Source organism: Cutaneotrichosporon cavernicola (assembly GCF_030864355.1).
Source record: "Cutaneotrichosporon cavernicola HIS019 DNA, chromosome: 1".
Classification (NCBI taxonomy): domain Eukaryota; kingdom Fungi; phylum Basidiomycota; class Tremellomycetes; order Trichosporonales; family Trichosporonaceae; genus Cutaneotrichosporon; species Cutaneotrichosporon cavernicola.
The window spans coordinates 1-453,029 of record NC_083393.1 but is presented as its reverse complement, the minus strand read 5'-3'; the positions used below and the strand labels follow the sequence as shown (position 1 = coordinate 453,029).

Below are 453,029 nucleotides of genomic sequence, written 5' to 3'. Positions count from 1 at the left end.
AGGTACAAGGCAGATTAGGAGGATGCAACGGACCGGAGGTAGATGTCGTCAGCCTCGCATCCGACCCTATGGCTTTGCAATCCTTGGCCATTGCCCCGTGTCGACTTGGATTGGATTGGACCCTAGTTGGTTCAGTGGAATGGGCAGTTGCGGTCCTGTTCAACCAGCCCCCCCCATTGTTAGACGTTGGGGGTTGCGGATACAGTTATGAAAGAGGGCTAGGGATGGGAGTGAGGGTCACCTGGCCAATGATAGGTCAGATCATGAACCGGCCGCGCATCAGTGCTGAGTATCATCCGTGATTTGAATGCATGCAAACCCCCCCCCCCCGTAACCCCCCTCGTCCCACCCACGTATGCGGGAGGTTGGGAGGTGTGGATGTTGTGATGTGATGGGTTAGGAGTAGGAAAGAGAGTGGCCACTCAAACACCTCATCCGAGTCAGCGTGACCCTGAGACTATAGTGGTTGTTGGTTTGGTGAAAGTAATGTGACCCCGTGCCCACTTTTGCTTTAAGACCAACAAACGCACGAACCTTCTCGTCTCACTTGCTTCCTTCCCCCCCTTCTCCTACTCCCTCCTCCCTCCTAGTCCTACTCGTTTTCAAACCCACACTGGCTTTGCCCTAATCTCCTTTTTTTTTCTTGTGCAGGCAGTCCGTGCATCCGACATCGCACGAAAGCACACTCTTCCTCTTTTCTTCCCCTCTATAGTTCCACCGCACCTACCTGTGCGAGAGCGAGCGCGAGCGCAAGCACAAGCGCAGACCACATATCGTACCGTAACCCCTTGGTTGACGTAGCCGACCAAAGAGCTACCGTACCCGGTCCAACCCAAACAAGCCTCGCCCACCCCACCCCAACTCTGAACCCCTACCTCTTTTACCCTTTGCCCTTTTTCATCCAACCCATCCAATCACAGGCATCCCCACTGGGCATCTGCCGTATTTAGATAAATCCACCCACCACCACATTCAGTTCCTCATCCTCCCTCTCCCTCCTCTCTCTCTCTCTCTACCCCCCCTTCCTCGTCGACTCGACCGCCATGTCCGAGAACGAGAAGCACACCCCGGAGGAGGTTCCCGTGAAGTGAGTACATCCATCTATTTGCTCTCCAACCCACTCGCGGCCAACAATGTTTGCAATGGCTGGCTGGTGGAGCTCAGGGGCTATCCCCCCTGGTAATCAAGAGCCGTCCACAAAACATCAGACAGACTCTCCAAACATGGTCGTAAGGTGCTTGCCTCACCATTGTCTGCAGCTTGGTCATAGCAACTCGTTCAATCCTTCTTCATCGTTGCATCCTTGCTGACTGTTCAGGGAGTCCTCGCTCCCCGCCCCCGCGGCTGCAGGAACCCCCCCCGCCGGTGAGTAGAACGTGCGGACGTTGGGGAGGGACAGGCTGTGTGGATCATCCCGAGATCGATCCATCCGGCACTTCCCACACCCTAAATGTTACTCCAACTGCGATCTCTTCGACAGTCACAACGCTCGTCATGCTGACTATTTTCAGACGCGGAGCGCAAGCGCAACTATGACGACATGGGCCACAAGACGGAGGGCGACAAGCACGCCAAGGTGGACATGAACACTGTGAGTGAATGGAACGAGAAGTGGAGGTTAGCAGAGTGGGGGAGGAGATGGCAGGGCAGGACGGGGCATGGCCAAGATATCTGGCCACCTTGCTGTCATAACCTCGTGATCACATGAGAGTGTGGCGCGTGTGATAAGCGAGGGTTTTGTCTTGGCTGGGGTTGTGTGCCTGCACATTTTGGCTTGTCAGTTATGGACCCTGGCTGACAGTTCCTAGATCTCGTTCACCGCCGCCGACCTTTACGACAAGGACAAGGTCGACATTGAGCACATTGTCATGGAGGAGGTTTTCCAGCTCCTCCAGTGCGATGACAAGGGTCTCACCTCCGCCGAGGCCGAGAGCCGCATTGCGATTTTCGGCCCCAACAAGCTCGTCGAGAAGAAGCAGTCGTGAGTTCAGGCATTTCAGGGTCCCACCTATCCTGTTCCTGTCGAAACCTTGCTGACCACCGCCAACAGTGCCATCCTCCAGTTCCTCTCGTTCATGTGGAACCCCCTCTCGTGGGTCATGGAGGGCGCTGCCCTTGTCGCCATCGCTCTCTCGAACGGTGGTGGCACTCCTCCTGACTGGCCCGACTTCGTCGGTATCGTTCTTCTCCTCCTGATTAACTCGACTATTGGTTTCGTTGAGGAGCGCAACGCCGGTAACGCCGTCAAGGCGCTCATGGAGTCTCTCGCCCCCAAGGCCAAGGTCAAGCGTGACGGTAACTGGAAGGAGATCGACTCTGCCGACCTCGTCCCCGGTGACCTCATCTCGTTCAAGCACGGTGACATCTGCCCCGCCGACTGCCGTCTCACTGAGGCCATTGATGTTTCCATGGACCAGGCTGCCCTTACCGGCGAGTCGCTCCCCGTCGGCAAGGAGGAGGGTGACGAGTGCTTCTCTGGCTCTACCTGCAAGCAGGGTGAGGTTGAGGGTATTGTCATCTCCACCGGTCCCAACACCTTCTTCGGCCGTGCCGCTACTCTTGTCGGCCAGGACAACGACCAGGTCGGTCACCTCCAGATGGTTCTTGCTCGCATCGGTTCGTTCTGCCTGTGCTCGATTGGTCTCTTCATCATCCTCGAGATCTGTGTCCAGTACGCCAAGTTCAGGTACCCGTACCGCCGCGGCCTCGACAACATTCTTGTGCTCTTGATCGGTGGTATCCCCATTGCGATGCCTACCGTCCTGTCAGTCACCCTCGCTGTTGGCGCCCAGCAGCTCGCCAAGCACAAGGCCATTGTTACCCGTATCACTGCCATTGAGGAGCTTGCTGGTGTCACCATCCTCTGCTCGGACAAGACTGGTACCCTCACCACCAACAAGCTCACCATCGACAAGGAGAACGTCAAGTGCTACTCGCACTGGGACGTTGAGGGTGTCTGCCTCCTCGCTGCCTACTGCTCGCGTACCGAGAACCAGGACGCCATTGACGGCTGTGTTGTTGGCACTCTCACCGACCCCAAGCTTGCTCGTGAGGGCATTGAGCTCCTTGACTTCAAGCCCTTCAACCCCGTCGACAAGCGCACTGAGATTACCTACCGTGACAACATGGACGGCGGCAAGCTCAAGCGCGCTACCAAGGGTATGACTGGTACCATCATCGACCTCTGCTCGCGCAACAAGACCAGCGCCGTCGAGGACCAGCTCGAGGCCGACGTTGAGGAGTTCGCTCGCCGTGGTCTCCGTGCTCTCGCTGTCGCCTTCGAGGACGTCGTCGGGAACACCGCCGACTCGCCCGGCAACGGCTTCGAGCTCGTTGGTCTCCTCTCGATCTTCGACCCCCCTCGCTCGGACACCAAGAAGACCATTGACGACGCTCAGGCTCTCGGTGTTCAGGTTAAGATGGTTACTGGTGACCAGCTCGCCATTGCCAAGGAGACTGGCCGCCGTCTTGGTCTCGGTGACCACATGTACCCCGCCAAGGTTCTCAAGGACGGCCCCGAGCCCGGTTCCAAGCACGCCAACCTCGACGAGATGATCATGGACGCCGATGGCTTCGCCGGTGTCTTCCCCGAGCACAAGTTCGAGATTGTCAAGCGTATCCAGGCTCTTGGCCACCTCTGCGCCATGACTGGTGACGGTGCCAACGACGCCCCTGCTCTGTCGCGTGCCAACGTCGGTATTGCCGTTGAGGGTGCCACCGACGCTGCCCGTGGCGCTGCCGACATTGTCCTTACCGAGCCCGGTCTCTCCACCATTGTTCACGCTATCTACGGCTCTCGTGTCATCTTCCAGCGTATGCGCAACTACGCCGTCTACGCCTGCTCGGTTACCATCCGTATCGTTGTCGGCTTCGCTCTCATGCTCTTCATCTGGCGTTACGACTTCCCTCCGTTCATGGTTCTTATCATTGCTATCCTCAACGACGGTACCATTATGACTCTCTCCCTCGACCGTGTCCTTCCCTCGACCACCCCCGACTCGTGGGACCTTGTTGAGGTCTTCTCGTACGGCATTGCTTACGGTCTCTACCTCGCGGTCTCGACCATTGCCCTCTACGCTATCATGCACGAGACCACCTTCTTCGAGGACAAGTTCGGTGTCCCTCCCTACAAGGGCAACGACCCCCACGCTCACATGACCATCTACCTCCAGGTCGCCATCATCTCGCAGGCTCTCATCTTCGTCACCCGTTCGCACGGCCCCTCATGGACTGAGCGTCCTTCGGTTGCCCTCATGGTCGCTTTCTGCATTGCTCAGCTCATCGCGACCATCATCGCTGTCTACGGCAACTGGGGCTTCACCCACGTCAAGGGTGTTACGGGCGGCTGGATCGGCATTGTCTGGGTCTGGAACATCATCTGGTACATTCCTCTCGACCTCATCAAGTTCATCATGCAGAGGACCGTCATCGCCGCCCTCCAGCGCCGCAAGCACCGCTCTGCCGAGCCCGCCGTCGACGAGAACGGCGAGCGCCTTGTCCGCTCGGCCTCGCGCCACGAGTCGCTCTACTCGAACCGCACTTCGTTCCTCGGCCGTGCCGGGCGCGCCCTCAAGGGTGGTGCCAAGGTCCACATGTCGAAGAACGAGCTCGGCCGCTTCGGGTCGATCCAGGCCCAGCAGTCGGGTGCTGCGCTTGCTCGCGCTTCCTCGCGCCACTAAACGGTGGGCAGGAACGGGTTTCCTCTCACATATCCCTGCGGCATTCCCCCCCGCATCCCTTCCTACTAGCTAGCCTGTAATTGTGTGCCACTCTTGCATCACATATCACCACCACCCTCCTCCTCCTCTCCTCAAGTTTGTCGCAGAAGATCACTGCCCTGCGATAGGCGTCCTCCAGGCTCAGTGTCTCTTTCTACCGTAGTTGAGCCCCCGTAATTCCTAGCATTTATCTGATGCAAGTGGTCGGTCTAGAACATGGCTCGACATTACTAACACTGCGTGCAACCCAGGACTTTGTTTGGACTTAACACAGAGTGACCAGTGCTATACCGACCGCCGCACGGAAAAGTTGGATGGAGTTTGGCCCCTCCGTTCATCGCATCAGGGGTGATGGCCAAGTGTGGCACCTGTCAACTGGAATTGCTCCCCCTCCGGTCCCTACCCCCAAAGAATCATCGGCAATATCGCCCACCAGCAACATGTGAATGCACCAGCTTTTCGAATCTCGGACGTCCGTTCCGATCTCGGCGTCGAGCTCGCCTTTGCGCATTCGAACCCCGCATTCGAAAATACTCTGATCGCCTTACATTTCTGCGCAGTTCGACGCGCTGCAGGGTATCAAGGATGCGTCGCCCCCTAACGCCATCCCTGCGATCCTGCGATCCAGCAATCCAGCAACCCTGGTCCCGAGTCGTGCATGCCTTCTTCCCTGTCCTTGCCAGGCGTTGGTCGGACGCGGGCAGGAAGCCTATTAATAACGACGACTCTGTTTCGGACCGTGGACTCGGCCGTCAAGGGATCGTTGGCCGATACGAGCAGCCGATCGGACATGGCCGCGGATGGCCATCCTTCTGACAATCTGACGACGTCACCATCAAACTAACCTCAACATCCCCCTTCTCCATCCACCTCTTCTCTCTAATTTATGATGCAAGCCTTCCGCGTAACGCTGGTCGACACGCCTTCGCTCGGAGCCCTCCGCATCCGGCGGGACCATGTGATCGGTATGGTGCGCCCGTCCGCCTCAGTCTAACCTCAGAGCTGGACTCGCATGGAGTAATCACCTCCATCCTACCCGCCTCCCTCGCGCCTCACCTTGATCAGGCCACGTCACTGGGAACCGCCTTTCTCCTCCCCCCTTTCGCCGACTTGCACCTCCACTCACCGCAGTACCTCAATGCCGGGATGGGGTTGGACTTGCCGCTCATGGAATGGCTCGACACGTACACTTACCCCGCGGAGGAGCGGGTCGATTCTGATCCCGAGCTTGCAAAAAGACTGTATACGCGACTCGTGGAGAGGTTGATCGAGGCTGGCACGGGGGCGGTGTTGTTCTTTGGCACGGTGGGGTTGGCTGCTAACTTGGAGTTGGCGAGGGCGTGTCAGGAGGCCGGGATTAGGGGGTTCGTAGGGAAGCTGTCGATGGATATGAGTCCGGTGCGTCTGCTCCTTCTACTCCTTCTACTCCTTCTACCGGCTCTGTCCTCTTCCCCCCCCCCCCCCCCCCCCCTCTCCCCGGCCCGCCCTCTCATAATTGACAGGCATTCAGCCTCCCGCCTTTTACGGGATTATCGCTAACCCCAGCGCCCAACCTACGGCGAGTCCTCACTGGCGGAGGCCCTCACCAACACTACCGCTTTCCTAGACAGCATGGAGGCCCTCACCTCAACTTTCCCCCCACACGAACGCCTCGTCCAACCCGTCCTCACGCCCCGCTTTGTCCCCGTCTGCAGCGACGAGCTCCTCTCCTCTCTCGGCCGTCTCGCGAAGGAACGCAACCTAATGATCCAGAGCCACATGTGCGAGAGCCGCGACCAAATGGCGTGGGTGCAATTAACTCGAGGGCGTGCAGACGAAGACGTCTTCGACGGCGCTGGCCTTCTAACGCCGCACACGGTACAGGCGCACGTAACGGCCCTCTCGCGCGACCTCGTGGATCTGGTCAAGGAACGTGGGGTGACGGTTGCGCACTGTCCGCTGAGCAACGCGTATTTCTCGGACGCGGCGTTCCCCCTCCGCGAGTGAGGGCTTGTGTGAAGTGGGCTGATGGAAGGGCGCTCGATGCGGGAGTCAAGGTTGGGCTCGGAAGTGACATTGCGGGAGGGTACGCGCTCCCCATCCAGGTAGCTATGCGGAATGCGGTGCTGGTTGCGAGGCTGCGCGAGGGGGCGCGTCGAGAAGGTTCTTCCCAGCCAGGTAAGGAGGAGGAAGGGAACCTCCACGTCGACTGGAAGGAGAGCTTGTACCTCGCCACGGCAGGAGGACGGGACGCTCTCGGACTGGCGGGAACGTTCAAAGTCGGCGCGCCATTCGACGCACAGCAGAGTAAGCCCACCTACCCAAGGAGGAGACTGATGGCAGTCACGCTCGTGCAGGACGGCCCAGTGGGGTCGCTCGACATCTTTGACCTTGGGGATGACGAGAAGTGGTGGCATGAGGCCGTGGAGCGGTGGTGGTGTGTTGGCGACGACCGGAACAGAACAGGGATGTGGGTGCAGGGGCGGAAGGTGAGGTAGGCTGGATTGGCTGGGAGGAAGGTGGGTGCTGGCTGAGGTGGTGACTTGCCTGCCATGCTGGCAGATATGAACGTGGCCGGTGGCCATTGTTTTCTGTTTCGCACACTTTCTCATCTCTCATCCATCATCTACTCATCCCCTCATATCCCATTGTCACCTCATATACACACATCACTTACAGTCCCCGTCGCCCCTCCACTAACCTCAGAATCTACTCATCTCCACATCCTCATCCTCGAGCCCCAATCACCAACTAACCTCATCCTCACCTTCTCGGACCTTCCCTCACCACACATCACCCCTTCCCTGCCTCACCCCACCCACTCTCTAGTCATGTCGTCGAACCCCACTCGCCGCTCGAGCCGCGCGCGTCGCGCCGCAACTGTGTTCGGTAACGCCGTATCCTCGGACCAGAAGTATGGATCGGATGACGAGTTCTCGGTCCAAGGCGACCCAGAGGACGAGTACGAATCGCCGGACAGCACTGACTGGGCCGGGGCTCCTGAGGAGGAGAGCCTCGAAGCCAGATTGGAGGATGAGGTGAGTCCTGTACATTCGAGGCCTCAAGCTGGACGGGTGGGAAGGAGGCGTCGCCTTCCTCGCGGTTGACTAGACTTGATGAGGGGCGGAGGGAAGACGGCCGATCAGGTGCTTTGCGTATGAACAAGATGGCCCAGGAGGTCATGTGCCCCTTCCTGTCCTCCTCTCACCGTCCTGGCACACTGCGCAGCACACCGGCTATTCGTCTTTCGCCCCGTCGTCGACGTTTAGCTGTCACTTCACGTTCTGCCAGCTGACGCCAGGAGCCCAAGTCGAAGCGCACGAAGAAGTCGCCAAAGGGGAAAGAGGAGAAGGCGCTCAAGGGGCCGAAGAGCAAGCTGTCGCGTTCTTCGGCGAGCAAGAGGACGACGAAGACGCCTACGGGTGTCTTGAACAAGAGCGTCGCGCGCAAGCCCACCAAAGTGAGCTTCAACGGCGGAACTCTAGGTGACACCAGCTGCCGCAGAAAGTCGGACTCAACGAACTGGCTGGCGCCAAACTGGTGAACAAGGTCGTGCCGGAGTCAGGCGACGAGGCCGAGGATGTTGCGGCGGAGAGCGTAAGCGGATAAGACCTCTGCCGAAGCTGACTCCAGTCTGGCGACCAAGGCTGCGCCAAGAGCAGCGACAAGATGGACGTCGACGACGATGCGGGGTCGGCCGTGTCCAGCGACGCCGAGGGTGATACCCCTCCGCCCATCAAGAAGACCGTAGCCGAGGCGCCGCCCAAGACGCCCGCCAAGCCGAAAGGCAAGCCGGTCTTCCTCGCCAAGCTTGCTGGCCCCACGAACAATGCCTCTGGGACTAAGGCGCAGGTCAGGCTCCTTGCGCACAATATCGTACGCGCCACCTCCAACCAGGTCGGCGGCTGTAAGGCTACCTCGGATGACTCGGACAGCGGCCTGACGGTTGTCGACGACGATGACAACCTCAAGATTGCAAGTTATACGGTATCGGCTGTGGACGACGGTGTTGTGTCGGGCGAGAAGTGTGAGTCAGCTAGACATTGTGTGAACAGTTAACGCTAGAACTGCGCCCCTGCCCGAGAGAAGCCATAAGACAAATCCAGAGCGTGCATGATGGTGAGATTGCTGCCTCATCCTGAGCTCAACCGAGTATCAGCGCGCCATGCCGCGACCCAGCCACAAGACCAACCGACCCACCGTCACGTCCATCTGGTTCGTTACAGTACAACACCATCTCACGAAACCTCTATCTAATAGATGCCGTTCGCCGTTCACCCATCCATCGTAGTAGCACAGCCCATGTAATGCCAGTATGTATTCAATGTCCGTGATACGTGTCCGTGATACGCTCCTCCAGTGCTTGGAGAAACCACATCTCACGTCCTTGCACACGCCGGTGGCAGAACTGAGAAGAACTGATGCCTGCATTGCTGACATAATACATCGGGTGGAGAACGGCGCTGTGCCGTGGACAACATGCACTCATGACTTGACAGCGCTTGCCAACAGGGAATCTAAACAGTGCTGTGACACGGGTGGGCCAACATTTGCCTCTCCTAAGGTGGGATACAACGTGAAAACTGCAGATTTTCCGACCCTAGCACTGTTCTAATCCCTGTATGAACACCACTTTGAGGAAATATGAGAAAATGAACTCCTACAGCGCTGTTCATCAACCTTACCAACCTGTCCCAGCGCGCGTCACCACATCCCCCGAGAGGTTCAAATGTCCAGTCTGCCATAGAGTTGCCATGCTCGCAGCCTCTCCATTTCCAGCACTACCTTATCCCATGCATCATCTAATCGGCCCGCACGCTCCAAGGGCTCTCAATAACGCCTGTCTGGATAGCCTCCATCCGGTCCAACAGTCCCTTTGCAATATCGCCCATCCCCTGCCCCTCCGGACCACATGGAATGGCAATATCGCGCCCTGCGTACCCGATCTTGTCGACCGCGCTCACAACCGCCGCAGTGCCCGTACCGAACACCTCAACAAGGGTGCCGTTCTTCTCGGCCTCGACGAGGTCGTTCATGACGAGCTTGCGTTCCGAGACCTCAAGCTTCTCAGGCCAGCCAGGGACATTGATCTTGCCCGAAGCGTGGTCACGCATAAGCTGCATGGCAGAGTCGCGGGTCACGCCGGGAAGCACAATGTCCTCAAGAGGAGGAGTGACGACCTCGACGGTGCCGTCGGGCTTGGTGAATGCCACGAAAAGGTTCATGGTGCCGACCTCGGTGAGGGCGTGCTCCTCGCCCAGCAGCCAGAGGTTCTGCGAGTAGCCGTGCTGCGCGGCCGCCTTCTGGGGAACGACGCCCGGTGCGTAGCTTGCGTCAGAATGATCAAGGGGCTGGCAGTTTGGCCAGATGTAGCTTCCATGGAGACAACAGCGCATTGCAAAACGCGACAACTCACTTAGCACCAAGCTTGTACCCGCCCGTGCCACCGGGAGCGGCGCGAACGAACTCGGTCGTCGCGTAGAGCTGGACGGGCTTGAAGCCCTTGGGGTAGTAAGGGCCGACGGGGGAGGCGATGACGAAGAGGAGCGCATCCTTGGACGGGCCAACGCCGAGGGCAGCCTCCGTGCCGATGAGGGTGGGGCCTGGGGTCAGTGGGTTCTAGATCTTGGGATTGAAAGGGGGAGCGATGGCGGGCCGATGAGGAGCGCAACTCCAAGATCCCTCGCTCCCTTGTGTGCTCGTGCACCAACTCGACTCACGGAGGTAAAGCGAGTATCCCTTGTCAGTGGGGATCCACTTCTTGTCGAGCTTGACGAGCTTCTTGATGAGCTCGATGAGCTGGTCCCCATCAAACTCGGGGAGAGCAATACGCCTAGCCGAGTTGTTCATGCGCTCCATGTTCTTGTCGGGGCGGAACAGTCGGATGCTCCCATCAGGCGCAATGTACGCCTTGGTGCCCTCGAACAGCGTGAACGCGTAGTGGAAGACGGTCGCCGAGGGGTCCAGGCACAGCGGCTGGTCTGGGGTTAGCCACAGTGTATGCCAAGCGGCAGAACATGGTACAGTGCAGAGGAGAGGGCGCAGATACTCAGCACTGTATGCGATAGAAACCGCGACCGCCAATCCCCCAGGAACAGACCGGAGCTCAGCCGGACGGAGCCAGTTCCATGGATCCCATACTTGGCATCTGTAGCCTCTCTCTCCACTTGCAGCGGACACTCACAAGGCTTGATCTCGGGCGTGCCCCATCCAGTCTTCTCGTTGTAGGGGATAGTGAGCATGTGGTCGGTAAATGTGTGCCCAAACTTGAGGTCCTTGGCCGGCGTCATCGCCTTGGGGTTCTTGGTCTCCTCGATGGTAACAGCCGAAGCCTGGGGTTAGTCGCTGCGCAGGGTTTTGGTTGTCGAGTTGCGCTGTGCGCCGACTTCCGCATCTTGCCTTGCCTTGCCCTCTCCCTCTTCCCTTCTGTCCATCGCCTCTTAACCACCCCCCTCGGTCCCCCCTCCCCCCCCCCCTTCCTGACCCGCTTCACACCCACCTGGATATCATTTCCCGGACCAGTATACTTTGTGCGGACGAGGGCGAGGCGCGGCGCGCGGCGAAGAGCAAGACGCGAGAGCATGGTGAGTAGTGAGTTGGTTTGTGGTCAAGATGGAGTGACTGGCCCACCTTGACGTGACTTTGTAGTTTCGGTAGCTGCGGGATCGAGCCGGCTCGGCCGGGCCTTGCGGACGAGAGAGCCGGCCGCGCCACGTGGCGTCGGATTTGACCTACGTACAGTTCAGCACCTGCACCCGCCCCACCAAGCTCTGAATTCTGACCAGCAAGCGAGGTGCCATCATTGGGATGACGACGTAGTTGACGATTGTATGGTTGAGACGATCGAGTGGTGGTTGAGTCGGAGCGGAGGGGCGCAATTTCCGTCCGACTTGCGCTACGAGATCGGACTCGAACGATACGAGTCGGCAGGGGATGTCTGCTCATCACTGAAATGGTCGTGCAGCGTAGGACAGATCTTTGCCGCGCAAATTACGCACTTCTTCCGCTCCGGGCATGGGATAACTGACAACCAACCGTCAACCGCGCCGACGAAGAGGTCGGCGGCAACCGCGTCATTTGATAGGCTGATGCCGTACCACTCACTTGTTTCTCCTATCGCGGCAAGGCACTTGCACAGACCTGACGTGCTCGCTCTGAAGCGAACCGCTCACGTCTGCCACACCGGCTGTGAGGACATGACTGATTCCGCACATCTTCCTTCCCAATCTTCACACACTTCTCCGCCATCTCCCTGCCGTCGCCCAAGCTTCGCTCGTGCTCGTGCTCGCGCTTGTGGCCATGCTCACACTCGTTGGGATCACACCATCCATGCGCGATACAGAGGCGGGCAAGGCTATGTGGTACATGAACTGGATTGAGTTTGACGGATTGAGTTTGAGGCATTATACTTGGCGTTCGGTACTGTGGCATGTTGTGACAATGGTACACGCCAACGCCGACCAGCTCGTGTTTGCATGCAAAGAGGACTTGTGGTGAGGCGCGGCTGAGAAGGGAACGCTGGAGCAGGGCTAATGCTCCATCTCGACATCAGACTGTCGGCGAGTGCGCTGCCCCTCCATGCTCTCCTCGTCAGAGTACTCGTCGTCGTCCTCGACGGCCTCCTCGTTGTCCTCCTCCTCGACGTAGTCCATACCGTGCTCGCCGAGGAAGGATTGCGGCTGTGGTCAGCGCCCACCTCAAACGCAAGAGTTACTCACAACAAGTGACTCGCCAGTGTACGTGAACCCCCGGAAGTTCTCCTGGACCGAGCTCGTCAACGGGGAGCCGTTGATCGCCTGCGCCGGAGGCTTGGACTTGTTGATCGCCATGCCCATGCCCGACGGCTTTGAGAGGCTGCCGCCAGGACCGACGTACGAGTGTCGGCCGGGCTGCGGCATGTAGTCCTCGTCCTCGTATATGTTGATGCCAGCCTCCTCGAGGGTCGAGTTTGTGAACTCGGGGTCAAAGTTGGCCACACTCTCGTCCGAGTCGACAATCGGCTTGAAAGGAGGAGTGATCTGCTTTTTGTAGAGCAAGTCCCAGTCGATCGACTTGAAGAACGGGTGCTCCTTGAGCTCGGCGGCACCACGCTTGGCACCGAGACGGTTCTGAGGGTTGCGGTTGAGCAGGCCCTTGACGAACTGCTTGCCGTCATCACCAATAACTGAGCGTTAGCAACCAAGGCAATCATACAAGATGGGTCAGCCCGAGATGTGCACAAAGCCGCCGACGTCATCACCACCGGCATTGATGGCCTGAAATGCCTCATGAACGCGGCCCGTGCGTCTGTGTACGCCGGTGTGTCGGGTCGAGCGCCCAGTGTGTACTTGATAGGGCGCATGTACTCACCATGCTTCGGGAACCGGATCTTGCCGTAGCAGATGAGACGGTACATCTCCTGCGTCTGCTCGGCGTAGAATGGGCTCCAGCCGCAGCACATTTCGAATAAGAGCACGCCAAGCGACCAGAAGTCGACGTGCTTGCCGTAGCCCTTCTCGTCAAGCAGCACCTCGGGAGCGAGGTACTCGGTCGTACCGCAGAACGTGTTGGTGAGCTGATCGTTGGTAAGGTCTGGCTTTGAGAGGCCAAAGTCGCAAAGCGCAATGTGGCCGGTGGCGTCGAGGAGAATGTTCTCCGGCTTGAGATCCCGGTACACAATGTTGTACTTGTGCAGGTGCTCGAGGGCAAGCACAAGTTCGGCAATGTAGAAGCGGGCGCGGTCTTCAGAGAAGCGGCCCTCCTTCTGCAGATGCCAGAAGAGCTCGCCGCCCGACTTGTAGTCGGTGACAAAGTAGAGCTCCTTCTCGGTCTGGAACGAGAACTTGAGGCCGACGAGGAACGGGCACTCGAGCGAGCGCTGGAGAATCTTGCGCTCGCCGATGGTGTGCGCAACCTCCTTCTTGGCCACAATCTCCTTCTTCGAGAGCACCTTCATGGCGTAGATGCGCTTCGTGTCGCGCTTGCGCACCTGGAACACTCGGCCGAAAGTGCCGCGTCCGATGAGCTTGAGGAACTCAAAGTCGCTGGGCTTGAGATGGAGCTTGGTCTGTTGCGCGTCAGTCACCGCCTCGTCGGCATCAGTTGCACACTCACCCTCGCCGCAGTGAAGGTCATCTGGATCCACACCTCGCCTGTGACCTGCTCCGAGCCACGTGTACCCAGCTTGTACCACTGGTCGACAGCAAAGCCGTCCTTGAGCGTAGGCTTGATCTGCAGCATGCCGAGGAAGCCCTCGCCAGCCTGGTTCCTGTCATACATGGACACAAGGACGACGGACGACGACTGGGTGAGGTCACTGCGCGTTGTCAGCTGACTGCTTCTGCTTCTGCGGGAATAAAGGAAGCACGCCACACTCACAAAGTGACCTCTTCCTTCCAAATCGGGTCGCCTGGCCCAGGTTTGCCAAACCACGAACCGGCGCCTCCGTCCTCTGGCTTTGGGGTACGCGCGCCATCCTTGCCCTTTCCACGGCCCATCGCGCCCGCAAATGCCCGAGTAATGGACCCAAGTCCTCCAGACGACGTACGTCCCAGCGGCTGCGGCTGCGACTGGGTAAAGGGAACATGTGACGGGTGCGATACTGGCTGCGGAGTGCGCGAAACAAACTCGTTCTGCTCAAACTGCATGACCACATAGGGCTGCGGTTCATGGTCAGTGTTGACGTGGAGCCCGCGGGCCTGGATCAACTTGACGTTGAGCGTGCCGCGAATCGACTGCGAGGGCTGCATTGGGTCGTCGGGCGTCGCCGTTCCGTCCTGCGGGGTGCGCGTCCCGCTGGCGCCGTTGTTGTTCAACGCCTTGAGCATCCTGGGTGACTCGTGGAGGCCAAAGCCGCCCACGCCACCGGCTCCGCCGAGGGTGTCACCGATCGTGACCTGGGTAGTCGGTGGCGCGGCGCCGGGTGTGCCCATCGGAGCAAAGCCTACGGTGGTTGGTGTGCGGAAGCCGGCATTGCCGCCGCTGGGCGAGCCGGACAGCGTGAGCGCTGACGTAGCCTTGGCTAAGCCTCCGTGGTTACCAGCAATGGCTTGCGGAGCCTGGTGGTTCGGCGCGTCGAAAGGGTTGGCTTGGACCGAGGCGCGCGGCGTTGCTTGGTCAGCAGGGCCGCCAAAGCTCTGGAAGGAATTGGAGGGCGACAATGTCTGACCCGGGTTATCGTTGGACTGTTGCTGTGCGCCGGCGCCGGCGCCAGACGATGGCCAGAGCTGCTGCGATGTGTCAGCACCAGTGTTGGGTAAGTCACCTGAGAGTGGCAAGGCGACAGTTTGCGGGGTTGGTGCGGGGTCGTATGATGACATGGCGCGGACTGTGGCTTTGCGGTTGCTTACCTTTACGCCTTTGAGCATGACGCGTGTTCAAGCAAGCAAGAGGGTGGCGAAGATGAGAGAGAAGAGGTAGGCCGAAGACGCCGAGTTGGTCGTCCAGTGGATGTGGATGTGAGGGTTAATGAAAGCCGACGGCGGGGTGCGTGCACAAGCAAGGGGCCAGGAGACGACGGGAGAGGTGACTGGTGGAGAAGCTACCAGGTTATTAGCTTCCGGGGACTTGGTTGTGATTGAGAGCCGTCACGTCACTTACTCGCCGGCGGGATTACTACAACTGTGCAGGAGGTGGCGAGTGGAGTGGTTAGGAGGAGTGGGTTGAATGAGGAAGAAGGGATTGAGATAATGACAATGGAGACAAGGGAATGGGAAAGCAATGAGCAAACGACGACGTGTTGATGGGTTGATGGGTTGATGGGATGATTGATGGGATGATGGTTGACGAGTGAGAGAATAGCGCTTGTAGCTTGTAGCTTGTAGTAGACTAGTAGTAGAATAGGAAGTACAAAGCTAGTCAAGGCGGTTAAGGCGGGTGATCAGAGAGAGGGAGAGGGAGAAGGAGAGTATCATCAGTATAGTATAGGCCCGAGACTCAATTGCCCACAAACTGACAGAGCCTTTGTGGGGCTGGACTCCTTAGATTGACCTGATTTGACCTGATTGACCTGACTAGGTTCATTCTGGCCCAATAAAATAAAGGGTAAGCTAAGGGTAATAAAGTCAGCAGACAGCGGATCTTCCACCTCGGACCTTTCCCTTTTGTACTTTGGGCTTATATCAAAGCATTTGATCCAAATTACAGACTAATGTAGATACATGCGCCTTATTACGCCCTATTGCCATCAGTGTGGGAGCAAGTAAAGTGTGGTGGCTGTAGTAGTGACGGCAATGGTGCTAAGTGATGAGTGATGAGTGATGAGAAAGTCATCATGGTCAGCTGCTCCTTTTCTCTTTCTAAACCCTCCATTCCCACCAAACGCCATGGACGTCACACTTATTCCAATGACGTAAGTCGTTCCTAATGCCCATACTAATCACGTTTCTTGAACTGTCACGTGATCCGCTTGCACGTGTTTATCGCGTGAATCCAAGATTTCTGAAATGAATGCACATCACTGTAACCAAAGCCACCATCGCAATGTTGCTCACGCCCGCAACCTTGCGTACGCCCGCATTGAGTGGCACCCCGCCGGAACCACATGTGCCCACGACTCCAAAGAGACACGGAAAGCGTAAGCGGGGTAGTGTCACTTTGGGTTTGGGGAGCCCAGTGTCGCCGATCGGGTCTGAACTCAGCGGCATCGACAATGCTCTCGCACCTTCCCGCGATGCGACCCCACCGCCCCGCTGGCACAAGTCCAAGTGTGGAGAGCGGAAGAGCATGTTGAGCAAGGAATACATCGACGACTCGGAGGAGGAGGAAGGCGCGCTGTCAAGTCCCCCTAGGCAGGTCCTGGAGAGCGAGGATGACGACGTAGCGGCGGAGGATGACGACGTAGCGGCGGATGAGGATAATGGCTCTGAGGCCGGGTCCGAAGAAGAGCTTCCTCTCTATCCTTCCACTGATCCCATCAATGTTCCAACCTCTGAACCCATCAAGCTTCCTCCCAGGACCATGACGCCCCACGCATCCGAGGATGAGGGCGGCTCAGACGACGACGAGGTCTATTCAGAGGACGAACTGCCCGCCTACCCACCCACAGAGCCCATCAAGGCCCCACCCAGCACGATGCCTCTCGTCGCCATGTCCCAGCTCTCTGACATGCCGGACATGCCGCAGACAAAGCGGAAGCGAAACCGCAAGATAACCGACACAGAGTATGAGATCTTCCTCCGCCAGCAGGTCACCTCGAAGGCGGATGCGCAAGGGTTGCTGGCCTCACGCTGGCTGAGTCCAGAGGACATTCGGCGCCTAGAGGCAACTGGGCGTGAGTTGAACTGGTTTGGCGTCAACTGAGACCAGTGATCGCTGTCAGGCGCGGCAAGTTCCTCGAAGCCGAGAAGCGGGCGATGCGTGAACACCTCACCACCTTCCAAGCCGTACGCCCCCGCCGGAATGAGCTAACGCCAGGTCCACAAAGTGCCCGATCAGGACCTCGTTGACCTCATCATGTCCAAGGGCCGGTTTGTGGAACGCAGCCCCTTTCCGACCTTCTGGTTCGACCTCGCTGCCAAAGTTCCTGGTCGACCAGTGAAGAGCGTTGTCGAAGCCACGAAGAGGATGTACGACCCGCGTGCGCGTAAGGGCCTATGGCTGCCCAGCGAAGACAAGGCGCTTCTACAGTGCGTTCCCCCTCCTTGATCCTTGATATACTGTACTGACATTAGGGCGCAGGACTTGTTCCCGAACTCATGGACACGGATCTCGGAGGCCGTCGACCGGTCCGAACACGACTGCCGAGACCGCTGGCGCGAGTTGCGGGACGCACGTACGCGTGCTATCGGCCGGTGGTCAGCAGAAGAGGAGGCTGCATTACGAAAGGCAGTGGCGGCGGCGTGTACGGCGGCGGGGCGCGATCCCGTTGACGGCGTGCCGTGGGACGACGTTGTCGAGCGGATGGGCCGGAAGCGAACGGCGATGCAGTGTCGCCAGAAATGGAAAGGCCGGCTGGTAGGAGGAACGTACACTCAGCCTGGGCCATATAATGTTCGCCTTGACCGGCGACGAATGCTCCGCCGCCTGCGTGAGATGGAATACGAGCATGAGGGGGATATAAAGTGGACAGACGTGACGCGGGGGTGGGCCGTGCGCCCCGCCCTACTGAAGAACACATGGAGTCTTCTTCGCCGGCGAATGGGGACCGAGCGTGATCTGATGCCGATGAACGGTATGTCCATGTTGGGCTTTCTGGGCTTGTTGGGCCTGTTGATCGCTAATCCCAGTCCTGTTGGACAGGATCGAGGCGGGCTTGGACGCAATCGACGCGGCTGTCGGAGAGTCTGGATCGTCACGTAGCGCCACAAAGCGCACTGACAGACCCAGCCGCGCCAAGCGGATGAAAACCAAGGCGGAGAGCTAGAGGAGGTCCAGGAGGGTACTGTATGGCTCGGCCGACAAGACACGTCGACTGGCTACGCCACATTGCCGTGGCATCACACCTGGTCGAGCAGCTCGCTCAATGAACATGACTGTACGCCATCTCGCCAACGATCGCACGGCCTGCAGCTGTAACAGTGTACACCTCCGCAGCACGCCATCGTTCCGAAACGATGCGCAACTCGGGCATGGGCTTGGGCCGTGCACTCGGAAGCAAGAAAGCAAGATTGCGCCCGCGGATCGCCATGTCGCCATGGTCTGTTCGACAAGACGGAATGGATGGTCTTGGTGTGTTGTCCTCGGCCCCTCGAATCCTCGATGTGCATCCTTGTCTTGTCTTCGATGCATCCCGTCTCCCGTCTGCTGTCTCTCGTCTCCTTGTCAGTCTCGTCTGTTGCCCTTATAACGAACGTATCGTCCTTCTTCTCCTCGTTCTGTAGTTATCTCACTCTCATTTGGCCCAAAACTTTCGTTTTCTCTTCTGTGAATTATTTGATATCCAGCCATGGATCAACCCAGGCGGCCTCGCCAACCTCCCCAACCTGGCCAGCTTGGCCAGCCCGACATGCCAGACCAGCAACCACACACGTACGACCAGCAGCCCATGAACGACCAACAACCTCCCGTGCCCGACCGACCCTACATCGACCAGCCCTACTTGCCCTACCAACTCCACACGCCCGACCAGTTCCAACAGCCCTACCTTCGCGACCAGTTCCATCAACATCTGCCCGACTTTCAGCAACTTGCGCCCGCTCCCCCCCAACCTGCACTCTCGCATAAGTTCCTTGCTCCCCGCCCACAACCCGTCCGCCGTGCCAGTACAGGCGACCTCCCACCAACCGCAGCCTATCCAATCCACCCAGCCCAGCTCTTGCCAGACCAACTGCCAGGACAGCCAAGAAGGTCAACTTCCCTCCAGTCCCGAGTCTTCGGCAGTCTCGGTCCTGGTCCGGATGTGTGTGAGGCGTGGTGAGTTGCGCTTTACCCTTCCGTCCGTCCTTCCATTTCCTCCTCGCTGAGGCTCACCCTCGCTCGCTGACGCTCAGCCGCTGCCGCCGTATCCCATGTTCAGGATACCCTTGTTCGGGGTGTATGGCGCGAGGGGTAAACTGCGTCATTGCACAAACGCCGACGCGGATCGTGGAGAGGCGTAAACGCCGTTTCGCAGCTGGTGAGTTGTGCTTCGGAGGCGCTTTGGAGGTCCTTGCCGAGGCGCTTCAGAGGCGCTTCGGAGAGTGTCAGGCTTCGGGGGTTGGAGATTGTTCGGAAACCGTCGACGATCTGTCGACGATCTCCCGAAGAAGCGTCCAGTTCGGAAGGAAAAAGGACTAAGATTAATGCAGACGGCGGGCCTTTGCAACCAGTGCGAATGTCACCTCAACCGCTCGTTTCCATGGCCATACGCCGAGGTTCGGTTCCCGCCTCTGCTCCATTTGGTATAGCCCCTCCATTTCCGCCTCCACCTCAACCTCCTCATCCCGGGCCGGCTGATTACGCCGTAGAGAGCGGGGTTGGGCATGCGCAAGCTTACGCCGTCCAAAATGACCCAGTTGAGTACGCCGTTCCCGAGAGCGCGATGCCGCCTGAAATCGGTGTCTTTGGCCCAACAATTATGTCACCCGCCGAGATGCCCCTCTCACCCCTCGACCTCCTCCAGGACCATTCGTATGCTGGCCCAGCGCGCAGTGCGTCTTGGCCGTTCCTCCAGGACCTCGCGTGGCCAACTGAGGAGACGGAGAGTCCTCAGCCATACGAGGGGTAAGACGTTGTCAGGCTAGGTGAGTGTGTCAGAGGTGGCTCAAGACTGAAGCCAGGTGGTCGTTGGACGCATGGACTTGCCAGAGGTCAAGGCCGCTCGGGCAGAGATATACGGATGCTGTGAGGGGCTGAGTGGCAAGGGACATACCCGAGTAGTGGCGGGGACGGGGTGGAGACATGGTTTGTGGAGTAGACGCGAGACACGACGCGCCAACATACACGATCACGCTCGCGAAGAGATATCTTGTTATGCCACAGTGCCTGTTTCTAGGAAGCTCGTAAGTTTGATAGGCCCGGCTTTGCGAGGTCGAGACTGAAGTACATGAGAGTTAGCCTTGTCGTCATGCCGTTTTGGCTTACATGGGCCCTGATGGGCGTGGCATCCGGTGAATTGTTCGCGAGCGCCCTGAATCTCGCCACCCCATTTCTTCCCGTGGTATAGCGTGGTACCAGTTGTCTGAGCGTTGCTGGCCTGAGCCAGGACAGGGACTCACGGACACGGATGAGTGCTGCCTAGGCTGTTTTTATAACACTGCATGGTATGTGGCGTACGTGGCGTAAGAAGGGCAAGAGGTGGCAGATTGCAGGCAGAGGGCAGAGATGTATCGTCTCACCGTTGAGGGCTTGGCATGGTCAGCGAACTCGAGAGGGCGCCGAGGAACACGCGAGTATCCAGCGAATAAGTTCCCAAGGTGCCTATCTGTTCGGGGGTTGCTCCCGGTCTAATTCAACATTATTATAACGCGTCTGATACTGATAGTAAATGATAGTCCAATACAATTAGTCTATTTTCAGTTCCTTGTTGCGTGACTAGTGAGGCTGTGCAAACCTCCCCTAACCCTCAAGAAAGTCAATCTTTGTCGAGTGCCATTCAGGCACCCAGGCAATGCATGCAACCTGAATATGTGTGGAAGAAAATTCGCTTACCGCACCGCCCAAAACAAGATGTCTTCTTCTTAAGAGGAGACGAGACGTAGAGGCGCTGTCCGGCGCTGTATGGTGGTGACACGGTGATGCACAGCATGTGGAACAAGCTGCGAAAGCGCAAAGATCTTAGATCAAGTACTGGTATTATACACAGGAATAATATCATCAAAGAATGCTAAATCGGGCGTAAAGGGCTCCGGTTATGAAGATGCTAATGGGATCCATCTGATGGGAAAGATGACACCCTTGGTTTGCCATCCTTCACCCTAATACAAGGGCGTTTGAGCCGCCAAAACCAGCCCCGCCCTCCCCCCCCTCCCCTAACCCTCAGATGACCTTCCTTGTTCAACGTTGATCATTCAACACCACCTTCGCGTCTTTGCCTCTTCTCCTTCTCTTCTCTTCTCTTCTCTCCTCTCCTCATCTCTTCTCTCTTCACTATCCCCTCTAATCGATTGTCGGATATTAGAGAGGCCCAAGCGCTCAAAGCAATCCTCTCGCTCAGACCCCAGCTGTAACAAGACACTTTCACCTCGGATCCTTCAAGTCTCGTCAACTCCCTAGATTGGCTCCCGCCCTTCACCTCCTGGCATCACATTGGCCCCTTACCCCTTCACACCTTCAACACCCACATCATCCAAGCAAAGTCAAATGTCGTGGAATCAATCGCAGCCAACCCAGCGCTACGCTCCAGTGCCAGGCTTTGAGGACATGCGGCCACCCTCGATGGTCGGCACCTCTTCTGTAAACACACCATCGGTGGACAGCCGGTCTGGGAACGGTGAGTCTATTTCGTTACTCTACGGGACGTTTTTGGATCACTAAAGTGGATTGGTGCGCCTGCTGGTACGAGGGCGTACAAGGCCGCGTCGATTGAAGCCTCGCGCCCCTCGCGACCACCTGAAGGACCTCACCCCAAGCCACCAAAGGCGCCCGCATGGCCTGAGCACACTCCATCCCCCTTCTGACACCTTCCACATCTCCTGCTACACACCTGCGTCTACTGCTCGTGCTTACACATACACACACACACTCTCGTTTCCTTTACACATATCACTTTCGCCACACTCGCTCACACTCCTTTTAGATCTCGACGAGGTTCCTCCTGCCCACCGCGCTTCACTCTACTCGGACTCTTTCACGGAAGGTTCGCCCCAGTCAACCCCCCCTCCAGCCCAAGACTCTATGAACCCAGGCTCATTCGGACGACCTTATCACAACCAGTACAATCGCATGCCCGATCCAGGCATGGCCGCAGGAGCTGGCGCGGCGGGCTACAGCGCCTCCCGCGGTGCGCAGCAGCCATACGTCCCAGATCAATCGTACGGGAACGGTGGCGGTGGCGGATACGGAGGCTACCTACCAAACAACGCCACTGGTAGTGGTTACAGCAACGGCGGCGGCCACACGCCGCAATCGACCGACGGCATGACGGCGGACCAGCTCTGGGAGATGGAGCGCGTTGGTGGGGCCGGTGGGGCAAGCGGTGCTGCCAAGGAGCAGAACTACGCATACGACGAGAAGCCCAAGAGCCGGAAGAAGTGGTGGTGGATCATCGGCGCGCTCATTGTCATTGCTGCGATCGTCGCTGTCGTTGTCGCCGTTGTCCTTACGCAGACCGGGAAGAAGAGCGGCAGCTCGGGATCTGGCTCCAAGTCTGGCAGCAGCGACGGTACCACGATTAAGGACCCCAACGACCCCTCCAACTTTGACAAGGACCCCCGTCTCCACCAGGTCTTCTGGGGCATGGCGTACCAGCCGGACGGCGCGATCCCTCCCGCGTGCGGTGCAACGCTTGATGCTGTCATCAGAGACATGCAGATCGTGTCCCAGATGACGACGCGCTTGCGACTGTACGGTTCCAACTGCAACATGACGGCACTCGTGCTCGAGGCCATCAAGCAGACCAAGGTCGACATGGTGATCTACCCCGCTATCTACATCGACAGCAACACGCAGGCGTACACTGAGCAGACGAACGCAGTTCTTGACGCGTTCCAGACGTACGGCGTCGACAATGTCGAGGGCCTCGCCGTCGGCAACGAGTGGCTTCTTAACCAGGCAAACGAGGCGCCGAGCGGTGCAAAGTATCTCAGCGACGTCAAACAGCTCCTCAGCTACGTCACCGAGGTCAAGACCAAGGTCCAGGCGCTTGGTCTCAGCAAGACGCTCCCCATCGGCACCGGTGACGCCGGCTCTCTCTTCTCGGTTGCGCTCGCGCAAGGCCTCGACTTCTACATGGCCAACGTCCACCCCTGGTTCGGGAAGGTGCCCATCGACCAGGCCGCCACCTGGACATGGGATTACTTTATGAACAACGACGTCATTTACTCTCAGCAGGCCGCCAATCAGCCGGCCATGTACATTGCTGAAACGGGCTGGCCGACCAAGTTCACTACGCCCAAGGGTGACGACACTGGCCAGACCTCGGGCAACCCTCCCAGCGACGCGACTGTGGCCCAGCTCCAGCAGTTCCTTGACACGTTCGTGTGCCAGGCCAACGCCAACCAGACTCACTACTTCTATTTCGAGCCCTTCGACCAGGAGTGGAAGGAGCCGCTCTACGGCGGTGTCGAGCCCTACTGGTGAGTCCTGCAATCTGCAACCAACCCGGCGTGGAGGCGTATTGGCGCCGGCGTGGGCATTTGTCAGACGATGTGCGCCGAGCCAAGCAACCTCGGGCGGTGTACCCTTATCATGGCTATGCCTGGCGCCACTAATCGGCCTGTGCCTCGCCCAGCCTCCATAGCGCCGAGCCTTGGCACATGCACTCCACCCTCGAACAAAAACGCGCTAACCCCAGGGGCATTTTCGACAAGGACCGCAACATGAAGAACGTCACCATCCCCTCCTGCCAGTAGTATATGTTACAGTAGTTTTCATCCTCTTCCTATCACCCTCACCCAGCATCGTACACGAGAGAGTGAAGGACAGTCGCAGCCTTCTGCAAGGCCGGCCTGACCGCCGTAAATTTCCAATGGACAGTATTACCATGTTGCGAGGTATCGTAGCGATGGGTGCGTGAGCGTAGGACATTGAAAGCAGCCTGCCAAGCCTTGGCAGTGGAGACACGGGGAGGTCATGGCCAAGTCTTGAGCTCACGGCCAAGTCTTGAGCTCCCTTGGCAGAGTAGATAACGCCAGTGGTTGGATGAGCCTGTCTGTGGGGCTTGCGGCCGCCGAGCTGTTGCTATCCAGTTGGCTGTAAGCGGTGTAGTTGTGAAACCTGCTATCCCAGGGCACTCACACCACACCATCACAGCATTGACGCGACGTACCTCACTTTCAGGCTTCCACAGCGACGGTACAGCCCACCTCATTGTTCGCGGGTGAAAACAGGGAATACGATCGCGAGCCGCGGCTACGCGAATTTGGGGCACAGACACGCATTCGGTATTGCCCGATCGTAGGATCTTGTTTCGTAGGGCTGATGCTGGTGCTGGGTACTAGCACTGCTCGTGTGGGAAGGGATCACCAGACCTTAAGAGGGTACCATTCAGCCAGATTCTCTTGCGAGGTCATTCCTGGACTGCGTCACCTGCACACACCACCAAGTCGTTCCCTCCAACACTCCACGTATGTGACCCAGCCTGCAAGTGTTTTACAGGCTGGGGCATTAACCGCCCGGTCCGTTCTGTAATGCCCACGGGTTCCAGGTGTTGGTCAAGACCTTGCAGATCTCGAGACTGTGTTGCCTGAGCAGACTCGTATAGATCTCGTCAGACCACGCCCATGTGCTCGTGGCGTATCAGCATCACCGATCGAGAATGAGGATGCTTATAGGAGAACGGGATGCCGGCACGTCATTCCTGGTGACGCCACGTAGCCACGTAGCCATGCGTTTAAGAGTCGATGGCGATTCGCAGGCTGAGGCATTGTACTTATAGCAGAACGGTGTTGCGGCTCAAGGCCATTCCTCGGCTTTCGGGACATATACCGCCATGCAGAGACCCAGCAGTAGGCACCATCGCTGGTCACATGTAGTCCAACGTGTTTTGCAGGCTGAGCAATGGTCATTCCTCGGCCACTTTCGCCACTTATCTGCCATCTGTCCACGTTCCAGCTGCGGCCCGTGTAATGTATCCAGACCCAGACACAGACACAGACAGACCGGACCCAGACCCGGACCAAAACCCAGACGCAGGACGTTCTGCCGCCTTGTAGATGTGACGATGCTAACGGGCCGATAATGTACCGCAACACCGGCGCAACGCCGGCGTGGACGGGGTTTTGCGTTTCGTACAGCCAACGGCAGTCGTCGGTGCATTGCCCACGGCACGCCCGGAGTGACTTTGGTGCCAAAACCGGAACGGCTTCAGCACCTCGGTGGATGCCGATTGCTACGGGAGCCGGCTGCTAAACGCAATGCCAGTCGATGTACGCCAGCGGTGCCTTACTGACTTATTGAAAAAACCCAGCGCCGCAGTGTACTCCGCACTCAATGGGCCGGTGTGTATCGGCCAAGGCTGGTAGCAATACACCACTGTAGTCATATATGATACGAAGCGACATGATAGCGGCTCATATCCTCACTGAATCTACACGTACACTACCATGGCACCTGTTTCGATCGAGACCAAGACGCAGACCCAGGCGCCGACCCCGAAGACGCTCAAGTTGCGCGCCCAAGACCCGTTCCCCGACCTTACTACCAAGGGTGTAAGTTTGGAGGTTGAGTAAAAGTTGGTCTTACACCAGTACACTGTCGTTCCGGGCGTTATCAGCAAGGAGAAGGCCGAGTACTATGTCGACGAGATGTACAAGTGGCTTGAGAGCTTGTGAGTAACTTTGCGGGGGGTTGGCTTGTGACGGGCCGGCCGGTGCCGGAGCCGGAGCCGGAGGTTACTTGCTTTTCAACAAGATGCTAATACCAGTGGCAAGGGCTTCAAGGGCGATGACCGCTCGACTTGGCATATCCCCAACGTGCCCAAGTTTGACAAGGGCGGTCTGTACCACCGCTACGGGGTTGCGCACGAGCAGTTTGCGTGGGACATCCGCTCCGAGCCTGGAGTCATCGACGCCTTTGCCAAGATCTGGGACACTGACGAGCTGATCGTTTCCTACGACAGTGTGAACATCTCGCTTCCCTACGGTTCCGAACTCAGCGCTGAGGCGGGCAAGCCATGGCCGCACAGCGACCAGTCGCCGACCCGCTGCTTCAAGCACTGCGTCCAGGGAATTGTCAACCTGTACCCCAACGGACCTCTCGACGGCGGCCTCATGGTTCTTGAAGGAAGCACCGCGCTGTTCGAGGAGTACTTCCGCACGCATGAGAACCTCATGCCCGAGGAGGGATGGCCGACCGCCGACTGGTGGCAGCACGACGAATCTCACCTCGACTGGTTCTACGAGCGCGGATGCACGTGGACAAAGGTCGAGGCTGGTCCTGGCGACCTTATTCTCTGGGACTCGCGGACTGTTCATTACGGTGACGCAGCACGGGGAACCGAGCCCCGTATCGCTACGTATGTGTGCTATAAGCCCATCAAGAATATTCGGGACCAGAAGCTACAGGAGAAGCGGGAATGCTTTGCCAAGTCGTGGGGAACGAGCCATGACCCTCTTGGTGAGATTTTATAAAGATGGTGCTGACAAGAACAGAATTCCGCATCACCGCTGCTCGGTTCAAGGGATGGGAACTCACCGAGGGAGAGCGCATAGAGCCCCGCACAAAGCCTGTGCTCTCCCACCGTGCGCAGCAGCTGGCCGGCCTTGTGCCCTACTAGTCGGAGAAGGGAGAGGAGCGAGGAGCGAGGATCGAGTGCATAGGAGAGGATATGTCGAGTTGTACCTAATCAATGTGATTGAAATCTTGAAACAAGCCACCATAGGGAGAGGGAGATGGAGTGCGGAGGTCAGTGCGGAGGGCGATGCCTGAATTGTGGTATGATGGTATGATGGCGCAGCCGACATGACGCGCGCGTGCGAGGTTTCAATCTCTTTTAGCACAGCTTGAAATCACAATTGTCATATTGATCATTGAATTGCGCAGTCACTCTTCTAGACATTTAGACATTAATAGATGTCTTGTACATCGTCGTCTTTATCCATTTGACCATCTCATCTCTGCGATTATCTGTGGAATAAAGCCTCAACGCCACCAAACGCGTCGACACGACAGAGAGACCTCCACCTCATCCCGCAGTACCCTTGATTCCGACGCGACCTGTGCGTTAGAAGCAATCCCCTTTATTTTCCCCGCACCCACACCCAAACGCACGCGCTACTCCTCTCCTCTTGGCTCTCATCACACTGTCCACTCTCCACTTTATCCACTCTACACAACATCACTCTCATTTCACCTTCTTCTTCTCCAGTTCCTTGTCATCGCCACTCGTCAACCTTCTTTACACCCTTTCTGCCACCGCCACAGCCACCACAACCACTAGCCCCCTGAGCGCGAGATGACCTCCAACGCGTACGATTACGCCCCGCACTCCCAACCGCATAACGACAACCGACACAATTACAACGTACCCTCCCCCAACCCCTCCTTGCTGGATGACAGGCACGGCACGCCGTTGAGCTCTCACTCGCCAGCCGGCTCGACGGTGCCCCTGCGCCCCGAAAGCGCGTACGGCGGCCACTCGCGCGATGACCCATCCTACCCTGCTTACGCGCACTACGAGATGCCCGCCGCGCCGATTCAACGTACCCCGAGCCAGCCTAATGACCTTAAGCACGGCGAGCTGCCGGACGGATGGACAAAGGAGGACGAGGAGGACGAGAAAGAGTTCCTCAAGGCTGGACTGTTCCGCTGGCGCGACCTGTACGCGTGGCGTTTCTGGATCCGCCTTGAGTGGTGGTGTACGTCCCCTCGCAGAGACGGAGCTCACACCAGACTGGTATATCATCCTGATCGTGTGTACAGTCCTCGTCATCCTCATGACCGTGTACCACGATCAGCTGGTCAAATGGCTTACTCCGGCCGCGGAGTGGATGCGCGACCTCCCAGCCGGATGGACCATTCCGATTGCCATCATGTTCGTCATCTCCTTTCCCCCCTTGTTCGGACACGAGGTGAGTGGCCCCCGCCCGCCGGCTATGATCTGGGCACCAAAGCGCCTTTCATAACATCACTCACCCCAGATCGTCGCAATCATCTGCGGTATCGTGTGGGGCCTCTGGATCGGTTTCGGCATTGTCGCCGCCGGCACCCTGGCTGGCGAGATTGGCAACTACTACGCGTTCAAGTACTGCCTGCGCTCGCGTGCCGAAAAGTACGAGAACAAGAACATCACATACCACTGCCTGTCGTATGTGATGCGCGAAGGTGGTTTCTGGATCGTCTTCATGGCCCGTCTCTCCGCCATCCCAGGCCACTTGACTACGGCCGTGTTCGCGACGTGCGGCATGCCCTTTTGGATCTTCCTCACTGCGACTGTCCTCACGCTGCCCAAACAGCTCGTTACTGTCTATCTCGGTGTGCTCATCCTCAACAAAGACAGGAGCACAAAGTCCAAGATTATCTCGTACGCCGTCTTGGCCGTTGGCTTCCGTGCGTTCCCTTTCAAGCAGAGCTGACCGCAGTCGTGACCATCTACGCCGCCTGGTACATCTGGCACCACATGCACAAGGTGCGCGTGCACGTCTGGCGTATCCGACGCATGCAGATGGCGAGCCGCGGCATCGCTCTCGGTGAAGTCGGGTACGCACGCGACCCCGACGAGGCTGAGGTGTCCACTCCTATCCTCTCGACCCACCCCCACCGCAGCTCGACCAAGCATGGCGGCCTCGGCGTGCCTGTGGGCGCTTTCGACCGCGACCGTGCATCCTACGTCAACCCCTACGATATCAGATACGACCGCGAAGGCGACATGAGCATCTACCACGTCGACGCGATGACCGAGCGTGTCCACCTTGAGGAGGACATCGCGGACCGCATGCGTCGCGCACGCTCGCCACCTCCAGCCGTGCCAGCCGTGCCAGCCATGCCGCAGCAGTACAGGCCACAACCTGGGTTCCCGCAGGCTGCACCGAGTGGGCTCACGCGCGAGCCGTCCTCAGCGAGCTTCTACCAGCCCGCCACACAACCACTAGCCATCCCTTCAGCATTCCCCGTTGCTGCACCCGCACCAGCAGCGCACGAGCATTACGGTGGGCGGATCTAGTTGTTATGATAGTTGTAGGGCTCGCAGTGATCTGGCAAGCAGGCTTGCTTATAGTGCTGTATTGTACGGGTGTAGATAGATACAATGGACTGATAGAGTACATCTTGACGCGGATCATGAGCGCTCGTCATCCAGGAACTGGAACATGCGCCACACGCCGGCGGCAGAGCCGAGCGTGAGGACAGCCTGGTGTCAGCTTGTCGGGGGAGAAGATTAGCTCACAGCAAGCAGAAACGTCCAGACCAATAGAGGGTCGTGCATGAGTGGGAGGAACGCCAGGACGAGGATCGCCGAAATGGCCTGCGTGAACAAGAAGAGAGACGTGACAATCGAACGGAGGCCAGCTGCACGGCTGTCAGTGTACTTTTAATGGCTGGATCCGCTTACGAGGTGACATCGTGAACGCGAGCTCGAGCGCGGAAACGCAGGCGATTGCCTCGCTCGCGCCAGTAAGCAGGGGCGCGGGAAGGACGAGCCATGCGCTCTGGTCGTCAGTCACTATAACGTTCCGACGCGAGCCACACTCACCAGAGGCGATACTTCATCGCACGTCGTGGCCTCGAATCCGCAAGGAGATGTCCTGTAGACCTGCTCATCAGCTGGTCGGTGCAGCTGTACAACATACTGCGAACTGGAGCAGCGCACACCACAGCATCCCTGCTGCAGCAAGGATGAATCCTGCGACGATGCGACGCACAGGCCCATGGGGTATATTGCGGGCCTCGAGGAACGGGTACACGAACTTGTTAAGCAGTGGGATCGCGAGCACGATCGCGAACGGGTTGCTTGAATGAGCTATTTCATTGTCTACTCACGCTTTCTCGAGGACGTCGTTCGGGACACCCTGCTATCAGCTACGTTGAGTGTCGGTAAGCTCACATTCGTCGTCATGGCCCCGGCCATGCTCGTCATGATCGTGTTCAGGCCCCCGTCGGCAATGTTGTAGATCGCGAAGAAGAGAAACAACTTGCACGCCAGCAGCGCCTGCTTCACATCGCCGCCCTTGGGCTCGACGCCGTGTCCGACCTCGCCATCGCTTGCGAGCTCATACTCGGCCGCGCTGGGTGGTTCGCTCTTGACCGCGCGACGGAGGATGTGGTACGCGTCACGCAGGGCGGCGGAGGAAGGTGCTGGCTCTGGCTCCAGATATGGGTTCACGAAGTAGAGGAGAGGCGGCATCAGGAAGAAGATGACGCCCGGTATTAGGTACGCCAGCCAGAACCCGACGTACTGCCGTCAGCCGCTGGTAATTTGGAGCTGTTTACCTTCTCTGCGAATGTTGATGCGACGGCGAAGAACGCGCCGACGTTGATCGAGAGGTAGTACGCGGCCATGATCTTCTGCACGGTGGCTGGTGTCAGCTGGTACGTAAGCAAAGGAGCTTGGGAAGACCTACCTTCCCTCTCGACGACGACGCGTTCCCCGTCCACGGTCGCGACATAGTCCTCGTGGACGTACTGCTGCCCCATAAGTGGGGCGATGTTCGCCTTGATGAGGCCTGGTGTCAGTTCCTTCACTCCTACCAGCGGACGCACCAGTCGCTCCACCAAGTAAGATGACGGAAATGATGAAGGGAAGGAAGGCGGTCCCGGACAGCAACACGGAGGGGATTGCCGCTACCGTCAGCTACCCTCCATGTTAAGGCAGCTCACCCCAGACGCAGAGTACGTGGGCCACCCCTGATACGGCGGTGCCCACAGCGATAGTCCGGAACTTGCCCCACCGCACGTCGGCGAGTGCCCCGCCAACCTGGTCTCAGCCCATCCGATCTCAGCTCACCAGAGGGCTCGCAAACGCCATAACCGTAAAGAGTGCACTGACGGTCGCACTGGCACGCAGGCCCATTCCCAACGCGCCGGGCGGCGTGTCGCTCCCTTTCGCTGGCGCACCCGTGGTACTCCCTGGCGGGAGTGGACGTTGCACAAAGTTCGCGAAGACGCCAGATACGCCATAGTACGAGGCACGCTCAGCGAACTCGACAAGGGCTAGAAGGTGCGCGATGAGCGGGACAGCGGCGGGGACGCGGCGAAAAGTGGACTCGGCGGCGGTGGGAGCTCGCCGTATGGCGTGGTCTGATATCAGCGGAGGAAGGAATATAGTCGAAGGAAGGTGGGTTGCAGTCTTGCGTTCTGCGACGGACTCACCCTCCGTTTCAGCTACCAGCTCGTACGCGCCGCGCGAGGAGAATACTTGCCGTATTCGAGTGAACATTATATGACCGCCAAGCGTGCTCCACTGTAAGCGGTCTGACGTGGAGTGGGTGAAAGCGACAATTCAACAACAGGAACCCACGGTCATTACGCTGCAACATACATGGGGCCTCCACTTGACAACCGGACACGTCCGCCTCACCATCTCAATAGCAAACACTCCCTCGCCCATTCGCCCAGGCATCTTATCGTCAGAGTGTGCGCGGAACGGCCTAAGAATCTGTTCTGCATCTCTGTCGCTGGATGCACTCGACGTCTCATGCGATTCCTCATCCCGCCCGCGCTGCGTCTGCTGCAATGATTACATGGTCTAGGTGACTTCTACATCGCCCTCTTCTCTCTCCAAGGGCCGCTGAGCTGATGCGGAACAGCGCATCCTTGCGCCGCTCTATTCCTTCATCTCGGCGTCGCCGCCTGCGCGCTCGGCGATCGCCTGGCGCAGCTGCTTCTGGAAGTCGTCCTCGACATCGTCATCGTCCCAGTTGTCCTCCCACAGCTGCTCGGTCAGGTTCGCCGTCAACGTGTCCGCGACAGTCGTGGTGTCAGCTGTTGTCAGCGGGGCCTGGTATGCACGGCAGAGCTAGCGCCTTCCTTGGCCCCTCGTCTCTCCCCACGCGTTCTCTGCCCTCTCTCCTCAAGACGCTGTCCATCATGCTCCGGGACGCCAGTCCGACCGACACATGGGAACTCGCCAGCTCCAACATTCGCAAAATCGGGGGAACCGAATACTCACTCGCGGCGGCGAACTCCTGCACGTCAGCTACACGATCGAACGTCATCGCTCACCTCAAACTCGTCGTCATCCTCGAGCGCGCCGAGCTGAGGGAGGTTCTTCTTCTCTGGTGGTGCGGGTGCAGCCTTGGTGTCCCCCTTCTTTTGGTCGTTCTTGTTCTCCGCCATGGTTGTAGTTGTTGTTGTGAGAGGAAGAGCAATGACGAACAACGCGTCTGTTCCCTCAACTCACGCTTGCGTGTGGTTGACTGCAGTCACGTGATCACCACGTGTGGTCATTCCGTGCCTGGTAATCACGTCAAAAGTTGGAGTGTATTGAACGTCAACCTCCATCTGCAACAACATCAGCCGACATAATGCTCGGCCCACGACTCTGTGCCCTGGGCAAGTGGAAGGGCGTGCTACATGCCGCGCCACGAGGAGTGAGGTTGTCTGTAACGTCGCTTACAGCAGTTGACGCCACGCCTGGTGCGGTATTATACTCCTAGTGATGCGCCGTCCGGGGCAGTTGGGGACAAGCCAGTCGCCACTGAGCTCCCGGACTTTCCTGCGAAGACGCCCAAAACCTGGCGCGAGAAGTCGAAACCGATCAAGGGGGGAAGGCGGCGCGGCTCCGCCGCGCGGGGACCCAATGCCTTGTCGGGCCCGCCGTCTTCGTTGGGCGCCAATGCCAGTTCCGTTGAGCCGAAGCGCTCCCCCTCTAAGGAGGGAAGTTTTAAGCCCAAGCCTTGGCTTAATCCGAGTGCGGGCGACAAGCGGCAGACTGATCGGCCCCATGGCTTTGGGCTGGAACCGAGCAAGCACGAACTTCCATCGAGGACAGTCGCAGGGAGAGTCAAGCAGGCCAAGACGATTGCATGGCAGCACGACAAGTTCTTCAAGGCTCACAGCCGGAGCATAGATTACTTGGAGAAGTCTTCAGAGAGGCGAGACCGGGAGACAGCTGCGACTTACCGCAAGTCGCTGGCATCTATGGCTGGGCGGCTCGAGGTCATCCTGGATTCGCTGGAGAAGGATATGCCGCCGGCTGAGTTCGAGAAGCTTACGGGGACGTTGGGACGTGCCAGGGAGCAACAGAATCTGTCCCGAGCGAGTCGCGCGGAAGGACAATACCCCGAAGACTTGAGGTACCGTCAAGCGTCGCCACATGTGGCTCCCTGTAAGTGTTTGTCAAAGTGCTGCTAATTCTCAGTGAGCAATGCCACCACCACCCGACCAAAGAGCGTTGCACTGCTCCGGTTCGAAGCTGCTCGCAAATGGGCGCTGACCGCCCAGCGGCAGGCTGAGCGGACGGCGAGGCTCGCGACATTAAATGGGGCTACGGAGGAGGCCAAGAACAAGGCGAACGTGTTTGCCTCGGCTGCCGCTATGGCGATGGAAGATTTCCAGGACATGCGCGAGCAGTTGAAGGACGTCCTCAGCCCGGCTGAGTTGCGCGACATTGAAGATACTGTCGATGAGTACGACAGCACAAACTTGTCCATACAAGAGGACAAAGGTGAGTGAACACCTTTACTCTCTAACAGAACAGAAGTGGTGGCTAGCACGACGAGCCAGTACTTCAGGCGTGATGGACGATTCGAATCTGAAATCGATGGTGACTTGAGTGCCAGCGACTTCCCTGTCAGGCCCATTGCGCCTCCTCGCGAGAACAATGTTGCAAGGCTGGCCAATAACCTGCAGCGCGTGCTTTTCTCCCCAGGAGTGCACTACGCCCGTGACCCCCGGACCGGCGTATGGAACTTTCCCCCAGAGTTGGCCAACATTCCAACGCCCGAGGAGTTCAACTTTGACACCCTTCCCGACTACATTACAGCCAGCAAGGATCCTGAGCTGGCTGACCTGGCCCAAGGGGACGGCATCAAGTACTCGGGTTCGACCTCGACCTTGACAAGCTCGTTCAGCCAGATCTGGCTTACGCTCAATGGCGGGCAGGGTGTCGACATCAGTAAGCTCTCTCAGGGATATTCGGCGCGAAACGCCGACTATACGCATGGTGCTCAACTGCCGGCTGCCATTGTTATGTGGCCACAGCCCAACGGGCGCTACGCAATCGACTCGGACAAGCGCTTCCAGACGAGCAACAACATTCTGTCAGAATATGGCAATATCCTCGAGAAGATTCTCACCACCGACGCTAGCGAGTGGTGGAAGTCGCTCAAGAACGTTCCCGAAGGCTTCACACCGCCGGGCAAGCCAACCGCGCGTGAGGCTTACGCCTACTCGCGCGGCGGCAAGGTCTTGATGCGCTCCCAGCTCGACTGCCAGGACAACCGTCTTCCTGGTAGCGGGACGTTTGACATCAAGACCCGTGCGGCAATGCCAATCCGCCACGACCGCGCCAACTGGGAGGCGCACAAGGTGTACGACATCAGCGAAACACTCGGCCAAACCGCCACTTTTGAACGTGAGACGTTCGATCTCACCCGCTCGGGCATGCTCAAGTACTGCTTCCAGGCACGTATCGGCGACATGGACGGCATCTTCATCGCGTACCACAATACGGCGCGTTGCTTCGGATTCGAGTACATGCCGCGCGCTGAGCTCGACACGCGCCTGTTTGGTGGGCCTGACATTGGCGACCAGGTGTTCCAGCTTTGCATTGGCTTCTTTGAGCGCATTATGGACCTCGTGACTCGTATGTTCCCTGACCAAGCGGTGAGCGTGATGTGGTTCCAAGCGCAACCACCACTCAGCGCTTTCCAGAAGGCACGAATGGATACGCGAACGGCCAGCGAACTCACCGTTGTCGTACAGCCCTTTGGCTGGAAAGGCGAGGGACTCGCTCCTACCCGAGCCATGCGGATCCAGATGGTCAACAACGTTGACGGCAAGGACGTATCTCCCAGCCAAGGCATCAAGTTTTTCTCCGACTCCAAGGAGGAGCGTGCTAAACAGAAGTGTGAGTACGCGCGTGCTTCAGCAACTGATGATCGCAGGGACTGTACGGTACAACATTGCCATGACGCCCGACACACCGGAGGGCCACGACGCTGCCCGCACACTCCGCTCCGATGGTGCGCAGCGCCTAGCGGCGATGAACGCGATTTGTGTGCCGGAAGGCAAGACGCCCGCCGACATGTATGATTCCAAGAAGCGTTCTCCAGTGGAGACTGAGACCGCGGAGGCGCTGGGCCACGGCACGCCCTCTCTTGAGGGCCCCAGCTCAGATGCAACTGCCAGCTCCCCTGCCACTTCCGGCGCCGCCAGCGCCGTCCCCGCGGCCGCTGGATACGACGACCTCGACTACGCGACGATCAAGTGGGTGGAGCCGAACTCAAGGATAATCAAACTTCGTGCGTTATCATATGAGACGGGGAAGGCATACGATGAGCGTGCAGCCAAGTGGAACGCACAGATTCAACAGATGAAGGCAACGGATCCGGAACCTGAGGTCCAGCTGGAGCCGTACGTCATCCCCGGCTACGAGTTTCAGCCCACACAGTGGCGCGAGCGCAAGTCAGACCCGCCATTACCCGTCTCGGCTACTGAGAAGGAGATGGAGGAATTCGCCGAGACGGCGAGCAGCCGTGAGCAGGAGGAGGACGTTGCAGTGGACCTCGACGCGTCCGAGGAAGCCGAGACCTCACCGGACAAGTTCAAGCGCGATCGTCCGCCACATTACTTAGCTTAGGCTTGAGGCTACCGGGCTCGGCGTACTTCCTGGGAACTCGATAGCGACGCCCACGATAATCACACAGGCTGGCCGACACTATCGCTTCGCGCAACTTTGAGGCTAAACACACCGCACAGTTGGATATGGGACGTCCATTCTCATATACGCATAACTCCAGTATCAATATTGTTGTATGCATTACCACACCTCTGTCTTGATCTACAGGCGTTCACTGGGCTGCATTGACTTGTGCGTTATTGGGCCCTGAAATAGCCTGCCTGCAAGAGACTGGAATGGGGCAGAGTGGCGTTAGGCCGGTGGAGGTTGGGCCAATAGATGACACGTGTGCACGCCCATGACGTCCATCGTCATCTTCACTCCCAACGATCCTCTCGCCACCCTCTCATTTCCCATCACCACAACCACATACATCCATCATGTCAAAGTGGACCAACGTTTTGGACAAGGTCAAGGCTCAAGCCGCCGCGGCCGGCGCACATGCGCAACAGATGATCAACGTGAGTGCGGCCCATGGAGAATGGCATGAGAGAGGGAAGGCTTGAGATGGCCTCCTACAAGCTGGGGACGGGCTGATGGCAGGATGGGGCGCAGACGGCGCGCGGGCACGGCGAGGGCGGCAGTATCATGCAGCGCGCACAGGCCGGCGGTAACAACTTCATGCAGGGCTTCACGCTTCCGGGCGAGTGCGACAAAGCCGCAAAGATCCTCCAGAGCTTCCTCGGTGCGTTGTCATGGCGAACGCTACGTGGATTGTGGCGAAGATGGGCATTTGTGGTGACTGAGAGACGGGCAAGAGCTGCCGCCGGCATAGAACCACGGGTTGTCAAAGGCAGCTCCGCTATCTCCGGAGTGTGCACCGCTTGCTGCGGGCGCAGCTCCTGTGCTACAGATTCCGTGCTGCCATGCACAGTAGCTGTGTCAAGTGCTCTGGCGATCTGCCGTCGTTTGGTGCTCTGCTGGATCTCAGCGCGCACAGGAGACATTGGCGGATATGGTTGGCCGCCAGACCTCCACCTTCCTCCACCTTGGCATGTGGCCAAAGCCGAAGCCACGTTGGGCCGTTATCTTGCCCACAGCGTGGCGCATCCCTTGTTGTCGATGTGTGCTGCTGTCCTTGTATCTATGCGACTGCAGCACACAGTGTCGTACGGAGCCCGACGTGCTGCGAGAGAGTTTTAATGGATGGAAGCCCAATCAACCACCACCCTTCCAATGATGGTCGGAGTACTGGCGGCTTTTGGACCAAGGTGCCATGGGACGCACGATACCAAACATTTACCTACCGATTTCCATGCTAACCCGCAGCTGACCCGTCGAACCCGGAGTCGGCGCTCAACGCTGTCCCGAAGGAGGTCCTCCTTCGCTGCAAGGGTGAGTAATGTTGGCAGAAGCCCAGACTGCAAATAACTAACGCCCAGGCCTTGCTGTCTTTACCATCTTCAAGGCTGGCTTCGTGTTCAGCGGCAAGGCCGGTTCGGGTATCGTCATTGCCCGTCTCCCGGATGGCAGCTGGAGTGCGCCAAGCTGCATTGCCACTGCAGGTACGTTGTGACATGATCTGGACCGTTGCCGAGCGTTACAACCGTTGCGCAAGAGAGCGCGACTTGGCTACGTGTCACCTACCCATCAGTTGGCACACGCTGCTACGACCCCTACGCAGCCAGGTCGTATGGCGATGGCGAGCCGAACCATCATGCTTCGGCGACATGCCTCCTGCCGGTCTACGCTACGGCGTAGCCTGCAGTTTGTGATGATCGCCAGTTGGGTGCGCTTGCTACCGAGTCTAATCGCTTGTGGTACGCAGCGTGTTGTGTAACTCCCTAGCGCCGTATCTCACCAGCCGTTGTTGAAGTGATTCACGAGTGCTGACAGACAGGTGTTGGCTGGGGTCTGCAGGTCGGTGCGGACCTGACTGAGGTCGTCATGGTCCTCAACTCGGACGAGGCGGTCAAGGCCTTTTCTCGCGGTGGCAACGTTACCATCGGAGGCAGCGTCTCCGCAGCTGCGGGCCCAATTGGCACTGGCGGCCAGATCAACGCTTCCCTTGTCAACCCTGCCCCCATCTTCAGCTACTCGCGTTCCAAGGGTTAGTGAAGTTTCGTGTTTCGAGGGTGCTACGTGTGGCTGTGTCCTCCTCTCTCCCTCCTACGTCCACGCACGTTCCATCCCATTTCCTTGCGGTGGCTTGAGATGGGTAGGTGCTGCCACGGCAATACCATAGACCAGCTCTGCCCTCGGCCATCGGCAACGGTGTCGCCGGTCATCCGTCATCCGGTGACTGTTCGTGCCGACGTGTCTTCACTTGCACAATATTTGGTGAAGCCGGGGCGTGACATAAGCTGTGCTTAGACACGTTCACGTGTCTGCCATGGCGCAACAGTGTTTCCTGGTTTCATGGAGGTGATGGTCGTGCAGGAACGCTGGTGGAGGGCCAACCATGGCGTGGCAGATTAGCTCTGCGAGAGAAGAAAGGGTTGTGGGACGATGCGGCCCCAGATCACACGTCACATACAAAGGTCCAAGGTTCACGGCGGCGCGGACGCCATGTGGTAGAGAAAGAGCAGCAGGAAAAACATGGGTCGGGAAGGTTTGTCCGCGGCTGATCTCATTCGGCCAAGGCTCCGTCAAGCTGTGCCTCGATTGCGCAAGCAACGAGGCTTATCATGGCGAAAGCAGCTCAGTCCAGACTGTCAGGAGACGGTCAACTGTATTATCATGCTTACCAGCTGGCGGCTCGCGCCGCCTCGGCGCTTCCGACGTGTTTGTCTGTGACTCGGGTGGCGGCCTAGTCCGCTGTCTCCTTTCTCTAATCTGATTCGTTGTAGTTGAACGTGAACGGGTGCTAACAGCCACCAGGTCTGTTTGCCGGCCTCTCACTCGACGGCACGATCCTGGTGGAGCGCTACGACGCCAACCACAAGTTCTACGGCAGCAACGTGTCCACGACCGACATTTTGACGTGAGTTGCATTAATCGTAATCCATCCCCGGGATCAATGATATTGACACTCACCAGTGGCCGCGTTCCGGCTCCTGAGATTGCCTCGCCAATGTACGACGTGATTGAAGGTGAGCATCGCAAACTGCATGCCGCGGAATGCGAATCGCAAACATTGGGTCCACAGGATGGCGTGACTTGCATCTCAGGCACGATGACTGTTGATTGCTGACTTGCAGCCGCTGAGGGCCTTGACGAGACCGGCATTCCGAGTGAGGCCTACATTCCAAGTACCAACCCCATCGCAACCGCAGCTGGCGCGCCTCCTGCCTCCACAGACAAGCCTGTCTTTGACGCAAGCGCGCATCCTTGAAGTGCTCGGAACACGATTCTCCGTCATTGACGCGGTTCTCTCTCTGATGAGCGCTATTCACCGAGACTGGATGGAGGGATGTCCCGCGTGGCCTACCATTCGGATGCAACATGTTCCCGTCTTGGCGTACCTATCGACATCAACTAAGCTCTAAGTGGTCTGAGGCGTCTGATGACTAATGATTAATGATGTACTTATGCCTGCCTATGTGTTGAGGTACTGGAATATTACAGAGGCACTAATGGAAAGGGGGCTGAATAGGTGTTTCAGCACTCCTGGCCAATTAGATTCGGCCATGGCGCTCCTGTCATGTGACCCGACCATCGCCGTTAGAAAGGTGTGTTGGGCAGGTTGGGTTTATGGTTGGAGGTACTAGCCATGGCGATTCTGCGGGTGCCAAAGCGACTTTGCGTGAGTGAATCTAATAGGACCGCAATTAAACCTGTTACTTGGTTTAGAATCCGATAGGTTCGGTGAAAATGCTGAGACCAGTAACTCAATCACTGGGGCGCTCGTGAACAAGTTGACGACGAGTCTGGAGCTGTTGTGGCGGTGGCGTTTTTGCCACGGCGCCCGGTGTTCCCTGGATAACATGTATTAATAATGAATACTCCGATGCGGACGGGACTGTACCTGACCGGGAGAGAACAATGAGGTCTATTTGGATGGATAAAGTACCAAAGGTTACAGGAGGGTCATAATAAAATGCCAAGGCTTACGACAGTGTGGCTTCAGGGCCGTTGTTTTAAGTTGTTAGTGTTAAGCCCGAGGCATAAACCCTTTGGCTGTCTGTGCACAATGACTCAAAAACCCTGACAATAGAGCAGGACATGGTCCAACGTCTCAGGTAATACCGGCACGCTGAGCTCTCTTACAACTCGCTAAACTCGTTTATTATCCAACTCTGAGCTTGAGAGCTTCATTTTGTCGGGTCGGTCCGGCCCTGAGTTTGAAACGTTTAGCGTGGGCTGGATATCATTATCATGTCGGGTGCAGACCTGCGGGTGACCAGCTGGGAGAGGAATGATCTACGTTCGGCACTGGAATCCTGCAGCCCTCCCTAGCTTTAGTCTGTCCAATGCGTCAAGGCGTTTCGTGCCAAGAGGCCTGTATTTCGAACTGTGGAATAGCCTGATTATGCCAACCTGGTATCCATAAAGCAAAGACTTGCACCAAAAGTGCTTCACTGCCACCATTCCAGGCTCGCTTAGTCCGCGGCATGCAACATTCGGCATGCAGAGCGTAATACAAGCGGGCTTGGTAGTCAAGGTCAGTAATAGCACCTTGACGTATTTCGATCTCTTGTTGTGTTGAGATTAGGTGACTACCAGCTTGTTGTAGATCGGTTATGCCCTTGAGGTCTGTGCACCCGACGGAAGGTTCGGTTGGTTGCATGTACAACGTCTGAGCACGTGAAGCACGACGTCGTTTGACTGGTTAAACGATTCTGGTTTTCTAAGTAGCGGCTCGATGAGCCTCTGCGCCTAATATCCAAACCTGGCCTGGCATGGGGTGTAATTAGCTCTGTCCGGTCCTCTCGGCTCTCAGCTCTCAGCTCTCAGCTGACAAGTGGTTTGGTTGTCGGGGAGACAAGGGTTACAAGACTGCAAAGACTGTAAAGTCGAGGCCAGGAGTTCAAGGCACAAGTGCGCTAGATGGCTCAAAAGTGCCGTAACGCTGTCACTGTCACTGCCGGGGTAACCTCGTTTCGGCACGGCCGTGGTATCCTGCTCATTCAAGTCTTGGACCTGGTGTTAGGCACAATAGCAGAGGACAAGGTAGGCGGAACAAATCCGCAAACTCCTAATACCGTTCGTCGTAAGCCTTACAGCCGTTTCGCTCTATGGCAGCAGAGCACAGCGCTAGCCATACAACTTTGCCATACTGAATCTGTCGATCACAGTTTGATCAACCACAACGGCTTTCCCTCTTTAAAGAGGTCGGCGATCCACAATCCCTCAACCTCCCTCAACCCCCTCAATCCATCAACCTCAACTTTGTTATATTCAAAACCATACTTCAACAATCATCCATCACACTTCATACACACATCATACACTGTACTTGCACTCGAACATCTAGCATTCTTGGCCATTGCAGCCACAGCAACCATGTCGCACTCTCACTACTTCAACACTTCCATCCACACTCCCTACCCCTCCAAATTCGACTCTGTCGAGGACTCTTGGGCGCCTCTCGTTCCCGGTCTCCTTGACCTCGACCCATGTGCAGACTCGCCAATCAAGATGAACTTTGACTTTGAGCCCCTCCATTACGAAGTCAAGCTCGGTCATAGCCACGGTCCCAGCCACGGCCACAAGGCACGCAGCACGCCTCGGTCAGAGCGGACTGTGTCGAAGAGCGACGTCGGCCTGAACATGTTTGGCGAGATTCACGGCGAGACGCAACACATCGAGGACATGGACCAGGCCTCGCTCTCATCGTCAGCGTCAGCGCCAAGGCAGCAGCTCTCGACTCCATCATTACTTCGCGCACCCCGCCTCCCCACTCGGCCCCTCATGTCTAGCCCCAACTCGCCGCTCATCGCCGCCGACCCTAGCATGACCTCCTCTTCCATCATCCCTTCAGTTGAGGGCACTCGCGCACCAGCGGCACCACGCTTCTCGGCACTTGGCCTCGACCTGACAGCCGGCCCCGAGCTCATGTACCCGTCTCCTCCCATCTCTCCCACTGCTGGACGTGGTCGTCGTCGCGCTCGTCCATCGATCACCGAGCGCTCGCAGGACGTCGAGCGAGGCCGTACCCGTGAACGCGGACGACGCACTGAGGACGACGACGTCCCTGACCTTGCGCATTCGCATGACGAGCTCTCCCTCCGCAACCGCGTCAACGACTGGTCGAGTGCAGTCTACGCAGCGACGAGCTCGCCCTCGACGCCGCCCGAGTCGTCACCAATCGCCCTTGCTCTTTACGATGAGGTCGAGCTGGCGACCGCCCTCGGTCGCCTCAACGCCGACTCTGTGGGTCCAGTCCGCGTCCCCTCGGCATCTGTCGAGGTACTTGCTCGCCCGGGTCTGCATCGCGCAACTTCGCTGCAACACGACACGGCTCCTGGCGCCGCACAACTCGGGCCATGGGCGCTGCGCGTGGGCCAGTCCCGCAGCCGACTGGTCAACGTGCCGCGCCTTCGTCGTGCCGCCACATCTTCGAGTGCGCATCGCATCTAGTGTTCCAATCCATCTACACCACCATCTTTTCACATCACCCCACACCACACCCCACACAGAACGGTCTGCGCTATGGCAGTCCCACGTTGTACAACCGTCACCACAGTATATTGCATGTACATTGGGTTTTGGATCTCCATTGCTACATCGCTCCCCAGCCAGGTGAAAAGGGACTAAGCAAAGGAGCAGAGGAGGACCTGGTTCATAGCTCGCGCCTAAGTGGCGGCACCGCGCCGCAGGAACTGTGGCAGGTGACGTGAAGCGGTCTTTCGGTCTTACTGCCAAACTAGGGTCTTCAGGAACCTCTGTAGAGTGTCCTGTGCTAGTACATCTGTCTGACGAGAATTCGGGAAAAGCTTGACTTGTCGAAATCGTGACGCTGGAAACAGCGAATATCCGAGTCTTGTCAAAGTTTCCGTCTCGGCTTGCCATAACAAGTTCGAGACATACGGTGCCGGCGTACCGGCATTCTACTGTCGACAGGGAGTGCTGTGCAACAAGCGACGAGTGTCAAGTCCATGTGTAACGGGTTTGTGCCCCACAGGCCACCGGCAAAGGCACCAACGCCGATCATCGAAACTCGACGCCACCAGTGTTTCCTATATTTCAGGCCCTGGAGTATCTGGAATCGTGCCAAACTCAATAAACTTGATTCCATCGGTAAACGGCGATAAATCAGAGTCAAGGGATGATGAAGACCAATCCAAAGTCGCCGGGCTCCTGCATATATCAGGATTTGGCCGGAAGCTCCGGGGCATGGTAAAGATAGCGCGCAACTTTGTGAACCGATGCAGCCGATGAGCGGCAGAATACATACTCCATGTCGTTCAACACGGCGCATGAGAGACACTCCCAGTTACCTTGACTTTTCCACTTGCTTCCATGTCTTTTAATCCGGGGCGCTTTCAGAGCGGAGCCGGATATTGGAACAAGAGACCGAGGATGGGCCTTGTCAGAGCGCTGTCGACGTCAGCGCCGTCCGAATTATTATGCCGTTGACCAAGCCACCAACCTTTGCCCTATCCTTGGCACGGACTCTAGTTTCACATCCGCTATCGAGGGTCGGGTCCGAGGGCCCGAGGGTCCGAGGATGAGGCCCCGTCATTTCACGGTTACATTGCGAATTCTGCAGAATAGGAGAACATGGCCATTTGGTGCGGAAATACGTCTACATGGTCCTCTCCGCACTCCACTGTACCAGTAAGATGGATACAGAGCGGACAGCAAGTCGGATATAAGTTGGGCGCGAGATCTCGATCTCTCTCGTCGCCTCCTTTGGGGTCTCCAGTCTCTATCATATCCTAGATCCCCGATGCGGGTTTAATGGTGGGTAACGAGTGGTGAGGGTTGTCGCTTGAACTGTAGCTCAGCTGGTGAATGCATATCGCCCAGTACCTCACAAGAGTGCGATCGATAGAGAGGCGACGAGGACGGGGGCGAGGGCGAAGACCTGAGGCAAGTCATTGTGCTCAGCTGACATTCGCCGGACTCAGGGGATCCCAGTATCCGCGACGTTAGGCAGAGCACGACTCCGCATGGGTACGTTTTCTTGTACAGAACATTTCTCCATCGGGCAGGCTATCTTCCCAGTAGGAGTAAGCCATTTTGTCGACCCAGGCCGGATACGAGAAGAGGATGTGCGTCGGGACAGGCCATCTCGGACCATGTCCCATATGTTGTCTTGCGGTATTGATTCGGCCCTTGTCAGTGTAATGAGATTAGAGAGACGACCACTTTGTCGTTTTTTACAATCGTTTACCAAGTGCACCGTACAGGTGAACGCAGGATGGCCAAGATTATATTTCGGGTTGGCGCCACGTTTTGGTGCAACTTGCAGAGAGAGGAGCGTGAGTGAGCTGACGCGGCTGCGTTTCCGTTCGACTATTTTCCAGGTAGATTGCTATTTTCTCCTCGCGACCAAAAAACTCTCCAAATGTGTATCTTACAATCGCTATTGCTGTTTCCCATACCATTTAAGGAGGGGAGGGTAGGGTCAATTCACGCTCCAGTAAATCGGCAAGAGGTTAGTCCAGGCGTTGGCTATTGTTCACTTGTGCTGTCCTATTGTACCCGTGCTTTCCGATTGTCCCGAGCTCATGGTCATGGAGCACGACTGGAGGTACCATCACTTTCGTGTCTGTGGAGAAAATTCTGACGTTGCTCACAATGCCTGGAGGGTGGCGGGCGTCCAGAAGTTGTCGGTGCACATGCCGAGGTATACATCGTCAGGTCAGTTTTACACACAAAGATATACTAGTTGCCGGGGAGGGTGAGTCTGTACCAGTGTGAAGCTGCACAATGCAGCAGTTGGTGCGCAACCTCCTACATCCTACACCTAAAACACCTCCACCTCCACCTCCACCTCCACCTTCACCACTTACTACCGTGGGAAACTGAGCGCCATCGACCAGCCACCCACCTCACATGGGCTTCACAATCCCTCATTGTCTCAGATAGCGAAAAGCCAGTCACCCAGTCTCACAGTCACTAATGGACAATGATAACACCTGCATATGCAAATGGGATTCAGCCTACAAGATACAACCACGTGCGCGTACGCGAGACGCCCAAGCCAAGACGGGCCACCTGTCCCTGTTCCCTTCTTATTACTTTTGTTTCTTGCTCTTTGCGCGGCTCCCCTTGCCCTTGGCACCCTTCTTCTTGGGCTTTTTGGCGCCGCGCGGTGCGCCGCCCGCGAATAACGTCTTGTGAAGCACGTCCCCACCCTCAGAGTTGGTGCTGTCCTCTTCAGGTGGCGGGGACATGATTCCTCCCTCGGGGTCTGGTCGGGCGGGGGAGGGGGTGGGTGGGCGCGAGGAGGAGGCTGAGTCGGTGGGCGAGGGTGGGCGCATGCGGAGCTGGCTGCGCGAGGACGTGTTGATCGAGAGCATGTTGCTGCGGTTAGCGGGGACGTGGTGAGAGTGAGAGGGAGGGAGGAGGAAGGAGGGAGGAGGGAAGAGGGGGAAGGACAAGAGCAGGAGAGGACGGCGAATCCATCAGTGGAGAGAGCGCCGCTGCCACACAAATAACTGCGATGTGACGAACGTGGGGTAAGATCTGGGCGCCGCTCGACCAGCGTGGAAGCCTCGCAGACGCAATCGCGATGACAACATTGTCCCTAATAGACCAGAAGCCGTTCCCGCGGATCACAGTCCAACCCCTCGCACAATCACGATCGCGATCATCGTGACCTGGGCGTCTGCGTCGCAACTGCGCCGGCCTCTAAGCCACCCAAACTCCTCAAACAACGTCCAAACCACGACCTGCACAAACTCGGCCGACTCACGCGCCAACCTCACGCCCAATCTTGTCAATGCGGTCCTTTGCACTTGCACTCAGCGCGCCGGTCGGCACGTGCGATCCGTCCAACGTCGCACTCGCGCTCATCGACATGGACCCATATGCGTCCTGGCTCGTAATGCTGCCCTCGCGGAACGGGGCGACGAGGGGGTCCGTCTCGGATGACTAGGGTTAGCACGACCCACAAAGATCAAAAAGCAAACTCACAGCATCGTCCTTACGGCGCCCGCAACAGGGGAGGAAGTCGAAGAAGCCCATCTGCGGCGGCGGGGGAGGGGTGGTGGGTGGTGGTGGTTGGTGGGGGGTGGGTGGTAGGTGGTGGGTGGTAGGTGGTTGGTGACTACTCTTTTGTTTAGTGCAAGTTGGAGTTGGGCAGAGTGCAAGTGACGAGGTGACGAGTGTGGGGGGTTGAGGGTGTGTGAAGAATGGACCAAAAGATGAGTCTGTGCGGTTCAAGAGGGTTGTGGGTTGGGACAAGGATGAGAGATGCGATGTAACTAAAATCGACCAACTGACACACACAAAGGACTGCTCTGAAAAAGGATTATGACGGTTAATGTCCTATTTGACCGTTTGAGGGGTTAAGTGGCAAATTGTATGCGAATAACCCTTTTAGCTTTTGACCTTTTGACCTTTTGACCCACGACCCTTTTACTCACCGACTCGAAAACTATTGGTTCTCAACAAACCCTTCTACCGAAATGTTTACCGGCCCTCCGCCCCTCCACCTTCCCTCTCCCCTCTCACCTCCACATCTCGGCGTGCCTCGTCATTCCCATGCCCTATTCTTGCCGCGGTATGTATCCTCTCTTCATATCTTGACTTCTAGACCTTTACTGTTGACCTCTTGTGAACAAGAGATCCAACATCTCTGCATCAATTCCTCAACACCTCAAAGTCAAGTCTTGGCATCGCAGCTCACCGCCACCAGTGCGGCCAAGACTCGAACCCCCCCCCTGAAGCAAGTGGACGTGCCTGCTTGTGCAATTGGCCACGCCCTCAAAATCTCCCCAAAAGGACAAAGGGATGTCTGTCGCGACCCTGCGACAGTCCAGCTGCTGGATATGCGCCGAAACCAGCCAACAGCAGCCCGCACATGTTTGTTTCCAATTGAGCCCCACCGGAGCATGGCCGGTCTCGGCCATGCTTGCCGTGTCTACCTCGACTTTCTGTCTCACCCCACTTTCCCCTCCGCCTTCGGTATGGCTCGGCTCGGATAGTCACGTCGTCTGTGCACCCTGGCCATGGTTTGGAAGATCCCTGTGCAAGGTTTCACGGATGAGCAGGTCGCGTCCAGTCGCTTGTCGCTTGTCCGGCGGCGACTCCGTGCGGGGCACTGAACACAGCATCGCCGAGCCGGACTTGGACCTCGGTTGTGCCGCATCTTTGTGATGGGCATACCGTAACCGTAACCGCGACCACAACGGCGTGCCGCGGTTGCGGATTGAGCATGTGAGGCACACCCCGGGACCAAACAATTTGTTTTCAATTCAACAAGGCAGTTTCATTCCACGTGCTACAATAGTACAGTAGGTAGATTCGTAGATACGCTGTAATTCTATTTCTATGGCGAGGGCAGCGAGTGGTGTCGCGCCCGCCTCCTGCTTCCCCGTTTCCAGCTTTGAGCCCGGCCTGCGGGCTGGTTGCAGGGCTTTTATGACCGTTGGAGGGGCGAGACGTTCCAAGGCGGACAAGCTATGAACGATCTCGATGGGCCAGATGAATGGCAGAGTGGTTATGCACAGGGCATTGTCACAGGTTGCAAGATCACAAGAGGCTTAGAAGCCGTAGCCGAGAGCGCGGCGGCCGCCCCACGACTCGATCATGGTGACGTTGCCGCCGTCCTCGAGGGCGATGGGAGTGCCGTCAGCCGGAACGTGAGGTGGAGGAAGGCCGGCCTCGAAGCTGGCCCGCTGGAGGGCGACGTAGGCGCGGTTACCCTCGGTGGCGGGGAGGGGGTGGACAGGGAGGAGGAGGCCGCTCGCGTCGGCGGCCTGGAGAGGCTGGCCAGCGTGCGTGGCCAGCACGTCTCCCGGAGCGAGGGAGATGGTGGCTGGACGAACGTGGACCAAGTCCGCGTCAAGCTCGGGCTTGGTGCCGGGAGCGCGCATGGCCCAGTTCGAGGCATCGGTGTAGCCGGTGGGAAGGTAGAAGGAGATACGGCTCTTCTTAGGGGCGAAGAAGGGGCGGAGGAGGGCGTACGTCGCGGCAGCCGACGAGGTGGGCACCTTGACCTCGGTGCGGGCGAGGGCGAGGTAGGCGTGCACCGGAGTAGAGGGGGAAGCGGTCTCCTCGATGGCCCAAATGTCCTTGCCGACCCAGGTTGGCTGCTCCGGAGCGACGGTCGCTGCGTCGATGCGGACAAAGGCGCCCTCGGGCGTCGAGGCGGGAATGAAGGCCTTGAGCGCCTGTCCCGTTGCGCTAAGAACCGAGGGGTCGGCACGTGCAGCAATCTGCGCGTCGGTGTAGTAGGTTGGCGAGTGTGCGCGCGAAACCAGAGCCTCGGTGAGCTCACTGGCCCAAGCCTCGGCAACGGGGTCACGGAGGACGTCGCGGATCACAATGCTTCCGCCGACCTTGAGTGCCTTTGCGTTATTGGCGTCGGCGATGTGGTCGCTGAGTGTCTGGAACGTGACTTCAGTAGCGATGGGCTGGAGTCAGCCACAAATTAATGGTTCCATTCAAGCGACCTGAATGGCAACTTCTTTTGATCGGCAGGAATTTTTGCCGATCACACAAGCTGCCATCACACGACGCCACAAGGCACTCACCTGGTCAGCGAGGTCCTTGAGAGTAGCGTCCCATGCGGCTTGGACCCATTCGCGGCCCTCCTTGGTGTTGAGAAGAGACGCGACCCATTCAGTGCGGGTAGGGCCTGCCGGCTCAGAGATGTGGGCCTTGAGGAGCGAGAAGGCGTAGGGAGCCTTGAGGCGGTCAGCCTCGGGGATGTGAGCGAGGGGGTGGTTGTATGGTGGGGCGAGGGCTGGACGGATGGTGTGGTTGTATGACGGGGCGAGGGGGGAGCGGAGGGCGTGGGCGGTAGTGAGGCGGCGGGCTGCGCGGGGCGCGGCACGGGGAAGGGTGGCGAGCATCCTCGGCTATCTGTGATGGGGGGTGGTGGTGGTGGTGCTTGTGGTAGTGCTCGTCAAGAGCAGCTTGGTCTTGGGAGATGAGTTGTACAGTTGTTAGAAGAGGCCTTGAGTGAGTCGAGATAGCAAGTGGGTGGGGGGGATAACGAGTGCATGCAGATTTATCGGGCTCCTTATGGACTCTTTCGCGGTTTGACTGACTGGCAGGGGTTGGCGAGTGGAAAGGGCAAAGGAATGGATGATGAGCGTGTCCGGTATTTTCGAATTTGTGATGAGATGACTGGTATGACCTGTGAGGCATGTTAGGAACTTTTAGGATTGTTAGGAACCAAGCAAATAATCTGCTATTTACTTTAGGTTACTTCGGGCACCTCGGCAACAGCACAAAACCTCGCCTCTGCTTCCCTTTCCGCCCCTTTACTCCCCCTAGTCACTTACCGGCGGCTTTGTTCTCAGCTAGCCAATAGTAACTTTGTCACTGATACGCTTTAATGGTTTGATTGGATACATTCCACCTATGGCCCACTAAGGGTACTCACCTTTTCCAACAGTAGTTTCCAGCGCTCGGGTCGGACCCCGGCAATGATCAATCTGCCATCACTCGGGCAACCCCGGTTCGGATGTGCACGTCAGCCAACGCCAGCCAGACTCGCCCGTCAACGTCAGAGGCCGAGCACAACAGTGGGCTTGTGTCCCGGGGCGAGCTCACCGAGCACACCGAGCACACCGAGAGCACCGAGGTTAACCCCCATCAACTGTTTGAGTAGCTACAGTCTTCTAGCTTCCAAACCCGCCGAAGACGCCGGTATCTCCCGCCTGATTTGTCGTGTGATCACGGAGTGGAGGGCGCTGTGTATGATCGTCAGTGCACAGACAGCTCTGATGTCGCTTAGTCTAGCCGGGGGGGTTGTTAGTTGTTTCTCAGCTCTCATAATCTCATTCCATATCACCCATTCATCCAAGATCACCCATGCTCATATTGTCTTCCCTTCTTCTCCCGATGCCAAATCGTCCGGAAACACCCGACCTACAACTTGTCGGAAAGTCGGAAACTCTAATCATTGTAATCAAAGATTAAGTTTGGTTGTTTACTCTTTTGTTACTGCCTGTGACTTATTGTTGGCTGTTGACCAACATGTTTGCTATCAATCTGGTTCCTCTCACGCGATCTCACGCCTCACGTCACTCGGGCCGTCTGACATGTCAACCCCCTATGCACGATATGTGTTCCCACCCCTGAGGTCATTTTCGAACTGTTAAACTACCTGAATGACTGGCCAGTAGAATCTATTACACTACAAGACAAAGTTCCGAGTCATGATGACATGCGCCGCCCGCAAGCCTCCGAGGCGTTGATGGGCGTAGAGGCGTCGAATCGCCGTTGGAAACAACTGTTGTTGATCTTGCTTGCTATCTCTGCTCCACTTGGCATCCGTGTTCCGGCATCGCACCAATCAACCCGGATCCCCAACCCGGACATACACCGGGTACACTTGACCACGCGCGTCTCTTCGCACATTGCGCGCGACCCTAGCCCTAGCCCGCGTCGCCACCACGCCATCGCGCCACCACGCTCCTTGCACCACAACCTCCCTCCTTCTTCCTGATGCTGTTCATCTCGCTTCTCTTCCTGGCTCTACTGGGCCCCACCTCCGCCTCCGCATCGCAGGCACTCTTCACCTTCCCAAACCTGAACGTGACGTAGTAGGTGCTATTAACGCAGGCCGCCAGGGTCAATTTCGCCATTGACAACAGCTACTATGACCACGCCAACTTTCCTTACCACCCCGCATGCGACGCGGCCGCCGGCGGTCCCGGATGGGCCAAGCCTACTAATGAAGGGGCGTCTGCTTGCGGACAGAGCGTCAAGGAGTTGAACACCAACGCCGTCGTGGCCATGAACGTTACCTGGCTCAACTCGGACGGTTACGCGTCCAGGCTTGAGAACCTGTGCGGAAGGGAGTGAGTCCAAGCGCAGCGAGCGCAGCGAGTCGGTGCCAGGAGGGCGAGGAGGGCGAGGAGGAGCATGAGCGCAGAGAGCAGACAAGAGCAGCGGTGGGCAGAGCGGCGCGCGAGGCAGGCGGCGTGGGCGAGCGGCCAGTGCGGGTGATGGCCAGTGCGGTGTCGACTTGGACCAGACTCGGCCTGATCCGAGCGGAACCTGAGCGCGTGGGTGCAGTGGGCAGCTCGCAACTCGAATACTCGATGCGCCAATCTCGCCCCTGACCCGATGCGATAGGCGAGGCGGACGCGACGTCGTCTCCCTCGCCAATTTGCCAACGTATTTTCGAACTCTGCCCTCGGCAACTCGCTCGCGCTCGTGTATCTCGACTTGGACTTGGAGGCCAAGCTCGCCAAGGCGAGGCGCGGCCATGCGATCAGGAGAGCCATGTTGATCGCTATGACGCTGCGGGCCGCGCGGGGTGCGGGGCGCGGGGTGTTGTACGGGGCATTGTGCGGCCGCGGCTTGTGAAGCCGCGATGAAGTGCTGATGCTGGGCGTGTTGGGCCGCTGGGACGGCTTGATCTATCAACCCCCATCTATCCACCTTCCTCCCCGTCTCTGTCCCCCCCCCCCCCCCCCCCCCCCCCGGCCCACCTTCGTCTCCCCAACTCCCACTCTTCCTCGTGCTCTCTCCGCCCTCCACCCCCCACCTCCTCCACAACCCCCACAACCCCCACAACCCCCACAACCCCCAATTGACACCAGAGTCCAAATCTGGAAAGATGGGGTTCAGATCAAGATGAAAGGCGGTCCCTTCTTCCTCTGGGAAGGCTGCCAAGCCTGCGCTTCCCTCCCCCGCATCGATCTCAGCCTGAACGCCTACATCGCCGCAACAGGCGATAAAGAGTGCCACCGCGGCACGGTTGGCAGCTACGACGTCTACGTCATGGACAACTTTGTGCGGCGCGCCTCTGCTGGGAGGATAACTCTCAACCCATCGGCATTATTGTTCGGTCTCGCCTTCGCGGCTTTCATTTAGGTCTATTTGTATGTATGAGCACAGGGGACGTTGTACATGGCCGCCCTCACTACTTAGAGGTGGCCGAGGCAAGAGCCGATAAGGGCACCAAAGGCAAGGCTGGCGGCGACGGCGAGGCGGATCTGGGAGCGGCGCGCAGCTTGCGACTTCTTGAATGGCTGGGTGAGCGCAGACTTGGGAGACGGCTTACGCTTCTGGCATCTGGCCCGGTACCATTGGCCTTGATACTTGACTCCATCTCCTCGGGGGTGGCGGTCCCACTCTCCTCGCGAATCTTATTATACTCGTTGACGTCCCCGTCCGCCGCAGCGCAAAGCAGGGCCACCTCGCGGTCGACAGAATTCTGGCGCACGCGGTGGGTACGGACTTCATCCGCCAGGGCGTCAATCGCGCGTAGGAGATCGGCTTCCTCGTGCGTAGTGTGCAGTATACGCTGGAGGAGGAGGTCGGTGCCGTATGCGGTGATGATGATGACGATAATGAGGATGAGGCCCATGGTGGTTGGGGGTGGGTTGGGGGGGGGGGGGAGGAGGTAGTAGAGGAGGGAGGAAGGAGGAGGGAAGGTAGTGAAGATGATTAGATGACTAAGAAGAGACGATGTTGAGCTGTTTTGCTTGGGCTGGTGTGGCTAGTGTTGCTGGTACTGGTCGTACTGACGTTGTGTTGAATCGGGACCGAGCAATGAGAGTGTGATTGTGAACTGTAGAAGGTTGAGAAGCAATTCGTATAGTCGTATCAGAGATGTGAGTGTGAGTGTGAGTTTGAGAGTGTGAGTGTGATGGTTGCCAAGTTTGAGTAAGATGGATCGGCCAGCGGCCAGACGTGCAAAGCCGCAAGCCGTGCAAACCTTGCCCTTTACTCATTCCTCTTTCCTCGTGGCTTCTGTCACATCCTACATGTCCCATTAACCCTTTTCTAATGCCTCTGAAGATATCCTGTAACATTTCAATCCAACGAGCAGCTCGGACGAGCCTGACTTTTGTCACATTTGTCGTACTGAAAGGGATTACGCCCCCTCGCACGGACCTGGTCCCGACTGATGGAAAACACCAAGGAATCCGACGGTCGAGCTTTGGAACCTGGGCTCAGTGAATCAGTGGACAGGTATTCGTCTTGTGAGTGTACCAGTGTATACTGAACGTTGGCATGGAGTGTGACAGAAGCAAGAACAAGAGGTGGCATGTGATTGTCAAGTGTGGGTGACTGGCGGTGACGCCTCGTGGCGGGTGCGCAGCTTCGTGCCCTCGCACCCTTGTATCGGTGACAGAGGTGCGACATGAGAGAGCCTCAAATGCGGGCACACCTCCCTGCTCCTACAAGTACCTCATCCTGACACAACCCCGAATCGAACAAGAATGCTTCATAATTTCTCGCTAACTCCCTACTTTGCCCGCGCCTCGAGATCCTCGCGCCGGCTCCTACTCTGAGGGTCGAAGAACGGCCGCTCGCCAAGCGACACAGAACGGGTACCCTCCCGCAGGACGCCATCGAGGTCAGCCGTGGCAGCATGGAACGTCGACCGATTATCCCAGATAGCGAGGCTGTTCTTCTCCCACCGGAACCGCACCTGTATGTCGTGGTTGGCGCTAACGTGGTCGAACAGGAACTCTAACAGCGCGTCACTCTCGCTCTTGCTAAGCTCAAGGATACGGGTCGTGAATGCCTTGTTGACGAACAAGCCCTTCCATCCCGTGACGGGGTTGGTACGGATCACCGGGTGGACCGCAAGCAGGTCCTGCCCCACATTCTCGGGCGCACCGCGGGGCTCGCGGACTGGGTTCCCGCCATACACGGCGTTGAGACGCAGAAAGTTCTCGCCCGAATGTTCCGCTTTCAGGCTCTCGAGGAAAGATTGGAGAGGCGCACTCAAGCGATCATAGGCATCGTACGCCGACGCCCAGAGTGTATCGCCCCCCACTGTGGGGAGGGTACGTATCACAAGACTCGCATAGTCCGAGGGCACATTCTCAAACGTAATGTCCGAGTGCTATGTCAGCCCGCCCAAAAGAATACTCACCCACTGGTCCCGACCGCGTCGGCGGTTCCGGATATCGCCGTCTGATTGCTTAAACTTATCGCCAAAGACAAACTTGTTGCTGACAATGCTGATCTCGTCACCCTCCACTTGGCCCGGAAGGGTGAGGGGGTGCACGTGTAGCTTTGATGAGGGTGGTTTGCCGCCCACCTCACCAAGAGCTTGGACCAGGGTCTTTTGCTCGTCGGGAGTGATGTCCGCTTCGCGGAAGAAGACGACACCGCGCTCGGATACCAGGCGGGCCAGAGCAGCAAGCTTGGCCTGGTCCGATAGAATGTCGGCGATCTGCAGGCCGCCAGAACGGAATTCGGTACCGATACCAGGCGTATTGTCAAAGTGTGGGTAGGCACGAAGATCCACGAGGGGGGTGGATGCGAGCTGAGTCTTGAGCGACTCGACGGTGGTGACCGGGTTGGTCTCGACTGCGGTTGGAGCCATCCTGCTACAGTTGACGGCTGGTTGAGGTGATCTGTGTTCAACTGTCCTTGACCTAGATATACCCTTCCAGTTGACAGCTCCCCCCGACAGCTCTACTCGGCAGCTCCACTTGATAACCGAACCCCACCTGTTTGACGACGTCACGCCATGTCTCGCCGTATCGACCGCAAATGGCAGTCGCATATGTGACATGGTTGTGTGAGCAATGCCGTTTCCGGGCCTGTACATCCCGGCTTCCCAAGCCGGCAAGTTGGCGAGGAGTGGCACCCGTCAGTACTGTCCATCTGAGAGTGGATCTTGTATGGGACACATCTCGCCACCTCGACTTAGCACAGGATCTGAGCAACAAGACGCCGTGGATATGCCGAGTTCAGCACACTCTCTTTCGCCATCGACTGCCTGGGGCACGATACTTGCCCAATACCCCTGATAAACGCAGCCCACGGGGTACGCACGTTTGTATGCCGGGCCGTGCACATGACGACAAAGCAGACATGTGGACGTGCTGGTGGTGTGATGGTGTGATCTGGCCGCAACATGTCGTAACCTGATTCACTAGTTTAGAGTCAGGCACGGCCCGCGTCTAGTGACCAAGTCGCCGCCACTCTACATCCGAGACACAACAGTGCTGGACCGCTGGCGTACTGTGGCGACGCGGTGATGCATATGGTTTTTTCATAGTGTGCGACGTTATCGCGTACCCTTGCCCACAACGGGGAATGGCGACTTTGGGCGATCGCGAGTCGTTCGACATTGTGTGTCGATAAGCTTCTCGGGCCACATAAAAGTGGCGGGGACAGATATGGCAAGCACAGCATCATGTCCCTCCCACCCCCCCTCATATCTGACAACTCAGGCTTGACGAATCCTCTCGTCAACGCCCCGGGCGTCACTGCCCCACCTAGAGTCGAGTCGGACTACTCCAGCGACGAGGAGAGAGTCAAGGACGTCAGCCTCTTCAAGTCGGCCGAGTCGAGTGCTGAGCAGCTCCAAAAGTGCGCACCATCCCCGCAACTCTGACGATAGATTCTATGAACCCCCAGACAGCTGGGAGAGCAAGCATCGCTGGGATCCTACCGCAACATGGACCGAGGAGGAGGAGAGGATTCTTCTGCGCAAGATCGACCTCCGCGTGGCGTTGGCAGCATGCGTGTTCTTCGGATGCCTCTGTCTGGACAGGAGCAACATATCAAACGCTCTCAGCGATAACATGCTCAACGACCTCGGACTCACAACATACAACTACAACATCGGGCAGACAATCTTCTACTGTGCATTCTTGTTTGCCGAGCTTCCAAGCCAGATGAGTGCGTCTCGCTCTCTAATCGTGCTGACCAGCTCAGTCTCAAAGAAACTCGGGTCGGACGTCTGGATCCCGATCCAGATGATGTCGTGGAGCGTCGTTGCTATAAGCCAGAGCGCGCTCACTGGCGTCACTGGCTTCTATGTGACCCGCGCCTTGATCGGGCTCATCGAGGGCGGCTTCATCGCCGACACGATCCTGTACCTGTCGTACTACTACACGGCCAACGAACTCACCATCCGCCTATCGTACTTTTACATCTCGCTCACGGCCACCAACATTTTCGGCGCGTTCCTCGCCGCCGGCCTCCTCCAGCTCCGGCACGTCACTAGCACCGCCGGATGGCGGTGGCTCTTTGGTATCGAGGGCGCACTCACGTTCCTCATTGGCGTCTTTGCCTTCTTCTGGATGCCACCTGGCCCAACACAGACCAAGACTCGATGGCGGCGCAAACCATGGTTTTCTCCCCGCGAAGAGACGATTATCGTCAACAAGGTCATCCGCGACGATCCAACCAAGAGCGATATGCATAACCGTGAGGGCCTGAGTCTCAAGCAGCTCTGGCTCAGCTTGACAGACTATGATCTCTGGCCAGTATACCTCCTCGGCATACTCTGGGGCATTGCGCCTGGCACAGTGCAGGCGTACTTTACCCTCTCTTTGCGCGGACTCGGCTTCAACACGTTCCAGACAAACCTCCTCCAGATCCCTTCGCAGATTGTCACAATCCTCACAATCCTCATGCTGGGATACACTTCGCGGCGGGTCGGCGAGCGCTTCCTCGTCGCCTCAATCAGCCAGTACTGGCTCCTCGTGTGTTTCATTGCCATCGTCCTCGTACCCGATTCGCTGGACAAGTGGGGCAAATGGGCGCTCTTGTCCCTCACAATCGCGTATCCATACCCTCATCCGATCCTTGTTTCCACGACATCCATGAATGCCGGATCGGTACGCACGCGCACAGTCGCCAGCTCGGTGTACAACATGTTCGTGCAGAGTGCGACTCTGGTCGCGTCGAATATCTACCAGCCCGACGACGCGCCCCATTACCACCGCGGAAACCGGATTTTGCTGGGTATTATCTGCGCGACCATTGTCGGATTCTGGTTCTCCAAGGCGTGGTACGTCTGGCGTAATAAACAAAAGACCAGGATGTGGGATAGCTGGTCAGCCGATCAGAAGGAGGAGTATCTCCGTACCACGACCGACGTGGGGAACAAGCGAGTCGACTTCTTCTTCAAACATTAGAACGTAGACTTAGATGTAGGTAGAGCTGGGACGAGAGATAATGAGCGGAAGAACGGATCAGATGAGTTAGTGTTGCGGCAGGATTCCAAGACATGGGTTGCTGGCGCGTACTTGTTCTCTGCTTGATCAATTAGTACGTTGGTGGGGCTCGAAAGTGACCCTGATGTCGGCAGGATCGGCGCCTGTCCATCTCCAGAGCGCCAGAGCCCCAGAGCCCCAGAGCGGACCGGTCACCCCGACAATGGGGCGATGGGGCGATCTGCAGAGATCGGCGCTCAAGGGCTCGGACCATCCAACTCTGCCATGCTATCAGTTATCAGGTGCGATTCTAGCTGCTGCAGAGTTTGGAAGCGCAACTGCTACGTAAAATTACGGCAGTGATTGTGATGCAGATATGCAGCGCAAAGCGAAATGAAAGAAAGATCGGGGTGGGGGTGGGCGGTGGAGCGGCGAGTTGAAGAGCGGGACCAACTCCCGCGTAAACGTGGTGGGTGAGCGGGCCGGCGGCTCTTCCAGGAACGGGCGTGGGGTTGGCCAGTTGGGGTTTGACCAACTGGCTTGTAGGCGTCATCAACCCCACCCTCATAATCTCACAACTTGCATCCTCATTCTTCTTCATTCACAACAATGTTCGTCTAAAACAGACAAGTACAGAGCTGATAACAGGTCGCTCCAGACTGTTCAGACTACACCATTTGCAGGGCAGAAGCCCGGTACCTCGGGTCTTCGTAAGAAGGTGAGCTTCTTGAATGGTGGGAGAGGGAGGTAAAGGATGATGGATGGGGGACGGAGGACGAGGAGGAGAGGGGGAGCAGTGTACGAGCTGGCGGCCGCGCTGCAGTTGCTGCTGTGGGAGGCGGGGCTATGCAAGGTGCGAAACAGGAACGGTGCGGTGCGCCGGCGCCCCTGCTCGCATCGCTTGCTTGCTTGCTCGTTCCGAGCGTGGCTATCATTCAGAGTGTGGGAGTGCAGCGCGGCTCCACACCTCCAAGACTCCAGCCGCAGCGGGCGGGGATACTCCACGACTTGCCTTCCTCGGAGACTTTGTCGCAGACGTGGCAGGTGAGACCCCGGATCCTTGCCCATCTCCTCCACCCGGCCCGAGCTGGATGGCAAGGTAGAGTGCAGCTCATCGCCTTGGTTCGCCCATGTACAAGGCTATTCACCTTTTCTCCTTCTTAGCGCTCTCAGGCTCGCCTCTGGGCAATGATCTGATGTGCACGCCTGCCCTCCTCACCTGCAACGCACTAACTCCCAGGTCAAGGTGTTCCAGCAGCCGCACTACACCGAGAACTTTGTGCAGGCCATCTTCAGCGCTATGCCCGGCGGAAGCGAGGGCAAGACGGTTGTCGTCGGCGGCGACGGGCGCTACTGGAGTCCCGAGGTGTCGCAGGCCATCCTCCGCCTTGCGGCTGGCAACGGCATCAAGCACGTCATCATTGGCCAGGACACGATCCTGTCCACCCCTGCAGTGTCAGCGCTCATCCGCGAGCTCAAGACGGACGGCGGTATTCTGCTCACCGCGTCGCACAACCCCGGCGGCCCCGAGAACGACTTTGGCATCAAGTTTAACACGGCTAATGGCGGACCGGCGCCTGAGGACGTCACGGACAGCATTTACAAGATCACGACGACGATCAAGGAGTACAAGTCGGTCGACCTGCCGGATGTGAGTGTGATTTGTTTGTGGCGCTGTGGCGCCTAGCTGCTGGCCGCGCTGCAGACATTGAGCGCGCTCACAGCTCTGCTCACTCGCTGCGCTCGTTCGCTCGGCTAACCCCAGCTCGACCTCTCCAAGATCGGCGAGTTCACCCACGGCCCCCTCAAGGTCACCATCGTTGACAGCGTCATCAACTACGTCAAGCTCCTCAAGGAGATCTTCGACTTTGACATGATCAAGAAGTACCTCCACGAGTCCTCGCCCAAGCCTTCGGTGCTCTTTGACGCCCTCAACGGTGTGACTGGGCCATACGGCCGCGCCATCTTCGTCGAGGAGCTCGGCCTTCCCGAGAGCTCGATCCAGAACTGCGACCCCAAGCCCGACTTTGGCGGCCTCCACCCCGACCCGAACCTCACCTACGCGAGCACCCTCGTCGAGAAGGTTGACGCTGGTAATATTCTTTTTGGCGCCGCCTCGGACGGTGACGGTGACCGCAACATGATCTACGGCGCCAAGGCGTTCGTCACGCCTTCGGACTCGGTCGCCATCATTGCCGACTGGGCCGAGAAGGCCATCCCCTACTTCAAGAACGGCCTCAAGGGTCTTGCGCGCTCCATGCCTACGTCGGGTGCCATCGACCTTGTTGCCAAGGAGAAGGGTGTTGAGGTGTTCGAGGTGCCCACTGGATGTGAGTATGGAAGTGGAGGTGGAGGTGTGGTGGAGGTGCAATTAGCCTTATCAGGCTTACGGCGATCGCCGCTGTGGCTCTATCTTTCTTGACCACCCTCTCCGTGTGTTGCGCTAATCCCCAGGGAAGTTCTTCGGCAACCTTATGGACGCGGGACGCCTCTCGATTTGTGGTGAGGAGTCGTTCGGTACCGGTTCCGACCACATTCGCGAGAAGGACGGAGTTTGGGCCATTGTCGGTGAGTAAAATTGCCTTGTCTCGGGCTCGTTTCCGGAGGTCTTGGACAATCCACACATTCTGGAACAGTGACTCACCCCAGCTTGGCTGTCGATTCTTGCCAAGGCCAACGAGGAGAAGCCTGGGCAGACGATCAACGATGTGCTCCTTGCCCACTACAAGAAGTATGGCCGTTCGTTCTTCTCGCGCTACGACTATGAGGAGGTCGAGTCTGAGGGTGCTGAGGCGATGATGGAGCACCTGCGCAAGCTGTTTGCGTCCCCGGACTTTGTGGGCCAGACGCTCAAGGCAACGACGTCTGACACTACGTTTACGGTCGGATCGGCCGACGACTTCAGCTACACGGACCCGATCGACGGCTCTGTGAGCAAGAAGCAGGGCCTGTACATCAAGTTTACGGACGGCTCGCGCGTCATCTTCCGCCTGTCTGGCACTGGCTCGTCGGGCGCGACGGTGCGCCTGTACGTCGAGAAGTACAGCCGTAACGAGTCCGAGTACGGTGACGACGCGCAGGTGGGCCTCAAGCCACTCATTGAGGTTGCGCTTGCGACGTCCAAGCTGCAGGAGTTCACCAAGCGTGACAAGCCGACCGTTATCACCTAATTGATGTTTGAGGCACGACGGGAGTGACGAAGAATGCATGAAATGACGGACGCGTCGTTGTTGAAGTGGAGTGCTGTACGGAGTCTCCACGGCCCAAAGCCGCCAAGGTTAAGCCCAAGGTTAGCTCAAGCCCGGTGTCTTTTTTTGCGTGCTGTGGCGCGTGATAGTGGCCATCTGTAGAGGGCTCGTCGGCTCGTTGTGATGCAAGAGCAGGAACGAGGGTTTAGCCAAAGAGCTAAGGAATGCTGCCACGCACGCATGCCCCCAGTGATGTGCAACAACGAGGTCTGGAACGCGTGTCTTTGTGCCTGCTTGTAATGGTGGTTCGATCCATTTGATCACTCATCTCATATCAGAGCGCGTCACAGTAAAAGGAACGCGGAAGAACCGGGGTGGGGGGTGGGGGTGGTCGCGTACTCCACTGCTGCGATTCTGGTCTGGACTCTGGATGGCCCAACGACGCCCAACGTAGGATGAGGAACCTACAGATGCGGATCTTTTACCGGTTTCTCCACAGTCTGTAAACGTTGGATCCATTATATCGATCCCGCAGCTGGAAGGCTGCGGACAGGACCTAGACCCAGACCTGCCTTATGGCATAAGTAGGGTGGGGGCGATTCCATGTCCAACTGACCCTCGAATCCGGGACGTCATGCCGTACCGTAAACCGGACCGCCAGCGGCGCCCGGGTGGAAGCGTGGAAGCCTGCTTCGTGCCAGTCTTCCGCTCTCGGCTCCGCAGAGTTGGAACGCGGTGTTACCACTACATGTGGGTGTGGGGATGAAATGACATGACAACTTTACCCGTGAGACATTCCGCTACAGCCGCCCGGCACGGTGCCGATGGCCGGTCTTGATCTTTGAACCTCGAAACTCGATTGCGACACGAGACGAGGGTACCTTGTACCCTTGTACAGTATGGGCGACGAGGAACCAGCCACTGCCAAGTATAGCTTATCCACGATCCACGCCCAACTGGTCGTCTATTGAAGAGGCAGGTAGCCCGCATTCAACTCGAATATTGTAATGCTGATGGCTGATGGCTCATTTCCGCCTGCCGGCATCTCTGCTGGAATGGTTCAGCCGTGGCACACGAGTCCCCGTTCTGAGGGTTAATATCAGCCAGCAGCCAAGGTTGGGCCTGTGAAGCTCCGTCATCACCATATCATCAATTCAATCCGGCGCCACCGCCACCGGATCTGACTGGTTGCACATGATGTCTCGCTGTGATTAAGGCAAAGCATATGATACATTACGCAGTAACAGACTTTGGAGAACGGATCAGCTGGAACAAGCTGGCAGCGATCGCTTGTAGATTCCAGGGATCCCAGGGAGAAGGGAGTGTGATTTGGAGCATGGAGAGGCTTGGGAACCCTAATCCCTAGGCGGCCATAAAATGTCCACTGTACGATGAAGATAATTGAGGGGCATGAGGGGGCCTGGAGGGCCTGGGGGGCCTGAAGGGATTGGAAAGGGCCAGTCGTCGGCCTGCCCATCCATCGTGCCCAGACTCTTGACAAGGTGTACAAACTGTGCCTGAGACCAGACACACCGCAACCTTGAGCCTTGACCTTTAGCCCTCCCTTCTCCCTTTCTACCTTCCTCCCTTCCTCCCTCACTCCCTCCCTCCCTTCCCCCCTTCCTCCACCCCTTTTCCTCTTCCACCTCCAATACCCCAACCGCCCTTGAGCCTTGCTCTGATCCCACCTTCCCTCTCTGTGTGCCAGCCCATACAACTGATGGAACCCTGCACTCACCCTCCCAAGTCACTGCCACTGCCACTGCCACTGCCACTACCACTACCACTACCACTACCACTATCAACTTGTCACTCTACAGCCTTTGTTCATCATCTCCTCTCATCCTTCATCCAACTTGATCTCTCCAGTCATCCTCCTTTACTCGTCAAAGCACGGTTCATACCTCCCCAGGTCTCTTCATCAAACAGTGCCGTTCCCACCGCCAGTCGGAATCCAGGACGCGTGACGAATCCCCACCCCACCCCCCTCAGTCTCGACCCCGTTAGTTTCGGTGCCCTCGACTTGTATCCTTGCCCTCTGCTTAGCTTCTGCCTCGCCGCTTTAGAGCGTCGTAGCAAACCCCTCGTGTTGAGCGGATCCTTGCCAGTATCAACACACAGACCACTCTAGGAAGCTACCAAGTTGCATTCAACACGACCTAACAGGATCCAACAATCCGGCACAACCACCACCATCACACCACCTCCTTGTCATTACCTTCATTCATCTCTCCATCGCAACCCGTATCCAACCTCTCTACGTCGCTCTCTCCCTTCCACTCGGCAGCGCTCGTCAACGCACCGACCCTCCCATCCGGCGGTGACTCGGCAGGCATTGGCAACCACATCTGTGCCCCCAACGCGCCGCTGAGAACCGCCTACGCCAGCACCTAGCCTTCGCCTCCCTACCCCCTTCCCCATTCACTCTCCAGCTGTCGACCACCCCTCGTCGACGTCGCCGGAAACACTAGGGTTCGATACCTTGGACTCTCCACCTCGCTCTCACTCTCCTTTCCTACCAATCCCCTTCTCCTTGACTCGGCACCATGGACATCATCAACGAGATTGTCACGCCCAACCCTGCCATCCAGCTGTGGCCGCGCCAGGCGCAAGAATCAGGCAACTGCATCGATTGCCCAGCTGAAATACCACGATGTTCGTGCAAGAAGAACCAAGTTTGTGTTCAAGTCCCCAGGTAAGTTGTTGCTGCAACTCCACAGTCTCCCGCACCCAGCTCACCAACCAGGCTATGCAATGTTTGCGCGACGGTCCGATGTGATACTGTCTCGGGGGGCAGCGGCGGTGTTAATCCAGGCGTGATTGCCGGACCAGTTGTCGGTGCAGTGATCGTCGCCGCGAGCTTGTGTCTCTTCTGGTGGCTTCGGCGTAAAAAGGTATGTAAGGAAACGGAAACGAGAGACAATTGTCTGACTTGACAGAGGCGCGACCTTGCCCGTCTCGAGGACCTCGCGGACCGCGCTCGCAAGGGCGAGTCTTCGGCGTTTCATCTTTCCAATTCCGGTTCACCATCGACCTCGCGTCATCAGTCGGCACAGTTCGGTGCGCGTTCCTCCACCAGCAACGGCTCGCAGTCCTCGTCGCAGCGCCTCCCCAACGCACCTGTCGAACACGAGTATCGTGACGCCAACGGCAACACGGTGCGCGTCTACGGCAAGCGCGGGGCCATCAACGCGGATCCCAACCACCCCGACAACGGTGGCTCGGGCGACCCCTTCAGTGACCACGCTCGCCTCTCGACAGACCGTGCCGAGAGCGGCCACTCGACCAATGTCGTCCCTATTCACTTCGTCCCAAGCCAAGACTCGCCCACAGCCCGCGCAGGTCAGCCATCGAACGCAACGCAGCAAGCGGCTGCGGCACGAACTCTTGATCAGGCGCGGCAGAACCTGTGGCGTCCCCGTGCTCCTCCACCTCGTCCAGCCCGTGCTCCCGACCTCGACCTGCGTCTCAACCCTATGCAGCAGGCCGACCACAACCAGTTGTTAGGAGAGGGTAGCTCGTCACGCGACTCGTTCCGGTCCGGCATCTCGGTTACCCCTTCGTTCCTTTCGGGCGCTACTGGCGATCTCCACATCGACGTGCCCAAGATCATGACGCGCCAGGCTGTGCAGGTCGGTCGTCTTCAGGCTGCCGAGATGGTCCAGTTTGGTGTTCAACAACCCGTTTCGTTTGATACGCAGCAAACCGTTAGTGAGGAGACGACGTCGTCTACAGGGTCTGATCCTTTCACCGAACGCCATGCCGAGATGCTCAATTTGACGCCTCCCAACACCGCGACTCCACACGCTGGTGGTGTTCCGGCGCAGTCGAGCACGTCGCTGGCATCTCGGGCATTCGATGATGAGGGCAACGTATCCCAACCGAGCCCGACCGACCTCCGTTTCTCGATGGGATCGCTGGCATACGACCGTGCCTCGGTGTCCACTCAGGGTACCAGCAACCACAACCATGGCCGGTTCCTGAGCCCTCAAGACCAGCCTCCAGTTCCCAGTCTCCCTGCCGGTTATGAGCGACAACGTTTACAGTCAATGTCTTCGTACAAGTCGACTGGCAACGACTCGCTCCTCGGCTCTTTCCCCATGATCCCTCCTGCATCTGGTAATACCAATGCGTCCAACACCGACCTCTCCTCCCCACAGATTGGTTCTGCTCCTCCTACAGCCTACAAGGCCACTCCCGGCGCAGGCGCCAGTACTGCCCCTGGTGGGCGTCCTCTCACTACCGCCTCGGCCCACTCTCTTGCCGATTCGTTCCTCGGTCGCTTCCCATTCGTCCCCCCCAACGTCGACGCAGACGGTTCTTCTCGAGCCTCGGAACAGGCTCACCCTTCCCGCCTGACACTTGGGATGAGCAACGTCTCGGGTCTCGGCGGGTTCGAGTTTAGCTTTGACCGGTCGGGAAGTAGCGGCGACGAGGCCCCACCTCTTCCAACCGGCCAAAGGAACGCAGAGACCGCGACGGCATCGGCTGCATCGGCCGCACCTCCTTCTCCAGCCCAACTAGCGTCCAAGGGTTAACTGGGGCCGGGACACTGTGGTGCACCACCACTCGTAGGATTTTCCATCTTGTAGGGATGTTGTGATACGACCCATCTTATGTCACCTTGTCATAACCAGCTTTTGCGGATCTGTCAAGTCGATTAGAAAGAGGAGACTTGGATTAGGAAACCCCAGAGTGGAGGAGGACGATTGCGGAAGCAGATTGTCTGAACGGCGACGATTTCGATTTTGGCCGATCATATGCAAAGTCCAGTTCGGCACTGCTGCTTCATCTCGTTCTTCCTGCCATGTCGACCTTTTCGCGCACTGGCGCTGCGGCGCTCGCGCGCGCTTCCTTCGCGTCGACATCACGTGCGGCTTCGTCTCGAACGTATGTGGCGATCCCCGCGCCCGAACTCGCGAACGCCAAGGGGGAAGTCAACTTGGCCATCCGCACCTTTGATCGCATGCGGAACATGACCTATGCGTTTGCGATCGTGCGCGCCATCGAGGCAAAGTACGGTGTAGTCCTCAACGTCGAAGTCCTTAAGGACGCGGACACGCTGCGCCCCGCCAACCGTATGTTCGTGACGCTACTCAAGCCGATCGAGCTGGAGGGGGAGCAACACTTTGAGATCCCCGCACCAAAGTACAACCCGGCCGAGTCGACTGGCGGCGTGACGCTTGCCGAGGTCCAGGCGGCCCTCGGTCCTGCCCAATCGATGGACGACATTGAGGCAACCGAAGGCGAGATGCCCCGCACCATCAAGTTTACTCTCGAGCCGCGTACTGGCCGATTCCGGGAATTCCGCTACATGCGCTACGGCAACCGTCGGTCGTACGGCGAGATTCGGGAGGACAACGAAATCGTTCGTGCGCTCGAATCCTTCTCTGGCGGTTTCTTCGGTGGTCTCTCGGGCGTCTCGGACAAGTTCAAGGACCTGATCACTGAGGCAACTGTCGACCCACGGGAGAGGAAGGCGGCCGAGGAGGCTGAGGAGACTCTCCGCGCCGAAGTCGCAGCCGAGGAAGCGCAGATTGCGCGCGACCTCGCTGCGCAGAAAGCCAAGCGGGCGGCGGCGGCTAACGCCGCTGCTGTGCAGGCTGTCGCCGTTGAGGAGGTCCATGTCAAGGAGGAGGAGGTCGTCGAGGACAAGATTAGCCGCCTCGAGATGCTCAAGAACCGCGCGCTTGAGGCTGCGCGCCGTAAGGCCGCTGCGGACGCTGAGGCTCGCCAGGCGGCCGTCGCGTCCAAGGCGGCTTCGGCTGCGGCTAGGGTCCAGGCTGCGAAGGCTGAGCCGGCGCTCGCGGCAAAGGAGAAGAAGGAGAAGGAGACGAAGGAGGAGCCAACGGCCAAGTCGGCCTGGCGGTGGTTCGAGAAGAAGTAGATAGATGCATGGGTTCGTATCGTAGCTTGCAAAGTGCGCCTTTGACCGCAGCGTAACGCAACAGCTGTTCTTGTCCATCGATCACAATGGAGATGGAGGAGTGGGTGGAGCGGGAGTAAATGAATCAGACCACGTGGCGTTTTGCCACCAAGTTGGAGGTATGGAGTTGTTATCTCGAACTGTTCAATCGAGATCTTGACACTTCCCATCCACCCCCTTCCCACCAACGACACGCAATGTCCCAAGCCCACCGCCCAACATGGAACCCAACGATGGGCCGAGAGTCCAAGGCCGGCACGCAGCAAGTCGCAAAGCTCGCCCTGGCCTCGCACACCAAGCTGAAATTCCGTCAACCGGGCCAAACGACTTCGAGCGACGTTGCGCGGCGCGACCTGCGCGCGGAGTTGGCTGCTGCTGAGCGGGTCGCAGATGACAAGAAGCGCAAGGCAGCGGGACTGCCTCCATTAGTGATTGGGAATGGGAATGATGACGGGGAGGACGAGGCGGCGGCGAAGCGCCGGAAGGTGCTGCAGGAGGCTGCGGAGTTGGATCGCGACGATTCGTCGGACGAGGACGATGAGGACGGAGAGAAGGATGAGGACGATGAGGGCGACAGCGATGATGATTCGGATAGCGACGATGACGACACTGCGGAGCTCATGGCTGAGTTGGCGCGGATCAAGGCTGAACGGGCCGAGGAGAAGGCTCGGTTGGTGCGTACTCGTTCCTCCTTTCTTTTTCCCTCCCATCTTCCTTTCCCCCTAACTCTCACCTTCATTTCCTGCTTACCACCACACTCTCCAACTCCAAATCCACTGCCCTCTCTACCCCCAGGCACGTCCAGCTGACGACAGGAAGCAGAGGCGAACGAGGGCGCAGCCCGCGACCGCGACGAGGAAATCGCGACGGGCAATCCACTGCTCAACCTCCAAGCTGCTCTGGGCCAAACTCCAGCAGTATCCTCATCGTCCGCAGGCTTCGCGGTCAAGCGCCGCTGGGACGACGATGTGATTTTCAAGAACCAGGCGGTGACGCTCGACAAGCCCAAGAAGGGCGAGTTTGTCAACGACCTTTTGCGGTCCGAGTTCCACAAGAAGTTCATGCAGAAGTGAGTTGTTGTGCTGACGAACGTTGACGCCAGGTTCATCAAGTAGTGGCCTAGGGTTTAGAGGCCTGGAGGCTCTGTTGTCTGTAGTCGATGCACATATATGCGATGCCAAACGAGCTGGTGTTGACGGTCACTGACGAGCAGACATGTTGCCTCGCACAACCTCTTCTCCCCGTCATCAGTCCGCAACCCGTCTCTGCCGCAGCCAGATCTGCGGTCGTGCCGGGATACCTTTGATAACGAAGTTCTCCGCCCTCGTCTTCTCCTGTTGGTGTCCATCGGCATCTCAAGCACGCTAGCCTGAGATGAAATTAATCTCTCCTCCTCAACTCCTGCTGCAGATAGCACCATCTACACGCAACTCACCAAGAATGGATTGTTGATCTTGTCTGATATGCCTCGGACGTGAACAACAAGTCGCGTCATCCCCCGTTGTTATCACCCAGATGGAGCCACTGTACGCGGTTCAGGTAACCTGAATATTCAAGTGCCACACGGACGGTCATAAGTCGGCGAAATGGTGGTGTGTTGGCATGGCGCAAGGTACCCGGATGAGGCATCAGCACAAGGACGAACGCCGTACCGGTCCCTGGCTGAAGCAGCGCGTCGTAAGCTCGCGCACTGTATGGCATTTGAGCAAATGCCACACACAGTCCGTGGGCTTGGCGTCCAAGTTCTGCAGTCAAACACGGCTTACGGAGGGAGGGAAACGGAGATATGGAGATACGGAGGAGCTGAGTAGCCCAACTGGCAGCTGGCAGCTGGCAGCCCTCCTAACCTGCCTAATGAACACACGGCTGTCACTGTGCATTGGTTATTTAGTATCCATTCAACTCGTTGCGTATATGGAGCATTTCATTCAACACAAGGTGGTGTGTCCATGATTCATGATTCAGATATTCACACATGCATTGATCCACAAGTCCACAATCCACGGCCCCACACTTTGGTCAAACCTCGAAAGGACACTCGATTCGCATCCAAGACAAGGCAAAGACAGGGCCCAAGCCATCCAAATCAACCATGAGCCAGTACGTCAGTATAACAGTTGTTCACAATAAGGAGGCCCAAGCCATAGTCAAAAGGTGTTGTAATGGTTTATCAAACGGAAAGGAATTCCGTGGTTGACTATGAGTATAAAAGGACCTCGTCTTTAATGCCCAGGCACCCTCGAAATTACCCTGATAGTCGCGAATTCTTACTCTGCTGTTGTGCCTTTGATCTGAAACCCTGAATAACTTGGTACGCGTTATTCAGGAAGTAAAGGGATCAAGGGATCCCGTACGGTGTCAGTCGTTACTCTCCCCTTGAAGGCAAGTTCTCTCCTCGCCCACCAATGGGTTAGGGTTAGTATGTACTACGAATCGCTGCCCAGCCAGCCACCCGGCGGGCCGTAGGGTTATAGCCCTGAGGAGGAGTTTGTCAGAACGCGCCGGAGTCATTGGTTTGGCGGAATGGACGGATGCCAAGACAGTCGTTGAGGGGATGGGAGATCGGGGACCAAGGAGAGATGAGCACCAATGGGCCAGATTGGGGCGAGGAGAGGCCGAGTAAAAGGGGTACAGAGTGAGCAAGGCTGTCTAAGGGAGCAAGGAGAGCGACGACGCGGGCAATGGGTTAGCCAACACATGACCCTACTCAATTTGTCGCTCGAGTTGGTTTGTCTAACAAACTCCCCCTTTCTACCATTTACTTGACCACCCTCACTCTCACTCTCACTCTCACTCTCACTCTCACTCTCACTCTCTCTTTAGCACGGACCAACAACCGACCAGTCCCTATCTAAACCTCCTCTGCCTCGTCAACCCGCTACCTCGTTCTCTTCAACACTCCTTTATTTGACACGCTCTCTCAAAGCATAGTCTGTATCCTCTACTCTATTCCTCATCTTCCTCTACACAACACAAACCAACAATGATCGCCTCGTACGCTCTCGCTGCTCTCCTTCCCCTCGTCTCGGCTGTGAGTATCAATAGCACCAACGCTTGATTCCATACCATACCACACCAGTACAGACAGAAACTGACCACCCCTGCAGAAGTGGGCCGCCTACACCATCTCGCCCGCTGCCTTCCCTGACCTCTGCGTCGTCTCGAACGGCACTGCCAACGGCGACAACCTCGTCCTCGGCAAGTGCGAGGGTGCCTCCTCGATCTGGAAGTACTCGGACGTCAACGGCAAGATCAAGAACGGCAAGCAGTGCATGGACGTTAGAGACGGTGTTGAGATTGACGGCACCCTCGCCCAGACCTGGGACTGCGCCGTCTGCAACGACCACCAGTCGTTCGACTTTATCTCGCCCTCGAACAACTCGATCTTCCAGGTCCAGTGGACTTATGCCGACTACTGCCTTGACCTCCACGAGGGCAAGGGTGTTGTGAGTAGCAAGCCTCTCATGGCACTGTATATTTGAATCATGACTGACAATCCGCAGGAGGGTGCCACCATCCAGATCTGGAAGTGCCTCGAGTTCAACGACAACCAGAAGTGGATTGTCGGTGCCGTCAACGCGACCGCCGCCCCTGCTCCTTCGACCGGTGCCAACGCCACCGCTAGCGCCAACGCCACCGAGGAGGCCGACACCAAGGCCCGTCGCGCCCACCAGAAGCGCCGCACTGCTCACTAAACGCTGGCTGGTCCCGCGACGAGGCCGGAACCTCTAGAGGCCTGGTCTGCGCTCGATCCAGGTGATCACTGTGCGCCAAGCCGGTCCGCACGACTCTCTCCACACCATTGTCACGAACCTTTCTCCCCTTCTCCCTAGGTCTTTTGGCTAGGTGCTCCGTCTGTGACGGAGCGGCATGCACTCGTTTTGTTAGGGCGCGCCACTGTGTTGCATATGTCGATGTGTATTGCTGCCGTGTTGCTTGCCCTTTGCAGTGTGTTGCTGGCGTGGTTTGTGTTCTTTGGCTGTGCGTAGCCTGTGTCAGCTGGTTGGTTTACAGTAGGTTGCAAAGCTGTGTGAGGGGTCAAGGCACGTCCCGTCTCTCATTCGGGTGACGTTTGTTCATAACGGGAGTCGAGTCGAGGAACGCGGTGCCTCTGACTTGCTGCAATCTTACTGTTTCCAAGTAATAAACGCCTTGGTGAGGGAGTTCTACTTGATAACATTCGAAAGGTTCTCATGAAAGCTTCTGGCGCCGACTGAACATTGCATGAGGACGGTGTGTACAACTGACGGGCCCAGCTTGCTTCAATGCTTCCCGCCAAGCACCAAACATCAACTCCTGAAACTTCAGAGGCACCCGGAAGCACATCAACCTGCCAAGCCACGCCGTGCCTTTGGGACAATTCGAGGCGGCATGAAAACATACTCAGAATGGTTTGGCCTGATGACTGGGCGGCCGACATTGCACGTCATCTCCTGCGAGTGCAGGTGGAAGGGGGATGGAATGGAATGGGGTAAGACGCAGCAGTGAAGGAAGGGTGGCAGTCCTCGCCAAGCGTTGACAGTTGGTCCCTGGGTTGGAAGGCAGTACTCTCCGCCACCAGCTCTTGCGGGAGTGTGGATGAACCACGTTCGTGCCAGAGGCATCTAGAGGTAATTATGGGAGCGTGATTAAGAATGGTGGATCTAATCTCCTAATCATCTTTAGCCTCCCACAGTTCTGACAAGTTGACAATAGACAAGCTGACAATTGACAAGCTGATACTTACAGTGACAGACACCAGTTGCCCACACAGCATTGCAACTCCGTTCTGGCGTACCGCCACACATTCCGCAACCCCATAGTTTGGTGACAGACCCGTTGGATCCACTGATGAGATCGGTTCACTCCCGACTCCCACATCCAGCCCTCTTTACGTTCTTGCCATTGACTAGCTCGAGCTGGTCACGGGTGCACTGATGACCCCATCATTTCTGACGTTCCCAGTCGCCCATCTTCTATCCTGTCGGCCGCAGGACGGTCCGTCGCATGAGCATGCCGCAAGGTCTGTGCGTACGCCACCGACCAGGCCAACACACAACACTTCACGTCGTGTACTGTATCAACTAGACTGTCACTATGCCTGAGCCATACGGCTCGTTCTCTTGGATCTGTACGTCCCCCACCCCCAGTGAGCTAACGCAGGCCAACACGCTCCGCTGCCCGTGTGCAATATCCTCTTCCGGGCAGCGTGGGACGCTGGCGCACTCACCACCCTCTTCCCCTCCAATTCCGCCTTCTTTGCTCATTACAACATAGTGCGTTCGTCCGGAGTGGGCTGATGACAGACTAGTACAACCCTCGCGTCGGACCTGCACGCGCGCGAGGCTCATATAGCTGCCGGCACCGGCCTCGGTGCCAACTGCGTCATTCCGCATGTTGGGGCGCGCGGTAGCATAGGCGACATTCGTATGTGCCTTCGCTGTGTAGCTGATACAGTGCTGGTCATCGTGTCTCTCTTCTCTGTCGTCGTTTCGCTCGCGCTAGTGTTCCGTTCCTTCCAGAACAAGCTTCTTGGCGTAGGGACTACCGAATTCAGCTTCGTCCTTGTTGTATGCCTCCCCGCAACAAGACTGACAATAGACTTTCGCCCTCCACTCGGCTCTCCAAGCCATCACGCAGTCCTCAATGCTACTCCAAGGTGAGACTGATGAGGACGTTCTGATATCAGGTTCCACCGCCCTCCTGATTCTCTCTGCTCTTCACCTCGCCGTCGTCGCCATGCTTATGTGGCTGCTCCTCTGCAACACCATGGTGCTGTGGGGCTCCTACGAGTATGTTCTCTTCTGACTTTGCTAAACCCAGTGAAAGGAAGACGGTGTATCTCGGCATTCTGAGCATCGGCTCGGCCGCCACCTTTGGTGTGACCGTCTACCTCGCCCTCGCGACGGGGTACCGCTGGACTCACGTGTTCGCGTTCGACCCCGAGATCCGCAGCATTGCCCTCTTCACGGTTATACTCGTCTGGCCCGCTTTGTGAGCTACATCTCGCTGTAGCTGATTCTAGTGCGCTAGTCGCTACCTTCTTGACCATGTTCTACGTCGCCGAGTACCGTATGCACGAACGCGAGCCCGCTTGTGAGCTGATTGATTCGGAGATAACTGATAGCAGTATGGTTACTCGGCAGCGCGAGTGCCCTTGTTGCGGGACAGGCTGTGCTCTTTGTCGCGTCGCAGCCTCTGTGCCAGGTGAGCATATACAGTATGGAAGGTGGTAGCTTACAACAGGCGTCCAAGAACATTGTCAACGGCTCCTTCATTGCCGCACTTATGAACCTCCTCTCACTGGCCCTATTCTACCGCGCTTGGAACGTGAGCCGCTTGCGACCTCGTCTCCAGCTAACCGCAGAACATGGGCGAGGCAAGCTGGTTTGCCACTCAGGCCTGGAACCCCCGCAACTCGTACGCCTCTTACAGATACTAAAGCTTTTCTGCAATATATTACAGTCCTTCCCTTACTTGCCCCCCATTTCCTGTAGTTCCATTGCGTTCTCGAGAATAGTTCGTTCCTTGTCCAAATGCATGGTTGTTTGCTTGTTATCCTGCAGCCTGCCCCACTCTGACGAGTGGAGGGCGGGATCAAAATGTAGCTGGCCTGTCAGACTGTGACGTGGAAAGGATGACATAAACATGGGGATACACACGCAATCCTGGATATATGGAACCCCTAAGGGGATGACCTAATAGGGGATGCGCTATATGGGGGTGGAATCAATAAGGATCGCCATACAAGGGAATAGCTGGAGGCTCGGGATATATTGACATGGCCACACATGTTGACACAGACAATGTTGAGGTGATTGTCTTCATACATCATCACAATAACATCAACATGGACGGGACCGATCTCAGCCTCAACTCCCCCGAAGGAGACGGCGACGAGTTTCACCCACGCGGGCGTGGTAGGGGGCGTGGTAGAGGCCGTGGAAGGGGGAGGGGTACTGGCCGCGGCCGAGGAAGGGGGAGGGGAGCGGGTGGCGCGCGCTCCAGCTCGCGTATCAGCCAGCGCGCTTCTGCTGCACCGACCAAGCTCAAGATTAGCTTCAAGGCTGGTGGAGAGGCCAGCGCATCGGCAGGACGCCTAAACTCCTTCCTTGGCGAATATGACCGCGAACTGGACGAACATCCCGACGAGCCGCTGGCGTTCGAGGAGCAATTCATCTTGCGCGTACCGCAGAAGGTCGCAGATGGAGTTGGTGGCGAGCCGGGACTGCGGGACTTGGTGCGAGGGAAGGGCAAGGGCCTCGATGGTGTCGAGTTCAAGTTTCTCGGTGAGTAGAAGGGAGGGCAGCTGTGGAGAAGGTGTCAGCTGATGACAGACACCCGCCGAGCCGCGTTCAAGATCAACGGCGTGACGTACTCGGCCAAACTTGTTGATCTGCCCAATATTATCGAGGCGCAGAAGACACACGATAGCCGACACCTGTTCAAGGCCGCCGATATCTCGCAGATGCTCCTCGTTGAGAATCCTGTGCGCGACGAGAGTAGCATTACCGCATCAGCGCTTAACGTCGACGACTATATCTGGCCACACGGTATCACACCTCCGATGCGTCATGTCCGCAAGCGCCGATTCAGAAAACGCTTATCGCGCCGCACCATCGAGGTCGTCGAGGAGCAGGTTGAGGAGCTGCTCAAGAAGGACGAGGATGCGGACGACAACCCCCAGATCGGTAAGTGGTTGCCTGTGACCTTCCTCGATATGTACTGTACTTACACGTAGATCTCATCGACGTCCACCACGACCCCGAGGTCCCAGACTCATACTACGTCGAATGGTCGGCTGAGGATCCGTACGCTGGCTGGCGGCAGGGTGAGGCGACTTCCGAATGGGGCGACGGGTACGAGGATCCTGGTTCCGTCGCTACGGGCGCAGACTGGTACGACGAGGAAGGGGAGGAGGGCGAGTTCGAGGAGGGAGAGGAGGACGACGACGACATGGACCAAGACCTTCAGGCTGCGCTCATGGAGACGATGGAGCGAAGCTCGGACGAAGGGTCAGACGACGGCCTTTCAGACGAGGAGGACGAGGACGATGGCGGCGCCGAGGATGACGACGAGGAGACATTGGAACGCAAGGCCAAGATCAAGCAATACACGGGCGAAATCAAGCAGCTCGAGACACTCATCGAGAAGAAGAGAACTGGTTTCACGGGCGGGAACCCGATCATCACCAAGCGCTTTGAGGAGACGATCAAGGGCTTGCAGGACGACATCAGCACCAAGGTCGCTGCGCGCCAGGTGATCCTAGACGCGATCGAGAAGGAGCAGTCGGACGCGCGCGCCGCCGCCGAGGCCGCAGCGCCCAAGGCGCCCGAGGAGCCTGTGGACGATGGCGACGGCCTTTTCGAGGAGGAGGGGGAGATGGACAGCAATGCCACTCCAGCCGCCACTCCCGGTCTGCTTGGCGCAACGCCAGCTGCGGAGGAGTACGACGACGACGACGACCTATTCGGCGATGCCGACGACGGGGAGAGCGATACGGGCACGGCTGTTGCCAACACTCCCATGCCGCAGATCGAGGTCGACGTCGACATGGACGTCGACGCCGACGGGCTCTTTGGCGACGATGGTGATGGTGATGGCGATGTCGATGTCGAAGTTCAAGTCGAAGGTGTTGGGCACGAGGTGCTGCTTGAGGAGCCCGACGACGAGATGGCTGCCATGCTCCAGGCCGAGCTCGGCGACGATGACCTGTTTGACGACAAGGGCGACGATCTCTTTGGCGACGACGGCGAGACTGCCGCGACGGACGCTGCGGCGGCCGCGTTAGACGAGTTTGCTAGAGAGACGGACGCCGCGCTCAATGCCAGCCTGGGCGGATTTGCAGGCGTTGAGGGCGGTGTTGGCATGCGGCGTCTCGCCAGCGGCGTTGCAGACGACGACGACAGTAGTGTGGAGGACAGCGACGACAGCGATTAGAAGTAGCCTGTACATTATGCATGTTGTAGCGATATCCCGACTGGTACAATTCGCCAGCTTGGCTTCCCCATTCTTCTGACTGGCTTCTCCAATGAGCCATCTATCACTACTGTCCTCAGTTTCCAGTTCTTACCTTGCGTGGTCTACACGACTACTCCTCAGCCGGACTCGACGACAGCTCACGTCCTTGGGCCCGGTCGTCATAACCGTGAGCCAAGGCTAAGCGTGCCATGAGGCCGTCGACAACCGGCGAGCGCGGCGATGTGCTGCGCACCCCTGACATTGAACGCTCGCAGATTGGCGACCCGCCGCCCTCGCTCGCCACACGGCCTCGCATACGCGGCACGTCGTGGTCAGCTCCGAGACTGCTGGGCGCAGTGCGGCGCGTGCTGCTGGCGCCGCGCGACCCCGCATTCGAGAACGAGTTGAACGGACCAGGAGGGAGGCCGCTGAGTCCCCCGATGGCGTATCCCGACGGCAGTCCAATGCCTGCAAAAAAGCCATCACGCTCGCGCTGTGAACGTTCCCGTTCAGCGGTGAGTCCAGAGCGGTACCGATACTCCCTGACTGGGGAGTGGGAAGGTGACGAGCTCGACGTGCTCGCCTTGCTGGAAGCGCTCGGCGCCCCGAAGCCGCCGCGGACTAAGACCGGCCCGCGCCGTGTGCCGCCCGTTGTCTGGGGCGAGACTAGGCCCGCTCCGTTGATTGCGCCATGCCGCGAGGGGAACGGCGAACCAGGGGTCGTGCCCCCGATCTGGGGGAATCCGGGAGTCTTGGCTGGGCCAGCAGGGAGACTGCGCGCCGCGCCAAAGCAGGGCGGCTCTTCCGGTGTCGAGGCTAATGCAGGCGCTCTTGGTAACGAACCAGAGGCTCGCGGGACCGAGCCGCGTGGGACTTGGCCTGGCGAGCCTGTGACCTCGTTCCTGAGGCTCGCTACCCGCGGCGAGCCTGTGGCAGGTCGCTGCGCACTTAGCGCTCCGCCACCAATGGGCAGCGGTCTCACACCGGCCGCATCGTACAACTGGTCCTCTGTCGAGCCGTTGGAGTCGCGTCTCGACGATGGCGTTGGCAGAGCCGACGGAGGTCGCGAAGGTTCGGCACTTCCTGTGGCAGTCATAGTCGGGCCGAAGCTTCCGGCCATACGCTTGAGCATGTCATCGACGTGGGTACGGGTCAGTGGGACCCGCGTACCGGACACACCGCTGCCACTCCCACTGCCCAAGGCTGGAGACCTGCCTCCCGAGCCTGGTGTTGGGGCCGTTGTCGTTACGGCTGGGTTGCCGGGTTGCGACTGGGGTAGGCTCGCCGACGAGGACCGCGGCGCAAGAGAGGGAGGTGGCGTCCACGAGTCGAGCGCACGTAAGAACGCGTGTACATCGTCGCTGTCTCTTGGTGCTTCATCGAGGCTGTGTCGTAACCCAGACTCACGCGTGCTGGGGCGCCTGTTGAGTGACACACTCGATGGCAGGCCGTGCGTCTCCTGGGGACTGCTGCCTATACTCCGTCGGTGATGCGGCAGCGACGACGAGTATCGCTTCGGCAAACCCGAAGCAGTCAATGGCGAGTCACGCTCGACAGAAGAAGGGACGAACGGCGACGACGTCGAGTGTATCCCGTACGAGGACTGCCTCGGAAGCGCTTGCTTGGCGAAGCTGAGGCTCGAAGGAGCGAAGGGTGGTGGAGAGCCACCGAAATGGCCGATTGGCGGAGATGCGGAGGCCCCGCCCTGCAGGTGTGCCATCTGCGCATGGCTGTACGATCGACCGGACTGAGAGAGAAACGAGCTCTGCCGCCCCGTAGACGACGGTAAGCCAGGTATTGCGCGCCCACTTCCGGACGTGGTGGGCGTGCCAGGGGTGCCAGAAGCAGCTGGGGTCCCACCCGTCCCCGCAGACACACCAGTGAGATTGCGCAGTACCGACGCTGACGGCGAAGCCGAGTAGGAGTGGAAAGGTTGGAAGGAGTGGGCCGATGGACGACGATAGGGGATGGGCCCAGGTATTGTTGGTGCTCCCCCTGTGACAGCGCTCGGCGAAGGCGGGGTGTCACTCTGTGTACCTGAAGCGAAGGGCAAGTTCTCGCCCAGCGCTCCCCACTTAGCTGCGCCTAGTGAGCTGGGCTCCCTGGGTGTGGTGCCCGAAGAAGGGCGATAGCTGCCGGCCTCGTAGCGTAATGAGCTGCCCGGTATGGGATAACGGGCTGGGGACGGCGACGCTTGGACCGGTGATGGTCGGGATGGAGACGAGGAGTACGGCGGTGTCCCTGCCGCGCGCGCCTCTGCTTCAAGACGATGGCGCGCGACGGTCGGCGTGAACCAGTCCTCGTCCATGTCCACAAAGCGCTCCGAGAGCACGCTCTCCATGTCCTCGACGTCAAAGTCCATGTTAGGCCGGTACTCGACCCCGAGCTCGTACATGCCGCCGAACAGCTGGAGTGGGGGAAAGTCGTACCGCTCGCATGTGGAGGAGGTCGTGGCGTCGGGTTCGCGCCCGGGAATCATATACTCCAGTGGAACGTCGATCCCTACGAGGTCGCGCTCCATCACGTTCCAAGCGTCGTCCAAGCCCTCTTGGCTGTTAGGGTATCCTTCTGGGCCCCAGAGCTTGATACCTAGACGGAGGCCGGTGTTTAAGCGCCGCAGGCGCCTGAACAGTCGGTACGCGGGGAGGAGGCGGATGAATGCGTAGAGCGCACGGAAGTGTATGATGCCAAGGCGATACGCCGTGGGCGGTGCCATCTCGGACTGTGCGAGGTTGGCGGCCTCCTGGTCCCTGGGGTCAGTGTCGTTATCAGCTTAGACGCACGTTACACGGAGTGTCCATCTCTCAAGGACAATGCCGGGGCGGCGTGTCCCTGACCCTCCACTCTGTTTGACGAGCGAAGGGTCGAGTGCGAAGCGCGCTCCGTCGCGGTTCCACAGCAGCGTCTGGCTAACTGGGATGTCGTTTGTGTCAAGGATGAACGCGATAAGGAGTGGGGGAATGGTTGAGCAAGACGCGCCAGCTGGCGGATCAGGAAGGGGCGTATACGACGAGACGGCGCGATAGATGCGCAGATCCGTCTTGTGTACCTCGGTATCTGGGACGGTGATGTTGAACTAACGTCAGCGGCGAACGCAGCGGGGAGACGCAAGCCAACAGCGGCTGATTGCGGGCCCAGGGGGCCCACTCGCGATCGAACTTACCCAGCGGTCCTTCTTGCGCTCCCCGCGCTGTGCGCTGACATGGGTCACGCGTCCGTCAACGAGCACGGCCACCGTCTTGAGGTAGAAGCGGTAGATGATCTGGTCTGCGCGCGACGCGCCCCAGGCGACCTGGGACGAGGCGGGGCTCGACGTTGCGGTTGCGTCTGAGTTGCGCCGCGGGTCTGACCCTGCGCCGGAAGGGGCGCGTGCGCGGGCCGGAGTGACGGACATGGCTTAGCGTGCGGGCATTGTGGGGGGCGGTGGAGAGTGGCGAGGTGAGATAGTAGTTGTTATAGGGAGATGAGATGCCGAAGAGGAGGAAGCAAGAGAGCAAGTGGATGTGTGGGTCAAAGGAAGAAGGAAGGCTGTCGCGTAGAAGACAGTGAGCAAATACAGTAGCAGTCACCTTGTAACTGTATTGGCTTTGGACTGGGAATGGGACTTGATCCAAGACTCCACGGTAGGAGCGGGGAGGGGACAGTAATGAGGAATGTGACCCCACCTCCCTGATACTAAGCACACAACTCATAACCCCAGCCAGCAACAAACCTTGTCAGTCTGGGGACGCCACGTGCAATGACGTCTTTCCGAACTGGTGTCAGTTAGGGAACCTAAATGCCACGTTAATATTAGGCCTTTCAAACTAATCGGCACGCCTAAAGCGTAAAATGACCAAACTGCGGAGTTTCGCGGCATTTGGTCGTGGCGGATCCAGGAGTGAGAGGTGGGTTTGTTGGATTGTCGGCCGCTCTTCGTTGGCAACTAACGCTTCTACAGTCTCAAAAAGTGAGTGCGGACCGACCCTCAGACGACCCCGACGACACCGAGACGCACACGACGGCATGCGCGCGCAAACTTATTGCGCTTGGCAATGGACGGGGCTCGCTAGAAGGCGCTGGAGGAGGTTGGGAAGAGGAAATGCCGACGTTCGTGTGACGAGGAGGAGGGGCATGCGCTCGGCCTACGTATGAGTAGGCGAGCGCACACACGAACGTGCGCAGAAGAGTGGAGACGGAGCGTGAAGGAGTGTCGTGTGCTGGCGTTCTTGGTGGCTCGGTGTCTGGGTCTTGATCTGAAGTGCTTGTGCTAACCCACAGTGGTCAAGGGTGAGCATCTGCGAGCGATGCCGGCGTGATGAGGGAGGAGAAGGGATCTGGGCGGGGGATGGACGACTGGACTCGACTCGACGACAGTGGACATGGAGCGATGTGTTCGTGCACGAAAGATTTCCCCTCCCCCATCGACCATCGACATTCCCATTCGACCACTCTGCAATCCTCAATGCCGCGCCTTATCCATCCGGCAACGCCGCGAACGCCCGAGGCAATGTCGAGCAGTTCCTGTCCTGTCCATCCAGCCTCCGACGTTCCAGATTCCCTCCATCCACCTTCTACGCTGGCGCAACTTGCCTCAATCGTTCGAGAGCGGAAACTAACCCCAGTCTACAAGCCCGGCAAGGTTGCCGTTGTCCTCTCGGGTCGCCAGGCCGGCAAGAAGGTCGTTGTTATCCAGCAGCGCGACGAGGGCACCAAGGAGCGCCCGTACCCCCACGCCATTGTTGCCGGCATTGAGCGGTGAGTCCGGACGAGAATCAGCCGTGGCGAGCTGGGAGTGACCTTTGAAAGGATGCGGCCAGCGAACCATTATGCCGTTTTGAGTAGCCAGTGCACAGCTAATGCCCAGCTACCCGCTCAAGGTGACCAAGTCGATGGGCAAGAAGAAGGTTGCCAAGCGTTCCAAGGTCAAGCCTTTCATCAAGGTCGTCAACTACGCCCACCTTCTCCCCACCCGTTACGTGCTCGAGCTCGAGAACCTTAAGGGTGCCGTCACCTCGGACACCTTCAAGGAGCCGACCCAGCGTGAGGACTCGAAGAAGGCCATCAAGAAGGCCTTTGAGGAGCGTTACGCCAAGGGCAACAACCGCTGGTTCTTCTCCAAGCTCCGCTTCTAAGCGCATCGCTGCGGTTGCGGACGGACGGATGTAGAGGCCACCCCAGGGGTTTATGTACCAGATCGTGATATGCGATCACCACCTGCATGACCATTTGTTGTGTTCGGGAGCAGGTGCGCCGGAATGAACACAAAGACCTGCTGCTGCAGTCTATGTAGTGCGCAGCTTGGGCGCTGGGGTATATCTGACTGACCAAAGCAGTTTCAGCTAAGCAATGAGCAACCGGGAGCAAAAAATGCTACAGGCGGACATGAGGCGAGACTCCGCCCAGGTTGATTGTCACCAAGCAGCCATGACCCCAACACAAGCCGCAGCACCAACAACAAGCATCTATCACGAATCCATGACAAGAGACTCTTACCAGCTGAATAGATAACAACTAAAACTGTCCATACCGTCGCTTGATGCGCGATGGCTTTGCTGGGTCCAAGTCGTAGCTCCCAGAACGAGTGTGGAGATTAAACATTGGGTATCAAAGTGCTGGCACCGAACTAGCGGGCCTGGCGTTCCTCACCCCGCTCAGAGCTCGGGTACGAGCCGCCGACGGGGCTGTGGCCACCGTTTCCGGGTGCAAGACCCTGTGGGTAGTGAGCCGGCGAGCCGCCCCACGCCGAGGGCGAGCCCATGCCCGGCATGCCGTAGCCAGGGAAGCCACCATACATGCTCTGGGTCGGTGGCATGCCATAGCCAGGGAAGCCCATGCCGGGCATCTGGCCCATCTGGCCCATCTGGAATGGCGGGGGCGACATGCGAATCTGGCTCTGCGGCGACATACGACCGTCCGGGGCGTCACCAGCTTGCGAGCCCGCTTGCGACATGGCCATCATCGTCTGCTGGTACGCCATCTGCGCGGCCATCATCGCTTGCTGCTGCGCTGCTGGGTTCATTGGCATGCCGTACGGCTGCTATTAGCTTCTCATACTTGACTGAACTCACGTTGTAGCCCATGGGTGGCATACCGTAGCCGTACCCAGGGAACTGGCCCTGGAACATGGCACCGCCAGTGTACTGGTGCTGCATGTGCTCCATCTGCTGGCGCTGCAGCTCGTCGATCTTACGCTGGCGCTCCTCAGCGAGGCGTCGCTCACGATCGCGGTCCGTGAGCGTGGCGCCAATGCCACCGGCGTTCTTGCGGTCACGCTCGTGAGCGGCCACAGCGCCGACGAGACCCGTTTGAGGAGGGGGAGGAGGCTCCGGCACGTTGACAAGTGCCGATCCAGTCTCACGCGCGACCTCCTCCTGGCGCTTGGCGGAGCGGTCGCGCTTGTCCTGCATGCCCGCTTGGATGAGACCGCCCGGTGTGAACGCCTTTGTGAGAGCGACCTGAGGCTCCTCGAGCTCGACGAACGTGCCCTTGCGGTCCATACCGTGCTCGACCTCAAAGTTGGCATTCCACACGTTGGTCTTGGCCACAGGTGGCTGGGGCAAGGGAGCAGCACGCTGCTGCTGCTGGCGCGGCATCTCAATCTCCTGCGGAAGCTGCGGCGGCTGCGGAGGAAGGTGGCGATGGGGAGCAGGCGGGGAGCGGGAGCGGGGACGGTCATAGCGAGGGTCATTGATCGAGAGGTTGTTCATGTTGGGAGGCTCAAAGCGGTCGCCGTTGGCTGGTCCGCCAGGCCCGCCATAGAACTGCTGCTGCTGGTGGAACTGCTGTTGGTTGAACTGCTGCTGGTTGAGCTGTGGCTGCTGCTTGAACTGTTGCGGCTGCTGGGGCTGATACGCCGGCTGCTGGATCGTTGGGGGCTGAGGGAGCGATGGCAAGGCACGCGATCCGCGTCGCTCCTGTGCAGGGACCGCTGCGTCCTCATCGTCCTCACTCTCGTCCGTGTCACTACCGTCCCAGTTGTCAGGCTTCTGGGCAGCCTTCTGTCTGCCAGCGCCGGGGACGTTCAACGCACGCTGGTGCTCGGCAGCTGCGGCCTCGGCCTTAGCACGACGCTCGGTCGCCTGCTTGGACGGTGCGAACGACGACCGGGCTTCCTGAGCGGGCTGAGGCGGTGAAGGGAGCTGGGGACGGCCTTGCGCAGGTAGCACGGGCGACTCGTCTGCGTAGGCGAGGAAGGCGGCCGTGTCTGGAGCAAAGTCGTGCATCTTGGAGGACGCGTTGACGTTGTTGAGAGCACGAGTAGTTGGCGAAGTGGTAGAGGTGATGGCAGGAGGAGAAGGCAAGACCCGGTTGTCGATCGGGTGGTCGTCAGCCGTGCCTGGCGAGGTGGCGTTGTGTGCAACCTGACCACCATCCACCCGCCCCTGAATCGCATTGACGATTTCGCCAGACCCTCCACTACCGCTTCGCACCGCACTCAGAGGCTGCTGCTGTGCACGCGCGCCAGATGGCTTACGTTGAACACCTGTGCGGCTGTGGTACTGCTGCGGGTCTAACGCTGTCACAACAGCAGGGCGCGACGGCTTGTCCGAGCCAACTGAAATAGGGGAAAGCGGGGGCGACGGCTCCCTGGCGGGAGGGGACCGCAAGTGGTGAGCGGCAGCGGCACCAAGCGCGACAGCATCGGCACCGGCACCTGCCACATAAACCGCGGTCGACGCGAAGTTGGCAGATGTGTTGGCTGGCGGGGAAGCCTTCGGCGGCGGCGGCGGCGGGCTCGCAAGCAAAGAGTTTGCCATCGGCCCGTTGGCAGGTGCAGGGGGGTTCGAGAAGTTGGGAGGTGGAGACATGTGCGGAGCGGCCGCAGGGGTTGATACCGTCGCTGGCTCGGCAGGTGCAGCAGCCGGGGGAGGTACTACCCCCCTAGGCGAGGCCGGCGCTTGAGCGGGCGCAGGAGCCTGTCTGACAGGCGACATGTTGTGAGGAGGAGCATTTGCGACGGCGGGTGCCACGACAGCGGCGGTGATGGGGCCTTGGGCGGTGGGGCCTTGGGCGGTGGGGCCTTGGGCGGGGGCGACCTTGTTGCCCTGAAGACCTGCGGGGAGAGCAGGCTCCTCGACCATGTTCATGAGGTACATTGCCGCAGGCTCCTCTCGCAAGCCCGGCACCTCAGTCATGGACATCCGCTGCGAGCGCGACGGCTTGGGCTGGTGGAGGGTGCCATCCGATGGTGGGCTGTGACGCGGTGGGCTCTGGCTCGCAAAGGTCTGGGCACCAAGGGCGGCTGCACCGGCAGCAGCGGCGCCCGCAGCAACGGCAGGGATCGTGGCGTGGCTCGACTTGGAGTGGCTGTGGCTCGACTGCGACGTCGCTGCTGCAGGAGGAGGATGGGCAGCGACGGGCGGCGACGAGGGCTGGTTGACGAACTGGGGCTGGTTTGCCTGTGGACCAGAGCCAAACAACTGAGCATTCTGCGGCGGTTGCTGAGCAAACTGCGAAGGGGTGGGCTTGACGGCCTCCGGCTTGCCGCTGACAGCAGCGTTTAGCATCATGCCGGGGCTCTTGGCGATGGGAGGCGGCGCGGGGCTGTCCCGTTGCACCGGCGTGGTCATCCCGTTTGGCACGCTGTTCGCAGGCGGCGACGAGGGTGCGGCGTTCACGAACGACGAGTTGTACGACGCGTTGACCGCGTTTGGGCTCGTGGCCCGTGGGGTGACACCGGAGGACTGCGACCAAGCAGTGGGCTGCGAGTCCTCAGAGCGAAGGGTTCCTTGGCGCGTGCTGGCGTCACGGCTCGGCGACGTGACGGCTGGCGTCGTGGCCGCAGTGGATGGAATTTCGTCACTCGACGTGCGGTTGCCGAAGGTTGCCATGGAGACAGGCCGAACAGACGGGGCAGTGGGATTAGCGGCTACAGTGCCAATAGCGGCGCCACCAGTAACAACGTCGCCCTTCTGAACAGGAGCGCGCGACTGGTTCTGGGCCCATCCTTGCTGACCAGGAGGCACATCAGGCTGGTACGCGTGGGGTGCCGTGCTGTTGGCAGGAGTCGTCCGGGATGCGGGTGTAGGAGACCCCAGTGCAGTGCCAACCTCAGTGGCAGTCCCCTCCGTCGGGCGGCGGGCCGAGTTGTGACGCGACGCGTCCGACTCTGTGATCGGGGTGAGTGCGCGCGGGTCGTCGTGAAACATGGCGGCAGCGCCTGCGGCAGCCAGCGTCCCAGCGGCAACAGCTCCAGCCACGGCAGCTGTGGTCCCTGGACAAGAGTCCCGGTCGTTCTCGTCGCTGAACTGAAGCGGCGGCAGGGTGAAGGACTGCTCAGACTCGTCTTGCTGCTGCTGCTGCAGCTGCTGCAGCTGCTGCTGGGCCTGGTGTGTGGCAGCCGACTCCTGCTGGGCCTGGCGCATGTAGGCACGCTCCTGCGCAATCTTGGGGTCCTCGTCCTCAATCTGCGCAGCGCTGCCCTGCTCAACTCCAGGGTGCAAGCTCATCCTGCGCTGGAGGATACTGATAAACTGGGCACGAATGGCCGGCGTGTTGAGGCGCTGGTTGGCGCGCATGGCCTCGTCCATGCTGAGGAAGAGGTCGGCGCGGAACTCGCCACGCGGATAGCCGAAGAACAGACTCCTGGGGTCGTTCTCGTTCCACGAGTACCTTTGCGGGCGGCCGTAGAGCTTGAATGCGTCGTGGAACGCGGTAACCCAGCGCATCATGATACCTAGCGGCGACCCCTTGTTTGCTGCAGTTGAGTTGTCGCCACCAGGCGCCTCGGGCATGATCATGGCCCAGCCAGACTCGCGCAGGCCACCCTCAATGGTGACCAGTTCGCCGCTTACGCGGCCAACAACCTTCATGAGGTTGGACTGGGAGATGACTTCGAGACGCTCGGGGAACATGGCGTACGTCTGTGTGACGTTGGTGACGGTGAGGACAGGAAAAGACGATGTGCGATTTTTGGACGTACGGGGCTCGTTGTAGAACGACGCCATGGTGACGCCCGTGTTGGGCTCCTGGATTGGCTCGTTCTTCTCGTGACCGAGGCCAAAGAACGTTGAACGGCGCTTGCCCTGTGTGCCAGTCGTCTCGGAGCTTGTCGCCACGGGATCGGACAAGACCAGCCACAGACGGTGCCACTCAATGCCGCCCATGACGCGCACGCGGACCCAGCCCTCCAAGTGACCTGCCTGGAGAGGTGGTGGCGGTTCGCGACGGCCCGCCTGGATGAGGTGACCAGTGTAGATCTCCTCGAGGCGTGAACGCTCCCACGCTGCGAGGCGCAGACTGGTGGTCCAGCGAACGAGGTCTTTGTCGGTGGGGCATGAGAAGAGCAAGCGGTTCGAGCCGGCCGTGTTGAGCGAGAAGACGTGCTTGTGCGTATGCGAGCCGGGTCGATGCGGGGGAGGAGGGAGGGGGCTGAGAAGCTCGAGCGTCGACTCAGTGATGTTGAAGTACGTGGGGGGGACCTTGGTGCCTGCAGCCGCAGCTGCGCGCGTCTCCTTCATTGACCACATCGAGAGTGAGGTGCCGGCGAGCTGAAGCCAGACGGCGTCCCAGTCGTTGGTGGGGCTGCCAGGCGCGCCTTGCCTCGGCTGCTGGCCGGCGCTCGTGCGCGCAAAGATCATCTCGAGTTCTGGAGGGCTCGAAACATACGTCTTCTGCGGCTGGTACGAGATGAGCTCGACGACAGGCCCGAATGACTGGCGGAAGCTTGGGTCCTTGCCGTCAATGTTGGGGCTGGATGCAAAGGATGCAGGCGACTCGGGCGGCGTATTGCGAGGTGGTTCGGGTCCCACCGCTCGAGGAGCTGCAGGCGGGCCTGCAAGCACCTGGTTCGCACCGAGGCTCTGCGCGCGCGCATGCCCGGGTGGTGGTGCAGGGCCAAAGTCGCTGCGCTGCTGCTGCTGCTGCTGCTGTTGTTGTTGTTGCTGGACGACTCTGCCGTTCTGATGGACTAACGCTCCAGGCGGCTGGGACATGGGACGCGAGAGGTCAGGCGGCGGGCCGCCAGACGGGCGGCCAGAGACGGTGAACGACTGGCGCTGGGCTTTCTTATTTAGGTTAGCCCTGAACATGCGGGTGAAGCGTTTGCACAAGAAAAAAGGAGAGAGTGAGGTGGAGATGGGGAGTGAGAGTGGATTGTTTGTTGAATTGGATAGGTAGGATGTGGAAAGGAAGATGAGCAGATGCCTCTCATTCTCTAATCAAGTAATGGAGCATGCCGCCAAAGGCTCTCAATTCTCGGATGCCCGATGATGCCTTGCCGCTCGCGCCTCGCGCCCCGCGCCCGTTGTCAGAAAGAGCAAAAAGGTGCGCGAGGAGGTCCGAGTGACCGAATGATGTGCGCGGTGCACAGTGATTCCAGTCCACTCTACTCCGTTTAAGCACCCAGCAGCCCTGCTGCCTTCAACACCTCGAAACGTGGGCTACGCGAACGCCAACGACGCCACTTACCTCGTCTTCCTCTTCGATCTTGGGCTTGTCCTTCTTTCTACCGAAACCGAGGAAGCCTCCCGACCGGCGCTTTCCGGCGTCTGTAACTGTTGCGTGCGATTCCATCGTGGCGATAGACATGCGGGATTGTCTAGACTGGACGCGTTCGACAGGGACGACGCCTCTGTCGTGCATCAACTGGGTTGAGGCCATGGACGAGACGGAAGCTCTACCGGATGCTGGGGGAACTGGTAAGGGAGACACAACAGCAGATTGCTGGCTGGACTTGCGTTTAAACATTCCCATTTTAGAGAGAATGACGATGAGGAAGCCAGTGCGATTGAAGGGCGGGGGAGGCGGTGAAGGGGGTGGTGGTACTAGGGCTGTTGGGCTAGGCTAGACTTTGAGACGCCTCTTACAGGGAGGACTGATTCAAGGCGAGAAGCGAGAAGCTGGAGTGAGGGTGTATTGTAGGGGAGAAGTCAGGGAGCGTGGGTAGCGATTTACGTGTCTAACAGCGGATGTGTGAGAGAATCAATCGGATGAAAAGAGGGAATGTGGGTGGATGAATGGCGCGAGACAACGATGGAGGTGTCTGACAACTGAGTGGTGAATATGTGGTGATGAGTGGTAAGAGGAGGAGAAGGAGTAGATGGCCGATGTTAGTCAAGGTTGGAGTGATCGGGGTTGACCCGGGGCATTGGGGTTTGCGGGTGTGGTGTATGGTGTGTGTTGTGAGTGGTGAGATGGATACTTGGGCTCATCTTCTCATGTGATCAAGTGTCCTGTAAATGCTCTTTACTAGCTCCAAACCCATCCATGCCGCCCATCTTGTCATCTGCCCATCTGCGCCATCTGCTTGATTCGCTCCATTTACCCATCCGCAAACTCAACTACCTCCTTTTCCTCTTTTTTTTCCCTACACAGCCTCAAAGTCGTCATTACACGCACCATCATTGACCCTGAGAAAAACCCTGGACCAGGATGACATGTCATTTGGGTCAATGGAAAGCTTCAATAGGCTTCCAAGAAGGACATTTGAATTGGTAATGTAAATGATAGTGCCTGCTATCAAAACACATCCCATCACTTTCAGCCTCCTTGGTCCCAAAGCCTATTAACAGCTCGATACCCTCTCCCCCCCCATACCCTTACCCCTAATTCTGGCGCTCTCCTCATGCTTAACCCTTTCCAGAGCGTGGGCACAGCCCTCCACTACCTGCCCAGTTAAAAACACTGCAGCGAAGGCACATGATCCGCCTGGGGCTTGGCACCAACCTTGTCCACCATCAACCTTCGTAATGCTACAAAACAAATCTAATCCAAGCCTTCGCGTTTCCGCCAGTCGAGGCGGATCGCGTCACACTTGTCGGCGAGGAACTCTGCCAACTCGGTATGTGATTCCCATTCGTCCACCTCGCCGTACTTGACCGTCGGCGCACGGAAGCGACGTGCCACGACGTGCATCTTGGGAGCTGGTACCTTGTTTGCTGGAAGAATGTAGGCACTGGCGATCATGGCGCAATAGAGCATGGGCAGCGCACCGTCGCTCGCCCATACGGGGTGGTGTGGCGATCCTAGGAGGTGTGCGAGGTAGAACGAGAGCCAGTAGCAGATCCACTTGAGGTTGACGAGCCACTGCCAGGCGCCGAGGCCGGCGACAGCAATGTTGGTCGCAACGCACCCTGGCTCGGCTATCAGGCAACGGACGGGCCGCTCGTCCAGGCTCAACTGAGTGTCGAGCTGCGTCATCACAAGGTCACCCATGTACTTTGAGGGTCTGTAGCTCGTGGTGTACTCCAGGAGCTGGTAATCGTCCTTGGGGTTAGCACTGAGCGCCTCAGCCTCAGCCTCAATTGACGAGGTGTACACGACACGTGGCTCGAACGGGAGGGTCTTGGGGGACTTGCGCAGCATTGGTGCGAGCTCTTTGGCCTGGTGTGAGCAACTTGGGGAGGCACAAGGGTTATCGAGTATGATACAGCCGAACTGCAGTTGGTGCGGTGACCCACACGCCCTCGCACTCTGACCGGGTCCATTGCGTGGAGCACTGGGTAGCCTTGGAAGCACAGCAGCGGCCCAAAGCCCTCGCACTCATCCATCCCCGCTTCTCCTCCTCCTGTACGTTTCACTCACGATAATATAAGGAGCGAGGACATTGACGCCCCACACTCTCCCCCGCTCTCCGTCCGCGCTCCTCGCCCCAATCTCCTCGGTATTATACCTGGGGTGGTGGAGGGCGTGCAAGAGGCCCTTGGTAAGGATCTGGAGGATAAAGCGGGGAATAACGACCTCTGTAATGGCCGCATACCCAGCGTTGAGGAACAGACTTGTAACGTGGGGATACTTGGCCGAGATCCGCTGGCAGAAAGAAAGCAAACCCTTGGGTCCACCAACGCAGTCGAGGTCGACGAGCTCCGACTCGACCCGCAATCCCTCCTCCCACCCAGGGGGGATGGACTCGCCGGCGCTCCGGCGCATGCGGAGATCTTGGGTATGCTGTTCCAGGATCTTGGCTCGTGCCTCGTCTGCGTTCCGTTGGGACCGGCAGGCGAGGATGAGCGTCAATGTCGGGTGAGGGGACGGCATTATCCCCGCCTTCGTCTCCGAGTTGAGGAGACGCGGCGCGATGGCGGTCGGACGCGGTTGCGCGGCGGGAACGCGTTGACCCACCCCGACGGAGAGGTTGGCCAAGAGGTCGTGACAGAGTCCGAGACCGAAGCCGCTGCCGTCAGCATTGTAGCATAGTAGATGCAAGCTTTCCCGGCGCGGGATTTGGACGCGCCGAGATCGAGCTGAGCTCACCTGTTCGCGCCGGTCACGATCGCAATGATACGGTTGGCGTCTCCGGTGGAGCCGCTCCCGGCACCGTTGGCCGAGCCGTTCGAGTGTGCTGGCATCGTGGTGGGTAGTGGGAGAGATGAAGATGTCAACAGGGTGAGGATCCGGAAATTCGAAGACGCGACGTGCCGACTTTTGCGCCATGGCACGATGCGTGCCTTAGCTGACCGACCCTACTCACCGGCCTCACTCAGTGATCGCCACCGCCCACCCCTTGACACCGTTGACGTCGCCTTGACGGCATGCCGGCGAATGGTCGTTGGGCTAGATAAGTCGGTTAGTGATGCATTCGTCATGTTCTCTGTTGGTGTTGGTGTTGGTGTTGGTGTTGGTGTTGGTGTTGGTATATGGTCTTGCACTGGCTCTGGCTCTGGTTCTTGGCTGCTTGGCTGGGCTCAGCAGCTGTCGATCTTGACCTGCATTGAGGGCAAGCTGGTAAAGCTGCTATTCCATGAATTGAAGCAACCAAAGCAAGTCACGTGTCAACGGCGGAAGCAAATCGCCTATTCACTCAACCGCGCACTCAACGATAACCTCATCAACACACCATGGACGACGCAGTGAACGCAACGATCAACGAGCCCCTTGACGTCGTCAAGCTCTCGCTCGGCGAGTAAGTCTTCCCTCAAAGGAGAGAGCTAACACCAGGCGCGTGTTCATCAAATTGCGCGGCGACCGGACGCTGACGGGGACGCTGCATGTATGTCGGGGGTTGAAGGAAGGTCGATAAGCAGCTGTTGGGAGGGACAGTGTTGGGTGGAGGAGTGCCAGCTGCTTTCTCCGGAACTTGAGCTGACATCAGGCGTACGACGCACACATGAACCTTGTGCTCTCGGGGGTTGAGGAGAGCATACACACGGTGGACATTTCCGAGGACGGGCAGCCGGGGCAGCCTAGGGTGAGTGATGAGTGAGGAGGAAAGCCTGGGTTTGTAGCTGCAAAGCCAGGTTATATGGCCCACCGGCATTCCGCAGTCTGCAGTTACTCATGCGCCGCGGTTGCCGACGTAATTGAGACTGTGGTTGGGATACGAAGCAGACCGAGCGCTTCCGCCTTCCCTCTCAGCTGATTCATCTGCAAGACAGCTGACACCAGGTCGAGCGCCGCACTTCGGAGATGCTCTTTGTCCGCGGCGACGGCGTCATCCTCGTATGTCCAGCTTTTCAAGTCCTGATCCAGCTGACACCAGCTCTCGCCCATCCACCAGTAGACCGACCGACCGATACCCGCCCAAGAGGCGATGTACAATGTACATGCATAGTGCAAGATGTGACAACTGCAGAGGGATGGTACAACTTCTGATCTCTCCTAATCTACCCAGGCAAAAGGTCGAGCGTATCTCTCTGATCAACCTCGTACTCGTCGTTACCCTCTAGCCACTCGTCGTCGCGGCTCCCGTCACTGCGCATATCGTCATCGTACCCCTCCTGTCTCCGTGCGCGTGCCGTAGCCATAGGCAGGCCGTTGCCCATATCCTGTCGCTGTGAAGCATACACTCCTGCAGCGGAATACGCCTCGTCCGTATCGAACATGCAGTCCTCGCCGTCGACATTGGCGCGCGCGCGCCGTGACGCGCGTTCCGAGCGCTTGAGGGCGTCATCCCTCCCCCCTCTTCGACCGCTAGGCGCGATACCAACGTTGGCGAACCGCGCCATCCACTGGTTATCGAAATCGCGCTCCCCCAACGCAATGGTATCATCCACCGATCTGCCATTAGCTCCCTCAATCAAGGATATCTTACAAGACCATGCGATTAGGGGGATGCGCAGCCTCAGCCTGTCGGATGGCATTGAGGGCATTGGCCTTGGCACTATATGTACGTGGGGGTGTGGCCTGGGTGCTCAGATCCATATTTCCCACGCTGTCGGCGAGGAGCTCGGCCTCGCGGGCGCACAACTGAGCACGCATGGCCAGGAGGCGGGCGCGTACGGGATTTTCGGCTCCCGAGGCACGCGACGAGGGTGACATGGCCATGGCCGTTCCTGTGCCATTGGTGGGAGGGGTTCTAAGCAACGCCGAGTTCAGGACGCGTTCGTTGCGAGCTATGCGTTCGCGGACTTCGGCGATGTTGAGGTGCGAGATATCTTCGACTGGCGATCGGCCGGTCACGGCTGAGAACGAGCCACGCGACCGCCGAGGATCGTGCACGGGGACGGCTGGCATGGCGTAAGATGTTAGGTTACTGTTGGGCTTGGCAAGACCGCCGATGAGGTCTAAGGTGGCAAAGTCTGTGATGGATGACGAAGATGGGTGACGGTGAGTGGCACAGTGTCGAGTCGAAAGGAGGTGGACGGTGGAGGTGGTTCGGGAGTCGGTGTCAGTGTCGGTGAACTGCGAGGAGGTGAATTTGGATAGGGCCCTAGTTTGTTGGTGACGGCGTTGATACGTTCAAGTTGAGGAGGGGAATAGGTGAGATAGATGGGTTGTTGTGGTGTTATGGTGTTGGGTATTGCAGTGTGTGTGGTGAGAGAGTGCTTGTATGGTGGATTGACTTGAGTTTGTATTCCGTGAAGAAAGGCGGTGGTTTGTCGTGAAAGAGACAGACGTCATTTATAGTTGCTCTGTTGGAGTCAGGGGGAGGGGGTACCGAGTATTAGCCCGTATAGCAGCTCACCCAATTCTCAGTTATAAACCCAGCACTTGCATCTCTGGTTGGCTAACTGACGAGTTGACTCTACAGCTCAGGCACGTCGCCACCCTCCATCCTTCTGGGGAACCCACACTTCTTGCCACCCGTAAGCTCCTGAGAACGGAGAGAAGACATGCCATCTCAAGTATACGTAATTCGAGCTTGGATACAAAGAGGACGGAAGCAGATTACTAGGCAGACGAATGATACAGGCGAGAATGAGGTGTAGTTGAACGAGGATCACGTGATTCGCAAGGGTGTTCAGTGTGGCCGCCCTCTGGTGTACTGCACGCTCAGCTCTATCCATCTTCAAAGTACTTAAAGTACTTAACGCTCTACTTAGACTCTTAGACTAGGAACTTGACCACCCAACCTCCACCCGGCCACCCAGGAGACTGCCACCTAGGTCAGCGCACCGTCTTGCATTTGAAGTTCAAGGGCCAAACCAAGGGCGCACATCTGGATCCGCCACGTGCCGAACGTCAGTCGCCCCGATCCAGTCTGCCTGATCCACCCTTCCTCTCATAGCTGACGAAGCCACCACGCCATGGTTGGGAAAGCGCAGTTCGCACTTGAGACAGAGCTGCTGCACGTAACAATTGGCTTGTCAGCCCAAGCGCAAGCACTGTTGACTCCAAGTCATGGCGAGATATCGCGTGGACGTGAGATTACGAGTGAATTGCTGTCGGGTGCTGCAGCCCACAGCCCTACACACTACGCCCAGGCTCATCTCACCGGTATTGGCTAATGACCGAAGAACTCAGAGGTGAACTGGGAGTCGCTTGAGGTTGGCGAACACCCTCGGCCCGCACAACGTGTAGGAGGTCGTTGAAGGAAGATATGAGGATAGCAGCGATGACATAAGGATACATCCTTTCGTGGAGGAGAGATGGTTGTTGCGCTCGGGGCCAGCTGGGAGAAGACGGGCGACAGGTAGGAGGAGAGGGGAGGAGAGTGGTTGCGGACAATCCAGTGAGGGCGAGCGAATGTGATGCGGGTGCTGGAGAGAGATAGGATACTCAAAGGGACGGGGAGAGAAGGAGGAGAAAGAGTTGTTGATCCATGTTGGATTCAGTAGGAAGGAGTGAGTGGAGACAGTGGGTCAAATGAGGAAGGAAGTGCCGTTGTCTCATCAGTGCGTGATCTTGGGTAATGGGTCAGCCCAGTGGTGCTGTTACATCAGCCTCGGCCAACTATCTATGAGCACTATTCTATCATCTCCTCCACCTCTATCCATTCTTCACTCCCCCATACTTCAACTGCACCATCTCTTTCAGCAGTCCGTTCTCCTTGCGCAGGTCGGCGACTTGCACCTCGAGTTCGGAGTGTTGTGCCTCGAGCGCACGGATGTTTCGCTCGACGTTCTCGACATGTGCCTTCTTCTTGGCTCGGAAGCGGGCGGCTGGTGTCAGTTGCGTTCATTGCACAGAGAGTGACCATGGTGCCGATATGAAGGGGACTGGGAAACACGTGCCGATAAGGCGATAAGGAGGACGTGACACAAGGGGCCATAGTTTCTCTTAGTCCCATCTCTCGCCAAAAATACGATGAGACTTTTGCACAGGCGCAACCACTCGTCACCCGTCACCTCTTGCGCCTCGCACCTCGCACCCACCCCACCTCCGGTGCACTCTCACACTCACATGCCAGTGTGTTGCGTACGCGCTTATCTTCCGTATCATCTAGGCCTGCCGGTGTCAGCGCAGCTGTGCTCAGTCCCCCGCTGGGGTCGGCGATCGGGCTCGTATTCGGTGGTGGTCGTCCCGTCGGGGTGGGAGCTAGATTGGAAAGGCTACTGAAGGAGGCTGGGGCTGGAGCGATGGGTGTTCCTGTGATCGGTGTTGCGGAAGGGGTCCCTGCTGGTGTGCCGGAGATGCTCCCTCGCGCGGAGCGAGGTAACGAGGAAGGAGAGTTGTTCTGCGACTGCGCTCTCGAGGTCTGTTGAGTCTGTTGTTGTTGTTGTTGTTGTTGTTGATGTTGTTGGGTTTGGGGTTGGGGAAAGGAAGGTGTATTGTGGCCATACAGCTGTTGGAGCTGCTGGACCTGTAGGGCCTGGTTGCTCGCTTGGAGGAGCGCAACATACTCTGGCGGATATCCAGAGTATGCCTGCAGCTGCTGCTGTTGTTGTAGTAGTAGTTGATGTGTGAAGTGTGCGAGGAGGTCGGTACTGGGTGCAGGGGAGGCCTCAGTTTGTGACGAGGGGCCAGGACCCGGTACACCCCAGTCGGATGGTTCGGCTGGTCGCCCGGCACCGCTGCGGCTGAACGCGGCGAGGATGGCGTCCCAGTTGCGCCCGTCCGGAGTGCCCGAGTCGTTGGGCATGGCCCTGTCGGATAGGGCTTTCTCTTGTTTCTACGATGTGTTGAGGTGTATGTCTTGCCGCCTCTATGCCGGGTCTCCGATGGTGGAGCGGTGATCGACGCGCTGGGCTTGGCTTGGCGCTGGAATAACCACTCGCTTCGCTCACTCTTCGCGTTCACGGGTCCGAATCAATGTCGAGAGCAGGCGCGTGACTACGAATGTGTCGATTCGTAGAGACAAGGGATGAGGGGACACATGTCGTGGCCAGTGTGGGAATGTTTAAGCTAGTCGTCGGAGTCGGAGAGTAGGATAGAGGAAACGATAATAGAACATGCATGCGCCCCGTGCAGGTGGTGATGCCTGGCGTGCTTATGCAGCGTGCAAAGTAAGTCACTACGGGTGCACCAAATAGTTGCGATGCTACGGCAAGGTAATATCAGACTATGGATAGTGCTAAATGCTAAGCAGACTGCAAGTATGAGGTTTGATGACGTGATTTGTGCAGTGATGGGCGGGGGCGTTTTGCGATCTCGAAATCGCCACACATGGCGCCACTGATTTCTCAAAAGATCAAAAGCCCATCAACCTCTACAACCTCTACCAAAAGGCATCAGGCACCCAAAAATGATACTAACGGTTTGCTTTATGGTGCTATACGGTGCTCCGGAAACCTACACACCGCCAATGCCGCACTGAAACACCTACCCGCGTGAGTGAATGGTGTGTAGACGCGTGCTGGCCACGCGACTCCTGAATGGATGCGAAACGCGACATTGCCGCATTGTGTCGCCAGATTGCGCCTGCTATATCCACGACCAACGGCCAACGGCCAACGGGCCAGTCGGAATGCGCGAAGATGCAGTTGGTCGTTCTGTTTGGACGGATGGCCCGGCCCCATCACGGGCTCCAGTGCACGGGTGGTGTCGAGCCGAGGATACAGGCATCGTTTGCTTACGTCGTCGGATCTCGTTCCCGTTCTTCCTCTCAACCAAACTTGGCCAACCGCTGCAGTTCTAGCTATCTGTCCATCCATCGGTCCATCGTAGCGATCTTTGGTTATCACGATCGCTGGCCATTTTATTGGCGTGCTCCAACGCGTTTCCCCGCTTCAGTCCCTCAACGCCCAGTACATTGGCGGCTCGACATATCTCGGGTCTACCCTGTCTCCAAGCGGCTGTTAATCCGGACACAGTGGCTGATGGCACCCTCGCGTCACCATCACGACAATTGGTATGTTATATGCCCGCGTCTTGGAACAGCAACAAGTCGGAGGCCGTTATAAATGATTGAGACGACGGCTGTAGGCGGTAAGCGCGGTAGGGCTTGCAGATCGAACGTGTGTGGTCCTTTCGACTTAGTGGCGCTGATCTCGGGATCTTTTAGTAAACGGGGCTAACGGGGGGGCACGTTTAACAGCGATCTATGATCTGCAATCGACCACGTTTCACTGATCCACGTTGTACATCTTAAGGGTGATTAAGGTAACTAAGGACAACAAGTCATCTACCAAGATTCTTGAGCTCCGTCCGAGCTTTCATCTACAAGCTACAATCAGGCTTACATTGTCAGCGTGGTGTCACTTATGAAGAGTGCGCATTCCGTGTTCCCGTGACTTTGTCCTCTCCACAATCTTCACTAGCGAGGAACTGCACCCACACCTCGAGGGGTGCAGGGACTGAAACCCTTGTAGTCTATACACGCACTCCGCCGTTACCTGTACCCCTGTTTCGGATTTGCTGGAACACTCAGCCAAAACCTTGAATTCCATGTTCATTCTCACGTTATGTACAAAGGGCCACCGGGTCCCGGGCCCCGGGCCCCGGGCCCATGGCCCACAGTCCAGTCTTAACAAGATCCAATAACATTGTAATGCAAGTCGCGACGCTGACTGTGTCGTCAGGCGACGACCAAAGTGCCTGCGGCCACCGTCGAGATTCTCGTCATTCGACCTCAACATCGGACCTGAACAGAACCCTAGCCCTGTAGAATGTTAGTCACCAGACCTTTCGGCACTGTCACCGACCCACCCACATACCTTGGACCTACATGAAGCATGAGGAATAAACGCTGGGCCAGGCCTCGTCGTATCTGTCAATCTGGCTGGCAAGCTGGCACTTGACTACTGGGAACAACCTGTTACGTATCCCCTGGCATAGTGTGAAAGCGTGATCGTATCTCACACGTGCCCAGCACGGCATCAGACAGGGATCTCACAGAGAAGGGCCTCAGAGGTGTGGAGATCCATCGATTCCCTGTCAATCCTCCCACGACCACGCATCCCGCTCCTAGTAGCTGCCAAGATACAGTACCAGGCGCCGCCACGCGCCACGACGGCGTGGCCGCCTCGTTGATCCGCGAGGCGAGATTGATCTGGGAGACTTGGGTGGAAAGAGCAGGTCTCAAGGTGGCCGCGCACACGAGGTGACGCATCTTAAGTGCCCGTCTCAGGTTGTAACTAGTACAAGGGTTCAGAGAGGGAGGGGGGGGGGAGAACGGGAAGGAAGAGCATGGCATGAGTCTGGGAAGAGGGTAAATCAACAGATTAGTAGTCAATCTCGGGTGCGTGGCATGATGAGAACGTTGGGTTGGCTTGAAGTGAGCACAAGCTGGATCAGGATATCAGGAGAGGGGCCACGGTACTGTATGGTTTTGGGATGCGCGTGGTGTGCGGGACGAGTAGTGATCGAAAAGGGTTCGGACGTTGTAGTTTAGATTGTGAATAGACTGGGAGAGGCGTCAATTAATTAAGAGGGGGGTTCCAGGCTTCCTAATTATACAGAGGAAACAAGTATCACAAGGAGCACAGTCTAAAAGAGTTTGATGATGGAGGCAAGTGTCGAATTGTCGAATATGTGGCACCAACATGCAACAGCCATCCTCCGCGGTCGTGCCTCATTGGCCCCACCTACTAACCCCAAACGTAGATACTCTGCTCGAGGTGCAGATGCTGCTCCAATCGCGAGTTGTTCAAATTGCTCAATACATACAGTTCACTTGCCCTGAAACGGTGTGCAGCCACACGGACGCACGGTCACAGGGTCAATCTACTTGGCATCTTGACTCACAGGTTTGAGGTATCAAGGCACTTGATTCATTCAGTCAGTGAGACCAAGGCTAGCACGGCAGACAACGGCAGCACACGGCACAAACGGCAGACACGGCACACGTTCCGCCACCTTAGCTCCATCTCGCTCCTTGTTCCTTGCAATCCTTGAAAGGGACATCAAGGTCCAAGGCATGGACAAATGAATCCTGTATCAACGTTATTGAGTTCTGACTTGACAAATACAATAGTCTACACTAAATACCATAAGGTATGTAAAAGTAGTACTAGGCTTTCAGGTTGTGGATGGGGGATAAGCAGGATATCCAAGGGCAGAAAACAAAGTTGGCTCGTCTTTCAGCTTGCATCCTCCTCGAATCCTGGATCCTGGATCCTTGGTTATGGCACTTTCAAGCTACCTCGCTGTCCTTTGCTTCCTGACTGGCCGGGCCCTCTGTCCTCTGTCCTCTGTCCTCTGTCATTTGTCATTTGTCCTTTGTCTCTAATGACCCATTAGAAGCCATTGCTGTTACCAATATATTATATTACCCACCTTGCACATTGTCAGCTATCAAGTTACAAGCTAGTTGCTAACCTTACTTTCCTTGGTCAATTGGCCACTGGCCTATCAACCTGTCCACTTACAAGACTACTACTTGGACTACTCGCTCTCCATCATTCTACACATATCCTACATCCTACATCCTACATCCCACATACTACACATCCTACCTCACCTTACATCAAACCCCTTTCACTTCCATTCCCATTCTCTTGTCCGACTGAATCCGACTCTTCTCGCCCCTTTGAGGCCTCTGTCACTTTAATTCCACACATTCAGTTTCAACCTCCCATCAATCCATCTTACCATACGCTTTTAGCCTTGGCAACCTCTTCCCAGACCCCACTTGCGCCTCCGTGCGCCCCGAATCCACTTGACCAACAAGAGTTTGAGCATCGTCTGGCCGCGTTGGCTGTGCCGAGTGACCCTGCACTCCCCCATACCCACCCGATCCTGCCTTGCCTCTGAGCGATCCACTCTCCAACCCACATTCCTACCTTGGCACGCCCCCCTCTCCCCTCTCCATTCAATCCCCCCTGTCACCTTTCATTCTCGCTCCTTGCTCCTCCTCCTCCTCCTCCTCCTCCTCTTCCTCACCATTCATATCGCCTGCTCGTCCTCACTACTGTCTGCGACAACTGCGCTGCGCGTGCCACAACACCACAAACCGCCCACCCGGCGCAATAGAGGGACACCACCAAACAGGAGCGCTCCTCTGCGTCCTTGCCTCTAACCCGCCTACCGTGTCGAATCGAGAGCCTCCCAGTTGCTCCCTTTGATCGACCCGTCTTCATCGTCAGGCCTGCGCCACGCGGACAAGGACGGCGAGAGCGGCGAGCAGCACAAGCCAGAGCAACAGTGGCAACCCTCCATTTCCCTCAGCTTGGCTGAGTCGTCCCCAACCTTCCTCATCCTCATTCACACACACCACCACCCATGTCAATCGACAAGACCAGTCCCCTCCCAGTAGACTTGGCGCCGACGGCCGCGCCAGCGAACAATGCCGGGTTGCCGATTGGCACGGATTCGGTGTTGTCCTCCGCCGCAAATGCCGCAAATCCGACGGCAACCGACAACTCGGCACCCGACGCTGAGTTTGACGCTTTGCATATCGACTCCAAATGTGAGGCAAACGCAGACCATCTTGAGGAGCACGACCGGACTGAGAACGCGCCCGCAGATGCCCCTCGGCTAGCGGCCCCTCAACTCGCTTCTAATGCCGCGCCAGGCCTTCCGGCAAGCGCTAGCCGAAGTGCGGAGCACTCGGGATGTCCTGTACCTCCATCGTCAGCAACGAGCAGCTTTCCTCCCGGATCCGCACACGTAACCGCTGGCGCACACGCCGCAACTCCTCCAACCAGCTTGCGTTTACCTGCGGACGGTGCTCCTGCCGCTGCTGATCGCCCTCCTGTACCAATGCCTAGTGCTCACAGTGTACACCCTGGCATGCGGCCACCACAAGATCCAGTTGGGGGAGTACGTCCCCCTGCTGGTAGAGGAATGGCGGGGCCGATGGGCATGCGCGCCCCGATGGGAGGTCCCATGGGCATGGGAGGACGAGGGGCACAGGTCCCCATCCAAACCCGCCTGCCCCCATCGCTCCAGGCCAAGATGGACAAGGTGCGTATATACGGCGGACACAGCTGACGTCGCCAGCTCGCTGCGCAGCGTTCTGGAGCACCGAGCCCTTCAGCCAACAGCGGTATGGGCCCAGCCCCGGCTGCGACATCGATGGGAGCTCTCCTCCGTCAACAGGCCTTCCGCGCCGGGCAGCCGGGTGCACAACAAGGTCCCAACGCGGGTCCTCTGGGGTTAGCGGCGCGACGGGCTGCAGCTGGCCGGATGACTCTCAACGCTCCTCCAGGTGCGCCTGCGGGCCGAGGAGGTCTCGTAGCGGCCCGTGGTGGGATCGCCGGGCGTCGTGGACCACCTGGCGGTCTGTCGTTGGCCCAGATGGGCGGCCCTGCCCCAGAGGAATCAAAGTTCAAGGACTTTGGCACGATCGTGGACCCGAACGGCTCTCTCAAGTTCTCGAAGGCGATTTTGCACGCTGGAGGCGTCGACTTTGGTGATGGTCAGAGCTTCAAGATCAACATGGACGAGATTGAGGTTCTGGGCGAGTTGGGCAAGGGTAACTACGGCTCTGTACAGAAGGTGTTCCATCGACCCACTGGCGTCACGATGGCGATGAAGGTGAGGGTCTCGCTCTCGAGCTCCGCTGACATCAGGAAATCCGCCTCGAGTTGGACGAGTCCAAGCTGAACGGCATCATCATGGAACTAGACATCTTGCACCGTGCTGCTTCGCCTGAGATTGTTGAGTTCTACGGCGCGTTCACCATCGAGTCCTGTGTCTACTACTGCATGGAGTTCATGGACGCCGGTTCTCTCGACAAACTCACGAGCACGGGCGGCCAGACGCCTAACGACCTGCTTGCACCTGGCGAGCTTCTTGTGCCCGAGCCCGTCTTGAGACGCATCACGGCCGGCATCGTCCGTGGCCTGCGCTTCCTTAAGGATGAGCTGCAGATCATGCACCGTGACGTCAAACCGACCAACGTGCTCATGAACCGCAAGGGCGAGGTTAAGCTCTGTGACTTTGGGGTCTCGGGCCAACTCGAGAAGAGTCTTGCCAAGACCAACATTGGCTGCCAATCGTACATGGCTCCCGAGCGCATCAGGGGCGAATCCCAGAACCAGGTCTCGACATACACGGTGTCGTCGGATGTCTGGTCTGTAGGCCTCTCGATCATTGAGCTCGCAAAGGGTTGCTACCCTTACCCGCCAGAGACGTTTTCCAACGTCTTTGCGCAACTGACGGCCATCGTCAACGGTCCAGCGCCTACGCTTCCTCCAGGCTACAGCGATGATGCCAACGACTTCATTGCCAAATGGTGGGTGTTGTGGCACACACGGACGGTTCTTAGCTAATACACTAGTCTTCTGAAGGACCCGGCCGCGCGCCCAACGTATGGCGAGCTCCTGCAGCACCCGTTCCTACTCGCAGACAAGGACTCGGATGTCGACATGGTGGCATGGGTCGCGCACACGCTGGAGCGCCAGGCCAAGCGCGTTGTCATTCCACTTGCCGAGGTCGCGTCGTAATCTCCACACTCACACGGTTCAATGTTTCTGGTTATCGGGACGACAGTGCATTTGCAGCACTGCAACGGTGGCGCCAGCTCACTTCGGCCGCCGCCGAGGGATTATAGGTGTGAATAGCCATAGCACTCTTCATTATGTACCTGGGATTCAATGGCATCAATGTCCTCGCAACACTGCGGCCAACGCTGCGGCACGAGGGTAAAGGCCTCGGTGACTGGAGGGTGGAAGCGAGGATGACGACACCTGTGGTCTGCAATCTGCGTTCTGTGCCTCGGTTGAGATATCGAGAACCGGTTTTCTGGCTGCTAAACGCTGCTGTCATGGTTACAAGGGCCGACGAGGTCGATACCGCGGAATGTGATGAGTGATGTTGTTGATGACGATGACTTGGTCAAACAGGAGTTGCCCGACCAAGTACTCAGACAAATTTAAATGAGCTTGTTTGTGAGACGCGAGACGGCTGATGATGATGACAGTAAATCAATCGCGAAACGACCCAGTCGTGACCCGGGTGCGACGCTGATGTTATCATTGGCGTCATCCTCACAGTTGCCAGTTAGAAAGACACTAACGCCAGAGTGACCTCTACCTGTCTTATGCCTTGAAGCGGTCGAGTACAGTTCAGCACTCGAGTCGATAAGTCGCCCTTAACGATGTTGGCCGACGCCGGTTCCCAACCAGGGCCCACGATCTTTGTTCTTGACAGAACACGGAAACAAGACCCGTGGGGTCGTCCGGGCATTGGAGAGACTTCCGAACGGTGAGCTGTGACAGGTGAACAATTGCGCCCTGATACTGGCTGGCTTTCAAGTAGGGTTTACTGGACTCGTGCTTTGTGATAAGCGGATGTATTTTAATGGAGGGATTTAATAAAGTAAATTTCACAGTCCGAATCCAAACGATCGAGCACGACTTCGGTCAAACTTAACAATTTGTTTGAGTCAGGTAGTCGTCAGGAGTACAGGAGGGCAGGGCACGAGTGGTCAGCTACCAGCTGCCTGAGAGTGCCAAGATGGTGACGTCTTGTACAGAGAGAGGTAGATTAGCAGAGTGGAATAATGCTATGGGTTGATTTGTTCCGATGAACAAGGGGATAGATCAAAAGATAATACTTTCGACTCGACTAACATCTCCCTCAATCCATCTTAAACTTGTTCTTCAAACCCTTCCTTCTTCCTCGCTTCATTGCTCCTCTTGATCAAAACGCTAGCATAGCTTAGCCGCAACATCAACAATGTCTCAGCCCCAGAAGATTAGGCGCCCCTCGGTCACGGCCTCGGACCCGCCCACCACGTAAGTAGCCTACCCTTGTGGTTGAGCGACCTTGATCGCTGCCGCCGGCACTGGATCTACTGTCAACGTCAATGATCCAAACTCCCATCTGCCCCTTCTGGAATTTTCCAACGGGGTGGTACACGTGCCAGACGAGCTGTCGGGATCCTTTAGTGCCACTCCTGTCCACACCTACCTCCTTCCACCGCTGACAGTGAGCATCCCCATTCCTTCAAACCCTCGTGGCCTCGTCGAGTCCGCGTTCAGCGCTACCTCGCCCACTCAGCACCTGTCCACCTCGCCCGGGGCCGCTGGCTCGTTTGGCGGTCGCTCCTTGAAGGCATTTGGCTCCGCGCGCCAGCTCCATGCCTTTCTTCCGGCCACCTTCCCCGCCTTCCCGGAGGAGGAGGGTACTGCCACCCCGCGTGCTGGCAAGATCAAGATTCTGCTCCTTGAGAACATCTCGCTCGAGGCCGCCCAGTTCCTGAAGAACGCTGGTTACGAGGTGAGTCGGAGAGCGTCGCGGTGACAACGGGAAGGTGCGGAAACTGGGCTGCACGGTCGGGTACGCCGTGCCTCTTCACCAAACCATCCCTTGTCTCAGCAACCACACTTAAGGCACTCCGCTGACATTAGGTCGACCATTCCACCAAGGCGTTTTCTGAGCAGGAGCTCCTCGACAAGCTCCCAGCCTACCATGCCGTCGGTATCCGCTCCAAGACAAAGATCACCGCCAAGGTCATTGAGAAGTGCACTCAACTCCTTGCCATCGGCTGCTTCTGCATTGGCACCAACCAGGTCGACCTCGCAACCGCTGCCAAGCACGGTATTGCCGTGTTCAACTCGCCGTTCTCCAACTCGCGCTCGGTCGCCGAGCTCGTCATCTCGGAGATCATTGCCCTCTCGCGCCAGCTCGTTGACCGCGCCAGCGAGATGCGCGCTGGCATCTGGAACAAGGTGTCCAAGGCTTGCTGGGAGGTTCGTGGCAAGACCCTCGGCATTGTTGGCTACGGCCACATTGGCTCGCAGCTGTCGGTCCTAGCCGAGTCGTTCGGCATGAACGTCATCTACTACGATGTCGTCCCCATCATGCCCCTTGGCACCGCGCGTCAGGTCGACACGCTTGAGCACCTCCTTCAGACCGCCGACTTTGTCACCCTTCACGTCCCCGAGATCCCGGATACAATCGGCATGATGGGTCCCGCCGAGTTTGCTCAGATGAAGGAGGGTGCCTTCCTCATCAACAATGCGCGTGGCAAGGTCGTCGACCTCCCTGCGCTTGCCGACGCGCTTGAGAGCCGCCACCTGGCTGGTGCCGCCGTCGACGTCTTCCCCAAGGAGCCCGGATCCAACGGCCCCGGGTTCAGCGAGGACCTTGGTGACTTCATCCCCCGCCTCCGCAAGCTGCCCAACCTCATCATGACTCCCCACATTGGTGGCTCGACTGAGGAGGCGCAGCGCGCCATCGGCAACGAGGTCGCCAACGCTCTGTCCCGCTTCCTCAACTACGGCACCTCGATCGGCGCGGTCAACTTCCCTGAGGTTGACCTGCGCGCCATCACGGCCGATGACTCGCGCCACATCCGTGTCTGCTACGTGCACAGGAACGAGCCCGGTGTCCTTCGCGCGATCAACGCCATTCTCGCCAACCACAACATTGAGAAGCAGTTCTCGGACTCGAAGGGCGACGTCGCATACCTCATGGCAGACATCAGCGGTGTTGGCCACGAGGAGGTGCGCGAGATCTACGAGGCCATTAACGGCACGCGCGCCAACATCCTCACCCGTCTGTTGTACTAGACGGCGGAGAGGGGCGTTGACGCGTTGGCAGAGGTGAGAAGGTGAAGGCGTAAATGACTTGCGCCGTTCAACCGGGTCACTGTGTAATTGTCGCTCATCTGTATAGTACTGTAGTGCTCCACCACTCGGCGCGAGCGGCCCACAGCATCGAACTAGACATGCATTTTTAGGTAACATTGCGAGGTGGGGGTTAAACGAGTAAACTTATCTGCATTGATCACTGATGGTAGCTGAGGCCCAGGGCATGTTGACGGTCACGGTCCCCAGACAGCGTCATGACAAGTATCGATACTAAGCATGGACGCGGAATGAAGAGACGTGATCGGCCTGGGCCGACAGTGCTTGTCTTGCATTGCTTGATTCCACAATCCTCCACCGGCTATGTCCTCAAAATACTAGGCCGGGTCACCGAATGCCGGTCTTTGGAACCGCATGACGCAGCACACTCCCAACAAGCTCAACTGAACGGCCCGGTCCGCCTCACTGCCTGCTAGTCTCTGGCTCGGTACAACAACTACAAATACCACTACCCACTACACCCATTTCCCACCTTCTTTCGTCAAACCCCCCACCAAAGACAAGACAGCAATCATGGCAGTCCTTCGCACCCAGCTCACTGACATGTGTAAGTGTGGCCGCAGGCGGGAACCAGGCTTGCTTCCCAGTGTCGCGCCTTTGGACTCGCTATCGCTGTTGCGCCACTAACCCTAGTCAACATCCCGCACCCCATTCTGCTTGCGGGCATGTTCGTGGCCTCTGGTCCCAAGCTCGCTGCGGCCGTGACCAACGCGGGCGGCATCGGCGTCATCGGCGGCCTCGCACTCAACCCCAAGCAGCTGCGCACCCAGATTGCCGAGCTCAAGTCCTTCCTCAACGACAAGTCTGCTCCGTTCGGCGTCGACCTCGCTCTAGTTAAGGTTGGTGGCGGTGCCCGCGCCACCAACCACGATTACACCCACGGCCACCTGGACGAGCTTTTGGACATCATCATTAGCGAGAAGACTGCGCTTTTCGTCTGCGCCATCGGCGTGTGCCCACCCGAAGTGGTAACCAAGCTGCACGCCGGCGGCGTAAAGGTTGCAAACATGATTGGGCACCCAAAGCACGTCGGGCCAGTTGTCAAGGCCGGCGTGGACATTGTTGTCGCGCAGGGAGGCGAGGGAGGTGGCCACACGGGCGATATTCCTTTCTCGGTCCTCCTCCCAGCCGTCGTGGACGCCTGCGCAAACCTCAAGACCAAGAAGGGCAACCCGGTCTGTGTAGTCGCTGCCGGAGGGGTTAGCGATGGCCGTTCCCTCGCCGCAGCCCTCATGTACGGCGCCCAGGGAGTGTGGGTCGGCACTCGCTTCGTTGCATCCGAAGAGGCCGCCGCCCCAAAGGCACACAAGCAGCAGATCCTCGACGCAAAGGCGGGAGACACTACCCGTACTCTTATCTACTCTGGCCGCCCCATCCGCGTGCGCAACACCCCCTATGTTGCCGAGTGGAACGAGCGCCGCGCAGACGAAATCAAGGACCTTACCTCGCGCGGAATCGTGCCACACTCGCACGAGATTTCGAAGCACCCCGAACGCTCTATCGAAGGTAAGATGTGGTTAATGGGAGAGGTAGCAGGATCCATCAATCAGGTGCTGTCCGCCCAGCAGATAGTCGACGATATGGTCGCGGGCGCGCGGAAGGCTATACTCGACGGCGTAGCGGATCTTAGCGGCGGCCAGGCGCGTCTTTGAGCGCGCGAGGTGTGATAGCAGATCAAAAGTGTTACAGAGGTATCGAGGTATCTGGTGATCTTGTGCTGTCCCAGTTCGAGGGCGACATTCACTCACGCGGGCTGGGGTCCACTGATGGAGTTGATGGAGTTGATGGAGTTGATGAGTTGATGGAGTTGATGGAGTTGATGAAGCTGATGAGCGCCGAGGAGCTGACGCCTCTACTTGGACGCGTAGTTGTAACGTTGCTCCCCACTTTGTTCACTGTCCACCTCGCGGCACTCTTTGTACCACGTAGCCCATCGCCTCGGTCCACTGAAAGCCTCTCCTGCGTTGAGAGTGCACCGTCTCCACCTCGGCTCCTCACAGGCAGTCTCGCCAGCGTGTTAACACTGAGCACCCGAGTCCCAATGGTGAAGCTCCATAATTCTCACTCTTCAGCGTCGACGCACATTACGTACCTATTTTATCCCCTTTTATTATAACAAGGAGGCTCTGGAGCCAATCTTACATGCAGAGGTGGTTGTTCATCTCCACAGTCAAGCCCCTCATGATGGATCTCGTCATTCCGTCGCCACTGTGCCACAAATGAGCCGGGTTCAATCAACTTGCTGTAGGTTGCATTGTTTAAAACGTGGTCCAAAACTAAAACATCACGTGATCATCTGCCCTATGGCTCAGTTGGCTAGCGCGTGGAGCTGTTACGACTCATCGAAACAACTCCGAGGTCCACGGTTCGAGCCCGTGTGGGGCAGCAGTTCTTTTGCATCTTTTGTGATGGGTGGTGTGGACAAGTCGTACTGGGCTGTGCTGAGTTGCGGCAAGGTTCGACTAGGCTGTACGTTTTCCCTCCGGCAACGGGATGAGCATCCAGCTGAACTTTGACACATTCCTCCACCACGCGACAGCCCCAAGCCGCGGTACTGCATAAATGTCCATGCATATTAGAGACGGATGAAGCCATTACCGACGCTGGAGGTTGCGATGGTGATACGACTGCCAACAAGGCTACGGAGATTGGAGAATAATACTGCTACGATGCCCTAAGGTCTAGAGAGCGACGGCGGCAACGCCAATGAGCATGGCGGCGAGCGATGCACCAGCGATGACGTAGCCAGGACCCGCGGCGCTCTTGGCTTGGTCACTGCCCTGGCCAGCGGAGGCTGCGTCAACACCGGCCGACGCTGAGGCCTGACCGCCTGAATTACTGCCGGTGGCGGCGGCGGGGGATCCGCCGCCAGTTGCGGGAAGAGAGCCAGACCACGTGAACGCCGCGTCGCGGTTCAGGCTCTCGGGGGGGATACCGTTGCCGATCGACGAGAAGGTCGTGCACTGGCTAGAGGCGGGGGTCGAGAATGGCGCAGGAGGGGTCACGGTAACGCCGATAGTCCACAGCGCACCGTCAGGCGAGTTGGTGCCAGTGTAACGCTGGTGGAAGGTAGAGACGGAGCCGTCGGGCTGCGGGAACCAGCCGGGTGGGTAGGCGGAGTCGGCCTGGCACTCGGTGAACGAGTTGTTGGTGTAGTCGCCAGGCATGACCCACTCGCAGCCCATGAGGTCGATCTCGTGCTGGCACTGCTGCTCGGCAGTGTACGCACCCTCCTCGGCGATACAAATGCGCAGGCAGAAAGTGTTGAACGACATAAAGCTTGGGTGAGCTGAGTCTTGGAGTACAACATTGATGGTTACTCACTTCATCCACTCCTCGTACGAGACGTCCGTACCAGTCGCGTTGGAGGTTACGTTGCCGCCGATTGGGTTTCCGGTGCCCTTGGCACCGTGGGGGTCGAGCTCGCCACCATTGTCGCCGGCAGCAATGTTCATGCGGGTAAAGTCGCCGTAACCCTGAATCTGCCAGTAACGGGGCGTCTTGACGAGGTGGGCGGAGTGGATCGTACCGTCCGGAATGACGCGGGCGTTGTTGCGGGGCTGGACACACCAGGCGACCTGCTCCTCCTCGGTGTCACCAACGACCGAGTTGGGCAAGAGGGGCCCAAAGATGCAGAAGTCGTTGATAGAGTTGAGCGAGAGCAGGCGCGCCTCGGACGTCTGGTTGATGGGAGTGCCCATGACAGCGGCCGAGGGGTTGGTCACGCCCATGGTGCCGGTGGCGGTGACCTGGGCATTGGTCTTCGTGTCAGTGTTGCTGCTGAGAACAAGTGTGGGGAACTCACCACAGTGGCGAAGAGGGCGCCGGTGAGGAGCTGCGCAAACATGGTGCTGGTGTAAGTGGAAGAACGACGTACCCACGCGGGGCGGGATAGTTTTAATGGTGCTCCAGTCACTAGTCTCGACTGAGGTACCGGCCAAGCCGAGCAAGCAGTGTTTGCAATACAAAGTAGGTACGAACAGGGGAATGGAGGATGTTACAGAGTTGTTCGGGTCCAAGTGCCAAGCAACGGGATAAGCGAGCTGTGAAGATGTCACGACCACACCGCGTGCAAGTGTTTGGGACCAGAGTAACTCACAATAGGGAGGGGAAGGTGGGAGCGTTTTCGTGTGTGAAGATCCGACCAGAGGAGGACAGATGTCTGCGGAGGGATGAACGAGAGTGAGTTTTGAGCACAGTTGATTAATAATTGGTCGCTGGCTCGCTGGCTCGCTGGCTTGCGGTTGCTGTGTTTTAGCTACTGCCCATGTGCTGACTGGCTACTGTTGTGGCCCCCTGTTTCCTCCATCGCCTGACCACATTCTTCGGTTGTCAACTGGGCCCAGTTGGAGCAAGAGCGCGACTAACTATCATTGCCAGGGGTGCCAAGGCGGTGTCTTGCTATTCTGAGGAGAGTCGGGTCTGGCTTTCAGGGTCGATGCCGTTCTCTGCGCCCTCGTTCCTTTGATCCTATGTCCTCTGGTCTCGTGCGGACCTCTTCTCGCGCGTCGAATTTCAAGGGAAAATGGCCAAGGGAACGCGTTTCGATCAGGATCACGCTACTTGTTCGAGGTTACGATGTAGCTATGAGATGGTCGAGCTGGTCGCCGAAATTGCGCACAGTGGTTGGGCAGTGAACCGCGAGGAACTTGGGGGTTCTTGATTTTTGATGATATGATGGATATCACTGTCATTTCGCTGCTGTGTTGCTCAGGCTGGTCTACACGTCAGCCAGTAATTAGCAGGAAAACATCCGGCTGTGAACCCGACGGAATGAACTAGGCACTTGGGCGGTGAAGTGTTTGAATTGATCTCCCAGGTCATCCCAAACGAATCAGCATGGTGCGTCTAGAGTTCTCACACCCCCAGGGGACCCAGGGGATGCTTTTTACCCACTTACCCCCTCTACCTGACCTAGCCCACATGACTGAGGCTCCGCTCTCCGCTCTCCGGATCCAAAGCGAACAAGGTTGCGCGGGTGGGCATCCCTGAACGCGACAGGGCCAAGAGCTTGTCTGCAAACACTTGGCAGGCATGCGGACAACAAGTCGTCAAGCCAGCTGGGATCCTCAACCCGGCTGCTCCCAGAAGGCCACAAGCTTGATTGAATCAAGCTCAAGCCACACCCAAACAAGTAGCACAGGAGTCCGTGCAATCGGCTATTTTCGACTGCTGCATGTCACGCTTGGCGCCAGCCCAATGGTCTGTGGCGTCTCCTGGTAAATTCCAAGTTCATGAGGCGTTTGAGCAGTTGTTGACCCACTGGACCTGGGTCGCGGAATGCACCCGCCATCTCAGTGGGTTGGCAGAGGCAAGATGGAGGGAGTTAGGGAGGAAGCAGACGCCTTTTGACGTGGGCGGCGTGATTGTTGACGGAAACCTTGTGGAGAGCGAGTGTTTTGTAGGTATCATGGATGAGCGCTGAATAGGTTGCACGTCCGTGACCGTCGTACTTGATACATGTTGCTTCTTCTCATGGTCTACCGTGTACTGCTGCTGTCGCGATTGCGCCCCGACTGCGCCCCCGATTGCATCCCATTGCCTTGCCCTTCTGCTCACAACGATCCGAGGACGTTCGTGATCCACGCGTTGCCTTCAAACTTGTCCTTGTACTCGTCGACGGCCGCGCGGAGAGCGGCCAGCTGAACCTCCCCATCCCCGCCCTCTGCGCGCCGCCGCCACTCGTCCAGGAATGAGTGCACGATCTCAGTGCCTGCGTCTACTTCCTCCTTGGGCAGTTTAGCAGCAGGTGAGGCGTCACCCTCGCCAAAGTCCTCGAGTTCCTCGGCCTTGCGCTTTGCCAACTGCACATCAGCGGATTCGTAAAGAGATCCTCACCCGTACAACCGGCTCTGGGAAGCGCGCGAGCTCAGCGACGTGGATACCGAAACTCTGGTCACTGTGCCCATCGATCACCTGGTACAGGAGCGTAATTTGGCGATCTTGCTTCGACCCGGCAGCAGCAGGCTGCACCTCGGCGCGGACCTGAAGGTTCTTGACCCATCTAATGTGGTCCGCGAGCGTGGTGAGTTCGTGAAAGTGCGTTGCGAAGAGGCAGAAACAGCGGATCTGGCTCGCGATGTGCTCTGAGATTGCCCACGCCAGGCCGAACCCGTCGTACGTCGATGTACCGCGGCCCAGCTCGTCGATGATGATGAGCGAATCTCGCGTCGCCGATCGCAGGATCGTCGCCGTCTCCAGCATCTCGGCCATGAACGTCGAGACGCCCTTGAGTTGACTGTCGCCAGCGCCAACACGCGCCAAAATGCAGTCGAAGATGGGCAACTCGGCACTGTCGGCCGGTACAAAGCAGCCCAGCTGCGCCATGAGCGCAATCACGCCGATCTCGCGGATGTAGGTGGACTTGCCGCCCATGTTGGGCCCTGTGAGGATTTGGAACTCGCTCGAGCCTTTGCGCATCTCGTGGTCGTTTGAAATGAACTGGATGTCGTCCTGCACCTCGAGGCACGGATGGCGCGCCCCGCGTACAACGACGTCCCCTCCTCCGCGCTCCTTCATCACTGGCTTGACGTACGGTACTGGCGCGTGCGACGACACGTGTGCGAGGCTCACCGTGACGTCAATTGCGGCGATTATGTTGTCAAGAAGCTCGAGTACAGGTGTGTACGACGAGGCAATGCCTACAACTTCCTTGACAAGATGCCGCTGCTTCGCCTCGTACTCCTCCTGCAAGCGCGCAAAGTCATCACTGGCCTCGCGAAGAGTCGCTGTGGTGAAGATGGTTCCCGACTTCTGCGTCGACAGCTCGATGAACTGTTTCTTGCCTCGCAGCAGGCTTGCCTCGGCCTTCGTGATGCGGAAAGAGTATTTGTACACATGGTGGTTCTCGAGATGGAGCTTCTTGTCGATGTCGACGCCAAGATCAGCACCAACACGCCGATGCTCAGCGTCGAGCTGGTCGCGAACATCGACAAGGTCGCCGCGGATTCTCTCCAGTTCACTGTCGAGTGAGGGCTGAAGCGTGTAGTTGTGGTTGGCGAGGTCGTCGAGGTCGATGGTGTTCTCGACCATCTCGGAGAACTTCTCGAGCTTCTCGAGGTGATCGTTCAGTTCGTTGATGTACGCAGTGTTGAGTAGGGTTCCGTACACGGGGTTCTCCGTCTGCACCTTCTCAAGACTTTCAATGACGCGGGGAAGCTTCTCGACAGCCTGGTACACGCGCACAATGTCCTCAAGGGTTGCGACGCCACGGTGAAACTTCTTGCAGATGCGATGAAAGTCGGGCATTACACGGAGGTGCTCGTCTTGTAGCACCCGCCGGGTGATGTCGTCATTGACGAACATCTCAACGATGTTTTGCCTCTCCTGAATCGAGTGCAGATTGACCAGGGGCTGCTTGAGCCATCGTCCGAGGAGCCGCTGGCCCTGGCTCGTCTTGCAGCGGTTAAGCAGCCCGTACAGGCTCATGTTCTTGTTACCTCCGAGTTCGGGCGTGGGCATGAGGTTGAGCGCCTTGACCGCGCTAGCGTCCAATTTCATGTACTGCGAGAGGTCGTGATGGTGTAACCTAAACTGGCCGTGCATAGGCGAGTCAGACATGAGGCCGAGGTAGGATATGAGAGCGGCGAGTGCAGACATGGCAACCTTGAGGTCATACTCGGCTACCATCAGCAGCGATCTTTATCACAACTCACGGAGGCTGGTTGGGTGTGTCTCGTCCAACAACCTGCCCAGGTCCTGTTGGACGCTGCCTGCCTGAAACTCAGACGCCTTGCGCTCAGTCACGATGACGCCGCAGCGCTCAATGAGCATACGGAGCTTGGAGAGCTCGTGGTCGGCACGCTTGTCGTCGGCTTGGACGACGCATTCCTTGATGCCGAGCTGGATGAGAAAACTCTCCGTGTTCCCAAAGTTCTCGTCTTCCGCGTATTCGGCGACACCAATCGTCTTCTCCTGCACGTCGACGAACGCTGCACCGACGGTCCGCTGCCCGTCGCGTATCTGGATACGGAGCGCCATGCTGACGGCGTTTGACAGCAAGTCCTCACTTGCAAACAGCAAATCCTCGAGTTGGCTAATGTTGCCCGGAGACGCAACCTTGGCGAGTTGCCAGCGCGCGTTGTTCTTGGCTCGCGCCCCTTCCTCCGGCTCATAGATCTCGACCCGCATCTGCTTACTCGTCAGGCAGTCGCGGAGGAAGGCCTTAGCGAGCGTCATGCTGATAGTCACAGACGGAAGGCCGCGAGTGTTGCTCGACGCAGCCTTGCGCGAACCGAGATACTTCAGCACGTTGGTCGTCTTGTACACCTGATCGGCGATGAGGAGCGCGTCCGGACCGTGGGCGGAAAAGAACTCGCCGCGGTCGAACAGCCGCACCAGACCATCAGAGCGCGGACCCAGTTTTTCCACAAAGCGGCAGAAACGGTCCTCGGCGTCCTTGTCTGTTGTCAGCCGCGACTTTGGGGCAGGTTGACATGAACTTACCCATGTCGTCGAACTGGGGCTTGGCCGTAGCCAGCTCCTTTTCGTACATGGGCTAATGTCAGTTGGACTCCAGTCTGTGCAGTTCACCATGATAGACAGATAACGTGATGTGGGAGAGAGTCGAGGGAAGGGATGAATGAAATGGAGCGAAAGGGGTGAGTGGCCAAGAGAAGTCAACATGGACATCCAGGGGTGACTGGACGCGTCGCGTATGCGGGAGCAATCTCAACAAAGTGGAGGTTGGCATCAACCCCCATCCCATCACAATGTAATATGCCATGTGCAAACAACAGTCATAGCAGAGGGATTCATCTTCATCTTCTATAGTAGACGTCAACCGTAGGCAACCAAGGGTCAAAAAGCTCACGTTTCTCTACTCCCCTTACATCCACTGCCTCCCGAAACATAATACATTACATTGGGGACCACTCAGCCAGCTCACAACCTCTTCTCAATGCATCTGCTCGTCCTCCTCTGCGTTCTCGAACAGGAAGTTGGCTGCAAGCTCCTCGTTCTTGTCGCACAGGAGGAACGCCTGGAGCACCATCTGGCGGTCAAAACCGAGCTGCTCAAGCTGGATGTCAGCACATGCATATCGCTATCAGGCCGACAGAACTCACCCTCTCAACGGCGGCAGCCTCCTCCTGGGTGAGGTTTACCTGCATCACCTGCGGCCCCTGGTATTCAACGTCATCATCATCAGCACCAATGCCGAGAAGGTCGTAGAGAGCCTGGGGGTTCTCGTTGATGATCTGCGCGAGCGCGGAATTTTGCTGGGCGATCTGCTGGAGTAAAGGCTGGATAAGCCCTGGGTTCTCCTGCACAGCCTGGCGGATGCGCTGGAGCTGGGGGGAGTTGGCGATAGCGTTCATCGTGGCGTCGTCCAGGCCTCCCGCGCCAGCACCGGCTCCAGCTCCAGTACCGCGGCCACGGTGCATGGCAGCCTCAGCAGCCTGCGGTTAGCTTGACACAAGAAGGTGCAAGCTACTCACGGCGAAGAGATTGTCCGCAGAGCTGCCGCCGGCGGAGGGTTCGGCCGCAGACGCAGCCGCACGCGCAGCAGAGGGCGCAACGGGAGAGGCAGCAGGTGCCGGTGGGGAAGGAGCAGTGGGGGCTGCCTGCTGGGCTGGGGCACGCGGGGCTGCCGGCTCAGTCTCGGGAATGTTGCCCTGGTTGTCAGCACCAAGTAGACATTGGTCACTCACGCTCATCAGGTACTCAACAGCGCGGTCGGGGTTGTTGAAGCTGGCACGAAGGGCGCGGACGACCTGGTCGCGGGGGAAACCCATCTCGACGATACTGTCCGTCGCGGTCTGGAGGTGCTCGCCAGTGACTCAGCGTCAGTGGTGTTCAGTGGCGCACGTGAGGACTTACGGAAGGAGGAACCCATGCTCACGTCACCAGACGAGGCGGTGGGCTCTGCCGCAGCAGTGGGCTCAACCACAGGGATAGATTCGGTTGCCGGCTGAGCGGCAGCGGGAGCGGTCTCTGCAGCAGGTGCCACAGGCGCGGGGGAGGCCTCTGCGAGAGCAACAGCAGCGGGAGCCGCAGCAGCTGGAGCAGCGACAGGCGCGGGGGAGGACGTCGGAACTGGAGTCTTGGGCTGTCGTTAGGGTGAGCGTAAAGGGATGAGCACCTTGGACACCATCACGACGAGGAAGTCCTTCTCCTTGATCTTGAGTTCGCCAACGGTCGACTCATCCTTGAGGATCTTGCCTGGGTTCAGCGGCGCAGGGTAGCAAGAGCTCACCAGAGTAGATGAGCTTCTGGTTGGCAGCGGGGAAGGACTGGCCCTCCTGGATCTTGAGCTTGAGCCCACCGACCTAGGGTTAGCGTTGGCCACTAAGGCTTCGTACGGTCTCGGACTCGTCGGCGTCGATGGTGAACAGCTGAGGGTTAGCGACACAGGGCGTGGGTTGAAGTGAAGCAGATGCACTTGCCTTGTTCTGCACAGTCTTGAAAGTGATCTTCATGGTCGATGAAGGTGTATAGAGAGATGGAGAGGAAGGTGGACGCAACAACTTAGTGGAGCCTTGGAGGGTTGACCCTCTTAATCACTCCAGCGAGCTTCAACTAGCCAGCTCGCCAGCTTGCTCCCAGATCCTACAATGACACAAGCGTCAGCGTCCCATCCCACTCTGGGGGGTGCCGGAACCAAATGAATCAAACAAACGTGTTTATCCTCCACGTGGGCAAACTTTTCTATGGCAGATCCACAAGCCCTCCCACAATACCCATGGTAGCCTTGCAACAGTGCGGAGTGCATAATCTCAGCGTAAACGTATCAGGCATTAGACTTGGCCGCAAGCAGAGGGAGGCTTCTGAACTGACCGAATAATAGGAACGGCCAAGGCGGAGGAGAGGCTCGGTCTGCTGAGCTGCTTGTATGTAAAGGCTCAGAAGCGCACTGCATCTTCTAACGCTCCATGGTCCCGATGCACTGAACACAGCCTGCTGAAGTCCTCAAAGCCAGGTAATCGTGCCAAGTCCAAGAGTAGTCGAGCGGAAAGCATGCCCGCCCCGACACAACGTCCAATACTGCGCCCATGTCCACCCCTCGTCTTTTCAGGTCGTCTGCGCTCCACAGCTCTGCACAGCTCTCGACTCGCTTCCATCGCTCATGGCTCGCGTACCCGAACAAGTCAGCACACTCGCCCTATCTCTTCCTCTCCGCGCACATTCGCCCTCTCAGGCCTCCTCTCTGGCTCTCCCCCCTCTTCGAGGACCACCTCCAGCTCTCGCCAAATTCGCTCGATGGGCTCGTGGCATCCATGGCATCCGATGTCGATGGTAGTACACTCATGCATCCATCCTCAGGCCCAAAGGTCTAACCGCTCATGCCTTGAGGGCGAACTCTGCGTTGTCAGCTGTGTTCTCTTGTCGCGCTGGGAGATCTGCGGGAGCAGATTCTCGCGGTCCACTCACTCCGCTGGGGGAAGTGGATGGCCTTCTTGTGGGCCTTGGTGGTGATGGCACCGGCCTCCTTGGCGGTGAGGCGGCGGCGGATGGCGCGAGTCTTCTTGTAGCGGAGGTCGAGGGGCATGTACTTCGACTTCTTGTAGAACTCGCGGAGGTTCTGGCGCTGCTTCTGGTTCACGACCGTGAGGACGCGAGCAATCGACTTGCGGACGGTGTTGCTGCTGTCAGCGCGAGTCATTCACCGCCATGTGTGCTCTGGCCTCCCTTCCTGCCCCGCTCCCCTGTCTCTTTCATCTCGCCAACCCCACAGAGCACACCGCCAAAAACAAACACGCACATCTTGGTGAGCTTGGACGACGAGCCACCAACGACCTTCTGGACGCGGAGAGCAGCGAGCTCAGTGCGGAGCTCGGTGAGCTGCACAAGGAGGTCGGCCTTGTTCTTGGAGGCAAGCTCCGAAGCCCGGACTTTCTGGGAGGTCGACATTTTCTGTCTGTCAGCGCTCCTCTTATCGTCCAGCCGTCGCCGTCTCCATCGCCAATGCGTCTGCCCTCGCGAGCGCACCAGGTGCAGTCCAGTGCTCTCTCGACCTATGCAAAGTTGGTCTCCAGACACTCAGAGACACAGCGAGCTTCTGAGCCGCCAGAGTTTCCGCCTCTACACAGGCTTCGCGAGGAGGGCGCGCAGACGGTGCACACGGGCAGCGGAGCGGCGTGGTGGCAGCGATGGCGGCGACGACGGCGACGGTGGGGCGGGCTACGCACTGGTCCGTGGATGCTTGAGGGTTGCAGACTCGCCAGCTGAGCGTCGACACCCAACTCTGGACCGCCAACAGTCGGAGCTCAGGGACGGACCATCAGTCCATCGGCGTTAGGCAAAATATTTGCGATTTAAATCTGATTCCGCTTGAATTTCAGGCACGATGGTCCTCCTCGGACGCTCATCCCTATACCGTCAACTACGAGGACCAATGTAGGAACCGAGAATGCTAGAATGATGCTAGAATGATGCTAGAAGGATGTTAGAATGATGCTCTGAACTTGTCGGCTCGATCGCTCATGGCTCATGGCTCAGGCTGCCAGTGGTCAGAGAATCGCCAGCCACAGCGTTCCATGGCTGGTGTGTCTCTCTCCTATACCTGCTTCACAACTGTATCTGCGTTACGATGATATGATACACATGACATGACGTGCTACAACCACTGATGACTCGCTGCAATACAAAGTAATGCCTAATGTACCGGATCTCAGAATCAAAGTGACGATATCGAGTCCCCACGGCGACGCTGGTACTTCCAGAGGTCGGCATCAGGGTCCCCCTCCTTGTCGTCCCACTTGTCGTCACTCTTCTCGTCACTCATATATTCGCCGTTGTCGTCACTCTTGTCATCACTCTTGTCATCAACGTCGTCCCACTTGGCAGACTCGTCGTCATCCTGGTCGTCACCAACTCTGGCTGTCGACGCTGCAGGGACGCCCTCACTGTCGACGCTGATGATGGATGGCTGGCGTTCCCTGGTCTCTCCGCGGTCGAAGCTGTCCTGGTCCATCTCGTCGTCTGACGCGTCCTTATTTGGACCATCGATCTAATGTCAGCTGCGTGCGATCGAACTGTGATGTCAGCTGGCATTCTTTCACGATGGAGCAGCGGAATGGGTTCAGGAGAATAGTATGGTAGCCTCTTATGCGCTTTGCGCTCGGAGTGAGCTGAGTTATGTTTATCATCATTTGGGGTTTGGGAAAGGGGGAACAGGAGGATACGCACTTGGTGGGGTCCAGAGAACTTTGCGACACCATAGCCGATGGAGGGTCATCGCGATGGAGACCCCCACTAATCGGCGGGCAACGCACCAGACCGGCAAACTCCTTGGCTACGGCCAGTTGAGGATCGACCTTGAGTGCCTTGCCGAACCATTTTCGCGCCTGGCGCATCATCTCCGGGTTGGGGGCCGAATGGTCCACTGTAATGTCAGCAACAGTGCAACTGGCATGGCGTCAACGTGGGTCCAAGGGCGCCGATCGCACTCCAGCTCGGTTGCCTCGCACAGATTTGAATCCGAGGAAATGAGCGGGACGTGCAGACTCAACCGGATGCACGGAAGGGGCGCGAGGTCCACCGAAGCTCAGCACTGACCAGAATCAACCGACATTGACCTCGAGCGCATCGAGTTCCCCTCGCTCTCATCTTCCCCTACGTCTCTGTGCGCTTTCTTTGTCCCGCCAGCGTTGTCTGTCGCAGATCCTCCGCGGGCTGACTCAGGTTGAGCGAGATAGAAGTGCAGCAGCCCAGCGTACGTGAGCAGCTGTGCCGAGTTGAGGTACGGAAAGGAGGAGATGTACCTGTGGTCAGCTTTCAACCTTGATGTCAATGCGAACATCTCCAGTTCTTCCAAAGCAGCACGGTATCGTCCTACGCGGATCAGGTGCTGCACAAGCTCACAGAGAATGACCGGCTTCTGCAGGTAAGCCTCATTCGTATGAGTAAGAAACGGTATCAACGCACGTCAGCATCCTTGGCAGCCACCTGAAGAGACTGGAGATAGCGCTCGCCCTCTTTACCTGGCTCGTTCTGTGAGAAGCGTGAAAATGAGCTGTCGGCACCGTCGGTAAGGAGATAGAGGCCCCAGAGCCACAAATCATGCCAATGGACATCTGGACATCGCACCTGGAGTCAGAAACAGTTCATGAGACAGAGAGTCGAGCCCACACTGTAAGCGCGTGCACGGCCTGGGAGCGTGAGAACGGAAGAAACACACTAAAATGGCCCATGCCCGGCGCGCACGGTCGAGGTCCCGACGGAGGAGGCAGGTTTGAAGGCAGTCGACGAGGTTGTAGATGTAAGCACCCCGGACAGTCCTTGGCCTGTTTGGGTCACCGGCTTTTGGTCGATAAGCTGTATGTCGATACCTAATCTTTGGTGGCATGAAGAAGAGTTTGAATTCTAGTTGGTGCGAGCTTGGGATTCAAGTTGGTTGTTTAGTAGTATGACATATCCTGGAATACCTCCACCGGCTTGTTCAGGGTAAATGCACGTGGTTCAAGGCACGATTATTAGAATAAAGAATGTTGAGCATTTGCAATATTTACTACTATTGGCAGCTGGCATTTTTTTTTTCGTCTGTTCAAAGTGGGGACCTGAAAGGGAGGTAAACGGAGGTGTGTGTGGGGTGGAATGAAATTTCATCACTGTAGAGCAAGTAAGGCGTAAGAGCAGAGAAATTCAAAGTAGGAAATTAACCCACGCGGAAGTAGCCACTCACACGTACATACACGAACCCCTTCACCACACAGAGCCCCCCCCCCTTCACAGCCTATAGCCTATAGCCTATAGTCTGGTAGGTGAAGGAGACTAGGTACAAGGGCTCTAAGGCGGCGGGTTCTCTCACAGCCACGGGCATACCCCCCTCCCTCCCTCCCTCCCTCCCTCCCTCCCCAGCCTGCACATTTCGTCTCTTCGTCTACAACTCTTCCTTCTTCCTCAACAACCTCCGGGTAACCTATCATCTCAAAAGTACTTCAAAACCGCTCTCCTACGCGCACCCCGACCGCTTTGTCACACTAGACGAAGCGCTCCCCAAAAGAAACAAAACAGCAATCATGGCAGAGTGAGTATGAGGCCCTAGAAGGTTTGATAGCGACCAACAAGAAAGACTTTTGACTTTGTCCCAACGACACCCCAGCCCTTCCATCCACCGTCCAGCCGTCCACAAATGTTTACGGGCACCGAGGGTGCTCTGAACGATAGCGGCAACGTTCGGACGTCTCACATCTCAGATGGAGATGCGCTCGTGTTGCATAGGGCTGGGCTCGGTGGGCTGCCGATTGGGGAGAGGGAGAAAATTCGCCACCGCGTTGCCTGGAACAATGAGATGCTGACCCATCAGCAACAACGAGAACGGCCTCGAGCTTTCGGCCGACCTTATCGAGTCCAACTGGGACCAGGTCGTCGACAAGTAAGTTATCCTGCATCTCGCACGAGCCAGCACCCGTGCTCACACGTCCTAGCTTCGACAACATGGACCTCAAGCCCGAGCTCCTCCGTGGTGTCTACGCCTACGGTTTCGAGCGCCCGTCTGCTATTCAGCAGCGCGCTATCATGCCCATCATTACTGGCCGTGACGTTATCGCCCAGGCCCAGTCGGGTACCGGCAAGACTGCCACCTTCTCCATCTCCATTCTTCAGCGCGTGAGTTTTGTGCGATGCGGCTGTGAAAGTTTGGCCGCTCCCCAGGTGACAAACGGCCGAAACACACGCCAAACAATATGCAACCTCAAGACAATAGCTAACGCTTTAGATTGACACCACCGTCAAGCGCACCCAGGCCCTCATCCTTGCTCCCACCCGTGAGCTTGCGCAGCAGATCCAGAAGGTCGTCATTGCCCTTGGTGACTACCTCAACATCGACTGCCACGCCTGTGTTGGTGGCACTGCCATCCGTGAGGACATTGCCAAGCTCAACGACGGCCCTCACGTCGTTGTCGGCACTCCCGGCCGTGTCTTCGACATGATCAACCGTGGTGCCCTCAAGACGGACGCTGTTAAGATGTTCTGCCTTGACGAGGCCGACGAGATGCTCTCGACTGGCTTCAAGGACGCCATCTACGACATCTTCCAGCTCCTCCCCGCCGAGACCCAGGTTGTCCTCCTCTCGGCTACCATGCCCACCGACGTCCTCGAGGTCACCAAGAAGTTCATGCGTGACCCCATCCGTATCCTCGTCAAGCGTGACGAGCTTACCCTCGAGGGTATTCGTCAGTTCTACATCGCCGTTGAGAAGGAGGAGTGGAAGCTCGACACTCTCTGCGACCTCTACGAGACCGTCACCATCACCCAGGCCGTCATCTTCTGCTCCACTCGCCGCAAGGTCGACTGGCTCACGCAGAAGCTCCACGAGCGCGAGTTCACTGTCTCCGCCATGCACGGTGACATGGACCAGGCTCAGCGTGAGGTCATCATGAAGGAGTTCCGCTCGGGCTCGTCGCGTGTCCTCATCGCCACTGACCTCCTCGCCCGTGGTATCGACGTCCAGCAGGTCTCGCTCGTCATCAACTACGACCTCCCCGCCTCGAAGGAGAACTACATCCACCGCATCGGTCGTGGTGGTCGTTTCGGCCGTAAGGGTGTTGCTATCAACTTCGTCACCACCGACGATGCTAAGATGCTTCGTGAGATCGAGGCGTTCTACAACACCCAGGTCGACGAGATGCCCCTCAACGTCGCCGACCTTATTTAAACTAGGCAACCATACATCTTTGGCTACATTGTATCACCTTCGCCCCATGTAGGACTCACCCCACAACCCCTAAAACGCGTTGATTCCAGCGCTACTTGTCGGCTGGCGCGATGACGATGCACGCATCATTTCGACTTAGAGTCTGTTGGACTTGGAGTCTGTTGGAGCGTTTACTGAGTTGGCCGCTATGCGTCGAGTTGGCCGCTATGCGTCGCGTTGGCCGTTCAGTACGGACTGACCATGCGTGCAAGTCTGGAGATCGATTAGGTGACATGAAAACGTCAGGTTCTTGGCGTCAGTCTGGACCGTGAGTCGCACAACTACACGTGACGACACGTTCGATGGCTCCTCTAGCCACCAGCCGCTGTTGCATCCAAGAACGGAAGACACTGATAACTGATGGCCGGCATCGGCTGAACGGGACACTGGCATAACCTCTCCAACTTGGGATCTAGAGACCCTTCACAAGATGCTTGCCAGGAACCAAATCGCCTTGGTCTACATGATCAGAGGGGGCTTTTTCCTCTCGATCCACCGTTTTCGCTCAATGAGTAGTGGTATATGCATACAATGAGCAATGATAGTCTATACGAGACGCTGGTCGCCCTGGGCCCAGCTGAACTGGGGCCTTCGCTCGTCCGGAACAGCGGGGAGCACGCGGTTCGGTGCAGACTCAGGCTTGATCCCGGCCTTGGCGAGGCGCTCATCCTTGTACCGCTGGAGCTCGGCCTGCACCTCGGACGCGGTGTGTGGTGGTTTCTGATGTCAGCTCCAAGCAAGTTCGAGAGCTCACGTTAGTGTCCTCGCGGGGGTGGAAGCGGTCCTTGAACTGCACGTTAGTCGTCTGGTTTACAATGGCAACATACAGGCTGGACGTGGTTCTCATACCTGCTATCAGCGCCGAGGAAGGTTGGAGGACGTCGGGACTCACCAGTTTGGGTCGCCGAAGTGAAGCATCGCGAACAGCGGGATAAAGAGGTAGGTCGCGAACTTGAAGACCTCGACTGACTTCAGCTGTAGCTCTCAGAGATCAAGCTCACGATTTGCGCCCATGTTGATCTGAAAAGTGAGGGGGAGCAGTTGAACGGAACGATGCAAGATGGAGTGAGTAGTTGTGCGATGATGGCCGAGGGCAATTCCAAAAGCCCAAGGGGTCACACAAAGGAAACAAAGGCCCACGCAGTACTCCGAAAGCTAAGTCAATTTGGTTCCGCTATTGGCCATCGAATTGCCACAGTCGCCACCCAGTTGACTCAGAGCTCAATACTCGCACTCGTCACAAGTCGAATAATCTCAACTCTCTTCCATCTCTTCTCACCAGCCATGTCGCGCGAGTCTTCGCCAGCGTCCTCGCTCGACTTTATGAACTCGGACGAGTCCGAGGACGAGTATGCCGAGCTTCGTAAGAAGCAGCTGGCCAAGCAGAGGCCGAAGAAGGCAGCTGCGCCAAGGACGGTGCCCAAGATCAATCTCACAGCACTGCAGCGCGCGGCGGCGGCGCATCCTACAGAGGGACAGTTTGACAGTGACGCTGAGGGCGAGGATTCAGGGTTCCTCGGCCGGCTGGGCGGTAGCATCGACCTCTCTAAGCAGCAGCTGAAGCCGGACCACGCTGCGCGGCCGTTGTGGATTGATGAGACTGGCAACATGTGAGGTTTTCTCCTCTCATGCGGAGTGGTTTGTCAGACTCTAACCGACAGTATCCTGGAAGCGTTCTCACCTCTTGCGAACGCTGCGCAGGACTTCCTCGTCGCCATTGCGGAGCCGGTCTCGCGTCCCGACTTGATGCACGAGTACCGCATCACCAAGCCGTCGCTGCATGCCGCTATGAGTGTCGGTCTCGAGACAAACGACATTATCGAAGTGCTCCGTCGTCTGTCCAAGATCCCACTACCCGGGGCACTCGTGGGCCGCATCCGCAAGTGGACGGCGAGTTACGGTAAAATCAAGCTCGTTCTCAAGCACAATCGCTATTATCTCGAGTCGAGCGTGCCCGAGTACCTTCAGCGCCTGCTCAAGGACGAGGTTATTAAGACATGCCGTGTGCATCGCGACGAAGAGCAGAGCGACATGACCTTTGGTGTTGAGCAGGGGTCCAAGCCGAAGCGCGACTACATGATTCCTGGTACCACAGAGGCGCGGCGCGCTGCTGGACAAACCGTGGAGGAGACGAACGCCAACGCCGACGATGATGTGATCGGTGCGGTCATTGGCATCAACGAGACCGACGAGCTGGATGAAGAGGACGCTGTCCAGTCGTTCGAAGTAGCTGGTGACCGCATCGAGGAGGTGCGCCGTCGCTGCAAGGACATCGACTTGCCCGCACTGGAGGAGTACGACTTCCGCAACGACTCGGTGAACCCCAACCTCGATATGCAGCTGAAGCCCATGACTGTCATCCGCCCGTACCAGGAGACGTCGCTCTCCAAAATGTTCGGTAACGGCCGCGCCCGTTCAGGCATCATCGTCCTGCCATGCGGCGCGGGCAAGACGCTCGTCGGCATCACCGCGGCGTGCACGATTCGCAAGAGCACCCTCGTGCTCTGCACCTCTGCCGTGTCAGTCGCGCAGTGGAAGCAACAGTTCATCCAATTCTCGAACATTAGCGAGCGCCAAATCTGCGCCTTCACTCGCGACGAGAAGGAAATCTTCCAGGGGCCGGCCGGCGTCGTTGTCTCGACGTACTCCATGATTGCTAAGACGGGTAAGCGTGCACATGACGCTCAGAAGGTCATGGACTGGCTCAAGACGCTGGAATGGGGCTTCCTTTTGCTTGACGAGGTGCACGTCGTTCCCGCCGACATGTTCCGCAAGTGCGTGAGCAACTTCAAGGTGCACGCCAAGCTTGGCCTCACGGCGACGCTGGTGCGGGAGGACGACAAGATCGGTGACCTGGGCTACCTCATCGGACCAAAGCTGTACGAGGCCAACTGGAAGGACCTCACGCGCCACGGACACATTGCGGCGGTGCAGTGCTCGGAGGTGTGGTGCCCAATGACGCCCGAGTTCTACCGCGAGTACCTGCGCAACCCAAGCCGCAAGCGTATCTTACTGCACGCGATGAACCCCAACAAGATGCAGGCGGCACAGTTCCTCATCAACTTCCACGAGAAGCGCGGCGACAAGGTCATTGCCTTCTCGGATAACGTTTATGCGCTGGAGGCGTATGCCAAAAAGCTGGGCAAGGCGTTCATCCACGGCAGCACCCCTGAGGGCGAGCGCCTGCGCATTCTGTCTCGTTTCCAGATGGACCCGAGCATGAACACGATCTTCCTGTCGAAGGTCGGCGACACGTCAATCGACCTACCTGAGGCTTCGGTTCTCATCCAGATCTCGAGTCACTTCGGCTCGCGCCGCCAGGAAGCACAGCGCCTCGGCCGCATCCTCCGTGCCAAGCGGCGTAACGAGGAAGGCTTCAGTGCCTTCTTTTACTCGCTCGTTTCCAAGGACACGCAGGAGATGTACTACAGCACCAAGCGCCAGGCGTTCTTGGTTGACCAGGGCTACGAGTTCCGCGTCATCACCGAGCTCCACGGTATCGAGAAGATGGACGGGCTGGTGTACCGCACCAAGGCGAGCCAGATCGAGTTACTCGAGTCGGTGCTCAATTCGAGCCCAGACAAGTGGGAGACCGCAGACAACTACGGCCGCCTACATGGCGGTAAGCACCAGAAGCTTCCTGCGTCTGCCCAGCCAAAGAACCTCACGAATGCGGGTGGGGCTGGTCCAGCACAGCGCTTCGCTGCTCCGCTGGCGCACCTATCAGGTGGCCAGCACATGAGCTACCAGGAGCAGAACAAAAGTCTCAAGTGAGTTAGCTCGTGGAATGATCATGAGTGTTCAGAGCTGACCTGCAGTAAGGACCTTAATCGTGAGGAGCGGGCCACGAAGAAGCAGCGTGTCACGGGGGGCGGAAGCCACGCTCTCTTCCGCAAGCGCGACGAGCAAAAGGCCGCAGCAAGGAAGCGCCGCGACCAGGGAGATTAGCGTTTCTTGTATCATACAGTAAAACAATAGTGGGTGACAATAGTTGACGAAGAGCCATCATAGTAACACTCAACCAATGTATGCATGTAATCGTAAGGGATTCGTCTGCGAGAGTTTTGTGCTGCGAGCTGTCAGGCGCGGGGTGAGACTCTAAACGGCCACATCTCTTCAACAGCTGCCTTGGTCATCCCATCACCTGGCGCTTCTGAACTTGTGTACTGCATCGGCCTATGACGGAACCCACCCCTTTGGGTTTCCGGGCTCGTCGGCAATCCATCTACGGAGTGGCACCGCGAGCTCGGGGTTATCCCACGTCGATGCGCCAGGCCCTTTGATCCAGGCATTGACAGTGTTGAGCATCTCCCCGTCCTTGAGGTTGACGGCCTCGATGCCAAAGTGGGCGAGCACAAACTCGCCATGCGAGCAGGTCTCGTTTTCCGCCATGACAACGAGCTTGAGGCCGAACTGGGCGCACGCTCCTGCACACATAGGACACGGACTCATGGTGGTGAACATGCCACACTCAGCCATCAGGTTGTCCGGCACTGGTGGCCCGCCGGCTTCGCCAGTCATGGTGGCGTTCTCGAGCGCGTCCGTCTCGGCGTGCAGCACCCGGCTACCGCGCTGGAGGCGCTGGTTATGTCCGCGTCCCAATATCTGTCCAGTGGGGAGGTGTACGACGACCGCACCGATCGGCTGGCCGCCTTCACGTGCGCCCTTGGCAGCTTGCTCTTTCGCCCTAAAGTCAGAATACTCTGGTGGGATCTCACGCAGCCATAAACTTGGGGTAGTCGGCGGGTGTCACGGCCTTCCAACTGCCTTTCTCTGGAACATGGAAGGAGAGTGTGTTCCGCAGCTTGTCCAGGTCGTTCTTGCCCGACATTGTAAGTAGGTAAGTGGCGAGAGGGGGGAACAGGGGGCGCAAGACTTGTCATCTGCGGTCTTGTGGATGACGTTTGGTGGGCAACCGGCAAGCGGGTGCCGAAACGGGTGGTGTGGATGTGGGATTGCAGGTCGCCTGCGGAATGTTATCCAATGCATTCCTCTGGATGAGAGGATGTGACTCGGTCCCGCTCTCACTCCGTGGCTATCGGCCTCATGACGACACCTCGCCTATGTCCTCGTCCCACACTGCTCGACCGCGGTCGCTGGCGATCCAGTCACGCATCATCGCCGTGATTTCTTTGTCGCGGAGGTTTACAATCTCCACTCCCTTGGAGGCGAGCAGGTCCTCCCCTCCGACAAAGTTGTTGTTCTCAGCCATGACGATGAGTGGAATCTTGTAGAGCACGCAAGTACCCGAGCACTGGGCTTAGCTTGGCCTCAGTGATGAGGAGGGGTCAGAGGAAGGGGAGGGAAGGTATCAGCAAGGAGGCGGAGATGGCATGCGCACAGACGCGCCACGCATTACGTCGCTCACTCACCATGTAGCACGGGCTGAGAGTGGTGAACATTGCACATTCGCGTAGCACGCCCGCGTCCACCCGCCCCATGTTCTCAAGCGCATCCATCTCGCCATGTCCTACAATCAGTTCACCCATGCCATCGAGTCCGCACGGATGTTCGAGTTCATCTGTACCCGCTGGTTGTGCCCGCGTGCCAGCACCTTGCCAGTGGGGAGGTGGACGACTGCAGCGCTGGAGTCAGCTGAGCCACTCCGAAACACTGCGCGCGACACTCACCCGATGGGAATGCCACCCTCGTTCAAGCCTTTGAGGGCCTGCTCGTGGGCGCTGCGTCAGCATGTACGGCAAACAGCGCACATCTTCATGAACTCGGCGTAGCGGTCCGCCGTCACTTGCATTCTGGGGGGGGGTTAAGTGTATGTGAAGGCGGCATGATATCGAGATATGAATTGCTACCCTACGTAGAGCGCAACGAAACCGCCACCCAACTCCTGACACACGTCACGTCATCAAAGAAGCGTGTCAACTTCGTCCATCATCCGCTCATTCCCTAATCAACACCGTTAGGATCACGACCGCGCACGCGGCCATGGTGAGTCCGACGCTCTGGACGTTTGCGGCTATGCTAACGCGCGTTCTTATGCACTCCGCTGCAACCCGCCTCCACCTGCACACGCCCTCCACATTCCCTCCGCAGGACCACAACCTCCTCGTCTCGGAGCTCCAGTCGCTCATTGTCGAGAGCAAACGCCGGAATCCCGAAGTCAAGGATGTGAGCTACATGTTAGATGGCGAAGCTGACAGCAGGCCAGTGAAGCTGCGCTCGAGATCCTGCGTCATGGCCCGCAGCCGCGCGAGCTGCTCGCCTCACGGGCCGACACGCTCCTCGCGCCCGTGACGCTGGGCTGCAAGACGAAGAATGCCAAGATTGTTGGTATCAGTATCGCCGCGCTGCAGCGCCTTGTCGCGCTCGGCGGTGTGCCGCTCGCTTCGCTGCCGGACGTGATGGCCACACTGGGGAGCGTCGCAGGCCAGGCTGTCGACATCCAGTTAAAGATCCTGCAGACGCTCCTCTCCATCCTCACCTATTGCAAGGACATGCACGGCGACACGCTCGGTACTGCGCTCCTTCTATGCTTCAAGCTGCAGGACTCGCGGGTTAGTGTCGTCTCGTCCACCGCAGCCGCGACCTTGCGACAGGCCATCATGGTTGTGTTTGACCGTGTCGCTGCCACAGATGACGCTGGCGTTCCCCCGTCACTACCCCTCACCCTCACCACTTCCAAGTCCCATCCTTCCCCCAAATCTTCCAAGCCCAAGAGTCCACCCAAGTCGCCACCACGCACGTCGCCGTCGCCCAGCCACGAGGCTGTCGAGGTGTCGGTGACTCCGGCCGCAATGGACGCGTACTGCATCCTCTCTGACCTCTGCCTCCTCACAGCCGGACACCAAGGCTCGTCTAGCCTCAGTCTCTGGAGCACAGGGGACAAGGCTAAGCCACGCATGCTCAAGCTGTCCTCACTATCGCGGACGTTCGGGCTCGAACTCATCGAGTCCATCCTCAGCGGATACGAGGGCGTCGTCAAGACGCACCCCGAGCTCCTCCATCTCTTGCGCCACTCACTCCATCCTCTCATTTTTCGTCTGCAGAATGAGCGCCCATCCTTCGCCGTGGCACTCCGCTTGTGCCGCCTTCTCTACGTGCTCATCCGGAGCTATGCTGACCAGCTCCCTTCTGAGGTCGAGAGCTACCTCCTCTGGCTGATCCGGATGGGCGCCGGTGACGAGGATGAGCGCAAGGAGCATAGACGCGACGCACCACCATGGCTGCATGTTCTCGCACTCGAGATCCTGCGGGGTATTTGCGGAGATCCGACACTGTTACGCGCCATCTGGTCACAATATGACGGGCCCGACGGGCCGAAGCTGTTCGCCAAGCTCGTGTCCGCGTTGGGTCGTCTCACCAACGAGAAACCTGCTCTCCTCGGAATCGGCGTGCAGATGCACGGCCTCGGCGTACCTGCAAGCTCAGCAGACCACGTAAACGCAAGCTATTTCGACATGGGAATCGGCATGGTGGCGAGCGCGGCCAGCGTTGGCGTGTCGGCTGTTGGTAGCCTTGTCGCAAGCGGAAGCGGCGGGCTGGGGCCACATTCGGCGATGAAGCAGCGCCTCGTGGAGCAGCACGACAAGGCAGAAGCTCCTCCCGTGCCAGAAACATATGTTTACCTCCTCGGAGTCCAGTCACTATGCGCCATCGCCGAGAGTATCTCGACAGCGTCCGCTGCACAGGAGACGGCAGAGGCAGCCAAGAGCATGGCCGAGTCGGCATGGCCCGCACTTCTCGCGGCTCTTTCCTACTGCATCGCCACCGATCTGTCCGACGGCATCTTTTCGGGGGTGCTCACGGCCCTGCAAGACTTCACGGTCGCGTGCGGTAGGCTTGGCCTGTTTACACCACGAGACGCGTTCCTGAACACATTGGCAAAGTATGCTGCTCCCGCACCAGTTGTGTCGGCGATGCAGCAGTACCTCGAGTCCGGATCATCGGGCAAGGGCAGCACTGCCGAGTCGCTCGGTCTTACTGCTCTCACTGGGCAGGTGGCTGGTCCACCCAGCCTGTCCGAGCGCAACCTTGCGTGTCTCCGCAGCCTCATCTCCGTGGCGCAGACACTGGCAGGTAGCATTGGACCTGCATGGCACGACGTTCTGGAGACACTCCAGAACGCCAACTACCTTCTCACGTCGGTGCCGCGTGGCGCGCAGCAACGGCGCCCGACACCATCGACACCGCAGAGTCCTTCTGGCCGATCGTCGGTCGATGTCTCTGGTCCGCCAGCCGAGATGCTCCAGGATCTCGACAACGACCACATCCAGGCTGCAGTGAATGCGCTGTTCGAGCAATCGCGCGATCTGGACGACGACGCGTTTAGCACGTTCATCACAGCGCTGTGTCGCCTCAGTGCTGAGATGATCGGCATGGAGTCGGTTGTCGACCTAAACACCCCGGCGAACTCAGGATTTAGCCCCATGAGCGGAGGAGGGCGAAGGGCAAGCGGACTGAACGTGTTTCAGAGCATAAAGTCGGGCGAGCGGTCGTTCGGCCTTGCTAAGCTTCGCATCGTCGCCATGCTCAACCTAGAGCGTCTGGTCAACAGAGATCCGGGCGTTGGGTGGACCGCCTTAATGCAACACCTCCTCGGCGCGGCACGACACATCACCGCACCATCCACGATCCGCAACCAAGCGTCGGACACGCTGAACGAGCTCCTCCTAGCATCGCTGCGCACAACATCAGAACCCCGCGTGCAGCACCAGGTATTTGACGTGCTTGTCCGCCAAGTCGACGCCAATCCAGTCAGCAACATGGTCGCGACCGACTACGACGTCCGCTCGTCCGGGTACCAGACCCTCAACCAGATTCTCGAGTCATCTGGCCACAGCCTCGAGGTGGGCTGGCCAACGATCTTCGACATGCTCAATAATGCGTGCAAGCGCCCTGAGAGCGGCCGGGCCACACCACCGACAGCGGCTCATCGCGGCGACGCCAACCTCGTGCGCATCGCGTTCCCATCGCTCCAGCTCATCTGCACCGACTTCCTCTCGTCACTCGACAACGATGCGATGCGGCTGTGCATCAGCTGTCTCGGCCACTTCGGGCAGCAGCAGGATGATGTCAACATCACTCTGGCCGCCATCGGGCTGCTGTGGAGTGTCTCGGATGCCGTGCAGGCCGACTCGAAGGACCTGTGGCTCTTCCTCCTGCTTGAGTTGCTCGAGCTTGCGCGGGATCCACGTCTCGAGGTGCGGAGCAGTGCAATGCAGACGCTCTTCCGCTGCGTCGAGCTTTACGGCTCGACTCTCGACCCGCAGCTGTGGGAGGACGTGTTCTGGAAGGTCATCTTCCCGCTCCTGGATGGCATGCGTGGCGACGAGAGCCAGGTGCTGGCACTTACGTCGGTCGGGTCCATCTTCGGCTTGTTCCTCCCCCAGATCCTTGAGCTGCCATCCGCTACCGCCGTGTGCCAGCATCTCCTGGACCGGCTGAAACGCTCGTTCATCTCCGAGCCCCGCACGTGCAGCACCGCGGCGTTCAAGACCCTTGAACGCGTCCTCGTCGCTAGCGAGAAGGGGTCGCCGCTCCTTGAGCCGGCTTGGACGACATTTGTGGGCATGGGCGAGTCGCTCCCCGAAGGCGAACCGTACACTCAGGATAACCTTGTCGCACTCGTGCGCGTTGCACGCCTCCTGGACGACCGTCTCGGATGGGCAGAGGACGACCCGCGCCCGAAGCAGCTGTCGGACATCCTCCGTGCTGCAATCGAGTATGGCCGCTCACCCGACTACCGTGTGGACGTGGACAGCATGTCGCCGCTGCAGTCCGCTGTCGCAGAGCTCGTGGCGAGTTCGAATGCGTTCGGGCCGAGCGTTGTGCTTTCCGACCTGGCCAAGTACGCAGGTCTGCCCTTCGGCGCGCATGGGAGACAGTCGTACGTTGCACTGTGCAAGTTTTGCCTCCCGACTATGGCGGATGTCTTCGAAGAGCACGACAACGCTGCGCTTTACGCGGACAGCACGATCGAGGCGGTCCTCGGCGCGTACGCGACCCCCATCAAGCTCAAATACGAGTGCCCGTCCGCGAGTAGGTACGGCGACGACCCGCCGCTGTGGCGTACGGCGATGACGTGCTTCGTCCGCGTACTGCGGCGCGTGATGCCGCGCCTCGAGTCCCACGAGCTGCCCAAGCAGCGCTATGACGCACTGTGGGAACGCATCATGGACGTATACGCGGGCATGCTACTCTCAGACGACAGCGACCTCTCGACGCCGGCCTACGAATCGAACCGCGCGGATGATGACGAGGAGTTCGTCCTCCCCATCCTCACGGCCGTCCGCGACGCCGTCGGCCCTCATCTGACGGACGCACGTGTCCCGCGTGCTATTGTGGAGTCGTACGCGGAGACGCTCCGCAAGGCGAGCGTGTTGTACCGCTACGACGTACGCGCCCCGGGTGGCACGACCGCGCCCGTGATCGCCGAAGCAAGGGAGGCCACGAGGTACTGGGCGCTCGAGCAGCTCGTCGCGAACGTTGGTCGACCGAGGAGGCGCCGCCGCAATGAGGAGGACGGAGCGAACGGACTGGCGAGCGAGGATGATGGAGAGGAAGCGAAGGGAGAGGAGGACACGCGGAGGGTCGCAGCGTACTTTGCACCTTCGGTGCTGGAGCGCTTCGAGAGCACACTCCAGGACTTCCTGAACGACGCAAAGCTCCGCGGCCAAATGCCGTTCACGAGGTGAGTTTCAGCTTATTTCAATTGACGAGCTGACCGCAGAATACGCGAGGATGAGATCCTCTATGTGCTTCGACACCTCGTGACATTGCGGCTCTGGCCTACACCCAGCGGCTCACTGACGCCGACGACGCGGGCGGCCGCCTCCCCACGCGCCCACCTGTTCCGGTACTACCCTTTGCTGCTCGAATTGGCATTCGTGCCCGCCCACCTGCCGAGCATGTGGATCCTGCCGTCCGAGCACCGGGTGCTCTTCTTCGACGAGGAGGGTGGAGGAGAGGGGACCGAAGATGCCGGGGACGGGTCGGACCTCATCGAGGTCGGGGTCAGGGATCTCGCGCGGCGCGCGCTTGAGCTTGTTGGCCTTGAGCTTGGTCTCGGGCCAGGCATGTAGATCGAGATGCAGGTATGGGCACATAATTGTACAGGGAGTGGAGGATGGGAGCGGATGCTGGAGTGCCATCGCGAAGGAAGGGCATACGACTCTGTGCAGCGAATGCGCACGCACATTGGCGCTGACAAGACAGGGGGATCTGGGGTTGAGAGTTGTGACATCTCTGCTCATCTCCGCCCACGCTGTCGATCTCAACACAGCCGGGTGTCCGTGAATTCATAAGAGACATGCTTTGTATTCATGAGTACAACGCTACAATGTTTATTGGATTCTACGCGCTTTCGTTTCCCCGTCCTACACGGCCTTCTTGCTCGATCTACGAGCCATCAGCGAGCCGAGGAACGAGTGCTCCTTGACGTCCTTGTCCTTGTCTTTCGGCATGTCCTTGCGGTCATGCTTGAAATGGAGCCAGCCATGTTTCTCTCCCTTGGACTGGCTACGCGACATCGGAGTGCCGCTCCCGCTCGCCCCGTTGCTGCTGGACACGCTCCTCGCCATGTCCGATGCGATTGTGCGCTCGCGTGATAGCGGCGTCTCGAGCACGAACGGGTGGCTGATTGGGAGCAATTTGGGTCGCTCGGCCTTGCGATCGCTTGGCCGCCGACCACGCGCCGATATGTGTACCGCGTCGTCGTGGTCTGTGATGGAGATTCTATCGCCTAATTCGGGCGACCCGTGCTGTGGAGTGGAGAGGGAGTGGGCGGTCGCGTGCGACGACGTGCTTGCGCTCGCGGAGGGTGTTGGGGCTGGGTCCGAAATGTCCGAGCACGCAGACGAGTCTTCGGGCTCGAGAGTCGTCGTGAGCCGTAACGGCGACTCGGAGACTTGACGGCCCGCCGCACCGAGGGGGTTGCTGCTCCCGTAGACAGGGAAGCCTAGTCCCGAAGGCCCGTCGCTGTTCTGGAACGACGAGCTCTTTCCCATGCGGACTCTGGCTGTTGTCGGTCCCGCCGCGGCAGCACCTGAACGAGGCCGATCCGCTGTCGACCGGCGAGGACTGGGCCACACGATACCGCTGGCAAAGCCAGAGCCGAAGCCAGACGACGCGTCCGTGGGGGTAGGTGGCATCGATTCAAAGTAGCCGGACGAGGTTCGCTCAGCCCACTGGTTCAGGCTGATCCTCGGCGAGCTTGGGCCACGAGAGCTAGCGCGAGATTGGGAGCGGGATCGGAAGGAAAGTGATGGAGGGATCTCCATGGTTGGCGATCCGGCAGCGCCGCCGGCAACGGCTGTCAAGGACGCCACGCTTGGCGACGCGAATCGGGTAACCGGTGATGGTGGGACTGAGAAACTAAAGTCCCATGAAGGGGCGCCACTGACTATCGACGTCATGGTGGAGACGCGACGCAGCTCCTGTCGCTGGTTGATAGTGGGGAGTTCTCCAAGAATCGATTCTGCGAGGAAAGATGGCTTCTTCGCACCTCGTAGCCAGGAGTGCTCGCCGAGTTTCGAAGCAGTCGGCCTGGCAACGTCAGCCTGGTCACGCGGGGACAACTTACCTCTTCGTCGGATCTTGTTGCAAGCACACGTCGACAAAATCACGCATGTGCTTGCTGAAGCCGGGTCCGAGGGTAGGCCGCGCCTTTCCGGTTGCCGTCGCAGACAGAATATCCGAAGGCTTCCCACTCATGGGGGGCGAGCCGCTCGCGAGCTCGATGAGGGTGACTCCAAGGCTCCATATGTCTGCTTTCGCGTCGTATGGCCGGCCCAGAATGACTTCGGGCGACATCCAGCATGGCTGGAGCTTGTCAGCAATAGCAACGTGCGTGTCTCATCACAATCGACGTACCGTCCCAACGAAGCTTTGGCGCTTGCCGATCTCTCGCATCATCACTGGTGGAGCTGGATCGGAGCTCGTTGGAATGAGCAGCTTTCGTGGTCGATCGAACCGCACGGCCTCGACAGACACCGGAACAGTCTCTGCTTGTGTCGGGGGGAGATTGATATCGCCGCCGACGCCAAAGTCGGCTAGGAGGACTGTGCCATCTGGCTGAATGAGAAAGTTGCCAGCCTTCAAGTCACGCTGGACGTGCGTTAGTACGTGACAGGGGCATTGAGTATGTCACGTCCTGGAGAACTCACATGCAGGAAGCCATTCTGATGTAAGTATGCCAAGCCGTCGAGCACTTGTTTGGTGATGGCCTTGATTTCGTCCTCGTCGAATCCATGTGCGCCGGCCGGCCGCCGCTTGGATGGCGTACATGCGCGCCAATCGAGAATGCCAGCAAGGCTACCACCGTGAATGAGTGGCGTCACAATGGCGACGCGCGCGTGATCTGGCGGCAGGGTAAAGGTCGCAAGTACGCTGGCGTGTCAGTTGTATGCTTCCAAGCAGAGTTGCAGAGCTGCCACCATGTTTGGCTTGGTTCTCCGACTCGGGAACTCACCGGAGTACATTTGGATGACGGCACAAGGACAGGAGTCGCGCCTCTTTGGATAACAGTCCGAGGTCGGAGCTCGCACTCGAGACCTTGACGGCGCACTCGCGCCATTCTCCTTTCGGCGAGTTGGGGACGTTGAAGGCTGCAGCGTAGACAGTGGACGATGCTCCAAAGCCTGGTGTGAGCGGTTGCATCCGCTGAACTCGGGGTTCAAGTTGCATTGCCTCTGGTGGTGATGCCGATGCCGATGCCGATGCCGACTTACCTACTGGACCACCAAGGTCATAGTCATTTGGGTCGCTTGTAAACTTTGACCACCAACCGTTGTCGAGCATGCCCCGCCCGGCGTCGGTGGTCATTGTGTTGATGGAGTGATGTTGAAAGATGAGATGGGAGGAAGGGTTGATTGTCAGTTGGTTTGGTGTGAGACGCGAGGGTGGTGGGAGGGGTGAAGGTGACGATGAATGGGTTGATCGGGTTGGATTAGGTTGATAGAGACGACGTCGACTGTACTGTATGTATTGGGGGTCAAAGGGGGTGGGAAGGGTGAAATCAGTGTGATGTAACTTATTGTGCGTGCCAAGCATTTGCCTGATATCATGCCGTATGTACCAAGAGTATCAGATACAAAGTGACGGGTACCGTGAGATGTAAAGGAACGTCAAAGGAGACATGAACAAACGAAAAGTACATGGGTCACGAGGGGATGATTGGATTCAGGTGATCCATGGGATGCGTAGCTTGACCGCGTGGTATTGGCTTGGCTGTTGTATGGGTTGGTTACGCATGCTTCAGACTGCGTTTCATATCGATTGCGTCTCCAAACACAGCACCGTGTCCATCTCTCCAGCTCTCCAATAATCAATACAGTACAATACAATACAATACAATACAATACAATACAATACAATACAATACAATACAATACAATACAATACAATACAATACAATACAATACAGTACAATACAATACACATGACGTCCAATCATCAACAATCCCCTTCACGGTCACTTACGCACGTAAACTGCTACCCAACTATCAACCCAATCCGGGTCCATTATGCTCCCCCACCCTTGCCTTGCCTTGACATGGTTACTTGTTATGTTGATGAACCTGACACTTCCCGCTCCAAACAAAGACTCACTCGTACTCCGGCACTGGTTACGTTGTAGGCCCTGCAAGCTGGTGGACACTTGCATGCTCCGTGTTTTGGTGCTTTGGTACTACGGTGCCGCCTCTGTTCTCTGGCAAACCTCACAACCCCCCTCGGTACCCTCGCCAAACCGTTCCACCTTGCGGCGTCAGGGACTGTTAGGTGCCAGAAACGGTTGGGCCACACATTCCCCAATTTACCAGTGCACATCTTTTAGACACGTGCGCATTCTCCTCTGTTGATGGTCCTTGCTCGCATGCCTCCATGCCTCTCAAACTCCCAGGTCGGAGAGTGGCACCCTTTCAAAGACTTGGGATAACAGCCAATCTCTTCATCATCCCACTTGAGATTCTTATTCAGACTGCCAACTCTGTTCCCATCTCGCACAATCCAGATTTTCTCGTCTGGCTCGTGTGGCTCGTTTGCGGACGACACAGGAATGTTGTGCTGGGCAGGTTGAGCAAGGTTGAGCGCTCAAGCGCATGGAAGAGTAGGGCGGAATGGCGACGTGGGTTGGATTGACGAGGGACACGGGGCTTGGCTTGACGGATCGACGGGGGTCGACAAGAGATCAAGGTCCGGATAATCTTTTGCAGCTTGCAAGCATATTACAATGTAGGCAGGGCTAACCGTTGCGCCATTGTGCCGTTGAGCCGTTGCGCCGTTGCGCCAGTTCTCTGCTTGGCATGTAGAACGCCATACAAGTATAGGCACAGTGCGAGTCGGAGAGAGTCACAGGGTTTCCAAAAGGCCAAATGGTACTCTCCCACGCGATCCCAAGGTATGGTGAGCTGCGGAAAAACTTTGGAAATTCCAGGGAGGGGGAGGGGGCAGTCACCGCTCTATATCCGATCTAAAATCCATTTGCCTCTAGTGCCAGCCCCCCCCTTCGTACAGATCAGATACCCAGGCCCTGCAGAACCAGATGCCGTGTGTTCGGCCTCCGAGCTTCAAAGTTGGACAGAGACCAAGTCCAAGGCTACGGTATACCTGCCAGAGTCTTTAGACATGCAAGAAAACACGGATTTCGGCCCGATGAGGCGCGATGACAGAGTGGCGCTTGAACGGTGTCGGAATGTCGGATTGTCGGACCCACGAAAAGGGTCGGCATAGTGTCCACCATGCGGATGTCCAGAGGGGACTCAAGGTCATACCGGACGTAGCGGGCGAGCGCGCGGACGGCGACCCCGGGACCCGGGGATCTCGAAACAGGTCTATAATGGACGCCGGCCACCGGGGCGACTATGTCAACATGGTCCGACTCGAGAACAAAAGCGACTGCAAATTCCTCCTGGCGTCCCGGTCCAGCGAAGCAAAGCCACATGCCTCCGCGCCATCGCAGAAGGTGGCTGAGAGGCTATTCTGGATCCTGAGTACGGGAACCGCGTACCATAGATGTTGGCTGATGCAATGCATTGTGCGGAATGGGCGTTACTATGCAAATGTGTGGATTGGAGGATATGCGCTACGGACAACAATTGTCACGGGATGAGGGGGGGAATCTACTAAGTGATACATAGGGGAGAGGGAAGGAAGGTCGGTGGAACCATTGGAGTGGGTGAGGGAGTCCGGCGGTGGGTGGGTTGGATGGGCAAGGCGGGAAGGGCGCCGCCGGGCGATCGGGTCTCAAATAGCGCGCGCAATTACTGAGTCGGCGACATGTCGCCGTTGGCGCGGATGGCCTTGGCATCGTCGTCGAGCAGGAGGTTGCTGACATTGGGCCGTGACGGTGCAAAATCAATGTAGTCGGACGACTCGCGCTCTGCGGATATTGGCGGCATGTGCCGTTTGGAGGGAGAGAGTTTGAGGGACTTGGAATTGTTGGGCGTCGGCGATTGCCGAGGCGTTGCCAGAGCGGATGCCATTTCAAGCTTTGCGAGATAGTTTACCAAGTCGTCAATGTTAACAGAAACGCCATGCGAGAGCTGGCGCATGACATGATGGCGTGCAGCCTGCCCGAGAGATGGAGGGAGAGTGTCCAGGAACTTGGTGATGATGGCCGCCTTGTTCTCCTGCGATTCGGCGTGGTGAAGCTCGTAGCGGACTTCGGAAAAGTGTCCAAGCACTGCCGCGACAGCAGGGTTCAACCGATAGCCGTTGATGTGAACGACGTTTGCGTGGAGACTAGGTGACAGGCCGGTCGTGGGCGAATGGCCATTCGCCATTGGCCGCTGCTGCTGTTGTTGGCCCTCGCGCTCGCCATGACCCATCTTACGACGCGACGGAAGAGACCCGACCCCTCGTTGGGAGCGAGGCGAGGTGCGAGCTGACGAGACACGCGAGGCCGTGGTCATGCTCGACCTGCCCTCCGGCGACAGCGGGACGACAATGTCGGAGACGGTGTCTGCGTGGTCCGACGACGAGGCAGACAGTGAGCGGCTGTTGCGACTGGCGCTGGGTGGCGATCTGGAGGACCGTGAACCCGCGTCGCGCGAGTACGGCGAGTGCCGAAGCGGAAGGGGAGACAGAGTGGCGGTAATGGTGGCGATGCTTGGTAGAGGTAGAGGGTGAAAGTGATGAACTGGACGGGTGGCGGTGATGGACGATATGGTGATGGAGGGAGTAGGGGGGCCGGTTTGTGTAGAAGAGTGAGGTGGGTGTTTTGTGTTGGATGGTGGTGCTGTGTTGTGACGAGAGTCGGGGGTCGGGTCCTCCGTTGAAGGGTTTGTGTAAAGGTTGGAAGAAGAAGAAGCTTGAGCTTGATAATATGGGGATGGATGAAGCAGGGATTGAAAATGGAGAGATGATGATTTGCGTTGTGGTTGAGATTGAGATCAACGGTGATGGTCCGGTTGGTTGGACCAAGGTTGAAAGGTTGAAGGGGTGTGGGTTGAGGGTTGAACGATGAGCGATGAGTGATGAGTGATGAGCGATGTGTAGATGTGTGTGCGTGCGTGCGTGCGTGCGGGTGTGTGATGCGGTTGGTGTGATGGGCCTAATAGTGGGGACGCTCGGGCGCTCCGGAGGATTGTTGACTATTGATTGGAGGAGTCCCTCGGGTAGAAGGTAGTGGGCTAGGAGAGTGTGAGGGAATGGTGGGGGCTTTGAAGGGTTTGTGATGTGGGTGGTTAATAACTGAAACCTCGTTAGAGGCGTTTGATGATAAAACTTGATGTCCGTATCGAGTCTGGTTTTTAAAGGGGATATCGGTGAGTCTCATGAGGTTGCCAAGAGAAGAGAGAGGTTTGGTTGTGATACTCCATGCCTTCAGTGGTTATGCATTGTCCTTGCATCTCCTACGTCGCGTTCCGCGGCTGATTAGGAGCATAGGGACTGAAAGCGGCTGATGTCCGGGCGGCGGAGTCATTATCTCAGGAACAGCCCGAGGATTGCATGCCCCAACCCAGTGGAGCAAACAGGCCTGGAGAGGTCGGTAAAGTCGGCCTGGCCCCACCCGTACCCTCGTGCATGTCAACAATCCCGCTTTGCCTGCCTACCAGTCACCCAGCCAAATTGACGTACGACGCTCGTTTGCGTGCACGGATATCACGGGTTACACGGGTTGCTATAAACTCTCAAGCAGTGGACCTAAGGCGGTTAGCTCGCGGAATGCTTGGAACAGCGCCTCTGTCTCAGCGAATGTCGCACCAAGTCACCGGCCCATACCCCCCGGATGCGCCATATTCCGATTCCATGATTGAGAGGCGGTCTACCCGACTGTCGATCAATCGTGTCACGCCCATCGTGTACGTTGCGGTTTTCATGGTCATCGACAAGAGTTCCGCAGCAATCGCTGTATAGGCCATCGGGACCGCAGAACCTAGTATCTGATCGAGGTACGAGTCATCACATGGGCCACATTTGGCAGCTGCTCCAGCTTCGGACCACTGCATCATGGTCATGCATCAATGTTTTAGTGTCATTGGTATACTGAGGAGTGGGGAGTCGCACCCCTTAGTAGTCGCAGAGCACTGATGGATGGGGGTGAGAGTCTGAACGCGGTCGCGCGCTAAGGATTGCAACGTGTCATTCCGCGTAAAGGGGGGATGGGAGGGAGATGTGGGCCCAGGGAACTCGAAAAAGTGACTGAAGGGCGCCATTGTCAGTGTGCCAGAGTGAAAGATGTTAGTGAAAAGAGAAACGAGAGAGATGGGAGTGGAGCGGTCTAGGCACGAACAGTCCACATGCCTCAGACCTTCAGGAATTGTGGAGCGCCATCCCTGGATGATCAGGGTTTTGACAGACGTGTGGGTGGCAAACTTGGTTCGCCGAGTTGCAAACTCGTCAATATTCCCAAAGAGAAAAATTGGACCACCCCCTTTTAACAAAGGAACCTGAACAGTACTAGAATCAATAGCATAAGTCCGTAATTCCTGTACCTGAGTATTTGAGGAAAGTATTAATATCCATCAACAATTAGTCCCATTAGATCAGACCATCAGGTGGCTTACGTCACTCCTCCCAAAGATCCCCCGCCTTCCTGATGAGCGTTCGGACGATCAGGCACTAGTTGCATTCTTCTCCTCCTTCCCAATAAAAACTTAACTATCACTACGATCTCTTGGAAAGATTAAAACATTACTCTACGAATTCTGGGGTTCGGGGGATATGTTTGGCATGCGATGCTGCAAATTGGCTCACATTGGCGGCTTGGCGGCCTTGGCGGGCGGTGAGGATTGAGCGGATCGTGACCTGGACAAAGTTTTGAGTGACACGTGGAACAAGGAACGCTGTGCGGTGTTAAAGACCAATGCTGGTGACGTAATGAAATCAGGATTGATCGTCACTGATCATGGAACCCAGCCCTGTTTAGCTATTGACTGGGATCTGCAAGGCGGATACACGGATATGCGGATATGCGGATATGCGTACATGCGGATATGCCCTGAAGCTCCTACTCTTAAGCGAAGCGTTACCTCATTCCAGATGGCAATGCCATAACGGAATCAAACCCTTGCACTTGGCCAAGCTTGGGCTTTGGGTTGGGTTGTGTCAACAACGCAAAGCTAACCTCTCAGGTACACGGTCAATACACGGGTACTCTTGTAATAACTCACCTAAGTTTAGTCAACCTCGACTCCATTCCTCGATCAAAGCTCGGCACTCATCATCTCTCCATCTTGCTCCCCACCTTTCTCTATATCCTCAACACCCGCATTCCGCCCGGACGTTCCTCGCCACTCCCCACACAAATACTTTGTCCGGGTATCCCTCACCGACACGCGGTTGAGTCCATCGTGTCGCCACCTCTCTCTCTCCACAGCAACCTTCCCCGCACTGCCCCGTTCTGTGGCAGGGTTGCCTTGTCGCGTTCCGCCTCATGTCCCGCCGCCGAGAAGAAGCAGAGTTTCAGCGCGTCCTCCAGCTCTCCACCCAGCAGGCGAGGACATTTGCAGCTCTTCCACCGTATACCCTCTCTAGCGCTCCCTCTGACGACTCTCGCGACATGGAGCTGCGGCCAGTTAATCGTGAGTGCAAGCCATCCGAAGAGAATGCGATGTGAGACTAACACCTACAGCAGTGTCGACGGGTGACACGCCGTTGACACCTCACCGCCCAGGTCCCAGACGGTCGTCATACGTGCTATCGCCAGACCCCGAGGAGAGCAACCGTTCACCACGCCCTCCAAACTTTCCCAAGGCGCAGTTCAAGCTTGTGGTTCCCGCTCGTCCCACTCTCCAGCAACATTCGCCTGATCCGATCGACGCTCTTGACCCTTCGGAACCCTCAGAGTACCACGATATCCGCTACAGTTCAGCCGGCGATATCCCACAAGATTACAGTTTTGCGTTTGCTCCGATCGTCGGCGGTAGAGTGATCGCAGCCGATGACACATTGTTGAGCCCCAGCAGTGGCGCATCTGGGAGTGTCGCAACGGGATCTGGAGACGCCAATTCCAGCTGCACCAACAGCTTCCCACGCTCTTCCGCATGCGAGCGAAACGTTAAGGAGAAGACGGTCGACATGGTTGAAACTAAGCGGAAGCGGGTAGGGCGCAAGGCGAAGCAAGCGGCTGCGGACGCTATCACAGAGGCCTTTGAGGAAACCCCACCCCTACCTACAGCACCTCCTCCGAAACGCAGAGCGAAGAAGGCTAAGGTCTCAAAGACTGGCACGTCCCAACCCACGACACGTTCAACGTCACAGCCGCCACGTAATGACCCAGATGAGACTGTTCCACCAGTCCCTACCTCATCATGTTCTGAGCATGACTTGCGTGACGTCGCTCCGCGTGTATCCGAGGCGCCCACTGCGGCAGGATCCACGACGACGCCCTCAGGCGATGCTGCTCCAGAGGTATGTGATGGTGCGTCGGAAGCGACTGCGGAATGCTCCAAGTCGTCCATGACGGGTTCCGTGATATCATCTGTGGAGCCACTGTCTGCAACCGAACATTTCTCTCCCGGCAAAATCAACCCCGGCTCCCCAGTCCGATCTTCGCCTGGTGCACTGGGCAAAGATTCTTCAAGCCCCACGACGGCGGTTACGCCTCAGTTCGCCCGAGTCCTGCGACCTGCCCACAGCACTCCACCAGCCTCGTCTTCAACACCTGGTGGAGGGCGATGGCGCACGCGTGAGTTCGGTGATGACGACGGCATAGCCAACCTTGGGTTCAAGGTGCTCTTTGCCTGCTGGGGTCTTGATCGTATGCTAACACACAGCACGCAATGATCTTGCAGGGGTTCTGGCCAAGTTCCCGGGCGCGAGGCGAACGGGCATGTCGAAGCGCATCAACATCGTCCCACTACATGGCTCCATAGGCCCTGGCGTCAAAGCACTTCCGCCGCCGCCTCCCAAGAGCAAGAAGAAGGTAGAGGACGACGAGGACGAAGATGAGGAGGACGAGAACGGCAACCCGAAGATCAAGGTTGGCAGTCGCGAGTGGCTCATGATGGAGGACTAGTTCCTGATCTGCCAACCCTGGTCCTCTTGCTCTTCCGTCATGAACTCAAGCATTCCAGTAGATCTGTTACATGTTGTTAGCATAGGGGCAACGATTATTGTCCATGCATGTCTTCGTAATCGGGTAATCATGGCTGTGGCATCGGGCCTTGCTCTCTCAACTCTGAGTGAGGCAGAAAGGAGGGTGTGTAAAGGGGGGGATAGAATACGTCGCACGTGGGGTGGCAAGCTTCCACAATTGATTTTGGCTCGAGGCAAGTTAGTCGCAGCTTCGCATCTCACCCAGTATTGCAACGGCCTAATATCAACAACTCAAGCGCATCTTTGCACACCTGGGCCAGCTGCTTCAAAGCAAGACAATTCGCCCAACATGGTCGTACGTGTCTTGATGTGTTCTGCTGTGAACCACGTTAACGTTCCGCAGAAGATCAAGATGATTTCCCGGTCGCTCGACGACCATCTGCCTTCTTCGTGAGTGTCTGATATCTTGACCGCTGACCCTCAGCGCCTCTGCCCCTCACCCGCTGCAGCGCAACCTCGCTCCCCACTTGCATCCGTTTGCCAAGCCTCGCGAGTACCAGCGCGCTATCACCGCTGCCAAGATGGACCGCATGTTCGCCAAGCCCTTCGTTGCTTCTCTCGGGGGTCACCAGGATGGTGCCTACTGTCTGGGGAAGGACCCTCGTCGCGTCTCTGTTGTTGCTGCCGGTGGTGGTGACGGCGAGGTCATTGTGCATTCGCTATCCCAACGCCGATCGCTCCTCAAGATCGACGCCCACAAGGGCATGGTCGGCGGAGTGTGCTGGACCTCGGAGGCACGCGACGGCAAGCGTGGGATTGTGACCTGCGGAAAGCTCGATGGCACGATCAAGATCTGGCGCTCGTCGGCATTTGCGCCGGGCCTCAAGGTTGACGACGACGAGGGTGGTGACGAGGTGCTGGACAGTGCTGGCGCGGTGGGAGAGGACGACGACGACGACGACCTCGCAATGGACGAGGATAAGAGGAATACCTTTGGCCTCAACCTCGAACCCAGCATGATTTACACGTCCAAGAACGGCTTCAACGGGATCGACCACCACCGCAGCGACGCCATGTTCGCGACGGCGTCGAGTACGGTGCAAGTCTGGGACGAGAACCGCTCCAGCCCGCTTTCGACCCTGCAATTCGGCTCGTCGGTGGAGACGGTCACCTCTGTGCGCTTCAACCAGAGCGAGACGAGCGTGCTCGCGTCCGTGGGAACCGACCGCACAATGTGCCTGTACGACATCCGTACCGGCAAGGCTGAGCGCCGAATCATGATGAACATGCGCTCAAATGCCCTTTCGTGGTGCCCCACCCTTCCAACCGTCATGCTCCTCGCATCCGAGGACCACAACTTGTACACGTTCGACATTCGCAACCTCGAATCGCCGACCCAAATTTACAAGGGTCACGTTGGTGGAGTCATGGGTTGTGACTGGAGTGAGTCTTTCCTTAGGGTCTTGGCTTCCAAGATTGGTATTAACAATTTAGGTCCTACAGGAGAGGAGTTTGTGTCAGGATCCTGGGACCGCACGGTCCGCCTGTGGAAACGAGACACTGGCAAGTCGCGCGACGTTTACCACACCAAGCGCATGCAGCGCGTCTTTGATGTCACGTACACCCCCACTGCTGACTTTGTGCTCTCGGCGTCAGACGACGGCAATGTCCGTATCTGGAAGACGAATGCGTCGCAGAAGCTGGGGCCCATCTCCACCAAGGAACGCACGGCAATGGAGTACCGCCAGAAGCTCGTTGAGCAGTGGTCGTCGGAAAAGCACGTCCGCCAGATTGCCGAACGTCGCCACCTTCCCGCGAGCGTCCACAACACACAGAAGCTCAAGCGCGAAATGCTTGAGGCGCGCAAGGTCAAGGAGGACAGGAGGCGGAAGCATACGCGTGCGGGCAAGGAGAAGCCCAAGGCCGAGCGTAAGAGTGAGTCTACATGGATTCGAGATGTTTCAGTCGGGTGCGAGGAGACGTATGCTGACGCACCGCAGAGGCCATTATTAAGGAGCAGAAGTGACCGAACGTTGAACCCAACGATGAGTCGTTACCGATTAACCTGCACGAGCGCTGGGTACCCCACCGCCCCGTCCATTACCACCCACCCCACGTGTTGTACATTGCATGCCATCCCCACATTGAGCCAACCCGTCCATCGATGCGAGCAACGACGCCACAGTGACCCCGAGGCACCAGGAGTGCAGGAATAGTTGATAACAGAGAATTCACAGAAGCACGGCAGTATGGCTGAAGAGCGCCACATAACCCAAAGCGTGAGAGGATATATTTTGAAAGTTGTGGTCCGAGCGCAGGGGTATATGGGATATGGGATATGGGGTGAGGGGTTGAACTGGATCCAGACACAAGTTGACTCCAGATCGGCGGTCTCAGCGCCACCCTTCGCCACCTCACACCTCGCACCCATTCCATTGTTCAGTGTCTTGGCTCACCAGGTCATTCAAACAAGAGTTACCTAAATGATACCAAACAATCCTTCACTCACTCCCAGATCTTCAGATACCAAAGTTGCCCTTCACTTACTTACTGTGACCCGATCCGAGCGGGACCTCGAACAGTGACCCCACCCTCGACTAGGTCTGAGCGGACCCACCGCTGTGTCTCAACCAAACACAGACGTCTTAACCCCTTACCCCACTGCCTGTGCGGTCAACATTCCTACCCAAACACCAAACGGCGAAGAAAAAACAAGCACGCTCAAATCCACCGACACATACAACCCCCTCCTTTGACAACTCCTCCCCTAAACATATTCCCTGCACAAATATCTCATCTCTCCTTCCTACTCTCTCTCTCTCTCTCTCTCTCTCTCTCTCTCTCTCTCTCTCTCTCTCTCTCATCCACCAGGTATACCCCAATCCCTTCTTCTTTGGCACCTTAACCATGGCCTCCACGCCGCCGCTGTCTCCGACACCGCGGCGGTGGAGCCCAGCCAACAAGCCGTCGCCGGTCGTACAGACGCTGACGGCACTCGCGGACAATCCCGACTCATCACTCTTGTCCCCAGCACGCTCCTCTTCCTCCGTCCCCCAAATTACAACCACCTCGCCCTCGCCCCAGCGCCAAGCGCCTGACGCCATAACGCCACAGTACACGGGCGGCACACTGGTTACGCTAGACGCGCGTTATGACGACCTGTTTGCACGGCTCGACGCACTCGCGGCGCCGTCGATCGTTGACTCGCCCACGCCTAGCGGCCCAGCGCGCCAGCTCATATCTTCCCCCGCCACATCACCCCCTCACTCACCCAACATCCGATCCCCTATTGCTTCCCCTGCCCTTCCGCCTGTGCAGCAGAGAATGCCCGCCCAGCATGGCTTACATGGCCTCGGCATCTCGATTCGCAATGGCCCGCGAACACCCGACATTCTCGATACACTCACAGAACACACCGAGCCTTCCTCTAGTGAATCAGGTCGCAGTTCGGGACCTACAAGGTCCAAGCCGCAGGAACCGCCTTCGCCGTCCAGTCCCGTCAAGCGTGGCGGTGGTAAGGGCGTCAAGAGCCTGCGTGACTTCTTTGAGGATAAAAAGGCGGACACCCAACTGCCACTTTCGTACAGAGGCTCGCCCGAGAAACGCGGTCTGCCGACGCCTGCAAACTCGAGCTCACCCGTCAAACCCACCGCTACGGTGCCCGCTCCGGCCTCTCCAGCCACCCCGGCCGTTCCTCCCCCTTCCACCCGGCTCTTCTCCCCTCCGTCCCCCAAGCCCAAGCCCCTCTCACCTTCGCAGGTGCGGCGTCCGTCGCCGCCACGTCAAGAGCCGAGCACGCAGCCCTCGCCGTCAAACTTTAGAAACATCATAGCCTCATGGAGCGCGATGACTGTAACAGAGACGGCAGATGAGCCGCAGAGTCTGCGCCGCGACCGCGCAACCAACTTCAGCCTCCGTCGGCGGCGGCGGAACGACAGTATCTCAAGCCTGGCCGAGATTGCATCAGACAGGGGCAGCTCCAAGTCACCTTCGCCCACTACGACAGACAAGCTCTCACCCGACGACGTGCCTCGCGTCCCGTCTCCCGCGCCGTCGACGCGCGTCAAGTCGGTGTCAAAGCCTGTCACAGGTTTGGTAAGTCTTTGGATGGACCAGCTGACCAAGCAAGCCACTGCTCGTCGGTACAGTGTACTTCTTCAACGTTTACGACCCGATCGACCCAGAGAAGTACTCATGGGTGCAGACCGATGCGCGGCTGTATGTCGATGGGCTGCAACTTAACTGGCGTACGCTTGAGGGCATCCAGGCCCAGGTGACGCTTGATCTTGAGTTCTGCGAGGGTGAGCTCCCAGGTTTAGACCCAGCTGATGTCCAGAGATCCAGTCCATGTACTGCCCGACGCATCCCGAGGCCACGGACATCAGTGCTGTGGCCGCGCGCAAGCAGGGCATCGCCGCGATCCTCTATCCGCTCAAGGTCGTGTACGACGACGGTAACGAGCGTATCGCCTTCGACTCGGCTCGCGAGCGAGGTGAGATACAAAGCTCGCAAAGCGCTGACAGCAGCCTCGTGGTCGGGCGCAGTGTGGAGGGTCCTTGAGCAGCGGCTCGCGATTGTGCGTGCACCGTCCGTGGTCAGCAACCGTTCCGGCTCGGGTTCAGGTTCTACTAGATACAGCAAGGGCGGTACACCACCCACCGCACACCAGACGACCGACGATGCCGTGGTTAGCACCGCTGGCGGCTTCATCGCATCGCTCACGTCTCGCGACTCTCGGCGATTGGCAGCTGGGGGTGTGAAGCGGCGCTCGCTACGCCGTGTCGCCAGCGACATTGACCTGCGCGAGCTCGCTGACGGAACGCCCGAGATGCTGACTCCCGCGGTCGCCAAGCAACCGGCCAGCAGAGACTTTGTGTTCGCAAGAGGCATCCCGCCGCCGCCGCTGTCTCCGCAGGCGTCGACCCTCGCCCCAAGCATCTTTGGTACGGCACTGACCCGCTCCCCGGCCTCGCGCAGTCGCTCCCGAACGAGCTCTTCGCGCGGACGCTACTCGCCCTCGATGAGCGGCGACAGCTACCTCACGCCAGCGTCAGGCTCGCCCCGCATCTCACGTGATCGTACGCGTCCATCCTCTCCAATCGCACAAAGCGAGCGCTCGATCTCTTCCCTCGCCTCGGCCGTCACCGCACCCGTGACCGTCCCACTCCCCAGCGAGCCGTCCACTCCTCGCCGTCGCTCGCCCGTCTCGATCGAGAAGACTGGATCCACGGGAACAGGCTCCGGCACAGTCGTTCCCCGTGAGCGGCAGGGCTCGGACGATACCCGCCGGTACGTGCTGTACGACCGGCCGATGGACGAGGTCGACGTCCAGCGCAACAGCAGTCTCCACCACGCCCAGGGCTACGCTCAGGCAAGCTCGTACGGCACCGCCCAGCCTCCAAGTAGCTTCGGCAGCGCACCATCTGACAGCGGGTATGGCACCGCCCAGCCTCCGAGCAGCTTTGGTACTGCTCCTCCGCCAAGCAGCTTTGGGACCGCGCCAGGCAGCCAATATGGCTCGGTCCCTCCATCCAGCTCATTCGGAACTGCTCCTCCACCAAGCAGCTTTGGTACTGCTCCTCCGCCAAGCAGCTTTGGTACTGCTCCTCCGCCAAGCAGCTTTGGTACTGCTCCTCCGCCAAGCAGCTTTGGTACTGCTCCTCCGCCAAGCAGCTTTGGTACTGCCCCTCCGTCAAGCAGCTTCGGAACTGCCCAGGCGCCAAGCTCTTTCGGCACTGCCAAGGCCTCGAGTTCGTTCGGCACTGCGCCCCCAGGGAGGGAGTACGGCACGGTCGGTGCGCCGAGCACCTTCGGAACAGCAGTTCCTCCCAGCAGCTTCGGGACTGCTCATCCGGGTAGTCAATACGGCTCCGCACAGGCGCCGAGCTCGTTCGGGTCGGCGCCTCCGTCCAGCAGCTTCGGCACAGCGCAATCACCAAGCTCGTTTGGAACGGCGCAACCACCCAGCTCCTACGGAACAGCCCAGCCACCCAGCTCGTTTGGAACCGCACAACCGACCAGCTCGTTTGGCACCGCCCAGCCACCCAGCCCCAGCTCGTTCGGCACAGCTCATCCTCTTAGCTCGTTCGGCTCGGCGCAGGCACCCAGTTCCTTCGGAACCGCCGTCCCGCCAACTAACCTCGGGACTGCGCCACCAGTGAGCAGCTATGGCTCCGCACCTGTGCCCAGCTCCTTTGGTGCTGCTGTACCTAGTACGGCGTACGGGAGCGCTCAAGTCCCCAGCACCTTCGGCACGGCCAGGCAGGGAAGCACGTACGGAAACGCGCCAGCGCCGACGAGCACACACATGACCGCGCCGCAAGGCAGCATGTACGGCAGCGCTCCCCTTCCACCCAGCTCAGCCGAGACTGCACAGCAGGGGAGCACGTACGGCAGCGCGCCTCCGCCCCCAAGCACCCTCATGACTGCTCAGCAAGGGAGCGTCTACGATTCGCCCCGTGTGCCCACCTCCTTCGCGGACCCTGCCAGCCACTACGGTTCTGCACCAGCCCCCAGCTCGTTTGGCACGCCGCAGGCCAGCACGCAAGTAGCGACGGTACCCACTGCATCGATTACGGAGCTCACAGCTCAGCCGCCGTCAACGCCCTCAACCTCGTCGAAGAGCTCCACCTCAAAGAGTTCCTGTTCAAAGAGTTCGACTTCCAAAAGCTCGAGTTCGAGCTCTAGCTCTCCGAGTTCCAGCTCGAGCTCGAGCTCCAGTTCGTCTGGCGCGACACCGACTGCCGCACCACCGCAGAGCAATTACACGACGGCGACGCCGGCGCCTACCACGACTGTCTTCGCGTCAGACGCATCGCCCACTCCAGTTGCAACCCGGTTCGGCACAGTAACGGAATTGTCGAGCTACGCTTCTGGTCCGCCGCCTACGCCGGCTGCAACTCGGTTCGGCACGGCAACTGAGCTGTCGAGCTACGTCTCTGGCCCGGCGCCTACAGCGACGGCAACGCGGTATGGCACTGCAAGCGAGCCTTCGTCTTTCGGGACCCCGGAAATGTCCTCCTCGAGCTCCAGCTACAACACCGCGTCACCAATCGGGAACCCTCGAGACATCACGCGCGCGACTACGCCCGTCAGCGAGCCAGACGTCGACTTTGCGATGCTCGCCGAGCTTGAGCGCCTTTCGTCTGTTGGCTCTACGGCTTCGTCGCGCGCTTCTACCCGGATACCCCGCGCACGGAGCAGTGTGTACGGCACAGCCAACGAGGTGTCCTCGTACGGCACGGCTACAACGGCCGCCTACACAGTCGTGAGCGACGGGAGAACAAACGAGAACTTCGCAACGGCCAGCTCGATGCCGTCTCTCGTCACGGGCCGCGCGCCCACGAGCGTCCAGTCCAGCTGGGAGCCCACGCTCGCTGAGACGGTCGGTTCGCCGCCTTCTAGCATGCGGGCCCCGCCTAGCTCAACATGGGGCCCGACGCTACCAGAGACGGTGGGATCGCCGCCCCTCTCGATGGGACGTCTACGCGCCGCACCGTCAACTCACATGTCGACCATACCCGAGATGGTCGGGAGCGCACCCGCGTCTATGCGTGCACCGCCGGCCTCGAGCTGGGTGCCAACCGCCGTCGAGAGTATGGGTAGTCCCCCGCTCTCAATGCGTGTGCCGCCGGCTTCGAGCTGGGTACCGACCGTCGTTGAGAGTATGGGCAGCCCGCCGCTCTCAATGCGAGCGCCACCGCCGTCGACCTACGTCTCCACCATCCCAGAAAGTGTCGGATCGCCGCCCCTCGGAATGCGCGCAGCGCCATCCACTCATGTCTCGTCGATAATCGAGAGCCTGGGCTCTGTGCCGCGCTCTATGCGCGCACCTCCTCCGTCTACCCATGTATCTACGATTGCCGAGAGTGTCGGCTCGTCTCCTCTCTCCATGCGCGCGCCAGCCCCCTCAACACATGTCTCGACGATCGCCGAGACCGTTGGCACTGCGCCACTGTCTATGCGTGCTCCTCCGGCCTCGACCCATATGTCTACCGTCGCTGAGAGCGTTGGTTCCACACCACAGTCCATGCGTTCTTCGCCTGCTTCCACGCATGCAGCGACCGTCCCAGAGAGCGTCGGCTCGTCTCCGGCTTCCATGCGCGCTTTACCTGCCTCGACTATGCAGCGGACGGAGATTGAGTCTCTGGGCGCCGCTCCGGCTTCCATGCGTGGCCCTCCTCCATCGACTACCACCGCCTACGTTCCAGAATCTCTCGGCGCCCCTCCCTCAGTGCGCGCCCGCGCTGCTCCAAGCATCTCCACGGCCCAATCTCTAGCTGGATCCACCAAACCTCCAAGCCTCACCACCACTGCTACAGAGAGCTCGAGCTATCTGACGCCGCAGCAGCAGAGCATCTCGACTGCACAGTCACTCGCTGGCTCGACCCCGCGCATCCACCGGAAGCCAGTTCCGCAAGTCGACCGAGCCCTTCCACCAGACGACCCGACTCCACCTTCGACCCACATCTCGTCGTCATGCCCTTCGTCTGCTACACCCGCCCCGTCGAGCACGACGGCTGCGCCAGACTACAACATGCTCCGTCTCATCAACTACCTCCAGGGCCAGGAGCAGGTGCGGCAGGGACAGACTACGCGTATCGAGGGCCAGCTTGAGCGCATCGAGGCCAAGGTGGGTAAGCTCGACAGGCTCGATAAGTTGGACAGCCTCGACAAGCTCGATAAGTTGGACAAGCTCGATCGCTTGTCCCATATCGAGGAAAGGCTCATGACACTCGACAGGGGCACCGATAAGGCCAACGATACCGATAGAGGATTCAACCCGGGCTTCGATACTGGCATTGACAACGTCCCGCCCCCTGTGCCTTCCAAGGATGGGCATAGAACATTTCTGGCATTCGGAGGAGGATCTTCTAGGCCCAGTCCCAGCTCAGACTCTAGTTCGGACTCGAGCTCTGATACGAGCTCTGATACATCCTCTGAGGCAAGCGTTGAGACAGCGCGCCCGGTGACCCCTCCGCCGCTGGTACTTCCCGCCGCTTTCTCCCAGCGCATGGACGACATTTCGACTCTGCTTGGAGCCGTCCTTGGCCAGCAAAATGACATTATTGACGAGCTCCGCCAGCGTCGTACATATGAGGTCGAGATCGACTCGAGCCGTCACATCACCCTCCCGCGTATCGAGGACTTGCTGCGCACTATCCTTGAGCGCGTCGAGGATGGTGACTACAGCAGCTACGTTACAGGCCAGACAAAGGCGCCAGCACCACGTAAGCGTCGTGCTAGCGACCCTGCAACCGAGATCGACACTGGCGAGAGTCCATGGTACGCCCGTGCAGGCACATTCATCTCGGACGCTAGCGGTCTCCGCGTCCCGCCTAACAGCGAAGTAGGCGCCCCACGGACGCCGTTTCTCACGGAGTCGCTGCTGAACGAGGGAGTGGGCTCGCCTGACTTTGATGACGAGTACGCCCTCAACAACCTCCCACCGTCGCACCCTCCGAGTGAGCCCCACATTCCCCATGCTGAGGCACCCCACTTCTATCCCCGCAATCAAGCACCTCCGCAGGGGTACGAAGGAGAGTATGAGGGCGAATACGAGGGCGAATACGAGTACGCCGAAGAGTACTACGAAGACCAACCTGACACGGAACGCAGACCGCTGCGCCCCGTGCCTTTCGGTGAGGTTCATGGGGAGCGGGAGGAACAGTACGAGGACGCGATGTCTGAGGAGACGCATCAAAGGCCGTTCAACCGTGGCCCGACGCCGCGGAGCCTCCACCTTCCCACCCCCGTAATCGAGCCTCGGCGCCTGTCTCGTAAGCGCACCACTCTGAACCCCGGTCCAGGTCATGTTCCTGCCGTCCAACCAGGTCACCAGCCGGGTCCTCACCCCGGTCCTGGTTACCTTCCTCCTCCCGCTTCTGGTCCTGGTCTTTCTGCTCGCTGGCGCCCTAACCGTCGTGGTCCCCCCATGACGCGCAGCTAGTGAGTGCGCGTCTGATCCTGCTAACATCAGCTTCCGTCCTGGCTTGCCGCCACCTGGTCCTACGTTCCCTCTTACTGGTCCTCCGATGGCCCCTGTTCCACCCATGGTTCTCGGTTTCCAGCCCATCTTCCCCGGTCCTGTTCCTCCTGTTGTCGCTCCCGGTTTCACCTACCGCACTTTACGTCCTGATCACGGCTTAGGCAACACGACAAGTGGCACCAGTGCCTCCGAGTCGAGCTCGAGTCCGAGTTCGAGTTCGAGTTCTAGTTCAACGGGCACGGCCACCGACTCGCGATCTACCACGTCCAAGGTCACTTCGAAGAGCAGCAGCAAGGCGACGACCGTCCCGAGCGAGCCTGCGACGCCAGCTGTTCCACCGCCGTCTGTCCCGCCTACCCCTACTCCTGGGGCTGGAAACATCACAATCAACGTCCACCCGCCAACTGCTTCTGCTGCCTCATCATCCTCTTCCTCATCCTCTTCCATTTACCAGTCCCCTGTGCTGTCTGTCCCACCTGCTCCCTCTTCGTTCCCCGGTACACCGACCCCGATCCCCTCCGTCCTGCCATCCACTATCGCCTCGTCCACGTCTCCGCCGTCGACAATTTTACCCAGCTCGTCGATTTCTTCTGTGGGCCAGTCCAACGACTTCCACTGGCAGATGCACCGCATGCGCGAAGCGCAGGGCGAGCAGCAGAATGACATGGCTCGTTATCTCCACGGCATGAGCGACCAGATCAAGGATATGGGCGACGCCGTCAACCAGGAGCTCAAGGGCGTCCTCGAACAGATCAGCCAGATGCGCTTCGAGGGTCGCCTTGAGCGCGTTAGCGCGCGTGTCCTCGCCGACGGAACTGTGCAACTCGTCTCGGGCGAGATTGTCGACGGTGTCCGGGGTGCGCCTACTGCTGATGCACCCGCCGCTGTCTCGCCTGCTGGATGTCACGTTGAGGGCCGCGTTCTCCCTGATGGAACCGTCATGGTTGGCGAGAAAGTCATCATCGGTGTCCAAGGTCTTCCGCGTGCTGCTGCAACTGCCGAGGAACAAGCTGAGGAGGCCGCGCGCGAGCGTGAGCGCGCCGCCGATGCACGTCTTCGCGCCGTGGAGGAAAAGATTGCTCAGCTCCTCGGCGTAAAGACGCCCAGGGAGGACCACGTCTCACTGCACGAGGAAGCGACATCGTCATCGGCTTCAACCCACAACGCTTCGGAAAAGACTACGGAAAAGACCATGGAGAGGACGGAAACGATCACTGAGACGACGGAGAAGACTACAATCAACCCACGCACGGGCCGCCCGCTCTCGATTCCGGCGCCGCTCCAGCCGAAGACGGGTACCGTGGTCTCGGAGACCATTGAGGAGGTGAGCTCTCCATTTCTATTCCAGGCTGACCGTAGATCACGCGGATATCTGGCCAGGGACCGGGTACGCATTCGGTTACTCATACGACTGAGTTCACTCCCAACCCGCCTCCCAAGATCACTCTTCCGACTCCCTCTATTCCGGTTGCTGCTGGCGCTACTGCTGGCGGCTCGGCTTCTGGATCTGGCACTGGCGCGGCTGCACCTGCAGCCGCAACTGGAAACGCTGGTACTACTACAGCTGGGACCCAAACGGACAAGCCAGCGACTGTGTGGAGCACGAACCCTCCTAAGAATGACACAAATAAGCCAGTCACGGAGCTTGGCAATATTGGCAAAGCACCAATCGTTCCCGGGAAGGATTCGAAGGAAAGTGGCGAGCCCAAGAGCGAGCTCACGGCACGCATCGAACCCCCACTCAAGGTCGTGAACGGGTCACCAGACGAGAAGACGCCGTCGTCACCACCGGTCCCGCCGCCGTCGTCCAAGGTGTCCGCTGTATCAACCGCACCATCGACTCCCGATCCCTCGTCGGCTGCGGGCACGGCATCCACGGCGCCCACGACACCAGCGTCGACGACCACACCCCTTCCCGACCCGACATCGCCTGGGAAGGCTGGGAAGATAGTCACGTTCGCAAGCGAGCCCCTCGGCCAGACGGGCTCCGGTACGCCAGCCAAACAGGATGGAGAGGGCTCCGGCACCCCGCCCAAGAAGGATGGGGACAGCGACAAGGGCAAGGGCAAGGAGAAGGATGGCAAAGCAAGCCCTGCCGCCGACGCGAAGCCCAAGGCCGACGCGGCAGAAGGCAAGACGATCCCGCTCGCTGGCCCACCGCCGGGCTACATTGCCTTGTACGAGCCCGTCATCATGCCAGACGGAACCACCGCCGTCTGGTTCCGCGGGTTCATCCCTGCTCCCCAGCCCCCAACCCCGCCCGCCCCAGCCGCCCCGCCCTCAACCGACAATGACAAGAACAAGGCCGACAAGGCCGACCCTAAGACTTCCCAGGCTGACGCTGGCAAGGCTGACAAGACAGCGGATGCGAAGAAGTCCGCTGACAAGGGAACCGCGGCGGAGGGCAAGGAGAAGAAACCGGATGACTCCAAGCCCAAGAGGCCTGACGGGCCCAAGAAGTCCGACGCCAAGGTTGACCCACCCTCGCGCCCTACCACACCGGCACCACCTGTCCAGCCCATTGACGGCCTGCCTACTTGCGCAGCCGACGAGGCTGCCGAGAAGCCTGTCAAGCCAGGCCGCAAGCCTGTGCCTTCCGAGAATGCGGTCGCCAACATCGGTGGTGACAAGCCTGACGCGGGCAAGAAGCCTAATGGCAAGCCTCCTGGTGACTCCAAGCCTCCTGGTGGTGGCAGTGCGGCCTCCGCACCGGCGCCCCACCACTGCGAGCACTGTTGCCCGAACCCTGGGCGCTCTGGTCTTGGCACTGCGCCACCAGTGACTCCTCCATCCAAGCCCGCGGACAAGAAAGCGAATGAGAACAAGGCCGAGGACAAAAAGACGGCGGAGGCCGAGCCAGCCGACAGCAAGCCTGTGGAGAATAAGCCTAAGAAATCTGATGCTCCTGTGACACCTCCGGCTGCCTCTGTACAAACTCCTGCACCTGCACCTCCCCCTGCGCCCGCGACAAACCCTGCGCTGGCAGCTCCCACCACTGCAACCCCAGCTGCGAAACCGGCGCCGGCAGCTCCCACCACTGCAACCCCAGCTGCGAAACCGGCGCCGGCAGCTCCCACCACTGCACCTCCAGACGCGAAGCCGGCGCCTGCAGCTCCCAGCCCAATACCACCAGCTGCGACGCCTGCGGCTGCGGCTCCTGGCCCCGCGCCGCCCGCCGAAGACAAGAACAAGGGCAAGGATGGAGACAAGCCCAAGCAGCCCGCCGGTGGCGCTGGCGCCGCTGCCAAGCCGGCTGGCAGTGACAAGGACAAGGCGGCAGAGGAGGGGAAGAAGGACGGCGAAGCAAAGGGCAAGGGCAAGGAGGCCCTTGACGCAAGCAAGGTTGCTGCGGAGGCGCTTGCCGAAATCAAAAAGGCTCTCGTAAGTTGCGGTGACGGCCTTCACACTAACAACAGGACGGCCTCATTGGAGACCAGAAAAGTTGGAAGAAGGAGTACGATGCCGCAGGTGCGGACAAGAAAAAGCGGCGCGAGATCAAGGCTGCCGAGCACAAGCAGGGCGCCGATATGCTGGACAAAATCCTCGCGGGTCTGGACAAGAACAAGGGCACGCAGGCAGTACTAGACGCTCTCAAGAAGAAGGGCGAGGAGGAGGCGACGTTCCTGCGCCAGTTGGCGGACCGGACGGTCGAACACGGCTCAAACCAACACAAGAACACGGTCGAAGAAGTCAAGAAGGCCGCGCGCGAGCAGGTCGCGTTCAATCTCGCCGGCTACCTCGACAACTTCTCCCGCGTACTCGCGAACGAAGTCAAGGTGCTGCTCAAGGAGGTCGGCGACATGCGCGAGGCGCGTCGCGGCCTCTACTATGAGCTGGCAGACCTGCTGCTCCTCAAGGGCCGCCAGAGTGGAGGCGACCTCATGGCCGTGGTGCCATACCCGTCCAAGCCGCCCACCAAGCCGGGAGAGAAGAAGGTGACCTGTCTGCTTTGGAAAACTCCGGGACCACGCTGACAGACCAGCAAGAGGAGAAGAAAAAGGAGGGCGGCGAGAAGAAGCCCCAAGGGCCGCCCCAGTGGAGCAACTACGTCTTCCCCACCCCGCCTGGCATGGGTATGGCGCCCCCAGGCGCGCGACCACTACCCAACCCGAACGCTATGCCAGTGCCAGCTGCCGCCGGCATTCCGGCCCCACCTGCAGGAATGGGCTTCAACCTCGTTCCTCAACCCATGCCGGCTGCTACTGGTGCTCCACCTCCTACTGCGCGTCCTCTGCCCATTCCGGCCCAGAAATAGAATGTGAACTTGGGCCATCTATCTATCCTTCGACAATTATCTTGGTGTTGTTACGACCATAATGACCTTATGAATGCATTGCTAGTGTACAAGGCAGGCCTGGCCGCAGGTCGGCGCTGCAAGGCCAGGCAGGAGGTAACCAAGGGTGAAGAGCGATTGAGAGGGAAGCGAGCAGAGGACATGTTATGTATGGTGATGGCACTACGCACCCTCGTTGAGGATCACGCCGACCTCGTCGACACCTTGGTCCCCGCTGGGTTCCGCGAACACGTCGACGCCAGCCGCCAGCGAGTCGATGAGCAGCTGCAGGCGGCTTGGGCCGAGCGTGGGGTCGGACTGGCGTCAGCTGAGCTCGCCAATATAGTTGATAAATACTCCGCCTGGAACCTCATCCACCACCCCGTCAAATCCTCTCCACTCTGCCCGCAGTCATGGCCCTCCTCCTTCTCCCCTCTTATGACGCTATCCTCGTCATCATCCCTCAAATGCTCCAACCACCATGCAAGCCCGGTCCCACACCCTCGACAGACTCACCGCACGCATAGTCTCCAAATCCCCACCGAACCCCTCAACAATCTTCCCCATATACACGCGCTTGAACCTTGCGCGCCGGTCATCCTCCTCCCCTTCCGTAGCGAGGAAAGAAGGGATATCGCGCGGCGGAGGGGACGGCGAGAGCGTCGGCTGGCGCGGCCGCTCAGCCTTAGCCTTGGGGGCAGCCTTGGCCTTGGCCTTGGCTGCGTCGTCGTCCGAGTCCGAGTCCGAGTCGTCTGAGTCCGAACTGTCCGAGCTGTCCGACGAGCTGTCCGACGAGGACGAGTCGGATGACTCTGAGCTCGAGGACGACTTGTCCACATCCATCTTCTCCTCGTCTTCCTTCTCGCTCTCGCTCGCGCTCGAGTCACTGTCCTCGTCCGACGAAGTCGAGTACGACGCTGCGCGGCGGCGGCGCTTACGTGGTCGTCTTGTTGCGGGGGTGTCGGCAGCCATGGTGTTGGTGTTGTTGACGATCGAGAGGGGTTGAGTTGAATTTCTGAGGGACCTCCACCTCCCTCCACTCTGTCCGGCTGCCCCACTCTATCCTCACGTGTCCTCAGATATTCGTCCATTACCCCTGCCCCACTTCCTTTATTCTATAACCACGATATATCCTTTTGAGTCGAATTTCATTGAGTCTATATGCGGCCAATAATTGGTTCCGGGGGTTGTTAACCGGATGTCGAGTCGGAAAAGGGACACGGCCCACCGGCCACCGGGCCCCCCCAAATGGCTACAGTACCCCTGCCACTGGCGACTGGCCAACTTGCGTGCTCCGCGCCGTATCTGGTTCGTTATTATCGTGGCCCACCTTCTTCCTTTCTCTCCATTCCCACTCCAACACATCACCATGGCCGAGGCTATCAAGCAAGTATTCGCGTCCAAGAAGGAGCAGGTGAGTTTCCATTCTTGACAGGACTGACGACCAGGACCAGGCGTGAGTGCTTTATTAACTGGCTGTGATCTTTGTCAGAGCGTTGTTCCATGCCGTTCGCCCTCGTGCTGCGCATCTGTCTGGTGGCGGTCCGACGACAATGCCTCAATCACAGATTGAAGACTTTGTCTATCTTGACCATGCCACACCCAGCCTCTGACGTCGCCTCGGCGACCTCGGCAGTAGTAACAACCCATTCCCGCAGTCCACAGTCACTAACCTCAGGGCGTTTATTACCTTCCTCACGGCGGGCTTTCCCACCGCCGATGCGACGGTGCCGCTCATGCTCGCCATGGAGAAGGGTGGCGCCGACATTATTGAGCTTGGCGTTCCCTTCTCTGACCCGTCGGCTGACGGGCCTGTCATCCAAGAGGCCAACACTGTGAGCTTTCATTACCATCATCCAGCTCACATCAGATCGCCATCCAGAACGGCGTCGACTACCGCAAGTGTCTGGACTACGTGCGCGAGGCTCGCACCAAGGGTCTCAAGGCGCCCGTCATCTTCATGGGTTACTACAACTCGTTCCTTGCGTACGGCGAGGAGAAGGCTGTCAAGGATGCCAAGGACGCCGGCGCCAACGGCTACATTGTCGTCGACCTTCCCCCCGAGGAGGCCATGCAGTTCCGCAACGTCTGCAAGGACACGGGTATGTCGTACGTCCCCCTTGTCGCGCCCGCGACCACCATCGACCGTGTCAAGTTCCTCGCGACTATTGCCGACTCGTTCATCTACGTCGTCTCCAAGATGGGCACGACGGGCTCGTCGTCTGGCAGCAAGATCAACGTCGCCCTCCCGGACCTCCTCCACCGCATAAGGAACTTTACGCCTGTTCCCCTCGCTGTCGGCTTCGGCGTCGACGACCGCACCCACTTCGAGTTCATCGCCGCTGCCGGTGCCGACGCCGTCGTTGTTGGATCCAAGGTCATCAAGATTGTCCGCGAGGCGCCTCAGGGGCAGGCTGAGTCCGCTATTGAGGCGTACTGCCGCAGCATGACTCTTATCGACCAGCCTCCCGTGACGCGCGCCACCCTTAGCAGCAAGGCTGCTCTGTCCAAGCCCGAACCCGCGCTTCCCATTCCCCCGTCTACTGCGGACGACAAGGGCAAGTACACTGTTCGCGCGGGTGAGCGGCTCCCGTCCAAGTTTGGACCCTTCGGTGGCGCCTTTGTTCCCGAGGCCCTCGTCGGCTGTTTGAACGAGCTCGAGGACGAGTACGTCCGAGCGAGCAAAGACCCCAAGTTCTGGAAGGAGTACGAAGACATGTTCGAGTACATCGGCCGTCCTAGCAGCCTGTACTTTGCCGACCGCATGACGGAGAAGATGGGTGGAGCGAGGATCTGGCTCAAGCGTGAGGACTTGAATCACACGGGCTCGCACAAGCTCAACAACGCGATCGGCCAGATCCTTCTGGCCAAGCGCTTGGGCAAGACGCGCATCATTGCTGAGACCGGTGCCGGTCAGCACGGTGTCGCCACTGCCACGGTGTGCGCCAAGTTTGGCCTGGAGTGCGTCATCTACATGGGTGCCGAGGACGTGCGCCGTCAGGAGATGAACGTCTTCCGCATCAAGATGCTGGGCGCCACGGTTGTCCCCGTGACTTCCGGGTCGCAAACGCTCAAGGATGCTGTCAACGACGCTATGCGTGAGTGGGTCACGCGTCTCGACACCACACACTACCTCATTGGTTCCGCGATCGGGCCCCATCCGTTCCCCACCATCGTGCGCGACTTCCAGCGCGTGATCGGCCGCGAGATCAAGTCTCAGGCTGCGGAGAAGTGGGGCGGGCTCCCCGACGCGGTCGTAGCGTGCGTCGGTGGTGGTTCGAACGCCATCGGTACGTTCTACGACTTCATCGAGGATAAGAGCGTACGCCTCATCGGTGTCGAGGCCGGCGGTCACGGTATCGACACGGACGGCCATTCGGCCACGCTCGTCAAGGGTGTGCCAGGTGTCGTGCACGGCGCTGCGTCGTACATCATCCAGGATCTCATGGGTCAGCTCACGCCCACTCACTCGATCTCGGCTGGCCTCGACTACAACTCGGTCGGCCCCGAGCACGCGTACCTCAAGTCGATCGGTCGTGCTGAGTACATCGCTGCGGACGACGTACAGGCCCTCACCGCCTTCCGCTGGCTCACGCAGAACGAGGGCATCATCCCTGCCCTCGAGTCGAGCCACGCCCTCTGGGGAGGCTTCCAGCTCGCCAAGACCCTGCCCAAGGACAAGAATGTTGTCATCTGTCTCTCGGGTAACGGTGCCAAGGACGTTGAGGAGGTCCTCCTCACCCTCAGGAAGAAGGAGTGGGCCGACAAGCTCGACTGGCACGTTGCTGCTTAAGCTCTGGCTTGAGGACTGCAATGTAGAAGTGAGTTCAAAATGATCATCTTGCATCCGTTGCCTAAGCTACAGGAGTATGCAATATTTGTCACCTTGCTGTGGTACGGTTGTAAGACCCAAGAGTTTGGTTCAATTCAGCCACGGTACTCATCCAGAAAGACCATGTGCAGTCTGACAAGCTTGTTTCCGTCCTCACGGAAGCAGCAGCGCCCAATTGCAGAGCCGAATTCGCACCCAGGTGTGCGGTGTCTCATACCTAAGTCTCAGCCGACCAGGCACCCCGACTATCGCCTTTCTTCCTCCCTTGCCACTGCCTCCTCGTCCCCTTCTCCTACCTGCGCTTCCCACACCCCTCCTTGTTCGCTTCTCCTGCGCTTCTCACACGCCTCCTCGTCCCATCAGCGCGAGGCTCTGGGGGTCTGGGGCCAAGATGGCTGCAACCTCGGTTGCAAAGCATGACTGGTGGAGTGTTTTTTTTTTAGTCTTGAGATGATGCAAGTAGGTTGTGGGGATTTGGGTTCAGAGTGTCGTCCTCTATTCCGCGATCGCGCCTGCCTTCCCATGAAGTGGGAACCGAGCAGTGTGCCGTCATCATCTTGAGTTTATAGCTGAGATGTGTCGAGAACCTGGTATTCGCGGCAGTGTTTGCTACTGTGGTCTGCCAATCTATGGCCAGGACATGTTTTGTTTCGGCTGGACGCGAGCAAGGCATACGTACTTGCGACCACATGTTGGTGTGAGAAAGAACAAGACTGACGTACTCACAGCTGGAATGTTTACGGAACAAACATGACCTTGGTTATGCCATGTACTGTACATCTACAGGGATTCAGCCGACGCTATGCGCCACATGCCGCGAAGAATGGCGAGAAATCAGCAACCGCGATGGCTGACAGTGCCATGAGGTTCATTAGCACCATGATCCGCATGAGCAACAGCCAAACGAAGGGCGCAACCACGTCCTATTGCGAGCCAGCCAGGTGCCCATCCCGCGTCCCGTTGCATGCACGCCAACTTAGGGAGCAGGCACAGCATGCCGTACGCGCTTTGCGGTGTGCTCGGAGGATCGAAGGAGGAGGGGATTTCATGTCTGTGAGTGCACAACGGAACTGTGGAAGGAGATACGATGCGGCCGCTACGGCGACCACGGCGCCACGGCGGCCGGACGGTGGCTCGAGGCTTGAAAGGAATCACAGTTGACAAGAGGGTAAGAGAGAAGCGATGTCTTGGAAGCTGTTGAAGAAAGCATTCCCTGAGGTTTGGACGTTGATTCGCTGCCAAGACGATGTAGGCTGTGCCATATTACTCTATATCATCCAGGGTTATTTACCCTCTTGGATTCTCGTTCTGGGTTGAAAAGCCTATTATCACTTGTTACAACATGACAAAGTGGGTTTACATGCGGTCCAAAGCTCCTCCAGGTCTCATGATCATGATCAGTCATGTCATCCAATTAACTTAGTCTACGACTCTCAAGTGATCAAGTAGGTAAACGCGTTTTGTCACACCTGTCGGCCTGTCCAGGAGCTTTGAGCAGAGACAAGCTCCCAGGGCAAGGGGAAGCGAAGGGCCAAGGCTGTGGTGTGCGGGGGATGTTACACCTAGACCTTCCTTTTAGGTGCATTGCCCTCATGAACCCCTCGACCCTCATACCCTAATGGATGGTTGATCATGGCACTCTAATCAATCAATATGTTTAGGGAAACAGACCATTGGAATCACTCACCGCCACTCCTTCGCTCGCTGCCCCCCCCCCCCCCTTGCACAGCAAAAGCCACGTCCACTGACATCTTGCTTCTTCAACACCTTGTCAACTTTGGACTTTTATTGACTCTCTTTTATCTTGTCTTCACTCGTTACACAACAGTGGTCACCTAGGAAGGAGCCGGGCCATCGACAACGGCTTATCGGCAAACAGGTTCAACTCCTCACGATCCCTAACGAAACGAGTAAACACACCTGAAGGTGTTTGAACTACGCACGCCGAGCCATCACCAAACGTTGCAGAGAGCCTACGCTTCGCACTTTTGCCATTGAACACTCGCTTTTGTTTCCCACCGCCGTCCAGACCAAATCCATGGCCCCCCATCACGCCCGAAGCGTCGCTCCGCGCGGCGAACTCTCCGAGGAGGGCGCCAAGGGCATAAAGATTGTCGTCCCCGCAGTCATCGGAGCTATCTTTGGCATGGCGCTCGTGGCGATCATCATCATCTGGGTTATTGCTCGGTCACGGATGAAGCGCCGCGAGAACAAGTTCTGGAAACAGGCCGAGGCGCGCAACTCGATACGCCAGAGCCGTATGATGGTGCTCTCTGAACAGGGCAGCCTTGCCACGCGCGACAGCTATGCGACGCTGGACTCGCTAGCATCGGGCACGTCGGGTTCGCAAGTCTTCAACTCGACGCTCATCCCATCGTTCCCGTCTGAGCGCAGCCTGCGCGCGAGCATGATGAGCTTGAACTCGTCCTACTCGAGCCCGTACGACTCGAGCCCTCTGGCGAGCAGCTCGACGACCTCGCGTCTCGACGACCCGTGGGACACGCGCTCGGACGCTGACCCAGGAGAGGGAGTCCCTATGGTGAGTCACAATCCTTGTGCACACTGACCTCTCAGCTCACTTCCAATCGCTCTCCTCGTCCGAGTCTGGCCGTCAACGCGGGTTCGAACAAGGTCCCAGCCTACGACGAGACGTATGAGTCCTCATCCCAGTACCCGCAGGTGATCGTGTCCGAGCACTCTGAGGCCCGTGGCGTACCAGAGCCTTCGACCAAGATGGGCCAGTACTCAACCGTCAACAGCTCGGAACCGTCTAGAGAGGATGCCATTGCCGCTGCTGCAGCCCAACTCGAGGGCCACGATTACGAGTATTCGCAAGCCATTGCCAACGCAGCCGCTGCTGCTAGCAAGGACGCCGTGGGCCCGATCTCCAGCAGCACGAACGAGGTTGTGCGCAGCGATGGCGGCCATTTCGGGGCACCCACCATCACCCAGGTCTCGCCGACTATTCCGATCCGCCAGTCGAGCATCTCTGCCGAGGTCGTCGGAGCCAAGGCCTAGACTTCTGCCTATCTGTGTTTATATCACGCCGTGCGGGCAGCGGCCACACACGATTCGATCTTTACTAAGCTGTATAGTAGACAGTGCATCGCATTGATAGCTTGGGGTGCCGTGTCCGCTCAGTTGCTAGCAGCTGCGGTCTAGGACTGGGTCAGCGATCGAGGTGTGGATGTGGGGTGTACAAGGGCGGCGGTTGATGTTTGACATGTGCCTTGTGTCCAGATGTCTAACGTGGGCACTAACTGGCTGGTTTTGGTTGATCGGGTACATGCATCCAGTCTCACCTTAAAGAAGAGGGATTGTTTGTGAAGACGAGCCATTCCCATTCCTTAGCCCTCTGCACCATTATGGACTATCTAGCTGTGAATGCCATCTTCAACAGCGCTACAGTCTTAGTGACATCTTAGGCCTTATCTTCCGCCAATCGCTTGCGATACCATTCTTTGCCTTGTCCATCCACCCATTCGTGATTCTCACCAGATTCTCACCATTCATATCAATATTTACAAGGCGATCACACGACCTCCTTTGGTAGAGCAGTCCCCTTTCCCAGATTCAAGACAAAGGGGTTTACCCACGCCGCTTTCACCACCCCCAACCTCATCCACTTCGTCTGTCAACCGAGACTCGCGCCTTGTATGTATCCATTCTCTCCTGCGCCATGGCGCCAGCTGGCGTACCCGCTTCATCGTTTCCTCTCGAGCCTACCGGTCCATGTCCGCGACTCGTCGGACCTAGCCCTGACCGCGTGGCCTGGCGGGACTTTATTGTGTCCCCACATTCCACCCCAGGAACTCCACCCCACGCATGTACCCGCATCGTGGGACACTCAGCTTGACACCCAACCTACCTCAAGTACCTAAAGCACGGGTCAACTGCCAACGACCCATCTCTCCGATACGCCATCCACCATGTCCACGTCCATGTTCGGATCAGAACCCCCACCCTCCAACCCCGTCTCCATTCCCGATGTCCCCGCCACCGACGAGGCGATGGAGATCGTCGCCGCGTTCGAGGCCCACGACTTTCGTAACGACCAGGAGTTCCGGGTATGTCTTACCGGCATCAGCAGTTAGCGACGACTCTGTCGGATGCGGGGTTCGCGCTGTTTCCTCCAGCATGCATGGACGGACACGCGAATCACCATCTTAAGGTCGCGAGCAGGACTAACGCCAGGCTGGCCTCCCAAACGTCATCAAGTCGGTCAAAGGGCGCGGCGTGAGCGTAGCCGACATTGACGACGTGATTGCGCGTGCCCAGTGGTTCTACTTTACGCGGTGCGTGGCGTCGTAAGGAGCTCAACCTAACAATAGGAAGCAGCAGTCCCAAGTCCCGTTCGACGTCTACCTCCGTCTCCGTTCCCGCGAGACCGAGAGCGTGCCAATGGGCTCGCCAGTGGCGTCGACGTCATCGTCTGATGTGCGCGGCCCCCCTCCCCCATTCCAAGATCGTGTTGGGGCGCAAGGCCTCGGCGTTCCCTCCTCCGACCCTCCTCCCTTCTCTTCGCGCCCACCCTCCCCGCCGCAGGCTCCTCAGGCCTCTGTTCCGGGCCCAAGTCGTTTCGACACTGACGGCGAAGGTGGCATCACTGTCGAGCGGGTATGCACCTCTGTCACGGTCTCGCGTAATCCCACACCGCCACCTCGCGAACCCCAGCGTGACGCCAGAGCACCGAGCACGGGCGGTTCGGCCCTCGCGACACCGGGACTGACCGAGACGTCTGAGCCTTCGACACCCGACATCAGCGGTCTGCGTATTGAGAACCGTGTCGCCGTCGCTGCCGAGATGGCTGTCCCCACTTCCAATGCGGTCGAGGCTCCCGAAGCCACTAGCGTGCCGGGACCAATTGAGACGACGGCGCCGGCACCGGACGGGCCGCAGCTGCCTTTCGATGAGGTCGTGCGCCTCATTTCGACGGGCCGGGCTGGCGAGGTACCCCACCACGAGGTGCCAGAGGGTCTTAACGAGACGCCGGCTAGCGAGCCCAAGTTGGCTGCGAGGCCTAAGCCTTGGGAACGGGCGGGGACTAGCTCAACCCAGGCTGAGGCTGAGGCGGAGGGGGAGGCCACCTCGCAGATGGAGCAGTGATGTGCATTAGTGTAGTAGTATTTATGGAACCGATCTTCTGGAGTAGTCTACGAGCATACGCTTGCGGGGGACAGGGCGCGCGCTGAAACGCAACGACAGAGCAGAGCAAATGCGATCAAGGGCGAGAGTGGGAGGTTGCACAGCAACATGAGTAGATTGGCAAGTGGGACGAGCGGGATGAGGACCACAAGTGCACCAGGAAGTCGTTGCCTCGTCCATTGCACAGCCATTCACACCACCAGCCAATATTTACGCAACCGTCGCAACAAAGTAGTGTCAAGGAGAGATCATGCATATATATGGATGTGCATGACCGGAGCCAGCAGAGATCGAAGCGGGCGGATACGCTTAGTCGAAGAGACCGAAGCCCTGTTCATGTTAGCGACTGTACAGTCTCGGTCTGCGAGCCACTCACCATGTCGTCGTCCGACTCCTCCTTCTCCTCCTCCTTGGCCTCCTCAGCGGGGGCGTCGTCAGAGCCACCAGCAGCGCCACCGGCAGCGGCAGCACCGCCGGCAACGGGGGCACCGCCACCGCCGACGTTGGTGAGGAGCTCCTTGAGGTCCTTGCCCTCGAGAGCCTTGGCGAGGAGGCCGGCCCAGACGGACTCAACCTCGACGTTGGCAGCCTGGGTGAGGGCGGTGATCTTGTCACCGGTGATCTCAACACCCTCGTCGGCGACTGGGAATTAGTTGTGTCCAGAGCAGAGCTCGCTGCGCCAGTCAAAATCTCAAGACGTCAAGATTGATCCATGAAGGATTTCGTCGAGTTGTCTCGAGATTCGTCGCGTGCAGGATATCTTGAAGACTTACGGATGAGGGCGGCGTAGGTGGCAGCGAGCTCAGAAGACTGCTGTTAGCAATGTTCTGGAAATTTGGAAAGTTTAGACCGCGCAGTCGACAGAGATGACGCGCAGGCGCGCAGGCGCCACAGTTGTCCTAGAGAAGGGATGGAGAGCATAAGCCGGGACGAACGCCTCACAGACGCTACCCATCCTCGTCCCCATCCCCTTGCCCAACGCTGTGCGCATTCGAGAAGGATAGACCCGTGACCTAGCATGCCGGCGCCACAGATCCAGTCCCGGCCGTCGCGCACGATCCGTTGCACTGCGCTGCGCCTCTGTCGCTGTCGCGGTCACTGTCGTCGGCCAGACTCACCATCTTGACGTTAACCGATTTAAGCCTTTGGCAGGAAAAGCGTTCGAGATGCGGTTTTGGTTGAAGAGACAGAACACCAGGTTGCACAGAACTTGGGAGAGTGAGAGTTTGGCGCGGAATCAAATATGATAATCAATGACGTGTGATCAGAAATTTCAAGAGTGCCACATTGTCGGCGAGTTTGGACAAGATTGGTAGTCTACAAAATCCCGAAGATCGCCGGAGGGGCACATTCTGAGTGTTGGTACCAAGTCCGTCTCTCCATCCCTCAACCCAAAAACAGCAGCAAAGATGGCTCCCTCTACGACGTGAGTAGTCCCGGCGGCGATGGCGACGATGAACACAGCTGACAGACAGTGTTGCTTCGGCCGAGGTGTGTATTTATGTCCGCGCGCGACGAGTGGGCGCAAGGAGAGAAATTTGAGCAGCTTTGGAGATGTGGAGATGGGACTCGGGCTGGAGACGGGTGCGCGTCCACAACGTGCACCCGCGACGCTGAGACGATGGCGACCCGCGCGCCATTGAACTCGGAATGATACGTCGCTTCGTGTCGTTTGGCAGCGAAATCTTCATTCAAGGAAGCCTCCACATCTTCTGTGCCAAATCTCTCCTCAACCGCACTCGCACGACAACCATGAACCGCCGCTGACAACCCCACAGCAGATTGCCGTCCCCGAGACGCTTCTCAAGAAGCGCCGCACCAACGACGCTACCCGCGAGGCCAAGCTCGCCGCCGCGGCTGAGGCTCGCAAGGTGAGAGCCACCCCTAGTTCGCAGTGGGGCGGGAGAGACTTCCGAGTCTCTTTCGATATTGCAAAGACCGACTCTGTCTGGTCGCGGATAGCCTCCGGGTGATACCATTGCGTCGTTTACCATCTTTTCGTTCTGAAGGATGGTTCAACACCCCCCACCGCGAACTACACACTTGCGGAAAAAGTTTTGCTAAACGTCGCAGGCCCGCCTCGCCAAGCGCAAGGTCATCTTCAAGCGCGCCGACGAGTACGTCAAGGAGTACACTGCCAAGGAGCGTGAGGAGATCCGCCTTAAGCGTGAGGCCCGCAAGACCGGCGACTACTACGTCTCGGCCCAGCCCAAGGTCTTCTTCGTCGTCCGCCTCAAGGGTATCTCCAAGATTGCCCCCAAGCCCAAGAAGATCCTCCAGCTTCTCCGTCTCCTTCAGATCAACAACGGTGTCTTCATCCGCGTGACCAAGGCCACCGAGCAGATGCTCCGTCTTGTTTCGCCCTACATTGCCTACGGCGAGCCCAACCTCAAGGCCATCCGCGAGCTTGTTTACAAGCGCGGCTACGCCAAGGTCAACGGCCAGCGCATCCCCATCACTGACAACTCGATCATCGAGGAGAACCTCGGCAAGTACGGCATTGTCTGTGAGTATCAGCTACTACTACTATCTTGTATTGGCCACAGCTGACAAATAGGCATGGAGGACCTCGTTCACGAGATCGCCACCTGCGGCCCTAACTTCAAGCAGGCCACCCAGTCCCTCTGGCCCTTCAAGCTGTCCAACCCCACCGGCGGCTTCCGTGACCGCAAGTTCACTGGCTTCGTCGAGGGCGGTGACACTGGCAACCGCGAGCAGCACATCTCCAAGCTCATCCACCAGATGGTTTAAGCTGTTCTCTTAACAGTATTGAGCGCTTCGTGGTAGAGGGCCGGAGGGGTGGTGACGGGGCCGTCCTTCCGTATTTGCATGTACCCATTCCCGATATCGCCGGGGTCTCCGATATGTGCTGGGTCTTGGGTTGTTGTAGCAAGCGATTGATATATCAATTTTGCTGCACGGCTGGCACAGACACAGCATGGCATTGACCGGGACCAAGACTACAGACTTACAGAGGAAGAGAGAGACAATGACAATGAGCTAGGCCAGGCTGCGCCGACTCCTTCGTAGCGTTGTGTCCGCAGGGAGTGAAGAGCGGGTGTTGGTGCGCTTCCTAGGCTCTGCTGCAACATAGCAACCGGAACGCTTTCCGTTCGCGGCCGAGGACTTGGCCTGCGTGATGCTGCTTGACACGCAACTGGAACGGCGCGAGGTACCTTCTGCTTCGGATGTCGAGGCGGCCGAGACACGGCCTGAACGGCGCGTGCCGTTCGTGGTGCCATTAATAGCCACCGGGGCTTCAGACGCAGCCGAAGCACGGGCAGAGCGGCGGGTATGCGGGGTTTCGTTGAACTCGCTGGACGATTCGGGAGCTGGTACGGTTGTCTCGTTGGAGACGGACTTGGAGGCCAGGGTCACGACCTCAGCCTCATTCCGTCCTTCCTGGGCGGCCTCATGATCTCCAGCCACGTCGTCGGCAGCCTCCTCGTCAAGTCCATTCTCCTCTGATTCTCCCACATCACTTTCCGTCTCCTCGTCGTTGCGTGGGAGTGGCCGCTGCCCCGGCAGTCGCTTGAACGCGTACTTGCACACCTTGAGCTTCTTTGTGAGACCGGGCGCCATCCAAGCCCGCTCGACAACGTATAGCCCGTCGTACCGATACCCCTCTGCCGGGGCGTAAGGCGAGTTGAGCTTGAACCCCCGGATAACACGTACGGGGTTCTTGGTCTCGGCGCTCGTCTTGAGCGCAGCATTGTAGCTGTTCTCAAAGCTCTGGTCGAATGTCTGAGGCGCAGTACGCAGATTCTTGGGCTTGTCCCGCGTACCCTTTAGATCGCGACCCCCAGAGCCAGTGTACGTGAACGCGTCGCCGAGATCAACGCTGTCGTCAGCTTGATGCAATCGTTCCTGCGATAGCTGAACGTACTCGTCAGGGTATCCTCCGCTCAAAGCAACGCTCCATGCGCCCAGCTCTGCGTTACCAGAGATACCCGCAACGGTCGGTGCGTGGACTGCATCGGTGCTGCAGTCCATCCGCGAGGCCCACCACATCCCCACCTCGATGCCGGGGATATTCCCAAACTGTTTCCTGTCGTCAGTTAAGAATGGGCGAAACACACGGCTCCTGTGTGCGCACACCCAAGCGTTGAGCTTTACGGAGAGGCTGGCCGTCGTCGCTCTCTGGGCTCGCGGCGCGGCGGCGTGGTCCGTTCTGTACTCGGCCAAAGGGCTTCTGTACGGTAGTAGTGGAAGTTACACTAGAACGAGTGGTGCGCCGCTCGCGTGCGCCCCGCCGCGGCCGTGAGGATGTGTACTCCTCGTCGGACTCGGAACTGGAACCCTTGTCCTCGAACTCGGCCGCCTCGACGACTTGCCGCTTAGGCTTGGCCTTTAGCTTGGGCTTAGGTGTGGCCTTCGGAACCACGGGCATGTGGAGGCCAAGTGACTTGAGCAGCGCCTCGTTGTCCCTTCCATCAGTCTAGTCTGACTGTGACTCACGCAATGTTCTGCCGGCGCTGTTCCTCGTATGTGAGCATCATGGGTTGGTGGTGGTAGAGCGCGCCTTGATTGTCGCGTCTCGCCCTGGGTCATTCATGTCAAGCCAAGCCAAGACAGTCGCGTACGGAACCAAATTGGCAAGGTATTTATGTGGCATTCCCGCGAGGATCTGATAAAGCCGGTGGAGGTGCACCAAGTCGAACTCGATGCGCGTGAACATCATTCACAGCAACAGCGGCACGACCACTTACTAGACGCTCAGAGAACCGCCATATCTGGCCCGCCCTAGGTTAGGCCTACTCTACTGTGTAACCTCTGCCGCTAGCATCATGACCGAAGGCAGCGCGCTCGCTGCCGTCGGCACGCAGCTGCGAACGCTCGCGACCGAGATCCAACAGTACCTCGCCAGCGTCCCAGAAGGTGATCGCTACTTTCCTCCTATTATCGATTGGCACCACCCAGACGAATACGCCCAGACGGGCGTGCAGGGACTAAGCAAGTTCCTGCATCACGTCCACAAGGAAAGCGCCATTGTCGACGCCGTGAGTTCCTGTGGCACTGCCGCTGCGACCATTGGAAACTGATCCCAGCTACTCGAGTCTCCCAGTCCACCCTTGGAGTACTCGACCAACCTCGTGTCGTTACAGGGCGTCTGGGACGCATTCAAGCGCTCTCCTCGCCCGCTCGTCGGCGTGTGGCAAACCATGGAGCGCCAGGGAGCGCCAGGATCTGTCAAGGTCGATGTCGTGGCAGCCGGTGGGGATGAGTGGGTCAAGGTCAACACGTGAGCTTACATGATCAAGCAATGAGCTGATAACAGGATCAAGGAGTCGCGCCTCATGGTTGAGTTTCGTGAACATGACTCGTACATCAACTCGGACTACGACTCGGACTCGGACGCTGAGAATGGATCCTCACCAGGCGCCGAACTCACCAACTCGCTCATCACGCAGGCGCGACTCCTAATCGATGCAGCGCAGCAGTGCCAGCGGCTGCCAGGCCTCCAACAGCCGAGGATACGATATGTCCTGACGCGGCTGGAGGAGAACCCGGAAGACGGCCACCGAGATCCAAGGATACCACAGACCTTTGCAGTGTTGCGAGATCTGGGTATCGAACTCGAGTTTGCCGCGCAGTGGGGTCCACCCCTACCACCTCTCACGCGGCCTGCCGAGGCTGTCCCTGCCATAGATATCGTGCTCGACCTCAGTGTGCTCATAGCTCTCTGCTGTGACTCGACGCATTGCCCCCTCCCACAGAATGAAGACGAGCTCGAGGCGCGCTTTCGACTGTTGCTCGTGGGTGACCAGACCTCAACAGCGAACGGAACGCACAAGCCCACTCCGCATCTCGCACCGCATTCGAACGCAACGCGCGACCTGCGCGACCAGCTGCAGCTCGAGATGACTCGGCCGCTGATACACGACCTGCGTGATCAGCTGTCAGCCGCGGGGATCACGACCCCGCGCTTCTGGTGCACACGTGAGGTGTATGGGCGGCTTCCTGGGTTAGTGGAGGTGATTGGGGGCGCTGCGGAACGGCGCCGTGCCAAGGCGCTCTTCGACCCAGCCGTAGGTGACTTCTGGAGAGGCAGTCGATGGGAAGGTGATGCGGGCTGTCTCACCTCAATCAGCGTGACGATCATCGAGGACGGGGAGCTGGCGACCCACGAGCCCGAGATGGCATTCGACGCGACCGTTGCCGCCGTGTGTGAGCGCATGATCGCGGCAGGAGGGCCAAGCACGCCACCCTCGCGCGAACCAACCCCTGGCCCAACCAAGCCCACCCGCCCACCCAAGAAGAAGGCTGAGCCAAAAACCAAGAACAAGAAGGACAGGGACAGGGGGCAGGCGAGTAAAAACCCCCTGCGCCCCGGTACCGTGTTTCCCGCGTCCTCGCGCCTGCCGTCGGGCCACACGCTCCGCACCCTTCTCGCGGGGATACAGGCCCGCGCGACCGTACTGACCAACAACCGCGGCGCCGTGCTCAAAGTCATGCGCGAGGCGGGCGTCACGGACGGCATACCAGATACGGATGCGGGTACGAGGCGCGCGCGTATCTGGGTAGTCAATTCGTCGAGTTTAGCGGAGTGGCGCCGCATCGAGGTCGAGGAGAATAACCGCCGCGTTCTGGCCGGCGAGGAGGGGTTCGAGTTGCGGCGGCAGGGACATGGGAACCAATCTTGAGAGTCTTGGAGGTATGCATAACTCACATTCCTGTATGTATAGGTCTTGGGCGGTATGGGGGCGCATTCTTCCGTGAGGAAGTACCATTACAGTTGGAACGTCAACTATGAAGGTCAGGTGTCGTCGGGACGAAGTTAAAAGGAGAAACTGCAAGTAGGACGTGCCACTGTAGAGCACGGAGGCTATAGGCGGTGCGGGCGGAATTTACTTCATTACTTCAACAAACTTGTCAGAGATAATGCTTCAAGCTACTCAATCATCTCTTGCTCAGTTGTTTCATCTGTCGCGTCACAGTCAGTACCACTGCATGTCAGGGAAACGAGGTCCCAACTACGGTGTTTCGATGCCTTCAGAGGAGAAATGCGCCATAGCTGCGGCAAATGTGGCGGCCATGCCGTAGACGGGCGGTCGATCTTGATTCTGCACAGACAACTGTGGAGTGGAATTTAGGTTTGAACTTGTATGGTACAGAGCAACAGTCCGAGGCAATAGATCGGAAAGAGAAGGTGTTGCCGAGCGGCCGAAAGCCTCACAGTTGCGTGTCAAGCTCGCAACCGGCTCACTCTTATGTTTTTTCCCCGAGTCGCGTTCCCCGAGTCGCGTTCTGCCCTGTAGTATTCACACATAGCCCTCTCTTGGAATTGTTCAGACTTGTAGGGCTGTGGAGTCATCAATTTTCTGGGTGCGTTGAGAGAAAGGTGATGGGGTTAGAGAAGTTGGACAGGCTGCTGAACAGCCGGCCTCTCTGCCCCTGGTCCAACAGGCTTTACGTTCTTAGGCTCAGCACGTTCTGCGCCATTGAGTTTCTTGTCAGTTTGAACAGGCTCAGAGAATGCGCTGGGCCGCGACCAAGAAATTATTCAAGAACGCCCGGCTGATTCTGGGCGGATTGGCCAGGACGAACCCCGTATGGTGTCAGCCTCACATACTGGTTAGAACGTTTTACAAACCTCGCTGCGCGTGCCATGCGTACGTGAGCTGCCTCCTTGCTCTTGGGCATATTCATTTTGGTAGGCAGATGAGGAAATGTAGTAATGTAGATAGCAGGCAACAGGGGTTCGAGCTGGCCAAGGCGAGGAGATGGGTATGTAGCAGATCGTCTGTTGACGTGTGGAAACTTCATCAGGAGATGGTATTCAGACGACAGTGACTCGCGCTCATTGCTGCTCCTCGGAGACGCGGGTAGAGAAAGCCCACCAACAACCCCGCTCTGTGATGCAAACAGAGGCTCACCCTCACCACAGATCCCAGAGCTTCTTTCACCGCCTCTAGTCCCGGCCACAAAGCCCCCACAGACATTCCCCAGACGCACACCGTCTCCGTTCCCAATTCCACAACACAATCTACATGGTGACGTGCCCAGTGCACTCCAACAGCGCGCAATCACCGTGCGGACTCTGCTTAAAGATGTATCGCCTTTGTACTTTGCAACTGGAAGCAGACAAAATTCATCCAGGTCCTGACTAACACGGGTCGGGCACCGCCCGACCTCAGGGCGGGTGGGGCTCGCTAAGCGAATGTAGCGTCGCTCAGCAACGGGCATCCAAAAGGCCAAATTCTCCACTGCCCCAAACATCACTCCCGCTCAGATCTACGAAGTCAAAAGCCAAGAAGGGAAATGGTGGGAATTTGTCAACGTCAGCATTCAGGTGCATTGTGGACAGGCCCCAGGGTATGCTTAGTGACGTTAACCGCGCCACAGTTTCACATTTCGGCACCATCGGCAAGCCCTAGCGCTCTGCATTGCCACTGGCCTCGCTTCCTCTCTGTCTCTCTGCTTCTCTGCCTCTGTGCCTCACTCCTCATTTCCCCGCGTTCCCTTGTTCCATCCCAGGTGATCGACGAGCTGAGTTCACGTAAGCCTCATGTCTAGGAACTGCAGAGGGATAACATAATCAACCCCAGTGCTGCTCTGTGAGCGCCAAGCCAACAGGTCATATGAAGCATGATTCTAGGGACATCTGCCGAGAACCCAAATAGAACCAGAGGATTCGAGGCGACCCGAATCGCGGTGCAGTTAAGGGCGCGAAGATGCTCTGCCTCCGAACACAGAGTAGCGTCCGGCCTGAACCTACAGCTTGCGCTCGTTACATCACTGCCCACCTTGCAGCAAAGCCCAGACAGCAACTAGAGAATACACCTCCTAGAGAACTTTTTAAAGACTATGATACATCTGGCAAGGGGCATGCTAAGAGTGACCCCGCGAATTCGTCAATGATGTGGGTAGAGGGGGGAGCGTGCCGGTGGGCGGGAAATGAATGATAGGCATTTGCTAAACACCACGCGACAAAATATTCTGCGCATTTTGGAAGGGGCATGGAAGGCGGAGGGCACCCGAAGGGGATGAGCGAGTGGAAGAGCAGAGCCTGTGAACCCAGATGATGGCGTAAGTCGTTACGTGGGATGCAGATCCCAACTCGCGCGTACGCAAGCCCGCGCTGGACCAGGCCCGCCCTGCGGCGTTGCAGCAGGATGTCGGCGGGTCACCGCGGCTAATCGCGGGTACACGTGCTGCGGATCTAGCGCCTAAACATGGCGGCGTACGTGAGAACCTCAAAGGGAGTGACCCAAGACTCTTGTCCGCCAGAGGGGATGCAGGCGTGGTCGTCATCGACGAGACACTCTGGTGTTAGTCAAGCCTTTGTTGCGGCAGGGTCGAACCCAAAAAAAACCAAACCCTGGGCACCACTCCCCACAACACCAACACTCACTACATGGCTGTAAGCCTCTGGGCGTCAGCACCGATCCACAATCTACACTCCTGGGAACGTACCCTTCGTGTGTGGCGCGCGCAATGAGAACAGCACGCAGGGTCATCCGGTCGCGGGCGCCCTCAACCGGCTGCCAGCCCGGTAGGTTGGCAGTCGCGCCCCGCTCAAAGGAGACCCACTCGACGACGTCGGGCGGGCCACATAGCACCTCAAAGAATGGCACGTCGAGCTCCTCGCCGCCATAGGTGAATGCACTCCCCCCGCGGATATGCATACCACATCTGTCGTCAGCCACTACCCGCGTGACACACTCACTTTCCAATCTCTACACCACCACCAAGCCAGGCACGCGCGGAGTAGAGCACGGCTCCACTCGCTTCGCGGCCTACGGGGAGCGCGTCCATCGGCAGGGAGCCATTGCCCTCTACCAGGTGCCATCGCACGAGTGGACGCAGGCGTCCCTGCTCGTGCGCGGTAATGTATTTCGCCGTGCGTAAACGCGCAGCATGTAGCCACTCGTCGCTTCCGTTGGTAGCTGACCATTCTCGCCACGCCGCCTGGCGCACACGCTCGGCACGGACGTCTTCGGCATATGCGAACACCCCCACCCCACCGACACGCCAGACTCTCGCTCCCGACAGCTCCTCTTGCAGATACGCAGCTTTACGCGACGCATCGGTGTCCTCAAGCAAGGCGCGGGAACGAATACGCTCGGTACTGGCCGGCGCCGTCTGCGGCCGCGCGGGCAGGTGTGGAGGCGTTCCGTGGTGATAGCTAGGTGGCGAGTTGTAACCGTTGAACGTCGACACGAGGTTGCTACCAACTGGGGTCCAAAGATGCAAACTCTCTGTTGGCTGTCAAGTCAGTGGCGTTTTCCAGGGGAGCGTCACTCACCTCTCGCGCCAGGTCGCCGCTGGTGTGCGGAGTGTCGCACCTCCAGACGCGGCCAGCATACCAGACGAGGCTACCGCGACTATAAAAGACATTGGGGGTCCAGAGCGGGAGCGGAGCAGGAGCCGGTGCGCTGTATGGCCGATGGGCCGGATAGGGCATAGACAGGCGGTGGTGGTTGTAGGCGGGATTTGAGTAGTGTGGAGGCGGGTATGTATGATGGCGTTGCGGTCCTGCGTCTGCGGTGATGGGTACTGGATTGCCAGAAGAGGCTACGGTAGATTTGGGGATGAGACCAGGAGTAAACTTTGCTGAATTGTTTAAGCTGCTGGAATACGGACGATACCGTCTCGGCAGATTGCGATTACAGCTCAAGGTGTAAGCCGGTGGAGGTGATGGCAGCGTCGACCACGAGTCGACAGTGTAGTGCAACGAGCTGGATTTGGGCGAGTCAATCGATGACAATGCCGGTGACGTGGGCACAGCGTACATCGCTGCCATGTGATGGCCAGCAAAGCGAGCTGATAATTGATAAAAGAAGTGTGAAGGTGAGTCGCGTCAAGGTCTTGCGTTGGATTCTAGAAATTCGAGGGAGACCCAAGTCGGACAAAAGCACCCGCTTTTATGGGAAGGTGATGTGAGATTCAATCAACTCCCTCCTGCCTCATTCCTGGTCCGGAGTGATTGTCCAACACGCTCATGATTGCCCGTAGGTTGCAACACCACCGCAATGTTCCGAGTTGGCGATCAGGAGGCGCTCGAGGCCCTCGACCCGAGAGTAGCGCAGATAGAGAGAGAGGGCGATGGAGCAATGAGCAGACCAGGGTTATGAGTTTCAGACGTTTCCAGGCGCTACAGGTTGGGCTATGAGGCTATGCTAGATTGCACAGCCAAAAGGGTGGATAAAGGCTGGAGGAACTGCCTCAGCTGCTCCGACGCTTGGATGAGGTGAGCATGCCGTAATACCTTGACAAGGAATCCGAGCTTAACACAATTACGGTTGATCATATTCGCCCTGGAAGCAAAAGCTCCGTAAGTAATGGCGTATCGTAATGCTGCTTGTTTGTCGGGATCTAAATGAAGCAGAGGCGGTGTGGGTGGGCAATTGGACAAATGACCACCCAATCATCTCACAGGCAGGCTCCAGTTGCTGTCCTGAACAGGACCTCGCTCAACTCTGTCGACTTGCGATTCAGCTGGGATCCATTGGCGTCATGGATCCTGGGACTGACTCAGTCCTCTTACGTTCCCCGCCTCAACAACTCACCAGTCCCGTGCTTTTGCTCTTCCCACCCATGATCTCTGGTACCCTGCAGACCTTGCTTGCCTTCGGTCTTCCGTTGGATCTACCTTTAGTCCCCTGCTGAAACGTAATGGCGTTGTGTATTCCAAACGGCCTCAAACGGCCGATTCAACGGCTGACTACACCAGCCTCCAGCGTCGTACCACGCGATAATCTTAGCACCGATCACATTCCCGTCAGAGCCGAGATCAGCATCAGCTGGCAGAGGTTGCTGAACCCCTAGGCAAGGCGTTCAGGGATGAGATGTGTACATGTCAGCAGGTGGAGTGTCAGGTCAACGGGACAATCCCGACCATGGCTCGACCACAAGTTGCGCACACTGGCACACGACTTGCACACGCCCCGGAACTTTACTTCGCCCTGGGCGTTCTGTACCCACACTCCCTATCTATGCCGCGGAGCATAGGACCATAAGGGTTTGCAGCTGATAGCAGATACGACGACACGGATCGGCCTGGGGCCTCAACCAGCTCAAGACCATCCAAGTGGCTTCTGCCAACTGGCGGATGTCTGCTGTAGGTGTAAAGGATGGACAGTTTACGTCGAGGCGTCGTATGCAAACGCCGTCGAGAGACCTTCTGTACATGACCTGTGGGATCTGGACCTGCTCGTTGCAAATCAGGTGATAGCTGACAGCACCGCATCAACCGCGTCACTTGCCATTATTTCGCTGCCTATTTTCCAGAAATTCAACTTGGACTGCGCGCGAGGCAAGAGCGGCCTGTTTCCAGGCTACCGTTCCAGTAACCACCGGGATATGCTTCAGGCGACTCCAGCCATGGGCTTCCGGTGTCTGATACGGGCTTTCTGGAGTTTCCTGTCATTTCAGCAGGCACAAGTTTCCGCCGGCTGGTGGGGTCAGACGGTAGAGCAGATGTTCTCTAAGGTACAGCCGTCTCAATCCCAAGGTACCAGTACAGCGGTATACCTGTGTTGGTATTCAAACGCGACTTCCGACGTGGGTGTGGCCATCGTTACTGCCACGCAGATCACGCAGATCATTCGCTGTGGCGGGAAGAGATGCCCGCTCAGATGTGTCGATCAGCAGGTCAGGCCGTGTCGATCTCGGACTTGCTCGGCAGCTGCGGGACGACCCATTGGCAAAGCCAAGAGACTGGTCACTCCATCGATTCAACTTACGGTTCCAGTTCCAACACTCCCAGCGGACTTCGAGTGGGTCCACAGCTTCAGAGTAGCAATATGTCATGCACCTGCAGTGTACAACGAACCAAACTTCTGACTGGTAGTCTTGGTCTCTATCACGCTGCCTTGTCCGTCTCCTCATGCAAGAAACGTTGATAGCTTTCAGTGTGGCCGACATGTGCCACAGATGTCGTTGTGCCTGGGGTGAGTGTCCCGTTGGACTATGTCAATCATCCAATGCAACACTCAGGCATGATACATTTGCCACAAACACACCGCACGTTGCAGAGAACTCTTCACTGCCTGGTCTTGCAACTGCACCCAACATTTCGGTAACACGTGTTACCGGAAATCTCAGATGTCATCGGCGAGATGGCCGAGTGGTCTAAGGCGCTGTGTTCAGGTTTCTACTAGTTAGAAATCCGCAGTCTTCGGACGTGGGTTCGAATCCCACTCTCGTCAATTATCCAGTGAAACATTTTTGCTGAGCGAGCGTCAGATGCATGGGGTGGTTTGCTGGCATTCTGACCTTCGTCGAACTGAACAGCTCTGCTGTAAAGGTGCGAGAGACAGATCGATGCTGCCAGCCACTCTCTCATCCTTCCTTGGTATCATGGTGCCCACACTCCTATCGGCGTTGGAGCGTTTGTTTGGGGTTTGTCCTGGGCCCGCGGTGTAGTGCAAGGAGGATTAGCGCAAGGACGATCAGCGCTGGCGAACATAGTGGTGCGGGGACTATAGTGGGACAAGCAAATACAGGCTCGTGGCACTGCCACAACAATTTAACCTATCGCGTACATCCTGCCTCATCGCATCATCGCATCATCGCCTTTCACGTCGCATTTCACTCTCCAATCCTGTGCCAGTACATGTACTCAGTCCGCCTCTGCAGCATCAGACCGGTTGGTAAACTTATCACTGCATAACAACTAGGAGATAGCCCTACAACGCCCGTCTATCCCGCGCATGGGTTATTAGAGCTTGGCGCCGGTGAGGAAGCTCTGTCCGCGCTTGATCTGCACCTCCGCAGTGGCCACCATCTCGTCGATGATCTTCTTGGCCGGTTCCACTGTAGTGATTGTGGCCGCGACGTCTCCCATGAGCAGATTGTTAGCGACGTCTTTAAACAGTGTTGGAAGGGAGACAATGTAGAAAGAAAAAGGTGTAGAAAGGGAGACAGTGTTGAAAGGGAGCACTTACCCATGGGCGACCGGGAAGAGAGAGCTCGGGCTTCTTGCTGAGCTCGACCTCGTGAGGGAGCTTGCCTTGCGAGGTGAGAGACTTGATCTCGTCCTGGCGGCCCTCCCACTGCTTGACGTAGTCGGTACGGCGAACACGGAGGGGACGACCGGTGTAAATGAGGGTGGTGTTAGTGTCGCCGTGGTCGGCGGAAAGAATGAGCTCCTTGTGCTTCTTGGGCGCGCCGGCCTCAACCGAAGCGACGAAACGGGTGCCGACCCAGACGGCCTGGGCGCCCCACATGAGGGCGGCGGCGAGGCCGCGGCCGTCAGCCATGCCACCGGCAGCGACGACGTAGATGGGCTTGCCGGTGAGGGGCGAGGTCTTGCCCTTGACGCGGTCGACGACGGCAGGGATGAGGATCGAGGTGGGGATCGAGCCAGTGTGGCCACCACCCTCACCGCCCTGTGCGCAGATAATGTCGACACCGACAGCGAGCGCCTTGTCGGCGTGCTTGGGGTGGCCGATCATGTTCATGACGAGGATGCCGTGCTTGTGGAGCTTGTCGACGACGTGCTTGGGGGGCACACCGACAGCGCACACAAAGAGCTTGGCCTTCTCCTCGATGATAACGTCGATGAGAGCGTCAAGGTTGCCCTTGGTGTAGTCGTAGTTAGTCTTGCGTGCCGAGCCGCCGACCTGGGGGAGGAGGAGGTCGACACCGAAGGGGAGGTCAGGGCTGTTGAGTCCCTCCTTAATCTCCTTGATGACGCCGCGGAGGTGCTTGGGGCTGGCGTCAGCAGTGCGACAATGTGGCAGGTCGGAGAGCACGCTCGTTGAGAGGGTCGTCTGACCCCCGCAACCGCCGCGAAGCTGGCAAAGGCCCCCCACCTCAGATATTTCAGCGTGAGATGGCTAACCGTCATAACCGCCGGCGAAGCACTTGGCCCCGCCGATATTCGGTATCGCTCTCAACGACAGACCCAGATCTCGCACGCAAACTGCAAGTCCCACACACACTCTACTCACGTGTAGCCAACGCCGCCAATTACACCGAGGCCACCAGCGTTCGAAACCGCCGCCGCAAGCCTGGGGCCCGCAGCGACGTTCATGCCGGCAAGGAGGACGGGGTGCTGGATGCCAACTGCATATTAGCCGTTGTGCTCCGGGCTTATACAAAGCACAATTACTCACAGAGCTCCGTGATAGGCGTGGTGATCGTCATGGTGTATGTTCAAGTCAATGATGGGGAGTCGACGAGTACGGGCCAAGCATTTATTGTACTGGGCCCACGACCGCCCACCTAGGTCCGGTTGGTTGGTTGCCGGTTTTGCGGTCTTGCGCGGCCACACGGCCACCGCACCGGCATGGAAACCCAGGAGCTGGCCTTCGGCTCCGGCCGATTGCTTACGTGCCGTGAAACTACATCAATATCGCTCAGCCACGTTGGCCAACTATGTTCATCGAACAAGGCTCGGCGGACAAGGCCGCATCCGGGGGGTGGGGAGCCGGCTGCCAACCGGGCTGTGTCCTTGTTACTGATCTAATGTTGCTTTGTCTGTTTTGAATATCACGTTGATACTTCATGCGTGCGCCTATTAACCTGCTAATCGCAGTGTCTCTTAATCTCGTTCCTTTCGGAGCGCGAGTGCGAGTGCGAATGGAATGACAGGACATGCATGCAAATTACTAGAGGCAGGGCTGCCTGGAGGCCGGTACGGTCTATGTTTGCTATTTCATAGCCGTGGGCGGAATGGAGATGGAGTTGGCACTTGACCCAGTCCTTGCCGGTTACATCACGAACTCCATGAGCTGACCGCCCGCCGGATGCTGATTCAGACGAGCACATGGCGATTGCCGGCGGGAGAGGCTGCAGCTGAGCAGGTTGCGCGTTCGGCATTCCTTGACGCCGTACCACCGTCAGCGTTCATTTCGCCGATGCAAGACAGGCACCATGTAGCTTAGCGAATTTCAATGTCGCCCATCGCGCTTTAGACCTGTTGATCGCATGGGGCAGACAGCAGCTAGGCTGTCGTTTGTAGACAACGGCGCGCTTCGCATGGTGTGGACACCTCATCGGAATCCATCTTCCGCCAAGCCCAACTTCCGCCAAGCTCAACTTCTGCCAAGCACAACAACCGCCGAGAATCGCATCCGGAAAAATGGATATGGCCACGCTGTATTACCTAACCCCGTTACTCACGTGACCTCCACGTGAGGTTCCCCTCCCTCCACCTGTCGTCAGCGCTATCACTACCAACCACCCGCATCATCATCAACCACCTGTATCTTCGCGCAACAACATGGCCCACTCCGAGGCGGGTCCCTCGCGCGCCGCGCACCCCGCCTTCCCTTCGGTTGCCCCACGGGTGGTGCCACAGAGCATCCATATCCCACGCAACCCCGCGCACCTTTGGAAGCAGATTGTGGACGCTCGCACGCCCCAGCTCCTCGCAGAGCTCGCCACGCTCCTGAACATCCTCGCGCCTCCGACAGATGGTCCTTCGGAGGCTCCCCGCGGTCTCCTCCGTCTTGATGGCATAGACCTGACACGCATTCCTGATGCGCAGATCCCTGCCCTCACCCTCGGTCTCGTGTACATTCTGTTGGTCCTTACCTTCCCCGGTGCCACTGACCACAGTACTGAGCGTCTGACTCATCACGCGCGTGGTGCAGGCGAAAACCTCGACCTCGCGCTTCGTGTGTGTGTCGGCGGCAATCCGGAACAGTTCGCGCGTGCTCCCACGCGTGGTGAGTCCACTCGCTCTGAGCTGACCCCGCTGACAGCAGTTACCCAGTTCGCGTGGGCGGTGCTTCGCGCAGCCCAGAAGGCGAAGGAGGTACGGAACGACTAATACCTTGCTGACTGTAGACCGCGCGTGTCATTGGTCCCCTGCAGCACCTTCTTCGTCTCTCGTCCAACCACTCGCAGTTCAACGGTGTGCATGGTGCCTTCCTCGAGGTGAGTAGAGTCGATTCTAATCGCTGACGACAGACGTGCCTCTCACTCCGCGCCATTGACGTCGGTTACCAGACACTCTCCATTCACTACTCCAACGTCGCGGCGTACACCAACGTCCTCGACGTGCTGACTTACTACCACCACGCAGGAACCATCGCGGCTGCATCTGGCGACTTCGCGCGCGCTTCCGAGCTCTTGATCTTCGGCGCCTCAATCCCCGGGGAGACTCCATCTGCGATCCGCATCGCGTGCGCGAAGCGCGCAATCCTTTGCGAGCTCCTCAGTACTGGTCGCCAGGCCTCGTTCTCCAGGGACGTCTCCCAGACGATGAACCGCTCTATCGAGAAGGGCATGGACCCATACAGAAAGCTCTCTATGGCGTTTGAGAAACGCCTATGGGATCAAGTGACTGATACCGTCTCGAACGACAACGCTGTCGCCACGTTTGCGAGAGTGAGCTCTCCAGCATGCCCAGTGAACTGACATGCAGGACTGCAATGGCGGACTCGTCTCACAGATTATGGGCTCGATTCCCAAGCGCCGGATCCTAGATCTCCGTAAGACGTACTCGCGCCTCTCGCTCGCGGACCTCGTCAACAAAATACATGCGCCCACAGAGGCCGTGAAGGCCGCCATTCAGGACATGGTGCGCTAATACACGATCCCAGTTGCTAACCTGCAGGTTTTCCGCGGCGAGATCCGCGCAACGATCGACGGCACGCCTGAGATTGTAACGTTTGTGGATGATGACGACTACGCCTCGCAGCAGCAGATGGTCCAGCTCATGCATGCCAACCTACTCGCCCAGAGCGTCAACAACGACCTCCTATACTCTAACCGGGCCATGCTCCTGAACCGCAAGCTACTCCAGAAGGTCAGTTTACGAAGATCGATACACACTCACCTCAGAGAATGGACAAGATCGAGAACAAGGACAAGCGCGGACCCACCGAGCCGCTCAAGTCGCGCGGCGAGTTCGAGATCACCGATGACATTGGGCAGGTGCGTGGCGTGGGGAGCAACTACGCCGACATGGGCTTTTAGACGTTGTATACAGTATTTGTGTAAGCATGTGCATAGGGCGGGCCTGGCCCGATATCGGCAATGCGTGTGGTATTAGGTCGGGGTCTTGTCCTTAGGATAGGATGATCCTGTGATGACATGCTATTGATGCGCAGACGTCAAGTGGCCTGAGTTGTCTTATCTCCCGGGGTTACATTCTCGTGTGGTATTTATTAGATACTGTATCCATTTACTACTGCTGGTCTTCTGAACCTGACTCATTACAGAACACAGCGTGGTCGCACTCCACGGCACACATCTTGTTTTGCAAATACCCTCTCATGTGGCTCTTGCTTTGTCCCATCTTATCTTCGTTACAGCCTCCTAGCCGCCTGTACCCAGGTAAGAGCCACAAGCCAACGAGCCCTCAATCGTCCCTCAATCGTCCCTCAAACTCCCTCTCCCACACGCACAGCTCTCCCACGCCCGCGAGCGCGTACACTATTGTCTAAGCTCCGGAGTGAGTCGCGATTGTGGCGCCGGCCGGTCCGCCACCCACCGCAACGCCCGTCCGCAATCGCGCCATCGCGCCATCGACGTCAACAGTCTCGCCCTTTGCTTCCTGTCATGTCCGAGCACTCTTGGCGGAACGGGCCGTGCAATGGAATGCGGGGTGTCCGTCAACGCCGGCGGCACTCCGCCCTAATGTTGATCGCGATAATGGCGATCATTGCCGGCGGCAGGGGGAGTAACTGCTTGGTGTTGGTGAAGGAAGGTGATGCGAGATGTCCCGATGGAGGTCCGGGGAGTTCCGAGGTAAGAAGTGAGGAAGTATGACAAAAGATCAATAGTCGGGATTGGTCGGGGCTTTAGGAATTTAGGAGAGAGTGGCTGTAAGGATGATTTGGATGACGTTGGTGGGCGATGGGAGAAGGGAGTTGAGGGAAGGAGCGATCAATAGCTAAGGGACAAAGTGTGGGGGTGGGGGCCCAACTGGATTTTGCCGAGTGGATGGGAAGATCGACAGTTGCCCCTTTCAAAGACAACCACAATCAGCGCCCAACTTGAGCTTTGCGATGTCAAACCTAGGTCATAGGTCAGCAGGTCAGGAAAGCGCGATGCCGAGTGGTCGCTTCACCAGGGACGATTTGATGAACCGCGGTCAAATTAGGCCAACCAGAACGCACAGGGGTGCTAGGGCGGGTGGTTGAAGAAGAGAGGTTGATTACACAGTTGACCTACCAGCTTGCGAGTAGAACCGATGAGCCACGAGCCACGTCCTGAGGCTGCACTGTCCACTCAGCGCGTTGGACACACCGGCCTAACCCACCCCGCTTTGCTCACTCCCCCCCCCACCCCCGACCCCCCCATCCATCCGGATCCCGGATAACCCACCCCACCCACTACTCTTAGAATATACATCTTCCTTCCACGTTCTTCCTCATCTCCTCGTTCTATCCTAACTTCTCTTTCCCCTCACATCACTAGTTCATCATGCCCCAGCCCCCTCTCGACGTCCACAAGTACTTTAACAAGCCGCTCTGGCGCATCGCCGACAAGTACCCGCCCGGAACCGGCGGCACTGGTGCCCGCAAGGAGTGGCCAGAGGGCACTCTCACCGGTGTCGAGGTAATTGAGGACTTTGACAAGCTCGTCCTGGAGTGTGAGTACCATTCAAGTCCAGATGGCGACTGCGATCACGAGTTGTCGTTGGTGAGATTCCGGCGCGTCGGAGTGTTCAGGCGCGATGTCAGCAGCGCTGTGCAAAGTGACGTGCCCGGCTCCCAACCTTCTCTCGGTCGTCCTTGATCCACAACCTTCACCGCTGACGTGCAGACTTTGACAAGTTCCCCAAGGCGCCCATCTACCCCAGCCCATACTACAAGTACCCCAAGTTTGTGCAGGTCGAGTACGAACTTCCCGAGGTGTTCAAGACGTCGCAGGACCTCCAGAAGGGTGAGTAGCGAGTCTGAGTGAAGCATTTTGGGGTGGCTTGGCGGGCACGGCAACCATGGGGACGCGCGTTTCGCGTTCGCGTTCTCGTTCGCCTTGTTCGACAAATCGAATGGAGACGGCACACACGTGTATTACGTGGGGCTGTGTGACGTCCTTGTTGTCGGTGGCGAGGAAGGCTATGGGTTGGAACCGGGCCTGGTGCCGGCGGCGACCAGTGCGCGATGGCGGTTGTGGCGGCCGTGCACCTGACTCACACGGACTTGGCGACAGAACACAGGGACCCGCTGACGCAACAGCCCTGGCCATGCTGCCGCTCTCCTGTGTGGCGTCGGTTATCACTGCTCTCGAGGACGGGCCCCAGGGCTGCACTGCCAACAGACGCGTCGACGCTGCCGGTTACGAGTCGGACGGCGGTGAGGAGCCTGAGGAGTCACTCCCTCCCAAGGACGCGAACAAGATCTGGAAGTGGCGCTTTTCCAAGTCGCCTCTCGGTGAGTTTTAGCCCAGCCTTTGCGCGATTCGCGCCTGTTTTCCCCGACGCGTGGACGAGCACCTCGCCTCGTTTGACAAGGACGAGGGCCCGTGCGTGTGCGGGGAAGCACCGGATGATCGGGAGCCACCGCTAACGGCAGGTTCGGGCGAGCTTCTCCTCGTGAAGGGTCTCTCCAACGACGTGAACATGGTCGTCCGCACCATCAACCCCTCTGCGTTCACTTCTGCCGACTGGGAGGAGTTTGTCGTCACCGGCCCATACCGCTACAACACCAAGTCGAAGGCGTCGTGGTACTGGTCGCGCACGTGGGGTGCGTGCAAGCGTCTCGACACGCGCTGGTGGGTCCTCACCGACTGGCAGCGCTGGGTGTTTGGCAAGTTCAACGACGACGAGTCGCACGGCTGGGTCTCGCCCATCCTCGACTTCAACACCCAGGGCCCCACTGTTCTCCAGGCCCTCTTCTACTGGACTCAAAGCTCGATCGGCGCCGCCAACGGGTTCACGCGTTCCGCCAAGGACGTCAGCGAGCTGGCCGCGCTCTTCCCCGACACGCCCGCACGCCGTGTCTCGATCTCGGGCAAGCAGGGCTACGTCCCTCGCGACGCGCGCCAGGTCAAGAAGGCGAACGAGTCTGACATTGAGGAGAGCGATGCCGAGGACCACTAGATGCCCAGCTAGGCGGCCCGTTCACGCGACTCTACACTAAGTAGGCCATTTGTTTTGTGACTCGATAGCATGAGGATGAATAGCACGCAAGCAGTTGTCAGATCTGGGGCAAGAGACGGGAGATGACAAGCGCGACGCAGTACGCAGTGATGGGTGGGCATCCTAAAGCACTATAAGTGAGAACCGCTGGGAAGCGAGTACAAAACAGAATTTCGATTAAATAACCGTGCCGACTGACGGAAGCGGATAGTACTAAGCGCCGATGAGACGGTACACGTCCGCGACAAGGTACAAGCTCCCGCAGACGACCGTGAGTCCTGGTCCGCGCGCATTCCAGTCACCCTGGGCCCAGCGGAGCGCGTTCGCGACCGCCTGTGGTCCAGCACCGGGAATGTCAACGATCTCGCCGGCCTGCAGCGCCTCGGCGGCCGCACGCACGGCGCTTTTGTCCGCTGGGCGGATCCACGGCATGCCGTCGACGGGTGTAGTGAAGTCGACGAGCGCGACACGATCACCAGGGCGCAGGAGAGGCGCGAGGACACTCTGCGGCGTCTTGCCAGGGTTGGCCGAGAGGGAGAGGACAAAGGTGCGCGGGCGGTTTGGCAGGTTGAGACCGTCAATGTACGCACGCAGCGTGGCGGCCGAGTCGGCGTTGTGTGCGCCATCCGCAAGGATGGGAACGGTCACATCGCCGTCACGCCAAGCGAGCCACGAGCAGCGCCCCTCCCACCGGGTGTTTGCGACGCCGGCGACCATGTGCGCCTCTGTGATCTGCGAGAGCCTAGGTTGGATCGACACAGCGCGCCTGTCGTGCCTCATCACGTCGAGAAGCGTCAGCGCCAGAGACAGGTTGTCGAGCTGGTGCGCGCCGCCCAAGCTGAGCGAGGTGTCAAGGTGCTTGGCTGCTGTGCCTGCCAGTGGTGTACGGATCTGGGAAGGCGCCGGCTCGCGGAACGGTACGAGCGACAGCGCACCCTGCGGTGCCAGCATCGCGCTCGGCGCAGCCTGCACAAAGTGTGCACCGCGTTCGGCGGCGATCGCGTGCGCGACAGACGTCGCTTCCGGGTGCAGGTTGGGCGACGTTACCAGCACCGCACCCTGGACGAGGATCGATGCCTTCTCGCGGGCGATGTCGGCAATGGTGTTTCCGAGGCGGTCTGTATGGTCGAGGCCAACTGAGGTGAGGCCAGACGCGAGGATGATCTGGTCGGGCATAACGTTGGTTGCGTCACGTGCGCCACCCATACCACACTCCACGATCATGACGTCCACAGGAGGTTGAACCGTCGAGGCGAGGTAGAAGAAGGCCGCCGTGGCAACCTCGAACGTTGTCGGCTCGAGTTTGCGCTCTTTGGCAGTACGCTCGACTTGGGCCTGTGCCTCGGCGTACTGCTCACGAGACGGAGGGAGTCCATTGATACGCACAGCGTCACGTGCCTCCAGGAGATGAGGGGAGTTGTAACGCGCCGTGCGGAAACCAGCGGCGCGGAAACAAGACTCCAGCAACGCCGACACAGACCCCTTGCCGTTCGTCCCAGCCAGGTGGACAGCCGGAACGGTCATTGGCGGGAGACCGCGCATCAACTCCCGCATCCGATCCAGGCCGAGATCAATCTTACCGACCCCACCTGACGCAATAGGTGGCAGGGCAGGCGGAGGTGGGGCCGCTGGCGAGCTATTTGGCGGGGGATATCCTCGGTTCCATCCGCCAGGAGCGCCATTCGATTGTGCTTGGTGTCCCATTGGAGCGCTCGTCATGAGATGCGGAGGAGGTGGAGCATGCAGGAGCGGACGAGCACCATAGCTCTGAGCCATTACACGTCCTGGTGCGGGTATCGGCATCCGCGGAGGGTACGCTAGGTATGGATGCGCACCTCTAGCGTGCTCAACCATTGCTGGTCCTGGCCCGTAGTTGCCTGGTCCCGGCGCACAGTGGTGGTATCCACCCGGGGGGTAGCCCATGTGTGGTGGCACGCGCCCGCCCTTCGAGTCGACGAGCATGGTGTTGGGAACTGGAGCGTAGGTCGGGCCTTGCGGATAGAAGTGCGCCGGACTTCGTGGGACGTAGTGGGGTTGGTGCAAGACGTGGGGTGGTGGTTCGGCGTACCCATGGTTGATGACTCTTGGATGCGCTACGGGAGAGACTGAGTGGTGAGACGCTCTGGTGTGGGCAACAGGAGAGTGGGAATGCAGCCTGGGGTGCGCGACTGGAGAGTGCGACTGTGGCCGAGTGTGGGCAACAGGAGAATGGGGATGAGGCATGAAGGGTGCGTGGGTCATAGCAGGAGTTGGCAATGGGTGGGCGCGGATCTGCGACACAGGCGAGACTGATGCCTGGTGACCTCGAATCTGTGCAACCGGGGAGACGGAGACGGGTGTCGGGGGATGCTGCTGTTCCTTGCGACTCCGCTTGGGTGGCCCGGCGTACTCGTTCTCCAGCATCCGTGGTTGCCGAGCATGGAAGTCGAGCGCCGTCCACGGCATCGGGCGTCTGGTGCCGTCTGCCACTTGAACGAGCACAGTCGAGTGGGCCTCGTTCACGCTCACAAGTATCGCCTCGTACGAGCCACCGCTCGCCTTGATCTTGATGGTGGCGCCAGCCCTCAACTCCAGGACCTTACGACGCAGTTCGTCCTGAGCCATGCGCTTTTTCATCTCGACGACGGCAGGGTTGTGAGTCGGACAAAGGAGCTCGACACCGAACGACGGCACGCCGTTCACGAGCCTCTCGCCGGCCCAGTACGACACCTGCGGATTGTTGCGGGCGCATGGGATGTGGTACGCGCGTACACACTTGCCCTTCGTGCACTGTATCTTGGTGCCCGTGGTCGCCGAACGCTTGTCGACGCAGTGCGCACATTTGAGCTTCCAGCGGTCCTTGCCAATGTCGTCCAGGCCCCTGATGTAAGTGGCCGTGCTACCGTCGCCGACATCAACGTCCTCGGTGTAAGCCTCTGGGACGGCGATGGCACACGACACATGCGCGTTGACGCCCGGAGTGGCCGACAGGGCCCGGATCGCGTCCGATGGCTGGTACACTGGCGCCAGGTCGTCCATCGCCAGCGACGGACAAAGGACGCATGGGGGCTTCGGGGTCTCGCGTATGATACTGGACTTTGGCTTGTCCTGTTTTGACAATTCCAGAAACTGCTGCGGGATGCGTAATCGGATGACCGGGAGCTTGGGAGGCGGTGCAGGCTCCTCGACCTTGACTCTGACTGGGCTCTCCTCAGACGGAGCGACGGACGGCCGGGCGGATGAATTCTCTGTCCTTCGCCTCCTGGCGCGTGGCTGGCGTGGAGTGGGCGCGTCAGTAGATTTGCGTTTCCGTGGTCGTTTTGGCACCTCCTCGATCTTGGCCTCGGCATCGGGCGTCGGCGACGGCGAGTGCAGAAGGCGGTCGACATCGATGCGCACGCTGAAGTTGACACAGGTGCACGCCTTGGCCTTCTTGCCGATCTCGAGCCAGTACGGAAGCGCAAAGTTGACGCTCTCGGCGCAGTTAAAGCCCATGTTGAAGCCGGCGTGGTAGCCGCGAGGGAAGGTGATGACGAACTCATTCTGGAAATGGACGAGCTTGTTAACGCGAATACCCTCCTGCGCGAGCTTGGTCGGCGACAGCGTGCAGCTCTTGTGGCGCATGAACTGGTCACATCCGTTTGCGTCGTTGGAGAAGTAGCTCCTCGTGACAGTCTCGAAACGATCGGCGTCGGCCTGCGGGACGGCGTACCAGAACTTCGGCGCACCGAAATGGATGTAGTTGATTGAGAAGAGGTCCATGTCCTCGACGTGCCACGAGAAGGCGGCGCGCCACATGCCAAAGTAAAGATAAGGCGTGTTGACACCTGGGAGCCTGTCCTTGATGCGCTGCAAGAGGTTCGGGAGGTGAGCGACGTTCCAGGGCGTTTGGGGGTCGGCGAAGAGTGATCCCGCAAGATCGGCTCCGTACCAGCTCGAACGCGCCATGCCGATCGATTTCCAGAACTTCTTCTCAATGTTTGCACAACCAGACACTGTAAAATCGTCCTGTGTCGCACCAGCCGGCAGCCAGTTCTTTTTGAAGTCGGCCGTCTCGTAGAATGGGTCGACTGGCGACAGCTTTGATTCTGGCTCGCGTCTTGAGTTGCGTTTCGCGGGCGACGACAACTCGGGGGTGGCTATTGGTTCGCCATCCGAGTTGGAGGTGTGTGACGCGTCCTCCAACTCGGGCACGTCGTCGTCGCTGTTCTGGCTTCCGGGTGGAGTGCGGAATGAGCTCGAATCAGGGTTGGCGCAGTCTGCCGCTGCCTGCTCCTCGGCCTTCTTCGCGTCGCGCTCCTGCTTACGTTTGAGCGCCGCCTCCCGCTTAGCAAGCTTCTCAGCCTTGATTGTGGCAACTCGTTCGCGCTGCCATGCGCGCGCGTCCTTCGAGTCACGGTCGACAGTACGGTCGCCCTGCCGAGGATCCGGGGTCAGGAAGTCGTCGTGCGAGCACTTCTTGAACCACTCTTGCACGCTGAGAGGCCTGTTGCGGTTGCGCTCAATGTTGCGCTGTACGAACACGCCATTCTTGCCCAACATCTGTTGCTCTATAGGGCTTCTGATCTGGAGCTCGCTCATCTCGCGCGGACTGATGAGGTTAACCGCATCGACCCACTCCTTTGGCGGGATGATCTTGACAATGCTCGAGCGCTGGCCCCACGGGGCAACGCGCTCCATGTACACGTCAAAGTCCTGTCGGGTCAGCTTATCCACGTCCATAACATACCTTGAACTCGTCGTAGGTGGGTTTAAACACGGGAATCCCGGCCAGTGCGCCGGGGTCGTCTTCAGGCATCACGATGAGGTCGTCGGGTATTGGCTCCGGCTCGCATTCCATAGACTTTGTAGAGTTGTTGTTGAGGGGGAAGCTGTGGGTTAGCATGGTGGGTGCGGGATGCGGCGGTGGCGTACAAGTAGGCAGGCCTTGCGACGTCGGAAATCGCCGGAGGTGGAGGTGCGGACCCTGTGGTTGGCCGTGTGGATCGCTGAGCTCTTCTTGACGCGCGCGGCGGGGGAGCTGAAGGAGAGCTGGGAGGATGGGGAGTGGTGGAGGCGGAAGGTTCGACTGGTGTAGATGAGGGAGTGAGGGATGAGGAAGCTGGCTCTACCGCGCTGGCGGGGCCAGCTCCAGGTGGGGCTTCGCCGACTACCGACATGGCGGTGGCAGGTCCATGCAGGCGACGTCGAGAATGTAGTGGTGGTGATGTGCGATGAGTGGGAGCAGGATAGGACGTGGGAGGGTGAGTGATGTGAGTTGGGTGGGGGGAAGGTGTCGCGGACCTGAGGAAGGTAGTAGTGTCGCGACTTTGGTGTTCAAGCTCTAGCTGAGTGGCGACCAAATCCAATCCACTCCCATCCACTCAAATGTCTCCCACGGTTGCCATCCCACGTGGCAAAAGTGGAGGGAACGACTCCAACCCACTCCCTTGTCTTGGCACCTGCCACGCTACCACACTCTGTTTAGTATCGGCGGCCACGGAGCCTCGCTCTTAGTCCCTAGTCCCGACTCAAAGAGTTCGGACGTTGATGCTGAACTATGCATACAGCAAAGCCCAAGCAATACAAACAGGCTTGTACAAACACAATTACGATGGTATCATGGGATCATGGATGGGCTAGGCTTACAAATCGTTGCCAGGGGTGGCATTGTCCGAGGAATCTGACGCGGGTTCAATGGTGATCACTTGGAAGAAACCCATCTTGTCATCGACAGAGTTGACGCTGCTTGTACCGGAGGATATTCCGACACGCTCGCCGGCGAGGATGGCATCAAGTGCGACTGTAGCTGTGCGTCGTCTTGGCGTTAGTGGCTGGTATGGTATTGATGGAATGTGGCGCACACTCGCAACTTGCAACTGCCAACCTGGGACTCACTCAATGTCGGCCCGGTTTTCGTCCCATTGTGAAAGAGTCCAGAGGTAAATGCTGCGTGCGTAGCGGGTACGCTCGCACGCGGTGCTGCGGGGAAATGGTCGCTTGCCAATGGGAAGTGACATGCCGTTCGCGGCGGTCTTGTCCTGTGTGTTCGTTATGGTAATGAGCTTGGGTGAAGGTAGAAGGGTGATGCAAAGTAAAAGGGAGGTGCACTCGAGCGCCGGAGAAGAAACTGCAAACGCGCTGGCTTATACTCGATCAGCAGATGATCTCCAGGCACCCTGGTGGGATCTGTGGGGGAGAGTGTAGCGAGAGTCTAGCGAGTCGTGGCTCCACCACCGGAGCGAGTTCAGGCAAGTAAGTCAGGTGAAGTATGTGAGGCAGGAAGCATCCCAGGACAAAACCATAACGGTGTATATCCTTTCCGGTGGACTGTTAGTCTAGGCCCGGCAATGGCGAGCTCGGGGCGGTCTGTGGATCTGTGGAGCTGCCAAGCCCTTCCAGGACGATGCCTGGGTAACAAATGAGGCACCTGCGCCACGCACACATCGGACGAGCGGAGGTTCCGCACGTATGCAATGTGCGCTGTGCAGGTCTTGTCGCCGGTGGCGCAAGTGCGGTAGCGACAGCCTCCCGGTTCGGTTTTCTCCCGTCTGGCAATGATGCTGAAACGTTCCCGCTCCACAAACTTTGACCTCGGTTGACGTCACAAAGCGCTATTCTCAAAGCCGCACCGGTCCTCCCGCTCCCATCAAGAGATTGCGCCTGATGTTGCGCTGTCCACTACATCCCACGCTTAAGTTTGGCGCCTGTGCCTCTAGAGCATGTTGCTTCGGATTCCCGGATTGCCTGGACCTCTCTCAGCTATTGCCGGATTGCGCTTAGATCTCATATCTCCGGCTGTACTAGGCTGCGACGAAGCGAGTCGAGTAATCGTCCCGCTTCTTCTCCTTCCAAAGTGGCGCTCCATACGTCCCTGACATGTACATGGTGGTGTATACATAGTCTACCCAATCAACCACTCCGCAACGTACAAGAGTACTCAGAACATTAGGTGAACATACGGATATGAGGAGAAGGAAAACGAGGACGAAGATGCCGCCATGACAGGATGTTGGAGCTATTCTGCGCGATATGGAAGTTTTTTGTCCACACGCACGCGTCTTGCCGTCATCAACACGGCAGACAAGCGAGTCACGCGACCTGGACAGGCGGTGACATGACCACTCCCCTGTCGCAGATGCGGGCGTCACTGCTCCTACCTGCCTACCGAGTGGGGGCCATTTTCAGCAATCACGTCCGTGCTGAACGTGAAGTCGCCGAGTGGGGCCTGGTCAGTGAAAATGGAGCCGTAATCAAAGGTGCCTTCTTCGAGGAGGCTCAGGATCGTCGCCGCAGAACTGGAATCAGCATGGTTGCCATCGTCCCAAAATTCTCCACTCACAGTCCGTGCGACGACTTGGTGTCGCCAGTCAGGTCGCCGTTGCCCAAACCGCCATTCGGGGTACTGTTGAGCTGAATGCCCTCCATAGCAGAGGTTGAGCCGTTGAGCGCCTGGCTGTTCAATAACGCCTGCGCCTGCGCCTGCGCCTGCTGAAGGTGCTGTTGCTGCTGGAAGACGGTCGGAATGCCGCCCAGATTCTCGTTGGGCGACAACGTTTCGAGGCGGTCAAACGGAGCCGACGGCTCACCGAGGCCGAACGGGTTTAGAGATGCAGGCGTCGCACCGATGCCCGGGTTCCTGGCAGGTGACGTCACGTCCATGGCACTGATGTCCAAGTACTCAGACGTGTTGAACAGCGATTCGAGATCGGTCGGCACGACGCCCGTACTCAATTCGGGGTGAGTCGAAAGCATATCTTGGTTCTGTCCAATAAACGGGAGATCCTCGGCAACACGCAACGAGCGCAGATGAGATGGCGCAGGCGACAGGGAAGTACGCTTGCGGACCGGACGTAACCATGCAGGAGAAGGACGGCCAGCCGAGTCTGGAACGCGAGGCGAGTCGACCGGAATGTTGCACACTTAAAGTTAGCGAGACGTCTCGTTTGTGGCTTGGTTACATACCTCGACAAAATTCGTCAATAATGTCAGCGGACCGGAGACCGCACAGGTAGCGACCGCTAAAGCGACGCAGGAGGCCAACGCACGAGCGCAGACCCTCAATAGATGGCGAGATCAGAGGGCGGAACTCGGGGTTCTTGCAGTTCAAAATGACTGCGACCAGCGTGCGACCTGCCTGCGCCAGCTGGTGAATGACGTGGACGCCGTAGTATGTCATCATGCCGCGCTGACTGATATGGACATGGTCGGCAATGATGGTCAGTGCACACTGCATGGCACGTTTGCACCACTCGAGGTGACACGCGCGGTCCTCGACGGTTGCGGCTGGCTGAAGGACGAAGCCCGAGAATCGGTGGCGGTAGATGATCATCTTGACAAGGTGCTCGAGGCAGTGTAGCCGCTCGGCCTGGGTAATGCGGATCGGGTCACGCGAGTTGGCCGTCTCCGAGTCGTATTTCCAGTAGTTGGGGAGGATACGCGTCCACTCCTCTAGAAGGGCCTCCTCGTCGCGAAGCGAATCGCTTAGCGGCGCTCTGTGTGAAATCACGGCCGAGGCCCGCGCAAGGAACGAGCTAGTGGGGAAAACCGAGGCCTGAACTGATGAGTCGATCACACCCTCGAGCACGATGTGCAGGCGGATCGCAGCGACAAAAGCGCATAGCCTGCTCGTCTCGGGATTCGGCTGCTCCTTTGCGCCGTCGACGGTGAGGTTGTCGTCGTCGGTGATGAGCGGCTCGTCGACGTCGCAGTCACGCAAGTGGATGATGGGGGGGCGGCCGAACAGTGCCGCCGACTGCTTGTCCCAGGCGTAAATCGACCAGAACGTGCGCTTGCGGGTTTCGCGCTCCACTGCGTTGAAGTGGTCGTACGCGTCCACACTGCGGTGCAGGCCGCCATCGAGGCATAACGTGACACTCTCGGCTTGGAGCGCAAACGCCTTGCTTAAATTACCGAGGCCGAAAGCGTAGATCGCGGCCAGGAACGCGGCCTGAATCGAGTACAGCGTCGGGCGGTCGGCAGAGGGCAGATCACGCAGGCGCTTGAACAGCTCAAAGTACTGCTTGCCGGCGGTCGACGGATCCGCGGGGTTGGCGCGCACGCGCGGGTCGTCGACATGACGGGAGGAGAGTGTGCACACGGCAACAATAAAGCATGCGAAACCGGGCTCACCCCACTGCTGCGGGTTGGCGTAGTCGGCGAGGAACGACGGCACGTGCAGGAAAGGCCAAAGGAGGTGGCTCGTCGAAAGGTAACACCGTACGAGCGTGTCCATCAAATCCGGAGGAATGACCCCTGTGATCACCTTCCAGCTCGCCTCTGGGTTGAGCGTCTGGTGCGGGCGCGGATTGCGGTCCGGGAAGAAACGTTCCCTCCTGGTGCTGTGGGCACTTGAGGAGCGTGCTTTGGAATGTGACCGGCCGCCGCCGACCGAGCTGGCACGTCTGTCGACTCGGCCAACGCGATGGGGCGGCGAGGGGGCCGCGCGCGTGGGCCGCACCTCTACTGTTGAGGCGGGAGAGGAACCATCCTCCTCCTCATCGTCACCGCCCGCTTGTTCGGCGGTTAGCATCTCGAGCAGAGGGAAGCCTGAAGTGGCGCCTGGGAGATTTGTCAACACGCGCCCAGCACAAAGCAATCGTCCCACACGACTTACCCTGCCATTTGGCCTGGCCAATCTCATCTTCGTAGAAGAAGCTCAGGTTCTCCATGCGACGGGCCATGTCATCCATAGCGCGCTCGTCTCGTCGGCGAAGGCCGCGTCCACCCGCCCACGCGCCGGCCATCGTAGTGTTGGTAGACCAGGATGGTGTGAAGGGAGCGTCCGGCTTGAGGCCAAAGTTCGGGCTAAAGGAGGCGGCGCCAATTGCCGTCCCACCGCCTAGCAGGGCTTCAGCGCCAACACTGGTGCCTTCGCCTCTGCCCTGCGCGATACCTCCGCCCTGGCCCGATGCAAGTCGTGCATCCAGCGTGGAGAGGTATGCATTGTGCACGTTAGGCGGCACGTCGCGGAGGAGCGACTCGAGCGTCGCTAACCGCGCCTCGAGGGACGCCTGGTAGCTCGAGCTGCCGCGCGAGGGCGAGTGAGGCCTCTTGAGGCCCGTGGCCGAGGACGAACGCGAACTGGGCTTTGGCTTGGCCACTCGACGACTTGGCGTGTTGAAGGTGCACTCGTTCTTGGTTGCCGAGCATGGGCCGCACGGCTGCTGGGTATCGCAGCGAATTTTGCGTTTGCGGCAGCGGTCACATGCATGTGCCAGACGGAGGCGAGGGCGCTTGGCACCGTCAGCGCCGCCGTCTGACATGTCGCCGTCGTCGTCCATGGTCTGAAAGGGCTTGTTGGACGCCGAAGCCCCGTCGGGTAATGAGTCAGCAGAGGGTTGCTGGGCCGAGGCCGGTGCAGTGACTGTAGTGGTTGGAGTGGAGACTGTCGGTGTGGGGGAGAGGGCTTGGGGTTTGTTATCGTCTTGGGGGGACGGATGAAAAGATGACTTTAAAAGGGCTGGGTCCATGATGAGCAAGGGATTGCAGTTGGAGGAGGGGGGGGGGGGTGGGGAGAAGGAAGATGGGTTTGGGAGGGATAGGATGGAAAGTGGCAAGGACCGTCTGTTGTTGGGCACTTTGTTGGATTATGCGTCGAGTTTTGATCAACAACCTTTACGGTGCAACGGTGGCCAAGTTGGAATGATTGGAGATTGGTTTGCTCAAGTTGCTAATTGGGATAGATTGGGAGCAAAGAAGAATGTATGGTGTGCGAAGTATAAACGGTAACTTGACTAGTCAAAGTCATATCTACCACTTACTCGGTCCTCCTCTTCTAAAGCCGACAACCCCGGTAACCTGCACTCTTCACCACTCTTACACCCTCCCCCTTCCTAGTCTGTGAAGACATACCATTGACCAGCACCTCACTCATGCGTAGACTGCAGACTGCAGCAGACTTGCAAACTGGTATCAGGCCATGGACGTGGTGGCCGCTGACACCATGACACTGCCTGCAGGTCTTCTTCATCAACAGATGCCCACTCGCCCTCATTTTGCCCCTGAGCCTTGGCCCTGTATCACCAAAAGACGCGTGCACGCTACGCATCAACAAAAACACCGACCTCCACCACTGAACCGCATTTCTAACTCGCGCAAAGCGGTCACCTGACTCCGTGTCTTGAATATTCACGCCGCTCTTTCATATCGATAGTCTTGTCCACTTTGAGACTTGTTGACAAGTGTTGTGTTGCAAGCCGGTGAGAGCGGAGTTGCTACTACTACTCTAAAAGAAGACTTTAGACAGACTGCGGCGTCCAAGGCTTTCGGATTTTCCTGTAGGCCTGGAGGATGCGCCATGCCCCAGGGACTAAATTTCCTGAGCCTGGATACTGTACCCCACCCCTTACTCCTCCACCCCCTAGATCTTGGTTCTGACGATTCAACAGTGGCGAAACTCCAGATAACACTGGGGCTATGGGGCTGAGGTTGATAGCCTGCAGCCTGCAGCCTGTGACTCGGGGTGGACCGTGAACCTTGGACTGTGGCGCATGGCGCACGAGGCGCTAGACTCGGACTGGTTGTAGCTTGTCGCTCTGGTCGTAAGATCGTCAGAGCTCGCATTCCTGGCTGAGCATGGCTGACTTCTACCGTGGCTGGTGACAAACTCGCTCAACTGTAATTGCCTCGGGTTTCGCTCGGCTTGCCTCGATCGCTTCAAACCTCCCCCATGCTCCCCAAGTCTTTGAAACTCCCCCGCTCTCCTCATCCTCACCTTCATGCCTCGAACCTCAACGACATGAGATCCCCCACATTCCCCACTTGCAGATGCACCGCTTCACTGTGACTGTGACTGCCGTTACTCTTGTGACCACACCCGAGTTCGATACAGCTGAGCAGTCTCACATGTTTGCATTGCTGAACAAAAACTTCTACTTGATGACCGTGGATCTGTCACTCACCTACTAACCACAATCGGGCCGACGCCGACGCCAGCGCCAGCTCCAGCTCCTATCTAATGACTACAACTACAGTACCTTACAGATCTAGTCACGCTGCGCTTTGTCCTCTCCTTGCCTCCTTTCCCCCGATGCCCCTCACAACCATCCATAAATGACACTCTCCCGGTACACGGCGTCGTCCTCGCCCTGTTGGGTCAGGAGGATTTGCTTGATCTGGTCAGGTCAGCCACGTCTCCGATCATACTCACCCCCTCGGGTGGTTGCAGGCCCCACTTCTTCGCACGCTCCCAGCGCTCGAGCCGAGTGATACCGACGTGTGGCCCATATTTGGAGGTCATGTCGAACACGCGCAGGATGTCTGGTGTCAGCTCGTTCAGGACGGGACAGCTGCCACTTCAGCGCGTGCAGCGACACAACAACATATAGCTGTTGTCACTTCCGCACAGCACGGGCCGGAGTTTCAACGACTCCAAGGAGTGAGAACCGCGGAATGCCCCTCGTTCAGGTTGGGCAACGTCGTCCCAGTGCTCTCCGAGGTAAGCAAGGCTCGACTCACTCTGCACCTTGTTGTCCTTCTCGCCATGGACTGGTCGTCAGCACTGAAGGAAGGTGAAGGAGCTCAACATTCCCGTGAGAGATGATACGCACTTGGGGGCATCCCACCCATCTCGACCATGGCCTCCTTCCACAGCGCATTCCACTCTTTCCCATTGGGGTCTAGGACTGGCCGCTGCTCCTTCTTGGGCTCGGGCGGTGTCACCTTCTTCTTCGACTTTGGCAGCTCGTCCTTGACGTCATCCGCTGACAGGGACTGGGTCTCCGTCTTGCGTAGGCCCTTGCCCTTAGCTGCAGCCTTGGCACTCTTGCTGGAGCGGAGCTGTGTGTGGAACGAGAGGGTAGGCTGGGGTTAGAGCAGGGCTGGAGGGCCGCGCACCTGGGTCAGGCCTGCCGATTGCTTAGTGTTGCGCTTTGGCGCCATGCTGTGAGCATATATGGATGGGGGTTGTTATTGTTGCAATTGAGCAATGACGAAGGGAAGTGAGAAGGCAAGACAAGGACTCAAGTTGGATACTCCGTACATGACTGTTGTAGGGGATGTAGGGTTACCAAGGTGGCTGGTTGACACACCTTCACCCTCAGGTTCGTCAGGCACCTTAACCACGTGGTCCCACAACCTTCGTGACGTTTGTTCACCTCCACCAGACGCGCTCTGCTGGTGATGTCAACAACTTGCCTGCCAACTTGACTTTGCAGACATGAGCAAGAGCGCGGGGTCCATGCAGGACCTCGCGAGGCAGCTTGTATCCTCCCTAAACCCCGAATCAACACCAGACACACTCGATGCAACTGCTCGTCGCGTTGCAGCGCAGGTGCGCACCCACGCCGGCGCGAGCATGCGCAAGGAATGGCACGAGGTGCGCGGCACTCTCAAGGGGTGAGTATCTCCCTAATCCTAACCTCTCTGACTGAAGGCTCGCCTGCACAGCCCGCGTACGTGTCGAAGACGACGTGGCGAGCGCATACGACAAGCTCGTCCTCAAGCTCGAGGAGCACCGGCGACGCGGCGGCACGCGGTGGGACGAGGACCTTCCCCTCCAGGCGTCCAATATCCCACAACACGTCCACCTCCTTGTGAGCTGCCCACAAATATGCTAGCTGACACCAGCTTGAGCTCGCGCAGCCGACGAATGCCACCGCGCGAACGTTTGCCGAGGCGTTCCTTGTACGACCACCGCACGCCGCCGCCAAGTCGGACATGCGACTGTATCGCGAGATTATGGCTGCTCCGTTTGAGGGCGAGCACTGGGGCCCGAGCTATGAAGCGGAGGCGGAGTGGAGTAGCGAGAGCGAGAGCAGCGCAACACCAAGCGAGGACGAGATCGTCACGCCAGCGGCTAAGGGCCGGAGCGGCGCACAGGCTGCACGCGAGGCTGAGGCAGCCCGCAGGGCTGATGAACATGCACGCCTCCTCCTCGCCAAGCTCCAAGTGCGTGAGCTCGACGCTGCGGCGTACTGGAAGACCGGCGGGGATCCACTTTCTTCCTCCGAAGGGGCGCGGGGGTGGCGCGCGCTGTCGTCTCGTAAGTTCAGCTAAACTACGCCCAACCAGCTGACGCCAGTGCCGACCCTCGCGTCACCGGCCCTGCCCCGACATGATCGCGCGATCAGCGCTGCCCAGCTCCAGCGCGAAATCCTGTTCGCCCTGAGCGGACGTCCAGGGATCCTCCTCGCTTTCGATGCGGACACATGCTCCGTAAGTCCGCGGAGATGAGGTGCGCTGACGTAGATCGTCCCTGGCCACCCCGAAGTGGCGGCCTTCTCGCCCGCCATTCTCAAAGGTATCCTCTCCACGTTCGCAGCACACGCAACGCAAGGCGCGCGGTTGCGCAAATTTGTCACCGAAACATTAGCGCCTGGCGCACACTCCGAGACGGTGGAGGCATTCGCCGCGGCCTGTCAGGGCGTACTGCGCGACGTGACGCGATGGGTGGCCGAGCGCGAAGCAGCATTCCTCGGAACATTCGAGACGAGTGTCAGTACGCCGCTAGTACTCGAGCGCGAGTATGCGCGCTTCGGAGAAGTACTGGACGCGCTCTGCCGCCTGATCCCGCTTGCTGCGCATCCCGTCGCCCTCCTCGACGCGCTGTACGAGGCTACCACCTCGCCTGTGGCGTGGGGATTGCGTGCCACGCTGACAGACGTGTTCGTTCAAGCTGCTACGCCGATATGGCACATGACGGGCGACTGGCTCGTGCAAGGCATGCCTGTACCTGAGAGCCTGTCGAGCCCGGAAGCCGACTTGGCGTTGCAGGAGGACGACACTGAGCGCGCTCTACCGCCTGAATTCTTTATCCAGCGCGACCGCGACGCGGCGTGGATCGACGAGGACTTCTGGGAAGCCGGCTTTATTGTCGGGCCTGAACGCTGGCCTGCATGGCTGGCCGCCGTGCGCGCCGAAGTGCTCGAGGGCGGTAAAGCGCGGGGCCTCCTGCACTCCCTTCCCTCCGTACACGAGAGCGAAACATGGCTTCCGCTCACCGAGCTCGTTTCCCCAACCGAGGACATTGCGGAAGCGCTTTGTGGCTTCGTCGCGCCCATCTGTCGTCGCTCACAGGTGCTTCTCGCCGACACGCTGGAGAGAGAGTGTGGCCTGCAGGCCCACCTCGCTGCCATTGACGGGCTGAGCCTCATGCGTGCCTTTGACGTGGTCGACACCTGGGCCGACTGGCTCTTCGGACAGATGGCCGCTCACAAGCCCTGGGCAGACTTCCACCTCCTAACCCACGCGATGCGCGACGCCATTGAGTCGACCGGCGCGTCGCTCAACCCCGCCGCTGTGCGGGTGCGCACCACTCGCCGGCGAGCAGGCTTGGCAGACATCAGGGTGGATTACTTGGTAAGCTGCCAAGTCGATACAGATAAAGCTGACAGCAGGTTCCCTTCCCCCTCTCGCAGATGTTCACAGGCACGTCACTCGATCTACGCTCCGATGTGTTCGGGTTCCTCCTCCGCGTCCTGCGGGCACGCAAGCTACTCCTCCGCGCGCGCTCCGTAGCGGAGATGCAAGCCGGCGGGCGAATGGATGTACTGATTCCTCTCCGGCGGATCCGACACGCGGCCAACTGGGCCTTGAAGTGAGTTGATGGTGATCAAGCTGACAGAAGCACGCTGTGGATCTGGGCCAATGCGGCAATTGATATCCTGGCGAGACGGCATGCGGCCTCAATGGCCGGAGCGAGTTTCCAGACCCTCGTAAACCTCGAGCTTGAGCACGGGCGCCGGCTGTGCGAGATATGTTTTCTCAATCCCACTGTGGGACTTTGCGACGGTCAGAGCTGACGGCAGACGGACGCGGCAATGGTGCATGTTTCGGGCATCCTCGACGCCGCAGAGGCGCTATACGCCGTCGCCAGCTCGACCTTGGGCGTGTCCCTGCCCACACGCCGGTACGAGTCTGACACAGAGTCTGAATCCGAAATGAGCGACAGGTTTGAGGTGAGCTCTGATACAGTGCAAGAAGATAAGCTCGACACTATCGGGACCGCCCTGGGGGTCCATGTACACGGGTTGAGGGATGTGGTTGAGGGTCTGGAGGGACGGGAGGGGGATGCGGCAGCTAGAGAGATGTGGGGTATGCTGGTTTTCGCGTTGCAGGATTGGAAGGATGTGTTGTAGTTGTATTATATGCATTCGAGCTGTGGTGCAAGTTGACGGAGGCGGAAAATCTGAAATTGACGACGAGCGTTGTGGGTGGCGATCGTTGCGACGTGAGGGGAGTTGGTGTTCAGATTGGGAGTCGTTTTGGAAGTGGCTTGGGCGCGTGCCACCGCCTGCGAGTGCCCGCACGGTCGTCACTTGAACGTCCATGACCGGCTGGTCCTCATCGAGGATGCATATAAGGTGGTCGCGTCTGGGATGGTCGCGCGTCCCTTCTTCGTTGGACATCAACATCTCTGGTGACGTGGCACTTGCTGGGTGAGGTGAGTAAGTAAGGTTGTGTGTGAAGCAGTTGAGCCGTGTCAGCCGTGTCCATGAACTGGTAGTCAGTCAGCTAAACTCGCCACCCACCGCCCAAACTATCACACCGTACAACTTGTTCATTTAACTACTACACAGATTCTGCAGACTACACTCTCGCTTCGGACAGGCCTCACGCCCCCAACAACCGACAGCCTGCTCAACGCGAGACTCTATGCCGGGATCGATGCTGGAAAGGGAAATGAAAAGCTAGGAGCTGGCTAGAAGTTGGAAGCGTCGCCGCCCTTGTTCTTCTTGCCGGCCTTCTTCTGCTCCTTCTGGAGCTTCTGGATCGTCTTCTTCCAGTTGACTGGGGTTAGCGGGAGTAAATGGACAAGGAGGGTGGGGCTGAACAAGCAGAGACGTCGCAAGTCCAAGTCAATGGCGAGCGCGAACAGGGCTCAAGACTCAAGACTCAAGCTCAGGCTCAGGCTCAGGCTCAGGCCGAGGCCGAGGCTCGAGCACCAAGCACCAAGCACCGAATCCCGAGCCGTGCGCGACTGCGGCTTGCGGCTTGCGGCTGCGCCTGAAGCGGAAGCGGGGCCTCGGGTCCGCCCTTGACACGTTGTGGGGTATGATGAGTGGGTGCGGGGTTCAGGGCCATGTCTGCCCTGATGTGTGGGAGGTGTGAGTGATGGGCACAAGCCCAGAGTGACCAAGCACAATCCAAATGACAGCGAGCTCTATCATTGGATAACCCCACCGATCATGCTCAATGGCAACACAATGGTATTGTGGGGCCCGAGGCTCCCCACATCACTCCCCAAGACTCCCCTGACCCAGTTCCAGTCCCAAGTCGCACGACACTCACAGCACTGCTTGCACTCGTTGTTGCCGTGGGCCTTGCAGACAATGTTGTTGTCCTTGGCGTTGCGGTAGTACGCGGGCAGCTCGATGGGTGCACGGGGAGCGGGGTCAAAGCCCATGACGGCGTCGTTGTCTAGCATTAGCGCAAAACAAGCAATAAACTCACCCTCACGACCGTCGAAGCCACACGGGTCGCAGACCTCCTTGCCGTGCTCGCAGAAGAGGGCGTCGTTGATCTCGACTGGGGGTTAGAGGGTAGGGTGGGGGAAGACGTACTGGACGCGGTCGAGCTGGGTGTCAGTGAGGTTCTTGGTGGGTAGAGAATAGAGAAGAGGTGGGATGGGGAGGAGAGTGCGAGTGCGAGGTGGTGGAAGAGACAGGCAACGCTGACGTGGCGTCAAGACATCTTTGAAGACTCACTCAGTGGGCGAAGTACCAAAGTCCATGATGGGTAGTGTGTGTTGGGTGGGTGGTAGCTAAAGAAGTGGTAGTGTAGTGCTGGGTATTGAGGTAGCTCTTAGTTGCCAGAGAAGAGAAGAGAAGAGAAGAGGATGGAGGGGGAAACAACGTCGCGTCGTCTGCTTATATGCATCAACTGGGCGCGTACAGCCCCTTGCCCATCTGCTTCTGAGTGCGTGCGTGGGATGGACCCGAGTAGAGGAGATCGAGTTGCCGTGTTCATGGTCACGAGGTCATGTGTTACTTGTTCGGCCGGTTAATGGGCGCCGCACACCACCTAAGGACAAGGTTGACGCCACTTGTTTAGCCCCCGCTCATCAAGACAATGACGCAGCACCATGTACGAGTTGCCGACGCAGGCGAGATATTCACCTAGATAGCGCTTGCTTGTCGTCTAGCAGTGGAGTTTGTGGGCGTGGGGCTGGTATCAGCTGCTGCCTGGACGTATGTCAAACTCCGGGATGTACTGTACACCCAACGATCACTCTAGGTTGTACGACACTCTGGGACTGGTACATGGACGTAGACGCAGATGCAGAGTCGCTACCCGGAGGGCTGTGACGTCAAGCAGAACAAGGGCCTCCAGGCTCTCGGCTCTAGGCTCCAGGCTCCAGGGGGGCTCCAGGCCAAAGTAAGGCGTGCGTGGGATTGAGGTGCGCGGGGACGCACGGAGGCAGACTGGACAAGCCAGGCATCCCCGGGTAGGGCCGGGGTTGGTCTGAGCTAAACGGCTCAGAGTTGGGATGGGTGGGCTTGAGCTTGAATAATTGGGTGCTCGCGTGCGTAGAAAGGCATGACGCAGCCTCTTCTTGCCATCAAGCCAAGCGAACGAGTCAATCGAGATTACTTAGGGTGTGACCGGGGCAACAGGTCCCAGTACCGGTCGTACCTTGCCCTTAACGCGCCTGCATTGTCTGTCGCGTGTGCAGTGCAGAGACCAGAACCGTTGACCGATCCATTCGTGATCCATCCAACCTCCAACCTCGAATCTGGATTCAAGAAGCAGTGCAGGCAGAGCATGTAGCGCAGGGCCAAGGTTGATGGAATTGATGGGCGCAGGAGTCGGAAGTGGTGAACCATGGGCCCAGTGCACGGGGCAGGCGGCAGGGGGTCAGGACTCATCCTGGCGGAGGCGGATCCCACTCCCACACCATAGCACAACCAAGACAACACAACGCAGACAACCCCTGCATATGTCACAACTGCCAGTCATCCAGTCTAGCGCGTCCCCATCCCGCCCATACCGCCGCCGAACAGGCTGCCCATAAGGTTCTGGAGCATGTCGTTCCCTCCACGAGGGGGCGGGATGAGGAACACGCCGGTCGAGATGGCGTCGATTGCCTGGTGTCAGCTGGAACTCTGCGCCATAGCTCACCTCAACCACCTCCTTCTGGGCGAGCAGGCCGGTGCTGCCCGCGAGGCGGCGGTACCGCGCGACGAGTTGCTGCCAATCACGCGCGACGCCGCCGTCCATCCCACGAGCCTGAACTGCGCTCGTTCCTGGAGCAGGCGCGCGCTGCACTGTCAGCACGGCGAGCTGGAGGAAGTTGACTGCCGGCCAAGTTGTGAGCTGCACGCCCTCCACCGTGCCGATGAAAGAGTCCTTCTGCGGCGAGGATGGGGCGGCAAGTAGCGAGAGGTAGCGCTGCAGGAAGGAAGTAGCGGCGAGGACGTTTGGCGGAGAGATGGCGAGGAAGGGAAGCACACCGCGCGCAGCATAGGCTCCGGGGTCCTCGTGTCCGCTGTTGCCCCACTCGAAGAGCATATCGGCCAGAAGGGTTGCCGAGTCGCGCTTGCCTGCGTTCAAGAGGTACTGCTCGGCTGGCTCAAAGAGGCGGTCTGGGGTCAGATTGGTCACGTGGAGATTCACCCTTGTAGTTCAGTTCGCCGAGGTACTGGTTGAGAGATGGGTCGCCGGCGGGGCACGTCTGCGCAGACCACTTGACGGCCGCGTCGGCGAGCTTTTTGCGCCATGGCCCGGCGGGAGGTGTGAGCGCCAGGAGCTGGGTCACAGTTGCTGCGGTCAGTAGTGAGGAGGGAGGGAGGTCGGAGGGAGGGAGATAGGGAGGGAGATAGGGAGGGAGGGAGAGAGGGTATGTTGTGGGTAGGAGGAGGGTGGTTAGGAGGGTGGTTGGTAGGAGGAGAGCGGGGAGGCCCAGTGGGAAGGCCGCCGAAGGGTGGGTTGGCACAAGCTTGGGGGAAGACGTACCGCGGCTCGCATCGCTCACATCAACCCCAACCTCGACCATGATCTCAATCATGCGCACACCGAGCTCGGATCCACTTGCCGCCTCTCTGCGCTTGAGGAGTTCGCGCGCGGCCGCGCTCAGGATCTCAATCGCCAGCGGTCCATGACCAGACTGCACGAGACGCGCGGTGGTGGTCAGCGCCTTCTGGTGCGCCGAGTACGCGTTTGGCGGGTCCTGCTCGATGAGGGCGAGGATCGGGGGAAGGAGCGCATCGAGCTTGGGCTCGCGCGTGCGGCGTGACATTGTGAGATGGTGGTGGTTGAATGCCAGGAATGTCGAGATTGTGACTGTGACAGAGACATTGTCATGGCAGGCATTTGGGCGTGTATGGAGAGGTCATTTCACGTGGCAAGCGGGACCAATTCGGCAGAGAAGTATTCTGTCACTGCATCACCATTGGGCAAGATAAGCTAGTCTGGGGACCTGCAACCTACCTAGTCTGGGTCGTGATTAATGCAAAACAGCCAGATCCGCCACCCAACCACCCTCTCCCCACGCTCGCCTCACCACAAGCCACACTCCACACTACCACACACGCCCTGCGCCCCGCACGAGCTCACAACGTTGGGCTTGATCATTTACATGGTGTCATGGTCGTAGGGTCAGATGTATATCCCGAAATGGATATTAGAGGTCTACAACCCTCCGCGCAATGCGAGGACGAGGTGGATCGTCGTTCCCGGCGAGATCTTGTAGTCCTGGATTGTCTTGTCGTCGGCCCTGCTGTCAGCGGAGAGCATCGCACAGAGCTGGCATTTAAACAGACCGGAGACGCGTCAGAGAAGATGCAGAGCGCCCCTGGATGCAAGGAGCTACAGAGGAAGGGAAGGAGTTGGGGAGGGGTGCGCCGCAGTCGCAAGTTCTGCGCGACACTCCCACCCAAGAGGTACGCCGCAAGCCGCGTATCATACGCACAGGAGGGTGAATGGACTCGCCGACGAAGGCTCACCCCGACAGAAAAGACCCTAGCGTTCCGACTGCTGCGCCCAGCACCTTCCTCCGCTTACACTACTGCACCTCACAGCGTTCCGTGGCTGCCTCCCACGTCTCAAACGCGAGTATGGTGTTGGTGTTTCCGATTGCGGCGATGTCGCAGAAGGCACCCAAGAGGGAGGAGAAGCACCCAGAGCGCTACGCTCGCGCCTAACGGTCTCTCTCCGTCGCCTCCACCGCGCGCACCTTCCTCCCCCTCTTGCACCTTTACCCCGCCTGAGCACCCAACCTGACAACCTTCCTTGACACGCGTCCCACTGCCCACAAGTACGCGTGAGAATCTCAGTGCCGCGCACAAAGAGCAATGGCAATCGGCGCGGCTGCTCGTCGCCACTTCCTCACGCTGCTGGCCTGCGTAGCACCTCCTCTTCCCGCACCTCTGTGACTCGTCCCGCCTTCCTTCTCTTCACTCTCCCTCACTCATGGCACTCACATTGCCTTGCCACCGAAAATCAGACGTTGCTGGACGGGCGGGATGGCCGCCTTCTCCTCGACGCACTCCTTAACCTTGGAGATCTGGTGTTAGCTCCAGCTTCATTCGTAGGCCAGCTCCCAGACAATATAGCTGAAACGTCCACTCACTTGCCATTCAGGCTGGACGTCGATCTCGACTTCCTTGCCGGTAAGAGTCTGGAGTCAGTGCCGTGCTTCGCAATTGTCAAGTCACGCCCTTCTCAGCCACCGCCTTCCTCAGCAACCCTCCTGATCGGTCCTGGGAACTAACACCCAGGCTCAACGGGTACTCACGCGGACCTTGAGGATCATAGCGTCGAATGTGTCGGCGCGAGTGAGAGTGAGAGTCTTAAGTGTTGTTGCTAAGTGCTTGGGTGGTACTCTGACGCGCCTTATCCGCACAGTCAGCATCCACCAACTCGTCACGTGACGCGGAACCTAATTGCCACCCAACGTCTCGAACCGCCGACAGAAGAAAGAAGCTCAACTCGACTTGATTGCTAACACTTCCATTCTCTCATCCACCATGTCAGCGATACAACAACAACCAGTGCCGTCGGTGCTGGGGCGTTCAGCCGACATTGTGCGCCCCGATTTTCACCAGGCGAACCTCGACATCGAGCAGTACCTCAAGCAGGAGCGCGGGATGAAGCTCGATTCTGGTATGCTCTCTTCCCCTTGATCATGCTAACATCAGACGACCAAATCTGCCGTATGAACCTCAATCCTCTCGGCTGCCCTGTTGGACCAGCACTCTGTCCACTGCGGCATACGACGCCGGGCCCGAACAACTTCAAGCCCACCCCGCCGCTTCCGACCCACCCTCGCGAGCGCGAGAAGAAGACGACAGTGTGCAAGCATTACCTGCGTAACTTGTGCAAGGTCGGCGATAACTGCGAGTACACGCATGACTGGAACTTGCGTACCATGCCCATATGTGTGTGGTTTGTCAAGCTCGGCAAGTGTGAGCTCGGCGGCGAGTGCCTATACTACCATCCGCGTGATCGGCGCGTCGAGTGTCCCGATTACAACCGCGGTTTCTGTCGGCTCGGATCAGAGTGTCCACGCCGACACGTAAAGCGGACACTGTGTCAAGCATACCTCGCTGGATTCTGTTTGGATGGGCCAGACTGCGCCAATGCCCAGTGAGTAGCAGAGAGCTTGATATCTGAATGATTACTAACACCAGCCCATCGCCCAACCTCCCCAAACCAGAGACGTACTTGAATCCCCCCGCTCCTGATCCCACGAATTCTGGCCCACCGCCACAACTACCGGCGGGCTATGGGCGTTGGCGCGAGTATAGGTACGACCCGAATGCGGTGGTCGTGCCCGCGCCGGCGTGGCAGGAGGGCGGGTCGCTGCAGGGCTGGCGCAGCGGCGGGTTCCTGTCCAACCACGCCAGAAGAGAGGGACACGACGATAGGGGGGGGGGAGGCGGACGCGGCGGATGGATCAAGGACCTCAGCACCGTGCTCTGCTTCAGGTGTAACCAGTACGGCCACTTTGCTAACCAGTGCCCGAATGATGCGGTCCCCGGTGACCGTGGAGGTTTGCAGCGGGGTGGAGGTGGACCTGGAGGTGGTGGTGGTGGAGGGCGGCACCAACGCGACTAGTCGTGGGAAGAGAGGACGAGAGGAATGGAAAGGAGGAGAGAAGATGGACGAGGGTAGAGACCCAGAGAGACCCTGTACGTTAATAGCATGGCATGTACAGAAACATTTACCGCAGACGAGCACGAGAACAATGAGACCTGGTGTCAGAACCCTTTGTCGTCAGTCACAAGCTCGGCCCAGATCTTGCACCACCAAAATGCTAGGACATGCATCTCTGATTGAATGAACAGGCTATATGCTACTATACCAATACACTAATACCCTCCGTTGCGCGCAATCATCGCCGCCCGTTCGGGGTTCATCCCTGAGCCGCCCGCCGCAGGAGGGGGAGGCGGTGGTCCACCCCACTGGTTGAAGTGCGACGGTGGCGGCGGCGGAGGGTAAACCCCAAACCCAGGGGGGCCACCAGGCCCACCAGGCCCTCCTGGGCCACCGGGACCGCCAGGTCCCCCTGGAGGAGGGCGCATGGGCGTGCGACCACCCGCGTACCCCTGTCCGTAGCCCGGCGTTCGTCCCCCCTGGTGTGGGGTCTGGCCGTATCCCGGAGTCCGGCCACCATGCGGCGTCGCGCCTCCACGCATTCCCGGAGTCCGGCCCCCAGGCGTACGCCCGCCCGCGCGGATACCGGGTGTCTTGCCGCCCTGTCCCTGCTCGCTTAGCCGGGACGAATACTGCGCCTTGAACGCGTTGCAGAGCTCTGTGACTCCGGGCACCTCGGCGTTGTTGAGCTGGTAGGCGCCCGGGAGAACCTTGACTGGCCAGGTCTGAATCACGCCGCCGTCCTTTGTGCTCTTGTTCAGGAACGCGAGCTTCAAGTAACCAGGACGGTCCGAGTCGATCGAGAAGCCGTAGTTCGACCGCCCAGGGTGGGCCTGCACGTAGTTCTTGAGGAAGCCTTCGAGCTCGTCCTCTGGCTTGTACTTGTCGTTGACGACCATCTCGTCAAACTTGCGCGCGATCGCCTTGACGTGGTTGATGATCAGGTCGTCGAGGTCCGAGTACGTGTACTTGTTCCCGATGCGGAGGATGCGGCCGAGTGCGTGCTCATGCGGCTTGTCGATTTCCTGCACATCTGCTGTTAGCGATACATTCACATAATCAGCTCACCGATGTGCTGGTACACGTCCTCGTCGACTTTCCAAGTAACCGCGAGGTGGTCCGGTCCCTTGGACGAAGGGCGGATGACGACGTCGCCGCGCGTCATGCCCGCGAGGAACTGCTCGGCCTGGCCCGAGTTCATGACATGCCAGTTCGGGTGGTTGACGACACGCTTGACGGATCCGGCCTTGCGAGCTCGCTTCTGCGACGCGGCCTCCTCGGCCATCTGCTGTCGCCCGATGTCGTTGTACTCCTCGTTGCGGAACGGCTGCATGAACGGCTGGCTCTGCACCAGGTCCGATTGACGCGTCGAGATGCGAACCTGGAACCGCCCCGGTTTCGGCTCGAGGACGACGGCCGTGATTGCCTGTCCGCGGTTGAGCACCTCGTCGACCGAGTTGATCGGGTCGTCCGACACGTACTCGCGCTCTAGGACTGCGTCCAAGCCTGTCTCGAGCTGACAGAACGCGCGACCTGACAGCGCGCGCCGCACGGTCGCCGTCACGCGCAGACCGGGCCCGATCGTACGTTCCGTCTCACCCGTGAGCATTGTCAACACCTCCCAGTCGTTGGGAACGTAGAACATAGGGCGGCGGTCCTGACGCCACGCGATAAGCTCAGACACAATGGCGCCGAGCGTGTGCCGCTTGTTGCCCTCACCCTGGCGTTGGAGGTTGAACGCAAAGTCATCGAGGTTGAGCTCCTGCAGCTTGCGCTCGCGGTCCGCGTCCTGCATGAGCTGCACAACAACTTGCGACTTGTGCTGGTCGGCCACGTCCTCGGCGTCGAGGTCGAGGGCGTCCTGGCACATCTTCTGTGCAAACTCGTAGTCCTCAGGGTGGATGCGCGTCATGTCCAGCGGCTCAGCCTGTTCGCTCGGGCTGTCGTCCTTGTCGAGGCGGAAGTCGTTCAAGTCATTGTCGATACACAGGAAGCCAGCCACGTTCTCGAAGATGGTTGGGCCGAACGTACCGTACTCTGACATCTGCATGCGATTTAACAGGGGTCCGTGCTTGTTGATGGCGTTTGAGATGACGTCGGCCTTGCGTGGTCCGAGACCAGCGACAAACGGAACCATGTGGCGCGTGTAGGGGTCGGTGACGGCGCTGTTGACCTCGAGGCACGCTGCGCACACCGAGTTAACCAGCCCACGCTCAAGGTGCGTCAGGAGACGCTCAGTCGAGACGAGCTGCTGATGGTGTTCAATGTACGTCACATCTGCGATGCGGCGTCCAAGGCGGCAGTACGCATTCAGAGGGTTCTGCACATACCGCGCGAGGCCGAGAGCATAGCGGCCGTTTGGTGGCAGCTCGGGGTGCTCCTTGGCAGCCTCCTCCGAGTTCATGTACAACCTCGCCGTCGCGTCGTTGACGAAGATAAGAGGCTTCATGAAGCGCTGCAGATGCGACTCAAAGTCGGCCATGGCGTCCTCGAAGTCCTCGTGCGAGCTGAAGTTCTCAGACACCGGCGGGCGCGCGCCGCCGGGGAGGTCCCGCATCGCTAACTCGCGCAGCGCCGACTGAGCATCATCGCGTAACCTGCCAGTCTGGACCGAGAGACCACCCATAACGATGACCTTCGGCTGCCTCTTCTCCACGAGTTCGATGAACGCAGAGCGAGGTCCAGGGTCGCGCAGGTTGTCGAACTTGCGCGGCGAGCGAATAGCTCCCTCGGGGTCCACCGTCACCGCGACGACGGCATCGTGTACCGTTCCCTGGCCGACAGTAATGGCGAGGACCGTTGGCGTCTCGCCCACCGCCATGTCGCGCGTGGCGTACGGGCGCATGTTGACACGGAACTCAAGCTCCTCGCGGCAGCGCTCTGCAACGAACTCCTCGGCCTGCGTCCGCATGTGCTCCTTGAGCCAGCGCTGGGCAGCAGGGATGTACCCCTTGTTGACGACCCGCTCGATGATCTCCTCGCGCTGCCCATTCCACGACTGCGCCGTCTCACTGTAATCCTTAGACTGGACGCAGCGCTTCAATGCGTCGAGGTACTGGGCAAACCCGTCCGGCTGGAGCGAAAACTCTATCTTCAAAAGTCCCTCCTCCTCCGCCTTGAGAATGTGGAGGAACTGGGGTGTGTTTTTGAATAGCTCGACAGGCTTGTTTGTCAAGAATTTGAAGGTGTGGTAGGCGTGGTACTGGTCGATAACGGTCATACCGCGGTCAGTTGGGGTTGTCGACACCAGCGAGCAAGCCTCAACGAACTCGCGCGACTGCTGGCGGATGGACGGGTCGCGAGAGAACTCGGCCGCAAGGATGCGCTTGGCCCCGTTGAGCGCGTCGATGGCCGTGTGATACGGCGTCCCATCGCCGCAAAACTCCTCAGCCAAATCATTGGGCATCTTCTCAGGCGTGGGTGGTGGGGCGAGCGGCTCACCACCGACGACGTTGAAGGCCGTCGCGATTTCTGGCACATTGATGCCGAACGCCTTGACGAGCTGCATGATAGGCCCTTTGCGCATCTCGATGTCGCGGTTGCGCTCTGGTGGACGCCTGCCGCTGCCCTCCTCGAGTGCCTCCTCCTCCTTGATAGCGCGGATGTCGTCGGCGTAATGGTAAGCCAGCCACTCCCCTCCTTCGCCTGCAGCCTCGACGGACAGGTTGCACACAGAGGGAAGAAGCGTCTGGGTAAGGTAGGCGTCCTCAACGTCTGGCCGGCGCTTGCAGATCTTGCCCCACAGGTCCTTGACCTGCTCACAACGTTGCCAGATGGCACGGAACTTGATACCAAGTCCGTACAACGTCCACAGGTCGTCGCGGTCGAGGAACTGCACCGATGATTGGCCCTGGTTCTCAAGCACACTGAACGCGTCGCGCTTGTAGTGCCAGAGATATGGCACCTCGAGGTGCATGACGAACATCATGTTGAGCGCGCTCGAGACCGCCTTAATGAAATCCTCCTGAAGATCGAGGCGCGGCTGCGCAGGCTCGGGGTTGGGATCATTCATCGACGGTTCTGGCCAGAGCAGATCGGTATCCCCACAGAACAGATATTGTGTGCGTGTGCCGATTTTGTTATGGGCCCAGCTGGCAGCAACATCGGGAGGAGGATACAGTGTATCGGCAACGAGAACCGGGTTGTCTGAAAGCGTCGAATTGACGAGCTGGTGCCTCTCTGGCCGGTCCACATGGGCGATCGCGCGGTCTTCGTCCTGCAGCCGGCGCTCCTTGATCTCGGCGGGGTCGAACACATCCTCGAGACGGAGATCCTTCTTCGCGTCGTCCTCGTCCTCGAACTCCATGCCCTCCTCGCCCTCGAGCGCCCAGTCGTAGTCATGCCCGTCGCCGAACACATCGAAAATCTCCTCCCACGAGCTGTCATCAGATTTCTTCCACCGGAGGGAACTCACTCTTTGTCCACGCCTGCGAGTTCGGGACGTGCACGCGCAGCATCGCGGCGGCGCTGCTTCTCCTCGCGCTTGCGTTCCCGGCGCTGCTCTTCAGTCTCGTTACGGGTCCGCTCTTCGTCCTCGTCCTCCTCGATGAAGTCGGCAAGATCGTCGTCGTCGTCGGCCATACGCTCATCGTCGTCGTCAAACATGCCCTGGAGGCGAGCGTCGCCCTCGTCCGACCCCGATCGCCGACGTAACCGCTTCAGTGGGCGTGACGAGTCCCCGACGCCGGCATTCTCGTTCAGCAGCTCGAGGTCGTCCTCGGACAGCTCTTCCTCCTCTAGCCGCTGGCGCTCACGCTCTCTACGGCGCTTGCGCTTGCGCTTCTCCCGGCGCCGGCGCCGACGCTCCTCCTCGCCATCCTCCACCGCATCTTCCTCCTCGTCATCGTCACCGTCCACGATGAAACCCTCGGCGATCCGGCGCGCCTCCTCCGGATCGTCCTCGTCGGACTCGTCGGAAGAATCACGGTCCGGATCGCGCTCGCCGTACGGGCGGATAACCTCGCCCTCGCCTTCCGAGGACGCGGCGTCCTCGCGGTCCGACATTCTGGTGGAGTGGAGGTTGGGTGTTGGTTTGGGAGCTCGGGGTTTTTGAGCCGGTGCCGGACGGCGCAGTGTAGACTGGCCTGTCTTTGTTGTGTGGTTCTGGCTGTTGGGATAGAGAGAAAGAGAGAGTAGTTGAAGAGGTAGATGTCGTTGGAATCGGGTGTTATGATGGCAGTGAATAGGTGGTGACTGGCACCAGAAGTGGCCACCCAGACGGAAATTCGGCGCCAGGGCGTGTGGCACTCGGATTTCAGTCCTTCCCCGCACCAACAACATCAACACGCATCATATACACACCGTCATCTAAACATCTTGCTCGCATTGCTCGCATTGCTCGCTGCTTGCTGTCGATTCTAGCTCTCTCGGAATCGACTGCGTTAATCGATATGTCCGCATTCGGGTCGGGTTCGGCCTTCTCATTCTCGTCACCCTCATCCTCCACCAACAAGCCATTCTCGTTCTCCAACAGCGTTCCCAAGCACCCCACCCCTCTCGCCAACACCTTCCTCCCTCCGTCCTCGACCTCCGCTTCAGCCACTGACATGGTCATGGATGGCTTTGACGACGACGAAACAGATGTCTACGAAGAGCACCTCGACCCTCCAGCGTTCACTCGCCAGGACAAGGCCAAGTGGAAGGCCAGCGGGAGGACGCTGCTTGCGGCGGCGGCGCGAGTCGGAGGAGGCGTCGCAGCCTGGGTGGCGAAGCAGGTGAGTTACAGCTGCCTTTGATGTCTTCTGACCTGCAGCCGTCCAAGAAGGCCGACGAGCCGGCGATCCTTACGGACAAGGAGCTCTCTCTAGCCGACAACATGGTGTACATCTCTGCTATCAACTCCTTCCCTCCAGCATTGGAGGATTTCTTCTCGTCGACCTGCACCGTGTTCACCAACCTGCAGCAGATTATTGCATCAGCAATCAGACTGCCTGCGCCCGGGGCTGGATCCGGGGTTTGGGACACCGAGGGTAACCTCGTCGCACTAGACGGTGTCCTCGGCCCGCCCGCCCCGGAGACCATTGTCCACATGCGCAAGATCGTCGAGATGTACCTACAGGACATTGACCGGATCCGCCATGCCGACGACATTGCGGTGCGTAACGATTGGTTGCTACATTGCTGACGACCAGGACGATACCAAGCTCACGTTTAACGACATGTACGGCATCTTCAACCTCGTGCGCATACTCTACCTTCCCGCCGACGGCCGCGGACAGACGTTGTTGGGAGAGGAGCTGCTCGACTGGGTCAACCAGTCGTCACCCGCCGCCATCAATGACGACGGTAACGAGATCATGAACACGCAACATCCATGGAACAACCCCATGTTTTGGCCCTTCCTCAACCGATGCGTCCTCCGTGGCTTCTTCCCAACCGTCGCGCAGTTCCTTAACACTCTATCCAATCACCCGCACCCACCAATATCCAAGCTGGCCGCCATCGTGTCGCAGTACGCGTCCTCTTTCCCTCGCTCTGAGAACTTTAGAGAGGACCATGCGTTCCTCACTGAACACAAGAAGTGGCTTGTCCGCTTCCGTTCCGACGTCGACACTATCACTGGCGGCCGGAGCCGTTCAAACTGGCTGGGCACGGACAGTCATGGCGACCTAGAATGGAGCGGGTGGGAGGAGAGCTTTAAGAGCTTGGTTGAGCTCATGGAGGGCAAGGGGGACCGCGTACTGGCTGAGGCCAACGACTGGCGCGAGGCGATCGGCGCTTGGGGAGTGCTCGTGGACGTGTGGTTGAGACGCGACGATCTTCCGTGAGTGCACTGTGTGTATGCCGCTGATGGCCAGCGGTGCGATTGCCCGAGTTCTTGACGAGATTCCGATCGACTCGACGATAGAGGATGATGTCGTCTTGTCCAATATCTGCCTCGGGCCCAAGGGCATCGCGGCTGCCCTGCGCGCATCTGGGAATATTGACACCTGGTTGGCAGCGCACCTCGCCGACGTGTTTGACAAGCTTGACATGGTGCCCGACGACGACGAGTTCGACATGTCAACGCGTGACTATCTTCTCTTGGCCTATGCGGACAGTATCATGGACAGCCCGAGCCAGTGGAAGCTGTGGCGCGTCATAGCCGAGTATCTCGCCACCGCGGCGGATGAGGGTCACAGCCGGTTGCGCGAGTACATTCTCCACGTCGCTCTTCCATTCGGATCCGCTCCTGGAACGGACAAGGAAGGTACAACGATGGAGGTCGAAACCGAGGATGACGAGGACGCAGTGGAGGATCGCGACATGAAGCATTTCTTCGACTTGCAGAACACGTGCATGAGCCTCAACTTGCACGCCGAGTGGCGTGAGATCTGCACCATCCTGGCCAGCCACTTCATGCGGCGCCGAGAATATGGGCGCGCCGCGTCTCTCGCAACGCAAGCGCGGGATGTGGAGATCCTCGAGCGTATTGCGGAGAGTATTGTCGCGACGTACATCACACACGGCGCCGAAGAGTACCTGAAGCAGGTTAACTCTCTGCCGGCCAGCCTCCTTAGCGACACTCCCATGCTCCTCGAGGACGAGTTCGACGATGAGGACGGCAGCGGACCGCTTGCGCTCTACGCGCAGCGTCTCATTTTCCTGGCCGAGTTCCGTGATTATCTACTCTTCATGGCGGAAGGCACGCGTGACAGGGCAGCGACTCGCCTCGTCAGCTTGATTGACAGTCCGACGACGCCTGTCGCCTTCACGGCTGTGCTGCTGGCAGAGAGCGTCGAGCTACTGGAGGACGAGGAGATCCATTTGGGCCCTGCTGGGACATTCGAGCTGATGCGGACGCTCGAGGACACCCTCGGTGCCGCACGCTTCGCTCCTCACGACTACCTCCACATGCTGTGGCAGTACCTTGAGCGTACCGAGCCGCAAAACGGCAAGGGCAAGGCAAACGACGCGACGAAGGAGGAGGAGAAGTGGGCCGCGCGGCCTCTGCGTAAGCTTGAGGTGGTGCGTCTCGCCCTCGCACGCAACCTTTCGCGTGCGATGGTGGCGGGTTTGGAGAAGTAGTTGAGGTGTAACACATAGGCTTCAGGGCCAATCGCATGGGTCATTCATTCATGTCATTGCATTTTGTGATGGACTCCAGGTGGCGTTTGGCTAGAATTGTATGTCTGGCCAGCCATACGCCAACGATGGCAGCCATGTGATGGCAGCCAGAGAATGCAGGCACGGAACAGCAAAGGGAAAGGGTAGGCGCGGCGTGACAATATGACATAAGCAGTGACATCCATGAACATGATCTGGTGGCAAGTCTGGCAAGTCAGGCGCGCAAAGTGACATGACAGTAGATGGCGTCGTGAATCTTGCATCCTGCATCCTGCAATCGTCCACTTTTTGTCAACCGCCAGCCGACGGTATGAGCGGGTGATGTGAAGGACTAATGACGACGGGAAGCTTGAAGCCGTTAACCCGGTTGTCGTCAAAATGCCCAACAACGTGGGATCTCAAGCCTTTAGTGGCTTTAGTGCATTAACATTACCCCCCACTTTATGCGCCACCTGTAGTGTGATGGTAATGCCGTTGCCGGAAATCTCTCCTCACATCATCCTTCTCACTCTTTCCACTCTTCTCGACACCTCATCGCGCCTACTTCTCACTCATTCTCAATTGTTCCTCGTCTCGCCGCTCGATTGTTCCCCCTCGCGTCCCCATCGCTCACCTCGCTCGGGTCAGGCACCCATCCATCCCGGAGTCGATCGGCGCCGGCCGCCGCGACTCAATCCATCACGATCTGTCTTGATCTCGACTGTTGACTGCGATCTGCCTACCCCTGTCGTGCCCGTCGCGCGTGTCGACGATAAACACGGCTCGACATCTTTAAGCCAGCGCATCACCTGGGTATGACGACCCCATCCAGAGCCTAGTCGCTCGAGCGTCTCTCTATCTCTGGCCACCTCTCGGTCGCTCCGCTAGCACGCGCCGATGGCCCGAACAAGCGCCGCGCCGGCGCTGCCCAGCTCAGCGTCAATTCCCTCTCTCCCCGTCGCGCTCCCTCCGCCATCAGGCCGTATACGGTCCAACTCAAATATCTCGGGCCGCCTGAGTTCGAGCGGCCGTCTCTCGCCTGCCGCCCTCGACCTGCTGCAGACGCCGCATCCCAACAGGGACCCGAACCGTGATCGCGGCGCATTGGAGCCTGTACCTGCCATGCCCACGCCTCCAGAGCGCTATACTGGCCGAGAGCGTGAGCGGAAAGGCTCGCACCCAGCTCCACCAGAGCGGCCACCAGAACGCAATACCAGCTTACCAGCGTTACTGGTCCCAGCTCCCTCCGTCGCTGTGCAACCCCCGTCTTCTTCCCAACCGTCCGCGGCTGCCCCGCCCTCTCTCTCTCCCTCCCAGGCCGCACCCCAACCCACTACGCCTCACACCCCAGCCAACCCTCCCCACGTCGCCTATGACCGCAGCGCAGTCGTCACACCGCCACCTCGACCGCCTCGCGGGCCACTCCGATCACCCGGCGCACCGCGGTCGCCATCGATGCCGAGCATCACCACTGAGCTGAGCCTGAGCTCCAAGTCCAAGTCGGTGCAGCTTTGCCGGCGCGCTCTCGAGCACTCGAAAGACAACGGCGACACGCTCGACATCAGCAGAGACCGCAAGCTCGACCGCATTGACGGCGAGATGGTTGACTTCTTCCGTACTCAGACAGGGCGCGAGAAACGCGGCGTGTGGCGCCTAGCACTCAGCTACAACGCGCTGCGCGACGGGTCTCTGGTCGCGTCCTTCTCCAAGCTCAACAGACTTCGATACCTCAACCTCAAAGGGAACGACCTCACTGCCGTCCCATCGCCGCTGCTGGAGCTTGCGTCGCTCGAGATTCTGGATTTGTCCAAGAACCAGATCACGGCGCTGCCAGAGCGGCCCGGCCGCCTTGCCCACCTCAAGGTGCTTTCGCTGTCCCACAACAAGATCTCGATACTGCCCACGTATCTCGCCGAGTTCCGGTACCTCAAAGTGTTCAAGGTCGACCACAACCCCATTGCGTCGCCACCGCGAGACGTGCTCGGCCCGTTGATCGAAGTTGATGTGGGCCAGTCGGTGAGCGAAAGTGGCGAGAAGGAGAGCAAGAGCTCCGCCGCGCAGCGCAACGAGGAGGATCTCAAACCGTGGATCGAAGGGTTGCGCCGGTATCTTCGGGATGAGATCGCCAGGGAAGCCGAAGCAGAGGCGGCGGCGGCCGCCGCCGAACAGGCCACAGTCGAAGACGCCACCGTCAAGGGTGTTTCAGATGAGGACCCAACTGTCGCAGCTCCTTTGTTGACTGGGTACGAGTGAGTTTATTCCAGTATCTCAGCTGATTCCAGCATGCCGATGGTCAGCGCCGAGCCAGCATCATATGTTCCTCCTCCACCTTCAGATTCTGGTTCGTCCCAGGTGACGATGAAGCCATGGGCACCACCGACAGAGGAGGGCCGTGCAACCCCGCATTTGTCGTCACCCGAAACAGGGATTGGGCAAAGGAATGGAGGAGGGACTGGATCCAGCGACAGTCTCATTCCCACTGCATCCTCTTCATTGTCTCTCCCTTCACACCCATTCCGGCACGACCGCTCCACATCCTTCTCATCAGTCACCCCACCCGTCTCCGCATCCACCTCATCATCTGCTTCCGCCCAGCAGGCCAAGTTCCCCCACGCCCCACCCGCCATCCCAAACGGACACACTCGCGGCGCAAGCTACACCGCGACGCAGCGGCACAGCGGCACGCTCACCGCTAAGAAGTCATTACCCGACCTGCGACAGAGCCACGCCAAGATTATTGAGGAACGGAGAGGCGAGGCAAAGGACGAGCTACGTCCGCTCGGTCTGGGGATAGGCCAGCAGCGTTGGCAAAGTAAGCTTCAGCGGCCGTTCGAGGAGACCAAACCTCCACCACGCCCTCTCAAGATGACGACGGACGCGATGCCCAGCCGTGCGCCGCCGTTACCAAACATGGTCGACCGACGCGACAGTCAGGACGGCCCGACCGTCGACGAGTCGCGCAACTCGTACTTCCGGCGCCTCTCCACCCTTCCCCCGTCGACAATCTCGAAACAGGTGTCGCCTGCGATGCTCATGTTTGTGGACTCGATTCGCGGCATCCTCTTCGCGCTCACGCAGACACACACCGCCCTGCGCCAGTACCTGAACTTTGCGGTGCCCGACCACGTCGCGACGACGTTTGCGCGCTACATGCAGCCTGCAGGCGAGTACGTCGCGCACTTAATCAACGCGCTTGATCGCTTCGACTCCATGTCGCGCCGCCCGACGCCTCCAGCCAGTGCAATCCGCGGTGTGGTCGAGAGTGCGAAGGAGACGATCAAGGTGTTTGCCAAACTCGTCGCCGTGCTGCGCATGCAGACTCCGGCGTTCCGCGACGCCGACGCTCGCTACACACGTTCCCTTCTTCTCTCCATCTACGGCGGCATGAATGAGATCGCGCATGCATGGCGCACCATGCTTCCCCTCCTGACGGAGATGCGGCCGGTTCTCCACCCTGAGAGTTCACCGTTCCGTCTAGCGCCGCCAATGTCCCAGTCGAGCAGCATGACGGGCCGCACACCCATCTCCCCTATTCTGGAGCAGGGCGAAACCACACCCGCGCGCTCGACCCTCGCTCCGACCGCCATGCCACCCGTGGGAACAAGCCCCCGCTCGAAATCCCGCCGGCACGCGGGCTCGTTCTCGGCCCAGGACGTTGAGAAGGGGATGCTGATGGGCTCGCCAGTGAGCCAGCGACACGAGTGGCCTGGGCCCGACATGGGCCGTATCTTCGAGGGCGCGGAGGGCGAGGGTACCGACGTTCCACCCTTCCCTCTGCACGCCGAGCCCGAACCACCGGCGGACACACCGCCGAGCGCGCGCGCAGCGGGACACGCGCCGACTCTCTCTGGCAGTTCGTTCCAGAGCGCACGCAACATGAGCTTTGACGTGCGCCCGCCAACACCAGCCAGCGCGACGCTCTTCGACGACGACCTGCTCGATCAGATAGAGCTGGCCACGGAGGTTGCGTTCAACGTGTGGCTCAAGGTTGCTAGCGAGATCGGCACGGCAGACGCGCCCTACACACACAGTAAAGCGGACAGCGCGGGAAGCGTGAACAGCCAACGCCTCTTGAGTGCCAGTGATGGACGACGACCACCCTCCATCCCGGCACGACAGTACTCTGAGCTGGTTGCGGCTCTCGGTTCCGCCGAACAGGTGACTGCCAGCTTGAAGGAGACGCTCGCCGGATTGCGGGCGAACCCGTTCGCCCCGACCCCGTGGCCGCTACACGACCACGCGCAGGGGTTCATCAAGACGGTCGTGCGGGTGATGGAACAGCTGCGAGCCGTCATGGTCCGATACGCGTTCAGTACATCCACGCGACAGTTGCTCTCGCGCCTCGCCCAGCTGGCGAGAGAGTGCGCCATCCTTATCCAGGTTAGCTCGCACCGGCCGACCAACTCGCACCCCACGTCACACGCCAGTTCACATGCTGGCTCACAGGCCGGAAGTATTGGCGGCATTGGGGGATTGAACGGACCCGTCATCCTCTCGCCATCTGTCTCCCGTTGCATTGCCGGAATGGATTTGAGCAGCAGTGAGGATCCTGCACCAGCCGGCCTTAGGGGGTTGCATCTCCCTGCCCGGCATGGGTTGCGGAACGGCTCGGTCGGACGACGCGATTAGCATTATAGTAGACTGTATGCATTGCTACAACACATGCGCAGAAGCTCCAAGATGAGAGTATGCATCCTATCATACAGTTGCACTTTCTGAATTACACATAGACGTACAAATCTTACTTGTTAGAGGCCGTCTGGACAGCGCTCGGAGGCGGCTCGATGTCCGTCGACTCTGGCAGTGGCACCGACTTCGGGTCCGGCACGTGCACATTATTCCACCGCTCCGCGTTCTCGCTTTTGCGCGCCTTGTACTCCGCGTGTCGCTCTTTTGCTTCCTGTTCCGCGTCGTGAACGTGCTCGCGCAGCGTCATCCGCGGTCGGCCGGCGTCCTTACGATGCGACTCATCAGAAGACGACGCGGAGGAAGCCGACTGCCGCGCGGTACGGCGGTGTGTCGCGCGCCTCGCCGTCTGCGCGCGCCGGCGCTTTACATTCTCCTTAGCACGGGCGCGCGCGTCCTCCTCTCCGTTCTTGCCGCCGCCTGCGGTGCTGGGCCCACCACCTGTCCCCCGTTCCCCGTGGCTGCCGACGCGAGATCCGGCCTCTCCGTCTGCAGCTGTCTCCGGGCGCTCGCGTATCGAGCTAGCCCGACTGCCCCGACTGAGCCGGCGCAGCCGTCTGCTCAGCCGCCTGCGTAGGTGCTGGCTCCCTTCAGTCTCGCTCCCACTGTCTTCAGCTTCATGGTCTCTCATGACCCAGCCCAAACGCCCACTGGGACTCCGGCGGTGTCGGATATGCACGCGGTGGCCGGCGTCGCTGACGACGTCGTACACCTTGTCCGCGAGCCAGTCCATCCACCTGTCGCGCTCTTCGTTCGCTTCGCGGTCCGCTGACTTGATGACCGAGCGGGCCATGACCTGTATGAACTTTTTGTCGCTCTTGACACGGCTGCTCGATTTATTAGGAGGAGAGCACGCGACTACGGAGGTGTCGGGCTGGGCATGTGGGTCAGAGGTGTTTCGCTGGGTATGTGGGTCGGCGGTGCTTGTGATTGGGGGGGTTGGCGACATTGGGCGCGAAGGACGTCGCGGAGGTGAGGGAGACGGAGGCGTCGTGGACGTTGGGCGAGAGGCAGAGACGGGAGGAGAGGGACAATGTTCATCTTTCGCACCGCACGGGTCCGGGTGACGGCTGTACTCTATTCTCGCATGCAAGTCCCGTAGACTGTGCAGGCTGGGGACGCGTCTCTTGTCGGGGCTGGATGGACTCCTCGCCCAGTCGTGCGGACGGAGGGAGGACGGCTTGGGCGTTTCTTCGTACTGGGTTGGAGAGTTAGAACCCCGCGAGACCCTGCGGCGGAGGTCTCTGAGTCGCCTACGGCTCTGAACTGACTCTCGGTCCGAGGGGGGACACAGATCGCGCTCGATGCCAGCCTCGCTCTCAGAGAAGGCATCGGAAGCGGACTCCCCCTCGTACGGCTGGCGGTCTTGCTTGCGCTCCTTCTTCCGATGGAACTTCTTCTTCCTCCTATTGGAGACGCCCTTTGCGGCCTTGCAGACCTTGACTTCGCGGTGCATGTCGCCCGCCTGCCAGCGCTCGAAGGATTTCAAGTCATCCCCTTGCAGCTGCAGCAGCGTGCTGCTCAACACGAGGATCTCCGCAAATGTGTCACGGTACCGCCTGACGCGTGAAAGCATGTCGTCCTGCTCACCGGAACTGGCATCGCCAAGGCCATGCCGAGCCACAGCCTCCTTCCACCTGCTCTCGGATTCAGCGCGGTAGTTGCCTTGCAAGTCGATCCCGAAATCGGAGAGGTGCAGCGCGTCGCGAATTTGTACTGCCAATTAGAAGTGTAACCAGGTCAAACAGCAACCCACAGTTCCGGTCTGCCAGTAAGACTGTGCGTGCTAGACCCTCGTCCATTGTGTCCACCAGCATTTGGCGGGATTGCGACTCGAGATGCGACACACGGTCGATGAGCGCTTTGGAGATCTTGAAGTCGATGTCCGCGTCGGGCCTGTCGATTTTGAGGTCGTCGAACACCGAATGTCCTTTGTTGTCCCGGTGAGCGACTGCCTTTAGGTCTAGGTTGGATTCGGCGTTGGGGTTGTTGCGGGCGTTGGGACCGTTGGGTGCGTTGGGACCGTTGGGGCCGTTGGGGCCGTTGGCGGTGTTGGAGATATTGCGTGCTTGATTGCCCGCCCCGCCTTCATCCTCGGATGAGCGCTTTGGCTGCGGCGAATCGCCCACGCGCGTCCCCTCGCCGCTGTTCTCTACAGCATCGGGGCTGTTCCGGTACCGCTCCAGGTCGGCCTTGTCCACACCACCAAGGGCCTCGACGACCACGTGGTGGGTCGTCGGGTCTTTCAGGAGCTGTGAGATGAGCTGCTGCTGTCGCTTGGATAACTCCACGCCCTGCGACAAGTCATTCTTGAGCGTAGCAAGCTTGGAGTTGTACCGTGTCCGTGCGGCATCCCACTTCTCGTGGTTCTTGAGGATGAAGTGCGAATGAGGCGCGAACGCCTCGGGGTCCTCTGCTCTCGCCAGCCGGAACCCGGTCTTCTGATATTTGTGTTCCGAGAGGGTGTACATCTGCGTGAGTCGACTGAATCCTGTCTCAAACTCACAATACCAGTGACCGAGTTGGTGGCGAAGCTCGTGATCATGGGCACGCACATCAATGCGTATATGACCCAGAAGACTCGGCCGCCTGGCGACGCCGGCGTGTAGTCACCCAGGCCGATCGAGGTCGAAAGAATTACGACAGCGTATACAGCGTTGCCGTAGCCCCAACCCTCCATTGCGTTGAAGCATGCTGCGCCGACGACGTAAAAGATTATGAGGCCGGTAAACGACCAGATGAGGTCGTACATCTGCAGCATGCTGGCATCAGCACCACCCACGGCGATGCTCACCTCTGCTGGTGCAGCTCGATCTGGTGGATGAGGCAGATCTCGTCGATAAGGGTCCCATATGGCTTGACCTGCAGAGCGGCGCGGTGCATTGCAATCGAGTATCGCTTGCGCCACTTGCAACGGCGATCTGCCGCGCGGTCCCTGATAAAGCTGATGATGATGGAAACCTGGTTGGCAAGCTGGGCAATCGTAAGGACAGCGAACGGGAAGATGAGGATCTTGGCCCATGTCGTAGTGGGTACTAGGTCGCCGTACCCGACTGTGAGGGTCGTTTGCATGGAGAAGTAGATGCCGTCAAAGTACTTCCAGCCTTCGAGGCGGGAGAAGGCGAGCGCTTGGAAGCCGACGAGCACAAACAGTCCAGTGATGGAGAGCATAAACTTGCGCCCCGTAAGCTGGATCTTGATATTTTCGGCGCTGTCGTGCTGGAATGCGAATACATAATGAAGGAAGAGACAGGTTGAAATGATGCCGGCGGTGATGACGGACACGACTCCTGCCCAGAAGCCCTCGTCGAAGGTGAAATCGGGATTCTTGTGACCCAGTGAGCCAAAGTACCCAATGTTGACGATGGCGATGATGGTTTTTGCGATCCAACAGTAAAGGGAGAGGCTGGGGTTAGTCACGACAGTGACGACGCATACCTGACAGCCTTGGAGCTGCGATGGGCCGAGCTGAAGCGGAGCACCAAGAGAATGTTGCCAACGATGTTGAAGGCGAGCCCGACGGCGGAAAGCACTACGCATGCTATTGGATCCTGTACCCCAACGCCGTTATCGTAGAACCAGTGTTGCTGGTGTTAGCCAGTAGTGATCTAGGAATCGGGATACGGAATGCGGGCGAACGGGCAACGGAGAGGGTTTGTGCGATCTATTGTATCATCTTGGCATGCCCAGACTTACAGTCAGGGCTGGAATGTCCAAGAGCGTTGAGAGTGGGGCCAAGATAGCCGATACGAGTGGCGCAAAGCGAGCAAAGTTGCGAAAGTCTGAGGGCTGGATGGGAATCGACTCGAGAAACTGCTCAAAAACCTCCCACCCGCGCGGTTCGTCTGAGCCTGCTTGAGAGGCATCACTTTCGTCATCGGCTGGTGGGCCGGTGTGGACGTCATTGTCCTTGTTGCTCCGCTTCTCGTTCATGACGATGACACGAGTTGGGTGGTCGACATGGAGAGTATAGTATTAGTTGAATGTATGCAAGAAGAGAAAGAAGAAGGAGAGTGGTTGATGAGTGGTTGATGAGTGTGATGAGTGTAATGAGTGTGACGAGTGTGATGAGTGTGATGGTTGACGTAGGTTGGATGATCAAATTGCAACTGTCACTCGAGGCACTTGCACACGGCCCCTTCATTAATTAGTGGCCAAAAGCCTTGGGTCAATCTACCAAACATTGATCCAGATACAAACTCGTCCTTTCGCCTTGACTGATAGAGTTTGATGACAACAGCAGTCACAGTCAAAGGTAACGACATTTACTAGGACCAAGGCGGATGTTGATGATGTTAGATCAAAGACATGCATGGTTTACTCGTGTCTCTCTTGTGACTTTGCTGTCGCTTGTTAGTTTACCCTAATCGGTAAAACATCGGATCGTATCGATCGTTGCGGAGATTAGCAGAATGACGGAGTGTTGAATCAAGTCCGTCTTGGCCTTGGGGAAGCGAGTTGAGCCGTTGATGGGTATCAATCCACGTGGATTCGGATCCGAGTGTGAGATGATGTCAAGAGTGAGTGAGATAGATTGAGTGAAAGACGAGTCGCAGAGACCAACAACAGACCGGGCTACCTGGGGGGCCGCAGGCAAGATGGGTGCGGCACTTTAGCTGTAACAACAAGATGACTTGCCACTTTAACTACATCACCCTTAAGATTCATTCTAAACAGCACAGCAAACACAGCAGTCGACTTGGTCATCCCTTGGCCTTTCGGCGCCAACAACTCGGCTCATTGAGACCGTGACTGCGGATTCCCTACACACAACGCCTCGTGCCCAACTCTTATTCGCGTACCGTCCTCGCCAATCTTCCCTTTCCTTTACCATCACACTACACTCTCATCCCCTCATGATGGATCCAAGTGCATTGCCTCTCTACAATGGGGCAACCCGAAAGCAGAACGTTGCTTGTGACGCTTGTCGAACAAAGAAGATCCGCTGTAAGCGGATGACCATTGCTCAAAAGGTGAGTGGGATGTTGTGGGTGGCCAATGACGCTGTTGGAGATATCAACGGGTTGTCGAGGGTTAGTGTGGTGTGAGCTCGCTCGCGAGTGCCTTGCTGGCAATACAAGATATGTCCAGCTGCGAGGCGGGATCGGGATCACCCATCCACCGCTGACATTTATCAGTGCGAGCAATGCGCTGGCAAGGGCCTCGAGTGTACATCAAACTACATCGAACAGCTTCAGAGCAAGCCGCGGCGTCCCCGACGGTTTCGCAGTGCAGACGACAAGGAGAAGCGGTGGAGTGGCGATGAAATAACGCGCGTCTCCCCCACTGTGCCAAGCCGACAGCTCTCAAATCGCTCGGCTCCGGGTGGCACAACAACCTCGGTATCCAGCGACAGCACAGGAACAGGGGCGGGTCCAGGCCCACGGATGGATGAGTACGTATCCACCGTTCCCCGTATCTCGGGCAACTTGCTGTGCTGACAAGGCAGTGCAATGGCTATGATGAGCTGGATGACCCCATCATCTCATCCCTTACTGTATACCCGTCCCGGTAAGCAGGACAAGGTCAACCAGCAAGCCGATCTGCTGCGGTATCTGTTTAGTCCAACACCTGTGCTACACAATGACTGGCGCTATTCGGACGTGGCAGCGCTCGAGCAGGCGCGCGCCAAAGCATGCGACCTGTGGGAGGAGCAGAGCGGGGCTGTATGGGACGAGACGCCAAGTGCTGCACACCTCAGTCTCTGGGCTGCTGGCGAGGTGGAACTCGAACGGTAAGCATACCATCCGAGATTACGCTAATGTCAGTGTGGGACAAGACCTGGTGGAGACTTTCTTTCAGGTCGTGCATTCACGTTTGCCGATCCTCGAGGAGGCCCAGTTCAAGGCCATGTACAATGACCCGGACGGGGCAATGCGGGAACCACTCTCTCACGCACTCCTCGCCGTCGTACTCGCCTTCGGGGCACGGTTTACTGAGCACGCGACATTCCAGGCCGACCGTGAAGAGATGTCGGGCCGTGAAGCCGAGCCTGGTCGCAGCCGCATGTCACAGCTCCTCGTTATCCGCGCCCGTGAAGTCGTCGAAGCCACAAAGGCGTTCCGCGTCGCGACCCTTGCCAACACTCAGGCGCTGATGATCCTTGAGGGTTTGACTGGACGTGAGTAGGCGTGTTCTATCAAGTGACTGACGCTAGAATCTGTCATGCTCAAGAAGCAGTACCGGGCTTGCAACCTCGCTCTGGCAGCGCGGCACCTTGAGTCGATGCGTGAGCCGATCCTGCACATTACACCTGCGTGGGACGACAAGCTTCGCACGCAGCTGGCGATTCGGATGATGATGAGCTTCGAGGGTGCGTTCTTCCGCCTACCAGATGCCGCGGTCATCGACATGGTGCCCCTCATATCCCAAACCCTCGTTTCCGCCAGCAACGACGACGAGGTGTGGTTGACGGCCGCGCGGGCCGGGGCTGATGTCTGCACCAAACTGTGTGCCGAGCTGTGGGTGCCCCGCACTGCGGCAAGCGGCATCCCGCTCAACACCCTGCGCGACTTTGTGCATGACCACAGCAAATGGCGCGACCTGTACTCGTCCAAGCTCGGGCTGCCCGTTCCGTGGCCAGGACACTGGACCGCGTTCACGATTGTCAAGATCCTGAGCACGGATGTGTTGTACCACGCGCTGTGGCTGGTGGCTGAGCGTGCGATGGCCGACTTTGGGGTTCAGGAGGCCGGGGAGGACGCGATGAGCGCCATGTTCTCGTTCGAGGTGAAGCAGGTGTGCGAGCGACTCAAAAAGGAGGCGATGCACTCTGCGATGAGGATTGCGATGCTGTCTGCCCTCGCGACTGAGCAGGGATATCTGCGTGTCGATCCGTGAGTGCAGTGAGCGAGAACGTGGCAGGCTGACTCTAGCCTCGTGCTGTACCGTCCGATCTACGATGCTGGCATGTTCCTCGCCCGGGAAGGGCTCGACGACTGCCTTGGCTGCATTGCGGGCCTTAGACTCTACTCGGCCGCCTATCCGCAGATATGGGAGCTGGCGGCCGAGATTGAAGCTGCGTTCTTCAATTCCAACACGCAGCCGCTGCTTGACTGCCCGCCTCTAATCTAATCAACGATGATTAGCCATGATTAGGAGCCACACATATCCTTATCCCTTTCGGATAAATAGATTCGAAAAATTGAAAATAAATAAGGGCCTCACTCGCCCCCTTCACGGTGACTTTTAAAGTCTGCGACATAGATTTCTGTTCAACAACACCCATCCCAACAGTGAGTACCTTTGGCGCAATGATGACCATTTGTCGCCCCAGTCCTAAGGCCATGCGGCTTGCGGATCCGACTTGCACCAGCCAAACAACGTGCCCACTGAGCTCTCTTTTCCCGTCTCTGGATGGATGCTGACTGCAGATTGTGTTCGTTTCCTCCTTTTCGATGTGCCTTGACGCGCGATAGAATGTATTCGTGAGTCGACCCGCTTGACTGCGCATGCGCGCACCCAATGCCCCTTGATGATGTCTACATTTCCATGCTAAGTCTGAACCTTTGTGACGACAAACATGTATCTAAGAACGGCCTTCTGAGGGCTCTCCATTTGTCTGCTTCTGGGATGTCGCTGACAGACAGTTAGTTGTGTAGCATGAGATGTACAAGTGTTCTTGCGATGTGTGGAGGATGGCTGAGCTGGAGAGCATAGCAGCGAGTGTGCGTTTTGCTATGGTCAGTTGATAACTCGTGGCCAGCTGGTCGAGCCACAGGATGGATCGGAACTGGCACGCGGCAGGAAGCAGGAAGCAGCTCAACATGTCGACTGAGCGCAAGACTTGATGCATTTGCGGTCCAGGCACGCCACGTAGTATCTGACGGCCATGGCTCCCAGCTGGGACAGTTTGATAGAGCGGCTGGATAAAATTGGGCGAGTGGCCATTCCGCGCCTGGCCGCAGTGAGGCGAGGGACTTTGAACTGATGCTCGACCAGTCATTCGAATCGGCGCGGGCAGCCATGCTGAGGGAATAGAGATGAGGACTACGCAGCCAAGGGTGTAATGTGTTGACGCACTCCGTCTCAACTCACACCCACACTCACAGCTTGCTGCCTGATTTCCCACCGCTGCATTCAAATCGTAGGGCATGCACCTACCATCGCCCACGCTCGATAACGGGATGGATAAGGCCACCCCCGACACCAACGAGCCCACCCTCGCGGCGCTGGGTCTCCCTGCGTCGAGCTGGTGAGTCAGGGGTCGTACGGCGTGGCTTGTTGTCCACATTGTGCTCCTCTGTATCTTTGGCATGGGTGTCTTGTTGTCATTCTTGGTGAAAGTACCGTTTACATGCTCAATACATGTATCTTCTATTTTATGCGCCCAAGCATCGACGAATCTCCTACTCGGTCGCCGTCGTACAAGCCGACAGTTTCCGCGCCATCGCTGATACTACTCGTCGGCGTATGGCTTTGGCGTCTTATTTGCCTAGATCCACAGAGGTTCGGACTGTTTACCGAGTATGAGTGGGGCTTCATAGCCGGTCGCTTCTATCCGCAGGACCGTTTGAGGCGTCTCGGGATATTCTGCAATGTTCCTCAGTCATCCACCCAAGATACGGCTACAGAGGCGGGAAGGAGGCTTAGAGTGGGTTAGCACTGAGATATGGACTGTGATCGTTGTGCATGCATTGGCAATGCTCGAGCTGGCAACGCATTCAAGCTCTCACTGCTCGTTATCACGCAACTCGTTCCTGCGACTTGGACCCTGATATCCCCGGCACTTGCTCGGTGGCGATGGAAACCCCGCTTCCCATGACAATGCCAATGTCGCAATGTATCCCCATTATAGACATGAAGAGAGTTGGAGTTTGCCGAGCTGGGGCAAGCAGAAGCAGAAACGTGGGCGCGGGCGCAGGCGCAGGTGTATGGTGAATAGAGAATCGATCGATCGAGGGAGGTGGATGCGCCGCGGCATAACCGTCCATTCCCAGGACGTAACGTACGACCCGCCCAGGACAATACTAATACAATGCATGGTGGGGTGATATACAGAATGAAGGATAGGCGTTCTAAGCAAAGCAAATAGCTGTTAGGAGACTCTATGGTGGGCTAGAACCCGTCGTCCCGGATGACCGAGCTGGTATCCCTCGCCACTGTGGGTGACCAGCTTCGGCCATCGTGATCGCGACCGCGCGGCGGGCTCCCAGCCGTCGTCCCACTGGACAGCTGGGATATGACGCGGTCCATTTGCGCGAACCCGTCGTTTCGTCCTTCGAGTGCGGCCATGCGCGTATCGTTGGTCTGACGCGACCAGCTCCGGGTTGGAGCGTTGGAAATTCCAGATAACACGCGGTCCATTTGTGCAAAGCCGTCGTTACGGCCTTCGAGGGCGGCCATACGGCTCGTGTCCTGTCGCGTTGTTTGGGGGGACCAACTTCTTTGTGGCGAGTTGCTTCTACTTCTACTTGTGCTCCGCCGGCCGCTGACATAGCTTGCCAATGAGGCCATGCTGGCGCGGCGGTGGAGCTTTTCCTCTTCTGGTACCGGGTTGGATAAGGCGCGGTCCATCTCTGAGAAACCGTCACTGCGACCCTCGACGGCAGCCATGTGTAGTTCGTCTTGCGTGATGCGGTGGTGGGTCGATTTGACAAAGAGGAGATGGCCAGAGAGCCAGTAGGTTGGGTAGCGACGACGGCCGACGTTCTGTTTTTTGTTAGAGAATACTAGCTTGAATAAACTCACGTTGATGATCATCGCCCAGCCCAGCATCAGGAGCCCACTGATGATGACAATGTACACGAGCCGCCAGGACATGGCCACGCCCGAGGGCATGACGCTGGCAATGAGTGCAGTCGCGCCACCACTGGTGTCAGCCAACTCTTCGACTCAGACTTACGGAGGGTGCGTGGTCCCCGTGACCTGCATGGCAAGTAGAGCCGCAGCCATTGCCAGTGCGCCGTTGATCCAGACGACGTGCTTGAGTCCATCATGTGACGTCGTCTCTTCGAGGTGATACCCCGTCGCGTGTCGGAAACAACGCGTGATCGCCACACTTGCAATCGCGCTAACGACTTGGCCTCCGACTAAATGCCTTGGCTGGGCCAGAGGCGAGTCGATAGTCGCAAAGGTCAGGACAGCACTCGCCCCGAAACTTGCCACAATCATAATTACGCCTTCGTCGGGGAAGCCCGCAATCATGACAATTTCAATAAGCGCAATGCCCACAAAAGACGCGATAAAGGACATGAGCCACACCTCGTACTTGAGGGGCAGGCGTGCGAACCATGTAAATGGTGGAAAGGGGAGGGGTTGGTATGGTGCTTTTGTGCCCGGTTCTCTGTACCCAAAGAAGCGGCGGACAATGGGAGGGAGGTACTCGCGCATGTCGCGGTGCCATGTGAACGGGGCATGATCCCTAACGCTGGGCGCTGGCAACGGCTTGAGAGGTGACGGCGGAGAGTATCCGTTCGTGTAGGGCGTGTCCATCGAGACGTGTCGATTGACAGCTTGCAAGGCTGGGGGAGGGCGCGCGATGCCGTTGGAAGCCATCGCGAAATGGTGATGAGGGGATGCACAGATAGAGATGGAGAGAGTTGAAGAGGAGAGCAACGTCAAAGAGTCTGTATGCACTGGCAAGGAACAGCACTGTTGCTTGCCCCAACTCTCCGTCCCGGAAATTGCGGCACACACGGCGTGACGACGGAATCTCCAGTCAGCTGACGAATGCCCGAAGAAACCAACGCGGTAGTCACCTAGCCGTCAACAACGCGTTCTCATACACCCAGTGAGCGATACTGAAATGCGTCAGCAGCAGCAGCATAGTGGGATGGCGGCAAGCGACGTGAACCGAAGATGGTAAAAACAAATAAACATGTTGTACTATCTTATCTATCAAGATTACGCAGCATCGGGGACCGAGCGTTGTTCGCCCCCAAAGCCCGAGTCAGAGCGCCTCTTTCCCTGTGTCATCTAACCTTGTATCAAGTCATGCGTCACCGCATCCCTCGCCAACGCCGCCTACGTCGTCGACACTCGTGCGCCATGCTCGTGTGCGTCCGATACTACGATACTCCGATACTCCGATGCCCCAATACTCCGATCCTCGGCTCCCGAGCTGCGCGGGGCAGGTAGGTGAGACTGGGCTTTGTTTCCCAGGAGGTGGAGGTGGCGCTGCGAGCACAGAAGATGACACATGAGCTCAGCTGAGCTCTCTTCTGGAGGTAACTTTGAGATCTGGAGATCTGAACATCTTAACATCTTGACATCTTGAGATGAGACGATGCAAACGTGAAACATCACGACCTAGGAACGGCATCTCCGGACCCATTCGTCTTCTGCTTTTCACCATTCCACGTCTTTCCTGGTTGTCACAACCCAGTTTCCTGTCGTCACAACCCAGTTTCCTTGTCGTCACACGTCACATAGGCACCAGACTGAGCATGCGCGAGAGAGTCGTACCGTCTGCGCTCTGCAGGGCAAGATGCCTAGGCGTAGACTACATAGCATGAGGTTGCACAGATACAGTGAGATTCATAACAAGTATTGACTTGCCTGAACGCTACACTGACCCACTGACTCGTGTGATGACCACGAAAAGAGCGTCGGGTAACACTGGGGGACGCCCATGGACCGCCAAGACAAGCGACGGTCTGATCCCTCATTTTGTCGTCACCTCTGATCCCTCACTTTGTCGTCACCTCAAACCAGGCCGAACTGACATTATCGATTTTAAAAGCTAAGCAAGAAGTCGTGATAAAGACGGGCACAATCGCAGAGGCAACGGTGATATGTGGCCTCACTTGAGCCGACATCCTCCCGCGCGCTGCTCATTCGTGGTGGCTCTCCAATGCGAGGGATTGTAAAAGGCAGGGTATGCTGTCCGCCAGGCGGACTCGGACACCGCCCGGTCGCCATACGTCCGGCCTGTGCTAACCGCGGGCCAGCTGATCATAGACGCCAATGTACTCGGGCTGCCGAGCAGAGACACAGCCACGCCAGACCGGTTCCGCCGCCGCCACGCCCATCTGGAGTGAGCAGCCGAGGACGATAGGCACTGGACGGGGATTTGCCAAGTGCGGAGGACCGATGCTGTAGTTTGAAAACTCACCCAAAGAGCCATGGCTACGTCTGCCCACCGCCAAGTTCCGTTGCTGGCAGGGAAGGCGGCTGCTATGCAGAGCAAACTGCATGACCCGATCCGAAGGAGGAATGTCCAGATCAAGTTCTCTCCTCCGCGGACAAAGAGCTGCCAGGCCGAGTGGCAAAGGACTGAGAGCAGGGCCAAGAGCTCGGCCCAGAATGTACCTGTACGAGCCAACTCTGTTGATGAGAACAGGACATTGACGAGGGGCAAGGAAGACTCGCTCGGGGCAAGGAAGACTCACTCGGGGCAAGGAAGACTCACTCGGGGCAAGGAAGACTCACTCGGGGCAAGGAAGACTCACTCGGGGCAAGGAAGACTCACTCGGGGCAAGGGCCAACCAGATGATGAGGGCGAGGAAGCAACCCATCAGAAGAAGCACGTGGGACCAGATTTGAGATGTTGGAGGTGGGTCATGGAGGCTGCCGGGTGGAACGAGGGTGGGTGCCGAGGAGAGAGTAGAGGGTGGATAAGTGGGAGTGGCGCGGTTGGGGTGGTATACGGGCCGGAGGGGTGTCCGGGGGAAGGGGAGGGGCCTGGGGAGTAAAGGGAGGGGAGGGAGGAGTTGGGGTTGGGTAGGGAGTGGTCTGGGGGTTGTAGGGAGGGGTCTGGGGGGCATGGTGGGGGTGTCTTCGAGAAGGGACCGTGATGGGGTATGGAGGTAAGGTTGGTACAGGTGACAATGAGAGGAGAAGAGTGAGAGGGTGATGAGTTATAAACATATTGGGAGGTGGGAGGGAAGGTGTTTGATTCATCTCAATGTGTCTTGTTGAGCTACGAGTTACACACAAAGTCAATGCGAGCGAGTGTGGCGGGTTAGCGGAGTGGCAGATCGACAGCCTCGCAACGGTGACGGGGATAAGTTTAGCCACGAGTTTGCATGACCTGTTGTGTCGTCTTGATGTTGATACTAGGCCTAGCAGCTCGTCTACCCAGTCGTGTCTCGAGTTGCTGTGGGAGACACGAGTTGTGATCCATCAGAGTCTCAATAATCACAAGTCGACGAAATGCAGTGGGCACACGATATATATCTTGATTCGTCACGTTTTGTGACAAGAGAGTGGATCAAGATGATCGGGCCCCGCCTTCCGGCCTTCCGGTCTATTACAAAGTAGCCGGCTCAGTCCCTTATTGGCTCGGCTTTGAATGATAACCAAAGCGGTCATCACCGAAGGTGTGTCTAACCGGAAGACAGTCCCGTACAAGTAGCTCGAGGCCTATTCTTGTTCCCCATCCCCCACAGACTATTCCCTTCCCCACACTTACAATGGCCCAGCCTCGCCAGCTCACCATCGCCGAATGTGAGCCCAGCCAGACGAGGGACTGGACTGACGACAGGCGACGCGGCCGTGACGCGTAAAGGCGGTCCGTTTGAGATGGAGGCGATCATGCATAATGGCGTCGAGGAAAAGTTCTGGATCCACGTATGTTCCCCTTCCCAACGGTCAATCTGACGCAAAGGGCATGAAGACGATGCGTGAGATGATCCTCGACGGTCTTCCGAAAGGTGGCGACATGGTTATGGTGAATGCGCCCGTCCCCGAGCCTGGCCCCAAGGAACACCGTATCGACACGACATTCAACGAGGTATGGGACCGGTCGTGTAATCTGGCCGTATGGCTGCGCGGCCACGGGGTCCGCAAGGGGTCGTTCGTCGGTTTGATCGGATACAATTCGGTCGAGTGGATCGTGAGCTCGTGTGCTATCCAGCTTCTTGGGGCTGTTCCCGTCATGGTCAATGCTGCACTGCAGCCGGAACCGTTCGCCCACTGCCTGAATATCACGAATCCCGTGGTGGTACTTTGCGATGCTGTTAGCGCCGTCATGTTCGGCAAGATACAGGGACAACTCAAGAATGTCGGTCCGGCATTTAGCTACAATGAGACGGCGTGGTTGGACAAACACTGCCCCGTGCCGGTTATCGACTTGAGTGCTCTCACAGCGAGTAAGGAAGATGTGGAGTGTATCAAAAGTGGCGACGGGCTGGGTCTGCATGATTTGGGACCAGAGAGCGACGGTGTCATCTTCTTCACTAGTGGGACGACAGGTTCCCCAAAGGCCGTGCTCTCCAACCAGCGGGCGGCGCTGCATAACCTCCACTCTGCCAAGTTTAGTGAGTTGCGATTCGGGGCATGTGGGGTATCATGCGGGGCCAAAGTCTAAGCATGGGGGCAGGGACGTCTGTTGACCCCAGTGATGGCACGCGCGGCCATGCGCATGGGCGCACCGGCCGACATGGCGATCGAGTTCGCCATGACCCCGCCTGAGAAACAGAGCGTCGGTTTACTCTGCATCCCTCTCTTCCACGCCACGGCTGGCGAAGGCTGGCTGCAGAAAATCATCCACTTCAACCAGAAACTTGTTCTGCTCCGCCGCTGGAACGTCGACGACGCCGTCAAGGCTTGTGTCGATTACGGCTGCGGTGTAATCGGTGGCGTCCCTGCCGTCGTCGTGGCCCTTATCCAACATCCCGACCTCCCTGCCTCCCACAAGTTCGAGAGCACGCTCAATGGCGGTGCGGCCAGTCCAGCCCGCCTGGCCAACGACCTCCGTTCCCGATGGCCCGACATGAGTATCGCCGTTGGATGGGGCATGACCGAGACGAATGCTCTTACCACCGCTATTGTGGGAGACGACTACGTTGCCAAGCCAAATAGTGCCGGGTGGCCACTACCTATTGTGGACATCAAGATTGTTGATCCAGTAACCAAGGCCGAGTTACCGCGTAATACCGTGGGATTAATTCTTTCTCGTGGACCAAATAACATGACGTGTTACTACAACAACCCGAGTGAGTTAGCCCCCCAGAAAAAGGCTAATGTCCAGAAGCAACTCGCGAAACCCTCGTCGACGGATACGTCGACACGGGCGATGCAGGGTACCTCGACGATGATGGGGTCATGTTCATCTCGGACCGCCTGAAGGACATCATCATCCGTGGCGGCGAGAACATTGCATCGGAAGAGATCGAGAATGCCATCTACGCCGACGACCGGGTCGCCGAGGCGGCGGCCGTCCCCGTTCCAGACGATATGCTTGGCGAACTCGTGGCCGTGGCCGTCAGTTTACGGCCGGGGTGCACTGCCACCGCGGCACAGATTAGGGAGGCCGTGCATTCTCGCGTGAGGCCGCATGCGCGGCCGGCCTTTGTTTGGGTCTCGGATGAGGTCCTGCCACGCAACGTTAATGGTAAGCTTGTCAAGGCAGAGATTAAGAAGATCGTGGGCGAGCTGTATGCCAGGCACCTCGAGAGGGCTAAGATGTAGAGGCTAAGATGTAGAGTTTGGGTGTATGTCGGATGTATCTGGTCTGAAGCAGAGGTCAAGGCGCAGCATTCCCTCCGGTGCGGCGTCGTACACCATTCGCATACCACGCGCGTTTGAGTATACTCGGATGGAACGGATGCAGAGTTTGTCACATTGGCATCTCCGTGATCAGTCTTCAACTTTAGCGAGCTACTCCCGCAGTGCCCGTTATCCTGAGGTCACCCGGTCGTCACGTCCCGTTGTACCGTGACGGAGTACGCAATTCATTTCCTGCCTAGCCCTAACCAATTCATCTTACAGACGCGCTAGTTAATTGCCTGTGACCTGACGTCGCGTCGACCTCTCCCCTCCCTCTCCCTCAAGTGGCACATCGCATCATTCACAAATTGCATCAGGATACAGCAGGCTACTTGCTATACAGTGGGCCGGTACATTAAGCGGCCAATATGTCGGTATGTATGTGTGTGGACATATAGACAGGGTTCTCGTGTAACTAAGTTATCGTGTCTAAGTTATCGTGTAATGGGCTGGATCGCGGCCAGGCCGGTCGACATGTCGATGAGTTTGGTGCGCCGCTTCTCTGCGCGGTGTGGTGCAGCGCCATTCGCGACGCGGCGGATCGCCTCGCCGACGTGCCGCTCGCAGAAGCGTTCGCCCGCGACGTCATAGTACTCGGCCATGTTCTCGCGGCACGACTGGGCGCCACTCACCCCACCGCGGTGGTCGCAGCGCAGGTGGCCAGGGTGGAAGCGCTGGTCCCCGGCGGGACTGGGAGCGAGGATACATGCGCCCTCGATGGGCTTCCGACAACTCGACGCGGCACACAGCGTACCGGCCTCTTCGGCATAGTGGTACTGGCACCAGGGACGGCCCTTGTGCACGTAGAAGTCATCGCATTCAAACGGGCTGTCGCAGCGCGTGCAGGTGAAGCAAGCGCGGTGCCACTTACCACGCAGCTGGCCGTCGGAAGATGACACCGCGCTCTTCTCGATGGGAAGCTTGCAGCGCCGGCAGGCGGGGAGGTACATCTTCTTCCAGTCGGCCTCGCACAGCACGATGCCGTCGCGCTCGACATAGCGCCGTAGTCCCCCGACAGCCTCGCCGCACTTCTGGCACGTGCGCTTCGGGCGCGATGAGGGAGGCGAGGAGGAGAGGGGCGGCTCGGTGCGCGAACGGTGTGGAGTCATGGACTGGGGAATACGAGGTGGAGTCATGGACTGGGGAATACGAGGTGGAGTCATTGACTGGGGAATACGGGGTGGGTCGAGCTCACGCGCGGGAAGCGATGGGGAGCGGAACGCGTTGGCTGGAGTGACAGTGGACGCCGAACTTGAGCGGGGGAGATGGTTCGCGCTCATGGGGTTGAGTGTGCCCCACACAATGCGATCGCCCTCGTCCTCCTCTTCCTCCTCGCCAATCTCTGCTAACGAGATTGGCAGACTGGTGTCATTGGTGAGCTTTGGGCTTTCAAAGTATGACTTGGCGGGCGGATCCACAGATGATAATCCCTCCCAACTTGGCGAGGGCGTCATGACCATCTCGTCTTGCGAGCTTCCGGCGTCTGGTGATGGGCCGTAGTGCGAGGACGCGGTCGAGTCGATACTCCCGTCCGTGGGATAACGACGGTGGTTGTACTCGATGCGCTGGAACGGGTCGTCCTCGTCAGGCTCGCTCTGAGCCCAGGGAAGGGCGGAAGGCTCGCCTGCAGACGTAACGCTCTGGTTGTCACTTTCGGCCCGGGGCGAATAGATCGAGCCATGAGTCTGGTCGCTCTTGGACCCGATAAGTGCCTGGTACTTGTCGAAGAATGGGCGGAGGTCCTGGCTCTTTGAGCTCTGCGAGCTCCCGCTGCGTTCGAGCTGGGCACGCGAAGCCGCGCGCACTTCTTCTGCACGCGAACCTGAACGCGAAGGTCCGGCACGCGAAGCAGACCGGTAATCCTCAGCACGAGAGCCGGCGCGGGCATCGTTGCGAGAAGCTGAACGGCTGTCTGCACGTGATGCTGAGTGATACTCGTCTGCGCGCGACATAGCACCCTCGCGCGAGCGCGTACGCTCGTGTCGGGCGCGCTCGGCAAGAGGTGCACTAGGCAGGATGACTGGCTCCTTCTGCGACGGCCCGCGGTGAGAGCGAGCGTTAGGCCCAGTGGTGGTCATTAAGGGCCCAGCGGATCGCGGTGATGGCAAGGACTGGTACGGCTTGGGGACAGGCATGGGCGGGCTGTCACCCGGCGGAGAAGATGATTGCACGTCCTGGTCGGCCTCGAAGTTGTGTCCGCTGCCGGCGGCTAAGGCGACACCGGCACGGACGCTCCAAGCGGCGGCCGCGAACGCGCGTCTTCCAACGCCAGCCATTCCTGCGTTACCGCCAGACGTGGTATCCGGCATGGCCGGGACAACTGGAGAGCGCATGTCGGGGTAACGCCCCAGGCCGTCCGACATGGGAGTACGTGGCTCGGCATGACCGAGGCGGGTTGGGCACACTAAAGGGCTAAAGTCGCTGCGGAGAGGTGGAGGTGGAGGGGATTTGGCTCGCTGCGATGTTTGTGCGAGACCGCTGCTGACCATGGGCTTGTTGGCCTTATGCCTTGGTGGGAGAGGGGCGCAGACGTGCTCGCCGAGTGAGTTGAGAGGGATCTCGCTAGCGCATGAGCTGCACTTGACGGTTGGAAGGACGACGGAGGCTCGTTCCATGCCTGCTGATGGGCGGTGAGCGAGGAGTGACATGGGCTGGTGTTAGATAAAGTGTTCAGAGGTGATGAGTGTGATGTGGATAATGAAGCGAGACGAAGAGCAAGGCAAAGTAGCAAAGTGGGTGACTCGGGGGTTCGTGCAGACGGAGACGCGAGGTGTTGTTGGGTCTGGCATAGTGCTGCCAACTGATGGCGCCAGACGACAGACGCTCAGTGACCCCCAGTTGTGTCCGTCAGACGGTCCATGCAACAACAAAGGACCAAGCGCGTCACGGAGACCACTACGGACGCCGCCACATGCCCATCCACCCAGGGGAAGATGACAGGGTGCCGCGGCATGCACATGGGCAAGGGCGCGCCATCACGATGCCGGCAGGTGGTCCGAGCGCGGTTTCAAACAAACATCAACTCACTGATCGATGGATATGCGACAACGAGGAATACGAATGGGGCGTGGACGGGGGCGTAGATGAGGCGTGGCTTGTGCACAAAGGTCGATGCGTTGGAGGGCTGTGCGTTGACGAGTTCTCGAAGCGCACGATTGTCGTTGGATAAGACGCGAGGGGTGGGGCGTTTGGGGGGAAGGTCTGATGATGGGCCTGGGTCTGGGCTGGGGTTGGGTTGAGTAGTGGCTCGGGCGTGGCTCGGGAGTGGCTCGAGCGATGGGGACACGAGGGGTACGGTCGTTGAATTAAATGGGCACAGACATGCGCGTGATGGCGAGTTGGATGGGGAAGAAGGTTGGAGGCGGGGTGGGTGGAGAGGAAGGCAAGAAGATGTGGGTTAGGTAGGCGTTAACGAGTGTGGGTGGTTGAGACAAAGGAGTGACGAAGAGAGTGATGTGAGAAATCCAAGGAGAGGATGCAAGTGGTTACAGTACAGTCACCGGGGGGGAGAAAGGTAGTGAATGGGTTATGGTGAGACTGATGAGAGCAAGGAGGAAGGAGCAGGGAGCAAGGAGCCAGGAGCAAGGAGCCAGGAGCAAGGAGCAAGGACTATACTGTAGATCGAGTGAGAAATGGGTAAAAGGCTATCAACCCTCTGCTAAGGCTCAGGTACCAACCGGCACCTGGTATCAAGCATTCCCCCTCTCTCTCTCTTTCTCTCTTCATGTTCCTCTTCCTCTCTCATCTTACCTCGTGCATAAACCCTCCCGTCGGGAATGTAATTCCCCATCCATCGGACCGTGCATTATCCTGCATGAGAGCTTGTCACGCTAACTAGGTGCTACTCTAGGTACTACTGGTACTAGTGTTCCGTTTTTCCTGCAGACCCAGTTTTATCGCATGTTACTGGTTCCCTCACTCTCTTCCTCTTTCTCCGGCATTCACCAGACGCGTCGACAAAGGGTTTATGGGGGTTTATTACGGAAGCCACAGGGTTATTACGGTCATTAGGGTCATCAGGGATTCTTTCGAATCGCGTCCAGTATGGTCTTTTCAACCTCAAAGCAGAGAACAATGTCAGGGTAGCCTTCGGCTGTTCCGTTTCTCCCCCCCAACCCTGCACTTTGAGCCGGTAAAGATCATGGATTATGAGATATAACATTGTCCATAGTACTCTGTTGAGTAAACAGTCGAGTATGAAACAAAGCGGCATGACGAGATGTTAAGAGTGTTAAGATGTTTGGACGTTTGAGAATGCGGACATGTTTTTTAGGGGGGTTATCATGTAAACAAAGACTTGCAACATAGAGATAGATGCGCGGTCAAGCTACCCGTGTTGAGCAAGTGTGTTCACAAATTCCATCTTGAAAGAAATAGAGTGATGCAAGCTAGGTTCAAGCTGGAGGGCAATGCCAAGCCCGAGCCCGTCGCCAAAGTTTGAACAGCACGCCCATTGAAACTCGCACATGAATCTCGCAGGGAATACAAGCTCAGACTCAATACTTCTTCAAGCACCGTCACTCACCTCGCCACCTTGCCTCTTTGTCACCTTTCCACCTTGCACCTTGCCGCTTCGAGGTACCGTGGCCGCGGGAACGGAAAGACCAAGTCTATTGGACATGCATCCTAGCTGCCAAGCTGCCCATTGGCCCACGCTAGCCATCTAATCTACCGTCGACACACTCCTGGTTTTGGCGCTAGTTGCAGACGCGTCGCCATCATCAGCCACCTACTCCTCGCGTGCACGCACTCTGATGCCCGTGTTTACCATGTTCAAAACTCTTAAAGCGCTTCGATGAGCAAGGTCTACGACGCACTATCACGCACTATCCCACTGATCCCGAATGCAGTAGTCGACGCAGAGACATGTGCATGTTCTTTCCATTCGCCGCACGCACCGCGCATAGGTACAGAGTTAGTGGCGGTGGTAGGGTCATGTACCAACTTGAGATTGTTGGGGATAAACACTCCACGCCACTTCTCGCGTACCTTCGTCACTGTGACACGTCTGCTCTACGAGCGACAGACATAGATTCTACCACGACATCATTCTTTTTCCGCCCCCCATACGCCCACAGCCCCATCCTCTGCGCCCGACAGCATCGTTCCCCCCAGCGCGCGAACATCAAACACTGCACCTGCGCCATGTCCCGCAAGCGCCTTGAATGGCCGTACAGTCGTCGCGCTCGGGACCGAGGGGGACGTGCCGAAGCGCGGCATTGCGGCGGTGGCTGGGCCGCGGGGGAGGGTTGGCGCGCGCGCCGGGTGGATGTGGCTGCTGACAGTCTGGAAGACTGAGCTGGGCGTGAGGATAGGCGGCGAACTGTTAGATAGAGACGAGGTTTCCGACACGTCCGAACCCTCCCGCTCCCAGAGGTAGACTAGGCCGTCTTCCGAGCCGGACGCGATCAGAGTGGACGACGCGTTCGCAAAAGAACACCGGATCAGGTTCTTGGACGTGTTCTGGTGGCCCGTGTAGCGGTAGATGTTGCGTTGCTGCGGTTAGCTTTGGTTGGACGGGGCCTACCATTCGCAGATCCCAGAGACGGATCGAGTTGTCCTTGCATCCCGCGAGGAGGTATTTTCCATCGTGAGCGAATTCGACGCTCGAAATCTCGCCGAGATGCGCCGTCATTGTCTGCGTGCACACCCCGCCTACCGCATCCCACAACCGGATATGCTTGTCCTTACTCCCACTCGCAATGACCTTGCCTGCCGGGTCGAACGCGACCGCCAGCGTGCTCTGGGCGTGTCCTGAGAATGTACGGATTAAGCGGTCAGCCTCGACGTCCCAAAGTCGCAGGATCTTGTCATAACACGCCGCCACGACCCGGTCTTCCCGCCCCGGCTGCCAGCGCACGCTGTACACGTCCCCTCCGTCGCCGACCAATACCGATGCACATTCTCCATCGGCTGTCCACACTCGCACCGTCCCATCGCCCGAGCCGCTCGCAATAAACGACCCCTCGGGCGAGGGCGCAACGTCCCACACACGGCTCTGGTGGGCGTTGAGGACACGCTCCGTCTCTCCCGAGTGGATGTTGAAGATACGTAGTGTCGTGTCGCTGCTCCCGCTGATACCCCGGCCATCGTGGAGGAACGCGACACATTTGATGTTTGCGCGGTGGCCTCTGATCAACCGCTCCAATCTTGTCGGTACGGATGGTGACGAGTAGTCGGTCAACAGGCTCTGGAGCTGCCACGGTCCCTGACCGCGGCCACGCGCCCCGTCGACCTGCCATGCTGTGGCCTGACGGAGAAGTGTGACGAGGCGGTCCCGCGGCACAGGCCGACTGGGAATAGCGTCTCCGGCGATGGCGTGGGCATTCACCCGTGCCGCGTCCGTGAGCTCGCGCCACATATTGACAAGGCGTTCGCGTTCGGGTCCAGCGCCTGCCCAGTCCCTCAAACCTGGCGCGTCGTGTACTGTTGAAGCGGAGGTCAGGTACGCAAGAGAGTAGAAGTCGTAAGGAACCGGCTGGTAGTGCTCGAGTGGCTTGAGACGCTTCTGGAGGAGGTTGAATGCCTTCTGGCTCTCGCGGTTGTCGATGTACTCGAGGAACTGCTGGCGATAGCACATGTAGAGGAAGGCCCTCTGGCTCTGCTGGCCCAGGAGGCCGGGAGCCGTTAAAAGCCCTTCAAGAGCGGGGAAATTGCCATCTGGTGTTAACTTGGGGACATGGGTGCAGAGTGTGCGGAGTGGACAAGATGAGTGGCCGAAAGCGAAGCACACGAGGCTGGCCAAGCAGCGCAGTTGATTCAAGCGCTCTCCCACTCGCGAGCTGCACCATCTGAAGCTCGCAGCTCGCAGACGTCTTTCTCCACCCACCACTCACCAAGAATAGCCTTCTCGACCGCCTCAATCTCCTGCCGCACGACCTCGTCCCGCGCCGGCCCTATCTCGGTCGCCAGCGCGTCCGCTAACCGGGGATGCCGGGACGCGAGGTACTCTGCGATGAGGAGGCTGATTTCCTGCTATCAGCGTTGCTGAGCAGCGAAGCTGTCGGTAGGAGAGGCCAACACGGTCAATACGGTGGGAAGGCGCGTGAGAGGAGGAGGGGAGAGAAAGGTGTTTGCTCCGTTCGCAGCCTCCCCCTCCCCCCTACCCCCTCTTACCTCCCTCCTCTCTTCCTCCCCCGCCCCCTCCCTCCTCTCTTCCTCCCCCTCCCCCACCCCCACATCACTTTCCCCACCTTCCCAGCGCCCTTGAGCACAACAACCTCCCCCGCCCCCCACCCGGGTCTCGCCCTCGGCCCCACTCACATGGTCCACACCGTTCGGCAACGCTACGTCGTCGAGGTTCACTGGCGCCTTCTCCCTCTGCCGCGGCGAAAGTCTTCTGTCAGCATGTCCGAACGCAGACATACCGCCCATTCTCAGCCGTACTGGATGTAGCGCTGAGCGCGTCTTGTGAGGTTGACATGGATGTAGTGTTGGTGAGTTTGAGGAACAGAGAGTTCGGATGATGACGCCGGCATGTCAATGTTGGCAGGAGTCATTTGGTGCCTGAATGGCCATCACCTCCGCTCAAATGTCTGATCCAATCCTCACCACTCATCACGCACGTTCTATCAACCAAAACGAACTTTGGAGCGAGCGCACTGGACACCATATGCAATTATAAATATACCATCTAGCGGTCTATGCTACATTCTACGAGACTAGAGACTCCTTCCGAAATGGGATGGCTCTTCACGCTCTGGGTCAAAGTCGAAGCTCGGCCGCTGAATCGTCACTTCCGGTACGGTGAGAGGCGGTAACTGAGGCGCGACGCTCACGCTCGTCATGGCCGTGTGGTACGTCACCACCGTCGAGGACATGCCGACGCTCGACGGCGCTCCCACACTCGAAGGTGCGGCCGAGGTGGGCCCGAACACGTCACTGCCCGTGTGTTCTAGGGCCGGGCCTTTGAGTCGCGACGACGGGACGTCCGAGTGGGCTCGGGAACGCCCGAATCCCGGCTGCGGGATCGGCGAGACCGCCTGGCGCGCCGACGCACTGGGACTCGGCATGCCTGACGAAGGGGCGGCTGATGCACCCATGTTAGACGGAGCGATGCCGGAAACTGAGGTGACAGTGTTGGAGCGGGAGCGGCAGGCACGGCCGCCGTTTGCGCTGAGGGCGTAGGTGAAGCTCGAGCCTGAGACCGAGACGTAGCTCGAGGTCGTGAAGCCACGGGCACGGGTGACGCGCGCTGGCGTTGACGAGTCGGGAGGCGGGAGGCAGTCGCACACGTTGCACGTGAGCGGCGGGCGGGCGATCGAGCTGGAACGAGAGCGCGTCCGACGTAGCGGCGGCTGGAGCACCTCTGAGTTGGACTCGCCGACGCGGAAGTGCGCGGGCGTGCTATGTCCAGTCGTGGCGAGACGCGTGGGCTTTGGCCTGGTCATGGGTGATGGAGGAGCGGGGCCGTCAGGTGTAGGCGTAGCGGCACCTTCGGATAGCGCATCGTCGTCCTCCTCCGCAATGGGAGGGACCGAGGCAGTCGACAGGTTGTATACCTTGGGCTCCTTGCCCTCGACGGACCCCTCTTCGTCAACCGGGACGACGAGTAAGTGATGCTCGGACTGAGCGCCGAGTGCAATCATAGCGATGATCGGGTTCGAGTACAGCCCGTACAGGCCTCCGTAGACACCCTTGATCGCCTGGGGCGCCCACCTGTTGCCCATGTTCTCTGTGCCGTAGATCGGGCCCAGAATGACAATCGCGAGACACCAAATAGGGAAACCGAGGATGATGCCCAGGCCAGCGCCCTGCAAAGCAGTCCAGAGGAGACGGCCCCACCAGTTCTTGAACCCGGGGCGCGAGAGAAGCATGTTGCGTTCCGTGCCCTCAAAGATGAAGCGGATAAGCATCCAGAAATAAAACGATATCCCGCCGCTCTGCGGGTGGCTCTTGTTGTCGAGCTCTTCTTCGCCAGGAGCCGCGTGTTTGCGCTTAAAGATGCGGTCCAGGAAAATGCGCGGGTCCGGAAGGTGCTCAACGTGCGGGTACACGAATGGTAAGGGTGGAATCATGCCGTTATGCAAGTCGGTGTGCACGAGCGTCGAGGTGATGAGCATCGACATGGCCGTCTGAATGATGGGCGTCACACCGAGGTCGCCTGCTGTCAACTTTGGGCTTCTACCTATCGTATCGCAGATACTTACCGGCAATGGTATTCTTGCTGAAGACCCACATCTGCTGTTAGTGCTTGTAAACAAAGCGCGCCACAGCTGCGTGCTCACCCTAACGTCCTTCTGGGACGAATACACTGTTGTCAGCACAGGCTTTGAACGAAGCCCAAGTACTCACTTGCAATGGCAATACCAAAGTTTGCGCCGCAGTCAATGGCCATGGCGGCGACCCCTTGCATGCCTAGGATGTAGCCCCATTGTTTCCATGACAAGGGAGCTGGGAAGGGGCGGAACACTTGCTTGTGTGCGCGTTCGTGTGCGATGGTGGGTGCTGAATTTATTGAGCTCATTGTGGTTTCCGGTGATTATAGGAGAGTGTACATGAACAAGAGGGGGATGGGAGATAGCGTCGCGTCGGAGGACTCTGTGGTAGCCTGAACATGTGAACATGGGCCGACCATGTCATAACCCACGAACCTGTCAGCCCATGACCGAGGCCATTATCCATCTGTTCCCTATTTAGGATCATGGGTTATGTCAGTTAATGCCCTCTAATGCCCCTGTGGGTCCCATCTATAATTTGTCAAACCCGTTGTTGTCCGCGGAATCAGGGTCAACGTCACCCAGCTATTAATACTGGACTTTGGTTTAGAATCCTTTCCCCATATCCTCATGGCCTCATTGCCTCATACTCTTACGCGTTTGATATGACAATATGACAATATGCCACTTCCCTTTACGCCATACAAACGCCACCCACCTTGACACATTCCCATTGTTAGCCCACAGGCCCACAAGCGCTCCCTGTCTGTAAGCCATGGGGAAAAGGACGCGTCTCAAGTCTCACCAGTCGTCAGCTGATAATACGCGTGGTCCTGCTCATTCCACTCATCCGCTCATTCCGCTCATTCCGCTCACGCTTGTCATGATGTCAATGCCACATGAATGATCGGACAAGGGTGGAACAGGTAGCTCACTGCTCTTGGACCCCTGTGAGCATGGTGGCAACAATGAGTGCCGGATGTACGTTGCGGATATCTAACACGTGGCCTCCACCAGTCCAGTCAACCATCAACAAACCACCCATCTCTGTCAACAACCGCCACTGTTCTTGTACTCTTAACGAGTCATGATAGACCCACCTTCGTCCCCAGACATTGTTGCCATCTCTCCACCACCATCTCCGCTTTCAAGGCCTTTAAAACGGCGGCGCACCTCCGTTCCTTCCTCCTCAGCTTCCTCCTCCAAGACTTCCTCCAAGACTTCCTCCAAGCCTACCTCTTCCTCCAAGCCTTCCTCCACATCATCGTTCTCGTCCCTTCGACCTAAAACAAAAGTCGCTGTTTCTGCACCGTCCTCACGTCCCCGCGTTACCGAACGCATGGTGAGCTTAGTCGGCATACTCAACTCACACAGCTCAACACTCTCAACTCGTCAAAGAACCCGATAACACACAGCGACGCGTTCAGTCGCACCGCACACGTCCACTCCCTGTCTTCGGGCCATCAACAGCGCAACGGAGACAGGGGGTTCTGGGCTAACGCGCGGAGTGCTAATATTAGCACCGAAGGATTGAGCGAGAGCGGGACGTATTGGAGTGTGCGGACGGCCAAGGTTGAGGCACAGAGCCGCGATAAGGTTCGTCGTCCAGCTTCCTTCCTCTCATCTCTCTTGTTCCTCCCTTCCTATTTTTCCTGCACACGTCAGCCCCTTCGTTATGATTTCCACTCCCTGTTAGCTGGGCTGACAGAGTGAGCTAACCGCAGACTAAGAGCATCCTCGTCGGCTGCACTATTGCGATCAATGGGCATACTGGGCCCCTCTCAAACCTCCAGCTCCAAAACATCATCACGTCTAACGGCGGCCGCTTCGCACCCCATCTCCACGGCGGGTGTACTCACGTCGTGGCAGAGCGTTTGGCGGGAGGGAAGACGCAGAAGGTCATCGACGGACAAGGTGGGCGGGGCGCGTCCCGACGTGCCAAGGTCGTCAAAGTGCTGTGTGAGCAGCTTTGACTTCCCTTCACAGCTGACGCCAGGGGTTATCGACTCCGTTGCTGCGGGGAAGCGGCTAAGTGAGGCGGGATACATGGTCATTGAGGATCCAGTGAGCTCCCATGTATTCAACGGCGTGCTAATGTCAGTCCCAGAAAAGCCTGTTTACCACGCTGGGCATCAAGCCCAAGGCTGAGATGCGGGGAGATGTCAAGAAGGGTGAAGAGGACGAGGAGTAAGCGAGAAACTTCGGGAGATAACCAGCATTGTCCATTCTTGATCACCATGTAACAACCTCATGACCCACATTGCCCCTCCACAGTCAACTTCCCTCACTCGCGCTATGCCATATGCGTACAATGTTGTCTATACACACAAGAGCGCACGCTCTACTCGTCATCGTCGTCCTCGTCGTACGCCCGCCGAGCCTGTTTGCGCCGGTGCCTGTCGTCGTCGCTGTCGTCGTAGTCACGCGATTTTGTCTTGCGCTTCGATTTCTCCAGGGCACGGTCAAGGTCGTAGTCGTCGTCTTCGTCATCTTCCTCGTCGTTGAGCGCTGCGGAGATGGCAGGCGGTGGACTCGCCGCCTTGGGCACCTTGAACTTCTTGGGCTGCTTCTGCCGTGCCTCCTCGCAAGCATCGACCCAGCTGCCGGTCAGTCACCATCCCGAGAGGCCATGGCCGCCTTCGCCTCTCGCCCTTGTGATAGAGCGCTACACTTACTCGCAGTACACGTCAACGGCAGCTGACAGGTCTGGGGTCAGCTCCTTCCGCCATCGTGAACTTCAGCACTCACTGTTGATCGGGGTTGTGAACTTCTGTCCGCACACCTGTTGTTAGCTCGACTACACGCATACTAGCTACCTTGCAGGTCAAATGCCCGAACATGGCCGACTTGTCACTGTTATTAGTTAGGATGAGGACAATGAAGCTCACATCTTTACGTTGACAGAGTTGTCATGGTGACAAAACAGGCACTTGAAGGTGGTAGCTGGAGTCAGCTACCTCAACGCGCGTTCCAAGGCCTACGTACCCAGTGTCTCCTTTGTGCGCTTTGTCTGTGGCTTCTTTGCTGACTTGCGCTTGCCCATGGTTGTTGTGATGATGAGACTGAATAGATGAGCCATCCTTGAAATGGAATCGGATTCACGTGGGGACGGAGATTGGCCAAAACTCCGCGAGCATACGCGTTGTCCTTCGTCACCGCCATCATCCGTCATAACACAACTCTCCAACCTTCCTCTACTTGCACGACACTTTACACAATGGAGGAAATTGGCATCGACCTCAAGTTGGAGGTGAGGCCCATTAATCAGCTATAAGTTCTGGGACGAACTGACATCAGGACCCTACGCTCGCGGCACAGCTGAGTGAGAAGCAGGCGCTGTACTCGACGCTTCCAAAGAACGACGACGAGCTCTACACCACCTGGCGTAAGCTCGAGGCCCACCGCGAGTTCCTCCAGCTCCAGGAGGTGAGCTGAGGAGTTGTGATGATAGCTGACAGCAGGACTACATCCGCGACGAGACTAAGAACTTGCGGCAGGAGCTGCTCCGCGCACAGGAGGAGGTTAAGCGCATCCAGTCCGTTCCACTTGTCATCGGGCAGTTCCTTGAGGCTGTCGACGAGCGTCGCGGTATTGTTGGGAGCACGACTGGTGAGTCTCTCAGCTTGGAAATGGGACGGGCCAGCTGACAACAGGCTCCAACTACGTCGTGCGCATCCTGTCGACCCTCGACCGCGAGCTGCTCAAGCCCTCGAGCAGTGTCGCGCTGCACCGTCACTCGAATGCCTTAGTCGACATCCTCCCACCTGAGGCGGACTCGAGCATTGCCATGCTCGGTGCCGATGAGCGCCCCGACGTCAAATACTCGGACGTCGGTGGCCTCGACCAGCAGAAGCAGGAGATTCGTGAGGCGGTCGAGTTGCCCCTCGTCCAGGTGCGTAACAGCTCTGTCGGTTAAGGCACAGCTGACACCAGATGGACCTCTACCGCAAGATCGGTATTGACCCTCCCCGCGGTGTGCTGCTTTATGGTCCTCCAGGTGCGTGCAACGCTGACCCCACTGACATCAGGAACGGGTAAGACAATGTTGGTGAAGGCGGTGGCGAACGCAACGACGGCGTCGTTCATCCGTGTGGTCGGCTCCGAGTTTGTGCAGAAGTACCTTGGCGAGGTGAGTTGCTAGCTCCAGGGACCAACTGACGCCAGGGCCCGCGTATGGTCCGCGACGTGTTCCGCTTGGCACGAGAGAACTCGCCGTGCATCATCTTCATCGACGAGGTGGACGCGATTGCGACGAAGCGTTTCGATGCGCAGACCGGCTCGGACCGTGAGGTCCAGCGTATTCTCCTTGAGCTGCTCAACCAGATGGACGGCTTCGACCAGACGACCAACGTCAAGGTGCGCTGAGAAACTGGCTGCGACAGCGCGCGCTAACAGCAGGTCATCATGGCGACGAACCGTCAGGACACGCTCGACCCCGCACTGCTGCGTCCTGGACGTCTCGACCGCAAGATCGAGTTCCCAAACCCATCGCGTCGTGAACGCCGCCTCATCTTCCAGACGGTCACGAGCAAGATGAACCTCAGCCCCGATGTCGACCTCGAGGACTGTGAGCTGGAGCCTCCTGACATAGCTGACAGCAGACGTCTCGCGGCCAGACAAGCTCAGCTCGGCGGAGATTGCGGCAATTTGTCAGGCTGCCGGTCTGCAAGGTACGTCTGACCTCGTGTGCATGCACTAACGCGCAGCGGTGCGCAAGAACCGTTATGTCGTCCTGCCCGTCGACTTTGAGGAAGCATGGAAGGTGAGTGGAGGGTGCCACCTTCAACCTCCACCGGCGTTTAAATTCGCCGGGTGCGAGAATGAGTGTTTTCAAGCACCTTAAATATTCCATGTTTTGCATACTAACATTTAACAGTCCACCGTCAAGCGCTCCGAGGACCGTTTGGACTTCTGTGAGTGACAAGCTATACCCGCTTAAAGAATGAGCTAACAGCAGACCGGTAGTTTGTACATTGTCATGCAAGCATGGATACAGCAGAGCTCGCGTCTGCCTCTGGTCCTTCATCTACCTCCCTCTCTTCCCCTCCCCCCCCCCTCCCCCGCTCCGACCCCGTGTCCACCCTCATCCCGGTGGCGCGCGGCGTCTCGAGCGCAGAGCGACGGCTTGCCGTTGGCGTTTTTTTGCTATCCCTCCGCGGCGTCGCCATCTTCACGGAGACGGTACTTCACAGGCGTCGGACATCCTCGGATGCACCCGTGTCTCTTTCCTCACGACAGTTGCAGTAGCGCTAACGGGCGTGTGTGCGGTCGATACTGGTGAGTATCTCCTTGCCTTTTTTTGGTGCCTCTAGCTAACATCAGACCTCATTCTTTCTGAACGATCTTACTTACGCGACTTGGCCGTGTTTTGTATCCTCTCTATCCTCCTATTCCTCGTACTCCCCCTCCCACACACGGTGTATAACACTCTGCGAGCGACGTCCATCGAACAAGTCGCTAGCGATTTTCTTCGCACCAAGAATATAACTGCCTTTTACTCACCGGCGGAGGCTCCTGCAGTGCCTCTCTCGGTCCATCAAAAGGATATATCCATCTCTATGCAATTTTGCTTTTGCACATTAGTCGGAGAGGTGTGGAAGTGTTGCCAGGCTGGCTGGTGGCGTCTGTCTGTGTCAGGAGTACAAATACAGGATAATAAGAAGGAAGACGCGGAATATGTCACGAAGTCCGGCTCCATCACAGATCTATCGTCTTCTATCTATCACCTACACGCCTCCTCCATTGCTTCGACGGCCTGTGCCAGCTTGGCCGCGTCAATGAGCATCAGCCGCCCAAACTGCTCGACGCCAAATGCCTCGTCGTCGCGCGGCGGCGCCGTCTTGAGGGGGAAAGTGAATGTCGATTTTGCACGCGCCTCAATCATCTCCTCCTCGGGGTGGTAGGGGAACGAGCCGGCCGCGAGCTGGCCCGCTCCACCCTTACTCTTCTTGTTTGTCTTTGGTCTGGGGTCAGTTCCATAATAAACATGGCTCGGATTCCGTTCCCCTAGTTTGGACAGAGCTCCAATACTCACGCAGAGTTCAACTCGAGCCCCATAGTCTCCTCCTTGCCCTCGAGCTTATACCCGCGGCCCCAAAGAATATACTGGTCAAAGTTTGCTCCACTCTCGGCCAACTCGGTCCCGAGCATCCGGTACAGCGGCGGGATGAGGGGCACGGGAAGGTTGAGCAGGCGCAGGCTGAAGAGCAGCGCCGTGCTGGGCCCAGCACCCTCCAGAGCCGCCTTGATGGGCGCAGGGGGGTTGTGGGAGAGGAGATAGGTGAGGAAGGGCTTGAGGGCGGCGGGGTTGGTCTGGTATCAGCTGTAGCAGTTGGATTGTGTGCAGCTGGGAGAGGGGAACTCGACGTCTCGCTGCTTCCCAATGCCATGCCTAGCTCTCCTCACTCTGCCTCACTCGACTGGGCCTTGCTCAGCCCACACCTCACTCGCCTTGGCGTCGCTCGAACTACTCACATGACACCGGCTCACGTCCACCGCAGCCAGAAGACCCCAGGGATCGCTCTCCTCCCCATCCGTCTTGATGGTGCTCCCAGCCTTGAGGCGGGCTCCCTCCTCCAAAATCAGGTCGGCGAGGGTATGCACGTCGACGAGGTGGTCGTCGTGGCTGAGCGTTTGACGTAGGAGACGCTTGAGCGCAATCTGGTCAATGTCGGGGTTAAGGTTCATAAAGTCAAAGTCGACGTTGATCATGGACTGGGGTTAGGCCAGCGAGAAGAGGGACCTACGACATCCGACTCGGCGTCTGAGTCGCCCTCGTCATCACGAGGTGCGGCCTTGCGTTTAGCGACCTGGGCGGCGGGGACGGCGCTGAGCTGCGGCTTGGACATTGTTGACGAATGATGGAAGGTGCGAGCGTAAGATGCAGACTGGTGGAGGTGTTGGAGTGGAGGTGAGAGAAATCTCTTCACGTGACGTAGTGAGACCTCCACCTCCACCCAACCTTCACTCGGCCTGATGAGAAGCATCGAACGGTGACGTCCTCTTCCTCACCCTCATTCCTTTCAACGCCGCCCTACATCTCCGTCATTTTCCTAGAATCTTGATTGTACTCCAAAGTATAGCAGCCATGTTGTACATCGCCTCGGTGAGTCTGCTCTAGGCGACAACTAACGACAGGCACTCACGCCGACGCCGATATCCCACACAGTCCTAGTGTCGGACTTGACCGCTCTTGGCACCCAGAGCCTTGTGATCGCCAAGCCTGACCGTCTCGAAGTGTGGGATGTCGGCTGGAATGGACTCACCCCACGCGGAGACTTCATGACCTGGGGTACTGTTGCTGGCCTCGCAACAGTCAACGTGCCGGGCACGAAACCACACATCCTCGTCCTCGTTGGCCCGCCTAGCGCCCGCCTCCTCCTCCTCACCTGGGATGAGAGGCTTATCGTCACCGCCTCCCACCCCCTCCGGCCACCAACGCCCGCTCTTCGGAGACAAGAGTTCTTCACCGGCGCTGTGGTGCAGGGGAACATGGCGCTAGTGTCCATGTGGACCGGGCTGCTGGCTTGCGCCGAGATGGAGATGGAGAAGGCCGGGGATATGAAGCGGCGCGTGAACGACGAAAAGACAAAGGAAGAGAGGCGACTGGTGTTCAAGACTGTATACAGTATCAAGTGAGCCTCATCTCAAGGTATGCTAATATCAGTATCCGCGAGCATAACCTTCTCGGCTTTACCTTCCTCCCTCGCCCGGGGGGCGCCGAAACAACCCTCATGTTCCTCTGGATGAACGAGCACCACAAGATCCAGATCGGTGCACGTGTATTGGTCAAGCAGCGCCTGCTTGAACGCGGGAACCCGGTCGACGTCGTCAATCCAACTCTGGCGGAGATTGAGCCCAACGACGATCTAGACTTTAACGAAATCCCCTTCTCGTGTCCCGCCGCAAGGAGTATCCTCGCCGTTTCTGGACGACATGTGCTCGTGGTCGGCGACGAGCATGCTGTGCTGTACGACGTGAGCGAGGCCAAGGCTAAGCGCGCGGCTGCGAAGCGGAGCCCACAGACCGAGACGGGTGGCGTGGGGAAGCGGCGAAAGAGCAGCATGTCGGGGCGCGGGGTTAGCACCGACCACGAGGCAAATCTGGCCATACTGCCCGTCTGGCGCATGCGGCAGGGATGGGGGACGGTGTTGGCGTAAGCTTACATCCTCATCACGTCAGCTTACACCAGAACGACCGTGTTGCGGGCGAATGAGCGCGGCGCGAGCGTCGTGCTCGGTGATGAGCGGGGACGTCTCACTGCCATCGGATGGGAATTTGACGGCTCGGACAGCGTGCGGGTCGGCAAAGTTGATCTGGGAATTGTGAGCTTACGAGTTCCCAGGTGTAGCTCACAGCAGGCATCACCCCCGACCGCCCTCACATACATCGACAACGGCATCATGTTCGTGTCCTCGGCGTGTGGCGACTCGCTGCTCGTCTCCTTTAGCCTGCCCGAGATGGGGCAGGCGCAGTCAGCAGGCACGACTGCACCACGTAATATCAAGGGCAAGGGCCGCGCGCAGGACAGCATCGACAGCGGCGCATGGACGATTACGCTTGACGACGAGGCGACGGCAGACCAGAGCGTCATGGAGCGGTGGATGAACCTGGCGCCACTCAAGGACCTCGCGGTAGTCGAGGAGGAGGACGGCCGCGTCGTGAGTTTACAACTTAGGCCTCCAGCTGACCGCAGTCCCACCTCGTCGCTGCGTCGGGCTCGGCCAACACCAACTCGCTCCGCGTCGTGCGCAGCGGCGTCGGCCTCGAGACCGTGGTGAGCGTCGAGGGCATCGTTGGGATAGAGCGCATCTGGGCGTTCGACCGTCGGGACTCCCTTGCACAAGACTCGATGCTCGTGGTATCCTTCGCGGCGTCGACGGCGGTTTTGGACGTCGGTGCCGAGATCACGCAAGTCGAAGTGCCTGCAGAGTTTGCTGCCGAGCCAACACTGGCATGCCATACGAACTACGGCGGCCTGGTGCAGGTCACTCCCTCGGGTTTCAAGATCTGGGCCACTGAGAGCCAGCGCCTCAACCCCGACACTAAGCTGTACGCGTCCGTCGAGGAGGAGGAGGTCGTCGCCGCTGCCTTTGCGAACAACTGCCTCCTCATCGCGTTGCGCAACGGTGTTCTCAGGCTTTATTGCTGCGGGTCGCGTGGCCTCGAGTATATCGAGGAGAGCAAGCCCGGGCGCGAGGTCTCTGCGATCGCCTTCCACCTCGAGCTCGAGGACAACACCTCCAGGAACGGGTCCAGCAACCCGGGGAACTTGAACCTGGGTCCTGAAGACTTGAATGCTGGCGTTGGGGTCGTCGCGGCTGCCTACTTTGATGGCACGATCGCCGTTTTTCACACCAAGGACATGCGCAAGGACGAACCCCCACTTCTGGCCAAGACGCGCGAGCGTGCACACGCTATGTCGCTCCGGTTTTACATCGACGAGAGCGGGGTGCTGCGCCTCATGGCGGGTCTGGCGGACGGAACTCTCGTCAGCTACAATGCGGACCACTTTGGGCTCAAGAGCAACCTGACAAAGGGCCGCATGCAGAGCGCACTCGGGTCGCGCCCGCTCGTTATCGCCGACCTGGAGATCAAGTCGGAGCGGTTCGACGAGCGCGTCGTCGCGGCGGGAATCAGTGACCGGCTGTCGCTGGTCTTCGAGTCGCGAGGGCACCTCGAGTTCTCGGCCAGCGGGAAGAAGGTGAGCTAACCAGGTCGGATGGAGCTGACGCAGAACGTCGTCGCTGCGACTACATTGTCGGCGCCCGGGATTGGCGACGTTCTTGCTCTCGCCACGCACCAAGGCATCACGCTGGAGCGCCTCACGTCCCTCAAGAAATTACAGGTGCTCACCCGTGACACGGGCGACTCGAGCGCGACGCGTCTTGCGTACGTCCCCCAGCAGAACATCCTCGCTGTGGGCAGCGTCACTCGCTCCCTGGACCCGGAGACGGGCGACATCTTCCAGGCCTCCAGTCTGGACCTGCACAACCCGGCCACGCTCGAATGTAAGCTAGACTCGGTTGACCTCTAGCTGACCCCAGTCCTCACCGACTACCAACTGCCCGAAAGGGAGGCTGTTGCGAGCGTGACTTCCGTCTTCCTGAACGGACGGCACTACATCGCGCTCGGCACAGCGATCTTCTCCTCGCCCGAGGCACTTGACGAGGCCAACATTGGCGAGGTGAACTCGTTCACCGGTGTCGAGAAGGGCCGCATGTTCCTCATGGAAGCGACTGAGACCGGGGGCAAATGGTCGCTCGATTTTATCGAGACGGTGGACACGACTGGCGCCGTATTTGACGCGGCGGTGATTCACGGTTTCCTGGTCATCGCGAGCGCGAACAAGGTGTCCATCCTCCGCCTGTCCGAGGGGAAGCTCCAAGAAACAGCGTCCTTCACCTTTGCCTTTGAGGCGCACCACCTCTCGGTCCTCCCTCACGACGACACTGAGCTCCTTGTGCTGGGCGATGCGATGCGGAGCATCATTGTGCTCGAGATCGACGACGAGTCGGGCGAGATACGCGCCGACCACCGCGACATGGCGCCTCACGCCGTCCGCGCATTAGGGACAGTTAAGGACGGGTCGACGGACGTGATCCTTACCGACGGCAATGCCAACCTCCTCACGTACAGAATGGGCGAAAGCCTGGTACCTGCAGCGTCGTTTGGACTGCACGAGGACGTTGCGCGCTTCAGAACTGGTGCGCTGGCAGCGACGCATCCCAATGAACTACAGCCGGACCTGCTCTTCGCCACGGCTGATGGGCGGTTGGGTATTGTGGGCCAACTTGGGGAGAGTGCTACGCGTACACTGAGCGACCTGCAGCGCAACATGGCAAAGTACAAGCGCGGTCCTGGGAATGTGGAGTGGCGAGAGTGAGTGGCGAGCGGCGATAGCCCCGAGCCCTTGTTCTGAGGGCTGCGCAACAACGGTGGAACAAGCTGACCACAGGTTCCGTCGCGGGGGAAGCAGCCTCGTGCCCAAGGAAACAGCTGGGTTCATCGACGGCGACTTTGTCCAGACCTTCCTTGACGACGGCGACAAGCGGTACCTCGACGGTGCGACGGAGCATGAGCGCGTCGCACAGATTGTGGACGGGGCGAAGAAGACGGCGAGTGCCAAGCATGTGCGCCGCGTGCTCGAGTCGTGTGGGGGGATGCACTAGGGCGAGGGCGAGTGTCGATGAGGTAGTCTGCACCGCGTTGGGAGGCAGAACGGAGGTGTATTGTTGGCCGATGTAATACAATAGACTGGGAGTACTGACACTGTTCATAGCCCCGACGATCCGGGTCTGGGATGGGGCCTCTGACCATACTGATCAGTGATTGTCGATACTGTACCATCTTTGTCTCCCCCATTGTCATACCCATCATACCCATCATACTCCATCACATGGCGGGACAATGGACCTCGCTGTCGCTCCGTCATTGCACTGAGTAAACGCGGCCTGTTCTGAAGAGGATATAAGCTGACCCGCTCCCACCTCACCACTAACCCACATCCCACACTTGCCCATCCAACCCGTTCACAACCCAGCAACATGGGCATCCTCCCTACCCGCGGGCCACTCTTCCTGGGCCTCAACGCCCTGCGCGCACTGAGCATCATTGCGCTGGTCCTAGTATTTGCAGCAACTGTCGTGACGATTGTCGAGTGAGTGCGATTCATTGGGTTCGAGTCAAGACCTCAATGGGGGAAATCTCAACCCCGACCATTTACCACCGTCTGATGTACTAACGCAAGCGACATCAAGGCCGTCAAGGCCGCCAAGGCTCCTTCGCCTTCCCCAAGCCCCCTGGACAAGCGCCGCGTCCTCATCGTCCCCGTCTACCAGCAGGCCACGGCGGGTTCAGTTTCAGTCACGACGACGACGACGACGACCACTACGACCACGACCACCGCCATTACCACCCCGACTAACTCGCCCAAACTCAAGATGGCGTCGCGCGAGGTCGTCTCTGCGTGGTATGATGGGGTTGTAAAGATGCCGAGCGTGGACGCGTTATCCGACGCCAAGATGTTCGCTGAGGTCTCCCCTGCCTCCTCTGCCTCCCCCTCCCCCTCCCCCTCCCCCACCACCTCCACCACGCCCCCCCACCCCACTTGCGACTACTACACGTCCTCCTCCGTCCCCTCCCAAGCCGGAGGCACATTCTGGTCCGTCCTCTCTCGGATCTTCATTCTTTTCGAAACCACCATCCTCATTCTCTCCGAGACGACGCTCCCCCGCATCCTGTTCACCGCCTACATCCCGATGTTAGGCCCCGACTATGGCCTTGGTCTCCTGGGCGTTCTCCAGGCCCTGATCGCCTCCTCCGTCCTCTCCCACCACTGTCGTCTCTTCCCCCAAGTCTCCGCGTGGCTCCTCTTCATCGTCGCCATCTCCAATATCCTTGTAGGCATATTCATGCGGGAAAAAGCCAAGATTACACGCGGTTTGAGCTGGGAAAACGTGGCACAAGTCACGCCGCAGACAAAGGCAATCGCAACAGCTTGGCAGGTGGGCAGTGGCGTACATGATGCGGTGAAAGAGTGGAAGGCGGGGAGTGGCGTACATGATGCGGTGAAAGAGTGGAAGGCGCGGAGTGCGACCGAGGCGTCGGGCCCAAGCTTTTATTCACAGAACACTCCCGCACCAACCGTCGCACCGACCGTGATGGCACAGCCTAATCGGTTTTCGTGGGAGAGCGTCCGGTCGACACGATGGGGAGCGTGGAAGGCGCGTGAGGGGCCGACGATTTCTCGGCCGCTCGAGCTGGATGGCCGGCGGCTGGTCTAGGGCTGCGTCGGCGTCTGCGTCTTGTAGGCTTGGTGTAGAGTCTGTCTAGGTACGCGTAGTGTAGCTGTGTCCCATGTAGGCGCTGGCGCCTTGGTTATGTATTCTCCCATGCCTGTTCTCCAAGTGGACACGTGCGCGGGATGGCTCACAGATGTGTGGACATCACAGCGCTGTTCATAAATCAAAATGGATGACACAGTCGCCGGTGAGAAACATCTGCCAGTCTACAGGGTGCCCAAATTCTCCACTCCCGAAGACATCCAGGCCCAGGCCCTGTTTACATTACAGCCTGGACAACACTGTGACAGCCATCCGCATGATATCCCCTCACGGCATTGTTCTCCATCCCGCCCAACCACCAACCCATCCCATCTATCCATGCCATGCTATAATGCTACAGTGCCAAGTCCAGTGTCCATGCCCGCACGCGACAAGATACTAACCCAAGTGTAGAGTAGATGAGCCGACGCAGTCGGCGGTGGCCTGCCACCCAGATGCCCAGATGCCCAGTCCAAGAGATACAATAGACGCCAGCGCCTAGAGAGCCTGCCCGCTCAGCGGGGCCGAGTACACGACCTCGACGGATGGCTCCCCGCGAAGGATGTGGTCTCTCGTCGGGGTTGGTGACGCGCGCGCCTGCATCCGCCGTGAAGACGAGTGCCGGCGCGGAGACGAATTCTTCGGCGGGCTGTACATCGGGTGCACGTAGCTCGGGACCACGAGGTACGACAGGGGCCGGTCGGGCGTCGTGGGCGTCACGGCTTGTGCTGAGATCGCAGGGCTGGGTCCTCCGGTGAGAGGGGACGCGTCGACGTCGAGGTCGCGGTCGCGGTGCGTAAAGTCGATGACCTCGTTCGGGAGCAGCGACGAACGCTGCGTGTCGAGGCTCTGGCGCTGGGCTGTTGCCACCACTGCGTCGCCAGAGTAGCTGTCGTCTGAACGGGCAAGGAGAGAGGACATGTTCGAGCCCTTCCACCACGCGTTGCTGTTCACAGACTGCGAGTTGCGCGACAGGCGCGAGCCAGAGCCCGTACCGACAATCTCCGAGCCCTGACCCGCAAACGAGTCGAGGGAGCGGGACGCAGTTAATGATCGCGAGGTGACAAGGTTGCGGTTCGAGTTCTCATTGTCAAACTCGGAGAAGTAGAGCGATACGTCATCGGACGAGAGTGGCGGGACTCGGTCACCCTTGTTGATCCAGCGCGGGTAGCTGGGGACAAAGCCGGCGCGGGGGCGTGGGACGTCTCCCTCGGGTCCATGAACATAGTGGGTTGTGGGGCTTGTCCTGGAGCGCTGGGTGTCAGACGACGAGCCGACGGCGAGCGTGGGTCCGAAAGTGGGAGTTGCGAGCTGCGAAGCTTCAGCCTCAGTGGGCGTTGGCGCAATCGACTCGGGCGTTGGTGACAAGGCGTCAAAGCCCTCGCTCTCGTATAACGGCTCAAGGTACTCGTTCTCGCCAGACCAGTGTATGGACGGCCGTGACTCCCAGCTGGCCAGTGACTCAGCACTGGGAGCAGACTGAGTAAACTCGGAGAGGCGTTGGTGGCGGTCGTTGGGACCGGCGGCAGCAATGAGCTCACCGGCCCCCATGAACGAGCTGTTGTTGGACGCAGGACGCGACGAGTGGAACGCCGAGTCCTTGCTGTTGAGAGTCGGGAGCGAGGGCTCGTGGACGGTGCCAAAGAGACCCTTGATGTACTGACGCGGGCTGTCGCTCATCTTGGCCGGGCTGACACCGTTGCTTTGCAGCGACTTCTTGCCGTTGGGTGTGTTGACTAACGTCTCGGGCGTACCCTCCTTGTTGCCATAGGGCCCTTCACTCGCCCCTGCCCTGCGCTTGCGGAGGCAGCAGCAGCAGAGGAGAAGCGCGGCCAGGATGAGGAAGCCAACGACACCGACGACAACACCAATGATGATCTTGTTCTTCTGCGAGAGACCGCCGTTCTTGGGAGCGTTGGGGATGGGAGCAGGCTCACCATCACCCTGCGGACCGGTGACACCATCGATGGGCATAAGCACGTTGGTAGATGAAACCGTGCCGTCCGTCTCAGCCACGTAGGTAATATTCATGGAAGTGTAGGTGATGTTGATGGGCGGGGCGCCAACAAGGGTGTAGTTGTCAGGGTGGTACAGCAGCCAGGCAGCTGCTTCGGCGGGGACGACAGTCGCGTTGATGGACGCGGTGGATGTCTTGTTAACAACGAACTGGGAAATGTCGAACTGGAAAGTCTGTCCGGCCGAGACGTTGGTCGTTGGGAGCTGGAAAGCGGTAAAGGCGTAGGGGACGACGGTGACGTTGAGATATGAGACGTAGGAGAGTGTGTTGGAGGTGTTGGCAGAGGAGAGAGTCACGGGGATGTTAAACGGAGCCATCGTGCCATTGACGAGCGAGTCTGGGGTCGTACCAGAGATGGTGCGCGTAGTCTTGTCGTATGACAGCCACTTGACGTTCGTGAGGTCGGGAGTAGCCTCGACGTTGGCTGCATCGAGCTTGTCGCCGTTGAGCAGCATCCCCGAGAGGTCGAGAGAGTGGTTGACATAACTGCGGGCGGTAGTCTTGATGCCGGGCCAAGCTTTCGAGTTTTCGACGACTGCACCGTCGCCGACCGAGAAGACAAACGACGACGATGCGGCTGTGTAGTTCCAGTAGTCGGTGGCTGTCACGACGACATCGTATGATCCATTAGCCGGGGCAACGCCGTTGAAGGTGAACGTCGTGTTCGACCACGTGAGCCAGTCCGGGAGGCCAGTGGTGCCGCGGACATGGGCCGAGTAGAACAGGTTGCCGTTGCCGTTCGAATCGGGGCGCTTGAACATGTTGCCGTTCCAGCCGAGAGCAAAGGACCAGTACGGGAGCACCGACACGCCATTACCCCCAGGCATGACCTTTGCGCTAGCAATATCAGCCAGCTTAGGGTCGGCCATCTGCTTGGCAAAGTCCATGGCGAGGATCGGCGCCGAGTAGTTGGACACGATCAACGTAAACGTCGAGTTGGCCGTGCCTGTGGCGTCCGTGGCAGTGAGCGTGACGTTGTGCTCGCCGACATCTGCGGCGCTAGGCTTGCCGTAGAACGACGGGTTGGCGGGTGAGAACTGGAGCCATTGTGACTGCGTGGACGCGGCGTAAGTCACCGTAGAGTTGGAGGCGAACGAGCCCGGGAGGATTGAGAAGACAAAGTCCTCGCCGACGCGTGCGACTGGTGGTTGCTGCGACGAAAGAGTGATCGCGATCCGTGGCGCTGCCCTCACGATCGAGAGCAGGCCCAGTAGGGTGAGGATGAGAGCGAGGACGCAACGCATAGCGTTGGCCAGCTGCGCGTCAGTTGGTTGTATGAAACAGAGTGGGGAGGTGTGACTAGGGGGTAGTAACGCGCGGGAACAGCAGGGCGGGTAAGTCACACCTCCGTTCCCAAGACTGGACCAGCACAGGTAATCGGGACAGCGGAGAATTTGGTGACGCCGGGCATGGTTGATGATGAGACCAGGCCTCAATCCACTCGACTAGTCACGACTGGGCAGTGCAAACCGGGAAGAGGACGCCGTATCCGACGCGCCGTGCCGGCATCGAGCCGGCGTGACTAGGGTTCCGTCACGGCCAGTCTACCTGGCAAAGTGTTCCAGTTCCTATTCACACCGGCGCCACCGCCAAAAATCGGTGGAATGTCGGATAGGTGCCGGGATGCAAAATCCGACACCGACTCCACGTCCGGGGGCTCATGGCGCGTCTCTGCCATCGATTGGACTCATTTCTGGGTCATCACGCAGGCATCGACAGCAGCGATGTCGCTATCTGCGTCTTGTAATGCTTGGAATGGAGGCACAGGTCACACCATGCGCAAGAAATAGACTCACGCTGTGGTTGGATTGACCAGCAGATGTGCTGGGTTACGCGGGCTGCGTGTCAGCGGATGGGATTGGGAGAGACGGTGGATGGACTCACACAGGCGTGGATGACAGAGGATATGGTGACGGAGGGCAGTGTCCAGGTCTGAAAGTCAGCGGGGATGCGGCGTGGGGAAGGGAGGGGATGGAAGGTGCCGTGAGCTGGTTGGGATGGATTCCTGCGACAGAGTGCACGAGGTCATCATGTCGATAGCGAGAAGCGACTGCAGGAGTTGGATGGCCTGGATAGCGACCACCTCTGGCCAGAGGAAGTCTTCATCCAGGCTGGCTAACGTAGTGACGCAACGTTCTGTGCCGTCGCCTGGCAAGCTTGCCCAAGGAATGGACGATCTATCCACGTTGAGAGAGCCCAGTGGTCGGTCTCCACATGATATACTTACGGAGCTGCTGATGATGGTGAGACGGGGTGGTAAGAATGTCCGAGAGCGAGGGAGGTTGGTAGGTAGGATACAGTTGTCGGATAGATTGCGGCAGGAAGGCGAGAGGAGACGAGGGTTTGGGAGAAGGGTAGAAGAGACGAGAGGAGAGGAGGGAAGTGGAAGAGAAACAGAGAGCGTAAAGAAAGAGTGACAAGAGCGAGTGTGAAGGTTGACACCAACGACGACGACGAGGAAGACGAAGAGGATGAAGAGCTTGATAGCACAACGCGCTCTCATCTATCCTTTACTCTTTCTCAACTGGACCATAGTCCCAGGGACAAACCCATTCAGTCGCAAATCCCTGTCTCCACCTTGGATCCTGAGTACCTGGGTCCTGGAACGCGTCCAGGTATGACAACTGTGCCCTGAACTACGGCTTCAGGTTACGTGTACCTGGCCCCCCCCACCTGGTTGAGTCACGTCGTACGGCTTGTCTTTTGAGCTGAGAATGGAAAGCAACAAGTAGAGATTGAATTGAGAGGTAAAAGTATAACCTTTCCGAACATTGCACGTACGGCATTCTTGGGGATGATGATGGCACTCATGTTGATGCTCGTAAAAAAAAATACGTGACTAGTACTAGAAGGAAGTCCAAGAAGCGGGAATGTGCAGAAGAGAACAATCTAGGGATACGCGTACCCGTCTAGTGCGAGAGGTTGCGAGTGCCCGGGCGTGCACATTGCGGGGGTCGCACTGACCTCAAGCTCTCAGTCTTTTCTCCAGCTTCGCGAGGTAAGCTCGGGAGGGCCATTGGTGGATGATATAGGCTCTTACCACAGAGTAGAGCTTGACTCTTGGCGCTGGATGGACTGCTGGGATGGCGGGCAAGAGGAGTCTATTCAACGCCAGGGTGGGGCTTGATGGGTAGGGCGGTCTGTCAGTCTGTCGGTCTGTCTCTCTTTGTCCAGCCAAGTGGTCAGTTTCCAGCTTTTCAATCTGGCGTTCCCAAGCCAGCCAGGGAGCGCAAAACGGGGTAATGGCCAACGACCAGTTAGAGCAACGGTGGATGGGATGGTATCAATGTCCATGTCAACTGAATTCGACGCGTCCAAGTCATCCCTGACTCGAACCAGTAATGACTAACTAATACTAACTAATACTTACTACAAACTACTATTAACAACTAACCCCTCATGCACCAGTCCATCAACCCCTACCCCTGGCCCAGGCCAAATGGGCGACATAGTTTCATGCCGTCATTCGTGTCCCATTTCATGTCGACCATCGCCCAGCGACCAAGGCCTGTCCCGAAATGATTCAGTTAGGAGTTAGCTCTCATAGGCCCCTCATGTCCGCCGCCATGTTCGTTGCCGTGCGCGTTCCACACTAACGTCAAAAAAACGTCGAATGCCACGGCAGCCCGCCCAAGAGGACCAGTCCCACGTCCACGGCCTGATCCTTTTCCTGTCTCATTGCCATACGACCATATGGCCATGCTGTAATCGTGGGGAGCCGCCATGAGATGCCCAGGGACGCTCATGTTCAAGGATCAAGAATCAAGAACCTACTATCCTTGCCACGTCTGCAAGAGCAGAGACAAGACTGGGCTAGGCGACAACCTTCCCTTACCCCCCCTCTCCTTGGGGAATCCCTGCACCAAACCAAAAGAAGCAAACACCGCGAACAGCGGACTGACGAAGACGAGATTCGAACTCGCGAACCGAAGACTACAGGTAAGATGCAAGGAGAGCCTAAATGTAGCGCCTTTGACCTCTTGGCTACTTCGCCGGCTCAACTTGTTTGAAAAAGGCGTGTCGAGGAACCGTGTCTCAACCGTTTGATCAGATTAATGGCTTAATGTGGATGTGGAAGGGGTCGATCAGGTCGATGAGAGGGAGGGTGGTTGGGGAGTAGATGGTGCAGGCAAGGTGCGGGTGATATCAGCTGCGCAAATCAAGTCGCCTATGTTGCAGCGGCGATTCAAACCTGAATGTAGCAGCCGCTTAGTTCGGCGGCTCCTTGTCCCATGTCCCGTGTTGCGACATGTTAGATGCCCGATCAGATAGTTTTTGGCACAGTGCTGCACAGTAACCATCGCTGTCAGCACCGCGATGGGACGGAATGCTCCTTCACGACCCTTGATGCGTGAATTAGTCGGATAAAGACTGGTTCCCTCACTCTCACCAACAAGTGCTCACGCAGGCCGAGGGCTCCAAGTATGTTGAGTGGTAGGTTATCTTGCTAGACATGCGGTTAGCGAGCGAGGACAAGCAGTATCCCATGTTAACAATCGATTCCCCCACCCTCCACCTCCACCCCCGCATCCACCGCATCACGTGACCCCAAAAGTTGTCAACTTGTCAACCCCAATCTGGACCCACCATAGCAACCAACACCAACATCAACATCAATACCACTCCAATACAAATGGCACCAAAAAAGACCGGCAAAGGAAAGGGCAAGGAGCGCGCAGAGCCGCAAACCGAGGCTGTCGTTCCGTTCGGCAAGCAGCTCGCGCATACGGATAAGAGCGTGCGGGACCTGGCCGTGCGTAATCTTACAGCGTTCTTGTCGGCTGGAGGGGAGGGAGATGAGGGCGAGGGAGGGTATACCCGTCTCGAGGACAAGGAGATGGCAAAGTTGTGGAAGGGGTTGTTTTACTGTGAGCACTTTTGAATTCCAGGCTGTGCGAGATGGCGAAATGGCGAGTTGGGCTGCACTGCACGTCGCTCATCACTTGCCGTCGCTCACTCGCCCTCGCTTCGCTTATGATCTGCTCGCGCACACGCTCACACCAGGCTTCTGGATGTCGGACAAGCCGCTCGTGCAACAAGCCCTCGCTACCGAACTCGCCGACCTCCTCCTCCGCATCAACCCCCGTACTTCGGGCGACCGCGACGCCGCCCGGCTCGACGCCTCCCTCGCCTTCCTGGGGGGGTTCTGGACCGCTCTCGTGCGCGAATGGAACGGTATCGACCGCCTCCGCATTGACAAGTACTACATGCTCATCCGGCGGTATGTCAACGCGTCTTTCCGCCTGGCCGCTCGGGCTGGATGGAGCAACGCAGCAGTCGAGGGCATCAACGCCATCCTTGGAAGCGAACACGGCCCAATGAGCTGGCAGGACAAGAGCGTGCCCATGTCTCTGGCCAGTCATATCGGCGACGTCTACCTCCAGGAGTTGGACAAGGTTCTGGCTGAAAGTGAGAATGCTCCGCTTATCGAGCTTTTGCGGCCGCATATCGTGCTCATTGCGCGGACGCGGAACGCTACCCTCCACAGCCGGATGGTTGGCTCCGTGTTTAACCCTCTTCTCGCTGGGCTCAAGGACGGAGACGAGTACGAGAACATTGCGGCCAAGAGCACGGTCGACGGCGAGGCGGTGGATCCTGCGCAACTTAGGACGGCACTGCTGCGCGCAATGTTTGAAGAGGCTTCGCAGGAGAGCACGATCGAGAGTAACCGCCGCAAGCTTTATGCGCTTGTGCGGGCAGAGGACGACGACGACGAGTAGGGGGCGAGAGGAGATGGGAGACATATAGACAGATGCATATCTACACATCTAGACACTATTGCTTGCGGCCCTCCTTGCTGATCCGCGTGACGTAGGTCTGCGAGATCTTGTCAAATGCCGCCATGTACAGCTGCATGCACTGGGAGAGGCAGCGCTCCTCGGACCCCGCGAGGGAGGGGCCGGGGCGCGTGACGCACTTGGCGAAGCACTGGGGTTAGCGCGGGTGTGGAACGAGTGAGGAGCTCCGTGTACATGTTGCAGCTTGGATCCGGCAGCTCGGCGAGACAAACCTAGCAAGGCTGGCAGACACAAGGTACCCGCAGGACCGGTTGATGCGCCTTGTACAGCCCAAGGTCCTGTCCCGTCCTAATCGCGCTCACACGACCACCAAGGTATCCATGACCCGCGTACCCAAACACCGGCGATAGCAGTGTACCTAAACGGCTGCGACGCCAGAGGCTTTACAGGCCCCTCACCGCACGGGTCCGATCACGCTTCACAACAACAACCCCACTCACGTTCTCCGTCATCTTGGTGACGAGCTGCTGGGCGCTAGCGACAGCAAGCTCCTGCTGGATCTGCTGCTTGACCTCCTCCTTGCGCGCCTGCATGCCTGGCGTCAGCTACCACAAGGGCTCCACCAGCTGGAGGGAAGGGAAGGGAAGGGAAGGGAAGGGAGCGGTTCCGCAGAGGTACTTGCGGAGCAGCGCAGAGCTCGTCGGTCGTCTCAATAGGCATAAAGGAAGAGGCGTATGACAAACAGATGACGGCCCTATGGGAGCTATGCAATGTCATGATGTGCGGTCGATGTCGTGCCGACCGCTCTCTCCCTTTCCTCCCTTCCCCCCGTCCCCCGAGTTTTCCCGCGCAACCAAACAATGCCGCCGGAAATCCGCACTCACTCGGCGCCGACAGCGAGCCTGTGGAGGGGTTGGTACCGCGGAAGAAGGACATGATGTTGTGTTTTTAGTGTTGTCAAAAGTCGGAGAGAGTAACCTCCCCGAAATCGATAGTGTTCGGCGAGATGCCTCCGTTCCTGAACTCTCGCCACCGCACCACAATTTTGCGGTGGAGGTCTCTCTCAAGAGTGCTCTCAACATCAACACATCAACACAAACCTCTACACACCTCTATAAACCTCTACAACACCAAACAGCCAGCGCAACGGCGCTAACACACTACTAGACTACACAATGCCACCAAAAAAGTCAATCTACCGCCAAGCGGGAGCGCAGCACTTCCAGCTCGTGCACCGCTCCGTGCGCGATCCGCTCATCAACGACCCGGAGGCGAGCAAGCATGTATTCCGTCCCATTGAGCGGGGGAATGAAAAGGTAAGCTTTTGACATGGCAGAGTTAACCAGAGACCGGGGTGACGCTCTCGGACCTCGAGGCGAGCGTGGACAGGAGCGCGATGCGGCCCAACGAGGGCGAGGCGGCCACCTACGGTATCACGTACGACGACTCGGGGTACGACTACATGCAGCACCTCCGGCCGGTTGGTTTGGGTGGCGCAGACTCGATGCTCCTTGAGGCGCCGAAGAAACAGGCAAAGGGCAAGTTCAAGATGCCAGAGGACGTGCTGGCGTCAAAGGACGAGGTATCTGTGCACGACGTGTATGCTGCACAGGAAGCGATTCCGCGCGAGCTGCAGGGGTTCCAGCCCGACATGGACCCCCATCTTCGGCAGGTGCTCGAGGCTCTGTCGGACGACGAGTTTGTCGACGACGAGGAGGAGGATGGAGATGTGTTCGGCGAGCTCCTGGGCTCTGGGCAGCTCGACGACGGCGAGGAGGGGGAGGAGTTCGAGTTCGCCGAGTGGGGAGTTGACGATGACGAGAGGACGGAGAACGGCGACGGAGAGCGCGAGGAGACGTGGGAGGACCGCTTCCGTGCTTTCAAGGCTGCCGGCGGGCATCCAAAGGTCCCCAGCAACGGAGGCTGGAACGACGACGATGTCGACTCGGCCGAGCGTTCCGAGATGGCCGACACCGTTGGCAGCCTCGTCAACGGAATCGAGGACATGATGGTTCGCGGTGGCAAGAAGCGACACGGCAAGCGCGGGCCGTCCGACGCTTCGGGCATGAGCATGAGCTCTTCCAACGTCTACCGGAATGACAACTTGCGCACCCTTGATGACCGCTTTGACGCCATCGAGCGCGCGTACGAGATGGACGACGATGAGGAGTGGGACGAGGATGACGATGTGAGCATTGCACCAAGCTACATGAGCAGCATGTCGCGCGTTTCGTTCCTTCGTGGCGACGAGCCGACCGGCGGCGGTCCCGTGGGCGAAGCCGAGGACAACCGCGAGGACTTTGACGACATCATGACCGACTTCCTGGACAACTACGAGGTCGTGGGACGGCGCATGCGCGAGGCGGTGGGCGGCACCAAGCTGACTGGACCCGAGAAGCTGGCGGTGATCCGCGCCGCTCTCGAGGACGAGGAGGAGGGTCCCGGTCGGGCGGAGAACCGTCGCCGGATTCTGGATCTCGAGCGCCGCATCGAGACGGGTCAGTACCGCGACATCAAGGAGTCGATCGATCGCCGCGAGGTTGAGCCCGAGGCCAAGTGGGACGTGGAGACGATTCTGTGTACGTCGATCGATCATGATCCATCCAATTGCTGACCCCAGCGACGTACACGAACACTGAGAACATTCCTGGTATGATCCGCTTGCGCTCAGGAGCGGAGGCCAAGGAACGGGCTATGCGCCGTGCAGAGGCTGCTGCTGCTGCTGAGGCTGCGCGTATGAGGGAGGCGGAGGAGGAGGAGGAGGGGTCGGGCTCGGAGACTGAGCGCGAGGCCAAGGTTACGGTCGCCCGGCCGAAGGGAGAGGGCGCGGCCGAGCGCAAGGCACGCAAGGCTGCCGTCAAGGCTGAGCGTGCGGGTCGTCGTGCCGAGAAGAAGGCGCACACCCAGACGTTTGGAGACGAGCGCAAGCGCCAGCTAAACGCGCAGAAGAAGGCGGTTGGTGGAGGCCGGGCCGCGGACAAGACGGTCGGCTCGCGTGGAGTCGTCTCTCTGTCGTAGAGAGTTTCTACGGAATTCGATGGGTTCCGTAGAGCTCACTAGATGCTGCGGGAGCTTGGTAAAGCTCGCTGGGTGCTACGGGTAGCTGCTGCGCGCTTCTTCTCCACCAGCTCCGCCCCGGGGCCTGAGACCATCCACTACACACATCCGAGCGCCGGCCGATGGTGCCTCTCCGTCTCCAAGCTCCGTTGCGATCATCTACACTTCTAGAATGACTTTCTACGCTGTTGTACCCACTAGAATGCACCATGGCTCCACAAAATCCACAGAATCATCGATTTGCCACCCAACAAGTTCCGCGTGCCTGAGAGGAACCGGAAATAAAGTGGAAATTCGGCATTTGGAACGGCGTTTTGGTGAGGCGCCGTGAAGCAAAATCTGAATTTGGTTCCGTTGACTGAGAGTGTGGGTAGTGTATCTCTTAGTGTAGTGCTCGCGACCATCGACTCCCTTGTCACATAAAACGCGACAGCGCCGCGCACCTCGACTAATCTCTCCTTTCGATCTCCGCGCGACCAGAACGCACACTACAGCAAAATGGTGAGCCGCGCGCGGGCACAACCTGGCAATTTCATGGCATGGCTGGCGGCAAACTTTCTCCCCCCCTGCTTTCACACGACGGCCTTGGACTCGCCTCTCGCTTTTCGACACGACAATGTGGCTGCGCAGACAAGTGCGAGTGGTGCTGGTCTTGGATGGGCAGATGCGGACAGCAGGTTGGATGAATGGGCGGGATGGGCAAGTTTGCGCAGAGTTTCGGTGGTGGGCTTGACACCTGTCGTGTGAAGCCCAGCCGCGAACTCGATCCAACATCCTTTCCATTTTGCCACCTGCTGTTCTTCTGGAAGAGCTGGAAGAGAACGTGCTCGAAGCAAGATGGCACTGTTCCCTTTGTTCCGCTCCGCCAGCTCAGACGCTCCAGCATGACCGATCTCAAGTGCCGGCCAACCATCAGTTCCTCGACTGCTAGCCATGCCAGCCAGCCGCCCATACCTCTCAGTTCAGGCTAACACCAGACTCTCGCTGTCGACCTTCTCAACCCCTCCGCTGAGGCCCAGGCCCGCACCCACAAGCTCAAGAAGATTGTGCCCCAGCCCAACTCGTTCTTCATGGACGTCAAGTGCCCCGGCTGCTTCCAGATCACCACCGTTTTCTCCCACGCCTCGACTGTCGTCCAGTGCGGCTCGTGCGCCACCGTCCTCTGCCAGCCTTCGGGCGGCAAGGCCAAGCTCACTGAGGGTAAGTCATGCTGTGCCACTCAAAATAATGGAGCATACCGCTGACTTTCAGGCTGCTCGTTCCGCCGGAAGAACTAGGTCTCCCGCGTAGCGATCAGGTTCACTTGGTTCTAGCACGACGCATGTACACATTCGACATATGGATGTTGGGGTGACTAACAGGACGTGTGGCCAGGCGTGGTTTTGGTCTGGAGTCAGGGCATTGAGAGATGACGGGGAGGTGTGACGAGACTTGCTGGGCACGAGTGGCGAGTGGCGAGTGGCGAGTGGCGAGTGGCGAGTCTGGCTGTGGTAGTCGCGTGCAGGTTGAGAATGTTGGAGTGGTGGTGCCTGGTCTCGGAGCCGGCGCTGAGTCAAGTGGTTCAGTGGTCAGGTGGCGTTTGGATGGGAGGTGAAGCGGTGATGCGAACTGCGTCAGAGACGGTAATGGATTCGGTGTACCTCGGTCTGTAGCCAAGATGAAGGGAGGAGAGCATGTGGTCAGCAAGGCAGGTCAGGCCCAGGCCCAGTATAGAGGCTGTCGCCGGTCCCATTGCCATCGCCATCTCCATGTCCATCTCGCATCTTCCATCAGGCCCGCAGGCCCAGTCCAAGGCGGGCGCCACACGACCGACGGCCAGCTGCCAGTTGCCGTTACCATAGACCAGGAAATAGGGCCGAGACCGAGGCCGTGCCCGACGTGCCGAGAAATACTCCCGCGCCGACAAGTGCGTCATTGCTTGAATCGAGCCAGAAGACTCTGCCCGGCTTGGCTCTCACATTACATCTTTCATACTCACCCAATCCCCCCCAACACCCAGACACTACAATGTTACGACCAGGCCTCGCAGCGGTGCGGCCGTTGATGCGGCCCCGGGCCGCATGGAGACCTCACCTCACGCCGCACACGCTTCCCCTCCCACCCGTCACTCGACTCTCGCGACAGCTCTCCGCCTCAGCACCCCTCCTCAGGCGGGACGACGACCGAGGTGAGATTTCCTCTGGTCGGAATGAACTGACTCAAGTCCCTCGCGGCCATGTACGTCCTGTCCGCCGCCGAATTCGGCGCGACGAGACGTACGGTCCCCAATCGGGCCAAGCCTACCAATCCGATCCTCTAGGCATGGGCATGGGTTTTGACCAGCAAGCGTACTCTCCACCCCGGAACGTTGTGGTCCCCGACGATCCCTATGGCGTGTTACAGAAGAATCACGCCGCGTACGAGTTACTGGCGCACGACTCGCTCGTCGTCGTTCGCCAATTCGAGATGATGAACGTCTTCCTCGGTTACGAGCAGGCGAATCGGTACGCCATCTATTCTTCGGATGGGTCGCATGTTGGATTCCTCGCGGAAGAAGACAAGGGATTTACAGGTGCGATTACACGGCAGACGTTACATACCCACCGGCCCTTCAAGTCTACCGTCATGGATAAGCACGGTACACCTATTCTGTGGATTGAGCGTCCGTTTGCATTTATCAATTCGCGGATTCGGGTTCGGGCCAATCCCGACCTCGGGGCTGTTGGAGAGGGTACAAACCCGCTAGTGGGCGAGACACAGCAGCAGTGGCATCCGTGGCGCCGGCGATACAATCTGTTTGAGAGTAGAGTCGACGGGGACAAGACGGTCATGGACCAATTCGCGCGTATCGATGGCGGACTGTTCGCTTGGGACTTTTGGCTCACCGATCGCGATGGACAGCTGCTCGCTACGATTAATCGAAACTTTAGCGGATTTGGGCGCGAAATCTTCACGGATACGGGACAGTATGTTATTCGCTTCGATGCGGCTGGAAGCGAGATCAACATGCCCCGCGGGTCACAGGTTACTGTACAAGGACAAACCCTGGTTCTTCCAGAGGACAGGCGGGGTTTGACCCTCGATGAGCGGGCAATGACACTTGCCACTGCTGTTTCAAGTACGTCCAGGAGGGGAACGAGCTGACAACAGTCGACTTTGATTACTTCTCCCGTCACTCTGGGAGCGGAGGTGGATTCCTCCCCTTCTGGATGTTTAGCGGTGGCGATGGGTCGAGCGAGCATTCGCGCGGTGGCGAGGCTCCCGCACCCACTGGTTCTGGCTCTGGTACGGGAGTTGGTGGGGCAGGCGCCGGTGACGTCCTCGGCGGAGCGGCTGCTGGTGCGGCGGGCGGATATGCTGGTCGCGACTGGACCGACGACGAGATCTACGGGCGTGCGACCCCGCCAGACGCCCACGGCAACTCGCCTTCCAGACCATACGAACCCCCTGCACCAGGGCAGCAGGCAGAGGGCTTCGACTACCCGCCCGACTTGCCTGGAGACGAGGAGCTCATGCAGGACCCCTGGGAAACCCCGGGCAGCGACGACGGCGGCTTCTTCGGCGGCGGTGGAGGAGGCGGCGGCGGCGGCGACTGGGGTGGTGGAGGAGACTGGTTTTAGATATCAATACTGCATGCATCACTGATCTAGTGCCACTACCTCGCCTTTGGCTGGATGTCAGCTGCTTTTCGACAACTTGGCTCACCTTGCAGTCGTCCATGACAGTCTCCTTCAACAACAGCATGACCGTGTTCTGCTCGCCAGGAGGGACAGCGTTGTCGTGCTCATAGCTCACACCGATCGCCAGGCGCGTCCCGTCCGGTGCGAACGACAGGGCAGAGATCGCAGACGGGTACTTCGGGTACAGGCGCATGCGCTTCTTGGCGCTGTGGTCCCAGATCGACAAGACGCCGTCCGAGCCACCCGAGGCGAACGTGTTGTGACTGCTGTCAGCTAGTCCCGAAAACTCCAACAGCTGGACGTACACTGGATGGTACGCGAGCGCGTTGATGGGGTATACCTGGTCGACGCCGTCGACGTTGGCGCGGTGCGCGCGGAACGCGTACTTGGCCGCTTGTGCCGACGGGTCGGGGTCAAAGTACTCGACAGCAATGCGTCCCTCGATTGATCCGGATGCCCAGCCTGGTGATGTGAGCAAGCGCGAATCCATTGCAAGCTTGAAAAAGTCCACAAAGCTGACACGCCCACTCACCCTTCCCGTCCGCCATGCACGCAACGCTTCTCGTTAGCATCTTGAGCGCACTCTCGCGCGTGTGGTCCGCCTTGGGCTCGCGCTTCTCGCGCGCCACCGCTGCCAACTCGTCCGCAGCGTACACCGACACGTGGCGGTGCGCCATGGAGACCAACACGCGCCCCGTGGCGGACGTGTACGAGATGTTGTACACACGCTCGGGGAGGGACGCCGACGACGCGAGTGGCTCCTCATCAGATCTGGCATCAGCTAAGACCCTTGGGTTCCAGAGAGCGGACTCACGGGTTCCACACCTTGACGGTCTTGTCCCACGAGCCAGTGACCAGGATGTTCTGTTCGGGGATCCAGGCCATCGCGGTGACAGCGTCATCGTGCGAGCCGAGCACGCGCGCCTCACCAGTCGAAAGGTTCCACCTGTCGTCAGCTTGAAAAGGGAATAACAAAGCGGACGCACTCGCGCACGCGGCGGTCCAGACAGCCGGTGTACAGAGTATCTCTCGAACTCCCAAACGCAACAGAAAGCACGGCGGCGGGGTGCTCGAGCCTGCTGTTAGCTGCGTCCCAATATATCCCAGCTACCTCCTAACCGCCACTGGGTTGGGGACGTCGTAGATGTGAGCGTGCTGTGTGGTCAGCGTTGGTTGAGGGAAGGCGCACCGAGTCCCAGCTCGCGACGGCGAGGCGCTTGCTGTCCGGCGCCCATGACAGGGCGGCAATGCCGTCCATTGGCGGCTGGAGTGTCGCGTCCCCTGGTGTAAGCAGTTGTCTGGAGGGGATCCACACCGGACATGATGAATGATGGACGAGATGGAAGAAAGCGTGAAGGAAGGAGGTGATCGAAGGCGACGTTTGTGTTGGTTTGTTTGATTTTGGTTACACACCCCTATCACCAAGTTCAAACTCCTAATACCATGCTAATATCATTACAAATGATTACAAAGTCACATTTGCGGAGATCTCACTAGTGTCCGAGAACCCCGCAATCGTGCCAGAGCCAAGACGCGGGGTAAGACTTTATGTATTCGGCGGCCGCGTTGACCGCGTCCCGTTATGTAGTTAGTGTGTTGCATCTTGGATCGTATCATCGTCCAACCCACCATAACGAACATGTCCGCCAAAGAGGCAGCGGAAACGTACCGCACCGACCCCGCCGGCTGGCGTCTTAAGGTCGGCGAGGACAGCCATGGCCAGCACAAGTGGGTGTACCTCCCGCCTGGCCCGCAGCGTGACGCGTGGCCGCAAACAGTCGTGGACAAGTACTCGATGGGGCTGCCGACGGTAAGTTGGGAGGCCGAGATGGTAGCTGATACCAGGGGCTTCCAGAGCTGCCGAAAGCGCAGAGCGCGTTTGAGGCCGCTCAGAACGGACTCAAGTTCTACCGCGAACTGCAGAGCGAGGACGGCCACTTTGCGTCCGAGTATGGAGGTGAGTGTTACCGAGGCATGACTGACTCCAGGCCCTCTGTTCCTCACGCCGGGGCTCGTAATCGCAATGCACTGCTACGGTGTCGAGATGCCGCGTGAGCGCAAGGCCGAGCTCATCCGCTACCTCTTCAACAAGCTGCGCCCGGAGATGGGCTGGGGCCTGTATGTTGCTTATGTGACCCAGCTGACGGCAGACACACGGAAGCACCACCCACCGTGTTCGGTACGGTCATGAACTATGTAGCCTTGCGTATGCTCGGCGTCGGGCCGGACGATGGGCCGATGACGGCGGTCCGCGCAAAGATCCATGAACTGGGTGAGATGCGGCCCATCCGTGCTGACGGCAGGTGGCGCGGCAGGCATCCCCACCTGGGGTAAGGTGTGGCTCTCGGTCCTCGGGTGCTATGACTGGGATGGCGTCAACCCCACGCCGCCCGAGCTGTGGTGCCTCCCCGACTGGGTGCCGTTCGCGCCATGGCGCTGGGTGAGTCTCACCAAATTAGGACGAGCTGACTATCCAGTGGATTCACGTCCGCGTTGTCTGTGCGTAGATCCCTGATACTGAATCTCGGTATATAACGATTCTAACCACAGTCACGCCCATATCATTCCTCTGGGCCTCGCGATACGTTGGGCCTCATCGCCCGCTTATCGACGAACTGAAAAAGGAGATCTACACGCAACCTTACGAGTCGATCAACTGGCCAGCACAGCGCGAGAACATTGCCCCTGTTGACTTGTACAACCCGCATCACCTTGTGTTCAAGTCCCTCAACCGCATCCTTGCCATCTACGAGAAGATGCCGTACATGTCGTGTGTTCCCTCACTCCGCAAGGCCGGACTCAAGGCAGCCTACAATCAGATCGTCTACGAAGACGAGAACACGGGGTACCAGACCATCGGGCCTGTGTCCAAGTCACTCAACATGATCTGCCGCCTCGCTAAAGAAGGACGCGACTCGGAGGCGTGCCGCCTTCACCTCGCCAAGGTCGACGACTTCCTCTGGATGAGTAAGGACGGCATGTTCATGACGGGAACGAACGGCTCGCAACTTTGGGATATCTCGTTCTTGTCGCAGGCAGTGGTCGAGACGGGCCTCGCGAACGAGGCGGAGAACAAGAAAATGTGCATCGACATGATCGACTGGCTGGACAAGTGTCAGATGCGCCAGAACCCGCGCTGGCACCGCGAGGGATACCGGCAGTCTTCCAAGGGTGCATGGCCTTTCTCGACTCCGGAGCAGAGTTACACCGTCTCGGACTGCACGGGCGAGGGCCTCAAGGCGACAATGGCACTCCAGTCGCTCAGCTACACGCCCAAGCCCGTGAGCCTCGACCGCATGCGCGACGCCGTCGACGTCATGTTGTCGATGCAGAACCCTTCGGGCGGCTACGCGAGCTATGAGCTGCAGCGCGGCAGCGAGCGCATGGAGTGGCTGAATGCCGCCGAGGTGTTTGGCAAGATCATGGTCGACTACCTGTACCCCGAGTGCTCGACGTCCGTGCTCTCGGCGCTTGAGCACTTCCGGAAGATCGACCCCAAGTACCGCGCCGTCGAGATCGCAGTGTGCATCGACCGCGTGGTGGAGTGGATCCACCGCGACCAGCGCCCCGACGGCTCGTGGTACGGTTCGTGGGGTGTCTGCTTCACGTACGCGACAATGTTTGCGCTTGAGTCGCTTGCGATTGCGGGCGAGACTCACGCCAACTCGGAACGCGTGCGCCGTGCCTGCGCCTTCCTCCTCAGCAAGCAGATGGCTGACGGCGGTTGGGGCGAGACGTACATGGTGAGTTGTTATTTCCTGCATCAACTGACACGCAGAGCTGTGTGACGGGCGAGTACACCCACCACGAACAAAGCCAGGTCGTCATGACTTCGTGGTCCGTGCTAGCACTGATCTACGGCAAGAGCCCGGACCATGAAGCCATTCGTCGCGGCTGCGCGCTCATCATGAGCAGGCAGTTGCCCGATGGTGCATGGGCACAGGAGGGCACCGAGGGCATCTTTAACAAGAACTGTGCGATAGACTACCCCGCGTTCAAGCATATATTCTGTATCTGGGCATTGGGCCGCGCCGCAAAGTACCTTGGCGAGGCCTAAGGTTGTCGGCTTGATAGATGTACTGGATATGAATGTTGTCTTGGAAACGTGCCGGTTTAGCAGTGTAAACCTATCGATCGCACGTGGAGGTCTGGGCGCAGGGTCGAATCTGAAAGTCAACAAGTCAACATCACCCACCACACGACCATCGCAATGTTTCGGCGCGACGCCTCTGGACCCATGGACGTCGACTCGGGGCATCCCCTAGGGCGCGCGGCTGAGTACGCGCTCGACGACGGGCCCGCGAGAAAGCGTGAGTGCCTCTCTCCATCTGCCAACCCTTTTCTCGAGCTGACACCAGGCCCACACAGCGACCTCGCGAGCGGCGGATTCGCAGTGCCATCGCGCACCGCACCATACAGCTTTGGACCCAACACGCCCTTCCTATTCCATGCGCCTCCGCCACCCCCCACCCGACCGTGGGAACCGTACGACCCGAACAAGTGGGCCCGTACCGACTTTGGGATGGGGACGCAGAGCGCACATGTAGACGACGTGGACATGGACGGGGGAGACGCGCCTGGTTCCCCCATCAGGCTGAAGGAGAAGACGGGGAAGGAGGATAAGAAGGCCACGGTGGAGAGTGTGAAAGATCCGGCATCACCCGAACGTAAGATGGCGACTGGCGCTGTCACGCGCGCCCGCCGACGGCGCAAGAACATGACCAGACAGGACGAGGTCGGTCCACGACATGGCGAACACACGTACAACCTACACATGGCGCATGGTACCCGCCACTCGGAGGTACCCTCCATTCTACTTGGGTTTGTCCAACTTGTCCATCGGTCGAGGAGCTGACGGCAGATATGTCCAGTTCGTGTTCAACGGCTCGCTTGTGCTTGGCTTCCTGTATGTCGTTGCGAACTTTGTGCTGGCGGTCCAGCGGGACGTCAAGGAACGCATCGAGGAGTACTCTGTCGGTGAGTCCACCTTTACCTTGTTGACGGCCACCGCTAACAGCAGAATATCTCCAGGATATCTCCGAGTGCTCGCGGTCGTACTTTACGAACCGGTGTGAGGCGGGCACGCGCGTGCCGGCCATGGAGGTGGCGTGCCAGGGCTGGGAGCTGTGCATGAACCGCGACCCCAAGGTTGTGGGCCGGGCACGTGTCGGTGCCGAGACGTTTGCGGGCATCATCAACAGCTTCTTCGAGACGATCAGCTGGAAGACGATGGTGTTCACTGTCGTCTCGCTGACCCTCTTCATCACGATCATCAACTCTGCCCTCTTCAACCTGCGAGCAAAGCAGCGCGACCCCGCCCCGGCATACTACCCATACCCGCCGGCACCTTGGATGCACGGACACGGCGCAGGAATGCTGCCGCCACCCGAGGAAAGACAAAAGGAGAAGGATACGGACAAGGGCGTCGCTGGCAAGGCGATTGCATGGCTCACGAAGTAGATTCACTTGTCACTTGCATGCATTCACACATTATTACCATGGTTATTTCCCACCCCATCAGAGGTGATGCATGGACACTGGACAGATTGGCGTTTGTATGCCCAAGTGCGACATCAGTTAGCACATCCCTCTCAAAAAGGTTTCCCATGGTGGGATTTGAACCCACGACAGTGGTGAATGAATAGATAACCTCATAAGCACCAAGAGCTAACCGCTGCCCCACACGGGATTTGCTGATCCGCGGAATTTTAGTGTCCTCCCGAAGCATATATCTCTCCCCCACGAGCCCAAGTCCCCATGCATGTCTTGTAACCATCCGTAACGTGTCTGTGTCGTCGTCGCAGTCGTTCTGCAGGTCGTATCTACTCCAACTATCCGTCCGTCAGCCGGATGGGCGGATATGTACTAGGCGCCGCAGAGTTCGCCTTGATGATCTTGCCCAAGATACGAGCCACGGCTCAATTATGTCTGCAGTTGCGTGGAACAGCTGTGTGCCCCTTGTGCTCTTGTGTAAGGAGGCGCTTGACCATCGCTCTGCTCTCGACATGCGCAGATCTTGGAGGCCCAAGGCCCTCTAGCGTGTAATCTTCCGCGGGTCATGTTGGACCGGAGCCGGAAGACTGGTCGAGAGCCTTGAGGATCATCGACTCCCAAAACCCGATGTGATCCAGGAGGCTGGGGATGGTAGTGTCTAAGTCCTCGACGCCGCCCAATCCCTCGTGGACAGAGTTTCAAGTTGGTGATTGGATGGGATGAGGGTGAGGCCGATACGTGTCGCTTTTGACGCTCTGTATGAGGATAACGAGGTTTGAGATGGAGGTGGTAGGGACGGGGAAGAGAGACGCCGGGGGCCATCGCCCATTCACCAGGGGATGCTTGAGTCATAGTGATAGTGGGTAGGGTAGAACGAGGTCGCGAGCGAGAGACGATGAAAGGCAAGTAGGAAGAAGATGATAGGATGAGGGGTGCCCAAGTGACGGGGCGCTGATCTGCTCATCAACTCGGGCGGCCTTTTGGCGCTTAGTCCAAACTCCAATCTGGCACTCATGTCCACACGGTTGAGACCGAAATGCGCGAGTTTGAGAGTTTGACTGAACCCGCTGACGGGTCTCAGTGTGGACTAAGGGTCTTTGAGTAATGTCCTACACACAGCGGCGCCAACCGTGTTTTCAGCTCCGCTGTCCTGAAAAGCTCAAGCGTATATGATCCCAATCCCAACAAGAGTGTGGGATAGTACAGATATCCATCGAGCAGTTGGTTGGGGATCGGGGACGGAAGAGGTGAAAATGAGGCGATTCAGAGCCTGTGCCACACTCGAAGCCGCATCTCTTGCCCTGCCGTCTGTACTTGCTCAGACGTGCTCGGCGTTGGACCGGCTCAACGTGTTTGAGGACGTCCAACGTGTCGTATCTATCAACCCGGCATGCTCTACATGTCCGGCGCGGCCCGTCGCCACCCGACACTCCCCGCCTTGATTGTCACATTCCGGCTACACGTTGGGCCGCCGCGCCCGCTCTTCAACTCGCACCCCTCACCTCTCATCCCCCCTCAGCTTTGACAGGCGGCAAATATGTGCCGTCTTCCCGAGGACTCACATTGGGAAATCCAGCACACTATAGCAACCTTCTCATGTGGACTGTTCATTCCGCCATGATGAATTCTAGTAGAGCGATTGCCGTGTTGTGAGTGGAAGGAGCGGACCCCCGTCTTGCCTGATCACTGACAATTACCTCCTTTACTGGGCACTGCAGACCGCTCCCGATCACTTTTTTGTTGGAAACTGAATCTACAGTTGTGGGGTAACCTACACCCTCATAAGTTTTGCTTCTAGACGCTCCGTCCTCATCGCACAGGCCTCCGCACCGAGACCTATAAGTCCCTAGCCTCTTACACCGTTCTATGCATCTACACTCACTACTCAACAGTAGGGCAGCAGCTTAGCTACCTGCCGCACCTCGAGGGCCTCTGGCACCGACCTAGAGGCTGCAAGTTCCAACATTCATCACCTCTTCACTAGTATATCGGTTAGTATATTCGCCTCTCAGTCGAGAGCTGCCGGACGCCGCCTCCAAGGTGGTTGGCATGACCGCGAAAGAGCAGGGTTCAACTCCCTGGTGGAGAAAGAGGGCGCGCAGCGCTCCGTTTTTAGGTCCTCGCGATCTTGACGCACAGACATCCTCGCAAATCGGTGGGCGGCATTGCTGCGAGTAAGATGGACGCCGCAGTTGGTGTCGAGTATGATGCGGTGTTCGTGTGTAGTCGAGCTGTACGCACCTCTTGCGCCCCATTTGGTTGGTAGCAACGTCTCCGGTGCAAGCCACTGGGGCTGGCGGCCACTGGAGACGGCGGTTCGGTTACCCCTGCTATATTTCTCTACTGTACTCTACTAATTCTCGCCCCTCACACCACCCTTCCCCACACCACCCTTGCCCACACTACTCCCCTTCGCCCTCTCCTGTTGTTGCCGGAGGGAAATCACTGGGCAAGGACGATCATCCGGCCTCGCAACCAGTTAATGCCAAGCATCTCAGGCCTCGCAACCTGTTAATGCCACGCATCTCTAGAACTGTATGTAGCGAGTACAAGATGCGGATTGTCACTCGCATCGCGGCGACAGCGGTAGGTTATGACGGTCGGAGGTTGTGAATGGCTCTTGCGAAAGCGAAAACGAGAATGAGGGCGGGGAGTTCGGGATGTCGGATGAGGAAGAGGATGAGGGCGGCGACCGCCAAGACGAGCCGGACGGTCATGTTAGTGTACTGCTGTATATTCTGTGTAAGCGGGGGGATGATATGGTCCGCCAGGTGATGGTCATGGGAGTGGCGAGTGGGGGGTGGGGCGGGTAAGGAGTGAGGAGGGAGGAGTGAGGGGTGCGGGACGGGGTCATGACGATGGCGAGCACGGGGACGACGGTGATCTAGCCATGACTAGGGTATGGTTGTGCAGTGATGCATCACCCTGGTTATCCCAAGCAAAGCACATCGTAATTAGCTCAAGTGGCGCAACGACTGAGTGGCGCCGTCTGGTCTGGAACGGAAGGCGATCGAGGGTGTGGTTGCTGTGAGGCCCTTCGGGATAGCGCGATTATGGGCGAATCTGATGTGTGGGGTCGTGGTGTTGAAACGGGCGTCTCGTCATCTGGTGTGTTAGTCTGGCGAAAGTTGGGCACAGTTCGCTTTGTGTGAATTACTGAAACCGCGCATCTCGAGGAGTACCGATTGAGCGGATGGAGGCCACCTGCGATGGAGTGAGCGGGTGTCAGCTCCAGAGCAGTCGGCGAGATACTGCAGCTTCAAGACCTTGTACGAGGAAACCTGGAGTGCATAAGTAGGTGCAAGATTAAAAGCGTGATAAACTATCGGTCTGTGGTTGTGGCTACCTCGCCAGCGCAGCCTTGAGGCCCGGAACGTCGTCTGCCGAGGCGACGAGCACGAGTCCGCCATCGCTCTGCTTGCTAGACAGTGGTGAGACGCTCATCTCGGTCCAACCGGCCCACACATCCTGCACGCTATTGGCGATCGCGTCCTGATCGACAACCAGGATCCAAACGGCATCGTATCCGCCCGCTTATGTCAGTTAATCTCCATCCAGAACTTACCGCCTGGAACGCCGCCACCCAGCACGCCAGGGAGGGCGGAGCAGGCGTCGAGAAGACGGGTCTGCTCTGGTGGCTCAATTGGCACCTGCGAGGACGCGGACATCTTGCGCATGCCGGTGCGGATGGCCTCGATTGTAGCAGTCAGGCTTTGCAGCGCTGTCGAGATACGTCCAGGCTTGAGGTCGCCTACTCTGGACCGCGCGGCGGCCTGCAGCTCGTCATCGTATTCTGGGGACGATTCCAGCTCGATGAGGGTCGCGAGGGCCTGTTCCAGTGAGCGGTTGGCCTTGTCGAGCTCGATCCACTCCGCCAAAGCTGCCGTCAGCGCGCTGCCTGCTCATGGACCCACCTTGTTCTGGGTTCTCCTTCCTCCACTTGAGCACGCGGCCGACAAAGCTCGGTGTGTCCGTTCCCGCATCGACGTCGGCGAGCATGAGCCGCAATCCCCGAGGCAAGCGCAGCGGCCGCGCCTCCTGGTCCCACTTGCCCTCATGCACAACGTTGTACACGGCGTCTCCCTTCTCCCCGCGCTCAAACTCGGCGAACAGCGGCTCGAGAACGGCAGGTGAGAAACGGCAGTACACGTGGGTTCCGTATACGGCCGAGGCAACGTCAAAACCGCTCCCGACCTTGCCCTGCGCGAGACAGTGGGCGGCCTGCGCTAGCGAGTGGACAATGTCGATTCCTTCGGGCGTGGTCACGTCCACCAGACCGAGGTGCGAGAGGATGCCGGCAACGAGGGAGGTGACGAGAGCAGCAGAGGAGCCGAGACCCGTCTTGTTTGTCTGTTCGATTGGGCGTGGGAGGGGGCAGAACGGCGTTAGGGAGGCAAGGGACTCGAGGCGCGCAGGGAGACCGGCGGCGATGAGCTGTGGTCAGCGGGGTGCGGCCCGGGAAGGAAATAGAGCATGGGGTAGCAGAATGAAGGGGACCAAGTCGAGTGCATTGTGAACGCGAGTCTCGCGTCGTCGCCGCCGCACGTTCCCGACATCGGACACGCCAGAGGGAACCGTGAAGAGACAAGTAATCTGCCAGCTCGTGTCGTTTCGGCCCGCGTGCTGTGGTGCGCATGTCAAAGGCCGTAATGCGGTCTCGCCGCGGTACCTGTTTGAGGCGCGAAGGATGCGATAGGACGGTTGCCCTCACCGTAACAAATGCACAAACCGGGCGACTCACCTGTTCGCGCTGTGTATAGAAGTCATTATCCGCCAGCACGACGATATCGAGCCCCCCTCCCATAAGTCGTTCAAAGTCGCCATCACGTCCGGTAGCATGCAACCGAGCCTGGACGTATCGAAGCACGTTGTCGAGGGTGAGGAAGATGAACTTGTTCTTCTGGCTGGGGACATCGGAGCCCTCGACACCCGATTCGGAGACGGTGTAGCTCCAAAGGGGGGAGGCGGGGAACTGGCCTGCGCGGACACGTACGCGAGCTGTGCCACTCGGACAGGGGTCGGTTGTGGGCTTTACGCTGGCAAAGAAACGCGAGGATGTGGCTACTACCAGACCTGTGTAGTTGGGGTCTAGGACTAGGTAGCCGCCTGCAAGGAGGACTTTGCCCGGAGCACTGACGATTGTGTGGTCGGGCATTGTTGATGGAGTGGAAAACCAGGCGCCCATTGTGATGAACTTTGATTTGCCTTTGTGAGGGCGCTGGCTGGTACGGAGTCGAGGAGTCGGAGGAGGGAAGGCTGAGGGGGGCGGACCTGACGATGCCGAGAGATGGCGTAGGGAGAGAGAATCAAGTCGTACCGTACCGTACCTTGGCGCGTTCACCGTACGATTCAACTGTTAAACACCCTCCACATGGCACGACCATCACCACGCGCGGCTTTGATCCCGCTGATCCCGCTCTCAAAACCACTTTGATCACCATTAGATTCCATGTTACAACTGCCAAAGACTATCTAGAGCCACTATCACTCGGCATTGGTCCCAAGCGTGTCCTCGTTGTTCAAAAGGCTGCCGTCAGCTGCTGTTCGTGTTCGCGCAAAACTCTGCTCACCTAAACTCCTTCATCAACGCGCACTCGCCCCCGTTCTCGAGGTCAATGTTGTACGCCTGGAACACGCCATCTGCACTGATGACCATGACCTGCGGCAGCGTCGCACTCATCGCCACAACAGTCCGCACACCAGTCTGCGCAGGCCGCAGCTTGATGTGCGCAAAGTCGCGCTGCGGCTCCCACATCTCGGTCACACCCTTGGGCAGGTATGTACCTGCCCCGCCGAGCAGCGTCTTGCCAATGTGGTAGCTCCGGCGACGCAGGGACTGGGCAGCAGAGTGTGGCGCGAGCGTCGGTGGGTTCGGATCGGCCTCAAAGCCCCCGCTGCTCCCACTCGCTGGTGGAGAGTCGTCACCACCCGTGCTGGCCTTGCGACCTGACGCGAGGCGATAGATGTGAATGGTCGAGGTATCGCTCGACACGGCGAGGAGAGTCGATGCGAGGTTGAAGTTCATGCTGAACATGTGCGCCGAGCTTGAACCGCGGCGGAACTGCCAAAGCTTCTTGGCCTCGGGCACTGAGAAGACGCGGACGACAGTGCCTTTGTCGCTGGCTGTCGCTAGCATGGTGCCTGACGAGTTGAGCGCCAAGCAGGCGATGGGTGCCTTGTGTGCTTGGATCACGTTGACTGCGCGCAGGTTCAGAGTGTCGTAGATGAGGACGTCGCCTGTTGTTGGTGCAGGTGCCGTGGGCGGAACGTTCCCCTGCACGGATGGCGAAGGGGATGGGGGAGGCGAGGGGTAGGCGAGGTACGAGTTCTCGCTCGACGAAGAAAGGGCGCACACTGCATTGGGGTTGGGTCCCGTCTCGATCGTGTGAAGCAGCTTCATCGTAGAGATATCGTAGATGTAGATCTCGGTCTCGAGCACGACGATAAGCCGTTTTCGGTTCATCTTGACAGCGAGCACCGACGACGGGAAGATGAGCTCGCAGATGGTAGATTGTCGCTGCTGTCAGTTTCGCCCAAGATCAATCAACTCACCTTGGTGTTGACAATCTGGAGCTTGCGCGGCGAGTTGCTGGGCTGCGTGTCGGGCGCGCCGACGAGCGCTACCAACGACGTGCAGAATAGCATCTCGACGACACCTGTCGCGCCTTGGTCATCTGGTGTGAGCCCCACCTACTCGAGAAACAGCTCCACTGCGTCGCCGTCCTGTACTCACTCTTCGAGTGGACCTTGCCGAATGGGTCGCAGTTGAGGATCGTGTACCCTTTCTTGTGCCCGATAGCGATGCACGAGAAGTCCTGGTTGAAGTTACACGACTGCTGTCAGCCCCGCAGCGCTCTCATGCGCACCAGGAGGTCAGGATGGCGCTTGCCGTTGGGCGCCATGGTGAATAGGATGTGGTGTGAGAGGTGACAAGTGGAGAGGAAGAGTGCACGAGTGGGTGAGTGGGTGACTCGGAGGGACGTGTGCGCGGGCCCTCTGGGTTTGGGCGGGGAGTTTTAGGATTAGAGCAAAGCGCAGCAGCCAGTGAGATGGGACCAAGCGCGTGAATGAATATGAGAGAATGATAGCGTGTGTGATGTGATGTGATGCGTGATGCGTATTTGAAGATGATGAAGAAGATGGAGAGGAATGACAAGAGCTAGAGAGGGTTGAGGATTGATGACGCGGTGGCCAAACCGCCGGCAGACGCGGATGCTTTCGGTCCAACCTCACACTCTACATCCATTCAAAAGCAACTCTTTCATACAACTACCTAATATATCACCTAACTCTTTTACATGTAACCCTCTCCACGTATCCACGTTCCCACGTCAGCGTACATGCGTTTTCGTTTTAGCTGAGAGAAGACGAGGTAACGCTGGTACGCAAAGCTACCCGATGCGACTGAACTGATGGGATGATGAGATCCATTGGGACCAGACTTTCTGCCCTGCACTACTGCCACGTTTATAATCACTGTATCATTAGGAGTTTGTGGGCAAGGTTATGAGCTTCTCGGTTCAAACCTAGAGTCGCCACCCAGCGCCACCCAGTTATCAGTTAGCTACAGAACTACAGTTAGGCTCCAGTTGCTGATTGCTGCTCGAGAGCTAAAGCCTCACCTGCCAGGCAGCCTGGACCGAGAAAAGCCGATCTACAATTCTACAATCTCACCTCATCTCGTTCGCATGCCCACGTACGTATCCTCGGATGCATCTGGAGTCAGCTGCCTCTCCCGCCTCTGCCTGCCTCGGCCATAATCTCTGAGCTCGGAGTGGGCTGCGTTCAAGCGAATGACGCAGGTCATGGCAAGGCGGGGGATATAGGCGCCGGCCGATTGGTCCCGCCCGCGTTTTGCCCACTCGCCACCCGACACTCTTTTGCTGACTAGTCTGTACGGTGACAGACTTAAATCTCACTCCACCCAATACATCACCACGGTCACCACTATGCGTTCCGCCATCGCTTCCTCATCTCGCATCGCTGCCAACACCCTCCGCCCACCACGGGCTCGCGCCGCTGTGCGTGCGTTGTCTACTACGGCCCGTATCGCTGCTCCGCGGGTCGGCATGGTGCGCGGCGTCGACTTTGGACGCGTTGCCATGCCCCATTTGCTTCAGCAGCAGAGTGAGTTTTGGGTTCCCCCATAACCGTCCCAGCTGTATTGCTCCTGCGACTTGATCGCTAGGCATCTGGTCTACCAGCCGTTCCGCTCTCGGTGCTAACCCCAGCCCGCACCATGTTTATCCAGACCGAGACGACCCCCAACGAGGCCTCGCTCAAGTTCATTCCCGGGGTCGAAGTCATGCTCAACGGAGGCTCGCAGGAGTTCCTCGACATCCGGAGCGCGCTTGCCTCCCCTCTCGCGACGCGGCTGCTCAACGTCGATGGCGTGGTCGGCGTCTTCTTCGGACCCGACTTTGTGACATGCTCCAAGGACGAAAGCTACAACTGGAGCGTGCTCAAGCCCGAGGTCTTTGCGATTCTCATGGAGCACTTTGCGAGCGGCGCCCCGCTGTTCAAGGAGGGCCACGAGTCGTCTGGCGCCGAGGACACGCGCGTGCTCGACACGGACAGCGAAGTCGTGGCTATGATCAAGGAGCTGCTCGAGACGCGTGTGCGCCCGGCCATTATGGAGGACGGTGGCGACATTGAGTTCCGCGGGTTTGACGAGGACAGCGGTATCGTGCAGCTCAAGCTCAAGGGGTCTTGCCGTGGCTGCAGCTCGAGCGAGGTCACGCTCAAGAACGGTATCGAGCGCATGCTCATGCACTATGTTCCCGAGGTGCAGAGCGTCGAGCAGTTCCTGGACGAGGAGGAGCGTATCGCTCTCGACGAGTTCAACAAGCTTGAGGCCCGCCTCTCCAAAGACAAGAAGCAGGCCGAGGCCAACCCGTGAGGCTTGGCAAACCCGCTGCGGTGGCCGCCGGACGCGAGCCGCCGCTGACTCCAGAATGGCGCAATTCATGTCGCCATAAAACGTTGTAGCATGCATACCTCATTGATCATTGAGACGTAACGTAGGAAAGGTGGAAAGGTGGAAAGATGGACGAGGCAGGCTGGAGGGGTGGGGGAACAAGGCAGAGTGGAGGTTGACTGGACTGCTAGATGGATTTGTTTGGCTTTCTCGTAGGTTGTGATTGTAAACATTCTCACCACTTGTCCTCAACACTCCAAACTAGTCTTTCAGCTACTTTCGCTCTGCGCTGACCAGTCTCGGCACAAATGGCTACCCCAACAGCCGTCCGCGCATACCTCGCAGAGCGCTACCCCGATCCACCACCAGATCAGGTGAGTCGTTCCTTCTCCGACTCAGACTCACTTTCCTTCCCCACTCAAACGCGCTCAGTTCATCCTGGTCGAGCACAACTGACACCAGTCATGGGTAAACGAATGTTTTGCCGCACTCCTCTCCGCTGGACTCGGAGCAAACGCTCCCTCTGTTGAAGAACAATATCTCTACGCCGACCTTGGCGCGTGCACCACCCCATCCCGCACCCTCCCCACAGCCGACGACGTGGCAAGGCACACAACGACGATTCCCGGCCCGCTCATCGTCCAGATCCACAGCGTTATGGACGTGGGCGTGTCCGCTGTCCACCTCAAGCGCACGCTGGAGGAACGGCGCGACGTGCTCTCCGGCGCCACCCGCATCCGCCGGATGGACGACGACGAGGAGGTCAAGGAAGGCAAGGTGCCTCCATACCAGCGGAGCATACTCTCGCTCGAGGTTAGCGACGGGCGTACGGTGATCCGTGCGATCGAATATCGCCGCATGGAGGGGCTCGCGCTGGCTGACACACCGCTCGGTACCAAGGTGAGCTACCGAGAATGTGAGGAGCTGACATCAGCTCCGTCTGCGCAAGGTCCGCTGCTTGAAGGGCACATGTTAGCTGCACCACCTCTTGAGAGCTAACAGCAGTGCTCCTCACGCCCGACACCTGCGAGGTCCTCGGTGGCGCCGTGGAGGCCCTCGAAGTTGAGCAGGGCGAGAAGTTTGAGGCTGCCCTGGCCTCGCGCATCGAGTGAGCTCCATACCATGTGTTGTAAGCTGACGGCAGGAAAGCGCGCAACAATCCTGTAGCCCCGCCGCGGCCGGCCCAGACTCGCCGCACGCTGCCAATCCGCACGGCACGCTCGTCTACCGTCGCCGCGTTACCGCCGCCGCGTGACTCAGCACCACCACGCCGCGCCGCTGTCGCTGGAGCAGCTGCAAGGCGCGCTGCTCTTATGAACCCTCCGAGCGACGTGACGATCGATGACAGCTTTGACGCTTACGAGGGCTTCCTTGACGATATTGAGCTTGTCGAAGCCGCTGCGCTGAGCCAGCAGCGCTCACAGCCGCAGCGGCGTTCCCAACGCCAACGCCAGCAGCAGGAGGTCGAGATAATCGAGATCTCCGACTAGAGGCTTGTAGATTGAGCTGACAGGGTGTATGACAAGCTAGTTTGTCGTGTTGTATGCATGTGTTCCGTTGTACCCAGACAACCGTCACTTCGATCCCCTCACAACTGACTCCATCCTTACCGTACGTCCCATTCTCTCTCCGGCCTCTCCTCTCCTTCAATCCTCGTAGGTCACCCCTTTCTTCGCTCAGAACAATGCGATGCAACAAACTCTACGGCAAGACTACGGCACGACCTCGATACCGAGGGTACGCGCGCTTCCAATAATCCCGCGCGCAACCCTCTCCTCACCGAGTGCCTTCATAGCCTCCTCATTGCACTTGATCTTGGCAATCTCGTAAACGTGCTTGAGTGACACGGTGCCGACGATATCAGTCCCGGGCATACCAGTCCCCTTGTCGATCTTGGCGGCCTTCTTGAGGAGGTATGACACGGTCGGCGTGCGGAAGGTAAAGCTGAACGAGCGGTCGGGGTTGATCGTGATGAGGGTCGGGAGGGGTACGTCGGGCTTGAAGTGTGCTGTGCGCGCGTTGCTGGGGTGAGTGTCCGCCCAGCGAAGCGGGGAGAGGGGAGGATGGACGAGAAGAGTCGAGGATGGACAGTCGAGGATGAACGAGGAAAGCCGACTCACAACTCCTTGCAAAAGTCAATCGCCTTGACTGCACGCGCACCAAGCGCGGGACCAACAGGAGGCGAAGGCGTAGCCTTCCCAGCGGGGACGACGAGTTTCTATATCAGCGGGCGCCAAGGGCCTAGAGGAGACGCACGACTATTTGCGTGACGGCGGCTTTTGCGGACATGGTGAGTGGGTACGCGAGAGGAGGAGGAGGAGGAAGAGTGGGGGCTCCGGGTGGAAGAGCGGGGGGTTGAAGGATGGGCTCCGGGTGGAAGAGCGGGGGATCAAGCGTGCAGCCGAGCCGTGGATATCGGTTTCAATGTCGATGTTGAGAACAGAGTGGAGGCAGCGAGGACCAGTTCGGCGATGGCCAACTCGCGGACTTTTCGTACAGGTGGCTCGAATAAGGCGGTTTGGAGCCCCGCGTCCTTGCTACCATGACGAGGCCAACTAACTCGCAGTGCGCATGCGCGACAACAACTGCATCAACAATCATGTCCGACGAGTTCAGGCGCTCGATACTCAACCGCCTTCCGCCCATGGCGCCAACTCGCGCGCCATGGGCCGAACCTATCGACGACGATGAAGAGGAGGAGTTGGACCAAGTCGGCGACCTCAAGTCTCCGTTCGTCCCTCATCCCTCCTTATTTCAACTAATCGCAGGCCCATGAAGAAGCTGGAACCGCTCAGCGCGTCCGACTTCTTCACCCAAGCGCTGGAAGTCGCCCCGCCAGGAAGAGATACTACTTTCCGCGCGTATCTCTCTCCTCCCACTGCCCCTCCCGCTCAGAACCAGAGGAACAAGCAGGGAAGTTACCTCTTCTGTCATCACGGTGCTGGGTCTGGCGCACTGAGCTTTGCGCCTCTCGCCAAGGCGGTTACTGCTAAAAGCGGAGGAGAGTTGGGCGTATTCGCATACGATGCGCGCGGGCACGGTATGTCCTGCAAGAAGAAGGTGCTGATGGAAGGCAAGACGCAAAGTGGTAACGACAAGGATCTCTCCCTGCAGACACTCCAAGCTGACCTGGTCGCTGTCGTGCAGCAGATGTGGGACGATGCCAAAACCGCGCCGGCATTGATTGTACGTCATAATTGGATGGGCTGACTCAAGCTCCTTGGTCATTCTATGGGTGCCGCGCCCATCGTGAACGCTGCCCCGGTCCTGCAGGAATTAGGGTATACGATTGCCGGTGTGGGAGTGCTCGATGTCGTCGAGGGTAGGTCTCCGTGGGGGGTTAGCTGACGATAGGTACTGCGGTCGAGTCACTGCATCTCATGAAGGCAATCTTATCCAAGCGGCCAACTGAGTTCAATTCGGTTCCAGAGGCCATTGGGTGGCAGTGAGTTGAATATGGGCCTGCTGATCCAGTGTTACGTCTGGGACGATTCGGAACGAGACAAGTGCGAGGGTTAGCGTCCCGTCTATTGTTGTGCCGGATGGGAATAAGGTGGTTTGGAGGACGGATTTGATGGCTACCGAGCCGTACTGGGAGCGTAAGTGTCCGCGTTCTTCTCCTCTTGTGTCCGCCAGGCTGATTCAGAATGGTACGCTGGCCTAAGCCAGAAATTCCTCGCTGTCAAGTGCGCTCGCTTCCTCTGCCTTGCCGGACAGGACCGGCTGGACCGCGACCTCATGGTCGGCCAGATGTACGCATCATCTAAAAGAAAAGACTAACAAAAGGCAGGGCAAGTTCCAGCAAGAGGTCATGCAGGATGTCGGGCATTATTTGCACGAGGTTTGAGTCAGTGGTTGGGCTGGGCGCTGACAATAGGACGATCCAGACACTCTCGCCACGACCTTGGTCACGTTCTGGCGGCGCAATACAACCGTCCTCGTACTCCCGCCCAAGATTGGGGCGAGTCGTGTTGAGGTCAAGCATGTCGGACAGCAGTAGTGGCATAGATGCGGAGCTAGATGGCCCGTGGGGCCAGGTACTGCGGGAAAATGGACAAGGAACGGCGGGCGTTGAGCGGCGCGACCACACTATCATTGTTTATGATTCTTTTCATGTTCTGAAAAATGGTCGGAAGATCAGCGAGCATTGGGGTTGGGTAGTTGGGTAGTTTGGGTAGTTTGGGCCTACAGGCGTTCAGCTCAGATACGGCGTACTGTAGCTGCACGGCATGAAGAGAAAACACTTGCACAGGTCATGAGACGATAGGACCATGAACGAGGACGCGTAGTTCGGCATGGCTTGCCTGGCAATGCATGCGTGCCGCGGCACAAACAAGCCATGTAAGCCCTATGTTCTGCGTAATTTGGTTCCGCCCGTTCCGACTTGGTACTCGGGGTTGATCGGATGTTCTGTTTTTGCCGCCATCGGTCCAACGGCTTGCCATCTATTTGCCAACCCTCCGCTTCTCATCTGCTTCTGCAAGTCCCGCCAACCTCGACATTGACGGTCCCGCATCATGTCCCTACCCCGCTAGCCCAGCTGCTACTGTACATTCAATTAATTGAATTGCAGCTCTATCGCGCGGTTCTTGATTCCTACCTCACCGGCCAACAAAACCTTTCACTTCATTCCGCTCTTGGGACCAGTTGAACCACCCCCTTCTCCAGTCACATCACGTCCCATCCTCCTCACATTGTCTTTCACATTCCAACTCAAGACTTGACGACGCCAACGGCCGTCCTCGGTCCTCGGTCACGGTCGAAAAAGTCAGGCACACTCTCCTCACCTGCTCGTGCGACCTCACCTCCCCGCCACTCCTATCGCCTACCCCTAGCCCGTCCCGTCCTCGTCAGACCTACCGTCTTCACCCATACACGCCACCCTCACCCATACACGCAGATACCGCGCCCCCCACCCCCCCACCCCGCCTACCATGTCGTTCTGCTTTCCGTCATGGGACAACGCGTTCTCGCCGTCGTTCTACGATGACGCAAAGGCGATGCTCGAGACGGCGCTCAACAAGGGAAACAAGCCGCCTGTTATCCAGGGGCGCATCGAGGTCGTCGACCTCAACATGGGCTCGCAGGTGGGTGCCTCACGTGCAGGCGATGGCGTACTAGTCGATGCCGCTCGATTCCGCACTTCAGCTCCACTCCCTCCTACTCTGGCGCTAACCCCAGCCCCCGACTCTCACGCTGTTGGAGATCGGAGACCTCTCGCTCGACCGTTTTCGCGGAATTCTGCGCCTTGGGTACCAGGGCGACGCGTGGATCACCGTCCGCTGCCTTGTGCAGGCCAACCCACTGTCGCACAACCCCAACCTCATCCCCAGCTCCACCCTGCCCATCTCGACTCCACTCCTCGCCTCCCAGCCGCTCCTCGTGCCAATGACGCTGCGCCTGAGCAAGCTGCATCTGCGCGCGATCCTCATTCTCGTCGTCTCCAAGACCAAGGGCATCACGCTCGTGTTCAAGAACGACCCCCTGCAGAACGTTGACGTCTCCTCCACCTTTGACTCGGTCGAGGTCATCCGTGGATATCTCCAGCAGGAGATTGAGGGGCAGCTGCGCGAGATGTTCCGCGAGGACCTGCCGGGAATCATCCACCGCCTCTCACAGCGCTGGTTCACTGGTTCAGGCGGCACAGTCGAGACGCCGTACCGCGACGGGCCAGAACCCGTGACACCCGCAAACAGGCCACAGTACGACAGCGACGACGAGGAGCCCCACCTTAGTCGCGATTCGTTCGCGCCGGCCTCTGCCACGCCGACCCCACGGAGGAGAGCGCTGCACCGCCCGAGTACGGGGTCGTTCAAGCCGTCCCCACCACCGCTCGGCGAGTCGCCCACTGGGTACACTGTGTTCCCGGACATTGAGCACTACGACCCGACCTACGGCCTGAGGCCAGAAGGCTTGCCGACGCATTCGGGATACGAGGCACTGGGACGCGTGTGGCAGCGGGCGCGGACCACCGGCCGCGGTCTGAGCAGTCTGATGGACTCGAGCTTCGACGAGGGTCTGGAGCCAGAAGATGATTTCGAGGACATTGACGTCGTCGACGACATCGTGCGCTCCCCAATGCAGGTATCGCCCAACACCTCGCGGCGATCGAGCGCGTCCGTCGCCAGCCCCGACGACGACTCAACGATCACATGGGAGCTCTTCCCCGCGGTCGGCGGCGGCGTCGTCACCCGCCCACGCGTGTTTCACGCGCAGAGCCGGATCCGTGCCCCTAGCGAGAGCGGCTTCGGCGGCGCCATGCCGTCCCCCTCTGGCGGGACTGGAAGTGTTACAGCGCGCGCCTCCAGCGTGGGCGGCACTTCGACGGTGGGCAGCTTGCGCGATGGCGGTCGTGTTTTCTCCCATCCGCCTCTTATGCGGACGGTCACGAACGTGAGCGATGCGCGATCACACGCGCAATCGCTGAGTACGGCTTTGCGGGCTGCATCCCCCTCCCCGTCCCCATTAGGCGGGCGACCAGGCTCGCCGCTGCGCGCCAACGGCCCACGACACGGAAGAGGCAACTCACTCTCACGCTCCGCCGCCTCCTTCCCCTCCTTCCCATTACCTGACACCCCTCCACGCCGGACAGTAAGCCACGAGCCCAAACCCCGTTCGGCTGTACCTTCTCGCCTACGCGAGCGCGCTCCCAGCCTCTCTGGTCCCCGCATCACCCTCCCCCTAAACAACAGTGTGAGCCAGCTCGCAACCCTCAGCCTGTCAGCCAACACGCTATCCCCCTACGCGCGTGCACACGAGCACATTGCCGTCCGCTCCTTTCCGCACCTCGGGCGCTCGACCCCAGTCGAGGACATGGAGGGCAATGGTGGCCACGGGCCGGTCAAGGGGCGCCGCAAACGTATTTTCCGCGTTGGTGGGAGTGCGCCCGTATCCCGACGGGCGAGTGTCGACGAGACCGAGGCGGACGATACGCCCCCACTAGAGTTTGCCTCTTCCAGTTCGGGGAGTGCACGGCGCGTCCCATTGAGCTTGAGCAATAAAAGCGCAAGTGTGCGGACCTTGCCGATGACCGCGTACCCGTTTCCCAAGATTCCCGAGTAACAACACCTCCTAGCCTCTAGCATTGTATCACCACCACTTGCATGTATCCATTGGGCTCTTGCGATGTCGGGTTCGGGGTTGGGCGCGGCATGTCGTCCCCGTGGCTCATCAGACTTGTTTTCAAGTGGGGAATCATGCCACACCACAAGGCACCGCCCGCGCCGCTGCGATGCTCGTTCTTGCCTTGGGCAGAAGCGTCGGACTTGCTCATCAAGCGTACGACTCGCGGCCCATACCCTGTCGGCCGTTCGGTGGAATGGTGGTGTGCCGAACCCATGATACGCGCCGACCGTCAAACCAACAGCGTTGGGTGAGGTGGCAATCTAGGCGCCATGAAACTCGCCGAGCATTACAATTGCGGCGCGGTGACTATGGCTGTAGATGAGGAAGCTAGCATCGTTCCAATCTGTCGTGGATAGCCACTCCTTCCGCACCACGCTCCTGAGAGCCGACTACAGACTGCACAGACTGCAACCGCTTCACGGGCCGCATCTCAACGTACATTATCGCCTTTGACTCACGGGCCACATCTCATCGTACATTATCGCCTTTGACTCTGTCCAAATCACAGGCCATCCCGCACAATGGAGGTCCAGAACCGAGTCCGGAGGGGATGCGATTCGGTTCTTCTGCGATATCTGCGGGTCGCGTCCCAGGGAGGCTCATACAAGCTCAATAGCCATCGTCCAGGATGGCAAGTTCGAGGGGTATGGGGGTATCTTGCCGCCTGGTAGTTTGCCTCCTCCGGACGGCGAGCGGTTCGGACACAACACCGAGCTTTGGGCCAAGATGTATCCCGCACCCAAGGCCTTGCCGAATGGCAGCCAGTCTCTTTCCCATCCCAGTTATCGTTCTTAGATTTCCACTGGCCATACCCTGTATGGTAGCGTACAGTCACACACAATGCAGATGCCGTAGCTTACAGTTACTATGATGCAGAACGTTGATACAACAAGTCTCTCGCTTGGGTTCGGTGGTTCGGTGGTCCGCTGGTTCGCGTTCGCCCAGGTCCACGTCAGCTAAGACGTCGCGTAGCGGTTGTACGTGCGTCCAAAGAAATCCGCAACGTCGCCCTTCTTGCCCGTATCACCGTTGTGGAACATGGCCTTGACGGCGTCGCTCATCCCCGCCTGCGCCGCCAACCGCTTCTTCTCTTGCTCGGCAAGCTGGGCGCGCACACTCGATGTGAGGGACGAGTTGGCAGCCGCTGGCGCGGGTGAGCCGGATGCCGAACGATCATTCTTGAGCTTGGCGACTTTTGTTGCGCGTTCCCCCTTGTCCTCCTTCTTCTCCTTGTCCTTGCCATTCTTGCGTTTCTTGTTGGCCTTGGCGACGGCGCGCGCTGCAAATAGCGCCGTGAGGAGCACGTCCTGCACCTCCTGCGTGGGATAGATCGGAAGCACGGCTGATGACGAGGTGGGGTCGAAAGTCTTCGTGCAGTTTGGGCAGGCGACTTGGGAGGGTTCCTCAGCCGTCTCACCAATCTTGGCGAGGTTGGGGAGAACGGCGCGCAGCGCGCCGTCGGCGAACACGCAGCCGCAGTGCCGGAGAGCAATGAAGGGCACAGCGCCGTTCATCTCCTTGAGCGACAACCAGCACACGAAGGGCGCCTTGCCCTCGCCCTCGTCCGGATTCGGCTGCGCATTCAACGTGAGAAGATCCTGACGTCAGCTTGATAGTATGTTAGCATACCTTGACACCATTGATGTACGGGCAGATCTGTTCGCCGTCGCCGTAAGCACTCTTGTCGAGGAGGTACTCGATCGCCGCGTCCTTGTTGTACAGCTTGCCAAGAGGGTCGGCGACTACTGGCTTGGCCAGCCGTTTCTGGCGTCAGCTTGCGAAACGTCAAGCAAGCGAGCAAGCAAGCAACCTCACCTTGCTGAGGGCACAGTAGAAGAAACGCTCGCGCGAAACAGCTTTGTCGGCCGTGGCGGCCTTGCCACGCGTCTTGACGAGGTCGCGTCGGTCTGGGATGCTTCCACCGTCGGCGCCCATGTTTGTTCAAGTCGAGTGGAGGTTGATGTAAGGTGGAGGTTGTGATCCAACATTCAAGTCGAGTGGCAAACATAGGGTGGGTTGAGGACGTGCCACCCATCGGAGAATTCCCTAACTCCGGTCTCGCACCTTCCCATTTGCACTCTTGGAGAACTACTTAATCTCTCCTCCATCCACCTTTCATCAATCGTCTCTTTTCGAAATCGGGTTACCCGATTGACAGAGGACCCCCAGACGCCAGGCTTGCGCAGCGAATAACCATTCACAACACAGGCCTGGTGTCGGGATACTGTCCCATCTCTCTTCTTCCTCGTGAGTGTCTTGTCCTACCTTCTTCATCTTTCGTGATGAAAACCAAACTTCAGTTCTGCTTCCGAGAGGTCATGAGCGATAAACCCAATATACCAAAAACACTTTCTGAACTCCCATCCCTTGTCCGTGTTGTTGAACTCGACACTGACGAGCTAGAATTTCTCTCTCCTCTACCTAGGTTCTCGGCCCCACGGTTCCCGGCAACGTAAGGTTCTCGCCCCCACGGCTCCCGACAACGTAAGTGTCTGCCCTTCCTCCTGACATGATTCAACTTTAGCTCAATCCATTCTCTGAGCCCTCCCTGTCTCCTTCGCGCCACCTGCGCCCACCTCGGTGGCCTCGGGCCGCGAGACGCTGTCTGGTCCACGTTCTGTGTACTGGCTGTTGAACGCGGTGTGCGGTGCGGTGCGATGTGAGGCAGGAGCGTCTATGCTTCAATCGGCTTTATGATTCCTTCGCTCTTGTTCCATGAATAATGGCTGACCAGAGCAGATGTCGCAGCCCCCGTCGCAACCGCCATCGGCGCCGACTAGTGGACCGCCCAGCGGTCCAGCTACGCCCTTAGCGGCAACACCATCGGCTTCCTCGCCTGTCGCACCAGCGAATGCACCGGCGGTGCCGCCGAACCTGCTCGCAACGCTGTCGTTGTTCTTCGCCCACCAGAACTACAACAGAGCCATGTCCCTGCGGCCGGCTGTCCCGCCTGTGCGCCCGTCGACTCAGGACGCCATAGCCCAGTTTCAAGCTCTGCCGCCAGACCGCCAGCGCCACGTCCATTCGACATTCATTGCGAGCCAGCGCATGGCACAGCAGAACGCGCACGGCAAACCACCCCAGCCGATCCATCCTTCGTTAGGTCGCCCTGGCATAGCCCCGCAGGCAGTCCGCCCGAAGGACCCGTCCCGTCCCGTTAAACGCCTGCGCATCGACGTGCCGGACCAACGACCGTCTGCTTCTACCAACCCTCTCACGGCCCTCATCAGCTCTGCGACTGAACGTCCCCTCACCGCGGGCAACTCGCGTCCACGTGAGGAGCCGAGCATGCGTGGGCAAATGCGAGGCGAGATCGCGCGTCTAATGTACGCTTGTGGCGACGTTGCCGAGCCTGATGTCGACTCGGTCGACGTCCTCGAGGACATGACCGCCGAGTTCCTCGCCGACTTGTGTCGTCCTTTCGGGGCTACCCGCTCGAACCCAAGCGTGCCCCGCCAGCCCATTCCACTCAAGGCCGAGGCCCTGCGCCATCGCCTTTCGTCACACTCCTACCTCAAGAAGTACCTCGACCGGTGGGACGACATGATGTACATGTCGCAGGAACTGCAACAGTCGAAGCGTGTGGCTCAGCCGTCCAACGAGGACCTTATCAAGGCTGTTGGCAAGTCGTTCCTCGGTCTCGACGACGACCAGCAGCAGCAGGGCAAGAAGCGTGACGATGGCGAGAAGAAGCGCGGTCGACCGCCCAAGCCTCCCGAGGAGCGCAAGAAGCCTGGGCCAAAGAAGGGATGGAAGAAGAACTTGGACCCGAACGCGCCGCCCAAGAAGCGCGCGGCTCCGGCCAAGAAGAAGGCGCGCGCTGGCACGGGCTCCGCTGCCCCTAGCCCATCCAAGATCCAATAGGTGAGTTGCTCTTTGCCAGGTCCCAGTGACGACAAAAGTTCCCTATTAGCCGTACTGGGGGCTCGACCCAGTCAGTGCAACCCTTCCGCTTGGCCGTCTTGGTGGAGCGGGCTTTGGGGGGTGCTGGCGTTCCAGAAATGATGTTACCTTCATAGTTACCCTGAGGGACCTTGGCTTGCTTTTGCGAGCTTCGTATGCTGACACCAGTAACGTAACGAACGCACAAGTTGTACATGATTGCTAGTGTAGCATAGTGTGATGAAAGATTAACAAATCCTGGTGACCGTGCAAGTTTGGCTGATGTGATGGACCGAGTGACTAAGTAGTCCGTGGAGCTCTGCTTTTGGTGTTAAATATCAACAACGATGATACATCTCCTACTGCCAAGTACAGATCTGAGATCTGAGAGCTCGAGAACGCCGACAAACAGAACAAAAACAGAAACACTCAATCGCCCAAGCACATTCACACCTCACACATCTCCGGCCCCTCCTCCTCGTCCACCTCGAGCACTTGGTGCGCCTCGAGCACGAGAGCATGGCCCTCGAGTGGCGCCTTGATGCGCAATCTCACAGACTGCAGGATTCGATCTTCCCACTCGCGCAGCCAATCGGACTCCTCGACGCCGACCAGTACATGCACGCCTTTCGGGCCCTTGACAAGCCGCGCGTCTGGTGGTAATCCGTAGCGCACCGCTGCAGCGGCATAACGCTGTGCGCCCTCGGCGACGGACTCGCTTGGACACGTGCCAGGGAGCGCGGGGTAGAGCTTGAGCGCATCTGCCATCAGTCACGCCGTCTCATCGTCTCATTCTGTGTCATGCTCGACTCACAACTTGCAACAGCCTGATCGTACGTCGCTCCATACCGCCCAAACAGGTGCAGGAGCACCCAGAGGAGCGGGTAGAGCAGGGTGACCCAACCCAAAACCACGATCCAGGAATTATGCTTCAAGCGAACAACCGTGTTTTCTGGCTCGACAGTGACGTCGTCCTCGCCACACTCGATCTCAACGTCGACGAAAGCCCGCTGTCCACTAGCCCAAATACGGTGCTGCAACGTCCGGCGGAGAAGGTCGACGTCCCACCCCCAAACCTCCTTCTTGAGTGTGAAGCACTTGACTACGCCCTTGTCGGCAGAATATGCGTCGCACCATCCACGCAGCTCGCGACGGAGGAGCCGTTCCTCCTCCCCTTGGACCTGATCCTTCCATGGTCCTTCTGACCAGGGTGGGTAGATGTTGGAGTGCCGCCGCTGTCGTGTCTGCCACTCGGGGAGGAGGACACGCCACCATGCTGCCCAAGCTTGTGCTATATCTCGGCTGAGGCCGGATATTGTATCGCGTAATGCGTGTGCGGTACGATATGCGGCGGTGGGGCGGGAGAAGAGGCGAATGTTCCTGCCTCCTTGAGCGAGGACCGGCGCGAGGTCAATGGTAAAGTCAAAGGCGCGGCCATTATCCCCGCTGATGCGGAGGGATACGCGGGGTTCTTGCCGCGCACATGCGCGGATGTACTCGCACAGCTCGGAGCCGGCTGGTGTTAGCTTTATAAACGGACGTCTCACAGTCTTCAGAATGGGTGTGATCCTCGACGTATTTGGTCGGATTGGCGTGAAGGGGCTCGGCGTATGCTGGGCCGTCGGTGAAGGCCTCGGGATGTGCAGTCCAGCTCTCGCCTGGACTTCCTGGGCCGGGCGGTAGTGTTGTCCACGACATGGATAATGCGGTGTGAAGTGTCGAGAGTCCAGTTGGTGATGGCTGGTGTTATTAGAGCCAAATGTGGTACCTACGGTGGGCAGCTGACCTGGATTCCACACGGGTATTGGGTATTTATGTCCCACGCACGTTTGATGTTCTCGCGAACGTTATCTGGCCCAGAGGACTAACCAACCGTACATGCTCCGCTGCGTGAATTAAGAGTGCATAGGCAGAGTAGTTTATCTTGGCCATGAGATAGGTAGAGTAAGTCTGTTGTTGACACTACTGAGCATGTTCTTGGCGCCACAATACCCCTCAGATCGCTCAGATCGGCACCATTTGGGATGAGACTCAGGCTCCGTCTAAGAGTCGAAATGCCTCAACACTTTAAACCACGTGACACGGACTTTGGTTTATCTCCATGTGGAGGAAGGCACTCTGTGCAGCCATCAACATCTTCGTCAACCTCAACCTTCCTTGTCTCATCTCACTGTAGATTTCCTTCTCTCCTCCTCGATTTGTGCGCTTTACGCATCCTCACGCGCGCAAACTTCAACGGCACCACGGGTGGCTGATTATCACCTCAGCCATGAAGTTTGGTATCCCAGACTCGGACTCTGATTCCGACGACAACTTTGTCGGCGTTGTCCAAGATGACGTTAGTTACTTGTCTGACGAGAGTGATGATCTTCCCATGCCAGACCTCACCCGGTGAGTCACATACTAGTCACCTTGCTGATGCTAGGCAACCACTGTCCAAACTCGGCATCGCGATCCGCAACACTCTGGTGTTTAGCGATAGCGAAGACGACACCAACTCTGAAGATGAGGTTGGTGATCTCCTCGACGGCATGTCTACCACCTCGAAAACAAGTTACCGTAATCCCAAGTAAGATATTCTTGGGAAATTGAATCTGACGTAAAGGAAGGAGAAGCGCTCTGCTCCTCCACCAGCACCGCGGCGCGCCCCATCCGGCGCGCGTAAACCCAACCACAAAGTCCCCGTCGCTGGTCCAAGTTGGCGCCCCTGGGAGCCGACTGTGGCTGACCTTCTCCGGGATAACGGCCCCAGCGAGTACACCAAGTGGATACGTGCGACCGAGGCCGACGCGTGGAAGCACGGCCACCGCAAGGCTGCAGAACGCCAGGCTGAGCTGGACCAAATCAGGTCGAACATCCGCAAGGAGCATGACCGAAAGCAAAAGATCCAGGGCGATCGTGATGCTGATGAACTGCTGGCCATGATGGAAGGGCTTGCTGTCCGCGCCGAGGCCGAGGAGAAGGAACGCACCCGCCGCTTCCAAGAACGACAGGCGCAGCTTTGGGCGGTGAGCTGAGTCTACTTTGCACAGCTGACATGGCAGGACATTGACGCGGCGATCAAGGAGTCTGAGCGTCGCCATGGGGAGGAGCTGGCTGCGCGTGCGACTGCTGAACGCAAGCGCAAGGAGGACGACGAGGCGCGGGCTGTGGCCGCGGAGAAAGAGGCGCTCGCGAGGAAGGCAGAGGCGGAGCGCGTAGCCAAGGAGAAGGCAGAGAAGGAGGCGGCAGACCGCGCAGAAGCGGAGCAGAAGCAGAAGGAGGCACAGGCCGCGCAGGCGGCAGCTCAGCGCCAGGAGGACGAGAGGAGGGCTGCGGCTGACACCTCCTTGCATGGGCGCCGTGAGTGGGCCAAGTGGGTCGACGTGCAGAAGCGCATGAAGGCGGAGGTCATTAATCCCCTCAAAGCCAACAAAGAGATGCGTGATACGCTGCTTCCCACTATGCGCTTAATCAAGCGCTGGATTGGGCAAGTCGTCAACACGCAGGAGAAGATTCTCGCCGTTGTGAGTTACAGAGCTGCCAGGAGTTTGCTCCGCTAACGACAGACCAACGACCTCTGCGCCAAGTTCAACGAACAGCTCTCCTCCCCACCAAGTGCCGCCAACCCAATAAAGCTCACCGAGCAACTGCACCTTCCGTACTACTACTTGCTGTCGCACACTGCCAAGGCACTCATCCGGCAGGCTGTGCGGGAAGTCGAGGCCAAGCCCGAGGCCGCCTTCCCTCTTGCCCGTATAATCATGGGCGTCATGCTTCGTGGACACCCCGCGTTTGGCAGCGTGGTGTACGCTCGCCTGGTCAAGAAGTGTCCCTTCGTTGTGCCGTACTGGCCAGTTCGGGTTGAGGTGAGCGTTATTGCTGTCCACGCTGACATGCAGGGCCAGTCGCGGGAGGAATACGAGCAGTCGACCGGCCAGCTTGTCGACGAGAGTCACTCCGAGTACATCCGGCGCATGATCGGCATCGTGCGCATGTACCTTGCAGTTCTGGCGCTCCCGTTGGGGAGTCTCGCACACACGCTTCCCGCGCAACCGACGCCGAAACAGCTCCTCGAGCTCGTCCCGGAAGAGTGGCGCCTTCCGGCCGCATGGACTTGGGTCGCGACCGCACTCAAGGCCAATCTCGCTAAGCACCCCGCTGTCGGACCGCTCCTCCTTGCGCACCTCGAGACAGTCGGCCCTGCCCTCGTCAAGACGTACGGTGCACAGCAAATGAATAAAATCCTCGTGGCCGAGAGGGCAGGTGTTGAGAGCGGCGCGATCCGCTGCGACACGGCAGCAACGCGCGCAACAATCAAGTCATTTATCGATACATGGGAGCAGACGCACCAGCTCCCGGCGCCCAAGGGCATCAACTGGTAGACATTCATTAGCATCATCATCGTGGTTTGGGCAAGCCGGGGGCGCTGTGTAGCATCATGTTCAGAGCGCTTTGTAGCATCGTTGTGGAGTACCTATGCAGACATCCATGTACCACCGCGGCGGCCTGGCCGACTGAGGTAACGAGCAAGAGTACATCGCATCTAGATGTTGGTAACTGGCCACACGTAAACAACGCGCCATCTAACCCCGGCTCACTCTGCTAACGCCCTACGTCGTACTAGACCTTCTTCTTGATCATACCCGCCATGAGATCAAAGCTGTTCCCGTCCGGCTGCAGCTCGACGTACTCGGTATTCCCGACCTCGCGGCCAAAGATGCTCGAGCTCGCGGTCACCGGCACACAACGCATCAGACCGTAATCGGGCGTGATACCGACGATACGGAGACGCTGGTGCGGGGTAACGGTGGTGAGGGTGACCTCCTGGTTCGAGTGGAGCCATCGAGCGTGGTACTCTGCCATGAAGGGCTGAAAGCTACCTGCCTCGACAAACTGGACCCACTTGGCCTCGAACGCATTCATGATGCGTGCGAGCGTACCCTCCATCGTCGGGGGAGGGGGCAGTGCCTTGGTCGACCCGCTCCGCGCCGCCCGCTCAGTGAGGAGGTCATGCAGCTGGCTCAGCGAGGTGGTCGGCAGCGCGTTGAGGACGTTGAGACCTGTACCGACGACGATGCGCCATTGTCCATTGATAAAGTTTGTGTTGACGAGGATGCCGCCGATCTTGACGATGCCTTTCTTGCCCGACCCGATCTCGGTGCCGCCAATCCCCTCAGCCTGGGCGTAGATGTCATTCGGCCACTTGATGCGCACGCCCAACCGCCCGTCCTCGTCTACTGCCTCGGCAACTGCCAAGGCCGTGAGATACTGGATCAACACCATTTTGCTGACCATGCTCGCTGGGAGGGTGAGGAGCATGCTCCACTGCAAACAGCCGGCTGGGGAGAGCCAGGCGTTACTTCCACGTCCGCGACCGCTGAGCTGGAACGAGGCGAGGAATGAGAGTGGCGACGGAAGACCAGCAAGAAGAACAGGGTTGCGGTCTAACATCGTCTGCGTGCTGGTTACAGCCTCGCCGTAGAGCATGAGGTCGCCCAGGGCTGGTCGACTGCCAGATGGTCCTTCACGCATGATACCTGTCGCGCGACCAGACCGTTTGCGCGCCGCATCCAGCTCGGTCCAGTACGTGTCAAAGTTGAAGAGCGGGGTCCAGCTCGCATTGTACTCCTTGGCGCCGGGGAGGAGGAGCGTCTTGGTCAGCGAGTGCATGTCGGGTGCCTTGGCTGCTGGCGTCGAGTCTCCAAGCGACAGTTCCCCAATTGCGGGAGGGTACTCTGGCTCAGTGAGGCGGCGCTTAGCGAGGAAACTGGCAACGTCGGGAACGGCATCGACCGAACGGACCTCGACCTCGTCGTTGCCATCACGCAGCGTCTTGGAGTCTTCTGACGTGGGCTTGAGTTTGGCCTGGATGTTCTTGGCATCTAGGACGCCTGCAGCGACTTGGGGCAACTTGGGGTGAGAGAGGACGAAGATGGGCGACGGGTGTGTCGGGTGTAGAAGGAGGTGCTCCTCCTCGCCGGCACGTTCCTCCTCCCGGCTCGGGATGTGTAGGCCCAGGCCGGCGAGCAGGTCGGCGAACCACTCGACGCGGCCTTTCTCGGCCACCTCGACGACCTCCTCGGTCGGCGGGTCGGGGAGCTTGGAGATCGCGTCACGGGCGGGAGGGTCCTCGAGCGGATACTCGGGATGCACGGAGAGCAGGAGGGCTTTGCCCTTGCCTCTGGTGATCTGGACCGCGGCGATGTCGGCATCAGGCGACGGCGGCTCGGCGTAACGCGCAACGACTTGGACGCCCGGTAGAGGGGCGGGCATGATAAAGTGTCCACCGCCATTGTAGTAGATGAGGTCTAGGACCTTGTCGCGCGCAATGAGTGACACGGCCTTTGCCCCGCTCTCGGACCCGTAGTCGAAGCCGGCGTGCGTTGGGCCCGCACACGTACCTGGGAAAAACGCCTACCATCAGATCTACCTTGATATGACTGACTCACAAGTGCTCTCTTTCCCGTTACTTCTTTTGTGCCGCCCACGTCGAAGCGTACCTCGGCTGAGGCAAAGTATGCGCCGGCGCACAGGCCGAGGTAACGCCCGCCATCGCGGACGTAGTCTGCGATGCGGGTTGTTGCTTTCGTCTTGAGCGACAGTTCCTCGACGTAGGGCAGGTCGCGACCGCCCGGAATGACAAGGAGCGCACAGTGTTCCTCCCACGGTTCGGAGGAGAGGAGGGACGCCGAGACGGGCTGGACAGTGTAGTGCGGAAGGAGGTGGAGGGACAGTGTCAGGAGGGTGTGCGAGAGACTGAGGGGCGAGACGCCGGGTCCAGAGTAGACTAGGACCTGGTGAGCGGTCGGACCGGGTCCTGGCATCGTCGGAGAGTAGAGAGATGAGAGATGAGAGAGAGATGTGATGTGGGCGTCGACTTTCGACTTTAGGGGTGTTCCGGACGGAACTCTCGGATCGGGCTGCCAGACTCGGCTCTGACATACCGGCCTTATCTATAGACATACACCGTGGGATAGTTGGATGGAGCGGAAGCAAATGTCCGGCCCGGTTCAACACCAAAGTGGTCCACATGACGCCGACATCTACGCCGACATGTCATCGTCCACTCCACCTCCTCCAGCATGCTCGATCACGTATCCATATCCCACCAGAGTGAGTCGAGGGTGTAATTTGTTCCTCCCAAAGCTCACTGGCGCTAGGCGGCGTCATCTTGTGGTCGCGCTCGTTCACGCCGACCTTCACAGCGCTCGCAGCCACCCCGGCGTCCCCGGTGAACGCGCTCATTCGCGAGGTCATGATAGAGGGCAAGGCACGCACCGAGGAGGACGGGTTCGAGAAGGATGGTTACAGTATCCGGTGGACGATGGAGAACGGCCTGGGACTCGTCTTCGTTGTGTGTAACAGAGTTCCCATCCTTGTTAGCTAACCCCAGGTTGTCTTCCCCGCGCTCCTGCCCTTGACGTACATCCCGGCGCTGCTGCAGCGCACCAAGCAGCTCTTTCTCTCCCTGTTCCAACCGTACCTCGAGTCGTTTGTCGACGCCCTCGCGGACCGTGCCAGCCCATTCGCCCCAGGGGGCCTCTCGGCGCTGCGGATCCTCGGACAGCAGATCGTCGACCAGCGATGGGAAGCAATCTTCGACCGCTGCCTGAAGAGCCAAGAAGCTACGGCGGGGAGGAAAGGTGGTCGCTCAGTGCCGGTGCCGATGCGGCAGTCGCAGATCGCCAACGCAGGCGCTGAGAGTGAGCACTGGTGTATTCCGTGCTGACGAGGCAGCTCCGCATTCGGGCGACGAGGCGCATAATGCCGTGAGCGCCGAGGACATAGCTAAGAACGTGCAGGCACTCAAGGGCCGCATGAAGGGGCGGAAGGGGCGCGGGCGCGATGGGTGAGTGGCTGTGTGTAAACAAGCTGACATTAGCATGACGCCATCGCCCGTGCCCTCGCCGCGTAAGGCGTCTGGTGCCCAGGCCAAGCTCATGCGCAAGTGGGGCGACACGCCTGTGTCGGACGCCGATATGGCAGCGCTCGACTATTCGTCGCCTGCCCCGGAGAATGTGACCGTCGACGTTGACGCGCTAGTGTCGCAGGATGCGCTGGGTACACGCACGGCGACGGGCAACTACGAGGTCGCGGACTGGGACTTTGGGAGTGGCAAGAAGGACGATCTGCCGACCGAGGAGGACATTCTCTCGCGTCGCACGCAGAAGCTCACGATTGCTGACGACGACGAGGAGCCCGCCGAGGAGTCTACGTGGGCCAGCATGCTCTCGCGCCTGTCTGGAAAGAAGGCGATCACCAAGGAGGACCTGCGGCCGGTGATTGCTGAGATGGAGAAACACCTCATGTCCAAGAACGTCGCCAAGGATATCGCCGAGAAGCTATGTGACGGCGTCGCGTCCTCGCTCGTCGGTAAGAAGCTTGGCGGCCTCTCGTCCGTCAAGTCCGAGGTCGAGAAGGCGCTGTCGGCGAGCATGACGCGCATCCTGACGCCCAAGACGTCGACCGATCTCCTCGTTGATATCCAGCGCAAGCGCTCCCAGCCAGGCTCACTGTCTGCGCCTGACGCCCCACCCGACCCGTACACGCTGACGTTTGTCGGCGTCAACGGCGTGGGCAAGTCGACCAACCTGTCCAAGGTGTGTTTCTGGCTCCTACAGAACGGGTTGCGCGTGCTCATTGCCGCGTGCGACACGTTCCGCTCTGGCGCAGTCGAGCAGCTGCGTGTGCACGTCCGTAACCTCGGCGCGCTCGGCGACGAGATGGGCATGGGTGTTGCTGGCGGCGCGCCGGACGGCTCACGCCGCATTGAGCTATACGAGCGTGGCTACGGCAAGGACGCGGCTGGCATCGCAAAGGACGCGATTGCGTATGGTGAGCAATACAGGCTTGTTCTAGCTGACAGCAGCCAAGGAGCACCGCTTCGACGTTGTGCTCATTGATACGGCGGGGCGTATGCAGGACAACGAACCGCTCATGCGCGCGCTCGCCAAGCTCGTCACCGTCAACAACCCCGACAAGATCATCTTCGTCGGCGAGGCGCTTGTCGGCAACGAGGCTGTCGACCAACTCACCAAGTTTGACCGTGCGCTCAAGGACTTCTCTGGGGCAGGCGCAGGGCCGGCCCGCCGCCGTGGCATCGACGGCATCCTCCTCACCAAGTTTGACACTATTGTGAGTTGTACGGGTCCTCATGTCAACTGACGCAAGGACGACAAGGTCGGCGCAGCGCTGTCGATGACATACGTCACTGGTCAGCCTATCCTGTTCGTGGGCTGTGGCCAGACCTACACGGACCTGCGGCACCTGCGCGTCAACCACATTGTGCAGGCGCTCCTTAGCCCGTAGTTGTACTAATCTGCATTGTTCGGTTCTCGGTTCGGTTCTCCAGTACGGCTCTGCCATTGTCCTAGTGTCTACGGAAATGTCCTACCGCGTAGGACATTTTGAGTCTCTTGAGTGGAGCTAGGCAATACCCCACTGCTGGTTGGGGTTACCGGGGTGCCGGGGTAACACTGGATCAGCTGAAGAAGATGGAGAACTCACAGTCCACATCTGGATCCCCGAGCTGGGTGAGAGGTGAAAGGACGAGTTGATAGAAGTCAGAGAAGCCAGAGAACGAGGACAAGTTGAGGTCAAACACTGGCCGCGGCTGGGGTACGGCAGTGATCTGGCTCTGGATCCTCTGATCCGGGGCCTGATGGACGCGGCGGAGAGTCATCAAGAGCGGCGAGTTCCCATCCCTGATGTCACGGGGTGCATTTCATTCACTGTGATGCGCTCAATACCATGCTGTAGTGTCCAGTGAGTGGGAGGTGGGTGACGCGCTGTACCAGATAGATAGGTACAAGATGTGGTGGCCATTCCGTCGGTCTAAGGCAGGCGATCAGGCCATCGTCTACATTAACGTGAACGGCCATTCTCGAGAGCGAGAGCAATGAGCAATGGCAAGTCGATACGAACAGAGGTGCGAAGCGAAAAGACAAAAGAGTAGGCTGAGGAACTGAATCCTCTGTTGACGAGAGTGGGATTCGAACCCACGTCCGAAGACTGCGGATGTTCTTGGAACACCTTAACACAGCGCCTTAGACCGCTCGGCCATCTCGCCGGATGCTTCATGACATTTCGGGTGACGCCATGTCTCGCCGGTGTGACGTAAGCCAGATTATGTACAGCTGGAAGGGATGGTCTACGAGCTCCATGCACCTTGCACTGCGCATCTAATGTGTTGTGAGCATTCTATAGCAACTCACCCGTACAGCGTGCACGTACACATGATGGAAGTGGCGTATCTTTTGGCGACGGACGCGACGAACGCGACGCGGGGCTCCAACAAAATAATCAAAAATCGATGGTGTGCTCATTCCGAACCTGACCAAGCGCACCATCTCTGTCGTGATCGCCGGCAGATGCGGCAGCGAGCGAGCCGGTCCACATATGCAGCGTAACCAGATCTCCAGCTCCTGTTCTGTTCTGTTCTCATCACACTCTCACTCACATCATGCCACCAAAGCCGCGCAGCCTGCATCTTCCATCGGGGCTCAAGCCGCGCGTGGCCCCGCGCAAGCCACACCTCTCGAAGCTGCACCTCGACTCAGCACTGCGTGCCCAGGCGCACGAGATGCCTACGGCCGCACCATTCGTTCCGCCCGCCGCACCGCAGATCCCACTGCGCCGGCGGCCAGTATTCTCGCCGGGCGGGTTTGGGTTAACTTCGACGACTGCACCTCGATCCGATCGGCTCGGCCTTGGACGCGGTCCACGACTCGGTACGGACGAGGGAACGCCCGCCTCCCGAGACGCAGCGGTTGCCAGGATCGCAGCGGCCGATGCGGTCATCAAGGCCAACCAGGTCGGGCTGGAAAAGGTCGACGGAGAGGGAGAGGCAGAGGCGTGCTACGTTCCTCCACCTAGTACGCTGCATTACCACGCCAACGACGCGTTGCCGCTTGTGTACAGTCCCACCCCTTTGCCACCTTACCAAATCGCATACGAGACGTGGGGCACCCTCAACGACGCCCGGGATAATGCTATTATCCTTCACACTGGACTGAGCGCTAGCTCGCATGTTGCTTCGGGCGGTAACGACGTCGCGGCAGGTACGTCGTCCAAGCCAGGATGGTGGGAGGACTTTGTGGGACCCGGAAAGGCTATCGACACGAACCGCTTCTTTGTGATTTGCACCAATGTGCTCGGTGGGTGCTTTGGGTCAACGGGACCGTCGTCGCCGTACCCGCCAGGCGATGGACAGGTGCGCTGGGCGACCCGATTCCCACTCCTCTCGATTCACGATATGACACGCGCACAGCTCAGCCTCCTCGACTACCTCGGCATTGATAAGGTGTACGCCTCGGTCGGGAGCAGCATGGGTGGCATGAGCTCGCTGTCAATGGCATACCTCGCACCAGAGCGGGTAGGTCGCGTCGCCTGTATCTCAGCTACTGGTCGGTCCGGCCTCACTGGTGTGGGGATGCGTTACGCCCAGCGTAGCGTGCTCATGGCCGATCCTAACTGGAACCGCGGCAACTATTACGACGGCGTGCCTCCTCACGAAGGCATGAAGCTTGCCCGCCAGATCGCTACCATCACCTACCGCTCTGGACCAGAGTGGGAGCAGCGCTTCGGCCGCAGGCAACTGAGCGCCGAGGAGGCTGCCGAGAACGGCAAGCCGGGGGTGCCAAACCTGTCGCCAGACTTCCTCATCGAGACATACCTCGACCACCAGGGCGAGCGCTTCTGCCTCACCTACGACGCCAACAGCCTCATCTATCTCTCCAAGGCGATGGACTTGTTCGACATGACCGCACCGGCACTGAAGAGCCTCGCGGCCCAGTTCAACGACGCGTATCCCACCGCCGCGCCGTTCCCCCTCCCCTCGGACTCGCCTGCCGTCTCGGCATCGGCGCCCACCGACGCACGTGCGCCGTCCCCACGCCCAGGTACCTCGACGGTGGAGCCGATCAAGACGGGAGGTGGCAAGGAGCGCTTCATTCCCACCTCGAAGAGCCCACACCTCCACGACCTCGCTGAGGGCCTCCAGCGCCTCCGCGACATCCCCGCACTTGTGCTCGGCGTTCAGAGTGATGTGCTCTTCGACGTCGAGCAGCAGCGCGAACTTGCCGACGCCTTGCGTCTCGCAGGTAACCGCAACGTCACATACTACGAGCTCGGCGGCGCGTGGGGCCACGACACGTTCCTCCTCGACGAACAGAATGTCGGCGGCGCCATCCGTGGGTGGCTCCATTGAGTAGACGGAGAGGAGGGAGGACGTTAGTCAGTAGCTCAAACCACGCCTTGCTTCTTGTCGCAGTGGCCTTAAAACGTAAACCAAGTGCGCCATGGCGCGCGTTGTAGTCTAGCAATGTTCCCGGATCTGCATACACTGTAGTCTTAAACTGGCATGCGTAAACTGGCAGAGTTGGGGCCGCAAGCTGCCGATAGGGTACTCCCATGCGCAGTGTGAGGTTCTGGATGGTAACATAGTGACCCTATCGGCTTGCAGGCATGGGTGCCACCAGTTACGCCTCGCTCTTGTGCTTGTTCTTGATCTTGGCCTCGAGCGCCATGAACGCTGCGACGCCCGGATCAATAGCCGGTTTGGACCTGGGTTTTGGTGGTGGCGCAGCCTTGCCAGCAAGCTTGGCCTCGAGTCTGGTATCAGCACTCTGCACCCCGCACTCCCAACGCCAAAGGCCAAGGGGGACTCACGCAGCGAATGCAGACATTGTGGGGTCCATCTTTGGCGCCTCAACGGCGTCATCCACCTCGTCCATGACCTTGGGCCATCGTCCACGCGGAATATTCTTGTGTTCGAGCGCGGCCCGCGCCGCATCAAACGCATCGTTGTATTCCTCCATATCGTCGACGTAAATCTGGAGAACACAGTGTACGCATCCCGACATGCAGCAGTCTGGTGTCAGTTCCATTATGACTAAGCAGACCTTCGTCACCCGGTGCGATGGGTTTGGGCGGAATGCGCACGCCTTCGACCTCGGCGAACCTTTCCCTTGGTCCGGACGGAGTCGGAGCTGGTAGCTCAGCCGGAGTTGGGGGAGTAGGGAGGGCCTTAATGACAGACGGTGGCAGAAAGCGGAAGCGCGCTCCAAGGTCCCGGCGTGCGAGCGGGGTGGAGTGGAACTGGCGGAGATGGAGGGGTATTTGGAGAGCTGCTGACTGGCTGGGAAGGGCCCGCTTCAGTGTTCGCAGTGTTCGCAGTGTTCGCAAGAGTCGGAGGTTGGTCATGATCCCCACAAGAGCATACCGTTCAGAGATGGCCAACTGTGTAATGTCAACAGAGGAACAAACGTTGACGAGTGCCCATTGGCATTACGAGTGCCGAGGTTCGGAGGTGCGTCACCTAATCAGCCGATCACAGCCAAGAGCTTGCAAAGTGGAGGTTCAAGACTCGAGCCAGGTGCGCGGTGGGCATATTTGGAGAAAACCCGAGTCCTGACGCCATCCACTTTCTCTTCTTCTACACTTTACTATCATTAACAAAAACAAAATGGCGGCCTCTCGTGTTCCCGTGGCCCTCATCGGCGTCGGCGGTGTCGGCAAGGCGATTCTGCAGCAGCTCCTCTCCGCCCCCCTGGCGTCCAAGTTCAACGTTGTGCTTGTTGCCAACTCGCGTCTTTCGCTCTCGCTTCCGCTCCCGAACAACGCGCCGCTCACCGAGGGCAACCTCGCCCCCATTCTCGAGCAGCACGGACAGGCGCTCGACGTGACCTCGGTCATCTCGCTCCTCGCCAACCACCCCGACGGCAAGGGTGTGCTCATCGACTCGACCGGCTCGGACGTCGTTCCCTCCCTCTACCCGACCATGCTGGCGCACGGCGTCCACATTGTCACTCCCAACAAGAAGGGCTTGTCGGGCGCTTCGTCGCTCTACGACGCCATCCAGGCTGCCTCTTACCCTAACTCCAAGGCGCTCATTTACGGCGAGTCGACTGTCGGCGCTGGCCTCCCCATCCTCTCGACCCTCAAGGACCTCGTTGGGACTGGCGACGAGATTGAGCGCATCGAGGGCGTCTTCTCCGGTACCCTCTCGTACATTTTCAACGAGTACTCGAAGCCCGAGGGCAGCAATGTCAAGTTCTCCGAGGTCGTTCAGATCGCCAAGAACCTTGGTTACACCGAGCCTGACCCGCGTGACGACCTCAGTGGCACCGATGTCGCACGCAAGCTCTGTATTCTTGCGCGTCTTTGCCCCGGCGCTCCGGTTCTTCCCGAGGGCGCGTTCAGCGTCCCCACCGAGTCGCTTGTCCCCCCCGTCCTCACCGACGCCAAGGACAAGGACGAGTACCTCTCCCGCCTTGCCGAGGGTGACGAGCACTTTGCCAAGCTTCGCGCCGAGGCCGAGAAGGAGGGCAAGGTCGTGCGTTACGTTGGTGTCATCGACCTCAAGGCCGGCAAGGTCGAGTGCAAGCTCGGCAAGTACGACAAGGACCACGCGTTTGCTACCGCCCTCAAGGGCTCGGACAACATTATCTCGTTCTCCACCAAGCGCTACTCGCCCCGCCCTCTTCTTATCCAGGGCGCCGGTGCCGGTGCCGACGTGACGGCCATGGGCTGCACTGTGAGTTGGCGTGGCGAGCTCAGCGGTGTAAGGGCGGGTCATGTGATGGGCAGCTCGTCAAGTGGCCCACCCGATACCTTTCTGCGGCTATGATGTATTGGAACGTAAGCTGACCCCAGTCCGACCTCCTCAAGGTCTACGAGCGCATCCGCTACTAAGCGTTTAAGGGAAGGAGAGCGAGCTTGTCTCAGAGCAGCACGACGACGAAGATAAAAAAGGAGATATCCGCATCGTAGACTATGCACAATAGAGAGCGGGCCGGTGTGCTGTCTTTGAGGGAGTGAGGGAAGGGATTGACCACGAGCGGCTGTCAGCTGCAGCCGATCCAACACAAACGCGTTACTCGCGACACCTCAGCTCTACCTGCTTCACACTCGCATGTACGTACAATCTACCGTCTACGACACTAGAACCTATCGATGTCCACGTCCATTCCTGTCCCCTCGGCCGGCGCGTCCGCTGCGGCAGGCGCAGCCGCCGCCTCTGCCTCTGCCTCTGCCTCCTCCTGCGGTCCGTCCTCAGGCTCGCCGCGCGAACGGCGCCACGCACGCAGGATCGAGTCCATGCGCTCATTCTCGTACACGCGGAACGCGCCGCGGCGGACCGCGCCCGATCCGGGGCCCTCGAGCGCCTCGATACCCTCGTCAGCGGGCCCGATGATCGCAAGCGCAGTGTTCGCCACCGTGAGGTGCTTGTCCTGCTGCAGCGTGTCCGCCAGCGCCGAGAGGCCGTGGTTGATGATGGAGGGAAGGTCGGCTGCTATCAGCTCCGCAACTTCTCACAACACTTCGCAGCCGTTCAGAGGCACATGTGCTGCTCCATCACCGGGCCACTCCCACTCACAGGTCTTGAACGACTCATAGTTCTTCTCGAGATAGGTCTTGGCACTCTGCGAGCGCGCGCCGATCGAGTGGGCGTAGTACTCGAATGCGGTGCCTGAGGGCGAGAACTCGTACAGGTGAGGACCGGTTTCCTGTTGTCAGCTAGACGCACACACAAGGAGGGCGTCCCGGCACTCACGTCCTGTCCGATAACGAGGAAGCCGACACCGTACGGCCGCCGTCCGTACATCTGCGTGTTGTTCTGCGCCTCTGGAAACGGTTAGTGCTTCCCCAGTCCCGCCAGCGGCACTCACTGTCGGCAATGGTCTGGACGATACGAGCGACGGGGACGGGACGGCCGTACAGCATGCGGCTCTGCATGGCCTGCTGGCGCATCGTGTTGCTGCTGTCAGCTACATTTACGATCAGATAGCTGCACAAGCAAGGACGCACCTCAGCACACGCGCGTCGCTGGTCAGTCCGGCAATCGCAATACCGACATGGTCGTCAATGTCGATCAGCTTCTTCTGGTACGTTGCGAGCTCGCCGGTGCTACGCTTGAGGGTGAGAAGCACGGCGTGGGTCGAGGAACGGAGTCCGATGGCCGCACTGCCCTGCTTGACGGCCTCGAGCGCATACTCGACCTGGTGCAGCTTGCCCTGCGGCGACTTATGTTAGCTGGATATATGAGCGGGACGCACAAAGGTGGTGTTGTCCGAGTCGTACGAGTTGCGGAACTGAAGTGAGCTCAATAGCGCTGTTCTAGCTCACCATGGTGGACTGCCGTGCTCCAGAGTTGGTTGAAGAAGTGTGTAGACAATGATATGACGACTGACTGCTCGACTGGCTGCTTGCACTTCGTCACCACTTCATCAACGCGCGTCTCATGGCCACGTGGAATATTTGTTTCCGTGTTATTTTCAATTTTGTCCCTCCACTTGAGATTTCTGATCGTCCGCTCTCCAGGCCATGTTGTGATTCTCGGCGGCTTGGTCTTGGTGCATCCTCTCAAGTCATACTCTGTCGACATGCGCCCACTTACAGAAGACGAGACAAAGGCAGTGTTCGAGAAGCTCGCCAACTATGTCGGCAAGAACCTCGTCCACCTCATCGACCGCGACGAGGACGACCAGTACTGCTTCCGTCTCCACAAGGACCGGTGCGTTATCGTGGCGAGTGGACGGTCGTGGAGCATCGACGAGCTGGCGTAGCAGCGGACGCAGCTCTTCCTGGATTCCGGCCCCCCATTGATCAGCTTATTCATCTTACATCAGAGCTGACACCAGTGTGTACTACCTTCCCCTTCCCATGCTCGCGCAGGCGACGTCCATCGCGCGCCCCAACCTCATCTCGCTCGGGACGTGTATGGGCAAGTTCTCCAAGTCGGGGAAATTCAAGCTCGGTGTGACATGCCTCGACTGGTTGGCAAAGTACGCCAAGTACAAGGTGGGTTGGGGGTGTGCGGAGGAGGGGTCTCTGCTCGCCGGGCCTCTGGAGGAGGAGCACAGAGGCCGGGTTGGCTGAAGAGACAAGGTGGAAGAGGAGTCATCTCTTGAGAGAGAAAGGGCAGACTGAACTCGGCATCGGAGGCTGGTCAGCTGTAGATGCCAGACGCCACTAAAACCTCATCTGCCTGATCCTCTTGCATCCACTTGCCTCTCTGCGGAGCTTGGTTGGTTTGGGAACGCAGCTCACACCAGGTCTGGATCAAGCCCGCTGGCGAGCTGCCTTTCCTGTACGGCAACCACGTTGTCAAGGCGCACCTGGGCCGTATCACCGAGGACACGCCAGAGCACCAGGGTGTTGTGGTGTTCAGCATGGCCGACATTCCGCTGGGCTTTGGCGCGACCGCCCGCTCGACCGCCGCGACAAAGGACCTGGACCCAAGCGGCATTGTTGTGTTCCACCAGGCGTGAGTGGCGTGTTGGCACGATCAGCTCATTCGACCGTAGACTCAAGCTAACCCCAGTGACGTTGGAGAGTACCTGCGCGACGAGGAGACCATGTTCTAGACTGTACTGTATGCATTAGTGGCATTTTGATCGTTTGATCGAGCACAGCCAAATACCATTGACATAGATTCTATTCCTATCGTACAACCTACTGCTCGCCAAGGACCGACAGCTTGCCGCGCTGCGCTGGTGCAACGTCGCCGCACTCGGGACACCTGCGCAGCTCCTCGTCGGCAACCCACTTGTCTAGGTGCGGCTTCATCTGCGTGTCGATGTCGCTGCAGTGGAACTGCACTTGGCGGATGACGACGAGCTTGTCGCCGTGCACGGGGTTGGGGCACAGCCAGCGCATCGTGTCTGTATCGGTCAGAATGGCTTGCGAGTCTGGCTCGTGCCAGTAGAAGCAAGCACTCACCAATCTCGGTCCCCGGGCGGTTCATCTCTATGACGACGCCGACCGTGTCGGCAGGACGGCGTGGTGAGTGCGGCGTGCGGGCTGGGGTCAGCTCGAATACAGTCACCCAGCTGCTGCTGCAGTGCGACATTCAGTTAATTGAATGCGCTGTGGCGGTGCGGAATGGTTCATGGTTCACCCGAACTCCCCACAACCCACACGCCCTCCATTATCTTTCTGGCATAGGCCTCCCCCTCGTGTCCTCGAAGACATTAGCAAGCCAGCGAGCCAGTTTACCAACCCAGCCTCTCAACCTCGCCACCCACGTTCACCAAGCTCGCTCCGCTCGCCGACACTCACCAGGAAGAAGGAACATGTCGCCCTCGTTGATGACAATCTCGCGCAGCTTGCCATCGTCGATGACGACCAGCACTATCGCCCCTTTGTATTGGTAGAACCACTCCTCTGTCGTGTTGATGTGGAAGTCGGAGCGCGTGTTTGGGCCACCGACGATCATGGTGAAGAAGTTCTCCCCCTTGAAAATACACTTGTTGCCTGTGGTGAGCGGCGGGGGGGGGGAAGGAAAGGTGTGAGCATCCTGGCCAGTTCAACCACCCCAAGACCGCACGTCGCCAGTGTGGAGTGGCGAGAGGTCCGCATCCCGACGCCTCGGACGACGCGTCGTTGGCCCGTGCACGGCTATCGACCGTGCTGGTGGATAAGGTACTGGCCTGGACTCACCAACAGGCGGCTTGAGCAGGTGCCCATTCTCCTCGAGCCACTTGGGAAAGTTTATGGGTGGGGTGAGCATGGTCGTCTCTGATGGTCTGATGGCCAGAGGAGGAGGATGAATGGACAAAGTAGTCAAGTCGGAAGAGTCGGGAATGAGACGTTGTAATGAGCGGAGGTAACATTCCGTATCCGTACAGCTTGGTCGGGCAACCTGGCAGCCAACATGACGCGTGCTGGCCGGCCGCCTCCACTTCATTGTTCCCTTCTCTCTCATTCTTCTTCTTCTTTCCACCTTGTCACCTTGTCACCTCTCACAATGTCCACGGCAACCGGCAAAACCCTCCTCGTAACAGTGGGGAGCACACAGTTTGCCGACCTCTCCGATGCGGCATTGGCCGAGTCTGCGCTCGATGCCTTCCGGGCCGCCGGGATCGATACTTTGATCGTACAGCTTGGATTTGCGCCAATTCCTGATCACATTGCCGCTGTTGTGGGCCGGGAGGGGGGGAGTGGACAGGTTGGAGGGGTCAAGGTCAAGGTTATGCGATACACGGGGTCACCGGGGGAGATGGACGCGCTCATGAAGTCTTCTGATGGCGTCGTTAGCCATGCCGGTGAGTTGACTCTCTGATGGACAGCTGATGCCAGGCTCTGGGTCTATTCTCGCGGCGCTGCGGATGCCCAGGCCCCTCCTTGTTGTGCCGAACGACGCGGTCATGGACGACCACCAGCAGGAGCTGGCTGATGCTCTTAAGGCTGGCGGGTATGTCTCCGTCTCGAGTGTTGAGTGAGTCTCAGTTAGATTGCCAAGAGCTGACCCCAGCGACCTCGTTTCGGGGGTGCAGGAGCTCTTTGGGGCACAGCACAAGGTGTTCCCGCCCGCCAGGCCGGACCGGTTCGCGGCAATCCTCGACGAGACGGCCGGCTTTGTGTAGGCGGCCAAGGACAAGACTGTGGATGACATCGACAATTCGAATCGGAACACGACAAGCTAGCAGCGGGCATCCAATCTCAAGATCCTAAAGGAGTTCGCGAGAGGGGTACGGAAGGAGAGCAGTTAGCTCTGTAAATTGATGAATGAAGTGTAGCATCACTTCTACATGACCCGGGGTTGGGTTGAGGTAATCTCTCCCACGTTCCTTCAGCTCTACCGAACCAAAAGCTCAGGAACAACTTTCAAAAGATTAGGCTGAGGAAGTGAATCCTCTTTTGACGAGAGTGGGATTCGAACCCACGTCCGAAGACTGCGGATGTTCTTGGAACACCTTAACACAGCGCCTTAGACCGCTCGGCCATCTCGCCTGATGAGTTGGAACTTGCGGCCTCTAGGTTGATCCCAGATGTCCTTGATGTGCTGCAGGCAGCTAAACTGCGGCCCTACTGTTGAAATATGAAGTGTAGATGCATAGAACGGTGAAACGGGCTAGGTACTTATAGGTCTAGGTGCGGAGGCCTGTGCGATGAGGACGGAGCGTCTAGAAGTGGGGTAACAGAAGCAAAACTGCTATGAGGGTGGAGGCTAACTGTAGATTCAGTTTCCAACATGACGAACGATGAGACCTGCAGATCAGTTGTGGCTCCGCTGAGACCCATCCCCGCTTGGGAAGACTAGACTTTGAGAGGCTTTGTATCTGCCCAACTGGTTCGTCTGAGTTGTACAGACGATATCCGAGAAGGTCAGAAGGTCTGTTGGTCTTTAACGGCACAGATTGAGGCGGGGAGTGTGCCGCAACTCGGCAATGGGCATAACGCGGCAATGTACTTCTTGTCCCCGATTCGGTTGTTGCGGACTGCGTCTTGCTCGTCTACGCGTGCCAAGAAGTGGGGATTCCAGCTCGTCCCACAGCGGGACTCTGCGGGATGTAGCGGATCATGGCGGCATGGTCCTAATACGCATGTTGATGCCGGGTATATCATACGGCTCACACGCTAAGGGCCATCTTGTCAGTTCACCATGTCCGCCTCCGCCGTCTCGAACCCGCCACCCGCCTCCAACACGACAGAGGCCGCCTCCAACTCTACCCGGACCTCAAGCACACCCTCCCCTCACGCCGCCGACCTGACAATCTCCCACGCGTCCGACGCGACGTTCACCCGCGGCCTCCGCTCCTTCTTCGAGTACCGTGACCTCGGTGTATCTGCCGCGACACAGGGCGGGGCCGTTGCGCACGTGATCCGCGCCGTTCCGGGAACACACGCAACTGGCGTGGCGCATAGACACGATGCGAGTTTCCAGTTCGTATACGTGCTCAAGGGATGGGTCGAGTTCGAGTATGAGAGTCCCGTCGCTGGGGAGACTGTCCGAACCCGATTGGAGGCGGGAAGTAGCGTTTATCAGCCGCCGGGGATTCGGCATCGCGAAGTGGCACATTCCGAGGACGTGGAGATGCTCGAGGTTTGTACGCCCGGAGTGTTTGGGACGGAGGAGGTAGCGAGTGTCGCTTGATGTACTGTTTGGGATATGGATAGCCATTCTTGTCAGTGACATCTGTGGAGGGTGGTGCGGTGACAACTTACCCATAGACCAACCCTCCTGCGTTGTTCAACTTACAGTCGGAAGAGTACTACTTCTCTCACGACCACGTCAGTGCCGCCTCCATGTACGTTCCTCCCTTTTGCTCCTACCATCCTCAATTCCTCAACTTGTTAACTCACCATCTTCAGCACTCTCCCACGGTCTCCCTCCTCCACCAAAGACGTCACTTCCTCCGACTTTACCATCCCACCTCTCAAAGATCCATCGCAACCATGGGTGCAGGAGCATCGAAAGCAGCCCGCCGCCTCCCGACCAAGGCGCCGACGGGAACCACAACTGGGTCATCCGACGCAGCGATGCGCGCCGCCCGCGCGGCGGCGGCGGAACAGGCGGCGTCTGATGCGGTTCAAGAGCAAGCGACGGCTCAGCAGGCGAGGGGGTTGGAGTACGGGTCGGGGTCGCGCGCGCCGAGGGTGGAAGACGCACCATTTTCAGGGGAGAAGGATGAACGTGAGTCTGTCGGGTGGAGAGGGGGGGGAGATGGACTGGGAAGAGGATGGTGGGAGAGGATGGAGAAGGGTTGGAGGAGGGTGTACAGGCCTGGCCGCTTGTAGACAGAAACAACTGACACAAGAAATCCTCAAGGACGGAATGGACCCCCAGTTCCTCGCCAACCTCGCGCGCATGGGACAGGTCAAAGTCCCCGACGCGGCCGTCCAGATTGTGCGTCTCCCCTCTTCCAAACTAACCCCAGCCGGCGCGCGCACAGCGTACCCTCGCCGCACGTAATCCGTTGTACACGACGCGCACGCTCACCCCTCCCCCCGGAACTGCTTCTGCGCAAACCCTCAGCGCTCTGCTGGATGCGTTCAAGTCGATTCCCCCAGGACGGGACGCCGAGGCGCTATACAAGCACGCTGGGATGACCAAGGATCAGTTGAAGGGCGTACGGCGGTGGGTCAACTCGCCGAGCGTAACTGGTGAGGCTACGCGGATCGAGGAGGGCGCGAGCCAGGTCGTACAGCAGATTACAGAGCTCAAGGCCGTGTGGGTCGATGCTAGGGATAAGGATGCGCCCAAGTAGAAGACTGGTGTACATTATGCATTGCTGCTCTATGATACAGTGAGTGGATGTGGGAACCATTACTTGGTGTTGGCTGTTGGGGAGTGGTGAGGCCAGCAGCTGGCTTAGGTGGTGTGAGGCGGTGCGGCTGGCATCCCCGGCGACGAGGACGAGGACGCGGCTACAATGACGACGATGGAAGCAGAGCAGCGACGACCGATTCAAGCCCCTTATCGCCACCCGCTACCGCCGTCGGGAACTCTGAGCCGCCTCCTGCCCAGCCTCGCGCCGCTCGCCCACGCGGTCGAGGAACGCCTGCTTCTCAAGGTATCCGCCCGACTTGCGGTTGGCTGCAAGCTCGTCCGACAAGCCCTTCGACTTGGACAGGTGGCTCGTCCAGTCCATCTGCGACTGGGTGTCAGCTATCACCAGCTACCTGGCTCACCTTTTCGAGGGTCGTCATCTTCTTTCCGCCATCCAACGCGGCCGCAAGCGCCTCAAGGCTCTGTCGTGGACGCTTACGCCGCCGTGGCCCAGGCGCGGGACTCGCCGACGCGGACGACCCGCTCTCAGTGGCTTCACGCTCGCGTTGCAGGGCTAGCAACTTGGCCACCTCGGGATCACTCTTGCGCAACATGACCGTTTCGCTGGTGTGAGTTCCGTTTCAAGATGGGACGCACTAGATCGTCTCGCCGGCAAAACGGCGGGGACGCTGGACTTTGACCATCTCCTCTTCTTTCGTCTCAACCTTCCTCGGCGCCCAAGCTTCGGCCTTCATTTCCGCGAACGCCGCTGCTGCGCGCGCACTCCGTGCTTTGGCTTCAGCATCGAGCGCTTCTGCCTTGGGGTTGGCGTCGTCTTCGCCTTCTTCTTCTGAATCGCTCGTGTCGGAGCCAGACAAGCCACGCAGCCGCTTGCCCTTCACCTTGGGTTTGGGAGGGGCGAGGACAAAGTCAGTGTCGTCCTCATCGTCCGAGGGGCCGAGGTCGGCGGTGGCGAGCGTACTCATTGTGGGTAAAGTGATGCGGAAGGTGGAAAGTTGAGAACAGCCAAAGTCATCATTTCGAGGTCATGTGCGATTACCTAATCTCAGGAATCATGTAAACAAACCAATGTTAGGGGGTTGGATAAGGTTAGGGCCTCTGGATCGTGTCCTCCCGAAGACACAACAACATCCATCACATTATCCTTTACTCTACTCAGTAACCACAATGTCCACACTCTTCAGCCTGTAAGCTCTTTATGAAGTATTCAGCTGACAGCAGCAAGTCGAACCAGTCCAGGAGTAAGCTGTGTCCCTCCTTGAATAGCTGACACCAGCATTCAAGCCCAAGAAGGCGGCCGAGGGGACCAAGCAGTGGCAGCTCAAGCAGTATGCTCAGCAGACTCTTGTGAGCTGACTCGAGTTGGGAAGCTGATGACAGGGATCTGGTAACCTCCGTACTGCGGTGCAGTTGCCCGAGGGCGAGGACCCGCAGGAGTGGATCGCTGTTCACGGTGAGTACGCGGCGGAGGCAAGGTCGAGGAGACGGTGGTGAGCGTGGAGCTCTGGTCTGGTCTGCAGGTGTTGTTAGCAGGCTGGAGGGTGACTGTTGGGGGGATATCGGCAAGTCACGCCTCCTCTTGTCACAGGTGTCACGCTGGGCCAGTGTTGTATTCCGTTTCCTCCTTGTATTCCGTTTCCTCCATTGTCTCATCTTCACCCTTGAGCCGGCTGAACGCGATTATGAGCAACTCTGTCTCCCGACTCGTCATCTGCACTACGGGCTTCCGCCCTTCCGGCTCCATTGCTCCTGCTCCGCTACCCTCCCCTTCCCCCCGCTCACACCAGTCGTCGACTTCTTCAACCACGTCAACATGCTCTACGGCACCATCTCCGAGTTCTGCACCCCCGAGCAGTGCAGCATCATGAACGCCGGCCCCAAGTTCGAGTTTTACTGGGAAGACGGGGAGACTTACAAGAAGCCCACGCCTCTCAGCGCACCAGCCTACGTCGAGGCACTTATGACGTGGGCGCAGAACATTATCGACGACGAGAAACTGTTCCCGCAGAAGATTGGCGTCAAGTTCCCCCCGACGTTTATGCAGACGGCCAAGACAATCCTGCGTCGCCTGTTCCGCGTGTATGCGCACATCTACCACTCGCACTTTGACCAGATTTGTGCACTGGGCATTGAGGGTGAGTCGGAGCCGAGGGCAGCGAGGTGAGAGGGTGCGGGGAGACATTGGCCCAGCTTCGCGTCTTGCATTGCAGCTGCGAGTGTGGTACTCTCCCACCGTGTCGTCACCTCCAGTGTCCTGCGCTTTTCCGACCCGTCTAACCCCAGCCCACCTCAACACCAACTACCGCCACTTCCTCTTGTTCGTTGACGAGTTCTCGCTCCTCAGTGACCGCGACTTGCAGCCGCTCGACGAGTTCAACAAGACTATCCTCGAGGAGACCAAGAAGTAAGCTGGCCGCGGGCCCACATCCCCGTTGCTTCTACCATGGACACCTCATACCACACTTGACCAGACTCGGCCTGCACGTAGCATTGTATGCACTCACGATCACGACGATGTGGAGGGGCAGATTGAGTGCGATTCCGACGTGAGATAAGTTTACCTACGCGCTTGCCTGAGTCGGCCTCTTCTTCCGTCGGGCTTGCCACTTACCCCAACGCGCCAACTGGAATGTAACATGCAATGCAAAAAAGTCTATGGCTACGGCTACGGCTCGCAACACCCAACACGCCCCTCTAAACAGCCCTACGCTCGACAGGCCGCGCCGCAGCGCGGAACCACGGAATGTCACTGAGCAAACCCTGGTCGAACGCACTAACGCCCCGTGCGTAGATGGCGGAAGTGATAGCCAACTCGTCATAAACGATAGCAGGCACTTTCTTCCCGGCCAATACACTGCTCGGGTGGATCTTGACCACCAAAGCACCGGCAGTCTGCCGATAACTCCCGTCGGCCTGGATGACGGCCGTGTTCATGAACAGGCCTGCGAGCAAAGCAGCCCCAACAGCGGCAGTCTCGGCTCCGCAACTGGCGTTGGGATCCCTCCCAAACCGGGTAGCCAGGTCGCGGAGTTGAGCCCGAATCCGTACGGCCTGGGCCAGCGTACGTCCATTAACGTGGTTGGCACGACACCACGCCCCAACCCCTTGCTCCTTGGCACCTTCGGCGCCGTCCTCTCTGAGCGCCATGAACGCCCGCAAAACGTTCATGCCCGTCAAATGGTCGCCATCCCGGTGGACGAACTTTGCCCGTGCGGCGGCAGCCGAATCGCGCGCGTCACCCCTATCCACAAAGACTTGGCCCGCGACCACGAGAGACAGCACATCGATAACCTCGGACGCACAACCGCTCTCGAAAGAGGCGAGGAGGATACGCGCATGTTCCGGCTCGAGAGGGTATCGGAGCATATCCCTCCCCCTTTCTGTGATGACTGTGGGTCCCGAGATCGCCCCAAGCCCAGCTAGAGAACGGAAAGCCGCGGCCACGGCGTCGCGAGATGGCGGGTCGAGGTACGCGAACGTGAATGGGTCCTGCCGCATCGCGATGAGTTGGAGTACCGCGTTGGAGAGGTTGCAGCGCTGGATTTCGGGCGTGTCAAAGGCAGACATCTTCTTAAATGCCGCTTCCGTGTACAGGCGCAAACACTCGCCGGGCATCTCGCGTCCCGCTCGACCTGTACGTTGCCATGCTGAAGCTTGCGAGATCGGGGTTTTGCGTAGGTGCTCAATAGCTCCCGAGGCGCGGTGGATGTATTCCTTTTCCTTTCGGAATCCGCTGTCCACCACAAAAGCGATCCCGGGGATAGTGAGGGACGTTTCGGCCACGTTGGTCGATACGACCACGCGTCGGGTTTTGGGTGGGACTGGGGCGAAGATCTTGGCCTGGGCAGTTGGGGGGAGGGCAGCGTAGAGAGGGAGGACTTGTAGGCCCTCAGCATCGGGGGGGAGCTCGTTTGCCCGTCTGCGCAGAAGTGCGACGAGGGTCTCGATCTCGTCCGAGCCTGATGTCAGCGGATTTAAGAGATAGCGTACCTGGCATAAACACCAGTGCTTCCCCCTTCGGGGAGGGCTTGCGGTTATGGATCATCATCACAGCGTCGGCTGCGGCTTCGATAAAGTCGTCAACTGGCGTCTTTACGTGGCTCGTCGCGACGTCGTACATTCGCCCAGGGACATGGAGGGCCGGACAGCCGTCAAAGAAGTCGGTAAACTTCTTGGGGTCGAGGGTAGCACTCATGATCACAACTTTGAGGGGACGGCCCATCTCTTTCCGCACAGCCTGGATCTTGCGTAGGCAACCGAGCAGGAAGTCGGTGTTGAGGGTACGTTCGTGGGCCTCGTCGATTACGACGACGTCGTACCGGAGGAGGAGGTTGAGGGCCTCCTCCTCGATGCCGTTCGTGCCGTTTGTGCCGTTCACAAGCTGCTTGGCGTTGCCCTTCCCCTTCGGCTTCTCTTCTGAGACGCCGTTGGCGAGCTTACTCTCGCCTTTGCCAAACTGCTGCGCGTTGGCCAGCTCGCGCATCAACACGCCCTCGGTGAGGAAACGGACACGCGTGTCACGGCTTGTCACGTCCTCGAAACGCACGCTGTAGCCGACCTCTGCACCTAACGCGACGCCCATCTCAGCGGCAACCCGACCGGCCAGCGAAATGGTTGGTAACCGGCGCGGCTGGGTGATGGCGACGCTGGGCCCGCGCGGCCAGTGGCCCAACGCAATGCTGTGGCGCCGTAGGAGCTGGCCCAGCTGTGTCGACTTGCCGCAGCCCGTCTCGCCCATGATCTGGCGTCAGCGTTGTCCGACATTCAACTAGTTTAATAACTGCCGTCATTCAACCAGTCGAATCAATTCAACGAGTTGAATCTCAGCTCGACTCGCCCTAGCCTCTCAACCTCCCACCCCAACACAACTCACAACCACAGTGTCATTCTTGATGATCTCGTCCAGGATGTTCCTTCTACCCTGGTAGAACGGGAGCTCGTACCGCTTGAGTAACAGTTCGCCTGCGATACGTGCGCGATCAGCTTCGGTGTCCTTGCCGGCCTTGGCCTTGGCCTTCTTCTTCTTCTTCATCTTCTTCTTGCCCGTGTCGATCCCGTTCGCGGTACCGTTCGGCTCATGTTTGCGCTTGCGCCCGTTCGTCGCGAGGGGCACAGGAGACCCGGCATCTCCGAAATCCTCGTCGTCTGAGAAGAACGCGACGGCCTTGCCCTTTCCCTTGGTGCTGGCTGGCGGTACTGGCGGCATGGTGGAGTGGTTGGTTGTGGGTGGTGAGGTTGTCGGATATCAACAACGGCGGAAATATTTGCCTCCGGCCGTAGTGGAGGTATTGATACGGATAGGGATGGTGAGATGTCATACATGCTACAACCTTTGTGCAACCCCTCGTGTACAACCTGCGATACTGCGATATACTACAGGCGTACCGACGCGGTGATGTCGACGGCGCTGAGCGTCGAGTGCTCCACTGTCGTTAGCTGCGGGGTTCGTTGGAGCTACTCACGTGCCTGCGCCTTCTGGATGCCAGCCTTGGCCGTCGTCGACTCCGCCATCGAGCGGTCGAGCTCGGCTCTGACGAGCTCTACCTCCTTGGCCATGACGCGTTCCGTGTCGGAACTGTACTTCTCGATTGCAATGTACGCGTCGGCGATGATGTTGTCTTGTGTCTCGAGGTTCGCGACTAGCTGGGCGAAGCGGGCCTGGCTATGACGTTAAGTCTGTGATGGACGTGTTTCCCACTGCAAGTGGGAACTGGAGGCGTGTAGGAGGGAGGATGTGATGACAAGAAAATCAAGGGAGGCGAGGAGGGAAGGTGAAGACGACATACCACTGAGCCTGGAGCTCGCCGCCGCCGCGGGCAACGCTGTAGTCCTTCACCTGTTGTGAGCTCGAACGGGCTCCCGGCAGCTCACGAGCTCGTCGTAGAATTCGGTTGCCTCGTCGATGATCTTCTTGCTTCTCTTCTCGTTTTGGCTGTACAGGCGGTCTGGGTTAGTACTGCGGAGCTGTGACTTACCCTCGTACTGCTGGATGAGGTTGGCAGTCTTGGACTCCCTGGTGTGAGCTGCTGCACAATCCTTAGCTCACTTGTTGGGCCGAGGGAGCATGGTCACTAAGAGATGGACTGTAAAGTGATTAGATGAGGGGTGGAGAGGTTGTGATGGCGAGGAAGGTGAAGCCGAGACATATATATACTTGAGCTTGGAGGAGGTACATCACAAGTCCAGTCGACGACCACTTCACCGACCTCCTTGCTCATATCACCACGCCTCCTCTCCTCGTCACGTCCTCGCTCATTCAGGTACAAGCTCTATACATGCCAGGTGAAGACATGGCTACCCTACAATTTGCCGTGTTGGAACGACTTTATATACTACTGCAACTCTACTCCTACAACCCCCAAGATGTCAAGACTGGCGCGCTTTAGTCGCGCTGGTCCTGTTTGCGCTTCCCCAACGCGGCGACGGCGGCTTGCAGCCCGTCTCCTCCTGGGGCAACACCGTGGGTGTTGACAAGCACAAACTTGAGCAGGTTGTTCTCCTTCTCCAGCGACGCCTTCTCCGCAGTGAGGGTAGCCACTTGCTGCTCGAGCTGCTCTGGAAACAGTTAGCAAAATGTTCTGTTTGAAGAACAGAGGGACGACTCACTGGCACGATCATCTAGGGCACGCTCGCGCTCCTTCTTCTTTGCACGGAAGCGCGCGGAAGCCTCAGTGTTCCTCCTGCGCTTGTCCTCCTCGACCTCGGCGGGCGACGCGCCCAGCTGCTTCAGGCGCTTGGCGCCGGTCACACGCTCTGGCTCCTCGTCATCGTCGTCGGCGCCTGGTGCGGGCGTCGGTGCTGCGGTGTTTGAGGGCGCGGAAGGTGTCAAAGCAGAAGGGAGGGAGAAGACAAAGCTGGGAGGAATGGCAGGGATAGTCTCGTTGGCAAACGCGGCGAGGAACGACTCGAGGGTTGGAGCGGTCGTTGCAGCGGGAGTCTCCTTGCTCTCAACGGCAGGCTTCTCATCGGCGGGGGTGGCAGCAACAGCCTCTGTCGACTTGTCAACCTTGGACTCCCAGGCAGCTGGGGCTGTGCCGAAGCCGGAGGAGAAGACGTCGGCGTTGAGGAAGTCCCAGAGGTCATCGGTGTCTCCTGAGAGGCCCGATGAGGGCGGGGACGACGTCGACGGGAGGAGGTTGAGGCTCTGGAGGTGGGGCGGAAGGTCGGAGTACATGTTGGATGTGGCTTTGTGTGGAGGAAGGGTCGGAAGGAGCAGGAACGTGTGTCGTTTGCGGCCAGGTGGGGCCGTTAGCCGTGTAGACCGTGAATGAGCTAGTACCGGGGCGTGACCGAGGGGGGAGTGTCGGCCTGTGAGGGTTGTCGGAGTAGTTGTCGGCGTGGGTGTGATGTCGCGGTATAGTATTCAAGGTGTTTTTGGTGTCTTGGATGGATAGAGAGAAGACAAGAAGGGGTAGAGTCTGAATTGTGAGAAGCCCCTCTGACTGGTGCTGACTGATTCGTTTGGGTAGTATGACTAGTTAGTGGCGGCAAAGAGAAGGCCGTTCCAGAGGGGTGTTCCCGTCCCTTCCGAGACAGACTCAATCACCTTCCCTAACCAACTCCTTATCCAAAGGTTTGCTTACCCAAGCCGATTCTTCCGTGTATAATTAAAGGGTCAGAGGATAGGCCTGCTTGGTTTTGATTGGTTGAAAGTGGCGTGATCACTTTCGATATTGTCATTTTTGTCCCACTACCTCGTTCTGCTTGTCAACGGTCAAACCAAAGTGGGCGAAATGCTCCCGCTACCACCCCTCACCCATTACCTCCCTTGATCCTAATGCACCCTAATAGACTCGTAGTCTATTGAGATCGGACCAGATCCGAGTTTGGCCGACCATCGTACAGTACAAATGCCCGACCATGGATGGTTAGCAATGTGGTCCAAGTGCAAGAGGGCGACGCGATCAAGTGCGATCCAGTTGGCTTCAAGCTTCATGACGCGACCAACACCTCTCTTGTCGACTACACTAGCCCCCTCTTTGCCGACGTCGCTTATCGCGATGAGCGCGACGAGTTCGATGGGATCCAGCATAGGTGCGGTGCATCCAACTTCAGAACTGTGCAAGAGGAGCGGAATGGCCGAGGAGAAGGGCCGAGGGATCGAGGAATCCGTGGGCGAATCCAAGGGCCCGGGCCCGGACCGCCCGATAAACGGGGATGTCGAGTCAGCAGAAAACACTGCAGCTAACTGGGCTTGGTGCCCTGGCTTTTCCGACGTTGCTCCGTGGATGTCGGCCGTGGCTTACTCAAAGATGTATAGCTCGCTTGGTCAACGCGATGAGCTTCGCGGGGATAGCATCCGGCGGGGTCATGGTGCTGCCAACTTGCCACCTGGTAGACTTGCCATGACGCTCGTTGTGTAGGTATCTGCTTCGAACCTTGCTCAGCAGCGCGGGCAGCACATTCCGCTTGAGGTGTCTGAAACCACCGAGGTGCGGACCCCAAACTCCGGACCGAAGGGACCCGGCGTGTCACCGGCTAGCACGGCAAGCCTCGGTGTGGCACATGCCCACGCTAACCGTGTTAAACGCTTCTCTTCGGTGATCGGCCACGGCATGAGGCCGACGGTGTTGCTTTGATTTTCATCAAGGTTTGACATGGTGTACTTGGAACATCATGACGCTGCGTAGTCGTGTTATGGTACCTTGTGAGGGTACATCCGGCCAACGCGCGTTGTGAGGCGCCTCTCGTGGTTGAGATGAGATGCCTCTGGACGCGACTGTGATTCTTGCACATTACGACTTGACTGCCTCTGTGGCACGCAAAGTAGGCAGTCCAACTCGTGGTGATTGCAAGAGCATCTCGGGCATACAACATGACGTGACGTACAAGCTGAGAGGCTCATCGCCATGCGTGCGCCATAAGAATGGCCCGATAGGCCAAGGGCCAGGAAGCATTCCAGTGTCACGCACAGATATCAGACGCTGACGTCGAACACGCGAACACATAAAGACGACCTGTTAGTCTGTGCTTGGACTTGGGTTCTCGTCAGCCAACATCGTCACAAACTCGGGACACCATGCGGTGGGCACGGTTCTTCTCGGCCGGGTGACCGCTGATCGAGTCGACTTGCGCCATCAAACACAAGAGTGCCCAGCATGTCACCGTGAGGCAGCTTTCACCGTCGCCTTTCAATGAGGAGTACTGCATGCAAGTGTATGCACGAATACATACGCGTATACGCCTGGATAGGCGTTTGGGCAATTGCTTGGATATCCGTCTGTGTCTGTGGTCGGGCGACCCGATGATCTGCGATGATCGAAAGCCAACTAAGTTCCTGGTTGATTTAACCGGATACACGTACCGGGTACCGGGGTGAGTGACACTTCCCCACTTGCCCCACATTCCACTTCTGCCTTCACTCTTCATCCTTCCTCTCAAGATACTACCACTCGCACTCTTCCGCGCGCCCCTCAGACCAGCCCTCCGATCACTCCCCCTCTCTGTCCGCGCAAAGATGATGAACTATACGCCGCACGCGGGCGCAAAGGTGGCCGACATCCTCGCGCTCGAAAATATCAGGCGGCAGCTCATCCGTCTTGAGGACACGATCATTTTCTGTGCGTCCAACCGAGCTACCCCTTCCCCCCTCCCACACACCAAACTAAGACGGTTGAAAGCTGACATCAGTGGTCATCGAGCGCGCACAGTTTGCACACAATCCCAAGATCTATGAGGTGGGCGCGTTCAAGGAAGAGATGGGTTTCGAAGGGTCTTGGCTGGACTGGTTCCTCCTCGAGACGGAGAGGACTTGTGGTGAGTGTTGGTGTGATAGCTTCTGTGGTTGCCGTAGCTGACTGCAGCCAAGGCGCGTCGTTACACGAGGTGAGTCGCTTGCAGTTGGTGCGCCGTTCCTGAGCGGGGTTGTACATGCTGCCTTGCTGGCCTGGCGGTATTCCCTCCCAGATCCTCGATTGCACCGCGTTGGCGATTGCGTTCGCGTCGAGCGTCGGCCGCGCGTCTGGCCTTGTCTGGTCCCAACACACTTCCTGTGTGCTGCCATTTCCCCTGGCTTGGCGCCCCTCGCTTCGCTCGCCATCGCTGACACCAGCCCCGACGAGCACCCCTTCACACCCATCGAGCAGCTGCCCAAGCCCATTATCACGCCGCAAAAGTACCCCGCGCTGCTGCACGAGCCAGCTGCCAGGCACCCCAGCGTCAATGTCAACCACCGCATCCTCGACTTTTACGTCAACCACCTCGTGCCCGGCATCACCGAGGCGTCGCCGGGATCACCGCGGCGCACAGCCAACGGAACCGTGAGCAATCCCATCAACCCACTCGACGACGGCAACTACGGCAGTGCCGCGACGCGTGACGTCGAGGCGCTACAGGCGATTTCGCGGCGTATCCACTTTGGTTAGTGGCTTGCCCAGATCCAGCTGACCACAGGCATGTTCGTCTCCGAGTCCAAGTTCCTCGCTGCGCCCCACGACTTTATCCCCCACATCCTCTCCAACCCACCCAACACTGAGGCGCTGGCTGGCCTGATCACCAAGCCCGAAGTCGAGGCCAAGCTGCTCATTCGCCTGGCCAACAAGGCGAGGGTTTACGGCTGCGAGATGGATGCGGATGGGCGCGTCATCCCCATCCCCGACCAGGAGCTGGGGCTGCGCGGCAAGATCGATGTCGACCAGATCGTCCGCCTCTACCGCGACTGGGTGATCCCCCTAACCAAGGATGTCGAGGTCGACTACCTCCTGCACCGGCTGGACGGAGTGTCGCAGGAACAGATTGACAAGTGGATGGCTGGAGCAAAGGTCAACGGCAAGTAGAGCAGTGGCACGTCTCATCATCATCATGCATGGATTGGATAGTTGCATTACAGAATTTTGGAATGTAGCTGCTCATAGGTGACCCGGAGTCCTAGGCTTTTACACCTCATCAAGGTTGTTTTAATCGAGTAGCCGTCGTTCGACGCTCCTGTCTGGCCGCTGCGTGGTAATAGCCTCGCCAAGGCCGAAGCCGAGGGGCTCAGCGCGCAAAGGAATTTATGGAGCGATGAAGTTTGTGATTAAAGAAAGAAAGAGTTGCGTGCAGGCTTTTGACTTTTGAGGGCTACCAGCGGGGCAGGGGCCAGGGGGGAGGGGGGCGAGGAGCGATTATTTGGGTTGACATTCTTTTAGGTTTCTCCCAGACATTCAGTTGTATCAATGGCTGTCTCCTCCGACAAGCAAAAGTCCAGTAGATCAGTACAAGTCCGGAGATCACTTGGTGCACTCGGCCAGCTAGCTCCTCATCGACCGCCTTCCTATCCTCTACCCAACCTCGCCGTCGGCCGGAGCGAGCATCCTCATCCTCTCGACACGGGACTCGGCGCCGCCCCTCCATCCCCTCTACTTGCGCCATGTCGTTCCAGCAGCTGCTCAAGCGCTCGCGTTTCGCGGTCCACGACCCCTTAGTCACCCGCGTGTATGCGAGCAACACTTCTTCCCAACGCCACGGCGGCGACTTTGGTCTCAAGTCGCCTGTCAACCGTCCCCGTATGTCGCGCTACATCCGTCTCGGCAAGGCCATCTCGGGCTGGCGTTCTGGCGAGGAGGAAGCGCGGTTCATGGCCCAGTGGGCAGACGGTAGCATTCCATGGGCGTCCAAGGCCGACCGGCGACTCAAGCCCGCCTCCATTCTTTCCCCCTATACCGAGAGCACTCCCGAGCCAGAGGCGGTCGTTTCGGTCCTGCCAAACGTGGACGCGATGAACGACGCCGAATTCCAGTCGTACTTGCAGGACATTCGGGCGCGCCGTTCCGAGTTGAGGGAAACGGTGTTTTCCGAGATGGACGTGGCGGCCGACGAGGCTACTCTTCCCCACGCGGCGGCTAAGGGGATTGCGCGTGACTCGGCGGCTGCAGACTTCCAAGTCGAGCAGACGCAGAAGGACCTCAAGAGGTCGACCAAGACAATCCAGCCTAGACCCCACCGCCTGCATGGTCTGCAGTACTCTTCCGCTCCGGCCGCCGGGGCTGCCTTGCACGGCCGCGCTATTCCGGGCCGCGCGCTTGACCGCGTCAATGTCTACGGACAGCGGTCTTCCTTCCGTGCCCTGGAGGGCACTAACGCCGAGTGGGTTGTCGGCCTTGGCGGCCTCACTGCAACTGGCGGAAGTGGCGTCTCGCGCGTGACCGACAAAGCCAGCCTCTCGCAGTTTGACTACTCGCGCGAGCGGCCCGAGCGCGGCATCGCAAAGTTCTCCGTCACCGAGGCGACCGTCGAGGCGCCGCCCAAGGTCCTCGCCCTCGGCGTGGCCGGTAAGCGGTGGCTTGAGCAGCCGCACTTTTCGGGCGCGCGTCGTCCGGCCCCGCTCCAGACATTCCGGTTCGACCTGCGGGTTAACGAGGATGCTGGCGCAACTGATGCTTCGGGAGAGCGTATCCTCCCAGGATCGGCCGAGTGGGTTGCGCGCGAGCCGTCGCGTGGTCTTACCGAGGCTGAGGGGGCTATGGGCTTGCTTGGGGGGCCGCGAGCTAAGCGGCCGTCGCTGGCTTCGCACCGTACCTCGACGCGCGCGCAGAGCGATACCATCGACTCGTTGCTTGCACGTATCGCTGGCTCGGCTGGCGGGAGGTAGTAGCATATGCATTGATCCGCTCTACGTGATGGCACGCTGCTAGGGCGCGCTCAGCGTGTCGGAACGGACAAGGAGGAGGAAGGGGAAACGAACTCGAGGGGCCTGGAGGTTGCAAGGTAGTGAGATGCGCGTGCCAGGGTCAGACTCACACCTCACATCGCCTCGCACCACCTCACACCACTTCCAAAAGGTTGCCGCAACTGCTCTGCAGCTGCCAGCCTCGTGTGGGGCTCGAACCCACGACCGAGTGATCAACCGGACAAGGCGTAAGAGTCACTTAATCTACCGACTGATATAACGAGGCTTCAATGTTGGGTGGTTTTGAGGAGGGTTGTAGTTCGGAGAGTGTTGTCGGGAACCGCAGCGGAGATGGCGCCAACCAAGGGTATTGGTTGCGCTAGCTCTTCTTATGGGCTATGAGTGTTCTTGGTAGACGAGGAGGTCTGAGAGAAGTTGGGGTGAGGATGTTAGTGTGGCGGATGACAAGGTGGTGGTCGAGATGCGGCGTATGTGGAATCCAGGTCGGATGAACGAGGTCACGGCACGCGCAGCTTCAGGCGCACGTATTGGAAGTTCAAGATCCGAGCAGAAAGAACGCGTTAGCAGGCCACAGGTGTCCACGAGAGTCGCTCCAACCCCCCACTCCACAACAGGTATTCAGTCGCATGGGTATGGTATTAGTCTATGTCGGGTGCCCTCTACTAGAAAGGGATGACGACAATACGGCCCGTACGCCTACTCGCCGAGCACGCGCGTCTCTCCCCATGTGACATTACGCGCGTTCCTCTTATCCTTGCCCTCGACCTGCGCCTCCTCGTCCTCATCCTCACCCTCACCCTCACCCTCACCCTCACCCTCCTCGAGGCGGCGGATCTCCTCGTCAAAGTCGACATCGTCGTGGGCATGTCCGTTGGCCGTCACGAGCTCGTACTCGCTCGCATTCGCGTTGGCAGCACTGGGCCACATGATCTGGTCGCTGTCCTTGAACTCGGCCGGCATGAAGAGGTAGAACGTGAGCACGGAGAGGCACGCGCCGCCAGCCAGGTCGATCAGATAGTGGTGGCTCAGGTACATGGTCGCCCACCAGAGGATGCCGGTGTAGCCCCAGTACACGGGCTTGAGGAAGGGGAAGAAGTGGCTCATGAAGAGCGCTTCCATGACTGCACAGCCGGAATGCAACGATGGGAAGGCTCCGAAGACGAGCGGCGCGTTGCCGAACGTGTTCGTGTAGCCCTGGCTGTTGAAGACGCGGTCAATGCGCAGCAAGCCACCGGGAGAGCCGGGCATGGCGTAGTTGGCTGGAGTGAGGCCGTGGATGATCTCGTACCCTGGGGTCAGCGGGGCGCTGGAAGCGGTGGGAATGAGCAGCGCTTGATATCTTGGGGCCACTCATGGCAAATAGTCGGACAGTGTCTGAGGACGTCTTACGTCGGACACCCAAGCCAGAACACAGCCCCAGCCCAATAGTTTCCAATCTGCGCAGCTACACCTTCCCACACACCACGACAACTCACAGGGGGCAGCACACGGGAGCACGATTTGAGTCCACACGCCGAACATGTTCATGAAGCCGAACGCCTTGCCCCAGTACTGAACCGAGCCCTTGGGCCCGAAGAGCCAGAGCAGAATGGCAACCACCACAGGGAACGCAAAGTGGATGACGCCGTAGGGCAGCCAGGCAATGACGTCCAACAAGGGGTGGGTGAAGCGGGTCTGGAGGTCGGAGATGTTGGCACCGTACAGCACACTCTCTAGTGCTGGCAGGAGGGCGACATGGATGGCCGGCCGCGCTTCTGGAGGGATGTACCGGGCCGAGAAGAAGAGGATGACCCACGACAGGACGGGCGTGGCAGGCCAAAAGAACTGGCTCGTGATGGGGAGCAGAACCGCGGTCGTCCACAAGGAGGGGATGGCGAGCTTGACCCACCATGGCGCAACCATCATCCACAGGCAGTACAGCCACGTGCTGGCCATCAAGACTAGCTGCGCAACGCTCCCCACGGTGGGCTTGTATGCGCGCACCCGGGCGATCGTTTTGCGTGGGTCTCGCGAGAGGTCAAGGCGCTGTAACCCGGCCATGAGGGCCAGGACGATGGGCGTGAAGATTGTCGCATTTGGGTTCTTGACTGCCTGCACGATTGACGACGAGCGCCGTCGCACTACCCGCGTAACAGAGGACATGGCGGACAGTGGGAAAGTGAGGGTGCGTGGTGGGGTGTGGGTGGGTGGATGGGTGGGTAGCGAGTGTGGCGGAGGCGTGTATGTCGCCGCGTTGGAAACTGTTGATGGAGAATGGAAGGGTTCAAGGGACCAAGGAGGTCGAGTTCAGAATCGGCCAGGTCAGCAATTGCACAGACCCTTTCCGCTTGGCCAAAGCTTTGCGATGCTCACTCTTTCTTCACCTCCAGTGAATGAGATGGGTCCAGGGACACTGCACCGACACTGAGTGGGGATGAGATAAGATAGGATGAAAGGATATGGGATGCACAGAACGGAACGGCACTGGGATGTGCAGAGTAGGGGCTCAAAGTACACAACGCGCTACAGTGGTGCCTGCACTGCGCGGGAGTAAATTTCATGGTGGGGGGCGCCGAGCTAGTTCCTGAGCCCACGTCTGCCAATCTGCCGTGTCTACTGCGTCACTAGACCTGTGCAAGTAAGCACTGTTGGTGCTGCTTGTCATGTCCAGCTTGCGGGCTGTAGCGATAGCAGCTCAGTGCATCGGGTAATAATAGGAGCCGAGTGGATACGAGAGCAATGTCACCGAGAGATGCAAGGCAGCTTACGTGTCGATCGCACCCAGTGAGATCGGACTGAACAAGAACGACAACCGCACACACAGGTCGAAAATCCACATCTTACCTTTATATACTCCCCTGACACCAAATTTTTTAGTCCGAAATCAAGACGGTATCGGATAGTGGTCTTATTCCGCGACCTTGCTATTATTTAGTACCTCTAGGTCGTGCCTTCGGGCGCCTGAGTTCGAATCTCAGTGCCGTCGGCTCTTTTTCGATCATGCGGGCGATATGATGGTGTGCAACATGCCCCTTGCGCTCGATGGGAGGCCTAGGATCGTGGGGAAGTCAACTTGCTATATACGCATTGCGTGGAGATGGCTGTTCCATGTGTTGGCGGTTACCGACCACAACACTGTTCCAACCCCTTTCGGTCGTGGATACGAGGGGTTTTGCGGTTCGGGGAGTGTGAGGGGCAGTCCAACCCAGTAAGCCGTGGTGTGCCACTCAGGCTGAAACGCTGCCGCTTAGCTGCCTACGACACTGCTGCAGAAAGCAAGTCCCACTACCACTCGCCCTCTCCGACAGCTCCACTCCGTTACTTTTGCTCTGTGAGGAGCATTTGCTTGCAGATGCAAATGCGTACATGCAAATATGTACCAGAAACAGCGAGTTTGTCTAGTTTAACTTTGGGGTAGGCAGTTGACAGTGAAGATGGCGGCCACACTTGCATGGTGGTCCAGTCATCCGCCACACTCGTCATCTGGTTGCTTCACTTAGCCATCCATCCTTCCTCGCACCCAAATCTCCTTCACTCTCTTACACCTCAGTAGGTTGTGTTTATGTCCAGGTAGACTTGATTTGGGTGTTGTCATTTTTCAAAGTACCGAGGTTGGATTGCAACTCACTACCACCTCTGGCCCACAGGTATTGTTGAGTCAAAATCCAACCTTCCCCCAGCCCCCAGTCTCCCCGATCCTGAAACTGCACCTTCCGCCTCCAACAAATATAAAGCTCTTCTCTCTTCTCTCGTCTCTCCTCTCTATTCTCTTCAGCTTGTCTCCTTCCCTCCATTCTTTTCTGTTCACAACCTATCCTACCCTCCGATATTCCAATCTTCCGCAGAGCAGCTGTTCCCTGTCTGGTGCTCACACCCTCCAACCCTACTTCCCCGATTCTGTTGAGAACTCCCCGGCCCCCCTCGTCTTCTCCATTCTCCCTATCCTTCCCCGAGACCTGTCTCCTCCTCGTTCCTTAGTTTCTCTTGTCACCACGTCGCACCAGCAAGGCGTAACCATGAGCTGGGTCCACGTCAACAGATTTAGCGGCGACCGCCTCGATTGGTGGATTTCTGATGGAGCCACAGGATATCAAGCCATCGACTCTCGCATCCTCACCATCACTTCCCTTGTGGATAGAAAGCTTCCGCAGTTCACCATGACGTGCCAACTAATAAAAGCGTTCATCAAGTATGGTCCCATCGTGAGCCAATCTCTGTGTTTGGCTCACCCAAGGACTACATTGACATTTGCCACATCGGCGAACCCCAATACCAATACTCCATCCAAAGCAGAATCAAATTCTCTACATCCCAGGCAGCTTTGGCTGCTTACAACATGGTAAATCGATTCCACTGGCAGTGCGGAACGTTGACCACAGCCCGAGCAAGACAGGTTTCCTCTTGATTACGGTGTGCAACATGCCTACGGCCAATACCAATGGGTGAGGTGTCAGATGCGAATCGACTTCCTGACTGTTTATCGAGGTTGCCGTTGGGTGCGTCAACCTACAGTGCAGTCTTGGGCTCACTCTAGGTCTCCATCCCAGCAACCCAATTGACGCTCTTTCAAGAGAAGCATCGCCTTCCTTCCATGGATCCTCAAGTTCATATGTTCCTTAATCGGATGAACGCGTTCCATCACCCTCAATTCCAACCCCCATCCCAACTCTGTGCAGTACCAATGGCCTATCTTCCATGGAACACTCCAGTGCCACGTTACATAGTCGAGAGCGACGGGAGCCTTTCTTCTGTGGAGAACGGTGCGATGCACCACGGCGAGCACAATGCTGCTCGACAGGAGGGGAGCCAACGAGACGCGCCGACGACCGGGACGTTTGGTGGGAACCGCGCACCGTTTCAGCTCCATCCAGGCTCCCAGAACTCGAACGAAATGTCGAGCAATTCCGAGACTACCCCCAGTCCTGCAAACGAGTCACCCAAGACTGCTGTCGCAGAGGAAGCCTACCACCAACACTTCCCAACACTTCTTGAAGCGAACCTTCCTATCGCGCTTGTTCCACGCCCCGGTACCTCCGAACCCTCCAGTGTCCGCCTGACCTCACCCTTGGGGATTGTGTCGAATGACTCACCTGCGAAATCTAAAGTCGAAGAGGCCACGCCCGATTGCCCATCGCATCGAGTCACCCCATCTTCCGTCGGTGAAGGTTGCGGGCAGATCTACCAACCTAGCAGTGGCTTCCAGGTGGAAGTGTCCAATAATGCCCCTCCCGGAAACCTCATGGACATTCGAGCCATGCTCTCTGAACGCAGCCATCACAACTGGGCAAGTCCCGAGGCGGCGAAGATCGACAGGCGTCGAAGCTGGGAGATTGAATGGGTCAGCAGGTTTAAGTAATAGGACAGTGTCACCTAGTCAATAGCGATGGTGCCGTTTTTGTTGCAATTATAATGGATACATCAACATTATGAGCTACACCGTGGACAGTTTGGCAGTATTAAGAAGCCGAGTTTGTATGGGCAAATTATCCTTGCAGCCGGGTCGCGCCTGAAGAAGTCAGTCTCCACGACCGCAACAGACTCGGCACGGAAACTGCTCACCTACATGACGGCCGCAGCGGGGTCCTCACGCACGATGGCGACCGGTGGGAGGGGGAGGGCGGGGATCTCCATGACCGCCGAGAAGGGCCGGATGGTGGGAGAGTCGTCGAAGAGCGCCGACTCGGGGTTGGCCTCCGGGGTCACGACCACATGTTCTGCCATCTTGATGGTGGCCTCCTGGCGGAGGATCTCCAAGCCCTGCTGCAGAATCTCCTCGTCCTTCCGCGGCTTCTGCACTCCGACGAGCCAACCAGAGATGATGTCCGAGTACGTCTGTGACTCGACGCACTCGAAGCCATTAGGCGGGAAGACACCAGGAGCCTTGGCGCGTCCCTGCCTGGCAGGCACGTCGCCGGGAACGACCGTCATGCTGTCGGACGACCTGGCAGACCACCAGTCTTCGAGAACGGTGACCGGAGGCATGGCGTTGGCACGGAGGTAAGCATCGAGCTCCACCCCCGTGCAGAAGTGGTGGCTGTCCCTGTCGATGGCCGTGCGTCGTGGCGCGGGACACGGTCTTGTGCCGGGCTATGGGCCAGCGGCCGTACTGCTGGTTGTGAGCAGATCCAGGCGACAAGACCGGTAGCGCCAAACACGACGGCAATCAACGCGAAGATCAGGGCGACGGTCAGATGCCTGGCCGTCTCGAGCTGGTGCATACTGTCCTTGGGACGGACATGGATGACGAGAGCGGAGGGGGTATCCGTGCCATGTCCCTCGAAGACGACAAAGATGTCGCCCTCAAACGCTGCCCGACAGCGTGTTCGTACCGAACGACAACCACGCCGCCGCGAGGGGGACGAACGTGGCGTCTAGGAGGAGGAGGAGGACGTCGACGTCAACGGGTAGGACGTCCTGGATGCCCAGGACGAATGGGGTGTCTTCCGTGACGTGGAAGACGGCGGTCGTGACCGAGTAATGGGTGGCGGCCAGACCAGAGGGGGGGATGGGGACCAGCGCGGCGGGGCGGATGGGAGCCAGCACGGCGGCGGCGGGGGGGGGGGGCCAACAGGAGACAGAGGGAGCCGAAGCGCATCTTGTACGAGGGGGTTGGAGAACGAGAGGGCCAGAGTGGTTGTGGTTGTGGTTGTTTACGACGCTGAGCGGATGGCTTCAAGCAACGCAGTGGAGACGGAGGGGTTAGAGCAGTTGGAGACGGTTAAGACTGAGGTAGCTGACGGACAGAGCGAGTTAGCGGTGGATGCTGCAAACAACAGTATGAGGTGGTAGTGTTACGGATGATGTGGGAGTGAAGACGACGAGGCAGCAGAATTCCGGTTTTGTTGATTCTCGAACGACAGAGGGTGGCCAGAGGTGGCCAGAGGGTGGCCAGAGGGTGACCAGAGGCCAGAGGATGGCCAGCGGCTTGGACAGAGGCAAGGCCATGTCAAAGATTTGGCCAGGTCAGAGACAATGCCAGGTCAGAGGCAATGCCAGGTCAGACTAGGCCAGAGACTAGGAGAGCGTCGTGGTCAACTGGGTCGCCGGTGTGGAATGTATCGTATTCATGAATACTGCTCAGGAATGCAGAATTCAGTAGAGGTAGGCGATATCTAATCTGGTTTTCCGGGTCGGCCGTTAGGCTAAGGATGATTCACGTGACGCCGTTGGGTCAATTCATTCGCACAATGTTTAAGCCCCCACTAGCTTGCAACTCGTGTTTCCAACCGCCACCCGCCACCCACCTCCCGCTACCCACCACCCACCACCCACCACCCACCACCCACATCCCAACCCCCAACCCCCACCTCTCACCTCCCATCTCCCACTACCCACAGCCACCACCACCACCCACATCCCACCTCCCACCCCACCTCCCATCTCCCACCTCCCACCCCACGCCCCACAGAGCAAAAATCTCACCACTGTGAGTCGAACACAGGACCTGCGGATATTCTTGGGCCACCAATTACAGTCCGACGCTCTACCAACTGAGCTATGGTGAGGGCGTTACGTAAGTGTCTGAATAGCGGGTTGCATTCCGACGACTTCATTCACGGTATCGATGCAAGGTCTCAACTAGCGTGTGGTAGCATGGTTGCATTCAGTGGAGGCCAGAGCTTAGTGAGTTGAACGGATGTTTCACTTGGCCAACGGCTTGGAGTGTTACTGTCTCTGTATCGCTAACAGAATGATTGGCGCGGACATTTACCCCCGTAGCCCGAATGAATGAGCGATACGGCCAGAGTCGCCCGAGTCACTCTCCTCATTCTCATTGGCTGATTGATTGGCCATGATTGGTGTTTGTCGGTGCTTGGCATCGTGGAGTGCAGGGTAGAGATCTGGTGCCCTGGAATGTAACTGTGCTCTGCACAGGTCAATTTGCAGCCACGAGATGCATGCAGATAATAAACAAGAGTGGTGATATGAATACAGGCCGCTTCGTTGGGCCAGGCCTCGATGTGGGACTTGAGAACGTAACAGCGGCAATCCGCCAGGTATCACAACATGTCTGGTGCAGATTGCGTAGGATGGGATTTCGTTTCATGTGCAGTTGTTTGCCGCCTTGCAACCAACGTCGGCGCGTCGATACATATAGCGAGGGATTCTCGTGGCGTGGTGCGCTTCTACCTGTGTTTTCGCCTGGCATCAGCTGCAAGCTAAAGGTGGATTCGCGTTCGCGTTACTCACCTCGACGTTGGGCTACAGTCGTCCACTATGGATACAGTCCGTCGTCTCCCCTGCCTCTGCCCCTGATCTACTTGGTAGACCGTCGGCGGCTGCGCTCACGCCACGCTCCCACGAGCTTTCGCATCAGTAGGCGGTTCTTCTTTCCAGGTGCGTGGGCCTTGGGAGCGATGGGGTCGAGCGCCGAGCCTATCGACTGGCGGAATGTGTCGACACGGCGAAAGTACTCGCCGTTGAGAGGGACGCGGTTACAGATCCAGACAATGCCGTCGTGGTCGTCTAGCTCGCCGTCGTCGTCTGCATCATAAGACGAGCAAGTGGCTCGCGAGCGAGTCGCCGACAACAAGGGCGAGCAGCAGGAATTTGCGTCGATCGACGCCCGGTGCGCCGCCGCATACCGCTGCGCCTCAGTCCGAGGGGAAAATGGAGGGAGCGTGCTCACAGCCATGGGAGGCTTTGAGCAGCTGGGATTCTCGAGACACTTGTCGAGGTTCTCGACTGCGGGCATGCGGGTGAGGGGAAAAGGTGGGTTGCCTAGCTCGTAGTGATAAGCCGGGTCAGGCTCAAACTCGAACACGTAGTCGAGTTCGTCGTGCTGGTCGGTAGGTGTTGTTGGGGACAAGGGCACGTCGGACAGAGACGAAGGTGGTGAGCGATAGAGAGGAGAGCGGGAGCGCGTCCGGGTGCGTACGCGCGTGAGGGGCTGTCTGTAGATGAACGGGTTATCGACAAGCCCGCGGAATGGTGGTGTTGAGGGCCGCTTGCACTTTGTCAGTGGTGCGCCACTGACTGCGGCGAGGGTTGTGTCGAAAGCACGGAGTGAAAGCGTCGAGACCGAAGTCGAGCGGAAGAGCGGCATCGGTGTGTGAGAAAGAGAGAGAGAGAGAGAGAGAGGTGTTGAATGGGAGGGAGTGTGTTGTGCGATGTGAGGGTGGGTGGCGTCAAGCTACTGGTAGTGGGGTATTATTGTCCTTGGAATGCGAAGGGGAATGGGATGTCGCGGGATGACAAGTTTTTAGATGGTGCGAGGGTGAAGCGAGAGATCGAGAGAGGGGCGACAATGGCCGCGGCCGCGATGTCTCTAGCTAGGATTGTGAGAAGCAGTGGTGGCGATGGAAAAGTCTGTGCGTGGAAAGTCGAGTTTAATAGTGTCTGTGTGTCTGTGGGTCGTGTCGTGCAGTGATCGTGATCGCAGGGATCGCGGTGTTGGCGTGTGCCAGGAATTGGTAGATGGTCGTTTGCTGGATTGAATGAGATGCAGTGTAGAGAAACAGATCAGATCCTCAAGTGTGGTTGTGTTTCTCTTTTTCCATTCATATGACTGTCATAAAACCAAACCTCTTTAGCGTTGCAATGACTTTTGGTATTGTGATTCAGGGTGCATTGGAATGAACGTCTTTTGGGCTTTGGGATGACTGAGGCGGAATATCAGAGGGGTTGAGGGGTGGCTTGAGTCTAGGTCTAGCTTTAAAAAGGGAAAGATTGAGCTTTGAATCGATCGAGTAGAACATTCACTAAATGTCCAGGCCCAACTACCCTGACATCCCTTTGTCCTCCACAGTGGTAGGCATCGGAGGGGAACGGGGTTGAGCGGCGTAGAGCCGCGGGTCTGCCATCAGATCTCACATCGCATTCGGCGGCAGTTAGTCCGTCGAGGGGAGCAGAATGTGGAGACAGGGAATGCTTTGGATACAATGGTCATGTCGTGTTGACAGTCCAAAGGTGGACAAGGGCGTGGAGCGTTCCCGATGTATCACCCAATCTATCATGTGACAATGCAAGACATGGCCAACCTTAACCCGAACCAAAGCCAGGCATGGCAGCAGAGGCTAGATTGCGGTATTGGCGGAACGGAACCACAAGGAATCGAGGTCATAACAAGCATGAGTGGGATCCAAGCGGGAGAACGAGTAAAGTGGCGGGGCTGATAGGCACCTTGATTGCTACTCGTCAGGTGCTGTCAGGTGACGCCAAAGTGATGACGACTCTGAAGTCAGTAGTACGCCAGGCCACGCCGCACCACCAGCTGTCACGCGTTTGTAATTCCCCTCATGTGACCAAGCATGCCGCCCAAGATCCCTTCAGCACTGGCCTAAAGGTGACGAGATCCATGGGAATCTGGGAATCTCGTGGCCACGCGACGCGATCTGCCTTTGGCGTTGGGTTCTGTCACGCTGGGTGGGGGGGTGCCGGAGGGGGGGGGGGGGGGGGGGGGGGTGTGAGCAGGAGGCGACAGGGGGTGGGGGGTGGTAAACGGTGTGGCGTGGTGGCGGCGGCAGGTCTGCATTGGCCATCTGTAGTCACCGCCGACCCGACGCGTGTCGGCCGAAAGGGAAGGTTAGACATGGATGATGGATGACGTCTACAGAGGTAGGTGATACTGCGCAGCTGATGCTGCTATGCACGCGTGATGCTGGTATGCACGCGACTGATGCTGTATGCACGCGACTGACCTGCCGGGCCTCGACCGCACCGACGTGCCCTCCGGACTCCGGACAAGAATATGCGCTGCCACTGACACAGCTGCTCATCCAGGTCGACTGCGGCTGTCCATTTTCACGTTACTGAGCAGCTGCATTCACGTTGCCAGCTGTCAGGTTGCCGCAGCTGCACAGGTTGCCTGAATAACAGCGACATTCACGTCACTGCGCAGCTGCATTCGCGCTGCCTGAATACCAGCTGCGACATTGATTGAATAAAATCGCTGTCGCAGATCGCACGCGGCGTGACGCTACCACGTGATCATCGTGGATACACACTGCTACGTCGACGCGCGGGTCTGACAGGTCTCGGACGACCGAATGACATCGTGGCAGCAGACACCATCGCATGTCGACTGCACTGGCCGAGGTCTGGCCAGCTGGCTCCACGGCAAGACTCAAGGCTCAAAACTACACCGCCTCGGTCGGCCGCAGCACAAATACACACGGCCAGACCACGCAGACACCGCCTGAGTCGCGCAGAGCGGACCGACGCTCGTCGCTCCTCACCGCCGCGGCCACGCCAGATCTGCTTCGTCGCCGGGATTTCCCGAGATCCACCTGTCGCCTCCACTCCCAATTGCCAAGAATCACGGTCGAGACAAGGTGGGCCGTGCACCCAACAGTCATGCGTTCAACTCGGTTGATCCGGCGCAGAGCTGAACCGCATCACATCGTCAGTAGGTGATCTTGCTCACTCTTGACCAAGATGGACCACACGTCCCACGTCCCGCTAGTGAGACACCTCGAGCATACCGCCAGCGTTCATCTCTGGAGATACGCCGAGCTAGCTGACATCTGATGGCGTGGGCGCTCCAGACTCGCTCTGGATATCCGATCTGTTGCATATGCATCTACTTCTTCTCCTCGGGGGGCGGCGGGGGCGGGATCTTGTAGTTCTGTCGTCAGCTCTCATTGTCAACCAACTCACCTCGGGCGTCGACTCGGTACCCGGGCCAACCTGCTCCCAAGGCGATGCCGAGTCGGCAAAGTTGCGGAATGCCTGGGTGAGCTGGAGAGGTTCGTAGACGACGCGTTTCTTCTCCTCGTCGTAGCGGACCTCGGAGTATCCGGTCAACGGGAAGTCTTTGCGGAGAGGGTGGCCCTCAAAGCCATAGTCGGTGAGGATGCGGCGGAGGTCAGGGTGGCCCTCGAAGAAGACACCGTACATGTCGTAGACCTCGCGCTCGTACCAGTTGGCGCCGTTGTAGACGGGGACGGCGGAGGGGACGGGGTCGACTTCGTCGGCGTAGGTCTTGACGCGGATGCGCGACTGGTGCGCGACCGAGAGGAGGTTGTAGACGACCTGGGGTTAGTGGGGGGGGGGGTTCTCCAAGGTGGGAGGCGGGGGGGGGGAGGGGAGGGGGGGGGGGGAGGACGGGAGGGGTTCTACAAAGCGGGGTAGATCCTCGATTCATGCCGCCACACGCCCCACACGCCGACGCACCTCGAAACGCTTCTCGCGCGTGGGGTAGTCGACAGCAGTAATGTCCACTACCTGCTTGTACTGGCAGTTGGTGTGGTCGCGGAGGAAGGTGAGGGTCTGGACGAGAGCCGACGGCGCAACGTAGACAGTAAGCTCGTCCTTGTACACGCTAAACTGCTGGATGTACTTGGGCAAACACGTGGTGAGGTACTGTCCAAACTCGTGCAGCGGCGTGTTGACCTTTGCCGTGACGAGGGCGGGGTTGACGCCGGTCGGCTCCTTGAACGGCGCGGCAGATGGCTGCTGGGCTACCATTAGTGGATGAATGAGAGTAAACCCACCAAGGACAGCCGAGGTGCGCAGTGTCCGCACGGCGGGGCGGGTGCGGAGGCACCGGAGCGCAGCGAGCGAGGACCTAGCAGCGGCCATGGTGATGGTGTGGATGGGCTCGGCGATGGCGGACTCGTTTGCAACTCTCGGCTCCTCAGTGGATGGACGGCCAACCGCGGTGCCACAGCGGCGTTTCGGTGCCACGTGGGTTGCAACTCCTTCAGCACAGGCACAGGCACACTCACACTCAAGATGCCACTCATTCCTACCGCCACTTGAATAATCCGATCCATACGCTACGTACACCAGCTCATCGCCGGACTCTAACTTTACTACGCCTACTCCTGCATACGCCTGAACGTTTCCTGGATCTCGTTGTTGAGCTGGTCAAACTTGGCCGTAATGTCCTGCTCGGTCTGCGTGTTGGGCGACTCAAACTTCTGCTGCGACAGCTTGTGCATGACGTCGGCCGCCGAATCGCGGATCTTGGAGAACGTCAGCTCGCCACCCTCGACCGCCTTCTGCGCGGCGTCGTTGAACGCCATAAAGTTCTTGAGCATGCCCGCCGTCTTGTAGAACGGGCAGAAGCGGTCGTACTCGGAGATACCGTTCTGCTGGAGGAAGTCGTCCTTGAGCATGCGGGCAACCTCGAGCGTGATCTTGTCGTTCTCTCCCAGAGCAGACTTGCCGACAAGTTGCACAATCTCCGCCAGGTCCTTGTCCTTCTGCAGAATCTCCTTGGCCTTGGTGCGCATCTCGACAAAGCCAGGGTTGTGCTTCTCATAGTGGGGGTCGAGGACGTTCAGGTACTTGGAGTACGAGACGTTCCAGTCAACCGACGGGAAGTGCTTGCGCTGCGCAAGCGCCTTCGAGAGACCCCAGAAGACCTGCACAATACCCAGAGTGGCCGACGTGACCGGGTCCGAGAAGTCACCACCGGGCGGCGAGACGGCACCGACGATGGACACGGTACCCGAACGGTCAGGCGAGCCCAGACACGTAACGTTGCCTGCACGCTCGTAGAAGCCGGCAAGCTTGGCACCGAGGTAGGCAGGGTAACCCGAGTCGGCAGGCATCTCTGCGAGACGGCCGGAAATCTCACGCAGAGCCTCGGCCCAGCGCGACGACGAGTCGGCCATCATGGAGACGTTGGTGCCCTGGTCACGGAAGTACTCGGACAGAGTGATACCAGTGTAGATGGACGCCTCACGCGCGGCGACAGGCATGTTCGACGTGTTGGCCACAAGCGCAGTACGCTTCATAATGGGCTCCTCACGGCCGTCGCGCTCGAGCGTGAGCTCGGGGAAGTCGGCCAAAACCTCAGCCATCTCGTTACCACGCTCGCCACTGATTGTCAGTTAAACACAACGCCGTACTCACCATCCGACGTAGATGATAATGTCCGAGTTGGAGAACTTGGAGAGGGCCTGCGAAATGACAGTCTTGCCACAGCCGAATGCGCCGGGGATGGCAGTGGTTCCGCCCTGGACCGACGGGAAGAGGGCGTCAAGGACGCGCTGGCCAGTGAAGAGGGGGTAGGTGGCCGTCTGCTTCTCGGCGACGGGACGGGGCGCACGAACGGGCCAGAGCTGCATCATCGTGTGCTGCGTCGTCTTGCCCTGGAACTCGGTCTCGAGGACGACGTCCTCGACAGTGTAGCTGCCCTTCTCGGCAATGCGGGTGATCGTACCCATGGCGCGGGGAGGAAGCATGATCTTGTGGTTGTCCACAAGCGAGTTCTCGTACACCGAGCCGAAGATGTCACCGCCCGAGAGGTGGTCTCCGACGCCATACTTGGCTGGGGTAAAGTCCCACTTGATCTGCCTGTCGAGCGCCTGGGTGTTGATGCCACGGGGGATGTAGATCGACTGCGACTTCTCCTGAATCTTCTTGAGGGGCCGCTGGATACCGCTGCGTGGGTTAGCAACCTGGGCCCTGGCAAGACTCACTCGTAGATGTTGGTCATAAGACCGGGGCCGAGCTCGACCGAGAGCGGCTTGCCGGTACGCAGGACGGGGTCACCGACCGTCACACCAGAAGTCTCCTCATAGACCTGGATTGTTGCGCGATCCGCCTCGATACGAATGACCTCTGCGTGTGAGCGGAACCGAGACATGCCGACGGCGGCTGCCATCGTCACAGCACAACCTCTACTCACCACCGACCAGCTCGTCGTGACCAACGCGCACAAGCTCGTACATGGCACATCCACGCATGTTCTCGCCGATGACGACGGGGCCGGAGACGCTGCAGATCCGCCGTCAGGAACGTGGGGCCGGGAGGCGGGATCGGCGTGAAGGAAGGTGGGCAAAGCACCGCATGTCAAAGCGACGGTGGTGGCGAGATGCGAATGGTGGGGGAGAGGCAGGCGAGGCGATAGGGGAACAGGTCAACATGTCATGTTGGCAAGGTAGGGCAAGCGAGTGTAGCGTGCGTCAGCGCCTGGCCAGCATCAACCCCGTCAGACTCACGAGAAGACAGTGCCAAACATGCCCTCGCGGTACTCGTCCCGCACCTTCGGGAGCTCCTTCTTCGCCCGGTCCATAGCGCCGGCCTGTTGTCAGCTCGCCCACCTGTGCCGCAGTGTTGATCGCCGAGTGACGTCGTGACACGCCGGACCGCCGGCATCATTCCGAGCCAGTACTCACCATGGTGAATAGATTACTCTGTGTGCCGGTGTGTTAGGGTCGCAGTGCTCGATGTCGAGAGCTGCGGAGATGAATGGGGTTGGGGATGTGGATGGTAGTGAGCAGGCAGGAGGTGGTTGTCGCTTGATTGCTGGCGATGATGGCACACCAGTACCGACGCCCCTGACGTCTCCCCCACCACAGCAATCACACCCACGTCATTTTCAGACTGGATAGCAACCACAGTGGCAGTCACCAAGCAACTCACCCCGCTCAAGCATGCATAAGCTTGGACTTGCTCTGTCTCTCACAACATCTCAGCTCGACGCATATGCGACTTCTATTTCTACTCTGTCTCTCACAACATCTCAGCTCAATGCATATGCGACTTCTACTTCTACTTCCTATATACACTTGCGCCCTTGCCCCACCGGCCAGCTTTGGTGCCCCACCCCTCCTCCACGCCCCAAGCATGATGCGCCGCCATCTTGGGTGGGCGACGCCTGATTTCGAACTCGGGCTCTTCGAACTCGAGTCCGAACTTCGAGCCCGACTCGGTCGCCAAATCGTCGCCCTTGAGACCTGGCCCCTCCTTCCCGCGATGAGGAGAGGCGGACAGGCGGGTTGCTGGAGCGGTCGCTTCACCGTCAAGGTGGGTTTGTTCCCAACCGCGCGCCCCTTGGCCGAGAGGGTTCCACGCCTCTGCCGCATATGCTGGCGACGTGGACATCTCCACCAGGCGCGAAACTGCGCGTTTCTGCCGTCAGCCCAGAAGCTCTAGTAACTCACGTATGCGAACCGTTCGTCCTCGCCAGTGAAGATGGACATGACGGCAAAGCTTGACCCGAGGTCAGCGTGGTCCTGCCGCTCCTGCTCAGCCCGCGTCTTGGGGTTGTAGTAAGAGACATTGGCACGAGGCTGTGCGCCTAGTGATTCAGAGAGCGCCTCGGCAGCCAACAGGTCGTGATGTTCGGGGTCGATGGTGGGGTCGAGCGCGTCGGGGAAGAACAGGTGTTCCGGGATCTCCTCGGCGCGAATCACGACTTTGCAGCGAGCTTCGTACAGTGCGTCGATGAGGTTGATGAGGCGGCGCGCCTCGTTCTTGTGTTTTAAGAGCAGGATTGGCACCGCGTCGATGTAGAACGTCGAGAACGTCGACGCGAGGGTCAGGTAGTCTGCTGGACCGAGTGGCGTCTCGCAAAGCTCTGCAAACGGAAAGCGGCACGCCTTGCCCTTTACTTCTGGGACGTGGACACGCCGACCGTACACCACCAGGTTGACTGAGGTGTTGTCGCCGGGCTCTGCGGCCCACATTGTATCGAACGCGTTGTCGCCCATAGGGAGCCACCGCGGCTCAAGCTCGCCCTCAGTCGCCGTTTGGCGCCAGTCCCGACCACCATCCAGTTCAACGACGTCACAGCGGCCCTTGAGCGAGTCGAGAAAGGCGTGCATCCGCTCCTTCTGGACACCGTGGTGGTACAAGTCGTCCGGCACGCGGTTCTGCCATCAGTGCCCACCCAACCGCCAGACATACTGAGCATGAGATGACGACGCCACCGAGGCGCCAGTACCAGCTCAACACGTCGCGCAGGAGAGCAGCGCTCGACGCGTCAAGGAGCTGCAGCTCGTCAAAGCTGTTGTCAGCAGTGTCACAATACTGTATAGCTGGCTTGGCTTACGCACTAGAGGATGTGGTACTGGAGTATCATCTCCTTTGCGACTGACGTTAGCTTGCTCAACGCGACTCAATGGAATTGCAGCTGCGGTTTAGGTAACCTGAATGCTGCAGCCGTACGTACTGACAAAGGGGATCGTATCCCTCGGGTCAGAGTACGATGCATTGGACAAAGCGAGGTCGACGTCGTCGCCCTCTTTCCATCGCCCGCTTGCAAACACCGCGCGCCAGCCGCTCATACCCGCAAGCGCGCGGTTCAGCTCAGCCTGTGTGACGGGCGCATCGCGCCGCCGACGTTGCATCTCGGCAAACACGCGCTGGTACAGCCATAGCGTGAAGGCGTGATAATGGTGCCGCGCCTTGTTGGGTGTTGGGAGCGCGTCGAACAGCAAGTTGAGCAGGAAGCTCTTGCCACTCCCAGGTGGGCCCGTGATGAGGATACCCTGGCGTCAGTTATACCCGAGTTGGCAGGTACCTTTGGGGTAGTGAGGAGCGCAATCTCCTCCTCCCCGCTGAGGACTTTGACGAGAGCGTGCTCGGCCTCGGTGTTACCCAGGCCGATGGACGCCGCTTGTCTCGACCGCCGCGCGTTGGTCCAGAACCACGACTGCTCGAGCTTGCGCGGGGGTGTAGACCCGAGCTTGGCCAGCAATTCGAGCGGTGGCGAGTAATCATACAAATCGTTGTACAGGTGTCGTAGCTGTTAGTGGTCAGCACATGTCAGCATGAGGAGTAATGAAGTATTGTGAGCATACATACCCGCATCACGATCCGGACCTGCTCGTCGTCCCACGTTAACCGCCCGCTCTCCACGAGTCCGCGGTACACCTCGAGCAGGTCGACTTTCGGAGCCTCTGCGTCTGTTTCTGATGGCTGCCAAGCTGCTTCTGGTTTCGATGACGAGTACAGCCTGCGCGTGACCGGCGCATATCCTGTACGCGGAACGTATCGCGGTGCCAGCGCCCGAGGTGCAGTTGCGGCGGTGCGCACGGCTCGCCTTGTAGCGTATCGTAACATGAGATTGAGGGTAGATGAGTGATGTGACGTTGCGTTGATGGGTGGGTTTCTCCGTACCCCATGGGGTCGGCATTTTCTATCGGACCGGGTCAATTATTGCCCATTAGTACAATGAAACATGAAAGAGGTGAGGTCATGGATAAGAGGTGGCCTGAGCTTGCTTGAGCTTGCTTGTGCTTGTGCTTGCTTGTGCTTGAGCATGCATGGGTGGAGACCTGGTTAATGGGTGTGACGGCATTGTTCAGTGAGACCGAGTGAGCGCTTTTCTCCGCTCCAGACGTGGGCGGAGATTGCGGTAACGGAAGGGGGGGCCAAGTGGGTCATTGCAAAGAAGCTGCCAGATAGTGTAGTGTGTTTCTGCGGTGCTTATCGTCCTCAGATTGTTGGAAAAGTAGAAAAATGTCTCGGACTAGCAAGGCGGCTGTTTTACGCGCTCAACGCGATGCATGGCTGTAAGCGTGGGTGACTTTGGGGAGGAGTCTTGTTGGTGGTCCGAAGTAACCCGACAATGTACGGTGGGTGCGGGCGGAGCCGGATGTTGTGGCGGGTGCCGGGCCGGGGGAGAGGTTGCCGAGGAAGGGAGGATGAGAGATGAACGTGACCCGAGTCTACGCGGAGCTCCTCTTTGCCCGTAACCCCCGCTGCCCCGCGGCCCGCTCTCAACTGCCAACTGGCAACTCTTGGGACACGCTGCATCCACTCGCAACATTCAAGTTGCGGCCACTTTATCCGTGCCTGTGCCATTGCCATTGCCATTAGTTCCAACCAACCAACCAACCAACCAACCAACCAACCTCTTGATTCCACTTTCCCTTCCACTCTCACTTCCATCTTCCACTCCACAGTAACCACCATGTCTGACTCTCCCGCTGCCCCCGACTTTGAGGCTCCCCCCACCGACCTCATCACCCTCACCCGCCACATCCTGGCACAGCAGCAGAAGCTCGGCGCCCAGGCGTCGGGTGACCTGACCATGCTGCTCGTTGGTATCCAGGTGCGTGTGAATTCTGACCAACTTGAGAGCTGGGAGCCGACGAGGCAACGTGCAAAGTGACAGTGTGTGACCGAGCTACTAAGAGAGCTTGGGGATCGTTGGGCAACTAACTTGCTCCGCCGAGTGAGCGAGCTCGCACGATCATGACTTGATTCTCGCACAACGAGCCACGTCCCTGCTCCGTTCCCAGCCCTCCTACCACTGTCACCATACAGAGCTCACCCCAGGTCACGTCCAAGTACATTGCCTCCAATGTGCGCAAGGCGCGTCTGATCAACCTCGTCGGCCTTGCTGGCGCCTCCAACGTCCAGGGCGAGGACCAGAAGAAGCTCGACGTCCTCTCGAACGACATCATGGTCAACGCTCTCCGCGCTTCGGGCAAGGTCTCGGTCATGGTCTCGGAGGAGATTGACGACCCCATTCTCGTCAAGGGCGTTAAGGGTACCTAGTAAGTTTGTTGTGGAGAGTGCGAGCCAAGCAGACCGTGGCGCACAAGGACGCCGCATTCGCACCGGTGGTTCGCTATGCATGTCCCCTCAACGGTACTGACCCAAGTGCCATCGTGTTCGACCCCCTCGACGGCTCGTCGAACATTGACGCCGGTGTCAACGTCGGCACCATCTTTGGTGTCTACCGCGTTCCCGAGGGCCGGGAGGGCTCTGTCGCCGACGTCCTCCGCCCCGGTAAGGAGATGGTCGCTGCCGGCTACACCATGTGAGTGGGCGTGATTTAGGGCAGGGCGAGTGTCCAGCTGCGAAAGGAAGCAGTAGCTGGGAGTTCTCCGACGCCGACGCCGCCCTCACAATCATCTTTCCGTTGCGCTGGAGCGCAACGCCACGACTTCCACTGACAGCAGGTACGGTTCGTCGTGCAACCTCGTCCTCACCACTGGCCAGGGCGTCGACGGCTTCACGCTCGACGAGTCGCTCGGCGAGTTCATCCTGACTCACCCGGACATCCGCATCCCTGAGCGTGGCAAGATCTACTCGTTCAACGAGGGCAACTCGCTCCACTTCTACCCCCCGACCCTCGAGTACCTCGAGAGCATCAAGTTCCCCGCCGACAACAAGCCCTACTCGGCGCGTTACATTGGCTCGATGGTCGCCGACGTGCACCGCACTCTCCTGTACGGAGGCATCTTCGGCTACCCCGACGACAAGAAGAGCAAGGACGGCAAGCTGCGCATGCTCTACGAGGCGTTCCCCATGGCCTTCCTCACCGAGCAGGCTGGCGGTCTCGCGACCACCGGTACGCAGCGCATCCTCGACGTCATTCCCAAGAACATCCACGGTCGCTGCCCCGTGTTCCTGGGCTCCAAGAACGACGTCGAGGACATCCAGAAGTTCTACGCAAAGTGGGAGTCGCCCGACAAGAAGTGGTAAACATCATGTTGTAGTTGTGTGGCATGCAGTGTGAGTGGATCGAGCGATTGAGGTCGGCGCGGACCGCCGAGCTGGAGCGGCGTACGCGCCTGCCGAGTCGGAACAGCTCGTGCCGTGACGACGTCGACTGTATGGCAGCCTCGGAAGCCGACGCCAATTCGGGTTTGTCGCACCGTGTCCGCGCCGTGCGACTTGAGACGGGTGACAATGTGAAACAAGCTTCCAAGTGTTAGTGCCAAGCGCCATGGCAGCGTGCGCTTGGCCGTCAGAGACTCACCTGACCGCGTAACGGGAGTCACGCGCGACTCCAGCTGGACAAGTACTACGGATGCGCATGTGTCACCACCCACTGATCGCTCCCGTACGCTTCGCCAAGCTTGTCATGCTCGACATGACGCGCTCGCGCTACTCGACACACCGACGGACACTATGCATGATGTAGCAGGCTGTAAGATTAATTAAGATGTTTACGCGAGGGTCTTGGGGATGCCCTCGGTGTTGAGGAGCGACTCCTTGTCGTCGAGGCGGCGCGGCCCATCACCGACCTGGGTGTGGATGAGCTGCTTGACCGCACCCTTCTCCCATCCACCATTGACGACCTTGTCATCAAACCCAGCGGGCAGAGTAGCAGTGGTACCCATCTGGAAGGGGTCGGCAAACGCGTTCGCCTGCGGGAAGTACTTGTTGACGGCGGCAATCACCACAGGCATGTTGGCCGCAGGCGCGTAGAGGACGGCGTTGGGTCCAGCGTCGAAAGTGTACGCGGCAACGAGGCCGTTACCGTTGGCCTCAGAGGCGCGGTTGAGCTCCTGCACGAGGGCGATGATGGCGCGCGACGTGTCGTTCAGGTAGAAGATGGGGGGCGCAGTGTCGAGGCAGACGGCGTGGAACTGGTTGCTGTCGGCCATGGTGATGCGGCCAAACTCGTCAAAGTCGCGGGCTTCGATCGCGGTGGAAATGTCAACCATGCGCTGCGGGACAACACGCAGACGCTCCTGGAGAAGAGGCGACGTCTCGACCGTAGCCTGCATGCCCGAAGTCGAGGATGTGCCCTTCTTAGCATCCGAGACGACGCAGATCAAGGCCTGGAGGTCGGGCCAGTGCTCGCGGGGAGCGACTTCCTCGGCCAGACTGTCCGAACCGTCCTTGGCGTGACCCTCGCGCCATGCCACAAAGCCGCCAAAGAGGGAGCGGCACGCCGAGCCCGATCCCTGGCGGGCGATGCGCGAGAGCTCACTCCGAGACTGGGGAAGCTCGTAGAGCGCAGCAAGGGAGGCGACGAGGGCAGCAAGACCCGAGGCTGACGAGGCGAGACCGGCAGCGGTGGGGAAGTTGTTGTAGGACGCGATGTGGAGCTTGAGGTCGCCGATCTGGGGTTAGCAGAGTTGGTGGGGCAGGGTTGGCGGGTCGTGGAGTCATTGCGCATGGCACGAGCGGAACGGGCGCTGCTGACGTGACGCGTTGCACACCCGCACCCAGCTACGTTCTCCAGATCTGTCGCAGCTCACTTTGGGAAGGCTGTCCTGCTTGCTCTCCTCCTCGAGACGCCAGGCGCGCAGCTCCTTGATGCAGGTGTGGAGACGGCCACCCTCCTTGATCGCTTCTTCCTCGCCGTTGAGCCAGAGGCGGTCCTTAGCAAAGCTCGCATCGGCGCGCGACGTCGTCGTGCTGCGCAGGTGGTCCTGGTCCAGCGTGACCGACAGCGACGAGTTGGTCGGGAGGATAAGCTTGGTGTCGCGCTTGCCCCAGTACCTGGTGTAAGCGGGAGACTTTACAGTGGGGTCAGAAGGGATAGAGCTGAACGGAGAAGACGGTGATCGCCATCTCCAGTCTCTGAAACCGGGGCAGCAGTGACTATGAGCTTCAATTCAGCTAGTTGAATCTGCGGCCGAGCCGTTCAACTAGTGGAATCCTCGGCCACGTTCGTTCCCGTCCCCAACTCGACCCCGGAGCTTGGCGCTCCGCACGAGGCTCACTTGATGACGGCAATGTTGACGGGCGCGGAGGCGGTAGCTTCGTAGACCATTTTTGGTGGACGTGTGGGGAGGAGAGTTAGGAGGACAAGTGGGGAGGAGATGAGTAAAGTGCAAGATGGATCGAGGTAAAAGCGCGTCAATCGGTCGTGTCGTCCCATGTCAGGCACCAACTCTGCTCTTCAGCCATGTCACGTGGTATGACTTTGTTTTCATCGAGCTGGCCAGCTTGACTCCTTTTTAAACGCGTCAACAAGACCTGGAATTGGGTTGCAGCTTCATCTTCATCGGCATCACCGAGAATGAGCGAGTGTGCGCAATCACTGCGATCACCTGTCATCAACCGAATGGCTTTTGACTCTAAACATGAAGATATCTGCTGACACGCCCATCTGCGCTTGGACCATGGCGCCCAACTCGTCCCATCCCACCGAGCGGCCCAACTACAAGAGCCATGAATGGGCGCAGTTGTCCTCCAACCCACATCTGAATCACATGTCCTGTTCACACAACAACAACAAGTTTCATTCTGAAGTCTCAAGTTGGTTCTGCAAAGTATTATAGCTGTGATCGGCCAGGTTCAGGGACGGTGCCCGAAGGACGCGGTAGAGACTGCCGTTCACCAGTACCAGAACAGATCAACAGTTGGATTGCGAATCTGCGGATGTTGCAGAGGAATGCCCTGCTTTCCTAGGCGTGGTTTGCGCTCGGTGTCTTGGCAGATATTGAACAGCGATGCGGGGAGCCGGATCATCTGCGGTACTGGGTTACTTGGTCCTCGTGGGGTTGTGGGCCGCTCTATGCTTGTCTCTTCTCTTGGATCCATGTTGCATCACCGGCCGCCGACTTTATGGGGCCTACGCAGCTGCGCCACCAGCCATAGTCGACCCCGCTCTCCAATTCCAGTCCCGCACCGTTCCGCCTCATGGCTGCTGAGCTCGAGGTATTGCTGCATGTACCCGAGTTGCGTCTTGCCCACTTTTTCGGGGAATGGGAGGTTAATAACGTCCAAGCATCCTGACTGATCAGCGCCAACGCAGACGCAATGCTCTGGCATGCTGGTAAACATTTCTGTCCTCGATCCACTCAAAAGCCGTGGCATCCATTTCGGTCCGTTGAACATCAGCTCTGATCCTTTATTCGCGGCCGGAGTGTAGGCGTCGACAACCGACGAAGCCTGTTAAGGCACCGACGCGATGTCGAGAAGACGGGACGCGACTGTGGCGCAGGTAAAGAATAGTGCGAGCCACTCACCAGACATGTTTCGAGTTGAACAGGTGGTGGCTTGGGAGCGAAAGCTTCTTGAGTTGTAGATCCTCACCTCTGACCGACTAATGTGCCACTACCACTGGGCCTCAGACGCCACACGTTTCATTGGCAAGATCACGTCACGTCAGGTGGGTTGCCTTAAGTTCGGCGTTCCTCTTGCGTTCCTCTTGCGTTCCTCTTCCACGCCTCCTCACGCTCATCACGCTCAGGTTAATGGGGTCCCCACTTATCCCACCTAAATAAATGTTCATGGCCTCGGCCAATGGCTGATGCCCGTCGCCTGGTCACTGACATCTCACTCGACGCCGCTGGGCGGCCGGTATTTCCATCATTCTCAACGCAAGGTACGGAGATCCCAACGAAAAGGCCGCCGAGAATGCCAGAACATGCATGACTGGTTGGCACACTTATCGCAAGCTCCGAGGTTGCAGACAGGGGCTGGCCACTTGCGTGACGAGCTAGTCTACATCCTGAGGAATGGGGGACCCATGAGGACCCTCAGGTAATAAATATAGGAACAGTAGGAATGTTGCAGCCCACCCTCGATGACCCTCTGTCACCCTCGGTGGCCCTCGACGACGGCCTGAACTTGTCGTTGGTTCGGCATGTCACTGTTGCAGTTGTTCGCATGGGGGTAGGGGCGAGGACAGAAGGACCAAGGGCTGCCAAGCATACACCCCTCCCCACAAGGTCTCGACAATGAGCACGTCAGAAGACCAAAGGCGCAAGAAGCACGGGCGGATGGCTTGAACATTATTACTTGGACTGGCCAGCGCGAGTGGTCACTAGTAGATTCCACGCATCCCGAAGGTGTACCGAGCTCTGTGCTTGGGCCTGGTGAGGCGGTGGGTGTGAGAGAGAGAGGTGTTTTGCTTCGGTGTTCTTCTCTTCTAAAGCTCATAGCGTCAGGGATATTCGTTAGCTACGTACTCTTTCTCGCACGCTGTTGATGCCCGAAAGCGGTCTCGAATCCCACCTCTTACTCATCTGGTGGGCACGGATGAACTCTATGATTCCCAGTTAAGCGGCAACAGAGGTATCAGAAGCGTCAGAGGCGCTATGTGTGATGCCATGACCCCAGTTTTGTCTCCACATGCCCGCCACAGGTCGTGGGGAGTGCGCCACCTTGCGTGTGAGAGAGAGGGCAGAAGGGGTGTATATACCGCACCATTAGGTCGAGGACACTTGGGCACAAGTGTTGAATGGATGGGATCTTTATGTTAACTTGTTGGGTTCAAGTAAAGGGTAAGACTATCAGCACGGTCGTACGCCAAAGCGCCACTACGCCACTTCTTCCTGCTTTTCTCCCAGCAACCAGAATCCACCACACGATCTTTTTGTGCGTTTGCCGCATATCTGCGCTCGGTCTCAACAACGTTGTCACTGTCATTGTCACTATTGTTGAGGTTGTAGTCGCTATCATTGTCTTTACCCACTCCCCACCCAAAATCCAACCGACGCGCGGCGAATTGGCCACTCTTGGTGTATTTGGGTGAGGTTGAGCAACCTCCACTCTAACTGTCCACTTGTCACTTTCTCCATCTACAACGCCGTTTCCTTCCTTTTCTTTGTCCAACATGACCATGGACGACCTCGTCGCCGCACGATACTCGCACATTCCAGACCGTGGCAAGTATGCCTCCCTCTCCCCCGTCCGCCGCGAACTCAAGCATGTCTTGGACGCACCCCCGACAGCCCTCCACCCACTCGAGCGAAAGGGTTACCTGGAGGCGATTCTAAGCGACCTCGACCCAAACGGTGGCGCGTGGATAACCTGGCCAGAAGATGGTGCGCCCTCTCACTCACATACGCTGATGCAGTCCATCTCCTCGCTCTCAATGCCGTCAAGGTGCTCGGCCGCAACCCCGTCGGAAGCAAGGAAGTACTTATTCAGCCAGACAACCTCGCGACGCTCGTGTTCCACACGTCCCTCCCAGCCGAGCTGCCGGGTGTGACACCACTGAGCCCGGTGGCAAGTTCCGCCGCCAGCAGCCACAGCCATAGCAACTCGTTCGGCATCAGCACCCATGTACCGGTCAGCTCTCGCTCGGTCCAGGCCGGTCGCGCAGTTCCACCGCCTCCGACTAGTCGGCCAGCACTGGAGGCATTGCGGGCGCTCGCAAACTCGCTTACACTCCACCCGCCGGCGCGCACCCGTGTCGCTCGCTTCGGCGTGGGTGAGGCTGTTGCCCGAGCCCTCCATGGCCAAATCCAGCCTGACCGCCTCTTCCTTCTATGCCGCGTTGCCTTCCTCGTCACCGTCAGTGGCCCGGGCGCAGACTCGGCAGTCAGATCAATGGTGGAGGATGAAGGTGTTGTTGACCGCCTCGTTTACCACCTGAACAACACGCCGCCCATCGAGGCCAACTACGACAACGTCACCGAACTACTCAAGCTCATCACTAATGTGCTCAGTCACTATCCGCGAGGTCCCCGCGGCAACCTGGACCCTCAACTGGTACCGTGAGTACTTCTTGTGCCTGTTACTAACGCCAAGGCTGCACTACCCTGTCCTTGCATGCATGTACCAGCTCGAGATGCGCGATTTGCGGCCTCCACTCAGCACAGCGCTTAGCGCCCTTGTCTACATCCCATTCGATTCGTCAAACCTCTCCACATGGTACTCCGTACCGGGTGCTCACCCGGCATCGGGAGGAGTCGGGCTTGCACCTTATCGTACCAACTCGTCGAGACCAAGCACAGCCAGCAGCAGCTCGGGGAGTAGCGGTGGGCCTGATGAGAAGAAGAAGAGGGGGCTGTTCGGCAGGAAGCGGCGCGAGTCGGGCACCTCGAAGCCCAAGGAGCAACTTACTGTACCAGAGAGGAGAGAATCTGGATCTTCGCTCGGCGCCGAGGACGCGCCCAGATACATGGACATTGGCAAGCTGCCTCGCCGCATCATTGACTGCCTGACCGCATTTATCGACGTACACCTCCCAGGCAACGCCCAACCAGCGGCAGACTTGCAGCTGGACGACGCTCTTGCGCCTGTGCTCATGCTCGCGACACACGCATCTTCCGGTTCGGAAGAGATGCGCCACTACTTCCGCGGCTCGCTTCTGCCACCTGACCTGTGAGCTCGTCCGGCCTTATTCAGCTGACATCAGTGACCGCTCTCCAGCAGCTGGGCCACTCGAGTCTCGCCCAGGACTACTAGGCACACTACTCCGCTTACTTGACAGTACGTCGCACGTCCAGTCGCGCGACACGTCCGGCGAGTTCCTTTTCGCCGTGGCTGGTCTCGAGCCTGCCAAGCTCTGTGATGACGTCGGCTACGGCAATGTCGCCGGCTTCCTCTTCCGCAAGGGCGTCAGTGGGCCGCCGAAGGCACATCTCGCCGCCCTCGACGACGCGGGAGAAGGTGTCCTCCCGGTTGGGGATATGCCTCCTCCGCCCCAGAATGGTGCGAGCAGGTCGGCTGCACACAATGCAGCTCATCCCTTCGCGGCGGGTGGTGGAGCTAGGCGACCAAGCTACGGTCATCAAGTTCCCTCCCGTTCAGCACCGAGCCCATCCATGCAGCAACAGCGATCCGCACCTTTGACTCACCCACCGCGTGGACCCACTCCACACCATCCACGGCCGCCTCCGCAGATGCCCCAGATCCCCATGCCGCGCGGCACGCTGTCGAAGGAGCCATCTCTGACGGGCCATCCCCGTGACCAACCCCGACCGTCCTCCCACCGTAGCAGCTCACACACATCGCACAGCCATTCATCTCCGCAGCTGGCCCCCAATGCACGCCAGCTCCCTTCCCAGTCGCCGACGCAGCTCACCTACTCCCAGCCGCTGTACAACCAGCCGCTGCCCGTGCCGTCCAGATCATCGCCGCCCTCTGGCCCACCTCCGATGGCACCACCACCTCTGCCACCGCACGATCATCACCCATTCCCTACTGGCCCACTTGCACCGCAGTTGGACCGTAACATCATCACGGGCCTGCACCGTGAGGCCGACGGTCCATCACCATTCGCAGGATTGAGCGAGGCTGAGCGCGACCGTGAGGCCGACAAGATGTACCACCTCTTCCAGCGGCTCGAGGCCAACCCCATCCTCAAGGCGGGCGCGCCGACGTCGGATGGCGGCCACCGCTCACTTCGGGACGAGATGGCGCATCGCGTTGCGGCCGGCGACGCTGACGCGTGGGAGCGTGCCGATGCTGAGCGAGAGCGTCGTGTCCGCCTCGCTGAGGAGGAGGCGGACGAGCGCGAGGCCCTGGCTGAGATGGCGCGTTACCGCCAGCGGGTGGGGCACTAGACGAGAGCGATTAGCAGGGCGGGCGATGAGTATGATTTTCCATCAGTTGTTAGCATATGTCTATATCTTTTATCTTGGGATGAAAGTCTATCCATGTAGGTGTCCATGCATCTATTAAGCTTGCTCCCTTAGAGACCCTTGTTGAAGTAGATCTTGCCAGGGACGTCGTGGAAGCGCTGCTCGAGCTTGGGTCCGGTCGTGCTGGCGCGCTGGGGAAAGTAGGCAATGGCAGGGGGCAGGAAGAGGCCGAGACACAGCCCAATGAGGGTGAGCTGGGTGAGCGAGGCAGCCGTCTTGCCGCGCGGTCCGGAGAAAACGCCACGGCGCTCGAGAAGCGTCATGACGACCGGTGGGATGATGAGGGTTGGCCTGGTGTCAATAGTATGGACGAGGGCCGGGGACGGGATACGGGATAGGGTATGCGGATTCTAGCAAACTCACATGTTGGTGAGGACACGGCTAGCGGCGCTCTGCATGACAGCCATCTGTCCTGCCTTTGCCGACAGTCCGAGATCCTTCTTCTCCTCTTCATCATCCTTCTTCTCAAGCTGGTAAACGTCCACGCCATCCCGCATCTCTTTCCAACGAATACACGAGATGTTAACGACTCCCGCCGACGCGACGGCCACGAACGGCACGAGGCGGCCGAGCAACGCCTTGGTCCCTGCCGCGAGAGGGAGGCGCGGCACGACGCGGGTAAGGCCCACAGCGAGGAGGACCGAGGTGGCCGTAGCGGCGACGTAGGCGGTGCCAAGTTCGGTGGGGGTCATTTCGATCGACTTGTTGGCGTTGGCGTGGTTGACAGCCACGTTGAGGGTTTGGTTAGCCCATTGCCAGAAGATGACGGCTGGGAGGGACGGGTTGGGCATGAGCATGCCAGCACAGATCAGGAGGTTGGTCGGGACAAAGGCCGACATGCGGAAGGGGAGGGTGACGGGCTTGCCGGTGTCGGGGTGGATTGACGAGTTGACCACTGAGGTTAGAGGTGAAGGGCTGAGAGAAAAAGGAGCAACAACTAAGAACTCACGCTGCTTGGCATTGTCGTAGACCTCCTTTGTCGCCGCGTCGACAAAGTATCCCTGCTTGCCAGCGGCCTTGATCTGGCCGTCATAGTATGCCACATCCTTGACTGCCCGGTCGAGCTGGGCAGAGGAGGCGAGGAGAGTGAGCGGCGACGTCGTGCTGTAGAAGTAGGAGAGGCGGCCACCTGCGGTCAGCGGACGAGAAGAGCGGACATGACGACTTTAGATTGTCGGCGAGCTCAACACTATCGGTGGGTTCAACTCGAGGGGTGCGGAATTTGACAAGAGATAAGAAATGCTGCGCCAGGCCATATGTCACACCGACGCGTGATGACTCTTCCTCTCGGCGCCCTTGGGCATTGTCGGTGACCCCCGACAGGCCGTTGTTCCGCTCAGAGAAGGTGCACTCACCGTACGTAGACAGGTCGTACTTGGGCTTCGCTAAGGTCAGCTGCGCGTTTGTACACCTTAATCTACTCACAAATGTCGTACAGCTGCTTGTCTGCCATTTTGAAGAGTGGTGAGTTGTAGCTGAGAAGAGATAACGAGGAGAAGAGACAACAAACAACAGGAGGGTTCCGAAATTCGAATCGACTCCCTCGTTGTCAACAGTTTCAGCCGGGGTAATCTCGGTTAATCCCGGCAAAGATCCAGCCGGAGATAGCAATAGTCTGTGGGCGGATCATCAACCAACACGACACTGACACGCCTCCAACACGCTGGCCTCACTTGGCAAAGCTTGCAACGTGAAGCAGGGAATTACGCAATGCATGATGGTGTCAACGAATGCTGCAACTATAAACACGCAGCGCCTAATGTGAATGCGATGAGACAGTTGATTGATGATGATGATGATGCTACTCGTGGCCGACAATGCCGGGCTTGTTATGCGAGTGATTGTAATGATGGCAGATAGGCAGGGGACGTTACGAGCGCATCGCCTTGATAAACTCGGCGTACGTCTTGCGGAAGTCCTTGGCTGGCTGCGTGCGAAGGCGCTCAATAAACTGCTGTGCCATGGGCGCAGGGCAGCCAATCTTGGGAAGCATGTCGCCAATCAAGAAGTCGATGCCCTCCTGACCGCGCGCCGTCGCAACGTTGCGCAGCACACCCGCCATCTCGTAGAGCACGGGAAGGCCTTGCTTGACGTTGAACGCGGGGTCCGCAGAGACCGTGAAGACGGTTGGAACGAGGCGCTGGTAGATGAAGTTCTCATAACCAGGCAGAGCCATGGCAGCGCGCTCTTCCTTGGAGATGGCATGTTGGTTCGAGGGCGCAGCCAAGCCTGCGGCCACCTTCAGGCTCTGCACCGACATGGCTGAGTCACTAAAGACAGACGGCTTGGATACCGCGTCCGCTGATGTGGCCCACGCGATGACCGACTTGCTGAAGAACGCGAACGCCAGGCGCTGCGACATCATGTCCGAGCTGTCGGTGCTCATGTCCATGAGTGACTGAATCACGTTCTCGAACTCGGGCTTGTTGCGGCCAGAGATGAACACGCCCTCGAGGTTGGCGTTCATGAGCGCAGTGAAGAACGCCAGGTACGCTTCCTGCAGACGACGATGGGTCACCGCCTCGTCCGTGCCCGTGATCTCCTTCTTCAGGATGGCGAAGATGCTGGATAATAAGGGGAGAAGAAGCATGTCCATCGTCTCAAAGGTGTTTCTCTGATGTCAGCTGACGGTCCTCGCGGGTTTGCTCACCTTGAGACGATGCATGAGGAGGGAGAGGAAAGTGAGGAAGTCGACAAGCTCAGCCGGCTCGAACTCGGTGACGACCGAGTTGACGAATCTCGGAACAAGCTCCGCGACGCTAGAGCCAATGGCGTTCACGAACTGTGAGAACGCGAAACGCCCCTGCGACGTTAGTAATGGCATCGCGGGAGTCACTCACAGAGTCACGGACGACACGCTGGGTCTTCATGACCTCGAGAGCCTCGAGAAGCGCCTCAGTCATCTGCTTGAACGGCTGCCGGTACGGCTGTGCCTCAAGCTGGTCGTCGGACACGGACGGGAAGCCCTTGGCGAAGTGGCCCAGCGCCATGAGGTGGTGGTGGACGTGAAGGACAGCCATCTGGTCCTGCGGCCTGCGCTTGTACTGCTCAAGACCGGCGCCGACACCCGCCATAAGAGGACCAGCGATCGCAGCGAGGAAAGACATCTGGCTCTGAGCGTCCGACTTGGTCAGATACACGAGCATTCCCGAAGCTTCGAAGAGATGGAGCTGGTCCTGGAAGTAGTTCTTGCCCGTGGTCGCCTTGAGGAGCGGGTCATCGTCAGGAGTGTCTGCCTGAGGAAGCTTGGGGTGAATCTCCAGCATCTCTCTCAGGCTGTCTAGGATGATTGGGATCATGGCCTTGTCCATCTCGATCTTGCACTCCTTGATGAAGCGCGCGAGGAGGTAGAACGATCTGCGGCGCACACCCTCGTCGTCGTTGCGAATGCCGCGCGTGTCGAGGAGGGCCTCGAACATGGGCTGGATCGCGCCCTTCTTGACCTTCCAGAAATCAACATAGCGAACCGCGATCTCGAAGTACATGAGGGGGACACTCGGGTGGGGGTACGAAGCGAGACCTGAGGACATGCTGAGAGTGAGGAGGCGACCAAGTGGAGTGAGAGGGTACTGTTCGTAGTCGATCTTGGTGCTCGAGTCGAGAATCGCGATGTCAGGCGCGGCACCGCCAGTGGGGGTTGACTGGCCGGAGGAACCAATCATCTTGACTGGGGTCTTTGACAAGAGTTCGGGAGGGAGCTCGTAAAAAGCCGCACGCGAGTTGGTCTTGGCAATCTCCCCGAACGTGAAGATAAGGAAGGCGGCAAGCTCGGCTTGCTGCCAGGTCACCGCAGAAGGACCCTGGTTCGCGAGTCGCTCGAGGGTGTTGATGACAATGCTCGCGACAACCTCAGCGTGGAGCGTCCTGTCGATCGAGGCGATGTGGTCGATGACGCTGCGGAAGCTCTTGCGCATGGCGCAGAAGGCCTCCACACCCTCGTCAGCGTCGGCCTGGTCCTGGACTGCCTCCCACTCAACGTCCTCCGGCCACTCGAGCTGGCGGACGACCACCTCGAGGACCGAGAGAAGGAACTCGCGCTTGCCCGGAGGGAGTGGAACGGGGGGAGGAGGAGGCGCCATGGTGCGGCCGTTGGAAGGCGCAGCGGGCGGCTTGACGTACTTCTTGAACTGCGATGTCAACGAAGGCCTCACCAAGGCGACTTACGGTACGCAACAAGTCTGAAACAAAGGGTGACACGGCCGTAGGAACCTCCGGATGTCTGTCGCTGAGGAAGCGAAGAATGAGAGGAATGGAAGCAGAGAGCATGGCGTCCGCTTCATTGCGCACTTGCTCGGGGGCATTGTCCTGCTCGGTGAGCTTGATAAGCTCAGTGCCGTAGACCTGAAGCACGCCAGCGAGCGAGGCACGGAAGAGCACCATCTCGTGATCCTCCTTGGAGCGCGTCTGCGATTCCAAGGGATCCAACACGGAAAGAATGTTGAGGACCTTGAGGACCTGCAGCTTCTCTGACGGATCCCTCATGCCCTTGGCGGTGAAGGTTTTGAGGATGCTGGCGGCCAGAGTCCGAAGCGATGTAATGTCCTGCTGTAGAACCTGGTGGTAGAAGCCGAGCGTCTCGGGTGTGAGTACGACTGCAAGGTCGACCCAGGCTGACGTTAGCGACCAACACAAGCTCGCAGAACTCACGGGTCCACGCGCCGAGAGCCTTCAGCCCGAGCTGCGTCACCTCAAGCCACTGCTTGTTGCCGCTTCCGCACATCTCGAGGCCCTTGTTGGTCAAGGTGAGGAGGCTCTTGACAACGAGCTGTTCATCACCACTGGTGCGGATGACGTCCCGAATCACGCCGTCGCGCTGCTGGCGGCTGCCCGAGTGAGGGCGGGCAGTGCGCATTACAGTGTCGTGGATCTCCAACGCGATCTCGATGAGGAGATGAACGGCTAGCAAGGAGGGGCTGAGGCTCTTGCTAGAGTTGGAGGGAACGAGGAGGTCGACGAAGGGGTGAAGGAAGGTCGGGATGGTGTTGGGGTAGGCATTGAGGAAGAGGTGGGCAATGGTGAAGGAGAGCTTGTTCCGGAGGACTGTGCGGATCGTCAGCCCTAGCCTCGTTGCCACGGCCATTGCTTCGGTGTGACCTATTACTCACACGATTGGCCACCTTCACACGAGCCCTCGACGTACTCGGTGCGCACAAAGTCGACGATCGCGTCATACATGGCCTTCTGCGACTGCGCGGACATAGCTTCTGGCCTTCAAGTCAGTACGAAGGGTCCAAATCGCCCCGTTCAATTCACTCACTTGCGGATCATGGTGGCGTCGACAATCTGCTCGCAGAACATTCGCATGCTGGGGTCGAGCTTCTCCTTGCCGTCCGACCCGATCGCACCCGCGCTTGCCGCGCCTGCTCCCTGGAGATACAAGGACAAGCAGTCCTGTGGTGTCAGCACTCGTCGCTGTGTGAACAGAGAGCTGCGCTGCCGACATGTGTGAGGTCGCGTGCGCACCGAGGAAGGTGTGCTCTCAGCTCGCACAGCAGTGACTCTCTTCCTTCGCGCAACCGCAGAGCTCGAGACTCACCTGCCACGTCTCATCGCATCTCTCCTTGACTTTCTGGAGGTAGTCGAGGGCCTGCTGCTTGAGTGAGGGATCGATAGATGGGTCGGTGGCCGCTGCGATCTGGATCGCTTGGGGAATATCGGTGAGGTGAGGAGACTGCTGCTGGGCCATGGCTAACAGTGTTTGGAGCGCGGTACGCCTGTTTTAGGGGATGCTCGTGCCCGTTGTCGAGCACGGCAAGGTGTTTTGGGATGGATTAAAGGTAAGGTGAGAGATGAGGATCGAGTGGCGAGTGTGTTGAAGAGAAGGTGGATGATGTTAGAATCCAACTCGTCAAATGTACTTTCAGCTGTTACCAGGTCAGTCGAAAAGCTCGAGCCAGGGCACAGCCAGGGTAGACCAGACCGACCATGCGCGCATAGGCCATGTCAGTTCTAACTAGACTTAGGGACGGATCCAGAAGCTATTAGGGTGAATAGAAGGTTGGACATACCTCACCATAGAAGAGCCCCCATTTTCCACATCATTTGATAACACCACGTGTTGTGATGTGATTCATACGGATGCAAGTATCGCCTTCCTCCACACCGCCTTACGCCCATCGGCCATCAGCGCACCACTTCGTCTCAATTCGCCACCTTTTCTCTCAATCTTGGTACGCAACCACAACTCATCATGGGCGCTCTCTTGTCCATCCCCGTCTTCGCCGGGATCGGCTCGCTCGGCACCACACTCTGCTCCACATGCGCAGTCTTCATGGGTGCGTTAAACCCCAGTGGCGACTAACACTAGGCGGCACAGCTGCGTCGGCGTTCTGCAAGTCGTGCAACTGCAACTCGTCCATCGCGACGCGTGTAGGCTATGGTGTGAGCTCGTCTTCAAGGTGCTGAGCTCACAACAGATCATTTTTGCCATCGCGAGTATGCTGGCGTACATATCGCGAACAGACATGGGTATCAAATGGTTGGAACGAATCTCGTGGGATTGGATCAAGATGGACTGCAGCGGCGGCAAGTGCTACGGGCTCCTCGCTGTTCACCGCTTCGAGTTTGCCCTCACGCTCTTCCACTTGATCCTTAGCGCGCTGCTCATCGGTGTGCGGTCCACCAAGAGCAAGCGCTCGGCGATCCAGAACGGGTGCGTTATGGGGCAGGTGACTCACTGACGCCAGGTGGTGGGGCCTCAAGCTCATGACGTACTTCCTTCTGTGCTTCATTGCGTTCCTCATCCCCAACGAGTTCTTCATGTTCTACGGCTCGTACATTGTCCCTATCGGCGCATGTGTGTTCATCCTCATCGGACTGGTCCTTCTCGTCGACTTTGCGCACACCTGGTCCGAGACGTGCCTCGACAATTGGGAGCGGACCGACTCGAATCTGTGGCAATTCATCCTCGTCGGCTCGACGTTTGGCCTGTACATCGCGACGATCGCTGTGACCGTCGTGCTTTACGTGTTCTTCTCGGGCTCGGGGTGCGGCCTCAACACGTTCTTTGTCACCGCCAATCTCTTCCTGTGCATCATCGTCACCATCCTCGCCATCTCTGGTCCAGTGCAAGAGGCCAACCCCAAGTCTGGCCTCACGCAGGCAGCCATGGTGGCCGCGTACTGCACGTACCTGACCTCGTCGGCGGTCGTCAACCACACAGACGACGGACACTGCAACCCTCTCCAGAAGGCGACGAGCGGAACCAAGACGACGACGGTTGTCCTTGGCGCGCTGTTTACCTTCATCGCCATTGCATACTCGACGACGCGTGCTGCTACGCAGTCCAAGGCGCTCGTCGGCAAGGGCCACCGTGCGGGTGTGATCCAGCTCCCCGAGGGCGAGGAGGACGGTGAGGTGAGACTGATCACCTCGCAGCCAAAGGGCCGCCGCGACGAGATGCGATACCAGGCCATTCTGGCCGCCGTCAACGCTGGCTCGCTCCCCGCATCAGTTCTCGACGAACCCGAGGACGATGATGAGGAGATTGAGGCCGCCATGGGTGAGGAACGTGACGACGAGCGCTCTGGCACCAAGTACAACTATTCGTGGTTCCACATCATCTTTGCCATCGCGTCCATGTACGTCGCGGGCCTCCTCACGGACTGGGCTGTCATCTCGACCTCTCCTGTCGATCACCCAGTCGACCAGGGCACAGTCCTCATGATCCGCGCCGAGCCAGACGTGTACATTGGCCGGTCCGAAGCGACCATGTGGATGCGCGTCGTCAGCAGCTGGCTCTGCTACGTGGTGTACGTCTGGAGCCTCGTCGCGCCACTTGTCATGCCTGACCGCTTCGGTAGTGACTGATCACACATACCCCATAAGCTCTAGAAGTGTATCATGCAACGACGTTGTGCTGGCTATGTCAACAGTGTGGCTAAAGTACAATGTGTGGATTATGAGTGCTGTATTACTTCTCGTACCGCGCGGTCATTTCGGCGAGGCGGCGCTCAAGGTTCTGATGTCAACTCAGATCCATCTACCGTAGGTGACTCACGTCTACTCCATTCACCAGAGACTTGTGCCAAGCCTCAAGAGCAGCGAGTCGGGACCCGTCTCCAACCCGCCCCGGATCGCACGGGGGAATGTAGACGTCAACTGCAGTGGCGGCTCTAGGCAGCTTGTTGGGGTCCGCACCTAGCACGCCGTACTTGTATTTGGGCTGTTGGACTGGGCGAGGAGGAGGTTGCGGGGTCTTCAGTGCTGGCTTCCGGTTCTCCTGGATAGACAATAATGGTTCGCGTGGAGCTCCAGTCCCTGGCTCTGTTGCGAGCGAAGGCGGCTTTTGATGCCCCGCATTTTCACCCAGCTGCGAAAGCGAGGACGACCGGTGGCGCTCACCCGGTCGGCTGATATTCTCGCGGATAGATAGGGAAAACAGGGGCTTGTCAGCCTCAGCAGCGGCGGTAAGCTTGGCGAGGAAGGCTGAGTCGCGGAGCCTCCACGAACCGCTCCGTGATGATGGAAGGCTGCCGTCCAAGCTGGTCCGGGTTGCTCCGCTTCCCTGTCTACTGTGTCCTGACGCGCGAGACGATGGGCGTGAGGGCAGGTCTGTGCGCGACGATGTGCGCGAGAGCTGGCGGGGAACTGGTACTCCTGCTTTGGAGGTGAAGGTCGCGTTTAGGGTGGTGGTCTCGCGACTCATTGGAGTCGGAGTGGGCGGCTGCTGCTTGCGCCACAGGGTTGGGGAGGTGATGGAGGAGACGGTGGAAGCTGAGCCGGGGATATGCCGAGTCGATGCGAGCTTCTTCTTCGCGCTGGCCTCGACGCATCGCAGCAGCTGAGCAAACGCTTGTCTCTCCGCAACGTCGCGTGTGCGAGGTAACGAACGGGGAGCGCTGCGAGGGGCAGTGGGCGGTGTATCGTACAAGCCGCTGCGGATAGGGGTGAACATGTGCGTCGCTGGTGGAGCGGACGACTGTCTGGGTCCAGACACTCTAGAGGCAGGCGAAATGGTGATGAACGGCTTCTCTGGCCCGAAGTACTCGGCGTGAGGCGCCCACGACCAGCCAACCCACCGAGACCACGTCGACTCGGGCACGACCATCGACATGGACATTGAATTGGACATGGTAGTCAGCCCTGGTGACGAGTTGAAGAAATGGTCAAAGGTCCGCTCCGTGATCTCGTCGTACTCGTGCACGAAAGACTCGGCTAGGGTGCCGAGGTCGATTGGCGCCAGCGTTACACTCTTTGGAGGAGGGCCTGGCTTCCTTGTCCAGTCGACTCCGTTGAAGAACGAATGGCGCTTGATCTCACCAACGTCGGTTGTCCCGAGGCGGACGTCGTTCAGACACAGGAGCCTGTGGTCAGTCTTCTCCACGAGCGTAACGACTAACCCTGACAACAGACTCTTGAACTGCGGAGGGAGATCCTCAGGCAGACGCAGGTCGCAACGCATGATCCGGTCGTAGGTTGGCCCGATTGTTGGCGCCCAGAATGGGGCTCGTCCAACCGCCATCTCGTAAAGAGTTGCGCCGAGCGACCACCAATCGACATCGGGCCCGTAGCCTGGAGCAGTGAGGTCCGACTGGCGGACAGTGCGATCTCCTTCCTCCTCCGAGTCCGAGTGCACCGACTGGGCGGCCTCCACCATTGCGTTCTCCGCGATGCGCAGGACCTCGGGGGCGATGTAGTCGGGTGTACCGACGGGTAACATGCAATGGCGGCGGGCCACCTTCCCCTGGCTCAGCGGCGCGGCCGAGCCGAAGTCGGTAAGCCACAGCCGCCCGTCAGGGAGAAGAAGGAAGTTGTGAGGCTTGATGTCGCTGATGTCAGAGCTACACAATTACACATGTAAGCTCACCGGTGCGCATATCCCATGCCATGGATCCACGAGATGGCGTCGACCATCTGTCTTGCCCACCATCGTATCTCAGTCTCTTCCATTCGGCCTGTGTCTAACCCAGGTGCCGGCAGCAGCTCGCAGAGACGATCCCAGATGGAGCCGCATGGAGCATACTGGGTGACGAGGTGGAGTGCGTTTGGCGACTGGAAAGATGTGAAGAGGGCGGGGGCGGGAGAAGGCTTCTCTGCTGCGAGCATATGGACATGACGCTCGAAAGGAAGGCCGAGGTTCTGGGTAAGAGACATCGAGGAGCGACTTACCACGCCGGCACGGGCAGCCATGTGCTTCTCAATCGATTTGAGTGCATATACTTGTCCGTTGAGCTTGCAGCGCACAGCGTCGACCTTGCGTCAGGTGTCCCTTTCCTTGTCTGCCAAGCTTACCACTCCGAACTGTCCTTCTCCAATGCGGCCTAAAACCTCAAAGTCGTTCTTCTTCAGCCGCAAACTGTCCACGTTGTGCAATACTAAATCAGCGTACCTCCGGTGGGGAAACGCACTGTCATTGTCCTGAGGTTTGGTCCGTCGTGCGCTCACCGACCAGCCCCTCAACAAAAGAGCGTCCAATTTGCATCCCGCCTCGTTGCTCTGTCCAGGCACAGAAAAGCAATCTGGTGGTGGGGGATCTTGGCGGTCGAGGAGTGCGGACAGGAGGAGGTGACGATGTAGGTAGCTTGGTGGGGACATTGTTGTTTTGATGGTAGGGTATAAGTGTTTAGGGTAGTTGTTGTTGATGTTGAGAGTAAGTTGCAATGATCGGGTGGAGCCGAAAGGTACATGGGGTCTCATTTGGTCAGGTACTAGAAGACAAAACATTCGCGTCTTCTAATATTCTAATGTCCAAGATGATTATAACGGAACCAAATGGTTGATTTGTTAGTGCGGATAATAGAGCAATGACGTCAATTACCATGAGGGTAATATCGGATCCGAAGGGTTCGTCCTAACTTTGTACCACCTTTGGACCTCGTGCGGAGCAACCCAACGAAGACCATGCGGTGCATCATTTACTTTAACTCGTTCATCTTAAATAATCGTTGGCGCCACTCGACTCGATCCCATGGACGTCTGGGAACAGACTGCCCATCCCACCCATCTCGTCCAACTACGGGGAGTCATAAGCTCATCTTGACAGCTTTGAAGGGCACTCGAGTGACAACCTCGGCGACACAGGTAGGCTTACCTCGCGGACCCCACCTCCCCATACCTATTCCTCCACTGACATTAGTCATGGCAGCCGTCATCGTCCTCGCCGCGACGGCGCTCATTCCGCTCGTCTCGGTCGTGTCGTTCTCGCTCTACCTCTCGTCGCACCCCGCGTCGCCGATCCCCTTGGTCTTCAGACGCCGACAGGTCCAGCTGCCGGTGATCGCTGATGAGGGGCTGGCGCCGATGCGCGATGCGTTCGAGATTGAGAACCCGGTCGTGTGCGTGGACGGCGAGCCCGTCCGCCCCGAGCAGTTCTGGAGGAGACAGTTTCAGCTCAAGGTTGCCCTCTTCGCCACCTACCTTCTCCCCTTGGCCGCCAACATTGCGCTCATGGTACTGACGATCCTCTCATCCGAAGGACTGGAGGAACACGTGCGTGTACGTATGCTGCTCCTTCCCACCTTCCTTGCGCCGGCCCACCTCGCGACGCTCATCATGACAATGTGGTTCTTCGGCCAGCACGAGACTAGCACACATTGGGCCACCACGATCCACCTGGCCGCAAACATGTTAACCCAATTCATGGTCGTCGGGTTCCTCGCTATTGTTCCGTCTACTCCGATGCCCACAAAGCCCATCAGCGTTGCATCGTTCGCCGTCCATCCGCCAGTCAGCCTCATCTCGACCCTAACTTCGGTCCTACCACTGCTGCAGTTTATCCCGTTGTTCATTGTGCTCAACATCCGCCGTGGCCCGCAAATGTACATTCCCATCAAGGAACTGTTGCCGGCCAAGATCTTCGAGGCCATCCCTCCAGACCACCCCTGCCTCAACCCCGACATCCCCAACGTGACCGACGAAGTGGCTGTCACGATCCCCGAGTGGATGCTGTTCTCGTACAGCGCCGTCCTCATCGAGCGCTCCAAGCTCAATGACTCGATTGATGTCTGGGATCTCCCCATGTTACAGGCCGACCAGCGAGCGCTCCCCAACTATATCAAGTTCAAGGCCGCGTATGGCAAACGCTCGTACCGTCTGGGCAAGTGGGAGGGCTACAACCTCCTCTGGACACTCGCCAAGGTCAACAAGTGGCTGCTCATCGCCCAGGCCAGTCTAGCAGCGGTCACTGGCGTCCTCTACTATAGTCCGCATCTGCTCCTTAACTTCTTCCTGACCTACCTCGAGAACGACCCGAGCCGGAAGAACCCTGCGTGGGGTTGGGTGTTCGCCCTTGGCATCCTCGTGTCCAACCTCTTCGTCTACCTGATTGCCGGCATCATCTATTCAATCGCGTCCGTCAACCTCCGGGTCCGCTTCCGTCTGCAGCTCAACTCGATTCTGTTTTCCAAGACGCTCCGGAAGAAGGACATTGCTGCCGTGGGCGACGACACTGGCAAGTCGACCGACAAGGACAAGAAGAGCAAGCACGACAAGGCGAAGAAGAATGACAAGAGCGACGAAGATGATGAGGGGATGTCATCCAAGTCACAGATCATGACGCTCTTCACCGTAGACGTCGACCGCATCGGCGATTTCGTCTTCCACACTTTCACCCTCGTCGACGGGCCTATCGAAATCGTTGTCGCGTCATTCTTCTTACTTAACCTCTTGGGTTCGTCGGCGCTCATCGGACTTCTCACCACCTTGCTGTGTCTGCCCCTCAGTCACTTCGCGTCCAAGGTTGTCGTCAGGTCGCAGGAAGGGCTCATGAAGGCGCGCGACCAGCGCACGGCCCTCATGAACGAGGTGCTGCAGGGGATCCGCATGCTCAAGTTCATGGCGTGGGAGCGGCCGTTCGAGGCGCGCGTCAACAAGATCCGCCGCGAGGAACTTGCTTGGCAGCGCCGGAACTTCCAGATCGAGTTTGCCTTCGACGTACTCTGGGCATTCACGCCGATTCTTGTCACCATCGTCTCGTTCATCCACTACACTGTCATCCGTGGCGAGAGGCTCACTCCGGCCATCGCATTCACCTCGATCGCTGTCTTTGACGAGCTCCGCTTCGCCCTCAATGCGCTCCCCGAGACGTTCATCGAGTCGTTGCAGGGCTTCGTCTCGTGCCGCCGCGTCGAAAGGTACATGTCTCTCGCTGAGGTCAACCCTGTGACCGACTTTGACGGGGGCGACATTGTCCTCACTAACGCAACATTCACATGGCCCACGGACGACTCGGCGAGTGGGCCAAAGTCAACCGCGCCGACGCCACGCCCCGCATTCTCGCTGGCCGGCCTCACCCTCCGCTTTCCCAAGTGTAAACTATCGCTCATCTGCGGCCGCCTCGGCTCGGGCAAGTCGCTCCTCCTCAATGGCCTCCTCGGCGAGGCCGACCTCGTAGCCGGCCAGGCGCGCGTTCCCCGCTCCCAGCCTGATACGATGAGTGTAAGCAACGGCGGCAAGCTGATCCTCGATGCGGACTGGCTTCTCCCCGGCATGGTCGGATACGTACCGCAACAGGCGTGGCTGCAGAACGCAAGCATCAAGGAGAACATTATCTTCTCAGCCCCATGGAACCGCGAGCGCTACGACGCCGTGATCATCGCGTGCTCGCTCACGAACGACCTCGAGATCCTCGAGGATGGCGACGAGACGGAAATTGGCGAGAAGGGCGTCAACCTTTCCGGAGGGCAGAAGGCGCGTGTTTCGCTCGCACGCGCGATCTACTCGCGGGCCAGCACACTATACCTGGACGATGTTCTCTCCGCTGTCGACGCGCATACTGCCCACGCCATCATGGAGAACTGTATCCGCGGCCCGCTCACTGCGGGGCGCACTGTCCTGCTCGTCTCGCACCACACGGCGCTCGTTTCGCCCTCAGCCGCGTTCATCGTTGCGCTCGACAATGGTGACGTCAAGTTTGCTGGCACACGCCAGGACTTTGTCAACGGAGGGCTGATGAAGGAGCTCGAGGCCGAGGACCCCGAGTCGCAGCCGACGGCAGGCGAGGTCGCTGAAGAGAAGACAGTCGAGGAGAACATATCCGACGCAAAGAAGCCGACGCATAAGCTGCTGGAAATTATTAGCGGCGAGCTGTCCGTTACCGGCTCCGAAACCGGTTCTGAGACCAGCACAATCGCACCCACTGACGAGGGCACGACGCTCGACGCGTCCAGCGACAGGTTGATCACGCAGAAGGCACCTCGCAAGCTTATCGAGGACGAGAAGCGCGTGCGCGGCCGCATCGCATGGTCGGTGTGGGAGAAATACTTCTCTGCGCTGGGCGGACCCATCTGGTGGACCGTTTTCATTGTCGCCACCATCGTCTCGACGATCGTGCCAATCTTCGAGCGTGGCTGGGTGTCGTACTGGTCTGACGACGACGGCAAGCGGCCACAGCACAGCTCAACGTTCTACGTCAGCGGCTACGCGGCGATCACGATTACGGGCTGCTTCCTCACCAACCTCCCCTACGCGGTAGTGTACGTAGGAAACCTTCGCGCGAGCAGCATCTTGCACGCGGGCATGCTCAAGGCTGTGCTCTTTGCGCCCCTGCGCTTTCACGACACGACGAACCGTGGCCGCCTTCTCAACCGCTTCGGTAAGGACATTGAAGGCCTGGATTCAAAGCTGGCCAACAACTTTGGCCGCACGATACAGTACGGCCTCAAGGTCGTGTGCACGGTTACGGTGATCACGTACACAGGCGGGTGGCGATTTGTCGTCGCGCTCTGCCTCGTCACGGTGCTCTACTACAACGCTGGCTCGGTGTATGGACAGGCGTCGCGCGACATGCGCCGCCTCGACTCGGTGACTCGCTCTCCAGTCTACTCCCTTTTCGGGGAGACCGTCTCGGGTGTCGGGGTCATCCGCGCGTTCGGCGCATCCACAGTCGCACTGGCAGAGATGATGAAGCTCAGCGACACAAACACTCTCTGTTTCGCGTGGATGTGGACAGTAAACCGCTGGCTCTCCAGCCGTTTTAATGTCCTCAGCTCGATCATGGTCGGCGTGACAGCCATGGCGATGCTCATGGCTGGTGCGAGCGCAAGCGTTGCGGGCTTCTCGCTCGCGTTCGCCGGCACGATCATGCACGACCTCATCTTCGTGATCCGCCGATTCGTCCAGCTCGAACAAAGCATGGTCGCACTCGAGCGTATCAAGGAGTACACCGATGTGGTGCAAGAGGCGCCAGAGTTCGTCGAGCCACGGCCACCCGCCTCGTGGCCAGCTGACGGCGCGATCGAAGTCGACAACCTTGTGATCCGGTATGCGCCCAACCTTCCCGACGTCCTGCATGGAATCAGCTTCAGTGTTGCACCACGTGAGAAGATCGGCATTGTCGGCGCGACAGGCTGCGGGAAGAGCACGCTTGCTCTGAGCTTCTTCCGCTTCGTCGAGGCGACAAGTGGGAAGATTGTTATCGACGGGGTGGATATCGCCAAGATCGGCATCACGGACCTGCGCTCGCGCATCATGATCATCCCACAGGATCCCACGATTCTCAGCGGCACACTTCGGAGTACGCTCGACGTCTTCGACGAGTACGATGACAGCGAGATCTACGAGGCACTCCGCCGCGTGCACCTCATCAAGGCGGGTGAGGAGGTCGACCGCGCCGAGGCCGCAGGCTCGGACGAGGAGACGGCTGTGGCTCGCAACGCCAACGTCTTCACCGACCTTTCGTACCCCGTCACTGAGGGTGGCGACAACTTCAGCAGCGGAGAAAAGCAGCTGATCTGCATGGCGCGGGCGATCCTGCGCCGCAACAAGGTGCTGCTCATGGACGAGGCGACGGCAAGCATCGACTACGAGACAGACGAGCTGATTAGCACAACGATCCGTGCAGAGTTCTCGGACAGCACGATTATCACGATCGCGCATCGGATTCACACCATCATCGACTTTGACAAGGTGCTGGTCATGCACCGCGGCACGATCGCCGAGTATGCGAGTCCCGCCGAGCTTCTGCGGGACACCAAGAGTCGGTTCTATGCCCTCTGCCGCGCGACTGGACGGAACGAGTTCAGACATCTCCGTGAGGCGGCGTTGGCGGCTGAGCAGCGGCGCGCACAGGAGACTTTGTAGAGATCTAGAATGGGTTATTTTTCTATGTAACTCGGACATGGCAAGCTGATGATGCGTGGTCTGCATCAGCCCGCTAGACTTGGAAGGACTTGAACCCAGCCGGGCCATCTGAGTGTGTCCGCTCTGCTGGCGAAACTGCCATCCTCATGCATTCTAAACTAGCTGCGGTACCAGCGGACAGCGGTGCGCGAGCGACGCATCTTGCGCTGGAGCTGGAGGAAGCCGTACAGGAGCGCCTCGGCCGTTGGGGGGCTGGGGTTAGCGATATGTTTCTCAAGAGGTATAGAGAGAAGGTCGGGCGGAGGGGGGGAAAGTAAGGCTAGGACTCCGCCGGCCATCCCCGGAGGCGAAGTGGGAAGCGGACACGGAACGCAGCCAGTACTCGACGCGCGCCAACACGGGCGCGACGCCTGCCGCGATACCCAACACAGTCTGTCTGGTCCCCGCCGATGGTCCACAATCATTCCGTGCTCCTCGGAATGGCGCACCATCTCCAGTCCGCGCAGCTGTTCCACCCCTTGTCATGGCTCCACGCCCCGCTCTCCTTGTTACGCCCCCATGCCACACGCCACTCACCATCCGGGCACGTAGATGTCGACGGGGACGATGCGGTCGCACCCACGGACGACCGAGTACGAGTAGTGGTAGTATCCTCCGCCGTTGGCGCACGAGCCCATCGAAATGACCCAGCGCGGCTCGGGCATCTGGTCGTAGACCTTACGGAGGGCGGGGGCCATCTTGTTGGTGAGGGTGCCTGCGACAATCATAATGTCTGACTGACGGGGCGAGGCTCGGAACACGACACCGAGACGGTCCTGGTCGTAACGCGCAGCGGCGACGTGCATCATCTCGACGGCACAGCACGCGAGACCGAAAGTCATGGGCCAGAACGAGCCTTGCCGCGCCCAGTTGACGACCTTGTCGAGCGTCGAGAGGACGTACTCTGTGTGTTAGTTGGGTTGGGAATGGTTGGGAATAGAGACTCACCAGCGCCGTTGCGCGGCGTCTCAAGCGATTCCTGGTTGCTGCCGCGGTTGGCAATCTGGGTGATGGGAACGGGCCGTGCGTCTGCGGCCTGCGGCGTCGTGTGCAGTCGCGCTGGAGTTAGCCATCGCTCACTTGCTTGGTACATACCAATGGCGAGGGGCCGGATCGCCGACGTCCGAAGAGAGGCTGATGTCAGCGCGGCCGTGTGGGACTGGGATAGCATACCGGTCCTGAGCCCAGTGGTGAGCATGCCAACCATGGTTTCAAGTGGTGAGGGAGGGTGAAGTGACGGCGAGCTCCCAGTCTATAGTGAGCTCCGAGGTATCCCTTGAGTACGACTTGCCACCTAATGGAGGCGCCAATAGCGACACACTCAATTCCACCCACTCGGCGTTATTTCCAGGTGGCACCTTGATCGATTTGATCCCGCTCTCTGATCTCTGACACCTCCGACCTCCACTCCACTTTTGCGTTTTCGATTTCGGCAGTTCCGGGTATCCGATCACGATCACGATCACAGCCAAAGCCATGCTCGTCCGCTCCCTCCCGGCCAGGGCACTCGCCCAGAGCAGGTGAGTTAGATTGGTTGGTGGGGCGCGCTGACTATAAGGCATGCACACGCTTCTGTGCGCCACCTCACTGTCGCGTCTATGGCGCGCGCAGGCGCGTCGCCGTCGGCGGTCGCGCTCGGCAAGCGCCCGGCGCTGACCCCTCGCACAATACTGGCGGTGCAGCTGGGCGGAACTCGCGATTTTTCATGGAACCCGTTCAAGAGCTCGGAGGCCGCACAAGTTGTTGAGACGCCTACTACCACAACTGCCGTGGAGCCGCAATTGTCTGCGGCCATCTCGACGCCTCTTCCTGCGAGCGACACGCCTGCTGTGCCGGCCGAGTTGCCCGTGTCCGCCCCATCGCACCTCACCTCGACGGCTCCCGATCACCAGTTCCATAGCGACCCGTCGCCGCTCCTCCCCCAGAGCCCGGCGAACGCCTCCACCCCAACTCTCGAGGACCTCATCACCAACTCGGGGCTGCCACTGGAGCAGGTGCTCGCGTCGCCCGATGCTGTGCACGCAGCCATGAAGTTGTCAGACCTGAAGCTCATGGGCTTGGACCACTCCTGGTACAGCCTGCCCGGGTGGCTGTGTGACTCGCTCGTTGGGATGCACAGCATCACCGGCTTGCCGTGGTGGGGATCCATCATTGCCCTCACGCTCACGATGCGCATGATGCTGTTCCCGCTCCTTGTGCGCACGACCAAGCACAATGTGCGCATGGCAGCTGTGAGCCCTCAATTCCAGGGCATCATGCAGCGCATGAAGCAGTCTCAAGCCGAAGGAGACCAGATGGGCTCTGCGCTCGCACAGCAGAACCTACGCACCCTCATGAAGGAACACGACGTGAGCCCGTTCCGCGGCATGATCCTCCCCCTCGTCAGCATGCCGCTGTTCATCTCGCTCTTCTTCGGACTGCGCAAGCTAGCTGCACTTCCCCTGCCCCAGCTGCGTGAGGGTGGCTTTGGTTGGGTCATGGACCTGACTGTTCCTGACCCGCTCTACATCTTGCCCATCACGTCGCTTGCCTTCCAGATCCTCGTGTTCGGCATGGGTGCCGACTCACCAGCCGCCTCGAGCCAGCGCACCATGGCTCACTTCCGTAACTTCTTCCTGGTTGCGTCGCCGCTCATGCTCATCTTCGTCTCCAAGATGCCCGCCGCTGTCCTTTTCTACTGGACGACCTCCAACATGTTTACGGCGCTGCAGGCGTGGACCATCCGCCAGCCCTTTGTCAAGCGTATGCTCAACATCCCGACGCCCAAGGCCATTGCGCCACCCCCCGAGGACCTCCTGCTCAACCCCAACCCGTCGATTAAGGAGACGTTCACCGCCATGGTCGACTGGCAGAAGGGCATGATGGAGCGTGCCCGCGAGAAGCAGGCTGCAGCCAATGCCAACCAGAACATTCGCCGGGAGCGCGTTCGTACCGTCGACCCCAAGCGTCCGGGTGCCGAGCACAAGAGTACCATCCGCGAGAAGTATGAGCAGACACGTACCGCCGGCTTCTTGGAGGATGCCAAGGCCGACGCCAATGCGCAGGACCGCGCTGCTGGCCGTCTTTCGCCCGAGGAGGCCAAGCGCCAGCGTGTCGAGGAGGCTCGGAGGAAGCGCCGTGGACAGCAGTAGGCCGATTCGGTAGAGGAGTGGGCTAGTAGTTGTGGGGCAGATAGGCTGCTCCAGCCCATGTAGTAGCAATTGCATCGCATTTCACCATTCGCGCTGGATGGTGCCTGAAATGTACTTGAAGAGGGCCCAACTAGCGCAACAACAGCGAGTTTGCGAGGGCCTGCACCTGTCCCTCTGATTTACATCTACAAGCTCTGGCTACTGTGGCTGCTCGTATTCAGCGTCCATCTGCATCCGAAGAGCAACGCCAAAGATCCGTTACCAGCTCAGGGTTGTTGCGGCAGGCACATAGGCTAACGCGAACAAACAATCAGGGTAGGGCGCGACTTGCAACGACTGCATTCCGCAACGCCTCAGAACCCCCCACTCCGTGTGTCAGATAGATGCAACGGAAACCAACGAGCCCTCCGCCAGTAACCATGTTGTCATCGTCCCATATATTGCCGGAGAGAACGACGTTGCCTCGGCCGACTTCCCAACCCACATCACGGGTGGATGATTCAAATCGGTCAGCATTGTTAACAGAGGCTTCTACATGCACATCTGTATCAGCTCCGGCTGTCTTCCGCCCACAACGCTTAGTCCATGTTGATGCGTCTTCTCGTCACTCACTCCCATTCGTCTCCCCGTACACGGGTTTGCCACCCATTCCAGAAGCCGTCGACATCCGCCTCTGCGCCGTGGCGATCACAGCCCAGGATTCCCTGCCAGAGCTCGGCGACGCCCTCGTCCTCGTTTCCCACCACATGTCCAGTCTCGCGAAGGACCCAGTCCGACTTGCCCGACGCGCGGTGCACAATCGCCAGAGCCGGGGCAGTTGGTGCGCCTGGGAGATGAACCGAGAGCACCTGTTGGGATCTGTTGTCAGTCACACTTCGAGGGAAAGAGTGTACAACTCTGGCACCAAACGTCCTCAGCCAGCGATCACGCGGACGTACTCAGGAAGGTACAATTCAACTTTGCTCCAGTTCGTGGCGCCAGCCTTGACCGGTATTGGGGATTCCTTGGCCGTCTTCTGGGACCCTGCATGGCTTGCACTTGTGGTCAGCGTGGACTTTGAAGTAGGCCCACAGTGCAAAGAAACTTGTCTTGGACCGCGTAGAACTTGAGTTAAGGTCTGCGGTATTGCAAATCCACTCAGCGTCCATGTGCATCGCGCTAAGCTTCTCCCCGCTATAGCTGATCGTCAGTGGCTGCATGAGGGTCCAACTGTCACGCACCTGTTGGGAACGCAGCTGCTCAGCACGGCCCTTTCAGCAACTTGCAGCAGCTCCTTTTTTCCCTGAGCGCACTCATTTCCTGTGGCGCAGACCTTTTCTGTCCAGGAGCGGCTGATCCCTGACGGTGCTGAAACGCTGTCCTTGGTCCTCACATGAGACGTGATCGAAGGGATGGTGCTGGCGGCAACGCACGATCTGGGGGTCTCCGTCGGAGAGGAGACGAGGTTGAGGATGTAGGAGTGCCAATCGGAGCGCACCAGACACCCTTCGATCGTAAGCGGTTCGGTAGTAGCGGAAGATGGTGCGTCCGTCGCGATCACGTCACCTGTTGACGCAAGGACGAGGTATCGACCGCAAGTTACGCCTTGAGGCTCGGTGCTTGGAGGATCGCGACTGCGGCTCGAGACCTTGTCCTTGTTCTGGAGCTTCTGAGAGGCTGTCACGACCAGGTAGATCCCTTCGACGACCTTCTTGCACTCCGCAACTGCTGGCCACAACGTCATGTCCGGTCCGAGCAGACCCCTACCTCCTGCGGCTGCACTCCATTCCTGTGCCGAGCCAAGCTGGAGAGTGGTGTGCAGGCGGGCGATCCACCACCGCAGGGCGACTTGGAAGGCATCCAGGTCCCCGTCATATAGCTCACCGTGCAGGCCTGAGAACGCAAGGGTTGGCAGCGCGGCAGGTACCGAAGCCACCGCCTGATGGGTGTCTCGAGCTTGATTGAGGTTGAGAAACAGGCGATCGAGGAAGTGGCTCTGAATGTGTTTCACGCGGTCGCTCCGGTTGGCGTCTGCAGGGAGTGTAAACAACTGAGGTTTCTTCTCCCTTGGAATGGACTGAGGTCCGGCAGAACCCGCGGAGAACGACTGTGAAACGTGTCGAACAGTCGAGCACGTGAGCGGAACGAATTTCTTGGTTGCACGGATAGCTGGCCGGGATGGCGTAACGACGATCGTTTTGCGTTTCACCGAGGTCTTGGAGGCGAGCTGGACAAGTTTTGGTCTTAGGTCGTTAGCCGTGCTTTCATAGCGTTTCGTGATTCTGTTTGTCGTCCCCTCTGATCCGTGATCGGCAAGGACGGTGGTAAGGGCAGGCCAATCGGAGGAAGTGGCGATGGACAATGGCGGGAAGGGACGCAATGCCTGCGTCTGGGTGCTGGGAAGTGATGAAGGCAGCGAAGGAATGGGCGGGATGGGTTGCGTGTTGGGGAGTGGACTTGGGGCCGAAATCTGCGTTGTTGAGGCGATTGTGGACGGTCCGGTTTTCGTCTTCTTCTTGCTTCCGCTACTGGTGCTGCTGTTCGCGCGATTCTTGGACTGAGCCTTGGTAGACGTGTCGCGCTTTGGTTTTGTGGGCTTGGTTGTGGTAGGTGCCACAGGGTCGGTTGCAGAAGGCTTGGGCGTTCTGCTGATCACCTTGGCGTCCGACGTCATCACCGGTACGACAGAGGAGACAGTACATAACGATGGAACTGTCGGCGGAGAAGGCAGAGGCGATGAGGTGGTCGAGGTGGCGCGCTGGATTGTATCGACGAGCTGCGCCTTGTTGAGTTTTGAGTAGCCATGAATGCCAAGCTGGATGGGACAAGTTGCATTTGAGCCGGGTGGAGGAAGAGGGGGGTTCAAGTCAAAAGGGGCAAGGTGGCAGGAACAGAATCGCGATTACAACAGGCAAGGAATGTCAGTCAGGTTGTGAGCCGAGTCAATGAGATGGTAATCTGGGTGACGCAGACGTCTCCAAGGTCGATGGATGCTAAAGAGAATGAAAGAGGGAGGCATGAGGGGGAAGATGAGAAGGGAAGGTGTGGGAAGGGCCACAACGGACTTGCTAAGCGAGCGTCGGAGCGGGAAAGGGCGGGCTAGTGGGTGGGGTTTGGGTTCTGAGTCATGGGTAAGTAATCGGTAAGCGTGCGTACCTGTTGACAGATTGCTTTTAGTTGAATGACAGTGTTCTTGATGAGTGGTTGTTGCAGTTGTAGGGTTGGATTGGCCATTGTGTGAGAAGTGAGAAGTGAGATGATGAAAGATTGTGTAGCAAGACCGGAGAGTTAGAGATCCAGAATAAGATGTGACGGGGGGGTTGGTCGGGTTGATGGAATTGATGGGATATAAGCTATACTATTACTATAAGGTGGTCGAGGAAGGTGGTTGATGGTTGAACGCGCATTGATATCAACGTGACCGTGTCAACCGTTCAATCGTTCAATCACTCGCAACGATCGTATTGTAATTGTAATTGACCCTGGTCCTTGGTTATCCCCGATTCTTCAAGTTGCCGTTCATCCCAGTTCAATACCTACCTAGCCTTGCCGAACAGGCAAATACCTATTAGACTTGGATAATCCCTGATAGCTAGTAAATGGTACGCGCGCGGCAGTGTTGTCACCCGGAACTCTATAGGACTGTTGGACTGTTTGGACTGTTGGGTCGTTGGGACGGTTGGCATCATCGAAGATCCGAGAATCAGGCACCAGTAGTCCCTTTTGCCCCCGATCTTTAATGCCCCTGACAGGCCCTGATCCCCCTGACCCCCTGATCCTTCTGATCCCTTTATGGTAACATCCCCAAAGGCCCACAGGCCCAAGGGCCCAAAGGCCCAAAGGTCTATAAGCGAGAAGGGCAAAATAGGGTATATAGGGTAATAGTTGATCAATTAGGATATCAAGCGGTAAGCGGTTCAACAACTCAACTGCCTCAAACTGCCTCTGAGGATGCCTGAATCCTCTGTCCGCAGCCAGTTTATACTCAAACTCATTACCCAGTCATGACGCTCATTAAGAAACCATCTATTCCAACCGTTCACACATCAAAACAACCCGACGCATGGAAATGATCAAGCATTCTTTCATTCTTTCTCTTCACTCTTCATACTACTAAACTTTTGACTATCACCAAACTCAACGTAACTTGACTTCAACTCTTTCCCTTTCCGTCCATGCCCGTCAACAAACCTCATTCCTTCCTCCTTACCTTTATCACTGGTTCAACTTAATACACCTACCATCCCGTGTCAGCCTCACCTCCAACCAACAACATCTCCATGCAAGATGGCCACCAACCCACCACAGGGTTCGCCGATTCCGCGACAGTCAGCGACATCAAGCCAAAGGCGGTCCTCTACTGGTACGTCATCCCTCTGGTTCACAATAGCTCGCCTGTGTGCGGAAAGGCAAGAGGAAGGTGGCAAGATTATAGAATGAGACAACTAGCGCCACGCGGAACTCGTCCGTCCTGTTGAGTCGTAAGCCGTAGAATGACTCTGCGGCGCCGCGCACCGACGTTGGAGAACATCCGGGGTTCACACCGATTCCATTCGGTTGACAACCGACCATTCCGGCCGCGTTTTCCTTAATAGAATCCTCTCCAGACTAGCTCACACAATCAGTTGGCCATCGTCGTTTCTCAGCACTGTACCTCGACTGTGTTTGCTAGAGAAGGGATACCCAGAAGACGAGTACGAGGTTCAACACGTCGATATCAGTGAGTTCTACGTGGCGCGGTGATACTCTCCGGCTTAGACGGAATATCCACTGACAATTCAGCGTCTGGCAACAATTTCTCCCCAAGCTATTTGAAGTGAGTACAAGTGCACAGCCTGTACATGGTACAAACCATGCTTTGACGCTGACATGCGAATAGAATCAACGGTAATGGTGAATACTGCCCACCACGAAACCTTCTCTAACCACAGCAACCATACCAACACTTGTACTGCCGCGGCTGGACCCTGGAAACGACATCGACGAGTGCCGTTTCCACATTCTCGACGACTTGAAAGTAATCCTGTATGTAGAGGTTTGCTAACTGTGTTACAGAGCATCTGTGCTTTTATCGATGGTAGCCGTCCGCCATTTCCTCCATCTTCAGCGACTCGGCGACCAGCGCCGACCCTCTCCCCATTGACAGAAAAGGGTGAGTGATCATACCGAGAAAGCCGATCCCTAACGCCGAGACCGTGTGCTGTGTGAAGATTTGATAGACCTGGTGCGGTCGCCACAGGTGGACCCTAACTTCCTGGAGGTGACAGCACGTGACGCATCCGAGCTGCGGGTCAAGCTCCGAGGTGTACAAGGTGTCCGACTGCGAGACCGACAGATGGCCCTCACCCAGCATCTCAACATTGCTCGGGATGGAGCGTCAGAGGCGGTAGCCAACGGTGACCACAAGGAGAGCAAGCGGTGGGGCGAGGTTGTGGCGATATTAGAGGACAAGTGGCGGACAAGTCAGGCTCTCGTGGACATCTGGAGCGGAGCTGTGGACGAGGAACGACAACTCGAATACTATGAGGCGAGTCGGGCAGCCTGGACCGTGCACCTCCCAGGGACTTTTGCCAAGCTCGAGGTCAAGATGACAGGTCCGTACGCCCTTGGCGACGATCCAGTGAGTGGGCCGTTGAAGCGAAGCTGACCCCAGTCAATCGCCGACTGTTACATCATTGCCTGGCTCGCACGTATCGTCGCCATGTGCGGCGGTGGCTCTGTTCCGGCGGCCCTTACGCTCGTCGAGCCCTACATGGGCGGCGTGCGTCTCGGGACCCGCATCCAGATCTATTGGGGGCATTGGGTCCAGCGCAGCAGTTTCCGGAAACTGTGAGCCTTCAACATGTCATCCGCTAACACCCAGCGCTCCTATTCTCTTTCCGTCATGAGTGATGGGGGGTCTGTCGCTGGTGACTTGGGAGCTACGCTTGGTAAGGATCTGAGGGAGCACAGCACATTGTTGTACATGTCGTGACACGCAGGTAAATCCAATGGGAATGAGGATTTACCCGATTATGTGCATAGCGACCTGGTCATTGTTGCGGCGCAGAGGGGCACGAGACATGAATGGAAGCGTTAGGCATGTGAGCAGCTATTCTGAGGATCAGGCTATGAAGGGAAGGAGTGCAGGGGTAGAAGGTTGAAGCAATCGGACAGGGCGTGCTTGCTTCACTACCAGGGCAGAAATTATCTCCACAAAGACTCGAGTCCAGACCATGCAAACCAGTAGCTTTTCTCGAGGCTGACGTCCGTCTCTATTACATGTGATACTGTCATCAGCCACGAGGCGACTAAAGTAGATGAGTGGGTGAATTTGCGAGTTGATTTCTGGTGTTTGACTGTAAAGTATACAGCAGTGCATTGTGGCATACGTGGTACAAACCCCAAAGAATTTGGATTGCATTCCTTAATCCCTGCACTACTTGTCGTCTTGTCACAAGCCACCGCCACTTTCTTTCCCTGGCATTCCCCCCTTCTCCCATTCCACATTATACTCTCTCACTCACAACATCATCACTCGCCTTGTCATTCTCCTTGACTCAATGGTCTGTTTATGTGGACGTACAATGTCCATCCCTACGGTCGACCGGGAAATGCAATAATGCTCGTCACTGCAACACCGCATCCCCAGTCACGCAGTCCAAGAACTCACTCTCGGCAATATCCTATCCTAGTTGTTGGAGCACAGGTTGCCGAAAGAACAACGGTGAGCCCAAGGACGATTTTACGTGAGGGAGGCGCTCATTGGGATGAGGAAGAGACCAGCAAGCCGGTCACGTTGGGGCTATGGAAGTGGCAGGGGCTCGACGGAGTAAAAGCAACACACGGTAGTCCGGAGGATGGAGAATGGTCTGTGCGTTTCCCATGGGGAGCTTGGATTCATCTCGCATTCACAGGCTGGAACACGGGCGTTCACTGAGAGTGAGAAGAAGGAGAAGAGAGGAGGACGGTCACGGGCTTTCGCTGCCAATGGGGAGGGAGGGGTAAGCGGTTGCGAATGGCGGTCAAGCTGGCGTTTGCCATGTGGTGAGCACAGACTCACTTGCGCACACGGACAAGTGCGTGATGGAAGTGACGGGGAGCCGGAAGGCTTTCGCGCGCTCGGCCAGAACGTTGACTTGGTATCACGGTCTTCGACCTCACGCAGGGCTTGCTCCATCCAATCTGGGCAATGTGGGAGAATTCACTTATATTGCATCTTGCGGTGCGCGGCCTGAAGCTGTGGATTTTGTGTGCGGGTGGAAGCGTACAAGGCACCATGGCTGGCAAGGCCCAAAGCTGGAGGAAGATTATAGTGTGCTGTTGGCGTTGGTATGTCTGCTTTCTGTTGCTAGCTTACTGCAATGCTACCTTCACCCAGATAGGTTCCAACGTGTTTAATTGAGGGCCATGCGTATATGCGTACTGGATTGATTTGATCATGTCGTGAGAAGAACAGTGGCAACATATGATAGAGTTTAGAGTCACGTGCATTGGATGGAGGAGTGGGGCAGGGCGGAGTAATGCGGAAACTAGGCACGAATGCGGGACTTACCCCTGGTCACTCCCCATCCCATCCACTCCTATTCGATCCCTCCACGCATCATCATCATCACTACTTATCCCTTCGCCTTCATGCTCCGACCACCTGGCCTAGCCGTGTGCCGCCGGATCCCCAGCAGGGGCCACTTGCGGCCTCCACCTAATACGAGGTCAATTCAAGCTCCATCGCAGGATGCACCGCCTCGGCCTCCTGTATCAACTTTCGCGCCGAGGTCCCGGCGACCTTTCGCTCAGCCAGATCTACCTCCAGAACAACCCCTCGACGCGTCCGTTGAGGGCCGCACGCGTCGTCAGGGGCCTAGCTTAAGCGACGCAGACAACGGCGGAACGGACATCGGGCGGGACTTTGTTCCCGAGCCTTCCGACGAGATCCAGATCGAACCTGAGCCCGAACCCGAGCCTGAGTCGAAACGTGCCGACGACTGGCGACGCGTCCGGACGGGGCCCAGCTCCGCACCACTGGACGAGCTGGACTCGTCTGCTACTGCTGTCGCGCGTGTCCCACTCCCCGAGCCGCTGGTTGTGACACCAAAACGAGTGCGGCAGCCTTTCGACACGCACCGCTTTGTCTCAAAGCTCAACGCTGCGAGCATCGAGCCCGACGTCTCCAGAGTACTCATGGAGAGCGTGAGAAGCCTCATTACGCACCGCGTCGACCGCGCATCCGAAAATATGCTCAGCAAAGCCGAGCTTGATGACGTGAGTCGGCCTCCCAACCCACCTGACAGCAGCAAGCGTACCTCTTCAGAGCGGCGCTCTCAAGGGTACGCACAGAATGGAACGTACGTAAGCGCAACGCGGGAATAGCTGGACGAGACGCACTCAGCGCAATTCGGAGAGACATCGACTCGGTTGAGCTCACGATGAGCGAGGACGTACAGGAGCTCAAGCACGATATTGAGCTCGAAATGGGCAACCGCAAAACAGACACGCGGAGCGACATGAAGCAGGCGAGCATCAATATCGAGGAGATTAACAATCGAGCCACCATCAGCATCGGAGACCTCAAGACGGAGATTGAGAGCGCCAAGTGGGAGGCGACGCGGCGCGCCATTGCCATCATTGCAGTGTTCGTTGTGTTTGGGGTTGTGATTTCAACGGTAACGTTCGGTGAGAGCAAGGTCCCACCGGGGCCCAAGCCCGACGCGACCGCCCATCCCGCGTCCGCTTCGACCCCAGTAACAGCGACGCGCGACATGGGCATCGGCACTGATGACGACTTTGACTATGAGGCGCGCATCGACAAGCTGCTCGAAGACGTGGAGCGACCCGAGCGACCCGAGCCCAAGCGTCCCCGCCGGTCGTCCAAGCCAGACCGCTTTACCTACACGGAGCGTATTTGAGCTTTGTCTCGGGCCATTGTTGTTGTCATATTAGCATGCATTGCGGTCACTGCATTCCGGCCCTTCCGCCTCGGCGTCTCCGAAGTAACATGGTGTGCAGTCCCCGTCAGTCCCCGTCAGTCCCCGTGTCGGGTGACAATTGGGTGAAGCGGAGCGGGCGGATCTAGCTGGCGGCCTGGCGGTTAGCAACCCTAAATCATCCATGTGGTACATTTCCTACATGTGGGGCTCACGGTCAACTCCGCCGCAATCAACGTTCCTTGTGTTGCTACATCCTTAAATAACTCTACTTCTCATTATCTCTCTTGCACACTCCTACCACTACCACTAACCATCACCATGACTGTCGACAGGCCTACAAAGTTTCCCGCTCGCGCACACGCTAGCAAGCTCGTCTCTGAGCTCGTCAAGCTCATGCCCGAGGCTGAGCGCAATGGTGTGAGTCGAGTGGCCACTGTCCGATATTGGAATATCCGCTGATAGCAGAACCACGCCATCTTCGTCCAGGGCCACCCCACATCGTGCCGCGACGACACGGACCGCGAGCTTCCCTTCCGTATGTGCCGACCAGTGCCCGAAACTAACCCGCAGACCAGGAGGCCAACTTCAACTTCTTGACCGGCGCGTACGATGTCCACACTGCCTCGGTCCTCGTGACCTTCAACGGCTCCGACATTCAGCACACTCTGTTCGTCCCACCCGCGGACCCGCTCGAGACGATGTGGTCGATCCCTCCTCCGACCCTCGAGGACGCCGCCGTGCGCTTCGACGCCGGTGCGATCCGCAGTACCACCGAGCTCGAGGCTCAGCTCGCCCAGCTCGGCGATGCGACCATCCACACCCTCCCCGTGACTCACGAGTTCCCTCCCCTTCCCTCCTCTGTGCTTGACGCCTTCAAGAAGCAGAAGCACTCCACCGAGCACCTGCGCCGCGCGTTCCACCTCACCCGCCTCACCAAGACAGCTGAGGAGCTCGAGCTCATGCGCAAGGCCAACGGCATCACTTCCGGCGCCCACGAAGTCCTCATGCGCGAGCTTGGGCGGTACGCTGCCAAGCGTGCCAAGGCCACCGTGACTGCTACCAAGGAACGGACTGGCTTCGAGGGTATGACCCAATGGGAGGTCGAGAGCGAGCAGGACGCCGAGGCGCTCTTCGTCGCCACCTGCCGTCGCATGGGCGCCGAGATGGCGTACCTGCCCATTGTTGCTTCGGGGTCTCACGCGTCGACTCTTCACTATGTGTGAGTGCTAATGGACTAGAGGTGGTCAGAGCCCGATCTAACAACAGCTGCAACGACCGCCTCTTTCCCTCGACCGCCTCTCCCCGCGCGCCGGGCGACACGTCGTTCACCCCCCGCCGCCTGGCGCGTGGGTGCTGTGGTGACGTTCCCGAGCACGACCACGCCACCTCGACCAAGTCGCTGCACACTTCCGCGTTTGAGCCCCAGGTGCTCCTCATCGACGCCGGCTGTGAGGTCGAGGGCTACGCGTCTGACGTGACGCGCACGATCCCTGTCGGCAACGGTGGCAAGTTCACGCCCAAGGCCGCCCATATCTACGACATTGTTCTCCGCATGATGAAGGAGGCGGAGGAGCGCACGCGTGTCGGCGTGCACTGGGACGACATCCACCTGCACACACACAAGGTGCTTATCGACGAGTTCATCAAGCTCGGCATCTTCAAGGGTACCGCCGAGGAGATGCTCCAGAGTGGTCTGTCTGCCGCCTTCTACCCCCACGGCCTTGGTGAGTAACCCCATGTAATCTGAGCTGACGGCAGGCCACTCGATCGGTCTCGACGTCCACGACTCGCTGCAGTACCTGCGTGAGGTCAAGCTCGACGTCCCGGCCAGCTCTGCCGCGGTGCCGGCCAAGCTCTTCACCTACCTCCGCATTCGCCAGCCCCTGCAAGCCGGCATGGTGCTCACCATTGAGCCTGGATGCTACTTCCCACCCCAGCTGCTCGACATGCACGGCGTGTGGGAGAGCCCGCTCGTCGACCACGAGGTCCTCAAGACCTACCTCCCCGTCGGCGGTGTGCGTCTCGAGGACTCGGTGGTTGTGCGCGACAACGGTGAGCCTTGCGAGAACATCACTCCCGTTGGCCGCGAGCGTGCGTGGGTCGAGGCGCGTGCCAGCGGCCTCGAGTAGGAGGCCTCGAGTAGGAGAGCATCAACAGGACTGAGATCTGAGCTCGGGTCGGCGACGAGCGAGTCTGTTGCACAAACATAAAAGCATAACACATGTAGCATGCACTAGTGGCATTTGGACGGAGTGTGTGGTGTGGTCTCGGCGCCTGCAGATAGGCCAGCGCTGCAGCACGCCCTGCTGAGACACGTCAGGCTCGCACCAAGAGATGCAGCCGTACCAAAGCGCAAGCCATTCCGTTCCGCCCAAGATGCCTCTGACAACTCGACGCCAATGACACTGCCCGGCGGGGCCTCTCAGATGCCACGTAGAACTACTACCCGCCAGGAACAATACTGTTGACATTGGGTGCAAACGTCAAACACAAAAAAAAAAAACATCAAACATCCCAAACATCAAATATCAAAACATCAAATATCCCAAACATCAAATAGCAACCAAACATCAAATGTCAATCACATGTCGGAGCTGAGCGAGCTGTGGCCCGCGCGCGCGGGACCATCGGCGACTCCTTCGAGGGCCCCAAGGGTGAGTGCGGTGCTGCGCCAGACGGACTGGCCGAGAATTTGCGGCCTTGTGCCGTACATATCTTGCCGCCTGTCAGAATGACGGGGAATAATACTCAGAATGACCGGGGGATGATACTCGACGCCTGTCAGAATCACTGGGGGATGATACTCGACGGCGATGGACCTGTCGGGATAAGATAAGGATGTTCGGTCGACCACCTTCAAACTGGGGCGGAAACAAGCCAAGACGGACGCCAGTGCACTCTGGGATGAGTTGGTGGACTACAGATGCAGATGAGAGGGTTGCGTGGCGTTCACGAGGAGCGATGCTGAACGCTAGTGTGGCGAGCGGGCGACCGCCGCGTCGTCGGCAACGATCGGCAACTAACATTCGGCCATCTCCGGAAAAGAACATCTCGGAGATAGCCTGAACGCCAGATCACGACCGTGTCGCGTCTGCCCACATTCTCGCATTCATACGACTGCTTTTAATCTCACTATCGCTCAGTCGTCTCTCCCACCCTCGCACAGTCGCCTCTCCCACCCTCGCGCAGTCATCTCTCCCACCCTAGCACAGTCGCCTCTCCCACCCTAGCGCAGTTACAATGACACACACACCCACAACCGGGGCGGTAGTATGCGAGCATACGACAGCGTCGGCCATTGGCGCGGAAATCCTCAAAGCAGGCGGCAACGCTGTGGACGCCCTGATCGCTGCCGTCCTGGCTGTGGGTGTACTGTCGCCGTACCACTCGTGCATCGGTGGTGGTGGCTTTGTCCTCGTTCGCACGCCAGAGAAATGGGACGTCATCGATTTCCGGAGCTGCGCGCCAGCCGCGACTACAATGGACAATTTCATGGCCCACTCCTCGCCACACGGCGGACACGCGGTAGCCGTGCCAGGCGAAATCAAGGGCCTGTACCGCCTGCATCAGCAGTACGGCAAGGCTGAGTGGGCGTCATTGTTCGCCCCGAGCGTAAAGCTGTCGCGGGGCGCACGGATGGGAAGGGACCTGTACGACTTTATCGCGCGCGAGTGTCCGAACGCGCCAAGAATTGAGGGGTCATGGATGGCCGACGATCCCGAGTTCGTGCGTGCGTTCAGCCGCGACGGGCGGTTGATCCAGGTCGGCGAGGTGTGGGCGAGAGAGGATTACGCGGACGTGTTGGAGGCCATTGGGGAGAGGGGACCGGAGGCGTTCTACGGCGGCGAGGTGGCTGGGAATATCGTCAAGGCTGTACAGGGACGTGGTGGGGTTATGAGCTTGGACGACTTAAAGAGTGAGTCGGAGGAGGGTCGGACTGGTGTTAGTGATGTTCCATCATCCGCTGACAGCAGAATACACGCCGGTCAATCGTGAACCGCTCTCTACAACCTTCCGCGGCCACGAGGTGTTCTCGGTCCCTGCCCCAGCCAGCGGTGCAGCCCTTCTTGGTGCGCTGAAGACGCTCGACTCGTTCCCACTCTCCAAACCCCTAAGTGTCGAAGACGAGCATGTGACGGTCGAGGCGATGCGCCTCGCCTTTGGAGCTCGGACCGAGCTCGGCGACCCGGCCTACGTCCCCGTCGACGCGGTCCAGGCCGCCATGTTGCGTGGTGCCGCGGACCGGGTTCAGGAGAAGACGCAGGCGCCAGAGTACTACCTTCCCGGCGCGGTTGGGGTTGACGACAACGGCACGTCGTCCATGGCAGCAGCCGATGCGAGTGGGTTAGTAGTCAGCCTGACCACGACGGTCGGGACGGCGTGGGCGTCGCGCATCATGGTCCCTGGTACGGGGATTGTGCTCAACGACTCTGTCCTGGATTTTACCGTCAAGGGCCGGCCCAATGTATGGGGATATGCGCCTGCGCCAGCCAACTTTGTGGCTGGTTCGCGCAGGCCTCTGTCGAGTATGTGTCCGTACATTGTGCTAAAGGACGGGGAGCCGGTGGCGGTGGGCGGGGCTGCTGGTGGTGCGACGATCCCGAGCGCCAATATCCTTGCCGTGCGGAATATGCTGGCTTACAATCTGGGGGCGGGGGAGGCGTTGGCCCAGCCAAGAATCCACAACCAGGTCCTGCCGAACGTTACTGTACTGGAGCAGTCTAGCGATCGGGGTAGACGAGTGGTGGGGCTCGGCCAGGACGTCGTGAGGGGCCTGGAGGAGCGGGGACATGTGGTTGAATGGTGTGAGAGTGAGTCCAAATGGCGACTTGGGCCTATTTAGCGCAAGACTCTGCGCAACACGAGTCTCGAGTGCTGACACCAGGATCCCGAGCGACACCATGCGCCATGCGTATCCTGCCGGATGGGTACGACACGGGCGGCGACGCGCGAAAGTGGGATGCTGGGGGCGCTGTGTGCGTTGGAGGCAAGGTTGTCGTGCAGAGTCACCCGGCTTAGCGGCTGTGTTTAAGGTAGTAGACATGAATTATTTCAGAGCCAGAGCCATCAGTGATCAGCGGCGACCAGTGCGATCAGTTATGAATGAATGTCGCACACTCCTCCGCAATCACCTGGTCGCTTTGGCAAAAGAGAATGACCACTGACAGGATCGAACTGCCGACCTTTGCATTACTGATATCCACTGGATATTAGTACAATGCTCTAACCAGCTGAGCTAAGCGGCCTATTTCAGATATAATTTGAGAAAACGCCTCTAAGACCAAATGGCCCTTCTGCACCCAATCGTCGAACGAAGACTGCGGAACATCTACTTCTACATGCATATTTTAGTCTCCAATATTGGCGACCGGGAGACACCCGAATTGGCGGTTCGGATGTCAACGACCCGCCAAGTGATGTAAGAGGCGCTGCCACAGAGGTATTCCCGAAACCCCGTCACCCCACACTATCGTCGCCACAGGACTTCCGAATGATAGCTCACGCGCCGCCACTCACATAACATACAACAACACTCTTACACACCACTCTCCATCTCAATCATCAACAACAACAAGTCAAACTAAGCCAAACACCAAACTCGACCAAACTCGATTGAATGAGCACGAGTGCGTATTTGGTAGCGAACGAGGTCCGTGTACGTCTGTGCTGATATCCGTGCCCTTCCTCCACGCCTTCACATTCGCCTCCACTCTTGCTTGACCTCGCACTCGCGCGCGCACTTGTTTCATCAACACACTTCCATTCACGTCACTCGAACCCCCTTGCGCCGCCTCTTAAAACGTCACATTCGCCACCGCTCTCCGTCTAACTACCACCCTGATCTTTCTACGCCCCTACGTCTCTAATGCCCCCACGCTCCTCAGCTACCAAGGTGGACTCCTCCAAGACCAAGAGCAAGGCCTCGGCTAGTGCCGGGGCTACCAACCTTACCGGGCCATACGACCCGTTCGCGAGCGGCGACCCGTTCGCCGAGGAGACGACTGTCAAGACCGTCGTCCCTGTTAAGACTGAGAAGATCCACATTCGTGAGTACGCGTCGGGGCGAGTGGTATATGGCGACGATGAACCGTGAACACATGGAGTGACTGTCCCGGTGGCGACGGAGAAAGGCAGTGTGCGCAACGGATGGCGGAGGTGGAGCGCACAGATCTGGCGGGGACGGCCTTGCTCTCTATTGGAGCCTCCTGTTTAAATGCGCCTTCCTTCCCGCTTCACATTCGACGTCGACTTGCACCCTTTATTGGCGGGATCGATCATATCGCTCACACCAGGTCTCCAGCAGCGCAATGGCCGCAAGACTATCACCACCGTCCAGGGTATCCCGGACAAGTACAACTTCTCGAAGCTTCTCAAGGCCATGAAGAAGGAGTTTGCCTGCAATGGCCACGTTGTCCACAGCGCCGACTCGGACGACGAGGACAGCCCGGTCCCCCCCAAGAAGGACGGCCACGGCAACGTTCTCCAGTTCCAGGGTGACCAGCGTACCAACGTCAAGAGCTTCATCATTAGCCAGGGCCTGCTTTCGGAGAAGGAGGCCAAGGACCAGATTGTCATGTGAGTCATCCGTTCACTCGTTCAAGAGTACGCTGACAGACAGCCACGGCTACTAAAAGCCGGCAATGGGGTCCCCATCTTGCCCTGTGCGTAGCGCTGCGTGCGCTACGTATCTCAGTATCACCACCCGCCATGTACTAGATGTCGGCAGTGTATTCTACTTGTCAGAGCTGAGTGGCCCATGCATTGATTCGTGTGTTTTCCGACTTGGAGCGGGAGTGGCGCCGAGTCAGCAAGAGTCAGATGCTGCCCGCACACAGGAGTGGCCGCGAGGATTGACGAGTTGGGCATGATCCGTCGAAGACTGGGCGACTTGCTTACCGCGTCTCAGAAGCCCAGCGGCTTGGGGATTCTAACTTGCGACTTGTGTTAGCTTGGGTTGCTACTCCATTGCGCAGACGTGATCTGAGCTCTGGCGCTTTGCTTGTTCTCAGCTAGCAAGTTGAACATCCATCCTACAGGTTAGGCACGGCATTTAGGTCGGGCCGTTTGGAAAAAATGGCAGGGTGTTATAGCTGTAGCCTGTAGATGGATTGCGTCGCTCCGTGGCTGGAGCATCTGTGATCCAATCTTCGGCCTTGGTCATGTCACAACTGTCATCTTCACACTCACTCACAGTCACACCTGCACGCATACTCAAGCGTCCTAGTCCGGTTGCACACCCCATCCCCAATCCCATACCAGCAGTTTGGACATCTCCCACCCACCTCATTTCCCACCGCACTCAATTGCCCACCATGGAACGCGCCGGACGCGTCGCGCTGCTGGCGCTCTGGTTTCCCCTCGGTACTCCCGCGCCCAGATGGAACTGACAGCAGCGCTGGCCCACAAACACCCTGCAGTTGTCGACATTGATCCCAAGGTCCCAATCGACTGGATCATGTACACCCACGTCAGTGCATTCCCGATAGTCACTGACGGCAGATGGCAGTGCAGACGTTTGTATGGGCCATCCTCTTCCCTATCGGCATGGTCCTGGGCTTGTCCAAGTATGTCCGCCGCTATTCGGGTAGTGAAAGTGTAGCAAAGGCTGACCAGCGCAGATCACGCTTTCACGTCCCCGTCCAGGCTGTCGGTGTAGTGGCGACGCTTGTGGGAAGTTACCTCGGACACAACCACGGCGGGCGCGAGTTCGCAGCGACAGTGCACGGCATCATGGCCCAGATCATCTTCTGGGTCCTGATGGTCCAGACGGCGTGTGGCGTATTCCTGAGGCTCCACATTCTCAACAAGACCGTGCGGCCATGGATCAGGCGAGTACACGGCCCTCTGGGAATGGCATTCCCTATCATTGGATGGACGCGTAAGTCTACAGTAACCCCCCAAGCTTATATAGAAATCATCATGGGCGTCGTGACCGCGCTCGGTTTCTGTCGCGGAGGCGAGATCAACCAATGTCTCGCGCACTATATCATGGGCTCGGCGTTCATCGCCTACGCCGCCATCCTGGTCATCATGCTCAACCTCGGCGGTGCGTGGCTCCAACGCCGCGGATGTAGTCAGGAGATGCTCGACTCAAGCGTCATCCTCGTCTGGGGCATCATCAACACGTTTACCGAACACCAGGGCGGCCCATGGACACACAAGGACATGCAACACACCATGATGGTACGCCATTGTGTGCCAGAGCTAGAGCTGACCCCAGGGCGTGCTGTGGTGGGCTGGCGGCTTGCTCGGCGTCTTCCTGAGCCGCAAAGGCAAGCGCTCGTTTGTGCCCGCCGTAATCATCATCATGACTGGCTGGGGCATGAGCGCGCACGAGCAGGAGCTCATGATTTCTTCAAAGGCAAGCCTCGTCCCTGATTCTCCTAACTCCAGATTCACGCAATGTTCGGGTACGCTCTCATCCTGGCTGGCGCCTTGCGCGTTGTTGAGGTTTGCTTTGTGCTTCATGACGGAGCGACTCCCTCTCCCACCGTCCGCATCTTCCAACACCTCCCGCCATACCTCCTCGTATTGAGCGGGATCACGTTCATCAGTGCAACCAACGAGGAGATGAAGAATGCCAACGCGCTCGGCATCGACCACGTCACCTACGCGCTCTTTGACTTTTCCCTCTCTTTCCTCGTGTACCTCGTCATCACCTTCCTCGTGCACCTGTACTCGAATTCGGGGCGGAACGCCATGATCATGGGCGATGGCGAGCCTGAAGCGGGGTATGCCAAGCTCGACCAGCGCGACCGGGGCGAGGATGGGTTGCCTGATGGGCCAGAGGTGTTTGAGCTCACAGAGGCCGAGGGGAGCCAGGACGGGTCGGAATTGACGGGCGACTCGGACGCCGTCAAGATAGGCGGCGAGGACGAGGTCGACTGGATGCAGCACGACGAGATGCGCGGCGGCGCGCTGCGCCTGTAGCGTTGGAGTCTGACTCTTGTCTGCTGGCCCGACCCCCTTGTATCGATATATGCGATCTCTCGTGATATGTGCCAATTCAAGTTGGAGTATCCATCACGCCGAGCTCCTGATGACTAGGGAGGTGGGCGTTGTTGGTTCGTCGGGTGGACCCACCTGCCTTGTCGATGGTTGGGCTACTTGGACACCCATCGTCAGTACCCGTCGCCTACTGCGCACAGACTGTACACTACGACATTACAGCTATCTCTCCAGCTTGGCGCAATGTTCTGGATCACCCACCCGAGTTGCCCATGGCATGCGTGGACGATGGGACCACCTGCGCCTGCCTAATCGTTGCATGTTGCTTGCAACCCATCCTGCTCGTCCAGGTGGTCAGGTGGATGACAATTGGTCGATGCATTGTCCTTCCATATGCAGTGTATGCTAGTTTAACATGCCATGTCCCACGTGCGTGACGACACGTGGCTCAAGCGCGACTTTGTTTGCCCTTGAGTGTTCAACGTCCCCACCACATCCACTCTACCGCTCCCACCCCGCCTTGTTGGGCCACCGCTTCTCAAACCAGGTACCGACGAGCTCGAGCACCTCGTTATAGTTGCGCTCAATGTCGTCATTGAGGCACAGCACGCTTGGTTCCTCGTCAAGGTCGAGGGACGCAAACTGGTCGGCCGCCGATTCGGGCGTGCGCAGCTGCGTGAACACGACGTCGGACTTGCCTGGTGTGAGCGGACTCGTTGGTTCAAAGGGGCCGTGTCGATGTCGCACTCACCATACGTGTACAAGTATCGTGAGAGGAGGTGCATGGTCCACTGGCGCAGCGGTACCTTGTCTCCCGGCAAGGCGGTCTTGGCCAATGCCTTGGATAGCGAGAAATCGGCCTCGTCCCACGTCGGCGTCATGGGGAGATGTGGTGGTGCGATGTACGGTGGCGGTGACGCCGTCTTGGGGATTGTGTACGTCGCGTCTGGGGAGGGAAAGATTTCCTTGAGTCACAGCGGACCCGACGCCGTCACCAGCGCCATTAATAAGCAGTCGCCGCATTTTGGGTGACGGAACGCGAGGTGCTTGAACATGTGCGCCGCAGTGGTCTGGCCCTCGGTCCAGAATGTGTCGAAACACTTTTCGAGGTCGATGGTACACTTTGCGTTCTCGACCGGGTCGGCCGTTTTCTTTCCCGTCATGGGTAGATGACCGTCAAGCGAGCTCCAGACATACTCTGTGTTCTTGGGGTTATCCCAACCTGCATGGGCAAAGTTTGTCTCGATGTGTTTGAGCGTCTCGCGTGGTCCACGGACGACCTCGACACTGCCATTTGTTCCTGGCGTCTTTCCGAGGAGGCGACCGACTTGCTCTCTTTCGGCCTGGCCCAAGCTTCCATTCGCTCCACCGAGTTTGGCGACAACCCACGTCCACAGCATGGCTTCGCGCCACCGCTCGGTGCGAAGCGCAATCTGCAGCCACTGGCTCTGTAAGTCGCCATGCCCAATTGGCAGTTCGCGGAAACGCTTGGACGCGCTCAAGGTGCTCATCTTGGAAAACATGAGGGTCGCCTCGACCTGTAGGCTCTGGGTGATCACCTTGGGCACGTGCAGGAGGTAAGGACGTGGTACCACAGGGTATCGCTGACTGAGGAGATGGTTGGCTTGGAAAAGGCCGCCGTACTCGCCGTCAGTGCCGAAGAACTGGGGGTTGAGCTCGGTCGTGATGCGTTCCTGTGTGTCAGCTCGGTCGGGAACGAGAGATGAAACCCAGGGATCGACTGACAACCGCACGGTCGCACTGACGGCTTTTTTTCGGCTGTCACGCCAGGATCCTCTGACTCACGTTGTCATGCTTAAAACGCAGGATGGACCCGTACAGCGGCGAGTGAAAGTCGGACACGGCCAGCGGTCGAAGGAGAAAGTAGTCGTCGTTGAATGCGACTGCTACGTCGGCCATGTCGGGGAGGAATGCAATGCGACTCTCGATTCTCATCGAGTCGTATGTCGGGAGGGCGTCTTTGAGCCACTCGCGCTCGTGCCATGCTGCCTCGCCTGGTTCTAGGGGAGTACCATCTGAGTCGACGTTGGGAATGCGGTAGATCTCGCTATGGGCTGCGTAACGAAAGTGGGGCGTTCGCTCCCCAGGCGTCTCGAGGTGAGTGCGCCCAAAATTGAGCCACGAGGGAGTCTGAACCACGCGCCATGTTTTGGAGAGGTATTCTGACAGGGAGGTATATTCATTGTCGTCGTCATCGAGGTCGGCTTGCAAGTTGTCACGCGCTTCAGGTTGGAGGAGATGGACGTCGTCGGTGTGAAAGGCCGTGTCCCACAAGAGGAGGTGAACCGTGCGTACAGCGCCCTTGAGCGCGGCAAGTACGCTTCGCATCGAGTAGACGAGCTCATTCTGTTCACTGCCTTGAGTAAAGTGTTGATTCGCAAGACTTACCGAAAGTGCCTAATTGGACTGTGGATATTATGGTGTTTGTGCCAGTACTCGAATTCGGTTTTCCATCGTGTATCTGAGCCATTAACCCAAAGCCAAACAATGTCGAGGGTGTCTTCTTGACCTAGAGTGTCATGGTCGCAGTGGAGTTTACCGTCTGCCAGCCAACTCTCGAGACATTCGGGGGGTAGGAAACGAGTGGGCTTGAGGCGTGGGAAATGGGTGGGCTGTTGCAGTGGCTGAAAAGGGCGGTGGAGTGGGCTGACACTGTCGTGCCAGTCCTCGCGACGTTGGGTTGGCGGCTCATCTATCAAGATGGGGAAGGTGAAAGGCTGGCGAAAGAGAGTCACGACGGGATTGCCTAGAAAGTAATGTTGAGAGGCAAAGAGGGCGGCAACCCATACGACGAGGAGCGCTGCCACACGGGGGGTCAAGAACATGTTCTTGGTGAGTGATGTATCAAGATGAATCAAACAAGATGGCACATGTACCCAGAGGAGAGGTGCGGAGTGCCCAATGCATCCCAGAAGCCAAGGCGAGGTGGGAAGTATGGGAAGGGGAGAGGAGTCGTGCGAGTGTTACGCAAGTGGTACCTCTACTTGGATGCCGCGTTTCATATGAGAACCCGACGCCGGAGAGTCGAGCAGAGTCGAGCAGAGTCGAGCAGAGAATGCACAGCTGACAGACAGACGTCCCGCGTGTTCTCTCATGTCGTTGCAGGACACAACCACTGCGGGTAAGCCAGGGGTTCCAGGGGTTCCAGGGCCATTCAAGAAAGAGGTTGAATGGGGGCTGACCCCTGTTTGATAGGATTATACTATTCCTTCAAAGGACCCAAAGGGCGATTAGGAAAAGCCATTCTGAACCCTGTAGCTCTTTGGGGCCAAAGTAAACTATATTAAGGTTTGGATACAACAAAATCCTTAGTGTTCAGGGGTCGAGTTGATTGACTTGTCACCATCCGCGCCATCCGGATATTGCACAGGCTGGAAAAGAAGCCTTTGAGTGAGCAGAGGATAAAAAGTGGGAAAATGGGTTGGCATTCACACGGTGGCCCGGCGGATTCCAGTCTGTCAGCTGTACAGATGTCAGGTCAGTCGTCAGACTCTATTTGTAGCCATACCACACCCTGCTCTTCAACTCACTCACTCACTCGCTCACTCACTCACTTACCCACCCACCCACCCACCCACCCACCCACCCACTCACCATGCTGCTGCCACAGCTACAGCGCAGACAAATCATTGTCCTCTTGATCGCAGCAATCTCCCTCATCCTCATCACCTTCTCCCATATCAATCAAACCTTGCCAGACGTCCCCTTCCTTCCAAAATGGGATCAATCATTGCCCACCGTTCGCGCAGGTCGCACAGTCCTCTACGAGAGCGCAGTTCATGACGAGGTCACCGGCGCCCTCGCTCACTCGCTCAGCCAGCTCAACGTAACCATGACATTTGCTAGTGAGTAACGAATCCAACTACACCGGGCCTGCTTGACAGAGCTACCGCACGTTGGCCGAGCTTAATAGACTTGTGGGATCCAACTGGAACCATGAGCTTGAGCTAATAATCCTCAGCCCGCTTTCGCTTCAAGTTTGACCAAGTCCTCCGTGACATCATCCCATACGAGCCTGAGATTGTCTATCAGAAGCATCCAGAGCAAGTGCGCGAGTGGCTCCAGAAAGACGAAATCGATCACCTGGTGCTCACCACTTGTGAGTAAGACGGGACGCCTCAGTGGGGGGGGCTCTCCCGCCAGCCAGGCAAACTAGGTTCCTGCTGACAACAGGCACCGATGGCCTGAATCACTTTCACGACGACATTCTCAAGTCGACAGCCACCGTTGTATGCGTCGTGCACCATGGCGGCGCGTCATTTGCCCGCAATCTCAAGGACAAGCTCCAAGCCCTCGTGGAACGCGACCAAATCCGGCTGGTGGTGTTAGGTCACCACGTCCACCAGACAATCAAGGACGAGCTGCAATACTGGGCAGACACTGAAGATAACGAGTTTTGGGAACGCGTCAAGCTCGAGACGTTTATTCCTGTGAGCTAGTTGAATGGCTTTTCAACACTTTGGACGCTAGCGCGCCAGGGCTTTGTCTATCCGCCAGATAAAGAGTTCAAGCACGTTGCTCCGTTCCCTCACAAGGCGGTCATCCAGGGTAACATTGAGCAAGGACGACGCGACTACAAGAAGATCTTCCGCAGCTTGAACAACAGCGTGCATGCCGACCCGGGCCTGTGGGGTTACAAGATGGGAGACAACGGTGTGTTTGAGGGTGACTCTGAGAAGCCTTTTGAGCTGCACCTCGTTGGTCAGCTCAACCCAAAATCACCAGTCGAGATTCCCGAATCGCTCAGGAACATTATCACGATTGATGAAAAGCTCAGCTACCCCGACTACTACCGGTTGATTGCCGATGCAGACATTCTTATCCCAGCGTTTGCCAGTCGAGGCACGCTGTACGACACGGCGAGCAGCACCATTGCCGCGGCTATCATCACACGAACGCCTGTCCTCGTGAGCGAGCGCCACACGGCGTCATATACGTACATCAAGGGACCTGCCGCCATCTTCCGCAGGGTGAGCGAGGGCGCGATCCCTGCGCTAGAGCGACTCCGCCGCAATGGAGACCCGCGGAGCCCGCCAGACAAGCTTGGCCTCGAGTGGGACGAGTACGAGTCAAACATCCAGCGCCAAAATGCCGAAATGTGGGTTCGTGTCCTCAAGGATCAGAACCATCGTGAGTTGTGGGGCAACTGGTGACGCTTTGGAGGGTACATAGAGCGTAGAGCGTAGAGCGTAGAGCGTAGAGCGTAAAGTGATAGACTTTGGGCCATGTACGCATCTTTGTATGTATGTGACGGCAATAGTATGGGTGACTTGCCCGCTGCAAACGGTGGATACACAGTGAGGGGCAGTACAAGATGCATTGGGTGGCCGGGAACCAGGCCGACTGCTCGTGGGTCCACAAGTCTTTGATTCCACCTCGCAACAAACGAGTTGACGGACGAGGTTTAGCCTGAGAGAGATTCGAATTCCGGACCGATAGCCTGACTGACCTCCACCAGCCATCAGACGAATCTGACGTCTGACGTGTCTGACGTGTTCCATCAACCATCATTTCTCATGGCCTCATTCTCCAAGACGCTCCGCGATGCCTATACGGGGAAATGGGACGCATCGACCTCGCATCGTTTTGTGAGGGACCTGTGGACCGGCACTGTCCCCGAAGCAGTGATGCGTCGGTATTTGAGCCAGGACTACCTATTCGTAGACGCCTTCGTGGCGCTCATGGGCGCAGCGGTGAGCCACTCGGACTCACCCGGTGCGCGGCTCGCAATTGCGCGGCAGCTCGGTATGGTGGCCAGTGACGAGGACGGGTACTTTGTCCGTGCGCTCACCCGCCTCGATCCCAAGTTCAAGCCGACTGCCGCGTCGCTGGAAGCTTTGGTCGGCCACTCGAGTTACACGCCCCACGCAGCTACGGCGGGCTTCCTACACCTCATGGACGAGGCACGCTCATCGTACGCTGCCGCGCTCACAGTCCTCCTCGTCGCCGAGTGGCTTTACCTCGACTGGGCGACCTCCGAAACCCCTCCGCCTGACGACTGGTTGTATGCCGAGTGGATCGAGTTGCACCGCGGCCCAGCGTTCGAGGCGTGGGTCCAGTTACTGCGGGACGAGTTTGACCGCGTGGCCGCCGCGGCTGGAGACGAGATGCGCAAGGAGATGGAAGGAATGTTTGCACGTGCGGTCAAGCTCGAGCTCGACTTTTTCGACGCCGCCTACGAGTAGGCGCAAGATAGATGCATGTATACAACGTCTCACTCCCTATGCCGTTACCTCGACCTCGACTGGTGTTGTGATGACCTCGACCTCAACCTCGGCAGTGGTTTTTTGGGGCTGACGTCAGCCGTGCTAGAATAGAATTGCCTGCCTCACCTTAAGGGCTGGTTGGATCATGAGCACGACATCGATCCGCCTGTGGGGACTCCACGGCGCCGGCTGCTCGTCGATGACGACCCAACCGCGGCGCTTGTAAAACTCGACTACATGTGTTTTCTCCTTGATGCAGTCGAGGACTGGGAGGAGGTTTTTGGCGGCCACATCATCCATCGCTACCTGAAGGAGTGCTGAGCCGATTCCAGCGCCCGCGTATTCCGAATCGGCAAACAGGGTGCCGATACATCTCAACCTGTCGGTCGCACACGCGTATGCCGCTGCCCACACCGGCCCGAGCCCAGACGTGCTCCCGCTGCGCCCGATGTCTGACGCCTCGACGACTTGGGCCGTCGCGATGTGGCCCACGACCGTGTCGTTGAGGAGGGCGACCCACGCGCCGTCCTCGTGGTCCCTCTGCAAGAAGTCGGGCAGGGGCATGGGTAGCGGCCAGATTTCGGGGTAGCCCGTCGCCGGCCGTTGCTTGACTAACAGATCGCCAAGGGCGGGGATGTCGGCGGGCGTGCGACGCCGGATAGTGAGGTTGAGGCGCGTCATTGTCGGGGCGAGATGGGGTGAGATAGAGAACGGCGATGGGGTGAGATGGAGACGGAGATGGGGTGATAGAGAACGGCGAGAGATTGAAGCGAGCGGAAGCGACATTTGCCGTCTCTGTTTAGGCACCGGATTGACGCAAGCCAGCATATTACAGGGCACATCCAAGCTCACATCTCACGTCATCACTTCTGGCTGGTCTGCCGCGGCAACCAAGGTTACACGCACACGTCCCCTCTCATGACAAGTCAGTCGCGGCTTGTTCCTTGGCTTGAGGCCCACTTCAAGTCAACACTCAGCACCTGTCAACCACGAACTATTCTCGATGCCTCACGCCTGAATGCCGCGGGGTTGTAACAGGTCCCCATTCCCAGTTGGCCAGGATTCGTCCCAGGGTTCCCATTTCATTCCATTGTCTTGTCCAACCTCTCAAGCCTCTTACGCAAGATGAGCGCCACGCCCCGCACGGGGTCAGCCTTTGCCGCGTCAGCTGAAGGAAAACTGGGAGGGTGCTGTAACATGGGGGGGGCAATTGTAACTAATGTCTAGTGTTGGGGGAGTTGGGGGAGTTACGCCTGGGTCTGGGGAGTGGGGGTTACGACTGGGTCTGGTTGACCTTGCCAAAGTCGGCAGCATTGACCTGGTATACGCGCGAGGTCGAGCGGCTCAGCGTAGGCGTGCCGGGGTTGCTGCCCGACTTGGGGGGTTCGCCCGAAGGGACGTTGACCCTCAGCAGCTGGTCGGCAGTGAGGGTGATGGTGGGGCCGTCAAGGGGTTTGACGGTCCTGACGGTGGTGGTGTTAACGACGACGGCGGGTGCGTCGGTCCGCGAGCTGTCGGAGGCATTGGCGCCGCTGAGGGCGTTGGCGTCGACCACGACGGTCTTGTCTTCCTTGACAAACCAGGAGCGGCGAGACATGTCTTTCCGTTAGTGGTGAGATGAGATGAGTCGAGAGAGGACTCACTGGTGAAAAAGCGAGAACGACGAGGGGGTTGGTGTGCTGGGGAATGACTGGAAGAGAACTGATCTGGTTCTCGCGGGTCTGGTATTTAGTAAGACTGGGAATTGGTCCGTGCCGTGCGACGCCACCTGCCAGCCTACTTACTCAACAGGGCTTGAATACGTGCCACGAGCCTGGTTGCCCCCAACCCAGACATGGACCCTGCGGGGACCGAGACGGCCGACGGTTCCCGGCTACGGGTCCTGCTCCTGCTCCGACTGTGTATACTGTACGTTGCGGAGGGGATGCGTTCTGAACGCGCGCGGCGGTCGGTCGTCATCTCTCCTGTCAAATAGGTGTATTGACACGGAACATCGACGAGGGTCGGCGAGCGCGGAAAGTCTACGCTGGGGCGTGTGGCCGAGAACTGGAATTCCATGGCTAGAGAAGGAGAAAAGGAGGGAGCGGGTGATAACGGGAGGGGACGGACGTTGTGGAAGAGACGTCTGTGTGGATGGCATACGAGACAATGTATAAGGCTCGCTGACGCGGACCGTGCGTGCAAACTGTCTTGATGTCTTGGCCATGCTGGTCCGAGCGCGGCCAAGCCAATCCACGACGGTGGCTTGAACCAGCGACACTCGATGATGGCGCAAGTGTTTCCAGTGTTTCCAGTAAAGAACTGTGGGCGTGGGTGGCGACAGCTCTAGTTACCCTTCTCGAAGACAGGCAGCTGTGGCCATCCCGTGACTGCCCCAGCGTGATTCGGAGGGCCACCTGACAGCCTCGTCCCGAACACCGCCGCTGCGCCACTGGCATGTATGTGGGGTGATTTTTGTCACGAATCTCTGTGGCTTTTTTGTTACGAATCTCTGTGGCCAAAGCTGTGACACTGCGAATGCGGATACGGGCGAGAGCAGGGCTCACGAGAGGTGCTATCAGCTGACAGGCCGAACGAGATCCAGGCCCGCAGAGTCCCCGAGCAGCGGCGCGTCAGTCACTCCTCCCGAAATCCTGATCCGTGAGAGTGTAAAGGCCAAAAGACTAGAGAACAGCAAACGATCCGTACGGTCGTACAACCCTGATTATCACCACTCCACTTGCGAGTCGGCAGCCACCAGCCACGGGGTTTCCGTGACAGAAGTACCACCTGACCTTCTGTTGGCGTCTGTGGATGTGTCTGACATCCGTGGCGGTGTGGCATTCTGCATTGAGCCGACCCAGCCCATACCCAAGGCACTAGACAAGAGATCTGTTCGACAACCAGTGCAAGACAGAGTGGCACTTAGGAGCAGTGCTCGTGGAATGTGGCAAACGCTGTGAGGCTGGGGGAGTATAAGTCATCCCATCTGAGAGAGAGAGACAGAGTATTTCCTCAACACATCATATGAGAGACAGAGTATTTCCTCAACACATCATCTGAGAGATAGAGAGAGAGTATTCCCTCAACACAATCAACAAACGATCCGATAAGCGACGTCAACAATGGCTCGAGGCGTCTTGCCCTTCCCCGACCTTCCGATCATCAATGCCGCCGACGTCGCGAACTCGCGCTCCGTCGAGCTCCTCCTCTGCAGAGACGCCGACAACAAGCCTGCGTGAGTGCCTGCCCATATTTGGCTGACAGCAGACACGACTTTGCCGTTGTCAAGTTGTACATCGAGTGCAAGCTGTGGCGCCGCAAGAGTATACCATACGTGATCGCCAAGCTCGAAGAGCTCGAAAAGTGGGCGCGGCCAGTCAACGGCAATGTGTATGAGCTCGTCCGTGACTATTTCGGCTTTCCGCCGTCTACTCTATCAAGGCCACCTGCCTGGCGCAAGAATGCGACTACTTCAGCCACGCCACCGCCCGCTTATCCCTCTCAGAGGGCCCAGGTCCCACCGCCACCGCTACCACCTCTACCACCGGTGCGGCCTTCCGAGTACTCTACCGCACGGACGTCTATCTCCTCCCACGGGTCGTCGTCCAACAGCCATGTATCGCATTGCTTGTCGCCGACTTTTGCCGGGTTCGGGAAACCTGGCGTGCCCCCGAACCACCACGTCCACGTCGACCGGCCTGGCGCATCGTCCTCCGCACCCGACATGGACGAAGACGAAGACGAAGAAGACGAATACGAAGACGAAGAAGACCTGGTTCTCGAGATGCTACGCGACTATGACACAGTGTTCGTCATCGACGATAGCTCGAGCATGCGCAAAGACGGGCGATGGGACGAGGCACGTTCTGCTGTGCGTTTCGTTGTCCACGAGGCATGCAAGTATGACGATGACGGCATCGACATCTACTTCCTCAATGCGAAGAGGGACCAATTCGGCGTCAAGGACCCCGACTATGTCGACAGCCTGTTCAATGGACTCAGGCCGCGTGGAGCCACGCCAACGGGCACAGTTCTCGAGAAGATTCTACTCGCATACATGAGCCGCTTGGAGGCTGCCACCGCCGCGCACAGACAGGCCGAGGTCAAACAACTGAATATCATCGTCATTACAGACGGCAAACCCACCGATCACCCCGAGAGCGTGATTGTCTCCTGTGCCAGGCGCCTCGACAGGGGTAACTATCCGGCCCGCCAGGTTGGTATCCAGTTCTTCCAGGTCGGCAATGACCCGGACGCTACGGCCGCACTTAAGAAGCTGGACGATAACCTTGGTTCAAAGTACGGGATCCGTGACATTGTGGACACGGTGCAGTATATTGGCGCGTTGACGTCAGCAGACAAGGTCCTTCTCGGTGGTGTGAACCCCCTTCAGGACGAGTTGGAGATCGAGTCTAATGGGCAGTGATGTCGTTTTCACAGTCCATGTATGTATCACAATGAGCAACAAGTCATCCATGTATGTATCACAATGAGCAACAAGTCATCCATCTATGTATCACAATGAGCAACAAGTGTTGTGGTCTGTCGCAGCTCAAGCTTGGCATGTCAGCCACCATAGCCACAGTTGCAACGTGACGGCATCAAGCAAAGCTCTGTCAACTTGTTTCACCGTTTCCATCCTGACGACGAGTTTCAGTTTGTGCCTTCTCGACGCCTCGACGTCTCCACGTCAACATCCATTTGGCTGCGCATTTCTCCTCAATATCCCTGCATTCCGCAGTTTACTCGACACGGGTCTTCAGTCACAAAATGGGATTCATACATGCCGTACAGGTCAGAGACGCGACAAACACTTCAAACAGAGGGTATATTGACGCAATCACCATCAACAGAGGGGACCGTGTATATGTATATCGTGTTGATCTTGATAGTCTTGATAGTCGAGCTAGCCTAGAATCTAAAACTTGAAGGGGGGCGGGCCCATTTGGTGGCCGTACTTGTTCGAGTTCTTGTTCTGTATGTCAGCCCTGTCCCCCTGTCCATGAGTTAACGACTCACCCCAAAGAGCTTGGAAAGGAGGAACGCGCCGCCCACACCGGCACCAGCACCCATGGCGTAGGTTCCCCATCCGGGGCCACTCGACTGGCCGTGGCCGCCCTGACCGTGGTTGTTCTTGTTCTTGTTGAGCAACGACGACAGGACCTTGTAGCCGACGACGCCCACCGCCGCGTTGGTGATGAGACCGCGCTCGCCTGTCTGGGCACCGCCCGGTCCAGCGTCCGAGTAGAGCTCCTGCGCCTCGCGGTGGGTCTGCTGCTGCTCAGGGTGTTCCTGACCGGGTGCGCAGTTAGGGTGAGTCCACGACGTCGTGGCTGGGTTGGTCGTGGGGTTGACATAGTAGATCTGCTTGAACTGCTCGTCCCATTCGCGAACCCTTGTTGGTTAGCAATCTTATGAGGCGCAAGGTGGGCTTACCATGGGTAGGGGAGGTCCTCGTTGGACATGTCACTGGCCTCGCGGGTGCCGCTGAAACCGCCCGATGCGCCCGGCGCCTGGTCGCCATAGTAGCCCGCAGCCTGGCCGCCCTGCTGGCCGCCCTGTTGTCCGTACTGCTGCTGGCCGTACTGCTGTTGGCCGTAGCCCTGCTGTTGGCCGTATTGGGGAGCGCCGTAGCTGGGGTTGGGGTTGTAGCCACTGTTGCCGTACTGGTTCTGGTCGTAGGTGGGGGCGCCGTAGCCTGGGCCAGAGGGGGCGGAGTTGAAGCCGCCGTTGGGCTGGAAGCCCGAGGGAGCGTTGTACTGGTTGTGGTAGGACATGGTGGATGGATGAGAGGATGAGAGGATGAGAGGATGAGAGGATGAGAGGATGGTGTGAATGACAAGGTGACGGAAAGTGACGCGAGGTTTATATCGTTGGTTGAAAGTCAGGGGGGCTGTGCAACTCGGGGTATTAAACTACACCGCAAACGTTATTACATCACGTCGATCATAATCCATAATCCAGTCTTCTACCTAAATGCTCTGCTTCATCAGCCCGCCAAGCTATGCATCGTATCACGACGAATGGGAGTGAGTGAACAGATTGCTTGGCTTTGTAAACAGCCACGCGAGCCGGTGCCGAATTAGAAGGGCTTGGCCCCCCGCGTTCCGTGTACTTTGGCGCCATTTTAACCCTCAATTTCGGGATGGGGACCGTTCGGAACTCTTCTTCGGCTCCATCAACGCGTCATGTGCTCCCACAACACTTTGACACCGTACCATTGCATGTGGGCTGTGATGTGGGCTGTGATGTGGGCTGTGGCAGTGGATGATTAGGATGGAGGGTATTAGCGGGATCGAATTTGGGGTAATGACTTGACTGCGGAACGTGAAAGTGGAGCGTCGTTGTTTACTGATAGTTAAGCTTATCAGGGATGGCGGTGCAGATTGCCGACCTACCCGAAGGCAAGGTAAACAAAACAGCACAGCAACAATGATACCATCCCTCGATCCATCTGCAATCGAGCTCGACGCGTAGATCGTAACCCTGCCGGCGCGTCCGTCACAGGTGTCTCAAACAGTGGAGAATGCGTTGTGTACGCCTGCGCGCCTCGACGAGCAAGCAGAAGCCTAGTGGCCCTGGGCTCGCACGGGTACAAGCCCAACCGGGCACTCGTCTGGGATGTGTACCAAGTTAGCAAGGGGTATGAGGTACATGAGGTATAGTCAAGTCGTGAAGAAATGACCAACGACTAGGACTAGGTCGACTAGGACTAGGTCTAGTCGATAATCAACAAACGATGTATCGTCTGCCTGGCTCTGGCCGAATCTATTAATAACGCCCGCTGCCCGACTGAACACGTGACTCAGTCATGGATTTGAGTCCGCTCATGGTTGAATTGTCAGTTTCCCACATTTCAAGTATCCCGGACCCAATTTCGTTCAACATCCGAACTCAACAACAACAACAAATGTCCACATCGACAGCCGTAACCCCTGCCACAGTACCACCAGGGCGGGCGGTCCCAACTCTGATGGATGCTCCTTCTGACAACTCAACCCCAAACGCAGAGGCGCAAGCTGCAGCGCCACACATACCACCGGGGCCGAATGGCGAGTCGGTCGACGCCAGCGACAAGCCCGTCACCAATGCTGCCCCGATCCCCAATCTCATCTCGCAGGAGGCACCCGCGGTCCCAGGCCAGACGTTCAGCGACATCGAGGAGCTCAAGAATCACCTGCAAGACTGGGCCGGAGATCATGGCTTTGCGATTTCGTGCACCTCATCCAAGGGAGGCGACTACTACACGATGCGCTGCAAGCGTGCGAGGGGCGGTAACGGAGGGTGTCCGTGGACAATGGTTGTGCGTCGCTTCTTCTTCTTGATCGATAATAACCGGGATGGGCGACTCGTGTGGACAACAACCAACTTTACCCACAATCACCCCCCGATGCCGCGAGGGACGTTTGCGATCCACCGCCGCCCGACACCAGAGGTGCGCGAGTTCATTGAGCGAGCTGGAGAGCGTGGCGACAAGCCGCGCGTGATCCTCAATATTGTGCGCCGGATGGAGGGGTGCGCCGAGTTTGACATTGACACGGTCTACTATATCGTCGCCCAGTGGCGAAGGAAGAGCCGAGGTGATGGCGCGAGCTCGGGGATGGGGACTACTGCTGTGGAGGGGACCAGCCACAATGAGAATGAGAAAGAACCTGTTGAGCAAGCACCGAATCACCACGCGTCGACCGTGAGCGCCGCGCGCGATACCAGCGAGAATGCCACGAACGGTGAGATCGACAACAGCAAGAATGGTTCAAGCACCAGCCCTGACACACCGGCTGAGATCGACCCCATGCTTACGGACGAGCCGAAACTCGACCAGCCCCAGTCACATTCGGCTTGTGCAATGCCGGAGGCACAGTCCGAGCGCGTTGACGCGCGCGGTCGGCCCAAGCCCTGGTGTGATGGCTGCCAGAGCTACATTCGCCACCACGGCTCGTGTCCAAGGGAACAGCGCAAGCGCAAGGCGGCGGGTGAGAGCACAGTGACATACGTCGACATGGGTGTGCAGACTGAGCCCCTCGACATCTTCAAGGATCCGGCGTTTGCGCGTCAGATTGCGGCTATTCTCCTCACGGCTAGCGAGAACGTCAAGAGCCGAGCCGGTCTCTAGACAAGCGAGTCGGCGGCTTGAGAGGTTAGACAGTTGGAGGCGTCATGTAGACCACCTGTAGATTATGTTTGTACCTGTATCCCTTACACCAGAGCTTTGTTTCACGGGGGTTGGGGAGTGATGTGTTGCACAGGACGATTCGCCGGAGCTAACATTCACACCAAGTGCTTATGCGGACTTGATCGCCGAGCAGTGTTGACTTGGAAGATAGGGCCCAGTCGGCCAATCCCGACCCCGCGGCACTCAGAGATAAGCTTCCGTTCGAACCGCTGGTTGTAGCTTGCCCAGATCGCGGGTGGCCATTGGCGCGCAAATGCGAGCTATCATCTCAGGCCATCTCAAGCTCTGCACCATCTCGCATGCGGTATGCTAGCCTCCAATCGCCGCGGGGGATCCTGATGGTGGCCCCATGAACAGAAACGTGGTGGAAAATGGCCGGGTCGCCGCGGCCACAGGGTTAACCCCAGTGAGCCACCCCAGTGAGCCCCAAATCTATAACCGGCGGTCCGGCCTGTGGACAACTTGGATGCCGGATGGCGAGTCGGCGCCGCCACCTGCATCACAAGAACCATCACTATATAACAAGGAGTCTCGTCCCTCCTCTCCAATACCCAGATCCACAACACAGAGCAGCAGTAAGTTTGAAGCACCTGTTATCCACCTCCGCGGCTGGCTTTCGGCTTTACCCGTGCAGCAGCTGCCCTTGAACCTAAGCTCACACCAGTGACCATCGACATTGACGCTGCCGCCCTTCGTGCCAAGTACGCCGCGGAGCGTGACAAGCGCCTCGCCGCGCCAGTCGGGCGTAACTTTAAGCCCCTCGAGAAACCGGGAGAGAACATCGACCCGCACATGCCCGTGATCCCGCGTGAGCCGGTTACCGACCACGTCGAGTTCTGCTACATTGGCGCAGGGTTCAGCGGTCTTCTCACCGCCGCACGCGTCAAGGAAGCTGGCATCAAGTCGGTCCGCGTCATTGACAAAGCCGGAGGACCGGGAGGTGTATGGTACTGGAACAGATATCCCGGTGCCATGTGCGACACGGCAGCCATGGTCTACCTCCCGCTTCTGGAGGAGACGGGCCACATGCCGACACACAAGTACGTCTATGGTCCAGAGATCCACGAGCACTGCGAGCGTATCGCCCACAAGTACGGGTTGTACGATGACGCGCTGTTCCACACCGACGTCACTGGTCTCGTATGGGAGGACGACGGCAAGCGGTGGCGTATCACTACGGACCGCGGAGACAGCTTTACAGCGTCATATGTCGGGATCGGAAGTGGGCCCCTCAACGTCGCGCAGCTGCCCGACATTCCTGGCATTGAAAAGTTCAAGGGCAAGCAGTTCCACACGTCGCGCTGGGAATACGAGTACACTGGCGGTGACCGGTTTGGCGCGCCGTTGACCAAGCTCGGTGACAAGAAGGTTGGCATTGTGGGCACTGGCGCCACGGCTGTGCAGTGCATTCCGGCACTCAGCCGCGACTCTGGCGAACTCTTGGTTTTCCAGCGCACGCCCAGCGCCGTCGACGTGCGCAATAACCACCCGTTCGACCCGGAGTGGTTCAAGGAGATTTCCAAGGAACCGGGATGGCACTCGCGCTGGCTTGAGTCCTTTAGCGATTGTTGGGGACAGGCCGTGCCCGACCCTCGCATCATGTGGGAGGATTACCCCGACCTCGTTGATGACGGGTGGACCAATCTTGCTATTCGCTGGCGTAACCGGTACCGTGCTATCCCAGCCGAGCAGTTCGGCTTGCCGGCCATCCTCCAAGCAATGGAGGAGCAGGACAACGAGACGATGGAGCGTATCCGCGCGCGCGTCGATGAGATCGTCACGGACAAGGACAAGGCAGCGGGCCTCAAGCCTTGGTTCCGCCAGATGTGCAAGCGGCCGTGCTTCCACGACGAGTATCTCCCGGCATTCAACAAGGAGTCAACGCAGCTGATCGAGACGGATGGACAGGGCGTGACCGAGGTCACTGAGACGGGGGTCATCGCCAACGGCAAGCACTACGAGCTCGACTGCATTGTCTGGGCCTCGGGATTCCAGTTTATTGCTGGTGAAGTGCTCACTCGATTCGGCTACGACATTGTAGGACCCGAGGGCAAGATCTCTGACATGTGGGCGGCCAAGGGCGACGGTGGTGGTATGCGTACCCTGCACGGCCTCCAGACGGCGGGTTTCCCCAACCTCTTCTTCCAACAGCTCCCGCAAACTGGCTTCCTCATCTCCAACCTCCCGAACAACTTTGTTCCCCAGGCAGCCAACGTTGCAGCCCTCATCTCTCACGCCAAGGAGAACGGGTACACCACCATCAATGTCAAGCCTGAGGCCCAGGCGGCGTGGTGCGACGCCATCCTGCAGCACGGACGCCCAATCGGTAACGCCGAGTGCACACCCGGATACTACAACAACGAGGGCAAGGGCGAGAACATCCACACCAAGCTCAACGCTGGGTACCCCGCTGGTGCGAGCGCGTTCGCCAAGCTCATGGACGAGTGGCGCGCGCCCGGGCCCCAGCAGTTTGCCGGCGTGGCGTTTGCGTAGCAGTTGGGGATCAGAAGTTTATATTGGTTTTGGTAAATGAATAGGATAACACATTTACGCTTCGTGTGAGCTCTGTCCACAGCACGTAGTCAGTCTCGCCTCGTTAAATTGGCTCTGTTCTCACCAGGCTCGGTCAGGTTGACAGTGTTGCTCGTTGCCGCCTGGGCAACGAGGCGTGCTTGAAGGGCACTCGGTCAGGGAGGGAGCCTCCAGCAAACAACATGCCTTTATTCTGTATGTGGCTCTCTGTCACATTAGCCGTTGGCACATCTTCGTGGCTTGGTGGGTTAGCTGTTCCGTTTCTCGTTCATCCCCGAGCGACTACAGCTCGGGCTGTGCTCAGTGCGCTGATGACTGGTGACTGCTGCATGCACGACTACTTCTTGGGGAGGGGCTGGAGAATGCTGTCGTCGGTGACGTTGAGGAGGAGCGCGTTCGAGTCGAGCATGACACGGTTTCCGCTCGAGGACACGACCCCGGCAATCTCGCGCGCGGCCTCGAGCTTGCGCAACTGGAGGAAGCCCTTGTTGTTGCGAACAGCCTCGCCAATGAGCTCGGCCGACTTGGCCTCACCCTGTGCGCGGACGATAATGCTCTGCTTCTCCTGGATGGCCTGGTCGACCTGGAACGCAGCACGCTGCGCAATCTGCTGCGCGACCTGCTTGGCCTCGACAGCGTGCGTGAACTCGGGCGAGAACGCGACGTGTGTGATCGACACATCATCGAGGATGAGGTCGAAGCGGCGGGCACGGCGGGTGAGGTTGTCGCGCACCAGACGCGAGACCATCTCACGCTGAGTGATGAGCTGCGAAGCGTTGAACTGCGCAACGACCGACTTGAGCACCTCGTTCACAATGGAAGGAAGGACACGCTCGTCGTAGTCCGTCCCGAGCTCGCGGTAGCTGGCGTTAGTCGTGAGGGCGGCGCAAGTGGAGGATGTCTTGGGGTGTCACTCACATCGTCGGCAAGTCGTCGATGGCTGGGCGCGACAGGACACGGCAGGTGATGTTGACCATCTGCAAGTCCTTGGTACCCGTAAGCGAGGCAATGTTCCTCGGCTTGGCGCGCACGTCGTAGATGATGGGCGTCTCGACCCAGGGGATCTGGTGTGAGCTAGTCGTTCCATGGTGTCCTCGAGGTCATATGCCCCTTGCTGCGTCTTCTTCTCGCTTCTCCCACTGGAACCAAAGAGCACACTGCCAGCTTCGGTGCGTCTGGGGAGCGCCTGCGTGCGCGTTGCCCTCTGTGCCACTTTCAGTCTCTCTACGGACCACCCTTTGTTGCTCAGATTGGCGGTACACAGGTACGTTGTCCGCGACCTTGGTCTGGGAGGCTCCGCTCCGCTCCACAGATCTCCGCTCCAACCTCCTCGAGTGCTGCCTGTTGCTCCAGCGCACTCCCAGCTCCCTTGCCTCCCGACCTTCCTCCCGCTTCTTCATGTTGCTCTCAGCGCTCAGATGGCACTCACCCGAACGTGCGTCCCTTCCGGGTAGATCTTGCTCATGACACCATGGAGACGCGAGTACTTGATAGCACGATGTCCACCATCGACGTTGAAGAGGGACGCGTTGAGTACCAATCCGCCGGCAACAAGCATGATGAGCACCCCCGAGCCGGCAAGAAGGCCACCTGGGCCGCCGGGACCACCACCGCCGGCACCGCCGCCGCCAGTGGAGCGCTGTGCTTGCTGGCGAGCGCGGTTTAGCTGCTGCGCGAGACGTGCAAACGCCTGTCCTGGGTTGCTCATGGTTGGGAGCTTTACTGTGGGAAAGACGAGTTGAGAGAGGAGTCTGTTGGACAGGGGTGACGAAATCGGCCGGAGAGCGTGGGTTGCGCGGCCCCTCGGTCAGAGAAGATGAGTCACGTGATTTGACACACCTCCACCCCTCACTTTAACAGGAAGCACTAGACCGCTATAGACCGAATGGTATGAATAACTGAATAACAGACCCAGTAGAGCAGCTGTAACACGCTCCCAATCCCATATCTGCTCGACATGACGTTGGAGATTGACAAACTCTGCATGGTCACTCAGTGCTAGTTGTATGGGATGTTCCTAATGAGAATCCTAATGTTCATTAAGGAAAGGAAAGTGCCACATCGCCGGGAAAAGGAGATGATTATGACGTCTCTTGATCGATTACCGGGTAGTTTGATATGACAATGTGAATGATAATCTCGTCCTAATTCAGATTGCCAAATACTAATACAATTCATAATAAGGTTCAGGGTTATGTGACATTCATAGTTCCTCCCGCATACCCGAATTAAGGCATTCCTCACCCCAGCCATCCTCCTCGGCTTGGACCTCTCAGTAACGAGCCAACCTTATAGCCTGTTCTTTTACTCTTTGGCCACTCTTCCATCAACAACTTCATCTCATCTTCACTTCCGTCTTCCTCTATCATGCACCTGGGCACACTCCTTACCCTCCCCCTCCTCGCCGCGGCGGTCCCAGCGGCTCCTCTCAGCGGCCAGGCGCCGTTCCAACCATCGTCGTACGACCCTGAGATCTCGATCGACCTCGACCTTGACGACCTCCGTCTTGTCCGCTTCGCCGAGAATGAGCAGCCAGTGTGCGCCGACCTGCTAGTTCTGGAACGCAGCTGACCTCAGATGGGTGACGGAGCTGCAGAAGATCGAGGCCAAGGCGGCTGGGCGTAACTTCATGGACATGTGAGTAACACGGGTGGGCTTCAAGCTGGAGTTGGGTGGCGGGTGGCGGGAGGTGGGTGCTGTGGCTTGTGACTTGCGGGAGTTTGGCGAGCAACCGAGTAGGCAATGAGGGCGCCAACTCTCAACATACCCTCTGGGAAACCAAAGGAAGACAATGTTGTAGAGTGGGCGTTTGACGGAGAGCGCGAGACACTTTATCGGTATCTTCGGATAAGGCTCCCAGCCATGATCGGCTGTGTGAACGGGCGTTACAGCTGCTCGAGTTGTACACACTTTCGTGTCAGCTTTGATAGACGGTGGGCGGCTGTATGGCGCCAACGACGCGCATGTGCGCACAGTATGATGTCCATGGAGGAGTCATGTAGCCGAGGACGGATCCGCTCGCTTGCTGAGACATACTAATCTCACAGTACCGACACACCAAAGTTAGGAATGTCGACATTCCTGCGGCCCAAGAAGTCGTCCAAGCACAAGTACACCAAGCCGGGCAAGCACTCGAAGGACGTCAAGGCCTTCCAAAAGAACATTGACGTCAAGCACATGGAGAAGTTCCTCTCCAAGTTTACTTCATTCAAGACGCGTTACTACCGCTCTCAGACTGGCAAGGACTCGCAGCGCTTCCTGCAGGCCACCCTTTCCGAGATCAGCAATCTGCACGAGGCTGGTGGCATAAAGGTGTCCGAGTTCCCCCACTCGTGGGGCCAGAATTCGCTCATCGTCCGATTCCCTGCCGAGAACCCAAAGGGGCCGGTCACCATCGTCGCTGCGCACCAGGACAGCACCAACATGTGGCCATTCCTCCCTGCTCCTGGCGCCGATGACGACGGATCTGGCACTACCTCCATCCTCGAGGCGTACAAGTCCCTTTCAGAGGGCAACTTTACCTCGACCAACCCCCTCGAGTTCCACTGGTACTCGGCTGAGGAGGGTGGTTTGCTCGGCTCGCAAGCCGTTGCCAAGGACTACGAGGCGCGTGGCGTCGACGTCAACGCCATGATCCAGATGGACATGACTGCTTGGGTCAAGCGCGGCAGCGAGGAAGTGATTGGCATCGTAACCGACTTTGTCGACCCCGATCTCACTTCGTGGCTCACCATGGCCGTGGACGCGTACTGTGAGTTGGACAACAGAATGTCACTGACCCTCTAGGTGACATCCCTGCTGTGGAGACCAAGTGCGGCTATGCATGCTCGGACCACGCATCGTGGACCCAGGCTGGATACCAGAGCTCGTTCTCAATCGAGAGCAAGTTTGAGGACTCGAACAAGAACATCCACTCGACCAACGACCGGATGGACATTTCAGACGAGTTCTCGATCAAGCACATGGCGCAGTTCTCCAAGCTCGCCATTGCGTTCGCCGTCGAGCTCTCGTCATAAGCATTGCAGCTATTTTCCTTTCCGGCGACTGGCTTCGCCGATCGATCACGTATATCTTTTCGTTCATTTTACGACCGCAACTCCCTGTCCTCCTCTTTGTCCAGTCAAATCCAATCCAGTCGCTCCCTGCATGCCTGCTTACCAGGCTAGGTAGAACAGTAAACAGTGCACTATACAACACGATGTATTCAGAAGTCTTGAGAGAGAGATGCAGCTCAAGCTCGAGCTTGAGGTTTGCGGAATGAGAGACGGAGATTCATTTGCAATAGAATCGGGCCTTCCGGGTATTCGGGCACGGTCCCGGCCCACCGGTCAAAGTATGACCGCGTCTCCTTTGAATTGTCTTTGTATCTGTCTCTCTCTCTCTTCATACTGCTTGTCTTTCCAATCTCACATCTCCCACTCCCACATTCGTTACCATGACCGTTGTCGACGCTCTCATCCTCAACCCCAAGGTCACTCAGAGCCTCGCTCTGCTTGCCACCACCCTCGGTCGCGACAAGGCAAGTATCCCCGTTGGCTATCCTCGGCCTCTCACGCTTGAAGCCGAACCCCGTTCCGCACCCCACTGACACCCCAGCTCTACCGTCTCATCCAGTATGTCTCGCGTGTGATCGCGTGGTCGCTGGCTCGCAACGGTCACATCGACCTCGCCTCGCGCTTCGACGGCCTCAAGGGCGCGCTGGGCCAGGCGCGCAAGGGTGCGTGCGCAGTGTGCCAACAAGGCTGATGCCAGTGATGCGTGTGTTCAAGCCCCTCGAGAACCTCCAGGCGGCTGTCAAGATTGCCGATGCGCCACTGTGAGTTGCGCCTCTCCCACTCTTGCACGCGAAACGCGCCACTCTTCCCACGCGCAAACGCGCCACCCACGCGCAAACGCGCCACCCACGCGCAAACGCGCTAACAGTACAGCAAGGGGGCTACCGGCGCCGAGCACCTCTCCAAGGCGACCCAGTTGGCGCGTCAGCTCTGCTACGCGACGTACCTCACCACGGACTCGATTGTTTGGTTGCAGTTTGCAAAGTTCCTGCGCATCGACAAGGATAAGATGGCCAGGATTGGGCGGATTTCGCAGAAGGCTTGGTTCTTCGGCATTTTGTTCTCGCTCGTCTCGAGCGCGTCCGGTCTCGTCAACCTGCGCGCTCAGAGCCGCCGGTTTGCGCTCCAGGCCGAGGTTACTCGTGATGACGAGGAGAAGGACGCCGCCGCGTCCGAGGCCGAGCGCCGCAAGCAGGGCCGCGCTCTCCTCGCGCAGCGCCAGACTATTGTTTCGCAGCTCGTCACCGACGTCTTCGACTTCTGGCTCCCCGCCAACAATCTCGGGTATATCAACCTCAACGACGGTGTCGTCGGCACGGCTGGTGCCATCACGTCGTACATTGCCCTCCAGAAGGCATGGGCCAAGCACGCGCGCAAGTAGGGTGCAGCGTGCCCGCCACGGATACCACTGTGCAAAGGATCAGTGTAAAAGTTTAGCAAAGTTTCTGCATAGGTTGTCACGCTGGGTGTATAGGAGACGCCGCCACGATGCAAGCGATAGATCGATACAATCCCCGGCGGCAAGTGAATGGGAGCTGACTGGTTCTGGATGCAGACTGGTACATCCTAGCGCCCAAGCGGGTGGGATGTGGTGCGGAACTGAACAAGTAGTGTGAGGCATTGTGCGGGGAACGGCTATCGGAAGCCCGAGTGCAAATAGTCGCTCTCACCGCCTCTCCGGTCTCATCGGTCATCTCGCTCCTCTACAAGCTCTGGCATTCGTGGGTCCCTCCTCCCCCGCCTGCCTCGTCAGTTTCACCAGTGACACATGCGCAAATATCTACACCATGCATGCGACGGCCCTCTACCATTAACCCATCTTGGCCTGGCGTTAGAGTTTGGGCATCGACGTCACCCCACAACCACTCACGTTGCTAAAGTCCATCTCGGGGTGTGCCTTCTTGAACTTTTCGAGCGTCTCCATCTTCTTGATCTCGTCCGACGTTGGCTTGCCAGCCTGTCGTTGCTGGTTGTCAAACTAGCGTCAGTTCCGCTTACATACAAGTCTCGCACCATCATCTTCTCAACCATGGCACGAGTCTCGCCGTCGAGGTCGCTCAGCTTGGAGCTCTCGGGCTGGATCTTGGTGGTGTCGATCTTGGGGTCGTGCGTCAGGACATGTGGCCACCACCGATGACTCCCGATGTGGGCGCTCATCTTCTCGAGCTCGAACGTGAGGGTGCCGTCTTCTGGTCGGTTAGCAGGTCACCAACCGCCAACCCCTCGTCTTGACCTTGTCCAGTAACGCTCACCCCCAACTTACCAATGGTCCACGAGCTATCGTCCTTTGCAATCTCCTCGAACAACTCGCCCTCGAGCAGCGTCGCGCCACCCTTCACATCAACCTATGGTCAGCCTCCTTCCTCCGACTCGTGTACCTTCAGCTTCCGCCGCTCCATGACGACCTGGAGGTCACGGCCACGAGTCCCGCTCGGCAACGGGACAGATACAGACACAGTGTTCAGGTCCTGGCTCCACTTGTACGGGAGCGCTGGTGTTAGCTAAGCTCTCCGCGAGGTTAGCTGAATGGGTGGATCAGGCCGACGCACCATCCTGTTCGGTCTGCTCGCGCGCGCGCTCCTTTGCGTCATATGCCGCACGCTCCTCCTTTGACATCTTGTCCTGTTGCTCGATTGTGGCCATTGCGCGTGAGTAGTTTGAGTCAAGGTTGGTAGTTGCAATGACGCGCGTTGTTCCAGAAATCTACGGACATGTACTTTAAACTCCTTGAGGAAATGGAGATTGCATTCTTGTCCGCCCCTAAGCGCGCTTTTCCGTGGATCGGCGGGGCCCACACTTATTAATTGTTTTTCCGCAAATTACTAAACGCCAACGCGGGTGGCTACCCGCGTGCTCACCTCCACAGCCTCGTCACTCCTCTCTCTCGTCAATCACTCTCCCAAAGATCCAAACATCTGCCCATCCTGGGCACTGTATTCACTTAGTATACCCATACAGCAATGGGAGAAGAGGCAGACCCCGGTGGCGCCGTGCGCGACCTCGTCTGCGGTACAGTGGGTTCTTTGTCAGCCCCATGTCTGATCCCAGATCGCGGGCATGGCCGCCAAGCTCTTCGAGCATCCGTTTGACCTCGGTGAGTACTGTAAACCAAGACTGGGGAGTAGTCGGAATATGCGCGGTGGACGCCATTGAGAGAGCAACTATTGCCGCTGGTCGGGAGTAGGCCGTGCACATCCCCTGGTACCGCTCAACAGTTTGGGGATTGGGCGCACGCGTTACAAGTCCCGTCAGAGGCTTACCAGCAGTCAAGGTCCGCTTGCAGTCGCAGCCAATCGACCGGCCCGCACAATTCAAGGGCCCGCTAGACTGCTTCAAGTACACGGTCAAGAACGAGGGCGCGGTTGGCCTGTATCGTGGACTCTCTGCGCCCATCTTTGGTGCCGCTGTCGAGAACGCAACTCTGTTCTTTGTGTACAACCGCTGCCAGGCTGCGATTTACAAGTTCTCGTCCAAGCCTGCGATCGTCGACGGTGTACAGCGTGAACTGTCCATCCCAGAACTCGCGCTCGCCGGTGCTGGAGCAGGTGCTGTGACCTCGTTCGCTCTGTGAGTTGTCATGTGGTTCATTCCCTGATCCCAGCACTCCCATCGAGCTCATCAAGTGCCGCATGCAAGTGCAGATGATCGCTCCCGGTGTTACCGCAACTGGTCCGGTTGTTATCAAGACTGCCCTCGAAGCTCCAGGCTCGCCGTCCTCGACAGTCACCCTTCCCGCCAACCTTGCAAACACCAAGGCTCCTCTCAAAGGTCCCTTTGCTCTGATCGCCGACACTGTCCGGCAGAGCGGACTGCGGGGCCTGTGGCTTGGGCAAACGGGCACATTCCTCCGTGAGACCGGCGGCTCGGCCGCATGGTTCGGGACTTATGAGCTCGTGGCCCGCCTTCTCATCCAGCGACACCAGAAGAACGCTCCACCGGGGCATGTCGCGACAAAGGCGGATCTCGCGGCTTGGGAGCTCATGTTGGCGGGTGGGATGGGCGGCATTGCGTACAACGTCTCGCTCTTCCCTGCCGACTGCGTCAAGAGCACGATGCAGACGCACGCCGAGCTCAACCCCAACAAGCCGGTGCCCGGCTTTGGCGCCACTTTCATGAACATCTACCGCACCCGCGGTATCCGCGGACTGTACGCTGGGTGCGGACTCACGTGTCTCCGTTCTGGACCGTCGTCAGCGATGATCTTTGGCCTGTTCGAGACGCTGCGCATACATTTTGGCTGGGTGTTTGAGCCTGGGTTCGGCAAGCACGGCGAGAGCGACGACAAGCTCAAGTAGATGCTAGAAGAATAAACGTGTAGGCATGTACGTCCTTTTTGTATGATGTGTGTCCGAGTGCGAGTGCTGCAATCCGCGGAATCAAATTTCGTTGTAGAACTCAATCTCAACAAGTTCTGACCTCCACTTGCACTCGTTTAACTCTTCAGTCGCCAACTCGTTGCAAGCATGACCATTGCATTACGACAGTGCACAGCGTGCTGCCGCAGATGGACGCCCTTGAACCCGTTATGGGGGCAGGTCCGCGCTGCATCGACTTCCTCTTCGAAGCGCGACCATCAGCCAGAACCAAGACAGATCGACGAGGACGTGGACGAGTTTGACGACGTGCTTGGCGAGTTGCATCGGAGGCGCAAGAAAATGGATGCGAAGCGGAACCGGACCGTATGTGCATCTTGACAACTTGTCTGACATCAGGGTGGCGATTTTGTTGACTTTCTGCGGGTGACTGTTCGCGGAGGTGAGCCACCGCGTAGAGCGCGCTGACAAACAGGTAAGGGCGGCGCCGGCACGGCCGCATTCCTGCCTACCAAGCGCGGTTTGGGGCCTCCTTCAGGTGGCAATGGTGGTCCCGGTGGATCCGTCTACCTCGAGACGTCCCCTCTCATAACGTCGTTGACGACTGTGTCCAACCGCCTCATCGGCGGACAGGGCGGCAATGGCGCTGGAAACCTGCGGCACGGGCGACGTGGAGATGACATTACGGTGGTTGTCCCGGTCGGGACAGTGATTCGGGAGATCACTCGTGAGGGGGAGGCGGAGAAGACGGGGCGAGAGAACGACGACCTCGGTCTGACGCGCGAGGAGCGTCACAAACGCACGCAGGAGCGATGGTTCGTACAACACCCGACACTCCAACCGAACGACAGAGAAATGAGCGAAGCCGAAGGGACATGCCGTCGAGCGGGACGTTGGTCGCGTCCCACACCGACCTTTGAGCAGGAACCGGCACTCGAGATGGACATTGCGGCGCCGATTACCGCGCCAGTCCTCCTCGCTCGTGGTGGCGCTGGCGGTCTCGGTAACCCTCATTTCGTGGGCGGGAACAACCGACACCCCCGCCTTGCATCTCGTGGCGTCCTTCCCCCTACACGCACATTCGAGTTTGAGCTCAAGCTGTTGGCGGACGTCGGCCTCGTTGGCCTCCCCAACGCCGGAAAGAGCACGCTCCTGCGCGCGCTGACGGGCCGGCGTGCCGAGGTCGCCAACTACGCTTTCACGACACTGCACCCCCAGATTGGTGTCGTGCGGGTCCTCGAAGACGGGAGCTGGGCTGCAGAACACCAGGGCCCAGTAGAGGAGACAGAGCTGGAGCGTGAGTTTGACGAACTCGCGCGTGAGGTAGGCGAGTACCTCCCTCTTGGGCGTGCGTCGCGCGACAGGAAGGTCAAGGAACGCTCGCGCTTCTCGGTGAGCGACAACCCTGGTCTGTTGGCGCGCGCCAGCGAGAACTACGGTTTGGGACATAGCTTCCTTCGGTCGATCGAGCGGTCACTGGCTCTCGCCTACGTAATGGACGGGCGACGGCCAGACCCTGCAGCCGACATGCGCGTCCTTCGGGCCGAGCTCGAGGCCTACAAGACTGGTCTCGCGGGCCGTGCGCGGGTGGTGGCGCTGAACAAGACGGATGAGCTACCAGCCGACGAGGTTGAGAGCAAGGCCGCAGCGTTGCGGACAGCGATCAAAGAGTTGGGCGACGACGCCCAGGTGCTCGTCATCAGCGCCAAATTTGGCACTGGGGTCGACCAGGTTGTTCACCTCTTGGCGGACGCCGTTGACGCGGCGCGGCCGAAGCCTGTGGAGATGGAGAAGCCGAAGGTGGAGGAAGCGATCGAGAAGACCGAGGTAGAAGAGTTGTTCTAAACGCATTACCGCACATCAACATGCATCTCACTCATCATATCCACGACCGTGAGAGAATTGTTCTGATGAGATCATATCCACGACCGAGAGAATTGTTCTGATGAGAATCCATGGTCCCTCTACAACGCATCTACTGATGGAATTATGCACACTCGGCTCTTAGAACTTGGCCGCTGACCCGAGCTGCTCGCGGAAGCGGCGGACGATGGGAACCATGCCTCCCTCGTCGGCGACAAAGCCGAGGCCGACGGGGTACGAGTTGTCAAAGCGTGCGGGCCAGGAGCCGACGATGCGGCGGTTGGTAGGGTCGTCCTTGAACGTGACGAGTTTGAGAGCCTCCTCGCCTGCAACCTCGCGGAGGGCCTCGAGCTCCTGGCGGACGGTGGTGGTGAAGCCGGGAAGGTAGACGGCGCGGGTGTGGGGGAGGAACTTGTCGGCAGGGACGTGGCGCGCAATGACAAAGTTGCGGATGGTGGTCTCGGGCGACGCGACCCACGCCGCGAGTTCGTCAAGGGCAGACGAGGACAGGCTGTCGCCGACAGGGCACACGGCCTCCTGACCAGAGAGGGGCTCACGGATGATGCCGCTGATGAACGCAGAGGTAGCGTTGGAAGGAGGACCGGGCCGCACGACGATTGTGGGGAGACGGAGGATACGGCCGTCGACGAAACCGCGACGGGTGTACTCGTTGACAAGGAGCTCGCTCATGAGCTTGCCGCAGCCGTAGGAGCCCTCTGGCGTGGCGATGGTTGATGGCCCAACAACGTCGGGGAGCGGTCCTCCGTACACGGCAAGGGAGGAGGTGAAGATGAACTTGATGGGAGGGACGCCGTTCTCGGCCTCGGTGCGAGCGCGGTTCAGAACCGCGCGGATGCTGTCGACGTTGATGCGCATCCCCAAGTCAAAGTTGTCCTCGGATCCACGGGACATGATGCCATGGAGGCAGTAGATGGTGCCGGGCACACCGAGGCGGGTGGTGAAGAGTCCATCGATGGCGGCTGTGTCCGACAGATCGGCCTTGATGGTAACGGCGTTGGGAGCAGCCTTGGGCGGCCGAGGCTCGACAATGTCGGCGAGGATGAGCTGGGTCGAGGGGTCGTCGGCGAGCAGCGCGTCGCCGAGGATACCGCCGAGCCAGCCGGCTGCGCCGGTGATGAGGACGACGTTGTTAGAAGCAGAGCCGTTGATAGTCATGTTGTGTGTTTCTGAGGTTGAGTTGGGCATGGTTGGGAGTGACTGACTGGGAGTTATAAGGATCGACATCTGGGGAGACCCGGGCCGATGCCAAGTGGCCGGAACGATATGATGCCGAGATACGCACCCGGAGTCATGGGACAATACATTGTAGTGCCGTACAGCCCATATCTCCAGCATGCTACATGGTCGTTGTTAGTGAAGGGGTCGGTCCGGTGAGTCAGGTTCCGCGTCGTGCGCTGATGCATGGCGCCGGCGGCGGCGGCATCTCGGTGATCAGCGATATGGAGCTGTTGAGCTGTTGATGCGCATTTCCATCCCTGGTGGGTTGTTCCTGCTTTACCCTTCAGTCGTTAGGTGGGCTCTTACTTGGCCGTCCACCTTGGCCGCGGCGACATGCATAGTCGTCTGCCTGGGCGGACATTGCATATAGCCGCTTCGGACTGGACAATGTCCAAAGCGGGGTTGGATATCCTAATGCCGGAATTCAAGGCACGGCTAATGGCCCGGTACTCGTGGAGAGATCCGGATGGCAAGGGCGGTATTATCTGGTACCAAGACAAAGACACAAAGTGCATGCACCGTAGTCGACCTCTGGTCGCGTGGTGGCCAGCAAAAGGCCCTAGAGCAGCAGACATGACATGCCAACAGCCCGTTTGGCAGTCTAGGGTGGAGTAAGCGCTCTGTGTATGTGCGCTATACTGCCACCCCCCCGTCCCGCCCCCGGGGCCCACTGGAGATTGGGAGCCGTGACCATGATGTGAGGTGCATGCTAATCGCCACTCTCAACCAACATTGGTCTACCAGCGACGACCTTGCAACTACTAACACTACTGACCAAACAAGCACATTAGTGGAGCCGTCTCTCCGAGTCGGGAGGTCGTGTGCAGCCGCATACCTCGGCAGTATTGAGGTCATCAGGCCCGGGCACTCCAATCCTCCAATGTAAACCAGTGTGTGATCGGTTACACCCGATCCACCATCCCAGCATCACATCATTCGCCATCACCACCACATCACCCCACAGTAACAATGATCGACCACGAAGGCTTCCCGGCCATCGTCTCCTCCATCGTCGACTACTCGCCTGAGAGCGCACTGCACGCGTGGCGCGGTACGAGCAGGTATTACAAGCTCAAGGCGGACGCCGCACTGCTCAAGCACATCACGCTCGACGTCCCACGCTGCAGCGCTGGACGGCGCCTCTCGGCGTCCCGTGGGCGTCCTCTACATGTTCGCAGCTCTAGCGGACGACGGATTCCCGGATTGGCGTGGGAGAACCCCGACGCGTCCCCTGCTGAGCGCCAAACTTGGTCGGCCATGCTCAAGGCGAATGTAAAGGTCGTCGATTACGCCGCTGAGATTGCGTTTCCAGACGATGACGCAAAGCTCGCATCTGCACTGAGCGATGTCGGACTCCTCCGCCGCCTTTTCAACGCCTTGGACATCATCCCGTGGCGCCTCGACTGTTGGCGCTATGCGCTGCCTGCGATGCGAGTCGTCGACTACGTGTGTCTCGGGACACGGCCAGTCTCTGAAAAGGCACATGTGCATGGTTCAGAGGAGATGGAGGAGGAAGAAGAGAACGACGACGAAGATGACTATCGACATGTCATCCTTGACATGCCACCCAGCGTCAAGTCAAGTGTCACAGTGATTCGGTACGACCCGGCACACGCAGTCGAGATGCCGTACAGGTGGCAATTCTGGGACCGGTCAGGACACGCATCCTTCGTGTGCGTGTTTGTGAACACGCCGTCGGGCCTGCTTGCCAGTGAGGCTCATGTTCCACCACAGCGGCCGTGGTCGTTTGTGCGGCCCCTCATCCGTGCCCTTCGCAGTTACGCACCAAGTACGCGCCCTGTGCTTGTGGGCATCACCGAGATCCCACGCCCGGCAATCGGACTCGAGGAGGACACGAGCGACGACGACGTGCGCGCGTCATTCCTCGAGATCCTCATTGCAGAGGTACTGAGCTGGGACGACGTTTTGCCTGGTCGCCTCCGCCGAATCACAGAATCAATCACGTTCCTCACACACGCAGAGTACCGCCAGCGTGTGGGCGCCGAGGCGTACGAGCTCGAGGTTGGAGGCAAGGTTTTTACGCAGAGGGAAGAGCCAGACGCGCGCGAGGTGCTTCGCCAGCTCCGGATCTAAGTGGACATGTTAATGTGGGGTTGAAATGCGGGGCGAGGCGGAGGGGAGGGGGTGGCTGGGGTGGGAGGTCGTGATTGCCTTTGGGGTGGGAGGTCGTGATTGCCCTTGGTTGTTGAGTGTGCCTGCTCTTCTACTCGCGACCTTGTGCATGTATGCAGTAGTAGTCTATTCTAGTCAACTGAAATATGTTATCAAGTGAAAGACGTTAAGACGTTCGCTGGGCACCGCATTTCCGGCGCCAGATAAGACGGCCAGTGGTCAGTTCCCCCTTGCAATCTCCGGTACATCCCCGTCCGCGCGCTCTGTGCATAGTCATCGGATCCACCAGACGTCTTTGGACCTCGGCCAGTTGCTTAGGAACCAGTTGCAGCTTCAGGATTGTCGCACCATGTGGCGGGAGTTAGTGATCGTTTTCAGCCGCGGGCGTTCGGGGATGGCCGCGATGTGGTGTTGATTTACGGCGCGTTTGGCACGGCCTGGACCTCTCAAGACCAAACAACAGTCTTGTTCAACATCCTGCAATGCAGACAAGAGGTTGTGGCTAAACAATTGTGTGAGGTATGATTGGGCCGGGGAAGCGGCGGAAGCTCCCCCGGCTTATCCAGGACAGGCACCAGTTCTACCTGGTATCCGGACAGCCGGTTCTATGCAAACCGACATCCGTCGCCAACATCTCGACCATTCTCATCATGAACGAGGCTAGATATAGGCAGCAGCGATGAGCTCGACCACTTCATCATCAACCAACATGACTCTCCCAGCAGCTACCAACCGGAACACCAACGAGAGCAAGGTCGATGTCCTCATTGTCGGCGCAGGTCCCGGTAAGTTGGCCCCGAGATGGTGGGCTGGCGATGACCGATGACGTCGCGCTGACATGCAGCTGGCCTCATGCTCGCCACACAGTTGTCCAAGCTCAAGATTGACACTCGCGTCGTCGACAAGATGGCGCACCCCGTGTTGCGCGGACACGCCGACGGCCTGCAGTGCCGCACCGGCGAGGTCTTTGAGGCTCTCAATGTCCACCGACAGTTTGATGCCGAGACCCACGAGTGCGCCGAAGTCATCATCTGGGACCCAGACCAGAACGGAGATATCCGCGAGACGTCACGCGTCGTCGACACGGTGCCAGGCATGTCGCGTGTCAAGCACGTCAACCTTGGGCAGGACCGCGTTGAAGCCATCTTCATGGAGGCAATGAAAAAGGCCAACAACCTCGAGGTTGAGCGTCTCATCACGCCTACCTCATTCAAGGTGGACGAGGCGTCGTTGGACGACAACGCTGCCTACCCCATTACCGTGACGCTCAAGAAGCTGACACCGCCTGCCGAGTGGGCCAATGGCGACGTCAAGTCGGGCATGTATCGCTCCAACCTCTTTACCGACGAGTCACAGACGGCGGTCAACGCCGTCAACGCCGATCACAGCGGAGAGGAGACAGTACACTGCAAGTATCTCGTCGGGTGTGATGGCGCGCGTTCTTGGGTACGCAAAAACCTCGGACTGGAGCTCAAGGGCGACTCGGCCAACGTCTACTGGGGCGCCTTTGACGCAGTTGTCGACTCGGACCTTCCAACCACTCGCATGAAGAACGTCATTCACTCCAAGGACGCCGGTGCTGTCCTCATGGTGCCGCGCGAGGACGGTATGGTGCGCGTGTACACGCAGATGGGCGAGCTCAAGCCGGGAGAGCGAGTCGATCGTGACGCAGTGACTATCGACAAGCTCATGGAGAAGACGAGACAGGTACTGCATCCGTACCGTATCGACTTTCCTTATATCGACTGGTACACTTGCTACGAGATCGGACAGCGAGTGTGCGACACGTTCAGCCAGTACAAGGACCACATCCTGATTGCGGGCGACGCGTGTCACACCCACTCGCCCAAGGCTGGGCAGGGCATGAACGTCTCGATGATGGACACGTTCAACCTCGGGTGGAAGCTCGCATCGGTCCTCCGCGGCCAGGCGAAACGCGACATCCTCCAAACGTACCAACTGGAGAGGCAGAAGACGGCGCACCAGCTCATCGAATTTGACCGCAAGTTCTCTGCCCTGTTTACAGGCAAGGCCAAGACAGCCGAGCGCGCCGGCGTGTCGCCCGAGGAAATGCGTAAGGCGTGGGACGACTCGATCAGGTTTACCTCTGGCACTGGTGTCGTGTACGAGCCCAACCTCATTGTCGGCAAGCCCAACCCGTGGTTAGCCAAGAACATTACTGTCGGCAGCCACTTTGAGAACCACCAAGTTGTCGGTGCGTTCAATGGCCACGCACTCCAACTCCAGGGACGTCTGCTCGCCGACGGGCGATGGCGCATCGTCATCTTCCCCGGCGACATCCGACACTCTGAGAACCTCACGGCCCTCAAAGTACTCGGCGACTTCCTCGGCTCCAATGGGCCTGCGACAAAGTACACGCCCAAGGGAGAGGACCTTGACAGCGTCATCCAGACGCTGACAGTGTTCGCGACGCCCCACCGCGAAGTACAGTACGCCGCGCCGACCTTGCCCTCCATCTTGCAGCCCACGAAGAAGCCACACGGCATCAAGGACTTTGACTGCTTCATGTGTGATGAGCCGTCGTATCACGACGGCGACGGCAAGGCGTACCTCGGCTACGGTATCGACCCGCTTGTGGGATGTGTCGTTGTCGTCCGGCCAGACCAGCACGTGTCGGGCGTGTATGCGATGGACGAGGTGGAGGAGATTTCCAACTTCTTCGACTCCTTTATGCTTGTCCCTCAGTCGCAATGAGTGGAACAGAGAGAGAGCATAGTGGTTGTAGCGGACGGCATGTACTGGTATTTATGAAAGTTGGCTGAAGGGTTATATCAGATGTCACCTAGATGATAGGTGTGCGGCGGGGCGTTTGGCATGCAGATGGGGCGTTGGCTGACACCCTTATCCGATGAAACGCTACCTAGAGACGACAAGATCGGGTATGAAGAGTAGACGAGAGGATGGCCGTGCCCAAGGTCCGACGCGGGGCATTCGGAGCAACATTCGGAGTTGATGACGCCCGCATCGTCAACCTCGTCACCCCCGTTGGCCCGGGACGTCTGGTTGATTCCAAGCATTGGCAGGACAAGGACCCTGGAAGGTGTACGCTGAACTCTTCGACCTCGTCTGTCGGCGACCTGTGAATCCCGTTGGGTGACTCGGATTGCCATCCAGTTATCAATACGTAGCGGCATCCTTGATGCCAATGAGGATCAGGTTGATGTCAAAGTCTCATCGTAGTCGATTGGTTTGGTTGGCTGTGGACTTTTGAGGTTTGGTCAAGTGGAAAAATCAGCCGCGCTTGGCGAACACCTATTGTATGAGAATCTTGGGGATCCCATCATCCATCATTCATCATTCATATCATCATTTTACTCATTCTTGTTTCCACAAGTCCAAAGTCCCAAGTCAGGCCTGACCGGGAAACAACAATGGTACCTAAACGCGTTACACTTTGACTTTTCTTTTGTCCTCTTTTCCCGAGGGGTCCGACAGACCCCGACGCACAAGCCTTGAAAGGTTGGTTGGTGACTCACCCCCCCAGCCGACATCTCCCGCCCCACGCCCCAAGCATCAAAACGCCATTGACAAGGACTTGTAGGACCTCTAGGACCCTCTTCTCCACCCCTGGAGCATGCAGCATGCAGCAGCAGTTGAACCAAAGCGCGTCGCAAGCCACCCGGTCGCTTCTGAGCGGTCAAAGCGTCCCATTGCCCTCATTCTCACTTCAGCTACCCCTCCTCCCACTCTTTCCCCGCACTCCTAGCTCCCAGACGCCCAGGACGCTTCGCACCCTTCTCGCGTGCTCTCTGATTTATGGCGCCTCTCGCTCTTTGCCTCATTCATATTCAACTTTCCCTTTCAACGTCGACCTCGAAGGAATAGGCGGCACGGCGCTCATCCTTTCGACAGATCTCACTGTTCGTCACCACCCATCCCCTCACCACCATGGCCTCTAGCTCCCCCACAAAGCTCAACGGCCATGCACCGCCTCTCCACGACATTCGGATCCACATGTAAGTGATCTGGCCCGCCAAACTGCCTGCCGCAACATGACCGAGTTTGAGCTAACCTCAGTGTTGGTGCAGGGTGAGTCTCTAAGCCGACGGACATCGGACCGCCACAGCTATGAGACAGGATGGACCGACGGGCGATGGGCAGCTGCCCATCCACGATCGATCCGTGGTGCTTCCAGCGCACGAAACGCACGACGCTGACAGCAGGATGGGCGGCATGGGGTCTGCCCTCTCCCTCGCCCGCCAAGGGTTCACCAACATCACCGTGTGGGAGCAGGCGCTGTATCTCGATGAGGTGGGTGCTGGGATCAACATTCCACCCAATTGTGGCCGCATCCTATCGCGGTGGGGTGTGATGGGCATCTGCAAGGCTGAGGGTGTCGCAATTGAGCGGGCAAACGTCATCGGTGAGCCACATTGCCGAGCTTGACGCTGAGACTTTGACTGTGAGACGGACGAGATAATCTCATCCGCTGGCTACTCGCAGCACATGATTCATGACTACGGTTTCCCCTTCATCGTGCGTGCCTGGCAACGAAATAAGAGCAGCCCTCACCTCAGACTGTCCATCGCGCTGCACTACAAAAGTCGCTTGTTCGTGGAGCACTCGACACTGGGCGCGTGCAGTTGATCACGGACCAGGTTATCACCGAGTACGACTTTGACCGGACGCGGCTGCGAGTGCGCGACAATGACACGGACGAAATGGAGTGGGTTGATGCCGACGTGATTATTGCCGCCGACGGCATCAAGAGCCAGGCTCGCCAGGTAATGTACGCAAAGATCGGCAAGGTGGACGAGGTTGAGGACTCTGGCCAGGCTGCGTATCGCATCATGGTCAAGAAGAGCGCCGTCCAGGACGACCCCGAGCTGCTCAAGTTCTTCTCAAGCAAGCAGTCGTTTCGCTGGATTGGCGAGAACCGCCATGTGATGGTGAGTGTGGTTGTGGTCAAAAGTTGACATCTAGGGCTATCCCATCAATGCGGGAGAACTGTTCAACATCTCGACGTCACAGCCAGATGGACACTTTGTTGCAGCCGAGTCGTGGACGGCTCTCGGGAACAAGTCGGACATGCTGGCGACGTTTTCCGACTTTCCCAAGCGCGTACAACGGCTTCTTGCGGCCGTCCCAGAGCACCAGGTTCTTGAATGGCGTCTGCGTGAGCACAAGCCACTCCCCGTCTGGGTCACGGGCAACATTGCGCTACTGGGTGATTCGTGCCACCCCACTCTGCCGCACCTGGCGCAGGGTGCAGCTCAGGCGCTCGAGGACTCGGTTGCGATCGGCATCGTGCTCAGCCGCATCAAGAAGAAGGAGCACATCCATGCGGCTCTTATGGTGTATCAGAAGCTGCGCAAGCCTCGCACAGATTGGGCCGTGAGCATGGCGGCGGCCAACTCGCTCGCCCTCCACCAGGACAGGAGCGCACGCGAGGCTGCGCTCAAGGCTGCGCGTGAAGGTCTCGTCGGTGACGCCGGTGAGGCTGTTGTTGACAAGCTCGCATCACGCGAGCTCCATGACAAGCTGTTCAAGTACGACATTGCGCTTGAGGCTGAGCAGCACTTTTCGCAGATGCTCACCGAGGAGCTCATGGGCGCGGTGTCCATCTCGTAGGCGTAGATGCGTTCTCTGCCTGCAACCCGCGACTACGGGTTGTCCTAGACCCTACATACACATATCTAGCATGTAATGTAACTTACTGTTCAGTGCGGACAGCACGAAGAATAGGCAGTCATGACAAATGGCCGCCCAGTTCAGGTCCGTAATGGGGCGGGATCTTCCATAGGCCTGCCTCTGTCAAGGTGGCGCCTCCTGTCTGTTCCTCCAGGGTGAAGCTTGTGGCGACGGTAGCGATGTAGGCTCGCCTCTGACTGGATCCCGAGAAGGGGCGATAGGGAGGTACCAAGACGGAGACGGAGACGGAGCGGAGAGTTGGCGGATAGCTATTAGGAGATTGACCCCCATCTCCGCTCCGTGACTGTTACTCAAGGGGGGGCTCCGTCATACCCGGGGAATCCCCACCCCTTTGTTTAACCAGCACGGCCCGCATTTGTTTAGCTTGTCTAGTTGTGAACACATTGACATGGTTGTAAGCTGTCATGCGCCATCAGGGCGCAACATGAAAGACAAGAAAAGAAGAATTGCAGTCAAAGCCTGTGCGCTGTGCACAAGAGATGTTTTTTGTGTTATCGGTGGGATACGGGGCGTCAATAAGGAGGGAGGAATGTAAACGCCTAAACGCCTCCCTCACAGGTCTCCCCCACTCAGGCCCCTCAATAGAGTTGAGATTGCGTCAACATTCACTCCTCACTCACTCACTCTTGCCACCACCAACCAACAACTACATGCCTCGATCCCGCTCCTCCGTCTCTCCATTCTGTACTGTCGCAGGATGCGACCAGCTGGCGACCGGCGTCACCAGCTGTGGACGGACACTGTGCGAGGCGCACGCCATCCCCAAGTATCATCCGTGCTTGCTCCTGCCAGTATGTACCGTGAACCCAGCAACTTGACCCACAGCTTGACCCACAGCTTGACCCACAGCTTGACCCTCGGATACAGCTAACACCAGTCTGACCGACGCAAAGGACGGTCATGCAAGGACAATCACCCCGTGAGTCCCGCTCAGTCAAACCGCTCTCCGCTTCTGAATCGACTTTCTGACTCTAGTTCTTCGGCCTCATCGCCCAGATAGTCGATGCGCCGATTGTTGCGGACGCACTCGCGCTGCGTCCAGAAGCCACGTCTGCGACACTTGAACTCCCTAACATTGTTGAGCCCATGAAGGAGTACCGCGGACACATCAAGTGGATGGGGTACCGCAACCTTGCGCTCACCGTCACGTTCAATGATGGGGTGCGATGGCTCGCCCGGGTCCGTCTCAACGATATCTACACGCCGGCTGTGCGGAGAAGTATCATGCTCAGCGAGTATGCGACGCTTATGGCGCTGCATGAGATTCTTGGCAAGCTGGCTCCACGTGTCTGGCTTGCGCCCCAAGGTGATTCCCAGCACATCATTCCCAGCAGCTCACGCCAGATCCTGGCTTCGAGTTCACGTACATGTTCATGGAGTTTGTCGAGGGCAAGTCGCTGCACTCATTCTTCGACGCCCAGGCTATCCACGAGATGCAGCCACCTGTAAAGGCCGCTGTCAGTGACTATGCCGACATTATGATCAAGCTCGCAACGCGCTCGTTTACTGGCGTCGGCTCACTCTACCCTGCAAAGCCGTCAGGTTACACCGTTGGCCCTGCGCTGTCCGACATTCGTGGAAGCGTACCGACGATTGGTCCGTTCCGCACAAGCCAGGAACTGCACCTCGCCCGCATCGACCACTACCTCAACATGGTGCAGGTGACGCCACTGCGCCCACCAGAGCTCGCCGGTAACCCGGTGCGCATCCTCCGCTACCTTGTCGCACTGGAACTGCGCGATCTCGTCCGTGGGTGCTCCGAGATGGCACGCGAAGGTGCCACTTACATAAAGCACACGGACGATGCTGCACACAACATGCTTGGCGTAGACGGGCGGATCAACGCGATTATCGACTGGGAGATGGCTCTCATTGTGCCGTTCGCAGAGGCATTCAGTGCTCCGCTCGCGTTCTTGCCGCTCGACGAAACGACTCTCGAGTCGAACGGCCTCACCAGGGCTGAAGAGGCTCTCATTTCGGAACTCGAGGAGCGCGGACGACCGGACATTGCCAATGCAGTCCGCGGGGGACGCAAGTATCACTGCTTGTTGCGACTTGTCGACGGCCCAGCCATCCCAGGTGCTACCGGCGGCATAACCCTCGGCTCCATCTGGGGCACACGTCTGGCGTTCCAAGGCCTCGAGGCAGGCGAGAAACCTGCATCGCTCGACGACTGGTACGCAGACGCCTTGACGCAGTACGCAAACGAACCGGGCCTCGAGGCCACAATCCACGGTCTCGTGGACTGGACGACTCTAAACGCCGACCTGACAACGGCAGCGTGCGACGAGGTTGAGGACCACCTGTTGACACTCCGCGAGCTGATAGAATCGGCAACACCGCAGTCCCCTAACGTGATTGCAATCGAGCGAGAGATCCGCGGCATCGTCAAGGCCGTCAAGCAGGCCAAGCGGGCAGCGAACGCGGCGTCGCGCTTCGCGGCCGATTGCCGCTCTGCAGTGGGTCCTGCGCAGAAGGCGGGCGCCAAGATGCATGCGTCGCAGGATCACGGGTTCCGTAAGATTGTACAGTCGTTCGGGAACATGCTCCACCCTCGCAAGAAGGACAAGAAGGAGGGCAGCAGGGAGTTGTGGCGCGTGCGCTCCACCTCACCGAGCCGCGTGTACAGCCCGTCGGCATCTGCCCCCAGCTCACGCCGTGGGTCCGCCGATGTCACCGCGGCCCTCATGTACTCGAGTAACAGCGGGAGCAGCTCTCGCCGCGGCTCAGTTCCAGACGCGTTTCGCAAGGTCTCAAGTCGTACACTCGATGACATTGCGTACCGCCTCGAGGCAGCTGCGGACCTGGCCGACAAAGCTGTGCATGACGCGGAAGCCTTGTCCAACAAGGGGATGGAAGCTGTGGCGGACGCCAGAGTCAAGGTTCCAACCAAAGACGGGCTTCTTGCGACTGAGTGGGATGCTGGGTATTCGTCGGCCCTCTCGGATTAGTCGAAGCAACATGGGCATGCCTCACTCTTCACATTGATTGTACATACACTAGCATGCATGGTAGTCACCCATCACCGACAGTGCCCTGGAACCAGCCATGCCGCTACGCCGCTGGGAGTGCCAAGGCAGTAGGAATTCACTCTTTCGGACGCTGTTCGGCCGGCCACTACTGATAATGACGGAGGAGAGCGGAACCAAATCCTGTCGGAGAGCCTGGCAAAAGACATGACGCGTAGTCGACACCCAACTATTGTCATTCGACATCCTACTCTATCGCCACTCTGCAACAGGAAACACGTCGCCCAAAATGTCGGGGATGAAGGCGTACATCGACCGCTCGCTTGATATCATCAAGCGAAACACGGTCAACAGTGCGTTTGGCAGCGGATCTCGTATCCACTGCCTTCCTCCCGTCGTAAACCCAGATCCGTCCTAACTCCAGCCCTGCGCATGAACCCAAGCCCGAAGCCTGGACCAATCTCAATCTTCTCCTTTCACAACCCCCCTATCACTCCGCTGTCATCTGTAGCGACTGGGTGCGATGCCGACATTGGAGGCGTGTCTACAGCCGAGCTGACGATGGTCGAACAATCTGGCGCAGATGAATCAGCCGAGCCATCCCATATGGCGTTCCACGGCACGCTCTCGCTCCATGTCCCACCAGAGTTCGTAGGGCGTATCCGCACCGGCTACGCTGCTTTCAGGAGCAAGACGCGGCCTAGTCTCTTCGGTGACGACGTATGGAACCTCGATCTCTACTCGCACCTGCGCGTGCGTTTGACATACCGCGGCTGGGAGGGATGGCGTAGCAAGTTTGTGTGCAACTTGCAGACGGATGGCCCTGTTCGGTAAGTGGGATCTGTATTCATCGCTGAACGCAGGTCGGACCTCTTCCAGCACCGCCTGGACTTGCCGTCGACTTACGCGACCAACGACCCACGCCCAGTGCCTCTGGCAACAGGCCTCAAGTTTGTAACTCTGCACCTGCCGCTCTCGAACTTTGTTCTCACAAACTCTGGTCTCGCAAGCGAGACACAAGTCGAGATGATGCGTCAAAAGGTGCGGACAGTGGGCTTTGCCCTGCTGGGCGGTGGACGTCAGACGGCCCCCAGCGACGCCAAAATCCGCGAGGCGCAGCGTGGTCACCGCGTCGCTGCTGGCGGTTGGGGAACGGCTAGCCCTAGCGAGGAGATCGATCCAGAGATGGCTGAGCTGCTGGCTAGTGACCTCGGGGACGCGAGCTACGTTCGCAAGCGCACCACATCAGGTGGCAGGGCAGGCGGGTACCACCGCGTCGGGGAATCTGCCGAGGCCTTCCTTGATGAGGCGGAGCGTGCAGAGGCCGGCATTGAGGAGGTAGGCGAGGCCGGATACTACGAGCTTTGCATCCAGAGCGTTGAGGCAGTGCGGCTTGACCCCGAGGGCGAAGTTGAGGAGAGCGACGAGTAGCGTAGCATGCACAGGTCATTCAACTCCTATGATGTGAAGGAGCCCAAGTTTGTCTCCGTTGTTGCCGTCACTCACTGATTACACTTGTCTCACGTCCATGCGATCGTTTTGGATGCCTGATTCTGATCTGCCATTGGTCGTATCAACTGCACGCACTGGAAGAGAACACGGTCGCTCCAGACCGTGAACTACTCCTTGTAAGCTCACCAAAGCGAGAGGATCGGAAGAAAACCCATCACCATGGCTGAATCACCCTCGGAGACATCTTCCTTCATATCATTCATACTTTGAGTGATACCTGACTTTGACTTGGTACAACCGGGCACATACGGAATTGTGAGGCTCTCCCCAGGCTAATGGGCTAACTGCCCAGGATATTATTCTTAGTAGAGTGGGGACATTACACCTTGTAGGCGGGGTTGGGGTTGGTGAGCGACTGTTTGCGCTGTTGCTCCCGAACCTCATCGCTGAATCTGGCCTGGATAGGAGGAGGCGGTGTGGCGCGGCTGTTGCAGAACACGTGTCGCTTGATAAAGTACGGCAGCCACTGTTTGGTCTGGTATGACATAAACTTGGATGTCGGGACAGCTGTTGGTCAGTAATCTTGTTTCTCAAACGCCAACGCGTCTCCATACATTGTACTCACAAAACACGTCATCAAGCTCCTCGAGAGAGATGCCCTTTGTCTCAGGAACGAAGAAGAAGATTAGAAGCAGTGCGATCGTGGACAGTCCGGCGTAGAAGCAGAAGGCGCCGAGCGGCGTCATGGCAGTCTTCATGGCGGGGAACGTGAGGCCAAGGAGGGAAGCGAAGAACATGTTGATGAACACGGCAAACGCCATGCCCTGCTCACGCTGGACGGTCGGGAACACCTCGGCTCCGTAAAGGAAGCACACAGGCCCCATGCCTACCGAGTAGAGCGCTGTGAACAGGTACACAAATGTCGCGACCACGCCCAGGCGGGCCTTGGAACCAGAGCCCTCATGATAGGGGATGAGGAACGACAAGCCAGTACCGAGGAGGGTGATGATCATCCCGGGGAAAGTGGCAAGGAGTAGCCCACGGCGACCGAATGTGTCAATGGTGACGAGGGCTGGCAGCGCAAAGACAAAGTTGAGTGCGCCAAAGCCTAGGGAAGCAAAGAGGGCCTGGCGATCAGAGAAGCCACTCTCCTTGAAGACGGTCGACGAGTAGAACGCAATGATGTTGATACCGCAAAGCTGCTGTGAGAGCATGACCACACCGGCAGCCAGAGTGGCGCGACGAATGCGAGGGATGACAAAGCAGTCACGGAGACGTGCGAGATATCCAGCACCGCGGGCTTCGGACAGCTCCTCCATGTAGAGGACGTGCGAGTAGTAGAGATCACGGGCAGCGACAATCTCCGTCTTGCGCAAGCGGTTGTACGACTTGAGGGCGTCGACGTAACGACCCTTCTTCATGTACCAACGAGGTGACTCTGGGCAGAAGTAGATCATGAGGGCAAGTGGGAGGGCTGGAATAAAGGCAGAACCGAGTTGCAGACGCCAAGCAATCTTGCCAGTGTCCATGACGACGCAGTTGGCCTGGTGACGGTGTTAGTCAAAAGTAGAGATCCCAAACTCACTGCAAAACCAAGGAAAATGCCCAGGCAGACGTAGAGCTGCCATCCCATAGTGAGGGCGCCACGGATACGAGTGGGAGAAATCTCGGCGGAGAAGACGGCAACTGTCGCAGCCTTGGCACCCATACCAATGCCCATGATAAGGCGGATGATGAGGAGCTGTTCCCAGTTCTTTGAAAAGCCTGACGCGATGGGGGTGGCCACAAGGACAATGGCGGTAACTGGGCTGTCAACGAGTTGTGTGCAAGACAAAGACTCACCGAAGATCTCGCCACGGCGACCGAGGTAGTGATTGAGAGGGTCAGAGAGCCATACGCCGATAATAGCCGCAGCCATATACGGGGCGGCGTTGATGACACCGACAATCCAGTCACCCCTCTGTTGTCCGTTGCCACTAGCTGGCCCAGCACGCGGATGGAGATCGCGCGTCTGTACAGCAGTGGGAGGTGGTAAAAGACCAAATTCAACGGGGAAAGAGAGGTTGGCGCCGTTGGATCCAGTCTGGTCCCAGCCTTGGACGGCTGCACCGAGAGCACAGACGACGACTGTGAAAATGAGGCTCTTGGTGCAGTGCCACTTGTGGTCGCGCTCGTACACCAAGTCTGCCTGTTCCTGAGGAGTCAGGCATTCCAGTGACGAGAACCCATCGGGGTCACGCGCCACGAGAGCGGCCTTCATAAAGAGGTCCTCTTTGTCAGCCAGGCCGTGTTCTGTAGCAAAGGTGCGGCCCATGTTGGCAACCTCATCGGGAGGATAGCGCTGGAAAGCGTCAGCATTGTCGGTCGCGTGATCAGAAAACATACCTGGAGTGGGTTTTCGATGATCATGTTGCCGACTACGACAGAGCCCCGGCGGGCAGTGCCTGCCCCCGAGGCGTACTTGTCATCCCAAGTCTGTTCAGAGTGCTTCTCTTCGCCCTGCATGGTGGGAGGTGACTAGCAGAGAAGTAAGTTGACTAGCAGAAGAGTAAGTGTGTGGGGCCTAGGGAACGGGGCCTCCTTTTTTATGGTCACACAACAGTGAGATTGTCTGGCGGCGACAGTGGGGCTGGCAAATTGATTGGCATTAGCAGGAGACTAGCGCGAGAGCAACAAGATGTCAGGGCAACTGTCATGCGTTCTGCTGATGCGGGCCACAACAGTCCGCTCGACTGTAACCGAGCTGTTGACAAGAGCCGCAGCTCGCAAGAGCCAGACAAGACTGCGGCTCGCAAAAGCCAGCCAATACCGCGGCCTTTGCAAGAGCCCAGACAAGACAGAGAGGCTCCACCAAGAGCTCAGAGGCAGAGACGTGAGCAAACCAGTTATGCAAGGCTGAATTGGAATTGTCTTTAGACGAGGTGCCTGCCGTGTTGTGTTGTCATCCCCGAATCCGCCCTTGGCGACAATTGGTGTTAGTTGTGTAACAGGCACAAGTCAGTCCACCCTTCCCCTCTTTCCCGCGTTTCTCTGCTGGTTCTCATCAACAACGACGTCATATGGGAATCAGCGAGACAAAGAGGGACGATAAGTTACCACGTGATGCCCCGCACCATGATGCCGCAACATGTGATACATCCCGAGGCGCGAGGCGCCCAGGGTAAAGGTAATTGGGGTAACACGGTCCTTCTGTGCCTTCATCTTTGGAACACACACCCCCTCAACAGCCGGAGCCGGTACAATTGCTCATCTACGCGTCTGGCATCAGACACCTGGCTCCTGGGCACTAAGCACCCTCGGTTGTAGATAAGCAACCTCGGTTGCAGACAGTTGTCGCGTCCCGGCCATGGTTTCCTGCCGGCGTCGATCTAGAGATCTGGTGGAGCGTCCTGGGCCCGACTCCATGTCCGACGGCAACTTGTTGGGGACCCGATGGGACGGACGTTTTGGAGATTTGGAGAAGCATGTGGACTTTGCAAGTGGACGAGATGGAATGCCCCCCACCTTGATGTAACTCCTGAACTGATCAACGTCATGGCGGTATGCTCTGCCTCGGTACGGTACTTGTCCCCATCGGTCATGTTTAGCCAATTCTACTCTTCGGTATTGTTCGCTCCATCGCCGCCACTCGGACGAGTCACTCCGCAACTCATCGACAGATAAGTACTGTATGGGCTTTGAGATGGGTCAGCCGACACCAGGCAAGAGACGACCTCGACCCCATCAGATTCGTCCACCAGTCCATGCAGCAATGTAGTCTGGAAGCGGACTCGGCATCACCCAGAAGCAAACAAGCGCGCCAGGCGGCTTAGGTGTCCAGGGTGTCAAGGCCACGTTTTGGTCCCATCCAACTCCGCCGCTGCGCCAATCCGCACAACCTGCGTCATCATCATAATCCTTTCTTAATCTCTGGCTCCTACACCTTCCTCTTCACGTCTTTACTCTACAACATTCCACTCTTCGCGCTATGGGGTCGTCGCAACCAGGAGCCAAAGCGTGGGCCGTGCTGGTAACGCGCGAAAACTATGTTCCAGGTAAGCCGGCGTTTGCGCACGGCCGGGGCGCACCGCCCCGGTGACTCACCCTCTTATCTCATATCTCGCTGACGACAGGCCTTCTTGCGCTGCACCGGACGCTGGCCGCCGTCTCGGCATACCCGCTTGTCGTGCTCGTCACTCCGTCTTTGCCGGACGAGTATCGCGCGCTGATCACCCGCCGCGGAATGCTTGTCTACAACATCTCCCCTCTTGCACCACAAGGACATGCTGGCTTCGACACCAAGTTCGAACGCTTTGCGGACACCTGGACCAAGCTCCAGGTCTTCAGTGTGCCAGGTTATGATCGCCTCGTGCTCATCGACGCGGATACAATCTTCCTCCGCGGCATGGACGAGCTGTTCACCATGGAACTGCCTGAAGATTGGATCGCGGCAGCTCCGGCGTGCACTTGCAACCCGTTCAAGTTTGCACATTATCCCAAGGACTGGTGAGTATACAGGCCAGCAGGATCCGTCTTCTCGAGCATCTCGAGCCGCGGCGTACCTCTATTATCTTGCCGCTACCTCTATTATCTTGTCGCTCCCAAGCTTACCGCAGGATCCCTGCCAACTGCTCCTTCACTCACCAGCCGAACCCGACGACTCTGGTCAACGTTCCACAGCCGGCACCAGACGCACCGCGAGTGGCGCACCTCCTGAACTCGGGAGTTGTTGTGCTACACCCGCGCCCCGCTCTCATGGCTGAACTCGAAGAGCACCTTCGCACGTCGCCAACTGTCGCGACCGCCCAGTTCCCCGACCAGGAAGTGCTGGCCGATGTGTTCCGTGGGCGCTGGCGCGTGCTTCCGTGGTGGACAAATGCCCTCAAGACGTTGCGAGCTGTACACAAGCCGCTCTGGCTGGACCAGGAGGTGCGGTTGTTGCATTACATGTAAGTGCAAAGGACGAGAGCGTGGCTGGAAGGCCGAGTTGAAGCTGACAGCAGTCTTGAGAAACCGTGGTCCAAACTCCCAGTCACGCCTGTGGCCCCGTACGCTCCGGCCCCGTCATCCACTGGGGATAAGCTGGGCCTCCCTCCAGCTCTCTGTGCTATGGTTGCGTCGGCAGCCCCGCAGGACAGCATGACCGACTACGACACAGTACATGCGTGGTGGTGGGCTGTGTATGTCGACGTGCTGCGCGGGCTGAAGGCGGAGGAGCCCGATCTGTGGCAGGAGGTGGACAAGTGGGTGGCGCACTAGTGGGCCAGGCGGAAGACTGGTGTGATGGGAGGATGTAGAGCGTTTATCGTGCTGACCCTCGGTGATATGAATGGGAGCGGCAAGTACAGTGCCCCTTGATCACCTATCTTGTCGTTGTCACCGCAACGCACTATCCAGCACAGGGCGCTTTGGGCTCCGTTCATCCACAGCCGCAGGAACGAGCGCCTGTCACACACGCCAGTAGCTGGAGGGTGTATAGACGCGTTGGGCGGTTCTTCGAGACTATCAACCCTGGCTGCTCGGTCACAACCCACATCATTGGGTAGGTGTTCAGGGCGACGAGGAGTTTCCACGTCGATTCACGATGACCGAGAACCAACACCCGTTGGGCGCCAAATGAACTTTCTAATTCCAATTGGGAGTCGGAGATTGTCCATCAGCGTGGGCGAAGGCATGAGGCTTCCTGGGAACGTGCAGCAGCGACAACTCATCAGCGTCGAACTTGATCAAATCACTTATCATCCACTTCACCAAAGCTGAATACTGCACTTCGGACTGTAAACGCCCATCTGTCCGAGGCACAGAACCAAAGTCGGCGTTTCCCGATATGTCGGTAGTGCGCAACCGGGTGTGCCGATGCGGTACTGTATTACCACCTTTGAAACACTTCTGCCAACAGCGTAGGACCGAGTCAAACTGCAGCGATTTCTGTTTCATTCCTCGGAATTGTTTGTCATGCCTAACGCGATCGGGGCCTTTCTAGCCGAGTAGGCACTCCGGACGCGGAGACTCTTCGCGCCCAGCACAGATCGAGTCGGTGCCGACCGGCTTATCTTGATCACCCAATCGGTTTCCAGTGTTCAGAGGTATTGTACAAGCGGTTCAAGCAATTCCGTGACGGTGCCAAGCTTGGGCCTCCAGGTTTCCCTTACCCGACGCGGAGAACATACCTATCTGCCCTGGCCTCAGCCACAATCTAGGTGAGATTGGGCTCGCATCTTGGCACTGGCTGCAACGGCTGGCAGCGTTGTTTGCCTTTCAAGACTGGGACGTCAGATGAGGAACCGATTGCGGCGCACTGCATCGGCGGCGCGTCGTCGTGTCAGAATATCAAGATTCCAATGATCACCCTCTCACACCAAGATTCCAATGATCAACCTCTCACACTCACTCTGCAAGATGGATGCCCTAACTCCAGCTCAGGCCACGGAGTGTGAGTATGGTGAGGTTTGCAGCTAACCCGGTAGACTTCATCAACGTCGGCCGCACAAAGGTCCAACAATCGTTCCATGTTACATTCTTCAAGGCTTGGATGGCGGGGTGGATGGTATGTCGGAGCAGCGGCACTGCTGACGACAGCTGTGCTTTGGAGCAATGCTGTATCAGGTGGTCCAGGCTGGATCACCAGGCTTGCGGGCCAGCAACCCCGCCCTAGCCACCCTCATCGGAGCCTTCTTCTTCCCAGCAGGCCTCATCATGATCATTATCACAGGCCAGGATCTGCTCACCGCCCATCTCAGTAAGCTGTCTCGCTAATCCCACTCACGCCAGTGTACATGCCCATGTCGCTCATTCACGGACGCATCAAGTGGTGGCAGGGACTGCTCACCTGGACCAACGTCTTCTTTGGTAACCTCGCTGGCGCCCTGTGCTGCGTCGCCTTCATCGGTCACTACTCGGGCCTGTACACGGGTCCGCTACTCGAGTACGCGCAGAAGATGGCCTTGACCAAGACATCAGAGGGCTTTGGCCCTTGTCTTCTCCGCGGCGTCGGGTGCAACTTTCTCGTCTGCGTCGCTGTCTGGCTTGGCGCGAGCGCACGCGAAATCATGTCCAAGATTATGGGCATTCACTTTCCTGTCTTCCTCTTCGTGTTCCTCGGCTTTGAACACGTTGTTGTGTAAGTCCTGGACTGGACCGGATGAGCTGACGGCCAGTAACATGTATTACGTCCCCCTCGGTATGGTGAGCGGTGCAGATGTCAGCATTGGAAGATACATTGGCCAGAGCCTTATTCCCTCGCTCATCGGCAACAGTGAGTGATGCGTCCCAGGGTTGGGCTGATGGCAGTAATTGGAGGAATTCTCCTTGGGGTTCCTATGGTTTTCTTCCACGCACCGCCCGATCTCACCCTCCCCTTGTTCAAGAACCACGCAGCTGGCTCAGGTTCGAACAATGGCAGTTCTCGCCCTCCCAGCGAAACATCCACACGGCCAGCAAGCCAAAAGGAAACTGGTGCATGAAGGCAATGTAGATTTTCGATAGTATTCATTCATTTCACCATGTTGTCATCCATGCATAAGCAGTTCTCTGTACCTCTGAGGCTCCGGGTTTTGCAATCCAAGGCTGTGGCAACGGCGTAGGCCGTCTCGTCTCCTTTAACCCTAAGTATACGGTAGAGCGCTGGCTTGACGCCTAGCATCCGTCCACGAACCGATAGCTTGACACTCACGCAGTCGTAGGCTTTGAGGACGATGGCGCTGTTGCCGGCTTCATGGAGAGGAAAGGAACAAAGCTATCCGCGCTGCGAACGCCATGGTGGAGCGACTCCAGAATGAGTGCATGGAGGCCACCATCCCCAATAACGACCCGATTGTCATTGCGCGGGAGGCCGCGACGGTCGCGCTTCGTAGGGCCAAGCGGGAGATGGATGCAGCAAAGGCTTCAGCCCAACACCGCACTATAAACTTTCCGCCCGCCCCGCATTTCCAAGAGCGTGCTACGTTTGTTGCCTCGGCCAACGTGCAGCCGTGCGGGGTTTACCTCTTGGGCCATCGGGACCACTTGGACCGCAAGAGCCTCATCCGCAACCCGGCTTTACGACGACATAACGCGAATACGTGATGCTGAGCAATAACTTCATAGCAATATTACACTGATCTGGCTCCTGATGTGCGTGGGTCTGGGGCCCTGGTACTGGTAGTTTAATGTTGAGATATGCATTTGTTATAAAAAATGGGGGGTGTAGAAGTGGAAGAAATGCAGCTCGACAGTCATTACAACTTTGCGACATCGGAACTGAGGCACCAGCGCCAGTACCACTCGGCCGCGCGGCGAGTCATCTGGGGCGTGCACTTGTGCTTCGCCCTTGGTTGAATCCACTGCTCAATGTCGCCGCGGGCCGCCTGTGCCTGGATCCCCGGGAAGTAAGCGGCGCCAGCACTCGCGGGCAGCATCGCGTCCTTTTCGGCGTGCAGTGACAGGATCTTCTTGTCGCTATACGTGCCCACTGGCGCGGTGGACTTGTAAAACTCGCACACCGGCGCCGGTAGCGTCGCGATCACGTCACCCTCGGGTGCATCCTTCTTCCCGTGTCGACTCATCAGCCAGCCACCCAGGCCCTCGGAGGGCACGGTGACAATGTTGACAGCGATTTGGACCTTGTCTGAAGTCAGCACTACGTTGCAGGCCTTTCTGAGGATGAGGTTGAGCAAGCTTGGGCCGTCGTGTGTTATTCCTCGAAAGCGGCTCTGTCGTCGCGGGACCGGCCATACAGGCCGCCCACATCCCAAGGGAGACGGGGAGACCTGCTCGATGGGCTCAGACTCGCTGCCACAGCGGCCAGCCGAGGAATCCAATGAGCCGTTGGCCTGCACGAGTTCCCACAGACACAAAGGTGCAATCTCCCCCTTTCAAACTCACCATGCCTCAGCAGCCTCCAAGTGACGTGCCCGCCCATGCTGATGCCACATACGGCCCAGTCCGTCACATCGCGCTCGCTGCCCGGGAAGAGGAAGGCCGGAAGGAAGCTTCGGATAAGATCAAAGTCGTGCATACCGCCGGCTAGGGAGTCAGCGTGGCACTGGGAGGAGAGCAGCGCTTACAGCAGTTGTCTGCTGTTCTCGCTGTTCCAGGAAAAACGGCACTTGGAAACGAGCTACTCATACTCACAAACGAGTGTCGCCATCTCCGTCAGGTCTCGCTTGCGGTCAATTCCGAAGCGCAGCGCCTCCTTGTTGGTTCGGCGATCGCCGTGGTTACGGGCATCGAGGGTAACGATGATCGCGTCGTGGGTCCGCTGCCGCCGGGAGGTGGCTGCAAGAGAGGAGATCCCGGCCAGGAGGCCAGACGCGAACGGCGCGACATCCCGCGCCTTGCCGGCAAATGGATGGTGGACAACCTGGTTTCAGGCACCGCGACAGGTATGGCACTCACGATGGCGACGATGGGAAGCTTGCTGCCCTTGATCTCGTCGAGCCCAAAGACGTTGACCTCGAGGTCGACGAGCTTGACCACCTGGCGGGACGCGTGCGGCGCGCCGAGGTCGCAGGCGGAGAAGTTGAGGGCCATTGTGTGTTGGAGTGAAGCAATCAATAATCTTACGGTTAAGTAGTGAGTGGTGCCGGTGCCTGCATCGGCCACGTCCGACAAACTCCACTGTCATGACCGCCTCCACTTTGCGGGGAATTACTCCCTATTAATACTCTATCAATCTCCCCAACCTCGCCGAGCCACTGATCTTTATCCAGCACGCGGTGGGGCCTGCAGCTCACGGGATGTCACGCGATATGACCGCGGCACATACGGGCTTACATGCATAAAGGCCAGCATGATAGTAGCGTTCTTCTTTGCTCTCACCACGCCGGCTGCCGTGATACTAACCCAGTGTGCTCTACGGCGAAGGCGACGGCTCCGATCCCAAGGTCTACGACACGAGCCTGGGCCCCCTTGGCGCGCTCAACTGCTGGCGAGTACCCGTCCCCAGGGCTCAGCGTGCGGTTACGGAGTCATGGAACACCTGCAGCCGCTCATCAAGCATGGGATGGTAACGCAGCACGAGCACATCCATGCAGCGGCATGGCCGACGTTCTTCCCGGATGAGGGACCCGTGTTTAGTGTCGGTTGGCCGAGAGGGGCGAGGGGGGTCTGGGAGACAAATGGATCGGTGGGTGAGGGGAGAAGTGGATGGAGCGCGCAGTTGCGCGGCTTGGGAGTGCCCGCGGACGAGGCAGACGTGCTTCCTCGTAACCCGCTAAGGATCAGGGTGGCCTCGTCACAACCCATGCCTACCAGCAGCTGCTTGAGACTAACACCAGGTTGGCGCTTTTGTGGTCGCAGCTTCCTCACCGTTCACCCCCGCCTGCATCACTGCCATCTCGGGTGGCGAAGCGGCCGTGTCCGCCATGCTTGTCCCCGGCGGCGCCGCGTCGATGATCTTGGACCCGCTCGGGCGAGCTCGCCAAACACCTGCAGCACGATGCCGAGGAGATTGTATATGCGTCTCTCAAGCCCGTGACACGCGGCTGAGTGGATGCCTGCTTGACACTGTTGGGCATTACTCGCGGCCGGGCGTAATAAGCGTAAACTTTGACCAGCGTGTGCGCAGTGTTGCACCCGTAAGGCTGCGGGCTGAAATTTATCCCCAGCGAGGAGACACCGAACGCGCTCCATCTGTCAAGACGGAGCGGTACACAGAGGCGCGCGACAAGGTGGTAGAGAGCGAGGTGGACGCGCAGCTTGAAAGTGCGAATCAGTAGCGTCTGGTTAAGAACTCGGGCCATAACCGCCCAATACCCAGCAGCATGAAACAGGCTATATGTGTCGTTACAGCCCCACAGGCAGCAACGATCCCGCTTCTCACCCGGCTTCTTTCTTCACATGTTACTGACTCGAGGTCATAACTGGACTGCTATTTCTCCACTAGTTGACCCTCGGTATTTCTCCGCCATTTCGAAAACATCCATCGCCACAACCATCCAAGGCCAGGCCAAATGCCAAGAACAGCACGGCAGACTAAATGCATGCGATGTCCCCGCATGTACACTCACCTGTCGAGGTAACAGTGAGCACGATGGAGCTTCCCACGAGTGCCATACATCACATACAAACGCTTGGAGGCCAACTAGTACATTCCGATATGGCAGCTGCATTCAGTGCAACTCGAGCAACAGTATCGCGAGGCGTTGTGGAGGGAGCCACCTTGCGTTTCGGGCTTGAATCTTCCGTTCCCCTGTCGCTTGCGCCGCTCCCGCTGCTACCACTGGCGCTATTGGTATTGCTGTTGTCGCTACTGCCGTACCGTCGCCGCTACTGTTGCTGCCGGTGGCGCTGATGCCACCAGTGTAATCGCTAGAATGTTCCGCACTAGTGTCCATGGACAGTGGCGACATCCGGCTCTGGGCGGCGCCGGACATCCCGGCGGGTTATTTTCGAGTTCTGGCCGACATCTCACTAGAAGAGAGCGAGAAGACAGACGCGGATGAAGGCATAGGCGAGGGTCACATCGATTGGCTCTAGCAGCTGTAAAGAGGGCTCGGCCAGAAGCTGAAGAACGCCACGCACGGCGCGCACAAAGCATCAATGTCCGTCCTCCCGCGCCCTTTGGGCCACGCTGTCCCCTTGGTGAGCACCACTACTGGACAAGGCCATCCTGTACCTCCGTGAGACACCACTGCGAGCGTTGATGCTAACCCAGTATATTTGGATTGTGTTATCCTGGGGGCCCCAATACGGCATCTCTCGGAATGTTACCCGGACCTCGGTCGATTTAGTTACCGGGTTATATGTGGGCGTCGGTGCAATCCGAGACTTAAACTACACATCTTGTCTTTCTCTTTCCTCAATCACACGCTCATTCTCTATCCTATCGCCATGCCCCAATTCAGCAAGCCACCCCCGCAGATCGAGGACGACCTCGTCCAGCTTTCCTACCCAGCCGAGCACATTCTGCAGATCAAGATGAACCGGCCAAAGGCGTTCAACGCGATGAACAACGCTCTCAACTCGACGCTGGAGGATGTGCTCAACTGGTTCGAGAGCGAACCGACGCTCTGGGTCGCCGTGCTCGGCAGCACCAACTCCAGAGCATGGTGCGCGGGAATGGACCTTAAGCAGGTGGTGAGCCGAGGGGAGAGAGCGGATGTCGTATCGGCAGGCGCTCGCTGACGTCGCAGAATCTGGGCGCCAAGGCCAACTGGACGCGCAACGGCTTCGGCGGCATGACGCAGCGGTTCACGCGCAAGCCACTCATTGGGGCAATCCGCGGTTACGCTCTTGGCGGCGGTGCCGAGATGGCCATGAACCTCGACATCTGCGTCGCGGGAGAGGGCGCTACGTTTGGCTTCCCTGAGGTGAAGCGCGGCGTCGTCATCCTGGCTGGCGGACTGGAGCGCTTTGTCAAGCTTGTAGGACATCAGCGCGGTGAGCACAGGAATAGCGAGATCGCGGCACTTGGTCGCATCTCGCCCTAACCTTCACTGTGGGGCGTCGCTGACACCAGCATGCGAGATGGCGCTTACAGGCCGCAACATCTCGCCCCAGGAGGCCAAGTCACTCGGCATGGTCAACTACGTCGTCCCGGACGACCAGGTCGACGCCAAGGCTCTCGAGATCGCCATGACCATTGCCTCCAACTCGCCCGACTCGGTCATGGCGACGCTCTATGGTGGGTTGCGGGTGTAGTTTACGCCGCGCTGCACTACAGCTCGCTCACCCCAGGCATCCGCGTCACGGACGAGGCGGGCTCTGCGCGTGCGGCCCACCGCCTGTTTGTCGACAGCGCACCCATCAAGCAGGTTAACGAAGGCGAGAACACCAAGATTGGCGTCAGGGCGTTCGCCGAGAAGAAGCAGCCCAAGTGGGTACCCTCGAAGCTGTAGACGGCGAGAAGGCGATGACAAGTATGCATGTGACGTCTCTGGTGCATCGCACCTCTGTCTGCTATAGATGGGACGGGTCCAGGCGGACGGTGTGTTTGGGCACATTCCTGTGATTGCAGAATCAATTTGCCGTCTCCAGTACAGTACTTGTCCCATACTTCTCGGGTACCCGTACTTAAGGCCTGTGACCACAAGAGGAGCCCGAGCGGGCGGTGGACGAGACAAGACAGGCAGAGCATGGGGTGGACGGTGGGAGAGACGATAGCCCGTCCTGGACGGGTCCGGCTAAAGATGCAAGTTGAGGGCGTGGATGAGGGATGTGAGGATGCAATGGTTGGCCATAAACGCTTGTCTGGGATGTCCAACCTCTACCGTCGATCCGGTGCGCAGTGCCACTACCACGTGGCTCGCACTTGAATGTGGGACTGTGCATTGGCGGGCTCTTCTCTTGGTCAGAGGAGATGTTGATTGTGGTTTGTCTGGCAGTCTGGCACTTGGCGAAAGATACAGTGGGGCAATATACTAGGCAGCGTCTCGGCAGATAAGGAGGGGTCGAAAACACGCCCTCCAGGGAAGACAAACAAGTCCGCGACGCCGGTTTGTACGTGCAAGCGTCACAGACCCCGAAGGCAGAGATCGCTACGAGGCCGACATTCCTTGCATAGTGGACGTAAGGGATACGGTTTCTAAGTGTACTGACTCTCGGACAGGGGCAATGGAGTGTCTACCACGTAGGTTCCGCTGCAGAAGTATGCCGGCTATCGACATGGACAGTGGGTGAGAGCAATGGACAACGGGTAATGTACAGTGAGGGTGCGAAGGAGGCGAAGGGGTGATGGAGGTAGACGGAGGGACATGGTACGCGGCGTGTGGATAAGGACGGGGGCGACAGGGACAACGGGGGCAGAGGGGGAAGGCGCACCAGTGAGGTGACCGACCAGGCCGAGCTGTGGTGGTGCTGCCCGACGTGGGAGTTGTCGCAATGGTGGTGGTGGTGGTGGGAGTGTGGCTGTTGTTGTTATTGATGCTTGATGTCAGTCTCTTCCGGTCACGACGTCGCGGACGACGGGTGCGAGTCTTCCGTGCTCGTATCGTCCGAGGCAGACTGTTGGATGGCGTGGCTTGGGGGGCCCAGGGGCGGCTCGCCGCGCTCAGCACGCTCCGCGTTGATCTTCTTGCGTAGGGTTAGGGGGTTAGGGGGTTAGGGGGTTAGGGGGTTAGGGGGTTAGGGGGTTAGGGGGTTAGGGGGTTAGGGGGTTAGGGGGTTAGGGGGTTAGGGGGTTAGGGGGTTAGGGGGTTAGGGGGTTAGGGGGTTAGGGGGTTAGGGGGTTAGGGGGTTAGGGGGTTAGGGGGTTAGGGGGTTAGGGGGTTAGGGGGTTAGGGGGTTAGGGGGTTAGGGGGTTAGGGGGTTAGGGGGTTAGGGGGTTAGGGGGTTAGGGGGTTAGGGGGTTAGGGGGTTAGGGGGTTAGGGGGTTAGGGGGTTAGGGGGTTAGGGGGTTAGGGGGTTAGGGGGTTAGGGGTTAGGGGGTTAGGGGGTTAGGGGGTTAGGGGTTAGGGGTTAGGGGGTTAGGGGGTTAGGGGGTTAGGGGGTTAGGGGGTTAGGGGGTT

The 453,029-nt window shown here is 58.6% G+C and overlaps 173 protein-coding genes across 173 annotated transcripts; 95 read left to right on the top strand and 78 right to left on the bottom strand.

Annotated features, from left to right (window-relative positions):
- Positions 1-1,043: 1,043 nt before the first annotated feature.
- PMA1 (uncharacterized protein) lies at positions 1,044-4,679 on the top strand (the record flags this gene model as incomplete). The annotated part of the gene is made up of 5 exons (XM_060597378.1): positions 1,044-1,087; positions 1,319-1,365; positions 1,512-1,591; positions 1,809-1,981; positions 2,051-4,679. The coding sequence occupies 5 exons, from the start codon at positions 1,044-1,046 to the stop codon at positions 4,677-4,679; spliced, it is 2,973 nt and encodes a 990-aa protein (XP_060452721.1).
- A 1,428-nt stretch (positions 4,680-6,107) lies between these two features.
- CcaverHIS019_0101720 (uncharacterized protein) lies at positions 6,108-8,756 on the top strand (the record flags this gene model as incomplete). The annotated part of the gene is made up of 9 exons (XM_060597367.1): positions 6,108-6,116; positions 6,264-6,700; positions 6,733-7,004; positions 7,041-7,134; positions 7,164-7,216; positions 7,404-7,735; positions 7,999-8,157; positions 8,193-8,294; positions 8,331-8,756. The coding sequence occupies 9 exons, from the start codon at positions 6,108-6,110 to the stop codon at positions 8,754-8,756; spliced, it is 1,884 nt and encodes a 627-aa protein (XP_060452720.1).
- Positions 8,757-9,499: 743 nt separating this feature from the next.
- BAT2 (uncharacterized protein) lies at positions 9,500-11,280 on the bottom strand (the record flags this gene model as incomplete). Its single annotated transcript, XM_060597356.1, has 5 exons — positions 9,500-10,025; positions 10,114-10,300; positions 10,418-10,678; positions 10,882-11,029; positions 11,197-11,280. The coding sequence occupies 5 exons, from the start codon at positions 11,278-11,280 to the stop codon at positions 9,500-9,502; spliced, it is 1,206 nt and encodes a 401-aa protein (XP_060452719.1).
- Positions 11,281-12,226: 946 nt separating this feature from the next.
- On the bottom strand, positions 12,227-15,043 carry SCH9 (uncharacterized protein; the record flags this gene model as incomplete). The annotated part of the gene is made up of 6 exons (XM_060597345.1): positions 12,227-12,376; positions 12,416-12,861; positions 13,047-13,743; positions 13,791-13,992; positions 14,055-14,905; positions 15,026-15,043. The coding sequence occupies 6 exons, from the start codon at positions 15,041-15,043 to the stop codon at positions 12,227-12,229; spliced, it is 2,364 nt and encodes a 787-aa protein (XP_060452718.1).
- Positions 15,044-16,157: 1,114 nt separating this feature from the next.
- REB1 (uncharacterized protein) lies at positions 16,158-18,039 on the top strand (the record flags this gene model as incomplete). Its single annotated transcript, XM_060597333.1, has 5 exons — positions 16,158-16,947; positions 16,983-17,059; positions 17,091-17,302; positions 17,348-17,847; positions 17,903-18,039. The coding sequence occupies 5 exons, from the start codon at positions 16,158-16,160 to the stop codon at positions 18,037-18,039; spliced, it is 1,716 nt and encodes a 571-aa protein (XP_060452717.1).
- A 582-nt stretch (positions 18,040-18,621) lies between these two features.
- CcaverHIS019_0101680 (uncharacterized protein) lies at positions 18,622-19,821 on the top strand (the record flags this gene model as incomplete). The annotated part of the gene is made up of 3 exons (XM_060597322.1): positions 18,622-19,028; positions 19,106-19,230; positions 19,610-19,821. The coding sequence occupies 3 exons, from the start codon at positions 18,622-18,624 to the stop codon at positions 19,819-19,821; spliced, it is 744 nt and encodes a 247-aa protein (XP_060452716.1).
- A 1,574-nt stretch (positions 19,822-21,395) lies between these two features.
- Positions 21,396-23,605, top strand: btgC (uncharacterized protein; the record flags this gene model as incomplete). Its single annotated transcript, XM_060597311.1, has 3 exons — positions 21,396-21,525; positions 21,832-23,329; positions 23,548-23,605. The coding sequence occupies 3 exons, from the start codon at positions 21,396-21,398 to the stop codon at positions 23,603-23,605; spliced, it is 1,686 nt and encodes a 561-aa protein (XP_060452715.1).
- A 1,692-nt stretch (positions 23,606-25,297) lies between these two features.
- Positions 25,298-26,469, top strand: CcaverHIS019_0101660 (uncharacterized protein; the record flags this gene model as incomplete). Its single annotated transcript, XM_060597300.1, has 4 exons — positions 25,298-25,402; positions 25,442-25,521; positions 25,618-26,309; positions 26,345-26,469. The coding sequence occupies 4 exons, from the start codon at positions 25,298-25,300 to the stop codon at positions 26,467-26,469; spliced, it is 1,002 nt and encodes a 333-aa protein (XP_060452714.1).
- A 678-nt stretch (positions 26,470-27,147) lies between these two features.
- Positions 27,148-28,854, top strand: CcaverHIS019_0101650 (uncharacterized protein; the record flags this gene model as incomplete). The annotated part of the gene is made up of 4 exons (XM_060597289.1): positions 27,148-27,550; positions 27,585-27,763; positions 27,833-28,241; positions 28,274-28,854. The coding sequence occupies 4 exons, from the start codon at positions 27,148-27,150 to the stop codon at positions 28,852-28,854; spliced, it is 1,572 nt and encodes a 523-aa protein (XP_060452713.1).
- Positions 28,855-28,968: 114 nt separating this feature from the next.
- On the bottom strand, positions 28,969-31,065 carry CcaverHIS019_0101640 (uncharacterized protein; the record flags this gene model as incomplete). Its single annotated transcript, XM_060597278.1, has 13 exons — positions 28,969-29,040; positions 29,077-29,198; positions 29,242-29,338; positions 29,383-29,442; positions 29,480-29,639; positions 29,670-29,698; positions 29,734-30,084; positions 30,120-30,205; positions 30,251-30,352; positions 30,390-30,470; positions 30,507-30,603; positions 30,676-30,926; positions 30,999-31,065. 13 exons carry the CDS (start codon positions 31,063-31,065, stop codon positions 28,969-28,971), a joined length of 1,575 nt encoding a protein of 524 aa, XP_060452712.1.
- A 387-nt stretch (positions 31,066-31,452) lies between these two features.
- On the bottom strand, positions 31,453-31,964 carry CcaverHIS019_0101630 (uncharacterized protein; the record flags this gene model as incomplete). The annotated part of the gene is made up of 3 exons (XM_060597267.1): positions 31,453-31,610; positions 31,798-31,813; positions 31,851-31,964. The coding sequence occupies 3 exons, from the start codon at positions 31,962-31,964 to the stop codon at positions 31,453-31,455; spliced, it is 288 nt and encodes a 95-aa protein (XP_060452711.1).
- Positions 31,965-32,152: 188 nt separating this feature from the next.
- On the top strand, positions 32,153-35,430 carry PET127 (uncharacterized protein; the record flags this gene model as incomplete). Its single annotated transcript, XM_060597256.1, has 5 exons — positions 32,153-32,218; positions 32,250-32,955; positions 32,989-33,294; positions 33,328-34,698; positions 34,736-35,430. 5 exons carry the CDS (start codon positions 32,153-32,155, stop codon positions 35,428-35,430), a joined length of 3,144 nt encoding a protein of 1,047 aa, XP_060452710.1.
- A 419-nt stretch (positions 35,431-35,849) lies between these two features.
- Positions 35,850-38,743, top strand: CcaverHIS019_0101610 (uncharacterized protein; the record flags this gene model as incomplete). The annotated part of the gene is made up of 8 exons (XM_060597245.1): positions 35,850-35,930; positions 36,013-36,154; positions 36,739-36,804; positions 36,852-36,974; positions 37,310-37,519; positions 38,290-38,392; positions 38,449-38,501; positions 38,610-38,743. 8 exons carry the CDS (start codon positions 35,850-35,852, stop codon positions 38,741-38,743), a joined length of 912 nt encoding a protein of 303 aa, XP_060452709.1.
- Positions 38,744-40,854: 2,111 nt separating this feature from the next.
- Positions 40,855-41,931, top strand: CcaverHIS019_0101600 (uncharacterized protein; the record flags this gene model as incomplete). Its single annotated transcript, XM_060597234.1, has 1 exon — positions 40,855-41,931. The coding sequence occupies one exon, from the start codon at positions 40,855-40,857 to the stop codon at positions 41,929-41,931; it is 1,077 nt and encodes a 358-aa protein (XP_060452708.1).
- A 2,606-nt stretch (positions 41,932-44,537) lies between these two features.
- Positions 44,538-45,489, bottom strand: CcaverHIS019_0101590 (uncharacterized protein; the record flags this gene model as incomplete). The annotated part of the gene is made up of 3 exons (XM_060597222.1): positions 44,538-44,826; positions 45,218-45,396; positions 45,439-45,489. 3 exons carry the CDS (start codon positions 45,487-45,489, stop codon positions 44,538-44,540), a joined length of 519 nt encoding a protein of 172 aa, XP_060452707.1.
- A 1,520-nt stretch (positions 45,490-47,009) lies between these two features.
- Positions 47,010-48,323, bottom strand: CcaverHIS019_0101580 (uncharacterized protein; the record flags this gene model as incomplete). The annotated part of the gene is made up of 2 exons (XM_060597211.1): positions 47,010-47,882; positions 48,003-48,323. 2 exons carry the CDS (start codon positions 48,321-48,323, stop codon positions 47,010-47,012), a joined length of 1,194 nt encoding a protein of 397 aa, XP_060452706.1.
- Positions 48,324-49,926: 1,603 nt separating this feature from the next.
- On the top strand, positions 49,927-51,303 carry CcaverHIS019_0101570 (uncharacterized protein; the record flags this gene model as incomplete). Its single annotated transcript, XM_060597200.1, has 3 exons — positions 49,927-50,024; positions 50,076-50,282; positions 51,030-51,303. 3 exons carry the CDS (start codon positions 49,927-49,929, stop codon positions 51,301-51,303), a joined length of 579 nt encoding a protein of 192 aa, XP_060452705.1.
- Positions 51,304-51,356: 53 nt separating this feature from the next.
- On the bottom strand, positions 51,357-51,799 carry CcaverHIS019_0101560 (uncharacterized protein; the record flags this gene model as incomplete). Its single annotated transcript, XM_060597189.1, has 2 exons — positions 51,357-51,452; positions 51,494-51,799. 2 exons carry the CDS (start codon positions 51,797-51,799, stop codon positions 51,357-51,359), a joined length of 402 nt encoding a protein of 133 aa, XP_060452704.1.
- Positions 51,800-52,684: 885 nt separating this feature from the next.
- Positions 52,685-53,776, bottom strand: CcaverHIS019_0101550 (uncharacterized protein; the record flags this gene model as incomplete). Its single annotated transcript, XM_060597178.1, has 2 exons — positions 52,685-53,290; positions 53,321-53,776. 2 exons carry the CDS (start codon positions 53,774-53,776, stop codon positions 52,685-52,687), a joined length of 1,062 nt encoding a protein of 353 aa, XP_060452703.1.
- An 819-nt stretch (positions 53,777-54,595) lies between these two features.
- PGM2 (uncharacterized protein) lies at positions 54,596-59,515 on the top strand (the record flags this gene model as incomplete). The annotated part of the gene is made up of 8 exons (XM_060597167.1): positions 54,596-54,771; positions 54,803-55,083; positions 55,120-56,200; positions 56,994-57,063; positions 57,586-57,996; positions 58,111-58,675; positions 58,800-58,913; positions 58,995-59,515. The coding sequence occupies 8 exons, from the start codon at positions 54,596-54,598 to the stop codon at positions 59,513-59,515; spliced, it is 3,219 nt and encodes a 1,072-aa protein (XP_060452702.1).
- A 2,564-nt stretch (positions 59,516-62,079) lies between these two features.
- Positions 62,080-64,071, top strand: CcaverHIS019_0101530 (uncharacterized protein; the record flags this gene model as incomplete). Its single annotated transcript, XM_060597156.1, has 3 exons — positions 62,080-62,228; positions 62,280-62,427; positions 62,473-64,071. The coding sequence occupies 3 exons, from the start codon at positions 62,080-62,082 to the stop codon at positions 64,069-64,071; spliced, it is 1,896 nt and encodes a 631-aa protein (XP_060452701.1).
- A 269-nt stretch (positions 64,072-64,340) lies between these two features.
- Positions 64,341-65,420, top strand: CcaverHIS019_0101520 (uncharacterized protein; the record flags this gene model as incomplete). The annotated part of the gene is made up of 1 exon (XM_060597145.1): positions 64,341-65,420. The coding sequence occupies one exon, from the start codon at positions 64,341-64,343 to the stop codon at positions 65,418-65,420; it is 1,080 nt and encodes a 359-aa protein (XP_060452700.1).
- A 236-nt stretch (positions 65,421-65,656) lies between these two features.
- CWC15 (uncharacterized protein) lies at positions 65,657-66,574 on the top strand (the record flags this gene model as incomplete). The annotated part of the gene is made up of 3 exons (XM_060597134.1): positions 65,657-66,133; positions 66,275-66,528; positions 66,562-66,574. 3 exons carry the CDS (start codon positions 65,657-65,659, stop codon positions 66,572-66,574), a joined length of 744 nt encoding a protein of 247 aa, XP_060452699.1.
- Positions 66,575-68,442: 1,868 nt separating this feature from the next.
- On the top strand, positions 68,443-69,154 carry CcaverHIS019_0101500 (uncharacterized protein; the record flags this gene model as incomplete). The annotated part of the gene is made up of 3 exons (XM_060597123.1): positions 68,443-68,490; positions 68,567-68,905; positions 68,963-69,154. The coding sequence occupies 3 exons, from the start codon at positions 68,443-68,445 to the stop codon at positions 69,152-69,154; spliced, it is 579 nt and encodes a 192-aa protein (XP_060452698.1).
- Positions 69,155-70,535: 1,381 nt separating this feature from the next.
- CcaverHIS019_0101490 (uncharacterized protein) lies at positions 70,536-74,378 on the top strand (the record flags this gene model as incomplete). The annotated part of the gene is made up of 14 exons (XM_060597111.1): positions 70,536-70,569; positions 70,602-70,714; positions 70,745-70,865; positions 70,896-71,008; positions 71,040-71,097; positions 71,128-71,230; positions 71,262-71,432; positions 71,464-71,534; positions 71,569-71,645; positions 71,685-71,768; positions 71,806-71,858; positions 72,447-72,727; positions 72,776-73,129; positions 73,180-74,378. 14 exons carry the CDS (start codon positions 70,536-70,538, stop codon positions 74,376-74,378), a joined length of 2,832 nt encoding a protein of 943 aa, XP_060452697.1.
- Positions 74,379-74,529: 151 nt separating this feature from the next.
- Positions 74,530-77,793, bottom strand: ATG13 (uncharacterized protein; the record flags this gene model as incomplete). Its single annotated transcript, XM_060597100.1, has 3 exons — positions 74,530-77,149; positions 77,183-77,475; positions 77,563-77,793. 3 exons carry the CDS (start codon positions 77,791-77,793, stop codon positions 74,530-74,532), a joined length of 3,144 nt encoding a protein of 1,047 aa, XP_060452696.1.
- Positions 77,794-78,230: 437 nt separating this feature from the next.
- RPL27B (uncharacterized protein) lies at positions 78,231-79,513 on the top strand (the record flags this gene model as incomplete). Its single annotated transcript, XM_060597089.1, has 5 exons — positions 78,231-78,279; positions 78,340-78,348; positions 78,660-78,668; positions 79,004-79,136; positions 79,246-79,513. 5 exons carry the CDS (start codon positions 78,231-78,233, stop codon positions 79,511-79,513), a joined length of 468 nt encoding a protein of 155 aa, XP_060452695.1.
- Positions 79,514-80,004: 491 nt separating this feature from the next.
- On the bottom strand, positions 80,005-85,895 carry CcaverHIS019_0101460 (uncharacterized protein; the record flags this gene model as incomplete). Its single annotated transcript, XM_060597078.1, has 3 exons — positions 80,005-80,415; positions 80,450-85,387; positions 85,791-85,895. 3 exons carry the CDS (start codon positions 85,893-85,895, stop codon positions 80,005-80,007), a joined length of 5,454 nt encoding a protein of 1,817 aa, XP_060452694.1.
- A 1,191-nt stretch (positions 85,896-87,086) lies between these two features.
- ERG27 (uncharacterized protein) lies at positions 87,087-88,669 on the bottom strand (the record flags this gene model as incomplete). Its single annotated transcript, XM_060597067.1, has 3 exons — positions 87,087-87,704; positions 87,906-88,494; positions 88,575-88,669. The coding sequence occupies 3 exons, from the start codon at positions 88,667-88,669 to the stop codon at positions 87,087-87,089; spliced, it is 1,302 nt and encodes a 433-aa protein (XP_060452693.1).
- A 489-nt stretch (positions 88,670-89,158) lies between these two features.
- On the top strand, positions 89,159-89,820 carry CcaverHIS019_0101440 (uncharacterized protein; the record flags this gene model as incomplete). Its single annotated transcript, XM_060597056.1, has 5 exons — positions 89,159-89,223; positions 89,259-89,310; positions 89,413-89,508; positions 89,706-89,759; positions 89,800-89,820. The coding sequence occupies 5 exons, from the start codon at positions 89,159-89,161 to the stop codon at positions 89,818-89,820; spliced, it is 288 nt and encodes a 95-aa protein (XP_060452692.1).
- Positions 89,821-89,923: 103 nt separating this feature from the next.
- CcaverHIS019_0101430 (uncharacterized protein) lies at positions 89,924-90,773 on the bottom strand (the record flags this gene model as incomplete). The annotated part of the gene is made up of 2 exons (XM_060597045.1): positions 89,924-90,317; positions 90,352-90,773. The coding sequence occupies 2 exons, from the start codon at positions 90,771-90,773 to the stop codon at positions 89,924-89,926; spliced, it is 816 nt and encodes a 271-aa protein (XP_060452691.1).
- Positions 90,774-92,468: 1,695 nt separating this feature from the next.
- Positions 92,469-93,561, bottom strand: CcaverHIS019_0101420 (uncharacterized protein; the record flags this gene model as incomplete). The annotated part of the gene is made up of 3 exons (XM_060597034.1): positions 92,469-92,641; positions 92,883-93,177; positions 93,283-93,561. The coding sequence occupies 3 exons, from the start codon at positions 93,559-93,561 to the stop codon at positions 92,469-92,471; spliced, it is 747 nt and encodes a 248-aa protein (XP_060452690.1).
- Positions 93,562-98,081: 4,520 nt separating this feature from the next.
- Positions 98,082-100,249, top strand: wis1 (uncharacterized protein; the record flags this gene model as incomplete). The annotated part of the gene is made up of 4 exons (XM_060597023.1): positions 98,082-98,765; positions 98,802-99,338; positions 99,374-100,038; positions 100,084-100,249. 4 exons carry the CDS (start codon positions 98,082-98,084, stop codon positions 100,247-100,249), a joined length of 2,052 nt encoding a protein of 683 aa, XP_060452689.1.
- A 1,234-nt stretch (positions 100,250-101,483) lies between these two features.
- Positions 101,484-103,321, top strand: SER33 (uncharacterized protein; the record flags this gene model as incomplete). Its single annotated transcript, XM_060597012.1, has 3 exons — positions 101,484-101,542; positions 101,741-102,026; positions 102,158-103,321. The coding sequence occupies 3 exons, from the start codon at positions 101,484-101,486 to the stop codon at positions 103,319-103,321; spliced, it is 1,509 nt and encodes a 502-aa protein (XP_060452688.1).
- Positions 103,322-103,912: 591 nt separating this feature from the next.
- On the top strand, positions 103,913-105,051 carry CcaverHIS019_0101390 (uncharacterized protein; the record flags this gene model as incomplete). The annotated part of the gene is made up of 2 exons (XM_060597000.1): positions 103,913-103,946; positions 104,033-105,051. The coding sequence occupies 2 exons, from the start codon at positions 103,913-103,915 to the stop codon at positions 105,049-105,051; spliced, it is 1,053 nt and encodes a 350-aa protein (XP_060452687.1).
- Positions 105,052-106,080: 1,029 nt separating this feature from the next.
- On the bottom strand, positions 106,081-111,934 carry msh2 (uncharacterized protein; the record flags this gene model as incomplete). Its single annotated transcript, XM_060596989.1, has 9 exons — positions 106,081-106,678; positions 106,724-107,160; positions 107,205-107,250; positions 107,499-107,561; positions 108,959-109,203; positions 109,238-111,021; positions 111,055-111,801; positions 111,845-111,896; positions 111,932-111,934. The coding sequence occupies 9 exons, from the start codon at positions 111,932-111,934 to the stop codon at positions 106,081-106,083; spliced, it is 3,975 nt and encodes a 1,324-aa protein (XP_060452686.1).
- Positions 111,935-112,295: 361 nt separating this feature from the next.
- On the bottom strand, positions 112,296-113,817 carry RAD23 (uncharacterized protein; the record flags this gene model as incomplete). The annotated part of the gene is made up of 9 exons (XM_060596978.1): positions 112,296-112,418; positions 112,465-112,797; positions 112,837-113,013; positions 113,050-113,177; positions 113,219-113,447; positions 113,481-113,560; positions 113,595-113,667; positions 113,701-113,733; positions 113,785-113,817. 9 exons carry the CDS (start codon positions 113,815-113,817, stop codon positions 112,296-112,298), a joined length of 1,209 nt encoding a protein of 402 aa, XP_060452685.1.
- An 862-nt stretch (positions 113,818-114,679) lies between these two features.
- Positions 114,680-117,686, bottom strand: rpl35 (uncharacterized protein; the record flags this gene model as incomplete). The annotated part of the gene is made up of 10 exons (XM_060596967.1): positions 114,680-114,699; positions 114,770-114,981; positions 115,101-115,252; positions 115,528-115,540; positions 116,026-116,348; positions 116,614-116,723; positions 116,897-117,102; positions 117,139-117,218; positions 117,266-117,427; positions 117,519-117,686. The coding sequence occupies 10 exons, from the start codon at positions 117,684-117,686 to the stop codon at positions 114,680-114,682; spliced, it is 1,446 nt and encodes a 481-aa protein (XP_060452684.1).
- A 673-nt stretch (positions 117,687-118,359) lies between these two features.
- Positions 118,360-119,996, top strand: TIF1 (uncharacterized protein; the record flags this gene model as incomplete). Its single annotated transcript, XM_060596956.1, has 4 exons — positions 118,360-118,367; positions 118,647-118,715; positions 118,768-118,948; positions 119,058-119,996. The coding sequence occupies 4 exons, from the start codon at positions 118,360-118,362 to the stop codon at positions 119,994-119,996; spliced, it is 1,197 nt and encodes a 398-aa protein (XP_060452683.1).
- Positions 119,997-120,581: 585 nt separating this feature from the next.
- CcaverHIS019_0101340 (uncharacterized protein) lies at positions 120,582-121,049 on the bottom strand (the record flags this gene model as incomplete). The annotated part of the gene is made up of 5 exons (XM_060596945.1): positions 120,582-120,755; positions 120,790-120,825; positions 120,863-120,884; positions 120,928-121,000; positions 121,037-121,049. 5 exons carry the CDS (start codon positions 121,047-121,049, stop codon positions 120,582-120,584), a joined length of 318 nt encoding a protein of 105 aa, XP_060452682.1.
- Positions 121,050-121,319: 270 nt separating this feature from the next.
- Positions 121,320-123,983, top strand: SSL2 (uncharacterized protein; the record flags this gene model as incomplete). The annotated part of the gene is made up of 3 exons (XM_060596934.1): positions 121,320-121,645; positions 121,697-123,805; positions 123,854-123,983. 3 exons carry the CDS (start codon positions 121,320-121,322, stop codon positions 123,981-123,983), a joined length of 2,565 nt encoding a protein of 854 aa, XP_060452681.1.
- Positions 123,984-124,211: 228 nt separating this feature from the next.
- Positions 124,212-124,866, bottom strand: FCY1 (uncharacterized protein; the record flags this gene model as incomplete). The annotated part of the gene is made up of 2 exons (XM_060596923.1): positions 124,212-124,722; positions 124,754-124,866. The coding sequence occupies 2 exons, from the start codon at positions 124,864-124,866 to the stop codon at positions 124,212-124,214; spliced, it is 624 nt and encodes a 207-aa protein (XP_060452680.1).
- A 213-nt stretch (positions 124,867-125,079) lies between these two features.
- On the bottom strand, positions 125,080-125,787 carry FCY1 (uncharacterized protein; the record flags this gene model as incomplete). The annotated part of the gene is made up of 5 exons (XM_060596912.1): positions 125,080-125,289; positions 125,408-125,505; positions 125,541-125,620; positions 125,666-125,716; positions 125,747-125,787. 5 exons carry the CDS (start codon positions 125,785-125,787, stop codon positions 125,080-125,082), a joined length of 480 nt encoding a protein of 159 aa, XP_060452679.1.
- A 191-nt stretch (positions 125,788-125,978) lies between these two features.
- Positions 125,979-131,074, top strand: MON2 (uncharacterized protein; the record flags this gene model as incomplete). The annotated part of the gene is made up of 3 exons (XM_060596901.1): positions 125,979-126,161; positions 126,197-130,683; positions 130,723-131,074. 3 exons carry the CDS (start codon positions 125,979-125,981, stop codon positions 131,072-131,074), a joined length of 5,022 nt encoding a protein of 1,673 aa, XP_060452678.1.
- Positions 131,075-131,368: 294 nt separating this feature from the next.
- Positions 131,369-133,814, bottom strand: CcaverHIS019_0101290 (uncharacterized protein; the record flags this gene model as incomplete). Its single annotated transcript, XM_060596889.1, has 6 exons — positions 131,369-132,536; positions 132,574-132,812; positions 132,864-133,097; positions 133,157-133,379; positions 133,462-133,630; positions 133,721-133,814. 6 exons carry the CDS (start codon positions 133,812-133,814, stop codon positions 131,369-131,371), a joined length of 2,127 nt encoding a protein of 708 aa, XP_060452677.1.
- Positions 133,815-136,252: 2,438 nt separating this feature from the next.
- Positions 136,253-136,903, bottom strand: CcaverHIS019_0101280 (uncharacterized protein; the record flags this gene model as incomplete). The annotated part of the gene is made up of 1 exon (XM_060596878.1): positions 136,253-136,903. The coding sequence occupies one exon, from the start codon at positions 136,901-136,903 to the stop codon at positions 136,253-136,255; it is 651 nt and encodes a 216-aa protein (XP_060452676.1).
- A 2,966-nt stretch (positions 136,904-139,869) lies between these two features.
- CcaverHIS019_0101270 (uncharacterized protein) lies at positions 139,870-141,453 on the top strand (the record flags this gene model as incomplete). The annotated part of the gene is made up of 3 exons (XM_060596867.1): positions 139,870-140,017; positions 140,068-141,123; positions 141,212-141,453. 3 exons carry the CDS (start codon positions 139,870-139,872, stop codon positions 141,451-141,453), a joined length of 1,446 nt encoding a protein of 481 aa, XP_060452675.1.
- Positions 141,454-141,822: 369 nt separating this feature from the next.
- Positions 141,823-143,499, top strand: sof1 (uncharacterized protein; the record flags this gene model as incomplete). Its single annotated transcript, XM_060596856.1, has 5 exons — positions 141,823-141,828; positions 141,877-141,923; positions 141,958-142,916; positions 142,968-143,408; positions 143,474-143,499. The coding sequence occupies 5 exons, from the start codon at positions 141,823-141,825 to the stop codon at positions 143,497-143,499; spliced, it is 1,479 nt and encodes a 492-aa protein (XP_060452674.1).
- Positions 143,500-144,380: 881 nt separating this feature from the next.
- Positions 144,381-155,716, top strand: CcaverHIS019_0101250 (uncharacterized protein; the record flags this gene model as incomplete). The annotated part of the gene is made up of 8 exons (XM_060596845.1): positions 144,381-145,568; positions 145,603-145,774; positions 145,810-145,965; positions 146,000-151,421; positions 151,453-152,785; positions 152,821-154,842; positions 154,878-155,396; positions 155,444-155,716. 8 exons carry the CDS (start codon positions 144,381-144,383, stop codon positions 155,714-155,716), a joined length of 11,085 nt encoding a protein of 3,694 aa, XP_060452673.1.
- A 201-nt stretch (positions 155,717-155,917) lies between these two features.
- On the bottom strand, positions 155,918-156,706 carry CcaverHIS019_0101240 (uncharacterized protein; the record flags this gene model as incomplete). Its single annotated transcript, XM_060596834.1, has 2 exons — positions 155,918-156,052; positions 156,251-156,706. The coding sequence occupies 2 exons, from the start codon at positions 156,704-156,706 to the stop codon at positions 155,918-155,920; spliced, it is 591 nt and encodes a 196-aa protein (XP_060452672.1).
- A 397-nt stretch (positions 156,707-157,103) lies between these two features.
- Positions 157,104-159,527, top strand: CcaverHIS019_0101230 (uncharacterized protein; the record flags this gene model as incomplete). The annotated part of the gene is made up of 4 exons (XM_060596823.1): positions 157,104-157,148; positions 157,183-157,190; positions 157,413-157,569; positions 157,605-159,527. The coding sequence occupies 4 exons, from the start codon at positions 157,104-157,106 to the stop codon at positions 159,525-159,527; spliced, it is 2,133 nt and encodes a 710-aa protein (XP_060452671.1).
- Positions 159,528-161,604: 2,077 nt separating this feature from the next.
- Positions 161,605-162,584, top strand: CcaverHIS019_0101220 (uncharacterized protein; the record flags this gene model as incomplete). The annotated part of the gene is made up of 2 exons (XM_060596812.1): positions 161,605-162,105; positions 162,141-162,584. The coding sequence occupies 2 exons, from the start codon at positions 161,605-161,607 to the stop codon at positions 162,582-162,584; spliced, it is 945 nt and encodes a 314-aa protein (XP_060452670.1).
- Positions 162,585-163,495: 911 nt separating this feature from the next.
- CcaverHIS019_0101210 (uncharacterized protein) lies at positions 163,496-164,672 on the top strand (the record flags this gene model as incomplete). Its single annotated transcript, XM_060596801.1, has 3 exons — positions 163,496-163,633; positions 163,761-163,861; positions 163,898-164,672. The coding sequence occupies 3 exons, from the start codon at positions 163,496-163,498 to the stop codon at positions 164,670-164,672; spliced, it is 1,014 nt and encodes a 337-aa protein (XP_060452669.1).
- A 348-nt stretch (positions 164,673-165,020) lies between these two features.
- Positions 165,021-165,832, bottom strand: CcaverHIS019_0101200 (uncharacterized protein; the record flags this gene model as incomplete). The annotated part of the gene is made up of 4 exons (XM_060596790.1): positions 165,021-165,041; positions 165,088-165,353; positions 165,485-165,521; positions 165,830-165,832. 4 exons carry the CDS (start codon positions 165,830-165,832, stop codon positions 165,021-165,023), a joined length of 327 nt encoding a protein of 108 aa, XP_060452668.1.
- A 288-nt stretch (positions 165,833-166,120) lies between these two features.
- Positions 166,121-167,462, top strand: RPL7 (uncharacterized protein; the record flags this gene model as incomplete). Its single annotated transcript, XM_060596778.1, has 5 exons — positions 166,121-166,137; positions 166,187-166,202; positions 166,490-166,582; positions 166,785-167,217; positions 167,269-167,462. 5 exons carry the CDS (start codon positions 166,121-166,123, stop codon positions 167,460-167,462), a joined length of 753 nt encoding a protein of 250 aa, XP_060452667.1.
- A 249-nt stretch (positions 167,463-167,711) lies between these two features.
- On the bottom strand, positions 167,712-169,207 carry CcaverHIS019_0101180 (uncharacterized protein; the record flags this gene model as incomplete). Its single annotated transcript, XM_060596767.1, has 4 exons — positions 167,712-168,552; positions 168,598-168,759; positions 168,791-169,138; positions 169,170-169,207. The coding sequence occupies 4 exons, from the start codon at positions 169,205-169,207 to the stop codon at positions 167,712-167,714; spliced, it is 1,389 nt and encodes a 462-aa protein (XP_060452666.1).
- Positions 169,208-169,498: 291 nt separating this feature from the next.
- Positions 169,499-171,355, top strand: CcaverHIS019_0101170 (uncharacterized protein; the record flags this gene model as incomplete). The annotated part of the gene is made up of 3 exons (XM_060596756.1): positions 169,499-169,711; positions 169,760-169,953; positions 169,990-171,355. 3 exons carry the CDS (start codon positions 169,499-169,501, stop codon positions 171,353-171,355), a joined length of 1,773 nt encoding a protein of 590 aa, XP_060452665.1.
- Positions 171,356-173,874: 2,519 nt separating this feature from the next.
- Positions 173,875-175,052, bottom strand: CcaverHIS019_0101160 (uncharacterized protein; the record flags this gene model as incomplete). The annotated part of the gene is made up of 5 exons (XM_060596745.1): positions 173,875-173,978; positions 174,067-174,083; positions 174,129-174,347; positions 174,382-174,882; positions 174,961-175,052. The coding sequence occupies 5 exons, from the start codon at positions 175,050-175,052 to the stop codon at positions 173,875-173,877; spliced, it is 933 nt and encodes a 310-aa protein (XP_060452664.1).
- A 3,325-nt stretch (positions 175,053-178,377) lies between these two features.
- Positions 178,378-179,807, bottom strand: CcaverHIS019_0101150 (uncharacterized protein; the record flags this gene model as incomplete). The annotated part of the gene is made up of 4 exons (XM_060596734.1): positions 178,378-178,458; positions 178,604-179,372; positions 179,612-179,726; positions 179,777-179,807. The coding sequence occupies 4 exons, from the start codon at positions 179,805-179,807 to the stop codon at positions 178,378-178,380; spliced, it is 996 nt and encodes a 331-aa protein (XP_060452663.1).
- A 1,078-nt stretch (positions 179,808-180,885) lies between these two features.
- Positions 180,886-182,588, top strand: CcaverHIS019_0101140 (uncharacterized protein; the record flags this gene model as incomplete). The annotated part of the gene is made up of 8 exons (XM_060596723.1): positions 180,886-181,187; positions 181,224-181,333; positions 181,373-181,422; positions 181,455-181,544; positions 181,578-181,997; positions 182,035-182,190; positions 182,227-182,418; positions 182,454-182,588. 8 exons carry the CDS (start codon positions 180,886-180,888, stop codon positions 182,586-182,588), a joined length of 1,455 nt encoding a protein of 484 aa, XP_060452662.1.
- A 1,452-nt stretch (positions 182,589-184,040) lies between these two features.
- On the top strand, positions 184,041-185,661 carry CcaverHIS019_0101130 (uncharacterized protein; the record flags this gene model as incomplete). The annotated part of the gene is made up of 4 exons (XM_060596712.1): positions 184,041-184,209; positions 184,383-184,502; positions 184,799-184,993; positions 185,135-185,661. The coding sequence occupies 4 exons, from the start codon at positions 184,041-184,043 to the stop codon at positions 185,659-185,661; spliced, it is 1,011 nt and encodes a 336-aa protein (XP_060452661.1).
- Positions 185,662-185,913: 252 nt separating this feature from the next.
- On the bottom strand, positions 185,914-190,838 carry CcaverHIS019_0101120 (uncharacterized protein; the record flags this gene model as incomplete). The annotated part of the gene is made up of 3 exons (XM_060596701.1): positions 185,914-190,374; positions 190,409-190,550; positions 190,594-190,838. The coding sequence occupies 3 exons, from the start codon at positions 190,836-190,838 to the stop codon at positions 185,914-185,916; spliced, it is 4,848 nt and encodes a 1,615-aa protein (XP_060452660.1).
- Positions 190,839-192,814: 1,976 nt separating this feature from the next.
- On the bottom strand, positions 192,815-195,941 carry CcaverHIS019_0101110 (uncharacterized protein; the record flags this gene model as incomplete). The annotated part of the gene is made up of 4 exons (XM_060596690.1): positions 192,815-192,956; positions 193,001-193,580; positions 193,624-195,219; positions 195,275-195,941. The coding sequence occupies 4 exons, from the start codon at positions 195,939-195,941 to the stop codon at positions 192,815-192,817; spliced, it is 2,985 nt and encodes a 994-aa protein (XP_060452659.1).
- A 1,755-nt stretch (positions 195,942-197,696) lies between these two features.
- Positions 197,697-198,540, bottom strand: CcaverHIS019_0101100 (uncharacterized protein; the record flags this gene model as incomplete). Its single annotated transcript, XM_060596679.1, has 5 exons — positions 197,697-197,774; positions 197,810-197,919; positions 198,118-198,147; positions 198,210-198,462; positions 198,496-198,540. 5 exons carry the CDS (start codon positions 198,538-198,540, stop codon positions 197,697-197,699), a joined length of 516 nt encoding a protein of 171 aa, XP_060452658.1.
- Positions 198,541-198,817: 277 nt separating this feature from the next.
- Positions 198,818-201,737, top strand: CcaverHIS019_0101090 (uncharacterized protein; the record flags this gene model as incomplete). The annotated part of the gene is made up of 8 exons (XM_060596667.1): positions 198,818-198,996; positions 199,034-199,193; positions 199,228-199,642; positions 199,682-199,815; positions 199,849-200,958; positions 200,997-201,196; positions 201,227-201,314; positions 201,408-201,737. The coding sequence occupies 8 exons, from the start codon at positions 198,818-198,820 to the stop codon at positions 201,735-201,737; spliced, it is 2,616 nt and encodes an 871-aa protein (XP_060452657.1).
- Positions 201,738-202,300: 563 nt separating this feature from the next.
- CcaverHIS019_0101080 (uncharacterized protein) lies at positions 202,301-203,332 on the bottom strand (the record flags this gene model as incomplete). The annotated part of the gene is made up of 5 exons (XM_060596656.1): positions 202,301-202,389; positions 202,891-203,019; positions 203,053-203,127; positions 203,163-203,176; positions 203,307-203,332. The coding sequence occupies 5 exons, from the start codon at positions 203,330-203,332 to the stop codon at positions 202,301-202,303; spliced, it is 333 nt and encodes a 110-aa protein (XP_060452656.1).
- Positions 203,333-204,563: 1,231 nt separating this feature from the next.
- CcaverHIS019_0101070 (uncharacterized protein) lies at positions 204,564-205,837 on the bottom strand (the record flags this gene model as incomplete). Its single annotated transcript, XM_060596645.1, has 4 exons — positions 204,564-204,686; positions 204,721-205,184; positions 205,216-205,362; positions 205,555-205,837. 4 exons carry the CDS (start codon positions 205,835-205,837, stop codon positions 204,564-204,566), a joined length of 1,017 nt encoding a protein of 338 aa, XP_060452655.1.
- Positions 205,838-206,229: 392 nt separating this feature from the next.
- CcaverHIS019_0101060 (uncharacterized protein) lies at positions 206,230-207,352 on the bottom strand (the record flags this gene model as incomplete). The annotated part of the gene is made up of 4 exons (XM_060596634.1): positions 206,230-206,314; positions 207,021-207,103; positions 207,170-207,217; positions 207,335-207,352. 4 exons carry the CDS (start codon positions 207,350-207,352, stop codon positions 206,230-206,232), a joined length of 234 nt encoding a protein of 77 aa, XP_060452654.1.
- Positions 207,353-207,566: 214 nt separating this feature from the next.
- On the top strand, positions 207,567-208,568 carry YTH1 (uncharacterized protein; the record flags this gene model as incomplete). Its single annotated transcript, XM_060596623.1, has 4 exons — positions 207,567-207,702; positions 207,738-208,185; positions 208,230-208,528; positions 208,558-208,568. The coding sequence occupies 4 exons, from the start codon at positions 207,567-207,569 to the stop codon at positions 208,566-208,568; spliced, it is 894 nt and encodes a 297-aa protein (XP_060452653.1).
- A 342-nt stretch (positions 208,569-208,910) lies between these two features.
- SPT6 (uncharacterized protein) lies at positions 208,911-213,699 on the bottom strand (the record flags this gene model as incomplete). Its single annotated transcript, XM_060596612.1, has 3 exons — positions 208,911-209,728; positions 209,764-213,074; positions 213,110-213,699. The coding sequence occupies 3 exons, from the start codon at positions 213,697-213,699 to the stop codon at positions 208,911-208,913; spliced, it is 4,719 nt and encodes a 1,572-aa protein (XP_060452652.1).
- Positions 213,700-214,085: 386 nt separating this feature from the next.
- CcaverHIS019_0101030 (uncharacterized protein) lies at positions 214,086-216,702 on the top strand (the record flags this gene model as incomplete). Its single annotated transcript, XM_060596601.1, has 4 exons — positions 214,086-214,409; positions 214,448-214,789; positions 214,827-215,458; positions 215,493-216,702. 4 exons carry the CDS (start codon positions 214,086-214,088, stop codon positions 216,700-216,702), a joined length of 2,508 nt encoding a protein of 835 aa, XP_060452651.1.
- Positions 216,703-217,617: 915 nt separating this feature from the next.
- SOG2 (uncharacterized protein) lies at positions 217,618-221,349 on the top strand (the record flags this gene model as incomplete). The annotated part of the gene is made up of 2 exons (XM_060596590.1): positions 217,618-218,969; positions 219,003-221,349. 2 exons carry the CDS (start codon positions 217,618-217,620, stop codon positions 221,347-221,349), a joined length of 3,699 nt encoding a protein of 1,232 aa, XP_060452650.1.
- Positions 221,350-221,461: 112 nt separating this feature from the next.
- TOK1 (uncharacterized protein) lies at positions 221,462-225,339 on the bottom strand (the record flags this gene model as incomplete). The annotated part of the gene is made up of 7 exons (XM_060596579.1): positions 221,462-222,233; positions 222,678-223,122; positions 223,163-223,877; positions 223,913-224,168; positions 224,201-224,812; positions 224,845-224,993; positions 225,103-225,339. 7 exons carry the CDS (start codon positions 225,337-225,339, stop codon positions 221,462-221,464), a joined length of 3,186 nt encoding a protein of 1,061 aa, XP_060452649.1.
- A 1,022-nt stretch (positions 225,340-226,361) lies between these two features.
- Positions 226,362-228,480, top strand: CcaverHIS019_0101000 (uncharacterized protein; the record flags this gene model as incomplete). The annotated part of the gene is made up of 6 exons (XM_060596568.1): positions 226,362-226,379; positions 226,545-226,801; positions 226,856-227,140; positions 227,175-227,527; positions 227,564-228,242; positions 228,282-228,480. The coding sequence occupies 6 exons, from the start codon at positions 226,362-226,364 to the stop codon at positions 228,478-228,480; spliced, it is 1,791 nt and encodes a 596-aa protein (XP_060452648.1).
- A 1,983-nt stretch (positions 228,481-230,463) lies between these two features.
- On the bottom strand, positions 230,464-231,903 carry CcaverHIS019_0100990 (uncharacterized protein; the record flags this gene model as incomplete). Its single annotated transcript, XM_060604308.1, has 4 exons — positions 230,464-230,763; positions 230,842-231,057; positions 231,097-231,217; positions 231,251-231,903. 4 exons carry the CDS (start codon positions 231,901-231,903, stop codon positions 230,464-230,466), a joined length of 1,290 nt encoding a protein of 429 aa, XP_060452647.1.
- Positions 231,904-234,761: 2,858 nt separating this feature from the next.
- CcaverHIS019_0100980 (uncharacterized protein) lies at positions 234,762-236,760 on the top strand (the record flags this gene model as incomplete). Its single annotated transcript, XM_060604297.1, has 5 exons — positions 234,762-234,795; positions 234,833-234,918; positions 234,956-235,607; positions 235,689-236,285; positions 236,321-236,760. The coding sequence occupies 5 exons, from the start codon at positions 234,762-234,764 to the stop codon at positions 236,758-236,760; spliced, it is 1,809 nt and encodes a 602-aa protein (XP_060452646.1).
- Positions 236,761-237,272: 512 nt separating this feature from the next.
- Positions 237,273-239,453, bottom strand: CcaverHIS019_0100970 (uncharacterized protein; the record flags this gene model as incomplete). Its single annotated transcript, XM_060604286.1, has 1 exon — positions 237,273-239,453. One exon carries the CDS (start codon positions 239,451-239,453, stop codon positions 237,273-237,275), a length of 2,181 nt encoding a protein of 726 aa, XP_060452645.1.
- A 2,431-nt stretch (positions 239,454-241,884) lies between these two features.
- Positions 241,885-244,261, bottom strand: CcaverHIS019_0100960 (uncharacterized protein; the record flags this gene model as incomplete). Its single annotated transcript, XM_060604275.1, has 5 exons — positions 241,885-242,334; positions 242,366-243,498; positions 243,675-243,810; positions 244,102-244,174; positions 244,206-244,261. 5 exons carry the CDS (start codon positions 244,259-244,261, stop codon positions 241,885-241,887), a joined length of 1,848 nt encoding a protein of 615 aa, XP_060452644.1.
- A 238-nt stretch (positions 244,262-244,499) lies between these two features.
- On the bottom strand, positions 244,500-246,304 carry CcaverHIS019_0100950 (uncharacterized protein; the record flags this gene model as incomplete). The annotated part of the gene is made up of 4 exons (XM_060604264.1): positions 244,500-245,941; positions 245,988-246,018; positions 246,066-246,091; positions 246,133-246,304. 4 exons carry the CDS (start codon positions 246,302-246,304, stop codon positions 244,500-244,502), a joined length of 1,671 nt encoding a protein of 556 aa, XP_060452643.1.
- Positions 246,305-247,335: 1,031 nt separating this feature from the next.
- On the top strand, positions 247,336-248,187 carry CcaverHIS019_0100940 (uncharacterized protein; the record flags this gene model as incomplete). Its single annotated transcript, XM_060604253.1, has 5 exons — positions 247,336-247,338; positions 247,371-247,592; positions 247,721-247,910; positions 247,993-248,060; positions 248,098-248,187. 5 exons carry the CDS (start codon positions 247,336-247,338, stop codon positions 248,185-248,187), a joined length of 573 nt encoding a protein of 190 aa, XP_060452642.1.
- A 150-nt stretch (positions 248,188-248,337) lies between these two features.
- Positions 248,338-249,039, bottom strand: CcaverHIS019_0100930 (uncharacterized protein; the record flags this gene model as incomplete). Its single annotated transcript, XM_060604242.1, has 6 exons — positions 248,338-248,596; positions 248,672-248,702; positions 248,745-248,778; positions 248,813-248,849; positions 248,885-248,939; positions 248,982-249,039. 6 exons carry the CDS (start codon positions 249,037-249,039, stop codon positions 248,338-248,340), a joined length of 474 nt encoding a protein of 157 aa, XP_060452641.1.
- Positions 249,040-249,213: 174 nt separating this feature from the next.
- RPT3 (uncharacterized protein) lies at positions 249,214-250,961 on the top strand (the record flags this gene model as incomplete). The annotated part of the gene is made up of 12 exons (XM_060604231.1): positions 249,214-249,246; positions 249,294-249,422; positions 249,458-249,605; positions 249,650-249,888; positions 249,930-249,993; positions 250,025-250,125; positions 250,161-250,352; positions 250,395-250,563; positions 250,598-250,666; positions 250,703-250,758; positions 250,873-250,909; positions 250,954-250,961. 12 exons carry the CDS (start codon positions 249,214-249,216, stop codon positions 250,959-250,961), a joined length of 1,245 nt encoding a protein of 414 aa, XP_060452640.1.
- Positions 250,962-251,718: 757 nt separating this feature from the next.
- Positions 251,719-252,844, bottom strand: BCP1 (uncharacterized protein; the record flags this gene model as incomplete). The annotated part of the gene is made up of 4 exons (XM_060604220.1): positions 251,719-251,959; positions 252,031-252,308; positions 252,471-252,710; positions 252,743-252,844. The coding sequence occupies 4 exons, from the start codon at positions 252,842-252,844 to the stop codon at positions 251,719-251,721; spliced, it is 861 nt and encodes a 286-aa protein (XP_060452639.1).
- A 239-nt stretch (positions 252,845-253,083) lies between these two features.
- CcaverHIS019_0100900 (uncharacterized protein) lies at positions 253,084-257,167 on the top strand (the record flags this gene model as incomplete). The annotated part of the gene is made up of 9 exons (XM_060604209.1): positions 253,084-253,101; positions 253,134-253,630; positions 253,663-254,151; positions 254,188-254,320; positions 254,357-254,656; positions 254,692-255,699; positions 255,733-256,006; positions 256,043-256,877; positions 256,954-257,167. The coding sequence occupies 9 exons, from the start codon at positions 253,084-253,086 to the stop codon at positions 257,165-257,167; spliced, it is 3,768 nt and encodes a 1,255-aa protein (XP_060452638.1).
- A 375-nt stretch (positions 257,168-257,542) lies between these two features.
- CcaverHIS019_0100890 (uncharacterized protein) lies at positions 257,543-258,781 on the top strand (the record flags this gene model as incomplete). The annotated part of the gene is made up of 2 exons (XM_060604197.1): positions 257,543-257,655; positions 257,746-258,781. The coding sequence occupies 2 exons, from the start codon at positions 257,543-257,545 to the stop codon at positions 258,779-258,781; spliced, it is 1,149 nt and encodes a 382-aa protein (XP_060452637.1).
- Positions 258,782-259,318: 537 nt separating this feature from the next.
- On the bottom strand, positions 259,319-263,648 carry CcaverHIS019_0100880 (uncharacterized protein; the record flags this gene model as incomplete). Its single annotated transcript, XM_060604186.1, has 6 exons — positions 259,319-261,978; positions 262,031-262,093; positions 262,634-262,675; positions 262,722-262,769; positions 263,065-263,068; positions 263,619-263,648. 6 exons carry the CDS (start codon positions 263,646-263,648, stop codon positions 259,319-259,321), a joined length of 2,847 nt encoding a protein of 948 aa, XP_060452636.1.
- Positions 263,649-265,470: 1,822 nt separating this feature from the next.
- CcaverHIS019_0100870 (uncharacterized protein) lies at positions 265,471-266,557 on the top strand (the record flags this gene model as incomplete). The annotated part of the gene is made up of 2 exons (XM_060604175.1): positions 265,471-265,705; positions 265,842-266,557. The coding sequence occupies 2 exons, from the start codon at positions 265,471-265,473 to the stop codon at positions 266,555-266,557; spliced, it is 951 nt and encodes a 316-aa protein (XP_060452635.1).
- A 55-nt stretch (positions 266,558-266,612) lies between these two features.
- On the bottom strand, positions 266,613-267,511 carry TIM13 (uncharacterized protein; the record flags this gene model as incomplete). Its single annotated transcript, XM_060604164.1, has 3 exons — positions 266,613-266,765; positions 267,076-267,170; positions 267,460-267,511. The coding sequence occupies 3 exons, from the start codon at positions 267,509-267,511 to the stop codon at positions 266,613-266,615; spliced, it is 300 nt and encodes a 99-aa protein (XP_060452634.1).
- A 239-nt stretch (positions 267,512-267,750) lies between these two features.
- On the top strand, positions 267,751-269,593 carry LTV1 (uncharacterized protein; the record flags this gene model as incomplete). Its single annotated transcript, XM_060604153.1, has 3 exons — positions 267,751-267,891; positions 267,924-269,154; positions 269,196-269,593. The coding sequence occupies 3 exons, from the start codon at positions 267,751-267,753 to the stop codon at positions 269,591-269,593; spliced, it is 1,770 nt and encodes a 589-aa protein (XP_060452633.1).
- A 537-nt stretch (positions 269,594-270,130) lies between these two features.
- rps27 (uncharacterized protein) lies at positions 270,131-270,909 on the top strand (the record flags this gene model as incomplete). Its single annotated transcript, XM_060604142.1, has 3 exons — positions 270,131-270,133; positions 270,610-270,832; positions 270,884-270,909. The coding sequence occupies 3 exons, from the start codon at positions 270,131-270,133 to the stop codon at positions 270,907-270,909; spliced, it is 252 nt and encodes an 83-aa protein (XP_060452632.1).
- A 730-nt stretch (positions 270,910-271,639) lies between these two features.
- On the top strand, positions 271,640-273,231 carry CcaverHIS019_0100830 (uncharacterized protein; the record flags this gene model as incomplete). The annotated part of the gene is made up of 3 exons (XM_060604131.1): positions 271,640-271,799; positions 271,836-272,729; positions 272,762-273,231. The coding sequence occupies 3 exons, from the start codon at positions 271,640-271,642 to the stop codon at positions 273,229-273,231; spliced, it is 1,524 nt and encodes a 507-aa protein (XP_060452631.1).
- Positions 273,232-273,266: 35 nt separating this feature from the next.
- BUB3 (uncharacterized protein) lies at positions 273,267-274,613 on the bottom strand (the record flags this gene model as incomplete). The annotated part of the gene is made up of 9 exons (XM_060604120.1): positions 273,267-273,281; positions 273,317-273,554; positions 273,597-273,753; positions 273,824-274,062; positions 274,106-274,237; positions 274,278-274,367; positions 274,403-274,446; positions 274,481-274,572; positions 274,607-274,613. The coding sequence occupies 9 exons, from the start codon at positions 274,611-274,613 to the stop codon at positions 273,267-273,269; spliced, it is 1,014 nt and encodes a 337-aa protein (XP_060452630.1).
- Positions 274,614-274,930: 317 nt separating this feature from the next.
- On the top strand, positions 274,931-277,348 carry ERG7 (uncharacterized protein; the record flags this gene model as incomplete). Its single annotated transcript, XM_060604109.1, has 8 exons — positions 274,931-275,101; positions 275,137-275,248; positions 275,280-275,409; positions 275,442-275,563; positions 275,595-275,731; positions 275,769-275,790; positions 275,842-277,034; positions 277,070-277,348. The coding sequence occupies 8 exons, from the start codon at positions 274,931-274,933 to the stop codon at positions 277,346-277,348; spliced, it is 2,166 nt and encodes a 721-aa protein (XP_060452629.1).
- A 153-nt stretch (positions 277,349-277,501) lies between these two features.
- Positions 277,502-278,751, top strand: CcaverHIS019_0100800 (uncharacterized protein; the record flags this gene model as incomplete). The annotated part of the gene is made up of 4 exons (XM_060604098.1): positions 277,502-277,601; positions 277,650-278,112; positions 278,153-278,268; positions 278,312-278,751. The coding sequence occupies 4 exons, from the start codon at positions 277,502-277,504 to the stop codon at positions 278,749-278,751; spliced, it is 1,119 nt and encodes a 372-aa protein (XP_060452628.1).
- A 3,375-nt stretch (positions 278,752-282,126) lies between these two features.
- On the bottom strand, positions 282,127-283,939 carry ERG8 (uncharacterized protein; the record flags this gene model as incomplete). The annotated part of the gene is made up of 4 exons (XM_060604086.1): positions 282,127-282,317; positions 282,350-282,664; positions 282,699-283,218; positions 283,526-283,939. The coding sequence occupies 4 exons, from the start codon at positions 283,937-283,939 to the stop codon at positions 282,127-282,129; spliced, it is 1,440 nt and encodes a 479-aa protein (XP_060452627.1).
- Positions 283,940-284,268: 329 nt separating this feature from the next.
- Positions 284,269-285,686, bottom strand: ATG18 (uncharacterized protein; the record flags this gene model as incomplete). Its single annotated transcript, XM_060604075.1, has 5 exons — positions 284,269-284,311; positions 284,355-285,301; positions 285,337-285,458; positions 285,518-285,617; positions 285,651-285,686. 5 exons carry the CDS (start codon positions 285,684-285,686, stop codon positions 284,269-284,271), a joined length of 1,248 nt encoding a protein of 415 aa, XP_060452626.1.
- A 1,047-nt stretch (positions 285,687-286,733) lies between these two features.
- Positions 286,734-287,762, top strand: CcaverHIS019_0100770 (uncharacterized protein; the record flags this gene model as incomplete). The annotated part of the gene is made up of 3 exons (XM_060604010.1): positions 286,734-286,911; positions 287,016-287,679; positions 287,738-287,762. 3 exons carry the CDS (start codon positions 286,734-286,736, stop codon positions 287,760-287,762), a joined length of 867 nt encoding a protein of 288 aa, XP_060452625.1.
- A 247-nt stretch (positions 287,763-288,009) lies between these two features.
- CcaverHIS019_0100760 (uncharacterized protein) lies at positions 288,010-289,191 on the top strand (the record flags this gene model as incomplete). Its single annotated transcript, XM_060603899.1, has 5 exons — positions 288,010-288,075; positions 288,164-288,601; positions 288,636-288,672; positions 288,707-288,809; positions 288,846-289,191. The coding sequence occupies 5 exons, from the start codon at positions 288,010-288,012 to the stop codon at positions 289,189-289,191; spliced, it is 990 nt and encodes a 329-aa protein (XP_060452624.1).
- Positions 289,192-289,413: 222 nt separating this feature from the next.
- Positions 289,414-289,990, bottom strand: MRPL19 (uncharacterized protein; the record flags this gene model as incomplete). The annotated part of the gene is made up of 3 exons (XM_060603788.1): positions 289,414-289,723; positions 289,822-289,919; positions 289,958-289,990. The coding sequence occupies 3 exons, from the start codon at positions 289,988-289,990 to the stop codon at positions 289,414-289,416; spliced, it is 441 nt and encodes a 146-aa protein (XP_060452623.1).
- Positions 289,991-290,300: 310 nt separating this feature from the next.
- PPE1 (uncharacterized protein) lies at positions 290,301-291,701 on the top strand (the record flags this gene model as incomplete). The annotated part of the gene is made up of 8 exons (XM_060603677.1): positions 290,301-290,431; positions 290,470-290,887; positions 290,918-291,023; positions 291,056-291,146; positions 291,176-291,300; positions 291,348-291,453; positions 291,488-291,542; positions 291,579-291,701. The coding sequence occupies 8 exons, from the start codon at positions 290,301-290,303 to the stop codon at positions 291,699-291,701; spliced, it is 1,155 nt and encodes a 384-aa protein (XP_060452622.1).
- A 934-nt stretch (positions 291,702-292,635) lies between these two features.
- Positions 292,636-294,763, top strand: MDM34 (uncharacterized protein; the record flags this gene model as incomplete). Its single annotated transcript, XM_060603566.1, has 2 exons — positions 292,636-292,788; positions 292,883-294,763. 2 exons carry the CDS (start codon positions 292,636-292,638, stop codon positions 294,761-294,763), a joined length of 2,034 nt encoding a protein of 677 aa, XP_060452621.1.
- A 1,019-nt stretch (positions 294,764-295,782) lies between these two features.
- Positions 295,783-296,761, bottom strand: rtf2 (uncharacterized protein; the record flags this gene model as incomplete). Its single annotated transcript, XM_060603455.1, has 3 exons — positions 295,783-296,424; positions 296,456-296,590; positions 296,642-296,761. 3 exons carry the CDS (start codon positions 296,759-296,761, stop codon positions 295,783-295,785), a joined length of 897 nt encoding a protein of 298 aa, XP_060452620.1.
- A 383-nt stretch (positions 296,762-297,144) lies between these two features.
- Positions 297,145-298,690, top strand: CcaverHIS019_0100710 (uncharacterized protein; the record flags this gene model as incomplete). Its single annotated transcript, XM_060603344.1, has 3 exons — positions 297,145-297,195; positions 297,230-297,310; positions 297,566-298,690. The coding sequence occupies 3 exons, from the start codon at positions 297,145-297,147 to the stop codon at positions 298,688-298,690; spliced, it is 1,257 nt and encodes a 418-aa protein (XP_060452619.1).
- A 465-nt stretch (positions 298,691-299,155) lies between these two features.
- On the bottom strand, positions 299,156-300,406 carry CcaverHIS019_0100700 (uncharacterized protein; the record flags this gene model as incomplete). Its single annotated transcript, XM_060603233.1, has 3 exons — positions 299,156-299,469; positions 299,523-300,224; positions 300,256-300,406. 3 exons carry the CDS (start codon positions 300,404-300,406, stop codon positions 299,156-299,158), a joined length of 1,167 nt encoding a protein of 388 aa, XP_060452618.1.
- A 571-nt stretch (positions 300,407-300,977) lies between these two features.
- Positions 300,978-303,072, top strand: GLE1 (uncharacterized protein; the record flags this gene model as incomplete). Its single annotated transcript, XM_060603121.1, has 6 exons — positions 300,978-301,099; positions 301,134-301,277; positions 301,314-301,716; positions 301,753-302,214; positions 302,257-302,556; positions 302,590-303,072. 6 exons carry the CDS (start codon positions 300,978-300,980, stop codon positions 303,070-303,072), a joined length of 1,914 nt encoding a protein of 637 aa, XP_060452617.1.
- Positions 303,073-303,310: 238 nt separating this feature from the next.
- On the bottom strand, positions 303,311-305,514 carry BPL1 (uncharacterized protein; the record flags this gene model as incomplete). The annotated part of the gene is made up of 2 exons (XM_060603010.1): positions 303,311-305,104; positions 305,140-305,514. 2 exons carry the CDS (start codon positions 305,512-305,514, stop codon positions 303,311-303,313), a joined length of 2,169 nt encoding a protein of 722 aa, XP_060452616.1.
- A 258-nt stretch (positions 305,515-305,772) lies between these two features.
- On the top strand, positions 305,773-307,999 carry SRP101 (uncharacterized protein; the record flags this gene model as incomplete). Its single annotated transcript, XM_060602899.1, has 7 exons — positions 305,773-305,803; positions 305,851-306,044; positions 306,084-306,393; positions 306,428-306,539; positions 306,573-307,525; positions 307,560-307,825; positions 307,862-307,999. 7 exons carry the CDS (start codon positions 305,773-305,775, stop codon positions 307,997-307,999), a joined length of 2,004 nt encoding a protein of 667 aa, XP_060452615.1.
- Positions 308,000-308,116: 117 nt separating this feature from the next.
- CcaverHIS019_0100660 (uncharacterized protein) lies at positions 308,117-308,372 on the bottom strand (the record flags this gene model as incomplete). The annotated part of the gene is made up of 2 exons (XM_060602788.1): positions 308,117-308,166; positions 308,198-308,372. 2 exons carry the CDS (start codon positions 308,370-308,372, stop codon positions 308,117-308,119), a joined length of 225 nt encoding a protein of 74 aa, XP_060452614.1.
- Positions 308,373-309,152: 780 nt separating this feature from the next.
- On the top strand, positions 309,153-310,898 carry cys2 (uncharacterized protein; the record flags this gene model as incomplete). Its single annotated transcript, XM_060602677.1, has 1 exon — positions 309,153-310,898. One exon carries the CDS (start codon positions 309,153-309,155, stop codon positions 310,896-310,898), a length of 1,746 nt encoding a protein of 581 aa, XP_060452613.1.
- A 271-nt stretch (positions 310,899-311,169) lies between these two features.
- CcaverHIS019_0100640 (uncharacterized protein) lies at positions 311,170-311,577 on the bottom strand (the record flags this gene model as incomplete). Its single annotated transcript, XM_060602566.1, has 2 exons — positions 311,170-311,302; positions 311,360-311,577. 2 exons carry the CDS (start codon positions 311,575-311,577, stop codon positions 311,170-311,172), a joined length of 351 nt encoding a protein of 116 aa, XP_060452612.1.
- Positions 311,578-312,155: 578 nt separating this feature from the next.
- On the top strand, positions 312,156-313,384 carry HOM6 (uncharacterized protein; the record flags this gene model as incomplete). Its single annotated transcript, XM_060602455.1, has 2 exons — positions 312,156-313,226; positions 313,346-313,384. The coding sequence occupies 2 exons, from the start codon at positions 312,156-312,158 to the stop codon at positions 313,382-313,384; spliced, it is 1,110 nt and encodes a 369-aa protein (XP_060452611.1).
- Positions 313,385-313,632: 248 nt separating this feature from the next.
- On the bottom strand, positions 313,633-314,821 carry PRE5 (uncharacterized protein; the record flags this gene model as incomplete). The annotated part of the gene is made up of 7 exons (XM_060602344.1): positions 313,633-313,982; positions 314,070-314,199; positions 314,247-314,317; positions 314,362-314,450; positions 314,501-314,715; positions 314,749-314,784; positions 314,819-314,821. 7 exons carry the CDS (start codon positions 314,819-314,821, stop codon positions 313,633-313,635), a joined length of 894 nt encoding a protein of 297 aa, XP_060452610.1.
- Positions 314,822-315,075: 254 nt separating this feature from the next.
- NIP7 (uncharacterized protein) lies at positions 315,076-316,059 on the top strand (the record flags this gene model as incomplete). The annotated part of the gene is made up of 4 exons (XM_060602233.1): positions 315,076-315,206; positions 315,334-315,493; positions 315,748-315,959; positions 316,017-316,059. 4 exons carry the CDS (start codon positions 315,076-315,078, stop codon positions 316,057-316,059), a joined length of 546 nt encoding a protein of 181 aa, XP_060452609.1.
- Positions 316,060-316,147: 88 nt separating this feature from the next.
- On the bottom strand, positions 316,148-317,204 carry BNA1 (uncharacterized protein; the record flags this gene model as incomplete). The annotated part of the gene is made up of 4 exons (XM_060602122.1): positions 316,148-316,356; positions 316,415-316,495; positions 316,754-316,948; positions 317,135-317,204. The coding sequence occupies 4 exons, from the start codon at positions 317,202-317,204 to the stop codon at positions 316,148-316,150; spliced, it is 555 nt and encodes a 184-aa protein (XP_060452608.1).
- A 237-nt stretch (positions 317,205-317,441) lies between these two features.
- Positions 317,442-318,060, top strand: ALG13 (uncharacterized protein; the record flags this gene model as incomplete). The annotated part of the gene is made up of 3 exons (XM_060602010.1): positions 317,442-317,739; positions 317,774-317,912; positions 317,949-318,060. 3 exons carry the CDS (start codon positions 317,442-317,444, stop codon positions 318,058-318,060), a joined length of 549 nt encoding a protein of 182 aa, XP_060452607.1.
- A 1,019-nt stretch (positions 318,061-319,079) lies between these two features.
- Positions 319,080-319,571, top strand: CcaverHIS019_0100580 (uncharacterized protein; the record flags this gene model as incomplete). Its single annotated transcript, XM_060601899.1, has 1 exon — positions 319,080-319,571. One exon carries the CDS (start codon positions 319,080-319,082, stop codon positions 319,569-319,571), a length of 492 nt encoding a protein of 163 aa, XP_060452606.1.
- Positions 319,572-319,873: 302 nt separating this feature from the next.
- On the top strand, positions 319,874-320,685 carry CcaverHIS019_0100570 (uncharacterized protein; the record flags this gene model as incomplete). The annotated part of the gene is made up of 3 exons (XM_060601788.1): positions 319,874-320,111; positions 320,236-320,324; positions 320,356-320,685. The coding sequence occupies 3 exons, from the start codon at positions 319,874-319,876 to the stop codon at positions 320,683-320,685; spliced, it is 657 nt and encodes a 218-aa protein (XP_060452605.1).
- Positions 320,686-320,907: 222 nt separating this feature from the next.
- Positions 320,908-321,673, bottom strand: CcaverHIS019_0100560 (uncharacterized protein; the record flags this gene model as incomplete). The annotated part of the gene is made up of 3 exons (XM_060601677.1): positions 320,908-321,075; positions 321,110-321,311; positions 321,345-321,673. The coding sequence occupies 3 exons, from the start codon at positions 321,671-321,673 to the stop codon at positions 320,908-320,910; spliced, it is 699 nt and encodes a 232-aa protein (XP_060452604.1).
- A 202-nt stretch (positions 321,674-321,875) lies between these two features.
- Positions 321,876-323,116, top strand: MOB1 (uncharacterized protein; the record flags this gene model as incomplete). The annotated part of the gene is made up of 6 exons (XM_060601566.1): positions 321,876-321,895; positions 321,930-321,949; positions 321,985-322,055; positions 322,089-322,161; positions 322,496-322,843; positions 322,992-323,116. 6 exons carry the CDS (start codon positions 321,876-321,878, stop codon positions 323,114-323,116), a joined length of 657 nt encoding a protein of 218 aa, XP_060452603.1.
- A 286-nt stretch (positions 323,117-323,402) lies between these two features.
- Positions 323,403-325,914, bottom strand: prh1 (uncharacterized protein; the record flags this gene model as incomplete). Its single annotated transcript, XM_060601455.1, has 3 exons — positions 323,403-324,667; positions 324,699-325,449; positions 325,582-325,914. The coding sequence occupies 3 exons, from the start codon at positions 325,912-325,914 to the stop codon at positions 323,403-323,405; spliced, it is 2,349 nt and encodes a 782-aa protein (XP_060452602.1).
- A 167-nt stretch (positions 325,915-326,081) lies between these two features.
- Positions 326,082-326,774, bottom strand: CcaverHIS019_0100530 (uncharacterized protein; the record flags this gene model as incomplete). Its single annotated transcript, XM_060601344.1, has 6 exons — positions 326,082-326,134; positions 326,171-326,370; positions 326,495-326,544; positions 326,580-326,653; positions 326,684-326,721; positions 326,755-326,774. The coding sequence occupies 6 exons, from the start codon at positions 326,772-326,774 to the stop codon at positions 326,082-326,084; spliced, it is 435 nt and encodes a 144-aa protein (XP_060452601.1).
- A 316-nt stretch (positions 326,775-327,090) lies between these two features.
- On the bottom strand, positions 327,091-327,882 carry CcaverHIS019_0100520 (uncharacterized protein; the record flags this gene model as incomplete). The annotated part of the gene is made up of 2 exons (XM_060601233.1): positions 327,091-327,263; positions 327,315-327,882. The coding sequence occupies 2 exons, from the start codon at positions 327,880-327,882 to the stop codon at positions 327,091-327,093; spliced, it is 741 nt and encodes a 246-aa protein (XP_060452600.1).
- A 2,283-nt stretch (positions 327,883-330,165) lies between these two features.
- Positions 330,166-331,483, top strand: ARO7 (uncharacterized protein; the record flags this gene model as incomplete). The annotated part of the gene is made up of 5 exons (XM_060601122.1): positions 330,166-330,268; positions 330,339-330,464; positions 330,512-330,533; positions 330,760-331,067; positions 331,101-331,483. The coding sequence occupies 5 exons, from the start codon at positions 330,166-330,168 to the stop codon at positions 331,481-331,483; spliced, it is 942 nt and encodes a 313-aa protein (XP_060452599.1).
- Positions 331,484-332,055: 572 nt separating this feature from the next.
- On the top strand, positions 332,056-333,276 carry CcaverHIS019_0100500 (uncharacterized protein; the record flags this gene model as incomplete). The annotated part of the gene is made up of 1 exon (XM_060601011.1): positions 332,056-333,276. One exon carries the CDS (start codon positions 332,056-332,058, stop codon positions 333,274-333,276), a length of 1,221 nt encoding a protein of 406 aa, XP_060452598.1.
- Positions 333,277-334,011: 735 nt separating this feature from the next.
- POP1 (uncharacterized protein) lies at positions 334,012-335,457 on the bottom strand (the record flags this gene model as incomplete). Its single annotated transcript, XM_060600899.1, has 2 exons — positions 334,012-334,604; positions 334,791-335,457. The coding sequence occupies 2 exons, from the start codon at positions 335,455-335,457 to the stop codon at positions 334,012-334,014; spliced, it is 1,260 nt and encodes a 419-aa protein (XP_060452597.1).
- A 3,396-nt stretch (positions 335,458-338,853) lies between these two features.
- Positions 338,854-339,276, bottom strand: CcaverHIS019_0100480 (uncharacterized protein; the record flags this gene model as incomplete). Its single annotated transcript, XM_060600788.1, has 1 exon — positions 338,854-339,276. One exon carries the CDS (start codon positions 339,274-339,276, stop codon positions 338,854-338,856), a length of 423 nt encoding a protein of 140 aa, XP_060452596.1.
- Positions 339,277-341,420: 2,144 nt separating this feature from the next.
- Positions 341,421-342,340, bottom strand: CcaverHIS019_0100470 (uncharacterized protein; the record flags this gene model as incomplete). The annotated part of the gene is made up of 3 exons (XM_060600677.1): positions 341,421-341,436; positions 341,485-341,509; positions 341,584-342,340. 3 exons carry the CDS (start codon positions 342,338-342,340, stop codon positions 341,421-341,423), a joined length of 798 nt encoding a protein of 265 aa, XP_060452595.1.
- A 2,475-nt stretch (positions 342,341-344,815) lies between these two features.
- ALI1 (uncharacterized protein) lies at positions 344,816-345,816 on the bottom strand (the record flags this gene model as incomplete). The annotated part of the gene is made up of 4 exons (XM_060600566.1): positions 344,816-344,860; positions 344,893-345,267; positions 345,409-345,695; positions 345,729-345,816. The coding sequence occupies 4 exons, from the start codon at positions 345,814-345,816 to the stop codon at positions 344,816-344,818; spliced, it is 795 nt and encodes a 264-aa protein (XP_060452594.1).
- Positions 345,817-346,055: 239 nt separating this feature from the next.
- VMA1 (uncharacterized protein) lies at positions 346,056-348,368 on the bottom strand (the record flags this gene model as incomplete). The annotated part of the gene is made up of 6 exons (XM_060600455.1): positions 346,056-347,064; positions 347,098-347,628; positions 347,667-347,808; positions 347,876-347,964; positions 348,189-348,271; positions 348,366-348,368. The coding sequence occupies 6 exons, from the start codon at positions 348,366-348,368 to the stop codon at positions 346,056-346,058; spliced, it is 1,857 nt and encodes a 618-aa protein (XP_060452593.1).
- A 373-nt stretch (positions 348,369-348,741) lies between these two features.
- On the bottom strand, positions 348,742-351,036 carry CcaverHIS019_0100440 (uncharacterized protein; the record flags this gene model as incomplete). Its single annotated transcript, XM_060600344.1, has 7 exons — positions 348,742-349,101; positions 349,134-349,844; positions 349,879-349,978; positions 350,028-350,064; positions 350,144-350,462; positions 350,495-350,719; positions 350,779-351,036. 7 exons carry the CDS (start codon positions 351,034-351,036, stop codon positions 348,742-348,744), a joined length of 2,010 nt encoding a protein of 669 aa, XP_060452592.1.
- An 853-nt stretch (positions 351,037-351,889) lies between these two features.
- Positions 351,890-353,412, top strand: FBP1 (uncharacterized protein; the record flags this gene model as incomplete). Its single annotated transcript, XM_060600233.1, has 4 exons — positions 351,890-352,030; positions 352,258-352,478; positions 352,586-352,744; positions 352,887-353,412. 4 exons carry the CDS (start codon positions 351,890-351,892, stop codon positions 353,410-353,412), a joined length of 1,047 nt encoding a protein of 348 aa, XP_060452591.1.
- Positions 353,413-353,879: 467 nt separating this feature from the next.
- MVD1 (uncharacterized protein) lies at positions 353,880-355,438 on the bottom strand (the record flags this gene model as incomplete). Its single annotated transcript, XM_060600122.1, has 3 exons — positions 353,880-354,782; positions 354,921-355,164; positions 355,389-355,438. 3 exons carry the CDS (start codon positions 355,436-355,438, stop codon positions 353,880-353,882), a joined length of 1,197 nt encoding a protein of 398 aa, XP_060452590.1.
- Positions 355,439-358,237: 2,799 nt separating this feature from the next.
- On the top strand, positions 358,238-360,911 carry CcaverHIS019_0100410 (uncharacterized protein; the record flags this gene model as incomplete). Its single annotated transcript, XM_060600011.1, has 4 exons — positions 358,238-358,442; positions 358,475-359,117; positions 359,152-359,727; positions 359,762-360,911. The coding sequence occupies 4 exons, from the start codon at positions 358,238-358,240 to the stop codon at positions 360,909-360,911; spliced, it is 2,574 nt and encodes an 857-aa protein (XP_060452589.1).
- A 128-nt stretch (positions 360,912-361,039) lies between these two features.
- Positions 361,040-362,442, bottom strand: fsf1 (uncharacterized protein; the record flags this gene model as incomplete). The annotated part of the gene is made up of 5 exons (XM_060599900.1): positions 361,040-361,280; positions 361,353-361,884; positions 361,939-362,118; positions 362,345-362,374; positions 362,415-362,442. The coding sequence occupies 5 exons, from the start codon at positions 362,440-362,442 to the stop codon at positions 361,040-361,042; spliced, it is 1,011 nt and encodes a 336-aa protein (XP_060452588.1).
- Positions 362,443-362,859: 417 nt separating this feature from the next.
- LOS1 (uncharacterized protein) lies at positions 362,860-366,675 on the bottom strand (the record flags this gene model as incomplete). The annotated part of the gene is made up of 8 exons (XM_060599788.1): positions 362,860-363,603; positions 363,640-363,792; positions 363,830-365,116; positions 365,154-365,599; positions 365,637-366,029; positions 366,095-366,198; positions 366,247-366,380; positions 366,526-366,675. The coding sequence occupies 8 exons, from the start codon at positions 366,673-366,675 to the stop codon at positions 362,860-362,862; spliced, it is 3,411 nt and encodes a 1,136-aa protein (XP_060452587.1).
- A 504-nt stretch (positions 366,676-367,179) lies between these two features.
- On the top strand, positions 367,180-368,798 carry TMS1 (uncharacterized protein; the record flags this gene model as incomplete). The annotated part of the gene is made up of 4 exons (XM_060599677.1): positions 367,180-367,264; positions 367,297-367,370; positions 367,406-367,641; positions 367,676-368,798. The coding sequence occupies 4 exons, from the start codon at positions 367,180-367,182 to the stop codon at positions 368,796-368,798; spliced, it is 1,518 nt and encodes a 505-aa protein (XP_060452586.1).
- Positions 368,799-368,901: 103 nt separating this feature from the next.
- On the bottom strand, positions 368,902-371,525 carry CcaverHIS019_0100370 (uncharacterized protein; the record flags this gene model as incomplete). Its single annotated transcript, XM_060599566.1, has 7 exons — positions 368,902-368,949; positions 368,989-370,294; positions 370,331-370,759; positions 370,798-371,069; positions 371,100-371,183; positions 371,223-371,305; positions 371,339-371,525. 7 exons carry the CDS (start codon positions 371,523-371,525, stop codon positions 368,902-368,904), a joined length of 2,409 nt encoding a protein of 802 aa, XP_060452585.1.
- A 306-nt stretch (positions 371,526-371,831) lies between these two features.
- On the top strand, positions 371,832-377,009 carry CcaverHIS019_0100360 (uncharacterized protein; the record flags this gene model as incomplete). Its single annotated transcript, XM_060599455.1, has 3 exons — positions 371,832-371,836; positions 371,974-372,011; positions 372,067-377,009. The coding sequence occupies 3 exons, from the start codon at positions 371,832-371,834 to the stop codon at positions 377,007-377,009; spliced, it is 4,986 nt and encodes a 1,661-aa protein (XP_060452584.1).
- A 158-nt stretch (positions 377,010-377,167) lies between these two features.
- Positions 377,168-378,255, bottom strand: NdufS7 (uncharacterized protein; the record flags this gene model as incomplete). The annotated part of the gene is made up of 5 exons (XM_060599344.1): positions 377,168-377,261; positions 377,586-377,952; positions 377,997-378,107; positions 378,144-378,182; positions 378,222-378,255. 5 exons carry the CDS (start codon positions 378,253-378,255, stop codon positions 377,168-377,170), a joined length of 645 nt encoding a protein of 214 aa, XP_060452583.1.
- A 269-nt stretch (positions 378,256-378,524) lies between these two features.
- CcaverHIS019_0100340 (uncharacterized protein) lies at positions 378,525-380,179 on the top strand (the record flags this gene model as incomplete). The annotated part of the gene is made up of 2 exons (XM_060599233.1): positions 378,525-378,568; positions 378,607-380,179. The coding sequence occupies 2 exons, from the start codon at positions 378,525-378,527 to the stop codon at positions 380,177-380,179; spliced, it is 1,617 nt and encodes a 538-aa protein (XP_060452582.1).
- A 518-nt stretch (positions 380,180-380,697) lies between these two features.
- CcaverHIS019_0100330 (uncharacterized protein) lies at positions 380,698-382,832 on the bottom strand (the record flags this gene model as incomplete). The annotated part of the gene is made up of 6 exons (XM_060599122.1): positions 380,698-380,722; positions 380,792-381,037; positions 381,118-381,216; positions 381,251-381,358; positions 381,400-381,414; positions 381,592-382,832. The coding sequence occupies 6 exons, from the start codon at positions 382,830-382,832 to the stop codon at positions 380,698-380,700; spliced, it is 1,734 nt and encodes a 577-aa protein (XP_060452581.1).
- A 1,606-nt stretch (positions 382,833-384,438) lies between these two features.
- On the top strand, positions 384,439-386,046 carry CcaverHIS019_0100320 (uncharacterized protein; the record flags this gene model as incomplete). Its single annotated transcript, XM_060599011.1, has 8 exons — positions 384,439-384,521; positions 384,784-384,878; positions 384,941-384,974; positions 385,038-385,051; positions 385,281-385,310; positions 385,351-385,778; positions 385,812-385,987; positions 386,022-386,046. 8 exons carry the CDS (start codon positions 384,439-384,441, stop codon positions 386,044-386,046), a joined length of 885 nt encoding a protein of 294 aa, XP_060452580.1.
- A 1,826-nt stretch (positions 386,047-387,872) lies between these two features.
- CcaverHIS019_0100310 (uncharacterized protein) lies at positions 387,873-389,043 on the top strand (the record flags this gene model as incomplete). Its single annotated transcript, XM_060598900.1, has 3 exons — positions 387,873-387,966; positions 388,017-388,399; positions 388,432-389,043. The coding sequence occupies 3 exons, from the start codon at positions 387,873-387,875 to the stop codon at positions 389,041-389,043; spliced, it is 1,089 nt and encodes a 362-aa protein (XP_060452579.1).
- A 339-nt stretch (positions 389,044-389,382) lies between these two features.
- PEPP (uncharacterized protein) lies at positions 389,383-391,193 on the top strand (the record flags this gene model as incomplete). The annotated part of the gene is made up of 5 exons (XM_060598789.1): positions 389,383-389,481; positions 389,530-389,599; positions 389,635-390,283; positions 390,331-390,788; positions 390,823-391,193. 5 exons carry the CDS (start codon positions 389,383-389,385, stop codon positions 391,191-391,193), a joined length of 1,647 nt encoding a protein of 548 aa, XP_060452578.1.
- Positions 391,194-392,304: 1,111 nt separating this feature from the next.
- CcaverHIS019_0100290 (uncharacterized protein) lies at positions 392,305-394,083 on the top strand (the record flags this gene model as incomplete). Its single annotated transcript, XM_060598677.1, has 3 exons — positions 392,305-392,980; positions 393,039-393,875; positions 393,950-394,083. 3 exons carry the CDS (start codon positions 392,305-392,307, stop codon positions 394,081-394,083), a joined length of 1,647 nt encoding a protein of 548 aa, XP_060452577.1.
- Positions 394,084-394,681: 598 nt separating this feature from the next.
- Positions 394,682-395,696, top strand: CcaverHIS019_0100280 (uncharacterized protein; the record flags this gene model as incomplete). The annotated part of the gene is made up of 4 exons (XM_060598566.1): positions 394,682-394,691; positions 394,950-395,111; positions 395,358-395,640; positions 395,684-395,696. 4 exons carry the CDS (start codon positions 394,682-394,684, stop codon positions 395,694-395,696), a joined length of 468 nt encoding a protein of 155 aa, XP_060452576.1.
- A 681-nt stretch (positions 395,697-396,377) lies between these two features.
- CcaverHIS019_0100270 (uncharacterized protein) lies at positions 396,378-397,995 on the top strand (the record flags this gene model as incomplete). Its single annotated transcript, XM_060598455.1, has 7 exons — positions 396,378-396,426; positions 396,459-396,532; positions 396,565-396,629; positions 396,684-396,943; positions 396,977-397,248; positions 397,286-397,475; positions 397,541-397,995. The coding sequence occupies 7 exons, from the start codon at positions 396,378-396,380 to the stop codon at positions 397,993-397,995; spliced, it is 1,365 nt and encodes a 454-aa protein (XP_060452575.1).
- Positions 397,996-398,514: 519 nt separating this feature from the next.
- Positions 398,515-400,362, bottom strand: XPT1 (uncharacterized protein; the record flags this gene model as incomplete). The annotated part of the gene is made up of 4 exons (XM_060598344.1): positions 398,515-398,711; positions 398,765-398,978; positions 399,009-399,707; positions 399,820-400,362. 4 exons carry the CDS (start codon positions 400,360-400,362, stop codon positions 398,515-398,517), a joined length of 1,653 nt encoding a protein of 550 aa, XP_060452574.1.
- Positions 400,363-401,629: 1,267 nt separating this feature from the next.
- CcaverHIS019_0100250 (uncharacterized protein) lies at positions 401,630-403,187 on the top strand (the record flags this gene model as incomplete). The annotated part of the gene is made up of 4 exons (XM_060598233.1): positions 401,630-401,879; positions 401,996-402,133; positions 402,208-402,464; positions 402,513-403,187. 4 exons carry the CDS (start codon positions 401,630-401,632, stop codon positions 403,185-403,187), a joined length of 1,320 nt encoding a protein of 439 aa, XP_060452573.1.
- Positions 403,188-403,550: 363 nt separating this feature from the next.
- Positions 403,551-404,219, top strand: CcaverHIS019_0100240 (uncharacterized protein; the record flags this gene model as incomplete). Its single annotated transcript, XM_060598122.1, has 1 exon — positions 403,551-404,219. One exon carries the CDS (start codon positions 403,551-403,553, stop codon positions 404,217-404,219), a length of 669 nt encoding a protein of 222 aa, XP_060452572.1.
- A 36-nt stretch (positions 404,220-404,255) lies between these two features.
- On the bottom strand, positions 404,256-404,921 carry CcaverHIS019_0100230 (uncharacterized protein; the record flags this gene model as incomplete). The annotated part of the gene is made up of 2 exons (XM_060598011.1): positions 404,256-404,327; positions 404,367-404,921. 2 exons carry the CDS (start codon positions 404,919-404,921, stop codon positions 404,256-404,258), a joined length of 627 nt encoding a protein of 208 aa, XP_060452571.1.
- A 592-nt stretch (positions 404,922-405,513) lies between these two features.
- On the bottom strand, positions 405,514-406,298 carry CcaverHIS019_0100220 (uncharacterized protein; the record flags this gene model as incomplete). Its single annotated transcript, XM_060597900.1, has 3 exons — positions 405,514-405,839; positions 405,884-405,961; positions 406,025-406,298. 3 exons carry the CDS (start codon positions 406,296-406,298, stop codon positions 405,514-405,516), a joined length of 678 nt encoding a protein of 225 aa, XP_060452570.1.
- A 1,046-nt stretch (positions 406,299-407,344) lies between these two features.
- Positions 407,345-408,648, top strand: CcaverHIS019_0100210 (uncharacterized protein; the record flags this gene model as incomplete). Its single annotated transcript, XM_060597789.1, has 2 exons — positions 407,345-407,457; positions 407,490-408,648. The coding sequence occupies 2 exons, from the start codon at positions 407,345-407,347 to the stop codon at positions 408,646-408,648; spliced, it is 1,272 nt and encodes a 423-aa protein (XP_060452569.1).
- Positions 408,649-409,140: 492 nt separating this feature from the next.
- Positions 409,141-409,999, bottom strand: CcaverHIS019_0100200 (uncharacterized protein; the record flags this gene model as incomplete). The annotated part of the gene is made up of 3 exons (XM_060597678.1): positions 409,141-409,197; positions 409,242-409,617; positions 409,659-409,999. 3 exons carry the CDS (start codon positions 409,997-409,999, stop codon positions 409,141-409,143), a joined length of 774 nt encoding a protein of 257 aa, XP_060452568.1.
- A 1,196-nt stretch (positions 410,000-411,195) lies between these two features.
- On the top strand, positions 411,196-412,335 carry CcaverHIS019_0100190 (uncharacterized protein; the record flags this gene model as incomplete). Its single annotated transcript, XM_060597566.1, has 1 exon — positions 411,196-412,335. The coding sequence occupies one exon, from the start codon at positions 411,196-411,198 to the stop codon at positions 412,333-412,335; it is 1,140 nt and encodes a 379-aa protein (XP_060452567.1).
- Positions 412,336-412,744: 409 nt separating this feature from the next.
- CcaverHIS019_0100180 (uncharacterized protein) lies at positions 412,745-414,888 on the top strand (the record flags this gene model as incomplete). The annotated part of the gene is made up of 3 exons (XM_060597455.1): positions 412,745-412,801; positions 412,964-412,970; positions 413,060-414,888. 3 exons carry the CDS (start codon positions 412,745-412,747, stop codon positions 414,886-414,888), a joined length of 1,893 nt encoding a protein of 630 aa, XP_060452566.1.
- Positions 414,889-415,264: 376 nt separating this feature from the next.
- Positions 415,265-416,635, bottom strand: PHB2 (uncharacterized protein; the record flags this gene model as incomplete). The annotated part of the gene is made up of 3 exons (XM_060597344.1): positions 415,265-415,790; positions 415,846-415,991; positions 416,357-416,635. 3 exons carry the CDS (start codon positions 416,633-416,635, stop codon positions 415,265-415,267), a joined length of 951 nt encoding a protein of 316 aa, XP_060452565.1.
- Positions 416,636-417,294: 659 nt separating this feature from the next.
- On the top strand, positions 417,295-418,943 carry CcaverHIS019_0100160 (uncharacterized protein; the record flags this gene model as incomplete). The annotated part of the gene is made up of 4 exons (XM_060597233.1): positions 417,295-417,464; positions 417,505-417,564; positions 417,975-418,678; positions 418,714-418,943. The coding sequence occupies 4 exons, from the start codon at positions 417,295-417,297 to the stop codon at positions 418,941-418,943; spliced, it is 1,164 nt and encodes a 387-aa protein (XP_060452564.1).
- Positions 418,944-419,362: 419 nt separating this feature from the next.
- On the top strand, positions 419,363-420,363 carry PEX11 (uncharacterized protein; the record flags this gene model as incomplete). Its single annotated transcript, XM_060597122.1, has 4 exons — positions 419,363-419,446; positions 419,524-419,644; positions 419,680-419,743; positions 419,856-420,363. 4 exons carry the CDS (start codon positions 419,363-419,365, stop codon positions 420,361-420,363), a joined length of 777 nt encoding a protein of 258 aa, XP_060452563.1.
- A 429-nt stretch (positions 420,364-420,792) lies between these two features.
- Positions 420,793-421,625, bottom strand: CcaverHIS019_0100140 (uncharacterized protein; the record flags this gene model as incomplete). Its single annotated transcript, XM_060597011.1, has 6 exons — positions 420,793-420,807; positions 420,853-420,960; positions 420,996-421,171; positions 421,246-421,327; positions 421,361-421,473; positions 421,532-421,625. The coding sequence occupies 6 exons, from the start codon at positions 421,623-421,625 to the stop codon at positions 420,793-420,795; spliced, it is 588 nt and encodes a 195-aa protein (XP_060452562.1).
- A 317-nt stretch (positions 421,626-421,942) lies between these two features.
- On the top strand, positions 421,943-423,277 carry ORT1 (uncharacterized protein; the record flags this gene model as incomplete). Its single annotated transcript, XM_060596900.1, has 4 exons — positions 421,943-421,996; positions 422,031-422,076; positions 422,249-422,549; positions 422,584-423,277. 4 exons carry the CDS (start codon positions 421,943-421,945, stop codon positions 423,275-423,277), a joined length of 1,095 nt encoding a protein of 364 aa, XP_060452561.1.
- Positions 423,278-423,445: 168 nt separating this feature from the next.
- MTG2 (uncharacterized protein) lies at positions 423,446-425,140 on the top strand (the record flags this gene model as incomplete). The annotated part of the gene is made up of 3 exons (XM_060596789.1): positions 423,446-423,661; positions 423,695-423,737; positions 423,771-425,140. 3 exons carry the CDS (start codon positions 423,446-423,448, stop codon positions 425,138-425,140), a joined length of 1,629 nt encoding a protein of 542 aa, XP_060452560.1.
- A 159-nt stretch (positions 425,141-425,299) lies between these two features.
- CcaverHIS019_0100110 (uncharacterized protein) lies at positions 425,300-426,364 on the bottom strand (the record flags this gene model as incomplete). The annotated part of the gene is made up of 1 exon (XM_060596678.1): positions 425,300-426,364. One exon carries the CDS (start codon positions 426,362-426,364, stop codon positions 425,300-425,302), a length of 1,065 nt encoding a protein of 354 aa, XP_060452559.1.
- A 1,002-nt stretch (positions 426,365-427,366) lies between these two features.
- Positions 427,367-428,491, top strand: CcaverHIS019_0100100 (uncharacterized protein; the record flags this gene model as incomplete). Its single annotated transcript, XM_060596567.1, has 1 exon — positions 427,367-428,491. One exon carries the CDS (start codon positions 427,367-427,369, stop codon positions 428,489-428,491), a length of 1,125 nt encoding a protein of 374 aa, XP_060452558.1.
- Positions 428,492-429,239: 748 nt separating this feature from the next.
- Positions 429,240-431,245, top strand: CcaverHIS019_0100090 (uncharacterized protein; the record flags this gene model as incomplete). The annotated part of the gene is made up of 2 exons (XM_060604208.1): positions 429,240-429,315; positions 429,375-431,245. 2 exons carry the CDS (start codon positions 429,240-429,242, stop codon positions 431,243-431,245), a joined length of 1,947 nt encoding a protein of 648 aa, XP_060452557.1.
- Positions 431,246-432,439: 1,194 nt separating this feature from the next.
- On the top strand, positions 432,440-434,122 carry CcaverHIS019_0100080 (uncharacterized protein; the record flags this gene model as incomplete). Its single annotated transcript, XM_060604097.1, has 6 exons — positions 432,440-432,507; positions 432,569-432,580; positions 432,715-432,914; positions 432,945-433,027; positions 433,069-433,440; positions 433,475-434,122. The coding sequence occupies 6 exons, from the start codon at positions 432,440-432,442 to the stop codon at positions 434,120-434,122; spliced, it is 1,383 nt and encodes a 460-aa protein (XP_060452556.1).
- Positions 434,123-434,853: 731 nt separating this feature from the next.
- On the top strand, positions 434,854-437,154 carry CcaverHIS019_0100070 (uncharacterized protein; the record flags this gene model as incomplete). Its single annotated transcript, XM_060603232.1, has 4 exons — positions 434,854-434,994; positions 435,081-435,122; positions 435,179-435,509; positions 435,548-437,154. 4 exons carry the CDS (start codon positions 434,854-434,856, stop codon positions 437,152-437,154), a joined length of 2,121 nt encoding a protein of 706 aa, XP_060452555.1.
- Positions 437,155-437,461: 307 nt separating this feature from the next.
- Positions 437,462-438,603, top strand: CcaverHIS019_0100060 (uncharacterized protein; the record flags this gene model as incomplete). The annotated part of the gene is made up of 3 exons (XM_060602121.1): positions 437,462-437,525; positions 437,597-438,002; positions 438,036-438,603. 3 exons carry the CDS (start codon positions 437,462-437,464, stop codon positions 438,601-438,603), a joined length of 1,038 nt encoding a protein of 345 aa, XP_060452554.1.
- Positions 438,604-439,003: 400 nt separating this feature from the next.
- On the bottom strand, positions 439,004-441,129 carry CcaverHIS019_0100050 (uncharacterized protein; the record flags this gene model as incomplete). Its single annotated transcript, XM_060601010.1, has 5 exons — positions 439,004-439,191; positions 439,250-440,168; positions 440,210-440,427; positions 440,467-440,965; positions 441,010-441,129. 5 exons carry the CDS (start codon positions 441,127-441,129, stop codon positions 439,004-439,006), a joined length of 1,944 nt encoding a protein of 647 aa, XP_060452553.1.
- A 1,462-nt stretch (positions 441,130-442,591) lies between these two features.
- CcaverHIS019_0100040 (uncharacterized protein) lies at positions 442,592-443,862 on the top strand (the record flags this gene model as incomplete). Its single annotated transcript, XM_060599899.1, has 4 exons — positions 442,592-442,658; positions 442,737-443,109; positions 443,220-443,552; positions 443,607-443,862. The coding sequence occupies 4 exons, from the start codon at positions 442,592-442,594 to the stop codon at positions 443,860-443,862; spliced, it is 1,029 nt and encodes a 342-aa protein (XP_060452552.1).
- Positions 443,863-445,002: 1,140 nt separating this feature from the next.
- On the top strand, positions 445,003-445,866 carry CcaverHIS019_0100030 (uncharacterized protein; the record flags this gene model as incomplete). The annotated part of the gene is made up of 5 exons (XM_060598788.1): positions 445,003-445,036; positions 445,071-445,150; positions 445,183-445,342; positions 445,375-445,723; positions 445,761-445,866. The coding sequence occupies 5 exons, from the start codon at positions 445,003-445,005 to the stop codon at positions 445,864-445,866; spliced, it is 729 nt and encodes a 242-aa protein (XP_060452551.1).
- Positions 445,867-446,819: 953 nt separating this feature from the next.
- Positions 446,820-448,113, bottom strand: CcaverHIS019_0100020 (uncharacterized protein; the record flags this gene model as incomplete). Its single annotated transcript, XM_060597677.1, has 4 exons — positions 446,820-447,208; positions 447,466-447,606; positions 447,715-447,943; positions 447,979-448,113. 4 exons carry the CDS (start codon positions 448,111-448,113, stop codon positions 446,820-446,822), a joined length of 894 nt encoding a protein of 297 aa, XP_060452550.1.
- A 2,301-nt stretch (positions 448,114-450,414) lies between these two features.
- On the top strand, positions 450,415-451,421 carry CcaverHIS019_0100010 (uncharacterized protein; the record flags this gene model as incomplete). The annotated part of the gene is made up of 4 exons (XM_060596566.1): positions 450,415-450,660; positions 450,717-450,963; positions 451,043-451,207; positions 451,261-451,421. 4 exons carry the CDS (start codon positions 450,415-450,417, stop codon positions 451,419-451,421), a joined length of 819 nt encoding a protein of 272 aa, XP_060452549.1.
- Between the last annotated feature and the right edge of the window lie 1,608 nt (positions 451,422-453,029).